Source organism: Bos taurus, chromosome 2 (genome assembly GCF_002263795.3).
Source record: "Bos taurus isolate L1 Dominette 01449 registration number 42190680 breed Hereford chromosome 2, ARS-UCD2.0, whole genome shotgun sequence".
Lineage (NCBI taxonomy): Eukaryota > Metazoa > Chordata > Mammalia > Artiodactyla > Bovidae > Bos > Bos taurus.
Genome location: NC_037329.1, coordinates 79,267,474 through 79,794,410, shown reverse-complemented (window position 1 = coordinate 79,794,410; position 526,937 = coordinate 79,267,474). Strand labels below are relative to the sequence as shown.

At 39.6% G+C, this 526,937-nt stretch overlaps 3 protein-coding genes and 1 long non-coding RNA gene across 17 annotated transcripts; 2 read left to right on the top strand and 2 right to left on the bottom strand.

Moving 5' to 3' along the window:
* Window positions 1–89,052: 89,052 nt before the first annotated feature.
* On the top strand, window positions 89,053–225,577 carry STAT4 (signal transducer and activator of transcription 4). Of its 4 annotated transcripts, none has more exons than XM_025001441.2 (25): window positions 89,053–89,168; window positions 99,355–99,447; window positions 123,749–123,877; window positions 125,162–125,306; window positions 181,083–181,181; window positions 183,688–183,780; window positions 184,697–184,775; window positions 187,537–187,622; window positions 189,340–189,491; window positions 191,276–191,434; window positions 192,234–192,326; window positions 195,851–195,910; window positions 196,214–196,231; window positions 196,321–196,414; window positions 199,035–199,079; window positions 208,728–208,811; window positions 210,484–210,582; window positions 214,065–214,200; window positions 215,955–216,004; window positions 216,243–216,337; window positions 217,458–217,594; window positions 217,928–218,119; window positions 219,764–219,830; window positions 220,733–220,850; window positions 225,289–225,577. In XM_025001441.2, the coding sequence occupies exons 3-25, from the start codon at window positions 123,750–123,752 to the stop codon at window positions 225,313–225,315; spliced, it is 2,256 nt and encodes a 751-aa protein (XP_024857209.1). In that variant the 5' UTR covers window positions 89,053–89,168; window positions 99,355–99,447; window position 123,749; the 3' UTR covers window positions 225,316–225,577. The 4 variants fall into 4 exon arrangements, with proteins under 4 accessions (XP_024857209.1, XP_059730370.1, XP_024857212.1 ...); XM_059874387.1 differs by having other exon boundaries at window positions 99,355–99,463; XM_025001444.2 differs by lacking the exons at window positions 89,053–89,168; window positions 99,355–99,447 and adding an exon at window positions 120,302–120,498.
* LOC104971266 (uncharacterized) lies at window positions 218,181–234,207 on the bottom strand. Of its 2 annotated transcripts, XR_009491863.1 has the most exons (5): window positions 233,792–234,207; window positions 226,888–227,026; window positions 225,702–225,905; window positions 218,548–220,937; window positions 218,181–218,428 (listed from the first exon to the last, which is right to left on the bottom strand). It is a non-coding gene; the product is annotated as an uncharacterized lncRNA (long non-coding RNA). The 2 variants fall into 2 exon arrangements; XR_804943.4 differs by having other exon boundaries at window positions 218,181–218,695; window positions 225,691–225,905.
* Window positions 234,208–234,305: 98 nt separating this feature from the next.
* Window positions 234,306–276,697, top strand: STAT1 (signal transducer and activator of transcription 1). 4 transcript variants are annotated; one of them, XM_025000697.2, is made up of 25 exons: window positions 234,306–234,323; window positions 238,225–238,377; window positions 241,197–241,325; window positions 242,238–242,382; window positions 243,673–243,771; window positions 246,067–246,156; window positions 247,177–247,255; window positions 248,755–248,846; window positions 249,036–249,187; window positions 253,543–253,701; window positions 255,394–255,486; window positions 257,470–257,529; window positions 259,485–259,514; window positions 259,608–259,701; window positions 260,931–260,972; window positions 262,175–262,258; window positions 262,878–262,976; window positions 264,037–264,172; window positions 265,569–265,618; window positions 266,321–266,415; window positions 267,490–267,635; window positions 269,143–269,328; window positions 270,541–270,616; window positions 271,503–271,602; window positions 275,656–276,697. In XM_025000697.2, exons 3-25 carry the CDS (start codon window positions 241,198–241,200, stop codon window positions 275,668–275,670), a joined length of 2,250 nt encoding a protein of 749 aa, XP_024856465.1. In that variant the 5' UTR covers window positions 234,306–234,323; window positions 238,225–238,377; window position 241,197; the 3' UTR covers window positions 275,671–276,697. The 4 variants fall into 4 exon arrangements, with proteins under 4 accessions (XP_024856465.1, XP_024856450.1, XP_005202627.2 ...); XM_025000682.2 differs by lacking the exons at window positions 234,306–234,323; window positions 238,225–238,377 and adding an exon at window positions 237,790–237,919 and having other exon boundaries at window positions 267,490–267,632; XM_005202570.5 differs by lacking the exons at window positions 234,306–234,323; window positions 238,225–238,377 and adding an exon at window positions 237,790–237,919.
* A 2,620-nt stretch (window positions 276,698–279,317) lies between these two features.
* On the bottom strand, window positions 279,318–366,713 carry GLS (glutaminase). Of its 7 annotated transcripts, XM_005202579.4 has the most exons (18): window positions 366,060–366,713; window positions 352,382–352,478; window positions 351,921–352,042; window positions 347,409–347,538; window positions 346,373–346,452; window positions 339,245–339,408; window positions 335,413–335,471; window positions 327,829–327,861; window positions 327,685–327,743; window positions 324,420–324,486; window positions 323,817–323,867; window positions 321,116–321,292; window positions 315,137–315,268; window positions 314,127–314,219; window positions 285,511–285,572; window positions 284,837–284,913; window positions 284,687–284,750; window positions 279,318–281,960 (listed from the first exon to the last, which is right to left on the bottom strand). In XM_005202579.4, exons 1-18 carry the CDS (start codon window positions 366,458–366,460, stop codon window positions 281,804–281,806), a joined length of 2,025 nt encoding a protein of 674 aa, XP_005202636.1. In that variant the 5' UTR covers window positions 366,461–366,713; the 3' UTR covers window positions 279,318–281,803.
* Between the last annotated feature and the right edge of the window lie 160,224 nt (window positions 366,714–526,937).

Sequence of the window (526,937 nt, the reverse complement as noted above, 5' to 3'; positions counted from 1 at the left end):
TCACAAAAAACTGGGAGGTAAGTTACCCTCTTTGTCCTTGTTTTACAAACCAGAAACCAAGAACAGAGAATTCCTCCAGCTAATAAGTGGCTATACTTGTTTGAGTACATGCCTGCAAATTCCTTTACACTCCTTCCATTAAGGAATGGAGTTAATTGCCTTCCTCTTGCATATGGGCTAGACTTAGTGATGTGATTCTAACGAATAAAATCCAGCATAAGTGATGTTACATAACTTAAACTTCTGATTCTAGGTCGTTAAAGGAGCTCCAGCTTTCACCTGGCCCTCTCTTGGGAAAATCATCCTTGGAACTCAGCAGCCATGCTATAAGGAAGCCCAAGTCACATGGAAGGTCAGGTATGGGTGGTTCTGCTGATGACGCCAAGTGAGGACCCAGCCCTCAGCCGGATGAACAGACAGACATGTGAGTTACGAAGCCATTGAGATTACTCCAGTCCCAGTCACTGACTGAGAGACCTCAGAAGAAACCCTAATTGAGCCTAGTCAGTGCCTAGAAACAGGAGGGGTAATAATTATACAAGATTGTCTTCAGGGTGGTCACTGCAGAGCAGTAGACACGGGGAACACTGGGAGAGCTGGGGTGTGAACCCAGGCAATCTGACTCCACAGTCTTCACCACAGTCAAGCACACCACCTCAGACTTTGATAACCTAGCCTAAAGAACACCCTGAAGATTTTCTGCCTTCGCAACAGACAGCATACAGACCTGCTACCTGATGACAAGTGTTAGGCTCTCTTCTCCATTTTGCCCATCTGACTTAAGGTTCCAAATGACTGCTTTTAGCAGTTTGGTAGTCAGGGAGCCCCTGACCTCTGCTGTCCAGTCCAGCTTTTCAAAAATCACAGAAATTCAAATGGTAGGTTCACAAGAACAAATGTAAATAAGTGGTTTGAGAGAATGGGCGAGTTCTGTAATGTTTTGATCTTGGAAGAAGACCAGGTTAGTAGAAAGTAGGTTTAAGACAGGTATGTACTGAGTAGGATAATTAAGAGAGCTTCTCTCAAGAAGGTTTTGAAGATCCTGCCCCAAGAAAGAAATTGGGAGCATAGTTATGTAAGAACAGTTTTGCTTCAAGAAGAATCTACCAGAGTGGGGACACCTGAGGCATTCTCCCTGTTTTTTTTTTTTAAAGCAAGTTCAGAAAATAAAATAGTAGAAATTGTTGAATTCATCCTAGTAACACTGAGAAAATGAACCAAGAAGCTATTCAGTTCAGTTCAGTTCAGTCGCTCAGTTGTGTCCGACTCTTTGCAACCCCATGAATTGCAGCATGCCAGGCCTCCCTGTCCATCACCAACTCCTGGAGTTCACTCAGACTACGTCCATCGAGTCAGTGATGTCATCCAGCCATCTCATCCTCTGTCGTCCCCTTCTCATTCTACACCCAATCCCTCCCAGCATCAGAGTCCTTTCCAATGAGTCAACTCTTCTCATGATGTGGCCAAAGTACTGGAGTTTCAGCTTTAGCATCATTCCTTCCAAAGAAATCCCAGGGCTGATCTCCTTCAGAATGGACTGATTGGATCTCCTTGCAGTCCAAGGGACTCTCAGGAGTCTTCTCCAACACCACAGTTCAAAAGCATCAATTCTTCGATGCTCAGGCTTCTTCACAGTCCAACTCTCACATCCATACATGACTACTGGAAAAACCATAACCTTGACTAGACGAACCTTTGTTGGCAAAGTAATGTCTCTGCTTTTCAATATGCTATCTAGTTTGGTCATAACTTTCCTTCCAAGGAGTAAGCATCTTTTAATTTCATGGCTGTAGTCACAATCTGCAGTGATTTTGGAGCCCCCAGAAATAAAGTCTGACACTCTTTCCACTGTTTCCCCATCTATTTCCCATGAAGTGATGGGACTGGATGCCATGACCTTCGTTTTCTGAATGCTGAGCTTTAAGCCAACTTTTTCATTCTCCACTTTCACTTTCAGCAAGAGGCTTTTTAGTTCCTCTTCACTTTCTGCCTTGAGGGTGGTGTCATCTGCATATCTGAGGTTATTGATATTTCTCCCGACAGTCTGAATTCCAGCTTGTGTTTCTTCCAGTCCAGTGTTTCTCATGATGTACTCTGCATAGAAGTTAAATAAGCAGGGTGACAATATACAGCCTTGACGTACTCCTTTTCCTATTTGGAACCAGTCTGTTGTTCCATGTCCAGTTCTAACTGTTGCTTCTTGACCTGCATACAAATTTCTCAGGAGGCAGGTCAGGTGGTCTGGTATTCCCATTTCTTTCAGAATTTTCCACAGTTTATTGTGATCCACAGAGTCAAAGGCTTTGGCATAGTCAATAAAGCAGAAATAGATGTTTTTCTGGAACTCTCTTGCTTTTTCCATGATCCAGCACATGTTGGCAATTTTATCTCTGGTTCCTCTGCCTTTTCTGAAACCAGCTTGAACATCAGGAAGTTCACGGTTCACATATTGCTGAAGCCTGGCTTGGAGAATTTTGAGCATTACTTTACTAGCATGTGAGATGAGTGCAATTGTGCGGTAGTTTGAGCATTCTTTGGCATTGCCTTTCTTTGGGATTGGAATGAAAACTGACCTTTTCTAGTCCTGTGGCCACTGCTGAGTTTTCCAAATTTGCTGGCATATTGAGTGCAGCACTTTCACAGCATCATCTTTCAGGATTTGAAATAGCTCAACTGGAATTCCATCACCTCCACTAGCTTTGTTCGTAGTGATGCTTTCTAAGGCCCACTTGACTTCACATTCCAGGATGTCTGGCTCTAGGTCAGTGATCACACCATTGTGATTATCTGAGTTGTGAAGATCTTTTTTGTACAGTTCTTCTGTGTATTCTTGCCACCTCTTCTTAATATCTTCTGCTTCTGTGAGGTCCATACCATTTCTGTCCTTTATCGAGCCCATCTTTCCATGAAATGTTCCCTTGGTATCTCTAATTTTCTTGAAGAGATCTCTAGTCTTTCCCATTCTGTTGTTTTCCTCTATTTCTTTACATTGACCACTGAGGAAGGCTTTCTTATCTCTTCTTGCCATCCTTTGGAACTCTGCATTCAGATGCTTATATCTTTCCTTTTCTCCTTTGCTTTTTGCTTCTCTTCTTTTCACAGCTATTTGTAAGGCCTCCCCAGACAGCCATTCTGCTTTTTTGCATTTCTTTTCCATGGGGATGGTCTTGATCCCTGTCTCCTGTACAATGTCCCAAAAATGTTTCTAGAGCAAAGCTATGTTTCTTTTTTAAAAATACCATTAGCCTATTTTTCATAACTTTCAAACTTCTGAAGACATACCATAACGTTTTTAAATACTTTTACCTTCCTGGCTGTTCTTTCCAAAAGTCAATCAATCAACAACTTTTGAATTTAAAAGAAGCAGATTACAGTTGTTCTAATAACTGTCAAGAATAGATAATAAATCCATCAAGTACAAAGCATTTTTTACTTTCCCCTCAGTCTATTTGAAGGAAGTAGAATCTGTGATGGAGAAGGAAATGGCAACCCACTCCAGTGTTCTTGCCTGGAGAATCCCATGGACGGAGAAGCCTGGTAGGCTGCAGTCCATGGGGTCGCACGGAGTCGGACACGACTGAAGCGACACAGCAACAGCAAGCAAGAATCTGTGAAGAGACAAAAAGACTGTTATTATAATCATAAACATAAATTCTCAAATCCTGGAGTAAAAGAATGTAAGAAGTATATTTTACCTCACTGAAAACATGCAGTGATTTAAATTAAAACACGGAAAATCCTGTCATCTTTGTGGAACAATTTAGAAATAAAAACACATTTGTGTGTGTCCCAGGAAGAGAATTATTTTACCACTAAATGTGTAGAGTTGTTGTTTTCCTTAGATGTTTTTACTTGAACCCTTAAAAAAAATTTTTTTAAGAGTTCAACATTGGAGAAAATTGACCAACAAAAGGATAGTTTTTGTTGATTCTACCTCATATTGGTGTAGCAAATGACATAGTGTGCTGGAAGTCATAGTTTTAGATTTTCTCACTGGTTCTGTGGGCAACTAACTTTAGAATTTTAGCTAAAAAGCCCATGCTCTCTGTTCTTAGTTATTTTACATCATCTTGAATGTGTTCAGAGCCTCTGGTTCTAAAAAATCTAAGAGTCTTTATTCTTGCCATGTTTTCTCTCCCTACCTACCTGTCCATAGTTTTCACCCACTTTGCTTATCCTTTGAGACCACACTCAGTTCTTACCAACTACTGACCATCTTCTTCAATTGGATCCTGCTTCCTTTGCTCTAGTAACATCTTGATGCCACATCTCCATACTTCGCAATTTGTCCCAGGTTGGGAAACCTTTCCAGTTGTTCTTTTTGGCCTTTCCAACTAGATGATAAATCTCTAGACTAAAGGAGTAATTCAGTTTGGGAACACCAAGTCCATGATAGTAAGAACTTCCTCAGAGAGCTTACTCTGTTCTAGAACATAATCTAAATTCTCTGCATGTGTGTTCATTCATTTAACCCTCATAACAGCTCAGTCAGGTAGGTTTTTATGATCCCATTTTACAGAGAATGAAACTGAGGCAGAGCGAAGATTAATACCGGCCAGAGGTTCCACAGTAATAACACTAGAGTCAGGATGTGAAGCTGGTCAGTCTAGCCTCAGGGCTTGATCTCTTACCTAAAGTCTAAAAATAGACTTCCTCTCACATCTGTGAGCTCTTTTTTTTTTTTTTTGTCTCTGAGAAAACAAGTACTGTCTCATTTCTTTAATGTATATATTTCTTAGTTTAGAATAGTGCTCTAAATGCAGTAAGAACTGAATTAGTATTTCTCAGTTCCATGAAAAAAAAAAAATCTTTTTTTATGTATTTAAAGAATGCTTTGAAAATAAATGCATATTGCTTAAAGTATCATTTGATTCAGAATAGGTATTGTAGAAAATATTTCTATAGCATTTTCAGCTTCTGGGACTCAGCAGGAAATATACAACTCTTACTCTTAAGTATTAAAAAAGCTATAGATAGAAAGTAGCTAGGAAAATAGATCTTGAAAGTTCTCATTATAAGAAAAGAACTAAAAATTTTGTAACTCTGTATGATAATGGATATTAACTGGTCTTACTGTGGTGATTATTTTGCAATTTGTACAAATATCAAATCTTTACATTGAAATTAATATTGTTTTGTCAATTATACCTCTGTAAAAATAGAATTAATTTAAAAAATTAAAAGCTGTAGATAAGCTATAACAAAAATATTACAGGGTTAAAAATGATTGATAAAATTTCTTCCAAGCAGGAAAGTTTGCTAAAACTTTTAGATGACAAAAAGAGAATTAAAAACTCAGGAATAGCGCTCCTTATAGGAACTATATGTGAAGACCAAAACTATACTTTATAAAATATGAGTGTAATTGAGCACTAAAATTGGGCAGTGAAACTGAAGTGTAATTTTTTTCTCCACAAAATACATTTGTCTATAGCTCATAATACTGATCCCTCAGATAAATTATAGATCCATTGCCAGGAAATTTAAAGCCTGAATTTTTCCCCTAACATTTTATAATTTAGCATTTTGTCATTTCAACTAGTGGAATAATTGTCTTTTTTATTTCCTCTCAAGCTGTAGCAAGTGAGTACCATTATGGCAAAGCCTTGCTGTTAAGCAATAAATCAATCTGAAAAATGACTAGATGGTTTTTCCAATCTTTTTTAAAAAGCATTTTCATTTTTTTAATGATAACTGGGGAGTTTGTCATCTCATTGCTAAGGAGACCTGAGGAGGACTACAAGGAAAAGCAAATTCTATGCCAAAACACACACAAAAAAATTAGCTATCTATACCAAATGAAGAGCAATTAGCAAATACATGAAGTAATAGTCTGCTTCTGCTTCAGTCCCTAAAACTAAATGTCCATTTATTTGAGTATGGTGAATACATTCATCACAGGTATTAGCATATGAAAGAAAATACTGATAGAGAAAGATAATTGTGTGGCCAAAAAGCGTTTTAATGTATTAACAACCAAGACAACACATAATCCAGGTGTAAAGACTATTGATTAAATAAACCAAAATTTAACTGAAATTAAAAGGCTTTCATAATAGATTTCCTCATTGGTTTCAGCTGTGTTCTCAATCCTGCCATCTTCTATACAAGATGAGACGCTCCATGAGGGTAGGAATTTTGTCTCTTTGGCCCACTGTCATGGTCCCAGAGCCTAGAAACATACCAGGTTCAATATTGTTAAACTGATGAATGATGGGGTTTTTTTCCACCAAGGCTTGTATGATCTTGGTTCTCTGATTAGAGATTGAACCTGTACCCTTCAGCAAGTGAAAGTGCAGAGTCCTAATCACTGGACCACCAGGGAGTTTCTGAATTTTAGAAATCATTGTTATTTTAGGTAAAGCAAAAGTGGAAGTCCCTCAGTCTTGTCCGACTCTTTGCGACCCCATGGACTAAGTAGTCCATGGAATTGTCCAGGCCAGAATACTGGAGTGGGTAGCTTTTCCCTTCTCCAAGGGATCTTCCCAATCCAGGGATCAAACCCAGGTCTCCCTCATTGCAGGCAGATTCTTTACCAGCTGAGCCACCAGGGAAGCCCATTGAACTAGCACATAATCTCAGTCAATATTTCCAAATGGGTCTTAGATCAATTTTAAAACTTTGCACAGCAAGGTAAAACAAAAGTAGGTCTTGCTGATGGATTCCCCGGTCTACTTCAACTGGGAATAAAGCTGAAACTTTAAAGAGAGAAGCACCGAAGAGTAGCCCACCTCCTGGGGAGAAAGAAGAATGAGACCACTTGAGCCCATGTATTGAACAGCAACTGAGCTCCCAAAGCCAGCGTGACTTCTATTGAAAAGATGCATAATCTCTTTTCCCACGAGACATGCTGAAATCCTATCATACTGCTAAGAAAAGGACACAGACACATGTCCTAGACTCTCTGGGCCTCTCTTGCCAGGCCTCACCTGCCCCAAGGCTCCCTCAGCCAGTGGGTGTTTTACAGGTTCTCCCCAAATCATGAATCTGGATCTGAAATAATCTTGATCCAAAGACTTCAAACGTTTCCTTCCCTGGAGCGCTGGGTCTGCAAACTGCTTCAAAAATCCTGAAGTCTCCTCGAAACTCATTATCTACCATCTAAGGTATTCTGCAGGGTCCTGCAAGCTTCTACAAGTTCACCGTTTGGAAAGCATGCTAAAACTTCTCATTTTTCTTTACGAATCTTTATTAGCCTAAAGCAACTAGCCCCAGCCAGATGTAGCCTGGGCATAAAGGAAAAGAATCTCTTTATTTCCAGGCACGTGGGCTGTTCCGTGCTTTTGCTGCCACTGGGTGATTTTGATTAGTCCTATAATTACTCCAAGTTAGTGACCATAAAGGGCTTCCCAGGTGGTGCTAGTAGTAAAGAAACTGCCTGCCAAGGCAGGAGACCTAAGAGTCAGGTTTGATCCCCAAGACCCCTGGAGGAGGGCATAGCAACCCACTCCAGTATTCTTGCCAGGAGAATCCCATGGACAGAAGAGCCTGGCAGGCTACAGTCCATGGGGTCACAAAGAGTCAGACACGACTGAATCGACCAAGCATGCACATACGCACAGCGACCATAAACGAACCTCAATCTTGGTGACTCCTTCTGTTCTGTTACTTGTGGTCCTGCATCACTACCCCAGGGCCAAATAGTGAAGTAGATAAAACCTGTCCTACATCAAGAGGTTTTAATTGAGTTTGTGTCCAGCCCTGTGCTGGCCCTGTCGCTAGGATGGGACAATGAACAAGATGATTGTGACCTTTCAGTGAATAAGTCAAACTTCAGGTCTTTGGGTCCTTCTTCTGGTGACTGAAACTCCCTTTCCCCTTAGGACATCTCCCCAGACCTCAGGCAGTGAGAGCCTTGATGCCTCTCCCCCAGGCGTCAACAGTCCAGCTGGTCCTTCATGTGTTGCCCGGAGCATTTTAGATCAGTTATTCGGAAGGGCTACAGTGCGGTCCAGGATTTCAATTCTGAGTAAGAGATTAAAAAGCTGCCTTTTGTTTCTTCATTTCAACCTTTAATCATCAAATTTCAAATATTCAAAAACTTAGTAGCTAAAAGATATCCTTTGACATTTCTCTAGTCAAGAAAGTCAAATACTAAAGAAACTACTTGAGTTGTTTTAAACCGTTGGCCCCTGTGGGTTTTGGGATTTCAAGCTATATTTACTTCTTTTTCATACAAACAGTGTTCAAGTTTTTGTAATAATAAACATGCATTATTTTTACAATCAGGAAAAATAATAAAGCTATTTTCATTTTGGACAAAATGTGTGGTCTGTAAGTTTTGAGAGGATGTTTTTTTGCATTAGCCCTACTGAAAAAAATAATAATAAATATTGCTTACGCACTTTTTCTAATACCTTTCCATCAGAACATTTCAGTACTTGGTGAACTTTTCTGTCAAATATGTTAGAAAGTAGTAGATCTGATAACTAGCTCCACTGAGTGAGAGTTTACACTAAGAACCTACAGAGAACATTTTCCTTGAGTGCAAAGTCTTTGGATTTCTTTACTGAATCCTCTTTAATAGAAGAGGGCCTTCATTCCACTTCATGAAGTCTTGTGCCGACAGGTAGCGGGCAGAGAGGAGGAGACGTCAGTGATTGGAGGGTGTGCTGGGGAAAGTCTCTCCATTGCCAGCCTGGCAGTTGGCTATGATGACAATCTCAAAGGAGAATTACGACTGTGAAGACATCTGTCAAGGGCAAGACAACCAAGATCCCCGGGCCAGGGGGCTCTGTTAGAATCCTCAAAAATGGCTGAACCACTGCATACATGTAAGAACTCTTTAAATTCCCAACTAGCTATTTTCCTATGCTGGTTGCTATTGCATACAACACCATAGTTCTACTTGGTTTCCAGTCAATTCATTCATGACTCCTAGCTTTTGAAATTAACCCAACAACTTAATGACCACAACCCCCACCCTGTCACTGTGCTGAGGTGTCCAGGTGAATTTTACATTAGTAACCTCAGTAGTTCCTATCTATGTATAGTATCGAATTCTTGAGGAGTGGATGATGTTTCCTACTACACTATAAATTCCTTTTTGGGAAAAATATTTCATTTGTAATACAAATTACTATAAGTAAATCTAGAATAAAAGGTGCGTGGTGGGTAGAAATATTCAGAAGATTGAGCCATGATACTCGGGGAGATGGGAACTCTATCTGATCAAAATTTTGAGCTAATTAAGTTGCATTCTTATGAAAGAAACTGGTCTTAAAAGCTCTCGCCCCCGCCAATCAAGTTTTAGGAAACTTTTTTACCTCTTTTTATACCCAGGCTTTTGCTCCTATGACTGTATTAAAACTGATCTTGCCAACATGCTCAGTTCAGTTGTCACATCTTAAAGGCGGTTTGAAGTCCTTGTGTCACCTGGAGTCACTAGCACATGAGACCTTGCTGCCTTCTCGAGCCACGCTCCTTTGTTGGCTTCATTTGGCTACCTCTTATTTTCCTCTTAATGTTCTTGCAGGCGTTTCTCAGTATTACTTAAAATTCCTTTGTCTCTCCCTTTCCTCCATAAATGTTGATGTTACCTTAGGTTCTCTTTTCAACCTTCTCTTCTAATTTCACCCACATCCAAGGCTTCAACTACTGATGACTTCCAAATGTGTGTCTCTTAAGCTCAGATTTCCTATATTTAAGTGTCTAGTGAACATCTACCTCAAATTTAGTACATTCAGAACAGAAACTCCCAGGTACCTCAGACAAAACATGAAAAAGGAAACCATCATCTCTACCCATCCCAACCTCATTTCTTGTCCCTTATGTATGCAGGTCAAGAAGCAGCAGTTAGAACCGGACATGGAACAACAGACTGGTTCCAAATTGGGAAATGAGTAAGTCAGGCTGTATACTGTCACCCTGCTTATTTAGCTTGTATGCAGAGTACTTCATGCAAAATGCAAGGCTGAATGAAGCATAAGCTGAAATCAAGATTGCTGGGAGAAATATAAATAACTTCAGATACACAGATAACACTACCCTTATGACAAAAAGTGAAGAAGAACTAGAGCCTCTTGATGAAAGTGAAAGATAAAAGTGAAAAAGTTGGCTTAAAATTCAACATTCAGAAAACTAAGGTCATGGCATCTGGTCCCATCACTTCATGGGAAATAGATGGGGAAACAATGGAAACAGTAAGAGACTTTATTTTGGGGGCTCCAAAATCACTGCAGATGGTGACTGCAGCTGTCAAATTAAAAGATGCTTGCTCCTTGGAAGAAAAGTTATGACCAACCTAGATAGCATATTGAAAAGCAGAGATATTACTTTGCCAACAAAGGTCTGTTTAGTCAAAGCTATGGTTTTTCCAGTAGTCATGTATAGATGTGAGAGTTGAACTATAAAGAAAGCTGAGGGCTGAAGAATTGATGCTTTTGAGCTGTGGTGTTGGAGAAGACTCTTGAGAATCTGTTGGACTGTGAGCAGATCCAACCAGTCCATCCTAAAGGAGATCAGTCCTGAATATTCATTGGAAGGACTGATGTTGAAGCTGAAACTCCAATACTTTGGCCACCTGATGTGAAGAACTGACTCATTTGAAAAGACCCTGATGCTGAAAAAGATTGAAGGCAGGAGGAGAAGGGGACAACAGAGGATGAGATTGTTGAATGGCATCACTGACTTGATGGACATGCGTTTGAGTAGGCTCTGGGAGCTGGTAATGGACAGGGAAGCCTGGCATGCTGCAGTCCATGGGGTTGCAGAGTCGGACACAACTGAGTAACTGAACTGAACTGAACTGATTCTTGATTATGGTGAATACAACTGTTAATCAATCTAGTAGTCCAAGATGGAAGCAAATGTATTCTAGCCTCCTTGTTCTCTGTCATCTTCTGAATTCTGTCAGTCTGGGAGCTATTGTTATTCTACATCCTAGCTAACTCAAAGATCCATGCTCTTTTCTCCATATTCACTTCTCACTCTAAAGCCTTCGGCTTCCAATTACTCCATTGTCAGCATGGCATACATGTGACGTGTGCTCCCTCTCCAGCTCATCTCACACCACACCACCACCCAGCTCGTCTGCACCAAGTCATTCCAGTCCCTGATCTCTCAGGATTCTTTTCTTTCACCTTTGCATGTGGTGTCTCTTCTGCCTGGGGTGCCTCTCCCTCCTTTTTTCCCTGGAAAGGAGGCACCTTCTCATTCTGGAAAATATCACCTTCACTGAGATCTTCTAACCTCTAAAAATAAGAAAAGAACACTTTTTCAGTGCTCCAGTAACACTCTGCATGTCTGTCATAGAATGTATCACACCATGATTAAATTACTATCAGTCTTTTTTACTATACTGAGACAATCTTAAATGTAGAATCATGTCATTCATTTTCTTATTTCTGTGTTTAACAGAGGTCCTGGAATGTAGTAGGCATTCAGTAATGCTTGTTGAATAAATGAAGAATGAATGAATATCAAGCATTTTCAACATATTCTTCCATGGGTCCTGCATAACTCTTACCACTCAGTTTGTAGGATTACCCTGTTTCCTATTAGAGAAAGCCTCAAGAATTTTAATATAATATCCTCTTCTAATAAAGCTCAAACACACAAAAAAATAGCTACAGGTACTTAAAAGAAACCCCATCTTTCCTTTTTAATCAATCTTGGAACTGACATCTCCTATACTTTTGAACACACATTCCTACCTGGATGCTAAAAGGTCCTCATTTCTGTAGAAACAGATACACTAGACTGACCCACTGAGCTTGTCATGAATACACCATAATGGTTTCTAGCTCTGCTTCAGAGCCAGTATATATGTTTTTCCTGGTCTTTCTGCCCAAGTCAGTCCATAAATATTTTAAATCTATGAACTTTTAAACTCAAGAAGATTTATGGGGCCACTTTAAATACTTATTTCTTGCTTACATGGGATTGAAAGATCACAATGGCTCAGTATCAATTGCATTTCATCCTTTCAGTACTTATTTCACAGCTGAGCACTTCTCAGAGTTATGAACATGAGTTCAGTCCCTGACAAGTCATAGCAAAGGCCAAAAGAATGAGCGAAATTATCCACTCTCGAACCACATGGGACAGCAGAGACTGAATAGGCAGCATCTGCTGTGACTTATTACAGCATATATGTTACACGAGGCCTCAGATCAATCCCCAAACGGAAGTCTTATATCATGGGTCTTTCACCACCAGAAAGAAGCATACACATACATTCAGCAATAACACTACATAAATCTCTGTTCCAATTACAGAACTTTATCTCATGTGGTGCCAATAAGTAAAAGAGCTATCTCAAAACAGCAGGAGGAAATGACTGCTTCATGTGCTGAAGCATTTAATATCGCTATAAGGAAATCTTTTAACACAAGTAAGACATGGAACTATCTGCTTGAGGATCAGTCCAAAAGAAGGAAGAATCTCTCCAAATAATGTCTGACAGATTTTGTATTTTGAACTTAAATCCATCAATGAAAAGGAGGTAAATGGGAAGAAAATAAGTTATATATAAAACTATAGTTACACACATAAGCAAAACCGAGGGCATTCTGGATATTAAGAATAATATTTGACCAAGGACCATGTCAATGAAGGCAATGGCACCCCACTCCAGTAGTCTTGCCTGGAGGATCCCATGGACTGAGGAGCCTGGTAGGCTGCAGTCCATGAGGTCGCTACGAGTCGGACATGACACTTTCACTTTTCACTTTCATACATTGGAGAAGGAAATGGCAACCCACTCCAGTGTTCTTGCCTGGAGAATCCCAGGGATGGGGGAGCCTGGTGGGCTGCTGTCTGTGGGGTCGCACAGAGTTGGACATGACTGAAGTGACTTCGCAGCGGCAGCAGCAAGGACCATGTAGTTGGGCAGGGGGTGGAGCATGCCTAATCTGGAATCAGTGAGCTAGCTGAGATGTACATCAAAGTGTGTGTAGTGTGTGTGTGTGTGTGTGTGTGTGTGTGTGTGCATGCATGCACCTGAGAGGTGCACCAAAGAGGAATCTGATGAGTCCCAGGATTCTCCCAAAAGGCCTTTGACTCATGGAGTGTTTCCAACCACTGCTCTATAGCAAATATTTCTCAGATTCATAAGCAGAGAGGTGAGATTCAAGATTATTGAACCCAGTGAAGATCAAAAGCACATTACTGGAGTCTTGAGGCAGTGGTACAACATGGATGTGACATATCCTCTCAGATGGAAATGAGAAAGTCACTGCCAACTCTCATATGACATTTTGTATAAAGCACATGTTAGTAAAGTATATGGAGAATCCTCCTCTCCACATTTAGGAGAGTGAAAACAACAGGATACCCTCTGCAGGTGCAGAGAGGACAAGATACTCCACCTGCTTCTCTCCTGTGCACCCCAAAATTACCTTTGACATTGATTTTGGGCTTTGAAGGCTATTGGTTTCATAAGTTATGCCATGTGTATAAAAGCCCAGAGAAGACAAGAAGAAGGCCATACAAAACAGGGTTCCACTTGGGAGAATTGTTGATCTTAGATGCTGCTGTGGTGGTTTATTGCTGTTGCTGTTGTGGTTGTTTTGCAATTGTTTTAATTGCCCTTTTGATCTTTATTGTTTTACTACATCAAAACTATGATTAGTTCCATTTCTCTGGGAATTTTGTGTCTCTTTTAACATTGGCAGACCTAACACATTCAGTTCAGTTCACTCGCTCAGTCGTAGCTGACTCTTTGCGACCCCATGAATCGCAGCACGCCAGGCCTCCCTGTCCATCACCAACTCCCGGAGTTCACTCAGACTCACATCCGTCGAGTCAGTGATGTCATCCAGCCATCTCATCCTCTGTCATCCCCTTCTCCTTCTGTCCCCAATCCCTCCCAGCATCAGAGTCCTTTCCAGTGAGTCAAGTCTTCGCATGATGTGGCCAAAGTACTGGAGTTTCAGCTTTAGCATCATTCCTTCCAAAGAAATCCCAGGGCTGATCTCCTTCAGAATGGACTGCTTGGATCTCCTTGCAGTCCAAGTGACTCTCAAGAGCCTTCTCCAACACCACAGTCCAAAAGCATCAATTCTTCGGCGCTCAGCCTTCTTCACAGTCCAACTCTTACATCCATACGTGACCACAGGAAAAACCATAGCCTTGACTAGACGGACCTTTGTGGGCAAAGTAATGTCTCTGCTTTTCAATATGCTATCTAGGTTGGTCATAACTTTCCTTCCAAGGAGTAAGTGTCTTTTAGTTTCATGGCTGCAGTCACCATCTGCAGTGATTTTGGAGCCCCCAAAAATAAAGTCTGACACTCTTTCCACTGTTTCCCCATCTATTTCCCATGAAGTGATGGGACCGGATGCCATGATCTTCGTTTTCTGAATGTTGAGCTTTAAGCCAACTTTTTCACTCTCCACTTTCACTTTCAGCAAGAGGCTTTTGAGTTCCTCTTCACTTTCTGCCACGAGGGTGGTGTCCTCTGCATATCTGAGGTTATTGATATTTCTCCCGGCAATCTTGATTCCAGCTTGTGTTTCTTCCAGTCCAGCGTTTCTCATGATGTACTCTGCATATAAGTCAAATAAGCAGGGTGACAATATTCAGCCTTGACGTACTCCTTTTCCTATTTGGAACCAGTCTGTTGTTCCATGTCCAGTTCTAACTGTTGCTTCCTGACCGGCATACAAATTTCTCAAGAGGCAGGTCAGGTGGTCTGGTATTCCCATCTCTTTCAGAATTTTCCACAGTTTATTGTGATCCACAGAGTCAAAGGCTTTGGTGTAGTCAATAAAGCAGAAATAGATGTTTTTCTGGAACTCTCTGGCTTTTTCCATGATCCAGCAGATGTTGGCAATTTGATCTCTGGTTCCTCTGCCTTTTCTAAAACCAGCTTGAACATTAGGAAGTTCACGGTTCACGTATTGCTGAAGCCTGGCTTGGAAAATTTTGAGCATTTCTTTACTAGCATGTGGAATGAGTGCAATTGTGCAGTAGTTTGAGCATTCTTTGGCATTGCCTTTCTTTGGGATTGGAATGAAAACTGACCTTTTCCAGTCCTGTGGCCACTGCTGAGTTTTCCAAATTTGGTGGCATATTGAGTGCAGCACTTTCACACCATCATCTTTCAGGATTTGAAATAGCTCAACTAGAATTCCATCACCTCCACTAGCTTTGTTCGTAGTGATGCTTTCTAAGGCCCACTTTTCTTCACATTCCAGGATGTCTGGCTCTAGGTCAGTGATCACACCATCGTAATTATCTGGGTCATGAAGATCTTTTTTGTACAGTTCTTCTGTGTATTCTTTCCACCTCTTCTTAATATCTTCTGCTCTGTTAGGTCCATACCATTTCTGTCCTTTATCGAGCCCATCTTTCCATGAAATGTTCCCTTGGTATCTCTAATTTTCTTGAAGAGATCTCTAGTCTTTCCCATTCTGTTGTTTTCCTCTATTTCTTTGCATTGACCGCTGAGGAAGGCTTTCTTATCTCTTCTTGCTATTCTTTGGAACTCTACATTCAGATGCTTATATCTTTCCTTTTCTCCTTTGCTTTTTGCTTCTCTTCTTTTCACAGCTATTTGTAAGGCCTCTCCAGACAGCCACTTTGCTTTTTTGCATTTCTTTTCCATGTGGATGGTCTTGATCCCTGTCTCCTGTACAATGTCACGAACCTCAGTCCATAGTTCATCAGTCACTCTATCTATCAGATCTAGGCCCTTAAATCTATTTCTCACTTCCACTGTATAATCATAAGGGATTTGATTTAGGTCATACCTGAATGGTGTAGTGGTTTTCCCTACTTTCTTCAATTTAAGTGTGAATTTGGTAATAAGGAGTTCATGATCTGAGCCACAGTCAGCTCCTGGTCTTGTTTTTGTTGACTGTATAGAGCTTCTCCATCTTTGGCTACAAAGAATATAATCAATCTAACTAACTAACTAACACGATTGTCTAAACATATTTACAGGGCTCATTCAGAAATACACAAGGAAGATTCCGTTCAGTTTAGTTCAATTCAGTCACTGAGTCTTGGCCAACTCTTTGCGACCCCATGAATTGCAGCACGCCAGGCCTCCCTGTCCATCACCAACTTCCGGAGTTCACTCAAACTCACGTCCATCGAGTCAATGATGCCATCCAGCCATCTCATCCTCTGTCGTCCCCTTCTCCTCCTGCCTCCAATCCCTCCCAGCATCAGAGTCTTTTCCAGTGAGTCAACTCTTCCCATGACGTGGCCAAAGTACTGGAGTTTCAGCTTTAGCATCATTCCTTCCAAAGAACACCCAGGACTGATCTCCTTCAGAATGGACTGGTTGGATCTCCTTGCAGTCCAAGGGACTCTCAAGAGTCCTCTCCAACACCACAGTTCAAAAGCATCAATTCTTCGGCGCTCAGCTTTCTTCACAGTCCAACTCTCACATCCATACATGACCACTGGAAAAACCATAGCCTTGACTAGATGGACCTTTGTTGGCAAAGTAATGTCTCTGCTTTTCAATATGCTATCTAGTTTGGTCGTAACTTTCCTTCCAAGGAGTAAGCATCTTTTAATTTCATAGCTGCAGTCACCATCTGCAGTGATTTTGGAGCCCCAAAAAATAAAGTCTGACACTGTTTCCACTGTTTCACCATCTATTTGCCATGAGGTGATGGGACCAGATGCCATGATTTTTGTTTTCTGAATGTTGAGCTTTAAGCCAACATTTTCACTCTACACTTTCTTTCATCAGGAGGCTTTTCAGTTTCTCTTCATTTTCTGCCATAAGGGTGGTGTCATCTGCATATCTGAGGTTATTGATATTTTTCCCAGCAATCTTGATTCCAGCTTATGCTTCTTCCAGTCCAGCATTTCTCATGATGTACTCTGCATATAAGTTAAATAAGCAGGGTGACCTTATATAGCCTTGACATACTCCTTTTCCTATTTGGAACCGGTGTGTTGTTCCATGTCCTGTTCTAACTTTTGTTTCCTGACTTGCATATAGGTTTCTCAAGAGGCAGGTCAAGTGGTCTGGTATTCCCATCTCTTTCAGAATTTTCCACAGTTTATTGTGATCCATACAGTCAAAGGCCTTGGCATAGTCAATAAAGCAGAAATAGATGTTTTTCTGGAACTCTCTTGCTTTTTCGTTACTTTGTGTAAATTTAGTCAACTCATCAGTCCAAAAAAGGACTAATATTTGGATATTTATTTTAGTATTATCTATGTAAATCACTCATTAAGATTTAGTATTGCTTGAGTTCATCTCTTCTCTACCTGTAAGTAACAGAGTTGTATAAGCAGCTAAAATAACCCAAATATACAATGGCACAAATGCAATGATAGTTTCTTTGTTGTGTATGTGCCAGTTTGAAGATGCTGATCTATTGCCTAGGCTGCCTTCTTCTATGTGATGATTTAGGCACCTAGGCTCATTCCTTCTTATGGCTCTGCCATTCCTAAGTACTTCTCATCCGGAATCAGCTTATAAAGACATCATAAGACTTGAGCTTTGAGAGGTTCAGTTCAGTTCAGTTTAGTCACTCAGTCATGTCCAACTCTTTGTGACCCCGTGGACTGCAGCATGCCAACCTCCCTGTCTATCACCAACTCCCAGAGTTTACTCAAACTCATGTCCATTGAGTCGGTTTTGCCATCCAATCATCTCATCCTCTGTCATCCCCTTTTCCTCTTGCCTTCAACCTTTCCCAGCATCAGGGTCTTTTCAAATGAGTCAGTTCTTCACATCAGGTGGCCAAAGAATTAGAGTTTCAGCTTCAGCATCAGTCCTTCCAATGAATACTCAGGACTGATTTCCTTTAGGATGGACTGGTTGGATCTGTTCACAGTCCAACAGATTCTCAAGAGTCTTCTCCAACACCACAGCTCAAAAGCATCAATTCTTTGGCGCTCAGCTTTCTTTAAAATCCAACTCTCATGTCCATACATAACTACTGGAAAAACCATAGCCTTGACTAGACAGACCTTTGTTGGCAAAGTAATATCTCTGCTTTTTAATATGCTATCTAGGTTGGTCATAACTTTTCTTCCAAGGAGCAGTTCAGTTCAGTTCAGTTGCTCAGTCATGTCTGACTCTTTGCAACCCCATGAATCGCAGCACACCAGGCCTCCCTGTCCATCACCAACTCCCGGAGTTCACTCAAACTCATGTCCATCGAGTCAGTGATGCCATCCAGCCATCTCATCCTCTGTTCTCCCCTTGTCCTTCTGCCCCCAATCCTTCCCAGCATCAGAGTCTTTTCCAGTGAGTCAACCCTTTGCATAACGTGGCCAAAGTACTGGAGTTTCAGCTTTAGCATCATTCCTTCCAAAGAAATTCCAGGGCTGATCTCCTTCAGAATGGACTGGTTGGATCTCCTTGCAGTCCAAGGGACTCTCAAGAGTCCTCTCCAACACCACAGTCCAAAAGCATCAATTCTTCGGTGCTCAGCCTTCTTCACAGTCCAACTCTCACATCCATACACGACCAGAGGAAAAACCATAGCCTTGACTAGACGAACCTTTGTGGGCAAAGTAATGTCTCTGCTTTTCAATATGCTATCTAGGTTGGTCATAACTTTCCTTCCAAGGAGTAAGTGTCTTTTAGTTTCATGGCTGCAGTCACCATCTGCAGTGATTTTGGAGCCCCCAAAAATAAAATCTGATACTCTTTCCACTGTTTCCCCATCTATTTCCCATGAAGTAATGGGTCCAAGGAGCAAGTATCTTTTAATTTCATGACTGCAGTCACCATCTGCAGTGATTTTGGAGCCCCAAAAAATAAAATAAAGTTTGGCACTATTTCCACTGTTTCCCCATCTATTTCCCATGATGTGATGGGACCAGATGCCATGATCTTACTTTTCTGAATGTTGAGTTTTAAGCCAACTGTTTGACTCTCCTCTTTCACTTTCATCAAGAGGCTCTTTAATTCTTCTTTGCTTTCTTCCATAAAGGTGGTATCATCTGCATATCTGAGGTTGTTGATATTTCTCCTGGCAGTCTTGATTCCAGCTTCATCCAGTCCAGCGTTTCTCATGATGTACTCTTCATATAAATTAAATAAGTAGGTGACAATATATAGCTTTGACATGCTCCTTTCCCTATTTGGAACCAGTCTGTTGTTCATGTCCAGTTCTAACTGTTGCTTCTTGACCTGCATACAAATTTCTCAGGAGGCAGGTCAGGTGGTCTGGTATTCCCATTTCTTTCAGAATTTTCCATAGTTTATTGTGATCCACACAGTCAAAGTCTTTGGCATGGCTAGTAAAGCAGAAGTGTATGTTTTTCTGGAACTTTCTTGCTTTTTTGATGATCGAACAGATGTTGACAATTTGGTCTCTGGTTCCTCTGCCTTTCCTAAAACCAGCTTGAACATCAGGAAGTTCATGGTTCACATATTACTGAAGCTTAGCTTAGAGAATTTAAGCATTACTTTGCTAGCATGTGAGATGAGTGCAATTGTGCAGTAGTTTGAGCATTCTTTGGCATTGCCTTTCTTTGGGATTGGAATGAAAACTGACCTTTTCCAGTCCTGTGGCCACTGCTGAGTTTTCCAGATTTGCTGGCATATTGAGTGTAGCACTTTCACAGCATCATCTTTCAGGATTTGAAATAGCTCAACTGGAATTCCATCACCTCCACTAGCTTTGTTCGTAGTGATGCTTCCTCAGGCCCAGTTGACTTCACATTCCAGAATGTCTGGCTCTAGGGGAGTAATCATACCATCACGATTATCTGGTCGTGAAGATCTTTTTTTGTGTAATTCTTCTGTGTATTCCTGCCACCTCTTTTTAAGAAGATCTGCTTCTCTTAGATCTGTACCATTTCTGTCCTTAAATGTGCCCATCTTTGCATGAAATTGTCCCTTGGTATCTCTAATTTTCTTGAAGAAATCGCTAGTCTTTCCCATTCTATTGTGTTCCTTTATTTCTTTGCACTGATCACTGAGGAAGGCTTTCTTACATCTCCTTGCTATTCTTTGGAACTCTGAATTCAAATGGGTATATCTTTGCTTTTCTCCTTTGCCTTTAGTGTCTCTTCTTTTCTCAGCTATTTGTAAGGCCTCCTTAGACAACCATTTTACCTTTTTGCATTTCTTTTTCTTGGGGATGGTCTTGATCATTGCCTCCTGTACAATGTCACAAACCTCCATCCATAGTTCTTCAGGCACTCTATCAGATCTAATCCTTTGAATCTATTTGTCATTTCCACTGTATAATCATAAGGGATCTGATTTAGGTCATACCTGAATGGTCTAGTGGTTTTCCCTGCTTTCTTCAATTTAAGTCTGAATTTGGCAATAAGGAGTTCATGATCTGAGCCACAGTCAGTTCCCAGTCTTGTTTTTGCTGACTGTATAGAGCTTCTCTATCTTTGGCTGCAAAGATTATAATCAATCTGATTTTGGTATTGACCATCTGGTGATGTCCATGGGTAGAGTCTTCTCTTGTGTTGTTGGGAGAGGGTGTTTGCTATGAGCAGTGCGTTCTCTTGGCAAAACTCTATTAACCTTTGCCCTGCCTCATTCTGTACTCCAAGGCCAAATTTGCCTGTTACTTCAGGTATTTCTTGACTTCCTACTTTTGCATTCCAGTCCCCCATAATGAAAAGGACATCTTTGGGGGGTGTTAGTTCTAGAAGTTATGGGTAGAAGACTTGGGTATGGCTGGGTGCAGCAGACTTGGGTATGACATAAGCCCTCTTGGAGGAGGTCGCCATTAACCCCACCATAGAGCTGCCAGAACTTACACAGGACCGAGGAAATAGACTCCTAAAGGGCACAAACAGAACCTTGTGTGCACCAGGACCCAGGACAAAGGAACAGTGACCCCACAAGAGACTGATTCAGACTTGCCCGTGAATGTCCAGGGGTAACCAGTGGAGTCATGTTTCGGCGGTGGCTTGCTGCAGTTTTAGGGGCACTGAGTGTAGCAATGAGTGTATCAGACCTTTTGAAGGAGGTTGTCATTATCTTCATTACCTCCACGATAGTTTGACCCCGTGTAAATAACAGGGAGGGAGCATAGCCCTAACCATCAACAGAAAATTGGATTAAAGATTTACTAAGCATGGCCCTGCCCATCAGAACAAGACCCAGTTTTCCCCTCAGTCTCTGCCATCAGGAAGCTTCCATTAGCCTCTTATCTTTCTCCATCAGAGGGCAGACAGAATGAAAATGACAATCACAAAAAACTAACCAATCTGATCACATGGACCACAGCCTTGTCTAACTCAGTGAAACTATGAGCCATGCTGTGTATGGCCACCAAAGACAGACAGGTCATGGTGGAGAGTTCTGACAAAATGTGGTCTGCTGAAGAAGGGAATGGCAAGCCACTTCAGTATTGTTTCCTTGATAACCCTATGAACAGTATGAAAAGGCAAAAAGATAGGACCCTGAAAGATGAACTCCCCAGGTCAGTACATGCCCAATATGCTACCGGAGATCAGTGGAGAAATAACTCCAGAAAGAATGAAGAGACAGAGGCAAAGCAAAAACAACACCCAGTTGTGGATGTGACTGATGATGGAGGTAAAGTCTGATGCTGTAAAGAGCAATATTGCATAGGAACCTGGAATGTTAGGTCCATGAATCAAGGCAAATTGGAAGTGGTCAAACGGGAGATGGCAAGAGTGAACATCGACGTGTTAGGAATCAGTGAATTAAAATGGACTGGAATGGGTGAATTTAACTCAGATGGCCATTATATCTACCACTGTGGGCAAGAATCCCTAGAAGAAATGGAGTAGCCATCATAGTCAACAAAAGAGTCTGAAATGCAGTACTTGGATGTAATCTCAAAAAGGGCAGAATGATCTCTGTTCGTTTCCAAGGCAAACCATTCAATATCACAGTAATCCAAGTCTATACCCTGACCAGTAATGCTGAAGGAGAGATTCAGAGGAGGTTATATTTTTTAAAATTGCTTTTAGATTACCAGCTTATTACATAACTAATGAAACGCCAGATGGAAGAGATGCCCAGGCCAGATATGTGGAAAGGAGAGGAGCTTCCTTGACCTCTCTGAGCCTGCCACTCTCTGAGTCTGCACCTCCACGTGTCCACAGCCTGGGAGTTCCTGTTTGTTGTTGTCGTCATGAGCTCTCTACTTCAATCAAAGCCCAAATGAGAAAAAAGAAATCACTCTAGGTGTTTCAAACAGAGGAAATTTCATACAGGAACTCCTTATACATGTGGTGGAAGAAATAAAAGACCCCAAACCAAGGAGTTAAGTAGGATGGTGTGGGTAACGAAACATTAACAATGGTCAGAGGTTAATAACTTGCCTGATTTCCCCTTCCTTGGGGCTGGAGAGCCCCAGGGAGAGGGCAGAGCCTAGAAGGTGGGACCATCAGAGGGAAGTCAGGAGCACAGAGGAGGATTCTTAGTAGATGTTGAGACCAGGAAGGGAGGGACTATCTGACAGCAGCTGGAATCATGGAAGAGAAGCAGCCCCTGCCAGAGAAACTACTCACAACAGAAAGGGAGGGGGAGAAACTCCCTGGCTTCTCCCCTCCTCCTACCCTCCCAAAATTTGCCTGGGCCTCCCACTGACTCAGCTTATGTGGAAGCCAGTGTGCAACAAAGCTGGCAAATGCAGTCCCCATGATAGAGAGCAGAGCAGGGGAAAGGCCAGAGCAACCAGGTAAATGGTCACAGCACCTTCCTTTTTATAGAGATAGTGTCATGATGAATCTGAAGAAGAAAGCCACGTGGCTGTGAAATTCTTTGTTGATATGGGGAGGGAAAGGGAGGCCAAGGAAAAAGGTAGGAGAGGAAGAAAGGGTAGCAAAGATCACAAGTTAAGAAGAGAGAGAATAAAGTTGGGGTGGGGGGAGTGGGGGGGAATCTGTCTCCAAGTCTGCTGGAGCAACTGCTGAGATCAGAGGCTCCATTTATACTCACTGGCTAGTGGTAGCTGGCACAGGCCAACAGAAGAATTCTAGAGCTGCAAGTGACCTTAGAAACCAGTGGAGTGCTCAGACCCATGCTTTGCTTTGAAGTTATTGAAGTTTGTGTGTACTTAATATGTAATTAATTGAAATTAATGTGAATTTAATTCTTTCGTGCCAAAATGGAATTTAAACATCTTTCAAGAGACTTACGAAGGGATTTCAGAAAAGCCAAGCCACTGCAGGTCCTTGTATTGAGCACAAAGGCAAAAAGAACTGAGAACAAACAAAGCAACAGAAAATATGTGTGTGGGGGGAGAGGGTGTGGGAGAAGAGAGCCCAAGGGATTTCTTTAGTAATGTTTGTTTATGGCTGTTTCAAATTAAGGAACTAATTTTGGATTGGGGAATAAATAAAGAAGTTCCTTGAGAAATAGACTATTGCTAAGAAAACAGCACTGCCTGTAGTTAAGTGGGGGTGCGGGGATGGGGAAGGAGTCTATTCCCACTTATACCTGGCTTATTTATTTTATAAGCTGTTAAATGTGTTAAATGTGTTTGTGAAAAGACTCCAGCTTGCGCTGTTTCTCTTAATATTTCTTATCTGCTCATGCAAAGAACCAGTATCTCTATCCACTTTCCTTATTCTAGTCCTTGATGAGGCCATCTTTATAGAAGAGACAACAGAGACACCCCTGGCACAATTCAGCAGTAATTAAAGGTATGGTACACTCTTGAGAGTCCCTTGGACAGCAAGGAGATAAAACCAGTCAATCCTAAAGGAAATCAACCCTAAATATTCATTGGAAGGACTTATGCTGAAGCTCCAGCATTTTGGCCATCAGATGGGAAAACCAACTCATTGGAAAAGACCCTGATGCTGGGAAAGATTGAAGGCAAAAGGAGAAGAGGGCAACAGAGGATGACATGGTTAGACAGCATCACTAACTCAGTGGACATGAATTCGCACAAACTCCAGGAGATAGTGGAGGATGGGGAAGCCTGGCGTGCTGCAGTCCCCAGAATCAACTTTGTGACTGAAGAACAACAACGAGCATACACGCAGCAAGGTGTTCCTAGGTTCTGCGGACTCCGCTGCATGGGCTGGTGCACGTGCTTTTTGTCAAATGAGTAAAGACGTCTTGGCCCAACAGTAGACTTTGGTTAAGAGCTTAGGAGAAGAAGGTCCATGTGGAAACAGTTGACGCTTTTTGAAGATGGCCAGTCCATGGTTGTTAGTGTCACTGAGCCAGGCTCAGCTCAGCTGAAGAAAGCAAGCAGAAAGCCTGCTTGAAGTTCTAAAGTGTTTAATAACATCATTTTGCTGGTATTAAGACTTCATCCAGGAATAGTTTCAGTTTTTGATTTTTGAGCCACTAAGAAAGAATATTCCTAGGGAAATTTCCTATTTAATATTCAGTCTCATCAGCTGAGTTATTCATAGAGAGCAGTTCATGGCAACTATTTTTAAGGTGCCAATAAATGCCTAGTATTGCAACAGCCAATGGAATGTTGATCATAAATGAATTTTCCTAAAATAGTAGCTTTGGTTCTACTTCTAGAATGTTGAAAACGCCGTTTCTGCAACACGTCTTCTTAGCCATTCTTCATGTAGCTTACCATCCACATTTTTCACATGCATGAACATGTGGGTCCATGTTAGGTAAAAGAAATGTGATACTGCAGAGAGTAAGAGATACTCTTCCTACTTTAAGGAGCTTATGATCACCAGCTGAATAATCTGAGTTACCAGCTAAGTGGTTCTCTTCTGAAAGTGAAAGTGGAAATTGTTTAGTCGTGTCCGACTCTTTGTGACCCATGGACTATACAGTCCATGAAATTCTTTAGGCCAGAATACTGGAGTGGGTAGCCTTTTCCTTTTCCAGGGGATCTTTCCCCGGTGGCTCATAGGGTAAAAGCACCTGCCTGCAATGCGGGAGACCCGGGTTCGATCCCTGGGTTGGGAAGTTCCCTTGGAGAAGGAAATGGCAACCCACTCCAGTATTCTTGCCTGGAGAATCCCATGAATGGAGGAGCCTGGTGGGCTACAGTTCATGGGGTCCCAAAGAGTCAGACATGACTGAGAGAGCTCACTTCACTTCATTTCACTTCCTAACCCAGGGATCAAACCCATGTCTCCCGCATTGCAGGCGGATTCTTTACCAGCTGAGTCACAAGGGAAGCCCAAGCTCCTTAAAAATATAATCATTACATCTGTAGGTTTTCAAGTGCCTATTATGAGCATGGCACTGTAATTATTTCATGTAATGCTCACAGAAATCCCAAGTAGCAGGTACATTAATCATACCCAGAAGTGGAGGTTCTGAGATGTTAAGTAGTTTTTCCAATAGTCACACAATTATAAAGCAGAAGGGCTAGAATTCAAACACCTGATTTCAAAGCCCATGCTCCTCATCATTCTCCTTAGGACTGCCTTTCCTGCATGTGCAACCTGGGCAGTAGCACAGGGCCTGGTACCTAGAAAGGGCCCATGCTTAATGTTCTACAGTCACTGTCTTGAAATTCTTAAGTAGTTCTGCATTTTTATTCTGTACTGGGTCCCACAAATCCTATATACATTTCTTGATACCCTAAATGAATACTACATGCAGGAGTTCAAAATTCTTCAACAGTTATTCCTTTAAAAGTTCCTACTTCCCACTTTACTGTGGGCTGTACTTAATGATTCACTTCTAATGAATGGGCAGAGGTGATGGTGTATATCTTTATGATCAATAATAAAAAGCACTGTGACTTCTGCCTTGTTCTCTGGTCACTTGTTCTGGGAGAAGACAGCTGCCGTGTTATGAGGACATTTAAGCAGCCCTCAGAGAGGCCCCTGTGGGGAGGAACCAAGGCCTCCTGCCAGCAGTCACGTGAGTGAGCTATTCTGGAAGCATTCAGACAAGCATGGCGATGACTGTGCCCCTCCATCCCCACCCCACCCACCCTGGCCCAGAGCTCAACAACAGCCTTAGGAGAGGCAGAACCATCCAGATTAGCCACTCCTTCATTCCTGACCCTCAGAGACTGTGTGAGAGAAATTTGTGGTTTTAAGCTGGGATAACTGTTTATGCAGCTATAGATACATTATTGCAACCCTGCAACTCAAGAAATGAGAAGAATCTTTGATTAAAAGATGACTATAGGGCTTCCCCGGTGGTCCAGTGATTAAGAATCCACCTGCCAATGCAGGGGACACGGGTTTGATCCCTGGTCCTTGAAGATCCCACATGCCTTGGAGCAATTAAGCCCTTGCACCACAACTACTAAGCCCACGCTGCAACTACTGAAGCCTGAGCACCTAGAGCCCATGCTCTGCAAAGAGAAGCCACTGCAATGAGGAGCCCATACACTGCAACCAAGAGTAGCCCTCACAACTAGAGAAAGCCTGAGCACCTCTACAAATATCTAACACAACCAAAATGAATGAATAAGCAAGCAAATACATGAATAAAAAAATTTTTTTAAGGTGAATACATTCACGCATATGTGGTGCCACATTAAAAGCTGTAGTTGACTCTGCAGCGGATAGAGGTGTTTTATTCTAGAGGACATAAGAGCAATGCTCTTCAGTGAGTGTCAGAGGACTTCTTTCTACATGATCATTGTGTAAAGACCTTCCTTTAAATTTAGGGGCACAGCTTTTGATGGTAACACCTGGCCTTCTGTCCTGATTGTTAATTCACAGAGTACCAAGCTCCTTTCTTCTGTAAGAACTGGCTCCCTTCTGATTGAGAAAGTCTCTTGCTCTTGGTGTTTCCAGTTCAGCCACACCTGTGCCATGTAGCCTGGGGTTGTACTTCAAGGGACTCTCACAGCGTTTCTTCCATGCACCTGGCCTGGAGTTGGGTCCCCTGGGCTCACTCCTGGACAGCTGTCTGGCTTGCTTGCTGTCATTCAGCTCTGCATGGTCCAGCCCATGAAGTCAAGAGGGGATAAGCAGTCCCTAACTGCTGCCAGACTGGCTCCTTTTCACGACCCTGTTCTTCAGGACCCAGCCACACTGGTTCATAGGAAAGGTAACAGTGGTTCACACATGGTAACAATGGACCCACTTGGAAAACAGATTCAACACTGGCCATGCATCAGAGTCCTAAGTGTGAAGTCCTAAGTCTAGTTCAATGACCCAACATTTAAAATTTGATGTTGGAAGTCAAACCATGCAAAACCTAAGGGCTTGTCTGAGCCAGAAGAGGTGAAAAAGACTTCAGCTCTATCTTTCTGCATGGTAGAGGAATCTTGTACAGAAAAAGCAAATTTGACTACTTTAACATGGAAAGTTAGAGGGACATAGTGCCCTCTTTCAAAGCCACAAATGAAGTAAAAAAGTATCTGGTATCAGAGAATGATGTGGGCTAGCTTTGTTGAAAATATTGACCCCAGATCCGCTTTTTACTGAATTTTATAAGACAACCAAGGGAAGATGATGGTGAAATGGGGAGGAGGGACAGTGAGGGAAGAGAGGGACTTGTATGATAATCACTGCTTTATGGAACCAGTCATCAGCCATTCTTCTCAAGGAGTTCTACTCACTTTAAATTGTCTGACTATTTTGATGACAGATGCAACTAAGTAAACTAAAGCCTAAATGAGCATTTTGTAAGAAAAGGCATATGAGGTTTGTTTATTACCCCAACAAGTGTCCTGCCCCTCCTCTCCCCCCACAGTGGAATGACACACTTTTGACTCCTATTTTGTTAACTGAGAGCTTGGAAGCTGAAGGTTGAGCCAGTCAGACCCTCAGATCAGGGGATGCAGTGGAGGGGGTGGGGAGGAGCTCCTGAGAGAGGCTGTCTTTGCTGTTTCTCATACCAGGCATGTTCTAACCTCTATATAGACAGGATCAGAGCCACATGAAGACTTGTGCTACCTGAGGTGATTGACCGGTCTCTGGAGTTTTTATTTGCTTATTTGTTGTGCTCTCCATCTTTTAGGGTGTCAGTTTGATAAAAGCAGTGTCTGTAATGCTCATAGTTGTATTTTCAGTTCCCTGACACATGGCAGGCATCAATAGATGAATGAAAGAAGGAAGAAATAAACTCACACCTAATGGAAGTGAACGAGACCCATTGATTCTGGTGTGTTCTAAATGACAACCCTTCAGACCCTTAGCAACCAGTAACATTCTTCATCATTTATTCATCAAACCTTTAACCAGTACCTTCTTCATACCTTGAATGAAGTCTTTGCTTGCCATTTTAGTACATTACATTTCTCATTTCACTCATTCAGAATATTCTCTCCCAGAGCTGAAGCCTGAAGCAATCCTGGCCTCAATTCTAAGACAAAGTTCCACAAGGATAGTATTTTTCAAAGTGTTTTTCCAAGGAAGGGCTACCTGCTTCACTATAGAAAGGACCACTGGGCAGCCAGCAGCTACCAGCCAGCATTAGTTTACAAATTCACTACATATTTCACTTGGGAATTCTATTACTACATCAGGTAATGGTTTCACCAGATGGACTTAATTTACCTACTTAACCTGCTTTAGGTATTATTATCAGGGTAATTTTGGCAAAAATAAGGCAAAATTCATATTTGAGGGACCTGGTCAATTCTTCCCCTTTCTCATAATTTATTTATTTTCTTAGAGAAGAATAACAGTTGATCAGTATCTACTGTAGTGGCCTCTGCTGTTTGTTTAATTCTGGAAGTAAACAGAAACAAACTTTTTAAAGAACAAATAAGCTAGGCACCATGCAGCTGTAATCTCAGAAGTGACTTTTGGGGCATCTTTTATGATGTATGTGGAAGAAAGATAGCATAACGCTCTCTAGACTCCCATTTTCTCTATCACATGGCCGATGTCACTATGAATGAAGAAAGTATGCACAGAATGTTCGAAAAAGTTATTCTGAGGCATCTTCATCCTTTTCTTTAGTGGCTTCTCTCAACACTCGGTTCAACTGTCTCTTTCAGACAAATGGAAGATTCCTTTGGGACTCAGAAAATGTTTCCCATCCTAGAGCAGGTCTTCGTAGGACATTTAGAAAAGGGGGAGGGAAACAAAAATATTTTCCCAAGTCAGAAGACTTCTGGTCAATAGGAACAAATGTGGAATCTGGAGAGATTCCAATCAGCTTCCTTGAAGTAAAATCATCCCAAGGTTTTTCTTACTTTTAAAACATATCTTTCACTCATGCAGGCAATATAAAGAAGTAACTGATACATTTCATTCACATAAAGCCTGGGTCATATGGGATAAAATATCTTCCTTGAGAATAAGTTGCTTTTTAAAAAAGTCTTAGTGCTCTCCACTCTCAGTTTTACTCAGCGTATTGATATTTCATGGTTTTACAGGTGACTTAATTGTTTTTATATACACAGATGGGATATGAAGCATTGTTATTAATTGAATATACTGAACATCTATTTCAACGCCTCTCTTTAAAAAAAAAAAAATTACTGCTCAGGACACTCAGTTGAGTCTTGTAACCAACCTTTATTTGCATCCCTGAACAGGGCTCTGCAGGGGAGAAGTCTTACCCTGGACCTCAGCAGGGGTAAAATCATGAATGAAGCAAGAATTTCTTTTGTTTGTTTTTCCAGAAGAGAAAAGAAACTGCAAAATAAATAAAATGCTTTTTACTAAAGAGAAAGAAAAATAGATGGCTGCTTCTTTTCCTCACCTCCCACCTCCATACTTAAATGGAAGAACAGAGAGCCAGGAACCCTCCTGGGGTGCTTGACAAGATCTCAGAAGTCAAAGAGTTCACAGCACTCTCTCTGGGCCTCAGTTTCCTCAACTGTTAAAGGAGATATAATGTCCCTCTCATAAAGGTTTAAATGCAATGTGAGGCTCTAGGACAAAATCTGCCACACAGTAAGTGCTCATTAAATTTTGTGCATGCATGCTAAGTCACTTCAGTTGTGTCCAACTCTTTTCGACCCTATGGACTGTAAACCTGCCAGGCTCCTCTGTCTGTGGGATTCTCCAGGCAAGAATACTGGAGTGGGTTGCCATGCCCTCCTCCAGGGGATCTTCCCAACCCAGGGATCAAACCCGTGTCTCTTAAGTCTTCTGTGCTGGCAGGTGGGTTCTTTACCACAGCACCACCTGGGAAGCCCCATTAAATGTTAGCTTGCATTAAAGTGGAAATGGTCCTGTATCATATTGATTATAAGAGTTGATGATTTGCAGTTAAGAGTTTGTTCTAAAAATCTGAGTAAGGATATAGGACTCAGGGAAAGCAATGGAAACCTGGCATTTTCTATAGCTATTTTATCCTTCAGCAAGTGCATTCGGATTGTTTACTATTTATGGGCTACTCTGCTAGAAGAGAGAGAGGTTGGATGAGAGAGGTCAGGACCCAGGGCTTGCTGTCTAGGCGTTCACAGTCCAGTGAGGAAAGCATTCCTAAGTTGGTAACTGTAATGCAACTTGGCAAGTTCTGGAATAAAAATAATTATACCTATTAGTTATTGACTGTGTTTTGGGGTGGGTCAACATGTTGCAGATATTGTCCTACTTGTATCTCACCACAACCCTATGAAGTAAGTATTATTCCCATTTTACAGATGAGAACTCAAATTCAGAGAGGCTAAATACCGTGTCCAAGGTCACACAGCTAGCAAATGGTAAGTCTGGAATTTGAATGGGATGTTTAAATCCAAAATCTATTTTTTTTTTAACCACAACAGTATACTGCCTTCCTAAGATATAGTATAGAGATAATAGTATCTGTTATCTTTTATTAAAATAATTAATATATTATTAAATATAAATAATAAAAATATATTTGAGAGCAAGGAGAGACTAGCTGGCTAACTGCTGGAAGGAAACAGGAGCACTTCAGTGAGGAGAGGATATTTGAGTTAATCAGCAGAATCGTTTTCAAAGATCCATCATGGATTCAATTCAAATGTATGTTGAATTTGGTTTCCCATCCCACTCAGCTACCAGAAACCTAATTTTCAACTTTTTCTAGTCTGCAATACATTTTCAAATTTCTTTCATCATTGTACTGGTTACCGAATACGTAGTCCCTGAAACCCTGGAATACCCCTATCTCCTTTTTAGGAGAAAACAAAAATCACACACATACAACCTAGTATATCAGAGTTTTCTTTAAATAACAAGCTCCAGCAGATCATGATACCATTTTAAAATGCGTAAGTAGTGATATATGTCAAAATGTCAGCATTGACTACTTCTAATTTTACAGGTACTGAGTTTGTGGGTGCAATTTCTTTGCTTCTAAATTTTGCAAGTTTTCTCAAATAGATTATTTGTCACTTTGGTGATGAGATTATGTGTGAATTTAAAATAACAGGCAACAAAACCTCCTAGCTGTTGTCCTAAAGTCAATGCACATTTAGCTCCCTCATCTACATCCCATCTACATTTCCGATAAGTTCCTTAAGGACGAGGCCTGCATCCCTAGGAAAAAGTCCAAGTGGGCTTTGTATATGATGGACACTTGGCAAACATCTGTTATCTCTGAAAGTGAAAAATGAATACTGGGAGAACTTTTATGACTTACAAATGAAGTCAGAGCTGAAAGACTCTTGAAATGAGACTCTGCCAAACCAACATGTAAACAAAACCGCCATGCACCCATGTTCCATAGGTTTTCTCTTCAAAATGGGGCCTGTTGTGTACACGATGCTGAGTGGGAAGAAAAGAGGGTAGGAAGGGTCCCCTCTCCAGCTTTGAAAATCTTGCAGTTCAGCTATGGAGACGGGACATGAATGCAGAAAAAGATCACTAGCAAACTGTGTGTGGAACATGCTTCTCTGCTCGCAGATTCAAGTGTGCAAGGAATGCCTTATTTCTCAATAATAGAAAAAGGCTTGTTGCTGTTATTGTTTAGAGTCACTAACATAGAAACTAGTGAATGTCTACAACCGATGTCAGGTTCAAATTCTTCCAAGATGCAAAACCGTAGTGTTAGTCAATAAAAGAACTTCTCTCTTCATCAATTCTATCAGCTCTCAATTTGAGGGGACCCAAATGATGGGAGGAAGAATGGGGAACAGGCAGGTGCCCAGGCTGACATCCACTGATATCTATTGTATTTTCTGGCCCTCTGGGCTTGGGCTGCCAGATGGCTACTTGGTTGGGCCTTGTTCCTCTCCAAAGGGCCCCTTAAGGTCAGTGACTGTCCTTGCTACATAAGCTCTCCTTGAGGACCCTGCATGTCGCGGGGGGAGGGGGGGCCGGGGGGCTGTCCGAGGGCCTTCAGCAGTTCTCTACTCCTCATGAGCACACTAGACTCATTCCCTAGAGCTGCATCAAGTTGTGTTGGGGATACTCTGTGAGCAGGGCATCAGGCCTCTGAACTGAGACAAAATCCACAGCCTATTCTGACATCCTGACGCTTCCTTAAGCTTTACCTGCAGCCAGGAGCCAGTCTCTCTGTGCACCTGGAGTTTCTGTTGTCTCCTCTCCAGCAGCCAGATGGGGAGTGGGAACGAGATGTCTTTTTTTTTTTTTTCTTAGAATAAACTAGCAGCTCATGGACTCTGTTTCCCCTCTGACACTCAGTGACACTTATCACTCTTGACCCATCAAACAATCTTTTGGGGTGGAAAATCTTGTTCCTGCATCATTCTCTCAGATCCATTAACTTGTTCCCTACAGGGTTTGTACATTTGGCCTCAAGTCAGGAAAACACTTCTTTTTCCTCTGAGTCAGGGGATGGCTTGTCCTCTGGCTGTAAAATGGGAACAGAGCTGGAGGGTGACAAGAAAATATGTGAGCAAAATCCTCAGATAGTAGGTCAAAGTATCTTGCTACCAACTATTCAAATGCCGGCTCAAGAAAATAAGGGAAGAGATGGGCTGGTCTAGACCTCAGACCAACCTCGGGCTTGGAGTGGTGCTCCTTCTCTTTACCCCGCCATGTAGTCAGTACTCAGAGGTTGTTTTACACATGTCTGCTCCTGGTGGACAGGCACGTAGATTGCTAGGCTTTCTACAATGGTCAGGTAGGAGGAGAGACAGAATAAAATAAAGCCTTCTGTGGCTATAGAAAAGGGCCCATCTTAGTCTATCATAACCCTCAATCTACAGGAGAACTGCCAGGGAAGACTTTTGGGTATCGAGTCTCTTTGTTGTGTTACCTCCTGTCGTATATTGCTGTTCCCTTCCTGTTTCTGTCTTCTCTGCCATCAGTCATGTCTGTTGGTGTCATTCACCCGTCATGATATACATGCAAGAATCACAAAGGTATAAAGTATAAGAAGCACAGTTTATAAATATTGTTGTTCTTAGCAAGCCCAATCTGTGCCTTTGGGCAAGTCACTTAACCTCTTTATTCATCCACTCATTTAACAAATATTTTTAAGCACCTCTTATGTCCATGGCACAGAGCTTGTTGTTACAACAGGACAAGAAGGGAAGCAGGCATAGTTGCTGCTCTCGTGGGGCTTGCCATTTGTGGGAGAGACACAAAAATAATTCTTAGAGATCACACAAACATACGATAACTTGTAATAATCGCTATGAAGGGAAAGTTCACAGAACTCAATTGAGGTCAAAGGAAATCTTTGAGGCGGTGACATTAAGCTGATACCGAAGTATGAAAGGCTGAGGAGGGGATAACTTGATAGAGCTTTTGAGGGCTGGGTGAGGGCATAGCATTTCAGGTCAAGGAAAAAGCATTTTCCAAAGCCCTGTGGTAGAAGGCCAGAGTGACTGGAAAGAGGTGAAGCTGAAAGCATGAGCAGGGCCTCACAGGCCATGTTAAGAATTTTAAATCTTCTTCCTAAGAGCCACCAAAGTGAAAGTGTTAGTCGCTCAGTTGTGTCCAACTCTTTGCGACCCCATGGACTCTAGACCACCAGGCTCATCTGTCCATGGGATTTCCCAGGCAGGAATACTGGAGTGGGTAACCATTTCCTTCTCCAAGGGATCTTCCTGAGCCAGGGATCAAACCCAGGTCTCCCACATTGCAGGCAGATTCTTTACCATCTGAGCCACAACGGAAACCCCAAAGGTCATAAATGACACATTCAAATGTGCATTTTAAAAAGATCACTCTGGTTGCTGTGACAACATGGTTTGTTCACCCCAGCCATCAATTCTTAGAGCCACATCGACAGTTCAGAGCAGTAATGCAGAAATTTTCGTCTCTGGCCACAACTTCCTCTTCTCCTAGTGTTACAGCAGACACCTCAGGGCACCTGTTCTTTGAGTTCATGGAGACCTCCAGTGGCTTTCTCACCCTGCTGTCTCCATACTTGTCGGTCCTCTCTCCTCTCTCCTCCCTGTCTAGCTGAAGGGGATCAGAACCTGCCACCCCAAAATATGCCACATTAACATATTGATTATTTTGAGCCCAAGGCATTTAAGAAACTGCAGATGGGGGAAGGGCTCTCTGCGCTCCCACTTTCTAAAAGCAGGACATACCATCAGCAGATGAATGGATAAGAAAGCTGTGGTACATATACACAATGGAGTATTACTCAGCCATTAAAAAGAATACATTTGAATCAGTTCTAATGAGGTGGATGAAACTGGAGCCTATTATACAGAGTGAAGTAAGCCAGAAGGAAAATTTGGGAGAATGACATTGAAACATGTAAAATATCATGTAAGAAACAAGTTGCCAGTCCAGGTTCGATGCACGATACTGGATGCTTGGGGCTAGTGCACTGGGACGACCCAGAGGGATGGTATGGGGAGGGAGGAGGGAGGAGGGTTCAGGATGGGGAACACATGTGTACCTGTGGTGGATTCATTTTGATATTTGGCAAAACTAATACAATTATGTAAAGTTTAAAAATAAAATAAAATTAAAAATAAAATAAAATAAAACTAGAAAGAGATTCCAAAAAGCAAGAAAAAACTTTAAAAAATTGACAGAAAACTAAAAAACTACAATAAATGACACTATATTACTTATAATTACAAATTAGGGGACAATTAAATGCTTAATAAATGCCAAAAAAAAATAAATAAATAAAAGCAGGACATAAATTTCCAGTGAGAAAGATGCCCTCACTGTACCAGGAAGAGGGGAACATTCTTATCACAAGAAACGAGATGAATCTGAACAGACAGACCTATTAAAATAGCCTGCATCTTGTATCAATTCCCCCCCATTGATTTCCTAATCATTTGCCCTCAGTTTCCTGCCCCTCACCCCGAACCCTTCTTCCCTTGCCTTGTTACATCTCCACAATGCGTGCTTCTTTATTGATACGGGACATAAGTATCTGCTTCTTTGGGTCTTCAGTTCTTTTCTAGGAAGGCTCCTGTGTCACATGAAAACAGCACCACCAGATAAACCTGTATGCTCTTTTCCCTTCATCTGTCTTTTGTTAGCTTAATTCTCAGGCCCAGTCACAGGATCTAAGAGGCCTGAGGAAAAGTCTTTCCTCCCTTACATGGCTAAGATTCAGTGCTCCATCATTTAAACCACTCTCTTATTAATATCCAAAATGACCTTGTCCAAGTCTTTCTTGTACAACATCTGCCCAGCAGAACCCAATGCATAGCAGGAGGTCTGCACACAGCAGACATACAATAAAAATGTGCAAGTGAGTGATCTTGATTACTCAAGATTCGCTATCTTGAGTAACTGCATCATGAACATAACTTGCAGAAAATCACATACCTCCCCTACCTGTGTCACTTTGAGTCAGTGGTCACCAACCTCATTCATGTCTTCATCTGGCTTGGTTAGCACTTTGACTACGTCAAATCTTCCCTCTGAATTCACCTCGCCCTCACTCACTGTCAGTAGGTGACACCCTCTGTGTGTAAGAGGCAATCACAAACATTGCACAGGAAAGACACCAACTTCTGGCCACCCAGTCTACAAACATTCCTGGATTTGCCTCACCTTGACCTTCTCACAGGGAAGTCGTCCTTCCTCCTGTGTCCTGAATCCTACCCTCTGCGGCCTTCTTAGGAACCTTTCCCTTGCTGAGATTTTCAACATCTCTCTCATTCTACTGGATTTGTTGTATCAGCATTTAAAACTGTTCATGTTTCTCCCCTTTGAAAAAGCCCTCCTTCTACCTTACCTTCCCAACCAAATTTCTAGAAAATATTTTTCTTACCAAGGTTGCTGTCCCAGAGTCATACCCCTCCCCTCCCTGAAATGGAAACCGATTATTCTCATCTAAGTTTCAGAAGGAAGCTGCAAAGATGGAAAAAAAAACACAAAAACCAAGAACTAGTTGGAACCAAGTAGGCCCAAGATGGTGCACGATTTGACTTCCCATAATCTTAGGCCTTATTACACACTCTTTGTAATACATTAGCATGCTCAGTGACACAAACACCAGCACTGTGGTCATTGATGATTGCCATGACAACAACTGGACAAGTCCCTAAGAGGACTGAAAAAGAAAGCTCTGTCAGTTCCAGGTCCAAACCACACCCCTATTCTTAGATAAGTCATGAACAGCCTACTTTTCAATTCCTTCCCTTTTACTTCATCTCTCCTATATATTTGTGTCTCTGACAATATTGTGATCTAGGTTCCTGCTTTTTCATTCTTTGGCTGTTGAATAAAGCTTGCACTGTTCCAGCCTCAGCATTATTCCATTATTGGTTGTGCAAATCTGACTGGAAAAAGAACCTCCTTGGCAAAGACATGGGGTCTTCTCAGACTAGGCCCCTGGTGTGGGCCCAGTCAATCAATTGGGTTACATGTTTAGCATAATCATTGTTGACAGAAAGACGCACAATGTGAAGGTTGCTAGTTAAGTTTTATTTGGGGCAAAATGAGGACCACAGTCCAGGAGACAGCACCTCAGATAGCTCTTAGAGACTGCTCCAAACAGGCAGCAGGGGAAGGTCGATGTATAAGATTTTGGTGAAGGAAGAGTTCAGTGCAATCAAGCACTTATTTTACAAAAGGTTTTCTGCTCATCACGAGGAGCTGATGTCGCCATGAAGGAATTTAGTGCTTTTCTAGATATGAGGAGATGTGCAAGGATTGAGATCATGAAATCAGTTCCTGAAAATATGTAACTATACAAAGACCCATTCTGCCAGATTCCCTGGAGCATGGAGTGCCTCACTGTCCACCCAGGTGTTGAAGGTGGGCAGCTGCAGCAGCACAGACAGATGGCAAATGCTCTGATAGTTGTTCAGTCACTGGCAAATGCTCTTGGCAAGTGACAACATGTAGTTGACATCATCACCATTTGCTTACCTCACATTCAACTTTTCAACTCCCTGCAATCTGGCCTCAGCCTTCAGGATGCCATAGAAACTCAGCCCACCAAGGTCACCAGTGACCTTCTTGTCCCCAGACCCAAAGGACACACTGAGTTCTCTGCTTGCCTGTCTTCTCAGTAGCTCTCAATGCTAATGATACCTTCCTCTTTCATAATCAATCCTCAGGGAAGGGGAACTGGGCTTTCTGGTTTTCCTTCGGTACCTCTAACTGTTCCTTCTCTGGTTTTATTACTGATTGTTGATATCTAATCTCTGCCAACTTGATGACGGTAGGGTTCCGTAGCGTTCTGTCCCTGGACATCTTCCTTTCTCCCACTTCACTTTCTCCTTACAAGGTCTCCCTGTAGTTTCCACTTAAATCTGTGTGCTGCTAACACTTGAATCTATATGAACAACCACAGTCCTTCTTTTGAACTACTCACATTTAAGTGCTTTCTAAACAGCTCCTCTTGAATATTTGTCAAGTGCTTCAAACTCAAAATATCCTGAAAGGAACATAGGAGCTTTCCTCCAAAACCGCTACTTCTGTAATGTTCTCTACCTTGGCAAATGGCATTACCATCAATCCTTCTGTTTAAGGGAGAAGCCTTGACTCCTCCCTCTCACATACCTAACTCCCTCTCACAATAAATTCACACTTCCTGCCACACTAGGCCAGGTTGCCATCACTATTTGACTAAAACAGCATCAGAATTTCCCCACTGGTCTCTCCCCCTCACCTCCTCAAACTCCTCAAACCCCCTCACCTCCTGGAACCGACCTCCCCATTTCAGTCATACGACCTTTTAAAAACTGCACATCTGATGTCACTTTCCTATTTAAAATCTTTTAATACTTCTTACTGCCCAATAGGCAGCTTCTCCAGCTTCCAATCCCCATCCACTCTTCCTACTCTTTGACTAAACTGGGATTTTCTCAGTCGTGTGAATTGAGCAGGCTCTTTGCCACTTAGGGGCCCATACAAATGTCATGTCTTTCACCTGGAATGCTTAGCCACCCTCCTTTTGCTAACACTGTCATTTCCACTTTGATGCCTTCCTTGACCCCCCGACTAGGTTAGATGCGCCTGTTTTACATTCCTATAAGACTTGGTCCTTTGCATCTTTGTAATCGTCTACTTTTATGTCATCATCTGTTTAATGTTTATCTTGCTGGCTAGACTACAGCCTTCATGAGGGTGAGGGTATTACCTGCTTTGTCCATATTAGCAGCAGCAGCACCTAGAGAAGAGACTGGCGCATTGCAGATGCTGAATCGTATTTCTTCTTCTAATGAGCAGCTCACATCTAGCTAATAGTAGTAGCTTTACATTAGTACTTAAAACTGAAGCTCAGGAACTTCTATGGCAGTCTAGTGCTTCCATTGCAGGAGGTATGGGTTCAAGCCTTGGTCAGGGTACTAAGATCTTACATGCTGTGTGGCCCAAGAAAATAAAAGTAAAACTGAAACTCAAGTTCATCTCTTTGGTGGCCTATTCTGAGCCAAGTAAAATGTGAATTGCATTTGAGTATCCCAGGTGGCACTACTGGTAAAGAACACATCTGCCAGTGCAGGAGATGCAGGAGACATGGGTTCCATCCCTGGGTTGGGAAGATCCCCTGAAGGAGGGAGTGGCAACCCACTCCGTATTCTTGCCTGGAGAATCCCACGGACAGAGGAGCCTGGCAGGCTACAGTCCATAGGGTCACAAAGAGTTGGACATGACTGAAATGACTTAGCACACACACACACACATTCAGCTATGGAAAGGTCAGCTATTGATTCTATTGCATAGAAGATTCATTCAGACCTTCTGTGAGTAGAGCACTGTTACAATAGGTGGTACAAGATGTGGTAGGCTCAAGGATTGTCCGCATTTCACAGATGAGAACCCTGGAGCACAGAAAGGTTAAATAACTTGCCCAAGGTCATACTACTAGTAGCTGGTAGGGCTGGGATTTGAAGAAACCTGAATTTGAATTTGGATTTGAAACAGACCAGCATCTATCCTGGAGAAGGCAATGGCACCCCACTCCAGTACTCTTGCCTGGAAAATCCCATGGGCGGAGGAGCCTGGCAGGCTGCCGTCCATGGGGTCTCGAAGAGTTGGACACGACTGACCGACTTCACTTTCACTTTTCACTTTCATGCATTGGAGAAGGAAATGGCAACCCACTCCAGTGTTCTTGCCTGGAGAATCCCAGGGACAGGGGAGCCTGTTGGGCTGCCGTCTATGGGGGTCGCACAGAGTCGGACACGACTGAAGTGACTTAGCAGCAGCAGCAGCATCTATCCACTACACCACAGTGACTGTGCCTCTGAGAACTTTCCTCTTACAGCAAAATAGGCAGAGTGCACTGGTGTATCAGACAGCTGCTCAGCCCTCTCTGGATGCAGAACTGGAGCCTAGGAAACTGAGGACCAGTACTTGAATCTCTTTTGTTAAGGGTGCTGACGGCAGGATCAGGAGTGTTCCCACCCATGCCCCTCATTTAGAGGCACTAGCGCCACCTGGTGGACATAGTTTGAATGCCATCTTGGATCCTCCACTTAATATTTATTGCTAACCCACATTCATATGGGTTTTAGGAACTTGTTAATAATAGATTGTTATACAATGACATACTTAGGCATTGTGCTGTGCCCCTCGGGGATGAATTCTTCCTTTTGTCTTTTTTAAATTGCATTTAATTTTTTTTTGAGTCTAATTGAAGTGTGATAAATGCAAATAGAAAAAACTTTTTTGGTCATTGTCATTCAGTGTCTTTTTTCCTTTTCCATAATAAGAAAGGCAAAATTTATATGCAAGAAGACTTAAATTCTGCACCTCGGTTTCTTTATTTTAAAAATGGTAATAATAGTAGCATTTACCTCAGAGGACTGTAATGAGAATGAAATAAATTAATCTGTATAAAATGATAGAACGGCACCCAGCACACAATAAACATTCAGTAAGTGTTAGCTATCTATTATTTATACTATTGTACAAAGAAATTGGATACTTTTCTCTTCCAGAGGATTAAGACAAAGATAAACATTTCAATTTCTGGCATGCTCCAGAGTCATTCCTTTTGAAAACAAAGATAGCATGAGAGAGAAGCTTAACTAGGCATAAAATTATGGATTAGTAAGTTTTTATTCATTCTATATTTATTTCCTAAGTCTCTACTATATGCAGAAATGCTGAAAAGCAATGGTGAGGGACAAGAGTCTTTGACCTCAAAGAAGGCAGAGTCTAGGGACAGAGGGAGAGTGTTGACTGAGCAAATAAACCAAGACTGATGCGTGTTGTCAAGAGAGTACAGAGGCCCTGTGAGCGCATAGAGGAGATAACTAATGCAGTTTTTAATTGATGTATAATTGACATACAATATTGTATTAGTTTCAGTTGTACCACTTAGTGAACTGATATTTTTATACATTATAAAATGATCACCATGATAAATCTAGTTACCAGTTGTCATCATACAGTTACTACAATATTATTGACTATCTTTCCTTTGCTGTACATTACATCTCCATGACTTATTTTGTAACTGGAAGTTTGTACCTTTTAATCCTTCTCCCCCTTTTTTCCCATCCCCCTCTCTCCTCCTTTCTGGCAACCACCAGATTGTTCTTTCTTTCTTTTTCTGGCTACACCAGGCAGCATGCATGATGTTAGTTTCCTGACCAGGGTTCAAACCCATGCTCCCTGCATTGGCAGTCTTAGCCACTGGACTCTCAGGGAAATCCCCAGATTGTTTTTTGTATCTTTGAGTCTGTTTCTCTTTTGTTGTCTTTTTTAATTGTTTTCTAGATTCTACATATAAGTGAAATCATGCAGTATTTGTCTTTCTCTATCTGAATTATTTCATGTAATATCCTCTAGGTCCATCCATGTTGTAGCAAAGGACAAGCTTTTATTCTTATTTTACCACTCAGTGATATTCCATTGTGAGATATCTAAAAATAGTCATCTGTCCTTTGTAGCCATTCATCTATTGCTGAGCACATGTGTTGCTTCTGTATCTCGCCTATTGTAAAGAATGCTGCAATGAATACTGGGGTGTACCTATCTTTTTGAATTAGTGTTTTCATTTTCTTTGGATAAATACCTGGAAGTGAAATAGCTGGTTTGTATCATGGTTTTATTTTTATTTTTTTGAGGAAACCTTTCTGTAGCAGATATACCAATTTACATTCCCACCAACAATGCACAGCAGTTCCCTTTTCTCCACATGGATTTCGCCAACACTTATTATTTGGGTTTTTTATTTTTTACTAGGCCTCTGGTTTGTGGGATCTTAAATTAGGAGACCAGAGATTGAACCTGGGGCATAAAAGTGAAAGTGCCAAGTCCTAACCACCGGACTGCCAGGGAACTTCCTACTTGTTTTTTTTATGGTAGCCATTCTGACAGATATCAGCCATTTCTGAGGTGATTTCTCACTGTGGTTTTGATTTGCATTTCCCTGATGATCAGTGGTGTTGAGCACCTTTTTATGTGCATGTTGGGATGTCTTCTTTGGAAAAATGTCTACTCCAGTCCTCTGCCCATTTTTTAATAGGGTTATTTGCCTTTTTAAAAAATTTGAATTGTATGCATTCCTTATGCATTTTGGGCATTAGCCTCTTATCAGTCATACCATCTGCAAACATCTTCTCCCATTCAGTAGGTTGTCTTTCTGTTTGGTTGATGGCTCCTCTCACTGTGCAAAAGCTTTAGTGTAGTTCTATTTGTTTATTTTTACTTTTGTTTCCCTTGCCTGAGAAGCTCTATCCAGAAAAATACTCCTAAGACTGATATCAAAGAGCATACTGTCTATATTTTCTCCTAGGAAAATATATGGTTTCTGGTCTCACACTTAAGTCTTTAACCCATTTTGAGTTTATTTTTTTGTATGGTATAAAAAAAGTGGTGGACTAGTTGGATTCCTTTGGAGGTAGCTATCCAGTTTTCCCAACACCATCCATTAAAGAAACGCTCATTACCACTGTTTATTCTTGCTTCCTTTGTCATAGATTAATTGATTATATAAGCATGGGTTTATTTCTGGGCTTTCTATTCTGTTCCATAGATTTACGTGTCTATTTTTTTGCCAGAATTATATTATTTCGATTACTATAGTTTTCTAGAACAGCTTGAAATCAAGGAGTATGATGCTTCCAGTTTTGTTTTTCTTTCTCAAGATTACTTGGCTATTTGGGATTTTTTGTGGTTCCATACAAATTTTAGAATTATTTTGTTCTAGTTCTGAGATAATACCATGGATATTTTAATAAGGATTATATTGAATCTGTAGATTGCTCTGGGTAGTATGGACATTTTAACAATATTAATTCTTCCACTCCATGAGCACAGTATATCTTTCCCTTTATTTGTTTTACCAAATTAAGTAAAGTGGCAAGATATAAACTATACAGAAATCTGTTGTATTTCAAAACATTAATGTCAGGTGAGTGTATGCTCCTCGGTTCTTTGTCTCATCACAACAATGATTTGGAGCGACGGACATTAAAGCCCTCTGTGCGACACAGCTCTCAGGTCTTGAACAAATCGTGTCATAGCTCTTAGACAAATCAGTGTTACAGTTCTACTTGATTTAGAAAATAGCAGGAGAATCCATCCTCAAAGAAGAGAAGAGAGTGGAGGAGCGTGGGGGGTGGGGGTGGGGGGTTAGAGAGAGAGAGAAAGAGAGAGAGAAAGAGCGTACCCACGTGGGAGAGAGAGAGCTAGAGAGAGCTTGGCTCCTCCTTTTACATGTTTTCTTCTCCCTGGGCCTGCCCTATGCAAATTGGGCTCAGCCAGGAGTGCTGTTCTACCTGAAGTCCTCACTCCGGTCCTCGGACCTTTCTTTGACCTTCCTTTGTTCTATTTTCATGGGTTTTTCTCTTCCTTGTCTTCTAGCCACCACCATTTCCCTATTCTAACTACCTAATATTAATAATGAACTATCAGAAAGAGAAATTAAGAAAATAATTCTAATGGAGTTTTATGAGATTGCAATCGGAGAGATGGAGAGATGGACTTTGTCTCTGGCAGGCCAATGGATGCCCCCTCCCCTCCTGGAGGTATTTTCTTCTTCTAGATAACTCTCTTCACTACCTTAAAAGCCCCCTCTCTTTTCAGGTAATTGCAACAAATCTGTGTTGATAGTGAACAATCGCATTTTAAGCTGTCATCCAGGAACATATCTCTTCCAAGGGGTATTTGCATTTTAAGAAAGACCTTTAGGTCTCACAGTTCATCTCCCAGTCCAAGAGACCACCAAATATCCTTTCAACCTGAAGATTCTTAGTTCAGCTTAGTTCAACAACATAATCCAGAGAATTGTGGCCAAATGATCATTAGAAAAAAAAAAAACTAACATTACCATTTTGTGTTCTAATAGATGTAAAACTGCTTTGAAAGAAGAGAAAAACACTATGCAAATGTAGGATTTTATTACCCTCTCTGTATGCATACTCACTCCTTCACGCCACAGGTATTGAAAGATTCTATTTGGGACCGTGTTTCTGGCCCTGGCTCTAGATATCATGGTCATAATAGCTGTCATATAAATGAGCTGCACGCACCAGGGTTGCTTGTATGAGATAAATACTGCCTGACTCTGAAAAGAAAGTCTTTATCTCTCTGGATAAAACTTTGGGTTGGAAGACTTTAATTACATCTGCATTACTCTTCAATACCAAATAATATCACAACTCATAAACAGCCTTTTGTTCTTCCAGTTTAAACATAAAGTTGTATTTTGTCATTTTTATCAGCTTATCTCTCTGCTTCCTGTCTCATCCTTCCCCTCCACACCATCAATCGTAAAAAATAAAAATAAAATGAACTTCACCTTTTCAAAGAGCACCGCTCCAGAGTAGAGGTATACAGTCAAACAAAATTAACGACTTGAGTGAAGAGCGATGCAGAAAGAATATATGTCAACCCATCAAGGTGACCACAAAGTCCTGAATATGTCATATCCTGTTAGAATTAAGTCACAGGTCCTCCTCTAGCATCAGAGAGTAGATCTAAGATCTTGCCTCTCCAGATCCCCAAACCACCAAATTCTTCTCTGCACTAGGCTTCCCACCTCATATTATTCAGATTTCCACTGGGGAAGACAAAACAACAGAGCTACTCCCCTTGGGATCCCCATTCGTGTCCTCCCTCCTTTCCCCAGACAGGTCAGTTTTTTCGGAGATAAATAGTATCTCCTCCTCAAAATAAAACTGGGAACCCTGTTGTAACCTACTTGATATTTTCCCATTTTTCCCAGCCATTAGGAAAGTAATACCGTATTAGCAGGGTGCCTAGGGCAGAACTTTTTCATAACAGACACTAACTAAATATTAGTTTAATTGAACTGAGTAGTCTAAGAGGCCACAGCCCAGCAGAGGCATGAGGAACCACGGGGCACTTTTTGAATTCTACCCCTAGTGAAAATGGCTAATTTATCCAAGACTTTGTGCCTCCAATAACTGGCTTTCCTAGACTATCAAATAGTTTGTTGAGCAACCAGTCTGGCTCAAACTAAGGAAACTGCTCAACTAAAAGACTAAAAAGATAGAGGGATTATTGCCTCTCAAAAGAGGACTTAAATCACTGTATTTCACCTATATTTTTCACAAGTGATCACTTTGTATTTTCTTACAAAACTCCTGCTGTGTGTTGTTCTCTGATCCAACATGTTGAACCAGTTTCTAAGTCTAATTGGTGTAGCATGAGTGGTCTCCTGGCTGGAGAATGCTTCTTCCAAACCACCCTGCTTTGCTCACATGGCTCAATCCAGGTCAGCATGAGGCCTTGGGGAGCACCCAGGCTCCCCTTGCAGTGAATGGCTGTTTCCAGCCAACCACAAATTACAAGTTAATTGCTCAAGTTTCAATAAAACTGGCTAATTCACCTCTTATTTTAAAGTTAAAAATTTCCTTAGTGTAGACAGCCTTAAATTAACCACAATTTGTGAATATCACCCAAATTGTTGGGTCTTTCCAAAGTCATTCTGAAAACAATAGTGATGTTGTATAGACAAATTACAAAAAGATGACATGTTTGTTTAAAAAAATGTGGGGAAAATCTGGGCGTGGTGAATTAAAAAGTAAATTCAAGACATTATGGCCTGGAGGCGAGGACTTGTTTTGGAGTTAAAAAGGATTGTTCTGCTTCCTAGTAGAATCATAAAGTACTATACCTTAAACATCATTCAAAAAATACCTGGCTTTTATTTACTTAAGTTTAAAAGTCACAGAACAGACCTTCTAGGAAGGGGACACATGGGTTTGCTTTTTCCCTGTTCCCTGGAAACCACAGGGAAACATTAGCTCATCAAGGGTCAAAATTCAAAATGTATCAATAAACAAAACAAAGATTTTTAGTATTAGAAACATCACATAGGGCAAATTTCTTAAGAAGCTCATATTATATATTTCCTTAAATGGTCCCTTAATTTCAGCAACCCTGCCTTTAAAATAGTTCATAATGATCCTCTCCTCTCTGTATTGCTTTAATCCAGGTTCTCATCAACTTTTTCTCGATTATGACAATAACCTTTAAATGATCTTCCTGCTTCTAGGCTTGTTCCTGCATTAATCTTTCTTGTATAAGGATATCACAAATCAAAATCTAAAGTGCAAAGCCAAAGAAAGCTAAAAAAGAAAGAATGTATGCTTATGTATAACTGAATCACTTTGCTGCACACCTGGAACAAACAACATTGTAAATCAACTATACTTTAATAAAATAAAAACCAAAAAAAAAAAACCAAGCAAAGCTAAATAATACATTGTTTAGGGACCTAGATATAGGAGGGGAAGAAATTCTTTAATAAAAACAAGGGAATAATGAACACAAAGTATAGCATCGTGGTAATCTTTTAGGAGAGTCAAGGAGATGACACAGGAAAAAAGTATACAAGTAGAACAATGAAGGTGGAAATGTTTTAGTTCTTAAGTAGAATAAAAACGTTTTACTTCTTTTATTGTATAAAGAGTTCACAAGTGGCCATTCTGTTATTCTGACTCATATATGTGATATATTCTTTTTAAATCAAATATTGCATAATGAACTATTTTAAGTGAGATGAGTTAGAGTTGATTTAAAGGAAAAGTGTTAAAGAAACATTGGTACAGGTATTGTAAATTGTATATGGTGATAATGTGACAGGGTTTTTTAAAAAAAAAAAAAAAAGACCAAAATTTAGGAAACATGGGCCTATGGAAGCAAATCCATGTTTCTTAGCAGATCATAAAAAGGGCAGTCTGGTTCAGGAGTACTTTCCCAACAATTTCCTCTCACTGCCTCTCTCCCAAGCATACCAAACAAACCACAGTCTTTCATGTTTCTGGGCTCTTGGACTTTCTTCTGCCACATCCTTCTGCTGAACTCTTCACCTACTCTTGCTTGATGAACTCCTACTCATTCCAGAAGACCCAGCTCAGCTGTTACCCTCCCCAGTATCGAGACACCATACCACTGCCTTCAGGCAGAATTAGTTCCTCTTTACATTTCCAGAGTTCTGGATTGGTTGTTGTTGTTTAGTCTCTAAGTCATGTCTGACTCTTGCGACCCCATGGACTGTAGCCTGCCAGGCTTCTCTGTCCATGGGATTTTCCAAGGAAGAATACTGGAGTGGATTGTCATTTCCTTCTCCAGGGGATCTTCCAGACCCAGGGATCGAACCCTGCATCTCTTGCATTACAGGTGGGTTCTTTACCACTGAGCCACCAGGGAAGACCATCCTGTTACCCATCCTCTATTATTGCACTCATGAATGGTATACTTGTTTGTTGCTTATCAATCTCTCCATCTAGATAAGTTCCTTGAGGCCAAACTGGACTAAACTTTGCACCTTCAGTACCCAGGGCTGTGCACAGCATTCAGGTGTTAAACTCCATAAATAATTGAGGACTGCTCTCAATAAAGAGCCAGAAGTACACCAGTAAGCCTTCCCCTGCTTAGCTGCACTGTGACTTCCAGCTCACTTAGACTCTCAAATAATATAACCATGTGAAGATGAATTTGGCAGTCCAAGGGTGGTTAAAGACAAATAAGCCAACACATTGAGGAAAGAGAAGTTTACAGAGGCAAAAAGCCACGGAACCCAGAGTGTTCTCAAAGCAGGAAGCTGCACTAAAGTGGTGCTGAAATCCTGTTGTCTAAACACACACCACTACTCTCCATGGGCAGGCACACATCCGGAAATGACTGGGACCTTTTGTCATTAGCTCACAGAAGCTTCCAGAACTTCAAAGATTTAGGGAGACTGACAATGGGCTAGGGGATTGGCAGAAGAATATAATAGATGAACAGGAGAAGAAACTCTGCCTTACCACCAATTCAGTGACCATCCGCTTTCCATGGCAACTTGGAATGAAGAGAAGCTGGCATGAGCTGTAGCCACATCAGGACCACTGATCTCTGAAGCATGCATTCAGAGAACAGTGATGCCTGCATTGTGCGATTGCAATGAATAGAGCTGGGTGTAGGTAAAAACAGTAGACTAAGGGCAATTTGTCTTGAAAGCCCTTCCATTTTCCTTCACCATTCATTCAACAGTGATATACTGAGCACAGTTATTTGACAAACATGATACAAAGTGATGTGAGATCTCAAAGATTATTAAGATTTAATTTTTCCTTCAATGAACTCACTGGAAGGCAAATGTGACATCTGTACAAATAATTACAATTTAATTTAGAATTTAGAATTATCCTATGTGAAGCATAAACCAAAAAATGTGGAAACACAGAGGAGAAGAAACTAAGTCTGAATTTAAAGATATTGACAAGGAAGGAATAACTAAAGGAGGTAACTTATCATTCGAATATTGAAGGGGGAATGGAATTTTAACAGATATAGACAAGAGTGAGATATTCAAGAAAGAAGGAAAATATGAACGTGGAGTAAATTCTGAGAATCTAATACTTGGAACATCATTTTCATTCTGAAAGAATTAGTCCAGAAATCTTTGAGACTCTCCCAAATAGCAAATACTCCCTAAGGCATATAATACCTCTTCATAATATTTAAGAGAAATTAGGTCACAACAGAGAAAAAGAAAAGGCAATATCATACCCACAGTTGTGCACAAGAGCAAAAATTATATATTGCTAAATAGTATGGGTTTTCAGCATTGAATGTAATAATAGATGATACAAATGTGGAATTAATTTTTTAAATTTATTTCAAAAAGGGCCTTAGGGGTTTGGGGTTGTTCTAGTCATAATTCATGGTTTATGATACTACTCCTCCTTGGTTAATACATGAAAACCCTTATTTAATTGTGTGCTTGTTAGTTGGACAGATTTTTAATAATGTAACAAATTCTGCTTTTGGCAAAAAACAGGGTAACTGGTTTTGGACTTATGCTCCCACTGTAAACAACTAGAAAATTAGACAAAATGTAGGAAAAAAAACCCTCAAGCTTTCAGATATTAGAAAATAAGCAGTTCATTGAAGTGATCCCTGAGGAAAGAGAATCAAATAAAGTGATCCTGTGATCACTCTGGCTTTCTACTTAGAGGCAATCTCCAGACCATACCACAAGGTAGAGGAATCCAAGCAGAGTACAGACGTGGAGTAATAATTTGGGAGACAGAAATCAGAAAGACAACAAAATCCAGACACACAATGATGTGACACGACAATTTCCAGCATCCATTTAAAAAATACTAGACAAGTGGAGAAGCAAGAAAATGTGACCTATGACCAGGAAGAAAGTTACTGAAAATAGTATAATAATTTCTTGTCAAAAATAACATAAGCCAGAAGATAACATTTCTAACATACTGAAAAGCAAAATATGCTTTAACCTGCTGAAGGCAAAATGCTTTCAACATAGAATTGTACACCTAGCAGAATCATCTTTATAATAAAGTTTATCCAGTACCCTTGCTTGGAAAATCCCACGGACGGAGGAGCCTGTTGGGCTGCAATCCATGGGGTCCGCTAAGAGTTGGACATGACTGAGCGACTTCCCTTTCACTTTTCACTTTCATGCATTGGAGAAGGAAATGGCAACCCCCTCCAGTGTTCTTGCCTGGAGAATCCCAGGGACGCGGGAGCCTGGTGGGCTGCCGTCTATGGGGTCACACAGAGTCGGACATGACTGAAGTGACTTAGCATAGCATAGCATGACCAGTATAGAGTAACAGGGACTGGGTTAGCCCTCCTGCATTAAACCACTAAAAAAAAAAGGTGGCAGGGGCGGAATATATGAACCAATGATTTTTAGATACTGAAAAATATCAGGGCAGGAGAATGATCATTGAGAAAAGCTAAACAAGATAAGCTCTGTGATTACTCCAGAGAGACATTCCAGGCCATATTGAAGGGAAGAGACACTCAGACAGATCCTGGTGGGATGAGACCTCGAACAGTGTGCCCAGTATAAACACGGAAATAATGAGGAAAGAAATGGAAGGTATTTTAAACTCAAAATTAAACTGTTTGGAATGAAAACTATAATATATGAAATGAAAAATTACTGAATGGGTTTAACTGCAGACTAGGTACTTCAGAAGAAAGGGTTAGTTAATGTGAGGACATCAAAGTATCCAAAATAAAACACGCACAGAAAAAAAGACTAAAGGAAAAATTAAGGGCATTAATAATCTGTGAGGCAATATCAAGTTGTCTAAAATGTATGCAACTGCAATTCCAGAACAGATGGAAGAGAGATGGGGCAGGGGGTGGGGGAACAAAACAATTTTTTTGAAGAAATAATGGCTGAAATTTCAGAGGGAAAAAAGAACCATCACATGAGACAAATAGAACACAGAGACCAAGATGGTAGATTTAAGTCCAACAATGACAATAATAGATAGAATTGGTAAGAGCACTCCAATTAAAAAGCAAAACTATAACACTTGATAGAAAAACAATCCCCAGTTGTTTTCTGTCTACAAGAAATGCACTTTAAATATATAGACAAATTACCTTTGAAAAGATGAAACTAGATATACTATGCCAACACTAATAAATGGACAGCTGGAATGGAGACATAAATATCAGATGAAGACAATTTCAGAAAAAGGAATATTATGAGTGATCAGAAAGGAAATTTCACAGTAATAAAGGAATCAATTCTTCAAGTGAACATAAAAATTCTAAATGTATGTGAAACTAATAACAGGTTTTGAATACACAATGAGAAAACTGACAGAACTAAAAGAAATAGACAAATCTGTAATTTTTTCACTACCACACTCTCAATAACTGGTAGAAATGACAGGGAGACACAAAATCAGTGAGAATATAGAAGATCTGAACTGCACCATTAAACAACTTGCTATATTCACTGATTATGGAACAACTCATATTCACTAAGCTGTGAAATATCTACCCTACCACATAGAGAAATTAACAATATCAAGAAAAAAAGAGAAAGGACACTGCTATTGATCCTACAGACATTAAAATGATAATAAAAGATTATAACAAATAACTTTATGCAAATATAATTCAAAACCAAAATGAAATAGGCACAACTGTTGAAAGGCACAACAACCAAAGCTCATTTAAGACTAAATAAATAACCTGCATGGTTCTATATCTAATTAAAAACTGAATTTGTAGTTAAGAATGTTCTCACAAAGAAAATTCCAATCCCAGGTGACTTCTTTAGTGAATTCTATAAAAGGTTTAAGGAAGAAATAATGCCAATTCAAACAAACTGCCAGGAAATTCCAGATGTGAAAACACCTTTCAACTTATTCCACAAAGTCAGTTTTGCCCTGATGCTAAAACCAAACATTACAATAAAGAAAAAAAAAAAAAAAAAAACCACTGTAAACCACTATTTCTCAAGAAATAAATACAAGATTTTTTTTAAAAATTAGCAAAACAAATCCAACCATAGTTCAACCATGTACAGAAAAGATAACTGTCATGAATATGTAGAGTTAATCCCAGGCAGAAAGAACAATAAAATAGAGCAGTGTGCACACATATAAAAATTACCACAGGATGAACTGAGGGTTTAAATGCAAAAAATAAAACTTTAAAATTCATGGTAGAAAATGAAAGTAAATGATTTAGATTTTTGGATAGGGAAATATTTCTTTTTTAAGAAAATGTTTATGTATTCATTTTAACTACACTGGGTCTTTGATACATGTGGGCTCTGTCTAGTTGCGGCGCATGGGCTTCTCACTGTGGTGGCTTCTCTCGTTGCAGAGCACAGACTCTAGGCGCATGGGCTTCAGTAGTTGCTGTGTGTGGGTTCAGTTGTTGTGGCACTCGGCTTAGTTGCCCCACAGCATATGGAATCTTCCTGAATCAGGGGCCAAACCTGTGTCTCCTGCATTGGCAGGCAGGTTCTTAACTACTGGACCACAAGGAAAGTCCGAAAGATTTCTTAATGCAAGTTTTTTTCCTAAAAAACATCTACTATAAATATTTTAAAATTATATTAAAATTAGTATATTTTGTTCATCAGAAAAATACCTTCAATTAAATGAAGAATAAAGCAAAATGGAGAGAAAACATTTTTAATACACACATAACTAGTACCAAGGGCTTCCCTGGTGGCTTAGATGGTAAGGCATCTGCCTGCAATGCTGGAGACCTGGGTTCGATTCCTGGGTCTAGAAGATCCCTTGGAGAAGGAAATGGCAGCCCACTCCAGTATTCTTGCCTGGAGAATCCCATGGACAAAGGAGCCTGGTGGGCTACAGTTCATGAGTTTGCAAAGAGTCAGACATGACTGAGCAACCAACACTAATTCAGTTCAGTTCAATCGCTCTGTCCTGTCCTACTCTTTGGACCCTATGAATTACAGCACGCCAGGCCTCGCTGTCCATCACCAACTCCCGGAGTTCACTCAAACTCATGTCCATCAAGTCGGTGATACCATCCGGCCATCTTATCCTCTGTCGTCCCCTTCTCCTCCTGCCTCCAATACCCCTAGCATCAGAGTCTTTTCCAGTGAATCAACTCTTTGCATGAGGTGGCCAAAGTATTGGAGTTTCAGCTTCAGCATCATTCCTTCCAATGAACACCCAGGACTGATCCTTTTAAAGATGGACTGGTTGGATCTCCTTGCAGTCCAAGGGACTCTCAAAAGTCTTCTCCAACACCACAGTTCAAAAGCATCAATTCTTCAGCACTCAGCTTTCTTCATAGTCCAACTCTCACACCCATACATGACCACTGGAAAAACCATAGCCTTGACTAGACAGACCTTTGTTGGCAAAGTAATGTCTCTGCTTTTGAATATGCTGTCTAGGTTGGTCATAACTTTCCTTCCAAGGAGTAAGCGTCTTTTAATTTCATGGCTGCAGTCACCATGTGCAGTGATTTTGGAGCCCCCCCCCAAAAAAAGTCTGACACTGTTTCCACTGTTTCCCCATCTATTTCCCACGAAGTAACGGGACCAGATGTCATGATCTTAGTTTTCTAAATGTTGAGCTTTAAGCCAACTTTTTCACTCTCCTCTTTCACTTTCATCAAGAGGCTTTTTAGTTCCTCTTCACTTTCTGCCACTAATTAGTACCAAAAATATAAAAAAGTTTCTACCAATCAATGAGAAAAGACACATAAAATTAGAAAAAAGAACAAAAGAGATTTTAAAACACTTATCAGGAGCGGAAACATATATAGCCAATACACATATGAAGAAATGTTAAGTTTCATTAGTAAATAAAACCCGACTCACATTCACTAAGCCATGAAACAGTTTGTTATCTTACATGACAAGAAGGTCATGTGTAGTGTGGGCCTCAAGTTGGGCACCCACAGTTTCACCTTCACTTCTCTATGCCCTCCAGGTGCTTCTTTCCTCCTTGCTTTCAGCTCCATCCTGCCCATAAGAAAAGATACTTTCTTCCACAGAACTCTCTTCTGGCATAAGAAAATCTTTCTTCCCTTTACATCTTACTGGCCAGGATTTGGGTCATTTGTGTTTCCCAATCAAATTGCTAGAAGGGGAGTGTGAGTATCATACTTGGTTTAGGAGTTGTGAAGTCAACACCACATCCCCTGCACAACGGATTGCAAAGAGTTACATATGGCTATAGCACAAACAGAATGAGGTGGTGAGTGGCAAGAGATGAGGTACTGGAAGCTAAAGGAGAGAGAGAGACGTTTCCAGAAGGACAAATACTACAGAGAGGTCACATGAAGGAGGTTGTCAAAGTGCCCAGTGAAATTACTTTCAGGAAATTACTGGGGCTGTGAGAGGGTAGCTTTGGTTATGATGGGTGAAGTTGGGTTTTAGAGACTTGAAGACTAAGTGAGAAATAAAGCTGGAAAGATCACAAGGGTAGATATTCTTACAAGAAGTTAGATGGTAAACATGTGGAGAGACAAGGAGGTGAGAGCAACACCCTGGTTACCAAGTGCTCTGAGAGAGGAATCACTCAACCTTGGCTGGTGCTAATTAAAATACAGCATTGCATATTTGAACATTGGTAAGAGAGTAAGCGGAGAAGGCAATGGCACCCCACTCGAGTACTCTTGCCTGGAGAATCCCATGGATGGAGGAGCCTGGTAGGGTACAGTCCACGGGGTCGCTAAGAGTCAGACACGACTGAGCGACTTCACTTTCATTTTCACTTTCATGCATTGGAGAAGGAAATGGCAACCCACTCAAGTGTTCTTTCCTGGAGAATCCCAGGGATGGGGGAGCCTGGTGGGCTGCCGTCTATGGGGTCGCACAGAGACTGAAGTGACTTAGCAGCAGCAGCAAGAGAGCAAATCTTAAAAGTTCTCGTCATAAGAAAAAAAATTCTTAACTATGTATAGTGACTAACTAGACCAATTGTGGTGATCAGTTTGCACTATATACAAATACTGAATCATTATGCTGTATACCTGAAACAAATATAATGCTATGTGTCAATTACACCTCAAGCTTACATTTTTTTTCAAAAAATAGAAAATAAATTTTAAAAGAAAGAAAGAAAGAAAAAGATCTGGAAACAATGGACCTCAGGGCAAGAGACCCTGGAGCCAAGTTGGGCCACAATCTTTTGCTTGACACCATCCTCTGCTTCCCTGCCACTTCCCCACCCTCACTTCATTGTGGTCCTGCCTGGCTCTATGACAGCAGTTATCCACACCTTCTACAACAAAGCCTGGGAAGTGCTCCGTGATGACTATTAACTACTTTCTTGGCTTAAAAGTGCTTATGGAAACAGAGGGGCTTTCCTATTCTTGTCAACATGGTCAGGTCCTCATTCGTGGACCAGGTCCAGTTCTGAGAGTCACAGCTGAGAAGAGAAGCAGGGCAGGTGGCCAGGGCACACAGAGGAGACCATGACTACAGGGTTGGAGAAAAGCCCATGAGGTAGGTTTTAAGGAACTGAATTTTTTCCTAGGGGGTAAAAAAAAAGAAAAGAGGCTAGAGGATGACTCAATTGTCACCTTACGTGTCTTAGGCGTAATTCCGTTCTGAGTGATCCCCCAGCTCCTCTCCATCCCAAACCCACTTGAGAAGCCATGTTTACCCTGTGGTGAGAGAAATGCAGCCCAACAATAAGGAGAGTTTCACTTTAGTAAAAACAGGTTCGCAGAAGTTTCCATCTGCCTCAGACCACCGTGAGGATCAGGCTAGATTTTCTGTCTATATATAGCTCATAAAATAAACTGGGTGACTCCTTGTCCCAACTTAAATTCTTAATGTCCTCCTCTACCATTTTCTCTTTTATTTCTGTAGGCTTATCAGAACAAGGTTAGCAAAAGCTTTCTCGAATGAGGAAACATTGTATGAATCACTTAAAATTCCCTTTAGCAGCATCTATCCTTGAAGTTACCACAGCAAAACAGAAAAAAATGTATTATACTCTTTCTAAGTGGACAATTAGAACTCAGCTGGGAAAATAGTTAAGATTTTTTTCCCCCAAGTTAGCTTTTTATCAGTCAAATTGCTATAGGTATAGTTTGCTCAACAGACTCAAGAATTGTTTAGAGGTTTAAATCAAGCACAGGGCTTATAAAAAGTATTTCCTAGATTATCCATTCTTGGCTGCTTTTATTTAAAGATAATGACAGGTTTTCATGCCTTTGCTTCTTGTGAACTCTGTGTCTAAACAGAGGAGCTGGAGAAATTTCTCAGTAAGTCAAAACTTCTGAACCGCATTTGGTACAATAAATTAGAAAGCAGACTGGTCAATCAGCAGCAAAGTAACAATAGCTACCCTTTGTGTGAGGCTAGAAGTGGTTGCCAAGTGCCTTTCATGTTAATCTTCACAATGGCCCTGTGAGGGAGGTATCCATATCTTCATTTGACAGACCAGAGCGCAGAGTCAGAGAGATGAGCAACTAGCCCAAGATCATGTAGCTAGCTAGTGGTGACATTCAGATTCAAGTCCAGGTCTGCTGGACTCCAAAGGCTGTTGCTTCATAGTGTGGGAATTTCCTTTGTTTGGATGTGCTAGCCTCCATCAATTGTGTGTGTGCTTACTCAGCTGCCCAGTCTTACCCGACTCTTTGCAACCCCCATGGACCGTAGCCCACCAGGCTCCTCTGTCCATGGAATTGTCCAGGCAAGAATACTGGAGTGGGCTCCATTTCCTCCTCCAGGGGATCTTCCTGACCCAAGGATCAAAGCCACATCTCTTGCATTAGCAGATGGATTCTTTGTCACTGCGCCACCAGGAAAGCCCTAGTCTCCACCATAAGACCATGAAATTTAAGGGGTTGTTTGGGTCAGTTTCCTGATTTCATTTGTTAAGAGAGTTCATTAGCTCCCAAAGTCAAGGAAATCAATGATGACAGGGGTCAGTTCAGTTGCTCAGTCATGTCTGACTCTTTTCAACCCCATGGACTGCTGCATGCCAGGCTTCCCTGTCCATCACCAACTCATGGAGCTTGCTCAAACTCATGTCCACCAAGTAAGTGATGCTATCAACCATCTCATCCTCTGTTGTCTCTTTCTGCTTCTGCCTTCAATCTTGCCCAGCATCGGGATCTTTTCCAGTGAGTCAGTTCTTAGCATCAGGTGGCCAAAACACTGGAGATTCAGCTTCAGCATCAGTCCTTCCAATGAATATTCAGAACTGATTTCCTTTAGGATGGACTGGTTGGATCTCCTTGAAGTCCAAGGGACTCTCAAGAGTCTTCTCCGACACCACAGTTCAAAAGCATCAATTCTTCAGCACTCAGCTTTCTTTATGGTTCAACATAATTAAACTGCTTCACCACATTTCTGCAATTCCATTTCCCACCCTCTCCATGCAATAATCCATTGGAATTTTTTCAGCCACCAACTTTGAAAAACAATTTTTTTATTGGGGTAAAAATTGCTATATAACATGGTATAAGTTTCTGGTGTGCAACAATATAATTCAACATCTGTATATATTACTAAATGATCACCACCCAAGGTCAATTTACCATCCAATCACCAGCCAATTGACCCTGCAAGTTTAAGTCTTCGGAGCTATGGTTTCTTAATTCCCACTGGTAAGTATGGCTGTTTCTCAAGATTCTTTAGGTAGTCCTGGCTTTAAAGCAGTGTTCCTTTAGGAGTGGTCCATGGACCTTCTACAATAACAACCTGGGATATTGGCTAAAAATATAAATTCCTGGGCTTTACCATTGACGGACTTTTTTTTTGGCTCCAAAATCACTGCAGATGGTGACTGCAGCCATGAAATTAAAAGTTGCTTGCTCCTTGGAGGAAAAGTTATGACCAACTGAAACAGCATATTAAAAAGAAGAGACATTACTTTACCAACAAAGGTCCATCTAGTCAAAACTATGGTTTTTCCAGTAGTCATGTATGGATGTGAGAGTTGGACTATAAAGAAAGCTGAGTGCCAAAGAATTGATGCTTTTGAACTCTGGTGTTGGAGAAGACTCTTGACAGTCCCCTGGACTGCAAGCAGATCCAACCCATCCATCCTAAAGGAAATCAGTCCTAGATGTTCTTTGGAAGGACTGATGCTGAAGCTGAAACTCCAATACCTTGGCCACCTGATGTGAAGAACTGACTCATTTGAAGAGACTCTGATTCTGGGAAAGATTGAAGGTGGGAGGAGAAGGGGCTGACAGAAGATGAAATGGTTTGATGGCATCAACAACTAAATGGACATGAGTTTGAGTAAACTCTGGGAGTTGGTGATGGACAGGGAGGCCTAGTGTGCTGCAGTCCATGGGGTCTCAAAGAGTTGGACATGACTGGGCCTTAGAAAGGATCACTATGAACAAAGCTAGTGGAGGTGATGGAATTCCAGTTAAGCTATTTCAAATCCTGAAAGATGATGCTGTGAAAGTGCTGTACTCAATATGCCAGCAAACTTGGAAAACTCAGCAGTGGCCACGGGACTGGAAAAGGTCAGTTTTCATTCCAATCCCAAAGAAAGGCAATGCCAAAGAATGCTCAAACTACCACACAATTGCACTCATCTCACACGCTAGTAAAGTAATGCTCAAAATTCTCCAAGCCAGGCTTCAGCACTATGTGAACCATGAACTTCCAGATGTTCAAGCTTCAAGCTGGATTTAGAAAAGGCAGAGGAACCAGAGATCACATTGTCAACATCCTCTGGATCATGGAAAAAGCAAGAGAGTTCCAGAAAAACATCTATTTCTGCTTTATTGACTATGCCAAAGCCTTTGACTGTGTGGATCACAATAAACTGTGGAAAATTCTGAAAGAGATGGGAATACCAGACCTCCTGACCTGCCTCTTGAGAAACCTATATGCAGGTCAGGAAGCAACAGTTAGAACTGGACATGGAACAACAGACTGGTTCCAAATAGGAAAAGGAGTACGTCAAGGCTGTATATGGTCACCCTGCTTATTTAGCTTATATGCAGAGTACATCATGAGAAACACTGGGCTGGAAGAAGCACAAGCTGGAATCAAGATTGCAGGGAGAAATATCAATAACCTCAGATATGCAGATGACACCACCCTTGTGGCAAAAAGTGAAGAGGAACTAAAAAGCCTCTTGATGAAAGTGAAAGAGGAGAGTGAAAAAGTTGGCTTAAAGGTCAACATTCAGAAAAGTAAGATCATGGCATCTGTTCCCATCACTTCATGGCAAATAGATGGGGAAACAGTGGAAACAGCATCAGACTTTATTTTTCTGGGCTCCAAAATCACTGCAGATGGTGACTGCAGCCATAAAATTAAAAGACACTTACTCGTTGGAAGGAAAGTTATGACCAACCTAGAGAGCATATTCAAAAGCAGAGACATTACTTTGCCAACAAAGGTCCGTCTAGTCAAGGCTATGGTTTTTCCAGTAGTCATGTACGATGTGAGAGTTGGACTGTCAAGAAAGCTGAGCACTTAAGAATTGATGCTTTTGAACTGTGATGTTGGAGAAGACTCTTGAGAGTCCCTTGGACTGCAAGAAGATCCAACCAGTCCATTCTAAAGGAGATCAGTCCTGGGTGTTCTTTGGAAGGAATGATGCTGAAGCTGAAAATCCAATACTTTGGCCACCTCATGTGAAGAGTTGACTCACTGGAAAAGACCCTGATGCTCGGAGGGATTGGGGGCAGGATAAGAAGGGGACAACAGAGGATGAAATGGCTGGATGGCATCACCGACTCAATGGACATGAGTTTGAGTGAACTCTGGGAGTTGGTGATGGACAAGGAGGCCTGGCGTGCTGCAATTCATGGGGTTGCAAAGAGTCGGACACTACTGAGCGACTGAACTGAACTGAACTGAGCAATTGAACTAAACTGAACTGAACCACTGATCTACTCAGTCAAAATTTCTGGGGACAATCTAAATATTGAACAAGTATTCCTGGTTTATTTTTATACATGCTAAAATTTGAGATGTATTGCTCCTAAAGCAATAAGTGGTTCTTAACCTTGGATGCACATTGTAATCTCCTCGGGTATTTATGCCTGCCTTCTCCCTCCAGAGATTCTGATTTCTCTAGGCCATGGGCAGATTTTTAAAGAGCTGTCTAGAGATTCTTGCTCCTTGGAAGAAAAGCTGTGACAAACCTAGACAGCATATTAAAAAACAGAGACATCTCTTTGCCAACAAAGGCAAATTGATGCTTTTGAACTGCAGGGCAGGAGAATACTCATTGGAAAAGAGTCCCTTGGACAGCAAGGAGATCAAACCAGTCAATTCTATAGGAGTTCAACCCTGAATATTCATTGGAAGGATTGATGCTGAAGCTGAAGCTCCAATCCTTTGGCTATCTGATGTAAAGAGCTGACTCATTGGAAAAGACCCTGATACTGGAAAGATTGAGGGCAGGAGGAGAAGGGGGTGACAAAGGATGAGATGGTTGGATGGCATCACTGACTCCATGGGTATGAATCTGAGCAAACTCTGGGAGATAATGAAGGACAGGGAAGCCTGGCATGCTGCAGTTCATGGGGGAAAAAAGAGTCAGGACTTAGTGACTAAATAACAACAACAAGAGATTATTAGATATCAATTCAAGCAAGACTGAGAATCACTTTCCTAAACCTAGAACACTGCTTCTCAAACAGAAGCACACATCAGAATTACCTGGAGGCCTTGCCAGGCCCCACCCCTCAGAATTTGATTCAGTAGGTCTGGACTGGAACCTGATTATTTGCATTTTTAACAAATTCCCAGGTGATGCTGTTTCAGACACCACATATTGAGAGCACTGGTTTACAGATTCTTAGCTATTAGCATGCATCACTAGATTTAAAATAATTAGGAAAAAAAAATCTTTTTGCTACTTTGAAAGCTTCAGGGACACCTTGTACTTTCCAGTGCTAATTTAAATAATTTTGCATATGTTTGGTCCACCAAGATCAAGTCAGTCTTGTAAATAGAAGAATTATTAACCTATTTTTCCAAGAGGAAATTGAGATATTCGAGGGAGTAAAAGCAGCATTTGTCTGGAATAAATAATTACATTTCTTAGGCAAATTGCCCTTTGCAAAGCTAGAAGAAGTCTGATGAGTGGAGAGCCATAAAAGTACAGGTCACTTTCAATAGCAAAGCATGTAGCTGAGCAATAAGATGGTATGGAAAATCAAGTTTTTGCACAAGCACTTGAATAGATTTTGGCCTTGTGATTACTGGGCTTCCGTGGTGGATCAAGCAGCAAGGAATCCACCTGCAATGCAGGAGACTTGGGTTCGATCCCTGGGTCAAGAAGATCCCCTGGAGAAGGAAATGGCAACCCACTCCAGTATTCTTGCCTGGAAAATCACATGGACAGAGGAGCCTGGCGGGCTACAGTCCTTGGGGTCGCAAAGAGTCAGACATGACCAAGTGACTATTATTTCCATTTTCCTTTTTTGTCATTATTGTCTCTGTTCCTATTCCTGCTATTGCTAGAGAAGACATGCAGTAACCAATTCCTTCAGGACTGGGGTCACTAGAGAGAGGCAGGGTCACTTTTAATAGCCTTGCAGGCTCTGCACTGCCCAACTCTGGAGCACCACTCATGTAGACTTTGGTATGAATCGTACCCTCTGAAGTTGTGCTACATGGCAGACCCAGAAAAGGGCCAAGAATTTTCTGGAGTTTTAGAAACCTTAGCAATCTCCCCCTATGAACTGTTATACACATGCCAGAAGTCAAAGTTCAGTCTGATGCTCCGTCCTGACGCACCTGCTTCTCCAGTTTCCAGGCCCTGCCTCTAAGTGACCTACTGGCAGAGGGATGGGGAGAATGAGAATCTCCCACAGTATCTGTTCACATGCACAGAGAGAGATGTGGGAAACCTAGCTGGGGAAACCTTGAGTACCCAGGGCAGTATCAAAAGGAGATCTTTGAGATGTAGACTTTGAACACAAAGGGCCTAAGTAAACACCTGTGAACCTCCCACTCTTTTATAGACATGGATAAAAGTAGATCTTGCTCCTCAGCCAGGTTCCTCTCCCCCACCCCAAAGCCCTACTTCTCTACCTTAACACAGTCCACTATTTCCCCTACTGTCTTCTGCACCCACCCTAGAGCAGCCATATTCTATTCAATAGAGTCCAGAGAAATTCCAATTCTAAACATTTTTATCTCAGTCTGGAGGTGTGTCCTGGCTTTAGCTCTGAAAATGTGGTTATTCAAAACCACAGTCTGAAGGACCATCAAAATGTTGCCACTTCAACACCCCATTCAGGTGTTTCTCGGACTTCTAACATCATCTATCCTCCTCAAATCAAGTAGCTTCTGAGGCTGAAGATCTAAACTAGGAGGTGGGGAGTTATACCAACAAGAATTTCTGAAGGGAATAAAGAACTGGTTTTCAAGTAAATCTTCCAGAGAATGAGATTAAAATTTGGAAAGTCCATTGCCCCTTTTCCAAGTGTTTCATCTCAAACCACTGTTAGGAACCAAATGTATCTCCCCAAAATCCATATGTTGAAGTCCTACCCCCAATTGTGACTGTATTTAAGTGAGCAAGTTATTACAATTAAATCGGATCATAAGGATTAGTCATATGATCAATAGGTCAGAAGAAGAAGTTGAAGTTGAATGGCTCTATGAAGACCTATAAGACCTTCTAGAAATAACACCCAAAAAACTTGTCCTTTTCATTACAGGGGACTGGAATACAAAAGTAGGAAGTCAAGAAACACCTAGAGTAACAGGCAAATTTGGCCTTGGAGTACAGAATGAAGCAGGGCAAAGGCTAATAGAGTTAGGCCAAGAGAACGCTCTGGCAACAGCAAACACCCCCTTCCAACAACACAAGAGAAGATTCTACACATGGACATCACCATATGATCAATACCAAAATCAGATTGATTATATTCTTTGCAGCCAAAGATGGAGAAGTTCTATACAGTCAGCAAAAACAAGACCGGGAGCTGACTGTGGCTCAGATCATGAACTCCTTACTGGCAAATTCAGACTTAAATTGAAGAAAATAGGGAAAACCACTAAACTGTTCAGGTATGACCTAAATCAAATCCCTTATGATTATACAGTGGAAGTGAGAAATAGATTCAAGGCATTAGATCTGATAGACAGAGCGCCTGAGAATTATGGACAGAGGTTCGTGACATTGTACAGGAGGCAGTGATCAAGACCATCACCAAGAAAGAAAAATGCAAAAAGGCGAAATGGTTGTCTGAGGAGGCCTTACAAACAGCTGAGAAAAGAAGAGAAGTGAAAGGCAAAAGAGAAAAGGAAAGATATACCCATCTGAATGCAGAGTTCCAAAGAATAGCAAGGAGAGATAAGAAAACCTTCCTCAGTGATCAATGTAAATAAATAGAGGAAAACAATAGAATGGGAAAGACTAGAGATCTCTTCAAGGAAATTAGAGATACCAAGGGAACATTTCATGCAAAGATGGGTACACTTAAGGACAGAAATGGTATGGACCTCACAGAAGCAGAAGATATTAAGAAGAGGTGGCAAGAATACACAGAAGAACTGTATAAAAAAGATCTTCACGATCCAGATAATCACAATGGTGTGATCACTCACCTAAAACCAGACATCTGGGAATATGAAGTCAAGTGGGCCTTAGGAAGCATCACTATGAACAAAGCTAGTGGAGGGGATGGAATTCCAGCTGAGCTATTTCAAATCCTGAAAGATGATGCTGTGAAAGTGCTGTGCTCAATATGCCAGCAAATTTGGGAAACTCAGCAGTGGCCACAGGACTGGAAAAGGTCAGTTTTTGTTCCAATCCTAAAGAAAGGCAAAGCCAAAATTGTTCAAACTAACTTACTATTGCACTCATCTCACATACTAGCAAAGTAATGCTCAAAATTCTCCTAGCCAGGCTTCAACAGTACCTGAACCATGAACTTCTAGATGTTCAAGCTGATTTTAGAAAAGGCAGAGGAACCAGAGATCAAATTGCCAACATCCGTTGGATCATCAAAAAAGCAAGAGAGTTCCAGAAAAACATCTACTTCTGCTTTATTGACTATGCCAAAGCCTTTGACTGTGTGGATCACAACAAACTATGGAAAATTCTGAAAGAGATGGGAATACTAAACCACCTGACCTGCCTCCTGAAAAATCTGTATGCAGGTCAAGAAGCAACAGTTAGAACTGGACATGGAACAACAGACTGGTTCCAAATCAGGAAAAGAGTACTTCAAGGCTGTATATTGTCACCCTGCTTATTTAACTTATATGCAGAGTACATCATGTGAAATGCTTGGGTGAATGAAGCACAAGCTGGAATCAAGATTGTCGGGAGAAATACCAATAACCTCAGATATGCAGATGACACCACCCTTATGGCAGAAAGTGAAGAAGAACTAGAGCCTCCTGATGAAAGTGAAAGAGGAGAGTGAAACAGTTGACTTAAAACTCAACATTCAGAAAACTAAGATCATGGCATCTGTTCCCATCACTTCATGGGAAATAGATGGGGAAACAATAGAAACAGTGAGAGACTTTATTTCTGGGGGCTCCAAAATCATTGCAGATGGTGACTTCAGCCATGAAATTAAAAGATGCTTCCTCCTTCAAAGAAAAGTTATGACCAACTGAGACAACATATTAAAAAGCAGAGACATTATTTTGCCAACCAAGGTGCCTCTAGTCAAAGCTTTGGTTTTTCCAGTAGTCATGTATATGTGAAAGTTGAGCTATAAATAAAGCTGGGGGCTGAAGAATTGATGCTTTTGAACTGCAGTTTGGAGAAGACTCTTGAGAGTCCCTTGGACTGCAAGGAAATCCAACCAGTCCATCCTAAAGGAGATCAGTCCTGAATATTCATTGGAAGGACTGATGCTGAAGGTGAAACTCCAATACTTTGGCCACCTGATGCAAAGAACTGACTCATTTGAAAAGACCCTGATGCTGGGAAAGATTGAAGGTGGGAGGAGAAGGGGATGACAGGATGAGAAGGTTGGATGGCATCACCGACTTAATGGATATGAGTTTGAGTAAACTCTGGGAGTTGGTGACGCACAGGGAAGCCTGGTATAATGCAGTCCTTGGGGTTGCAAAGAATCAGACCTGACTGAGCGACTGAACTGAACTGAACTGAACTGAATCCTTTTAAGGTCAATAGGATTAGTGTTCTTATTAGAAGAGACATCAGACAGCTTGGCAACTTGCTCCGCACGGTGCACAGACTGAATGAATGCCAACTGACGACACGCACAAAGGAGCTGTCCACAAACCAGGAAGAGAGCTCTCACCAATAGCCAAATTGACTTGGACTTTGATCCTGGACTTTCAGCCTCCCAAACTATGAAACAATAAATGTCTGTTGTTCAAGCCACCTGATCTATAACATCTCTGGACTTTCAGCCTCCAAAATTATGAAACAATAAATGTCTGTTGTTCAAGCCACCTGATCTATAACATCTTGTTATGGCAGCCTGAGCAGACTAAGTTACCCATCCTTTTTCTTCTCTCCACACTGGACTCAATTCCTTCACAAGAGGGGTTGGACCAGGTCAAGATCCCTCACTTCATTATTGTGGTTTCTTACTATTTCCACCTCTGGACTGTAAGCTCCTGAGGGCAAAGCTGGAGTTGCAGTCATTTCCATATTTGTTGTTTTTGTTTAGTTGCTAAATCGTGTCCAACTCTTTGTGACCCCATGGACTATAGCCAGCCAGGCTCTTCTGTCCATGGGATTTTTCAGGAAAGAATACTGGGGAGGGTTGCCTGCCCTCCTCCAGGGGATCTTCCTGATTCAGGGATCGAACTCATGGCTCCTGCCGTGTCTCCTACATTGTTGTCATTTCCATAACTCCCCAGGATTTGGCAGATGCTTTCCCTCCAGTACAGTGTGAGAGTTCAGGCAGAATGTGAGAGGAGGCAGATGCCTGCAGAGGGTGCAGAAGGAAGATGCCTAAGCCACCTGTTATTTCACCTTTCTCTTTTAATGGTATATCAAAAAGTCACTTACTCCAATTATTACAGCTTCATGTGAACATGCTGAGGCTAGGAATGGCTGAGATGCTGGAGTAAAAGCGGAGTGGACAGTGGTCATTATGGCAAATGTGGAAGACAAAGAACTCTGTCATCTTCCCAGGGCACTCATCTCTCCCCAGGCTTGGCTGGAAATTGTGGACAACTCGAGGTGCCAAAGATGGTGTGAGAGGTGGACTTCTCCTAGAAGAGCTGGGAATGTTGCACTGGTGAGTCCTCAGTATGTAACTTAGGAAGATCTGTCCAATCCTTACTAGGGAAGATATTCAAAATATCAGATACCTTGTAGGGTGATTGTAAACAGCCAATGCAGCTGTATTAGTGCACAGCAGCTACTCATCAGCCCAGGAGAGAGCTAAACACTGTTTTCACTTTTCATTTACTCCACACACGAAAGTTACACAGCTAGATCAGGGCAGTTAAAACCTGACTGTACCATTCACCAGAAGAGCATATGTGCTAGCTGCCCATGAGAGTTACCCAGAGAACTAAGTCACTCAAGGGCATGGGGGAATGAGACTCTGTTCTAGACTAAACATGTATCAAGCTCATGCAAATGTTTTTAACTTTAAATACCCAGGAACCAAAAATAATGCCCACAGTGATCCTCACCAAACACATATATTAAATGGACAGATTGGCATCCTGTTTTCATGTGTACTTCGTCTTCTTCACTCCATATTTTCAAATGCTGAGAAGAATAGATTTAGACAAAATGTAGAAAATGAACCAAATATAAGATTTTGCTTATATTCTAGGAATTAGATAATGTGAAAAAGTTATTTCTAACTTAACTGTAGGCTACAGTCCATGAGGTTTCAAAGAGTAGGTCCTGGCATAAATTTCATAAGCTGAGAAATGGTGATAAGGGAAGTACATATAACCAAATATAAGGATCCAATTCAGATTGTTCAAGACATATACCATTCCTGCATATATTCAAGGCACATACTTCAAGAGGAAACTCCCGTATTTGGAATGTTGTTACTTTTGTTCTCAATTTTATATGCATCCAAGTTTATTCAATAAGTATGTGGCAAATTAGAATTTTTTTTATTCTATTTTTTAAAATTTATTTGTTTAATTGGAGGGTAATTGTTTTACAATATTGTGATGGTTTTTGCCATACATCAACATGAATCAGTCATAGGTATACACGTGTCCCCCACATCCTGAACCCCTCTCCCATTCTTGAATTCTAGAAAAGGATTTTATATACAAATATTCACTTCAGCCACAACAGCACTTTCATTGTTCAAATGCCATTCATGTAATGAATTTAGTTATTCAGAAGCCAGTTGAGAATATGGAAAAATTTTCAAAGGTCTTGTAGTGATTAAGATATGTAAATCCATGCATTAAATTTCATTCACTTTACTTCCTAGGAGAAACCCATGTTATTCAAAATCTCTACACAATTTTCTAAGAGGCTTGTATGTTTGGTATTGAAATACGGCAGAGGCTGCTGCTGATTGACCGCAGCATCCCTTCTTCCATTTCTACTTAGTATCAGAAACTCAAGTTTGTTCAGGTAAGCTAGATAAAAACTACATTTACAACCATAAGTGTGATAAACTTTTGACCAATGAAAGACAAGTAGAAATGGTGTTTTGTCACCCACCCAGGAAGTATCCCACAAAGTGGGACCTAGCCCTTCTGTCTTCCTGCCTTCCAGTCTGCTGGCTGCTCTGCTATGATGGTTCTAGGAATCTTCTTGGACTGTGAGTATAAGGACTATGGCCTATAGATGTAGCGGGGGAAAGCTAGAAGGAGACTGCACCCCTAAAAAATTCAAGACATGCTGTACTCATCTTGAACTGCCTATCTCTGGTTTCTTACCCATGAGACAGAAATAAGCTACTATCTTATTTTAGCTGCTGTTACTTTTGTTCTCAATGTTATATGCATCCAAGTTTATTCTAATAAGTATGCTCAACATAAATTGAAGGTAATGAATTGTTAGTTTTGTGGTTACTAGAAACATGATACCTGGGAGAAGAGAGATCTGACACACATAACAATTAAGACACACACACACAAACCAGAAAACACAAACTGCCAAACCTGTGGTAATGCGTCCCTGCTAAATCGCTTCAGTTGTGTTCAACTCTTTGCGATCCTGTGGACTGTAGCCACCAGACTTCTTTGTCCATGGGATTCTCCAGGCAAGAACACAGGAGTGGGTAGCCCCTCCCTTCTCCAGGGGATCTTCTGGGCCCAGGGTTGAAACCTACGTCTCTCAGGTCTCTTGCATTGGCACACGGGTTCTTTACCACTAGTGCCACCTGGGAAGCCCAACCTGTAGTAGGTTTTCCTGTAAATACTTTTAAAGTGTAGCTTTCTTGTCACACCTATTGAGATAAATTGTCCTAAACCTCTTAGGTTGGCTCCAAGGGTGTCAGTATGCTACAGAAAATTAGAATCATCTGAATTCATGTGTAATTATTCTTGGAGCCATCAAGAATAAATTATGTTTGGTTTAAGAGATAGGAAATATCATAGAAATATTTTAATTCAAAATTCCTTAGCATTTTAAAAAATTGCTTACAAAAGAGCAAGCAAAAAGAACAAGTTTTCTGGAAATTCTGTGATATGGAACATTAGATTTTTCCAGGATGCAAAATAAATGAGTTGACACTGGATATAGTTCTGTTATTTTTACCATTGTGCTGATTTTATGTGAGGATTATTTTCTCAAAATATCACTACATATAGGTATTGCATTCATTTTATTTGGTCAACATTCCAACTACATATACATTTTTGCCACAAAATAAGAAGTAAAACAAAAGAAAACCACAAAATAGTATCTTCATCCTTGGAAGTAAAAACGAAATAAATTATACCCTTCCTGCTCCCTTTATTTCCTGGAAAGTTTTAGTTCTTCTATTCAAATCATGTGAAAATTCTCACCTGAGCAATGCTTTACACAGATGAGTGGAAGAAGAGCCAGCTTTTTCTGGCAAAGATCAGAAGTAGGCCTAACAGCAATTTGATCTTTAAGCCAAAATCTGATAAATGAGAAACATATTACAAATGGGAAATCTACCGAGAATTTGCTGGCTATTTGCCATTCTTCAAACAGAGCTAAAGATAACAGTAGCATAAACAGAGGAAGCAAAAGGTTAAAGAACAAAAGCATTTGAATAAAATCCCTTAATAGTGCCTTCATTCACTTACAGGAACAGAAGCTTCCCCTCCAATGCTTTACCTTCCAGGAGTTAGAGGCCTGTACCATATGCTCCCTTACAGTCTCCAACCTCCAGTATTCTTCAGGTCTCTTACTACCCATTACAAATTTTTTTTCCATGAACGTTTTCAGCTCCATGAAGGCAAGGACCGTGTTGCTTGAATTCACAGTTTTATCCTCATTGTGTGTGTGTGTGTGAGCTCAGTTGCTCAGTCATGTTCAACTCTTTGTGACCCTATGGACTGTAAGCTGCCAGGCTCCTCTGTCCACAGGATTTTCCAGGCAAGAATACTGGCGTGGATTGCCATTTCCCACTACAAGGGATTATCCTGACCCAGAGATCGAACCCATGTCACCTGCATCTCCTGCATTGGCAGGCGGATTCTTTACCACTGAGCCACCTGGAAAGCTATATCCCTGAGCCACCTGGAAAGCTATATTCCTGTTACCTGCCTACAAAGAGCCTGGCAAATAATAGGTCCTCATTTAGATGTCGGATGGATAGATGAATGGATGCATGAAGGAGAAAAAGAAATTTGGGGGAAAATATGATTAGGCACATAGGCCAGGGACATATTTTAAACAAAAAAAAACTTTAATTCCCACTCCTCCAACCTATCTTTGACTCTCTGAAAACATTAGGGTTCAAGAAGAAGAAAGAAAGAGAAAATATAAAGAGAAAACAGGAAAAGAGGATGGTAACAAGAAGTTGACCTAATTTTTTTTTTTTTAATATTCATCCCAATACACACACACACACACACACAAACATACTTCTAACACATTAATACATAGCTGTTCAACATAGGCCAGAAGTTGTCACAAAAAATGGTTACTTTGAATACTGTATAATTTAGATAATAATTGATGATATGCAAATTTCTGCAACCCCCAAGCCTGACAATGGGCCCTCTGCAGGGACTTTCCTAGGTGGATGGTACAAGGCCAGGAGCCACATTTGAGGTGGATGAATTTGCATTTCACACTTCAATTTCCTTCTGGCTCTTCAGTGCTCTGCTTGCTGAGTAATAACAAGCCTAAGGGTTGGATGAGAAAAGCAGGAAAAAAGAGGCTTGGTTTGTCCAGAAACTGAGTAATACACCTGTAAGAACACAGCAAACCACAGCTTTATAACTCATTTCCTTATCTAGGAACCTAAAGCTCAGCAAAAATACAGCCACAAAAAGAGATGAACAACAGAATGAGGCAGCATACGGTAGATAGACTGGAACTTGTGTTCCTGGTTGTATTTCTGGTTCTGCTCTTCTAGGCCCACTGATGGGCTTCCTTACCTCCATATATTGAACTCAGATATGGCTGTATGATTGTCTATGGTCAATAAAACATGAGTGCAAGTGATATGGGTCACTTCCAGGTGAAGTATTTAAGACCTGGTGGCATGATTCTTCATGATCTTTTTCCTCCCTGCCGCCATGATGAGTGCATTCCAGATGAGGGAGCCTCCACCAGCCTCGGTGCCAGAGTGAGGATGATATGGCACAGGCATCAACAATCCACAGCCCCTGGGTTGGCTGCCTACTTTTATGAATAAAGTTTTATTGGAATAAAGCCATATCCATTTATCTATGTGTTTTCAAGCTACAATGGTGGAATTGGATTGTTGCAACAGAGACTGTTACAATATGCAAACCATGTTTACCAAAGAGGCCTCTAAGAATAGTATGCCAACTCTTGATATACTGTTCCCCCACTCCACATGCTTAAGAAGAGCATGTAGATTGAAAGACAAACCTTTGTTATTTTAAACCAACAAAAAGTGGGGACTATTTGTTATTCATATAGACCCAGGTTATTCTGACTGATACAAAACTCTCCTAAAAAATTACCCAATTTGTGTGTATGTCATTAATAGAAAAACATTACTCAATAAATAGTGAAACCAGATGTAAAAACAAACTTTTGGTTACCTGGAGGAAAAGGAGGAACAGGAATAAATTAGAAGATTGGTATATACACACTTCTATATATAAAAGAGATAACTAATAAAGACCTGCTATGCAGCACAGGTAACTCTACTCAATACTCTGTATTGATCTATTTGGGAAAGGAATCTAGAAAGGAGTGGCTATATGTATATGTGCAAATAACTTAATTTGCTGTGCAGCAGAAACTAACACAATATTGTAAATCTACTCCAATAAAATTTTTTTTAAAAATAGTGAAAACAATTAGCACAGTACCTGGACAGAGTAAGCACTTGGGTAGTAGTTTCTTTTCCTGGTTGAACATTCTCCATGGAAAAGAGAGACAGAACACTGATGTAATCAGGAATGGACTACATGTCACTCCCTCAAAACACATTGTCTAAAAGTGGTGGGTTTTCAACCATTTTAAAAAGAAAGATGTTGACATGACAGTTATTAAGACGTTAGAAAACATTAGAAGAGTTAGAGTGAAAGCAAAGTTGAGTCCGTTGAATGCACTGAAACATCAATTGTTAGGACCAGGAGGCATGTAAAGAAAGGAGGCAAAGAGTGGCCCCTTTTCATCTGATTGCTTCTGGGAGGCTGGAGCCTGGCTATACGTTTGAAGCAGAGGTGAAAAAGCTGAACTGGATTCATCTGCTTCAGTAATGGAAATGATTTAAAGTTTTAAATGGTAAAAAGTTTTGTTTTTTTTTTCTTTCTGGAAGAAAGGTTAGGGAATATTTGCTAAGTTTTAAAATATTAATACCAGCAATGAATACTTTGATAGCTCTTACAATGTTCCAGGCACTATTCTGAGCACTTGACACATTTCAGCTCTTAAAATCATCATAATCCTATGAGTTAGGTATCATCATTATCTCTAATTTAAATAAAAGAGTGAAGCATAGAGAAATTAAGTAGCTTTCTCAGGGTCAGCAATTCCAAAGTGGAGATGGCCTTGAACGTAGACATTCTGGGTCCAGGGCAATGGCTTTTAGCCATTTTGCCTTATTGAATGTTCAAAAGCTTAGCACTGGACTTGGGATAGAGTATGAAGGCAAAGACTCATCGTGAGTCTTTCCATCTGCTTGCTGGCTGCTTTGGCTGTGTGTATCAGAAAACTCAACTCAAACTGGTTTAAGCAATGAAGAAATTATTTCATGTAATAGAAGTCAGTAGGAAGGGTAGCTGCACAATTGGTCATCAGTGATTCACTGATGTCACGTGGAGAAGCCAAGTTATCTTTGCCTTTTGATCCTGTTACTCACAGCACTAACTTCACCTAAGATTCTTTGCCCTTATAGTCAGTAACAGCAACCGGTAGCAAAGGGTATGTATGAGCTCCTTTGTTGTCATCTAGCAAGAAAGAGAATCTTCCCTCCATGTTGCACTCTTTCTGGGCCAAGTTAGGTCACATGTTTATGCTTAGGCTGGGGAAGCAAGGGGGAAAGGTGACCAGGGCAATGCCAAATGCTGATTGGCTGAAAAAAATTAGAGTTCCAGAAATTAGAGAAGGCATCAACTTCAACCCTGCTTCATGGCAAAGGGACTTACTACCTGAATAAAATCAGATTTTAGCTAGGAAGGAAGATGGGAGTTGGATGGATAAGTGACTAACAATGTCCAGTAGCAGTTATCAGCTGAAACACAACCTTATTCGCCAACTTGGTTATCTCTGCCAATCTTTCTCTGGGAATCCTTCCAGAGACAATACACTGAAGTGATAGAAACTCATATTCTTGTTGCATCGTGAGTCTGAATCTTAATTCTGTTATCTGTTTATGGATAAGTTGCTTACACAAACAAACAATGGCCAGAGTTCCCTTCTCCAGGGGATCTTCCCAATTCAGGGATTGAACTCCTGCATTGCAGGCATTCAGGTCTCCTGCATTGCAGGCAGATTCTTTACCATCTGAGCCACAGAAGAGATTTCTATATATATTCTATATATATGTGTGTGTGTGTGTGTTCAGTTGCTTCAGTCACATCTGACTTTTGCAACCCCATGCACTGTAGCCCGCTAGACTCCTCTGTCCATAGGATTTTCCCAGAAAGAATACTGGAGTGGGTTGTCAGTCCCTCCTCCAGGGGAATCCTCCTGTGTCTCCTGCATCTCCTGCATTGCAGGCTGAGCCACTGGGAAAGCCAACCTACTATGCAGTCCAGGAAGATGGACTACTGTCTGTAGCCATTAGTCTGTGAAACCAAACAATACCCCTGTAATAACTGGCCCCAAATAGTCAGGACTTGATTAATAACTGACAGCTTTAATAATTTTGACCCCTCTTTCAACTTAGGCTCAACCAGAGAAAGTCAAATATGCATCCCTAACCAGTTGCACAGCAATTCCCCAGTTCTGGTTAGCTGCTTACAGCTTTTTCATGCCAATAGCCTCCAGTCGGGATAGACCCGAAGTCTTTCCTTTTTCTATACAAAGCTTTGATTTGAATTTCATGTTGAAACTATTTTCATGTAGTTTAAAAAGTTAAAATGTTAAGACTCCCTGATGGAAACACATACTTAATCCTCATAAATATTTCAACCTGCAAAATTATATTTCATTACACCTACTGAAAGGAAAATAGGAAGAAATATGATTAAAATATAATGAAGAAGAAGAATACCAAGGGAGAGTGAGATAGAATGAGTCTCTTCCCATGTGTGTTATGAGACACATAAGCAGGGGTGAAGTTGGCTCCCAGGAGGAAATAAAAAAGGCCAGGATAGTATAAATGTCTTACAGAGAAGGAGATGGTTTGTTCCCTTAATATTAAGAAATGGTAAAGTGTTTCTTGTGTGTACCCATATTATAGATTATTCTGATTAAAAGGAGTTAAATCTCAGAGAAAGGTGGAGGGAATGAAGATGAAAGTAACTATGGGGAGAATTCCAGGTTACAGTCATTTTATCCTTCAAAGACTTCTCCAAGTGATCAAAAAACATGAATAATTCAGGACAAAATAATTTTAACCAAACTGATTTACAGAAAATACTGTGAGGCACCTGTGTGAGGTACAGCGGGTCAAGGCTAGGTTTCTCAAAGATTCATGGAGTCCCCTAGGTTTATGGTGACCTCTTAGCATGAAAACACCCTAAAGAGTATCCCCATTCAACCACATGTCTGGATACGTGACCATACATGGACAACAGGGGATGAAGGGGATGAATTGATATTTTGAAGGTGATAATTAAAACGTCGGGGAAACAGTGAGCACTCAAAGAGATATCCTAAAAATTAGTCTTTGATTAGCTGTAACAGAAATTAGTGGGGAATCAAAGAGCCCCATCACTTTTAAGTGATAAAAGTAGAAGACAATTGGGAAACAGAGAACTGACCATAGCCTGCTGGTGTATGCCTTAAGCAAGAGCGATTTTTTTTTTTTTTTGAAAGCTCAGGCTTGATGTTTCAGCCATTGCCAGGCAGATTATTTCCTTTGTAGGCCAGGTTCTGTGCTTTCCCACCGATTTTGCATTTGGCTCTCTTACGCTAATAACCTCACAGAAAGCCTCTTCTTTCATGCACAGTGAAGCAGTAAACGCCTCATTCTATCTCTCCATGTGAAGCGGATGCTGTGTCAAAATGCTGTTGACACCCAGAAATAAATCCACATAGATATACCCAGCTGATTTTTTATAAATGTGAGAAAGCAATTCAATGAAGATAGGATAGCCTTTCAGTAAATGCTGCTAGAGCAGTTGGGCATCGTAGAAAAAAGAGAAGGAGGGAAAGAGAGAAAAGTAGAAAGGAAAAAGGAAGAAATGAGCCTTGATCTAAGTCTCACACATCATACAAAAATTAACTCAAAATGGATCGTAGACTTAAATGTAATACATAAAAGTTTTAGAATGAGAAAAAACAGTCTTTGTGACCTAAGACTAGGTAGAGTTTTTAACTTGGCATCAAAATCACAATCCATGAAAGCAAAAAAAAAATCAACAAATTGCACCTCATTAAGTTTAAAACTTTTGCTCTGTGAGAGCCCATGTGAAGAAGATGAAAAGAAAAGTTGTAAACCGGGAGAAAATATTTGCAAAATACCTATGTGGCAAAGGATTAATATCTATAATGTGAAGAATTCTCAAAACTCAAGATTTAAAAAAGCAAATAATCCAATTAGAAAAGGGGCAAAAAAAAAAAAGATATTAATAGACATTTCACCAAAGAGGATATACAGATAGCAAATAAATACTTGAAAAGATGGAGATAAAATCACACAGGTGATAAAATCATATGGAACTTGGTACATGAGTGTGCCTGAACCTATAGGCACATACACAAATAAGCACATGCAGGTAAGACTGGGAAAATCTTGATAGGATCAGTAAATTGTGTCAATGTCTATATCCTGCCTGTGATCTTATACTATAGTTTAGCAAAATGTTACCACTGGGGGAAACTGGATAAGCTGTACAACAAATCTTTTTGTCCTTACAACTATATGTGAACTAACAATTATCTCATTCAAAAAAAATTTGTGTATGTATATGCTGTTGACGGAGTAAAAACAAAACTAACAACACATGTCAGAAAACTAAACTAAAATAGGTTCTTTTGAAGGTAATTCTGACCTTTCTAGATATTTGTATGTTTACATATGTCCATATCATACCCCAGGGGCTTCCCTGGTGGCTCAGAGGATAAAGCGTCTGCCTGCAATGCAGGAGACCCAGGTTCGATACCTGGGTTGGGAAGATCCCCTGGAGAAGGAAATGGCAACCCACTCCAGTATTCTTGTCTGGAGAATCCCATGGACAGAGGAGCCTGGCAGGCTACAGTCCACAGGGTCGCAGAGTCGGACACGACTGAGTAACTTCACTTTTCACTTTTCATATCATACCCCCCAAAATTTTTAATTTAAATAACTTTAATTTTTATCATAATAGTAATAATTAATTGTAGAGAAGGAAAATATAGATATGAAAGGAAAAATAAAATGAAAAGCACTTCTAATCCCAGCACCTAACAATAACCTGAGATTTGACTTTTAAAATATGCTATAATATGATTTTTAGCTTTTATCATTTAATAATTATTTTTAATGGTCTCACAAGTATCTGAGGCTCTCTTGAAATATGTGTTTTTTTAATTTGCATTTTTAAAATAATAAAGGGGGCAAGCATGTAGGCAGTTACTGATTAAACCCTACAATTGTGAGATTGGGTAGTCATGGGAGTAAAGCAGGGTTTGTCGAGCAGGGGATGTACAGAGAGCAAGAGAACAGCCATCTTGAATGGCCTGACCATACACTGCATCCCTACATACCATACTGACCCTTGCAGTCCTGGTCCACCCCTCTTCTGGGATATCCATAGGGTCAGCTATGTAGAGATGCACTGCAACCAATTACCCAAATGCAACACAGACACCAGCAGTTAAAGAGTATCAGGAGTAAGACACCCAGTTGACTAAAGACAGTAATTTTCTAAAAGGTGGACAGACTTTGGAACCAGGTACTCACTGGTTCACTTTTTCATTGACCAGAGGAAATTCAGAGGAGAATGACAATAGCATCTCACTGTAGACCCAACAATAGGACTTCTTTGAAGTGAGACCACCACTGTCACCAAGTATGCAGATTCCTTCCTCCCAGACTAGGGGTGAAATTTAAGATGTTTAATAGGCACAGTACAGGTAAGTTCATGACCATTAAGCAGAATATGAACAGTGACAGCATTCTGAGATAATACTATCCCTGTGTGTGATTTTTGTCCTGGCCTGCAGTTCCACACCACCTGTCCACCCTCAGTCCCCATAGCCGGTGCCAAATACTGGACAGGCACTGTAGCAACAGATGATAGGCTTTTTACAATGGTGCCTTTCTCTAGTAGGGTAGGGGACACAGATTAATTACCCGAGTAGTCAGGTGGGGCCAGGTAGAAGACAGGTGAAATCTGTAAATCCTTTTTTAATTCTATTCTCCATGGGGTGGCAAACCCAAATCACCAGGGACTTAGCTTACCAGGGTCATTTTGTAGTGTGTTCACCTGGGGTAGATACTGTGAGAAGGGTAAAAGTGATTTCTTATCCTGACAGTTGGCAATGGTTCTTTGGTGGTCAACAGTTGATCTTGAATTGTGTTGACCAGTTGCCTGGGTTAACTTGGCACAGGCACTGGGACAATTGCTCCTACAATGTTTGGTTATAGTTCACAGGGCTTAGCCTAGTCTCCTGGCCCATGTGTTGAGAGAGCAGTTTCCCGTCTTAATCTTTAAGTGGTCCATTCACAGTCCGGCAGCAACTGGGTTGTAAGGAAGGTGGAAGTGCTGCTGCTGCTAAGTCGCTTCAGTCGTGTCCGACACTGTGCGACCCCATAGACGGCAGCCCACCAGGCTACCCCGTCCCTCGGATTCTCCAGGCAAGAACACTGGAGTGGGTTGCCATTTCCTTCTCCAGTGCACGAAAGTGAAAAGTGAAAGTGAAAGTGAAGTCGTGTCCGACTCCTAGCGACCCCATGGACTGCAGCCCACCAGGCCCGTCCGTCCATGGGATTTTCCAGGCAAGAGTACTGGAGTGGGGTGCCATTGCTTTCTCTGTGGAAGTGCTAGAGTATGCCATCTTTATTGGCCCAGTCCTGAACTTCATGGTTCTTGGTTATAACTGATGTCCACGGGAGGCCCATATGTTACACACAGCTGTTCCAGACCCTGAGCAGTGGTTTTTTGCGTTGTTTGATGGCTCCAGGAAGACTTGTAATGTCTTCTGCCTGTTGTAACACATTGTGGACTGCATCTGGCTGTTGTTTCATCACACTGTTGTTGCTCTGGCCCCCTAGAGCTGGGACCAGAAGCCCATGGGTACTCTTTTATTATTTTACCATTGCCACAGGCCCCAACCAGACCTGAGTAACTGGCCATGACCAATTCACAAGACTGTCCTTAAGTTAATAATCCTGAATCCTGTGTCTGTAATTGTCTAGGGGTGGTAGATCAGGTGGTGTTTGTATTACCTGACCAGATAACACCCAAGTATTTCATAGATCATCCTGGTCCTTGCGTTTTGTCTGTATTCACCAGCCATAGCCTGTGCAGTCAGATGAGCCATGAGTGGGGGCTGCTACTTTTAAAATGGAGATAGGCTCTGGGGTTTACAGGATATCACCTGTATAGTGTGAGAGAAAGACATTGTTTATGGTCATCAGCTGCCCCAGGGCCCCACGTGTGAGTAGACGGCCACCTCAGGATTACCCCCCAAAGTTTGTTCCCATCCTTATTTCCCAGCTCCTTGTTGCTCACAGAATCTCCTCAGCCTCCTAGCTGGCTCCCCAGTCGTTGGACTGTACCCCACAGGCCTGCATGCCTTGTAGTTGTCTAGCCTCACAACTGAAGAAAAAAGCCCAGAGACAGCAACAGAGATATTTATTGGACAAGGAATCCTGCATATATGAAGCAAAGGATCCCAGTGTGACACCCCACCACGAATCGTAGACAGCAGGCAGGACATAACAACAGACTTCGCCACTCTGGAGAGAAGGAGGCTACCATTTACAGGGATAATTGATGTCAAGTGGGTCATCAGTTACCAGGGAAACCAGCTGCTGGGGCAGTGGACAAGCACATAGGCAGTTACTGATTAAGCTCTATAATTAAAAGATTGGGTAGTCATGGGTGTGAAGCGGGAGCTGGCCGAGCAGAGGGTATAAGAGAGCAAGAGAACAGCCATCTGGTGTGGCCTGACAATACATAAGGGTATCTATTCTAGGAGAGGCAAAGAGTCCTGCAATATCTATCAAAGACTCGGAGACAGTCCCTCCTGGATTTCTGCAGGCTTTACCATGCCTCCCGCATCTGAGAAACATGTATATTCAACAAGTTTCCTTCATATAAAAAGAAAAGAAGAGGGCTTCTCCGATGGTCCAGTGTTTAAGAATACACCTTGCAATGCAAGGCATCCCTGATTTGGGAGGATCCCGCCTGCCACAGAGAAACTAAGCCTGAAAGCTGCAGCTACTGAGCCATGTGCTGCAACTCCTGAAGCCCACGTACCTAGAGCCTGTGTGCAACAAGAGAAGCCACTGCAATAAGAAGCCCGTGTACCACAATGAAGAGTAGCCTCCGCTTGCCACAACTGGAAAAAGCCTGCACATAAGAACAAAGACCCACAGCAGCCAAAAAACAAAATAAATAAATAAACCTTAAAAGAAAAGAAGAAAAAAAGCAGCATACTTCTAGGGGGTCAAATTCTGCAGCCCCGGCTCAGTTTCCATTAGTAGGTAAAATCTGATTTTTGGGGTCCACTTGTATAAGCCTGTAATGGATTCTCCTAGGATGCAGGTAATAGACATTGACATTTCAGAAAGCCTCCAAAGTAGAATTCACTGGAAAGAACATCCTGCCTCATGCAGGAAACAACCAAAAAGTGCATGATTATATATTTCCCAGTCTTCAGCATTGCGGTGCCATAAAAGGGCAATAGCCTCTCTAAAGCTAAAAGGGATAAAATAGGAAACTCTAAAGGCACAAAAGTAAGTGTAATGTTACTTCCATTCCAGGAGAGGTTGCCAGCATCCACAGTAGTCCCTGGCAAGCCCTGGAAGTGACCATACTTTCTGCAGTGGAAACACTAGTTGAAATGCTCTATCTGTACCGCTGATGAGACAGTCTTGCCTGGAAGCCACCTATGCTTTTTCTCTACTTCATTGAATTGCACTTACTCTGTATTTTTCTTGCTGTATATCAATACATCCTTCTGTGGGGAAAAGGAATATAAGGAGAAGAGCTGACAGATCAAAGAAATGCTATTTTCCCTCCTGTCTGTAACTGTCTTCTCATTCAGGGCTGGATTCACTGTGGAGTCAGAAACTCTAGCCTGGGCAAAAATTATCTGAAAGCAGTGCCAGGGGACACCGTGGTTGGCATCCACTCTGGAAATTCAAAGCCAGCTCATCAGTTTCCTCCCACAGGCCTGGGGGAGATATTCAAGCAAATTGGTGCCAGGCTAATTTAAGATGTGATAGGAAACAGATTTTAGCCAGCCAGGATTTTTTTTTTCTCAGACAGGAAATAAAAACAAGACATTTCCTAGGATATTATTTGGAATGTGAAATGAAAAAGATGGGTGCATCATCCCTGTGAGCTGGTGCAGCTCCAGAAGTGAAGGCTGACAGAGGTGGAGGGCAGGGCTGTGTACGGTCAGCACAAGTGTCAAGATTCTCTAGATGTCACTGAAATCAGTGTGTCCGCTGAGGGTAAAGCAAGAAGATGGGCCCAAAATGAGGCTATTCTCAAGGAACAAAGGGTTTCTGCTCTGGGTACATACTGACCTTTATGACAGCTACCAGTGTTGCCTCAGTGGCTGTGCTGAAAAGGGCACAGACTGTTATGTTTCCACTTAGCTGTGAACACAGAACAGCCAATCCCTGAAAATTGTTTTATCGAGATTTATAACTCAGGGGAGGAAGTAACTCCCCATGACACACTCACCTTTGCTGACTGCCCTCCCTTCTCTGTATTTCACTCTTTCATATCCAAAGATCAGGTCTCGCCTCTGCAAATGTAGATTCTTCTAACACTGACTGATTAACCAACAAGGCAAACTAGTATTGTTTAAAGTATTTTTGTTCCAAAACCAACAACAGCACTTCAAAATTACATAACATCTTTCCTTCAGTGTTCTTAACAGTTCCTAGACATTACCTCACTAAACCAACACCTTCAAAAGCTTTCGATAAAGGCAGAAGTGGGTGCCCACAAACACCCCTGCCCTTCACCTGGGTTATCAGTGTGATATTGTAAAACAAAGCCTGCACTGGAGGGAGGCAGTCTTGCTTCTCCACTTGTTGTTTGTAAGGCTCACACTTCTCATCTGACAAATATAGAGACTGAAGCAAATGATTTGCACATACCTTTCCAGTCCTGTGAGCCTATGAAATTCTAAAATGAGGAAAGGTTCTCATTAAGAGTGCCAACTTGCCACATTTAAAAGCAGGCTTAACTTTAACATCCAGCTTTATTTCCTTGAAGGGAAAATGAATATATTCACTCGGCCCAGTTTCTGTGCCACCCAGATCCACTCATCATCACATCAAAGCCGGGCTTTGGCCATTAGCTTTCTTCCCTAACTACGTAGGGCCTGGCTGCAGCCCATGCATTGCTGCCACCTTGAGGCCCATTTGCTGCTGCTGGAGTTGTCACCACAGACTGAGAAGTTTCAACAGACATGACCATCCAAGGAGGACAGACTACTGTGGCCAAGCATTGCCTAGCTTGGGCCTTCAGAAGCTCCAGGTGCTCCCTGAAAGGGGTGATGATGCAGCTTGGATTTGGGAGGAGGTTGACACAATGGGGTAAAGTTAGACCAATCAGGAACATGAAATGAAAGCCCACCTGCATGTAAACAGCTTGCCCATCTCCTCCAATAGACAGTTCTAAATGCAGTTATTGTCACATGGTTCCTCTGGTGGTGTCTCTTTAAGATTGAGCAACTAATGCACTTGTGGTGAGGCTCTGGCTAGCTCAGTCATGCTCCTCCTTGAGTTGGTTCTTTCTTATTCCCATTCTCATTTCTCTTTTTCCCTTGGGATTCCACTCTGCGATAAAGTCTTGGTGCAGAAAATTTTGGCTCAAGTTCTGTTTTCTAAGAACCTCAGCAAAGACAGTGGTGTTGGGAGTGCCCTTAGAAATCAGACATTCAAACATTCAGGAGAGAACTCTGGGTTCCCTTTTGTGGTGCTAAACTGGGTGTTCCCAGTCCCTGGCATGCAGCCATGTCACAATTGCTAAATTATTCAACTGGTATGTGGTAAAGGTAAAAGGCAAGATATTGGTGTGTCAAGTAGCTGCTGTACCTGATGAATAAAGGGGAAGTGATAATTAGCAGGACTGTCTTATGGGGTGGCTGCTTTTGATGGCTTTGGGAGATTTGCAAAAAGGAGGCTAATTGCCCACTTATAGCATGCTGTGAGAGCCAGAGGGTCTCTGTGGCAGCTTTTAAAAGTCTTTTGTTTCCTGCAAGGCAGACAAAGAAGAAAATCACATCCAGGATTGCATGTTATAGGGTGGCAAACTTTCAATGTAGACAAAACACACAGCCCCAAAGTGCTCTTGTGTCAAAGTAAGGGTCTAGAGAGGAAAGGCATATAAACTTGAATCCTGGAATGGGGACATTTGAAGGGACATTCATTGTGAATGTCCACATGTCCCTGTTCCTCCCTCCTGATTAGGAGAAATGGCCCTTTCTCCCTCCTCACAGGAGAAAATCTTCTTCTTGTCCTGAGACAATGCAATGATCTCATGTGAAGTCTTGTTTTCCTCTGCCCCACTGCCTTCAGGTTGATAATCATGGTAATATCCCAGGACAGTCTGGTCACACGGAGTGCTTTGATCTACAGGGATGGCTGGTGATGGGTGATGGATCCTGACCAGCCTAGGAGTGGGATGGATGGGCAGCCAGTGAAGATATTGTGTTCTCACTCTCTCACTTTAGCTCTCAGATCTCTATAAAGAAGGCACAGTATCAAGAGTGGACCAGAGCCAAAAGGGAGCTGCACCCAGTCCAGGCTGTAGTGAGGGCTGCCCTGCCACCTGATCCATGTGACTCATCTGGTTGGAAGGTTCTAAAGGCATCTGTGAGTGAGAATAGTGTGTAGACTCTCTGCAAAAGTCTCATGAGAAGAATCATGGTATAGACTCTTATGATTCTGTAGCACAGTTATATCTTTTGTGGCAGAAAACAACTCTCTATTTGGAAAACTAGCTAGATGCTCATCACAAATAAATATTTAGTCCTCATCATGAACACCAAGTGACTATAAAACACAGCTGCTCCTCCGAGTTAAGTGCTATCAGACCCAGCACACCACAGGTGCAGGTGGGGATGAGCAATGCATGACATAACGGAAGGGATACGTTCAGCATTAGATTGAAGTCAGTCCAGGACACCTGAGCAAAGTACAAAGACAGGTGGCTTAGGCTTGTATTCCCTAACTCTGCTTTACTAGTGCCTGTCCTTCAATCCACAGCCATGGATCATCGGGGGCTCTCTATGGCAACTGTCAGAGGAAGAAAGGACTTGGGCCTGGCTCAAAAAAGGCAGAGTGGTTTGTTGGGTCAGTGATACTGGACTTGGTTGCCCTCATTTCTTTCTCTGTGTTCCTCTACTTTCCAGAGCACAGCTCAGTGGGTTCTTTGTGGCCCCAGAGACAAATAATTACACTTTCTGGATCCAGGCTGACAACCAGCCTTCTCTGTATTTCAGTTGGTTGGAGGACCTGAAGACCAAGATGTTTTGTCATCGTTGCTGTATGGATGGAGAAGTCTTAAGGCTACTACAAGAATAAGACTAAAAGCCAGAGGCAGGAGGCCTAAAACCAAAACTTGAGATCACCAGAAATCTCCTGATTCCAGGGACCATTAATCAACAAAAGCTCATCCAAAAGCCTCCATACCTACACTGAAACCAAGCTCCAGCCAAGAGCCAATAAGTTTCAGAGCAAGACATACCAAGCTAATTCTCCAACAAAGCAGGAACATAACCCTGAGCACAAAAATACAGGTGGCCAAAAGTCACACCAAATCCATAGACACCTCAAAATTGACTCCTGGACACTTCATTGCACTCCAGAGAGAAGAGATCCAGCTCCACCCACCAGAACACCAAAGCAAGCTTCCCTAACCAGGAAACCTTGACAAACCACTCATCCAACCCCACCCAAAGGGAGGAACCTCCACAATAAAGAGGAACCACAAACTTCCAGCATACTGAAAGGCCACCCCAAACACAGCAACCTAAAAAAAGATGAAAAGGCAGAGAAATATTCAGCAGGTAAAGGAATGTGATAAAAGCCCACCAAACCAAACAAAAGAGGAGATAGGGAGTCTAACTGAAAAAGAATTCAGAATAATGATAGTAAAAATGATCCAAAATTTTGAAAACAAAATGGAGTTACAGATAAATAGTCTGGAGCCAAGGATTGAGAAGATGTAAGAAAAGTTTAACAAGGACCTAGAAGAAATAAAAAAGAGTCAATCAATAATGAATAATGCAATAGCTGAGCTCAAAGGCACTCTGGAGGGAACCAACAGTAGAATAACTGAGGCAGAAGATAGGATAAGACACATATTAATCAAATTAATGAAGATCAAGCACAAAGAGCAAATATTAAAAGCAGCAAGGGAAAAATAACAATTAACCCACAAGGAGATTCCCATAAGGATAACAGCTGATCTTTCAACAGAAACTCTTCAAGCCCGAAGGGAATGGCAGGACATACTTAAAATGATGAAAGAGAAAAACCTACAACCAAGATTACTATACCCAGCAAGGATCTCATTCAAATATGAAGGAGAAATCAAAAGCTTTACAGACAAGCAAAAGCTCAGAGAATTCAGCACCACTAAACCAGCTCTCCAACAAATGCTAAAGGAGCTTCTCTAGACAGGAAACATAGAAACGCATTATAAACACAAACCCAAAACAACAAAGTAAATGGCAATAGGGTCATACTTATCAATAATTACCTTAAATGTAAATGGATTGAATGCCCCAACCAAAAGACAAAGACTGGCTGAATGGATACAAAAACAAGACCCCTATGTATGCTGTCTATAAGAGACCCATCTCAAACCTAGGGACACATACAGACTGAAAGTGAAGGACTGGAAAAAGATATTTCACACATATGGAGACCAAAAGAAAGCAGGAGTAGCAATACTCATATCGGATAAAATAGACTTTGAAATAAAGGCTGTGAAAATAGACAAAGGACACTACATCATGATCAATGAATCAATCCAAGAAGAAAATATAACAATTATAAATATATATGCACACAACACAGGAGCACTACAATATGTAAGGCAAATGCTAACAAATATGAAAGGGGAAATTAACAGTAACACCATAACAGTGGGAGACTTTAATACCCCACTCACACCTATGGATAGATCAACTAAACAGAAAATTAGCAAAGAAACACAAACTTTAAATGATACAATGGACCAGTTAAACCATATGATATCTATAGGACATTTCACCCTAAAACAATGAATTTCACCTTTTTCTCAAGTGCATACAGAACCTTCTCCAGGATAGATCATATCCTGGGCCATAAATCTAGCCTTGGTAAATTCAAAAAAACCGAAATTATCTCAAGCATCTTTTCTGATCACAATGCGGTAAGATTAGATGTCAACTAACTAAGATCATGGCATCCAGTCCCATCACTTCATGGCAAATAGATGGGGAAACAGTGGCTGACTTTATTTTTCTGGGATAAAAAATCACTGCAGATGGTGATTGCAGCCATGGAATTAAATGACGTTTACTCCTTGGAAGGAAAGTTATGACCAACTTGCTGCTGCTGCTGCTGCTAAGTCGCTTCAGTCGTGTCCGACTCTGTGCGACCCCATAGACGGCAGCCCACCAGGCTCCCCCGTGCCTGGGATTCTCCAGGCAAGAACACTGGAGTGGGTTGCCATGGCCATGGCCTTCTCCAATGCATGAAAGGGAAAAGGGAAAGGGAAGTCGTTCAGTCGTGTTCGACTCTTCCCGACCTCATGGACTGCAGCCTACCAGGCTCCTCCACCCGTGGGATTTTCCAGGCAAGAGGACTGGAGTGGGTTGCCATTGCCTTCTCCGATGACCAACTTAGACAGCATATTAAAAAGCAGAGACATTACTTTGCCAACAAAGGTCTGTCTAGTCAAGGCTATGGTTTTTCCAGTGGTCAGGGATGGATGTGAGAGTTGGACTATAAAGAAAGCTGAGCACTTAAGAATTGATGCTTTTGAACTGTGGTTTTGGAGAAGACTCTTTAGAGTCCCTTGGACTGCAAGGAGATCCAACCAGTCCATCCTAAAGGAGACCAGTCCTGGGTGTTCATTGGAAGGAGTGATGTTGAAGCTGAAACTCCAATACTTTGGCCACCTGATGCAAAAAGCTGACTCATTTCAAAAGACCCTGATGCTGGGAAAGTTTGAGAGCAGGAGGAAAAGGGGATGACAGAGGATGAGATAGTTGGATGGCATCACTTACTCAATGGACATGGGTTTGGGTGGACTCTGGGAGTTGGTGATGGACAGGGAGCCCTGGCATGAAACCCATGGAGGGAGGAGCCTTGTAGGCTACATTCCACGGGGTTGCAAAGAGCCAGACATGACTGAGTGACTTCACTTTCACTTAAGACTTTTAAGAGATTACAATTGACCATTACACCTCAAAGGACTGGACTTACATTTCCCCTTTCAGGAACAGTGAGAACTTCTCACTATCCTGTGGATAATAAAGTCAGAATATCAGGTCTGAGTGGGCAAGGAAGCGGTCCTGACAGACCTCTCCTCTCCTCTTCTTTGGGCTGCCTGTGAAAGGACAACTATCATGTTGCCAGCATCATACTCAATCAGACTCTGTCATGATGCTTCTCCTCATCAAAGGAAGAATTGGAGTGTTCCTGTGAACCCAGTCCAAAGGGTAAGTTTTGATAAAGTTTAACTAAGGAAGCACTGGGATGGGGGAGGGGACGAGGTCAGGAGAGCAGGCAATCAAGAGACATCTTGATTCCAACGTTGGTTCTAGGAACTGCAAGAAGAGCCTGCACATGCTGCCCCAGAGGTATTGTTGTTGTTTAGGGATTGAGCCATGTTCAACTCTTTGTGACCCGTGGATTGTAGCCCACCAGACTCCTCTGTCCTTGGAACTTCCCAGGCAAGAACACTTGAGTGGGTTGCCATCCCTTCCTCCAGGGAATCTCCCTGACCAAAGGATTGAACTCATGTCTCCTGCATTGCAAACAGATTCTTTACCACTGCATCACCTGGGAAGACCTGCCCCAAGGGTGTAAAGTGGTTCAGTTCAGTCACTCAGTCGTGTGCAACTCTTTGCGACCCTGTGGACTGCAGCACTCCAGGCTTCCCTGTCAATCAAACTCCCAGAGTTAACTCAAACTCATGTCCATAAATTCTGTTGTGCCATCCAGCCATCTCATCCTCTGACGTTCCCTGGTCTTCCTGCCTTCAATCTTTCCCAGCAACAGGGTCTTTTCAAATGAGTCAGTTCTTTGCATCAGGTGCCCAAAGTATTGGAGTTTCAGGTACAGCATCAGTCCTTCCAATGAATATTCAGGACTGATTTCCTTTAGGATGGACTGATTGGATCTCTTTGCAGTCCAAGGGACTCTCAAGAGTCTTCTCCAACACCACATTCAAAAGCATCAATACTTCAGTGCTCAGCTTTCATTGTAGTCCAATTCTTACATCCATACATGACTACTGGAAAAACCATAGCCTTGACTAGATGGACATTTGTTGACAAAGTAATATCTCTGCTTTTTAATATGCTGTCTAGGTTGGTCATAGCTTTTCTTCCAAGAATCAAGTGCCTTTAATTTCATGGCTGCAGTCACCATCTGCAGTGATTTTCAGTTCAGTTCAGTTCAGTCACTCAGCCATGTCTGACTCTTTCCCAGCCCATAAATCATAGCATGCCAGGCCTCCCTGTCCATGACCAACTCCCGGAGTTCACTCAAACTCATGTCCATCGAGTTGGAGATGCCATCCAGCCATCTCATCCTCTGTCGTCCCCTTCTCCTCCTGCCTCCAATCCCTCCCAGCATCAGAGTCTTTTTCAATGAGTCAACTCTTTGCATGAGGTGGCCAAAGTACAGGAGTTTCAGCTTCAGCATCAGTCCTTCCATTGAACACCCAGGACTGATCTCCTTTAGGATGGACTGGTTGGATCTCCTTGCAGTCCAAGGGACTCTCAAGAGTCTTCTCCAACACCAGAGCTCAAAAGCATCAATTCTTCTGTGCTCAGCTTTCTTCACAGTCCAACTCTCACATCCATACATGACCACTGGAAAAACCATAGCCTTGACTAAATGGACCTTTGTTGGCAAAGTAATGTCTCTGCTTTTGAATATGCTATCTAGGCTGGTCATAACTTTCTTTCCAAGGAGTAAGCCTCTTTTAATTCCGTGGCTGCAATCACCATTTGCGGTGATTTTGGAGACCAGAAAAATAAAGTCAGCCACTGTTTCCACTGTTTCCCCATCTATCTGCCATGAAGTGATGGGACCAGATGCCATGATCTTACTTTTCTGAATGTTGAGCTTTAAGTCAACTTTTTCACTCTCCTCTTTCACTTTCATCAAGAGGCTTTTTAGTTCCTCTTCACTTTCTGCCATAAGGGTGGTGTCATCTGCATATCTGAGGTTATTGGTATTTCTCCCTGCAATTTTGATTCCAGCTTGTGCTTCTTCCAGCCCAGCATTTCTCATGATGTACTCTGCATGGAAATTAAATAAGCAGGGTGACCATATACAGCCTTGACGTACTCCTTTTCCTATTTGGAACCAGTCTGTTGTTCCATGTACAGTTCTAACTGTTGCTTCTTGACCTGCATATAGGTTTCTCAAGAGATAGGTCAGGTGGTCTGATATTCCCATCTCTTTCAGAATTTTCCACAGTTTATTGTGGTCCACACAGTCAAAGGCTTTTGTGTAGTCAATAAAGCAGAAGTAGATGTTTTTCTGGAACTCTCTTGCTTTTTTGATGAGCCAACGGATGTTGGCAATTTGATCCCTGGTTCCTCTGCCTTTTCTAAAACCAGCTTGAACATCTGGGATTTCACAGTTCATGTACTGCTGAAGCCTGGCTTGGAGAATCTTGAGCATCACTTTGCTAGCATGTGAGATGAGTACAATGGTGCAGTGGTTTGAACATTCTTTGGTGTTGCCTTTCTTTGGGATTGGAATGAAAACTAACTTTTTCCAGTCCTGTGGCCACTGCTGAGTTTTCCAAATTTGCTGGCATATTTAGTGCAACACTTTCACAGCATCATCTTTCAGGATTTGAAATAGCTCAACTGGAATTCCATCCCCTCCACTAGCTTTGTTCATAGTGATGCTTCCTAAGGCCCACTTGACTTTGCATTCCAGCATGTCTGGCTCTAGGTGAGTGATTACATCATCATGGTTATCTGGGTCATGAAGATCTTTTTTGTACAGTTCTTTGTGTATTTTTGCCACCTCTTCTGAATATCTTCTGCTTCTGTGAGGTCCATACCATTTCTGTCCTTTATTGTGCCCATCTTTGCATGAAATGTTCCCCTCACACCTCTAAGTTTCTTGAAGAGATCTCTAGTCTTTCCCATTCTATTGTTTTCCTTTATTTCTTTGCATTGATCACTGAGGAAGGCTTTCTTGTCTCTCCTTGCTATCTTTAGAACTCTGCATTCAAATGGGTATATGTTTCCTTTTCTCCTTTGCCTTTAGCTTCTCTTCTTTTCTCAGCTATTTGTAAGGCCTCCTCAGACAACCATTTTACCTTTTTGCATTTCTTTTTCTTGGGAATGGTCTTGATCACTGCCTCCTGTACAATGTCTTAAACCTCTGTCCATAGTTCTTCAGGCACTCTATCAGATCTAATCCCTTTAATCTTTTTGTTGATTTGATTTAGGTCATACCTGAATGGTCTAGTGGTTTTCCCTACTTTCTTCAGTTTAAAACCCTTTTTGATGTTCAGTAAGGCTGAGGCTCTGATTTGTGCCTCTGGAACTCCAAAGGATCTGGCCATAACTGGAGCCAGTTAACACCCTGAAGTTTTGTGATAGGTTGAGCTGTGGTAAGGTGATTCAATTTGTTTTGGTTTTCCTAGGACTCCCTTCGTTTCACTACTAAAAATCCCACTTCCTAAGAGCCTCTTCCATCCCAGCAAAACAGGCCACTGGTCATCACAGTGTGCTGTGCTGAAACCCCCCGTACCTCCCAAGAGGAGCAGAGATTTAAGTCTGGCTTGTGCTGGCAATAAAACAATTTATGTTTGGACAGGTGTGAATTACTTCATGATGCTTTCTGCCCCCGCCCTTGGGAAGAATCCTGAAACAAAGAGCACCAGCCACGGGGCATTATTCCTCGGTGACTTTATCATTTGCTGTGTCTAATTGGGAACTTTTCCAAAAAGAGTTATGGCAATTTCCCATCTAAAGTAAAGTATAACTGGGCTTCCCTGGGGGCTCATCAGTAAAGAATCTGCCCACCTGTGCAGGAGACACAGGTTCACTCCCTGGTCCTGGAAGATCCTACATGCCACCGCCATGCACTGCAACTAGAGAGCAGCTTCAGCTCACCATATCTAGAGAAAAGTTCACGCAGCAACAAAGACTGCCAAAAGTAAATAAATAAGTCTCAAAATAAGGTATAATCTCACTGTTTCCTTCCATGACCCTGAGAACAAAAGTCAGGACCTCACTAAGGAGGTGGCTATCCTGGTGGTAGGCATTAAACCAGGTCTGTGATTGGTTCTGCCCTCCTCTAGGTCACAGGAGCACCTATGACAACACAGGAGTGGGTCCACTGGGTGACCAGGGCCCTCTGCACGGCCACAGACTTCCACCTTGGCAAAGATACACCTCTGTCACTTACACATGGCATTTCTCTATTTCCTGGATCCATTTGCTTGAACCGTATGTAGACAAATGTTTAGGATTCTAAATATTATTGGGGGCTGTAGACGAGAGCCGTAGAGTCCCTGAGTTTGGGGGAAATGGCTGAGAGGAGAGAACGAAGGATGCTGACACTTCATCAACCTCCCACCTCCAAGCACCCTGAGACACTCCCTTTTCATTTACTTTACCTTCTGGGCATTAACACCAAGTTCTGCTTCATGAAAATACTTTTTTTTTTCCCTAAAATGTTTGAAAAGAACAAAAATAGAAGATATAAAATATTTATAACATTTACCTGTAAAGATATGATCATGAATACTTTAAACCACATTGAGTGCTGACATAATCCCAACAGGCCATATCTTTTTTTTTTTTTTTTTTTTCCAACAGGCCATATCTTAAGCCACATAAATGTTTGTTTCTTTTTTCTTCATTTCCAAATATAGCATTCCCCCACCCTCCTGCTTTTTTAAAGAAAAAAGTGTTAAGGCTGAAAACTTGAATGATTAGATTAAAAATCCAGCCCTGCTGTTTCATAGCTTTCTTACTGTGACAAGTAAATTTAAGCTACATGAGTCTCTGTTGCTTTGTGTGTAACATGAGTATAATAGTACTGACTTTCTGGATTCCGTGAGTGTTAAATGAAATATCGCGCATCAAGTGTCTGGTATGTAGTTGCTTAATAAATAGTAACTACTCTTCTACTATGGTAACTACTATCTTAATTGACTGAAGTTATGAAGCTTCATGATAGCTTCTGCATACCTCTCCAGCCTCATCTCTCACTATCCTTACAAGTTCTGTTGGAGACTTAAATCACTATCAGAATAAAGAAATTGAAGAGTTTTCTGATACGAATTTGGGAAAGGGTGGCAGAAGATGCCCAAAGTGTGAAAGTGTGAACTCATCTTGCTATCTTGCCCCCAAACCTCCTTCTGTGCTTTGAATATGCTGTTCTCATCTGCCTGCAGCCCCTTTTCTCATTGTCTCACCAGACTAACCACTAATGCTCCCCCAGGGCTCAGCTCAGGTGTCACCTTGCCAGGAAGCTTTCTCCTTACTCCTCCCATCAAGACTAGAGACAGCCTCCTCTGTATTCTACCATGGAACCCACGAGAAGGTCCTATAAGTGTATGCTTTAACATATTACCCCTCTCAAGACTACTGTAGAAAATATATATCATGGTGCCTAAATGACCACAGCCAGTTCTAAGAGGATCCCTCTACTCAGAGCTCCTGGGTGGTCATGTTTTGTGCACCCTGCTCCTCTCTCTCTTTCCCCTCCCCAGTTGAAACTGGAATAATTATGAGCACTTGACCCACAGATATCCAAGATGGTGAAGTAGAAGGACATGCACTCATCTTCTCCTATGAGAACTCCAAAATTACAACTCATGGCTGAACAACTATCAATAGCAGAATGTTGGATCCCACCAAAAATAGATACCCCACGTCCAAGGGCAAAGGAAAAGGCCCCAAAAAGACAGTAGGAGGGGCAAAATTGCATTTAGAATCAAACCCCATACCTGTCAGAGACGCTCGGAAGGCTCAAACAAAACCTTGTGTGCACCAGGAGAACCCACAGAGACTGAGCCAGACATGGCCTTTGAGTGTTTGACTGTCTCCTGCAGAGGTATGTGTCAGCAGTGGCCTGCCACAGGGGCAGGGGCTCTGGATGCAGCAGACCTGAGTATAGCATAAACCCTCTTGGAGGAGGTCGCCGTTAACCCCATAAAAGGGCCTCCAGAATTTACACAGGACTGTGGAAACAGACTGTTGGAGGGCACAAACAAAACACTGCACACCAGGACCCAGGAGAAAGGACAGTGACCCTGTAAGAGACTGACCCAGACTTGCCCATGAGTATCCAGGAGTCGCCGGTGGAGGCGTGGGTCTGTGGTGGCCTGCTGCAGGGTTGGGGGCACTGAGTGGGTAGTGCATGCACTGGACCTTTTGAAGGAGGTCGCCATTATCTTCATTACCTCCACCATAGTTTAGCCTCGGGTCAAACAACAGGGAGGGAACACGGACCCGCAGTCTCAGTCAGTTTCCCTCTCAGTCAGTTTCTCCCATCAGGAAGCTTCCATAAGCCTCTTATCCTTCTCCATAAGAGGGCAGACAGAATGAAAACCACAATCACAGAAAACTAATCAAACCGATCACATGAACCATAGCCTTGTCTAACTCAATGAACCTATGAGCTATGCTATGTAGGGCCACCCAAGATGGACAGGTCATGGTGGGAGGTCTGACAAAATATGGTCAGCTGGAGAAGGGAATGGCAAGCTACTTCAGTATTCTTTCCTTGAGAAACCCAAGAACAGTATGAAAAGGCACAAAGATAGGACACTGAAAGATGAACTCCCCTGGTCAGTAGGTACCCAATGTGCCACTGGAGAAGAGTGGAGAAATAACTCCAGAAAAATGAAGAGATAGAGCCAAAGCAAAAACAACATCTAGTTGTGGATGTGACTGGTGATGGAAGTAAAGTCTGATGCTGTAGAGAGCAATATTGCATAGGAACCTGGAAAGTTAGGTTCGTGAATCAAGGTAAACTGGAAATGGTCAAACAGGAGATGGCAACAAGAGTGAATATCGACATTTTAGGAATCAGTGAACTAAAATGGACTGGAATGGGTGAATTTAACTCAGATGACCATTATATCCACTACTGTGGGCAAGAATCCCTTAAAAGAAATAGAGTAACCCTCATAGTCAACAAAAGAGTCCAAAATGCAATATGCAGATGCAATCTCAAAAACAACAGCATGATCTCTGTTGGTTTCCAAGGCAAACTATTCAATATCACAGTAATCCAAGTCTATACCCCAAACAGTGATGCTGAAGAAGCTGAAGTTGAATGATTCTATGAAGACCTACAAGACCTTCTAGAACTAACATCCCCCAAAAGATGTACTTTTCATTATAGGGGACTGGAATGCAAAAGAAGGAAGTCAACAGATACCTGGAGTAACATGCAAATTTGGCCTTGGAGTACAAAATGAAGCAAAGGCTAACAGTTTTGCCAAGAGAACGCACTGGTCATAACAAACACTCTTGTCCAACAACACAAGACAAGACTCTACACATGGACATCACCAGATGGTCAATACCAAAATCAGATTGATTATATTCTTTGCAGCCAAAGATGGAAAGCTCTATACAGTCAGCAAAAACAAGACTAAGAGCTTAGTGTGGCTCAGATCATAAACTCACTGCCAAATTCAGACTGAAATTGAAGAAAGTAGGGAAAACCACTAGACCATTCAGGTATGCCCTAAATCAAATCACTTACGATTATGCAGTGGAAGTGACAAACAGATTCAAGGGATTAGAACTGTTAGAGTGCCTGAAGAACTATGGATGGAAGTTCATGACATTGTACAGGAGGCAGTGATCAAGACCATCCCCAAGAAAAAGAAATGCAAAAAAGGTAAAATGGTTGTCTGAGGAGGCCTTACAAATAGCTGAGAAAAGAAGAGAAGCTAAAGGCAAAGGAGAAAAGGAAAGATACACCCATTTGAATGCAGAGTTCTAAAGATAGCAAGGAGAGACAAGAAAGCCTTCCTCAATGATCAGTGCAAAGAAATAAAGGAAAACAATAGAATGGGAAAGACTAGAAATCTCTTCAAGAAAATTAGAGGTACCAAGGGAATATTTCATGCAAAGATGGGCACAATAAAGGACAGAAATGGTATGGACCTAACAGAAGCTATTCAGAAGAGGTGGCAAGAATACACAAAGAACTGTACAAAAAAGATCTTCATGACCCAGATAACCATGATGATGTGATCACTCACCTAGAGCCAGACATGCTGGAATGCAAAGTCAAGTGGGCCTTAGGAAGCATCACTATGAACAAAGCTAGTGGAGGGGATGGAATTCCAGTTGAGCTATTTCAAATCCTGAAAGATGATGCTGTGAAAGTGCTGCACTCAATACGCCAGCAAATTTGGAAAACTCAGCAGTGGCCACAGGACTGGAAAAAGTTAGTTTTCATTCCAATCCCAAAGAAAGGCAACACCAAAGAATGTTCAAACCACTGCACCATTGTACTCATCTCACATGTTAGCAAAGTAGTGATCAAGATTCTCCAAGCCAGGCTTCAACGGTATGTGAACCGTGAAATTCCAGATGTTCAAGCTGGATTTAGAAAAGGCAGAGGAACCAGAGATCAAATTGCCAACATCTGTTGGATCACCAAAAAAGCAAGAGAGTTCCAGAAAAACATCTACTCTGCTTTATTGATTACACCAAAGACTTTGACTGTGTGGATCATAACAAACTATGGAAAATTCTGAAAGAGATGGGAATACTAGACCACCTGACCTGCCTCCTGAAAAATCTGTATGCAGGTCAAGAAGCAACAGTTAGAAATGGACATGGAACAACAGACTGGTTCCAAATAGGGAAAGGAGTACATCAAGGCTGTATATTGTCACCTTGCTTATTTAACTTATATGCAGAGTACATCATGCAAAATGCTGGGATGGATGAAGCACAAGCTGGAATCAAGATTGCCAGGAGAAATATCAATAACTTCAGATATGCAGATGACACCACCCTTATGGCAGAAAGCAAAGAAGAACCAAAGAGCCTCTTGATGAAAGTGAAAGAGGAGAGTGAAGAAGTTGGCTTAAAACTCAACATTCAGAAAACTAAGGTCATGGCATCCAGTCCCATCACTTCATGGCAAATAGATGGGGAAACAATGGAAACAGTGACAGACTTTATTTTAGGGGGCTCCAAAATCACTGCAAATGGTGACCGCAGCCATGAAGTTAAAGATGCTTGATTCTTGGAAGAAAAGCTATGACCAACATAGACAGCATATTAAAAAGCAGAGATTACTTTGCCAACAAAGGTTCATCTAGTCAAAGCTATGGTTTTTCCAGTGGTCATGTATGAATGTGAGAGTTGGACTATAACAAAAGCTGTGCACCGAAGAATTGATGCTTTTCAACTGTGGTGTTGGAGAAGACTCTTGAGAATCTCTTGGACTGCAAGGAGATCCAACCAATCGATCCTAAAGGAAATCAGTCCTGAATATTCATTGGAAGGAGTGATTTTGAAGCTGAAACTCCAATACTTTGGTCACCTGATGGGAAGAACTGACTCATTGGAAAAGAGCCTTTTGCTGGGAAAGATTGAAGGAGGGAGAAGGGAGCAACAAAGGATGAGATGGTTGGATCGCCTCACTGACTCAATAGATGTAAATTTGAGTAAGCTCTGGGAGTTTGTGATGGACAGGGAAGCCTGGCATGCTGCAGTCCATGGGGTTGCGAAGAGTTGGACACAACTGAGTGACTGAACTGAACTAAACTGACCTAAGGTCTTCGCCATGAGCTATAACCTATGGCAGCAGTCTCAAGCATATTTAGGTATCAGTATCACCACTAGGATTTTAAAACAAATACACATGCTGTGCTTTCCAGCCCCAAATATTCTGAGTCAGTAGGTCCAGGATGGGCCCACCCACAGATGATTTTTAAAAGCACTTTAGCTGACTCTGATAAGCAACCAGGACAAAATACTCTCTGAACCATCATAAAAAGAAGAGCTTGTCTGATCAGAGCTTAGTGGAAATTTGAATAAAGAAACACAGAACAAACTTTATAAGGAGCTGGGATGGAAAATGAAAGAATTTTGTGGGATTTAATGAGGGTTATGGAAAGTCAAAGGCACTTGTTATATGAAGCAACCAGGCAGCAGAGCAAATGTAGATGGTGAAGAAGTTGATCCGCAGAGAAAGGGAATTGGAGCTTGAATGTAGACAGAAGCTGACCAAACAAGAGAATGAGAGACACAGAGATGAAGCATCATGAAGAAAATAGGTAGACAGAAAGGACACAGAGAGAGAGAAATGGGCAGAGAGAGGGAACTGCCACCATTAACCTAGTTTCCCAGACTAGAAAACTCTGTTGACTTCTTAATCCTCATCCACAACCAATCTTGTCATTTCCATCTCAGAAATGTCTTTGAAATGTGGCTTTTCCCCTCTCTAATCCTTTTGCACTGCCTTAGTCCCAGCCTTCATCAGCATTTGCTCTCCATGTGGATATTTGGACTACCTAGATGTTCATAAGAACAATTTTTTTCCTTTTTATCTAATCCTAAAGTACCTCAGTAAGAAGACCAAATCTTAAAAAGGGAGAAGATGGAAACATGAATTAACCCATTCTCCATAACCTGGACCCCTTAAAAGCTCTGACAAAGTTTAAGGGTACAGAAATCCAATTTCAATCATTGTTGAATTGTTCTGATGCAGAAATGTACATGCAAAGGGTGATTTCTGATCAGATTTTATTTTGTATACTTTGTTCCCTTTGACAGTGATGGCGAATGGAACAATAATTTTGTTCACCAGAAGCTCAGCAGCATGTATCAGTTCCAATGAACTTGGAAGTCTTTAGTGGCTAAGCGTGGCTCAGGGGCTTATTCAATGTCAACTCAAGGACTCTCATGAATCCTGTTTGCTTCTATTGGCCAAAAAAATGCTTTCATTAAAAAAAAAAAAAAACTTGAAGTATGTGGTAAACGTTTCGTCTTGGTCATGACTCCCACTTGAGTCACTTGGTATTAAACAGAAAACGAGTAGGAAGAGGTGGATCTCTGCCAACTGAAAGGAGAGGGGCCAGTCTGGGCAGAGCATTTTGTAGGATACAGATCTGAATGTAAGCCAACTATTTTTAAAATCCTCATTCTTGTAAGCCAGTGCATGACCTCCATAGGATAAGGAGACGATGGAAGTACACATTTGCCATCTGAAATGACCTGTGCAATTCATCTAGAAACCTGCATCACTGAGAACTTTAAATTAATCACAGTGATGAACAAGGAGAACAAGCTGGGGCAAACAGGTCAGTTTCATTTGATAAGAATGGAATGTGTGGTCTAGCAGGGAATGTGCTGACATTCATCACATTCAGGAAAATTCTTTACAGCCTCTCCCTCTGGAGAGGATTCCTGGGAAAGAAAAGGGCTCCCTGTGAAGCTATAAAAACGAGAACCCCTATAAGCCCCAACTCTTGATGGTGTCCAAAATCACAGTGATCCTAACACCTTCAGGTGTTACTCTTTTTGGCCCTACAGGGGAAAATGTCTCTTCATTCACACCGGGTGGTACTTCCTGTGTTTGTTCAGAGCATGTCGAAACAGACAGAATGTCTAGTTAGTAAGCCAAGCAGCAGTTGGAGCTGTTTTCTATCAAATGCATGATTTTTATTTTGAAGCTCTTTGTTCCATTGTCCTTCAGTGCCGTGAAGTGTTGAAACCTAGCTAACTGCATCCCTCTTCGGCCTGGGAAACCAAGCACAGATCTGGCTTAAACATCAAGCCTGCTAGAGCCAAATTTTATTGGGTTTTGTTGCTGCTATTTGTCTTTGAAAGAGGTGTCAGTGGGAATGGTATTTGAAGTTTGCTTTTGGTGTTTGGGGAAATAGGCACCCATCACTGTAAAAGACTTTTTTTTAATCAAAATATGATAGAACTCCTCACTGTTCAGCTTAACTCTTGAAATTGAAATGTTTAGGGAGAAGTGGAAGCCTGGTAATGGATAATGAACTTAAGGTGGCAAGAGATGATTTGAAAAGCCATTGAATGCAATTCTTTGCTTTAATAATACCTTAATCCATAGTTTTCTTTTGAAGTGATGCAGCCAGGAACTAGGTATTACAGATGAATCTAGGTCCTTGTACTTCTCTGCTTGTATGTCTTGGAACTGTCATTCACAAATTCTACTCCCCAGTCTCTGAAGATGACTTTTGAATCTGCATGAGTAGAGGAATTGGTATCAAACAGAGCTGGGTTAAAGTCTCAACCTGGCCACTTACCTGCTGTTTGACATTGCATAGATTCCTTGAACCCTCTGACTCTCTTGATGAGTTTTATACAAGTTGGTGTCTCATCTGGATTTAACCTATTACAACTCATTGTTCAATGTTGCTTCTGAGTAATTTACTGAATTAATCGATGAATAAATAAACCACCCACTGACTCATCTTGTAGAGACATTGGTATACAGGCATAAGGAAATTACATAGTAACTGCTTAAAATATATTCAAATTGGATGTTTTACCTTACGTTCTTAAGTGAAAGTTCATTTAAGATATAGAAGCTTGTCAGATATTTAAATGAAGCTTTTTTAATGAGCTATTTTACAAAAGAACATATACAATAATGGAAAGTCACAGAAAGTGGGAGTGATGTAGAAACATCTTTTCTTTTCTTTTTTTTTTTTACAATATATTATTTTCTTTTTTTTTCTTTTATTTTTAAACTTTATATAATTGTATTAGTTTTGCCAAATATCAAAATGAATCCGCCACAGGTATACATGTGTTCCCCATCCTAGACCCTCCTCCCTCCCTCCCCATACCATCCCTCTGGGTCGTCCCAGTGCACTAGCCCCAAGCATCCAGTATCGTGCATCGAACCTGGACTGGCATCTCATTTCTTACATGATATTTTACGTGTTTCAATGTCATTCTCCCAAATCTTCCCACCCTCTCCCTCTCCCACAGAGTCCAAAAGACTGTTCTATACATCAGTGTCTCTTTTGCTGTCTCGTACACCGGGTTATTGTTACCATCTTTCTAAATTCCATATATATGCATTAGTATACTGTATTGGTGTTTTTCCTTCTGGCTTACTTCACTCTGTATAATAGGCTCCAGTTTCATCCACCTCATTAGAACTGATTCAAATGTATTCTTTTTAATGGCTGAGTAATACTCCATTGTGTATATGTACCACAGCTTTCTTATCCATTCATCTGCTGATGGACATCTAGGTTGCTTCCATGTCCTGGCTATTATAAACAGTGCTGCGATGAACATTGGGGTACACGTGTCTCTTTCCCTTCTGGTTTCCTCAGTGTGTATGCCCAGCAGTGGGATTGCTGGATCATAAGGCAGTTCTATTTCCAGAAACATCTTTTCAAGAATAACATTTTAGTAATTTATAAGGGAAGTAAAAATAGAAGCAAACAGTGGAAAGACTGAAATAATCTTTTCTCCATATGTTTTGCTTCATGTTGGTTTTACTTCTGACTATGACAAAAACAAAGTTGCAGATAAAGCAGCACTTCTAGTTGGTAAGAGCAGGGTACTGGCTTGCAATATATAGAAACTATAAAGCAGTAAGTTAAAAAGTCAGAAATCTAGGATCTATAGACCAGACTGGAATGACATCTAAACTTTAAGAAGTCAAAATGAAGCCAAGTCATAATTTAAAAAGCCAATGGGAATTTGCTGTATGACTCAGGGAACTCAAAGTAGAGCTAACAACTTAGAGGGGTGGGGATGGGGTGGGAGGTAGGAGGGAGGTTCAAGAGGGAGAGGACATATGTATACCTATGGGTAATTTATGCTGCTGTATGGCAGAAATCAGCACAATATTATAAAGCAATTAAATTTCAATTAAAAATAAAATTTAAAAAAGAGGTGGATTTTTTTTTTTGAATTCTTGTCCTAGTTTACACCAAATCTTAAAAGTACTTAAGGAAGTAGTTAAATCTCAATTGTTGTTATTCTTTTGATAATTTTTAATATAAAAGTCAGTAATAATTAGATCATAATCAAAATGTTCTCAGACGCATATTTCTCATTGGGAAAAAACTTAACCAACTGTTCATCGTTTTTATTTTCTTTACACCTCATTTAATAAGTGGTGAATGAATGAATGAAGAATTAATAAATAAGTACTGCACAAAGCCATCATCTAATGACTGTTCTCTGAATGATGGGCAAAGAAAGGCTCTCAGAGGAACCAAACAGTCTTCATAGGTCTTTGGTTGGAAATTCAACTTTTTTAAGAAACAGAAAAAGGCACAACATCTTAGATTATCTTAATCCCTTTGGCTTTAGACCCTGGAACGAAGTATGTCCCTAGCTGTGGTCTACATCCCCCCTTACTCCCACCTTGCGACCCAGTCTTGTCATGGCTTCTTCAGCTTGGCTGTGTACCACTGGTCCCAGTGCTAACATACAGATATAATTTACCTATCATTTGTCAATAGATTAAAATACTAGATTGGCCTGAGGGAAATATAGTTCACTAAAGTCAATATCTTGTTCTAGTCACATTATTCACTGTGGCAATTTTTTCTCTTGCTATAAAAGTTGAGCTTATAGGTCTTTAATTTTCCAAACTAAACCTTTTCCCTTTTATTACACAACCATTTTATGTTGGCTCTTTTCCCAGTATGCTGCCACTTCCTCAGTCCTCCATGAAATGTTAAAGGATAACAGATGTAACCCTGCAAAACTTCAACCAATTCAGCAAGTTCACTGTGAAGTAAGTCATACTCATTGTAAGTCTGAATATAGCTTCTTTATAAACAATCTACTGTCAGTCTCCTGTTCTCTTTCTGGGGCTTTCTGTCCTTATATCTAGTCCATAATGTGGTACTATCTTGATAATTTTTTCCATCAATCATGTTGCTTCTAATAGCAATTCAATTCCAAGTTGCTTAAGGGAGAAAAGGGGGTAGTCATTTCCCAGCTTAACTGGGAAGTCCAACGGTCTAGGGCTTTAGATACAACTAGATCCAGAGACACCTGTTGGCTTTGTTGAATAACATCTTCTACAGACCCGACTGTTTGTGACCCCATAGACTGTAGCCTACCAGGCTCCTCTGTCCATGGGATTTTCCAGGCAATAGTACTGGAGTGGGTTGCCATTTCCTTCTCCAGGGGATCTTCCCAACCCAGGGCTCAAACCCAGGTCTCCCACATTGTAAACAGATGCTTTACTGTCTGAGCCACCAGGGAAGCCCCACAGACAGGGGAGGAGACCACTGAGAGTTCCAGGATCACATGGTCCTTACCACTCACCTTCCCAAAGAAAGAGACAGCCAGAGAGACTGAGCACCCTGACTCACCATCCTGGGTCCCACCATGAGTCTAAAAGCATGGGTGACTCTGAGGTGTAAAATGTTTCTTGACTGAGACTACTGTGTTCTTCACAACAAAGTCCAAATTGGAGTGGGAATCTGACAGCCAGTCTGGATAGTCCCAGCCTGTCACCTCCAGAAATTATAAAATACACTTTGAGAATCTGAATTAGCCATATATATATTTGACTCTAAGAAGAAAATATACTCAGAAACAAGGCAGACTCCCTAGTTCATAAAAAGACCAAAGCCTAGGATGTGAGAAATCAAGCATTTCAGCTGGGCTATTGATTAAATCCAATCAGGTGAATAAATAAGCCTGGAACAATAGCCCTTTCTGAGCCAGAGTTTACACAGTACAGTCCACAGCCTGTCCAGATGGGAGGGCTCTCTAGGACTTTTCTCCTTGTTGGTCTTGTCCTGTCAAGGTGTTCTCTGTGGTAACCTGACCTTGAGTTTTGTGCAGGCATCATTTACAAGAGTTAATTACCTTTCAACATTGGTTATCTCTAAAGAAAAGAGCAGTACTGAGCTGGAAGCTCCCATTTAAGGACTTAAGTAGGGCATGAGTGCAGCCAACTAAAACAGATTTGGCGCTCTGTCTGTTGCCAGAGAAGACAGCACAACGAAGTCAGTGTGGTTCTTGCAACTTGGCCCTCTGCCTTAAAAAAAGTGTTAGATTCCCTATCTGGGGACTCTGCTTGGCTGGAGAGATGAGTTGCCTGGATGATCTAATCATTTGTTCTCCCTTTGCCAACCACTGTATGTAATCCACTGTTATCATTATTAAGCAACATCCAGTGGCTTTCTTCGGGTATGGCACGGGAAGTTAGAAATACAAATACAAGGAACACAGCCTTCCCCTATGATGTCAGCCTGTTTTAGTTTAAATATTTTTAGAGGATATCCCCATTAAGCCAGACATCTTGTTTAGAATGGGGCAGTATCTCAGCATGCGGGCGATAGGACAATACACTTACAGTACAAGTTGCCACTATGTAATCATGTCAAAGTTTCAAGTTACATCTGGTTAACTGGCTGCTTCCGATATGGCCAAACATGATAAGTTTCTCTGCCCTGAGAAAATCTACAGGCTGAACGCCATCTAAAAGGGAGTTTAACTAGCTAGCTGGCTCTTTGGATACATCACCATGTACCTTAGTACTTTGAGAATGAATGTTATCTTTAGTAATTAATCTTTTATGTCACAGCAACACTTGATAAAGATGACTACTACCCAAATTTCCTTGTGAATTTTTCTGCCCCTTGTGGCAAATGAGGAAGTGGATGCAGAGGCCTTGCCTTTATACGACAAATGAATTGGATTATTAGGGAAAGTTCTCTGGAAAAAATCAATGAATCAACAAATAAGCAGTAGTGATGCTGGAATTTCCATAAAGAGAGAACTTGAAAGTAACACCTTTTCTGGAAGGGACAGCCAAAGAATTTGTCTTGAAGGTGCATTTGCATAGCAAGTATATCATCTTTAATTAGATAATATATTTTTCTGGGGATGGGGTGGGGTGACACGGTGAACATTAGGAAGGAGGTATGAGATTCCTGATCTCTTGGCAGCAGCATTCAGTGTAAACTTGAAAAACTTCAGTCAAGTGCAAACAAAGATTTTATCTAAAACTGACCAAATTCCTGGCTCAGATCTCACCTAGGTATGAACCCGACAATGTCACCATTCAGGTAAGCAGATTAAGCAAAAACAAGAATAAATCTCCACAGTTCTTTGACCTGAGTTCACATCACCATCTGTCCTCCTGCCTCCTGCCGCATCCTGCCCCCATATCTAACCTTGTGTAAAATACTATCCAATACAGTTGCCACTTGCCATGGGAGCTTCCCAGATGGCTCAGTGGCAAAGAATCCCACATGCAGGACTTGCAGGTTTGATCTCTGGGTCAAGAAGATCGCCTGGAGAAGGAAATGGCAACCCATTCCAGTCTTCTTGCCTGGGAAATCCCTTGGACAGAGGAGCCTGGAGGGCTACAGTCCATGGCGTCACGAAAGAGTCACAACTTAGTGACTGAAAAAACACTTGCCATAGAGGAAGTTGGTAGGTCTAGCATATTAATTCTGTAAAGCTTGTGATGTCTCAGGAACAAGGTCGTTATTCACTCACAAATGACAAAAGCCTAGAGAATACTTGTCTCATTTAAATGTGAAAGAACACTGACAGATAAATTCAGAGGCAGCCTCCATCTTTTGTGGTTCTGTGAGCTGGTTTCCCTGTGAGACTAGTGCCCTCTGGTGCTTCTTTTATGCTGTAGCCTTCAATTTGGCAAAGGAAGAGAAAATTCTTTGCAATGTGACTAACTAGAAAGATTCAGGTAAGAGGATTGGCTGTCCTTAAAATTGCACTTTTTCCTTAAAAATTGTGTTTTTAATAGTGCATTAGACTCCCGCCTCCCAACCATTGCTATAATATAGCATAAAACTAGAAAGGAACTCCGTGGTTCACACAGATAGATCAATGCAGGCAGTAGCCAAACAGATAAGATATACATTTACTGCAGCTCAGCAGCAATGATTTGAAAAGTCAAGTATTTCTTAAGAGAAAGAAGGTAGCAATCCTTCATTTTTAAGACTGAGTTCATTATTTTCATTCCCAGAGGAGCTACAGATATAGGTTCACCTTCCATGGAGGCATCTAGTTTAGTTTGACTGCCTTTGTGCTTAGTTACTCAGTCATGTCCGACTCTTTGCAACTTGACGGACTGTAGCCCACCAGGCTGCTCTGTCCATGGAATTTTCCAGGCAAGAATAATGGAGTGGATTGCCATGCCCTCCTCCAGGGGATCTTCCTGACCCAGGGATCGAACCTGCACCTGTGTCTCTTGAGTCTCTTGCATTATCAGCAGATTCTTTACCCCTACCACCACCTGGGAGGGAAGTCCCTAGTTTAATATCATTTAGTTTAGTTCTGTTTTAGATGGCACAATTGGTCATTTCTACACGTGGAAGAAAAAAATGCTATACCGTACTGCTGACAGTCTTTTCACAAATCTGATATTTGTCACAGGTGGTCATTTGCTTTAGGGGTTTTTTTTTTCTTGTTGCAAGAAATTTCAAGCTGGTGAAGATGTGATACAGGTTTTTTACTGTAAAGGTTCATCATTACAACTCATAATCTCCAAATCTCCAGAGAGGAATACTAGTCTGAAATTTTGGTGGTGAAACTAAATACAAAACTATTGCTCCAACCAGTTAAGTCTGCATCTGTTGCTTCATTCTTTTTTTTTCCTGCAGTGGTGGATCTTCATTGCTGTACTTGGACTTTCTCTTGTTGAAGGGAGCGGGGGCTATGCTTCCTTGCTGTGTGAGAGCTTCTCACTGCAGTGGCTTCTCTTGTTTTGGAGCCCAAGCTCTAGGCACCCGGGCTTCAGTAGTTGCAGGGTGAGCTCAGTAGCTGTGGGGTACTGACTTAGTTGCTCTCTAGCATGTGGAATCTTCCCAGACCGGGATCGAGCCTCTCTCCCCTGTACTGGCAGGCAGATTCTTAACCACTGGACCACCAGGGAAGCCCCACTTCATTCTTTTAAGAACAAGCTGATGAATGAGAGGGGAGAGAAAGTAGATATTTCAGTTCATGTCTTCCAAAATCCATTCATCCACATTGCCACATTGGGTAGTTTTTGCCTTGGTTCTCCTCTTCTTCCCTCTTCCCTTTCTCTTCCTTTCTGGGGGACCTCCAGTAGATAATGTACCTATGTGTAGAATGACTAGGGCCAGGAAATACAGCACATTAGTAGCATTCACACCTGCAGATGAGTGTTATTTGGTTAGAACAGTGTTAAGACTGCACTGCGTATTGTGGGGTGTACCTTTGCATGTGGGGAGGCAGGTTTATATTTTTAAACTATGCCTACAGTTGAAGTTTAGGAGATTTTTTCTTAAAAATCTAGAGTTGCAGCTTCTTCTGAAAAACTTTCCAGAGAGAAAAGCTATCTGTTAGATAGCTTCTCCACAAGCACATTATCTTCCTGCCCCAAGAGGCCTTTGAATTCACAGCACTGGATTTAAGGCTATTCTTCTTCTTTCATTCTTTTAAATGGCGTACAGTTGATTTGCAATGATGTGCTCCCAACATCTCCACCTACCTTCCCCGCAAGGGATACTCACACTGAACAATCTGGGTCAGCTGTCCAGAGGTAATTTTACTGTGACTACTCAGAAGGAAGGCACCAAAGCTGCCACCCAGAGCCTCAGATGTTCCATAACAACCTGAAAATTAGAAAAGTCTTCCCTTCCTCTGACTGGATGAGCCCCAGCACAGAGGCTGGTATCTTGGAAATTGAAGCAGTATAGATTTCAGTCCTCACCCATGCTCTCACCCAGTTCTCCTTGTGCAATGAGACAGTTGATAGCTCTTTTCAGAGGCCCTGAGACCAGCTCACTTGTTTATAATGACTCTTCCACAGCATCTTTTGTGCAGGTCACTGTATTCCCTGTCCAGAATGATGCTGACCCTATCCCGCATCTGTGTCTTACTTCCTTAGGCAGACTGAGCACCATTGTTCCTCCCCTGTCTGAATATAGCTTTTTCATCCTTCACTTTTTCTTATTAACCATGTCTCCTGGGTTTTCTGGCTACTTTAGTTCATCTTGGTCTTCAACTCTTCTGAATTCCTGTGGCATTCATGCTTAGTATTATAGATCAACTGAGAATTTATTCGTCTTATATATGCTTATTTGGTCTTTGCTGTCAATTTGGTATCTCCTCAAGGAGATCCCTCCCTACATCATCTCATTCTGATGAGTGCAGTATAGGAGCTTAGTGAATATTTCATACTGAAGTGAGTGGATTTACAAACAAGAATACAGCTCCTGTACCTAAAAGAGTCTCTGGGGACTTCTGCTTCAGACATGATGGATTAATAGGGATTAAGGTCACCAGATAAAATCTAAGAAGCCCCATTAAATTTGAATTTCAGATATAATTATACTGTAAGTATGGATTATAATAAAAAGTATTTGCTGTTGGTCTGATATTCAGATTTAAAAGAGTCTTTCCTTGTAGTTTTTTGGGTTTTTTTGCCTTTTTTGTTTTGTTTTGTTTTTTTGCCTTGTGTTTTGTTAAATCTGGCAAATCTTCCATGTGTGGATTTACCCTCCTGCTTTAAACAACTTTGAAAAAGCTGAAAAATATATGAAACAATGGTTTTCAGACACAGTGAACAGGCAGTGCAAGAGAATAATATTCCCTGAGAAGAGTGAAAAAATGAAGGAATTTTTATGATTGTCTAGCTTATTTTTTAAAAGGACAAAATTTCCAGGCTGCAGCACAGTAAGAGGGAACTCAAACAGAGCCTGGCAGGTCCCCTGGAGCTGAGAGTTTGAGGAGGCCAAGTTGGCTAGAATCCAGAGAGCTGAGCACCAGAAAGGAGACTGTAGAAGGTGCCCCTTGACTCTTCAGCTGAGTACTGATCAGTATCTGTGTGTGGAGCAATTACCCAAAGTTGGAGGGAAAACCACTAGAAAGGAGAGGGTGGAACAATTTCTGGAGTTCACAGAGGACTAGGCATAGTCCCAACATACTCCCAACAGCCAGAGTGGAGGAAGTCCATAATACATGATAATAGCAGAAATTGGCCAACTGGTTAAAAAAAAGCAAGACCCAGTTATAGGGTACCTGCAAGAAACCAGCTTCTAATATTAATAAGTAGTTAAAAGTAAAATATCAGGAAAATTGTATACCACATTAATGTGAATCAAGGAAAAGTGAAGTGGCTATATAAACATAAGACAAAGCAGCCTTCAGAGCAATATGCATTATCAGAGCAAAACACGGATAAAGAGGGATTTCATAATGATAAAAGGGGAAATCACCAAAAGGACAAAATAATCTTAAATGTTTATGCACTTAGTGTTCCTAAAAAAAAGAGAACAGAACTAAGAGGAGAATAGACAAATCCAGAATTATAACTCAAGATTTCAATACTCCTCTGATAATAATAAGATTAAGTCGGTTCAGTCATGTCCGACTATGTGACCCTGTGGCCCGCCAAGCTCCTCTGTCCATGGGATTTTCCAGGCAAGAATAGTGGAGTAGGTTGCCATTTCCTTCTCCAGGGGATCTTTTTGACCTCAGGATCAAACCCACATCTCTTATGTCTCCTGAACCAGCCACTAGTGCCACCTGGGAAGCCAAAACATATATTTTATTTATTTATTTAGGCTATTTTATTTCTTTATATAGGCTGAACTGCTCTCAGTTGTGGCATGTGGGATCTAGTTCCCTAATCAGGGATTGAACCTGTGCCCCCTGCATTATGAGCACAGAGTCTTGTCCACTGGGCCACCAGGGAAGTCCCAAAATGAAGGTCACTCAGTAGTGTCCAACCCTTTGCAACCCCATGGACTATACAGTTCATGGAATTCTCCAGGCCAGAATACTGAAGTGGGTAGCCTTTCCCTTCTCCAGGGGATCTTCCCAACCCAGGGATCGAACCCAGGTCTCTCACATTGCAGATAGGTTCTTTACCAGCTGAGCCACAAGGGATTGAATAAACAGGCAAAAAAAAAAAAAAAAAAATCAGAAATTATATAGAAAACTATCAGACCTAATTGATGTTCATAGGACACTCTACTCAATGGCAAAAGAGACTAGATTTTTAAAAATACATCCTAAATATTGAACAAGATAAATCATAATTTATGCTGTAAAATAAAGTGCAATAAATTTAAAATAATTCAAATAACACAAAGTACAACAACCACAATTGAATTAAAAAGATAATACCAGATATTATCTTTTATTAAAAAGATAATAAACAAAGAGATACCTGGAAAATCTCCACATATCAGAATATTAGATGACACACTGGTTTAAAAACATCCATATGTCAAAGAAAGAATCATAAGGAAAATTAGAAAGCATTTTAAACAGAATGAATGAAAATTAAAAACAATACATAAAAATTTGTGGGATGCAGCTAAGCAGTGGTAAAGGGGAAATATATACAGCACCCCATTCCAGTACTCTTGCCTGGAAAATCCCATGGACGGAGGAACCTGGTGGGGTACAGTCCATGGGATCGAGAAGAGTCAGGCACGACTGAGCGACTTCACTTTCATTTTTCACTTTCATGCATTGGAGAAGGAAATGGCAACCCACTCCACTGTTCTTGCCTGGAGAATCCCAGGGATGGGGAATCCTGGTGGGCTGCCGTCCATAGAGTCACACAAAGTCGGACACGACTGAAGCAACTTAGCATACTGGGGCTTCCCTGGTAAGCTCAGCTGGTAAAGAATCCGCCTTCAATGCAGGAAACCCTGATTCGATCCCTAAGTTGGGAAGATCCACTGGAGAAGGGTTAGGCTACCCACTCTAGTATTCTTGGTCTTCCCTGTGGCTCAGCTGGTAAAGAATCCACCTGCAATGCAGGAGACCTGGGTGCGATCCCTGGGTTGGGAGGATCCCCTGGGGAAGGGAAAGACTACCCACTTCAGTATTCTGGCCTGGAGAATTCCATGAACTGTATAGTCCATGGGTCCCAAAGAGTTGGACACTGAGCAACTTGTATTGTACTAGGAAAGAAGAAAGATCCAATCAATGATCTAAGCATCCACCTTGCTGCTGCTGCTGCTGCTGCTAAGTCGCTTCAGTCATGTCTGACTCTATGTGACCCCATGGACTGCAGCCCACCAGGCTCCTCCTTCCATGGGATTTTCCAGGCAAGAGTACTGGAGTGGGTGCCATTGCCTTCTCTGAAGCATTCATCTTAAGACACATAAAAAATGTGAATTGAAATCAAAGTAAAAAGAAGAAAGGAAATTTAAAAAACCAGAGCAGAGGTCAATAAAATAACAGAAAAACAGCGAAAATCAATGAAATCAAAAGCTTGTCTTTGATATAATCAATAAAATTGATAATCTAGTTAGATTGTTATGGAAAAAAGAAGACATAAACTATCAGTATCAGAACTGACAGAGGTGACATTATATATATACTACAGATATTAAAAAGAACAAGAAGAGACCATGAACAACTTTCTGTCTATAATTTAACTATTTATATAAAAAGATAAATTTTCAAATTGAAGTATAGCTGTTTTATAATATTGTGTAAGTTTCAGGCATATATAACAAAGTGATTTGTTTATACATATACATGTTTACGGGCTTCCCAGGTGGTGCTAGTGGTAAAGAACCCAACTACCAATGCAGGAGACATGAGACACAGGTTTGATCCCTGAGTTGGGAAAATCCCCTCTGGAAGTAGGTATGGCAACTCACTCCAGTATTCTTGCCTGGAGAATCCCCATGACCAGAGGAGCCTGGTAGGCTACAATTCATAGCGTTTCAAAGAGTCAAACACAATTGAAGCGACAAATCCTGCACTCATGCATATATGTATTTATCTGTATTCTTTCCCATTATAATTTAGTACACAATACTGAATATAGTTCCCTATGCTATACAGTAAATCTTTGTTGTTTATCTATTTGGATATATGGTACTGTGCATCTGTTAATCCCATACTCCCAATTAATCCCTCCTCCCCTTTCCCTTTAAAGAATTTGCCTGCAATGCAGGAGACACTGGTTTTATCCCTGGGTGGGGAAGATCCCCTGGAGAAGGGAATGGCTACTCACTCCAGTATTCTTGCCTGAAGAATTCCATGGACAGAGGAGCTGGTAGGCTACAGTCTGTGGGGTCACAAAGAGCTAGACGTAACTGAGCAACTATTACTTTCACTTTCCTCTGCCTTTGGTTACCATAAGTTTGTTTTCTATATCTGAGTCTGTTTTGTAAGTAAGTTCATTTTTATTATTTTTTTAGATTCCACATGTAAGTGATATAATATACGTCTTTGACATACTTCACTTAGTATGATAATCTCTAGGTGCATTTATATTTCTCCAAATAGCATTATTTCATTCATTTTTATGACTGAGTAGTATTCCATTGTGTGTATGTACCACATCTTCTTTATCCATTCATCTGTTGATGAACAATTAGTTTGTTTCCGGGTCTGGGCTATTGTGAACAGTGTCGCAGTGAACACTGGAGTGCACATATCGTTCTAATTCAGTTTTCTCTAGATATGTACCTTAGAGTGGGATTGCTGGATTATATGGTCATGCTACTTTTAGTTTTTTTAAGGAACCTCCATACAGTTTTCCATAGTGACTGTACTAATTTATATTCCTATCAACAATGTAGGAGGGTTCCCTTTTCTCCATATCTCCAGCATTTATTATTTGTAGACTTTTTAATGATGGCCATTCTGACTAGTGTGAGAATGTTGCAGGTACTTCGTTGCAGTTTTGTTTGGCATTTCTCTAATAATTAGTGATATTGAGCATCTTTCATGTGCCCATTGGCCATCTGTATGTCTTCTTGAAGAAATGTCTATTTAGATCTTCTGTCTCTTTTTTGATTGGGTTGTTTCTTTTTGTTATTGAGTTGTATGAGATGTTTGCATATTTTGGAAATCAAACTCTTCTTGGTTGCATCATTTGCAAATATTTTCTCCCAGTCTGTAGATTGCTCTTTGTTTATGGTTTCCTTTGCTGTAAAAAAGCTTACAAGTTTGATTAGGTTCCATTTGTTCATTTTTGCTTTTATTTCTATTGCCTTGTGAGATGAACCTAAGAAAACATTGGTATAATTTATGTCAGAGAATGTTTTGCCTGTGTTCTCTTCTAGTAGTTTTACGGTGTCAGGTCTTATATTTAAGTCTTTAATCCATCTCAAGTACCTTTGTTCAGGGTATGAGGGCGTGTTCTAGCTTCATTGATTTACATGTGGCTGTCACACTTGCCCAACACCACTTGCTGAACAAACTTTTCTTCTCCATTGTATTTTCATGCTTTCTTTCTCAAAGATTAATTGACCATAGGTGTGTGGGTTTATTTCTGAACTGATTTATTGAAGCAAATCAATTAGACCAACTGAAGGCAGCACTCAATGAAAAGCATCCAAAATGAGTCAAAAGAAAGGGCATTGTCTTCCATAAGTGGAGCACAAGATCATGTGTTCCTTGATGACCAGGCAAAAACTGTTGTAGCTTGACTCGGAAGTTCTGATTCACTGTTTTGATTACTGTAGCTTTGTCATATCATCTGAAGTCTAGAAGGTTTATGCCTCCAGCTTTGTTCTTTTTCCTCAGGCTTTAGCAGAAATTCTTTTTTTTTTTTTTTTTTTTTGGTTCCATATTTTAGGGTTATTTTTTCTAGTTTGGTGAAAACGTCATGCATAATTTGGTAGGGATCACATTAATGGATAAATTTTTTGAATTATACAAACTATCAAAGTTCACACAAAAGAAAATATTGGGTTGGCCAAAACTCTCCTTCAGTTTTTTAAGTAAGAATAAAAGACAGTTTTCATTTTCACCAGTAACTTTGCTGAATGAGGTATTAACCATGTTGTTCCATGACCTTCTGCCATTTTTCAGGCAACTTCATAATTCCATCTTCCCAAGCTTTTTATCTTTTTGATCAAAGAACTCTTTCAGGTACCTTTTACAGTTTTTCAGGGAATTGAAAATTTTTTACCATTAAGGGAATTTTGTAAAGACTGAAATAAATGGATGTCCAAAGGTGAAATGTATGATAAGTATGGCAGATGAATTAGAACTTCCCAGACAAACTGCAACAATTTTCCCCTGGTCATCAAAGAAACATGTAGTCTTCCACTATCCTGATGGAAGATGATACATTTTCTGTTGACTAATTTTGGATGCTTTTCATTGAGTGCTGCCTTTAGTTGGTCTAATTGATTTGCTTCAAAATGGGGGTCAATGGAAAGTTTTGAACAGTAGAGTCAAATGACCCATGTCTAATGATCTATATCAAGTTTTTTGTCTCTGTTGCACACCTTCTCCATCCCCCCAGACTTCATGAATGATCAGTATGGTTTTTGTTGCAATGGTATGAAAGAAATGAAAAGAGTATTTGAGGCAAGTTTTGTGCCATGTTTTGTTCTCTCTCTCATTCTTTCCCCATTTTCAGCTTCCTTTACCTTCCTGTATCTTCCTCTTTCCTTTCCTCTCTTATTTTTCTCTCCTATCTATTCCATTGTCCCAATTTCTATTTATGTCTTTAAGTGGAGTCCTTTAGCTGTTTTTTCACTTTTTCCTATCACCCTAAACAGCGTAACCAAACTCTTTTCCTAAGTAAAGATTATTCTCTCCCTAACATATTTGAGAAAATAAGAGAGAAATTGAAAGATGACTTCTTCTCTTCAACTTGTATTCAAATAGAATTAATGCACATCAAATTGCAGTCTTGAAATTGGAAGACACTTACTTCTTGAAAAGAAGGCTAAGACAAACCTGCTGCTGCTAAATCACTTCAGTCGTGTCCGACTCTGTGCGACCCAGTAGACGGCAGCCCACCAGGCTCCTCCATTCCTGGGATTCTCCAGGCAAGAACACTGGAGTGGGTTGCCATTTCCTTCTCCAATGCATGAAAGTGAAAAGTGAAAGTGAAGTCACTTGGTCGTGTCCGACCCTCAGCGACCCCATGGACTACAGCCTTCCAGGCTCCTCCATCCATGAGATTTTCCAGGCAAGAGTACTGGAGTGGGGTGCCATTGCCTTCTCCTAGATAGCATATTAAAAAGGAAAGACTTCACTTTGCCAACAAAGGTCCATATAGTCAAAGCTATGGTCTTTCTTTTGTACAGATGTTAGAGTTAGACCATAAAGAAGGCTGAGCACTGAAAAACTGATGCTTTCAAGCTGCAGTACTGGATAAGATTCTTGAGAGTCCCTAGGACAGCAAGGGGATCAAGCCTGTCAATCCTAAGGAAAATCAACCCTGAATACTCACTGGAAGGATTGATGCTGAAGCTCCAATACTTTGGCCACCTGATGTGAAGAGATGAGTCACTGGAAAAGATCCTGATGCTGGGAAAGATTGAAGGCAAAAGGAGAAGAGAGTGGCAGAGGATGAGATGGTTGGATGGGATCACTGACTCAAGGAACATGAACTTGGACAAACTCTGGGAGATGGTGAGGGACAGCAAAGCCTGGTCTGCTGTAGTCCATGGGGTCACAAAGAGTCAGACATGAACTAGTGACTGAACAACAACAACATAACTACTAATAAATGTATAAATGTGAGATGTCATAATAATCAAGTGTAGAGTCAAACTTGGCAGGGATGAAGGGACTTGACAAGGAAAGTCACTAGAGAGAGCCCTTCTCAGAACAGACTTTGATGATGGAGTCCTTCATCAACTCTTCTTCTGTTCAGTAAACATTTCTTGAAAACCTGCTCTGTTCCAGGCACTGAGCTGAACACTAAAATACAAAGAAAATGAGCATTTAGTCCTGACTCCCTAAATATTCAGTCCAGAGAGAGAATTGCATATGAAAAATACACCAAATAAAATGAGGTGGTTAAGGGCTATTTAACTGTCCACATAAGCAGAACTTTTTTGGAAAAGTCTACAACTCAAATATCCTAGCCTGCTATCAAACTTCATTGTCTCATTTGTGGCTCAATAGAAACACTCACCTCATGTACAGTATAAACAAGATGCTATAGAAGCATGTAATTTGCTAAATGTTTTGGAACACTGTTGGCAATGTGCCTATCGTCATGATACATCAAGGACTTTTAAATGCATGGCTAATTGTCCATATGCTCCATAGGAATGCTGGAGAATCAGAGGATACGAATCATCTCTAACCAATAGACTATGTAATGAGTGTATTTTGGAATTTGTGTTTAGATCCTTAAATTTACCTCTTCCTTAACTCTCTGAGCAATTTATTGCTTTTATTATCAGAGCAGGTAAGGTTTTTTTTTTAGTAAAGCTGAACGGTTACAAATGTTTCTGGAGTCAGACAGTCTGGCGTTTCAATCCTGAAACTGTCCCCTTATCTGTTTAAGATTTACCAGATCCTCCAGCCTCATTATCTCCTTATCTGTCACTTGATGATAAGAATAATACTTAATCCTGGGGTATGTTGTAAGGATTAGCATTGTTTTAACAATGCATGTGAAGTTCTCAGCCCTTGCCTGCCAAGGAGTTAGAGCTGAAAAAGTTGTTGTTATTCAGTGGCTCAGTCATGTCAGACTCTTTGGGACCCCATAGACTGCAGCATGCCAGGCTTCCCCGTCCTTCACTATCTCCACCAGCTTGTTCAAACTCAAGTTCATTGAGTTGGTGAGGCTATCCAATCATCTCATCCTCTGCTGTCCCCTTCTCTTTCTACCTTCTATATTTCCCTTTATCAGGGTCTATTTCAATGAGTCGGTTCCTCGCATCAGGTGGCCAAAAAAAAGTTCTATTGCAGGGTGGGGGGTGGTGGGGGGGTGGTAAGGAGGTGAGAGGTGGGGTGGAGTAGGGGGATGGAGCGGGTGGGGGAAGGCAGATTTATAATTTGCAATGTTTTAGAGGGGACAGTAGAGGGAGCACTGTCATTGGGAATTGGACTTAAGTAGGTAGCAAGGCCTTAGCTTACAAAGCCCTTAGGTTACAAAGCCCTTAGCTTACAAAGAATAGCAAGGAGAGATAAGAAAGCCTACCTCAGTGATCAGTGCAAAGAAATAGAGGAAAACAATAGAATGGGAAATACTAGAGATCTCTTCAAGAAAATTAGAGATACCCAGGGTTGGACACGACTGAGCAACTTCACTTTCACTTTTCACTTTCATGCATTGGAGAAGGAAATGGCAACCCACTCCAGTATTCTTGCTTGGAGAATCCCAGGGATGGGGGAGCCTGGTGGGCTGCCGTCTCTGGGGTCGCACAGAGTCGGACATGACTGAAGCGACTTAGCAGCAGCAGCAGGGAACATTTCATGCAATGAAACAGCTCAATAAAGGACAGAAATGGTATGGACCTAACAGAAGCAGAAGATATTAAAAGAGGTGGCAAGAATACACAGAAGAACTGTACAAAATGGATCTTCACGACCCAGATAATCAAAATGGTGTGATCACCCACCTAGAGCCAGACATCCTGGAGTGTGAAGTCAAGTGGGCCTTAGGAAGTATCACTACAAACAAAGCTAGTAGAGGTGATGGAATTCCAATTGAACTTTCAAATCCAAAAGATGATGCTGTGAAAGTGCTGCACTCAATATGCCAGCAAATTTGGAAAACTCAGCAGTGGCCACAGGACTGGAAAAGGTCAGTTTTCAGATTCAGATTCAGATTCCAATCCCAAAGAAAGGCAATGCCAAAGAATGCTCAAACTACCACACAGTTGCACTCATCTCACATGCTAGTCAAGTAATGCTCAAAATTCTCCTAGCCAGGCTTCAGCAATATGTGAACCATGAACTTCCAGATGTTTAAGCTGGTTTTAGAAAAGGCAGAGGAACCAGCGATCAAATTACCAACATCCATTGGATTATCAAAAAAGCAAGAGAGTTCCAGAAGAACATCTATTTCTTCTTTATTGACTATGCCAAAGCCTTTGACTGTGTGGATCACAATAAACTGTGGAAAATTATTAAAGAGATGGGAATACCAGGCCACCTGACTTGCCTCCTGAGAAATCTGTATGCAGGTCAGGAAGCAACAGTTAGAACTGGACATGGAACAACAGACTGGTTCCAAATAGGACAAGGAGTACGTCAAGGCTGTATATTGTCACTGTGCTTATTTAACTTATATGCAGAGTATACCTCATAAGAAACGTTGGGCTGGATGAAGCACAAGCTGGAATAAAGATTTCCAGAGAAATATCAATAACTTCAGATATGCAGGTGACACCACCCCTATGGCAGAAATGAAGAACTAAAGAGCCTCTTGATGAAAGTGAAAGAGGAGAGTGAAAAAGTTGGCTTAAAGCCCAACAATCAGAAAACAAAGATCATGGCAATCCAGGTCCATCACTTCATGGCAAATAGATGGAGAAACAGTTGAAACAGTGGCAGACTTTACTTTTTTGGGCTCCAAAATCACTATAGATGGTGACTGCAGCTATGAAATTAAAAGATGCTTACTCCTTGGGAGAAAAGTTATGATCAACCTAAACAGCATCTTAAAGAGCAGAGACATTACTTTGCCAACAAAGGTCCAACCAGTCAAGGCTATGATTTTTTCAGTAGTCTTGTATGGATGTGAGAATTGGACTATAAAGAAAGCTGAGTGCTGAAGAATTGATGCTTTTGAACTGTGGTGTTGGAGAAGACTCTTGAGAGTCCCTTGGACTGCAAGGAGATCCATCCTAAAGGAAATCAGTCCTGGATATTCATTGGAAAGACTGAAGCTGAAGCTGAAACGAAACTCCAATACCTGATGTGAAGAGCTGACTCGTTTGAAAAGACCCTGATGCTGGGAAAGACTGAAGGCAGGAGGAGAAGGGGATGACAGAGGATGAGATGGTTGGATGGCATCACCAATGCAATGGACATGAGTTTGAGTAAACTCCAGGAGTCGGTGATGGACAGGGAGGCCCAGCGTGCTGCAGTCCATGGGGTCGCAAAGAGTTGGACATGACTGAGCGACTGAACTGAACTAAAACCCTTAGCACAAGGCATTGTCTCTGTTTTTTGATTGAGCTTGAGTGACCTACACAGATGAGCTGGTAAGACCCACACCAGACTGCCTTGTTCCAATAATCCTGTGTACCGCTCATTTGATACTAGCTACCTTGGAATCCAGTGTATCTTTCTGTGTGTATGTATTCTGTTGGTCCAATCAGCTAACCTACCCCTATTCCCTTGGGACACACAAGAGAGGAAGCTTGGACAGAGAGGTAAGGTGCCACCACAAAAATCAAAACAAACAAATGTTTATGTTCTTTGTATAAGAATTGGGGAGAAGGTGGAGGTGGCTTGTATCCCGTGGAGGGAAAGTGACACCCCTTCTCTTCCTGTCTCACGGCCTCCAAAACAAACAGATCTCCTGAGCATAGCGGAAAAAGCAGTCAGAAGAACAGACTGAATCCTCTCTGCCACCGACTTACAGATGTGAACCTGTTTACCTCACCTTACCTGTCTTCATCCCATCTCCATTTGAAACCCTGTCTGTACAACCAGGGGGAAGGGAAAATGGAGTTTATTAACCTAGTGACCTCCAAAGTTTCTTACAATCTGGCTATGTTTATTATTCTATTCACAACAGCTACTGAGCATTTTTCCTTATCTCATTCCTGACATTAGACCTTTGAATCTTCTCAGCAATTTTGTATGGGCTATGGTATTGCCATTTTTATGGGTAGTTTGGAACTCAGAGGTTAGGTAGCTAATCCAACTTTGTACTGCTAGAAAGTGGCAAAATGAGTACTAGAATCTATATTTCAGGAAGTCTATAATCTGTTATTTCCGTCTTAAGATGAGACGAAAGACAACAAAACAAAACAGCAGTAGGGCTTATAAGAGGGCAGTTAGGGGACAATTTAAAGCGGAGAGAAATCTCTGAAGGTCTTTGGGTTTGGGAAACTTTATGGGGATTTCACATTAGAATGCTTTTGTTTGATTTGCTTTGAATTGTTTTGGGGAAGGTTGGTTTGAGGTTTTCTGTTTTTGTTTTGTTTGTTTCTGACGAGGCGCTGATGAGGCCAAGGCCAGTGTAGTGTCAAGAAATTGGGGACCTAGCTTTTTAGATTTAATTCAAAGAAAGAGAAGCAAGGGGGATATAGGGATACCCTTTCCTAGAAGCCTGGCTTAGTTCGTGAAATAGGAAAAGAACCAGAATTTAAGTGTATGTATGAAACCAAGAGACTGTTCATTTGAGTGGAGATTCCCTCATGATCTAGAACTCTGGGTAACTGACTACAGTAGACAGGAGATGGTGCATGGAGCAAGGATTCCGAAAGTGTTGTCTGAGGACCCCTGGGAGTAGTCCTCCAGGTCTTTTCAGGCTGTCCTCCAGGGTAGCACTATTTCATAATAATACTGGTTTGCCTTTTCACTTTGTTGACATCTACACTGATAGCACCAAAGCCATGATGGGTAATCTTGGTGCCTTAGAATGAACCAAGGTGTGGTGCCAAATTATCCTAGTATTCACTGCATCCTTCACCACCACGCACTTCAGTTTTTATTTACTTATATATTTATTGGCTGCGCTGGCTCTCTGTTGCTGTGCACAGGCTTTCTCTAGGTTTGGAGAGTGGGGGCTACTCTCCAGTTGTGCTGTGTAGGCTTCTCATAGTGGCGGCTTCTCTCGTGTGGAGCACAGGCTCTAGTTGGTTGCAGCCTGTGGGCTCAGTAATTGTGGTGCACGGGCTTAGTTGCTCCATGGCATGTGGGATCTTCTTGGACCAGGGATCAAATCAGTGTCCCTTGTGTTGCAAGGAATATTCTTAACGACTGGGCCACCGTGGAAACCCCTAAAATTTTTTAAATGCCAGTGTGAATTAAGAATTTACAAAAAAGTAGGAAAACATATTAATTGTATTAAATCTCAGATCTTGAATCCATGTGTCTTTAATATTCTGTGTGATGAAATGGGACATACACATACTAATATACAATGGTCACTTCAAAGAAAAGCAATTATGTGATTCTTTAAGTTGTCCACGCACTGTCCTGGCCATTTTTACTTGAAAAAAATGACTGACTATGGCTATGAAGACTTGGGTATTTGGAAGACATTTTCCTGAAAACAAAGTGAGTTATCACTTCAAGGAAAACAGTTGGCAATATTTGTTGCCATTAACAAAACCGGAGCTTTTAAGCAAGTTTGGAAAACTTGTATCTGTCATCACGAATTTAACAGCTTTCTAATACTTAAAATGGGGCTTCCCTGGTGGCTCAGCAGTGAAGAATCTGCCTGCCAATGCAGGAGACAGGGGCTTGATCCCTGGGTCAAGGAGATACCTTGGAGAAGAAAATGGCAACCTACCCCAGTATTCTTGCCTAAGAAATCCCATGGACAGAGCAGGCTGGTGGGCTACAGTCCTTGGTGTTGAAAAGAGTCAGACCCAACTTAGTGACTAAACAACAATACTTAAAACACTTTTCTAAAGAGATCAGTGGTGATGTTAACTACTGTGATTTTCTGTTATTGTATGTTGAAATGTGTCAGCATTTGGAAGAGTTGTGTAATTCAGTGAACCAATATTTTCCAAACTGAACAATGTGTGATATTACAAAATTCTGAGTGTGTTAAGAGTTCAATTCAAAAAACAAGGTATACCAATGGACTTTAATGTAACAGTGTATGTAAAGTTTGCTGATATGGCTTCACATTCCACAATACAACTAACTCCTAAGGAATTACCACTTGTTGAGTTTTGGTGTGGTACCAAAGAAGAATAACAACATTATCTGAAAAAGATTAAAATGTTCTTCCCTTCTCTAGTTACATATCTATGTAAGTCCAGATTTTCTCCAGATACTTTAAGCAAAACAATATTTTGCAATAAATTAAATGTAGAAGTGGCTGTCTTTTCTCAAATCAGACATTAAAGAGATTTCTAAAAATGTAAATCAACGCCAATCTTCTATTTTGCCTGTCTGTTGGAAAATATGCTTGTTTTCCATTTTAAAATGTTTAGCACATAGTGGGTTTATGACTATAATTTTAAGTGAATAGATGTTTTAACTTTCAGAGTTAATTTTGAGTACAATAATTAAAGATGAATACAGAATAGAAATACACAAAAGTTCTTTGGGGTTGTCAACAATTTTTTTAAGAGTATAAAGGTGTCTTGAGACCAAACAGTTGGAATACTGCTGGGAGTATCCCAAGGTGAGGTTTTTAAGAGAAGGGAACAAACTCTCAGCTTTCTATAGCAGTCACTCAATAGTTGACTATAATGATGATAAAGACCCACAAAACCAGTGTGACTAATGTTGTAAGGCAGGAAGTGAAAAGTGTTAAATGAGTGGGCTGGTTCTACACTGTCCAATATGGTAGCCACTAGCCACATGTGGCTATTAAGCACTTGAAATGTGGAGACTCCTAACTAAAATGGCAAGTACACACCAGACTTCAAAGATTTCGTATGAAGTAAGGAGTATTTTCTCTCAGTCTTCTTTTTTCTTTAAGTTTAAAAAATTGAAGTACAGTTGATTTACAATGTTGTGTTAGTTCCTGGTACCCAGCAAAGTGAATCAGTTTTGTATATAATATACATATATATGATACTAAATATAGTTCCCTGTGCTATATAGTGGGATCTTTTGTATATGGAATGCTGTATCTCATTAATAACTTTTTATACTGATTATACGCTGAAATGTTAATATTCTGTATGTATTGGGTTATTTACAGTATTAAAAGTAATTTAATTGTTGCTTTTTCCTTTTTTAACATGGCTACTAGAAAAGTGAACATACGTTGCTTGCATTTTATTTCTCTTGGACAGCATTAGCTTGGACATGATCAGAATTCAGAGCAGGGAAAAGTTGCTTACAGGGTTGGAGTCATTGGTGAAATCTTCACTGAGAAGGAGAGGATTTCAGTGAGTAGACAAGTTGGGGAAGAAACTGCAGCTGAAGGGAGCATCAGTACTAAAATATGAGAGGATAATCTAGAAAGCAGAGGAGACTGATACATCAGATTGTGGGCTCTCAGGGTGGGCCAGGAGGGTGGGGGAGAGAAGTTTCTGAAAGAGGTTAGGACCAAGTTGAACAGAACTTTGAGTGCCAAGAATTTGGACTTTTTCCTATAAGGCACTGTCCGTGTTCCCTGAAGAAAACCAGGCTTTGCCCCATGGCTGCTGGAGCAGCCCAGATGAGGCACTTCCTTCAGGTGGGGACAGAGCAGCATAAGTTCCTGGAAACTGCCCAGTGAGCAAGCAACCAGGACTAGCTCTACCTGACAAATGAATTTAGATGATGACTTTGAATTTAGATGTTTGACTTTGGGGTTGATTGACTTGTTCTTTGTAAGTGAGGGAGAGGGGTGGTAAATTTAATCACATGATGATATCTCCTGAAAGAGGAGGAGAATCCTCTGTGATGCTGGCTAGCACCATGCTGTGAAGCAAGGGCTTTGACCTTGGCAGATCTCTCCAGGCATGTGCATAAACAGATTGAGTCGTTCTTTCTACCTCTTTTAGTCTATCGTCCATTTTTGTTTTTGTGTCTTTATTTTCCTGAACGTTTGTAGAACTCTTACTGCATGTCAGGGGATGTTAACATCTGGCTCAGAGATGAAAAGAAAACAGCGCTTAGGAGGTAGTTGAACTCCCCAGGTTCTTATCCAGTCTTTGCAGGTAAATCATTGAGTAACTCGGGTCACCTCTTTGGGCCCCGTGTCTCTCCAGATAGGAAAGAGGAGTCAGAACCAGATGAGGCCAAGACTCCCTCCAGCTCTGGGGTTCTAGAACCAGTCCACCTCACAGAGGGAGAAACACATCCCCTTGCAACCAGACGTAGCTACTGGGTAGGGGCGGATGATTCTGGGCTGGTAAGGGCAGGTGTCCACCTGCGCAGGAGCTGGTTCCAGCCGCTGGGTGAGGTTCTTCTGCTGGTGAGCAGACCCTGTTAGAATCCGCGCACAGTGAAGTCTTCCATTGGCTGTTTTCATCCTGGCGACCCACTCCTTTCATCCCTGGGGCTGGCTCCCACCGTGGTGAGTAGAGTCTGTAGGGAGGAAGCCGGGAAGCCAGGAATTTAGGTCGGGGCAAGTAAGTCTGCGCTTCCCTGATAGTTCAGTCGGTAAAGAATCTGCTGGCAATGAGGGAGACCTGGGTTCGATCCCTGGGTTGGGACGATCCCCTGGAAGAGGGCATGGCAATCCACTGCAGTATTCTTGCCTGGAGAATCCTCCTGGCCGGCTACAGTCCATGGATGGGGTCGCAAAGAGTCGGACAGGACTGAGCGACTAAGCGCGGCACAAGTTAAGTCTGCAGGGGCTCTCGGTCTGGGGAAACCGGAAGAAAAAGAGAGTGTGGCCCCCACCCACCCTCTTCTTCCTGACACCCTCGGGCCACAGGGAGTGGCTGGAGTGATTGATGGGGATGAGGAGAGGGCGCCCCGCGTGGTGGCTTCAACCTGTTTCTGCTCTTTAGCGTTTCTAGAATAGGCAGTGGGTGGGAACGACCCTAGTAAAGTACCGGAGGTTCTAACACTGACGCACAGGAAAGCCTCAAGTAGGAGGAGAAATGCAAATCCCCTCTGACGGAGGCGTCAGCGGCTAGGTCCTGGGGGACCGCGCTGGGCGATTCCCATCCCGGACTTGAGCACCGCCTGGGACGCGGGCAGAGGGAGCCAGGTAAGGAGGCAGACCGCACCTTGGCGTGGCTTCTCTGGAGGAGGGCGGGCCAGGACATGGTTCTGCAGGTTTTGCCGCGCCCGTGCTGTATTGACAGTTACTTCACGGTAATCTAGCTGAGGAAGAGGAGTTTTAGAAACAAGCGGTCGACTCCATGATTCAAAGGTTCGCTGTGGCGCGGGTCTCTCCGCGGCAAGACCCGGGCACTGTGCCCGGGAGACTGTGAACTTGGGTGGGTGCGACCCTGTGGCTGCAGCGGGGGTGTGTCCACGCCGAGTGTGGCCCCTCCGCTTCACTTTCTTAGCCAGCGGCTCTTAACTCTCATGCCTGGCATTAGATTGCTTGCCTGGGTTTCAGCCAGAAGCCCGCGACGGAGGTAGCCAGTGATTGAGGCTTTGATAAGAGCAGTGATGTTTTAGGGTAAGTCGCCCCCTTTTCACAGAACCCCAAAGCGGCAGCGTTAGCCCCCAGGCGGTGGGAGAAAACGCCCGTTTACCAGGCTTCTTCTAGGGCCAGGCATTCAAAGAGACTAGGCAGGCACTCAGTCTTCAAAAGAAATGCTCGGTAGTTTTCTTGGGATGGGAACAATTAGCCCTTAGAGAGTGAAGGTGTTTTTAGGTCCTTTAAAGGCATTACTAGAGGCTGCAACAGAAAAAAGTGTCCTGAGTCTATAAACCTGTCTTTCCCCCGTTCAGCCTTGTGTTCATCTCTCTGGAGGGTGGACTCAGATCCTAGGAGTGATCTAACTTTAGGATGGGTTCAGTCCAGTTAATTCTTAGTTAGAAAATAGATTTTCATCCAGATCATAGCAGAGATTGAACAATAGTAGCAGTTACAATTATAATGCTATTCTCAGCACCTGTTCTTTTATCATTCACTAGAATAAACTGATAGAGCAGAGCCATGGGGATAGTAGCATGTCAACACATGTTGCAATTTTGAGAGGAATATATATACACCCAACATCAGGAAAGACAACCATGTGTAGTGTCAGGAGACCTCAGGTTGTTCCTTAGGAGCTGTGTGTCTTGGGCAAGTCATTTTGCCTATGTGTCCCTCAGATTTTTTTTCTTTTCATTTTAAAGTCAGAATAATACTAGCCACCTGTGCTATTTACAGCATCCAGAGACCCACTCATTCTTCTCTTAATGAGTACTTACTGAGCACTTTTGCCTAGGATTATATGTATAAATATAGTGATAAGAAAGTGAAAAATTTTTTTCCAGTCACTTTCGTTTAGCAAAACATTGGCATTAATCTTTTTTAAATACAAAAGGTACTCCTGAAATGGTTCCCTTTGAAACCTGAGAAATTTATCATCATAATGTTCTGTAAGCAAAAGGAAATCTTAATATACCTACAGGGTAAGTTGAAACACCATTGTGATTGATCACATAAAAGGTTTCTTTGTTTGATCTAGAATTAGTGACAAAACAATAAAAATTTTGACTTTGGGAAAAATAAAATACTGTAATTTCAAGGAGAGATGTCATATTCATTTCCTTGAGTTAAGAAATACGTCTAAAGCTTCTAAATTGGACAGAATGGGGTTATGTTGGGGAAACACATACTTTTGTTTTATGACACACCGCCAACTGCATCAAGTGGTTTCTTCTTCAGTATGTTGAGGGTTTAACCACTGTCAGATACACATCAGAGACTGATTACAAGTAGACTTTAAAAGCTTTGCCCAGCAATAGTTGATCATTCCAGAGAGAAGTGAAAATATTTCTTTGTTCAGAGGTATTTTGAACTGAAAGAAAAGCCCACATGAAACTCTTCATATAGGTAAGACTGAGACTAGAAGTCTAGGAATATGACTGATTCTAGAAGCCAGACAAATCTGGAATAAAAAGGGATTGGACAGTTTTATATAAAAGAAGTTTTTATTGGGTAGTCCTCACATGAGGTGTCCCTGGTGGCTCAGATCGTGAAGAATCCACCTGAAATGCGGGAGACCTGGGTTCGGTTCCTGGTTTGGGAAGATCCCCTGGAGAAGAGAATGGCAACATACTCCAGTATTCCTGCCTGGAGAATTCCATGAACAGAAGAGACTGGTGGTCTACAGTGTATGGAGTCACAAAGAGTCGGAAAGACTGAGCGACTGATGCTGCAGCATATATAAAGCCTTAAGAGAATCTTAAGAGATATAGTTTAGTTTGTTGTTTGCCTTCAAGTTGCTCAAAGTCTAATTAATAGTGAGGGGGAGCACAGACTAGGGAAGGAGATTGTTGAGAATACACATATCTGTGTAGACAGATGTGAGGGGTTTTGAGGGGGAATGAAAGCTTTCTAGAGAAGGTGGATCTGGCGTTTCTTTTAGAACAAAGAAAAATATGGCTCAGGGTAGAAAAAGAATCCTTTTTCCTTCCTTAGGAATGCCTTAGGAAAAAGCTCAGAACTGCATTATCTTTGGATTGAAAACATTTTCTTGTTTCTGTTTTCTTTAATTGAATGACTATAAAATAAATTTTTTTTCTCCAGTTACTTAATGGATAACATTGTCTTTGTCCGAAATCCAAAAAAAAAAAAAAAAGGAAAAGAAAACATGTACCATAGTTGTTAATTAACATTATTTTTAAGTTCTATTTTTTCCTCTTCTTTATAGCATGTCTCAGTGGAATCAAGTCCAACAGTTAGAAATAAAATTTTTGGAGCAAGTCGATCAATTCTATGATGACAACTTTCCTATGGAAATTCGGCATCTGCTGGCCCAGTGGATTGAAAATCAGGACTGGTAGGATCAAATGTTATTGTATTTTCCCTAGAGGACTTACACATGGACTTACTCTATGGTCCACTTTTAACTCAGTAGATACATTCTTTTCAGGTACAGAACTTTCTTTGAGGCTTTGGAAAGCTTCCTTAAGGGAGAAGAATCATTGTCCTTTCTGGTTTCATCCATTGTAGATTAAACCTTTATGGTTCTAGTGCTTTGTTTTTATAAGCCAACCCCCAGTGATTTTCTAAGTATTAAAAAGCCAAGAAGTAAGTCTATTGTTTATATCAATTCTCCACCATAGACTCAATAAAATAAACATTTTTTCTTAATATGTTTTACAAACATTTTTGGAAGCTCCAGTCACCTTGTACAATTTTTTTTTTTGCTTTTGTCTTCTTAAAATTTTTATTGTGATAAAATATGCATAACATAAAATTTACCATTTTAACATTTGTTAGGTGTTCAGCTTAGTGGCCTTAAGCATATTCACATTGTTGCACATCCATCACCACCATCCATCTCCAGAACTTTTTCAACTTAAAACTGAACTGAAACTGTGTACTCATTAAATAATAACCCCTCATTCTTTCTACCCCAGCCCCTGGCAACCACTGTTTTCTGTCTCTTAATTTAACTAGCCTAGGTACTGCATATAAGTGTAGTCACACCAAATTAGTTATTTTGTGACCAACATTTTATGTAGCATATTCTTTCAAGGTTCATTCATATAGCATGTATCAGAATTTCCTTCCTTTTTAAGGTTGAATAATATTTTGTTGTATGCATATACTGCATTTCTATATTCATCCTTCAATGAACATTTGAGTGATTTCTTCTTTCAGCTATTGTGAATAAAGCTGATTTAAATGTTGATGTACAAATTATCTACTCAAGTCCCTACTTCAGTTCTTTTGAGTATCTACCCAGAAGTGGAATTGTATGTAATTTTATCTTTATAATTTGAGGAATCTCCATACTGTTTTCTACACTGGCTGTACAGTTTTCCACTGCCATTGGCAATATACAAGGAGGTTCCAGTTTCACATCCTCACCAAAACTTATCTTGTGTTTTCGATAATAGCCATCCAAATAGGTGTGAAGTGGTATCTCCTGGTTTGATTTGCATTTCCTTAATGATTAGTGGTGTTGAATATACTGTCATGTGTATACAATTTAATTTTTAAAACCATTAAATGCTTATCACTGTGGGATATATTTATCACTTTAAAATGATTATGGTAAAAAGTAGGCATTTTTATAAGTTGTTTCCCGCTGTGTAATAACATTTTTGTTTTTTAGGGAGGCAGCATCTAACAATGAAACTATGGCAACAATTCTTCTTCAAAACTTGTTAATACAACTGGATGAACAGTTAGGCCGTGTTTCCAAAGAGAAAAACCTACTTTTAATTCACAATCTGAAAAGAATTAGGAAAGTCCTTCAGGTGAGAATGCATTCTACTTTTTCAAAATATTTGTCTTTATAAGTCTTAAATTCAATTTTAAAAAAATGTAGTCTTATTGTATTTCTGTATCAGATTTAAAAGGGAAAAAGCTGAATTCTCTGATGACTTTACCTTTTGTGCTCAATTTTATTTCATTACCCAACACTTGTTTTTCACCAACTTTTGAATCTTAAGATGCCCACAAAGGGGAGAGTATGATTTGCATGTGACTGTTTACTAGTTATGATCAAATTGATGAGAGTCTGGGACAGGGATCTGAAAGATGCTCATTTCACAGCTGTCCCTCCAAACCTTTCTTGCCTTTGTCTTGTATGTAACAAATCAGAGTTGGTATTGTTCTCATTCATAGGTGGAGGCATTATGGTCGTATGTCTTCTTCCAGATTTGGTTCAAACTTCACCTTCGAAAGCGTTCTTTGGTGTCCTGTAGCTTCCCGTTCCAAAAAGTTCATCCAAGCTTCCCTTTCCAAAAGTTAATTCCAAAAGTTCACCAAGGTGTTCCCGTAACTGCAATTCATCTGTACTGTAGCATTTAGTGTATTCTACATTAGTGTTACTTCTGCATTTCTTCTCCCTCAAAATGTGGGTTACTTAAGGCAAGGACTTTAACATTCAGTTTTGAATTCCCAGTGACCACCACAAAGTTGGACATATGGTAGATGTATAATATTCATTGATTAAACAGATGAATGAATAAGTGAAACAAGAATCTAAAGAATTAAGAGCAGGCTATTATTGACCTAAATGCAGAGATGCTAATGAAGCAAACTCTGAACATGGACTGCTCTAATATTTACAAAGTGCTTTTACAACATATTAGAGAACATGAAATATACATGTACCATTTCTTAGTGATACATCTTTAGAACCTCAAACTTAACAATGAATGCAGTTTTAGAAGACTTTTCCTAGACTATAATAGAAATGTTCTTGATATTACTAACATCTGTGAGAGGGAAATAGATATTAATTTTTTATTGTTGTTTGGATTGCTGTTTTTTAAATTGTTAATGTTTTATTGTTGTTAGGATTGGATTTTTTTTTCATTGTCCTTTTACTGTTATCTTTGCCTTTGTAATCCCCTACAAATTTGCAAGAGACTTGGCCGGGGTAGGAAATGAACTTGTTACCAGCAAAACAGAGTTTTTCACAGTGTAAAGCAAACTATCTCTTCCAGAGATAAGACATTTAATCTTGGCTTCATTTGCTATTGTTCTAATCAATGGACATAAAACAGGGGTTTGGCAAACTGGTAGCCACAAGTCAAATGTGGCTGTTGCCTGTGCTTGTATGGTCCATGACTAAGAGTGGTTTTTGCATTTTTAAGTGTTTAAAAAATAAAAGTAAAATAAATAAGTTTGTGACATGAAAATTATAGGAAATTCAAATTTCTGTATTTTAGTGAAATGTAGCTTACTTAATTAGTTATGTATTGACTCTGGCTGCCTTTGCACTGCACTGGCACAGTTGAGTAGTTGTGACAAAGACTGTATGGACCTACAGCCTAAATTAAAAATGTGTGCATATGTATATGTGTGTGTGTGTGTATTAAGCACACTTATCTGGCCCTTTATAGGAAAGTTTGCTGACCCTTGGTCTTTGCTAGAGGGACATAGATGGATAAAATGGGTGATTCATGGTCTTTGGAAATTCTGAGTCTCAAAATGTGACCTTGGGCAAGTCACTTAATTTTTCTAAATTCTTATATCTTTTCATGTAAATGAAGATAATTATTTGGGATTATAATAAAAACTGGAGCTTTTATCCTGGCAAAAAAAAGAATAGGCTTTCAAAAATGGACCTTGTTATTGATAGAGAAAACAGTAGGATCTTCTTATTGAAGAGTAAGTATCCAACCCATCATTTTTCTGAGTGGGGATAAGATTGTGAGGGAGCCCAAGAACCCGTGGTAATTCCAGTCCCATTTCAGCTCAAGCACAAACGTCTCTGCTTATGTCACAGACCTTGCAGCATCTTGTCTCTATTCACCTTTTCAATAAACTGCCCCAAACTCCTCCACATTCCTGCCCTAGGAACCATAGATCTACTCCTTGTTCCTGAGCACAGCAAGCTCACTCTTGAATGACTCTGAGCCTTTGTCCGTGACCATCTGGTGGCGAGGAACGGTCTGCCATCTCTCTTCCTCCAGTCCAGCTCCCAGCCATTCCTAGAGGACCTGTGAAGGCCCCAGGGCAGCAAGGGAACCTTCACCTGTACTTCACCCCTTTTTCTCATTCCCTGTGGAGCATGGGCCGTAAGATAACCAGCCTCTCGTCTGTGGGGGATGTATCCAAGAAGGTCACAAGCTCTTTGAAAGTAAAAATTTGGGCTCCTTTTGTGACCTTCCTCTTCCCTCCAGTACCCAGTGTGGTACTAGAAGCAAACTAGAAACTACTACAAACTAGAAACTCCAAAAATAGTTTGATTGATTAGGGTATTTTGAACAGACAAAACCACTTGCTTTTACTTTGACTTATAAACTATACTTATTGATATTTGTATTAATTCAAAACAATAGAAAATAGTGATAAAGAACATCACCAATTAAGACAAATCTTTTTGGTAAAGCAAGATCCCCTCCCCCAAAACGAAGGAGAAAAAAAAAAAAAAAAAAACCTGCTGCTGAAAGAATATTGACACTATGTTTATCTGGTTTGAACATTTTCATCCTATGGGATTTTAAATGCAATCTGTTTTAACTTTTATAGAATAAAAGATCAAACAACATGATCCCAGGGGAACTAAGCAGGTGTAAGGTAAATTTATTTTAGCAGTTGTCAGAGCAACTGAGGTCTCCGGTTTCAATATTTTAATTTACCGTTTATATCCCACCTACTTCTGATAAAAATTTGGGATGGCTTGTTATAAAAGACAAATTAAACAAAACCACTGAACCAAGAGTCAAGGCAATCTCTGAGTTGGAAGCAGTGAACACTGATGTCCAGGTTACCTTAGTCCTTTTAAGGGGAGGCAGCCTCAGATCAAGGTCAGGAGGTAGGCCTGTATTGGGTTGAATCCTGGTTCTATGACTTGCTTGCTGTGTGGCCCAGGGCAAAACGATCACATTCTCTGGCCTCAGTTTCCTCAGCAGTATGAGTGGAATCACAGTGGTATTGACCCCACGAGGATGTTAGGAGCATTAAAAAATTGCAGAACATGTAGTAAGGACTGTGTTAGGATTTTATAAAAATAAATATCTGAAGTGTTTCAAGAACACTTCACTCTGTTCTTGGGGCTTATTTTTTAAACTAATAGAATTTCTTTTTTAGAGCAGTTTTAGGTTTAAGGAAAATTGAATAAAAAGTAGAGTTCTGTATATGCTCTCTCTCCACCTGCCTCTCCCTACTTTCTCTTATTATCTGGCAATTTTCTGTACTTTGTTTCAGTTGATGAACCTATTGTAGTACATTGTTACTAAAGTCCAAGATTGCATTAGCATTTACTCTCTGTGGTGTACAGTTCTGTAGGTTTTGGCAAGTGCATGATGTGTTGGATCTGCTATTTCAGTTTCACTGCCCTGAAGATTTCCTCTGCTCCACCAATTTATTCCTCCCTCCCTCCCCACGCCCCAGCCCCTGGCAATGACTAATCTTCTTACTCTATAGTTCCACCTTTTTCAGAATGTCATATAGTTGAAATCATATAGTATGTAGACATTTCAGATTGACTTTCCTCACTTATTAATATGTTTTAAATTTCCTCTGTGGCTTTTTGTAGCTTGGTAGCTTTTTTAAAATCGCTGAATGATAATTCCTTTTTATGGAGGTACTACAGTGAGTTTATATGTGTTGGGGAATTATAAACAAAACTCATATTAATATTTATGTGCAGGTTTTTGTGCGTTGAGTTTTTAACATATTTTTAGCACCTTGGAGTTTGATTATTGGATCTTTGTTCTTCAATTTTCTATTGAAAATCTCTTGTTTATTCATCTTCCTTTCTGGGTCTTAGTCTGTTCTGGATGTTATAACAAAATACAATTGATTGAGTAAATTTTACATAAAAGACATTTATTTTTCACAGTTCTGGACAGGAAGCCCAAGATCAAGGTGCTGGCATGTTCAGTGTCTGATTCAGCTTTACTATAACCTCACAAGGAAGCTCTCTAAGTTCTCTCTTAAAAGAACGCTAATCCCATTCAAGAGAGCTCTGCCCTTACGATCTAATCATTTATCAGAGGCTCTACCTCCAAATACCATCACTTTTGGGGGTAGGGTTACAGCATATGAATTGGGGAGGCACAAACATTTAGCCTCCAGCAACCTTTTACTGTCTCTTTTCCTCAGATAAAATTACTTTAAAATAATTAAAACGGTGCATATTCATAATTTAAAAAATTGAAGCAATATAAAATATGCAAAGAAAATATGAAATAATACAAAATCTACTGCTAAGATATAATCATATTAATATTTGATAAACATCATTCCTAACATTGCTCTCTCTCTCATTCCATATGTGTGTATATATATATATGGATGGATAGTAGAGCAGGCTACTTTTGACATTTTATACTCAGTTGCTATCAGTATCTTAGTAGCCTCCTGTTTCCCCACGCCCAGTTCCTCTTGCTCTCTCCCCACTCGCAGTAATCACTAATTTAAATTTTGCATTTATCAGTCTCTTTCTTTTTGTTACAGTTTACCATATATTGGCATCTTTAGAGGATATATAGGTTTGCAAGTTACCAAATACCACTTAAATAGGATCATATTTTTTATCCTATTCACATTAATAGGATCACATATTTATTCTTCATGACTTTTCTTCATGCAACATAATTCCTGAGATTCACCCATGTTGGTGTATATAGCAGTAGTTCATTCATTTTCGTTGCTACAGAGTATTCCATCGTGTGACTGTGTCATAGCTTATTTATTTTACTGTTGATGGACACTTGGGTTATTTCTGTATTTCTTCTATTTCAGACACTGTGGTCTGAATATCCTTGTGTGTGCCCCTTGGTGCATGCAGTTCTCTGAGACATAGACCTAGGAGTGAAACAATGAATCTTGGGTTATGTCTATCTTTAATTGTACTGGATCATGCCAAAATTGTTTTCCAAAAATAGTTATACAAGTTTACATTCTCCCAGTAGAGTAAGAATTCTGGTATTCTTGTCCATACTTGTAATGGACACATGCATGCATGTATGCATAGTTGCTAAGTCACGCCCAGTGACTCTTTTAAACCCCATGGACTGTAGCCCTCCAGACTCCTCTGTCCATGGGATTTCCCAGGCAAGAATATTGAAGTAGGTTGCCATTTCCTCCTCCAAGTGATATTTCTGACCCAAGAATTGAACCTGCATCTCCTTTGTCTCTTGTGCTTCTTGCATTGGTAGGCGGATTCTTACCACTGATCCACCTGGGAAGCCTAATGGACATATATCATGTACCAATCTGGTTCTATATCCATCTGATTTCTTCAGTTTAGTTTATTCTTTGTCTAAATTCTTTATTCAAATACTTAATTTCCAACCTTTTTTTCCTTATACATGAATTTAACACTATACGTTTTTGAGTGAGAGAAATGTTCTATATACTTTAATATGGAGTGCTCTTGTTTATATCTAATCTAAATGTTTCATTAGTCCAATTTTGACTTCTATTTCTAGCTAGCTAAACTTAAAAATGGTCTCACTAAAAATACATAAAAATGCTAGATAAAATGTAACAGATTTTAAATGCATAGATAAATTTATCACAAATTAAGGCAAGTTATAGAACCAAAAGGGCTTCCCCAGTGGCTCAATGGTAAAGAATCTGCCTGCACTGCAGGAGAAGCGGGTTTGACCCCTGAGTCAGAAAGATCCTCTGGAGGAGGGCACAACAACCCACTCCAGTATTCTTGCCTGGAGAATCCCATGGACAGAGGAGCCCAGTGGGCTACAATCCATAGGGTCGCAAAGAGTCAGACATGACTGAAGCAACTGAGCATGCACACATACACATGGAACCAAAAATTTTTTTAACTATAAAACAGATCTGTGAGCAGCAGCTGAACTGGTGGCTGTCATATATCCTGTCATTTATCCACGTGCATGCATGGTAAGTAACTTCAGTTGTGCCTGACTCTTTGTGACACTTTGAACTGTAGCCCGCCAGGCTCCTCTGTCCACGGGACTCTCCAAGCAAGAATACTGGAGTGGGTTGTCATGCCTTCCTTCAGGGGATTCTTCCCAACCCAACAATCGAACTCAAGTCTCTTATGTCTCCTGCATTAGCAAGCAGGTTCTTTGCTACTAGCACCACCTGGGAAGCCCATCATATATCCTTTAGTTCAGTTCAGTTGCTCAGTCGTGTCAGACTCTTTGTGACCCCATGAGTTGCAGCACACCAGGCCTCCCTGTCCATCACCAACTCCTGGAGTTCACTCAAACTCACGTCCATCGAGTCACTGATGCCATCCAGCCATCTCATCCTCTGTCGTCCCCTTCTCCTCCTGCCCCCAATCTCTCCCAGCATCAGAGTCTTTTCCAATGAGTCAACTCTTTGCATGAGGTGGCCAAAGTACTGGAGTTTCAGCTTTAGCATCAGTCCTTCCAAAGAAATCCCAGGGCTGATCTCCTTCAGAATGGACTGGTTGGATCTCCTTGCAGTCCAAGGGACTCTCAAGAGTCTTCTCCAATAGTACAGTTCAAAATCATCAATTCTTCGGCACTCAGCTTTCTTCACAGTCCAACTCTCACATCCATACATGACCACAGGAAAAACCATAGCCTTGACTAGACGGACCTTTGTTGGCAAAGTAATGTCTCTGCTTTTCAATATGCTATCTAGGTTGGTCATAACTTTCCTTCCAAGCAGTAAGCGTCTTTTAATTTCATGCCTGCAGTCACCATCTGCAGTGATTTTGGAGCCCCCAAAAATAAAGTCTGAGACTCTTTCCACTGTTTCCCCATCTATTTGCCATGAAGTGATGGGACCAGATGCCATGATCTTTGTTTTCTGAATGTTGAGCTTTAAGCCAACTTTTTCACTCTCCACTTTCACTTTCATCAAGAGGCTTTTTAGTTCCTCTTCACTTTCTGCCATAAGGGTGGTGTCATCTGCTTATCTGAGGTTATTGATATTTCTCCCTGCAATCTTGATTCCAGCTTGTACTTCTTCCAGCCCAGCGTTTCTCATGATGTACTCTGCATATAAGTTAAATAAGCAGGCTGACAATATACAGCCTTGACACACTCCTTTTCCTATTTGGAACCAGTCTGTTGTTCCATGTCCAGTTCTAACTGTTGCTTCCTGACCTGCATATAGGTTTCTCAAGAGGCAGGTCTAGAAATACAGGCCCCAAGCATAGTAAATCAAAAGAAAGTATAGGACACCAGAGAGAAAGAAAAGATCCTGAAAGTAGCAAGAGAGCCCAAATATATTACCTACTTAGAAATGAGAAAAACTGAAAGCCAAATTTAAAAGAGTATCAAGTGAGATAAGAGTGTAATATCTTCACAGCGCTAGAATACAATATCCAGAAACTTAGAATTCTATACCCAGCTCAATTATTATGAAAAATTAAAAGTTTTGTATAATACTATACAAAATCTACAATGGTATGCTCACAGAAGGAATTACTAAAGGAAATCAGACACAGATGATAAGCACACATGATAAAATTTCAAAAGTTTCACTGCAAAAAAGTAAAAATAGAGTACATGAAAGGTTGAAAATGTGCAATAATATATCAGAAAAAAAATATTCACTCTGTGGATCAAACTTAGCAGTTTAAGACAAATTATAGTTTTTACAAGAATGTATCTAGAATATGAAATAAAAAAGTGATGAGATCAAAGACGTGAGCCTGGGTTGCCTTGTACAGAATCTTGTGGGCCCTTGTCAAGATTCTGAGTCTTATTCTGAGCGTGATGAGGAGCTATTGAGAGGTTTGGGCAAAGGTGTGACATGAACTGATTTCTGTTTTTCAAAGGTTACTCTGATTTTTAAATGAAGTGTAGTTAGTCAAGAAAGAATCAGGGCAACCTGTTAGAAAATCCCATTGATTTTTAAAGTGGTATACTGAGTCAATCTTTTCTATTATTGGGGTTTATCAACACTTGAACTTCTAGAAGTTTTTGCTTTGTGTATTTGTTACTACGTTGTGAGGAGCATAAGTACAAAATAATATTGGTGAATTCAACTTTTAAAAATTCATATAAAATATCCTCTTTGACCCGTTTATTATATTTGCATTTTGAAATTTTATTGTGTGGCTTTCTTTTTGTTACTGTTTGCTAATAGGCAAATGATTGTATCTTTCCATTTTCATACTTTGTCACTTTGTATTGAGTATTTTATAAATATCACATAGCCAATCTTATTATCTGGTCAACAAATATTAGACAAGTTCTTATTATATTATCAGTTACATCTTAAGCACTAGGCATACAATTGGAGGAAGTCATGAAGTTTACAGTCTAAAAAATTCACACCTCCTATGTTTTGTTTTTAACGTATAGGACCCTCAATGGCTGTCCATCACAAATTAGCATCAGGAAGGGGAAACAGACAGTAGCAAACTTGTCTGATTTAAAATAAAAACAAAAACCTCCATTAGAACGCTGAGTTCAGGGTTTTGGTGATAACTCTGCGGTTAGTAGTCCCATCACCTACAGAGCATTTTTCACCCACCAGGGCAATGAGTCTGTTAGTGAGAGTTTTAGACCCTATGAGTGAGGGGGCACGAGCAAGTGCAAACCACACCTAACATGTTCTATTCTCTGCAATCTTGTGGCCTCTTTGTCAGAGGTGTTTGGATTTGCCTGAACAAAAATACATGCTGGGGTTGAAAGGTCCTCTAAAGTTGGGTAAACCGTGGTTCCTTCTGGTCCAGTCTGTAAAAATCCTACTGTTGGTTCTGAGTATCGAGCAAAGTGAGATTTTTAACACGACAAGGTGGAAGATTAGAAGCACATTTTTGCAGTATAATGGAGAAAAATGTTTGTTTTTTTTTTCCAACTATTGAGTGGCTCTGAATCTACCAGACAGTCTCCTCCAACTCGTGCTGCTTTCTTAGTTCACTCCTCTTCCTTCCCCTCTGTACACCATATACAAGAGAGGCGATGAGATGACCTCAGCCTCCAACCTGAACAGAGCCTGGTGTAGCCAGTCGGTGTTACCTCTGAAGGAGCCAAATGAAAGCTTCGTCCTTCAGGTTATTTTCTACACATGGGCAGCAGCCAGTTTGCCATTTTCATGCCACAGTTATTTTCCCAAATCCTCAGGACACATCCCTATTTTCCTTCTGAGATAATTACCTGATGCCAATATCAAAATGCTCACATTTCAAAGGCTAAGAGACCTGCAAGTCATGCCATCTAAGATGAAATGTGAGTTAGGTGTCAGGATTTTGTTTGCTGCATAATCTGAGACAGCCAACAAAAGGTGGAAAGTGTACATCACAATGCTCATGCACATCACACTAAATTGGAAATCCCAGGTGATCAACTCAAGATCCCACCCACCTGAGACTTCATTCATGGATCATTTTTTGCATATTCCTCCAGGCCTTTATCTTATCCAGGCCTGCCAGGATTGCTCTCCCTCCTTATTAAGTCTTCTCTCACAGTGTATCAAGTCTCCGTAACGATTTGTTCTTTCCCTCTTATGAAATAATTATTTGTTTATAGTCTATATGTATTTAAATTCCAAATGATGATTTGGATTTCTTACAGTCACAATAGAGTTGGGAACATTTGAGCTGGTTCTAAGAGGACGATTCAGAACTCTGACAAGAAGAAGGGAGGGAAGGGAATCATGTACAGAGGAAAAGCAGGAGCGGGAACACGACAGGGGAATGAATCCCCATCCCTCAAACAAGCTTAGCACTCAAGCATTAAAAGGGGGTTGTATGAGGACCTTGTATGAGGTCCGTCTAGTCAAATCTATGGTTTTTCCAGTGGTCATGTATGGATGTGAGAGTTGGACTGTGAAGAAAGCTGAGTGCCGAAGAATTGATGCTTTTGAACTCTGGTGTTGGAGAAGACTCTTGAGAGTCCTTTGGACTGCAAGGAGATCCAACCAGTCCATCCTAAAGGAGATCAGTCCTGGGTGTTCTTTGGAAGCACTGATGCTGAGGCTAAAACGCCAATACTTTGGCCACCTCATGCGAAGAACTGATTCATTCGAAAAGACCCTGATGCTGGGAAAGGTTGAAGGCAGGAGGAGAAGGGGACAACAGAGGATGAGGTGGTTGGATGGTATCACCGACTCAATGGACATGAGTTTGAGTAAACTCCAGGAGTTGGCGATGGACAGGGAGGCCTGGCGTGCTGCAGTCCATGGGGTTGCAAAGAGTCAGACACGACTGAGCGACTGAACTGAACTGATGAGGACTTTGAATGCCATGCTAAGCAACCTAGACAGCATATTAAAAAGCAGAGACATTATTCTGTCAACAAAGGTCCGTCTAATCAAGGCAATGATTTTCCCAGTAGTCATGTATGGATGGGAGAAGGCAATGGCAACCCACTCCAGTACTCTTGCCTGGAGAATCCCAGGGATGGCAGAGCCTGGTAGGCTGCCATCTATGTGGTCTCACAGAGTTGGACACGACTGAAGCGACTTAGCAGCAGCAGCAGCATCTATGAATGTGAGAGTTGGACTACAAAGAAAGCTGAGCACTGAAGAATTGATGCTTTTGAACTGTGGTGTTGGAGAAGACTCTTGAGAGTCCCTTGGACTGCAAGGAGATCCAACCAGTCCATCCTAAAGGAGATCAGTCCTGGGTGTTCACTGGAAGGACTGATGTTGAAGCTGAAACTCCAATACTTTGGCCACCTGATGTGAAGAGCTGACTCATTTGAAAAGACTCTGATGCTGGGAAAGATTGAGGGCAGGAGGAGAAAGGGATGACAGAGGATGAGATGGTTGGATGGCATCACCAACTCACTGGACATGAGTTTGGGGTAGGCTCCAGGATTTGGTGGTGGACAGGGAGGCCTGGTATGCTGCTGTTCATGGGGTCACAAAGAGTCAGACATGACTGAGCGACTGAACTGAACTGAACTGAAGCAGTTTGGACTTTGGCAATGGGGAGCCATCAAAGGTTTTTAAGCCAAGTGGGACATGAATGTAGGTTTTTTTGAAAACACATATAGAGCAATCTTTCTCTCTAGAAAGATCCATCCCTTATCTGCTGTAGGCAAAACAATTTTGGAGATTTATCCTAAGACTTAAAGCTTTTTCTTTCCTCATTCCAGCCCCTATTATCCCTCTCCTCAAATCATCTAAATTTAGTGACTGGATAAGTTTTATTTCCCCTAATACAAAGCCTAGCTATAGTGTTCCCAAGGGAAAGAAAAAAAAAAAACTATTCTTTTTTTTTTAATGATTTTTTGATGTAGACCAACTTTTAAAATCTTTATTGAATTTGTTACAATATTGTTTCTGGTTTTTTTTGTTTTTTTTTAAATGTTTCTTGGCTTTTTGGCTCCCAAGGCATGTGGGAGCTTAGCTCCCTATCCAGGAACCAAACTCGCACCCGTGTGCAATGAAAGGCGAAGTTCCAACCACTGGACTGCTAGAGAAGTCCTGAAACTAAACATGAAGCTCATGAAACTTATCCAAGAGCTATCATGAAAATTCCAGACATAGGGATGAGGCCTGAGTCTGTCAGCCTGTAACAGAAACTTTTAGAGGAGCTGCCAAACCCCAGAGAGAGCAGTCACCCCCAAGAATATGATTAAACAGATTTCTATAGCAGCTAGTATGATGACTAATCTCACCATTGAGAATGTGGGTGGAGAGACACAGATACCAGTTAGGGCAGAGGATATGAAAATGTTAAGTGTCATAAGCTGATGTTTACTATCCATGGGTTCCATTTGCTGGTGGCATCATGGTGACTGAAGAAAAAGCTGAGCAGATGTTCATCTTAAAAGTGGAATAATTGTATCATTCTGCCAGCATTTTTTTTTAAATTAGTTTCTTTTTTTAGTTGTCCCCATCTCATGGAGATGAAGACTTATAGGAAAAGCTTAGTTAAACTTTTCTGAATCCACTGTGACCTGGAAACTTTCCAAAGAGATACTTAGTCAAAACCAAGGTAATTTATAAGGCTTGCTTGTTACCTTAGTGTTTGCTGCTTTAAATATTTTTTTACAAGTTTAGTAAAAGCATAAAAATTGGAGCAAAAATAAACAATCCACTTGTAAACAAGTTAGTCAGTATAATCCAAGTTTGTAAGAAACCATTTTATTTTAGCTTTAAAACTGTGATCTGAGTGAATAATGATCAAGTTGCTATCGAAACTTAGTATATAATTAGATTTAGTTCATAGTGCCTGTGTGTTAAGCCAATTCAGTCATGTCTGATTCTGTGATCCTGTGGACTGTAGCCCACCAAGCTCCTCTGTCCATACAGTTTCTCTAGGCAAGAATACTGAAGCAGGTTACCATTTCCTGCTCCAGGGATAGAACCTGTGTCTTTTATGTCTCCTGTATTGGCAGGTAGGTTCTTTACCACTAGGACCACCTGGGAAGTTCTTAGTTCATAGGCATTGAATGATTGCCTTTACTTGATCCAAATAACTTTAAAGGTATCAATTGTAATTTGTCAATGAAAAGTTCATTGTTTGGGGAAGAAGCTATTTTCTCACCAAGTCACCAGTTCACTTCTGGGCTTATCTTACTGATTTCTCCAGAAATGACCTGGGAGGCAGAAGATTTGCTCAGTTGACACCTATCTCTTACACTACTTCCTTTAAAAAAAAAAAATCAGGGTATAGAAAGGCAATGCCAAAGAATGCTCAAACTACCACATAATTGCACTCATCTCACACGCTAGTAAAGTAATGCTCAAAATTCTCCAAGCCAGGCTTCAGCAATACGTGAACAGTGAACTTCCAGATGTTCAATCTGGTTTTAGAAAAGGCAGAGGAACCAGAGATCAAATTGCCAACATCCGCCGGATCATCAAAATAGCAAGAGAGTTGCAGAAAAATATCTGTGTCTGCTTTATTGACTATGCCAAAGCCTTTGACTGTGTGGATCACAATAAACTGTGGAAAATTCTGAAAGAGATGGGAATATCAGACCACCTGACCTGCCTCTTGAGAAATCTGTATGCAGGTCAGGAAGCAACAGTTAGAACTGGACATGGAACAACAGACTGGTTCCAAATAGGAAAAGGAGTGTGTCAAGGCTGTATATTGTCAGCCTGCTTATTTAACTTCTATGCAGAGTACATCATGAGAAACGCTGGGCTGGAAGAAGCACAAGCTGGAAACAAGATTGCTGGGAGAAATATCAATAACCTCAGATATGCAGACAACACCACCCTTATGGCAGAAAGTGAAGAGGAACTAAAAAGCCTCTTGATGAAAGTGAAAGTGGAGAGTGAAAAAGTTGGCTTAAAGCTCAACATTCAGAAAACAAAGATCATGGCATCTGGTCCCATCACTTCATGGCAAATAGATGGGGAAACAGTGGAAAGAGTCTCAAACTTTATTTTTTTGGGCTCCAAAATCACTGCAGATGGTGATTGCAGCCATGAAATTAAAAGACGCTTACTCCTTGGAAGGAAAGTTATGACGAACCTAGATAGCATATTCAAAAGCAGAGACATTACATTGCCAACAAAGGTCTGTCTAGTCAAGGCTATGGTTTTTCCAGTAGTAATGTATGGATGTGAGAGTTGGACTGTGAAGAAGGCTGAGTGCCGAAGAATTGATGCTTTAGAACTGTGGTGTTGGAGAAGACTCTTGAGAGTCCCTTGGACTGCAAGGAGATCCAACCAGTCCATTCTGAAGGAGATCAGTCCTGGGTGTTCTTTGGAAGGAATGATGCTAAAGCTGAAACTCCTGTACTTTGGCCACCTCATGCAAAGAGTTGACTCATTGAATAAGACCCTGATGCTGGGAGGGATTGGGGGCAGGAGGAAAAAGGGACAACAGAGGATAGATGGCTGGATGGCATCACTGACCCAATGGACATGAGTTTGAGTGAACTCCAGGAGTTGGTGATGGACAGGGAGGCCTGGCGTGCTGCAATTCATGGGGTTGCAAATAGTCGGACACGACTGAGCGACTGAACTGAACTGAACTGAGCCAAATATTTGGTACTTGGTGCACTTATTACCATAATCCTGTGATTGGCTACCTTGGTCAAGGACATAATGACGTCACTTCCTGTGTGTTGAGTACACAGTGAGGTGCTAACATGGTACAGGTAGCCAAGAACTATGCTTACCAGAACAATGAAGACCCTCCTGTGTGCCTGGGGAGTCAAGAACCTGCCTATTTTCTGTCCTTTAATCTGTCATCTCAGTCTCAGTTGCAAGATGTGGAAATGAGAAAATAAACAGTGTCATATCAAACTAAAAAAAAACCAGCCAACTGCGTTTTCTACTTGCCAGGTTTTCATAACTTACCTCATTTCTGTCAAGATTTTTTTTGGGAAAAATTAATATCTCATTGGTTCTCTGTAGTTCAGTATACCATCAACTCAGTATTTCTCCTCCTCTAGACTCTTCTGTATCTTTCTCTAAACAATAAATAGTCTTCCCAGAGAAAGAGGTAGAGATGATAGACAGATAGGCAGAGGCTTCATGGCAACAGTGTGGAGCAAAAAGTGGCAGAGGTGAACACTTAGGCATGGAGACCTGTCCAGACATTATTGCAGTAGTTCAAGGGATGTTGAGCTGGGCAATAACAAGGGTGAAAAAAATGTGCTGGAGTTGTGAGATAATTTGGTAAAAGAATGTATCACTTAATGAGTGGATAGATATGAAATGTGTGAGATGGCAGAGCAAGAAATGAGAGATGATTGAGAGTTTTAGTTTGGGTTACTGTATGATGTTGATGCATAATGATTACATTTGGGGCAGGAAGTGGGATAACAAAATAGAGGAGTTTGATAAATTCTAGTGGAGTGCAGCAGAAAGTTAATGGAAAATAGCTAGAACTAATGTGTCTACATACTTGTTTTCTCCCCAAGGCTGTGAGCTCCTTGGCATGTTCATCTCTGCATTCCCAGAGCTTAACACAAGCCCAGCACATAGTAGGGGCTCAGTGTCTCATTTAATAAACAGTGTAGTTGATGTTGAAAATGTGAATCTCTCCTTGTTACAATCAGTATCCTAAATAAATGGAGCAAATGTCATGTCATCATTGCGATTGCAGTTTAGCGTCCATAAGCTCAACTTTGATAATAAAACTTTCTTGCTGAAATCACCAGTTTCTAAAGATGAAGGGGATTGGGTTTGGGAAGAGTGTGTTGTACATATGAGGGAATTTGGACTGGATGGGACCAGAAGCAGCAAAAGCAGAGAAACCTTTGAGGAAAGGATACAAAACCACAGTCTAAAGTTTTTATTCTTATATATATATATAAAAATATATATTTAATATGCACAGTATGATGATTTGATATACATGTACATAATGAAAAGATTACTGCAGTCAAGCTAATTAGTATTATCTTAGGTATCACTTTCGTGTGTGTGACAAGAACATCAGAAATCTATTCTCTCAGTGTATTTCCATTATTTGATACAGTATTAACTACAGTCAATCTTGCTGTACATAATTTCAACTTCCCCACTCTTCCACTACCCCCAAACTTCTGGCAGTCACCTAAAACATCCATATGGTTAAATCTTTCATTTCTCCTGGCAATGTTTTTCACTGTTCTTCTGTAGGTCTTTCCTATCTTATGGATGTACCTTACTTTACCCAGTCTTCTAGAACTGGGCATCTAGTTTGCAGTTTTCACTCCATTGCGTCTCTACAAGTACAATGAAATTTAAAACCTCACGTCTGTCTTTTGCTTGTCATTTTAAGTGCTATAATTATCATCTTGCTGCTAAGTCACTTCAGTCGTGTCCGACTCTGTGCGACCCCAGAGACAGCAGCCCACCAGGCTCCCCCGTCCCTGGGATTCTCCAGGCAAGAACACCGGAGTGGGTTGCCATTTCCTTCTCCAGTGCATGAAAGTGAAAAGTGAAAGTGAAGTCGCTCAGTCGTGTCCAACGCTTAGCGACCCCATGGACTGCAGCCTTCCAGGCTCCTCCGTCCATGGGATTTTCCAGGCAAGAGTACTGGAGTGGGGTGCCATTGCCTTCTCCATTTTAAAGTGCTGTATTGGTACTGAACACTATTCATTCTCCCCCTCCTATATTCTCATCTATAAGCAAGAAGCCAAAGGGCAAAAACAGATTACCAAGGGTGTCCCACCCTTTGGTTTTTAAAACCACAGCTGAACCACTTCAATCTATTTCCTGTTATTTAAAATCTCTAGGGAAGGCTACTGCATGAACAGACTTTGTAGCTTTCCAGTACCAACATGGTTATCAGAAAATGCCTTCTTTTGTCATTTTGCTATAAATTGAACCCATTTTCCCATTGTTCACTTGTCAGTGAATGAAAGAACTTATCACTGAATGGAAGAATATCTGGTTTTTATTTTTTAAAAATAGTTCTCCATGAATTAGAAAACAAACCGTATTGGGGGCCCTATTAATTTGCCGTGTCTTTAACTCTTTTTATCTCTACATATTGGTCCTAAACTCCAACTTTGCAAATCAACTAATAAACATGCACTTGTTGGTAATCTGCTCTATAGGAGCCCTTTTAATAAGCACGTAAACACTTTAGCTTCAGGTCTCTTCTCAGAGGCAGCCAACTTTCCTGAGTTATTAAGCCTCAAACAACACCCATCCAGAGCCTTATAGGTGGTTTATCTCCGAGTTCCTATAGATTATATCTTTCTGCTGATGTAGTTCAATATTATAACTACTGGTTTTTAAAGAACTTTATTTTTTATCACAAAAATATTTATGTATTGGGTACACATCCAATAATGAAAGTTTAGAAAACATAGATAAAAAGGAAAAAAGAATCATCTGTAATCCCATCTTTAACTGATAACCACTGTTAACATGATAGTATTATAAAATAGTATAGTATATTTCCTGCCAGTGATTCTACTCAAATATATCTTTTAACTTAAAAAAAAAAATGATGTTGTTTTGTATCCTTCCTAAGCTTGCATGCATGTGTGCATGCTAAGTTGCGTCAGTAATGTCCAACTGAAACCCTGTGGACTGCAGCTAGTCAGGCTCCTCTGTCCATGAGCATTTTCCAGGCAAGAATACTGGAATGGGATGCCATGTCCTTCTCCAGGGGTTCTCCCTGACCCAGGGATGAAGCCTGATGTCTCCTGCTTTGGCAGGCAGGTTCTTTACCACTAGCGCCACCTGGGAAGCTTAATACAGTTAAATAATCACTTTCACTTTTCACTTTCATGCATTGGAGAAGGAAATGGCAATCCACTCCAGTGTTCTTGCCTGGAGAATCCCAGGGACAGGAAGCCTGGTGGGCTGCCGTCTATGGGGTCACAGAGAGTCGGACACGACTGAAGTGACGCAGCAGCAGCAGCAGCAAGCAACCAACCATGGAATAGCATTCCATGTCATTAAATATTCTTTTTCAGCATTATTTATATTCACCTATTATTTAGATATCTATTACTTTTTCCTATTTTTCACCCATATAACAAGTGAAGTGCACATGTTGTTTAGTGACTGAGTTGTGTCTGACTCTTTTTGTGACCCCATGGACTGCAGCTTGCCAGACTCTGCTGTCCATGGGACTTCGTAGGTAAGAATACTGGAGTGGGTTGCCATTTCCTTCTCCAGGGGATCTTCCCAAGCCAGGGATGGATCCCACGTCTTCTGCTTTGCAGGCAGATTCTTTACCACTGAGCCACCAGGGAAGCCCCAAAGTACACATACCTGTTATTAAACTTTCATTCATATTTATGATTATTATATTAAATGGTGGGTTTTAACACTATGCATCAAAATCATTTATAGAGTTGTTTTTAATACACCCACTGCTGACATGAGTATAAACTGATATATTAATGAGAATAATACTAGTTATTTTATTAAACTATCAGACAGTAGGATTTTATTTATCATGCTCATAACAGTTTAGTATTGGTTAGTCTATAGATAAGTGGGTGGCTTTCATTTTCATTACAATTCAGGGATCCAAGTTTCTTCCACACAGGGCTTGGCTATTCCAAAGGGATCTCTTTGGAGATAGACAGGAGCTGGAGAAAGAGAAAGAGCATGAGGTCACAGCCACATCAAAGATTCCTTGGCCTAGAAATGACACACTATGTCTATATCCCATTAGTGTGAACTAGTCACACACCTTCCACATCATGTAAGGAATGCTAAGCAGTGTAATATCTAGATTTGGGGGAACAAGTAGGTTGGTTTGCCACATTTGGTAAAACTATTTTTGAAAAGCAGTTTGTCAGTATCAAAGTTTAATGCAACTCATGAAATCCATTTCTGGATATTTATCCTATAGAAGTTCTTACACAGGTGAAAAGAAGGATATCCATATGTTATGTTCATTGTTTTCTTATTTATAGTAGCAAAATGTGAAAATGATCTCAAATGTCCATCTTTAAATAATCTCAATTCTTTTGTCATTGTCTGTCACTCGGTTGTGTCCAGTTCTTTGAGACCCCATGGAATGCAGCACAACAGGCTTCTCTGTCCTTCACCATCTCCCGGAGTTTGCTCAAACTCATGTCCATTGAGTCAATGATGCCATCCAACCATCTCATCCTCTGTCATTCCCTTCTCCTCCTACCCTCAATCTTTCCCGGTATCGGGGTCTTTTCTAATGAGTCAGCTCTTTGCATCAGGTGGCCAAAGTATTGGAGCGTCAGCATCAGTCCTTCTAATGAATATTCAGGGTTGATTTCCTTTAGGATTGACTGGTTTGATCTCCTTGCAGTCCAGGGGACTCTCAAGAGACTTCTCCAACACCACAGTTCGAAAGCATTAATTCTTCATCACTCAACCTTCTTTATGGTCCAACTTTTAATTCTTAAATAAGTTGAATTATTTCTGTTGAATAAACAGATATTAAAATATTAGATCTGAATATGCTTAAGTGGAATAAAAATATATGTTATGGGGTGAAGAAAATGCAGAACAACATATTCTGTGTGATTACCCACAGGAAATGAGGGAAAGAAGTAGAACATGGAGCTGTCAGCAATTTTTAACTTTTCTATTACCTGAAATTAAAACCAAAAAAAAAGTCCAATTGACATGAGTATTTTCAAAACCCAGATTCCCAGACCTTGCCCCAAATCGACAGAATCATAATCTCCAGGGAGTGGGGCCCAGAAATCTGTAGTTCATATAAAAGCCTCACAAGTGATTCTGATAAATTGCCAAGGTTGAGACCACAGCCTTAGGGTAAATTTCTAAACGTGGAATTACTATGTCAAAGGGTATGAAAAATGTCAAGGCTCTTGATCAGAGTTGCTAAATTGTCCTTTAGTAATGTACCATTCACATTTCCACCAGCAGTGTGTAAAAGCTCATTCCATCATCAATGCTGAGTGGTGCAAAGTGTGTTAATCTTTGCCAGGCTGATAAATGAAAAATGGTATATCTGATTTATTTCGACAGAAGCACTTGTTTGTTGCATTTGGTTCTCTTTGGGGACGTTCTGTCCCATCTATCTTCCTCTTGAATTGTGTAGAAAGATTCATTATGCTAAATTAGCGTTCCATTATAAAAATTGCTTGGGGGACTTGTTAAAAACTTCTAGCACCCACTTCCAATTCTGACTGAGCAGGTCAAGAATGTGGTTTGGGATGTGGATAGAAAGGTAGGATTCACAAAGTTTACAAAGGAGAGACACATTCCAGGCAGAAGCAACAGAAGCCAATATGAACAATGGTGGATGTAGTTTATGAATGTTTCATATGCCCAGAATAGAGGCATTGCTCATGACTTGCGCTGCCCTCTGCTCCCCTTTCCTTCCAACATCTATTCAGTTCCAGTCCAAGACCTCTCTCTGTGTCATTAAAAATCCACATTGATTTCTCCTTCCTCTGCACTCCCCCAGCCCTTTGTGCCCAAACAACTTACCCTGACAATCATATACTGCAATTACTTTAGATAGATTGGCATTGACTTACAGTAATAAAGATACAGGCTTATGAAAGTTGTAGAAGTATTGTTTCAGGACAAGAAGAAATGCCCCAGGATAGCCTGGAACATAATCCTGAAGTAAATTACTTTTGTGTTGACACTAAATTAGAAGCATTGCAACTCTGCAGAAGGTGAAATTTGAAGTCAAATGGACTTAAAGAATTAGAAATGAGTGCTTCTCCATCAAAACAAAACAGAGGGCACTTTTTATCTTCCAAATTGGCAAAGTTTTAAAAACCACTCAGGCTGATTGCAGACCGAGCAACCCGGGTGATTCTTATAATCAGACAAGTCTGGGAAAGAATGCCTTTCCATCAGTGTTCCCAACATTGCATGCTTATTAGAATCATCAGAAACACATTGAAAAATTCACCATGCTCGGCCAACCCCACCGCAGAGATTGTTTCAACTGGGGTTTTTTTTAACCTCCTCAGATGATTATAATGTGCAGCCAAGATGGAGACTCATCAAAAGTAATGCAAAACAACCAGGTGTAGATCTCACATATAATGTATTTCATAATTTTTGCCACTTTAAATGCAGGGGATAAGTGAGTTGCTTTTCCAGTGGAAATGATTCCCAAGGGTTTATTTACCATCTCCCTCAAATCCGTTGTCATCTGTTATGAGAAGTTTGAGTAAATTTACTTTCATTTATTCATTCACCCAACAAGTATGCATTGAGGAGTTTCTCTGTCAGGAGTCTGCTGATGTTGGGGATATTGACTTCCTGGTGTGTATAATCTACCAGAGCAGATGGAAATTAAATAAGTAATTGCAAATAATTACACTGGAGCTGAATCTGTGAGTAGGCTTCAACCATTATGGACCATTCCCAAAATATGCCATCTTTGTCTTAATTGAATGCAGTGTGTTTAAGAACAACTTTTCTAATTCTTTGAGGTTATTTCTTCTATTTTATTATAAATCAGTTATTTTATTCAGTTCAGTTCAGTTCAGTCACTCAGTCGTGTCCGACTCTTTGCGACCCCATGAATCGCAGCACGCCAGGCATCCTGTCCATCACCAACTCCCGGAGTTCACTCAGACTCACATCCATGGAGTCAGTGATGCCATCCAGCCATCTCATCCTCTGTCGTCCCCTTCTCCTCCTGCCCCCAATCCCTCCCAGTGTCAGTCTTTTCCAATGAGTCAACTCTTCTCATGAGGTGGCCAAAGTACTGGAGTTTCAGCTTTAGCATCATTCCTTCCAAAGAACACCCAGGACTGATCTCCTTCAGAATGGACTGGTTGGATCTCCTTGCAGTCCAATGGACTCTCAAGAGTCTTCTCCAATACCACAGTTCAAAAGCATCAATTCTTCAGCACTCAGCTTTCTTCATAATCCAACTCTCACATCCATACATGACCACTGTAAAAACCATAGCCTTGACTAGACGGACCTTTGTTGGCAAAGTAATGTCTCTGCTTTTCAATATGCTATCTAGATTGGTCATAACTTTCCTTCCAAGGAGTAAGCATCTTTTAATTTCATGGCTAATTTTCTATACTACTCTCAACTTATAACATTTCTCAACTTTAGTTAGGCTATTATTTTTTATTATGACTAAACTGATCCTTCTTTATGTAAACTTTAGATTGCAAAGTAATTGTATATCAACAAGACCACCTGATGAGGGCTTGAGGCCAGGTTGGAATGTAGTGACTAGTATGATCCTGTAGAGAAAGGGATACCAGATCATAGGTCTAAAACTATTACATTATCAAACTGTTTCCCTCTTGTCAACACCAACGGACAAAGGGTACATGTGACCCTTGTCTCACGTTGGGAATGGAAACAGTGGAAGGAACCATCAAGATTTCCATCTGTCAGTCATGGCCCTTACCAAAGTATTTCATGTTATAAGCAGGATATACTCCAAGCAAATGCTGTTTTTCTGACAATCCAGTATCATTCAAAGTTTTTCTCATGATCATAAGGTTCATTTGAATAATAGGTTCCATGACCATAGGTCCATTAATCCCATTTGACCAATCTCTTATTCCTGCAAGAATTAAGCACTACTACATAGAAGACATAATCTTCTCTGGCATCTTCATTTAATCCTGCTTGAAAAGGCAACAGAAGACCTAGTATGTAGAATCCGAGTACATTTTTGGACCCCTCAAGAATTGATGTATACAATTATTATATTCTTGGTATAATGTACATAAAATGATTCCTAATTTATTAAGGAATTCTTCACTGTGCATTGGTAGGAAGTCATTATTTTTGAGGACCAAGGTTATGTACCAGCCTGGGCCCCCAAATAGTTAAATGTAGCCTAAGATCCTCATTGGAAACATGGAACTATAAGCTATTGCAATTTTCCTACAGTGGGAGCATCATTCTGTCCAACTGTACACAGGTGAATAAAGACCCTAATGAGACACAATAAAAATGATACATAGGTTGGGGAGTCTGATAAAGTTGCATTAAGCACAAAGCCAATGTAGATGCTTTTCAAAACAGTAGAACTTTCAAAGTCTTGAAGTATGGTTGACAGGCTATGCCTTGTACAAATGCATGAGAGTTGGGGACAAACAGGGATCCCTCTTATGAAGCTGTGTGTCCTGGTGTGAGACTGCCTAGGTTGTTTTATTACAAGTCACATTAAGTCATCCTAGGGACTAACAGCTGCTTTATTTTTCTTCTTTTTTAAACAATTTTTTTTTTTATGTACCACATGGCTTGCATGATAGTGCCAAGTCCTATCTGCCTGTGAGCCCTGACCCTTCCTTAGCCGAGATATATCCAGTTTTTTATCCTCTTGGGTTGGCATTATTTATGATCCTATCTGACATCATGAGGCAAGACATGACCACCAGCCACAAGGGAGAGAGTCCAGTGTACACATGACTACTTCAGGAGCAGTTGAAGCATCTTATTGAGTGAGGTCAGGACTTAAAAACTCGTCCAACTTCAGGGCTGTGTATGCTTAACTAAGAAATTATGGAGCTGGGAGAATGGTGTTGCTCTTTTGCTTCAGTGAGGCTGTATGTGTGAGGAGGCTGTGTTCAAATACTTCTAAAAAAATGATACAAATGAATTTACACAACAGAAACAGACTCACAGACTTTAAGGTGATGGGGTAGTGGGGAGGGATAGATTAGGAGTATGGGATTGACATATACATACTACTGTATTTAAAGTAAAATGCTTTTCAATGAAAAAAGTTTTTTATAAGCACAAGGTAAAAGCACATAAACTAAAAGGAAGCACCCCCCAGTGCTTAGTTTGGAACAAAACCTAGAGTTTAAACTAGCCTTTTACCCTTTTCATCATCCTGCTGAAGTCATGAAGAAAAACTAAAGGACACAATACAGATTAAATCCAGCTCCTGCTTCAGAGCCCAGATCAAATCACACTCGCTCATTGGATTCATCTCTCACCCCTAAGAAGAGCTATTTTCTTCTCTGGGCTTTGAAAAGTAACTTTGTTCACACCACTAATAAAGCAGACATGTCATGGCTGTTTACATATCTATACTTTCTATTAGATTGTGAGTTTTTGAGAGCAAACAGCCTGAGATTACTTTAACAAATGATCTTTTAGTGAACTGGTTTTTGATGAATTGAATTTATACGACAGTAGAATTGTGTTTTATTCAACTTTCCCCATCACTTAGCACAATCTCTGGCACATAGCAGATGTTCCTTAAGTGTTGGAGGAATTGAAAACCAGGTAATATTTTTTTTTATGTTTATAAAAGTAATGCACTTCCATGCTTGTCAAAAAAATGTGGAATACAGAGGAAAATATCAACAAATTTACCTTTTAATCAAACAAACTAATGTACACTAGCACATCAGTTTTGAGAACAAAAAAATAATACTAGAAATGATGATGTTGTTCAGTCACTCAGTCATGTCCAACTCTTTGCGACCCCATGAACTGCAGCACGCCAGGCTTCCCTGTCCCTCACCATCTTCCAGAGTTTGCTTAGACTCATGTCCATTGAGGCAATGATGCCATCCAACCATCTCATGCTCTGCTGCTCCCTTCTCCTACCTTCAATCTTTCCCAGCATCAGGGTCCTTTCCAATGAGTTGTCTCTTTGCATCATGCGGCCAAAGTATTGGAGATTCAGCTTCAGCATCAGTCCTTTCAATGAATATTCAGGGTTGATTTCCTTTAGGATTGACTGGTTTGATCTCCTTCAAGTCCAAGGGACTCTCAAGAGTCTTCTCCAACACCACAGTTCAAAAGCATCAATTCTTTGGCACTCAACCTTCTTTATGGTCCAACTCTCACATCCAACCTTCTTTATGGTCCAACTCTCACAGCACGATGTCATGATTTTACACGACTGCTGGAAAAACCATAGCTTTGACTAGATGGACCATTGTTGATAAATTGATGTCTCTGCTTTTTAATATGCTGTATAGGTTGTTCATAGCTTTTCTTCCAAGGAGCAACCGTCTTTTAATTTCATGGCTGCAGTCACCAGCCGCAGTGATTTTGGAGCCCAAAATTGGAGTAGCAATGATGACCACACTGAAAACAAGGTATATGAAATTTTGCCATTAGGGGTGGGAACATAACAAAATGCCAGTTGGCTGCTCAATTGAATGAAAGCAGAACTCTGTCCTCTTCTATTTTCATATTTGCTGTCTCCGCCTCCAAAGGAATCTCTAATTTCTCTACCCTTCAAGGGGCATGATTAATAACACTGACCCTATTTAGTGATGTGTCTTAGTAGGGAGAGCCCCAGGGCTCTGGCTGAGATGAAGGTGACATCATATGTGATAAGTTGTGTCGTGGTATTCTCACTAGAACTGACTTCATATTTCTAATAAAGGCTCAGCTGAAAAACATACAGAAAATGGAAAACACAAATTATGCAACCGAGAGTTGTAACTTCCTGTTGAACTTCATGGAGGAGGTGATAATAGAACAGTAAGAGATAAACTATTCTTAAACGCTTTTTTTTTAACATATTGTTTCTTCTTTTGCTTTTCCTACTGTCTATACTATACACAGAATACTATATTATCTGTTTATTACACTATATGTATAAGCATCCTAGAAAAATAATATTTTTGATATGAAAGGGACCATAAGAATAATGAACATGTGTGCAACAAATAAACAGCAAAATAGTTTTTGTTTCTTTTTGTTGTTGTTGTTGTTTTTTAGAAAAAGGATCATTGTTTTGTTAACAGTCTCATTATCATGACTTTGAAAAACCTTCAGGCTATAAATTTTTAAAAATTTTATGTCTTGTTCAATTTTAGAAATGCTATTAGCAGCCGAGCATTGCATACAATAACACTTAAGGCTTGGGGGTCTTTCATTAATTTCACTGATAATTATTCTCCTGTCTCTATTGCAATTTAGTTGCTTAAACGAAGTCTAAAAAGCTACCTATGTTGTAAAACAACTGTGACCCAGACTAAATTCTAACAGCAGCTTCCTGTATATCACACCTTTGCTCAGACCACAGCTTTCTTAAGAAACAGTGTATTTTAAACATCAGATTTGATCAACCATAAACTCCAGGCCTTAGAGTCTAGGGGAACCTCCAGTCTGTGGCAGTTCTGAGCAGAAGAAAAAGACGTAAAGCTACGTAAGAAAACATTTTCTCTATATAACTCACTTTCTCTGTTTTAAAAACCTCTAACGTTCATACAACATTCTCTGTGGCTCTTGGGGAGAACTTTCTCTGTGAAAAGCTGCTTTTAAAAACATTTTAAATTTCCACAGATTTTCATTATACTGATCTCTGTAATTATTTTCCTTGATACTATTTCCCAGGTTCTTTTGTTGAAACTCCCAGGTGAAGTACTCTCTAATTCTTATCCTTAACCTATTTAATCCCTCTTCCAAATGACAAGAGATGGTGAGAGTTGTCCTCAATGACATCTAGTTGCCTTCCTGCATCTCTCTGGGGAGGTCAAAAGTTTCCTCGAGTTTCTTAAACCAATTCATACTTGTTCAGGTTTGGCTCCCTTGTGTGAATTTCTGAGCATTATTTACATCAAACTTTTTAAAAATTGTATCAGATTCAACACTTTCCTTTCTCTTATATTGATACATTTCAAATAAGAGTTTGCCTCCCACATCTCAAGTGCTGTACCCTGAACCTGTCATAGCTCTAAGGCTAAAGGAACAACTACAATATAGGGCTTCCCTGGTAACTCAGATGGTAAAAAAAAATCTGCCTGCAATACAGGAGACCTGGGTTCGCTCCCAGGAATATCCCTTGGAGAAGGCAATGGCAACCCACTCCAGTATTCTTGCCTGGAGAATTCTTGGACTGGAGACAGTCCACAGGTTACAAAGAGTGGGACAGGACTGAACAACTAACACTTTCACTTCATTTCACTTCACAGTATAAAAGTGAAGGTCAGATTCAAAAAAGGGAAGAAAGATGGAGGAGGTGATGCTTGTTTGGCGTGGTTTTCTGAGCATGCAGATCAGTGCCTGGCAATACCTGTTGTTTAATACAAATTTATGGAGTGAATGCCTGAATAAATAAGTTGCATCAGTAATGTCTGCAAGCATTGGCAGGATTTTCATAAACAGAGGTGTGAAAGATGGACAAAGCCATGTATGCAAAGGCAGAGAGGTAGGAAAGCAACGTGAAGAGACATAGGAACCTGGACTAGGCAATTTGTGGTCACCCTTGACTCATGCACTTGAGTCTTGGGAAGACGGGTCAGAGCAATGGAGGACTTATATGGGCACTCTTCCCATGAGGGAGCACAGGGAACTGGCAGTGGGGCGCAGGGGAGAAAGATGCTTTTCCTTAATATTTGCTCTACAAATACCTAAATATAGACATAGGACTACAAATTGTCTGTTTACTCTGAGTCCCAGAATACTTATTAACTACATTTGAGAAATGACCTTGAATTTCCTTCCCATGATTTCTTCAGGTTTAAGGTGCTCGAGAGCCCTAGACCTGAAGTCAGACTGTCTGTGTTCACTCATTAGCCGATGACTTACCCCGCTTCTGCTTCAGTTTTCTTAGCTGTAGAATGGGGGTACTAATAAGCCTTACCTCACATAGCTGTTAAAACTAAGATGATGTTTGAGAAAGTAATAACAGTAATAACAAAAGTCTCATTTTTCATAGATCAGTTCATTGCTTCTTTTAGGTTCATCACTATCCTATATTCTATGTCGATTGTGCCACATTATCTGCGTACATGTCCATACATGTTCATACATGTTCTTGAATACATCTTAGAATAACGGTGCATGCTTAGTGTATGTGGAGTCCATTCTGATACCTACTTTCATTAGCTCTGTTAATCCTCACAACAATCCTATGAGATAGCTACTGTTATTTTCCCCATTTCACAGATGAGAGAACTGAGGCCTAGAAAGGTCACACAGCTAGGAGGTGAGAGAACTAAGATTCAATCTCAGTTTTTCTGAATCTAAAGACTGTGCCTCAAATAGTATACACACATAGGTACTTTCCCCAATTCTGAGTTTATATTTCTCTGAAAAGTATAGTTTATGATAGTTGTTAATAAATTATTGAGGTATAATGGCATATACTAAACACATACAGTGTACAATTTGAGAAGTTATGACATAAGTATCCACTCATGAGACCATTGCCACAGTCAAGATAATGAACGTATTCATCACTTCTAAAAACTTCCTTGGGTCCTCCTGTATACCCCTTCCTGCCCTGGGTTCCTTCCACAGGAAACCACCTATCTCCTTTTGCATACTAAAGATTAGCTTGCATTTCTTAGAGGTTTTTTTCTTTTAAAATAGAATTAAGTTTTTTTTTTAAGATTTATTCATTTATTTATTTTACTGTTTTTGGCTGCACTGGGTCTTTGTTGCTGCACATGGGCTTTCTCTAGCTGTGGTGAGCCAGAGCTACTCTCCTTTGTGGCACTTGGGCTTCTCATTGTAGTGGCTTCTCTTGTACCCAAACACGGGCTCTAGGCCCTCGGGCTTCAGTAGTTGCAGCAGAGGGGCCCGTCATTGCAGCTCCTGGACTCTACAGCACGGGCTCAGTAGTTGTGGTGCATGGGCACATAGACTTAGTTGGGCTTCCCAGGTGGGTCAGTGGAAAAGAATCTACCTGCCAATGCAGGAGACCTGGGTTCAATCCCTGGGTAGAGAAGAACCCCTAGAGAATGGCAACCTACTCCAGTATTCTTTCCTGGAAAACCCCATGGACAGAGGAGCCTGGCAGACTACAGTCTCTGGGGTTACAAAGAATTGGACATGACTTAGCAGCTGAGCATATGCACACACACACATGCACACACACACACACACGCAGACACACACACACATGCAGACACACACACATGCAGACACACATACGCGTGCGAACACACACACACACACACACGGGCTTAGTTGCTCTATGGCATGTAGGATCTTCCTGGATCAGGGATCAAACCCATCCCCTGCACTGGCAGACAGATTCTTAATCACTGGACCACCAGGGACACCCTTGAGTTTTTATGTAAATATAAGCACACCTTGTGCTGTCCATTTAAACTGGCACCTTCAGTCGCTAAATTGTGTCCGACTCTTTGTGACCCCATGGCATCTTTAATACATCATAATTACTCGAGTTTATTCCTTTTTGTTGTTGAGTAGTATTCCAGCAGTATGGACATATTGTAACAAGTTTATCTATGATAATTTTTAATAATTCCCCATACTCTAGAATATTCAGGAAGTACAAAAGCAAATTATGTTCTTAAACTTGTGATATTCTGATCCTTAATTTCTATTTCTCTTAATACTTCATGCCCTGTTTCCCTGAAATATTAAGTAGATGTCTAAACTGAAAAAGAATAAGATAGGGAGTTAAGAGAGGAGAGAGCACAGGATGGATAAGAGTTTATCTCCCAGATGTGATATCTCTCTGGTCTTTCAAAACCATAAGTTAATTTTGAAATTTTACCCTCACAAGCATGCACATAAAATCTGTATTTTTGAATTCTATGCATAAAATTCTGCATTTGAAATACTATGTTTATAATTAACTTAATCCAATATGGTGCTACAAACTATGAAAACTCACTCTCTAATCCAGTGCTTCAGTTGTGTCTGTTGAAATACATACATCTTTTCCTTGGTAATATAGTTGTAAGTGGCCAATAACTGTTCCCACTTTAAAATGGTATTTCCTCTCCCTGCCCATCCCAAGTCCTTTTTTCTAGAGACTTCTTTAGGCTCCCAGGGAAAGTAAGGACTCCTTTTACCATTTCTGGTTTAGTACTTTTCATATACTTTCCTCCCATCAACTGTCACAGAGACAGGCACATAGCTAGTGCTGGAATACTTGTTGAATACGTGCCTGAACAGGACCTTTTTATCCAGCCCTGGCAAATAGCTGTGTAGACTGAGGAATGGGAGGGCCTGTCCATGCCAGGAAAGGCATGAAGCACCGTCTCTCTGGGAGACTGAAGCTATTGTGTGGTTGGCATTTGCTGCAGGGGCCTTGTAGATGGTGCTGTTAGTTGGATCTTTGGTGGAAGGTGACAGCTCAGATTAGAAACCAGAGGTTTGCTAATTGTGATCTTTCTTTGTGAATAGGGCCCCCCTGGCAAATATAACAGCTTATCAAAGACTGTTTAGAATAGCTTGGGTGTTGACACACCCTCAAAGTCAGTGATGAATAAACCAAGTACCTTGCCATTGTGCAAAGTCAGAATATTAGTTTCCAGGGAGTCGATCAAGAGACCCTTGTGAGACTTTAAATCTTAGAAAATTGACCATGTTGAGTGAGAAAGTGAAAAATGGCAAACTTGTTGCCAACATCAATAGGTTTCCTTAGACAATGTTTCTGGGTCTACAGTTAGCCCTTTGGCCGTCAATGGTTGTTCTGTGTGTGCTGAGCCTCTGTCGACCGCACTTGCTCCCACTCCAAAAAAGAAAGCCAGAATCGAACTCTAAATGAAAACATAAACACATAAAACCATTGGGGTTGTTTTGAGGGATGGAGTAGGACATGGGAAATAACAGGACTGAGAAATAAAATGTTCTCAAGAACATTTTAAAAACCGCTGGCATAAGATAAATTCAATGCAACATAAAACTTAAAAAAGAATGGCCAACCTGTGTAACCTTCTCCCTTCACCATGATAGAAAGACTTCTGGAGGAACAGGAAAATTTGGTCTGGATTTCAGGTCAGCTTCTAACGAGGTCAGTGACCAGGGAAGCCACTTTACTTTGAGGATGCTCATTTCTCCCTTCTGTGAACTAGTGATTCATGGCATTGATCTTAATCAGACTACTTAGAAGAGAACTAAATGAGATCAAAGGGAGGACAGACAAACTGAACACAAGACTTAGCACATAGTATTCAACAGGTTTTTGTTGTATGACTGCCCCCGCCAAAGCCTCCTCCTCTTAGCTGCACAATGGAGAACGTCATTCAGGCTTTGCTCCTTCTCTTTAAAAAATTTCTTCATATTTTATAAATTTCCTGAAAAGCTGAATTTTTATCAGAACTCCTCTTCTGCCTCTCTTCTGTATCTGTAAAATGAGTATAAATTCACCTGCCTCCCAAAGTGTGTGTGAGAACCACAGGTAATCAGGGAAAGTGCTTACTGCATACCCAGCATACCACCACTCAACAAGTACCTAAAAGCACTGCTTTTTCTCAGGAGCAGAAACACACTACTGATTGCCAATACTAGTCAGTATGTGAACCATTCAGAAAGGTGGAGAGTGTCTTTGACAAATAGGAAAGTAAATAAAGCTAATATTTTGTAATTTTCCATTAGAAACCAAGAGGTTTCTGTTTTTGCCAAAATGGAAAAAGATTTGTCACATGCAATCTTATTTTTCAGGTAGTTTAGTAGACATGGAAAATTCAATTTTAAAAAGCTATTTTGTTAGTGAATCTCTATCAAATTTTTAAGGGTATGTACCCAGGGTTTTAGAATTTTAGGGGAGTTTCCATTAGTGAATAGCACTTGCTTTGGCTGTGACCTTTTGGCTGGTTTAAACCTGTTGGATCCTACCACAGAATCATGGTCCCAAGACACAAACTTGTTTTCTTATTTTAGCCTGTTCATCACCCCTGTTTTGCTGATGCTGACCAAAAGGTTTCCTTTTCTAAGTAAGAAAAATTCATCTGCTTAGCCTCGTCTAACTTGCACGCACAAACTGAAGTGAAATAAACCTTATTTCATGTCCCTTTCTTCTTCCCCCACCGCCTCCTCTTTATTTCATATCCTGAACACACCAAAATCAGTTTCTGATTCTGTTTCTCAAAGCATCACTGCATGTAAGTGAAAAAGTATCTGTTTCCAAAAGAACAGATATTCATGTAGAACAGCACTGCAGCTATCATTACATTTACAGATAAATAAGTTCCTTTTTTCCTGTTACATCTCCATAAATTAAATGATAGATAATCTCTTTATTTCATCTTTTGTATGCTTCATAAATTATATAATTTAGAGATCATAAGAAACTACCTCTATGTTTTCAGAGATCATAGAAACTACCTCTTTTTGTAAAATGTGGGCATCAATCAAGTAAGAAACATTCTATAGAAATTGGGACGCTTCAGCCTATAGAAAATGTGGGACTTCCCCACATCATAAATACTTGATAAAAAGCTAGAGCTATCATTGAGATTCTCTTTCTGTGACCAGATGGTAGAACAGCAGGAAGGGTGGATGATAATTCAGATTGAGACAATGAAAAACAGAATTATATTTTGAATATTTCTACTTAACATGGGTAAGCGGCTAAGCCACACTCAGTGACCTTCAAACATATATATCAAAACTAAACTAAGAAGTGGAGACAATTTAAAAATAACAGCATAATCTTTAACTGTACATGCATTCATGAATCAGACTACTTGGATGGACTCCTGGTTCTGATTTACAAGCTGTGTAACCTTTGACAAATTACTCAATCCCTCTGCACTTCACTATCCTTATATCTGCATTTCTGCCCTATCAAATGGGGAAAGTAGTAGTGCTATGCCCCTTATCATAGGGCTGTTGTGGGCTAGAGGATGTAATTCATGTAAAGAGCTTAGCACAGTGCCTGGCGCTCAAAAATCCCTCAGTATATGTTGTTTTATAAATATTGCCATATCTAGAACTGAGTGTAAATGACACGGTAGATTAGTAACAGGCAGGATAATTACAAAGAGAAAATAAGGATGATTTGGGGGAATTTCAGCTCATAAACATGCTTGCAGTACATATTGAGGTCATCACAGATTTGACATTGGAGATGAAAAAATGACTACAGGCTTCCAGGGTGGTGCCTAGTGGTAAAGAACCTCCCTGCCAATGCAGGAGACATAAAAGATGTGTGTTCGAGCCTTTTGTCAAGAAGATCCCCTGGAGGAGGGCATGGTAACCCACTTTAGTGTTCTTGCCTGGAGAATCCCATGGACAGAGGAGCCTGGTGGGCTATAGTCCATAGGGTGGCAAAGAGTCTGACATGACTGAAGCAACTTAGCATGCACGCATTACACTACAGATCTTATAGAACAAGAAGGTTGATCTCTGAAACTTTTCAAAATAGGTCTATGTATATACATTTAAAAAAATATTTAAATATGCATTTATTTGACTGTGTCAGGTCTTAGTTTCAGCACTCGGGATTTTCACTGCATCACCTGGGATCTCTAGTTGTGGCGTGTGGACTTCAGTAGTTGGGGCTCATGGGCTTAGTTGCTCCGAGGCATGTGGGATTTCAATTCCCCAACCAGGGATTGAACCCTCATCTCCTGCACTGCAAGGCAAATTTTTACCCACTGGACCACCAGGGAAGTCCCTCTGAAACTTTTGAACACTTTTTGTCTTACTGACCTCCCTGAACACTGCATTTAAAAAAAACACCAAAAAAAGAACCCGCCTCCCCAAAACCCTATGTTCTGTGCAGTCACAAGTTTCTGCTGATGGTGTTAAATGTATAGAAGCACTTGAATTCAGCAGATATGCTGATCAGCAGATCACTGGCAAATCCAATATCACGTGACTGACACCATAGGTATATCATAAGCACTAAACATGGCACCTCTCAGACAGCAACATCCTGTACAGTTTGCTTTACAATATCTTCCTCACCTAGAGGATTCCAGGTCTCACAAAAATGAGGTTTCTCCATATACTGTGGGCTTCCCAGGTGGCCCTAGTGATAAAGAACCTGCCTGCCAATGCAGGAGAGAAGTAAGAGATGCAGGTTTGATCCCTGGGGCGGGAAGATCCCTGGAGGAGGACATGGCAACTCACTGCAGTATTCTTGCCTAGAGGATCCCATGGACAGAGGAGCCTGGTGGGCTAGAGTCCATGGGGTCACACAGAGATGGACATGACTGAAGTGACTTAGCACGCATATACACCATCTACTGTAATATTCCTAATGGGATCTGGCCTAATTCTAATGCTGGGCATAGGCATGCTGTCACATGAATGCAGTCTTGCTCTGCTCCTGAAGGATGTATGTTTGCTTTTCCTAAAATGATTTGTTGACTCATACACATTCTTTTTCCAGAAAGCTCCTTAAATTTGGAACATTTTAATTTTTTTTCTATGCAGTCACTAAACCATAAAACTTAAACAGAATTAGGCATGTGTTTTGATTTGTCTCCTGCTCTGCCAAGTTGGAAGAGTTCCCAGTACTGAGTGATTTATTTGCCAGCAAAGCCACAAAAGCACAAATGAGACCCCAAGGGTTACAAATGCTTTTGTAATATCTGTGTTCTAATGGATGGCTAATTATTTTTGGCTTGAGACCTGTTTATAACAAAACAAAAATTAGGAGAGCTGGAATTCTAACATCATTTAATCTAACTCTTAATGTTACTGATGAGGTCATAATGACCTGATCAAAATTCCTCAGTAACAGAAAAGCTGATGGGGGATCTTTCTCCTGCAGAGCTCACAGCAAATCCCAGTGATGCACCTGTAGTCTTAGACTATCATAAGCCTCTCTGCTGACACCAGCACTGTCCCCCTCCAGAAGCTAGGAGTTAGCTATTTTCCGTTCATATTATTAACAAGGATGCCTGTGTGTGCACGCACGCACGCCCAGTTGCTCAATCGTGTACAACTCTTCTGCAATCCCACGGACTGTAGCTTGCCAGGCTTCTCTGTCCATGAGATTCTCCATGTAAGAATACTGGCATGGGTTGCCATTTCCTACTCCAGGGGATCTTCCCAACATGGGGATTAAACCTGAGTCTCCTGCATTGGCAGGTGGATTCTTTCACCACTGAGCCACCTGGGAAGCCTGATTAGCAAGGATAGTGAATACTACCATTTAGAAATCAGGAACAACCTGAATATTTATAACAGGAAACTAATACTATAACTGTGGCCTTGCCAGATAACTCAGTAACACACATTTATTTAACACCATGTTTCTGAAGACTGTTTAATGACAATGAAAAATAATTGGGACGTATGTACCCATGAACTCATGACTTTGGCTTGGCTAGGACAGTGTAAAGACTGTGGCTTTTATTTTGAAATGAGAAACTGCTGGAACGTTTTGGTTGTGGAGTGGTATGATCCCGCTTAGTTTTTAACAAGATCGCACTGTTTAGCCATACTGAACAAGGCTGGTTGTGGTAGAGGTGATGAGGTTTGGATTCTAGCTAGTTATCCATCACAGTGTTAGGTTTTGAAAACTATTTTCCCACAATCTATCATTTATTATATGGGGATTTAAATATGTATTTAATATATTTTATCAATAGAATTTATGAGGAATTGCAAAAACGTTGGGTGATAGGTCTTCTCCATGAAAATAACACCAAGTCTGATTTTTCCTTTCCTTCTCAAACACCTGCTTCTATACCAACCATTACTCTATCTCTATGGAGCCAGGTAAGATTCCTTTGGGACTTCTTTGTCCAGTCACCAGAAGAACCAAGTTGAGGTCCAGGAAGCATCAAACATCAGTTAGGGCCCATCCTTAATAAAATATTCACTGGTCAGCAACAAAATAAGAAAATTTACAAAGTCAAATATATTCCTTTTAAGGGATTTTTAAAAAAATTCTGTAACATTTTGTATCCTTGGGATAGAATGTTCTGTTTTCTTGAAATGATGATGTGCATGGTAATATTTGTGAAGCTTTCCTTATATACTTATTTAAAGCAGAATAAAAAGTTTGCAACTTTATATTAGTCACCAAAAGTTCTACTGTTTCTGGTCCATAATGCTCATGTCTGAAAAGCACAGCATTAGTCTGTATGGCAAAATCTTTTCACATATGCCTATTGTGAATGCCTCTTTTTTTTTTTTTTTGTAACTGAATGAGAAATGACCACTAAAATTTTGTATTCACAATCTACTTTTATCCTTTCCCAGGAAATAAATGTTAGTTGGAACTGAACATGGGAAAAGCAAAATTAATTGGTTTAATTCCTTCATCATTAAAGTTTTGCTCAGTTAGAATAGAGTAGTTTTTACTTTGGTTATATAAGTAATACATATTACTTATATGTATTATAGGAAGTTTGAAAAATATGGCAGAGAATAAACTATCCATAATGCTATCATGCAGATTTCAACCATGGTTGATACTTTAGTATATTTCTTCTTATCTTTTGAAATGTGTTAGAGATGGATGCATGTATTTTTTTCACAAAATGGAGATTACATGGTTGTTTCTTTAGTATATTACATCAAAAAGCTATTATAGAGGCTCTGATACTTAGAAAACTTAGCAACCCATTACTCATACTCTCAAATCTAGTTTGCTCATCAGAAATGTGCAAATGAAACTGCATATATTTGAAAGACTGGGGTGATGAAAAACATGCATGGGAAAAACTACAGGTTCCCCAATGTCTGAGAAAATTCCTTCAAGTTAAAATAGAGCTTAATTGATCTTAAAGACATATTACTATATCATGAGACTAATAAGGTAAAATAGGGACAAGCAATTTTTAAAAATCAAATTATGCTTCAGCTTGGCATGGAAGCAACCCTATAAGCAAGAGAAACAGGTCTTTCTATTTTTGCTCTTAGGAACTCTGACAAGAGATTTAAATTTCAGCACATCCCTAAAGACTTTTCTTTCCAGTTTACCATAGTGCCTGGAAATCATGCCTTTGACTTTGGTAATGAAGACTTCAAGTTTACAATTGCATATAAAAATCTCTCCAAGCTTCTAGATAAAATACATTAGAGGAGAAAAGGACAAAAACATACAACATTAAAACCTAAAATGACTGGACAGTTAAATACAAAAATACGAGTGAAATCTTTACAGTATCAGGCACATAAATAAAACTAAATTAGGAAATCAACCCCACATTCATCTATTAAAACATTGCCTAAAGATACATGCTTGAGTCTTATGAAAAAATCCTTGTAACAAGAGACTGGCAGGCTCAAAAGGATGTATTTTAAAAAACACATACTTCTGAAAATGATCTACTCCACAACATGAAGTTTTTCAGGAAGCCATGTGTATAAAATAAGAACAGAAATATAAAAGAGATAAATAGGTTTAAATAAAAAATTCAAACGATAATATGAAAAGAGGGAGATGTAGGAAGGGATTCTAAGGAGGGAAAAATAGAAACAGTAGAACGAAAAACATATTGGATGTAAGAAAGGACAATTGATAGTATGGAGAATGAGTAGTAATGTGGGAAGTGAGCTTCCCAGGTGGTTTTTCTGGAACTCTCTTGCTTTTTTGATGATCCAGCGGATGTTGGTAATTTGATCTCTGGTTCCTCTGCCTTTTCTAAAACCAGCTTGAACATCTGGAAGTTAATGGTTCACATATTGCTGAAGCCTGGCTTGGAGAATTTGGAGCATTACTTTACTAGCGTGTGAGATGAGTGCAATTGTGCAGTAGTTGGAGCATTCTTTGGCATTGCCTTTCTTTGGGATTGGAATGAAAACTGACCTTTTCCAGTCCTGTGGCCACTGCTGAGTTTTCCAAATTTGCTGGCATAATGAGTACAGCACTTTCACAGCATCATCTTTCAGGATTTGAAATAGCTCAACTGGTATTCCATCACCTCCATTAACTTTGTTAGTAGTGATGCTTCCTAAGGCCCACTTGACTTCACATCCAGGATGTCTGGCTCTAGGTGAGGGATCACACCGTCATGATTATCTGGGTCATGAAGATCTTTTTTGTACAGTTCTTCTGTGTATTCTTGCCACCTCTTCTTAATATCTTCTGCTTCTGTTAGGTCCATACCATTTCTGTCCTTTATTGAGCCCACCTTTGCATGAAATGTTCCCTTAGTATCTTTAATTTTCTTGAAGAGATTTCTAGTCTTTCCCATTTTATTGTTTTCCTCTATTTTTTTTTTTTTTTTTTGCATTGATCACTGAGGAAGGCTTTCTTATCTCTCCTTGCTATTATTTGGGACTCTGCATTCAAGTGGGTATATGTTTCCTTATCTCCTTTGTTTTTTGCTTCTCTTCTTTTCTCAGCTATTTGTAAGGCCTCCTAAGACAGCCATTTTGCTTTTTTACATTTCTTTTTCTTGGGGATAGTCTTCCTCCTTGTCTCCAGTACGATGTCACGAACCTTCGTCCATTGTTCATCAGGCACTCTATCTACCAGATCTAGTCCCTTCAATCTATTTCTCATTCCCACTGTATAATCATAAGGGATTTGATTTAGGTCATATCTGAATGGTCTAGTGGTTTTCCCCACTTTTTCAATTGAAGTCTGAATTTGGTAATAAGGAGTTCATGATCTGAGCCACAGTAAGTTCCTGGTCTTGTTTTTGCTGACTGTATAGAGCTTCTCCATCTTTGGCTGCAAAGAGTATAATCAGTCTGATTTCAGTGTTGACCGTCTGGTGATGTCCACGTGTAGAGTCTCTTGTGTTGTTGGAAGAGGGTGTTTGCTATGACCAGTGCATTCTCTTGACAAAACTCTATTAGCCTTTGCCCTGCTTCATTCTGTACTCCAAGGCCAAATTTGCCTTTTACTCCCGGTGTTTCTTGACTTCCTGCTTTTGCATTCCAGTCCCCTATAATGAAAAGGACATCTTTTTTGGGTGTTAGTACTAAAAGGTCTTGTAGGTCTTCATAAAACCGTTCAACTTCAGCTTCTTCAGTGTTACTAGTTGGGGCATAGACTTGGATTACTGTGATATTGAATGGTTTTCCTTGGAAACAGAGATCATTCCGTCATTTTTGAGATTGCTTCCAAGTACTGCATTTCAGACTCTTTTGTTGACTATGATGGCTACTCCATTTCTTCTAAGGGATTCCTGCCCACAGTAGTAGATATAATGGTCATCTGAGTTAAATTCACCCATTCCAGTCCATTTTAGTTCACTGTTTCCTAGAATGTCAATGTTCACTCTTGCCATCTCCTGTTTGACCACTTCCAATTTGCCTTGTTTCATGGACCTAACATTCCAGTTTCCTATGCAATATTGCTCTTTACAGCATCAGACCTTGCTTCCATCAACAGTCACATCCACAACTGGGTGTTGTTTTTGCTTTGGGTCCATCCCTTCATTCTTTCTGGAGTTATTTCTCCACTGATCTCTGGTAGCATATTGGGCACCTACCGACCTGGGTAGTTCCTCTTTCAGTATCCTATCTTTTTGCCTTTTCATGCTATTCATTGGGGTTCTCAAGTCAAGAATACTGAAGTGGCTTGCCATTCCCTTCTCCAGTGAACCACATTCTGTCATACCTCTCCACCATGACCCATCCATCTTGGGTGACCCTACATGGCATGGCTTAGTTTCATTGAGTTAGACAAGGCTGTGGTCCATGTGATCAAATTGGCTAGTTTTCTGTGATTGTGGTTTCAGTCTGTCTGCCCTCTGATGCCCTTTCTTGGTGCCTACTGTCTTATTGGGGTTTCTCTTACCTTGGATGTGGAGTATCTCTTCATGGCTTCTCCAGCACCCCTACAATAGTTTCTTGGGATGATAAAGAAATCATTTAGATATGGGAAGTATGCTAAATTCTTATTTTGACATGGGAATTTCAAAATAACAAAAATTAACTTCTATTTCAGATACCTAAAATGAAGTTTCAATGGTAGTACCATACAGTCAAGGCACCTTGTGATTGGTGCAAGTGAAAATGGCAGAATTATAGATGGTGCAAACTGGGAGTTGTACATAGTGTACAGCCTCTTCTATCAATGCATCAGTGCATAGAGGAGTATGGGGTGGGTGTGAGGTAATCCACCTGGAGACTGTGGTGAAAACTAGGTTGTGAACTACTGGGCACAAAAAAAACTTTTGATAAATTCAATGATAATTGCTATAAGCATGTAAAACAGTATTTATACCTTCCCACATAGTGGAGAAGGGGACAGAAAAGAAATATGGGCTATCTGTAACAAAAGACAGGCAAAGGAAATAGAAAAGTAGGTGACAGAGTACAACTGAACACATAAATATGGCAGTAAATGCAAGTGGATTGAACTCTTCTTAAGAGTAAGAAAGTTCTCATTTAGAAACAGAAGTTTCAGATTTCAAAACAGAAAATTCAGTGACATGCTATTTACCAACAACCCCTAAAATGAGGTATATGTGTGTGCTCAGTCACCAAGTCATGTCCAACTCTTTGCCACCCCATGAACTGTAGCCTGCCAGGCTCCTCTGTCCATAGGATTTTCCAGGCAAGAATACTGGAGTGGGTTACCATTCCTTCCTTCAGGGGCTCTTACTAACCCAGAGATCAATCCTGGGTCTCCTGCATCTCCTGCATTAGTAGATGCTTTACCACTGAGTCACCTGGGAAAGCCCAAAATGAGGTATAAGGAGAATTAAAAGGTTGGGTAAAAATAATACAGACAAAAATAAAGTATGGTCACTATATATTGTTATAATAAAAATAATAAAATAGAAATGAGCTGACACTTACTTAGTACTCCGAATGTATAACGTTTAATCCTCTTGGTGGTTCTGAGGTGGTTAGACAATGTCAAATTCCAGTTCAAAAGCAATAATCAGGACAAATATTTTATCAGAGATAATTTCAAATGGAAATGTAACATTCACAGATCAATATGCACCAAAGAGTATTGAATCAAAATATAAAGTAAAAATTATAAATACAAGAAATGAGAGACATCAAAGTGGAACACTTAAATAAACTTCTCTTAGTTTCTGACATATCAAGTAGGAAAACCATAAATGAACACGATCTAAATACTGTAATTTAACAACTTTGGTTTAATCAATATATCACAGCATTTTAATGGTGACAAATTATAAATAATCTACATGTCAACAGTGGAGAGTTTATTCAATAGATTAGAGCTAATATAGCCATTCATCAGCTATTAAAAATGATATTGTAGATGTTTTAATGACATTGTAATTTAATTATCAATTAAATGGAAAAGCAGATATATAATAATATATAAAGCATGTCTAAATTTTGTTTTCTTAAATGTCTGCACATGGAAAATATAAAGTAAATGGCACATTAAATGTTAATATCAGTTATCTCCAGATCTTGTGATTATGGGTGTCTTTTATTAGTATTAATATTTTTGCACTTAAAAATTCCTCTTCAAAGGATATTTTTGCTTCTGCAATCTGAGCAAAACATAATTGACCTTTGTTTAATGATTGACTCTGATATTTTGAACATCCCACTTGATTCTCACAACTTAAGAGGGCAGCGTACAGATTTTAAAGGGGAGAAAAATCAAAGTTCAAAAATGTAAAGTGGCTTTTTTTAATGTCACAGTTAATGGCAGGGCTGGGTAAAACCCTGATTCTGACCTCAAATGCTGAGGACTTTCCAGTGCTTTCTGCGTAAACCATGTCTCCACAATGGCCTGGCTTCAGCACCTCAGGTGATTCACGCCCTCAGGTAGTAAACTGTATAAACCTGTACAGCTTAATAGGAGTTTTCATCTAAGATGATGGGAAAAAGAGGCAACTACATTGATTATTAGCACTGCATGAACAAGGAGTGTAGGAATGAGATGAATACATTTTGATGGATGCTGATGGTACAAATAGTCCCGGAAGCCAGAGCCAGTCCGTTTAAAAGGCCTTGAAGGACAAGTTCCACTGGGTTAGTATCTTTACTAATGTGGCCTTGAAAGAAAGTGACCCTTTAAATATAAACATGTTATTGTGACTTGCATTTTAAGCCTCAAGACCACTTTGAAGTGTCACTCTGGGTATCTGTAAACCAACATTAGGATTCCCAGTTTTAGAACCAGCTCTGAGACCTATCCTCATGGTCACAGTTGAGTAATAAGTCACTTGGGCATCACTTTCCATTATTCATGAGCTATTAGCAACCCTTCAGTTTCCATTTCTCTCGGTAGCTGAACAGTATTAGTGCCTCCACTACAATTCAAATAGATTTCGGATTTTTGTTCAATGGAAAATGTTTAATGGTCACTTTGAGGTTTGCTTCATAAGTGTCAACAGTCTTCAGAGAATGGTTTTATTTCTTCCGATTGGAATGGTTTTCCACTTCTAGATGTAAGAGATCTAATTTTCTAATTTTTGCACAATATGTAAATTAATTTAAGCCTTTTACTAAATGGACATTTTGATATCATGGAAATAGCTTTCTAATTTTTCCCTAATTGCTTAAATAACATGTCTTTGTGAAAATTCAGACAATAATGAAAAATCTAAGAAGAAACTAAAAATTCCCTAAAATTCCACCAAAATAAAATTACTACCACTATCATTTTTGTCACTATCTTTTCATGTTTTTACTGCACATTCACACATAGTCTACCATAAGTTAGATATAATATATGCTGCTTTTTTATTACAGAGTTCTCTTTTTCCTCACCCCCATCCACATCATCACCCCCCAAAGACATCAGCGTTAACATCAATGGGCGCTCTTCCATACCTATATCTCATTTCTAAATAAACTAAGAACATATGTAATGTATCCCCATGAACATTATATGTTCTCTGAAATTTTGTAAATGAGAAGACAGGATCTTGTCATGAAAAAAAAATGAAGTTGTGTTAATCACTTCTCTACTTTCTAAACTTTACATCACAGAAATCTCTAGATCTTATGGTCGCAAATGCTCCATGGAGTGGATGTGCTGTACTTTATCGAGCCCTTCCCATTAGTGGAGCAGGCACTTCACCTCCAGCTTTTCTCTACCATAGTGTAACAAACAACCCCGTGCGTGTGTCCCTGTGGGCTAATGCCCTTATTTTTATGGGATGGATTCCTAGAAATGGACCTTCTAGTCCAAGGTATAGTTGAATTTTAATAGGCATTGTCAAGATTGCTTTCTAAATAGGTTGTAAAGTTCACATTTCCATCAGCAAAGTCTATGAAGACCCTCTTTCCCATATCTCAATTAACAGTAGGTATTTTCATTTCTTTTCATCTTGTGTACCTGATTGTTAGGAAATAATATCTCTTTTTACTTTGTTTGCTTTTCTCTGACTACATGTGAAGCTGGTCATCCTTTTTCATATTCATTTGTTACTTAGATGTGCTCTTTTGTCAATTTTCCATTCACTTTCTTCTATTGGGCTCTCCCTTATCAATTTCAAATGATTATATATTAAAAACACTAAGAATATTTTTCATGTTAAATAACAGTTACTAATAATTACCTCAATCTACCATATGTCTATTGGCTTTATGACATCTTTTTCTGTACAAGAAAAAATCTTTAAATGTAGTTAAAAATTCATCTTTTTGTATAGTTTCAGGGGGTCTAGCCTTGGTTAAAACTCTCCCAATTCTTAAATTATACATGTTTTCCTGACTTATTCTACTTTTTTAAAAAAATTATCTTTAATCTATATAGAATTCTTTATATAAAGATCCAACTTGTCTTCTGGATTAATAGACAATTATACCAGCAAGACTTTCTAAATGATCATTTTTCCCCACTGAATTGAGATGTTTTTTGTATGTTCATTTTTATGTAATAATTCTCCTACCACTCTCTTGTTATACTCTGCTAGTCTAGATATATGTCAAAATTAATTATTATAAAGTATGTTATATAGTGTATTTATATCTTATAAATATATTACATTTCGTAGTATATTTCAGCATCCTGTATGGCAAGTCCTTCTCCCCCCAGCTTGGTGACAATTACTTGGTGGTTAATCGGTTGAAAACACACACTCTGGAGTCAGATTGAAACTTGGCTTCAAGCTATTTCATCTCTCTCTCTCATCGTGCCTATCTGTAAAATCAGGATGATAGTATTGATCACAAACAGTTGTGAAGATTTAGTGAAATATAACATAGAACACTTAGAAAATTCCCTGATATATTTTAAGCACTGAAAACTTAAGTAGCTTTTGTAATTTTCTTAACCGTTGTGCAACTTTTCTTTCATATGAATTGTATTACCTCTTTCTTTCAATCCAAACTCTCCAAAATCAACTCTTGGAAGTCTAACTGCAATTACATTAAAAATGTGTATTTATTTTGGGATGATTAACATTTTTAGGATAAAGTCCCACATCCTAAAATTCTGTTATGTTTATTTTATGTTGTTTGTAATTTATGCCTTTTCAGATCTTTACAGTCTTCAGTATGACCCTAGTTTAATTGATGTAAAATGTGTACCTTTCTTTTTACATTTATTCTTAAGTTTTAAAAATATTTTCTTACTATTTTGGATGCAACATTATTTCCATTTTCAGTTTGAGATGATTATTACCAATGTAGAAAAAAAGTGTCATCTTGTTTATCATTCTAGAATTTTTTATTAGTCTCTCATTTTTTCTAGATAAAGACATATCAACAAGAGAGATGTGTGTATACCTTCTTTATCAATATTAACATTTAGTATTTCATTTTCTTTTTTTTTTAGTATTTCATTTTCTTGTCTTTATATTCTCATCTAAATATTCTTTGATTATAAGGATGATGTATTCTTGCTATCATGAGAGCAAAGGTGAGAGGGTGACTAAAGGATTCTACCAGACGTAAGCAAAGGATATCAATTCTTTTACTATAAGTAAAGGATGTGTCTTACCATATAGAGAGCAGGGGACTCTCAGAGCATCATCCCTAATATTCAAGTCTCCCCAAGGCAGCCTCTACCAGTGATAGCGGTCAACCAGGATGAAGATTCCACCAGGGCTTTTTGAAGCAAAGTCACCATCTCCAGGAGTATTTCATATCTTGCTAATCTCCTCCAACTAATCTCAGAAGTCCAGTGTTATATATTCCTGGCTAATAGGGTTAGGGAGAAGGCAATGGCACCCCACTCCAGTACTGTTGCCTGGAAAATCCCATGGGTGGAGGAGCCTGGTAGGCTGCAGTCCATGGGGTCGAGAAGAGTCGGACACAACTGAGCGACTTGACTTTCACTTTTCACTTTCATGAATTGGAAAAGGAAATGGCAACCCACTCCAATGTTCTTGCCTGGACAATCCCAGGGATGGGGGAGCCTGATAGGCTGCCGTCTATGGGGTCGCACAGAGTAGGACACAACTGAAGTGACTTAGCAGCAGCAGCAATAGGGTTAGGTGACTAATAAAAACTCCAGAAGAATTTAAAGACAATCTCTTTACCAACACTGAGATCGAATAATATGCTTTTTCTATTTTTTCTCAGTTAAGAGGGAATTACTGTAATTTACTCGTCTTCTCATTTGATCATTCATCGAGCATTTACAAGGTTCCTGTAAGGTGACTGCTACTACAAGATTTGTCTTGAAAGCTGATTCTTGCTTTTGGAAGATGCCAGTATAGATTGGGAATAAGACATAGGAACAAATAATGGAAATGTTACAAGTTTATAATACAAATTGGTATTGAGAAGCATATTGAGAAGGAAATGGCAACCCACTCCAGTGTTCTTGCCTGGAGAATCCCAGGGATGGAGGAGCCTGGTAGGCTGCAGTCCATGGGGTCACACAGAGTCAGACACAACTGAAGTGACTTAGCAGTAGCAGCAGTAAGGCTGCCTGCTGCAAATACAACCCCCCAAAATGAGACGAGTGATGAGTGGTCAGGGATTTGTATTCTTGGCACACCAGCAAGATCACACAGGAGCACTCAGGGTCCATGGCAGATTGCCTGTATGAATAGCAAGTACAACAACCAGAGGTTATTAAGATTGAAGTCATTTCAGGAAATGTGATTCAATAATTTTACAATCAAACACATAGTAATTTTCTGTTGGTTGGTTTAACCACTGCAACTATCTTGAGGTTCCATAAAGAATGGTTAATCCTTGAACAGATTTATCATGGGCAATATTATAAAGATAATTTCCAGGGAGAGTAAAATTGAATGCAGCTGTGACTGAAGGGGTCCACTTAAATAAGAAATGCATTTTGAAAAAGACAGTAGTGATTTGGAAAGGTGATGGTTTATAGAATGAGATACACCTGTTTTTTGAAGCACTCCTTCGCCTTAACTTAAGAGTTCAGTGCCGTTCACAAATGATGTGACCTCTGGGCTTCCTAAAAGGTACCTTGCACACTATTGTCAGCTTTTATAATGCACCCTACATATAATAGGTATTCAGTAAACGGCAGGTTCTAGTATTATGTTCAAACATATAAATGATAAGTAGAGTTTGTTAGCACCTATCTTGTTTTCTTCCTGTCACTTTGAATTAAGCAATTAATTTATCTCTTAATTACAAGACTGAGTTCCCCAAGAGCATTGAAATTTAGTCACTATAATGATCTAACTAGACTCTGACTCTCCTTTTTTCTCTTTTCACCTGAATGACTCATTTTCAAAACCAACATTCATCTTTTACAAAAACTTCTGCATAAATCAAGCCAAGACAAAGATCTGGTATGGCGCATATATGAGTGATTTATCACTACTTGTTTTGTTTTAATCATAAAAGTAACACACGCTTAAGTAGAATTCCAACAATACCAAAGAATCGAGATCAAATGAAAGTATCCAGCCCCGCACCCCCGCCCCGCCCGTCTCATTTCCCCAAGGATGGTCATTAATGAGTTTGTCATGCTCCTTCTCAGGTCTTTCTATTTGTTTAGAAAATGTAGTGTTGATTATTTTCTTCCAAATGGTTTATGAATTATGCTCAGGTGGGAGCACTGTATTATTATTTCTTATTGCTAGCTTGTATGCATTGGTTTTTTAAATTTAAAGCAGCTGTGTATTTGTGCACATGTGCAAGTTAATCCTAAAGAAAAGCTGGGAAAGTCCCTGCTGTTTTATGTTTTGAAAGTCCCCAATACATAGTCTGTCTTTTTCTGGAGTTTCTTTTACATTCATGTAAATATATTTCCCAGAAAACACATTGGTCTTTATTGGCTTTTTAGTCAGTTTTCTTCCTTTTTGTGAAAGTAATAGGAAGATTTTTATGTTGTTTTCATTGATTTACCATTTATGATCTTTAAACTCTTCTAACACCCCCATGAGACAACATAAAAAAACCCTCTTCTCTTTTTAGAGCACTTTATAAGTTACATGCTTAAAGCTTCCCAGGTGGAACTAGTGGTAAAGAACCTGCTTGCCAATGCAGGAGACAAGAAAAGTGGGTTTGATCCCTGGGTTGGGAAGATCCCCTGGAGGAGGTACATGGCAACCTACTCCAGCATTCTTGCTTGGAGAATCCCATGGACAGAGGAACCTGGAAGGCTATAGTCCTTGGGGTCGCAAGGAGTCTGAAGCAACTGAACGTGCACCAGTTACAAAGCTCTTTCTCAGTTGTCTGGCATGCCCCTCGCAATGACTCTCTGATACCAGTATTGTCATCTCAGCTGACTAAGGAGCAAATGGTAAAGTGTCTGTCTGCAATGCGGGAGACCCAGGTTCCATCCCTGGGTCAGGAAGATCCCCTGGAGAAGGAAATGGCAACCCACTCCAGTACTCTTGCCTGGAAAATGCCATGGATGGAGGAGCCTGGTAGGCTACAGTCCATGGGGTCACAAAGAGTTGGACACAACTGAGTGACTTCACTTTCACTTTCAAGGAGCAATTAGAGTAATGAAGGTTAAGAAGTGCCTTGCCTAAGGTCACACAGCTAGTGACAACCACAAACTCAGGTTCCCCTGACTTTATATAGAATTCTCCCACCGCTTCATGGAGCAGTTGTCTAGGATAAGCTAAGCCTTCACAGACACAGAACATGGCACCAGAAATAGACTCAGAATTTAAGTCTGATACCTTTAAGAAGTATTTTCTTTAGTTTAAAAAATAAACCAACACAAAAATAAAAAGTAAACCAAGACAAACTATTTACATCTACAGCTAATTTTAAGTTCATTTAAGATGAGAAGGCAATGGCACCCCACTCCAGTACTCTTGCCTGGAAAATCCATGGATGGAAGAGCCTGGTAGGCTGCAGTCCATGGGGTTGCTGAGGGTCGGACACGACTGAGCAACTTCACTTTCACTTTTCACTTTCATGCATCGGAGAAGGAAATGGCAACCCACTCCAGTGTTCTTGCCTGGAGAATCCCAGGGACGGGGGAGCCTGGTGGACTGCCGTCTATGGGGTCGCACAGAGTCGGACACGACTGAAGTGACTTAGCAGCAGCAAGATGTATGTATTATTATTAGCATAAATAGAAATGGGGCATTAATAATTTGTATGCATGGAGAATCTATACCTCATTTCTTTTTTATTAAGAAAATCTTTGTGATGATGAGAAAATTTCAGTTCAGTTCAGTTGCTCAGTTGTGTCCGACTCTTTGCAATCCCCTGGACTGCAGCATGCCAGGCTTCCCTGTCCATCCCAGAGCTTGCTCAAACTCATGTCCCTTGAGTCAGTGATACCATCCAACCATCTCATCCTCTGTTGTCCCCTTCTCCTGCCTTCAATCTTTCCCAGCATCAGGTTCTTTTCCATTGAGTCAGTTCTTCGCATCAGGTAGCCAAAGCATTGGAGTTTCAGCTTCAGCATCAGTCCTTCCAGTGAATATTCAGGACTGATTTCCTTTAGGATTGACTGGTTTGATCTCCTTGCAATCCAAGGGACTCTCAAGAGAATTTAAAGCCAGCTAAACAACAGAGGCAGGCAACTATAGTCATTTGAATTTTCTCTTTCTTGGTCAAAGGAAAAGCATAAGGATATGTGAAAACTGTGACTTCTGAATGATTTTTTTTAAATAGACTTTTTAACTTTTTTAGAACTGTCTTAGTTTTACAGAAAAATTGAGTGGAAAGTACAGAATTACCATATACTACCTTAGCCTCTCTCCCTGCCCCCACCAGAGAGTTTCCCTTGTTATGAACATCTTGCATTATTAGTGTAGTATATTGGATGTAACTGATGAACCAATAATACATTATTATTAGATAAAGTTCATAGCTTGCATTACCCTTTGTTCTTTGTGTTACACGGTCCTTTGAATTCTAACATATGCCTCATACCATCTATCCACCATTACTGTATCATACAGACAAGTTTCACTGCTCTGAAAATCTCCTGTGCTCCCCCTCTATTCATCCTTCTACCCAACCCTGCAAACCTCTGGCAGCCACTGATCTTTTTACTGTCTCCACAGTTTTGCCTTACAGTATTCATGTAGTAATATGTTTTCGTTTTCCTCCATGTCTTTGTGTAGCTTGACAGCTCATTTCTTTTTATCACTGAAGAATATTTCATCATAGAAATGTGGTGGTGGTTTAGTCGCTAAGTTGTTTCTGACTCTTGCAACCCCATGGACTGTAGCCTGTCAGGCTCCTATTTTTAGCAGTAGAATTTTTCTAGGCAAGAATACTGGAGTGGGTTGCCATTTCCATCTCCAGGAGATCTTCCCAACCCATGGATCAAACTTGAGTCTTCTGCATCGCAAGCAGTTTCTTTAACATCTGAGCCACCAGGGAAGCCCTCATGGAAGTATGAACCACAGTTTATCCACTCACCCATTCAAGGACATCTTAGTGGCTTCCAAGTTTTGATAATTATGAATAATGTTTCTATAAACATTTTCTGATTTTTATGTGAACATAAGCTTTTAATGCATTTGGGTAAATTCTTAGGAGCATGATTGCTGGGTTGTATGCTAAAGGTGTTTTTAGCTTTGTAAGAAACTGCCAAAGCGTCTTCCACATTTGATAGTTCTGTTGCACTGTATCCTCACCAGCATTTGGTGTGGTCAGTGTCAACCTAACAGTTGTGGAGTGGTACTTCATTATTGTTCTAATTATCATGAAAGAGAATTGCTTTTTAAATCTATTAGACTGGCCAGTCTAAATCAGCCTTAAGATGACTGGATTAGCTCTTCTTCTATTTAGTTTTTTTTTTTTTTTTCACCTTAGACATATCCTTATAATTCTAGTGAGGAAATCTTAGGAAAAGCCTTTAAGAAACATCGTGTGCTCAGAACAAAGGGAAGGAAATAGTAAGAAGCTGAGGCTGAGAGAGTGTTGTCATGGCCAGTGTGTTTGATGCTGGTAAGGAGCAAGGATAAACATGATTTAACAGCAGTATTCAGGATGATAAAAGGGGATAGTGTGAGCTGACAGCCAGAAGTGTGCAGTAGATTGCAGATTGACAATAAAAACATGAATGAAAACATTTTACCCAGTAGTTGGAAATAACTGCTTCATATCTCAGAGATACCATAAAAGAAGAAATATCAACATTTGACTCTAGTGTGGTTGCAGGTATTTAAAAAAAATAAGAAATCGAAAATTTCTCAAATTGAGGTTAGGAGGAGAGCTGGTAGAGCAGAGATAGGGGCTGCCCTGCCCATAGCCCCTTGGACCTTATGGCTTTAGTTCATCGAGTGGACTTCAAAGTGCCGGCATCTCTGGGTTTTTGCTTTAGGGCTAGTAATGACAAGAGCTGATATAAAAATACTCCAGTTCCCAAAGCCCTGGCATAGATAAATCTGTGCTGTGCTAAGTCACTTCAGTCATGATTGACTCTTTGACACCCTATGGACCATAGCCCATCAGACTCCTTTGTGCATGGGATTCTCTAGAAAAGAACACTGGAGTGGATTGCCATTTCCTTCTCCAAGGGGATCTCTCTGACCCAGGGATCGAACCCACGTCTTTTACATTTGTCTCGTGCACTGGCAAGCAGGTTCTTTACCACTGGCACCACCTGGGAAGCCCAAATAACTCTAAGGCACATGTTCTATCCTATCCTGGGGGCTCCCAGCCCATCTGAGCCAATGGCTGGGTGGCACACCCTTTACTGGATGCCTTCTCTTCTTCATCTCACTGACCCACTCCCATAACTGTGTTTTTGGGGATGAATTTTCAGTTATACTTCTTGCACTGGCATCTTTGTCTCAGGGTTAGCTTCTAGAGAAACCCAAGCTCAGACAGTTGTTGGTTACACATTTATTCAGAATCCTCCAGCCCCTTCAGTTACTGTGCCTCCTTCTTTCAAGGCTGTCCTGAAACTTCCCCCTTTATTTGCCCTGGAATCCATTACACTCAGCCTGCAGGCACCAGGTCACTGCAGCCAGAGAGCACATCTGATAAATCCTTCACAGTGCAGAGGGAATTACTTAAAAACAGTGTTAACTCTCCCTTATGTCTTTGCATCTTAAAGGGGATCCTTGGGAAGACTGAAAGTCTACCGATGAAATCTCAGATTTCATGCCACCTGAATGAAGGAGATTGTTTTGAGCAGCCTTATCACTTCCTTTACCTCTGACTCTGGTACTCTTTGGACTATCTGGGAGAAAAAGAGCAGAGAAACTAGTGACAAATCAAATTTAGAAATTAAATGGAAGGTACTAGAAGAAAAATTTGCAGGAAAGCCAAGGAATTTAGCCAAAAGCAGCAAGAGTAATAAAATAGCACATTTGTTGATTCTAATGGAGGAGGAAACGGTAACCCACTCCAGTATTTTTGCTGGGAAAATCCCATGGACAGAAGAGCCTGGCAGGCTACAGCCCAGAGAGTCACAGAGTTGGACACGATTGAGCGACTGAGCACGTTGATTCTAAGACATTTTTTCCTGCATTTTAACGTCTCTGAAATCAAAATGCATCTTATGATCAATAGCATCTCTAGTTACTACTGTTAGGTAGCAGTCACAATGTTATGGCCATTTCCTGTGAAGTAAAATTAAGTCATAGCTCTTCATGTCACTTTGGTTGAGCTATGTGCACTGTTGATACAAGACATTGAATTTAATTGCTGTTTAAGTGTCATTAATGTAATACTGTGATTTAGGATCGAAACAAATAGTTTTCATGTATGCAGAATGTTGTTCTTCAATTGCTCAGTGGTGTCTGACTCTTTGTGACCCCATGGACTGCAGTATGCCAGGCTTCTCTGTCCTTCACCATCTCCTGGAGTTTGCTCACATGCAGGATGGGACAGGAACAAATCAGCAATGCATAAATTTGATGTTTGTTAAGCAAGTTAATTGTCACTAGGTGGATGGTCCTAAATTCCATGTTTTCTTAGAAAACAACAATAAAGTACTTTACAAGATATAAGAAAGGGAGGAAGATGCCCACTATTAGAAGTTGTATTATATTTTATTTTTGAGACTCATGCAAAAGGATTGCCTATCATAGACAAAGCAACAGTGGCAAGAGAAATCACCAAATGCCTCACAATAGATGAATAAAATATCAGCACAATAGCAGGCTGGAGGAAATGAATCATGCACAGGACTATCATTACGATGTACAATATACATTTATCAGAAACTTCCTGCTGCCTTTGAAAAGAATGCCCTTAATTTATAGCATGATACCACTGAGGAAAAATTAAAATACATGTTTAATTATTATCATTTACACTGCTTTTCATAATCCAAACTCACACTCTTGATCCTTTTCAGGATCCATTTGGGGATCCCTCCTACACTGTTGGTGGGAATGTAAATTGGTGCAATCATTAGGGAGAACAGTATGGACAGTGTGGAGTTTCCTTCAAAAACTAAAAGTAGAGTTGCCATATGATCCAGCAATCCCACTTCTAGGCCTATATTATATTTTTGTTTCAAGGCAAAAAGCATTCTTAAAGATAAAGATCAGTTCATAGTAATGAAAGATTTGACTAGTAATATATAACAAGTATGAATGTGTATGAAAGAACCACAAGAAGAAATTCACAAACTAGATTTTAACATGCCTTTTTCAATATTTGATAAAATTAATGAGGGAGAGAAAAATCAGCAAGGATACAGAAATTTGGACAAAACAATTAAAGTTAGGTTAATGAACATGTATGAGACATTTGCACCCAACAACTGTAGAATTCACATTCTTTACAAGCTCACATGAAACATTTACAGAAAATCCATATGCTGGGCCACAAAACAATTCTCAGTGAATGTTGTGACCGAAGTCATTAAACAATCTATTCTGATCAGACTTTAAAAAATCTATAACAATTAGTTAAAAGGATAATAGAAAATCCCTATGTTTGGAAATTAACCAATGCATTTGTAAACAAGTCATAATGTGAAGGTGAAATTCTGATGGAAATTAGATAAAGGAAAAGGGGGAAATGTTATCAATAGTCATATAAGATTTGATTCGTATTTGCAGAAAAATCCAAAAGAATTTACAGATAAATTTTTACACTTGGTAAGAGATATTATAAGTACATTATTAGAATTTAGCAAAGTTGCTGGATTCAGTCAATACATAAAAGTCAAATATATTTCTACATACTAGTGAAAACACTTAAGAAAGAAAGATACTATCCATTGATCAAAAATACCAACTACATAGAAATAAACTAAAAAAAAGGTGTAAGATCTCTGTGGAAAGATATAATAATAGGCATTAAAGAAGACCTAAATAAATAGATTAGAACACAATTATAAAGATACCAAGTATCTAAAGATTTAGTGCCATTCAGATTCTCAACAGGGTTGTGTGCATGTGTGTTTGTAGCTTGATGAGGTGATTCTAAAATTTATGTGAAAATGCAGAGAAAGCCTATTATACTTGACATCAAAAAACTTGTTATATAACTGTAGTTGTATTAAGATGGTCTGTTGATAAAGCAGATAGAACCATAAGGTGGAATGGAGTCAGAAGCCAATCCATCCATATATGGGCACTTGCTATGACAGTTCACCCAGCAGTGGTGGTGAAAAACTAAAATGTTCAGTAAATATTGTTGGAACTAATATTCATATAGAAAAAAGTGAAAGGGACCACTCCTATTAATAAGCCCCAAGTGAATTACAATTAGGGAAAAACTCTAAAGGCTTACTATATATATATATATATATAGGGAAAAGTCTCCATGGCTGTAGATTAGGGAAAGATTAAGTCATAAAAAACTAACTATAAACAGAAGAATTAATAAATTTGACTTCACTAAAATTAAAAACTTCTCTTTATTGACACTAAGAGATAGTGAAAAGACAGCCGGAGACAGAAAGTATTTGCAATACCTACACACAAGAGAAACAGACACACACTAGAAAAAGGGTAATTTCCCTTCCTCCCTCCAACTTGGTGGCTCAGACGCTAGAGAATCACCTGCAATGTGGGAGACCTGGGTTCGATCCCTGGAGGAGGGCATGGTAACCCATTTCAGTATTCTTGCCTTGGAGAATCCCCATGGACAGAGGAGCCTGGTGTGTTACAGTCCATGGGGATTATGAACAACTGGACACGACTGAGCAACTAAGCACACAGCACACACACATCAGAGAAATACACACACACACACACACACGAAAAAGGGTAATTTCCCTTCCTTCCTTCCTTCTACCAACATACACTTAGGGGTGGGTTTTCTGTTTTTTTATTTCTGTTTTTGTTGTTGCTTTCTGGTAGGAGGAGTGTCCATGGTCCATATACACAGTAACTACTGAAAGGTGAACATAACTACATCTTTTAGTACACACACACACACACACACACAGCTGAATCACTTTGCTGTACACCTGAAACTAACACAGCATTGTAAATCAACAATACTTCAATAAAAAATAAAAATTTTAAATTTACCTGATCATTTTAAAAAGTGCTAATTTTGTTTTGAATCTATAGCGATCAATTTTCCATAAGATGTTTTCATCTCATATATTTAAGTGAGATAAAGGTTTAGGAAAATACAAAAGGAAAGTGAAAAGATAGCCTGGGTAAAAAATGTGATTCTTTGCTCTTAACAAAGCAGAAAAAAATGAATAATGTAACCTCACAGGGGGGAAACTGAAATGTGAAAGGGAAGATAAAAGAAGTTCAAGTAGGAAAGAAAAAGGAAGAAATGTAGACAAAGAAGCTGAGAAATGTTTAAAAATAGTATCTGAATGATCAACAATGAAGAACTTCTAAAACACTGAGAAAAACAAATAGTGGTGATTCTTAGGATCTTAGAGGAACTCCTGATCTTGCACAGAAAAATCTTTCAACTTAACGTAAGTGACAGAGCCTCCAAACTAGTCCTGGGAGAAATCCTTTATTGTTTTCAGTGGAATATTTTAAAAATAAGGCCAAAATGAGAAAACAAAGCTTTTCTTGGAGAGTTCAATAGAAGATGTATGGGGAAAAATCAATTGATGGGAAAATTTTAACAGGAATAAATTCAAACTAAGGAGAATCAGAAATTGTTATCATGCAGAAATCAGAATTTTTGGTATCCCAGCTTAATGAACAGGATAATTTTAACTTCTTTACCTTAAGAGTTTTTGTCAATTCATTTTTGTTTTTTTCTTTTGGAGTTTTCTGATTTTAAAGGGGGAAAATGTTTTGAAAGCAATAGAATATGAAACCAGATACTTGGTGTTTACCCTAACTTTACCAATAGAAATGCTAATTAGAAAGCATCATCTAATAAAATTGTAGCAATGGTCAAGGCCATAAAAATGTTTACAAACAATAACCTCATTTCTTTCCCAGAAATACCCTTTGATTTACTAGTCTGTATAATCTACTTTTGATTATTAATTTTCCACTTTGTGGTTTGTTATTTTATCTTCTCTACTGTTGATCTTTTGGCCATTTTGTGGATAATTAGCGCCTCCAGAGAGGAGGGAGAAGGAAACTAAATAAAAAAATAAATGCATTTATTTACATTTATTGTGCTTCCTGTTTATCCTGCCATGGAGAGGTCTAGTAACAAAGTTTAACACTATTCACTAAAATGATGCTGTTCAAATTAGTCCTGTAAACCAAGAAAACACAGACACCTATGGGAGCCTAGCACATAAAGGAAGTGAGTGCCTGGGTCACACTCAGTGATGGATATTATGGCAATTTGGGGTAGTACAAGCTCCCCTGAAGGAACTACAATATTTCAACTTACACAACATACCTTATGGCTGAATTAGGCCCATGGGCTGCCAGTTTACATTAGCATTGGTAATAAAACATGTATATGCTTAGATGTCATAAAAATGAAAGTGAAAATGAAGTCACTCAGTAGTGTCCGACTCTTTGAAACCCCATGGACTGTAGCTTACCAGGCTCCTCCATCCATGGAATTTTCCAGGCAAAAGTACTGGAGTGGGTTGCCATTTCCTTCTCCAAGGGATCTTCCCGACCCAGGGACCGAACCCAGGTCTCCTGCATTGCAGGCAGACACTTCACCATCTGAGCTACCTGGGGGGTTGCTCTAGCATACTGACATAATTATGAGCTAGTTGATACAAAGACCACCAAACAGAGACCAAAAACAATGCGTTAAACAAGTCACGAAGAACAGAGTTAACAAATGAACAGCTGGGACCACCATGGTTCCTAATAATAATTTACAAAGAAGTAACTCTTGTAGAACTTATCCTAAGCCCAAAGTAAACCAATCCTTCTGAATGTGTGTTCAGAGCCTTTCCTACAAAGGTGCTCAAGAAGTATTTTTAATCATTAAGAATAACTTCTGGAGAGGGAACAATATGTTACATAGATGTCTACACTCACAATATAAGTTTCTTTGGCTTTATAATAGAATAGATAGTTGAAACAAATCCCAAACAATTTCACATATTTATTGGGAGGTTATTTTAATCTTCAAATAGTGATGTATATATTTAAGATTTTATGTTGTTTTTGTTCAATTTTTTTCAGGGAAAATTTCATGGAAACCCAATGCATGTAGCTGTGGTTATTTCAAATTGTTTAAGGGAAGAGAGGAGAATATTGGCTGCCGCCAACATGCCTGTTCAGGTAATACTTTCTCCAGTTGCGATCTTTTCACCCAGAACTCAATTTTTCTAAAACAGAAATTCTAATCTTCTTTCCAACCATCTTCTTCTGTCTACATTAATGGTGCCATTATCTGTTCAGCCAATTGGAATCAAGGTCTTGGGATCCTCTTTGAATAGTTGCTTTTCTCTGCCTTCTTACTGAGATAACTACCAAGTCTTTCCAGAGTTTGTTTCTGAAATCTTATCTATACGTTCTTTTCTGTTTCCACTGCTCACACTCTGATCTGTGGTCTTATAATATCAGCTGAAGAACAGAGTAACCACTTCCTGGCTAAATTCCTAAGTACCATTTAGGCTCTATTTCTTTCAGCATGTTTATCCTCAGGGACAATCTTGCTCGAAACCCTTCAGTATTTCCGTTTCCTACACCACAGGTCCAAACTAGTCCATAAGCAGGAATTTTCTTACAGAAACTCCATAAATACTTCTTGTCTGTTTCAGTGTGCTCTGCCCTGCCATATTTTAGAGTACATTTTATCCCACTATGCTGAAAGAATTCAGAGTCCCCATCAAAGATAAGTAGAGGAGTTAACGAAGGCCTTGGAAATACTCCATTTAAAAAGGAAAGAGCATGTAGATAATCAACTTTCTAAATGTCTTGCTGAGTAATTTAGTGATTCACATTACTGTATTTATTTTTGAAGATCCAAAGTATCTTTTTTTCAACTATTAAAAATTCTCAAATTTGCTTTCTGTCAGTTAATGGCTGTTTCTAGAGAAGTATGAAGTTTTAACAACTTACTCTTATTTTTTAGATGTGAATAAGAATGATATCTTTAATTTTAAAATCTAAAGTTAGTAAGTTTCTAAAGTAAACATAGTTTGATTCAGTGAAAATTTGGATGAAAATTAAGATTCTATTACTAATATATGATATTTTCATATATTCTCAGTTGTCCTTTTTTGTAGCCCTCTTATCTCTAGTCATTATATATATATGTGTGAGTGTGTATTGTTTTTGTTGTTCTCTTCACATATCAGGTATCAGCCAAGTTAGAAACATTTATTTGAATAGATGCTTATCAAAATCATTTCTCAAACAATCTTCTAGTACTACACACTACCACAAAAGAAGCACTGGTTTGTAAACTTCAAAGCAATAAACAATATATGGAGATACACACACACACACACACACACACACACACACAGAAATAATGGGAGCCAAAATGAGAAAGAGGCAATTTTACAAATCATCTGAAGAATGTGATACAGTTGAAAGAACATTTGATTGAAAGTTAAGGACCTGGGTTCCACTTGAGGTTCTGGGACTCATTTTCTATTTAGTCATCACCCTTTCTAACCATACCTCCCTATCCAAGTATAAGGTGAAGGATTTATGGACATTCTCTCAACTCTAGACATCTATGTAACTGTTATAGCTAAAGAACAAACTCAGATAGGTTATTAGAGTGGCCAAGAAACATGGCTTGGAGTAGCTGGTTAGTCTTTCCATTAATACTTAACCAGGCTAAAATTTTTACATATTCTTTAGTAAACTCTCTTTGTTCCAAAATAAAAATAAATTTCATCCTGGCAGATTCAACATCTCTAATTCTGAATTCAAGTACAACTTAATGTAGTTTCATATCTTATAGAATTTCAAAAGTCACATGGGTCTGATGTAGAAAAACAGGAAAAAAATTTTAACCGTAAAATCATCTGTAATTTCACTGTTCAAAGATAACAAATGATAATATTTTGGTGTATGTGTTCTTCCAGTCACATGTGCTTGAGTTTACATGTCTATACATATATCTAGATATTTATAAGTAAACACATACATACACAAGCAACAAAGATCACAAACATATAGTGTCTTATAATTTGCTCTATTTCTTAATACTGTAACACTACTCGTATGTCCTTAAGGGCTCCCCAGGTGGCTCTAGTGGTAAAGAACCTACCTGCCACTGCAAGAGATGCAAGAGAAATGGATTTGATCCCTGGGTTGGGAAGATCCTCTGGAGGAGGAAATGGCAACCCACTCCAGTATTCTTGCCTGGGAAATCCCATGGACAAAGGAACCTGGCGGGCTGCAGTCCATAAGGGTCGAAAAGAGTCAGACAAGACTGAAGCAACTGAGCACACATACATGTATGCCATTAAATATTTTTCTACAGCATGGTTTTTAATAGCTGTAGAATATTTCATATCATACCGATCCAGACCTCAGTTCAAAGTATATTACATATATTACATTCATCATAAGCCTGTTTCATCAATATGTTGAAGTTTCAGGGATTTCACTGGCAGTACAGTGGTTAAGTCTTTGCCTTCCAATGCAGGAGGGTACAGGTTGGATCCCTGGTCAGGGAGCTAAGATCCCATATGCCTTGCAACCTATAAACCAAAACATTAAAAAAAAAAGAAGCAATATTGTAACAAATTCAATAAAGACTTAAAAAATGGTCCATATCAAAACAATTTTTTTAATATGTTGAAATTTCCAAACGTTTTTCCAGGGACCTCTGGAGAAATCCTTACAAAGTTCTTCAGTTTCAGAAAGACAGAGGAATGTGGAGCACAAAGTGGCTGCCATTAAAAATAGCGTGCAGGTGAGTGATCTCTTATAGATAGTAGAAAAGATGAGCAGTGGTCCACGTTCTATGCACCTTTCTCTTGTGTGCCCAAAGTTACTGTGTACAGTAGTCATGGGGTACTTGGTTATAAGATAAATATCTCTCACACGCTATGTTCATATTAGAAAAGATTTCTTTGGGGAAAGCTTTGAACTTCAATTTACTGAAAATTGGAGTCACACTGTCTCCATCAATGAGAAGCCATGTGGCTTCAGGCAAGTAAGTTACTTTACATCTCCAAGCCTCTGCTTCTTCATCTGTAGAAGTAAGGATAACCACTCTAACAAGCTGGTTGGGAGGACTACATGAGATTTAATACTATATAAAAAGCCTTTAGCTTAGATTCTGACATCTTTATGTCTGAGAAGAAAACATCACTAGATCTGGAGAAGAGTTAAAGCAAAAATCTCAAAGACAGAAATGAACAGGAGACACAGAGGAGGCATAAGTATTTTCTAAGAGGTTCAGAGGAAAAAAATTTAAACTGTATTGTCATATATATCCTTTGATAAAGGAAACTTTAAGCAAAAAGATAGTCAGTACATTAATACAGAGCTATATGGAGCTAAGTGGATAAAGTATCCATATTATAAAAAAGATGTTAGTAGCATCATTTGGAATTTACTGAGAAATGAGAGACAAGATGCTGAAATTTGCAAACACTCAGGAAGAGAAAATGGAAGAGCAACTTCAGTCTGGTTCTTCCAGAGCCATTCAGTTTTCATGGGAATTAGCTCTTTAGAAATTGTGGTTCTATATTATATGATTAGTCTGGGATATTACTGGAGATTGGAAGCACTAAACAGTGTATTTTGAAATACTGATGATGGATGGTATTGTTTCATTGGCATGATTAATTGCAACAACAGAGTATGTTTTCTTTTGTAAAAAGATGACAGAACAAGACACCAAATATTTAGAAGATCTACAAGATGAATTTGATTACAGGTATAAAACAATTCAGACAATGGGTAAGTTTTTGTTTTGTCTACAATTCCACAAAGGGATATGACTAGGGTTTCTTCTTTCCTGAAAGAATTGATAAATTAGTTCCTTTTTTTTGAAGAGAGGATGCAGGAGAAGAGAATTTAGTTTACTTCCTTCTTTTCTCTTCATATAAATATATATTTTTTACCAACCATTCAAATTATAAAGCTCACGAGAAATAACCCCTATTTCAGAATGGTTCTCCAAAAGCTAAGAACATTTTCCTGTAGAATCAAAATATCATATCACAATTAAGAAAAGGAATAATAATTGTCTATTATGATCAGGAAATTACTAATATTATCTCTAGGTGAGTTTTTTACTATAATTTTTTAAAATTAAAAGTAGAAATGTTATTCACTATAGGAAATTGGGAAAGTATAAAAAAAGTTACAAATTTAAAAATCACACAAAATTCTGCTATCTAGATATAACACCATCTAAATGTTAGTATATTTTCTTCCAGGCTTTTTCTACATGTTCAAAATACATCCACAGAGATTTATTTACAAAAAATGAAATCAGCTTGCACATAGTTTTTGAATAGTATTTTAAGCTAAACTTTTATTTTACATATTTCCTCATATTAAAAAAATCTTCATACACATAATTTCAATAATTATATAAATATCAAAATGTAAGGACAGTGCAATTTATTTCACTGTTTCTTTGTGGTTAAATATTGAGGTTGTTTACAATTAGGTGTTTTTAAAGAAATGTAAGGAAAGAATGAGAATATTTACAAAGATCTAAGATTTACAAGTAATAATAGATTGGTCACTTAAAATGCACTGCAATTAGTGGAACAATTAGAGAAATTTTAATCAGGTCTAGATTAGTTAATAGGATTGTACCAGTGTTAATCTACTGGCTTTCACCATGGTACTACGGTTATGCAAGACATTAGAGGAAGCTGTGTGAAGTCTATATGGGAACTCTATACTATTTTTTGTAACTTCTTGTAATTCTAAAATTGTTTAAAAATAATTTTTAAAAACACATTAGATATAAATTCTTTTTATAGATGATTTACAAAATCATCCTTAACTATTGAAATGCTAGCTTAAAATTTATCTGGAAGGAAGTAATATGGATGATTGTGAGCAAATGCTTATTAACTTCCTATCTAATATTTCAAAGAGAGGATATTAGTTTTTCCTGGCGTAGGTAAGATGTGACATGTTCTCTTGGCACCTTCAGGATGTCTTGACTCCCATGAAATGTTGATTATTATGTTATGATTATAAGTATGTTCATGAATTTGTATGCACAATTATTTGTGTGTACAGTTTTTATACATGCATAATTGTATGTACAATTTTTTTCCTTTGGAGAAATTCATACAACACAGGTTTCATCAGATTATCAAAGGGGTCCATGATCTTAAAAAGGTTTAGAACAATTGCACATTTAATCAACTATTACAGTTCATTGAAAGCAGCCTCACTCTAAATTTCATATGTGAACTACCAATTTTATTAATTAGAATATAATAAAATACATTATAACAATAACATTATTTTTGAACTTATGTTACAATTAGTTACTTTAATATCTTTCAGTACTTCATAAGAAGTATGAAGGATAAAAATGATTATTTTAACACTTAAATCACCAAGTATTTATTTTGTTGGTTATAAGTGAAAGGAAATGTTTTAAGTGAAATGAAAGATACATGGGAAACAAGTGATATCCTTGCTGGTGAAGAATGAAAAGTATTAGCTAATTAAGTTTTGAGTTGATAAAATGCTATCTAAGCAAGAGTTTGCTATACATGGGATCTAGGAGTTAGTGAATTTGTGAATTAATACAGCCAGAAATACTTCTTGGAGACCAGTGCTATTTTGTAGAGAAATTTGCCACAATTTGTTCAGGAGCCTCTTTTTCACAATTACTGAAGCCCTATCAGTGTTCCAGACCTTCATTTAGATACATGAACAGTTAGGCCTTCATTTAGATACATGAACAGTTAGGCCTTCATTTAGATATATGAACAGTTAGGGCTTCATTTAGATACATGAACAGGCCTTCATTTAGATACGTGAACAGTTAGGCCTTCATTTAGATACATGAACAGTTGGTATAGTCACTTACTATATACCAATATGTTTTTAAGTTCAAATTAAATAATATGATGTTTATTGTACTTTTTCCATTTAAGAGGATAAATCATTTGGGGTTTTTTCAGCCAGAGATTTTTCTTAATTTCCAACTCCCACTTCTTCTGGTTTCACTGTGAGTCTAGCTTGTTTTGCAAAGAAAAAGAGAAAGCAAAGGATTTGGTCATTATTAGTTCAGGAGACTGTATAAAAGTACAACCCTTACAGGAGATTGAGTCAAGACATCAGGAGGGGTCAATATGATTTAATCATGGGCACAAAGAAAGGCCCCTTCCTTTCTTACACATGCCTACCAGCCAAAGTCATTATCAATGTAGAAATGATCTAATAAAGAATCCATTATAAAAATATTTGTATCTCCTCTCTCCCAGCCCTTAAAAGGAATATCGTGAAGAATGGTGTTCTCTCAAATTCTGTCAGATAGAGTTCACCTCTGCCATGCTTGGATGTAATCCTTCCTGGCAATATGAGCAGTCAAGGATTTACTTCCAAGTGCATCATTAATGGCCACATTTCTGCTCTTACATCCTGGATCTTAGGATGGCAGGTTACAGCCAGCTTGGCTTTCAGGACAAAGACCTTTTCCTTGGAGAGGACTCTAAATCTGATCTCTTCTCCTTCACAGATCAGGGTGACAAGAACAGTGCCCTAATGAATCAGGAAGTTTTAACTCTGCAGGAAATGCTGAACAGCCTGGACTTCAAAAGAAAGGCTAGTGAAGAACTCTAATTTGGCCTTTTGTCTACTTTTCTCCTTTTTCTATATCTAGTCCTACTGAAAAGAAGCTCTTTGATTTTATCAGTTCCATTTATGCTGAATGATTTTATCAGTTCCATTTATGCAATGTTTCTAGGAAGAGTATCATACTGTTTGCCATGTTTCTCTACCTAAGTTTACAAAGCAGACTCTCTCTAGAGTCTATTTATTCTGCTTATGTGGTGCCTGTACTATAGCTACCATTAATTTCAAGAACATTTTACCTAGTTTTTATTTGCCATTATTTCAGACATGACTGTTTTAGTTGCTGTACTTAATATGCTGAGATGGGTTCTACTGTACATGTATAATTAAGATATTACTTGATGACTACTAACATTTTATTGCAGAAATGTGTCCCAGTTTCTATTATGAGAAAGGACGTATTAAATAATTTTGTAGATTTCAGGATAGTCCATTGAATCCTGAACATATTCAATCTCATCTCTTCCCAAGGAGAGGAAGAATATTTTTCTGGCTCAATAAAGTATTTTAAAAGAGGGGAAATATCTCTATTTCAATTCTACCTCTCTTTAAAAAGAAACACAACTGAAATTAACCAGTTACTGAAATTGATAGTTTATTTCTAAAAGTTCGGCTTCACTTTTTTTGTGCAGGAATTTGTGTAAGCACAAATAAATGTAAAATTATTTTCACCCTAAATCAATTATAAACTTAAACAACCATATATCAGATTTTAAATATATAAATATTTAACCCAGGATAAGCTTAATACTTTTATACATAATGAATCTATGCTATACGTTTTATGCATGCTATCTTATTCTACTTTAAATAAGATTTTAAGGAGAAGGGGAACCTCAGAAATAATTCAGTCCATTCACCTGGCTGTATAGATGAGAAAGCAAAGTAAAATGACTTGTTCAAATTTACATAGCCTGTGGCCAAGCCAGGGTAGAAATTCACATCTTCTAATCCTTAAGCCTTTGAAAATTATCCTTTCCCACTATGCTTCCCCAAACCCAGATAAAGTGGTAATAAAAACTAACGTGTGTGTGGTATAATGCTTGAATCATGTCTGACTCTTTGTGACCCTATGAACTGTAGCTGGGCTAGGCTCCTCTGTCCATGGGGTTCTCCAGGCAAGACTACTGGAGTGGGTTGCCGTGCCCTCCTCCAGCGATCTTCCCAACTCAGGGATCAAACCTGCATCTGTTAAGTCTCCTGCGTTGGCAGGCAGATTCTTTACTAGGGCTCTGAGAAGCCCAAAAACTAACACAGAGAGGCTCAAATTTTAGTCAGTACATTTAAGAATTAATGCATTAAGATATTTATAAGAATGTAAATTCAGTTTATAAATGGCTTTTTAAGAAGCAGATAAATAGCTTTTATGACTACAGTATTCAATATTGTCACAGGAGTTACAAAATCAACATATTTATATTAATTATATGAGACTATTGTGAGATATTATGAGAATGCTAACTGTGATCATGCTTTTTTCTTCATGATGTTATTGAATTGCAATAATTTAATTATTTGAAAAGGCAGTCCTATGGCAAATAGAAGGTAGTATTTGGTAAAATGTTTGGTCAAAATTTTTACCCAGAGTTTTATCTCCCAGGTTAGGCAGGCTGTATTCTAGATTGAATTGTGAGTGACTTTGGTTGCACGTCATAAGAATCTTCTCAGTAGTCACTTTTGTTTTTAGGAAGCCCTGAGTAAGATGACACAAATAGTGAATGAGACGGACTTGTTAATGAACAGCATGCTGGTGGAGGAGCTGCAAGACTGGAAGAGGCGACAGCAAATCGCCTGCATTGGAGGTCCACTGCACAGTGGGCTCGACCAGCTTCAAAACTGGTAAAACGCGCTGACTTTAGTTTCTAGTGAAAACCACAGGAAGTACACACACAGCTTCAGTGTCGCTGAGCTGGAGAATGCAGGCTTAGACCTCAGCGTCAGTTCATTCAGCTTGTTGATGGCTTATGAGCAGCTGGAACTCTTGAATACAAATAGATGTAATTGTCTAAGTGTTCTGAGTTCCCATTCCTTGGGGGAGAAAAATAAAGCATCTATAGAAATTTATAGACTGCATAAGAATTGCTCATTTTCACATATATAATATGTCAATATGCAGTCTTAAAAGACTCAAATGAATTTTTTTCAAATCATCAATAAATACACTTTCTTGAAGAGCATAAGAAACACTGGCTTCAAACACTGTATCTCATTTTTAAAATGTGTATCTTAAGATGGCCACATAAAACTAAGTGTTAGTGATTTGTTTTTGTAGTTAAATGACAAATCTCAAGTGGCTAATACAACATGACATCCCCTGCCTGTGAACACATGCACACAATCATGTACAGATATCCTTTGTACTAAACAAAGGTTTATAGGGTTTTCCCCTTCATCAGTGCAAAAGAAAATTCTCTGAGTGGAGGAACAATTAGAAAATATAATGCAAAAGAAGGAAAATTTTTGATTGAACCGAAAATTGCTTTCCAGGGGTACAATCCAATGCGATAAAAACACATATAAGTGGGCACACTTGCACTAAAAGCTCTGCACTTCCAGGACTACTTCTCAAGAAAAGTAACTGGGCTCTGTTTAAAATTTGTTGATTTCCTTGGGGAAATATTTTGATTCGCTAACTTCACTGTTGTTGTGAAAACAAGATAAACAACAAAGGGTCCTCTATGCTATAGAGAGCATAGCAGAAATGGTGCTTATACCAAATTCAGTAAGAGGTTGACAGTTCTTTCTACCATGTTGTGGGGAATAAAGTTTACCTAGAAAGAGCTGCTGTCAGGGCACATGGACTTAGTCAGTGTGATGAGACTTCTGCCTCCTCTTAGTTGGAGGCCCCTTCTGTGTGCCTTTCAATCTCCCTCTTTCCCAGACTTCCAGCCCAAGCTGCCACCTCCATTTCTTAAGTGAGATCCAAGGTCCAAAATTCTAAGCAGATAATTTTCTTCAGAAAGATCCATTGACAATCTTTTGGTTAATACTTAGGACTTGTATAAATATATATGGGGGGAGGTCACATTATTTTTTCCATCAGTATACTTACACATAAGATTCTTCATAAAATGTATTTTTAAAGTTTTAAATTTGCTCTCTTTGCCCTTTAGTGAGTACCATCTTTTAAAAATATATATGTTTAATAGACTTTTTAAAAAAGATAATTAAAAGGAATTTGGGGGGAGTTTCCTAGTGGTCCAGTGGCTAAGACTCTGTGCTCCCAATGCAGGGAGCCTGGGTTTGATCCCAGGTTAGGGAACTAGTTCCCACATGCTGCAACTAAAGACCCTGTGTGCCACAACTAAGACCCAGTGAAACCAAATACGTAAAAATACCTTAAAAACAAAGGAATTTGAATCCAGACATTCACAAAATTTTCTAAATGATTTCTTGTCTAAAACTGAAGGTAAAAATTTTAAATCATTGAAAACAGGTAACATCTATCAAGCATTTTAGAGAAAAACTGAGTTAGGAAAATAAACGTAAAAAACAAGTCACTAAGCTAATGGAATTAAATGACTAATTAATTTAATAATTATTTAGTAATACTTGCTAAATAGTTAAAATGGTGCAGTTTAGAAGAAAAAAACTATCTGCATTTTTCATTGACTGTTGAATAGCTTTACACTGTTGGCAGAAAGTCTGTTCCAACTCAGACGGCAGTTGGAGAAATTAGAGGAGCAATCTTCGAAAATGACATACGAAGGAGATCCTATCCCATTGCAAAGAGCACATCTGCTAGAAAGAGTCACCTTCTTGATCTACAACCTTTTTAAGAAGTAAGTCAACACTGCTCTACACCCGCAACTTAAACAAATTGTACATCAACTATACTTCAGCTTAAAAAAAAAGAGTAAGTCAAGTGTTATCCATTTAGATGCCTCCTGGCAGCTTCAGTTCTATGTAGTTGGGAGGACACCCTGGTTTGGTTTTGGTGCTCAGGTGAAGGAATGGGAGAGAAGTGTTAAACAGTGAGCTTTAGGGTGCAGTGAATAAAGCTCCAGAGAGTTCCAGAAACATTTTTTCACTCATCACTGTTTATTCATCAACACTTCTTCCACCACCTAACCCAGTTTTTCGTGAGTCACCATGTTGCCCACCCAAAGTTCATTTTTCATATTTTAGAAAAAAAGATTTCAAGGATTTCTACTCAAGTATCAATACATATTCAAGAAATGAAGGGTGGAGAATATGCTTATGTTTATAAGCTCATTTAAGAAAAAAAATATTACTGTGTACCAGAAATCCTGATATCTAGGTCAAAAATGGCATGAAATTAACTTTCTACTTGATGTTTATTATGATAAAAAGAGACTGGGGCTTTTATTCTTGACCTAAATATAATAATTAAAAATTATTTACTGTTGTTATTTAGGGAAATCTTTAGGCATTTCCCATCTCTTGATAATTATTTATGTGAAGTCTTGGAAAGATTTGAGCCTAACGGGAGTTTGAATGTCTTATAAGTGTAGAAAATTTGGATCTTATAAGAGGACAGCATCCTGTTACTCTGTGGTTTTCAGCCTGTCAATGTCTTCAGTATTTTCAAATGACATGCTTTATTTCCTTTGACCCCAGCTCATTTGTGGTTGAACGACAGCCATGCATGCCAACCCACCCTCAGAGGCCGATGGTACTTAAGACTCTCATTCAGTTTACTGTAAAGCTAAGGTAGGCAGAATGTATTCTATTGTTTCATATTTATGGTGCTACGGCCACTGTGTAATTAAGGCTCATTTCTTTCAACGTGGCTTTCATGCAACTATTCTTTATTGAGTGACACCTGCATGCCCAGCTATGGTAAATTAAATACCCACAGAAATATTAAGGTGAGAGCCCTACTTATAAAGAGTGGAACAATGAAGATGAGGGCATGAGAGTCATTAGCATGAAAGTATGAAATCACAATTTCGGATGACATGGGATTAATTGCTCAGAAGATTGACTTGAGAGAAGACTGGGGAGCCTAGAGAATGCTTGTGGTCACTGTGAGGAAGGACCTTGAGGGAAGAGCAGGGGTGTGAGAGTGAAACTGTTAGAAATAAGGACTTTCTAAAATAAGGAGTCACTGTTCTATAAGCATGGGGAGCAGGGAGAGAGAGAATTGAGAAGATAGATTGGGACAGGTTGTAGAAGGTTCGAATATCCTATCCAGGCATATAGTGGCACATTCTTTACCTGTGATCACCCAGAAGCTACCTTATTGAATTTTCCATGAAAACTCTCAACACCATGATTTTCAGCACATCCTTATTATGTACTTGATTTAAAGAGAAATGATTATGTTGTTGCTGCTTTATCTATGTATGTGATTCTTTTCATTTTCATGAGCAAACTAACACATACAGTTTTCCTAATGACTTTTTAAAATAATGAGTTTGACTTCAGACTTTCAAAGATTTTCATCATGCCTCAATCTCCAAGTCCCAAAGCTTTAAATTCCTAATCACTAGGTCATCTCTGGAAAGCTGAAATTCCAGACCAGTACAAGAGGTTGTGATGCCATGGTAGATGGTAGTTAAGATCCCATGATAGCATCCTTGGTCACAGATCACTATTAAAACTCCATTTTTAGTTCAGTTTCATTTTATCGAGACATATTGACATACAACACTGTGTAAGTTTAAGCATAAAGACTTGATGTGCATAAACGGCGTAATGATGACTACAGTAAGTTTAGTTGACACCCATCACCTAGGAACTTCATTTTTTAAAGGAAGGTATTTGTCTTTCATTTGCATTTCGGAAACCCTACTTGAAATTCTGAATCATTTCCTTTGTGTGAATTTGCACCACAACACTAAGAAACAAAAATAAAAGGCAGAAACCAGGTTCCTTTTTAAAATTTTCTAATTTTCAAATGTATTCCTTTCTCATCCCCACATCTTTATACAACCCAGAAAATTGTAACACTAAAGGGAAATAGGATAGAAGGGTGGTACATATATCCTGCTTTCCCTTGAGACACCCATATATGATATATTCAGTCCAAGATATTCTCTGGGGCAAAAGGGAAGATGAGTAGGGATTGCTCAGCGAAGAACTCTGAGTGGAAGAGGTCCTTGAATGGGCATCACCTGGCATGTTGTTTAAACTGACTGCCAGAGGCATAGACCATTAGTCCCTGGCAAGGGTATTCTGCCCTCCTCTTCCATCTAACTGTTTAGTCCCCATTCTTCTTTTCTGTACCCAATTCCCTCACTGTCTTGACAGCTGATCCTTTACTTGGTATTTAAGATTTTTTCCTAAAACCCCACTCTACAAAAATATTCCATCCTCCTATTTCAAAGGAAAGAGGTGACATGGGACTCCCTTTTGTCATCAGCACTTAATAGTGAGCCAGATCCTGATACAGGATAGAGAGGAAGGCAAAAAGGGAAATCATTTCATCTTACTTCATATGACTTCCTCAGTACCAGCAGCTATATTCAGTTCAGTCAGTTCAGTCGCTCAGTCATGTCCGACTCTTTGCAACCCCATGAATCACAGCACGCCAGGCCTCCCTGTCCATCACCAACTCCTGGAGTTCACTCAAACTCACGTCCATCGAGTCACTGATGCCATCCAGCCATCTCATCCTCTGTCATCCCCTTCTCCTCCTGCCCCCAATCCCTCCCAGCATCAGAGTCTTTTCCAATGAGTCAACTCTCCGCATGAGGGTGGCCAAAGTACTGGAGTTTCAGCTTTAGCATCATTCCTTCCAAAGAAATCCCAGGGCTGATCTCCTTCAGAATGGACTGGTTGGATCTCCTTGCAGTCCAAGGTACCCTCAAGAGTCTTCTCCAACACCACAGTTCAAAAGCATCAATTCTTCGGCGCTCAACTTTCTTCACAGTCCAACTCTCACATCCATACATGACCACTGGAAAAACCATAGCCTTGACTAGACAGACCTTTGTTGGCAAAGTAATGTCTCTGCTTTTGAATATGCTATCTAGGTTGGTCATAACTTTCCTTCCAAGGAGTAAGCGTCTTTTAATTTCATGCCTGCAGTCACCATCTGCAGTGATTTTGGAGCCCAGAAAAATAAAGTCTGACACTGTTTCCACTGTTTTCCCATCTATTTGGGACCAGATGCCATGATCTTCATTTTCTGAATGTTGAGCTTTAAGCCAACTTTTTCACTCTCCACTTTCACTTTCATCAAGAGGCTTTTTTATATTATCATATCCCAAACCCCAAAACCAATTCTGGCAGGATTTTTAAGAAACCTTGATATGTTCTTTTTGTTTTGTTTGGGTTGTTTGTTATCTACGATTATATTTCTCTAATGTCAATCAGTTGCTTATCACCATTCTTTAAATTTCATCTGTTTAGCTGGACTTCTTCCTTTGATTTATCACCATGTCTACTCTGCTCCTTCCTTAATCTTCATTATGCCAGTTTCCCACTGCCTGGGGCTGTACTGGGCTTATATAAGAAGCTCAATGCAGCTGAGTGAATAAACAATGTTTGGGATGAGTGTATATGTAAATGAATGAGTGAGTGAATGACAGAATGAATACCTCTGAAACTGAACTGAACCTGCAGAGAGGTTATGTCAGAAGGTATAGCTTAGAAAATTTGGGGAAAGCTAAGGAGACACCTGAAGGAATTCAAGGAATTGTTATTTTGACCTTTAATCATTTATTTGTGTGAAGTTAGGTCTTTTTCAGTTATAAAATTTTTGCTGTCACTTACATGTAATATCTTTAAAGTCTGCAAATGCATTTGAAGTGGAATTTTCCATATTCTATCAGTGTCCTAGTCTTTCTCAGTATTTTACCATAAAACAGTTATCAAAACATTTAGTTTTACTAAGCTTACAATTTTTTTATAATATGAGAATTAAATGAATCCACATAAATAGATTTACAAAAGTTTTTTCTTTTATTTATATGTCTAACCCAAATTTAGGCATTAGCCAAAATATATAACTGTTTTTCTGATCTAGCCAATGCATTATCCAACATACATCAACTAAAGCAATATGGAAATACTTTCCAAATATGTGTTCTATTAAGCAGGTGATGTCAATATTAGTAAAACGGCAAAGTAAAGAGGAATTGACATTTTTAAAACACACTAACATAAGACTGGAAATAATGTGAGCTTGATTTATATATATTTGGCATAAATATATCTAAATCTTTAAATATAAAAAGGCTTTTAGCCATGAAAATTTTTATCTTTAATTCTTTATGTATTTTTTCCAGACTGCTAATAAAATTACCAGAACTAAATTATCAGGTAAAGGTGAAAGCATCAATTGACAAGTAAGTTTCTAATTTCATTTTGAAACATGAAATTGTAAGACTTTTTAAGAAGAATTGTCCTTATTTTATAGAATAATTTTTAACTTTTAAATTTACTTCTCTAACATTATATATCAATGTACTTCAATATTTGACTTTAAGGTTCAAACATTTAACAGAACTCTGATGAAGACTGACTTTATAAATTTTACTATAAAGACATGAAATGAAATTTTATATACTATCCTCATCCTCTAAAGTAGCATAGAAAAGTCTTTTTTTAGATCTCTTAACTCATTTTAAAGAATCTTCTTGGTTTTACAGGAATGCTTCAACTCTAAGGTAAGACATTTACTTTAGAATTTTTTTGTTGTTCCCATAAATACATTTTTACCTGAGACCATTGTAAATAGCTAAGATTTCCTCTCTAGCAATCGAAGATTCGTACTTTGTGGAACTCACGTCAAAGCCATGTCCATTGAAGAATCTTCCAACGGGAGTCTCTCTGTAGAATTTCGACATTTGGTGAGTTAAGCAGTGAAATGACCCAAGTTCCCCCTCACCCCTCCAAATCAGACACATCTAAACTAATAGAGCTTATAATTTAATGTGTTTTGTTCTTTAGTGTTTCTTATGTGAATTAAGGATCGTACTGAAAAATAAAACATGCCATGTTTGAAGAATTAAAAGTGGTAAAAAAAAAAATTGAACCTTAACTCAGAAGGTCTGATTTCCTAACAATGGTGATGTTGTACCTAAATATATGACTTAATTAAATAAATGTCAAACAAATATATGTCAAAATATTTTGGTCATGATGACAGAGATAATATGTCTTAAAGTAGATAAGCATTCCTGGCTTCATTTTTAAAATCTCCCCAACTGATACCCAATAACAAGTACTCCTGCCTGGAAAATCCCATGGACGGAGGAGCCTGGTGGGCTGCAGTCCATGGGGTCGCTGAGGGTTGGACATGACTGAGCGACTTCACTTTCACTTTCATGCATTGGAGAAGGAAATGGCAACCCACTCCAGTGTTCTTGCCTGGAGAATCCCAGGGACGGGGAAGACTGGCGGGCTGCTGTCTATGGGATCACACAGAGTCGGACACGACTGAAGTGACTTAGCATACAATGGCAGGTCTGGCTAAAATCTCTGTCATTTTAGGAGGATTGGCTTGGGGAAATAGGATGGTTTTAGGTGTGAGATGCACACAGTTGGCCTTGGCATTTCTAGAAAGCTTCTGACCCAGCCTCATCCTGTTCTTGTTTTTACCACTTCCTCTTAACCTAGAGTTCTCTTCCTGCTTCCTTTCTAATTCTTTGCATAGTTCTTAGATTCCCAAATACCCTATTGCTGTCTAGCCAAAAACATGTTACTCACCTGGCTTATTAGCATTGAGAAGGTACCTCACCTGAATGTTGGGACACCAGTGAAGCAGCCTCAAAAGGTTTACTTTCTAAAAGATAAAATTTATGTTAACAGAAAGATAGCTGCATACAAAATTTATACTGGTGTTCAATTTTTATTTTGTTTTTGTGTGAATCCTTGAATCCCTCTGTATGAGACTGCTAAATCAATTAAATGTAATGATGAGTGATCATACATATACATTCTTATAACTAGCACTCTTTTTGCTTCAGTTCAATTCCTATTCTCAAGAAACTTTAATAATGGCCAATGTTTGCTAATAAGTGAAGCCATAAAAGGCTCCTAATTTAGAGATACCTGTCTCCCAAAAGAGTCATTTGAAAAAGGAAGGACAAGAAACATACCAAAAAGTGGTCGAGTCTGTATTCCAGGAAGGATAAAATATAAAATAACAAAACTTTAGTTTTCATGATGCTTTTCTAGTTGCAAAGCATTTTCACATACATTACCTTTTATATAATACCTTCGGAGAAGGCAATGGCACCCTACTCCAGTACTTTTGCCTGGAAAATCCCATGGACGGAGGAGCCTGGTAGGCTGCAGTCTATGGGGTCTCTAAGAGTTGGATACAACTGAGCGACTTCACTTTCACTTTTCACATTCATACATTGGAGAAGGAAATGGCAACCCACTCCAGTGTTCTTGCCTGGAGAATCCCAGGGACGGGGGAGCCTGGTGGGCTGCCGTCTATGGGGTCACACAGAGTTGGACACGACTGAAGTGACTTAGTAGTAGTAGTAGTATATAATACCTTTCATCACTTTTTAATACCAAAGTAAATATGGAAAATCAGCAAAGCAAAATTTTAAAAATTAAAAACCACCTATATGATCCCAACACCTTGACATAACACTATTGATATCCTTATTTTTACATTTTCATTCATATATATATATATATGTATATGTGTGTGTATACATATATAGAGAGCTTCCCTGGTGGCTCAGACAGTAAAGAATCTGCCTGCAGTGCAGGAGACCTGGGTTTGATCCCTGGGTCGGGAAGATCCTCTGGAGAAGGGAATGGCTTACCCACTCCAGTATTCTTGCCTGGAGAATCCCAAGGACAGAAGAGCCTGGCAGGCCACAGTCCATGGAGTCACAAAGAATCAGACACGACTGAGCAACTAACACTTTCACTATATAATATATATATATATATACTTTTATATTCTTTTTTTAAGTGGATCAGATTGTACACATTAATTATTTTTCCATCCTATTTTCCCACTGAGTAGTCTATGTCATGAACATTTTGTGTCTTCTCTCATGGCATTTAGTAGCTCACCATGCCATGTGCATACTGGCCCGTGTCTATTTCCCCAGGCCTGTGTGTTAGACGTGATTTCATAGGCATTGAGAATCGTCATGGCTTAGCTCAGATGATACCTTCCAGGTACAGAGGAGTGCTGAATATATTCTAAAACATCGCAATATGATTTCCTCTTTCAAAATGTGGCTGAAAAACAGTCTTATACCGGCTTGCTCCCTTATCTCAATGAAACTTCCTCAAGTGGCGTCCCATGAGATGAAACAGGAAACTTTCTGTTGAATCTGGGCAGCTATGTTAGGTTTCAGTGTGTTAGAAGACATCTGGCTTACTGTTCTAGAAGTCAAAATTCTGACTGAGAAAACCGCTATAATAGGTACAACCAACTTGGTATTTAGCAGATAATGCTTCTCCATCCAAACATTGTTGTTTCCTCTTTCACAGCAGCCAAAGGAAATGAAGTCTAGTGCTGGAAACAAAGGAAATGAGGTAGGAAATGTTTTCTCCGAAGGAATTTTTCTAGGAAATAATCTTATAATGTCTTATTTTTACAAAGCTCATGAACAATATGAAAAGGCAAAAGCTCTTAAACTGCCCTTTATATTTTTATATAAAATCAAATTCATGTTTCTCTAATTACAAATGTAAAACTTGATAATTGCCAACTGTATAAGAAATTTTGTTTTAAAAAGAAGAGCATAGAAATTGCATATAACATCCTCCTAAGAAAACAACTATTAATGTTTTGGTTCACATCATTCTAGACTTTATATGTATACATTACTTTAAACGTATATATACACACAATTTTTCATAACTTGCTTTTCATCACATCGCAATGTGAAGTGAACAGTTTTCCATAAACTTACTCTTGGAGGACATGATTTAAACTGGTTGCATTGTATTGCTGTAATTCCTGTAGTCAGTTCATTATTATAGAATATCATAACGTCACTCATTTTCCACAGGTAAGAGGTAAGTCTTTGAACATCATGACCCACTATGTGAAAATCATAAGTGGAAAACAGTTCTATTACTTTATGGTATCAATTATTTTACTCGTATATCTAAGGTTGGCACTTCAGTGGATGAATCGATTAAAAGAACAAACTGATGCAGCCCAGGTGTTCGAGTTTGTCAGTAAATAATAGAGTTGCCAAATCCTGAATTGGAAGTGGCTTTGGGAATCATCTATTTAGTTGACCTAGATACTAGGGCAATGGCAACCCACTCCAGTACTCTTGCCTGGAAAATCCCATGGACAGAGGAGCCTGGTAGGCTGCAGTCCATGTGGTCGCTAAGAGTGGGGCATGAGCGACTTCACTTTCATTTTTCACATTCATGCATGGAGAAGGAAATGGCAACCCACTCCAGTGTTCTTGCCTGGAGAATCCCCGGGACGGGGGAGCTCGGTGGGCTGCCGTCCATGGGGTGGCATAGAGTTGGACACGACTGAAGCGACTTGGCAGATACTAGGGCATTTCTCTATGCCCTATGTATTTGGAATTAGAAAACCTGGGCTTGAGTCCAGTAACTGTAAATATGTTTACAGTTAATGAAACTGTAAACATGTTTACAGTTTCAGTTACAGTAACTGAAAATATGACCCTTGGCAAATGATCTGATAGAGAAATATTGCATTTTTTTTCCTCTAAGAGATCAGAGTCATAATGCCCAATGCTCCATGCTCAGAGAAACTGCATGTGTAAGACCACCTACATGATGCAGTTAGAAAGCAATGAAGCTTATTGTGGTGTGGTTGGTATGAATTAAATCTCCTGGCTTTAGTGTTACAGCTCTATGAGAAATTTCTTCAAATTATTTGGAAGAAAATACACTTTATAAATCCAGCATTCGATTAGTCAATCTAGCCCACTCCACAAAACCACAAAGATCCATCACAACAGTTTTCATGCTCTACATTTTTCCCTTCCAAGAATTCTTCATTATCTTACCCATGTCTTAAAGTTCTTTTGCCAGATATCACTGCTCCACCAAGGATGAGCTAAGCTTTCTTCCCAAGGTACAACCTTGGCTTACAGCAGACTGTCAAACAGGTTTCTCAGCCCAGATACAACAGGAACAAAGCTTTTGAGTTTAAGAATATTCTAGTAAACCAAACAAATAGGGGTTATTCTTCCCACCTTATAGAAACCCATAAAGGTTTTCCAAACTTCCTAATTAAAACATTAGCATATTATAAATAAAAGTCTATTTCACAAATCTCCTTGGAATTTTCACCAAAGTTGCAAACAGCATTTCATGCAGTGACCTCTCTGAATAGTATTTCCTAAGTCTGAATAGACTAAGCACAATGCTTCTAAACTCTTCTTAAGGAAGACAAATCAAGTGGGAATAAATTAAGTAGCTGAATTCTTCAGTACTTTGTCATCTTTGTGAATGTAAAATCAGAATCTACTTGAATTTCTCTAGAGACAGAGATCTAAGTAAATCAGCTTCCACTATAGAAAAACAATGTCTCATTAACACTGCCTATTTATCTCATTTTGAATTTATTTCCTCTCATTTTCTGATTAATAACAAAATCATGCAGTTATAGCAGAATGATTTTCTTTTTTTTCCCCCAAGTTTGCTGGAACTGGATAATTTTATTTTAAGTTGTTCTTTGAGCTCCCCCTGTTGACAGAATTTTAATATGACTCCTTGGTATGTTCAAAACAAACCATAGACTTGAATGCTGTTTTATGTGCTACAGGAACCATTGAAAAGTCACACAATATATGCAGTGGACTCAGAAAGATGAGATGGGAATCGGGAGCTTGGCCAAACTTAGGGGTGACAAAAGGAAAGTTAGGAAAGAGTGGGGGAGGATCTGGTGATTAAGTGGGATTCACAAAGTCATGGGGCCAGGAACTGCAGTAACCAAAATTTAGGGAGAACGGGAAGCCAGGATGTTATAACCTCATTTTCAAATTTCAAACAGTAGCTGTTGCTTATCGCTTATCTATGTACCTGCAGCAGGAGTTCATAGCCTGATAAGGACTTACTTGACAAATCCTTGTGTGGCATTTACTCTGTATCGCACTGTCTAATAGCTTTGCTGGCATTGACTGATGTAACTCTTTCAACTGTGCCAGGAAGTAGAGACCATTAGTGTCATACTTATTTTGGCCAGGGAAACTGAGGCACTGAGCCCTCGGGCTTAGATTCAAACCTCAGCAATCTGGCTCCTGGGTCCATGCTTTTGGCCACTGTGCCACCCTGCCTCTGGTGGGGCACCCCTTCCCTGGGAGAGGCTGTGATGGTTGACATTTGCTTTGACCTCTTTAGCTCATCACACCTACCCACCCGCCCCCACACACCCACCCACCCACACACACACACCCATCCACCCACATGCACAGAGACCATGATGGTTGTCACTCCACTTTGACCTCTTATCACACACACACATATATAGAGGTCAAGATGGTTGTCACTCTGCTTTGATCTCTTTATATCATGACACACACACACACACACACACTATGATGTCACTCTGATTTGACCTCTTTATCTCATCACACACACACACACACACACACACACACAGAGGCCATGATGGTTGTCACTCTACTTTGACTCCTTTATCTCATCACACACACGCACACATACACACACCCAATTTGCTGGGATTCCTATAAGATCTCTGCAGGTTTGTGGGGAGCATCTCATTCTTTCCTCTGTTTAAGCTACTGTTTTCCTCACTTTACCCACCTGCTCAGAAATCATGTAGCTACCTCGCACCAGAATCCTTAAAAAGTTTAGAAGAATTTAAAATCATGCTTCCCAAGAAAACTCTCGCTGCTGCTGTATCTCCTGTGCACATTGGTACAGTAGAGGAACCAGCACTGCTGATGGCCCTGCTTCTTATAGGCAGCTGACCTTGCACCAGCCACTTTACCTCACTAACTCCCAATCTCCTTAACTATAAAATGGTTTCATGTTCACCTGCACTTCATAGGGTTGTTGTGAGGACCAAACAGGATGAAGCGTGTGAGAGTCAACTGCAATGCACTGTGCACCTGTCTGCCATGGGCTTCTTGACCAGCCCGCCAGGCTGCCCCCTCTGTAACAGGTGCGGAAATGACTCTAAATGTGGTTCCTGGCTTAGGATAAACTATGAATCCCTAACATCCCTTCTCTGCCAGGTACTCTGCTGGAAATATTCCCTTTAAGGGCCACTGAGCATGTTCCTCTTCTGGCTCCAGGTCCATGAAACCTCAGACCACTATGTATATACACCCCTTTTATAGACTTGCATGTCTACTCTCAATGCCTGCTGCCTTACAACTTCCCCAACCTGGTCCTCCTCTCCTACTTTAGAGAGGTTAGACTGAATACTCATTAAATGATTGAGAACATACCATGACAGTTTCCTCAAGACTGCCAATCCAAATCTCTTTAGAACTTCAGTGCCCCCTGGCATCTGACTCTGAGATCATCTGGGAAGAAGTGACCTGTCGGGAGGTGCAGGGGCTCCTGGCAGGAGCACGGGGTGAAAGAAGGAAGTTGCACTAGACACATGCTGTTCCTAGACCGCTAGGAAGACCAGTGGAGTCCCTCTTTGGTTTTGGTTTGGTGAATGGTGGAGCTCTGGACTTCCCACCCCTATTTCAATCAATCAGTCCTATTTTAAGTATTTTACAGATAGGGGCCCAGGTAGGAAATTTACTTCTAAGAACATGTTCCAGGGTTAAAAAAAGATTTTAGAACCATTAGACTACACAATCTCTGAAGCTCCTTTGACAAACATTCTATAATCTTCAGAAGTACAGCAGAGAATCGGGTCATTTTTCAAAATGCATTTAATTTAAAGGATTTGCTTTGGAATGAGGAATCTGTTGACATGCTGTCACAAATTCAAGGTTTGCAATTACTGCTTCTTTCTCCCACCTTTGTTTTTTCCTTGGAATAATCATGCTGAAGATAAGATTCCATCATCTAGCAAGTTGCCAAACTTGGTGAAAGCTTCAGTCTCTCTCTATAAAATAAACACTCCAAGGAAGCAGGCTTTCCTGGAGGTCCTAAGATATGGCTTGAGAGTGATTGTTGAAATGGCAGAAACTGTTTGAACAAGGAGGCTGAAATTGCAGTCTCTTGAGTTTGTTCTGTCAGTAGGCTTTAACTGATAAATGACAGTTTTAGCCACAGACTGAGGTGTTAGGTAATTTTGTTTATGTGGTGGAAAGTCATGAAGCACGAAGAAGCTATTAGTAAAGCCTGGCTGACTTGAGTTTCATTTAACAAAATAGCCAAACAGATGTTCTTTCAAGGTTCAGTGTTCTCAAACACAGATCCACCACTCACACTCCAACCGGCTCAAGCATTTTCACAGGAAGTCGATTGCCTTCTGAACTAATTTAAGTAGTTGCAATGCTTTTTAAAGACAAAGATTGGTGCACAAATAACACGAGAAACATATTTTTTGGGGCAATATCTTCCGTATAGTCCCTTTATTTTATGGATTGAGAGTTAGTTGTTGCTTTACATTTATTTCCTATGATTCTGTGATTAAGGTCTCTCTATCATATGACTCTACCATTGTTTCCCCTCTTATTATTGTTTCCCTGGATCTAGGCCAGGGTCTAACACATGATAGGAACTCAGCAAATACTCATTAAGCAAATGGATTATTGCAGTTGTTTTCTATTCCACATAGTTTTCCATGCGCAACATTATCATAGATTACGGTTTGTTAAGAGATGAGCAAGATAAACAACAATGTCCTACTCTATTGGGGACTTCCCAGATGGTGCAGTGGTAAAGAACCTGCCTGCCAATGCAGGAGACATAAGAGACATGGGTTCAAAGATCCTCTGGAAAAGGCCATGGCAACCCACTCCAGTATTCTTGCCTGGAGAATCCTATGGACAGAGGAGCTTGGCTGGCTACAGTCCATAGGGTCGCAAAGAGTTGGACGTGACTGAAGTGACTTAGCATGCATGCACAGAGGTAACAAAAAGAAAATGGTGACATCTACACCTTTCATTAGGTTCCATATATTTTCCTAGGTGGAGCCCTGGTCAGGTTGTTTAGCCAGTTTTTCAGTTTCTTAGCAGATTATCCAGTGGGTGCTTTTCTTTAAAAGTGCAATACATTCAATCCAGTTATATCATCAATGTCATTAATATAAATATCATAAATATGGATATTTTAAATTAATAATCTCAGATGGTTGAAATAGCTTTTAATACAAACATTAATGGTCCATCTTATCTATGATATTTTCACAGTCTGTAAGGAATGGACCCTGGGAATGTGAGATTGAATAGTGTCTCTAGCTTGGACTGCACTGATAAAATAATAAAGACTATGACTGGTGGCCATGCAAGCTTGGAAAGTTAATGACACTGTCTTCTGTCAGAGCTGCTCTCCTCCAGTCCTGTATATTGTTGATACACATGTTGAAGCTGACGTCAGCTTCTTTGTTGGATTTCGTTCTAAATGTACCTCACGGTTGCATCAGAAGTTTAAAGCAAACACTGGAAATTAGTTTGAATCTGTATGTAAACCTCTCACCATCCACATTACAGTTCAACAAAGTAATATTTAAGTACAGCGTCTTCTTCCAAAGTTAATGGACAACCCTGTGTGTCACTGCTCTGTAGAGCCCTGATTTCTCACACTTTGAGGGACTCTTGCCCTTTGGACCATTGAGCACACAAGTGCCATAACCCAAAGGTGTGAGGGAATTATATTGATGATGAATTATTATACACACACATTTAATTAAACAAATTAAACTACAGAGACTAGAATGAAGGAGGGATAAGAAATCCAAAGGCTCCCTTTGGCAGTCCTCCCACTGTAGCCCTCCCTACAGAGAGAGATGTCTGGGTAGTCAAGGCCATGTGCTCACCAGAGCCCGGGGCTTCAGCATTCCCAGCCCAGAAGACCTCAAGCCCACTTTCAGGGCTGTACAGACCTTTTACCCAGGTCTGCTCTCTCAAGCACTGATGAAACCATCAGTGCAAACATTTTCAGGCATGAGGAGAGGCCTCAGGGCCACACTCGTCAGGTCAGCCCCTCACAGAGGTAGAAGAAAGAAGGATGGGAAGTGGTCCCAGAAGGTCATGCTCTCCCCAGGACAGCATATTTCAGCAGGACTTTGAGGAGTTAAAACCTGGCCAGTTAGGTCATGTGAAAGCTTAGCTGTTGAGGCAGGAGACTAGCCCATATTTTAATGTTTGTTAACTTGATTTATAAAGGCTAAATATTTAGACATATGGTATGTGGTCTCCCTCTGAGCGCTTGCCTCAAGCCTCTCGAATGTTCTGTTCAAATCTACAAACACAGGCTTGTATCCTTTCCACCACTGAACTCAGTGAGAATGTGAGTGGCACCCGTTAGTGAACATGGGCTTGTGGATTCTTCTGTTGTCTCACTTTGCATAGTGTAAATACCTCCTCCCAGAAGGCAGTGAGAGTTTCTGTTGTTTTAAAAAAAAAAAAAAAAAATGTGGTTTTTGTTCAACTTGGTGCCTAAACATGACCATTTCATCTCATGGTCAATCAAAGGAAGAACAATTTAGTTCTACATAATAAGTAAATTGGGGGAGGGGGCTGATTGTTTGGTGTGTTGGGAATAATTTTAGGGGTGGTCTAAGAGAATTTTCAAAAGAATTTTCAGTAACATAACTTTCTACTAATCCATAAGAAGCAGTCTCACTGAGTCAATCTAACCACCTCCAGGCACTGGAAGGTACCACAATGCTCTGGCCCAAGGGAAAGAGGAGTTTTTAATTTTCTATTTTCTTCTCAGTAACAAATTCTATTTTAACATTCCTCCTGGTAGGCTGCAGTCCATGGGGTCGCTAAGAGTCAGACACGACTGAGCAACTTCACTTTCACTTTTCACTTCCATGCATTGGAGAAGGAAATGGCAACCCACTCCAGTGTTCTTGCCTGGAGGATCCCAGGGACGGGGGAGCCTGGTGGGCTGCCGTCTATGGGATCGCACAAGACTGAAGTGACTTAGCAGCAGCAGCAACAACATTATCAATAAAATCTTCCTCATGTAGTTGTAATTCATATCATCATATTAGAACTTTTTTTTTTTTAAATTTAACACAAAAGGACTCCAGCTTGTTATTAACTATATTCAGTAGCAAGAGCTCCCTTTCAGAGCTGACTCAGCCACCCACAACCCCACCCTGACTTTTCTAATCTAGATAATTCCACTTCTGCTCATATGTTCCCACAGGACTTATTTTTTAAATCGTTTAAGCTTTCTATATCATCTCCAATTTTTCTACATCCCTTTTGAGACTAAACACAATGTGGATACATCACATTGAGAATAATTGCCTCATAAATTCCACCTGGGGTTCTTGTTAAAATGCAGAATCTGGTTCAGTAGGCCTGGAAAGAGGCCAGAGAGGCTGTTTTTCTAACAAGCTCTTAGATGATGACAGTACTGCTGGTTCTGGGCATATAGCAAGTTTCTGTCAGATTTCATCCTGGGAAAAACAGCAATTTCTGTCTCACTCCTTCCCACTCCAAACCCACTCCTCAGAGGTGATCACTTTTTGAGCTCTAAATATTATGTTAAGAACATACTGATATTTCTTGATATTTTTGTTTATATACTTCTGAATTATTCCTAGAAAAAGATTAAGCTGTGGCTCTCTTTTTAAAAAACTTTTTATTCTACACTGTAGTATAATTGATTAGGGGCTTCCCTGCTGGCTCAGATGGTAGAAGCATCTGCCTGCAATACAGGGGACCTGGATTCAATCCCTGAGTGTTGCGTTAGTTTCAGATGTACAGCAAAATGATTCAGTTATACATATACATGTATCTATTCTTTTTCAAATTCTTTTCCTGTATAGGTTGTTATGTAATATTGAGCAGAGTTCCCTGTTCTGTACAGTAGGTCCTTGATGGTTATCTCTTTTAAATTAAGCTATGGCTCTTAAATACCAGCTCTTCATACATATGAATTTCACCCATTTTTACAATATTATTGTATAGCATTTAGTTTATTTAATATATTCAGTGTTTCGGGTTACAATAGTAACAGGTAGATAAAACAAATTGATTAAGTAAAAAGTCTGAGGCAACTAATAAGTCCAGGGAAAACTAAAAATAATATAAGAATGGAAATGCAATCATACTGTTATATGGTTCAGCTGTTAACATTTTTTTAATAATCATAGTAATGTAAGCACTGGATGTATTAACTAACCAAAACCCCACCAGGGTCAGGGCAGTTGGGAACCTCATTGCCTAGGCTGAGACTAGTAACTACCTGTCCTGTTCAGCCCTCACTCTCCAGCTTCGGGGGGCTCAATGCTTCCACCCCTGGTTCTGAAACACATAGCCCCTAACTGCCACCCTCGCTCCACACTCCCCTAGCTTTCACTCCCAGACCTAGGTTACAGTTTTATTTTATTGGAAAGTAAACAAAACCCCAGTTGTTACTTTTATTGAAGTTTCTGGAAGAAGCTAAGGAAAGTACATAGTTTTCCCACTTAACCATGTTTAACCGTGTTTGATATTGCTTTTAAAAAATCCATTATGATACTGACTTTGTTTTTGGTATAGCTACACACATCTGGCTTTCTTTTGTTAATAGCTGATAAGTCAAAAGGACAAATTTCCAAAAGTAAAAATAAAGAGCAACTTATCTGGATTTCAACTCATGAAAATATGCTGGAATTGTTGAAGCTAGAAAATTCATTGTTTTAGAGACAATATCATTCTGTTTGTGGAAAGGAAGAGTTCTCAAACTCTGTATATCCTTTAACTTTTTAAAATAAGGAATGTTCCATAACAGAAGATGTTTGAGGGTATTTTATACTTTATACTTTAAGAATTTGTTAGTTTTTATAAAAGCACATCTAATAATAGGTAACAACTATACATATTTGTAGAAGGCTTCCCAGTTGGCACTAGTGGTAAAGAACCTACCTGTCAATGCAGGAGACAAGAGACACAGGTTCAATCCCTGGGTTGGGAAGATACCCTGGAGGAGGGCATGGCGACCCACTCCAGTATTCTTGCCTGGAGAATCCCATGGACAGAGGAGCCTGGTGGGCTACAGTCCATAGACTGGCAGAGAGTCACGACTGAAGCGACTTAGCGCACATGCATATGCATTTGTAAGATAACACTTTATTTCTTTCCCCCTTAGGGCTGTCACATGGTGACTGAGGAGCTTCATTCCATAACATTTGAGACACAGATCTGCCTCTATGGACTGACCATAGATTTGGAGGTAGGTGTTTCAAAGAATATTTAGTATTTACTAATAACATTTTCAGGAATTGGTATTTGAAGATGAAAACTCAATATTTTCTAGGTTTTAGTACATTCCTTATTCATTATTTTTGTTGTAATTTAGGAAATCAGTTTATCAAATATTCACTCATTAGTCAGCATATATTATTCTGATTAAATATAAATGATAAGGGAATTCCTTGGTTGTCCAGTGGTTAGGACTCCACACTCTCATTGCCAAGGGCCCAGGTTTGTTTCCTGGTCAAAGAGCTAAGATCTCACAAGCTATGTGGTATGGCCAAAAAATAATTTTTAAATTATATATATATATATATATATATATATATATAAATGATAAAATCTCAGTCATTATAATTCAATACATATTGAATAATTTGTTGCTGAGACTGTATATTTTGTTTGTTTTCTGGGATTCCCAGAGTCACGGATACTCAGTGGAAAGCTTAAAAAGAAATAAATATACTTGAACCATGTCATGTATGATTTCAAAATTTCAATTTGTACATAAAATTGCCTCAGAAGAAAGGTATTTATAGTGTGATGAGCAAAGACCAATAATAGGAACATTAATAGCAGATTGTTTTGATCCTCTGATAACAGTCACCATTGAACTCAAAGAAGGAATCAAGAAATGGGGAATTAAATTGAACATAATTAACAATGAGCTCCTTGAAGGCAGGATATCACACCTTTATCCTTCCATTACCAGTGCCCAGCACAGTGCCTGACATATAACAGATGCTCAACATTTGTTGAATAAATGAATGAATGAGTGCATGAATGAACACAATTTCATACACCTGAATATGGTTCTATTTGTAGAATATATTATTTTAGCATTCTGCCTTCACTCTTTTATCTTAATGAATGTGAACATATTTATAAAATTTTCCAGAGATTCCTTCATCCCTTTTCCCTAAATGTCTGCTTCCATGAACTGTTAAGTTCCTCAAGTGGGCATTTCACTGTCTACAAGCAATATAACTTCTGTTAATGCGAAGGGACTAATGTAAGTTGATTAGTTTCCCAGATTAGTCTGTGAAGCCTGTTTGTTCCATAAGGTTGAAAACGTTAGACCAACAGTACTAAGTTGAGTGCTATGACAATAGAAGCAGCAGTTCTATCTCCCATAATGTTTCGTATTCCAAAGTCACTTACCTCTCCCTCTTATACAGTTAAAACCCCCATATCTGATACTGATATTAATGAGATGTTAGATAATAATTTGAACATATTAATCCATTCCAGAGATAAATTTTAAATTAGATTATTTGATGTAACTTATTAAGAAGAAGGTTGCTAAGTCAATACAAGCTCTAGTTAGTTACATTTTAGGCAGAACATGATACAAGAAAGTAAAAATATCTGCATAATATCAGGGAAGATATTGGAGCCGACTGACCAAGCACTCTGAAAGGATCCCTATTTTTATTGCTTCTTTCCTCCCTGTACTTTGACTCATGTATGCTCAGATGGTTCCAGTGCCTTCATGAATCATTTTAGTACCAAAGCAGTGTAGACACCAGGATTGGAGGAGTGGGGTTGACTTGAGATGGCCCTTTAGGGGAAAGATCCAAGTATAAAATCAATGTAAGATGCTACTACCTGTAATAACTGTGCCTTCTGTTTTTAAAAAAAACAAAAACCAGACCTGCTCATTACCTGTGGTGATGATTTCCAACGTCAGTCAATTACCTAATGCTTGGGCGTCCATCATTTGGTACAATGTGTCAACCAACGATTCCCAGGTAGAGACCCTATTCTTGTTTCTCCCCCTTTAATTCCATTTGGTTTGTTTTATGGTCAACAAAACCCATGGGCCCCAAAAGGTATGTGTATATGTGTGTGTATAAATTTTGGCATATCTTTGTGGATTGTTTATTTCAAAACTTCCATATATTCATTTGTGTGATTCCTCCCTTGTGTCATATTTAAAATAACATGTTCTGATGTACTTGGACCATGAGAGAGTTCTGGCTAGCAGAAGTGACAGACAGATGTTCTTTATTTCTGAGGTCTGGTCAGTTCCCAACTCTGTGCATCACAGAGGGTTCTAGGGCCATCCAGTTGCTCTGTTTACTGGACTCTGGAGAATCCCTTCTCCAAAATTTGAGGTCTGACTGCTATGTTTACCTCCTCAACTACTTCTGGCCACACCCTCTCCACACTGGCTCTTCCACAAAGGTTGAGAATTGGTTTCAAATACTTATTTGAATTTGAATTGAAATTGACTAGCATTTTCACCAATCTCACCTAACAACACTACAGATTTTCAAGTTGATTATAGATTTAAATCCATTCTAGGCTCAAATTGGCTTCTAATGCCATCTGGTGGTTATTTAAGATATGGATGAAAAATTGGTCTCAAGTTTCAAAGGAAGTAGAGAGTAGAAGCACTTCTTAAAGGAGCTTCTATTAAGACCATCAAGGAAGGGTGTGGCAAAAAAGATGAGTCAGGATTTCCCTCCATTCTCTCTTAACAAAACCCCAGTGTGTTGTCCTGGAAACCACCAAGGTCTAGCGAAAATAGATCAGATGTAAATAACTATTTCTTCTTGATGCAAAGCAAATGTGCCTTCCAAAGGGAAGAATTTTTCTACCTCACATCCCAGAAGTAGGAATAGTCATAATGAGTCAGCTCCAAGCATTCCCTCCCTTTTGTCTAATGTGCTTAAAAAAAACACAGCATAGAAAATGCCTCAGCCTTGTAACTTCTCATCCTCTGGTGCCCTGCATCTGAGTCAGATTAACTGCAGAGAGGAAGGCGCAGAGTGTCCTGTGCCTTGCTTCCTCTCTGCCTGCAGTAAGAAGAACAGAACTCACTAGAAAAGTTCAGTTCAGTCACTCAGTCATGTCTGACTCTTCCCAACCCCGTGGGCCGCAGTACGCCAGGCTTCCCTGTCTATCACCAACTCCCGGAGCTTACTCAAACTAATACATGTCCATTGAGTTGGTGATGCCTTTCAACTATCTCATCCTCTGTCATCCCCTTCTCCTCCTGCCTTCAATCTTTCCCAGCATCAGGGTCTTTTCCAGTGAGTCAGTTCTTTGCATCAAGTGGCCAAAGTATTGGAGTTTCAGCTTTAGCATCAGTTCTTCTAATGAATATTCAGGACTGATTTCCTTTAGGATGGACTGGTTGGATCTCCTTGCAGTCCAAAAGATTCTCAAGAGTCTTCTCTAACATTATAGTTCAAAAGTATCGATTCTTTGGTGCTCAGCTTTCTTTATGGTTGAACTCTCACATCTTTTCATGACTACTGGAAAAACCTTAGCTTTGACTAGATGAATCTTTGTTGGCAAAGTAATGTCTCTGCTTTTTAATATGTTGTCTAGGTTGGTCATAGCTTTTCTTCCAAGGAGCAAGTGTCTTTTCATTTGCAGTGATTTTGGAGCCCCAAAAAATAAAGTTTGACACTGTTTCCATTGTTTCCCCATCTATTTGCCATGAAGTGATGGGACCAGATGCCATGATTTTAAATTGTTTTCTGAATGTTGAGTTTTAAGCCAATTTTTTCACTCTCCTCTTTCACTTTCATCAAGAGGCGCTTTAGTTCTTCTTTGCTTTCTGCCATAAGGGTGGTGTCATCTGCATATCTGAGGTTATTGATATTTCTCCCAAAGTTATTTCTAGAATATTTCCGAAAAGTTACCTGGTCTGTAAAGTCAATAACAGTCAACACTTCTGAGATTTAATGTCATTCTCCATTAGAAACTACACGTTTAGAATGTTTCATCCAATTCCAGGATATAGGAAGAAGATGGACTAGCCTCAGAGTGCAGTGCCACCACCCTTAGCTTTCTTCAGCATCCTTCTTCTATGAGAAAGCCACCAAAGATGTCTGCTTTAGCATCTCAGATTCTGCTCTAGTTTTAGATGAGGAACCTGGAGATGTATTTCATATACAGCTCCTAACACATATTTGCACAGCCAGCTTACAGAGTTCAGCATAACAGCTAACTCTAGCTTCTCTTAACTATTCCGGTTCAAAACCTAAGCTCCTAGACCTTAATTATGTTCTATGCATTTTGGTCATCTGTCCAGATACGATCTTCATGTTCAAGGAAATTCTTTCTCTCTACTCTTCCCTCTCCTATCTCTCACTCCTTACAGAATGCCATGTCTTCTTTTATTCCCACCTTCTGAAGTCTCTTGAATTGGTTCCTTTTCTTGCTGCCCAGCTTGGTCATGTTTGCCAAAGACCTTCTCCCCATATTGCAAAGGATTTCTTAATTTCTCACCCACCTTCTTCCTTAAAATATCTTTCTTGGCTTTCTCACCTTCTCCTTTCCAGTAATCTGAGGTGAAGTCTTCTGTTCTGCCATTGTTGACCCAGTTGCTATTATAAAGAGTTGATCTTTTGCAGTTGATCATACAAAAGATCCTCTTGTCTAGAACAATATTAGAAAAGACCATCCTAAAACAGGAGTCCCAAGTTAATTATGAGTTCATATTATAGGATTCCCTTCCTTAGCCTGGGACTTAACTATTTTTGTACTTTGGGATGCTTTGTCTGGTCAAGGTATAACTTGTACTAACCCATGATAAACCAATTAAATATCATGATACAAGTTTTGTTTAAGATTAACATTATATCAGGGGACTTCCCTGGTCCAGTGGTCCAATGGTTAAGAATCCACCTGCCAACGCAGGGGACACAGGATTGATCCCTGGTCTGGGAACTAAGATCCCATATGCTTTGAGGCAACTGAGCCTGTGCACCACAACTACTGAAGCCTGTGTGCCACGACTAGAGAGTAGCCCCCGTTCACCACAAATAGAGAAAGCCTACTTGCAGCAACTAAGAGCTCCCGTGCTGCAATGAAGACCCAGCACAGCTGCAGTGAAGACCCAGCACAGCCAAAAATAAATATTTTTTAAAAGATTAATATTATTTCAGAAGAGAGTATCTGTTTAATTATTTGTTGGACAGTGTTAAGTACTTGTATGAGTTGACTGATAGTCTATAGTCCAGGGAAAGTTAAAGAGCTGCCCAATGATTCTTCAGGTATAAGATAGAACCATATATTACATTAGACTCAAAGAACCAGGAACTCTTTAGGAAAAGACAAAATCAATCTTAATTTAAAAGCACAACAGAGATGAGACAATAGATCTGTATTGTTAACTTAGGTTAACCTGAAGAGTTTAATCAGGAATCCTATATATTGAGCTGCAATGTATTCAGTGTGATTAATACATACAATCATCAATACAACTCTGTTTCAGAACTTGGTTTTCTTTAATAATCCTCCATCTGCCACTTTGAGTCAACTCCTGGAAGTGATGAGCTGGCAGTTTTCATCATACGTTGGTCGTGGCCTGAACTCAGATCAGCTCAACATGCTGGCCGAGAAGCTAACAGGTAAGAACTGGCATATATGGAGGACTTGCCCCTATTTCTGGTAATCAAGAGTTTTAAAGAATGAGGGTGATATTACTATTAATAATAATAATGCTCACCACAATTTATTGAGTGCCTACTATATTGCTGGATATAGGGCTAAATGCTACATTTTCCTTCTCACAGAAATTCCTTAAGGCAGAATATTGAGGATAACTAATTATTCTATTTTTTTATTCTATCCATTCTATACATGAGGATAGCTAAGTTCAGAGGTTAAATGACTTGCCACAGCTAGTATGTAGCAAGGACAAGATGCAGGCCAGGACTGTTCAGTTCTAAAGTACCTTCCTTTCTATTGGCACTCCAGTCTCTAGGATATTCTTATGCCATTTCCACTGAATGTACTGTGAAGCCTTAATGCTGCCTTGATCTTTCATATTAATATTACAGTGGTTATTAACCAACTGGAAAACAGCTGATCCCAGGGTCAGGAAATTTATTTGAAATTTTAAAAACTACCCAAAGTGAAAGTGGTAGTCACTGAGTCATGTGTGACTCTTTGGGATCCCATGGACTGTATCCTCTATTTATGGATTTCTCCAGGCAAGAATACTGGAGTGGGTAGCCATTTCCTTCTCCAGCAGATCTTCCCAACCCAGGGATGGAACCCTGGGTCTCCTGCATTGCAGGCAGATTCTTTACCATCTGAGCCACCAGGGAAGTGCCTGATCATAGTTAATTCTTCATAGCAGGAAAATTTCAGTTTTGACTGCTATGTCTAAAGTTTGCAAAATAGTCGTTGGTACTCCATATAGTGACTACAGTGTAAGTTTTTTCTAAAAGAATTTTAGAAGATATGTATGTTTTGACAAACCTAGGGTGAACACATTTAGCACCAAGAAAAGAGTTAAAATTGAATTTGTATACATTTCTAGTTAAAGTACAGCCAAAGATGTATTTGATTAGCAGTAGTGAGTCATGTGTGATTTGGTTAAACTTGACTTAAAAGGGATGCCATGTTGCCCTTGGATCTACTATCTGAGCACTTGATGTTTAAATAAATTGGGAATATTACAAAATTTACTTAATATAAATATTGTTTTTGATCCTTATTTAATTCATAAACCACAATAGTGGCATTCAATAAATATTTGTTAATGAGTGAATAAAGCTTTTAAATATATAGTATAAATAGCAGCCATATTTTTTTCAGATCTTCATCAAATTATTCTTATAATTTCCTTAAATTTTAGACAGAAATTCTTTTTTCATTGCCCTGGATCAGAACAGTCAGTGGTGGTTCCTTATTGCTAAATGGATCTCTAGTTCATTCTTTTCATGATAATATTCAAGACTCTTGGCAGTCTTGTTTTCACAGATTTATTTTATCATGTTTATTTACCAACATTAGGCTGCTCTTACGGTCTCATATATAAGCCTTGTTCATATCCACTCTGCCTAAACCTACATTACTCTTGCTACTGGAGTGGCCTCTTCCTTGACAATTTATATCCTATCCATTCATGGAGGCCTGGTTCTAGACACCCACCCACTTCCTAAGGCTATCTTTAGCTCCTCCATCGAAAAGAATTCTTTCCTGGATAAAAATTTTCATGACATCTTATTTTTACTGTTTCTAGCATTGAATACACTGCAAACCCATAGCAGGTGCTTAGGAAATGCTTGGGGGAGTGCAATCCAAATTGAGCACCAAGTTGAAGAGTCTTATTATTTAATAAAAATCTCAATCTCATTCTTTTCTTTCATTCTAGTCCAGTCTAGCTACAATGATGGTCATCTCACCTGGGCCAAGTTCTGCAAGGTACAAACGGGGAAAGGATAGCATCATTTAGATTTTTTTTTTAATGTTCCTTTTTAAGCCTCCATTATCATAATTTGAGATTTTGAGGGTTTCCTTGATAAGGTTATTTTAAGAAAAACCTCTAACGTGTTTTCTCATTTAAAATAAATATTTCACTGGAAAAAGCACAACTTGAACTATCATACCAACATTACTATTGGCACAATTATTGTCCTAACATGTTTGTTTATTCCAATAGGAACACTTGCCTGGTAAATCATTTACCTTTTGGACCTGGCTTGAAGCAATTTTAGACCTAATTAAGAAACACATTCTTCCCCTTTGGATTGATGGGTAAGTTCCATGGAATAATATGGAAGATTATATTTTCCATTATGAATTCATTCAGTTATTTTTATACTGTCAGTTTTTTAAAAATTGAAGTGTAGTTGATTTACGTCATGTTAGTTTCAGGTGTATAGCACAGTGATTTAGTTGTACATATATATTCCTTTTTAGATTATTTTCCCGTATATGTTATTACAAAATATTGTATATAGTTCCATGTGCTATACAATAGGTCTTTGTTGGTTATCTCTTTCATATACAGTAGTGTGTATATGTTAATCCCAACATAAATCCTAATTTATCCTTCCCCTCACCCCACTTCCCCCTTTGGAACCATAAGTTTGTTTTCTATGTCTGTGAGTCTGTTTCTGTTTTGTAAATAAATGCATTTATATTATTTTTTAGATTGCACATATGTGATTCATATAATATTTGCGTTTGCCTGACTTACTTCACTTAGTATGATATTCTCTAGATCCATCCATGTTGCTGCAAATGGCAATATTTCATTTTTTAAATTGCTATGATTGCATTGTATATATATATCATATATATGTTTTATATATATGATATATATATATATTATACTACATCTTAAGCCTGTTGTCTGTTGATGGACACTTATGTTGCTTTCATATCTTGACTGTTGTACACAGTGCTACTATGAACAGAAATAATAAATATAGGAGAGGGTGTGGAAAAATGGGAACCCTTGTACACTGTTGGTGGGATTGTAAATTGGTGCAACCACTATGGAGAACAGTATGGAGATTTCTTTAAAAAATAAAAATAGAGCTGCCTTGTGATCCAACATTCCCACTCCTGGGCTTATATTCAGAAAAGACAAAAACTCTAACTTGAAAAGATGCATGCACTCTACTGTTCATAGCTTCTTTGTTTACAGTAGTCACTTTTTCTTTTCTTTCCTTTGTAAGCATATTTAGTGTCATAGAATGGAAAATAGTTGCAGTTTCTTACATTCTTTATCACATATTGATATTTAATCTGTATAAGAGTATTTTAGGCATTATTGACTTTTGATTATATTAAATTCAGGTCTGTTCTTTGTGAATGCAACAAATTATAGTCTTTGATCAGATGAAACTATGCCATGTTCTGTTTTTAGGTACATCATGGGCTTTGTTAGCAAAGAAAAGGAACGACTCTTACTAAAGGATAAAATGCCTGGGACCTTTTTGTTAAGATTCAGTGAAAGCCACCTTGGAGGAATAACTTTCACCTGGGTGGACCATTCTGAAAACGGTACATGCTCACTATTATTTATTCATGTGAAATTAGCATTGAGTTTGGTTATTGGTCTTTCCATCTTCAGAAGTGTGTGGCCTGTTGTTCTATTTCTCATGTGTTCAGTGGGTTTGAGTATTAATTGTTACAGTTGTTCCAGAAGAACGTAGCATGACTTTCTCACAGCCTATGTGGGTGTCCTCTATCATGTGGCCATCTGTACTCTACTTAGGCAGAGAAAGGCTAGCCTTGTTTTATAACCAGTGACATGAAGAGAATGTAGGCTGGAAAAATGGCCACAAAGAATGCCTGCAGGATCCTGAATATTCCCTCTGTTTTCTCTTTTTCCAGGAGAAGTGAGATTCCATTCTGTGGAACCCTACAACAAAGGCCGGCTGTCCGCTCTGCCGTTTGCTGACATCCTTCGAGACTACAAGGTTATTATGGCTGAAAACATTCCCGAAAACCCTCTGAAGTACCTCTATCCTGATATTCCCAAAGACAAAGCCTTCGGTAAACACTACAGCTCCCAGCCATGCGAAGGTTAGGTTCTTTCCATTTGCTTTTTCTTCTTAAGATTTTGGAAAATAATCTCAGATTGCAGTAAAGTAAATGAAGTTCCTCTCTTTATGTTGACTTTGATCATTATAAGATCTAAGGGGCATGTGGAGGTCAAAGCCTTAGAAATAGTGTGTGAGCAGTTCCTGAAAAGAACAGCAGGGACTGTCCAGCTAGCAGAGCGGTTAGTAATCAGTAGCTAGACTTCCCCATGGCTATGGGAACTTCTCAGCCACCAACAGTTTCATTTTTCTCCCTTCTAAAGTAGGAGTGGCACCAATTTCACCTCTATGCCTGGGGAGAAAAAAAGAAAGAAGAAGTAATGATTAGAAAGCTGTTAAAAGTCAGGCAAGGCTGTTTTCCTTTCTTACAAAAGAAGCTGAGAATTGATGAGCTTTGTATTTTTTACTTACTGTACTCTCACAACTCAGAGACTATTGTTCCTTTGCCAGGGAGGGGACAAGGGGGTCTTTATGCTTCATCCCCTCCTTCCAGCCTATCAATAACAAGTCTTGACGTGCCTGCCTTTCCTGGTTGTATGTAAAGGGCTGAAAACGATACCTGGACAAAATAGGCATTTGGTAAATATTTGTTGAATACATGAAAAGAACATTCATGAAATAGTGAATTGTAATATGTTTACCATTCTGTTTCTTTAAATGAAGTATATATGTGAATGTGTGAATGTGTTAGTCACTCAGTCATGTCTGACTCTTTGTGACCACATGGACTATAGCCCGCTAGGCTCCTCTGTCCGTGGAATACTCCAGGCAAGAATACTGGAGTGGGTAGCCATTTCCTTCACCAGGGGATCTTCCAGACCCAGGTTACAAACCCGGGTCTCCTGCACTGCAGGCAGTTTCTTTACTGTCTGAGCCACCAGGGAAGCCCAGAGTATATATAAGCCGTTAAAACAGTCATCCATAGCAACTTAATATATGAGCATCATCTTGAGGAATATGGAACAGTTGTCACTCACAGCAGTGACTTGCTGCCACCCTCCTTCATCCCCTTCTGAAACAAGCAAAAGACAGCAACCACCACAAAAACCTTGAGACTTTTAATTGTTTCTATATCTGATCAAATGAAATAATAAATGTCAATGCAACAGATTACACTTGAAAAATTACAGTTGGTCCTTACAACTGGATCAATGGAGTAAACCAGAGGAATTTGAGGGTGAGGATTGCACACAATATTACTGCTACTACAAGCAGTTATTGTACTTTTAACACTGAAGTCTGTGCTTCAAAACTTTGTGTCATTATAATATTATAATTGGAGTCAGTTTTCATGAAAAGAACTGCATTGCTATAAATCCCCAATCCATGAATAAATCTGTCCTTATAATTAAACTTAAATACTACAGGTAATATAGTTGATTCCCAATTTTGCTCACTCATTTCAGACCATTAATATGTAAAGTTAGATCAGGCCTGCCAAGAGATTTGTTTTTCTCTTCTTGCACATTTTATGCTCATCTGAAATGTCATTTCATCAATTCAATTAAAAAATGTGAATCACTAAACAATTATATTATCTCTCTTCCTTTTAGCATTATTTATCCTTTTGTAGATTTATAATTTTATCAACAATAATATTTTCCCCCAACATGCCTTTCTTTTCCAGTTTCAAGACCAACAGAAAAGGGAGACAAAGGTTATGTCCCTTCTGTTTTTATCCCCATCTCAACAATGTAAGTAATCTTAGTCACATATAAGATAATTATTATTGAACTTATCAAAAAAGCTGGAAACTTAAGGGTAAAATAGTGTACATATAACTGAGAATAAAGCATTTTAATGCTCAATGTCCCATTTTCTTTAACCCGTAAGTCTTTAGGATACACTACAGTCCATCATGAATGAATTCTAAAGTTGCCCTTTCAGTTCAGTTCAGTTCATATGCCATTTATTCCATAGTGGGCTGAGTGCTCTGTTTTCAAATGATGAATTATTTGAAATTCAATAATCTCAGTGTCACAATAGAAGAAACCCTAAAAAGGTTCTTTTGAGGAGGTAGAAATTACCCCCTCAAGTTCTTGTGACTGGACTAATAATAAAATTGATACTAGGCAGATTAACAGGAAAAAGGAAAAATTTTAATTGATGTTCATAGAATTCTCATAGAAATGGGACTTAAGAAGTGGCCAGAGCAGGCAGCTTTTATACTTTTTGCACACCAAAAATCAATAACTTTGGGAGTAATTGACAGGACAAAGATACTTAGGCTTTGGGTGCTCAGGTAGTAAAGAATCTAAACAGAGTTTGGGCCTGCGGTATTAAATTAAAGAAGTAACAAGGCCCAGGCTTGTACAGGCTTCTCAGCCCCAAATGAATCCCCTATCTCTAGCAAAAAGGATGTTCTATCTCCAGAACTGGAAGGGCACCTCTCACAGAAGAGACTTAGTTCCTGCTTTCAGGGAGGCAGAGACAAGGGTCTGAGTGTCCCTCCTGCTTTGGATCTTTTAAAGTAACTTAAATCATTTAATTCAAAATAATCAATATGCCACTGAGGTACATTTTGGGGTGGCTTACCCTGGGCCCTAACAATTGCTAATGCAGTATGTTTAATCCTCTTCAATATTTACTCTGTTAGCTCTTCAAGCCGAAGTGATTCTACGGAGCCACATTCTCCATCAGACCTTCTTCCCATGTCGCCAAGTGTATATGCAGTGCTGAGAGAAAACCTGAGTCCCACAACAATCGAAACTGCAGTATGTTCCCTTTCTTTCCACTGCTTTCAAGGGCATTTCTCAGGAAGTGAAGGTGGTATGTGAATTAAAGAGGGGGTGAAGATATGCCTGGGCAGTGAGAAAACACATTTGTTGGAACAAATCCATGAGCATAATACAGTTCAGTTCAGTTCAATCGCTCAGTCGTGTCCAACTCTTTGCCACTCCATGAATTTGCAGCACGCCAAGCCTCCCTGTCCATCACCAACTCCCGGAGTTCACTCAGACTCAAGTCCGTCGAGTCAGTGATGCCATCCAGCCATCTCATCCTCCATGGTCCCCTTCTCCTCCTGCCCCCAATCCCTCCCAGCATCAGAGTCTTTTCCAATGAGTCAACTCTTCTCATGAGGTGGCCAAAGTATTGGAGGTTCAGCTTTAGCATCAGTCCTTCCAATGAACACCCAGGACTGATCTCCTTTAGAATGGACTGGCTGGACCTCCTTGCAGTCCAAGGGACTCTCAAGAGTCTTCTCCAACACCACACTTCAAAAGTATCAATTCTTTGGCACTCAGCTTTCTTCACAATTCAACTCTCACATCCATACATGACCACTGGAAAAACCATAGCCTTGACTAGACGGACCTTTGTTGGCAAAGTAATGTCTCTGCTTTTGAATATGTTATCTAGGTGGGTCATAACTTTCCTTCCAAGGAGTAAGCATCTTTTAATTTCATGGCCGCAATCACCATCTGCAGTAATTTTGGAGCCCAGAAAAATAAAGTCTGACACTGTTTCCCCATCTATTTCTCATGAAGTGATGGGACCAGATGCCATGATCTTAGTTTTCTGAATGTTGAGCTTTAAGCCAACTTTTTCACTCTCCTCTTTCACTCTCATCAAGAGGCTTTTTAGTTCCTCTTCACTTTCTGCCATAAGGGTGGTGTCATCTACATATCTGAGGTTATTGATATTTCTCCTGGAAATCTTGATTCCAGCTTGTGCTTCTTCCAATCCAGTATTTCTCATGATGTACTCTGCATATAAGTTAAATAAGCAGGGTGACAATATACAGCCTCGACGTACTCCTTTTTCTATTTGAAACCAGTCTGTTGTTCCATGTCCAGTTCTAACTGTTGCTTCCTGACCTGCATATAGGTTTCTCAAGAGGCAGGTCAGGTGGTCTGGTATTCCCATCTCTTTCAGAATTTTGTTTGTTTGTTGTGATCCACACAGTCAAAGGCTTTGGCATAGTCAATAAAGCAGAAATAGATGTTTTTCTGGAACTCTTGCTTTTTTGATGATCCAGCGGATGTTGGTAATTTGATCTCTGGTTCCTCTGCCTTTTCTAAAACCAGCTTGAACACCTGGAAGTTCATGGTTCATGTATTGCTGAAGCCTGGCTTGGAGAATTTTGAGCATTACTTCACTAGCATGTGAGATGAGTGCTGTTGTGCGGTAGTTTGAGCATTCTTTGGCATTGCCTTTCTTTGGGATTGGAATGAAAACTGACCTTTCCCAGTCCTGTGGCCACTGCTGAGTTTTCCAAATTTGCTGGCATATTGATTGCAGCACCTTCACAGCACCATCTTTTAGGATTTGAAATAGCTCAACTGGAATTTTGTCACCTCCACTAGCTTTATTTGTAGTGATGATTTCTTTTTTTTTTCTAATTTTATTTTATTTTTAAACTTTACATAATTGTATTAGTTTTGCCAAATATCAAAATGAATCCGCCACAGGTATACATGTGTTCCCCATCCTGAACCCTCCTCCCTCCTCCCTCCCCATACCATCCCTCTGGGTCATCCCAGTGCACTAGCCCCAAGCATCCAGTATCGGGCATCGAACCTGGACTGGCAACTTGTTTCTTATATGATATTTTACATGTTTCAATGCCATTCTCCCAAATCTTCCCACCCTCTCCCTCTCCCATAGAGTCCATAAGACTGTTCTATACATCAGTGTCTCTTTTGCTGTTTCGTACACTGGGTTATTGTTACCATCTTTCTAAATTCCATATATATGCGTTAGTATACTGTATTTATGTTTTTCCTTCTGGCTTACTTCACTCTGTATAATAGGCTCCAGTTTCATCCACCTCATTAGAACTGATTCAAATGTATTCTTTTTAATGGCTGAGTAATACTCCATTGTGTATATGTACCACAGCTTTCTTATCCATTCATCTGCTGATGGACATCTAGGTTGCTTCCATGTCCTGGCTATTATAAACAGTGCTGCGATGAACATTGGGGTACACGTTCTAAGGCCCACTTGAATTCACATCCAGGATATCTGGCTCTAGGTGAATGATCACACCATCGTGATTATCTTGTTCATGAAGATCTTTTTTTGTACAGTTCTTCTCTGTATTCTTGCCACCTCTTCTTAATATTTTCTGCTTCTGTTAGGTCCATACCATTTCTGTCCTTTATCAAGCCCATCTTTGCATGAAATATTCCCTTGGTATCTCTAATTTTCTTGAAGAGATCTCTAGTCCTTCCCATTCTGTTGTTTTCCTCTATTTCTTTGCACTGATCGCTGAGGAAGACTTCTTTATGTCTCCTTGCTATTCTTTGGAACTCTGAATTCAGATGCTTATATCTTTCCTTTTCTCCTTTGCTTTTCACTTCTCTTCTTTTCACAGCTATTTGTAAGGCCTCCTCAGACAGCTATTTTGCTTTTTTGCATTTCTTTTCCATGGGGATGGTCTTAATTCCTGTCTCCTGTACAATGTCACGAACCTCCGTCCATAGTTCATCAGGCACGCCATCTATCATATCTAGTCCCTTAAATCTATTTCTCACTTCCACTGTATAATCATAAGGGATTTGATTTAGGTCATACCTGAATGGTCTAGTGGTTTTCTCCACCTTCTTCAATTTCAGTCTGAATTTGGCAATAAGGAGTTCATGATCCGAGCCACAGTCAGCTCCTGGTCCTGTTTTTGCTGACTGTATAGAGCTTCTCCATCTTTGCCTGCAAAGAATATAATCAATCTGATTTCGGTGTTGACCATCTGGTGATGTCCATGTGTAGAGTCTTCTCTTGCGTTGTTGGAAGAGGGTGTTTGCTATGACCAGTGCGTTCTCTTGACAAAACTCTATTAGCCTTTGCCCTGCTTCATTCCGTATTCCAAGGCCAAATTTGCCTGTTACCCCAGGTGTTTCTTGACTTTCTACTTTTGCATTCCAGTCCTCTATAATGAAAAGGACATCTTTTTTGGGTGTTAGTACTAAAAGGTATTGTAGGTCTTCATAGAACTGTTCAACTTCAGCTTCTTCAGTGTTACTGGTTGGGGCATAGGCTTGGATTACTGTGATATTGAATGGTTTGCCTTGGAAACGAACAGAGATCATTCTGTCATTTTTGAGACTGCAACCAAGTACTGCATTTCGGACTCTTTTGTTGACCATGATGGCTACTCCATTTCTTCTAAGGGATTCCTGCCCACAGTAGTAGATATAATGGTCATCTGAGTTAAATTCACCCATTCCAGTCCATTTTAGTTCACTGATTCCTAGAATGTTGATGTTCACTCTTGCCATCTCCTGTTTGACCACTTCCAATTTGCCATGATTCATGGACCTAATACAAGGGATGTCTATATGTCCTGCATGTTGCTCTTATGGTGGGCACTGAAAGCAGACACCTATGCTGACCTGAACTGCTTTAAGGTCTTCCATCAAAAGCTGCCCAACGGCAAAATATCCCTGTATACCTCCCCACCTAAGTACACTTCATCCCTACTTTCACCATCAGCCCCGCCAGTCCCAACACATATCAGTTGTTAGATATGAAAATCTAGTATAATATTTATGTTAGCAGTTCAAGCACCAAAAATGCCAATTTTTCTTGATTATTACTTGCCTCATTTGTCCTGTCCTGGGATCTTCTTCAAGCAGTATATGAACAACAATCAACAGCAGCATAATAATGCTTTTTTGAGAACTAAATCATAGTGTTAAATGCAACTATATGCTCTAGGATGCAGTCTATTATTGTTCCCCAATATTGTCAAGCAGTTCAAAACTCCAGTTACATGAGGATGCGTGTACATCAGAATAACAGTGTCTTGCAGAGATCATGAGCCCCAAGAAATTTATATCTGGCTATAAATCAAGTGGTGTTTCATGTTTCTCTTGAAGATTTCCAGGGATGAAAACCTTACTCTCCAGTGTTAGTTGTCCTTAAATCATTTAGTTATAAGAGAACCTTTGTTACATTTTACACTCACTTCTTCATTATGTTTTTGTGGGACGAATAGGCCTTCTTAACATAGTTTTTATTTATTTAAAAAGTACCTTTAATTTTAGATTGACCAACCTCAGTTACTTTTGCAAGTACTGTAGTTAATTGGTAGAAAGATTATGAAGTAAAGTATGTATTTAATAGACAAGAGAATGTTTACCTAAGAAATGGTAACATATTTGCAAAACAATAGTTTGCTCAAAGGTTATTTTCATTTTTCAATTTTAGATGAAGTCTCCCTATTCTGCTGAATGACAAGATAAACTCTTGACACTCAAAAGAAGGAAGCAAATGGAAAAGTTTTAAAGACTGATCTTTGCCAACAATCACATCTGGTTTCTTCAGCTTTATATATACCAGTTTCCAGGAAATGATTAAATAGGAAGCTTTCTTCTCATTCTTATGATACCCCCAAATGGGAATGTCATTGAAATTCTAGAGACCCAAGCTTCTGATAAACTTGTGAGATAAAACACTTTAAGAAACCAGTGTTAATATAATATTAATGAAAGACTCATTTGTATGTGTTTCATTTCTGGTTTTGTTTCTGTTGTGTTACTTATGATTTTGACTCTAGAAGTTTTAAGTGTAAAGATTGCACAATAGGTGAAACATAACAAAGTCACATACACATTACTCACAAACCAGCAGGAAGGCTTGATGGAAACTGAATAAGCGAACATCCTGAGTTCTCGCAAGTAAGAGTCATCACACTGAATACAAGATGGAAGCAACGACAGGGCATTAACAGCAGCAATTCCCAGGTGAATTAGGAAGCCTCTTTGTTGCCATGTCAGCACTGTTCCAGCTTCAGGATTCACAGCTGCTGGCATCACTGCCAGGGCCTGTTAGGGGGAAGGATCCAGAGTCATCCATGGTGGCAAATCTCAGGCAAATTACACTGAAAGCAGATGTATGGGTAAAACTCCCATGAAATGAAGACCAAGAGGAAAATAACAACACTGGCCTTGGTTGAGTGATTTGATCACTGGGTTGTATGTTCTTCACCTCTAGAAGAGGCTGGACTAGGTAAGCTATGGTCCTTTCCAGCTCTAATGGTCTCTGGTCTCATGAATCCAACTTGAGCCTGGAGGAAGGAATTTAGGATGAGATGCTCCATCCCTGGTGATGCAGGACGGGAGTGGTTGACTGAATGATAATATATGTATATGGGCTACAGGTCTACTTTGATCTTTCCCTTGCCGGGACTGGATGCTTAGTGGTGCCACTGCCCAGCGACTGACCCAAGTAACAGTGTGGGCCCTCCCAGTGCCTGAGCCCTGGGGAGCTCTCCATGTCTCCAGGCTCCAGAGAAGCTGCTGAGCCAGGTGAGGAAGTCATGATCCTGAGATATCAGCCATGACCAGCTACATAAAGTCCTGAGGCTGGTGTCCAAAGTAAGCCCTAACTGTAGTCACAGATGACAGTTCCTTGTGGGGGACTCCTCTCTAAGTTCTTTCATCCATTTCCCATCTTCTAGGTGGTCAAAGAAGAAGAAGCTAATGTTTGATGGAGAAGATTTCAAAGAAAAAAAAAAGCTTTTAATATAACCTGCCTTCTCCCTTGGACTTCTCCAATGCTGCAGTAGGTAAAGAATCCACCTGCAATGCAGGGGATGTGGGTTTGATCCCTGGGTCAGGAAGATCCCCTGGAGATGGAAACGATGACCCACTCCAGAATTCTTGCCTGAAAAATCCACGGAAGAGGAACCTGGCAGGCTACAGTCCAAAGAGTCGCAAGGAGTTGGACACAACTGAGCTCCATCCTATCTCTGATCCTTTATACCCACCCACATGATCCTAGATTACTCTGGGAGAAACTTTGTACCTGTCCCAGGGCCACTCCTCTTATTCTTTTGCAAGCTCTTGACAGTATTCTTTGGGTGAAGCTGTCAGTTTGATGTAGGACCACAAGCTAATTCAAGGTGCATTTTCCAGTCTCTACTTCTCTCCACAAGCCCAGTTTTCTGAAATTCAAATATATTAATTGACAGCAGAAGTGGAGGAAATATTTAGAACTATAAGTGAAAGCAAAAATGTTAGTCACTCAGTCATGTCTGATTTTTTGTGACCCCATGAACTGTAGCCTGCCAGGATCCTCTGTCCATGGGATTTTCTGGGCAAGAATACCCAGGTCTTCTGCATTGTAGGCAGATTCTTTACTGTCTTGTAAATATAGAGCCTGGCAGAAGAAGGTCAAGGTTTCATATGTGGTCACAGCCACCTTAGTTGATGTACAAGGACATTTGTAGTTTCCTCCCCATAACAGAGGCAGAGGTCATAGTAAGAATGAGTCCAATAAGTGACTTTTTTATTTAGATTCAGAAAATCAAAATCAAGTTCTTGACCCCAGGGTAAAGAGTTATTTCCAAGGGTGTGAGTCTCACATTCCAAAAACCATCTTTGTGGGAGTAATGGGGTTCTGTTAGGGAACTCCTAGGGATACCTATTTAGATCAGGATAAGGTATGCTGCATGAGATGGAAATGCAATGTGAAGGGAATCTAGACCACATTTACACAATATTTTTTTTCTGCCGACTAAATTGAAGAAAGTAGGGAAAACCACTAGATCATTCAGGTACGACCTATATCAAATCCCTTATGATTATACAGTGGAAGTGAGAAATAAATTTAAGGGACTAGATCTGATAGAGTGCCTGATGAACTATGGATGGAGGTTCGTGACATTGTACAGGAGACAGGGATCAAGACCATCCCCATGGAAAAGAAATGCAAAAAAGCAAAATGGCTGTCTGAGGAGGCCTTACAAATAGCTGTGAAAAAAAAGAGAAGCAAAAAGCAAAGGAGAAAAGCAAAGATATAAGCATCTGAATGCAGATTTCCAAAGAATAGCAAGGAGAGATAAGGAAGTCTTCCTCAGCGATCAATGCAAAGGAATAGATGAAAACAACAGAATGGGAAAGACTAGAGATCTCTTCAAGAAAACTAGAGATACCAAGGGAATATTTCATGCAAAGATGGGCTTGATAAAGGACAGAAATGACGTGGACCTAACAGAAGCAGAAAATATTAAGAGGTGGCAAGAATACAGAGAAGAAGGGGAACGCGGGTATACCTGTGGCGGATTCATTTTGATATTTGGCAAAACTAATACAATATTGTAAAGTTTAAAAATAAAATAAAATTTAAAAAAAAATTAAAAAAAAAAAAAGAATACAGAGAAGAACTGTACAAAAAAAGATCTTCACGACCCAGATAATCACGGTGTGATCACTCACCTAGAGTCAGATATCCTGGATGTGAAGTCAAGTGGGCCTTAGAAAGCATCACTACGAATAAAGCTAGTGAAGGTGATGGAATTCCAGTTGAGCTATTCCAAATCCTGAAAGATGATGCTGTGAAAGTGCTGCACTCAATATGCCAGCAAATTTGGAAAACTCAGCAGTGGCCACAGGACTGGGAAAGGTCAGTTTTCATTCCAATCCCAAAGACAGGCAATGCCAAAGAATGCTCAAACTACTGCACAATTGCACTCATCTCACACGCTAGTAAAGTAATGCTCAAAATTCTCCAAGCCAGGCTTCAGCAATACATGAACCGTGAACTTCCAGATGTTCAAGCTGGTTTTAGAACAGAGATCAAATTACCAACATCCGCTGGATCATCAAAAAAGCAAGAGTTCCAGAAAAACATCTATTTCTGCTTTATTGACTATGCCAAAGCCTTTGTGGATCACAATAAACTGGAAAATTCTGAAAGAGATGGGAATACCAGACCACCTGACCTGCCTCTTGAGAAACCTATATGCAGGTCAGGAAGCAACAGTTAGAACTGGACATGGAACAACAGACTGGTTCCAAATAGGAAAAGGAGTACGTCAAGGCTGTATATTGTCACCCTGCTTATTTAACTTATATGCAGAGTACATCATGAGAAAGGCTGGATTGGAAGAAGCACAAGCTGGAATCAAGATTTCCAGGAGAAATATCAATAACCTCAGATATGTAGATGACACCACCCTTATGGCAGAAAGTGAAGAGGAACTAAAAAGCCTCTTGATGAGAGTGAAAGAGGAGAGTGAAAAAGTTGGCTTAAAGCTCAACATTCAGAAAACTAAGATCATGGCATCTGGTCCCATCACTTCATGAGAAATAGATGGGGAAACAGTGTCAGACTTTATTTTTCTGGGCTCCAAAATTACTGCAGATGGTGATTGCGGCCATGAAATTAAAAGATGCTTACTCCTTGGAAGGAAAGTTATGACCCACCTAGATAACATATTCAAAAGCAGAGACATTACTTTGCCAACAAAGGTCTGTCTAGTCAAGGCTATGGTTTTTCCAGTGGTCATGTATGGATGTGAGAGTTGAATTGTGAAGAAAGCTGAGTGCCAAAGAATTGATACTTTTGAAGTGTGGTGTTGGAGAAGACTCTTGAGAGTCCCTTGGACTGCAAGGAGGTCCAGCCAGTCCATTCTAAAGGAGATCAGTCCTGGGTGTTCATTGGAAGGACTGATGCTAAAGCTGAACCTCCAATACTTTGGCCACCTCATGAGAAGAGTTGACTCATTGGAAAAGACTCTGATGCTGGGAGGGATTGGGGGCAGGAGGAGAAGGGGACGATGGAGGATGAGATGGCTGGATGGCATCACCAGCTCGATGGACATGAGTTTGAGTGAACTCTGGGAGTTGGTGATGGACAGGGAGGCCTGGCATGCTGCGATTCACGGAGTCACAAAGAGTCGGACATGACTGAGTGACTGAACAGAACTGAGTAGCAAATAAGCAGCATTTAATGAAGCAAAATGTAAATTTATTTTTAAAATATTGATCACATTTTTCATTTCTCCCCTCAACCATCCAAGACCAATAACAGATGTCCATTTTCCGAACTCCAATGCAAACTCCTTATAATGTAAACACTCATTTTGACCAGCTGTACTGAATAGCAATGTCTTTATCTGGAATAAATGGTGAAAGAAGGCAGCTTCCAGTGGATTTCCTTAAGTCGTAAGGTAGTCAGGAAAGCTCCCCAAGGAACCATCAAGAAGGAGCCACGTCTGGGAAAGCTGAGGGGGGTTTCTGTCCCTCAGATGGTGCAGGAGGCCCATGCAGTCCCTGCAGTAACAGGAACAGAATTAGGAGTTTCAGCAGTAGACAGTCATTGTCCAGACTGAGCAAACTGGCCTCCATGTGCACACACTCCAGTTTCTGTCAGACTCTTTTTACTTTTTTCAAGTGAACTGTAAACACTTATTGATTTGACTGACTGCAGTTCTAAAAGTCTGGCTTACTGAAGCATAATTTACACATAATAAAATTCACCCTTTTCCAATAAACCCATACAGTTGTATGTATATGGGTGTGTGAGACCTAGAATATTTTTCCACTAGAGTCCTCACAAAGAAGACACTACAAAAGCATCATGAAATTGCATTCATCCAGACCTACTGCTAGATTTTACAAAAATATCCTTAGAGTAAATACAACAGTGAATTCCGGGTGGCCTCCTATGTAGACAGAGGGCTTTACTTAGATCATTTACCTTCCTGCTTAAGATCTTCAAAGGGCTCGTGGCACTGTGTGCTGACAGTTTGTAACTTCGGTGTAAAGATAGAATTCTGGAGTTTGAATGGCAAAGTGAGGGCTTTATTTTCACAAACTTCTTACTGAAACTTAGAGTTTCCTTCAGTTAGGAGTAAAAGTAACAAACCATAAACCACATCACATTTTTGTCACATTACAGTTGTTACACTTACCTCAAAATATTGCTTATGCTAATATTGCTTAAGCATAATTTTGAAATTGCATTCATCCAGACCTATTGCTAGATCTTACTCGATGCCATTAATAAAGAAGCATTTATATTACTTATTGCTAAGTTGGTATTAATATTTTGATCTCTGTTTCATTGTAGTTGGTTTCCTGTTTAATCTTATGTGTTTTATTTTATTCAACGAAAAACATTAATCTTTGAAAGAGTTCATAGGTTTCATCAGATTGCCAAAAGGAGTCCACGGCACAAAAAAATTAGTTAAGAATCCCAGCTCTGGATGAAGGCTCTAATTCTCAATAGATGTTTCCAAAGTCATATATCATCTAGTCTCTTCTTAGTCTTCAACTCATTTCTCAACATTTATACTCAACAATAGCTTCTAATCCTTCAAAATATACACAAGACTGAACTACTTTTAGTTTCTTTGATGGCTCATACTTACTATTGCCTCCCTCTGCTATATCCTCTCAGATCTCAAACCCCAACACACCTACCCTCTCATCTCAATAACATTCACACATCTTTCAGGCTTTGAAAAGCCTTCTTGCCCAACACACACACACACACACACACACACACACACACACACACAGGTGCACATGTGTAGGGCTCAGCTCATGTCATGCCTCCTCCATATTCTCCACCTCACCCAGCACCACTCTTACCACCTTGGTTGTAAATGCTTGTCAAACATCTGTCTTCATTAGACTCTAAGCAAGGCAATGTCACCCCACTCCAGTACTCCTGCCTGGAAAATCCCATGGATGGAGGAGCCTGGTAGGCTGCAGTCCATGGGGTCGCTGAGGGTCGGACACGACTGAGCGACTTCACTTTCACTTTTTACTTTCTTGCATTGGAGAAGGAAATGGCAACCCACTCCAGTGTTCTTGCCTGGAGAATCCCAGGGACGGGGGAGCCTGGTGGGCTGCCGCCTATGCGGTTGCACAGAGTTGGACACGACTGAAGTGACCTAGCAGTAGCAAGCTCTGTATGTACAAGGACCAAGAACCCCTGGTTCACAGTTATTTCCCTAAAATCTACCACAGTGTGCCTCTTAATATTAATAAATATTTGTTAATGATTCAGTGTTTGAACCAAAGGAAATATAGAGCAATACTTAGTTCTTTTCTTTCCTTTGCTCCTTGATCTGCCTGAAAGCTAGAACTTCCTCTATAATCCTCCAAACGCTGCAATTGTGAACAGTCCCAAATATTATGCTTCAAATTGATTAACCAAAACACACTTGCCACTGCTCAAACATAGGACGTTTTTTCTACTTCACCTCATTCATGACTTTCAAACACAATAGAAATGCTCTGGAATCAGACTGTCCACTAGCTCACTGTAACTTCCCTTTAATTTAGGTGTCTTATGTGTGCCTAACATCCCAAGCCAGAGAAGGCAATGGCACCCCACTCCAGTACTCTTGCCTGGAAAATCCCATGGACAGAGGAGCCTCGTAGGCTGCAGTCCGTGGGGTCGCTGAGGGTCGGACACGACTGAGCGACTTCACTTTCACTTTTCACTTTCATGCATTGGAGAAGGAAATGGCAACCCACTCCAGTGTTCTTGCCCGGAGAATCCCAGGGACGGGGGAGCCTGGTGGGCTGCCGTCTCTGGGTCGCACAGAGTCAGACACGACTGAAGCGACTTAGCAGCAGCAGCAACATCCAAGCATCTGCTTACTCGAGGATGAATCAAATGTTCCTGAAATTTACCCTTAATTCCCCTTCATTAAATTTATTGCCTTTACTACTCCCACCCCCAGTAAAAATCTCACACAACACTCTCCGACTTTAGGCTTGACCGTCATCCATTTAGATGTCTCACAGGCTGCTGCAGATGGAAAGAACCCCAGAGGCCATCCATACAGGGTGGAGATGGACAAGTTTGAGGGCTGTGGAGAAGTGGTGCTCTCACGCACATTTTTCAGAATACAGCTGTTCTTAATCCTCCTCACCCTCAATTCTGGCTCAAAAGGTTTAGAGCTTGTGCTGAGGTCTGAATGGTTGATTTAACTTGTAAGTCCTTATTCCAGCGCTGTTTATTCAAAAAGACATTGCCTTTTGAAATCAGGGTTTCCTACCTGAGCCCCCAAAACACGAAGTGACTTGCTTGACTATCTTTTCAATTTTCCCAAGGGTAGTACATAGTGCCATTCTAGAGAAACAGGAGTGAAGGTAACTCATACACAGATGCCTCAGGCATTAGGCTTAATTCTCTCGCGGAACCTGAGATGAGACAGCGCAAAGTCCTTCCGGTTGTGAGGAGAGATGAAAACAGTCAAGTAAATAATGAAGGACAGATTTAACAAGTGGTATGAAGAATGTAAATGTGATATAGAGTAACTGAAAGAAATGGTCAGAGAAGGTCTCTCTGAGGCGATGACATCTGAGCTGAGACCTAAAGAATGAGAAGAGGCAAGTTCATTCCACAGCTGGGAACACAGGAAGAGCATACACATTCTTAGGACCCAGGCAGGTAAAAGCTGGGGGTACCTGAGGAACAGAAAGAGGCTACAGAGTGTGGAGCACAGAGGAGCATGGAGAAAGAGGGACGAGATGTGTAGGAGAAAGAGGCAAGATCAGAGGGTGTAGGGCGCTACAGGGAGGGAGGAAGGCACTGGGTTTTATTGCAAATGCTTTGGGAAGGAGCGGTGTTATAATGCTTCACTATATCTAAGTTTTCATTTAAGCAAATATGTAAGGAGGTCTCTACAGAAGAAATTTCCCCTCCACGCAATTCCCCTATTAGAAACCTCATGGGTGTGCAACTGTGTGCATCTGTACAGGGCAGAGCACTCAGGAGGCTCCACGCCTGGTTTGGTGCTCTGCCTGCCTTCTTGAAATTCTTCATAAGTCTGAATAAGGTGCTCCTTGTTTGCCTGGAAATTATATACGGGCTCCTGTCCTCTACTAAGAGGGGGAAACAGATGTCCATTGGTATTCTGGGAATTATGTAAAGTGTTCTTGCAGCTCTGGGGACTGGGGCTCACCTCAGGAGGTCTGGAGACTTGTGGTCCAGTCAGGTGTGTCCCTTCACACACTGGAGGTCCTAGGTTGGTCCCGTAAGTAGATGGAGCCCTTTAAGAGTGGTTGAGCAGAGTCCAAAAAATCCAGTTCATAACTCCTGGGACCATTCAATAAGTCACACGGGTAGCAGGCTGGACCAAAACGATTTTTCCTGGGCCTGCCAAACTTTCGAAATCATGGTCCAGTGACTAGATTGTTCTCCTTCATTACACTTCTTCCCTACTCCCGCTGGTATCATCACCAGAAAGGGGAAGGTGGGGGCGGTGAGAAGACGCCAGAGGAAAAAGGCAAGTCCTCTTTGCAGATCTAGGAAAGGACAGTTGAAGAAACAGCCAGCCGCCCCGCACCCCCACCCCATTTCTGGTTAAAGGGGAACTAGCCCAGGTGGGTGGCGGTCAGAGTTAGCATGTGTGCAGACTGTGTAGATAGAGAAGTGAGAAAAAAAACCTGACATCTCCAGACCACCGGAAGAAAGAATAGATGGAAGAGGATGGGGTAAGTTTTCCAGCACCTTAAGCAATGTATGGAAGTCGCTCTCCCGGAGGTAGCGAGGGGCGAGGTGGGCGGTACCCGCGGCGCAGCGGGCGGTCAGCTGGAAAGCCCCTGGGCCGCGCCTGCGTACTGCTCCCTCTGTCTCTCCTTTCGCTTTTCGGTTTCCTCTCAGTCCCGCTGCTTCTCGCTCCCAGGCTATTTCCCCGAAAGCACGTGGGACGGCTCTTCCGAGCAGTCGCCCCCCTCCCGCCGAGCGCTAAGCCGGCTGTTATTGGAAACTTTTCAGCGTCTGACAGTCGGCACCTCCTCTACTGTACCTCATCCTGGGCGGGCCCTGGGCTGCTCGCCTGAAAGCACACAACGTCACAAGGTGTTCGTGAGGGTGTTTGGATTACGAATGTACTAGTGCCCTTAATGGACCTTTTTGGAAGAAAAGGAACTTATAAAAAAAGTAACCCACCACCCTGAAACATGTTAGGGACATTCTGTAGCGGGTCCGGGCTAGCAGGCAAAGTCTGTGTTCGTCATAAATGCGATGAGAGTTGCCAAGACTTTTAAGCAGGGAATAACTATAAATGAGGTGTTTTAGAGAATTTAATTCGGTTAATGCAGGAGACATGGGTTTGATCTCTGGATGGGTAAAATATCCTAGAGAAGGAAATGGTAACCCACTACAGTGTTCTTGCTTGGGAAATCCCACGGACAGAGGAGCCTGGCAGGCTACAGTCAATGGGGTCGCAAAAGAGGCAGACTTGACTGAATGACTAAACAACAATTTGGCGAGTATAGTGGAGGGGACAGGGACAGGAAAAAGGTAGCGTAACTGGCATTTACTGTAGCATTCCAGTTCTAGATTGAGGTTACCCAATCTAGTGGGGTACCAATCTAGTGAGGTTACCACCTACAGTGGAGTATCGTCAATGATGGGAAAATTAAGGCAGTTAAAGACATAGGGAAGGAATCATCCATAGAACTTGATGACAACCAGAATGCAGAGAGTCAAAGAGAAACATCCTACTTGCAGATATTAACATGTCAAGACTGAAAATAGTCTCTGTGTAAATTTTATAATACCAGAAAAAAAATATATGTTTAACATATTATCTACCCTTCCTAGAGTCAGCGTTTCTCAAACACTGTGTGGGCCCTTAGTGCAGGGTATAAGTAGGAGGGGAAGGACTTTTTTGGGGGAGTGGAGTCCTAGCATATTTTTACACAGAGGGCTGCTACTTTGTTACCAAGAGTCATTGTTATCACCAGTTCAATACTGGCTTTGTGAGGGTGAAATGTGATAAGAAGAAGGAGCATATAGATATGAGAATGGAGAAAACTACAACAGACACACATACAATCATGAAAAGTGAAAGTGAAAGTCACTGAGTCATGTCTGACTCTTTGCAACACAGATCAGAATGCTAGAGTGGGTAGCCTTTCCCTTCTGGGGATCTTCCCAACTCAGGGATCGAGCCCTGGTCTCCCACATTGCAGGTGGATTCTTTACCAGCTGAGCCATCAGGGAAGCCCAAGAATACTGGAGTGGATAGTCTATCCCTCCTCCAGGGGATCTTCCCGACCCAGGAATCGAACCGGGGTCTTGTGCCTTGCAGGTGGATTCTTAACCAGCTGAACTACCAGGGAAGCCCACATATAAGCATATCTCTGGGAAATTATTTACAGCCTTTTCCCACCCAAAATTGCCTTATTATTCTAGGCTTGATTCAAGTTCCATCTATTAAATACTTGGAGGAACCAATTGATTTTATGTGCACACCTTCCAAGAAGACCTACTCTAGGCTGGCCTCAGTGATGCCTATCTGGGGAAGTGACATTTAAGCTTAGATTTTAGTGGAGAGATAAAAGATGAGTTGGGGCTTCCCTGGTGTCTCAATGGTAAAGAATCTGCATGCCAATGCCGGAGTCATAGGTTTGATTTCTGGGTTGAGAAGACCCCCTGGAGAAGGAATAGGCAACCCACTCCAGTATTCCTGCCTGGGAAATCCATGGTCAGAGGAGCCTAGCAGGCTACAGTCCATGGGGTTGCAAGAGTTAGACACAACTTAGCAATGTGGCTAACAACAAAAAGATAAGTTAGCCAGCAAAGAAGTTGGGAGGGAGGGCATTGGCTCAAGGGGTTTTCCAAATGGAGAACTGCTGGTAAGAAGGTCCTGAGTTTGTAGAAAGAGCTTGTCTTATTTGCAGGAAAAAAAAAAAAAAAAAACCCTGCTGAAGTAAGGAAAAAGTGGCACAAGATGAGGTTAAAGAAAGTGATAGGGAAACCAAGGCTTTATAGGTTTCATTAATAAATTTGGATTTTATTCAGAAAAGTCATCAGAGGATTTTCAGGTTTGCAAACACATGATCTGCTTTGCAATTAAAAAACAAACCAAACTGCTATAGGGTAAATGGATTAAATGGGAGTAAAGAACTGAAGTGAGGCAGCCATTTGGGAAATCTACTGCAAAGATCCAAATGAGAGAAAAGGGGGAATGGCACAGAAGATGACCAGAAGCAATGAGACCTGAAAAGTATTTAGGAGGAAAATTCAACAAGGCTTGAGGACCGGTGTGGGCGTGGGTGGTGAGAAGACAATGTTAAAGGTGGCTCCTAATTTTCTGGCATGGATTATTTCTAGAAAAAGGGCAGGTTTAAGAAGAAAAATGATGAGATGGTTCTGAACATAATTAGTTTTTAGAGCTCACCAGACATCCAAGTGGAAAGTCAAATGAGGGCTGTACAGTGGGTATAGCGCTCAGAGGAGTCGTGTGGACACGGTACGGGTGTAGAAGTTCTACATTATCTAGGACACAGATACTGTGGATGAGGTCAATGCAGAACAGCCTGAGAAGTGTAGGTAAAGTAGACCAAATATGAATCATGACCACACTTAACACTGAGCAGCTTGGTGGCAGGGATGGAGAAAGAAATAGCAGAGAGGTAGGAAGAAGCAAGGAAGGTATGTTGTCATCATGGCCCACGGAGAAGTGTTAAAGAATGGAGGTGTCAGCTGCGCAGGTTTCTGAGTGGTCACATAAGGTGAGGATAGAAAAGCGTCTTCCGGGTTTAGCAACAAGGAGGTAGGTCAGTTGCTAAGCTGAGATTCGAAAACGACAATGTCCCCACCTGTGTCCTCTGCCTCGAATTTTCAGATTTGGGGCTAATGTAAGGATCTCCCAGTTTGGGCCTCTGCAAACACATAACTTCCTTTTAGCTGTTCTCTAAAGTATGTGTAAACATAACCCTTAATTTGCAACACAGAGCTGAGCTTCAAAGCCTCCAGACACAAGCCCTAGCGGAAGGCTAACGAAAGACTCAGCGGGTTGGCAGAGCAGCGGCCCGGGGGAGGCGATACGCGCGGGGAACAGCCGTGTCCAATTGGCCGAGCGCGGCAGCAGCCCGATGATTGGCGGGAGCAGAAGGAGGCGGGGCGTCAGGATCTGCCTTTTCTTTCCGCTGATACTTTCGCTTTGCTGCGCTGAGTTTGCGGACAGATCTTGCCGCACTCGGGAGGACGCGAGTCAGATCCAAGATAGAGCGGAGGCGACCTGGGAGAGGAGGCACGGCTGTGTTCTCGCCCATCTCTGCGGGATCCGGCGCGCAGAGTGAGTGAGCTTGAGGTTCCGGGTGCCGGGGTGGGACGCGCCTGGACCGGCTTCGTCGAGGCCCAGCAGACGGATGCCCAACGAGCGCAAGCCTTTAAGTGCTGATAGGTGAATCCGTCATCCGGAAAAGAACACGTATCCCAGGTGTTGTTTCCGGTGATGGCACGGTTGCCCCAGTCAGTCGTGCCCTGGTAGTAAAAAAAAAAAGTGAAATAGAATCCCGCCCCTCCCCCACAACAATGCATTTTCCCATTTACCCTCTTCCCCTCCCCTTCCAGCAGAGTCGTATTTTCTTCTCTCCGCAGAAAGTTGGTATTTGCCGTGTGCCACCCCTAGAGAGCTGTCTAAGCTAGGCGCACCTTGTGCATGCAGACCCAACAGTCTTGGCATCTGACGTGCTGTGTGTAGCTGCTGCTTGTGTTGAATCCCTAGCCCTTCGCTGGGGCACAAGGTGACAGGTTAGTAAATGTTAACGGAAATTAATGAGTATGTAACTTTGAAACTTAATTATATATCTATTTATGGATAAAAGAACATAATGTGCTCGTGAAGTGTAAAAGTGATGATTAGTTCCTGCAGATCCCCAAATAATATAATTAGCCTTTAAAAAATTCTGACTAGTACCAAAAGTTTGGGGGAAGAAAAATAGGTGTGATTGATTGTGCTTTAAATATTGTTTGTTTAAGTTGAATTGATTGTTTTTATGGGACGGAAATAAGACTTGAGCCCTCAGCACAATCCAGTTTGCAGTTTGATGCAGGACTCAAAACTTGTTGGACCATAATATGGTTTGCCCTTTACTTTCTAATTCAATCTACTAGATTTCAGTTCAACAGACTTCTGTTGAGCATATATTGTATGCAGGACACTGTCCAAAGTGCAGAAGATGTTTAAAAAGAAAAAAAAAAAAGACAGTCTCAGCAAATCTGAAGCTTACATCATTTAGGGGAGACATCATAGAGCTTTTTTTAAGGAAGACAGGGTGTCAGTGTGCATACTCAGTCGCTAAGCTGTGTCTGACTCTTTGCGGCCCTGTAGACTGTAGCCTGCCAGGCTTCTCTGTCCATGGGATTTTCTAGGCAAGAGTACTGGAGTGGGTTGCCATTTCCTACTTCACGGGATCTTCCTGACCCAGGGATCAAACCCGTGTGTTGCATCTCCTGCATTGGCAGGCAGATTCTTTACCACTGAGCCACCAAGGAAAACAGGGTCTGACACCCAAATAGAGATGCAAAATGCAGTGAGGCACAAGTCAATGAAAGCTTAATTGTCTCTGGGTATGTCTTAGCTTATAGAAGAAATGGCATTTGTACCTGTCTTTGAATGCTAGTAAAATTTAAAGAGGCAAAAATTTATGGGGAACCCGTTTTCAAGGGTGAGTGACAGCTAGAGCAAAGCAGAAATATTGGGCGAAGCCAGGGGAAGAAAAGTAGATAATTTAGTGACAGAATTGCTTTGTGAATGGATGAAAATAGTGTCAGAGTGGAAATCAGTCGGATATTGGCCAACTAGCAATTTTGTGCAAGAGAATGATGTGGTCAAAACCCGTGTGCAGCAGAAGGCTAGATTGGGAAATAGTGTTGGAGGCATGGAGGCAGGAGGTCTTGAGACTGGAAAGGAAGAAGTCAGGTGATTGAGGGATGGTCTTGCCACTCCGTGTTGGTACCAAGTTTTGCTAGAAGATGGAGTGGATTCTGGATTTGTTAGCATGAATTTATTGATCACCTGCTCACCTGATCACTGATCACAGTGCCAGGCGCTGTGTCTGTATTAGCTCATGCAGTCTTAACAATCACCCTGTTGACAGAAAAGTGAGTCACCTGTGGTCACTCACCCTAAGAAGAGTGTTGCAGCCCCTGCTGGTTGATGGTCTGGCCAGTGTATTTGCTTTAGGCACATCCTTTTTAGATACTTAGTAGGGAGGGAGAGCACTGCAAATTTGCAGTCTTTCACTCAGGTAAGATAAATTTGAAGTGAAAAATCAAATTGCTACAGCAAGTATACCAAAGGTGTGGAGTTGGGTTCATTTGTACTGATGTTTTGTGATGCTTAACTAGTTTTGTGGCCCCACCATATGCTTAACCTTCCTTTGGAAGGAAATTTGTGAAGCAGACATGACTTCATGCCTGCACACGTGCTTGCCAGCAAGCATGCATACGTTCTTCCATGCCCTGTTTGAAAATCCAGAACCCTTTCCTCAGGCCTAGTAGAACAAGATTGACTTACATCTGCTGAGAATATTATTAGCTGTGCACTGATATATTGGGTTGCAAAAACCTGATCGAACCTTTTGGTCAACCTGATAAGTCCTAATTTACGCTATGATGAAGGGAGGCTTTTCATTTTCCTGATGGATGTTCAGACTCCTTAAATCAGTTTTTTGTTTTAATTTTTAATCTTCAGGGCTACTGTGTAAAAGTTGATTTACAGTTATCTAAAGAGATAGTATTACTTTATCTTTTCAAATTGCATTTAACGTAGTTTCAGTCTTTAAAAATTATTACTGAGATTTAAGAATTTTGTGCAACTTTGTTGTGTGCAGTAGACAAAGAAGAAAATATCTCTTTTAAAAGATATATAACAAAAGTAATTCACTTTAATCATGTGAATCATGATATATAGAATACCAGTTTAAAGTCCTTTGAGTCAAATTACAAATGTTCTATAATTTCTAAGAGCAGTTTTGGGGAAAGTTTTTACAATTAATCTTAAAGCAAATAGTGTCTTCCACTTATTAATAAAAGTGCAGATTCATTTTAAAGCCATGTGAACACCTACCATATGCCCAGCACTGTTCTGGAGATACTTCAGTGAACAACCCTCCCCCACCTCGCACTACCACTATCCTGGACAAATCATTCCCTTCAGTGGGAAAAACAGACACTAATCAAAATAAAAAAGAAAAATATGTCCTAGGTCAGATGGTGGTAAGGGCGATGGAGAAAAGTACATCAAGAAGGAGGGATAGCATTTTCTGGGGTGAGAGGTAGTGTCAGTTTAAATAAGGTGGCCAAAGAAGGCTTGCCTGATACATTAGCATTTGAGCAAAGACCTGAACGTGTATTTTATGGGGAAGAAAAAATATTGACCCAAAATGGAAATGGAAAAACAAAACAAAACAAAACAGGTTTTGGAATATAGACATCCATTTGAAAAGTATATTTGAGACAAATTATGTTTTTGATTAAGCAAGATATTTAGAAGAAGCACAATGCTAGACATGCTTTCTTTGGAGCTGTGGGCTTCCATTTATGATCCGTGCTCTCTTTCCCTATAGGATGTCCCAGTGGTATGAGCTTCAGCAGCTTGAGTCCAAATACCTGGAGCAGGTTCACCAGCTCTATGATGACAGTTTTCCCATGGAAATCAGACAATATCTGGCACAGTGGCTAGAAAAGCAAGACTGGTAAGGAAAACTCACCTGACGGAGGAGTTTTTCTACTTTTAAAATAACTTGTCGATTGAATGACTTGGTACTACACCGACTAGCAGATGAATCTCATCAGTAGCCGTTGGGATTATCTGTTGCAAAAAAAGAGTGTTGACTTGAAAAATGTCATGTATCTCTAGAAAGCTAAATGCATTAGTCATTAACTTTATGTACTTTTCAGTTTATTTATACATCCTCCTAAATGCTTTGGACAAGTTACATGATGCTGATACAAATTATTTTCCAAGTTAGGATCCAGGTTATAGAAAGAGGTAAGTTAAAGCCAAGTCGTGGTAGAACACTTACGAGAAGTATAAAGTAATCCAATTAAGGAAATAGCTCTTAAAACTGATATATGTTCCGTTTTAAAATTTATTGTTTAGCTCATTGCAAATATTTTAAATGTTCTGAAAGTATTTGACATAGAAAGTGAAGGCTCCTATTGATTTTTTGCCTCCAGAGATAATCACCATTGATAGTTTTATGCTCAAGCTTGGTGTGCTAGAATTGTTCATGGTAGTGTTATATAATAGAAATACTATACTCCCTGCTTCTAAAAGCACTGTCAGTTTCAAAAGAAGGGAATAAAACCCAGGAAAACACTTTTAAGTTATTTTTAATCATTTCATTATGGGAAACTGTGTTTATTTTGTTGATTTAAAGGTGAAAGTCACTCAGTTGTGTCCGACTCTTTGCAATCCCATGGACTACACAGTCCATGGAATTCTCCAGGCCAGAATACTGGAGTGGGTAGCCTTTTCCTTCTCCGGGGATCTACCTAACCCAGGGATTGAACCCAGGTCTCCCACATTGCAGGCAGATTCTTTACCAACTGTGCCACAAGGGAAGTAGTATCTAAATGAAATGTGTACATTTTGACCCTTCTAGGGAGCATGCTGCCAACGATGTTTCATTTGCCACCATCCGTTTTCATGACCTGCTATCGCAGCTGGATGATCAATACAGTCGCTTTTCTTTGGAGAATAATTTTTTATTGCAACATAACATAAGGAAAAGCAAGCGTAACCTTCAGGTATGACCTTTGTTTTGTGTTTTAGTTGAAATGCTTCCATGTTTACATAAGAGAGGTTTTTCATTCAGCAGGTATTATTGAGTACATTGTCATTGGTATTTAGAAAATTACGAGACTATCAATAAACTGCCTTTATGTGGCTAATACTTTATAGCAGAAGTAAAATAAAATATCAATTTATTTTGTAAACATAAGGAATTTTCAAGCTTCTGGCTATCACTTAGGCATAAGTAGTTCTGAGAGAAATTTGGTGCTAAAATCTTGTCTTATTTAAAGTTGTTGATATTTAAGTCATTAAGAAAAAGGGTTATATGTTAAGAGCAGTGAGCTGTAGTAACATATTAAAGCTCAAAGGAACTTTAGTGATGAGTCCAGTCTGAGTGCTTGGTAGACAGATGAAGAGTAAGTCCAGAAAGGTTTGACGTCTCTGAGGCTCAGGAGTGAGGTGGTGAACTGGCGTTGGACCCCACCTTGCCTTGCTTCTGCTGGAGTTGCCCTCCCTTGGAAGAAAAAGTGAAAGGGAGTTGCAGGCAGGAGAGAGTATACGTCAGTGTTTCAGGAGGCCTTCATAAGTACTTTCAGCACCTGAAAGTGCTGGTTACTTTCAGGTAAGCCTGGTTACTGTTTTTATTTCTGTATTAATGGAATTTTTCTGTTTTAATGGAAGTAAGTACTGTCATTGTCTTGTTTTATTCCTCACAACCAGACTGTTCAACTTAATTAGAAGCTTTTCCCCCACCCTCTGTGAATGTATATATGATTTTATAATACCGGTGAGTGGGAAAGCCAGATTAACTTTATAAAAATTTTATCTCCTACAGAGTTGACTTGGTTATACCTGTTATAAAGAAAGGCACAATTGCCAGTACTTTGCAACTACCTTTGACAAGAAAGCAGAAAAACTGAAAAGAATGTCTTTGGTCTAATTCAAAGCAGAGACCATCAGATTAATTGAGGAATACTCTGGATAACTTTTGTATCATTTGCATTGTCTCAGGATTGTAACAAGAGAAATGGGCCCAAGAGCAACAAAAATGAAAAATATTACAGGAACTGTATACAAAAATACTTGTTTTTTTTAATCAAGAAGTAATTTAGGAACCTGCACTTGGTTGGACAATTAAAGCAGTTTTAGTCATAATATGTGAAAAGAATATTTTGATGTTACCAAAAATAGCTTATATAGGATTTAGTAAGTTCAGGATGAACAAACTCATTTCCGTGTATATTACACAATGGTTTAAACATTCTGAAGATTAATTTACTTTTATTCTAACAACCCATGTCTAGGATAATTTTCAGGAAGACCCAATACAGATGTCTATGATCATCTGTAACTGTCTGAAGGAGGAAAGAAAGATCTTGGATCATGCCCAGAGAATCAGCCAGGTACTTTTTTCCTAACTGAACATAAAGGATAATAAAGCAATAAACATTGATTCAGTCATCCAACAAGTTTTATTGAGACCCTGTTTCAAGGCAGTGGTGACTAGCTCTCTGATTTTATTGCCCCCAAGAAGTGGGGAAAAATAAGCATCAAGATGTTACAGATCCAGACTTTGAGAAAGGACCCTATTATAGTAGAAGTCATTCTAGGTTTGAAAAACCTTTTCAGGTTGTAATAGTTGCTTAGTTGCTGTGAAGATAATAAAGCATGATACAATGTGGACAGTAGTGGAGTTTTGGGTTGTTTCTTTAGATCAGGGTCAGGAATCATCTCTGAGGTGCCAGGATAGGAAAGGAAGCAGCAGATGGCTAGTGGGCTCTTGCAACAGACTGAAGGAGCAGAGGGGAAGTATGTGAGGTTGAGGCGTAGTCAGTGGAGGTGGAAATACGTGGGCAGATTCCATTATGTTCTGCACATGGTACCAAAATGGCTTACACTGAAGGATCTGATGTGGAAGTGAGAAGCAGCAAAGAATCTAGGATGACTGTGATTTGTGACTTGCGTCACTTGGAGATACTGTTTACTAAGCTGGGGAAGATAGGAAAGAGACAGGAGTAGGGTTTTGGCAGGACACAATAGGTTTTAGAAAAGAATGGGTTGATGGGGAAATCAGCAGCTTTGTTTTGAATGGTACTGAGATATCCGTTAGGTATCTAAGACATCCAAACAGTGAATGAGTCAGAGTTATACCACAACCAAGATTTTTTAAATCATGATTTAAATCCTAATATAGACCTTCCTGGTGATCAGGGTTCAATTTTGAAGTTACTGTGGCATTTATTCATGCCTTGCATCGATGTGGTGGTAGGAACAACCCAGCAGACAGTGAAACCACTGTGGTTTGAGTTGTTCTGGCTGAGATCATTCCATTATCGGGGGAGAAGGTCAGAATACACAGTGGAATGCTTCTTATGTCCATTTCTCTAAGGAATAACTAATAAAGTGAGCTGTGAGATTGGGAGGTAGGGGTGGAGAGAGAGCGTTTAAGTAGAGACAGTGAATGCCATTTTCCATGCACTTTCTGAGCATTTACCCAGTTCCTGTGGCTCTGCTGCCTCCCTGGGTGTTTAGTTCCTGTCACACTGAAAGCTCCTTGCTGCAGTAAGCATTTAAAGATATGTATTATTGGTTGCAAGCTTACGCTGGCTCGTTCATCCTAGTGTACAGAAGTGTCAAGAGGAAAAGCTGGCCACATTGCTGCCTCTGAGAGAGGTGTGTCTTCTTCAGTATGGCCTGCACCTGGGAGACCCTCAGCAGGAAATTTTGATTATCATGTGGATTTTTCATTGTAACAGCATTATGCAGCGGGCCACTCTGTATCTCAGATGGGCTTGAGTGGACAGCCAAGAGCAGAGATGGGCAGGAGAGTAAACTGTTCACCTTGGGGTACCTAAACCTTTCCCTCCTCACATTTGGCCCCGAGGCAGCACTAGAAAGTGAAGGAGGTGATTCCTGCTCTGCCAGGTCAGCCCCATCTCTTGGGTGTGCTTTGCGTTTGGAAGGCTTGTCGGCTTTTGATTTATTTTAAGCCCCTCAGAAGACACTGAGTTATCAGTGACCCCTTCGGAGGAGATTAGTGGACTGCACAGCTGTGACCAAGAGAAGCAAGGCCTTCTTGGGCCTTGGGGGAAGGTCCTGGATGTCTGGGGGTATCAGATTATTATTTTAGATTGCACATATCCACAAACAATATCTTGTGATATTTGTCTTTCTCTGTACAATTTTGATATGCCTCTGAATTATCTGGAATCTTGTCCAAATGGGGTTTCTGATTCAGTGATCAAATTAGGACTGAGATTCTGTATTTCCAACAAGCTCCCAGGTGGTAAGGTGATACTGGTCTGGGGACCACACTGAATTGCATGACTTTGAGACAAATAAGAACAGGGTAAATAAGAATAATCTTCTCTACAGCATTTGAAAAACCCTCAAATAAATTCCTGTGTGGTCCCAGGCAACTGTATGAACTAATGGAAAATCCTAGATATGCTGTTTGTTTAGTTTAGATCTGAATTGAGCCCAGTCTTTCTTTAGGCTTGTTCACAGTTTGCCAGCACTTTCCAGGGCCTCGAGAACTGAGCTTTTCTTGTGCAGACTCATGTGGGAGGCCTGCAGGAGCTTCTGGAAGGTCTGAGAGTTAGGTGGGGCACAGGGTATAGACTTGACTTTGGAGCTTAACCAGCAGGTAAATACAACAGAGGAAGTCATGGCTGCTAACCACGTACCTTCCATTACAGGCGCAGTCTGGGAATATCCAGAGCACTGTAATGTTAGACAAACAGAAGGAGCTTGACAGCAAAGTCAGAAATGTGAAAGACAAAGTTATGGTGAGTACTGAATAAATGTATACATATTCTCTGTAACTTATTATAGGGGGGAATAAAAGTTTCAGTTGCCCTACTGTAAACATTTTTACTGATTTCAGATTTTTAAGTAGTTGAGAATAAATGTTCCCCCCAAATTCCAATCTCTAAGTAAACAAGTTGATGCAACCAATGAGCAGATAGATATTTATGGCCCGTGTTATAACTTCCAAACATGGAACTTATCTTTTCCTTCCTTGCAAGATCATGCAGTAGCTGTGGACTTTGCCCCATCACCCAGTGAACTAGCTGTTCTGCTCTAAATTGCCCTTTATGGCTTCACTTCTTAAATTGGCATGTTCCTGGGGTTACATAGAACCCCAGGATAAACATAGTCTTCCTCAAACACCTGTTTTATTCCAAGGCTTGGAAGGGGAACAAAAACATGTCAGGGAAGGAAATTTCTGATTAAAGTAAAACATCCACAGTAATTTTAAGATAGAACTTCCCAGACCATCTATGGGAGTGGTGTCCTTGGTGGTACGTGTTCACTCCCCTCCACTGCGGGGCTGTGTGGAGAGGGTGAGGAGTCCAGCTTTGCACTGGACCTGTGTCTGTGAAAGCGGCCTTTCTGCTGAGGGGCCCACTCTCCTGTGGGTCTCTGGGTCACACCAGCATGACCTTGACTTTGTGCTTCAGATGGCATTTTATCAAACAGGTTCTTTGGAGCAACTTTACCTTACTGCCTCTGAGGGAGACATTTCATTAAATGAGTAGACATCAAGTAGGTCAGTCCAGAAATAGGCATATGTTTTATTCTCTAAAAAGGTTATTATATACTTATTAATGAAGTAGAAATTATTCATTATTAGAATTTTATGAATCTTACTCATCTTTGAGAGAGCAGGATTTTATGAATCTTATTTATCTTCGAGAGAGCAGGATTGTATCCCTGATTTTCTGGGTCCTATAGAAACAATAATCTGTTTCCTAAAGTCTTTGTTCTGAGTATGGTGGAAAACTTGTTTATGTCTTTACTTGTAGAGTATTGAACATGAAATCAAGACTCTAGAAGACTTGCAAGATGAATATGACTTTAAATGCAAAACCTTGCAGAACAGAGGTAAGAGTTAACATTTGAAGCAGAGTCCATTGCCTATAATTTTTTCTGCCTACAGTAGCTAACAAAGGCAAATACTCCTTCATATTTACCAAATATTCTATGACTTAATTACTAGTCTTGACTTCTTGATGACCAGACCAGGGTTTTTTAACCTCAGTACTATTGACATTTTGGGTGGAGGAAATGGCAATTGACCCTAGTATTCTTACTGGGAAAGTCCCATGGACAGAGGATCCTGGCAGGCCACAGTCCATGGGGTTGCAAAGAGTCAGACACAGCTGAGCACACACATCCTTGTTTTGGGGACTGTCCTGTGCATTGTGAGATACCCTGATAGCTCATGGGTAAAGAATCTGCCTGTCAATGCAGATGTGGGTTCGATCCCTGGGTTGGGAATATCCCCTGGAGAGGGAAATGGCAACTCATTCCAGTATTCTTGCCTAGGAGATACCATGGACAGTGGAGCCTGGTAGGCTGTAGTCTATGGGGTTGCCAAGGTCAGACACGACTGACTGAATGACAGCAACCTGGGCATTGTAGGATGTTTGGCTGCATCCCTGACTTCTGCCCACTAGATGGCAGTAGAGCTGCCAATGTGTGTGATTGCATGCTCAGTCCTGTCTGACTCTGCGACCCTGTGGACTGCAGCCTGCCAAGCTCCTCTGTTCATGGAATTTTCCAGGCAAGAATATTGGAGTGGGCCATTTCAAAACTATCTCCAGATGTTGTCAGGTGACCTCTGGGTGACAAAATCACCCCCCCCGTTGACACCCACTGGTTATGTGCTATTCACTTTACTTAGTGTACTTCAACTACTGATGGACATAGATGGATAGGTATTTGGAGTTCCCTACCCTAATCCCCAAAGTTTCTTCAAATGTTCCAGCTCCGTGTGTGCATACCATAGGTGAAGTTCAGCATTTTCCCCTTGTTTTAAAGCAATTTTACTCTATTTTGTTGTTGTTGCTTGTTTTTAATGATGACAGGATATCCACTGAAAATAACCTCAAAGTGTGCATTGTGTAGAACAAGCAGAGTACTGCTGTTACCCTAGCAGTCCTCTGAGGATATCATGATAGAATGGAAACATTATTTGTAATAATGTGAATAAAAATATGAGAGAAAGAAACCTCAATGACACTTTTCCGAATTGTTTGCTTCTCTTTCAAAGCCACGGAGATGCTTTATATCAACTTTTTTTTAAACTGAGGTTTTGAATCTTGTCGTTTATATTCATTGAGGTAATATTGTGACAGTGATTTAAGAACCAGACAGTACTATTTCTCATTTACATGAATCATTGAAAACAAGGACTTTGTTTCAGAGTGTCCTGTTCTGGTATTTTTTTGTTTTGTTCAATAGTGATTGAAGACCAAGCTTGGACCTGTCTTCAGATAGCACTTGGGTCATATTTTCCCTAAATGTATGTGAATCTTGCCTTCGGTTGGCTGTGTCTTCTCTCACATTTTTGTTTATCTGCTGTCTCTCCCAATTCACAGAACATGAAACCAATGGTGTGGCAAAGAATGATCAGAAACAAGAACAGTTGTTACTCCAGAAGATGTACTTAATGCTGGACAATAAGAGAAAGGTAGCGTTTCACGTTCCAGAATAACACAGTACTTTTGTCAGAGACTGTAAATAATGAACTTGAAATTTAGAAATGAGGCAAAAATTATTTTTTATAACCACTTGGTTTAGTGCCCCAGTTGAGAGGAAAGAATAAAATTCTGTGATTAAAGATGTGTTTATTTCACTGTGTGTCTTTCTCTCCCTTTAGGAAGTTGTTCTCAAAATAATAGAGTTGTTGAATGCCACTGAACTTACCCAGAAAGCCCTGATTAATGATGAACTGGTGGAGTGGAAGCGGAGACAGCAGAGTGCCTGTATTGGGGGGCCCCCCAACGCTTGCCTGGATCAGCTGCAAAATTGGTAAGACCGGCAGCTGACTGGTGAGCTGCATAAACTTGTAGAGTGAACATTCAAGCTGTGTTAGTTGCACAGACCCTGTGAAGACTTCTGTTTGGAGTTGGATGTGCTCTAGCTGCTTCTTGCCCTGGACACACGCACTTGAAAAGCACAGTGTTAGTCGTGCCTGTGGCCATGCTCAGCTTGGTGTGGAGCACTGTCCTCTCCCTGCTGTACACGTATCCTGGAGCGTGTCGCTTGACTGTGCCAACACTGTGACATGGTCATCACACAACACATTTAACAACCGAAGTCCCAGTGTTTTATTCAAAATGAAAGGGCTCGAGGCATTTTCCAGGCTTACATGAAATAACAGTTTGTGGGCCATTCATTCAGTTGTCCATCTAGTAAATATTTATTATATGCAGTGTGCCAGGCACTGGGCTAGGACCTAGGACACAAGGTGAATGATTCTTGGTTGTTGCCAGCAAAGAACTTTCACTGGGGAGACGGGAGATGGACGTGGTAATAACTACTTGGTGAAAGATTGCCAAGGTTCTGACAGAGACCATTCAGAATCTATGGAGGATGAGGAAGGAGTCACCAGGAAAGATAAAGGAGACAAAATGGTCTTGCACTGACTCGGGAGTGAACAGGAAAAACCACAGACCAGAGAGGAGAAAGGTGTGGACAGAAGCAGCAGGGAGGGAAGGACCTGGGCCTGAAGTTCTTACAGTGGGTGGCTAGAGAGTCGGATGCCAGATAGGGAAGGAAGGAAGCAGAGCAGACAGGAGGCTGGAGCCTGGTCGTGGAGGTTCCCATACTACCCTGGGAACTCCAGAATTTCCCAGTCGACACTGGTGAGCCAGGCAGGCCCTTTATTTAAATGGAGATTCATGTCTCTGATTTTTGTATTTAAGTCTAAGGATAGAATAGACTTAGACAGAATAGAATGAACTTGAAATTTAGAAATGAGGCAAAAATTATTTTTTATAACCACTTGGCTTAGTGACCCAGGTGAGAGGAAAGAATAAAATTCCGTGATTAAATTTTATTTAATTTAAATAAATCAAATATTTATTATATGCCGTATGCCAGGCACTGGGCTAGGATCTAGGACACAAGGTGAATGATTCTTGGTTGTTGCCAGCAAAGAACTTTCACTGGGGAGATGGGAGATAGACGTGGTAATAACTACTTGGTGAAAGATTGCCAAGGTTCTGACAGAGACTGTTCAGAGTCCATGGAGGATGAGCTGCTCTGAGGATGTTTGAATGCCGAATTCCAAAGAATAGCAAGGAGAGATAAGAAAACCTTCCTCAATCATCAGTGCAAAGAAATAGAGGAAAATGATAGAATGGGAATAACTAGAGATCTCTTCAAGAAAATCAGAGATACCAAGGGAACATTTCATGCAAAGATGAGCACAATAAAGGACAGAAATGGTATGGACCCAACAGGATCATAAGATGTTAAGAAGAGGTGGCAAGAATACACAGAAGAAATATGCAAAAAAGATCATGACCCAGATAACCATGATGGTGTGATCACTCACCTAAAGCCAGTCATCCTGGAATGTGAAGTCAAGTGGGCCTTACGAAGCATCGCTACAAAGCTCGCGGAGGTGATGAAATTCCAGTTGAGCTGTTTCAAATCCTAAAAGATGATGCTGTGAAAGTGCTGTGCTCAATATGCCAGCAAATTTGGAAAACTCAACAGTGGCCACAGGACTGGAAGAGGTCAGTTTTCATTCTAATCCCAAAGAAAGGCAATGCCAAAGAATGTTCAACCTACCGCACAATTGCACTCATCTCACATGCTAGCAAAATCTCATACACTGGCAAAGTAATGCTCAAAATTCTCCAAGCCAGGCTTCAACAGTACGTGAACCATGAACTTCCAGATGTTCAAGATGGATTTAGAAAAGGCAGAGGAACCAGAGATCAAATTGCCAGCATCTGCTGGATCATCGAAAAAGCAAGAGAGTTCCAGAAAAACATCTACTTTTGCTTTATTGACTATGCCACAGCCTTTGACTGTGTGGATCACAGCAAGCTGTGGAAAATTCTGAAAGAGACGGGAATACTAGACCACCTGACCTGCCTCCTGAGAAATCTGTATGCAGGTCAAGAAGCAATAGTTAGAACCCGACATGGAACAACAGACTGGCTCCATATTGGGAAAGGAGTATGTCAAGGCTGTATATTATTACCCTGCTTTTTTAACTTACATGCAGAATGCATCATGCTGACTCCTGGGCTGGATAAAGCACAAGCTGGAATCAAGATTGCCAGGAGAAATATCAATAACCTCAGATATGCAGACACCACCCTTAGCGCAGAAAACAATGAACTAAAGAGCCTCTTGATGAAAGAGGAGATTGAAAAAGTTAGCTTAAAACTCAGCATTCAAAAAACTGAGATTATGGCATCTGGTCCCATCACTTCATGACAAATAGATGGGGAAACAATGGAAATAGTGAGAGACTTTATTTTCTTGGGCTCAAAAATCACTGCAGATGGTGATTGCAACCATGAAATTAAAAGATGCTTCCTCCTTGGAAGAAAAGCTATGACCAACCTAGACAGCATATTAAAAAGCAGAGACATTACTTTGCCAACAAAGGTCTATCTAGTCAAAGCTATGGTTTTTCTAAAACCATATGGTTTTTCCCAACCATCATGTATTGATGTGAGAGCTGGACTATAAAGAAAGCTGAGCACCAAAGAATTGATGCTTTTGAACTGTGGTGTTGGAGAAGACTCTTAAGAGTCCCTTGGACTACAAGGAGATCAAGCCAGTCAATCCTAAAGGAAATCAGTCCTGAATATTCATTGGAAGGAGTGATGCTGAAACTCCAATACTTTGGCCACCTGATGCGAAGAACTGACTCAACTGGAAAAGACCCTGATGCTGGGAAAGATAGAAGGCAGAAGGAGAAGGGGACGACAGAGAATGAGATGGCTGGATGGTGTCACCAACTTGATGGACATACATTTGAGCAAGCTCTGGGAGTTGGTGATGGACAGGGAAGCCTGGCGTGCTACAGTCCATGGGGTCACAGAGTCGGACATGGCTGAACAACTGAACTGAACTGAAGGTATTAGCAGAGTCTGACAGATCTGAGCAGACCCGATGGAAGCAGTAGAATCAGTGGGCAGGAGTGGGTGGTGGCCTGAAACAGTTCTGAAGGGCACAAGGACCAAAGATCTCATGAGATTACTTTCTGGATTGCTGTTCCTGACCCGGCACCCCCAGGAGCCTGGTGAGGTCCCTGCTGTCTGGAGCCCCTATGGTCATCTTAGGCCACATGGAGCCTCTTGTGGAGATATGAACGTCTTCCATTGTACCCCGCTGTGCTGTGCAAGAATTGTCAGCATTTTCTTGTGTCCCTCGGCCCAAACAGGATTGGGAATCACTGGGTTAGAATCCTTGTGGAACACGCCCACCTGCCATTGTTACCCTGCCTCTCATTTCACACCCACGGGCTTTGCTTTCAGGGCTGTGACCTGAATTCAAGGAATGAAAACACCAACCAAAGGAGATGTTTTTCCCTGGGGAGCTGATGCTCTTATCATCACTCCAGGCCCAGACTTCCACAGTCTGACATAGCTCAGAGGCTCCATCACCTTTGGCTTACTGTCAGGATGGAGGAACCTGAGAGGAGTTGGTAGCTTTCCTCCTTGGTTTATACATGTATTTTGAGTGTCTGAAAATGATTAGATTATGCACCTTGCCTCTCCTTTCAGTTCAGTGACATAGTAACTCCTGTTCCCTCGTCTCCTCCTAACCCACCTTGCATCCCCCCTCTGCCTTGCTGCCTTGATTCCAGGTTGCCCTCTTGCTCCTCCCTGCACAGTGTCACTGCCCTGATATAAAATCTGCAGGGGCCCCTCACTGCCGCCACATCACCTCCTAGAGTGTCTGTCTTTTCATGTCCCCTCCCTCTGCAGCTCGCCCCCTTTACCCTGTGCCTTTAAGTCCCAATTATCTCATAACTCAGTTGAAGCCAAAGATTCACTAGACAGCAGTCCCCAAACTTTTTGGCACCAGGAGCTGGTTTTTTGGAAGACAGTTCCTCCACAGACAAGGTGGGGGGATAGTTTCAGGATGATTCAATAACACATTACATTTACTATGCACTTTATTTCTATGACATCAGCTCCACCTCAGATTATCAGACATTAGGCCCCAGAGGTTCCATGTCCCCCGCCCCCATCTCTCCTTAGGTCCATCTCTGTTTCTCCCTGCACTGTAGAGCTGGGCAGATAACATCACGTGTTGTCTGTAAACAGTGCTTGTTGGTTTCCATGATTCTCTGAATCCAGACTGCTTTGGGGCTATTTCTGATGAAGACTCCGTGGCTTGTACCTTCCCAGGTTCACCATAGTGGCGGAGAGTCTGCAGCAGGTTCGTCAGCAGCTTAAAAAGCTTGAGGAGTTGGAACAGAAATACACCTATGAACATGACCCCATCACCAAAAACAAGCAAGCCTTATGGGACCGCACCTTCAGCCTCTTCCAGCAGCTCATTCAGAGGTAACTTGAGCAAGATGTTTTTGCACCTTTTGCAGTTATTTTACCCAGAGGAAAATTTTATGGTAATTCAGATAATTTAGAAGGGTTTAATAGGATATGTAAAAATGTTTATGGCTTCCTTGAATTCAGGTCTTCCTGAATTCCTTGTTTATGCCAAGGGCCCATTTTTCTCGTGACCTCCTACTCTGGTAACCTGTCTCCTTCTCCCTGGCCAGTCTGTGACGAGACCTGTTGAGTCTAACTTGTATTTGCCCTCTCTTTCCTATTCTGTGGTCTCATCATATTTCAAGCTCTCTACTGAACTCTTACATAGTAGCTTTTCAAATGGTACCGCCCCAGCCCCTTCTTCCCTAGTCCCTCTGACCCTGTACTCTGCCATATCACAGTTCTGTTTGATTTTTCATCACCTGCTACTCTGAGGCGAGCCCCTGATCCAGTCACCCAAGCCCCACCTCCACAGCCTGGCCCTCACCAGCCATTCCACATTAGCTGCTACACATGCCGCGTTTCCAGGCGGACTTGACCTCATGCCCACCCTGGACATTTGCTTCTCCATGCCTCTCCCAACAATATTTCCTCTGCCTCAGAGCTTTCTTCTGTGGTAGCTCATTGAGAACCTGCATCCTCAATGTTTCCGCGTATATCCCATCATGAAACTTTTGCCAGACTTCCTGGGCAGACGCTGTCTCCCTTCCAGAGTTGCATAGTTCATTCTTTATTCTTCTCCTGTTTTGGATTTCAGTTGTATCATTATCTATGCATGTCTGTTATCTTTATTGTAAATTGGAAGGTCTTCGTAGACAGAGATGTGCCTTTGTCATCTTCTTCTCCCACCAGGGCCTTAGGTAGTGCCTTATCCAGGGCTAGGTGTTCTCAGTGTGCTTAGTAGGTCAATAAACGGCCCTGAGTAGAAGAGTAGAGTTCATATTGCAGTTTTTAAATGCTAACTTGACATAATAAAAATGTCTTCTGTTTCCTGTGGCTAATGTCCAGACAGGAATATCCAAATGTTGGATTTTGAAATGGATGCACTCAACTTTTACTCTCTACCTTGATTTTGAAATAATCAAGGACATTTACTTGGGTTTTGGAGTGCAGATCTCATTGTTTTTCTTTAAATGAAAATTAATATTTGGAAATGTTTATTAGGTAATAAATATTGCTAAACAGTTTTACTAGAATAGCAATTTTCCAAAGGATGTTAAAATGTAAGTTTCAAAGCATGGTGGTAAGCAGTATGCTACTTGGTTCATTTTCAACTATAGTAAAATTTGTTTTTGTTACTGTTTTTTATTTTTAAATTGAGATATTATTGATATATTAACATTATATTAGTTTTAATTATATAACAATAGTGATTTGATATTTGTGTATGTTACAAAATGATCACCACATTGGTCAGTGAGCAAATTTGATTCTTAAATTTGTAAATGAAGAGAATCCAGTTGAGAATTTTCATTGCTGAAGAGTGTCACAGGTCTTTGCAATTACTGATTTTGTTGAGTGCATCTGTTAGACTTGGGGATGTCTTTATTGACGGTAAAACTTCAGTTTATTCATCCAACTGGTTAGAAGTTTTTCAACTATTTTTTAGATCGTGCCCTCTAGCCCCCTCTCCTCCTTAGGGAAAATAACTTTTACCGCCTCAACTTTAATGGAAATGCTAATTTATCCTTTGCTGGGTATTTACAGCTCATTTGTGGTGGAAAGACAGCCCTGCATGCCAACTCACCCTCAGAGGCCATTGGTCTTGAAGACTGGAGTCCAGTTCACTGTGAAGCTGAGGTAATAAAGAAAAGATGGAAGCCCCACACCTCCTTAGGGCTTTCCTGGTGGCTCAGATGGTAAAGAATCTCCCTGCAATGCAGGAGACCTGGGTTCATCTGGGTCGAGCAGATCCTCTGGAGAAGGAAATGGCAATCCACCCCAGTATTCTTGCCAGGGGAATTCCATGGACAGAGGAGCCTGAAGGGCTACAGTCCATGGGGTCGCTAAAAGGTCGGGCATGACTGATCGACTAACACTTTCACTTTCTTTCCACAGCTCCTATCACAAAGTTTGCACCCCAGCTTCCTGCCACAACATGGTTATATAGGGGGGTGCTTTAGAGGAAGTACTTTTGCAGTAGGTATTTTAATATGAATTCTTACTTAGAATATCTAAGAGTCTTTTCTATTCAACTAGAAATATAACAAAGATATGTGTGGATACACACACGCCCCACAATTTTTTCCAGTTATAGGTGTAATGAATGTTTACTGTAAATAGCAATTCAAAATTGCACAACTGCACATGGTAGAGAGTAAAAGTTCCCAGCAGCCTCATCCCCTCTTGAGCATGAGTCTATAACCTGAGCTTTATGTTCCCTCTGTAATGGATGCAGTGTGTGTAAATGACTGGTACATTTTTCTGGTGAGTGTGTTCATAACTTTCATCAGATTCTCAAAGTTGTATGTGATCTAAATATCTGTAAACTACCACAGTAAGCAGCCTGGTGTCAGTCCTCCCAGAATTTTGTCCATGTCTACATGAATATATAAATAAATACATTGTACTTTTATAAACATGTGTTTTTTCATGCATAGACTTGCGAAAGTACATATGACATGATATATTTCATTTTTAGAAACCAGAGTTCTGCTCTCTGTTGTTCGGCAGACTATTTTTCTCCTTCGTAATAAATTGTAGAAATGTTTCCATAGGAGGATGTCCAGCTTTACTTTCTTTGGTTGCATGGCTGCATTCATTTATTAATAGCTTTTCCTCTACTGATGAGCAGCTGGACTCAGAAGAGCTGGCCTTACCTTCAGAGGTGGCCCTAGTCTTTTTCCCACGGTGCTGCTGACTTAGGTCCACAGGTGCTGCGTCTCGGCTACCAGTGCTCCAGCACCAGACTGACACCCACGGGGTCCCAGAACTCAAGCTGGCAAGGGGAGCAATCCCATCCCATCACCTGCTTGACTAAAGGGAGCCAGCCAGTGAGGGGCTCTTCCCCAGGCCTCTAGCTCATCAGAACAGAAGCACACTGGAGTCTCAGCCCAGGGCTCTGTCCCTCCATCTTTCCACACTGCCCTGGAGTGGTTAGAGAGATGACCCTCATTTTCCTGATTATGAGTCAGAGTTTTTATTTTCTCCCAACAGGTTAAGCATTAGCTACAAGTTTTGGTAAAGGGTAAAGTTTGCTATTTTTTACCTCAGTTGTTGTTTGGTTGCTCAGTCGTGTCCGACTCTTGGTGATCCCATGGACTGTAGCCCACCGGACTCCTCTGTCCACGGGACTTCCCAGGCAGGAAGACTGGAGTGGGTTGCCATTTCCTCCCCGGGTGCTCTTCCCAACTCAGGGATTGAACCTGTATCTCCTGCATTGGCAGGCAGATGCTTTAGTGCTGAGCCACCTGGGAAGCCCATTTTTTTACCTGTGGAATTAGCCCAAAATAGAAATTTTGATAAACCCCAGCACTGGGGAGGCAAAATGGGGAAGCAGGTGCTCTCACTACATTTGGTGAGAATATAAAATCTGTTGCTTGCTGTCAGAATTTAATATTACAGTTTTGTCCCAGCAACTTCACAGCCAGGAATTTATCCTACAAATACAGTTAAAAAAAAATCCAAGTAGACATACAGGGATGTCAATTCCATTGTTTGTAATAACCAAAAACTGGGTGGGGTGGGGATTGTTGAAATGTTCATCAATATGGAATTGGCATAATAAATAAATTATAATAGATAATTTTTAAAAGTAATTATGACTTTTATTTTTCTTTTCAGGCTGCTGGTGAAGTTGCAAGAGCTGAATTATAACTTGAAAGTCAAAGTCTTATTTGACAAGTAAGATATCTCTAATATTATCAAAGATACATATACTATTGAAATATTGGTTTTGTTAACCAAACATGGACTGATGCAGCGGGGCTGTTTGTTAGTGATTCCAGCAGATTTAAATCAGTAATTCCTGGGTCTTGGGAACTTTCTCTAAGAGCTGGTATCAGTGTGCCTTTTTAGACTACAAATGAACAAAAGTATGAGAGCATTTTATGCATATGTGCTTGTTCCAAGCAGCTACCACCTCAACTAGGCCAGCCCCAGAGAAGGGGCACTTGATCAGGCTCCAGGCCACCGTGATTCTTCGGCCAGTGTGGGCTTGTTTCTGGAGTGAAAGTGATGGCATTTTGGGGGGCATGTATGGAGCCTGCTGGCTTTACACTTGTCTCTTCTGAACAGTAGGGACCCAGGAATGGGCAGGCTCTCAAGAGGTCTAAATGGAGCAGGTCTATCCTGTTTTGTCCTTAGACCCTGAACCCAAACTAGCAGTGACCTAGGCAGTTACATTAAGGAACAAGATGGCTTAGCCCCTCCCATCCCCCCTTGATATATTTAATGCTTTTGTTGATGTGTTTACTGTTTCAGAACCGTTTATGATACTCCAAGTCCCTTTCCTCTGGCTTTCCTCTCTTTCTGGTCCTGTAACTGTAGCCCTCTTTGTTTGTACCTTTGTTTCCCTCCCATCTTTGGTTTTTCTGTGTATCAGTTAGCTTTTGCTGCATAACAGATAACCTGCAAACCTAGTGGCTTAAACTCAGAAACTTATTATTTCTATTATTCTGTGGACTGTGGGTGGTCCTTCTAGTCTGAACTGGCCTGGTTGCTGCTGGGTGGTCTAGCATGACCTCATTATTTGTCTGAGGTCTTGGCTGGGATAACTGGGCCCTTCTCTGTGGGGCTGTCAGAGTGGCCAGCCTGGGCTTTCTCACATGGCAGTGGTGTTCCAAGTGGATCCAAGCAGCAGCATGCTGGGCTTAGTAGGCTAGACTTGGAACTTACACAGCACTGCTCCCATCCATTGTGTCTGGAAAAGCAGGTCAAAGTCCCCTGAAATTCAAGGGACAAGGAAATACATTCTGTGTGTTTAAAGGAAGAATTGCAGAGGTTTTTGTGGCCACCGCAGTTTTGCCACAGTTTGCTTAACTCAGTATCTCTTTCGGTTTGTTCTTGCTTTTTTGTCTTTTCTGTCTGTTCCAGTTCTGAGTTTTCTTCTTAGTTTTGACAGGAAAATTGCTCACTGTCATAGCTGACAGTGATTATCAGCCACAGAAGCATTGAATGTCTAGTTGGGACAGGAAAGGAAGCTAACTCATTTAACTGGGAGTGCACTAATGGTCTCTGACCTTCACCTGCCCCTAACATACATTATTTGTCCAGAATATGACAACATTATCGCTCAACTTATGTAAGATTCTGGTCTCTCAAAATTTTAACCTCAGATTTAAAACTTGGCAGTTCCCCCAAATGATTGACTATTCAGGTACTTTGATGAAAGCATTAAAACTAATAAAGAGCAAACATAAAACTCAAGCTGTCTCTTAGGAGGGTCCTCTGAGTTCTGGAGCAGTGCTCTCTGCTCAGTCCCCAGGGCTTAGCTCATTGCCTCCTGCAGAGGGAGTAGCTGCTCATACATTGTGATAACTTGGGCTTATATTCCTGAGGGTGTGCTGTGTGCTCTCCCTACCTGTTAACTAGTTTCCTCCTCCCGGGGTGCTGTGTGGTCAGTGCTGCCAGCAGGATGTACAGAAGAGAAAAGGTGAGGCCCAGTGTACTTGTCCAGGGTCCCTCAGCACAGCTTGGCAGTGCTGGTGTGGGTTGATTGAGGGACTGAGTGAATGATAGGGAAGAAAACCCACAGGTATGGATTTATTGGTTATTGATCTTATACTTTTATATGTTTGTGAATGCAAATTTCATATTTTAAATACACATTTATGATTACATTTTTTTTTTCCTTGCAGAGATGTGAATGAGAGAAATACAGTAAAAGGGTACGTTTTGCACTCTGTTTTGCTCTCTGCTTTGTTTATACATTGCTTTAACAGTTCCCAGCCTTTTAAGTATCCTTTCCCTGTGTTGTCTAGGTTTAGGAAGTTCAACATTCTGGGCACTCACACGAAGGTGATGAACATGGAAGAGTCCACCAACGGGAGTCTGGCAGCAGAATTCCGACACCTGGTAGGGAGACCTGTCTCCCCCTTTTTTGCTGTGTCTGGCTTATCAGAACTTATTTGCAATGGAGTGGCACTCTGTGCCATATGTGATGTAGAGGGAAGTCTCCCTGGGAAGAGACTTCTAGAGTTTGTGGCTGGTGACTTCAGCAGCACTCTGGGAACCTTGGCTCCTTCTCCTTATCCCAGGGCTCTTCACTCTCTCTTTCTGCTTGTCTCTCTCTCAGACATACCTTCGTTGAGGGGAAGTGAGCTTAGTAAAATATTCCATAAACCAGTGTGCACACAAGATCTCTGCATGTGGTCTCTCGATGACCTCAGTGATCACTCACTCTAGACTCTTGGAATTTTCCTGAAGATCGTTATTCCCCCACATCCTGACTGGTGCTTTCCCTACTCCAAGTGTGGCAGACCCCAGGGGTCTCTCCTGGGTCCCTTTGTCACCATCTCCTTTCTGGGGTCTTGCCTGCAACCACTGTCTCGAGCGCTTTGTCTCCAGAGGAGTAGGCCTGGGCACCGGGCAGTGGAAACCAGCAGAGGGGTTTATATGGGTGGTGCCTTCTCCCCTCTCTCCCTGGAGATTCGGGGCTGCCAGGTGTTCTGCAGATGTGTTGGTGCTGAGCCCTATGCACTTCCTGGCCTGGAACCTGCAGGGAGATTCAAGGCACCCTTTTTCTCACTGGCAGCCATCTCATGAGTCTGCAAACTCATGGTTAGGAAGCTGGACCTTAATTGAGAGCCTCTCTCCAAACCGGGAGTCTGAGGGTGTCCAGAGCTGTTCCGGGGGCTCCGAGTTACTTCTTTAAAACCTACATGACTGAAGACCTTTTCAAAGGATGGTCTGAGAGGCTTGAGACACTGGGCCAGTCTGGGAGATTCTGCCAAGGGAAGTAGAGGTGGGAGAAGCTGTGCCCAAAGCCTGGGGAGCATGGCACAGCTGGTGAAGGTGATGGGGATGGTTCAGGACAAGCTTGCCCAGAGGAGGGAGCAGCATGCCACTTCCCTGGCTCCTTCTGAACCCTGCAGTGTTTGCAGGGTGTCAGGACGCTGGGGAAAGGTGTTCCCCCTCCACCTCATAAACCCCTACAACGGTCACTTCCCCTCCTGTTCTGCATCCTGAAAATATTTTCACCTCCTTCTTTCTAAGTCTCCACTTTGTTTTGGTTTGTAGATGGAAGTAGCAACTTTGAGGATTATTATAAAGCTATTTACTAAGATTTTTATTTTTTTTTGTAGCAACTGAAAGAACAAAAAAATGCTGGTGCCAGAACTAATGAGGTAAGTCTTTCTCTGTCATGACTGGTCTCTTAACTAGCAGCTCTGTCCAGGGAGCTTGGCTCCATGGCCCTGGTGGTCCTGGCTGGCCAGGGACAGCTCACAGAGCGGTGAGCAGTGGGAAGACCCGCAGGTGAGAGCAGCAGACAAGCTCTGGGACGTGGTGTATGTGTGATAACAGTAGAACCACTCTGTGCTTGTGGTTTCTGGTTGTCAAGGGATTCTGCACATGAATTTTCTGGACCCTCACCAACAGCCCAGCGAATAGGTACAGTGGGCTACTGTGTTACTCACATTTCACTGGTGAGGAAATTGGACCACAGGAAGTTTGCAGGAGTTAGCTAAGCGTGCACAGGGAGTCATTGTCAGAGCTAGAGTCAGAGGCCAGCTTCATGACTGCCCTGCCGAAAACTGTGTGTGCCCTGTCCAGTGCCATTATCCTTCTGTCAGCCCCCTCGTCACAGCTTGTCCTTGAAGAGCTATGTTTGGGATGCATTCAGATATGAACCATGGGCAGAGGACAGAATGGCTGGAGTTGCTTTGGTTTGGTCAGATTTTGTTCTTTGTGCCTGCCTAGCACTCTGTCCTTCCCTTCCACAACCAGCAGAGGGCGTGTGGAGCCGTGGGACAGGTGCCCGCCTGGGCCTGACCAGGCCTCATTTTTGGATCTTGACTCTCAGTGACCAACTAGGGACTTAATTTCCTCTCCCAGGAGCAGGAATGGAGTCACACCTTTCTGGTTCTAAGGTTGTTGTGAGGCTCACATTAGATAATGTGTATGAAGGCACTTGGAACACAATAACCTTTCTACCCAAACCAACCAAAGCACTTTATAACCTGCCAGGCTTATGCAAATCCGTTCTCCTGGTAGATAATCACACTTGGAACATGTGTACACTTTCCACCCCTTGTCAGCCTGAAGTGTGCAGCCCAGGCCAGGCGGGTCCATGGTGGGCAGAGGGGACTGAGGGCCGGGAAGCCTTAGGTTGTGAATAAACTCATTAGAAGTTGCTATTTCCCTACCGACAGATACTCGGGATAATTAAATCTGGGATAGATTATTAAAAGCTAGAATCTTCTAAATTGTGCCTGATTGGGCTCCTGCTTTCTGGAGCTTGTTAAAATGCTTAGTAATTTCTTACTAATTGCAGGATCAGTGAACTAATCACTGTATTCTTTTTTTTTTTTCCATTTTCTTTTGCAAGGGTCCTCTCATCGTCACTGAAGAGCTTCACTCCCTTAGTTTTGAAACCCAGTTGTGCCAGCCTGGTTTGGTCATTGACCTTGAGGTAAGACTTACATGTTCCAGAAATGGGAAACTTTATTTGTACTTTAAACTGATACACGTATTTTTATTTTAGACATACTTATCTAATTGCCAAGAAAAAATTGCTGTTTTCAGCCATACTGTCTCAATGCTAATTTAATGGTTCAGTCTGCTAGAGAACTAAGTTAACCTTTGTCTGAAGTGAAAGTTGCTCAGTTGTGTCAGAATCTTTGCGACCCCTTGGACTATACAGTCCGTGGAATTCTCCAGGCCAGGAAACTGGAGTGGATAGCCTTTCCCTTCTCCAGGGGATCTTCCCAACCTAGGGATCGAACCCAGGTCTCCCACATTGCAGGTGGATTCTTTACCAGCTGAGCCACAAGGGAAGCTCCAAGTGTTCCAGTTGAGATGTCCTGTGTTAATTTTTTATATGAAGCTCTGACATTTATTTCTTAATTGAAAATATATGTCAAAGATAACTTCAACTAAAAACCAAAGACTGTACCTTTACATTCTTAATTTTCAAGAATAAAATATATGCAGATATACATAGGGTTCCTTGTTAGGCTCTGAGGCTGCACAGTGGTCTACAGGTACTGTTTCTGGGATTCGAGGATTTCAAGGTCTTTGTCATCTTGTAGACGACCTCTCTACCCGTCGTGGTGATCTCCAATGTCAGCCAGCTCCCAAGTGGCTGGGCCTCTATCCTGTGGTACAACATGCTGGTGGCAGAACCCCGGGTAAGGAAAACACATCCACTTTCATACCAGGGTTTAAAGACCCCCCCTGCTCTAGTTCTGCATATTTGAAAGAGCCTGTATGGGCCAGATGCTGGGGGGAAAGTGGGCACAACTCAACTCATTGCTAAGGAGCTGAGTAATTCTGGAATAGCGAAGCATTCCAGAAGCACGTGTATGTACTAGAAATGAAAAATTACGATTTTCCTTCCATGTGAATAAGCTTGGGCAACAGATGATTTTGTGTTAGGCCTTTTTAAAAATGTATACACTTGCTAAACAAGCAGGCTCTGTTCTTAAGAGTGCGGGATACTCATGGTGCATTAGTTACAATTGGTTCCAGTTATTCACTGTACTTACGTTCTTTGAAGTCACTGTGAGCACTATTTAGCAGATACTGAATCACTGTGCCTGAGGGAAGTATGGTTTCCCGTCAGCCTCTGGCAAAACCCTCGCATCTGCAGATCAATACATCACCTTGTTTTGTTTAAAGATCCCTTATCTAACATACTTGTTGATTCATTAACATCGAACTCACGGCAAACAGCTTTATAACTCAGTCTGAACAAAACTTCTATATCATGTGCATTTGCTCCTTAAGGCATTTAGGAACACTAAACAGCACTTCAGCTCGCCTTTGAGGGGCATTTTTAAAAATGAAATCACCAACAAAAAAACCTACAGAAATGCAAAGACCACAACAGACCTCAAAGAAGACACTGGGTGTAGTGTGAGAGCTGAAACAGGAAGGCAGAGCATAGCTTTGTTTGACTTCAACCGGAAACATACATGTTTGGCGACTCAAAGTTTTCACGGCTCTGTGCCTGGGTACGTCCACAAATGAATGCCAAAGTGCCACGAGTATTGATTCGGGAGTTAAATTTTAGTGAGTAGATAAATGCACAGATATGAGTCTGCAAATAGAACTATTTCTCTTCTTCTGCTGTGAAAATATGTGTGTCATAGACTAGAACTAAACTTTGGCACAGATCCGTGTTTCCATGCTGAGCTTGTGACTGGTGACTCATCAGTGGCTTTTAGCTTCTCGGTGTTTTCTCTCTAGAATCTGTCCTTCTTCCTGAACCCACCTTGTGCACGATGGTCTCAGCTTTCAGAGGTGCTGAGTTGGCAGTTTTCTTCTGTCACCAAAAGAGGTCTCAATGTGGACCAGCTGAACATGCTGGGGGAGAAGCTTCTTGGTATGAGCATATTCACTTTTTATGTAACCAACAATCAAAATTCATAAAAAATATCTTGACTTCTCCTTTCCCCCCTTTGCTCTTCATCTTCAAGTTAGGAGTGTGTTAGGAATCTATTGGCGTTTCCAACTGCCATTTATTATAGGTAAGAGAGAGTGATGCCTCACTTTAGAAGGAGATGCCGACTTGATAGAAGATTTAAATGAATCATTTTCCCATTATCTCATATTAACATTTCTGAGCAAGGCTCCTAAGGGAAAGATTTCTGAGTTATGTAAAATATATTAGTTGTGGCTAAAATAAATTCTTGGAGAAAGGTGAAGTCTGAGAAAGATGAAGTCTGATTAACCTTGGGGAGAAAAAAGTAAGCCCCCAGCATTGTAAGAATCAGGTCCTGGGGCCACCCACCCCACAACACACACCCAGGTCTCTTAGGTCAGGTGGCCCAAATGGGAGGAGACACTGTCCACATTAGGGGACACCCATGATCAGCATCGCCTGATGGGCAGGGTCCAGGCCAAGGTAGAGAATTCCCTTTCAGTAGCTAATGTCATGGATTTATTAGTCTTCTACACTAAGCAAATCTAAGACCCATCAGTCTCAAGGTCAGATCTTCAATGAATGGGAATATCTGAACTATTTTTTTTTCTAAATCCACAGATGGCTTTTTTTCCAGATTTGCTTTCTATACAGCAGAGCTGCATGTCCTGCAGGCATCAGTAGACTTTTCCTAACCTGGATAGCTCTCAGCAGTGCCCTCTCTTGGCCATGTAGCTGTCACAGTGGGGGTCTTGTGCATTTTGGAAAAAGTAAGAAGTCACCTTATTCCATCCCTTGTTTGCTGAGAGTTAAGACAGATACCCTTCCTGCCTGTAATGGCTTATCTGCGATTCTCTGTGAAGAGCGGTGTCAGTCTCACCACTTCTCATGGCTCAGCTGCTTTGGTTTGTGTAGGAGGTGACCCCTAGGCTTCCTTCCCCTTTCATTTCTCTCACTTGCCTTTTGATTTGCCTCCCTGAGCCTGATTTGGAGGAGGGCTGAGGGAAATACCTAATTAATATCTAAAATAAGCCTATAAAGTTGTGTCAGTTAAATCGATCACCTGCAAGTGATTCTTGGTCTTAGTTTGCACTTGAAAAAAAAACTGCAGGGTCACTGGGAGAGGAGCCTGGTAAGAAAGGAGAGGGAGGACGGCAAGTGCCATTGCACAAGGAGGGACCACCCTAGGCTTCTCCAGAAAGCACAGGCAGTTAGGATCTGAGACTCCTGACCGTGTACATCCACCCTGCCTTGGTTGAGTGTTGGCTCTTTGAGAGCAAATACAAGAGCCATCAGCCCAGCCAAAGCTTCAGAATTGATTCCCAGTTCCTGAAAAACCTTGTTTTTATTTGTTTAGGCCCCAACGCCGGCCCCGATGGTCTGATTCCATGGACAAGGTTCTGTAAGGTGGGTGCTGTCTCGGATTTACACTCTGAGTGCTTTCTGCTCTCTGTAGGGTTCTTGGATTTCTCAACAAGGTGCTGGCTGCGCCATGCTTGCTTTGGCAGGTTCCTCTAGCCCATGGAACCCCTAGGACAAGTTGTTTACTTTCCTTCAGCGCGAAGGTTAGGCTCCAAGTGTGAGTCTGACAGGAAGCACCTGTCTGTGTGATAACATTCTCTCACATCCTAAATGAGTCCTCTGTTTGCTCACACTGGGCCCTGGCTTGGCAGCATGTTAGCCCCGTCCGTGAGTAACGTGTGCTCTGTGCTGGTGTGGACAGCCCATGGGCCAGATGACCGTCCCCGAGCCTACTCAAGCAGGGGCCCAGTTCAGGGGGGTGGTAATCGACCCCGTGAGGGTCACCAGACAGTGCTGACAAGCTCGAGCTACTGGAGTTCAGCAGTGGGAAGCCACTGTGATCACCCAGGGGGTCATGCCCTGGCTAGGTCACTAATGTTTGGAGAGGGAAGCAGAGTCTGGCTCAGGATGTGGAGAGCTGGGTGTCTGAAAGCCGATAAGAAGGGGAGGGACGGCTCTGTAGGAGACAATGCTAGCTTTGGCAGCTGGGCAGTCTTTGCAAACTAAAACCCAAGGGTAGGAGGAGACAGGAGAAGTCAGAGTTTGGGATTTCTTGGTTTCTAATGTGTGCATCTATTTACTTGGCAGGAAAATATAAATGATAAAAATTTTCCGTTCTGGCTTTGGATCGAAAGCATCCTTGAACTCATTAAAAAACACCTGCTTGCTCTCTGGAATGATGGGTAAGGACCACAGATAGATGTATTTTTGAAGCATATGTTGAGCACAGACTCCGTTACTGCAAGGCAGAGATAGTCCTGACCAAGACAGACTTCATTATTTGGTGAGACTTGTGAGCATCCCACTGAAACACGCTTACAGGCTATCCCTTCAGGGATTCATTAGTGGGCCCTCATAAGATTAAACTTATACTTCCATAATAAACATATATGTATTTTTTAATTAATTAATGTTTTATTGAAGGATAATTGCTTTACAGAATTCTGTTTTCTGTCAAACCTCAACATGAATCAGCCACGGGTATACACATATCCCCATTTTCAAAGCTGAGTTTAAAAACCCTGAGTGCTATGCATGCATTCATTGTACAAAAATTTCTTGAGCATCTTCTTTATTGCCTCCCAGTAAGGAAGAAAAAGCTGTTTTTAACACAGTAAGTTTAAAGTGTTAGTCGCTCAGTTGTGTCTGACTCTTCATGACCCCATAGACTGTAGCCCACCAGACTCCTCTGTCCATGGTGTTTCCCAGGCAAGAACACTGGAGTGGGTTGTTATTCCCTTCTCTAGAGGGCTTTTTGACCCAGGGATCGAACATGCGTCTTCTCCATTGCAGGCAGTTCTTTACCAACTGAGCCACCAGGGAAGCCCAACTCAGTAAATTGTTTCTAATTTATTCCCAGGGTCAGTTGAGATTTCAGCAAAGAGATTCTTAACTTGGTCAGAAGTTAAGAATATGAAAATGGATCGTCTGAGCCTTCCTCTTCACTGTAAAAGATAAATTCAGACATTTTCAATCACCAAGTGAAAATGAAAGGCTCATTAATCCAGAAAGTATTTATTGATCATCTGTTGGCACCAGGTTAATGAGCTTTTGGGGGAGTTAAGCATATATACGTATGACTGAAATGATTCCTGAAGTGTCAATGAAATAGTTTTAAAGCATCTAAAATAGTCGATACATTTTTATCCTGTGTTCTTGTGTCACGTTGTAGTCATCTTGGTTGGTAAATGAGCAGGAAAATTATAGAATCATGACCGAACCTCAGAGTGCCTCCGTTGATCCCTTTCCGCATCCAGGTGTATCGTGGGCTTTATTAGCAAGGAGCGAGAGCGAGCCCTGCTGAAGGACCAACAGCCTGGGACGTTCCTGCTGCGCTTCAGCGAGAGCTGCCGGGAAGGGGCGATCACGTTCACGTGGGTGGAACGGTCCCAAAATGGAGGTGGTAAGCCAGGGTTCCTGCACACACCCCCATTCGACCCACAGGTGCAAGCCCTTCCTCTACTGCAGATCAGCTCATACAAATAATGAGCCTGTGACATAAAATTGCAGCTCCTGTAGCCCACCCCAGTTGAGCTTCCCTAATAGGAATTTATTGCATACCCAAGAGTTTGTGGGACTCTTTGCATAGAACCTGTTGTGCACATAATGGTTGTTTAAAAGACAAGGTCACATTCTTTCCTCTTGTTGAGGTTTGATACCTGTAGGTGAAGAATGTGAGTCCCTATGACTGGCAGCTAGTTGTTGGGAGGAAACCCATCGTGTGCAGGCATAAGCTTCCAGACCCACTGAGGGGAATCACGTGTGGATGTGCTAGGATGAGGGCTGGTTGTTTGAGGGGGTCCTGGGACTGGTTCTCCACCCTGCCTTCAGACAGAGCATGCGCACGTTTATATGGGGTCTATCTTGGGTTTCTATCTGATGCAGTTCATCCATGGCAAAACAGTTTCGAAAACCTAAGTATACAAAACAGGTTTCTGGGGAATAAGAAACATGTTTTGGTGGAGATGAAAAAAGGTTAAAGACAAACTGGTGACTTTTTCCTGTTACTTCTAGTTTGCTCTGTTTGAAGGATTGGAGGGAAAACTGAACTATTCCAGTGACTTCTGCTTTCAGTTAGAAGATGCGATAAGATGGGATGCTTTTCTAGTTCTATGTATTTTTTTTTCTGGTGAAAAACAAGAGAGCCTGGAGTAGAGCCCAGGGAGGGGGACAGTAGGGGCAGAGCCTGCCTTTTCTGCTTCTCCCCTGGTGGTTCTTTCTGGAGCTTTGCGGAGAGATGGAGCTAGCAAAGCGGGCAGAGATGCACACCGCTGACAACTGGGCAGTCTTAGCCGGGCAGCACCAGCTTTGGTCTGAAGTTCAAGAGCAGAGTCCCTAGAGCACCTGACCTCTGGAATATGAGCCCCAAAGTGAGATCCTGAAACAGTTAGGAAGCAGGAATTCAGTGAAGTCTGGAACTAAGACTAGGAGCAAATTAAAGTTTGGGTGATTTTGCATTCAGAATTATAGAAAAAGATAGCAAATAGGGTCCATTTTTGGTTTGTTTAAAAAGTTTTCCTTGTATTGTCATTGTTTATTTTCATTTTTCAATATGAAAAGAAAGTGAGCTTTTCTGTTAACCTAATCTGTGGCTTGAGCCAAGAAGACCCAAGTAGTAATTAGTTATTTTATGGGTGTCTAGTAAAATTTTTTTGACTAGATTTACAAATCTAAGCAAATAATGACAAATGCAATGTTATTGAGAGTGATGATGGCCTTTGTTTTTCCTGTCTTAATGAAAGGTTAATTTATTTAGAAATGAATCAGTTACACACGCTGTGATGAAACTCCTAGATTATGTTTAGTTCTTACCAGGTTCTGTTAAATCCATAAACTCTGCAGTGTTTTGTTTCTTTCCTCTGTTGTTCTGGGCTATTCCATGGGACTCACTTGACTTTTCTTCCTTTTAGAACCTTACTTCCACGCGGTTGAACCCTACACAAAGAAAGAACTTTCTGCGGTTACTTTTCCTGACATTATTCGTAATTATAAAGTCATGGCTGCTGAAAATATTCCAGAGAATCCCCTGAAGTTTCTGTATCCAAATATTGATAAAGACCATGCCTTTGGAAAATACTACTCCAGGCCAAAGGAAGGTAAGTGAGGAGAGTGCACAGGAGTTGCCTGCTGAGTCATAGCACAGCCTAGTTTTCGCCATGGTCATGTTCTCCCTTCATCTTGTCCAGAGGTTTGCAGACAGGCTTTAATCCTACTCCTCCACACTGCCCTTGCCTTCTTGTAAGTACAGGGCACCCCCTCCTTTTGAATTGGTAAAAGTAGGCCTTCAAAACATAGTACAGTTGACACGTGCTACATTGTTTGGCCTGATACAGAGAGTTAGAAAGGAGCAAATGATTTTTCATTTTAGGGGTGTTGGAAAAGTCCATTTCTGGTCTTCTGTGTTTGTTACATTTTTTACTTTTTCTGAGTGGAAGGGATAAAAGGACCTTTGATGGTCACTTGATTTATGTCAACCCATACCTGAAATTGAGCAAGCGGAGGCCTGGGTGAAGAGAAGTGGTCCCTGCACAGTGACCCAGTAAGTTACTAGGTCTCCTCCTCACTGAGAGCAGGTCTAGGCTTAGCACACAGGTCTTCCACTGCTCAGTCTTCCCTCGACTGTATTTGAGAAAGGGGAAATTAGACTCACCTGCTTTAGAACATGCCAACAGAGTTAATGGTTTTTCAGGATCAGTTATTTGAGTATTAACACAATTACTTGGGGAGAAGATGCCCGCAGCTCACCTTGACTGATGTGTCTATGACACCAGCCAGGCCAGGACCATAAACCAGATGCAACTTCTGTAGGACTTCGGGCCTTGGAAAGAAACGTCTCTCCCATCTTGTCTATGTTCAGCACAGAAGAACGTACCTCCCCTTTTCTTCTCGTTGTTTCTGCATCCATACCACAATTTCAGGTGACGCAGGCAGGGAATCTTAGCTGACTGTCAAGGAAAACAAATCCAGTCTTGATCAAAGAAAAAGTTGATTGTTCTTTTTTTTAATTTATTTTTGGCTGTGCTGGGTCTTTGCTGCTGCTCAGGCTTTTCTCCAGTTGCAACGCATGGTCTTCTCATTGTGGTGGCTTCTCTTTTTGCATAGCATGGGCTCTAGGGTGCGTGGGCTCAGTAGTTGCGGCTCCCAGGCTCTAGAGCACAGGCTTATTAGTTGTGGCGCATGGGCTTAGTTGCTCCTCACCATGTGGGATCCTCAGGGGTCTTTACCACTGAGCCAGCAGGGACGTTGCAGTTGATTGTTCTTGTGTGATATCTGCTAACGGAAAGTGTCCACGATGTGTTTGCTTCTAGCCCCAGAGCCTATGGAACTTGATGGCCCTAAAGGAACAGGATACATCAAGACTGAATTGATTTCTGTGTCTGAAGTGTAAGTGAACACAGAAGAGTGGCATGTTTAAAATCCTCAAACAAGCCCCCTGTCCTGGCTGGGGCCTGTTGAAGATGCTTGTTCTTTGCTTTTCCATTGTAATTGTTGCTGTCATCATCACAGTTGGACTTGTTGGAGAGATCCTAATTAGAGATTTTGTGTCACTCCCTGTCAGCGTTTCACTGCCTTTATTAAAAACAAAAACAAAAACAAACAAACCCAAAACAAGGTTGTATTTAAGGTATATAAGTTCTCCCCAAACTGATATTTTGAAAGAGTGTAAATAAAATGAACAAAAATTGATGAGAGTGGGAAAGCAGTTCTTTTTAATGTAGAAAAGGCCAAAGTAATGATTGAGATACCTTTTTTTTTTGTCCGCTTGCTTTTATTTTGTTGTTTCATTTTGTAAAAGGTAGAAAAAATTTTGGAAAAGTCATTGTCAGTTATTTGGCCTGCAGCACTGTCTTGGGGTGAATGGATGTAGCCTTCATGTAAAAACCCTCTGGAGCAGCTTTATCTGCATACAAACCTCAAGGTAGGGATGAGGGACTCCCCAGACATTTCCTCTGGCGCTTCTTGGGCCAGGGTAGGCGACACGCTGCACACGCTCGCACCCAGGTTTACCCAGGCAGAAGCGGTACAGGACCCAGACTGGCTATTTCTCGCTCACATATCCAGAGTCCAACGTGCTTCATGAGGGGCCGGGCTGGGGACATGAACCTCTTGAGATCCTTGCTTTTTCAAATGTATCTTACAAGTGCACATACTTCTCTTGAAATAAAAAACTGAAGTGATGACACGGGCCAGAGATGAAATGGCCAAGCTGGTGGTACTGCTTCCACAATTTAGATGTCAACATTTCCTGTTTCTTTCTCCCCCATTTTAGTCACCCTTCTCGACTTCAGACCACAGACAACCTTCTTCCCATGTCTCCTGAGGAGTTTGACGAGGTGTCTCGGATGGTGGGCTCTGTAGAATTCGATATGGTGAGTACCAGCACGCAGGGACGATCTCAGTGTTGGCTCTCCGAGGCCAGGAAGGCGCTTGGCCAACCCTGGGCCTGTCTGTGAGCTCTCGGAAGGGCCCAGAAGGATGTTTTCTAGATAAGCTGTGACAACTTGGAGCCTGCTGTGTTTAAACAACCTACATTGTCACCAAGATCTTTATTTCTGGAATTCAGCACCTTCCCCAAAATAATATTTCAAACATTTAAAAATTCACCCTCTGCCTTTTAAAGTTATCCATGTAGAAATCTCATATATAAAGGAACTAAGATTTTCCTGATAAGAAAATGTTTTCCTTTGGCCTGTTGTTTCAGCCCTGTGTCTGAGTGAAGAGGTGTTATTTTTAGGAAGGGAGACTAACGCTTGGTAGTTGCAATCTTTGTAGAGATTTGGCGAGCCACAACGAAACACTTTCACCTGCTTTATGTTTGAGAGCTAACTTGTGCCGCTCACACCTGGAGCTGGGAAGGGCTTGTCAAGAGTCAAAAGTTCAAGGAATGAAATACAGTCATGAATACTATAAATGAAATACTGTCATGATTGTCAGTATAAGGATAAGAACCGGGCTGTCCACCAAAAGAGTGATTCTTTCTTTGGGAGAATGTTTTTCAGAGTGTCAACGAGTATTGTCTGCCTGAAATCTGAAATCTTATCTCTTAAAAATTTTATTTTTTTATTGGCTGGATGTTTCCTGATGCTGTTTAATTTTAAGCTCTTTTCCACATGAAGCTATTCCAGTTCATTTTTTAAAATTTTCTTAATTAAAAAAAAAAATCTCTCTGAGTCATCCCCAGTCTGTCTTTATCGCTGTGTGCCCCAGGCCAGGGATCGGGGGTTGAGGGGTGGTGAGGGGGAGGGTGGTCCTGGCACAGACTGCATTAAGCGGAGGAGGGAGCAGATGCCGGTTGAGAGGGTGCCATCTTCCGACATTCAGGGTCACAAATCCTTGAGTTCAGGGAAGGCATTTGTGTGTCATCAGTAGTATCTGTTTAGACTTAAGTTTCTGGCATGTAACCTTATCTTTTTCCCTCACTTGCAGAAGTATGGGCTAAAATCTTTAGAGACTGTGCTTTCTTACACCCTCCTGATTGTTGAGGCTGAAAAAAAAATTACTTGGAAAAATGCTTAGGTAGTGTAATAGCAAAATAGTTCTATTAGCAAATGAAAAACGAAACTTTTACATGTATAAGGTTGCATTCTCTGTTGGAATGTAGCTCCCCACTCTGCTCTGAAGTGCTCTGTGAGCCCAGCACAAAACTGGAATAACTGTAAAGCCCTGTTCAGAAATTGTAAGACCAATGGACAGAACCCAGCAACCGTGTGTTTGTTTGTTGTTCCCGAGCAGGTTGCATCATCATGGTCTTCATCACTATTAATAGGTGACACTTGTTAAGCTCTTTCTGTGTACCGGGCATGCTACTGGTAGAAACTTAGTCCTCACACCGATCTTCTGAGTTAGATATTATTATTTTTCCTACTTTACAGATGTAAACAAAAAGTTTCTCCAAAATTAACAAATTTGCCTAAGATCAGGTAGTCAGTAAATGAGGGAATGAATATTTGAATCCCCCTGGGGTGCCTCTGGACTGCATGTTCTTGTCTACTCTCCTGAGACCCCCTCACCTAGAAAGCTCATCTATGATTCATTTAAAACCTGGACCCCAGGGAAGCTGTTTGCACTTGACACTGAGTGTGTGCTATTCTGGTTTATTAAGATGAAGGCAGCGTAACCTTTGGGGGAGAGGCTTGTGTTTGTTATTTGGAAATCTGCACTCCACCTCTGTCACACCATTATCCCCTGTGACCTTGAGAAAATAAGATGGATTAGTCCCCTCCATCTGTGCATGCAGCATGACTGCTTTCTCTGCTTCTCTGTGCTCTGGGAATAATAACAGTGGGAGCTATTTACTTTAAATAAATACTAGGAAATGGTTTTATGGCTCTGGATCCCCTCTCCCCCTGCCCAGGAGCCATCCATTCTATTCCAGGTGATTTTGTTCATTTCATTTGTAGAATAAAATCTATTTTTGCACATACGCACACATACAAATCTCCGGATTAAACCCATGGAAGATTTAAGAGCTAAAACAGGCTCTAATATGGGCACAGCACTGGTGAGACAAAATAAAAGTTAGATTCTGTCTCCGAATTGGCTGGACTCCACCTTGTCTGTCCCAAATTGTCCTCCGCCATGGCCTGATTTCCTTCTAGTGTCCAGTCTTGGGAGTTAGGGCGTATGCTCTGAAATAGACCTTTCATGGAGCTGGCTGGTGTTCGGGTGTGTCTGGGGGTTGTCTCTCTGGAGCAGCAGGCACTGGAGCTGACGCCTGGTGCTGCTCCAGAGCCGGAGGACTGCAGCCTCCTGAGACAGAGCACCAGTGTTCTCTGTAGCCTGACTGCAGTATTTGTTTAGTCTGGCTTTCCTGTACAGTAAATTTTTCCCTCCAGGACTTCATGAGAACCAGGCTCCTCTCCTGGAGGCCTTTGGGCAATGCTGATATTAGTAGGAACATTTATTAATTGTCTGCTATTTTCCATTGACTATACTAAGCATTCTTCTGGGCTTCCCTGGTGGCTCAGATGGTAAAGAATCCACCTGCAATGCAACAGATCCTGGTTTGACACCTGGGTTGGGAAGATCCCCTGGAGAAGGAATAGACTACCCATTCCAGTATTCTTGGGCTTCCCTGGTAGCTCAGCTGGTAAAGAATCTGCCCACAAAGCGGGAGACCTGGGTTCGATCCCTGGGTTGGGAAGATCCCCTGGAGGAGGACATGGCAACTCACTCCAGTATTCTTGCCTGGAGAATCCCCATGGACAGAGGAGCCTGGTGGGCTACAGCTCATGGGATTACAGAGTCAGACATGACTAAGCACATAGCACATACTAAGTATTCTATATATGCTGTATAATTTAACCCTTTCAACAACAAGTCTGTTAGGGACTCTTCTTCAAATAGATGAGGAGCTTGGGATTTGGAGGTGAAGGAACATGGCTTGATCACACAGCTAGTAAGACACAGTAACAGGATTTGGATCCATGCCCACTTGCTTTCTCTCTGTCTCTCCAAAGACCACCGTCTTTACATATTTTTACTCTCAGATTGAAACATAGGGGCTAAAACTTCATTGTGCTTTTCAATCCAAAATATTTTCCTAGGAACCCACAATGTACCACCCACTATTGACTACTTGGGATTAAAAAAAATAAAAGGACTGTTTTCAAGGGTTATGTAGTCTAAAGCTGTGTTGCTGTTGGTGTTTTGGTGGGGGGGGGGTTGGTGAATGATTCCCTGGGTGGGGCTGTCCTGTGCATTGCAGAATGGATAGCAGCATTTGTGGCCTCTCTTCACTAGATGTCAGTAGCCCACACCCCCACACCCAGTCATGCCAATGCAGAATGTCTCCAGGTGTTGCCGGAGGACAGAATCACCCCGGTTGAGAGCACCTGGAGTAAGGGGAGGGCCCAGCATAGACGTGAGGGGGGATGTTTGTTTCAGGCTGTGTCCTGTGGATGAGCAGTTCTGGGTCTACGAACGGCCCTATTGGAGGCAGCTGGGCCAGAGGCACGGCTAGGGGAGGAGTTCCTAAGCCTTCTGCTTGTCTAGCCAGTACCTGAAACTCCTTCATCTGTTATTCCTACTGAGTGGCCTTTAAGGAAAATACATCATTTTCCCCAGGTTCATCTCTCCCTCTGGCGTGCAGCTCAGCACTGCTTCACCCTTGTTTTGCATGAGCAGATTTGCCACATTGCTCAGTCCCCAGACTTGCCCAACAGCAGAAAGCTTTATTCAGCCTGGATGAATTGACAGAATTAAGCCGGTAGGCTGCAGAGTAATAATCCATCAGCTTAGGTGGTATAAAAGGTCTCGATTAGGCTAGGAAAACGGATGGCACATGCTGCAGGCCCTCTAATCCCATGGTGGTTTTTTGCTGGGGGATGTCTTTCTACTGTAGGACACACAAGGAATGTTAGCTATGAGTCTGCGTTTTACAGGACCAGTGTAGTAATGTCATTACATTTTCTCTCTTACAGATGAATGCGGTCTAGAGCATGAATTTTCTCATCTTCTCTGGAGACATTTTTCCTTCCCACCTGTGATTCCCTTCTGCTACTGTGTTCCCTCACATCCTGTGTTTCTAGGGAATCTAAAGAAAGGCCAAGAAATTTGCTGCAACCTGTTGATAGCAAGTGGATTTTTCCCTAATTCAGAAACATCTGTTACTCTGAAGGGCTTCATGCATCTTATTGAAGGTAAAATTGAAAGGCCTTCTCCACATAGAGGGTTTAGATGAAAAACATCCTGGTACACCAAAATCATCAGGACTAGAATGAGAGTCCTTTAGGAAAGGTGAGACATTTAGCAGCATGTAGTAGATGCTATGCATAGTCAGGGCCCAAATTGTTACAGGTGGTTGGATAGATCACATGGTTATTCTTATTTGTTCTCTCTGCTTTAAATATAGCCTCAAGTTTGCCAGTGGCTTGCCTGTGAAATAGTGCAAAGCTGTCCTGTATCTGGGCAGAGGATAAAAGTTATGTGTGTTATTATATTTTCCACACTGGCCATTGAAAACTAAAGATTCTCTTTCTTGGGAGAATTAGCTTTTGGTATGGCTTTATGATGCTGGCTAATATCAATAGAAGGAAGTAAACTTTACAAATTCATGAGTAGTATCTTCCATTTCAGCTTTAATACCAAAGTTGAATATATTCTGCCTTCATCATGAAATTGAAGTTAGTAAATGAAACTGTCTTCACAGTTCTATCAAGGGAGCCAAACTATTAACAGCTCTCTTAAGGCAAATCCTATTATTTTTTCAAAAAGTTGAAATTAATTGTAGATGTAAACAAACTCAGAAATTTAATGCATGTTTCATAAGTGGGTTCACTTGTCTTTATTGTTTAGTAAAAATTTTAAAATTGAGAAGAAAAACTAGTAATTGACAAATCATTAGGTGGAGATTATGAGAATCCAATAATTTGAAAACTCATCCTGTGTAACTGCCTTGAGAATTGGGTAATTTTCACTGGCAAATGTGTATCTCTCACAAATACATTACAGATGGTTCCACTATCTCTCTTGTGCTTTTTCTAGATCTGTTTTGGACTGGATGATGTTTTGTGAAGTGTTGTGTTTCTTACCTTGCCCCTTCCCTAGCACTGACATACACAGAAGTGGTTTGGGGAGTAGGTTTGATAGAGGTCTTCTAGATAACTTTCACAAACAGCTGTCTGCAGCTGAATCATATTTTTCTGCTATCACCACCACAATCATATTTTTATGTAAATACTGTATTTTTCTGGTGGGGATAAAGTTTTCTTGAGGTCTATTTTAAAGTATGTGTATTACATTAAATATAATACGCACATGGTACTTTATTAAACAAATTAAAACCTCCTCTCAGTTTTTACATAAGATGATTGACATGAACCTGAGTTTGCATTGACTTTTTAAATTAAAATGATAAAGGAACAAAGAAGACAGCAGTTTAAAAAGGTGTTTGTAATTCCTGCTATTTAGCTATTTGGTATATTTTTGCCCTCTAAAAATGCTTTGGCATAGTTTCATTTTCCTGCATGTCCAGAGATTTTGTTTACTTTTTTAAAGTATTAAACTTATAGTCTGTTAAAAATAATATCTGGTGTAAAGATTTTAAACATTGCTGGCATTGTCTGTAGGTTTGATGTTTTTCTCATCTTATGTTTAAACATAAAAATGTCACTCCTTATTTTTAAATAAGACCAATATCGTTTTCCTAAGTGTTGCCTTCTCTTACCCTGATTAAGGTAGGTTAGTGGAGGAGATGAGAGAAGAAACATTACTGAGAGAAGTCATAATGAGTACCATAAACAAATGAAAATCCTTTGGTCTTGGTGACCACCATAGCTGCCTCCAAGTGCAGAAATAATTTGGTATTTTAAAATGAATTTCAATACTGCTATAATGTGTTTTTAATTTTAAAATACATGTAAAATGTGACTGTTGTCTCCATAGCAGCATCTAAAACCTACACCTCCTTGATGAGGTGAGGTATTACTTCCTAAGAAGTTATTGCACCCACACAAAAAGCTGCCATTTTTTTTTCTCCAAAGATGCTCTAAGCCAGAAAGCTGTGACCCTCTTAAAAGGCATTGAGTGCTGGGGGAAAAAAAAACAGTATAATAGAAGAATCACTAGGTTAGACGTAAATGGGCAGGTTAGATTCAACTGTTGTTTGAGCTATCAGGGAATGGTGGTATAAGCTTGAATTCTGGCCTCATAGCAAATATGACCATTCTCATCTCCCTGTCTGCAGTACTTGTATCTAGGAAATATCAAGTTTTTTCATAATAAACATCAAGAGTGTATTTCTCCAGGGAATGAAGTACAACAGATAAATGCCCTGCCTAGCTGGTTATGTTTGTATTTCTATGTATTTGATCATTATAAGAAGTCACTGAGTAGATCCTGGTAAAGGGATGTTTGTGTGTTTTAAGAGTATTTCTGGTATGATGTTTTATAAGCACAGAACCTTTATGTACCACTTAGGACAAATTTCTCCCTTTTCAGGAAAGTGTTCTCTGAAGTGGCAGTAAATAGTATTAAATGATGGAAGTCTATTTGTTGTCTGTAAGCTGAAATGGAATATTAGGTCTTAATTGAACAAAGCACTCCTTTCACATCTGACTATCCCAAGAAAAAACCAGAAATGGTTTTGAAAGCTCTGGTACTTTAAGATGCTGTGCCCAGAGTAAGGGGTGTTTACTTAAGTGGCTTCTGCTTAGTAAGATTCATTTATTAGTTCACCAGATATATGTTGAGCACCTGCCATGGCCTAGGCACTATTCTAGATGTTTGGGAAACTAAATTGGCAAAGTAAACCAGACAAAGATCTCTGGTTTTGTGGAACTTATGATGGTCTGAGATACTGGATCGTGTATCTAGTACAAACATCTTACCTATTAAAACTTAAGAAAGCTTTTGTGAAGCAAACATAGCCAAAAGTTATGAATAATTTAAAGGTTATACAAAAATATACATAATTTCAAAGTAATGGCATTCATCCAAGAAAGGGTGAGTAGAGATTTTGGGTGTCTCTTCTAGTTGTAAAATATCCCTTATATAGACAAACTGTTTGACTGTTATAGCAAGCAAAGCAGATTACTTTGTGACAAACAACTTTGATTGTTGAAAATGGACAGCCATGGCATTTGTGCTGTTTATGTACCTTCTCTGTGGTTAGAAGACCATGTGACCCTGAACCAGGGTTTTCTGGCTCTGGGAGTGAATGCCATTCCATACATGGATGGACCAGGTAGACCCCAGTGTGGCAGCACTGAGTTCAGTTCCCCCAATACACATTAAGACATTTGTGAAAATACCCTCTCTTTTCATTAAAAGAGGTTCAAACCCTCCTAGTGAAAGATTTCAATGTAGCAAATATTTACTGAGCACCTCCTGTGAAAGGATAGTGTTAGCTTCTAAGAGGACTAGAAACATGCCTGTGGGTCTTCTCACCTTCAGGGATGAAGTGCTTACAGAATTTTCATCCTAATCGTTGCAGTAACCCTACTGCAGTAGTTTCTGCAGTAACTACTACTGGCATAGTACCTGGGTCCATAGGAGGCATGAAAAATGCCTATATGTAGTTCCTATGTTCAGTGGAGTTTCCAACCCAGTGATGTAAGAGAAAACCTTTTTTTTAAAAGAATCATTTTTGGTTTTTTGATACATGTATTTATTAAGCTGTAAAAAGCAACACTACCTGATTTCAATTAAAATAAATATTTTTCAATTTCAGAATACTTACAACTTACAGTTTTAAGATTAGATTCACTTTGGGAGGTTCTGGAAGCAAATACATTCATAGCTGTACAATCCCCAGAAAGAATCTAAATCCAGCATTAGGTCATTCAGTTCCTGCCAGGCAGATAACAGCATCAAATGGTCAATAGCTGATCCAGTTCTGCAGCTAAAGGGCAGGATGGGCAGCAGTGGGGTACAGCACATGACACTCAGATATGAGATCATTAGAATGGAGACCAGCAAAAACAACAGTGTATACAAAGCTTTAAAGAAACATCACCATATAGAGCTCTGTGGTACCGAAAAAGCACATATGATCCTAAAGCCAGAATAAAAAGATCTTTGGAGCATAGTGATGGCAGCAGTTAACAGCACAGTTAAAAGTATTTAAGTCAAATGTGTTCATTATTATTACCAGCCAATAGCAAATAGCCAGAGCAAGACCCAGCCTACAGTCATAAATAACATCGTGTGTAAATAAGGGCACATTTAACTAAACAACAAAGATTGCACAGAATAGTTTTGATCTGAGAAAAGATGAAAATGCTTTGTTCCCAAGTAACAGAACAAAAATGCTCAAAATCATTGGCAGTCTTCGTCACATAACTATCTTAATGTTTCATTTAAATCACACAGAGCAGGCTGCTGTTGGAGCAATTATTTCAAATCATTTCAATTACAGAGTGTCTACCCCATGATATCTTTGGGAATAATGCTGTTCCTCTGCAGCATTTTACAAATACTACCTATCTACATGTCTGATAGACCCATGGGGTAGGAACGCCCACCCACCATACTCCACACAGAAGCACAGACTTGAGAATGGCTTCGTGCCTGATGCAGCTCCGTTAAGGAACACCCACCATGTTCCACCTACCGAGGTGCTGCCTAGGCAATAAGGGACAATGGCAGAAGTTACTGATTTAGACTGGGAGCAGTAATTGAAACACCTGGAGGCCGCTTCAGTGGGAATAGGAGCCACTGGGCATGATAAAGCCTGGAAGCAGCAGTGTGTGCTGACAGAAGGGGGAAGAAAAAGGAATTTATTATATTAACATAACAGCCAGCATTCATGTAGCTGAGGACTCTGCTCATTTCACTAAATACAGCTTCAGAGAAGTCCATTTGTGTGTGTGTTTAATTTCAGAAATCCTCATTAACATACCCTTTTATACCTCTGAGGTATGACAGGATAATGTATATGTGCAGTTCCTCCCCAAGACAAATGATGGATTTTGATTTAAAATGAAATAGCCTTTTCTTATTATTATACTGTAAAGTCCACCAAAAATATACAGTAGAAAATCAGGAGAAAATGGGAACGATCTAGTGATCCCCTAAACAGAATAGATACCTTGATGCAGACTTTTAATGACAGGTTTTAAAACAAATGTTATTTGTAGCAGTTCCCATACCTTCATAATAACTTTGGTAGCTTAGAGCATGTCTGAATTTATCCTGAAAGCTGAAAAATATCTTCTTAAAGAGCTGTCGGAGCACATCCCTTCCTTTTATTGGCTGACGAATTGGAATAATTTGTATTTAGCTTAGTAATCTGTCTCTGGTTCAACTCCTGTAGACAAATGGCATAGTTACAGCTCGGATGCCAAATACAGGAGGCATTTTCTGTTTTATTGTGGAAAACATGAAAACTGCATAGTATGCCAGCACCCACTTTCCCAGCTAAAGGAAAGAGGCAAAGAGCTAAATGTCTGGGAAAAGAAGCTGGTCTAAGGGGATGTAGAAAAAGGAAATTCTTTCCAAAATATTTTAACTACATTCACACATAACGTTTTGGTCACCAAACATACCTTAAACAGATTCCCTGATAAAGTCTAATTAGAATTGGTCTATCCTACTAACAGTTGTTAACTATTATAATTTTTAGAGTCACATCATGAAGCTAGGGTGATGGGAGACATTTTAAACACATAACCATAAGTGCATATAGTTGTTCACTCAAACTAAATCTGTATTTGAAGTCATGAAAATTACACTGTCTAAAGGTAGCCTTGACCCATTTGGACAGACTGTACAATAGAGTTTAATTTATAAATGCATATCAGCAGATCATCACCATAAACTGTAAAATTCACAAAATACACAAAAATCATGAAGACCACATAGTAAAGCTAGCATTGATAAATGTATCTTTTACATCAAATTATACAATGCACGAGGTAAATATTGCTCACATTATGGAGGGAGATTGTTTTATTTCTATTTTTTCCCAAAGAGATCAGATTTGTCCTGTGTGCACAATGAAGAAACTCCAGTAACACTGAAATGACCAATGTAAAATATACATCACTACCAGATAGGAATACACACGTTCTTCATAATCATTTTCCACAATTACATAGGTAAGTGATTTAAATCTTGGGCTTAAGACTATTATAACAGTCCATCGAGATTCTTATGGACCGTTTGATTCTCCTTTCCGTTGTCGGAATCTCCTTGAGGCGTGTACTGGACTTGGTATTCCTGCAGGATTTTAAATACGTCGTGGTGCCCAAAGTGCAGCGCTTCGTCCATGGGAGTGTTATTCCACCTAAACAAGTAGCACGGCACAGACAGGGTCATTAGGGAATTTCTGTACAAAGATGATAATCTTAGATTTTAAATGCAGGTTAAAGGGCCATTCAAATTTAGCTATTTACACAGTATTACAAGTAATATTGAAAAAAATGCAGAAAGAGATTTATAATCCAAAAAGTGATCTCCAAGCAAGTTGGGATATGGGGAGGAAGAGAAAAACCATCTTCTGCAAAATGGTCTTGTTCATACTAAGTGTTTATGGAGGGGAAATTCTAGTGTTGACAGGTAAGAGAGATTCCTCTACTATTCCTGAATTTTACCTTCATGAAAAGCCTAAGGGATCACTCTTTAAATACAATGTTCAAAGAAAACTCAGCTGTGTAACATCCATCACCCTAGCCTTTGACAGAAAATTTGTGTTCCTGTCAATGTAAAATCACAGTGAATCTCCACAAAGTCTGGAAATAACCATGGTCTTATTAGAGCTCAAATATACATTGGAGGAACAAGACTGGCCTCAGAGGAACTGACATTTCATCATCTGTGGTAAGGATGGGACTTTAGGGACTCAATTGGACCCACTCTACAACCAGAAGAGCTACTCTTTCCACAGGAAGTGTGCTTCTCTGGGCTGTGCTCTTTCGAGTCCTATAGATGAAGACTACTGAAGATGAGAAACGAAGAGCTGCCAGCAGTGGTTCATCAGCTAATTAGCCTTTTGGAAGAGGAGTCAACACTGTATAACTGTGACAACCCAAGTAAATGACAGAGCATGATAATTACCTCCCTAGTTCCTCACAAACTATTAAGTTTCTCTTCCATCCTCTCCCTACTATTATGTCACTTAACTTCTCCGTGGCTGGTAGGCTCTCTGATTCGATTTTTTCTCACAAGCTTCTGCTTTTCCTTCTTTCTTTGTTCTTAACCTTTTACCTTCTCAGTGGGGTCCCAATGTGGAACTAAAAGTTTTTTAAGTAATCTCATTTAAAAATATTTTTGAATAGTTTGGGAGCCTGTTCTTCATTTTTAAAATCAGGTAAGTAACCTTTTATATGTAAGTAACATTTAACACAAACGTGCTTCTCAAAAAAACTGCTGAATTAAGTTGCCTTTTACTTCTACGTTAGCCCTCATTAAGTTAGGGAGTCAGTGACCTCAAACAGGGTGATGGGTAACTTTTCAATCATTTACAGCATATAATTACCTGTCTTTCTGGGAAAACTATTATCTCTCTCTCTTTTTTTAACTGACTCTTGTTTTCCATGAAGTAATGCAAAATATCAATTCTATACACTAAATTTGCTCAAGCCTGTTTTACCAATTTGAGGTGATACTGATTCTATGAAATAGAGAAACAAAGATGTGTTCATCTAGCTTACATTCTCAAAACGTTGAATAACCAGTTACCACGTTCATTACTGAGCTAACTTTTGCCTCTCAGATGGATGCTTCTGCTTTCACATTCTTAGAGGTTGATTTAGGGCAAAAACCAACATTTTGATTCTTAAATATGCAAAGCATAGTAAATATTTCCAGCCTGTGTTAAACGGTGTTTTACTTGGGATTATAAATACAGGGGGCAAGGAGAAAACACCCTCTTCAGTTCCTTGCTCTGAAGAAAGAGCTGGTGTGGACATTACATTTGGGGATAAATGAGGAACTGTCTCCCGAACATGAGGTTTTAGAATACTACCAATAAAGATCATGATTTTGGGTAATCAGAGCATTACCAAGTTGCTAACAGTTCTCAGACACTGATGTCATAACTTGCCTGCATTTCCTGCAAGCTGAACTAATAAAACCCAAACCACTGATTTGAAAAATAGTAAAACCTTACTGAAACAGAAAGATCTAATAGCTAGAAAATAATCAACTTGCTCCACAAAGTTACTTTATATAGTCCTCAAAGATCTAATCCAAACTCCTAATCACATGTATCAAACCTCTCCCACCAAATATTTTTTTTCCATTCTTCTAAGCCTTTATTCTCCTTACTCACTGACTCACCCAGTTATGTAACTCCAGTTATATAACATGCCAGTGTATTAGTGCAGGATTTACTTCAAGCGTGTGTATACCTAAGCTGCATTCTTAACCCTCTCCTGACCATCCACCTTGTGAACAGGATTTACTGCAGGATGAATGTCAAGTTGCCATGTGGACCAGGAAGAAGAGGAGAGGAGCAGAACATATCCCAGGCTGATCCCTCCACTCTAGATAGACTGCCCCTCTCTTCCTTCTGTGCCCTCAAATCTCATCTCTTCCCCAAAGCACTGGTTAAAATTCAACTTCCGTGAAGCTTTCTAAAACTGACTACAAGCAAATCCAGGAATTTCAACAAACTCCAATAGAGTTCTGGAACAGTAATCTCCTTACACATTTTAATATACCCCTGCAATGTTTCTCTTGTCTGCCTGGGGTAGTCAAAAGCCCCACGAGGACAAAACTCCTATTTTATCTTAACAAACACCAAAACTTGTTTTCTCACACAATATACTCACTGACAGACTAACCAAGATAATTCTGAGAGAACTCCCTTAGGTAAAGAAGAGGATCTAGGAGAAAGAATGATCTACTGAATAGAAACAAGGTTTTGTTTGTTGCCTTTATAAGGCTTCAAAGCAAGTTCATCTCCAACATACACAATGTGGATTTAAATACACCCATCATTTAACTTTTATAGCCCTGTATGATAAAAAGCCTGGCCTGCCAATGTTAGAAAGTAACACGAGGGCTCACCTGTCCTTGGGGAAAGGATTTACTTTGCAGGCTTCCAGCAGAAATTTAACAACTTCAACATGACCTACAGCCAAAGTAAAACAAGCAGGTTTTAGTGTTAAGTAGAAATTAAGTTTGAAAAAAAAAAAAAATGAGTGGTTCATATATTACCCTCTGCAGCAGCTACGTGGAGTGCCGTTCTAGAATCGTAGTCTCGCTGTTCCATGTCCATGGCTGACAAAGCAAACCTGAAAATTTGTAAGCATAGCTGTTATATTAATTCGCCTCTAACATTTCCTCCATCAGTTCAACTGAAGGTCCTGTGAGAAAGGTGTCATCCTTCACTAGGCTCACTAATGGACACCCTGTTCAACTAGAACATGATGCCTTAGGTAAATGCCACTTCCCTGCTCTTCTTTAGCTTTTGCTCTTTTTGAGTAAGAAGAAACATTCACCATCTCAAGTTTACAGTCCTCTGTGACCTTTCCAGAATGGGGATCTGCAGATCAAGTGTTCCTATTTGCCCACCTCCCTCACTTCCAAAGATGGAGAGTGTGGATAGATGGGGATTGAGAAGGCATTGTCCAATTCCAGTAAAACACTAATATCAATTGGCCAGATTTGTTGAACAGTTACCACTTGGGAAAACAGAGGACTGGGCTTTTCTAGGAAGTAGAAAAAGAAAGACTACAGCAAGACTAAGGCACTGGAAGGGGAAACTTAATATAACTTTGGATTATTTTTATTAGAGGGAAATGTAAGTGAAACTTTAGCTTTAAAATGGCCCTCTCCCCAGAATCAATTTCATAAACATCTGTACACCATATGCTACCCTGTTGACATACCTTCGAAGTGCAGACACATCTCCAGTATATGCAGCAAACAAAAGGTTTATCACTGACTTTACCTGTGAAAAAAAGAGAGTTCAGGCATCCAGAGGAAAATCAATACGTAGAATGCACACCTGTCACCAGTAAGTGATTTCCATGTGCTTTGAACACTTCAGTGGGGTCACACACACAAATTTATCACAAGGATACTGCTGTAAGCAAAAAGAAGCCATGTGTGTTATTTTTCTTCTTTCATAGAGGATTATGAGGGGAAATCCAACATTAAAGATACATGAGGGAAAGAATGGAATGCTATCATTGGCACAAAAGAATGGAAACTTGTGACCTGGAAAACACACAGTTGGGACAACTGAAAACTGGAACCTTTTTCATTTAGTATGTCTCAGTGCTGGGAGCTGACTTGTATACTCATAAAATTCCTATCACATCACTGTTAAAAACTCAGTCATGCTATATAAATGTCTAATTCCTGCCAACAATCCCTGTCCTCACCAATCACTGGTTTCTTTGGAAATCTTCAGAGACAACATTTGGTATTAATCATCTCAAACTGTAAGAACAGGACTTCCCTGGAAAAGCAGTATTCCGTTCAACGCCCAGGGAGTACAAATGGGGGCAGGGTGACATTCCCAAAGCCTGTGACTCTGTCTCAGCCCAAAGGTGGATAAATTCCCAAAATACTAAGTCACTGACATGGAGTGCTCGTAGACATCAAAGTGTATCTTTTAATATTATCCACTTTCTTGTCGTTAATTAAGGGAAAGGCTAGTTACCCTAAAAGGCCATTGGATTTTGGTCTCTTTCATAAAGACTTTATCCAACACTGTTTTTGAGAAACCTAACTACTGAATGTACACTGTTTGTAAATAGTTCATAAATCCCCACTTTTGTCTTAAACTTACAACTTCAACATTCATACAGATGATCCAACTGACACTGGACTCAATGGTAGAAAACAGTTGACCTGTTGGAATGGTAAGTAACCCAGCGATCCCATACCCTGGGAGCTGTGTTTTCTAGATTTTAACCTGGACAGGCCACCTTTCCACTACAGCTTCCCTTTCCCACAACCTGTGAACTCTTAAACTGGAACGAATTATTGCAGGACTTCTCTAATTCAGCATTTTCAAAATGTTTTCTAGTAGAAACTAGTCCAAAGGTACCATGAAAAAAGGGTTCCATGGTTAGCTATTTTCTTAAAATACTAAATTCCTTCTTAGAGATTCATGTGCATATGAAAAGCTCTGTAAAGTTCTGCAACAGGAACTTAACCAGCTGAGCATACACCCCACCTATAAATTTTACTAGTAGTTACTAAGATCACTCCAGAAAACCTTACTCTTAACTCTTTCAGTCTATTTGCTTCCCTTCCAGCTACTCTTTACTACTCTTACCCAGCTTGCACTATGTCAGCCTACTAACATCAAGTCCAGAACAGTTTTCAAATGTGTGTGTGTGAGGTAGGGTGGAGAGAGGATAGTTTAAGATAATCACCCAGAAGGTTTTAAAAGTATATGTAAGCTTGTCTCTTCCTATTGCAATCATCCTATTCCCACACCTCAATTTGATATAATTTGAAAAAAGTTTCCAGGTCATTCTGATATGCACTCCTACAGGTTATGAACCACTGTTCCAGGTGCCCTTCTGTCTTAATTGGACAATTTGTAATTCTCAATTCCCTCGTGCTCTTGGGCCCACAGAAAAACATGATGGGACTATTACAAATGATTCTCCATCATTTCTAACCAGTCTTTCATCGCTGCTTGACCATTTTTTCCCCCTTATTGGTTCTTTCATACTTTCTTCAGATCTTTAATTCCAACGGTGACCCCATAACAGATGACCCTAACCACAACTTTATTAAAGATGATAAATTTTCACCTCTCCTTCCTCTGTTGTGCAAAATACTGGCTTAGAGTATCTATGCTCTCTTCTGTCCCTCCACTGGTTCCCTTATCTTTGCCTTAATCAGACACGACCATCCTATTTTGAAAAACCAATACACAACCCCACTGTTACCTCCTTTCAGTGCATATTTTCTGAAAGTATATTTTTAATTCCCTGCAAATTACCTTCACACCTACTATTCCCTCTCAGTAGTACTCTCAAACTTTAGCAGCCTCCCTCGGCCTGGATTCTTTCTGATCTCTCCAACACGCCCCGCCCTCACTTCTTGTCTTCCATCAGGCTGATTACCAGGTTCTTCCCCACGTTGGCCGCTCTGCAGTCATTTCCCACTTTTCACTGCCTGGTAACACTCCAAAAGTGGTCTCCACCTTCTTGCTTTTCACTGTAATTTCCCTCAAATGTGTTTCATATATCCCTCTGGGCAGAATGACTTCCCAGTCTGCATCTGGGAAGTAATCTAAATCTTTGTTCTCAAACCTGAATTCTAGAGCTCCACTTGCTTGTCATGCTGTCACTTCAAACTCAAAAACAGCAAACCTGTCTGCATCCCTGATGACTCCTTACCTGGCCTCCACAAGTCCATATCCATCTGTCTACTTGACATTGCCTCTAGGATGTTTAATATGCATCTCAGACTTCAGCTCAAGATGGAACTTGATTTCCACCACCTTCCCTCACCTCAAGTCAGCTTCTCTTCCCAAGTCCCTCAGATGACACTACAGTTCACCCAGTTGCTCAGGCCAAAGATAGTTATGATTCAGGGCTGCTGCACTGGATAGCATGCACTGAGCCCCCCACAAGTATGCCTGGCCAAGCAGGGGTACTCAGCCTGTGCTCTTCTCCCCCAGCTGTGGGACCCAGCACCCAGGTATGTCTATGGGAGGAAGGGAGCCCTCCTTAAACAAACATGCTGAGGGTCTGCACAAGAGGCAGAACTAGCTTTCTCTAACTTCCACAAACCAACCACATAAACTCTGTGGGTATTCCTAGATTCTACTTCACATAACCCACACCTAGCTCAAATAATTTTGCTCCACCTCCAAACTATATCTGGACTTCCACCACCTCCATTACTATCACCTTAGGCTCTGAGTCACCACCTTCTCTCACCTGGAGGACTACCTCCTAACTGTTTCCACGTGTTCAACTTGGCTGCCACAGGGATCTTTTGAAATCACGCATGGCACTTCCCGGAGAAGGCAATGGCACCCCACTCCAGTACTCTTGCCTGGAAAATCCCATGGATTGAGGAGCCTGGAAGGCTGCAGTCCGTGAGGTCGCTGAGGGTCGGACACGACTGAGCGACTTCACTTTTCACTTTCATGCACTGGAGAAGGAAATGGCAACCCACTCCAGTGTTCATGCCTGGAGAATCCCAGGGATGTGGAAACCTGGTGGGCTGCCATCTATGGGGTCGCACAGAGTTGGACACGACTGAAGTGACTTAGCAATAGCAATAGCAAAACGGCACTCCCAGTGACTTTCCATCAAACTGAGAATAAAATCCAAACTCTCTGGCATGGCTTTCAGGACACTACATGCCCTACTCCCTGGATACACTGTGCATCTTGTTCCCTACATTGCTGCCCCTTGCAGCTGTCTCCAGCCAGGTGGTGGTCTTGCTGGTCCTAGTGGTGCTCAGGCCTACATGTGCAGTGGTGCTGCCGGGGACACTCTTTCCCCAGGTGGTGAGAAGGCTCCACTCCTCACTTCACTCAGGTCTCTACTCAAATGTTATCTCACCCACCCTAAAACACTGCCTATCCCTTACCTTACTTCTCTCTTCAGAAGACTTATTCTCTCTCTCACACACATAGAGGTTTCTTGTCTCCCTCACTAAACAAAAGGTCCACCTGGGCAGAGACCCTGTATTTTCCCTTCCTCGTTGTAGCCCAGTGCCTATTACATGTAAGTACTCATTTGACTCAACACACTGTGCGAGTTAAACTTACCCAATGCTATATATCAATTGTATTTCAATTAAAAAAGTGTTGACCAACTAAATTAATATTCTCTCCCAAGGCAAATACTCAAATTGCTACCCCCATTTTGATTTAATTGTAATCATTATTGATTCTTCTACCTCCTTGACTTCTACTTCTTAAATATCAGTGCCTCTGCTTCTAGTCCTTTCGCCCTCCAAAACTTTCACACACATGTCTAATCATCTTCTCAAAACTTTGCTGTGATCACTAAATGTTTCTCAGCAAGGGAGTATTAAAAGAAGTTCCCAAATCATTCCTGATAATTTAAATTCATTAGCTTTGCATTTAAGATTCTTCAGTGTAGCTGGCTGTCTCTTTCAAACTCAACAGAGTAAAACTGGTCTGTTTTACTATCTTTGTTTCTATCTTATGCCTGTGCCCCTTTCATTGGAACATAGAGATTTCTAATAAAATCCTTCCCTTTCTTCAAGGGCAAGCTTGAAAGCCCCAACCCCAAGCATCCCATCTAGCATCTACTACCCATGTAGCTTGTTGCTGGTTACCCACACAGGGCTTTGTGACAGCATGTGCCAAGGAGTAATTGTAATCAGTTAGATACCTCTGCTCCTACTAAACTACAGTATTGCTATACATACTAATTTCCTGAAAGCATCTTTTCTCCACCCATTTCTCACTGTGGTGTTATTCTTAACGCCTTCTCTGTAAGACCAATTTCTTAATTGTAATTAATTGTAATGCCAATTTCTTAAATCAGAAGTCATCTCTTTCCATTATATCTGCCTCACCATGGCACTATCACATTTAGTGTATGTGTTTCTCATCTCCCCCACTACTCAAGAGTAATCCAGAATTCCAATGAGCATACCAGTGATATGCTAACTACCCACTGTTCTTATTCTTTAACATTTATTATCCTAAGCAATAAACCCTTGATGTATTTCAGTGGCTGTCTGTATGAACCACATCCTTTTAAAATTCTGAATTTAGACCAAGCAAGTCTGAAGATATTTTATTTATGTAATAGGTACCACTTATTCACTTATTTAATATTTCCAAAGTGCTAAAAGAAAATTTATTTTGTTTTTAAATCTGGCTGTGCTGTATGGCTTGCAGGATCTTAGTTTTCTGACCAGGGATTGAACCCTTGTCCTCTGCAGTGGAAATGCAGAGTCCTAACCACTGGACCACCAGGGAATTCCTGAAAATTCCTCATTAATAAGGCCCAAGAAAGGCTGATTTTAGAGTATAATCAATTTCTTGAGGGTATGCTACTAAGACTTTATTCACAAGCGTGTTTCAGCTCAGAGGGAAATATAAAACAAGTGTCATTCACGCCGAGAGAAAAACACTAGGAGGCACAATGGACACCAATTAAAACTGGAAGTACAAACACTTCTTTAGCAAATAACCACCTATATTTTTAAGGTTTGCATAAATGAGGTATGAGTAGAATGCCAAGAAAGAAAATGCAACAGCTTTACTGTATTGAGACAGCAGATGGAGTATTATTTCCCTTAGGGACATGCTTCGTGGTCTGTTAAAAGCATTCCATGAATTCTCCTCAAACGGACATACTCTAGAAAGGCTACTATGACAAACCAAACTAGAGGAGGAGGACATCCTATAAGATGACTCATCCAACTCTAAGCCAACTGCTGTGAAGGATGCAGGTGTACTAACCATTGATCAAGCCTCATTCTAATTTCACAATGGATACCTGAGTTATGTAAATTTTAAAATACCTGTCAAGAAGGCCAGGGTTCAGAAAACAGTGAATTAAATAACAGTTAACTGCCAGAGGCATGGAACCTGTTCTTCGACGAATCATTCTTCAGTACAAAGAAACACAGCTTATATAGCAGAACAGTGGTCCATATAAATCAAGGACTGTTTCATGTATGCCTCCCCCTAGTAAAAAGAAACTTCACTTGGGCAGGCAGCCACTAAAAATTTAGAAATTAAATGCTAAGTTCTCCTTTCATATTGCAGACTTTCCAGCACTACTACATTTTCCTCATCAAATATCTTTTCTCAGAACCTGCCAGAATCAGACAACCTTCTTAGTTTATTTGTACAAAGTTATGACAAGAGTGGAACAAAAATGTTACAGTTCACATGAGTTCATTTAACACAGGCATGCTTGGCATATCAAAATCATACATTTTCCCAAAAAACCTAGAAGCAGTTATAGATTCTATCAATTTTACAAGCCTAAAACATGACATTCCTCTCTTCAGTCCTATCATTCTATTTATTTTGAGCCTATTTAAAAGCTGAATTGTCTGACTTTTGTGTCTTCCAAATACCCTGATTCTGGTCAAGTAGCAATTATGAGAATTACATAAGCATATTACTTTGTATTTATATAGTGCATGACTTTGAAAAAGTAAATATTAAAAAAATTATAATTGTTTTCAAACATCTCTGATGGGCTGTACTATATTTGTAAAATATTATTTGTAGATTTGTAAAATATTTGTAAATATATTTTTACATTTGTAAAATATTGTTTGTAAAATATTATTATAGATAAACTGGTATTTATTACTACCACTGAGGTTAAAGGCCTTGGCTCAAGGCCATATAGCAGATGAATTAGTAATGTAGCTGGGATACATTCCTAACTGTGTACAAGTAGACCATGATAATGTGAATCCTTACACACAGACTGTTATCCAAAGGATACAAGTCAACTAAGAGACTAATCAGCAACCCAGTTTTAACCCCAAAAGATTCTTTGCTAAATACTGGAAAGAAGGGAGGAAACATGGAAGAGTAGGAGCAGAGACGGGAAAGGAGATGATGAGGGAGGGAGGGAAGACTGATATCACTAGCATGACACTTTACTCCAAGTATTTTATTTCCAATTCTATTACCAACCACAAAAACTGTGGTTTAGCCTTTTTTTTTTTTTTTTTAACTCTGTCTTCATACAGAGAACAAATTCACCCTTCTGGAAAGGCTTTAATGGAAAAAGCAGGTAACTGAAAATCCATCCTTCTGTTGCTACCACGTTTGGTTTGATGTAAGCTGCTCTCTTGTTTCTAGCTCACTACAGTATCTGTTGCTGTGGAACAGATACTCTTCTCCATCTGTTAAATAAACCATCATCACTCCACCTCCAATTTTGTTTTAAAAGTTTACTTCCAACTTGGCCTTTTATAGCCTCTAAATGAAAATAAATTTTCAGCCTTCTTTCATAAATATTTTTAAGGTCAGGTTAAAAAATACAAGCCTGCTATATAGTGTAGCTGAGGAAAAACTTTAAGTTTCCAGCAAATGTAAATTAATCACTTGCTGACGAGGGTAGAAATATAAACCATTACAACATGTATGTGATCAAAGATATTCTCTTTCCCTTACTGCTGAGTTTATTTAACATTCATATGCACGTGTAAAATAAAATTATAGGCTGAGTATGAGGCCATATGTTCCTAAGCTTTCCAATGACTTATTCAGACACATTTATTAATATATAGTTGGCCTTCCATATCCATGGGTTCCACATATGTGGATACAGAGGGCTGACTATCTGCAGTGGGACAAGGAGGAATCCTGGAAACAATCTCCGAGGACACCAAGAGACAACTGTTACTATATACAGAGACAGAACTAATCCAACTGACAGGATCAGAGGATCAGAGAAAATCCTTCATGTAACAGCTCTGTAATTTCCTGACCATATTTCCAAATTTCTACACAAATGCAGGAGATTCTCATACCATAATTTTAGTAGAGAAGAATAAACTACAAATTTTACTCTAAAAAAAAAAAAAGATTATAGAAATTTCACTTACAAAATATAACCTCAAAATGGCAGCTCCAAACACTGCATTTTTGCTCTTGATCAGTCAAGTGATAAACTCTCTTAACATATTATTTTCAAAATTTCTCAATGAGAATAATTTGAAGTAATTTTACTTACCCTTAAACTAAGAAGTCACAATTATATCAAAGAAATCTAATGACCCATGAAGACAAAATAATTAGGATTATGTTATTTATAGCAAAATAGCTAATACATAGCACCTACTCTCCTTCGACTGAAGTAAGTGCTTTAAAGTGTTATTGTCCTAGTATTATTCAAAGGAACTTGAGCAAGGGAATAGTGTTGGCAAGTGGCAGAATGAGGGCTCAGGCCCAGACTGCCTGACGCCAGGGTCAGTGTTCTTTCAACCTCTACTCAGTATTCACTGGGCCAAGAGATTTCCTGACAACACCTGAGATGAGATTTCCTCACCAATATGGAACCAAGACTAAAATATGTTGTGATAGAAAATCAGAAAATAGCAACTAAGGAGCAATTTATAGAGAAATCAGAGATACTAATTTTCTGTTGAGGTACTTTTTTTTTTTTTTTCAACTGAAGACAAAATAAGGGAACAAGACAAATCATTCAATTCAGTATATCAATGCCAAAAAAGAAAAAAACAACAAGGTATCCTCATTCTTCAAGTCTCTAAAAATGAAATATGAGTTTTGGGTTAATGTGAATAGAGCAAGTATGACTGCTACAGACAGCACTGGCAGCAAAAAACTTCTTATCTCAGTGGCTCATATTATTCTGGTAAATGCCAATGAATGGTCTAAAATGATATCGTTGGGCTCACAAGCAACCCTCCTTTTATATCCAAGTATAAAAGTAACTCACAACATATCTTTGTGTGGGCTGACAAAGAACACTCTAATTAAGAAGCAAGCAGCAAATATGAGAAAAACAGAAATAAGCAGGGCAAAGACAGCTATGCCTTTGAAGAACAAAGTACATTTTCCATGTGGCAGACCTAAGAATATTTGCACTGCATTGAAAACTATCGAAATTTCATTTATATTCACGATCTTCCTGTGTCTCTTCCTCCCTTATACAAATGAATATTTATAACACCCCACAAAGATTAGTTAGCATTTGTTAGTGTTCAGATAGAGAACAAGGTGCCACACTTGTGGCATGATCAAGTGTCATGCTTATTTACTATTATTATTAACTAAAAAGACAAGTATGTAAAACCCCAAAGAATCAAAGAAACCAGAAACAGAGAATAAGAATAAAAGGGAAATAAACTGTTCACCAAATGTTTGTATATATTACTTTTTAAAAAATCAGGATCAGGGCCAATGGAATTGTAAGATACTACATTGGTATAAATTAAAAATAAGGAAATACAAACAAGTTCCCAGATAGTGTTCTCTTTCTGATGAGAATTGAAACAAAGTTTTGGCAGCAATAGACAGAATTATTTCAATTTAGAATTAAAGGACCTGTCATTCCTTTGCATGCCTTGACTACTACCACCACAACCAATGTACACATACATGACTATTCTACAGTTATTCCAACCACAATACATTTACTGATTGCTATTAGAGAAAAAAAAAATCTGTCATTTTCATCAGTCTCCAGAGAGTCATATTTAATTCTCTATATTCTTTAATGTTCATTTCACACTTTTATTGTGAAAAGTCCAACATGTGTGTTTATAGACAACGGAGAACAGGTACATTAACAATATCTGTTTCTCTAGTGCTTTGAATTTTTCAAAATGCTTTCACAGATGTTTTGACTACTATTCAAGTTATGAGACAATGTTCCTCCAGCATACAATGTAAGTAGTTCCTGGAGAATAGGATTTTTTTTTAAGATCCTCAAAAGTAAGTAACATTAGATATACACATAATTAGACCTTATCATAAGACTGCTTACACTTAACTATATTAAAACATTTATAATTCTTATTAGTAATACTTTATTCTGTGAAGCAAAGAGGATGGACATGACAAAATTATACCCAGAATTCACTTGTTAGTGTAATCTATATTAGTTGAAAATTCTGTAAATGAACCAAATTAAAAAAAAAAAAAAAAAAAAGACCTTTTAGGTCTAAAAGACCCTAAAAGCTTGCCTTCTATGTAGGCGGGGTTTAAAGTAGATTTCAAACCCTGTTGTTAAAATGTTTCTGGTAATTGCTCTAAAAATCCTGCCTGATCTTCTGCAAACCCAAATTTGGGATGCAGCCATAGGATGCAGGGTGTGGTGGGAGGCCGAATGGAACAGATTGTCATCACTATAAATCCACAGCTACCAACCTCAATAGTATTCTGACGTCACCATGGTTCCCTCAGCTCTCACTCCCACTCTCCAAGAACAAACATTTCCTATCTTCTTCATGCTCTGAAATCTCATGGCCTCACGCCAAGCCCACAACTCACTCTTAGCAGAAAGCCTTCTTTCATATGCCTGAAGATGGAAACCAACAGACAGAAAATCTCTCGACCTCCTCCAACCATGACTATAAACCTACCTACTTGCCGCTCAATGACCTGCTTTTTTGGAGAAGATGCTCCTCCTTCCACAAGCCTAATCTACCACCTGCACTGACAGCTCCATCTCTTTCCAGGGATCTCACTTTATTGTCCTTTTCCACTCTCCTGTATCTACTTCAAACTTTCCTTCTTTACTGGATCTTTTCTATCAGTTGCCAAACATGCTCTACTCCAAATAGTTCTCTGACTTTTAAATCTCAAAGCCAATAAAATATTCTTAAAAGGTGAAAAGGAAGTCACCAGTATGGGCTACCAACAGTTTATTGTCCCTGAGTGCAAACAATAAAACAATCCAACCATCTACTATTATCATTTACTAAATAAAAAGACATTTTAACACCAAAAGAATGAAAATTAGAAAGGAAGTGATGTAAATGGACACCGCTTATCTTAACACTCTTTTGGCTTTGATAGAGATGATGGTTAAGAACTTATTGAAATACTCCCCTCCTTTGACTTCTGAAACTATACTATGCTGGATTTTCTCTTTTCTGGCCACTTTTCAGCTATTTCAAATCCTAAAAGATGATGCTATGAAAGTGCTGCACTCAATATGCCATCAAATTTGGAAAACTCAGCAGTGGCCACAAGATTGGGAAAGGTCAGTTTTCATTCCAATCTCAAAATGACAAAGAATGTTCAAACTACCACACAATTGCATTCACCTCACACGCTAGCAAAGTAATGCCCCAAATTCTCCAAGCCAGGCTTCAACAGTACATGAACTATGAACTTCCAGACTTTCAAGCTAGATTTAGAAAAGCCAGAGGAACCAGGGATCAAACTGCCAACATCTGCTTGATCATCAAAAAAGCGAGAGAGTTCCAGAAAAACATCTGTTTTGCTTTATTGACTATGCCAAAGCCTTTGACTGTGTGGATCACAACAAAATGTGGAAAATTCTTACAGAGATGGGAATACCAGATCACCTGACCTGTCTCCTGAGAAATCTGTATGCAGGTCAGGAAACAACAGTTAGAATTGGACATGGAAAAAAAGACTGGTTCCAAGTCACGAAAAGAGTACGTCAAAGCTGTATATTGTCACCCTGCTTATTTAACTTATATGCAGAGTGCATCATGAGAAATGCTGGGCTGGACGAAGCACAAGCTGGAATCAAGATTGCTGGGAGAAATATCAATAACCTCAGATATGCAGATGACACCACCCTTATGGTAGAAAGTGAAGAACTAAAGAGCCTCTTGATAAAAGTGAAAGAGGAGAGTGAAAAAGTTGGCTTAAAGCTCAACATTCAGAAAACTAAGATCATGGCATCTGGTCCCATCACTTCCTGGCAAATAGATGGGGAGACAATGGCTATTTTGGGGGGCTCCAAAATCACTGCAGATGGTGACTGCAGCCATGAAATTAAAAGATGCTTACTCCTTGGAAGGAAAGTTATGACCAACCTAGACAGCATATTAAAAAGCAGAGACATTACTTTGTCAACAAAGGTCCGTCTATTCAAGGCTATGGTTTTTCCAGTAGTCATATATGGATGTGAGAGTTGGACTATAAAGAAAGCTGAACACCGAAGAATTCATGCTTTTTAACTGTGGTGTTGGAGAAGACTCTTGAAAGTCCCTTGGACTACAAGGAGATCAAGCCAGTCAATCCTAAAGGAAATCAGTGCTGAATGTTCATTGGAAGGAGTGATGCTGAAACTCCAATACTTTGGCCACTTGATGCAAAGAACTGACTCATTGGAAAAGACCCTGATGCTGGAAAAAGACTGAAGGCGGCGGAGAAGGGGACGACAGATGAGATGGTTGGATGGCATCACCAATGTGATGGACATGAGTTTGAGTAGGCTTCGGGAGCTGGTGATGGACAGGGAAGCCTGGCATGCTGCAGTCCATGGGGTCACAAAGAGTCGGACAGAACTGAGTGAGTGAAATGAACTGAACTACTCTATCCTACTTTTAAAATGGGAGTTTCTTACGGTTCGTTCTCATTTCACTGTCCCCTGGAGCAATCTCACATACCTCCCCACAGCTTTGAATCTTTCAGACTGATCCCTCATGAAATTCTATCTCTAGCTTAGACCACTCTTCTAAATTCCAGACCTGTATCTGATACTTACTCAATATCATTACTTGGACATCTCATAAATACAGACATGCCAAAAAGATGTTACCTTTCACACACTGCTAACTGCCTACCCGTTATCCATTTCCTACCCTATCAGTATGCACTAATAGAATCTCTTATTTGTTAGGGATAGTAATGAGTCTTAATTAAAAACTCATCCCCTAGATTCCCTTATATCTAGTCTGGCCAGTGAGTATATGGGTTTCTGGGAAATTTCTTTCACATGGTTTAGGTGTCACTCTTTCCTTTATTCTTCTACTTTGACCATACAAGAGAGACCAAGAATGAAACACCTATCTGGCAACTATAAGGTCGCAGGCATGAGGTCTAACATGCAGACAATAAGGATGGTCGCAGCAGAGCATACCTTTCTGATGGCACTAGTACTGGACTGTCTACCCCCAGACTTGTTATATGAGAAAAATAATCCCATTTGTCTAAACCACTGTTAATCAACCTCCTGACTTCTAGAGTCAAACAGATCCTTAACTGTCAAAACCAAAATGAATTTCTTTCTGTACTCACAAAGTTCACTTCTCCATCACAGTAAAGCAGGAGCATCCTCCCTATTGTTTCTACTAAAAACCTGGTGGTCAATTTGATATCTCATCTTTTTATCCATCAAATACTTGCTTGACAAGCAAATACTTAACAAGCATCCAACACATGCTTGTCAATTTCACCTCTAAAACCTGTTATCTACCTTTTTCACTTCTAATGCCCTATTCTAAACCACTACCACATCTCATTTTGGGCTCAGAACTTCAACTCTTGCCTTCCTCTAATTTGTTCTCCGTAGAGCAGTGTCATGTCATGTCTCTTCTAAAGAGTCAAGTTTCCAACTGCACTATGAATAGTCAGTCCAATATGGATACAAAACCCTACATATAAATGGCATATAAAACCCTACATAGATTTTTGCCCAACTGTGTTCAGAGGACTAACTGCAGCAGAAACACCTAGGGTGCTTAATAAAAATGCAGATTTCAAAAGCAATCGTCGGTGTTGGACTTTAGGAATCTCCACTTTTTAATTAGGACACTTAACAATTCGGATGCAGGGTAACCCTTTACATAATGTGATCTTCTAAGACACATCTAGGGCCTATCTCCACTTACCTTGCCTCACCACATTTGCTTACTTTCACTTTCTTAAATGTGCTAATAAACTCCTTTCTGTCCTGGGGCCTTTCTAAAACCAGACTATCCTATTAATCCTACTCTACCCTTTCTCTTGGGTTTCCCTGATAGCTTAGCAGTAAAGAATCCACTTGCCAATGCAGGAGATGGGGGTTTGGTCCCTAGGTCATGAAGATGCTCTGCAGAAAGAAACGACAACCCATTCCAGGATTCTTGCCTGGGAAATCCCATGGACTGAGGAGTCTGATGGGATACAGTCCATGGTGTGGCATAAGAGTCAGACTTGACTTAGCGACCAAACAACAACCCTTCCTCTAACTCATTCTAAATTTAACTATTACCTTCCATGGAAAACAACGATACTGAATCATCCAGGTAAAATGAGGTTTTCATGTTATACCCTCTCCTAGCACTCTACTCTGTACTTTTCTTTCATCTATTCTATTTGATTAGTATTTTTAAAAGATGAATTAAAGATACAGCTTACTATTGATGTTTCTCCTGTATCCATTCCCCTTCTGCCTAGAGGTGAGCTTCACTGAAAACTGGAGTGCATGTTCTTATACTTTAACTACATTGTGTATTTGTCTCATAAAGTCTGTTATGGGTATATAAAAACAGTGTCACAGAATATACCATTTCACCTTCTTTACAGCATTTAAAAAAACTAGAACTACATATATCAGTATGAAGAAATTACTTATATTAAATTATTTTAGTAATTCTTTATTCAATATATCTGCATCCCCTTCTAGATTGCGAACACCAAGAGCTGTATTGTACTTGTCTCATTAACTGCTGCCTATCTTAAGCACTTTGCAGTTTCTTGGACATAATAAGCAATAAATAAACATTGGTTGAATGAAGAACTAATTCATAAGTGAATAATAAGATAACGCTGAAGTTGATTTATATAAAATCTGAGCTACTCTGCCAAGTTAAGTTGGCTAAATACCTTGAACTAATTCTGTTATGCGATTTAAACAAAAACTAATAAATACTGAGATAATCAGTTCTTAATAGGAAGAACAAAAAAATAATTTTAAAGGTTATGTATTAATTTATATAAAGGGATCTAATATTGGACACTGATGGGGGACCTACATACAGTAGCAGGAAAGAGGAGAAAACACACATAAGAGGAAAACAAAATTCTTGGTGGAGAAGAGATGTAAAACTATTTGGTAACTAAGTATAACAGGGACTAACAATATTGAAGAGAAAACCCAGAGGCCAGGAGAGTCTTAGCTACTTTCTTACAGCTACATTAAGTGGGAAAGCAACTTCACAGAAAAAAATGGACTGTCTGACCACGTTTGTACCACACTATTGGTACAAATACATTATACATTAATACATTATTATAAAAGCAATTCTGGGAGAAAACAGATGGAAAATGCATTCATTTACCACTCATCTGCCAGAGTAAGTGCACTGGGAAAGGAAGAAGCTATTTTTTAAAATACACTTTAATAACAAAATTGTTTCTTCATGATCTAGTATATATGGCATGTTTTTGTGATTTTTTTGCTTACAGTTACCATTGTCATTAAAGTAAAAATTAAACATATAGAAGGACAACTGTAAACGGCTCTAAATGATGATAGAATATTTCATTTTTTTCATCACTGAATCATTCTCATTCTATTGGTTTCCAAAAAAAAATATTTATACTAAAAACAAGTACAGATGTGAACAAAGATACATTCATTTTTGCATAATGAAGTTCCAGATCATTGAACAATTATACATAAAAAGGATTAATGAAAGCCCTGAACTTTGATCTCTGTGAAAAATCAGGATTTATAAAAGTTTTAATAAATTGAGTTTAGCTAACAGACATTTAGACAAGGCAAACAAAAGGACTGAAAGTGCATCTTTTGCATCTGGAAGAGGAGGGAACTCTTCCAAACTCATTTTACAAGGTTATCATCACCGCAATACCAAAATCCGACAAAAGACATCACAAAAAAAGAAAATGACACATCAGTATCCTTGATGATTACAGATGCAAAAATCCTCAACAAAATATTAGCAAAGCAAATTTAGCAATCACTAAGAGGGTCATACACTGTGATCACGTGGGATTTACTGCAGGGGTGCAAGGATGGGTCAATATGCACAAATCAGTCAATGTGTTACACTAGATTAACAAAATAAAGGATAAAAATCATATGGTCATCTCAATAGATGCAGAAAAAGCATTTGACACAATTCAACATCCATTTATGATTTAAAAAAAAAAAAACCTCTCAACAAAGTGGGGAATGTATGTACCTCAACATAATAAAGAGCATATATGACAAGTCCACAGTTAACACCATACTTAATAGTGAAAAGTTGGAAGCTTTTCTTCTAAGATCATAAAGAAAATAAAGATGTGCACTTTCACTATTTTTAATTCAATATTGTACTGGAAGTTCTAGACAAAGCAAACAGAGAAGAAAAAGATAAGAAATCCAAACTGGAAAGAAAAGAGTAAAACTGTTACTATCTGCAGAAGACATATTATACATAGAAAACCCTAAAAGCTCCATCAGAAAACTGCTAGAACTAACAAATTCAGTGAAGTTGTAGGATACAAAATCAATACACAAAAGTCTGTTGCATTTCTATACACTAATAACAAACTATCAAAAGAGAGAAATTAAGAAAACAATCTCATTTGCAATTACATTGAAAGGAATGAAACACCTAGGAATAAATTAAACCAAGGAGATGAAAGACCTATACATTGAAAACTACAAGATTAATGAAAGAAACTGAAGACAACAAAAACAGATAAATATTTCATGTTCAAGGACTAAAATACTGTTAAAACATCCACACTTCTCAAAGTAATATACAGATTTAATGCAATTCCTATCAAAATTCCAATGGTATTTTTCACAGAAACCGAAAAAAACCACCTCTAAAATTTGCACAGAACCACAAAGATCCAAAATATTCAGGGCAATCTTGAGAAAGTCCCTGATGCCAAACCATATTAAAAACTATATTAATTAAAACAGGTTGGTATTGGCATAAAAACATATACAGAGATCAATGGATTAGAATAGAACCCAGATATAAACCCACACAGATATAGTCAATTAATTTATAACAAAGGAGCAAAAAAATACACAATAAAGGACAGTCTCTTCAATAAATGGTGTTAGGGAAACCGGACAGCTACATGCAAAGGAATAAAAGAAGACCACTATCACATACCATACCCAAAAACAAACTCAACGTGGATTAAAAACTTGAAACTAAAACCCCAAATCATAAAACTCCCAGAATAAAACAAGCAGTAAGCTTCTTCACATGGGTCTTGGCAATAATCTTTTTGAATCCGACACCAAAAGCAAAAATAAACAGACTACCTCCAACGAAAAACCTTCTGCACAGCAAAGGAGACCATCAACAAAATGAAAAACAAACTACTTAATAGGAGAAAATATTTGTAAACCATGTGTGATAAGGGGCTAATATCCAAACTATGTAAATAATTCATACAACTCAACAGTACATTAAAAAAGTCCAACTAAAAAATGAGATCTAAAAAGACATTTTCCCAAAGACATTCAGATGGCCAAGAGGTACATGAGAACATGTTCTGCATTATGATCAGGGAAATGCAAATCAAACCACAATGAAATATCCCACCTGATAGGGTATTATCAAAAAAATACAGAAACAGAAGTAGGTGAGGATACAGAGAAAAAGGAATCCTTGGGCATTGTTGGTAGTAATGTAAACTGGCACAGCCACTATGGCACAGCATGGATGTCATTCAAAAAATTAAAAACAGAACTACCGTATGATCCAGCAATTCCATTTCTGGGTATTTACTGAAGAAAATGTGCTGACTTGAAAAGATATATGCACCCCCACATTCACTGCAGCATTATTTACAATAGTCAACACAGAAACACAGTCCTGTCAATGGATGAGTGGATATAAAATTGTGACACACACACGTATACACACAGTAGTATAGAAACATAAAAAAGAAGGAAACCCTGCTATTTAAGACAACACAGATGGACTTCAAGGGCTTTATACTACATGAAGTAAGGCACAGAAAGGCAAATACTATGATCTTTCTCATATTTGGAACCTAAAAACAAGCTCATAGATACAGAGGACAGATTGGTGGTTCCAAGAGGTGGGGGCGGAGGGTGGGGGAAATGGGTGAACACAGTTGACCCTTGAACACAAGTCTGAACTGTGTGGGTCAACATTTGTATGTCCCCCCCCCCCCCCAATAAATACATACTACATATAGTATTATAGAATCTGCCAGTTGGTTGAATCCATGGATGCAGAACCAAGGGCACAGAAGGTCTACTGTAAAGCTGTATGTGGATTTTCAACAGCATGGGAGATCAGGGCCCCTTATCCCTGTGTTGTTAAAGATCAACTGTATATACATCTGGTTATGTTTTTTCAAAAATATGACACAAAATTTTAAAGCACTGTGTTTGAGACCCCAAACCAACTTCTAGAACAAAAAATGAGTCTATCAGAATTAGGTAGAAATATTGCAAATGGGCTATTATCACAGTATCACTTCTTAAAGAAGTTCTTTATTGCTTACTGTACTTAAAAATTTGTTTTTAACATTCTAAAAAAATAAAAGCTGTCTATGAATAAGTAGTCCAGGTGGTCATTAACTCCCAGATATCCAGGTGAGTCAGGTTTTTACTTCATTAAACAATTAACAATGTAATGAAACAGACTGAAGTTATTTAGCTTTTTGGGGGAGTGCTTGCTTAACAAAGTTTGAGATTTTCAAATTATTAAGACAGAACAGTGACATATGTTCTTTTTTGTAGATACAACAGTATTTGAAATTACCTTATGCAATTACTTATCTAGCCTGTTTTTTGCTATACTAACTCCTGGTGTATATGGTCTATAAGATTGTGTCTTGTGATCTTGCCCAGAAGACAAAACAATTCCTGGCTTGTAGTGGCTGCTCCATAATTACTGCATGAAGGCAAATGAACAAAAGAATAAATTTCTGCACCGATTTTGTATGTTATTTGTAAAACACTTTCAAACTTCTCTGGTAGTACCCGCCTTTCTCCCTTTTCATTGCATCTCTACAAAAGCAGCTGTCTAGGGCAAAATTAATTACAACATGGTCACTAGATTTGGCCCCAAGTCCTGTAAAACCTGTTCGCTTTTGTGCATTGTAGCCAGCAACTTAATGAAGATAGCTATTGCAGAGTTTTCTGATCAGAAGGAACAAAGGTAATTACTTCATAGTCAAAACCAGTCCTTTCTCCTAGTGACATATTCTGCTGAACATACAGAGTCAACAAGAAGCTTAATGAGATGGTTTTAAAGTGAACTTTAAAAAAATTCATGTTTAGACTCTTATGCTTACATTTAGTCATCTATTTGGTAGGAGTGGGTTAACAGATAATTGTATTTTTAAATGGATGTCAGGATTTGAAGGGTGAATTTTATTAACTGATCAAATTGAAAATATTTGAGATTTTTAAAGAATACTAGAAAATAAGTGGTAGACTGAGTCAATACACAAAAATCTCCTTTACCTACATTAGACTTGAGCCTTAAAATTGTATGTCAAACTCATTTGGCATTATTTACAGACAAGTCAACATCTATAATCATTACTTATTGAAAAAAAGCTGACAGTGACATCAAAATGTTGGCTATTTTTTTCTTTGTACATGAGCCAAACTTACAATGGATAAAATTGAAAATCTGAAATGTTCTAGAAGTTTGTTTGAGGGCTCAAGGATATTCAGATGCCAGTGATGTTTAATGTGCTTCCTCATATATAGCACAGAAAACTCCACACTGTCAATCCTAGAGTTATAGAATGGAGGCACCCTCCCTGCTTCTACAGATTGTGATCATCATAGGGAGAAGAACCTTGCCTCTTACAGCAGCATCTCTAACACCTAACATACTGCCTGAACAGTGTGTGTGTAAATACGAAAAGAAAAGCAAATCAAGACTCAAAATTCATGCCCATAGGATATCACATCAGGCTACCCATTTAAATTGTATGCCCAACTAACTGCCCAGCACTCACTGATGTTTTTTAAGTGAAAAAAATGCTAGGTAAACCAAAAGTTTCAATTATCAAAAACTTCTGCAGAAGATTCCAAATTCTTAACTAACACAAAATTCTAAGCCTCACAATGGCAGTAAGAACTTTTGCATAGCAAAAACTACAAAACACAGTATGCAAACAATAGCAGCTCTACATCCAAAAGGCCCTACACACACAGTAAATCTATACTAACATGAAAGCAAGCAGATCATTACAGTACAAAGTCCAACATGTAAGGGATACAAAATAAATAACAGTGATGGTTCTGTGGCAGATATATACAGTGGATACAAAATAAAATTGCACAACAGAGACAAAAATGAAAGCTTCTTCAGTTTTTATTACTTGGCTAAAAACACTGCAATTAGTTTTTTCTCCCTTGTTTCTCCTTTAGGTGAAAAATAAAAAATGTCACACAATGACTATTGTAATAGCATGCTTTAGTAGAAACACTTCAAAAACAGGTAATAGAAAGTTAAGCTCTACTTCCTGCCTCATGAAAACTGTTCTCTGAAGTTTCTCCTTCAGGTAAAAAGAGGAAACATTAGGCAGAAATATTTTATTGGTATGATTAAGTGGGTTAATGGTATTAGTGAAAAGAATTTTAACAAAATCATTTGTCCTACAACTTCAAAGGATGTCAATAAAGTTCCATTCTGCAGAAACTGTAACATGTATTCATTTCAATTCAAAGCAGAAAATATTATTTAGTTCATTTCTGTAAATTATAAATCTTCTACACAGTCCTGGATCCACAGATGCATGTATTCAAAGTCAATTGTAAAATAAATTACCAACAAGTTACATCATATTGATAAGTTTATACTTTATCAATTGTGAATTAAAAAAAATAACATTTTAAAGAAAATAAAAGTAGAGTGACAAATGTTAACAACATGTAACGATTTGGAAATTAACCTACCAGCAATATGAAGGTCTAAAAACAAAAGCCCATTTTATGAGCAACTCTGATATAATTTTTAAAGTTATTTGATTTTAAGCCCAAAATGAGTTATTGTTAGGAAAAGATGAAAAAGAAACAATACTCAAGATGAACAGATTTTGAGTTTTTCAATTAGGATTCTTTAATTTTGAAAGACTACAAGAAAAAACAAAACAGACCTTGGATGTAATTAAATTAATAAGTGATATAATTCTATCCATCATTAATCCCCCTTAATGGATAAAAGACTTAAGTTTTATGTTATCCCCTCAAAGGACAAATTGTAGTGATCCTTATGGATGATTTATGAAAGGCACACACAAAACAATTAAAACTCGTCATTTGAAGCTAAGGATAAGTTTAACAAGAGACCGAAAATCATGATTTTAATTTGGATCTTACAATGGAATACCCAAACATGAATAGTTATATCTGCGTAACTAATGCTAGTATTTCAGCATCATTCTAATTTAATAGATAAAACGCGAAAGCAAGCATTCAATACAAGCAAGCTTATACTGAATGAGTCAGTTTCTTAAAAGTTCAGGGTCTCACTTATACAAACTTGGGGGGAGAAGAGTTTCCTAGACAAGTTTAAATTTTGAGAAGAAACAGTAGATTTTTTTTTAAAGAATAATAATAAAGTTTTAACATTTAAATCAACTCTTTAAAAAATTAATGCATTTCAAGGACAGCAATATATATCTCCTTCATAAAAAAAAAAAAAAAATCCCAGAACTATAAAGTATACTGATACTGAGGATAATACACACAATAAAGTAACAGGTAACTACGGAGCCTTTTTCTGAAGCCACTCAAAAGAACCAAATATCTAAAGCAGAAACAATGGAACTAGCTAGGTATTTTGCACAGTATGTGCTGGGAAAATCTAACTGGAAAAAAAAAATTTTCCAGAAAACATATTTTTGGAACTCCAATAACCTTTTCGGTACTTGAAAATCTTTTTTACTTATATATTTAGCCTAATCTCAAAGCAATTTATTTTAAAAAGCCAAGGGTGCAATATTTATTTTTAGAGTCACATTTCTGTTACCCTTTTAGTTTCTTTCAAAGATTCTGGGGTCATGATTTATTTGTAGAACTACTGTATACTTGTGACATACATTTCTAGCTTTATTAGTCTTTATAAATGTGGCATATAACTATATATTAGAAAAATACAATTAGTTTTAATAAACAATGATGGGATGATTAGTTTGCCAAATAACTTACAATCATATTAACCAGTACTGCCAATTATACCTGGAGAATTCCATGAAAAGAGGAGCCTGGTGGGCTACAGTCCACAGGGTCACAAAGAGTCAGACACGACTGAAGTGATTTAGTGTGCATGTGCGTGCACACACACACAAGATAAAAATAACCAACAAATAAAAGGCTGTCCCAAAATACATAAAATAAACCAACCCTATCAAAGAAGGTGGGGGGAGTAAATGTGCTAATTGAGAAAGTAAGGTGCTACCTGGAAAAGCGGGTTGGGAGGAATGGGAATTTGTGGTAGATAACCTTCAAGATTCCTTTCCAGCTCAACCATGTGATTCTAATAAATTACAAAACTACAGTAAATTAAAGAACAAAGACCTAGAACAGCTGAACTGTATTTTAAAAATAAAAGAAATTCTTCAGCTATTTATAGGATATGAATTAAAATTATAACTAAGAGTTTCAAGTAGAATTGTTAGGCAGGAGAGATTTTCACTGTATAAAAAATCTCCAGAAATATAATAAATAGAAATTTAAAACTGTTTCAGGTAAGAATTTTCCCTTTTAAAAGCTAAGCCTTCCAAACAGGTAATTTCAACCAGCTGAGACATTAGGACTGAAAATATTTTAGCAAGGTTTTACTTGATGAAATAAAAATCATTATTTTTTGATAATACTATGTCCAGAAAAATAAGATCCTCAGATATTAAAATTTGACTTAAGTATACCAAAATTGTTCTTTACCACTGAGATTGTAACTAAAATACTTCCAAATTAGTAGATGAAATTTAAAGTTTAAAGTCTAATAATAATACCAACATTATGAGATCAACTGCCAGAATTTGTCATTTTGTTACTCTTTCCTTTGAGCCTCCATGCTGGACTGCTTACAAGTTCATCAAAGTACTTGGAATCAAGGATCATTACTTGTTCATTTTTTTTTTAATGTAACCAAATGTAACAGTTCCCAACAAGAAGTGTTTTGTGTATTATGCCCAAAATACCAAAAATGCAATGTGCCAAGTGCTAATTAGTAGTCTATTCATTTTAATTAAAGATAAATGGATTAGGAAACCATTATAAAAGTTTTGATCAACACTGGTTTTACATCTTTTACATATCTTAAAAATCTCCATAGCTACAACTTATTAAAATTACTAGGATAACAATCTACAATAAGGTAAACTAATCAACCTTAAACTTCCTTTCATATGCTCATAAAACATAAATTTAGAAAGGAACATTTTTAGACTACAGGAAGAGAATCAATTCATTAAATAAAGACTTACATCAGTCTATTTAATGTTTTTTTTAAGTAAGTACCTTTTCTATTACTATTTAAGGACTCTAAAAAAAATCAAGTTTTGTGAGCTCTGTTTTATACTGGATAATTCTGTCCTAGATTTACAGTATTTTTAAGAATTAAGAATTCCAGACTAAGACAGTGTTAATTCCTGCCCTTCTCTTCTCCAGGGAATCTTCCCAACCCAGGGATCAAACCCAGGCTTCCCACATTGCAGGTGGATTCTTTAACCATCTGAGCCAGCAGGGTAGTTCAGTATATTCCTAAACTTCTTCAATGTGCACTGTATGCTATTCACATTAATAAACTACAACTAGGGCAGAGAGAGGGAAAAAGGGATTGAATTCCTTCCATTTCTAAACAGTGTAGAAAGCAAATGTAACTGTGTTACAATTTAAAATAAAAGTGGTTGAACTTGATATACTTGAATCTATGTTCATGCATAATTTTGGCTTTGAACTACATGACAGTGAATGGACAAAAGTCTACTCTGAAAAAATCTGAGTAAAAATCTGAGGGATGGGCCACGATGAATCATAACAAGCCCCACCTCCAATTCATCTGGTTTTAATTAAATATTACACTTAATATAAAATGGTAAAGGAAGAACTGAATAGAAAGCATGTTATTCATTAAAAAATTAAAAAATGTGCACAAGTTTTGGAATAAAGTTATTCTATAGAGTAAACTGCTGTAACTAAGAAGTCCATTATTTAAGTTGTATACAATCCTTCCATATAATAATTTTGGAAACTAAAGTCAGCTTCCACAGGAAATCTGATGTTCTTGCTTTCCCTTTTGTGGAGTTCTCCAATATCATTATTTTCCTCTCTTAACAGTGCTAATAGTGAATGGGAGCAAAACAGAAACCACATATCTTTAAAGGTAAACTGAAACAAGTAAAACATGCTATATTTTATAAGTTCTGGGTCAGCAAAAATTCAAAGTTCTTCTACAACAAAACCTAGATCAATGAACCATTTATACAGGACATACTGTGTAGAAACAACTGGTACTGGTTTTCAGAATATGAATGGATGGATAAAGACATAAATATATAGACATCTATTATATACACGTACACATACATGTATATAAATTATCATGATACAGACTGACAATATCAGTATATATTCAGTGGTTCTTTCCACACACATGCATGCCTATGAAACTGCACTTTCAGACCAAGCTCTCTGAGTTACCTGTTTCAAAGGGACTAAAAACAACAACAAAACAACCCCAAATGTATCTTTAAAAGCTAGTGATCACAAACTTACAAACTGAATATATCATGACACTGGAACTCCCTATTTACTAGTCCCAAACGAACATTATGGAAAAAAATGCCACAGATAAATAGAAATTTCTATAAACAACAGTATTTTCCCTTCAAACAGTTTTAAAAACGTCACCAATATATTTGGGATGTTTCTCTAGACATGAATGGAAAATTTCTTCAAACAAAAACTTAAAGTACTGTTATTTGACCTACAATGCACATACATTATAATTTGGACCATGCTGTAGAACTATACTAAGTTCCTTCTGACAATTAAATTTCTTAAAAAGTAGTTAAGGTGAATTTCAGTTTTACAGTTTTTCTACTCAACATAAATTCTACTGAGGCTTACAATTCTATTCTAACGCAATAATACTCTGTTTGATTTTAGCAACATTTCTCCTATTCTGGACAACTGATAAAGCAACAATTACACAGTGAATCAGTGATGTTCTTGCTCAGAAAACAGAATCTGTAAATGGAGGAGAGCTTTTTTCCCTAAGTCATTAAGTGGAAAAACAACAAAAAAAAAAAAATTAGGAAAAAAGTCTTTATTCAATACTTCTAATACAACCAATTGAAAAACATCCTCCCCGAAAGTAAGAAAAAACCCACCAACACTATACTACATTAAAAAAAAAAGAGAATCAAATGAAGCCTTTGAGTATTTCTATAGTTTCTCTTCACAGAAGTCTCAGAATTAACTAAAATTATAAAGCATTTTAATTATATCTTCATAAAGCATGACTTTTAAAGTTAAAATTCCATTTGTTATACTTAAAATGCTGGAGTTGCTTTTATAAAAAAAAACCAATAAAATCAGCTTAAAATAAATTTATTGTACAATACAAAAAGTAGGCATACTGGAAAATAAAAGGTACATTAATATACAAAGCAAATAAAAGAAAGCTAAATAACACAAATGGATTAATCCAAACACTAAGATAAAATGCACAACATTTATGCTAAAAATAAAATATTTCAGAAAGGATATGCATTTCAAATGAAATGTTAATGATGGAAAAAAAAAGAAAAACAAATATGCTAACTTCAAAATGCTTGAATATCAAGAATCAGTAATGGCATAAAACATTAAATTCAACAATACTGGGTACTTTTCAATAACTTTATTTGAAAAGGTATTTAAAATACTGAAAGAATCAAAATAATGTTTTTAAATCTGGCAAAGATTTTCCTCTTTTTTTTTTTTTAAAGTAAAGTTTGAGGACCTATTCACAGTATCTTTCTTCTTCCATTTGTACCTTCCTACAAAAACTTCTGGATGCTCATCTTTAACAGGATGAGTAGCTTAGAAAACCCTTCTCCACTGGTGTGTATTTAAGCCTTATCAACATAGTAAATGACACAAATTAACATCATTTTGAAATCTGTACAAACGTGGATACAATATGAAACATGAAATTTTCATTTTATAAAGTAAAACCCACCTCCAAATGAAACAGTAAAATATAACAATTAGAGCGTGGGAGAGGGGAGCCTTTTTTTGGGAAACTACCAATTAAAGACATTCAGTCCCCAAACCACAAATAGCTCTGTGAATTAATACGAATCACTGTTCAAAGGTATAGCAGAGTTAAGGTATAAATGTATGGAGAGAACAGACACACCACTCTCATGTAAATGGCCAAACCAGAAACATCCAGTTAGGATATGCATCTGCACATCAGAGGAACAATTAGCCATAAAATCCTTGGCTAATATCCTCTAAAACTTACTGGATAACTATTTTTTAAATATGTTTAATACTTCAGTTGAGCCAAAAGGCTTTTAAACAAGTTTGGAAGAGAACTTCTTTTCCTAATATCATAGTTCCCAAACTCATATAATCAAGACTTTCTACATCTGTGTTTGCACTTGCATCTAAACCATCTAGGAAAATACTTTTTTGCTACACTGTAATTACTATTTTAGACTTTACCCTACACCACCATGTATGCCATGACACTAAGAAACTATCAAGTTCTCCTTCTGACTCCATCCCTGTCCCTCCAAAATCTTGAAGCTCTTGGGAACTGTGGGGAGAAACAGAGAGGTATATGGAGGAAGGAAGAAGTATGAATAGGATCCTACAAAACTTTACAATTACTTTGTCAAGACAGACTTTAAACATTGTGAATTATCTCAAATTTAGGCTGTGTTGAACCTATAGTCCTCTTAAAAACAAGTTTTGATTCTCAATATTGCATTATTATAACTGAACAAAAGGATTAAAATCTAACAGGCATTTTAGTAGCATACTTACTATCTTCATACTGAATTCATTTCCTAACTACTTTCAAATAAAACAAGCTTTATGAGATGTAATTATAATTTATTGCAAAGTTCATTAGCATTTGTGAAATTATTATAATTATTAAAAGCTAAAAACCAAAATTCACCATTCACACTTAAATATAACACAGAAAAAGTTACGTGGGTAATATGAAAATAAAACTGTTCAGGTAAACATTTCACTTGGAAGGCAGTCACTGCTGCTCCTTCTGAGTAACCATTATAGGTTTTTAACAGTGAAACATGTCATTATCTTACATCAGAAATTCTTTGGCTGGAATGCTTTAGTAACATAAGACACTCCTGTACATAACAATTCTGACAGAACAAAGGAGTTGAAAGTGAAAAAGCAAAGATATTTTAAAGTGTTTGATAAAATTTTAAATAAATTTTAAAAAATTTAAAGCCAAAAAAAAAAGTAAAGCAAATCTATCTGCTGCTATATTAAATAATTTGGAAATCATAATTATGGCTTTTTATTTTTGTATTTAGCACAGAAATACTTCATATTGCTACTGGAGACACCATGTCAATTTTAAAACTGGAAAATAAAAAAATGTGATGAAATTTATGAGTTCAATGTGTGGGTTTCAGAATCAAGAAATTACAAATTTCTGTTATTATTTTAAAATGGGATTATTTGACTACATATAGTTAAAATTTTAATTACACCAAGAAAAAATTTAAAGAAATTTTTCATTAAAAAAAAAAGTAAATCTGCTTTATTTATACTTTTTAAAAGACTGACAAATCCACTTTTTAATCTATTAACTTTACACAAAGACTTAAAAAAAAAAAAAAGCTTTATGGCTCCAGCACCCAAGGTTGAAAGCACAAAAAACTCAATAAATATAGTATGCAAAAAAAACTAAAGATGTTTCAAAGGTTAAATGAAGAACATTCTGAAACTAGAACCCATTTCTTTAGCTTTTCTCTCCCAGACTTTCCATTCTATATACTACAGTTGTAGAGATGTCCTCATTTGACTCAGGTGACACTTTTTTCCATACTGTCTCTTTTAAAGCAAGTTCTTGTTGGAGACTTTCATAGTCCAATGGTCCAAAGGAATGCTAGTTGTTCAAGCAACATACATAATTTATTAGTGCACTTGAGTGAAGAAAGGTCCAAGCTATAAAATGGTATTTTTCAATGATGAATGTTATTAAAATCTGTTAGCATTTTCACCCACCACCATTTGATGTTTTGCTCCATGTTACTCATGTTGACGCCCACGGAAGTTTCTATTTTTGTCAACTTTGCATAATTCTCATGTATTATTAAAAGTCACTTTGAAACTAATGATAGGAAAATTTACTTAATATGTGTTAAAATTTTTTTCTACTTATAAGTGCTTCGCACATATTAGCTTCAAGTCTAGTTAGGTAATTTTATTCTAAACATTTCCACTTGGGATACAAAGGAATTTAAATTCAAAACAAGTCCCTTAATGCAGTAAACAACAATAAAGACAAAAACAAAATCTTGTTCCTGAAATTAAGTCCTGACTCCTTTAAAAAGGAGTATATATGTGCAAAAATATGAAGTCAAACACACTGATAAAAAACAAATATCACTTTAAAATAACAGTGTCAGAACACTGCATTAAACACTTTCTGTAGAAAAACACTTCATCTATAGTGACATATAAAACTTACTATGAAGCTCTATAAGGTCTATCACTAATACTATAACCCCTTTCCACTTATATATCCATCCACATAAAGATAAACTTCACTTTGAGACTATAACTGACAAATATTAAGAGCAAAAATAGGTTTTCTCTTTATAGCATGCAGCACTTTCCAATATGTTTCCTTTTAACAGAGTCAATTCTTAAAAATACTGCTAAAACAGCAGAAAAATGGGGAGGAAACTCTGCTCCTAGGCTAACCAGTTTCAATTTAAATAAAACAGTAATATATAGTATGTATGTCCAGGATGATAACATCAACAATTCAACATTACTCATTTGTTATTAGTGAAAATATGAGGCCACTAACAATTAAAGTAAGTTTTATTTAAACTGGTGAACCTCATTTTCTCTCTCAAAAAAAGTTACATAATAACCTAAATAAGAATTTTGCTTACCCTCTGATCACCACCTTCTCTTCGAGGATCAAGTTTTTTAGCAAAGTGTCTCAAATTATCATAGTTATGGAAATTACACAGAGAAACAAGATCCTGTAATTAAACAAAACAGGTATTATAAGAAAATGGCTTAGTCAATGGCTATTGTTTTTCCATATTTTAACAAATTTCACTAATACTGTTCAACTTAACTACTATCTCAAAGAAAGTACCACTGCATGTTAATAAAGCTGCATAATGTATCAAGAAGACCGAAGTCAAAACGAGAAGACATGGACTACAGGTATTTGAAAATTTACTACCATAATCTTAAGGCTCAGGCACTCAAAATGTGTAACTTTCATTTTCTGTAAAATGGGCATTATAATAATAGGCCACATGAAGTAATTATTCTATCAAGTAACTATAGCACCACAAAAATGTAAAGAACTACTATGGTTACAATGTATTTTAATCTATAAGGAATCCAATGTCATTCTCTAGTTTTTGTAAAATATTAAAAAAACTGAAAAATCAACTGGTATTTTAAAAGGGAAGATCTGCAGAAAAAATTACAATACTCAGTGCAGACTCTAGGAATTAGTAAATGTAAATAAAACCAGAAGATAAAGATACTGAACTAGTTAACAGTAGTAGTAATTTTAAATTGCAGTACTTATTTCCTTTAAAAAAAAAAAAAAAAAGACTCAATCTTTCACTTATGGTGAGGTTTAAATGACTTCTCCAAATTTAATGTCTTTTGCTGATCTTTTAGAAACTGAAAACTAATTACAACCATGAAATTAAAACTTAAGCATCAAACAAATCTGTAATTTGTGAGGATGATTATATGGGAGCTGTCTGGTAGAGGCAATTTAAAGCTCCTTTGCAAACACTAACATGGCTATTGAGTAACTGACAGACTGGCAGTGAGAATGCAAACAGTCAAACTATGAAAATGAGTAATAAAGTAGAACCACCAGATGGCTCAACTTATATGATCATTATTTTCATTAAGAAAATATGCTTACATGACAGAAGTGAATTCCCTTAACACTGTTGCCCATCTTGTCCAGAGGAGGAGACCAGCACATCATGCCCATGACATTGGGGACAACTAAAAGAATGCCTCCAGCAACTCCAGATTTTGCAGGAAGACCAACCTGAAAATAGTTTGAAAAAATAGACACTTATGTTAACATTTTAAAATAAGAAAAGTTATATCCAACAATAAGGGAACTGGTTAAAATATTACAGTGTGTTTTCATATAGTAGCATTCCAACATTAAAACATAGATAAGTATTAGATTGGTGCAAAAGTAATTGCAGTTTTGCATTGCTGAACTCTGCCATTTGATATTGGAACACACTCTTAAGTGTGGTAATGCTGTACATCATTTTAATGCACATTTCTTGCTTTATGTTTTTTTCTTTTTGTTAATGACTTATAGCATGCATGTGTGCCAAGTCATTTCAGTCATGTCCGACTCTTTGCAACCCCAGGGACTGCAGGAACCACCAGGCTCCTCTGTACATGGAATTCTTCAGGCAGGAATATTGGGAGTGGATTGCCATGCACTCTTCCAAGGGATCTTCCCAACCCAGGTATCGAACACACACATTTCCTGTGGCTCCTGTATGGCAGGCAAATTCTTTACCACTGAATCACTGGGGAAGCCCCAGTGACATTACTTGCTGTTTATTTTAGACTGGGGAAGAAATCATGTTAGATAAAAAGCAAATTTCAGTGATTTTCTTATCCGAGTTCAAAATGGGTTGTAAATCAATGGAGACAACACACAACACTAACAACACATTTGGCCCAGGAACTGCTAATGAACGTATAGTACAGTGGTGGTTTAGGCAGTTCTGCAAAGGAGATGAGAGCCTTGAGGATAAGGAGCACAGTAGTTGGCCATCAAAAATAGACAATGACCAACTGAGAGTAGGATGACAATATACAGCCTTGACTTACTCCTTTTCCTATTTGGAACCAGTCTGTTGTTCCATGTCCAGTTCTAACTGGTGCTTGCTGACCTGCATACAGATTTCTCAAGAGGCAGGTCAGGTGGTCTGGTATTCCCATCTCTTTCAGAATTTTCCATAGTTTACTGTGATCCACACAGTCAAAGGCTTTGGCATAGTCAATAAAGCAGAAGTAGATGTTTTTCTAGGAACTTTCTTGCTTTTTCGATGATCCAGCTGATGTTGGCAATTTGATCTCTGGTTCCTCTGCCTTTTCTAAAACCAGCTTGAACATCTGCAAGTTCACAGTTCACGTACTATTGAAGCCTGGCTTGGAGAATTTTCAGCATTACTTTACAAGCGTGAGATGAGTGCAACTGTGTGGTACTTTGAGCATTCTTTGGCATTGCCTTTCTTAGGGATTAGAATGAAAACAGCCCTTTTCCAGTCCTGTGGCTACTGCTGAGTTTTCCAGATTTGTTGGCATATTGAGAGCAGCACTTTCATAGCATCTTCTTTTAGGATTTGAAATAGCTTGACTAGAATTCCATCACCTCTATTAGCTTTGTTGGAAGTGATGCTTCCTAAGGCCAACTTGACTTTGCATTCCAGGATGTCTGGCTCTAGGTCAGTGATCACACCATCATAATTATCTGGGTCGTGAAGATCTTTTTTGTACAGTTCTTCTGTCTTTTCTCGCCACCTCTTCTTAATATCTTCTTCTCCTGTTAGGTCCATACCATTTCTGCTCTTTATTGAGCCCATCTTTGCATGAAATGTTCCTTTGGTATCTCTAATTTTCTTGAAGAGATCTCTACTCTTTCCCATTCTATTGTTTTCCTTTGTACTGATCACTGAGGAAGGCTTTCTTACCTCTCTCTCCTTGCTATTCTTTGGAACTCTGCATTCAAATGTGTATATCTTTCCTTTTCTCCTTTGCTTTTCGCTTCTTTTCTTTTCACAGCTATTTATAAGGCTTCCTCAGACAGCCATTTTGCTTTTTTGCATTTCTTTTTCTCGGGGATGGTCTTGATCCTTGTCTCCTATATAATGTCAAGAACCTCCATCCATAGTTCATCAGGCACTCTATCAGATCTAGTTCCTTAAATCTCTCTCAATTCCAAACAGGAAAAGGAGTACGTCAAGGCTGTATATTGTCAACCTGCTTATTTAACTTATATGTAGAGTACATCACGAGAAACGCTGGGTTGGATGAAGCATAAGCTGGAATCAAGATTGCTGGGAGAAATATCAATAACCTCAGATATGAAGATGACACCACCCTTATGGCAGAAAGTGAAGAACTAGAGAGCCTTTTGATGAAAGTGAAAGAGGAGAGTGAAAAAGTTGGTTTAAAGCTCAACATTCAGAAAACTAAGTTCATGACATCCGGTCCCATCACTTCATGGCAAATAGATGGGCAAACAGTGGAAATTTATTTTGGGGGGCTCCGAAATCACTGCAGGTGGTGACTGCAGCCATGAAATTAAAAGATGCTTACTCCTTGGAAGAAAAGTTATGAGCAATCTAGACAGCATACTAAAAAGCAGAGACATTACTTTGCCAACAAAGGTCTGTCGGTCAAGGCTATGGTTTTTCCAGTAGTCATGTATGGAATGTGACAGTTGGACTATAAGGAAAGCTGAGTGTTGAAGAATTGATGCTTTTGAACTGTGTTTTGGAGAAGACTCTTGAGAGTCCCTTGGACTGCAAGGAGATCTAACTAGTCCATCCTAAAGGAAATCAGTCCCGAATGTTCACTGGAAGGACTGATGTTGAAGCTGAAACTCCAATACTTCAGCCACCTGATGCAAAGAGCTGACTCATTTGAAAAGACCCTGGTGCTGGGAAAGATTGAAGGCGGGAACAGAAGGGGACGACAGAGGATGAGATGGTTGGATGGCATTACCAACTCAATGGACATGAGTTTGGGTAAACTTTGCGAGTTCATGATGGACAGGAAGGCATGGCATGCTGCAGTCTATGGGGTCGCAAAGAGTCGGACACAACTGAACTGAGAGCAATCATCAAAGCTGATCCTCATAGCTACACGAGAAGTCGCCCAAGAACTCAACATTGACCATTCTATGGAATTCGGCATTTGAAGCAAATTGGAAAGGTGAAAAAAGTTTCTTAAGTGGGTGCCTCATGAACTGATCAAAAATCAAAAAAATCTTTGAAGTGTCATCTTCTCATTCTATGCAACAACAGTGAATCATTTATTGATCGGATTTTGACATGAAACGAAAAGTGGATTGTATATAACAACTTGCGACAACCAGCTCAGTGGTTGGACTGAGAAGAAGCTCCAAAACACTTCCCAAAGCCAACCTTGCACCACAAAAAGGTCATGGTCACTGTTTGGTGGTCTCGTGCAGGTCTGATCCATTACAACTTTCTGAACCCTGGTGAAATCAATATAACTGAGAAGTATACTCAGTAAATGGATGAGAAGCACTGAAAACTGCAATGCCTGCACCCAGCATTGGTCAACAGAAAGGGCCCAATTCTCCTCTATGACAATGCCTGACAGTATGTTGTACAACCAAGCCTTCAAATTTGAACGAAATGGGTTACGAAATCTCGCCTCATCTGCCATATTCACCTGACCCTCGCCAATAAGACTACCACTTCTTCAAGCATCTCATTAACTTTTTGCAGGGAAAACACTTCCACAACCAGCAGGAAGCAGAAAATGCTCTCCAAATGTTTATCAAATCCCAAAACATGGATTTTTACACTACAGGAATAAATTTATTTTTCATTGGCAAAAAATGTGTTGATTGTAATGGTTCCTACTTTGATTAATAAAGATGTGTTTGAGCCTAATTATAATGATTTAAAATTCAGGGTCCAAAACCACAATTACATTTGTACCAACCTAATATTTACCAATACGTTTGTAATCTAGTAAATGAAAAGACAGTTACAAAAACAAGGAGAAATTATCTCTTCCAAGATGATTCTCTGTGGTATACTGGCAGAGAAATTCTAAAGAATAGAGATAAGATGGTACTCATTTAAATTAATCCTCTTCAAAACATTTAAGTTTACATTATGTAAAATTTGACACCAACGGTGATAAAAGACAAAATTACTGTCATCAGGACAGTGTTTTACTAATGGTTTATTAACAATTCGGACCTCTTACTAGAAGTAATCTTGCACAAAAGTAGCAAAACAAAATAATTACCTGAAGAGAACCTACTAATTTACAGCAAATACCAGGAACAATGGGAGAGTTGTTCTACCATTTCCCCACCCCTCCAATACTCTGACAAACTACATGAAAAATGATCCAGTTTTTTTTTTCATTTAAAAATAAGAAAACAGAGGTAGGTTAAAGGGGAGAGTATAGATTTTTTAAAAAAATAATAGAGACACAACAATTACAATGTATGGATAGCCCTTATTTGCATTCAAGTGAAATAAACTATGGAATAATGATTTTTAAGATCATCCAGATAATCTGAACATTGACTAAACTTTTAGTACAGTTGATTTACAATGTTGTTATTTTCTGCTGTACAGCGAAGTGATTCAATTATAAATATACATATTCTTTCTCATATTCTTTTCTATTATTGACTAAATATCTTGATGATATTAAAGGTCAAAATCCTTTTTAGGTTTTTATAGGTGATAATGTTGCTGTGGACTTTTTAGAGTCCTTATCATTTAGAATTACATACTTAACTATAAAAGGTAGGGGAAGTAGGTGTAATAAAAGATGAAATAAGACTGCTCATGATAATTACTGAAGTTGAATGCCAGGTACATTTATTTTTTATTAAAGAACAGTTAATTTATAATGTTGTGTTAGTTTCAGGTATACAACAAATTGTTTAAGATATACATATAGTAAGGCCCCTACATACAAACCTTCAAGTTGCAAGCTTTCCAAGACGTGAATGTGCATTTGATTCCAGCAAGGAGGCAGAACCAGTGTCACCAACGTCAAACTTGAGTGAAACCATAGTCTGCCCTCTATCTCCTACTGCCAGTGATCTTTCAGCTCTACCATTTCCCCACCCCTCCAATCAGTAACTCTTCTTGCCTGTTCACTCTACGCCAGCCCCTTTATGCCAGCTGTTGTACTGTACTACTACACTTTAAAGTATTGTGCTGTAAGATTAAAAATGTTTTACTGTTTTTTATGTATTATTTGTATGAGAAATATTATAAACCTATTATAGTACAGTACTATATAGCCAAATGTGTTACTTGGGTACCTACACTATCTCTGTTGCACTCACAAATTTGCTCTTGGAACAGAACTTGTTCATATGTAAGGGACTTACTGTATGTGTCTGTGTGTATATATTTCTGATTCTTTTCCCCTATATGTTATTATAAAATATTGAGTATAGTTCTCTGTACTATACAGTAAACAGGTCCTTGTGTCTGTGCGGCTGTTTCTCTATTCTGTATACAATTTCATTTGTATCTTTTTTTTTTTAAGATTCTATACAAAAGTGGTATCATATGATAATGCACCAATTTTTCTATGTTTAACATTTTCAAAATAAAATTTTAGGGCATTACAACTTGATATAGAATGAAATAAGAGAAGTCTCTAACATTTCACAAGTGGCAAATGCACAACAGAGCTCAAAGGAATGTATTTTTAAGTTTTAACTTGAATACACTTTAAATCCTTTAAAACAGCTATGGTTGTAAACAAAGATGCTGAACACCACAGTTATGCATGCACTCTTTCTGAACTTAAAGAATTCCTGAGGTACCTAATCACACAATATTAAATACTAGTAACTAAAAGTAAAGTCTGTACTAAGCTTCTACAGTGAAATGCCTTAAAATAAAAGTGAAAAGGACCTATAGATTAAACTTCAAGTTCTTAAGAACATGTCATAGACTGCTTAACTCTATTTCTTACTAATTCCGTAACAAATTAACCTTGAGAACAAGCCTCTCTCTCAAAAATTAATGGACAGCTCCAGAGGCAAAGTTCAAACTGCATCTTAAAAAGAAGCTAGTCCAGACTAGTTTCCTGCCAGAGAAATTAAGATCAAACAATTACTTACATGGAAAGCAAACTGCCCTGAGAAATCATACATGCCACAGGAATGCATCAAACTGAGTGTATTTCGAACTGCTTCAGGACTCAGTACTCTTTCACCAGTGATTGGGCAGAAGCCACCATTAGCCAGTGTTGCTGCCATCACACTAGCTGACTCACAAGTTACTTCGATGGAGCACAGCTAAAAGGAAGAAAAAATTAAATTCTAAAAATTTAGACTCACATTATTTTAGTACAGTTGACCTCTAAGACAATCGATTTTATCTAGTATTTCATAGAGATCTGAAATCTTTTTTCCAAAGGGATAATCTGATGTCATTACACAAAGATTTAAATTTGAACAATGTCCCAGCCCCTTTAACGTTTCTCCTAATTCACCAGTTAATTCAGTCTTTCAATGGCAGAGCTAGGATAGGAAGAGCTAGACCTTTAGCACTAAGAACTGTAAATTGCCTCATGTGTGATATTCAAGCTTGCTTAAATATTAATGCTTTCTGTAGGATATATAAACATAATTATTTTTAACTCAACAGGGAAAAAAGAGGGATGCCCTATTTTTAAAATAAAGCAACATACATAGGTATTATGATACTTAGCATCTACATGAAAAATTGCTACTTTAAGGAAAAAAATATCTGACATCTTGCCTATAATAAAGCTCAGTATCCTTATATGGCAACACACAAAGGACTACAGGAAAAAATCTAAGTTCTAGCCTGAATGCTCTGTGTGCCTAAACCAAATTTGTTGCTTTTACACTGCTTATTAACATTCAAATAGCTATTTGATATTGACTATGATTCCTGGATATGGTATAATGAATTAAAAAAGCAAAGTCCAAGCACACTGTAGGGTAAAATTTTTGCATTCCAATACAATCAAAATAATGGAAATAGTTTACCAAACCAAATCCAAATTTACCCATAAAACTAAAACAATTAATAAATGCTGCTTTAATTTCATTAACAGCAACCAAAACTGAGGTGAAAGTGGAAGAGAAAGAGAAGATAGGAAGAAGAAAAGACTGAGTTCTCAACTTACAATATTCTTTACTCATAATTCAAGATCTATCAGAGGCACAAAAGGGTTTGGAAATAGCAATAAGGGAAACTAATTAACTGCAATGAATCAGAGAACTGATTAGGGGCCACTTTTTGACTGGTTTTTACTTTTGCCTCATTATATTAAAACCCCTTCTCTATTTCTCCAAAACTACTGAATCTACCTATAACACAGACCCACACAGCAAAGACGTATAGTAAAGGTGATTTAATTATGAAAAGCTTTCTAAAAAAAAAAATATTTGAACTCAATGACCAATTCCTAATTTATAATTAGTATTAATGGAAATTTTGTTTGTCATAAGGTGATACTTCCAATTCAACAAAACCCAATTTAAGAGTACTCTCCTGGTACCCTGACAGATGTTCAGTTAGATGCAGTCCTTCTCCAAAAGAGCAATTAAATTTTCCATGGCTGTCTCCTGATTTCTGCCCTTAAGCATGAAATTTCACAGTAGATTACTAGTACCTAAGCTATAACAGTCAAATATGTGTACCAAAGGAAAAGAAACTTTAACATATGGAAGAAATCCATACAGGCTAGGGAAAAAATAAGGGCCATTGGATAAATATGACACTGAACTTAATATAACATGTTATAGCCACAAAGAAGCTTCATATACATCTTACAAACTCATCCATGTAATGCAGGAAATTAGATCAAGCTTATGCCACAGATAATGAAGCCAGGGTTCAGCAGCTGAAACCAAGTCACATGGCTAAAAAGTGGCCAGGTTAGATTTTGATTTTCTGTTGACAGTCTGGATTCCCAAGTCATAGTTCTTCACACTGAGCAGGTGACAAGCGAGACTTGGATTTCTATCAAGATCTACTTCATTATCAACTTTCCTTACTTGTTTTTTAAGATTACTAAAAGGTTAAAATTAAAGAAGCTTAAAAAGTAAAGCCAGGCAAATGTTAGGTGACACAGAAATTAACAATAATTAGTTACTATGTAGCTACTAAGTACACTACAAACTCATTAGAAGCACCAATGGATCACTTCTTGGCTAAGATCAAGTATAGAAGCACCAATGGTATTAAATCTGTAAGAATGAACTGAAAACATGACAGGAGGAAAAGGATTTCTTCTTCTAAGGATGACTATCTTAACTTCAATTCTATACCACAGAAGATACGTAAATGGTCTTCTCCACCATGAATATGGAAAGCTACTTTAACTTATTAGAAAATCCACTATGTGACACTGTAGAAATGAACTAAACAAACAGAATATGCCACTTTAGAATGCTGAATGTGAACTTTTTGATAAATAAACAAGTAACTCTTTCAAAGAAAAATTTAAAACTAAGAAAACAGTGCTTAGTTTATAATAAAGAGAAGCAATTGCTGGAGCTGTACATTAGTTTTCATACTCCTTAGATATAATGTTTTTATAGAAAAAAACATTTCCCTGTTACATTCTAAGATATTACAGGCATAAGACTGCATTTAACAAGGACTTTTCCCCTAAAGTTAATGGGAAATGACTTTCTCTTGGCCTAGAGCCAAGATTTCAGAGGCATTTCTATTCTAAAAAATGTGACACATTATATACATATATACACAGTTATATACATATATACATAGTGGGTATATACATATCCATTTATATACATAGTTCATACAGTTAAAGTAAGTTACCTGGAAATAGAAGTCCAATATACCAACCATGTCTGTGCCTTCTGGGAAACACTGAAAAAATAAATGGGCAATTGAAAACACAGGCACACAGGAAAAAAATGCACACAAAGAAGATACATGGAGATTAAATTTAAAATATACACACATTTCACTCTGAGAACAAAATAGGACACAATCTATAAAAGAGTGCAAACACGAAATAATGAAGAATAAATCAAAGTAATATCACATATATATTTCAAGATACTAGTTTAACTGACAATAATAAATTGATTCATTATTCATGAACCAAATTACTGGACCAGACACTTAAAATTTAAAAATCAAGTATAACCGACAATAGTCAAGGGTTATACTTTTGAAAAATAGACCAATCCTTATGCAAAATCTGCATTTATGTAACTAGGCAAATATTTGAATGCTACCAAATACAACCTGCTTGAATAATATTAATACTTTGATAGTATTAATTGAAGAGTGTTTTGCAAAAACTTCTGCATGTTAGTTATAGGTAGTTATTTAAAAGCTATTGTTTTTAGTATATATCTCTCTATATTTTATTAAATGAAGGAATAATCTGAAAAAGAAGCAAAATTCAAAAACCTTTTTTTCCTTTAAGTAATATCCTATTGCAAAATTTCGATCTCCACTTTCTCTTTCAGACTGAAACCTAGAAGAAAAAAAAACACATTTGCTCTATTTATATACCCTCTGTAAAAGCATGATTGTTCTGTAGGTTAATCTGAATAGCAAAGTGCAGTATAAAGAACACTGACCCTTAGAAAGAGTCAAGGCTGCTGGGTTCTAGTCCCGGTTCTGTCAACAGGTCAGCTATGTAGCCTTGGGCATGTCATTTAAGTAATAATTCTTTCTGCATTAATTTTCCCAGCTGTAAAAGAACTGAAATGAACTAGGCCCTTTCTAGTCTTCATATTTTGTGACTTAAGAAGCTAATTTTTAAATTACCAAATATTCAATTATTAAAATTTACCCTTAGTATCTTCTGGCTTCCCTAAAAGAACAGTAGTCAGTTTCAACTGAGGGAATCTATGGAAATTTAACTAAGACACATGAAATGGGCCTAACAGCATTTGCTGGATTAACAAATTTCTGGGGAGTCTGGGCAGTGGCAAATAATACAGTATGAACAAAGTTATAAAAGACAAGACTTCATTGAAGGATGCAAATATTCTGATGTGTCTGGGAAACAGTTTCATGGAAAAGAGTGGAAAAATACCAAACCAACAAAGGAGACTAAAACCAAATTATCAAGATTCAGTTCAGTTCAGTTGCTCAGTCGTGTCTGACTCTTTGCAACCCCATGAACAGTAGCACACCAGGCCTCCCTGTCCATCACCAACTCCTAGAGTCCACCCAAACCCATGTCCATTGAGTCAGTGATGCCATCCAACCATCTCATCCTCTGTCATCCCCTTCTCCTCCTGCCTCCAATCCCTCCCAGCATCAGACTCTTTTCCAATGAGTCAACTCTTCGCATGAGGTGGCCAAAGTATTGGAGGTTCAGCTTTACTGATCTCCTTTAGGATGGACTGGTTGGATTTCCTTGCAGTCCAAGGGATTCTCAAAGAGTGTTCTCCAATACCACAGTTCAAAAGCATCAATTCTTCAGTGCTCAGCTTTCTTTATAGTCCAACTCTCACATCCATACATGACCACTGGAAAAACCATAGCCTTGACTAGACGGACCTTTGTTGACAAAGTAATGTCTCTGCTTTTGAATATGCTGTCTAGGTTGGTCATAACTTTCCTTCCAAGGCGTAAGCATCTTTTAATATCAAGACTGATAAATGCTAAAAAAGTGCAATGGCTCCTGATTGCCTACAAAATGAAAGCTTGAACGCTTTCAAGTTACCTTATCAGGTCTACATTTTAGAAGGATAATTCTGCCATCAGTTTGGGAAAGGAGAAAAAGAAAGGATGAATGATTTATTAGGAGACTAGTGTTAATGAGAGCTACAAGAGGTCTTAACTAGGCAGTGATGACAGGAATGGAAGGAGAGGTACGATCAAATATAAAAGCACTTGGGCAATCTTCCAACCTAATGGGAAGAGGGAAAACAGGGTAAAGTCTGATACAAATCCTAGATTTCTAACACAGTCTACAGAAAGGATGACAATATCAACTGACATGGGGATCCCTAGAGAAAAGAGCAGTTTGGGAAGTACCACAGTTATCTATGGTACATTTGAGAGCTCAACCTCAAAGAGTTCAGAAGGCTGCTGCTTAAAGAGCAACTGTATACGACATTCTTTTTACTGATCAGGGGTGGACAGCTCCTTCTAACTGCATATCTGAATATTTCCATGGTCAGAAAAACAATGCTGGATATGACAAAGTTCTTGGAAATAAACCTGTCAACTTGCCATACTTGGCAACTAACTATATTAAGGAATGATCACAGTGCCTAACACATAGTTCTGTGCATCAAACATTGTATCAGGTACTTACTATCCACTAGATAACAGGAATACAGAAATGATTTGGAAGACACTCTATGTAGGAATTAAGGAGGTCAAAGTCTAATGGCAATGATGAGGCAAAAAGAGACAGAATTGTAGAATAAGTTCAATAAAATATGGTAATATGAGAGCACAGAAGAAAGGTGAGATGAGATTAATAAAAAAACTTCCTGGGAAAGACACTTAGCTGATGCATAAAAGTTGGTAAGGCAGACAACATGAAATACAAAGCAACACCTAAGTTTAGTTTTCATGCCAAAAATGTTTAAGCCTTGTCTAATCACTAGGAAACAATCCTATTCAAAATGGGGAAAGCCAATGGGCCATATCTGGTCCATGCTTTTATAAATAAGGTTTTTTGAAACACATCCTCACAGTGTTTATTGCTTGCTTTTCTACTAAAAGAGTAGAGCTGAGCAGTTGCAACAGAGACCATATGGCCCACAAATACAAAATATTTACTATCTATTCCTCCTTCACAGAAAAAGTTAATTTATGTTCCACTGACAAGACAAAAAAAAAAAAAGCCATTTAATAAAATTTTAAAAAGCAAGGGTCTAGGTTAGGAGGACTGTTCCATTTTAAAAAGACAAAAAACTACCTCACATATATGTATATTTATATACATGTACATGTGTGTGTGAAGAGACGCACATTTGTTTTAAATTGTCCATCTAAGGAGAGAAACAGGTTGAGAAAAAAGCAAATGAGACAAAATACTGATCAGAAAACATAAGTGAAAGGTCCAGATTTTCATTATTTGTTGTTTCAACTTTTCTATAGATTTCTAAATTTCAAAATAAAATGTTGGGGCAAAAATCAAGTTAGCCAGGCACAGAGAGATTACCAGAGGGAAGATAAGCATTATAGGCAAAGAAAAAATCGAGAAAGTGTCAGTCACTTGACATAAATTTAGGGTCTCTTCTAATTACATGCTTTCTCACAAGAAGTTTATAAAAAGTAGTAAAAGGTACTTTAAGTGTTCTCCCTCAGGTGATTTAGAAATCACACATTTCTCTCTAATGACCAAATTCTAAATAAGTATTTGTTCACTGATGTGTGTGTGTGTATGCGTACTAAGCTCCTTCAGCCGTGTCCGACTCTTTGCAACCCTATGGACTGTAGCCCTCCAGGCTCCTCTGTCCATGGGACTCTCCAGGCCAAGAATAATGGGTTGCCATGCCCTCTTCCAGGGGATTTTCCCAACCCAGGGATTGAACCTGCATCTCTTGAGGATTCTTTACCATCTGAGCTATCAGGGAACACACTGAAGTATTATATACATTAAGTCAGAAAAGAGTATTTAAAATAAATTCTGTGGCTTAGATTTTAAAAATTTCAAGAGATCTAACCTATCACAAAAGCCTAAATAAAAAATCAGACTCACGTTGCATTACTGAATCCAACATATTCATTACCAGCCATCTTATTTAAAAACTGCATTACCTATAAACCAAAATGAGAAACTATTAGTAATCAAAAAACAAAACAGAGAATGTAGCATGAAAACTGAGTTCTATATTATACTTACATAGTCAAATTTTTCAGCATTATTCACTCCTTGCTGCAAAGAAATGAGACATAAATGTTAATATAGACTCCATCACAGTTAAGCTTTAAGTGAATATTATATTAAAATTCCAAATTGCTATCTTTTATAATTAATATACTGTGCATTAGTACTTTTAAATCTAGGATATACTCATAAGGTAATTTAATATTTATATAATCTTTTTTTACATGTCCCTACATTAATACGTGCATGTTGAGAATGGATCTGAATTACAAAGGGAATGCTTTAAGTATAACTTCCCAACCCAAAGTTACAGAATTTTAAATACAAATTCCTCAAATCCCCTTATCTTTCATAACACCATAATCTGCTAGAATGTATGTTATTATTTGATTTCACATTAAAAAAAACTTAAAATAAAGTTTCACCCTTAGCAAAGAATTAAGCATATATATATTATGGTTTTCAATTAAGAACAACCTACTTATATTTTTGTAGAAATACTTGTATTTCTTAAACCTTAAGCCAGTATTAGAGTTAGAAAATAAGTTATGTTGCAAAACTAATCTTTTACAATGCTAGTATAGGTATACATTCTGGATACACTTTACTAATGTAGAGAGATTCTACCTTTAATATCTCACTTGTTATAGCAATACTTGAACTAAAAAAATCTATTTCATAGTCTAAAAAAATTAGCTACATTTGTATTTAGCATTAGGCCAATTCAGAGAATGGAGGATGTATTGTTTCATCACTTCTATTTCTGACAAGTTAGCTGCTACTGAAAATGTCAACAGGAAAAATCTATGTAACGTAGATCAGTTCAAGTAGCCAAATGGTTTCATTTTACCTCGGCGAAGTTTACAAAGCAGTAAGTTGTAGATCTGAAATCAAACGTATTAATTGGTGATATGCACCCAAAAGAAACAATACATCTCTAATTTTTAAAACAAGTTTAAAATGAAGTAATTTGACAACTAAAATTTGAAAACTGGAAAATTTTAACTTTGCCATCAAAAAACCCAAAACAATACAATTTAAAGTTTTATTACAAGGGGATGGGGGGAAGTACCAGAGTATTATTTAATTGAATAAAGCCAGGTTCATTCTCCACTATACAAGTGGATTAGGATGTGGCTGATAATCTGAAAACTTAACAAATGAACTTATTTGAGAAAGAATGTGCAATCACATATACAAATCAGTAGCTGGAAAGACCACCACACTATTTCTTCAAAATCAGGAATTAACAAATTAAACAAGTTAAGGATAATATAGTTACAGCCATACTGTAATCACTATCTTTGTATTTCCTCTAAAGTGTCCTTTGACATATCATAAGTTTTCTTTCTTTATAATACACCAGAAATCAAAATGTAGAAATGTAACTCCAAAGCTGTTCAATGAAAAATAATTAAAAGAAGAAATTACCAACTTCATTGAACTGTTGCAGTTGTCAAAATATTCCATAGATCCTAATGCTGTAAAATATGTAACAACATTTAAACCACAAAAACCTTTTCAACCTTTGAAAAAGCACAAAAAACAACTCTTTTGGAAAAAATTGTCATCATTTGCATAGGGATGTCACATGGATAATTACTGGTTATACAATTAATCAATGTAAAATAAACAAATTATATTGAACTTTCATTCTCTGACCTAAACTGTACTTTCTTTGTTTAGCTGTCATGTTTAATTTAAAAAAAAAAACAAGCAAAAACTGTCTCAACTCTTGACTATAGTCATGTTGTTGATCTACTTTGCAGCTTACTAAACTAATGTACAATTAGGTTTTACTTCTATGCTATTTTTCAGAAACAACTGGTATTTTTAAGAAGCAACTGATATTTGTCAATGTCTATCATCATATAACATTTTGGGTAAACTATCTGAAATGTTCTGGCAGATTATGTAAATAGGCAAAATATTTAAATGATTGTGTTGACTCAAGAAATCTCTACTTAAAACTTCCCCATTTAATCATAAAAGTACTTGATTAATGTTTCTTTTTATTATTTACCTAGAAATAGCATTTAAGTTGATAAGATGTGTTTGCCCCTGTCATCTCTTGTAAAGGTTTCATATACCCCAGGGATATATGGAATCTGGTAATCATTATGTCATTCTAATTTTGAAAAATTTACAGCATAAAGTTTATTTGCACAGTTGTTAGAAAAAAACACACATACACATACCAAATAACCTAAAGTAAATCCTACCCCTGTACCATCCCGCCAAAGAAAAACAAACTCTTAAAAAAAAAAAATCATTTCTCCAGTAGTGGGGTACAGTGAAGGAACAAATGTTATGAAAATTGAAGCCAGGAATGGGTGGATGGCAGCTGGTTATACTATTGTTTATTCTGTGTTACATTTAAAATTTTTCATATAAAGTTAAAGGAAATTTAGAATTTCCTTTAGAATATTTTTTAAATAGTAACTGATTTTTAATTAGTTCATATAACAGTGGATATTTTAATTGTTAGAATAAAAAGTTTAATTCTCTTATTTTGAATTTTTACAGATGTAAAAGTTGAGAAATCTTGCTGACAACAGATGAGTAGATGGAAATCAGAAAGGTTTTGTTGTAACAGTATCACTCAATCCTTTGCACATTTATCTCATTACACACAAAGGTCACACAGTAAAATATATCTTCAAAAACTACACTTAATGTTCTTATTAACTAACAACTTGATCAGATCCTCTTCCCTTCTGCTGAAACCAAACACTGGAAACAACCTGGTATATAAGATTTGTTCCCAGTCATTATACTGATTACAGTAATTCACATCAGCAATACCATAACTACAGTCTTTTAAAATGTTCTCTTCTGATGGTGCCCAAGAAGTTTTTACAATCTGAAGCAGTGCACCACAGTAAAATTTGGGACATGAGAAGTATGCCTTTCTTTTGGAAAATATGGGGAAAACTGGACCAAAGACAGATTAATTTTAAGAAAAGGCACAAAAGGAAACAGACTTGGAAACTGATAGTTTTAATATCAATGCCCCTCTATATATTGGAAAAATATTCCCATGCCTAGGGATATGTTTATTTCAGTGTTAAGTCACTGTACAAGCATTATTAGATATATATCTTTATATTATATACCGTAGGAAAACATAAAAAAGATACGTTGGACAAAATACATTTACCAAAACATCTAACCCATTTACCACAAGACTTTTAAAATGCAAGCCATGTGGTTTATGTTTGAGAAGGTTAGTAATCAGACCCTGAAAATTTTTTGATAAATGTACCTATCAAGTTAAAGAATTTACATTCCATTGAGGAAAACTTTTATGAATAAAAATTTAATAAAGACGTATTAACACTGGCCATTAAAATTTGATAAAGAGTTTTAACATTGGCTATTAAAAGAACTAAAATAAATATATTAGAGTAGTTTTACAACCTGTTTTTGCAATATACTCATGTACTGAATCATGTACTATATATCACAGCACAGGTGAAATATCATTAAAAATAGGGACATGTGCCAATAAATTTAATATTACTCATTTAAAGTCAACACATTAATCACAATTTTGTAAGTCACTTGATTCATTCATAAAGTATAGAGGTATAGAAGCTAATTGAAAATTAAATCAAAAAGGAAAAAAGACATAGAAGAAAAAGGCAAAAAGAGGTAACTAAAAATGATTTTATAAAACACTTAGCTTAATCTAGCCAAAGAAAATGCTTTAAAGCTAAATAATAGGTGGAGGATTAATACAGATTATTACACGTAAAAAATACTGTTCTAAATCTAGTACTTCCATAGATTAACCCTAAAAATAAAGTAACAGAAATTGATACCAATTACCAACCCCAAGCATATCTATTGATATAAACATGAAGTAAATATAAGTCAATTACAATCCTTTCTTATTGTTACCAAGTTCAAGGCATCATCCATTGCACCCCAGAGTCACAAACTGCCTCCTGTGTAACAAGTCATGGTCAACATGACCAAACTGAACACTCCATACATACTAACTAAATTTGCCTTGATTTTTTATGGAGCATGATTAATTTAAAAAAAAAAAAAAAGACAGGGAAAAACCTCCAAAAATTTAAACTCAAAAATACTTTGGACTAAAAAAAAGAAGAGAAATCAAGTTATTCAGATGACAAAAACCAGAAATTACCAGTAGTACTGAGGTACAAACATATAAGACAATGCAATTTACTCTTTACCTTTAAAATAAAAAAGTAGAAGTGTGATAATTTTAATACGTTGCCCTAATTTTCCCACCCAGCCTTCAAATTATCACAAGATCTTAACCTTTAAACTGAAACTGAGATTAAAAAATAATGTAAGGATACTCCTGTTTCATCCAGAACAACTGTGCTTTCAAATTTATTTTTACTGTTTCCTTTAAGTCAAACAACCACATTATCATCATCATCAAATATAACAAACTGCATCAAAAAATATTCCTTTAAGTTTAGCAGCTACCACAGAGAGAAAGAGGTTAGCACCTTCATGGTTTTTTAAATTATGTGCATTTTAAGTACAAAAATGACATTTTCTTTTATGAAGGTATTTACCTATATAGCTTTGTTTAAAATTTTAAATATTGGAGTTTTCCTACAAGTTTAGTAGTTAAGAATTTATGCAACAGGTTCCTTCTGTCCAAATCCTCCTTTTTTCCACAATCTGCTAATCCTTTTGAACATCTGCTCTGCCTCTTCCCCCATTTCCTGAGGATCACCACCAATCCTACAAGGAAAAAATATCAATACTACAAAATTATGAAATAAAGAGTCTTACTAAAGACTCTACTAATTTATGTGTTTGGGGGGAGGGGGATAACATGAAGAAAATATTTTAATAGCATCATAATAAAGTCTTGAATTTTGAAAGAAAAAAATAACCTTAAGGTCATCAGTTAAAAAACAGAATTCACAATGAGTAGCCAAGGTATAAGAGCCACACTTCAGGTACTCAAAGTGTAAGCTCCTTGATAAGAGGCCTAGTTCCTTACAGATAACAAGCACTGACTAATGTCCAAAGAATGACTATACACACTCACTAAAAATGAGACTGACTTCTAATTCAATAAACTGGTATCTTCTGTATAAGTGAAATAAGGAAAATAATATTTCTCAACTTTTTAGACAATCTAACTATGCTAGGTAAAGACGAAGATGTCATCAAGAAAACAGCAAACAGTTACATTAAAAATGGCAGTGTGAATTTGAATGAACAGCAAACAGAAAATCAGGAGATTTAGCTTAAGCCAAGTCCACTGCTGTTAGAACCTATCAAGTCTATTTCCTCATTTTACCTATTTATAGAGTAAGAGGGCTGAGCTTGAAAACCCCTTCAGCTATGGTTTTATTACTTCAGCTTCAACTACCAATTTATAAATATTATGTGATCATATAATCTGCAGAGATCACAGACAGGTGTTTATAAAAATTTTGACTTCTTTTTTTAAAGAGTCCAAGAAAAGTATTATATTCTGGGACAATTTTACACAGAGGTATGTCAAGCTTACCCCTCCAAGATTTAGATGAACTTCATTAAAAAAAAAAAAAAACACAACATAAAACTTGTGAAACACCATCTAAAAATAAAACAGAAAAATTCAAATAAAGTGACCTTAAATATGAACCATACCCCAAAGCTTCATTTCCAACTTTGTCAGTAAATTTTTCTAAATTTATAATTTCTGATCAAATTTGTAAAGACAAGATGACTCAGTTAAATGCACAGTTAGATACAACCACACTTATGCTGTGTATGTGTGTTTTTTGAACTGTTTCTCAGTACTTATATTAATGTGGCTCAATATATAATTTATGGTGTATGATTGAACATGGTAAGTGAAACTTATAAAGTAATGATGTGGTATGACCAGACATGCATTTCTCACATGCAGCATTTCAGTGTAGTATATTAAGCCCATGAATCATTAAACAAAAGATGTTTAACTGCATGCAGTTAAGCAAGACTGCTACTAATCATTTACATATGTCCTTTCTTGAAAATACTATTGGTGTGCTATGTTAATCTCTCTCCAGTGTAAAAGTTCTTAAACTGAGATCCATGGGTCAGCTTCAAAGGGTCTGTGAACTCCCTACAGTTCATATAAAATCATGGTATGTGAACATTTTTTCTGGACCCAAAAAAGGGTTAGAACCATTCTAGTGGTTTTCTCATCAAGCACTAATGCATACCTTTTATTATCATAATTTTCCTTACTTCTAATTTAAGTTACATGTGCAAATCTGAACAATTATTAATGAAACTTTTCTCTCACTGTAGTATTTCATTGTAAGGGTCCATTTACTGGTATATACCTCACCTTGTACTGTAAGCTACCTGAAGGCATGACTATGCCTATCATATACTCATAACTTTTTATAATAAACAAGTAGTTTCTTTCATCTCAAACTGACAACTCTTCTCTTATATTAAACAGCAACAAATAACTAGAGGTTATAACGGGCAAACTGAAAATTTCCATAGCCTAAAATTACTTACATTAAAAAATAATACTTGGCTATAATATCTATGTCACTGGAGTTACAAGGATTAAGTGGCCAGTACTTACAAAGCATTTGCTTCAAAATAACAACATATACATTCTTAAGATACTACTCTATTTTAAAGGCTTTTCCTCATGATCAAAAACAATAAATTCATGAGAGTTAAGAGAATTTATAGCATACAAACTAGATGAGATTTTATTAATTGGCCAAGGGTATAACTTATATTCAAACATTCCTTGAGTAACCAAGGTATCTCATCCTCAGAAATGCATCTACAAAGCCATACAGCTATGTTATCTTTAACCATGAATAGATATGCACAGATTTACTGAAGAAAGTATATAAATGTTGCAAACACAAATGAAACATAATTGAATATAAATGAAACTTATAATTAGAAATTAAAAACCTAAGCAGTGTCATAAAATAGAACCATTTTCAAATACTTATTTCAATACAACATTAGTATTTCCAATTATTAAGGCAAACTAGACACTTAACAAGAAAACATACAGTGTAAACAAACCAAAGAGTAGGAAAAATAAAATAACTTAATAATTGGAATAAGTCTTGTTTACGATTCAAGTAAAACAAATGAAACAAGTTCAAATGAAAACTGTGATTACAGTTCATGAAAGTCAAGGACTTGAGAATATTCAAGGGTAAATGTACTTTGTCTTTAACACAAAGTACCAGAACATTTGTCCCTACATATGCTGATGACAAACATCAAACAGTAACATGCTGTTAATTCTGTTTATATCTGTTCATTCTAGAAGAGCCAAAAAGAGAAAGAAAAAAATATTAAAACTTTAAGAAGAAAAACTGTGACTACTGTTCAACAGAAACTTCTTTTTGAATTTCTGCCAGATCTTCAGGTCAAGAGTAAGTGTTAGAATTTATAATGAGTCATCTGTTTTTAATTCTGCCCTTGAAACTACATCATTTATTTTGAAATAAATAAAAATTCTAACCTTATACCATAAGATTAACTTAACACCAAAAGAAAACTTTTCACAATTCTACATAAGGTTCATATTTATGCCTTAGTATTTAAAAATATTACTAGATTAAAACATCAACAGTTTACCTTTATTAATGAAGTCACAACAATTGCTCCAGCATTTACCATAGGATTGTGTGGTTTATCTGAAAAATATAAAAGCAACAGAATTATGTTAAGTACCTGATACCACTTTCTGTGATGCAGGTACTTCCCATGAACATACACCTATTTTCTTTATATAAGCCACTGTTACAATTCTTTTTGGGGGTGGGAGGTAGAAAGTGGAAGAATGCAATTAAGTCTTTACACATCAAACCAGTAATACACTTCTCAGAAGCTACTATAATTATACAGGCAAACAAAAATTCAGATACAGAAAGACAGAGAACAGTGGTATAAGAGCACATTCAAATTTCCTAACTATGCCATTTACTAGCTATTTGATCCTGGGCAAGTAACTGAATTTCACTGTGCCTCAATTCTCCCATCTCTAAACAGCACCAATATCTCAGCAAATCATAGTACTTGAATGAATTAAAACACATGCAATGTTTTGGCACATCACTAAGCAATCAAATAGTATTACTATTAAAAATCACCTTGGTAAAAGCATATCTAGTGTGGACCCAATTTTCCTTTTAGAAAGTATTTTACTTTCTTATTTATGTATATATATATATGTGTATATATATATATATATATATATATATATATATATATGTACATGCTCAGTCAATCAGTCATGTCCCAACTCTTTGCGACCCCATGAACTGCAGCCCACTTAGTCTCCTCCGTCCATGGGGATCCTCCAGGTAAGAATACTGGAGTGGGCTACCATTTTCTTCTCCACATACACATGCAGAAAAAGAAAACACAAACAAGTAATACATATAGGATAAAAAGATTACAGGGTATTTAAGTTGTATTGTCCATGCTTTCTATATTTCCTGACAATAAGGACGTATTTTATATAATTAAAAAATTACTTAAAATTTAAGTTCATCCAAAATCCTACCTCTTCTAATTCTTCCAATAAAGAGAATTTCAAAGTCTCAGCTGATTATATTGTCATTTACAGTACAGCACAAATGCCAAACAGGGGCACGGGAAACATTTATCTGAAAGCATAATTCCTAATCTATCTGTTTGTGGTAGTAACTTACTTCGTTGGGAACAAGTTCCTATCTAACATAACAAATCTAGCAGAGTTCATAAGTTATTGCTACATTTTGTGTCTCCTTGAATTTTAAGCAAGTTATCTTCTGTGAGATGAGTCTAGAGCTAAACAAGGAAATTCTTCAACTGTTGAAGACTTCTGTATGACCCAGGAATTCCAGTCTCACTATATAACCAAGAAAAATAAAAACTTATGTGTACACAAATGTTCTTAGCAGTATTACTGGTAATAGTTAAAAAAAACTGAAAAATAACCCACAACTCAAACATCCTGCCAAATGATGAATGGGTAAACAAAATGTGTTATTATTATCCATACAATGGAGTATTATTCAGCAATTAAAAATGAAGCACTGACATATGCCCAACATGAAAGCACCTTAAAAACATATGCTAAAAAAAGTAAAATATGCCAGTCATAAAAGACCAAATATAATGATTCCATGTACATAGAACGTACAGAATAGGCAAACCCATAGATACAGCAAGTAGATTACTAGTTTCGAGGCACAGAAGAGAAATAGACTACTAATGGGCATAGGGTATCATTTGGGGTGGTAAGCGTCCCATGATTGGTTGTGGTCATGACTGTACAACTCTATGAATATACTAAAAGTCATTAGGTAGTACATTTTGAATGAGTAAATTATGTGGTAGGTGAATTCCATTTCAATAAAACTGTTAAAACTGTTTAATTAAAAAACAATAATGACAAAAAATTGGGTAACCTAACAGTACATTATTCTCCTCAATATAAGATCAACAATGTGATTTAGTAGCTAGCTCTGCTTTAACATTTTGGATTATGATAATGACAAGTTGTCCAGGAGTCATGTATGGATGTGAGAGTTGGGCTGTGAAGAAAGCTGAGCGCCGAAGAATTGATGCTTTTGAACTGTGCTGTTGGAGAAGACTCTTGAGAGTCCCTTGGACTGCAAGGAGATCCAACCAGTCCATTCTGAAGGAGATCAGTCCTGGGTGTTCTTTGGAAGGAATGATGCTGAAGCTGAACCTCCAATACTTTGGCCACCTGATGCAAAGGGCTGACTCACTGAAATGACCCTGATGCTGGGAAAGATTGAAGGCAGGAGGAGAAGGGGACAACAGAGGATGAGATGGTTGGATGGCATCACCAAACTCAATGAGTTTGGATAAACTCCGGGAGTTGGTGATGGACAGGGAGGCCTGGAGTGCTGCGGTTCATGGGGTCACAGAGTCAGACACGACTGAGCGGCTGAACTGAACTGAATGGCGAGTTACAAAAGTTAAAATAAAACTTAGTACAGGAATACTGTCTAAGTAGTACAATTTCACCTATTTCAAATTATGCTAAGAGAAGTCTGCTTTCTTTGAGATCACACCAAATAAGAATGATTATTGACACAGAAAAACAGTACACAGCCAAAGGGAAGCCAAAAAACAAAAAATCTCCAGTATTATATCCATCTGAAAGGGAAACCACATGCAGACAGAAAGCAAAATACAGAAATCAGGCTGTGCTAAATTAGCCTATACTTGTATTTGTATATATTCAAGTATTTATCCTCTCATTTTTGACATCAGGTTCAGTCTCTAGAGCTCTAGAACGTTGAAAGTCAAAGTGAAAACAGCTCAGTTGTGTCCAATTCTTTGCGACCCCATGGACTATAAACTCCATGGAATTCTCTAGGCCAGAATACTGGAGTGGGTAAACTTTCTGAAACTTCTCCAGGGGATCTTCCAAACCCAAGGATTGAACCCAGGTCTCCCACATTGCAGGTGGATTCTTTACCAGCTGAGCCACAAGGGAAGCCACAGAATAAAAAGATTATGGTAAAATAAAAAAGAAAATGGAACTGCCCTCAAAACAAACAGAAAAAGAAGCATAAGAAAATACCAGTTGTAGCTTCACTTAAAAAAATTAATAAAACAATGAGTATAAGGGATATGTTCATTTTTCATGCACCATAAAGAAAAACTACAAGAGTGGTTGCAATCACTGAATTCCTTTACTTTTGTTTTCAATTCTATTTTAACTCAGCACATGAGGAACCTAGCATATGCCCAAAAGACTAAAAAATAGAAACCAATCTATATGTTGGTGTTTCCATTTAAAATCTCTATCAAAGTTCTATCTACCTTTGTCATTCTCTTTTTTTTGGATTCCTGTAAAGTATTTAGACTTGTTAGTTATCCAACTATTTAAAACAAGATATTTTTTTCATATACTAAATGTTATGGAAGAGAAAAAGCAAAAACATCATCTCTATGAGGGCCACCATAAAAGCTTTTTATAATGGAAGTTTTCAAACATATATAATATACAAAAGTAGAAAGAAAGAATACAAGTGTGCATGTACCCATCATTTAGCGTCAATAACTAATATTAATAACATTGATATTGACAACCAAAAATGGTATTTTTGATAACCAGTATCATTTAGTTTCGATGCTAACCAACAAATTCCAGACACTGAAATTTTATAAGATATTCCCCTATGGGTAATTATACAGTGAAAGTCTTACTTTCTGCCCTTATCATCTCTCCACCTCACCCTCCAGTGGTATAAAAATGCCTAAATAAAACTATTTTTTAAAGTAAGTGATTAAACTATCTCTATGGGTTTCAAAGCATTTTCATGACAGATGAAAAAGTATGAATGTTTCAATTTTTTTCCTTCAAAATAAAAAAAAAACTACTTAGATATACACAGGAAAATGAGGTATTTCTTTTTCCAAGTAACTTTTATATAATTCTTACCATCTTCATTTAAAAACAGTTTGTTGAACCTTAATCCACTTGGCTCTTTCCCAACATATCGATGCACATATTCTGTTCCAAGGTCATTAACAGCAATGGCATATTTCAAAGGCTTTACACAGGACTGAAGACAAAATGGAACTTTGGTATCTCCAACAGAATGCCTATTTAAAAGTAGATTTATAAAACAATTTAGATCAATTGGGAAAAAAATGTAACAATAATTACAGCTGTTATTTACATGTTAATTCTAATTTACAACAGCTTTCCCATAATTCAACTACAAGTTTACTTGGACATTAAAGAATAAGTAAGAATAAATATGTTTATTTAAAAAATACAAACGTTTACAAGTACTCAAGTAAGAGACTGGCTCAAAATTATTACATAATAAGTAATGTGAAAAACTGCCTCTGAGGACAAGAGGGTATGACCCTCCTTACTTCTATCTGTATTCTAACATATAAAATGAACTAGGCTTTTAGAAATCAGTCACCATTTTTTTTTTTTTACTCATAGCTTTAATCAAGGCTAAACTGTTCTTTGCAGTCAAAGATGGAGAAGCTCTATACAGTCAGCAAAAACAAGACCGGGATCTGACTGCGGCTCAGATCATGAAGTCCTTATTGAAAAATTCAGACTTAAATTGAAGAAAGTAGGGAAAACCACAAGACCATTCAAGTATGACCTAAATCAAATTCCTTATGATTATACAGTGGAAGTGAGAAATAGATTTAAGGGACTAGATCTGATAGATAAAGTGCCTGAAGAATTATGGACGGACGGACGTTTGTAACATTGTATAGGAGACAGGGATCAAGACCATCCCCATGGAAAAGAAATGCAAAAAAGCAAAATGGCTGTCTGGGGAGGCCTTACAAATAGCTGTGAAAAGAAGCGAAGCGAAAAGCAAAGGAGAAAAGGAAAGATATAAGCATCTGAATGCAGAGTTCCAAAGAATAGCAAGGAGAGATAAGAAAGCCTTCCTCAGCGATCAATGCAAAGAAATAGAAGAAAATAACAGAATGGGAAAGGGAAAGACTAGAGATCTCTTCAAGAAAACTAGAGATACCAAGGAACATTTCATGCAAAGATGGGCTCAATAAAGAAGAGAAATAGCATGGACCTAACAGAAGCAGAAGATATTAAGAGGTGGCAGGAATACACAGAAGAACTGTACAAAAAAGATCTTCATGACCCAGATAATCACAATGGTGTGATCACTCACCTAGAGCCAGACATCCTGCAATGTGAAGTCAAGTGGGCCTTAGAAAGCATGACCGCGAACAAAGCTAGTGGAGGTGATGGAATTCCAGTTGAGCTCTTTCAAATTCTGAAAGATGATGCTGTGAAAGTGCTATACTCAATATGCCAGCAAATTTGGAAAACTCAGCAGTGGCCACAGGACTGGAAAAGGTCAGTTTTCATTCCAATCCCAAAGAAAGGCAATGCCAAAGAATGCTCAAACTACCGCACAATTGCATTCATCTCACATGCCAGTAAAGTAAAGCTCAAAATTCTCCAAGCCAGGCTTCAGCAATACGTGAACCGTGAACTTCCAGATGTTCAAGCTGGTTTTAGAAAAGGCAGAGGAACCAGAGATCAAATTGCCAACATCCACTGGATCATGGAAAAAGCAGGAGAGTTCCAAAAACCATCTATTTCTGCTTTATTGACTATGCCAAAGCCTTTGACTGTGTGGATCACAATAAACTGTGGAAAATTCTGAAAGAGACGGGAATACCAGACCACCTGACCTGCCTCTTGAGAAATTTGTATGCAGGTTAGGAAGCAACAGTTAGAACTGGACATGGAACAACAGACTGGTCCCAAATAGGAAAAGGAGTATGTCAAGGCTGTATATGGTCACCCTGCTTATTTAACTTATATGCAGAGTACATCATGAGAAACGCTGGGCTGGAAGAAGCACAAGCTGGAATCAAGATTGCCGGGAGAAATATCAATAACCTCAGATATGCAGATGACACCACCCTTATGGAAGGAAGTGAAGAGCAACTCAAAAGCCTCTTGATGAAAGTGAAAGTGGAGAATGAAAAAGTTGGCTTAAAGCTCAACATTCAGAAAACGAAGAACCTGGCATCTGGTTCCACCACTTCATGGGAAATAGATGGGGAAACAGTGGAAACAGTGTCAGACTTTATTTTTCTGGGCTCCAAAATCATTACAGATGGTGACTGCAGCCATGAAATTAAAAGATGCTTACTCCTTGGAAGGAAAGTTATGACCAACCTAGATAGCATATTCAAAAGCAGAGACATTACTTTGCCAACAAAGGTTCGTCTAGTCAAGGCTATGGTTTTTCCTGTGGTCATGTATGGATGTGAGAGTTGGACTGTGAAGAAGGCTGAGCGCCGAAGAATTGATGCTTTTGAACTGTGGTGCTGGAGAAGACTCTTGAGAGTCCCTTGGCCTGCAAGGAGATCCAAGGAATCCATCTACAGGAGATCAGTCCTAGGTGTTCTTTGGAAGGACTGATGCTAAAGCTGAACCTGTAATACTTTGGCTACCTCACGCGAAGAATTGACTCATTGGAAAAGACTGATGCTGGGAGGGATTGGGGACAGGAGGAGAAGGGGATGACAGAGGATGAGACAGCTGGATGGCATCACTGACTCAATGGACATGAGTTTGGGTGAATTCCGGGAGTTGGTGATGGACAGGGAGGCCTGGCGTGCTGCTATTCATGGGGTTGCAAAGAGTCGGACACGACTAAGCGACTGAGCTGAACTGAAACTGTGGTTAGTTTTTAAATGGGGCTCAGTTTATTCAATATTGTTCTCTGAGCCCCTCTCTAAAAACGCCTCTTCTTGTGAACCATATCTATTCATAATTTCCAGCCCCACTAAAACAAACAGCATCCAGTTTTACAAACTTGATAGAGCTGACACCAAAGGCAATCATTATCACCATGGAGATAAACAACGGAACAAAAAGAAAGCTTTTTATGTTACCAAACTGCTAGGATGCAGATGAAGTAGAGAACTGGTTTGAAAATGAAAAAATTGTGACTGACCCCAAAAGCAGAGATCTCTGTTTAATTTGCTAAAGTACCCAGGTGTCCCCATCAATGAGCCAACACAATACAGGCACACATTCATTCTAGTGGAACGTATTCATAGTGAAACTGGGCACTATAAAAACTACCCGTTGACAATCAGAAGTTAATGGAGACATCAGAGGGACACCTCATTTCTAAGTATATGATGGACAATAAGTAAACATGTATATATATATTTAAAAAGAATAGAATATTTTTCTTATCAAATTTATGAACAACTTGTAATTCAGCCTATAACTTCAACGTGACAATCATGCTATTACCTGACAAAAGCCTGTTTTACTACCTTTGGATTTAGAACTACCTATGATCTACTCCAGCAAAAACAAGACCAAGAGCTGACTGTGGCTCAGACCATGAACTCCTTATTGCCAAATTCAGACTTAAATTGAAGAAAGTAGGGAAAACCACTAGACCATTCAGATATGATCTAAATCAAATCCCTTATGATTATACAGTGGAAGTGAGAAATAGATTTAAGGGCCTAGATCTGATAGACAGAGTGCCTGATGAACTATGGACTGAGGTTCGTGAAATTGTACAGGAAACAGGGATCAAGACCATCCCCACGGAAAAGAAATGCAAAAAAGCAAAATGGCTGTCTGGGGAGGCCTTACAAATAGCTGTGAAAAGAAGAGAAGCGGAAAGCAAAGGAGAAAAGGAAAGATATAAACATCTGAATGCAGAGTTCCAAAGAATAGCAAGAAGAGATAAGAAAGCCTTCTTCAGCGAACAGTGCAAAGAAATAGAGGAAAACAACAGAATGGGAAAGACTAGGGATCTCTTTAAAAAAATCAGAGATAATAAAGGAACATTTCATGCAAAGATGGACTCAATAAAGGACAGAAATGGTATGAACCTAACAGAAGCAGAAGATATTAAGAAGAGATGGCAAGAATACACAGAAGAACTGTACAAAAAAGATCTTCACGACCCCGATAATCACAATGGTGTGATCACTCACCTAGAGCCAGACATCCTGCAATGTGAAGTCAAGTGGGCCTTAGAAAGCATCACTACGAACAAAGCTAGTGGAGGTGACAGGATTCCAGTTGAGCTATTCCAAATCCTGAAAGATGATGCTGTGAAACTGCTGCACTCAATGTGCCAGCAAATTTGGAAAACTCAGCAGTGGCCACAGGACTGGAAAAGGTCAGTTTTCATTCCAATCCCAAAGAAAGGCAATGCCAAAGAATGCTCAAACTACTGCACAATTGCACTCATCTCACACGCTAGTAAAGTAATGCTCAAAATTCTCCAAGCCAGGCTTCAGCAATATGTGAACCGTGAACTTCCTGATGTTCAAGCTGGTTTTAGAAAAGGCAGAGGAACCAGAGATCAAATTGCCAACATCCACTGGATCATGGAAAAAGCAGGAGAGTTCCAAAAACCATCTATTTCTGCTTTATTGACTATGCCAAAGCCTTTGACTGTGTGGATAACAATAAACTGTGGAAAATTCTGAACGACATGGGAATACTAGACCACCTGACCTGCCTCTTGAGAAATTTGTATGCAGGTTAGGAAGCAACAGTTAGAACTGAACATGGAACAACAGACTGGTTCCAAATAGGAAAAGGAGTATGTCAAGGCTGTATATGGTCACCCTGCTTATTTAACTTATATGCAGAGTACATCATGAGAAACGCTGGGCTGGAAGAAGCACAAGCTGGAATCAAGATTGCCGGGAGAAATATCAATAACCTTAGATATGCAGATGACATCACCCTTATGGCAGAAAGTGAAGAGGAACTCAAAAGCCTCTTGATGAAAGTGAAAGAGGAGAGTGAAAAAGTTGGCTTAAAGGTCAACATTCAGAAAACAAAGATCATGGCATCTGGTTCCACCACTTCATGGGAAATAGATGGGGAAACAGTGGAAACAGTGTCAGACTTTATTTTTCTGGGCTCCAAAATCACTACAGATGGTGACTGCAGCCATGAAATTAAAAGATGCTTACTCCTTGGAAGGAAAGTTATGACCAACTTAGATAGCATATTCAAAAGCAGAGACATTACTTTGCCAACAAAGGTTCGTTTAGTCAAGGCTATGGTTTTTCTTGTGGTCATGTATGGATGTGAGAGTTGGACTGTGAAGAAGGCTGAGCGCCGAAGAATTGATGCTTTTGAACTGTGGTGTTGGAGAAGACTCTTGAGAGTCCCTTGGACTGCAAGGAGATCCAACCAGTCCATTCTGAAGGAGATCAGCCCTGGGTGTTCTTTGGAAGGAATGATGCTAAAGCTGAAACTCCAGTACTTTGGCCACCTCATGCAAAGAGTTGACTCACTGGAAAAGACTCTGATGCTGGGAGGGATTGGGGGCAAGAGGAGAAGGGGACGACAGAGGATGAGATGGCTGGATGGCATCACTGACTCGATGGCTGTGAGTCTGAGTGAACTCTGGGAGTTGGTGATGGACAGGGAGGCCTGTCGTGCTGTGATTCATGGGGTTGCAAAGAGTCGGACAGGACTGAGCGACTGATCTGATCTGATCTGATCTGATGATCTAATCCAAAGTCAAGTCTCAAAATTTCTCTAGATAAGAAGGCTAAATGAAAAGAATCACCTATATATACAAAATATGTTTAAGAAAAAAGACATGCATGAGAATTAGCTAATAATAATTTCCTTCAAATATAAAAATTTCTACTACATGATAAACCATTTCCTCCAAATACAAGAAAATAGGAATACCACTCCCTACTGGAATTTATTCCATAGGATAAGCCATGTCTTCTCATGAATTTGTGTCTGTTCACAGCACCCAACATTTAATACAACACATGAGTGTTTAATTCATTTCACAGGCCCAGATGAGGATAAAAGTCTGTCATAAAGGAGAGAATAATGGACTAGAAGTTTAGAGACCTAGGTGCTAGTTTCACCTCTGCCAGTTTTATACAAATTCTGGGCCTCGGATTCCTTATCATTAAGTATGATTGAACTAAATCACATTTTTTTAAAAACTGTAAATACTTGAGAAAGATTAAGTAGTAAAAAAATAAAAGTATCACTTAGAATGAAGGCACTTGAGACATATAAAAGCTTTAATTGGGATATTATGATTTGTAGTTTTAAGAAAATTTAGGATAAAATTATCTAACAAATTTATCAAGCTGTATACACCAAGGAGTTCTTTATCTCATTTTATGTAAGTTATATTTTAATGTAAAAAGAAATAATTACCTTAGTAAAAAGCAAACAAAAAAACAGAATGATTTTATTTCTGAGCTGAAGTCTTTAAATGAGTAAATAATATGATTTTTCTTTTTTTTGGCATAATTTTTCTGACTGACAAGACCAAACTGCAACATAAGATATCTTTATGTCTGATTTACAGCATAATAAAAAGGTCATTCTTTAAAAACTATTTCAGAACTTTGTTCATTTTTCCAAGGGCCTCTCTTGACTGACTTTTTAAATCAAATTATTCTCTCTGAGGTGCCCTCATATTTTTATCCTTTTTATAATTCTGCTGGATCCTCAGATGTCAGTGGTTATACCTGCAGTGTGATTATATCCTGAAAATCAAATTTCATAGGCTTCATGAAATCCTGCATCTTTTGCGAATAACTGATGGGCAAGAGACTACGTATTACATTATATTGTCTTAACTACCATGCTAATCATATCAGGAGCCAAGAGGAACAAAAATAATGACAGTATGGGTAACCAATGTTAAGTGAAGAAAGGCGAACTAATTCTATTAGTGGTCAGTTCATTAGTTGAATAATTTCATATTTTGCCAAATCTACTTTTCCTAATCAAATCTGTAACTTTAGTTCCTTGAACAATAAACATTCAAATAAAAAGACTACAACTGTGAATAATGTAGCTGAAATGCCTCACAAAATGTAGTAACAAGTATTATTTCAGTTGAGTTTTTAAAATTAAACTAAAATTTAAACTTCTTTGCCTTCTTGAATTTATGTCATCTCAAGGGGCTAATTACTATTAGAGAAGATGCTCCTCTCTACCTCATGCTCATTGTTATGCAGCGAGCAAATTTAAGTTTTAGAGCTGGTTTTGATGAATTTGAAATAAACTTACCTCTGTCCATCTACTGTACAAACAGATACACCCCACAAATCAGGGCTGAACTTGGCTAGTTGAGGAATATAATCTGCAACCTATCCAAAACAGTGGAAAGAAATCAACAGATAAAATATAAAATATTCTCTTCTATCAAAAAAATTTCTCAATTTAGCTTCCACCAATGAACATTTTGTAGTACTCACTGGGTTTGTAATGTATCTTTTATAACAATATTCATAAAAACTAAGGGCATAACTTGAGGATTACAAGTGAGATCTAAGTGACCTCTCAGAGTCTCCGTCACCATCTGTTCTCTATTGCATTCTCTCTTCCTAGAAAAAACAGTCTAAGAGGAACTAGGAATTGATTTTTTTTTAAAAGGGAAAAAAAATTTATTTAATCAGGGTCATGATAATAGGGTTTCATAATCTAAAAACTTTTAATATCAAGAATAAATAAAATAGCCCTTATATTATGTAGAGGATTTTTAAAACTGTAAACATTTTATTTAATATTTAAGGATATCATACATGCAGAAATTCCCAGGAAGTTATTTTTTAATTAATTAAAAGTATAAAGGTCACCTTAATCGTTTGAAAATCAAAAAGATTTCTTTTTAACGAAAATAACAATTAACCATAATATTTGAAATATTTTAAAAGCACTTAAAAAAAAAGTACAAAGCAATAAGCTTCCCTGGTGGTTCAGACAGTAAAGAATCTGCCTGCAATTCAGAAGACTTGGTTCAATCCCTGGGTCAGGAAGATCCCCTGAAGAAAGAAATGGCTACACTCCAGTATTCTTGCCTGAGAACCCCATGGACAGAGGAGCCTGGCGGGCTACAGTCCATTGGATAGCAAAGAGTCAGACACAACTGAGTGATTTAAACTTCTGTTTACTTCTGTTACTCTAAAAGAACTTAATCCAGTGGTTTCACTTAAATTTCTTACTTAGTAAAACACAAACCACATAATTTTACACTCTACACCTCAAGTTTAGCTAAATTTATTCAATTATTCGTTTAGGAAAATATTCACATCAAAAACATTACCTTTCCTCCAGACTGCTTTTTAGCACTCTCATATAATTCATCGATATGTGAAGTAAAAGACATAAAGTCAGGAATAACAAACTTTCTTCTAAAGGCTTGTGTCAACAAAACAATGTTGCTTTGAACACATCTGTGGAATATGAGAAAAAATTAGTACTTGCTAATAATAACAATATTAGGAGAATACACAAACAATAAAGAAATTCAACATTTTAAACAAATGCTAGAAATTATACTCTTTCTACATTATTTTCTTTCCTCCAAGCACCCTTTCATGTAGCTGCTTGTACGCTACTGAACAAATTAAAGAAGTAAATTAGATAGCCTAAAAACTGCATCAAAGATTAAAACAACAGAGCATTCCACCAGGTTAAGTACCAAGACCATCTAAAAACAAGACTTTTTCACCTACCAGACATGATAAGCATTCAGCATGACATCTGGTTAACAAAAATCCACCTTTAATACATAGCTGAGATCCTCTTTATTTTTCCATGAAATAACCTCAGACATATGTCCCTTAAGAAAAAACTTGACAAAAAACTAAACATTCCGTATTTTAACATATTTTCTATAAATTACATTTTGAAAATGCTGCATTTCTAAGCTAAAAACTTAGTTTAGTCAGATTTGTCTCTAACATAAAATACTTAAACGCTTGCAAAAATAATGTTTAACTTTAAAAAATATATATAATAGTTTAATAATTTTATATTACTTGAATCACCAAAAATGTTTACATTATTCTATGCACTGTTAAGATGTGTAACACACTGTAGAATAAAAATGTTTCACTGTTAAAAACTATTTAAATGATATGGTAAACTATGTGGATGGGAAAGCATGAAATCTAATAATTTGAATCAATATTCTGCTTTGTTTTAAAAGGGTTTAAGCTAGAAAATCAATTTATTAATGTAACCCTAAAGAAGAGTTTTATAAATAGGTTAATAGCCAACTATATACTCTAAGCTCATCTTAAGTGAGTATCAGAAGTTCAATAATAGAACACTTAATCAATAAAGGAAGACACTGTAGACTTGAGCATCAAGCCATTATACCAACTAAGACTAAGCCCGTAACAGACTAAAAAGTACTAAGCTTCAAGTACTATTTATCCTGTTTAACCCTCAAAAGATGAACCCTTTAAGAAGGTAATTTCCCCATTTTACAGATAAGAAAACTCTGTGTAACCTGAAAATAAATAACATGCACTAATCATAAAAGGAGAGTTGGAGAATAGACAGTCTCAATTTTTCAGTCCATGGTAAATGATAAATTTTTATCTCAGTATCTTAATTCAATGTTCTAAACGAAATAGCATATTAGAATTAAAAGCCAGATATCACATTTTAACTATTGACCAAAATCCAGAATATATACTCACTTGGTCAACATAAAATTAAACACTGATTTAAAATAAAATAGGTTATTTTCAGTGATAAACATGTGCTTTAATTACAACATGAAAAAGTTATAATCCTAATTTCCATTATTAAGCTATAGATGTAGAAATAACTGACATCCAAGAGATAATATTTACTTCAATAAACCAATAAATTTTATGATAGTTTCAATGTTACCTAATATTGAGTTTTGTCACTGACTTAATATTTAATATGCATCAAACAGTAATTCAACTTGCACATGAGAGTTACAAGTAATATATATGGAAAGACATTTCTTAGCAGAAAAAAGTTGGTAATTCCTGATCTTAAATTGCTATTCTGTATCAAGTCAAATCTACATCCTCCTTTTTTCAACAACTGTTGCATGAGAAAATATAAGGACTGTCAAACAAATAAAAATTATTAACCTTACTACTATTTACCTACTCAAAATTAATCAGCATTTTTAAAAGGAGGTTTTATATAAAAACTGTATAGTCAGTGAAACTGGGATTTTTTTTTCTTTTTTTAATTCTATTAGAAGGTGCTGGTAAAGCCGTGCTAACAGCCTTCATTGGTGAATTACTGTGGCCAGTCAAGGCAATATCACTCAGAAGAGTGTCTAGCTGCATAATGATGAGCATTCCAATCTGTAATTTTTTCTTGGAAGTTATTTTAATATGGATGTCATGAATCTAACTAGAAAATCAGAAGTCATATAAAGTAGAATGAAGAGGAAGTATTTATGGTTTTCAACAAGTGACATCTTTCTCAATGCTTTCTTTGTTCAGTTTTCTCATCCGTAAACTGGTAAAAATAATTTTACTTTCCCTAACTTAAATGTTTATGATTAACAACTGTTATGCACCATCAGTGTTTTATAGAATATTTCAAATATAATTTTTCATTAGTAAAATAACATAGTGGATAAGAATTTTCAAAGAAAAATCAAATAAATACAAAGATTACCACTCATTTCCTCCAAAACAAGATGATAAAAAAATTATGGTTACACATGATAATACTTCTAATACTTACATGGCTAAAAATATATGAATGAATAAGGTATTCCTTTTCAACACAAATTTTCTACTTCTACTAAGACTATTAGCATTAAAAACAATTGAGTATCTAGATAGGTACAGGCAGTCTCCAACTTTCAAACAGACTATGCCCAAAAAAAGTATGCTTAGAACTTATTTTCCCATTTAAAGAAAAATTCTACATGCTTCTCAGATTACCCTCAAAGGCTGAATATATATATTAACCAACAAGGTATTTTAGGTAAAATGTCAACACATTGACTTCAACCAAACCTTTCCACCTTTCTTTATAAATTACTTCTCTGGGAAAATGAATTCCATTATAACATCTGCTTTCCCAGTTGCATGAAAAGTGAGATAGTTTATTTCTGGCAACACTAACTAGAAAACTAATTTTGAAAACAGAGAAAATACTTCTCTGAAGCAATCACCTTTCCAGGTGACCTGAAAAGGTTAGCGGTCAGAGGTTCTGAATCTCATTCTAGGAATGAAAAGAGAAATCATATGCCTATAGACATAAACTCTTCCACTGCCTGCTCACATAGACCACTAAGCATCTGTCAAGTTGGGAACTGCCTATATTACAATTGTCAGGTTTTTTTTTTTTTTAATTGGATTAGTGTTTAAAATAATGTTATTTTTAATATACTTATAGTAGAAAATTTTATGCTTTTCTGTTTACTCAGTGTATTTAAATTACTTTTTCAAATTTCATATTTAAACACAACAATATGTTTATGAAGCACAAAAAAACCTTAACCAGTGCTGAAAAGATATAAAATACTGCTTTCATGTAGGAATTCAAAGTAATTGCTCATACCCACAATCAACATACCTATCTTGAATCAAGTCTGACAACTTTATTCTCAGATATACTGAAATAACTCCCCAGAAGGCACTTTGCACAGAGTTCATGACCACTAAAAACAAAATAATCTTACTGCAAAAATACAGCTAACTAGAAATTATTTCCTTCCCTTCACAAAGAACAGGTTCGGAAGACCCAAAATTCCTAATATCAATTCCAACATGAACCTAAAATCTACACTTTATAAGGTCAGCAGAGTTAACAGCATCAAGAACCATGTGGTGAAAAGACAGAGATCTAAAATTGACAGCACTCACTGCTTCATGGTATGCCAAGATACTTGGGAGGATCTCAGTTAAATACTTATACCTTCAGATGACTTAATATTCCAGGATATTTCAGCAGATATCTAGAATAAATCATCTAGCCCCCAAAAGACAATAAAATAAAAATATATAAAAATACATACATACAAATAAACTTTCAAGGTAGATGCTGGAATTCTTTTCAACCTAAGCCTATAGTCAGGAAAAAGCCAAGGTTTAACAGTAGTGTTTATAGTTTTATTTTAGTTCTCACTCAAGTTTAGTTGTAAAATACCATATACTTCCTTGGGTTCCATGACAAACTTGTCTATCAAATTACTAAGCAATCAGACTAGTAGGAACACATTAAAGAAAATAAAGATTGGCAAATATAGGAAAATAAAAATATTTTCATTTAAGCAAATCAAGGCATTAATGTCCAAAGTTAGCATTAAGTTTTTAGATACTCTGGGAAAAAAAAAAAAGCCTATGCATTAAGCCTATGTCTGCTCTGAGGAGAGCAGCAGATAATGGAGGCATGTAAACCTAATGAATGCCGGCTGCCTGAAGCCTTCCCATTTTATGATGTCATCTAAATCAACTTGTAGAAAAGAAACAGAGACCATGCTGAGAAAGGCTACAAGATATGCAGATGAATTAGAGATCAATTTAAACAGGACAGAGTGTGTTGCATTCAAACTTAATGCAGTCTCCAGGTATTATAAATTGGAAACATCCATGGCTACATTTCCTCAGAACAGTTTCACGGTATACTCTTAGACCCAGTATATTACAGAACTTTAATGTGCACCAAGTTGTTCTAAGCAATTGATGTTTATAAATCCCCTCCCCTCTTTTTTCAGTTACACAAGCAGCACTGGCTTTCAAAGATGCAATTTTGTTTTAAAAGAAAAAAAACACCACATAGCATAGCAAATGACCATTAACGGTTTGGCAGAAATTTTTACTTTTTAAAAAGATCTTTGTCTAGCATGACACCATCTGATGTTGTTTGAAGAGTTAATCTTAACATATCCATACACTCTTTCAACCTGGGATCAGACGTTCGCAATCCTGTAGATTTGAGTGCCTGTTTTTAAAAAAATAAGAGTCTGTAAATACATAGTGCAAATAATGTATATGCTTATTCCAACTACAAGTTTTTAATTCCTGTATTTAAAAACTTCTACCCAAGACCTGAATATATATATATGGCATCTTAGTGTCACTATTACCCTCTTTCTGGAAAAGTTTCTCATTGTTTCTTTCATTTCCTTTCATTGATTACCTTGAAATGAGCATGATGAAAATTTGAAAATAAGAGAAATAGTGTCAGTCAGATGACTTTAAGACTACATTGCAATATCACCGTATATTGCTTCATATTACTGGTTTTTAAAAGTTAGGATAGAAAAATATAAAAACTTACTGTAATAAATTTATGAACAGGTATTTTCTCTTGTCCTTCTGCAATTGTATAGAACAGCAAATCTTCCAAACTAGGTAACAGACCCTGTTTTATTTTACTAAAGAGGAAAAAAAGAACACAAAATTAACTCTTATGTGAACTTTCAAGTAGATTTTAGCTACATCCATTTAAAAATAATCAATGAAGCAGACTACAGTTGATCGATTCCTCAAGACCTACTATCACATTAATAATGCCGATTTACCAAAATCAAACAGTATTACTGAAACCACATTGAGAAGTACGTTTAAAACATATTCATTAATTTACACAGATATTTTGTAATCCTAAATTATCTTTTATGGCAATTTCTTCCTGTATAGCCTAATACAATACAATCACCCAATACTAACTATGAGCCTAGAAAATGTTCAGGTAAGAGTCAATATTTCATTCTGTTGTTATTGTTTTTTTATAGGATGATTATACATGTGTAATGGAGAAGGCAATGGCGACTCACTCCAGTACTCTTGCCTGGAAAATCCCATGGACGGAAGAGCCTGGTAGGCTGCAGTCCATGGGGTGGCAAACAGTCGGACACGACTGAGCGACTTCACTTTACTTTTCACTTTCATGCATTGGGGAAGGAACTGGCAAGCCACTCCAGTGTTCTTGCCTGGAGAATCCCAGGGACGGGATTCCATGGGGTTGAAGAGAGTCAGACACGACTGAAGCGACTTAGCAGCAGTAGCATACCTATGTAAAACATGGTTGTGGTTTAGTTGCTAAGTTGCGTCCGACTCTTTGCAACTCTATGTACTATAGCCTGCCAGGCTCCTCTGTTCATGGGATTTCCCAGGCAAGAACACTGGTTTGTCATTTCCTTCTCCAGGGATCTTCCCGACCCAGGAAGTGAACCCAGGTCTCCTGCATTGCAGGCAGATTCGTTACCAACTGAGCTTTGAGGGAATCCTTGAATATAACACATATATTATAGTCGTATATTTGTTATAAACAGTTATATAAAGATATAGTTCAAATAATTAACCTGATTGTAAAATCTGAGGGAGACAGTAATTAAGAAAAGATTAGTGTACAAGTTCTCAAGTCCTGGCTATGATATTTACTAGTCAAGTCACCTTGGGTAAATTAATTAACTTTTCTGTGATTCAGTTCCCTCATTTGAGAAAGGGAGATGTGAGAATCAGTTGACTTAATACATTCAATACCCTCAGTGCCCTGCTTGGCAGAAAGTAATCAATTGTCAGTAGTTGTAGTGACTATTTCTAAAGTGACCTAGGCTTACATATACACATCAAATGCCACAAATCATAAAGACTGTTAGAATAAAAATGTTACCATAAAAATATATTAAAATCTTAATTAATTAATAAGCTGGTATACAATGATGCTGCTGCTGCGTCGCTTTAGTCGTGTCCGACTCTGTGCGACCCTGTAAACGGCAGCCCACCAGGGTCCACTGTCCCTGGGATTCTCCAGGCAAGAACACTGTGGAGGGGGTTGCCATTTCCTTCTCCAATGCATGAAAGTGAAAAGTGAAAGTGAAGTCGCTCAGTCGTGTCTGACTCTTAGCAACCCAATGGACTGCAGCCTACCAGGCTCCTCCGTCCACGGGATTTTCCAAGCAAGAGTACTGGAGTGGGGTGCCATTGCCTTCTCCGGGTATAAGATGCTATGATTAACCAAATTTTTAATCAAGAAAAAATTTTTTCCTATTCATTGCAAAGTTTTCAGATAAACTATAATGAACCTATAAATATTTTATTTTGGGGGGCTCTGAAACTGAAATGAACACAGTTTAATATTCTGAACATTCATGACTATCATATGTATTATAGTGATGTTATAAGAATTATAGATCTAGGGTAGACCAATCTCCTCCCCACCCATCACTATTTATTAAAATCAAAGGTACAAATACATGCATGTATTTGTATGCATGTGTATATAAAATGTCTGGAAAGGGCTTTACCTTTATTTCAAGAAAGAGAAAATTAGAGAGTGGTCCGTATATTTCTATTTTAAAAGACAACAGAATACAGTGTCGGCTCACAGAGCATATACATTTAGACATGCACATATAAAATTTATCCTCAAACACTAATGTTGGCATTAATGTCATTTATACTTGTTTTCAAAGCTATCATACCAGCTTCTTGTTTTTCAAGTCAACCCTATAAAGTACCAGAATTTCATGCCAATGTTTTAAAAAAAATAACACATAGGATTATTGTAATTTAAACATACATCCTGGATATATAATTACTCCTTAAAACAATTTTGGCTCTTAGAGAAATTTTTAAAATATATTTGGGATATTTTAATTATAAGAGTTAAAAATTATGGATAACTTTTGTTAAGTATTCTGATTAGCTGTTTTACATGCACTCTAATTCAATCCCTACAATGATGACAAAAATACTATTATCCAAAATAAAGTATGGTTCCTGGTACACAGTGGATGCTCAGTATATTTACTGTTTGACCAAAAAAAAAAAAAAAAAACAGATTGACTCTGTCCCCATTTATCAGAGGCTCAGACAGGTCAACAAACTTTCCAAGACTACACAGTGGTAGAGATATATTTAGAAACCTCGTTCCTCTGAATTCAGAGTCCAAAATATATGCCTCTACAGTTTTGCTGGCTCTTAAACTTACTAGCTAGTAATTACTTTTATAAGGTATGATTTTTCTAGATCATACCCTGATCTAAAACCATTAAACAGCATTCAACAGTACTGATGACTTAATATTTAAAGAAAAATTGAGCCAGCTGTCAAAAACAATCAGTGGAAAATAACATACCAATTATTTACAGAAAATGGCTTGTTAAATAAACTTCAGATAATAGTTGTTTATCACTTTAAAAAACTGCAGAATAAGCTTTCTATGTATTTACCACACCAGTAAATGGTATTTGCTTTGCCTAAAAGCTGTGTTAAGTACCATAAAATATAAAGTTCTTCAGCTTATGGTAGATAGGGCAAAGAATTTTAAATGACCATGTTTATTGCCACAGCTAACATAAAAGGCTAAATATTTACTTGCTTTTGGACAAGAGACTAATTTTTATCCATTGGAGAGATATTTAAGTCATCCCTAAAATACTATGCTCACAAAATAAATAATAAACATAAATGTATAAAAAAGAGTTCAAAATTGATTTAAAAAAAAGTACTACCAATCTGAGCATTTAAAAGCTCAGACTCTGATCTGAAAATGAATTTACTTCAATAGTCTGGGGAACAAATGCAAAGGTTCTCCCCAAACTTTCAACCACACAGAAATTACCCCAAAGACCTTTCCTGATTTCATTACCTCCCTCCCCACTTCTTTCCCCAGGCTTCCCTGGTTGCTCAGATGGTAAAGAACCTGCCTGCAATGTAGGAGACCCAGGTTCAATCCCTGGGTCGGGAAGATCCCTTGGAGAAGGGAATGGCTATCCACTCCAGTATTCCTGCATGAAGAACTACATGGACAGAGAAGCCTGGTGAGCTACAGTGCATGGGGTTGCAATGTCAGACACAACTGAGCAACTAACACTTTCTTTCCCCAAATTTAATACTACTTTGTGGCACTGCTTAATGATATTATACTTCACCACTAAAACTCAAAAGCTAAAAACTGTAGTTTTTGGAATATATAGTAACTAGGATATTTCTGTGTTTAAGTTTTAATGACCAAAAAAAAAGATCATAACAGGAGTATGCCAAGGCTGTGTATATTGTCACCCTGCTTATGTAACTTATATGCAGATTACATCATGAGAAACGCTGGGCTGGAACAAGCACAAGCTGGGATCAAGATTGCTGGGAGAAATATCGATAACCTCAGATATGCAGATGACACCACCCTTATGGCAGAAAGTGAAGAGGAACTAAAAAGCCTCTTGAGGAAAGTGAAAGAGGAGAGTGAGAAAGTTGGCTTAAAGCTCAACATTCAGAAAACTAAGATTATGACATCTTAGAAGATCAGTCCTGGGTGTTCTTCGGAAAGACTGATGCTAACGCTGAAACTCTAATACTTTGGCCACCTCACAAGAAGTTTACTCACTGGAAAAGACCCTGATGTTGGGAGGGATTGGGGGCAGGAGGAGAAGGGGACGACAGAGGATGAGATGGCTGGATGGCATCACCGACTCGATGGACATGAGTTTGAGTGAACTCCGGGAGATGGTGATGGACACAGAGGCCTGGCGTGCTGCGATTCTTGGGGTCACAAAGAGTCGGACACAACTGAGTAGCTGACTGATCAAGAAATTTACAAATTTACCAATTCTATAAACAGGAAGTGACACTGACTCTGACTACTGATCAACCAGTTTCCCAATACAAAAGGACAATTAAAACTCCTTAGTCTGATATTTAGTTAATAAATTGGCTATGTACTATCTGGAGAAGGCAATGGCACCCCACTCCAGTACTCTTGCCTGGAAAATCCCATGGACGGAGGAGCCTGGTAGGCTCCAGTCCATGGGGTTGCTGAGAGTAGGGCACAACTATCTATGCTACCAAAAGTTTCTAAGTAAAAAAACTCTATTATCAAATGAAAGGAAAATGAACTCAAAATGAGGAGGGGAAAAAAATGGAAAACAACTTACTTTGTCTTATTTTGTTAAATAATGTTTCATATTACTAGACCTTTCCAAACTATAAAGGCTGGGGTAATATCTTTTTTGTCAACTCCATATAACTCAAATGTATAATATAGTATAGTAAACCTATTAGATAATAAAAAACTTCAACTAAGTTAAAAAAAAAAAAAAAAAAGATGCCTACTAATAGAATACAAAAGAATGCTTTGGTGTTTTTACTTGTAGCTTCATTTTAAAACAATTATCTAAAAAAAATACCTGGGGCTGTTTTTAAATCAGTTTATCATTTTGATTTTAGAGTGATCTGATTGATAGAAAGCGTCCGTAACACCAGTAAACTGGCAGACTGAACCTGTAAAGTTGAAAGCTGAATTCATAGTGGCTGATCACATACCATTTAAAGTCTGACAAAGACTCTAAATCATTTTTCCCCAAAGCTAAGTATTAGAGAATTCAAAAACAAAATTTTACATTTTTTAAAGCTTTACTTTAAAAGGACTTTCTATTGTTTCATCTTAAAACTCCATGTGATAAAGCAAAGTGGGTAAACTGTCCCCAAATTACAGACAAAGTCAAGTAATATGGCCAATGTCACACAACTCAAGTGGGTGGACCAGATTTAGTCCTAGAAGTCAATACTTGGTTCCTAATCCCAGACTCTTTCTGCTATGCCACACCAACTGTGCTGAGTTGTTACACTCCATTTTAGGAGGAATACCTGGAGTTTATTCAAAATAAAGAAAGGTGAGATTCCTTACATATTGAAGAATTTCTAACCAAAATGCTAACAGGGAAACTACTTATGTTAGATGACCAAATTGTTACTCTGCCTTGTTAAAACTGCATCTTGTAAAATACAAAGCAAGGATGAGATGAGGCAGCTGTTATAGCTGGACTTTATTTAAATTTATTCAAAAAAAATCAAAGTAAGAAACACAAAAGTAAGCTTTATGTGAGAAGTGGCCAGGCTCTCTACATCAGCTGATGACAAAGTGTCCATATGTACAAATTCATGAGTCTAACCCAAGGGTACAATCTGCTTGACTTCAATGTGAGAGTGAGGACCTGGGCAGATCAAGTCCGAGATGTCCAACTCTGTTTGTCCTTCCAACCATGCACTCCTTTAGTCAAGTATCTGTTAACAAGTCATTCTAGTTGTAAAAATACAGATACGTGAATTCTATCACTGAAATTACTCTAATACCACACGAGAGATGACTTCCTCAAAATAATGACCAAACTAGATAGCACATTCAAAAGCAGAGACATTACTTTGCCAACAAAGGTTCGTCTAGTCAAGGCTATGGTTTTTCCTGTGGTCATGTATGGATGTGAGAGTTGGACTGTGAAGAAGGCTGAGCGCCGAAGAATTGATGCTTTTGAACTGTGGTGTTGGAGAAGACTCTTGAGAGTCCCTTGGACTGCAAGGAGATCCAACCAGTCCATTCTGAAGGAGATCAGCCCTGGGTGTTCTTTGGAAGGAATGATGCTAAAGCTGAAACTCCAGTACTTTGGCCACCTTATGTGAAGAGCTGACTCATTGGAAAAGACTCTGATGCTGGGAGGGATTGGGGGCAGGAGGACAAGGGGACGACAGAGGATGAGATGGCTGGATGGCATCACTGACTCGATGGACGTGAGTCTGAGTGAACTCCGGGAGTTGGTGATGGACAGGGAGGCCTGGCGTGCTGCGATTCATGGTGTCGCAAAGAGTCGGACACGACTGAGTGACTGAACTAAACTGAACTGAACTGAAAGTTAACAAAAAGCCCGATTTCAGCTACACATAAGGAAAAACAAAACAACTCTGAAAATGGTATGTGTTGCCTTCAAAGGTAATAAATTCTCTTATCAATGAGTATTCAAACAGAGATGGATAACAATCTGTAGCAAGTATAACAGGAGGGGAAAAACGTCAGCTGGGGAGATGGCTTTCAGGTCTCTTTCAATACTAAACCTAAAAACTTATAAAGTGTTATATTAATCTCCTAATACTGGAAGAAAAAACAAAGTAAGTCCTAACATTGTATGACCTTGGTTAGGTCATTTAATAACTGTAGCCAGTTTACAACCTATGTAAAATGAGGTGGAAATAGATGTCTTTAAAATCACTTCCAACTCTAATTCTCAGTTTTTGAGCTACTCAAAATTCCTATAAATTATATTCCTATAAATTTCCTCTTAAGTTCCTATATTAAAAATCATAAACTTTTACTCACTCAGGACTACATAATGTAGGCACAAAGGATTTAGATATATTTTACATAAAAGCTTAATTATCTGGGTTCTTTAAAAAAGTAATCAGATCAGATCAGATCAGTCACTCAGTCGTGTCTGACTCTTTGCGACCTCATGAATCGCAGCACGCCAGGCCTCCATGTCCATCACCAACTCCCGGAGTTCACTGAGACTCACGTCCATCGAGTCAGTGGGAGTATCTAATGCCATGAAACTATACATTTAAAAACAGTGAAAACAGTACATTTTATGTTGCATGAATTTTACCCCATTTTTTTTTTTAAAGGTAAGGGGAATTGGGTATAGAAGGTGAGAATGAGGGAAAATAGCTGAATTGGAGACAGGGAGGCCAAGAACCAAATGTAGCAACTGATACAATAATTCACAGAAGAACAAACCATTCTAACCAAAACCAGGGTATTAGAGAAAATCTTACACAAATCCAGTTTAGTGCAAAGGCTACCAACAGCAAACTACAAGGGCCACCAGTTTTTATAAATAAAGTTTTACTGCAAGAAAGCCATGCCTACTCAAATCTACTGTCTATGCCTTCTTTGCTACAACAGATGCTTTGAATACCTTTAATAGACCAGATAGCTTGTGAAGCCAAAAATATACACTATTTGGCCCTTGAGAGAAAAAGTTTACCACACGTGCCTTGGAGCATCACTGTATTTTAGCACAGTATAGTAATACCCCCTTATAGTGAACCTAAGAAATGTTAAACTCTATTCATTACAAGGTTTTAATATGGCAGAAAAACAGGCAACATTTTATGAGACTTACACCAAAACAGTTAAGAAATTTAAAACTTTGATGTTTGAGGATAAAAGAGAATACAACTGGATAATGCCGATAGTAGGAGCTTTACAAACCCATTCACAATCTTCTTCAGAACTTTTTTCAATGTGATAATACTGTTATACATACTAGAAAAAGGATATCAGGATAGCAAACCAGGACAGCAGGGTAGAGATTTACAAATTTAAAATCCTTTCTCTGATTAGAAGTTATCATAATGAAAATCTTAAAAGTAACTATATGGAGGCAGGAAAAACAGCATCTGTTCTCACAAACCAACAACTGCTAACATTGTTTTGGCTTATTTCTACTACTTTTTCTAAGCATTTTTAAAAGCTTGAGATGACTTGACATCAGATTGCATAGAAAATTTTGTATTATAACTTTTGACTTAACATTATATTTTCCTATATTCCTAAAAAGTATCTGTATTCACTTTAAATGACTGAATAATAAACTCTCATGTGGATTTGCCATAATTTACTTAACCATTCCACTTCTATGGAACACAAGTTTTTCCCCACTTTTCTCTAAGCATAATACTGTGCCAAAAATATTAGTGAAAAAGCTATCTACACCTCAGTGTTGTTAACCTGGACTCCTAAAAAGGTACAAATATGAAATTTTTCTAAAGTTTAAAAATCACCAAGGGACTTTCTCGGTTCTATGCACCTGTGTTTCACAACCAAAATAATTTATACCAGGGTAGATTCCAGGATAAAATCATAGCAACAGCATCTCTATCTGAAAACTATTTACCTTACTTAGAGAAATCTACAGTTAGATATTTATTTATAAAAATAGTTACTTCATTTAGCTTTAAACATTCCTCTTAGTATCAAATGACTTAACAGTGAAACGGCATACACAGGCAACTTCTTGGTTTATAAAGAATTTGAAGACTGAGGTGCTTAAAGAATGCAAATCCTACAGGCAGACTTTCGGTTTCTACAGTCATAATTTTTTTTCACTTCAAAATCACAAGAAGGAAGTAGTGCCCTTTTTTTACTAATTTTTTTTAAAACTTGAAGACACCCACATATATCTTCAACAAATTTGTCTTCAAGGTGACCCTGATCTTTTTCAGACTAAAATTGTGTCTACTCCCCACCACCACCACCACTTTTTCCTACATACAAATGTCTTCACCAAAAAAGACTAACTCCCTAAGTTAGTTGATTTTTTTAGGTAGGCAGACTTCTTTATAAAAAATATAAAGCCTAGAAACAAGAAGCTAAACTCAAGTAGACTAAACCTCAGGAACTCCTTCAGTGAATGACATCTAAGTATTATTAAGAGCATGCAGTTTATTACAGATTATGTCCCAGTATTATCAACAGCTAAACAGATGCATGTGGTTTAAAATAAACATTAGGCCACCAAAAATTTTAACATGTACGTTATGGTTGGGCATTCAAACAAAACTACAACTCACTGATAACTGTAATCTAGAAAAAATATTTAGCAAATCACAAATAAAATGACTGAAGGGTTCACTGCAAAGTCCCACACCCAAAATTGAATATATTTTCTTTATGAAGGAGGGTTTTTAAGTTTGTATTGTAAATTAGTAGTAGCTCAGTTGTGTCCAACTCTTGGTGACCCCATGGACTGTAGTCTGCCAGGCTCTTCTGTCCATAGGATTTCCCAGGCAAGAACACTGGAGCGGATTGCCCACCCTCTTCCAGGGGATCCTCCGACCCAGGGATTGAACTAAATATATTTTCAATCTTGATTTCAATTTAAATGAATTGTAAATATGTCCACTTTTACAAATTAAAAGCAGATGATTAAAGGATCATAACAGAATTTGTCCCCTATTTAAACAGAGGTTCTGTCTTTCTATTTAACCATGTATTACCTGGATGGGATGCCAATATTGCTTCAACTTCATTATCAGTACTATTCTATATAGAAGACCTAATTCAACATTGCTGAAATGCTTAAGTACTTAATCTTACTTTGAAATTCAATTTGCACAAAATATGAGGTAACAATTCTTTTCCTGCTACCATTTATTAAGAATAAATATGAACTACAAAAACAAAATCATACTATTTGAAGCTAACTGAAATCATTTGTTTGCACTTTCACTTTTAATATATTTTTAATTACATAGTTGAGCAAACAGCATTACTGCATCAAAGACGTGCAGCTTTTAACAGATTACTACCAAACTGCCCTCCAAGACAGTTGAATTTATACTTCCACCAGCAATGTAAAGAGTTCCTATTTCCCATACCCTTTCCATCACTTAATTTAACATCTGCCAATCTGATAGGGGGAAAATGATCTTGTTTTAATGGAACACTTTTGATATTGTATCCTGTATGCATTACCTATTTTCTAAAGGGCATACACCTACTGATACTTTCCGAGAATCATCCTTCTCTTTTTCTAATTAAATAATATAATGCCCAAACAAAAAGTAACTTTAAAAAACTTTCCCTCTTCTCCACCTGCTAACCCTTCCCAGAGATCCTTCACTAAGACAGAATAGACACATCTACATTTTGCAGAAGTGAAGTATGGCACTCTTGAGAGAGAAGACAGTATGATAAAAATGTTCATGTTGGGCAAGCATTGGCATAACATAAAAGTTAGTCAAAAATCTCAAATGCTACATAGCATTGTTTGATATAATCTGCATCCCAATCCATCACTGGTTTTCTGGAAGAAGTGGTATTTTGAAATTATAACTCTGTAATTAATCTTGAAACAACATGCAAAATAGGTTGAAATGAGACAAAAGAACAGATATATGGTGAAGATTTTAAATCTGAAGTCATCAGACTGCTGTTTGGTTGCTAACTTGCATATGACTCTTTGTGACCCCATGGACTATAGCCTGCCAGGATCCTCTGCCCATAGGGTTTCCCAGGCAAGAATACTGGAGTGGGTTGCCACTTTCTTCTCCAGGTCCTCTTCCCTACCCAGGGATCAAACCTGCGACTCCTACTTGACAGGTGGATTCTTTACCACTGGGCCACCTGGGAAGCCCCGAAGTCATTAGGTATGTGGAGATAAATATAACAAAGCTTGGATGAAAAATGAACTATTACCTACACAAAGATTAGAGGATATGCTGCTGAGAAGGCAGACAAATGGGGAAAAAGCAGAGGCCTCACAGCCTCAGGATTTATACCCAATGAGCAAACCCCAAAAGAGCCACAGAAAAAGAAAACAATTTAAAAAGTCAAGAGTTGTGTCAAGTGGTTTCCAAAATGATGGAATAATACTAACAAAATTAAATAAGAGCACTGCAGGGAAAACTGAGCAGAGATCATTACATTTTCCTGTAACATACTTAGGACAGTAGTAAAATCTTAACCTTGATCAGTAACCTAAACCAGAATTGAAGTTGTTGACAGAGATAGCATAGCCTTAAAAGACAACAGTTCAGAATTTGACTATGAAAAAAGATAACTCACATTCTACCTCCCTCCAGAATATAATATTGCATGGATAATAAAATATAAGATCAAGGAAAGGAGGAAAAGCGAATATCCCAGCCACATGAACTAATAAAATTGCTATGGTTAAGAATTAAATTCACTCTGATCTAACTGGTAAGCAAGGCAAAAGGGTAAACAGTCAATATTACATTGTTTTACATAAATTTTTTCCAGGAACCAAACAACAAAAAATTTTCATTTGAGCCTAAAATTCAAAGGCTAATCTCCTTGTAAGGTTTTACAATAAATGATGTAATTTTTTAACTGAAGAACTATACATAACAAATGTTAAACTCATTTTATTTTTCACATGGGTATTTCTTTTAATAATCCTCTACAGAAACTGGCAGAATCCTGAGTGAGTGCTGGCATCCCAGGTGACTCGCTGACTGAGGAATGACCTATACTTTGGAAACTGAGTGTAAGAAAGGATGCATCAACTGGAACCTTACCTCCCAGAATAAGAGAAATGTTTACCTCATAAAGGCAAAATGGATGAAGTCGAAGGAAGGAAGCTACATTTTGAAACCAGATCATTCAAGAAATGGAATCTTTAAACAGATTAAAATTTTTTTCACAATCATCGAGACCAGTACTCTTCACTCTATCTTAAATAGGAGATAGCTGGGGTTCACTCTTGAAATCCTTGATTGAAAGCTCTCAGGTTTATCACATACTTGGACTGCTCCTAAAATTTTCTAGCTATTACTCCAAACTTTGGTGTCAAAAACAGACTCTTTTGAACCACGGTAAACAAGGTTATCTTATTGGCCATTCAAACTCCCAGGACATTTGAACAAATATTCTTCAAGGAGTCCCTCCATAGACTGGTTTTCTTCGGGGGCTAGGAGGAACAGGAAGGGACATTTTATGTAGAATGGTCAATAAGCATTAGACAAAGTAAGTGTTCCAAAATTACTGCTAAGAAATGATTTATTTCAAAGGCAATGGCAGTACAAGCTTCTAGAAAACATGTAAATCACAAAAGCTCAATTTTCTCACTAAAGGGGGAAAAAAAGAGGGACACTAGAGCCATTGAAGAGACAGAACGGAAGACATTTTCTAGAGAAAGCCGTTCCCATCAAACAACCTTTAAGGACAACTTTCAAATGCTAGTAATCACATTCTTCTTTCAATTCTGCAAGTCTGGACATCTGTACTTAGACTAGTTACATGCCTGGTAATTCAGAAAAGTAAAGTGAGTACCATATAAACACACACAATTCTAGTCTCCAAAAAACGTTAAAGATGCAGAGATTTGACGAAAGTCTAGCTTTTCAAAACGTGACCACATTTGGGTCATCCAACTGAGGATGTTCAATGACCTACCCATAATCATAAGGGTGCAAAACCCTTATCACAGAATATCACAAATGTGGCCCATCACCAAGCGATATTTTTTAAAGTAACATTTTTCAGTCTAGGAAAACAATTTTAGCTCGGAATGTTTTAGGATGGTGCCAATTTCAATTACAGGAAACATTAAGCCAGGTCTGAGATTGAAAGTATAAGAAACCCACTTTCAGTTTGACTTAAGATAGCAATGTAAGAGGAGCAAAAAACAGATCACATACGGTCAGCGCAAAGTCAGAAAAACAGTAAGATATAAAGAAAACAGGTAAATATTTACCTACAGTGGGAAAAAAAGCTTTGTGTCCATTTATATTAACTCAAGACAAAATATCCAGGAAACTGCCTCACGTACTGCGTAGAAAAAAACCCCAATTTTGTTTAAAGATTAAATTGTCGTGCACAATAGGTGAGTTATCACCCTATCACAATTCATTTAAACCACAAAAGCTACTTAATTCGTTTTCAGAGTTAGCATTTTACCCGTCACATTCAATCCTGGCTATTTTCATATGTATTTTCAAAAACTCGCCCATCTCATGGAAGATGTCAGACGGGCCAAAGCTAGATGGTCCCCAGTGCAAACAGGTGGTCTGTACTGCGTGCCCCGTCTTCTAGGCCACATGACCCTTTTCCTCCCAATCTCATTGCGGAAACGTTATTTCCGGTGCCCCAGATGGCTCTACATAAGCCTTAAGAAGCCACTTCAGAAATGTTAAGAATATTCTGCTACATTAGGCTTCTTAAGAGATGGTGGCGGAGATCGAAGGAGGGATACGCAGAGAGAAACTCGAGCCCTTCTTGAAGCAAGGAGTCAGAAAGGCACAGGCTTTGCCCATCGCCAGACTCCTAAATGTCACTTGGTGATGTTCTTGTGGCATCACCGCCAAGGGCTGGGCGGGCGGCCAGGCACTGCGGCCCGGAGCCAGGGCGCTGAGCACGCGCGGCGTGGGACAGACACGCAGCCACAGCTCCAGCACGGGGGTTAGGGGAGGGGGGCACCAGAGGGGCCCTCCGGACCCTTGGCAGCTCCACCCGGCGGCGGGGAAGGGAAGTAAGGGCCCAGCGAGGGGCGCGGGCGGGGCCGGGCCTAATCACATGGCGCAGAAGGCGCAGGCCGCCCGGCATCTCTTTCTTTCTCTTTCTCGAACCTCCGCTCCCATCCCGCCCCGCCGAAGGCCCCTCCCGGGCCCGGGACCCAGGCGGGACGAAGCTTCCTGCGCCTCGAGTAGACACTCACTTTTCGCCTGAAGGCACCAGCTCCTTGCCCTCGTTGTTGGAGAACGCGTCCGTCTCCCCCGGGCCGTCCTTGGGGCCGGGCGCCTGCGGGACTGCGGGCGGCGACGCCCCAGGCTGCGGCGGCGGCTGCTGCTGCTGCTGCTGCGTGGCCCCCTTGCCCAACTCCTGTAGGATCTCCGAGGGCGAGCTGGACAGGCCCTTCGTGAGGGGACCCGCCGACCGGCCGCCCCCGCCCCACCACGGGTAGAGCCGCGCGGCGGCCACCTGGCCCGTTCGTCCCCCGCCCAGGGGTCGCCGGCACAAGGTGGCGAGAGGCTGCGCCCGCCTCAGAACTGCGCAGGCGGCAGCAGGCGGGCGCAAGAGCAGGTCCCGCAGCATCGCCGAGCCTCGGAGTCGCATCATACCGCCGGGTCCGTCAGCGCCCGCTCAACAGGGGAGGATGCTCCGGACGTGGGCGACCGCTCTTTTCCGAGAATGCAGTCTCCGGCGCGACGGCCAGAGGGCAAAAAGAGGACAGGGGCAGAGACGTGGGTGTGGTGCCGGCTCCCACAGCCGCCGCCGCCGCTGCTGCTCCTCAGACTGCCGGCTAACGCTTCTCCTCAGACTCCCCACTTCCCCTTCTCCTCACACGGCGTAGGGCTCCGCACTGAGGCTGAGGCGCAGGGGCGGGCCCGAGACATTCCGCGCGCACCCTCCAGGAGGCGGGAGGACGCCGACGGCCTGCCCCCTCCGCCAGCTCCGATTGGCTCAGATCCTCGACCTCGCTTATGATTGGTGACTGGAGCAGTCAAATTTCTCTCGGCGCCTGGTGCGCAGTGTAGGGCGGCTGACGGGCGGCAGAGGGGGTACGGAGGGGGAGGGGCGGGGCGTGGACTCAAACTGACGTGTGAGGCTGGAGAGGCAGGCAGGTCTCCAGAGTAGCCCCTTCTCTCTGGCTTGGTCAGGACCGAGGGTGCTACAGATAGAAACTGGGGGCCAGTGGTCTCGTCCTTTTCAAAACGGATGGGCTCCTGGACTCTGGGACCTCGAACTGTTTGGGCAACTGATGGGTAAGAGCCCCTGCAGCCCAGGGGCCGGCCATCAGTGGGCTTGGTCGTGGCTGGAGTCTGGCCTGGCCATCGGAGCTCGGCTGTCCAAGCTTGCCGCTGGCCCCCGGCTATCCGGTAAGGGCGTGTGGCGACGCCTCTGAGGGCCGCGGACCCGCGAGGGCAGCCCCAGACGAGCTTGTCCTTCTCCCAAATGTTACATTTACTTGAAACTTTCCATGGTTGGCGACTGCCCAGATGTGAAGTGTTTTGGAAAAAATGAGCAAAATCCTTTCAGCTATGCGGCTTAGCCATTTGGAGGATTGGAGTTCGGGGGAGGGCAAAGAGAGAAGGGGAAAATCCAAAACGTGACAGCTTTCCTTTTTAAAAAATTGCTTTTAAAAATGTGCAGTGACATCTCAAAAATACTTTTGAACAATGATTCCCCTAATACTAGTTTGCTTGAGAACAAAATTGTAGATGCTTCTGTATTTTAAAGCTGCCTCATCGTTGTAAAATAGAAGCATCCAGATCCTGTTCTCTAAATCGTTTTCAGCCTAGTATCATTTTATCCATTTATACTTTTGGACCTGTAGGAAAAGAGCCAAGGATTTGATGATCTCTGACTTTTTCTTTGAGCCTGTGTAGCCTATATACTCCCAGGGACGGGGGAGCCTGTCTATGGGGTCGCACAAAGTCTGACACGACTGAAGCGACTTAGCAGCAGCAGCAGCAGCCTATATACGGAGAAGGCAATGGCACCCCACTCAAGTACTCTTGCCTGGAAAATCCCATGGACGGAGGAGCCTGGAAGGCTGCAGTCCAAGGGGTCGCTGAGGGTCGGACACGACTGAGCGACTTCACTTTCACTTTTCACTTGCATGCATTGGAGAAGGAAATGGCAACCCACTCCAGTGTTCTTGCCTGGAGAATCCCAGGGACGGGGAAGCCTGGTGGGCTGCCGTCTATGGGGTCGCACAGAGTCGGGCACGACTGAAGCGACTTAGCAGCAGCAGCCTATATACAGTCCACTTTCGGCTCCCCCAGCCCATAAATTCTTTAGGCGATATCCTGAAACAATTAGTTTTAAATGCATAGATTCACAAAGGTTAATATGGCTTCCCTGATGGCTCAGTCTGTAAACAATCTGCCTGCAATGCAGGATGACCGGGATCGGGTTCGATCCCTGGGTCCAGAAGATTCTCTAAAGCAGGAAATGGCAACCCACTCCAGTATTCTTGCCTGGAAAATCTCATGGACAGAAGAGCCTGGCATGTTATATAGTCCATGGGGTCATAAGAGTGGGAGGTGACTTAGTGACTAAACCACCACCACAAAGTTTAATGGGATAGTTTTTATGCAATGGGAAGGGTGTTATATATCAGGGGCATGCATCATTAACTGATGATCAGATTTAGTAATGTGATGAATCTTAAAATATTGCACTAGATTAGTAATTAAGAAATGTGGCTGAACCTACCAGTATGTGACCTCTGGCATGTCACAGTCTTGTCGTGTTTAAGTTTTTTCTATCTCTCTTTAACCAGAAGAATATGGAGCAAGCTATTATTACATGTATACTTTTTTTTCCCCAAGTTAAGACAATTACAAATCATTTAGATGGTTTTTTATTACTACTTAGTGTTATCTACTGAGAAGGCAATGGCACCCCACTCCAGTACTCTTGCTTGGAAAATCCCATGGATGGAGGAGCCTGGTAGGCTGCAGTCCATGGGGCTGCTAAGAGTCGGACAGGACTGAGCGACTTCACTTTCACTTTTCACTTTCATGCATTGAAGAAGGAAAGGGCAACCCACTCCAGTGTTCTTGCCTGGAGAATCCCAGGGACGGGGGAGCCTGGTGGGCTGCCGTCTATGGGGTCACACAGAGTCCGACGAGACTGAAGCGACTTAGCAGCAGCAGCAGTGTTACCTGTCACTAAATTTGATGAGTCAAAGTAAATATATTTAGGAAAAAGGAAATTAGGTTTGGAGGAAAAGTAGCAAATACTACATCTCCCTAACATTTCCAGGCAAGAGTACTGGAGTAGGGTGCCATTGCCAGTCTGACTTATCAATGTCATAATCTTTAATACTGTCCTATCTCTTAGATATAACTAGTTACCAATTTGACTGCCTCCCTTCTCAGAATGACATCCAAGCTATTGACAAATTGAGTTATTATTTTCCTCCTGGTTTTTCTTAGTTTCTCTATTTTTCCTATGAAAATTCTTTCCAGTGTTTAAAGGTTTATATATTTTATAGTATATTTAACACATGTAGAAAGTAAACAAAGTAAGAGATTATTTTCTGGAGTTTCTACTTTCAAGGATGAGCTGGTGAGAGTGGACAGATGTTACTCCTAATACTTAGAACAACTTCAAGTCCACTGAAATTTAACCCCTTGTTTGAAAAGACCAATACAAAGTTAGACAGCAAATTAAAACTACTACAAATTGAATTAAAGTGTGACTCATTAATACTTTTGATTATTTTCTTCATCTTATATAATTTTTAAAATCTTTAATGATTTTTTGGAACTATGAGTTAATTACCATTTCCATTAGGTTAATTATTCAACTATTAAGTCATATAACATATATAGTTATCCCTGTGCAAGCATTTTATACACATACAATAGCCTACCAAAATATCTACAAACAAAATGACTAGTTTAGCATGTGTCCGGGTTGTCAGACTAGTCATAGATGTCCTGTTTGCTACTAGATAGGTGCAGTTATCCTACCATGGAGTGTGGTCTCATAGCCATTGAGAAGATAGTCAACCACAGAAAGGAAAAATTGGAATTTTTGCACTTTGTGTTTGTTCTAACTAGAACAGTTCCTGAGCTTCTGTACTCTTTTGAAGATTAGAAAAAGCTAATGTTTCAAGATGATAATATATATATAAGTTCCACATCTTGCCCTTCACAAAAACTAAAAGGTATTATTTGTTGACCTAGAGCTAGATAGAAAATAGTTTTCCTTTGACTAACACCTTAAAAGAGTTGCCTAAGTTTTTTTGATTTGTTGGTTTGTTTGAAATTCTTCTATTTAGAGAATAGAGTAAGGCTCAGGAAGCCTCTAAACAAGCTTCTGCTGCTACTTCCCTTTCTTCTCTTGGTTTCCTGCTTCAACTGGCCAACTTCCTAGCCTCACTGATAAACCTTGCCAAACATAACTTATTTTTCCAAAGCTGAACTTAGATCTTTATTAAAGTATTATAAATCTTTCGTTTCCATTATACAGATTGAATTGGTATCTTATAGGGTTGTTGTGAGTGTTAAATGAATCAATACATGTATGGCTAGTGAACAATGATAGTTGAATTCTGTTTTAGCTATAATTATTATTATTTTCCCATGAGTGAATAAATTTTATTGTACAGTGTGATTAGTTGTCACATCTATTACTGTAAAGACAAATAGGCAATTGTTTTAAACCATGTAATCATAAAATACCATTTAAGAAGAAGCTTTTGTTATTGTTATTCAGTCACAAAGTCATGTCTGACTTTTTGCAATCCCATGGACTGCAGCATGTTGGGCTCCTCTGTCCTTCACTATATCCCTGAGTTTGCTCAGATTCATGTCCACTGAGTCAGTGGTACTATCTAACCATCTCATCCTCTGCTGCCCCCTTCTCCTTTTGCCATCGGTCTTTCACAGCATCAGGGTCTTTTCCAGTGATTCAGCTTTTTTCATCATGTAGCCAAAGTATTGGAGTTTCAGCTTGAGCATCAGTCCTTCTAATGAATATTCAGGGTTGATTTCCTTTAGGATTGATTGGTTTGATTTCCTTGCAGTCCCAGGGACTCTCAAGAGTCTTCTGCAGCACCACAGTTTGAAGGCATCAGTTCTTCAGTGTTCAGCTTTCTTTATGGCCCAACTCTTTCTTTGCAGCTGAAGTTGGAGAAGTTGTACATAGTCAGCAAAAACAAAATGTGGAGCTGACTGTAGGGCAGATCATGAGCTCTTTATTGCAAAAGAAGATGCTAACATCCCAAAATAAGATAATTTTCTTCATTTTTGGAAAACAAAGCAATAATTTGCAAAGTATCTTAAAATAGACTACGACAAAGACAGCTTAAGCAAAGCTAGGCTCAGTGCCTGGGGTACCACCTATTTACAAATAACTTTTAGAAAAGAAATAGTACTAAATGAAGAATTGCTAGACCAAAAAGCAAAACAAAACTAAACCGGCCTGAATGTACATGTCACATACAATTAAACCTAAAAATCTATCATTTGCCATCTATGTAAATTAAAATGAATATCTGTTCTTTGCAGTATCACACAAAAATGGCAAGAGAAATTTTAATCAGATTTGAAGAGATTGTTTGAATGGTCTCATTTAAAATACTAACTATATGGAAATCTTTTTGAGAGTCCTCTGATGGCTGGGATGGGAGTTGGGGTGGTAATTAGTTATTTTTCTTCATTTAGAGTGATATGGTAAAGATTTTAGTTAGTTTGGTTTATAAATTATTTAGACTTAGGTCATGATTATATACCTGGAGCCTCCAGGTGTTTACTGATTTTTCAAGTGATTTTCTTGTTTGTTTTTTTTTTTTTGTAGATTCATAGAAAATATTAAATTAGACTAAATCCCATCCTAGATATCAGCAAGTTGTATATTAGCAAAACCTTAAAAAGTTTGATTTTATAAATGGCCAAAAAGTCAGTCAAAAGGATACCTACTTGAGTCTGAAAACCTCTGTGGTAGGTTGTGTTACTGTTCCCAAATATTTTTGTCTCTCCCAATAGGAAGTCTTTACTTCCTCACCTTGTTGAATGGGAGGCTTGGCCTTATGCCTTGATTTGTTCAATGAAATGTGAAAGGAAGTGATATAGGCCACTGCTAAGCAGAAACTTTAGGAGTCATCACTTGTTTCCGTCATCTCTCTTTTCCTTTTGGTACATAAAGAGCATGTCCAAAGAGTGGATGAGTCCTTCATCTGGGTCCCAGATTGATGGAACAAAGCTGAAGATGACTGTGACTAACAAAGACTACAAAGAGAAATAAACGGTACTGTAAGTAATTTCAACTTTGGGGTTATTGTCATAGAAAGACTTAGGTTGACCTGTACATTATCCAGGTTGAATGAAAACTTGGCAGCCATGAGACTAATATTAATTACAGAGCATATTCGAGAACTCTGAAAACTGGCAGTTGATCTCTGGTGCAGTTGAAACAGTATCACTGAGAGAACAATCAGAAAAGGCATTCTTTTTCAGAGACAATTAAAACTAAAGTTTAGTTAGGAGATATTCTATATTTATAAGTATATATTTGGACACTTTGGGAAAAATAAACAGTGGCTTGAGGAATGAGCTCCATACCAATTATGCTATGTTGGATTTATGCTCTGAAATCTAATGTTGATTCAACATTTGAAAGTTGTCACATTTTCTAAGCTCTGAAAAATAAAAATGAACCTGGACTGTGTCAATCTGCTCTTCAAATGGTAAGATCATATTACCAGTTTGGAAAACAATTATTAAACTCTGCTCAAAAAATTATTTATGGAGCTAAATGCAAAATTCAAACATTTGGGAGAAAAGCATCAGAGTCCACAGCAAGGTATTTTGATGTTCTGGGTAAAGAAAATAAGTATTCATCCTCTGTATAGAGCAGGTTCCTTCAAATTTACTTTTCAAGCATCTGACCTTTACAGTTGGCATGTGAGTCTCTCTGTCTAATTATAAGTCACAAGAGGGAACTCAACAAAAGAAAGGTTGACTTGTGATAGCGCAGCTTCTTATAGTGACAATACCATGAGGCACAGTTTCAACAGATACCCCAGAGAGTATGACAGTGTGATGTATATAAAAATAAAAAAAAAACCTCTGTAGAAACAGTCTAACTCTTTTATCAGTAGAAGAATGGCTTAAAATAATTATCATATTTCTACATTTTACATGCAGCAAAATATATTGTCTAAAATTAATGGCCCCAGTATATGTTTAAAGTGGATAAGCCTCAAAAACAGATTACAGATGGATATGATTATAAAACAGTAAAACATGTAAAACAATATATTATTATTATTAATAAATTTATTTATTTTAATTGGGGTTAATTACTTTACAATATGGTATTGGTTTTGCCATACATCAACATGAATCTGCCACAGGTATACATGTGTTCCCCATCCTGAACCCCCCTTCCTCCTCCCTCCCCGTACCATCCCTCTGGGTCATCCCAGTGCACCAGCCCCAAGCATCCAGTATCATGCATTGAACTGGTGATTCATTTCATATATGATATTTTACATGTTTCAATGCCATTCTCCCAAGTCATCCCACCCTCTCCCTCTCCCACAGAGTCCAAAAGACTGTTCTATATATCTGTGTCTCTTTTGCTGTCTCGCTTACAGGGTTATCATTACCATCTTTCTAAATTCCATATACATGCATTAGTATACTGTATTGGTGTTTTTCTTTCTGGCTTACTTCACTCTGTATGATAGGCTCCAGTTTCATCCACCTCATTAGAACTGATTCAAATGTATTCCTTTTAATGGCTGAGTAATACTCCATTGTGTATATGTACCACTGCTTTCTTATCCATTCATCTGCTGATGGACATCTAGGTTGCTTCCATGTCCTGGCTATTATAAACAGTGCTGCGATGAACATTGGGGAACACGTGTCTTTTCAATTCTGGTTTTCTCAGTGTGTATGCCCAGCAGTGGGATTGCTGCTGGGTCATAAGGCAGTTCTATTTCCAGTTTTTTAAGGAATCTCCACACTGTTCTCCATAGTGGCTGTACTAATTTGCATTCCCACCAACAGTGTCAGAGGGTTCCCTTTTCTCCACACCCTCTCCAGCATTTATGATTTGTAGACTTTTGGATCGCAGCCATTCTGACTGGTGTGAAATGGTACCTCATAGTGGTTTTGATTTGCATTTCTCTGATAATGAGTGATGTTGAGCATCTTTTCATGTGTTTGTTAGCCATCTGTATATCTTCTTTGGAGAAATGTCTGTTTAGTTCTTTGGCCCATTTTTTGATTGGGTCGTTTATTTTTCTGGAATTGAGCTGCAGGAGTTGCTTGTATATTTTTGAAATTAGTTGTTTGTCAGTTGCTTCATTTGCTATTATTTTCTCCCATTCTGAAGGCTGTCTTTTCACCTTGCTTAGAATTTCCTTTGTTGTGCAGAAGCTTTTAAGTTTAATTAGGTCCCATTTGTTTATTTTTCCTTTTATTTCCAATATTCTGGGAGGTGGGTCATAGAGGATCCTGCCGTGATTTATGTCGGAGAGTGTTTTGCCTATGTTCTCCTCTAGGAGTTTTATAGTTTCTGGTCTTACGTTTAGATCTTTAATCCATTTTGAGTTTATTTTTGTGTATGGTGTTAGAAAGTGTTCTGGTTTCATTCTTTTACAACTGGTTGACCAGTTTTCCCAGCACCACTTGTTAAAGAGATTGTCTTTAATCCACTGTGTATTCTTGCCTCCTTTGTCAAAGATAAGGTGTCCATAGGTGTGTGGATTTATCTCTGGGCTTTCTATTTTGTTCCATTGATCTATATTTCTGTCTTTCTGCCAGTACCATACTGTCCTGATGACTGTGGTTTGTAGTAGAGCCTGAAGTCAGGCAGGTTGATTCCTCCAGTTCCATTCTTCTTTCTCAAGGCTGCTTTGGCTATTCAAGGTTTTTTGTATTTCCATACAAATTGTGAAATTATTTGTTCTAGCTCTGTGAAAAATACTGTTGGTAGCTTGATAGGGATTGCATTGAATCTATAGATTGCTTTGGGTAGTATACTCATTTTCACTATATTAATTCTTCCAATCCATGAACATGGTATATTTCTCCATCTATTAGTGTCCTATTTGATTTCTTTCACCAGTGTTTTATAGTTTTCTATATATAGGTCTTTGGTTTCTTTAGGTAGATATATTCCTAAGTATTTTATTCTTTTCGTTGCAATGGTGAATGGAATTGTTTCCTTAATTTCTCTTTCTGTTTTCTCATTATTAGTGTATAGGAATGCAAGGGATTTCTGTGTGTTGATTTTATATCCTGCAACTTTACTATATTCATTGATTAGCTTTAGTAATTTTCTGGTGGAGTCTTTAGGGTTTTCTATGTAGAGGATCATGTAATCTGCAAACAGTGAGAGTTTTACTTCTTCTTTTCCAATTTGGATTCCTTTTATTTCTTTTTCTGCTCTGATTGCTGTGGCCAAAACTTCCAAAACTATGTTGAATAGTGGTGGTGAAAGTGGGCACCCTTGTCTTGTTCCTGACTTTAGGGGAAATGCTTTCAATTTTTCACCATTTAGGATAATGTTTGCTGTGGGTTTGTCATATATAGCTTTTATTATGTTGAGGTATGTTCCTTCTATTCCTGCTTTCTGGAGAGTTTTTATCATAAATGGGTGTTGAATTTTGTGAAAGGCTTTCTCTGCATCTATTGAGATAATCATATGGCTTTTATTTTTCAATTTGCTAATGTAGTGTATTACATTGATTGATTTACTGATATTGAAGAATCCTTGCATCCCTGGGATAAAGCCCACTTGGTCATGGTGTATGATCTTTTTAATGTGTTGTTGGATTCTGATTGCTAGAGTTTTGTTAAGGATTTTGCATCTATGTTCATCAGTGATATTGGCCTGTAGTTTTCTTTTTTTTGTGGCATCTTTGTCAGGTTTTGGTATTAGGGTGATGGTGGCCTCATAGAATGAGTTTGCCTTCCTCTGCAATTTTCTGGAAGAGTTTGAGTAGGATAGATGTTAGCTCTTCTCTAAATTTTGGTAGAATTCAGCTGTGAAGCCGTCTGGACCTGGGCTTTTGTTTGCTGGATGATTTCTGATTATAGTTTCAATTTCCATGCTTGTGATGGGTCTGTTAAGTTTTTCTATTTCTTCCTGGTTCAGTTTTGGAAAGTTGTACTTTTCTAAGAATTTGTCCATTTCTTCCACGTTGTCCATTTTATTGGCATATAATTGCTGATAGTAGTCTCATGATCCTTTGTATTTCTGTGTTGTCTGTTGTGATCTCTCCATTTTCATTTCTAATTTTATTGATTTGATTTTTCTCCCTTTGTTTCTTGATGAGTCTGGCTAATGGTTTGTCAGTTTTATGTATCCTTTCAAAGAACCAGCTTTTGCTGTGGTCTCTTTTGTTTTCTTTTGCATTTATTTCTGCCCTAATTTTTAAGATTTCTTTCCTTCTACTAACCCTGGGGTTCTTCATTTCTTCTTTTTCTAGTTGCTTTAGGTGTAGAGTTAGGTTATTTATTTGACTTTTTTCTTGTTTCTTGAGGTATGCCTGTATTGCTATGTACTTTCCCCTTAGCACTGCTTTTACAGTGTCCCACAGGTTTTGGGTTGTTGTGTTTTCATTTTCATTCGTTTCTATGCATATTTTGATTTCTTTTTTGATTTCTTCTGTGATTTGTTGGTTCAGGAGCGTGTTGTTCAGCCTCCACATGTTGGAATTTTTAATAGTTTTTCTCCTGTAATTGAGATCTAATCTTACTGCATTGTGGTCAGAAAAGATGCTTGGAAGGATTTCAACTTTTTTTGAATTTACCAAGGCTAGATTTATGGCCCAGGACGTGATCTATCCTGGAAAAGGTTCCGTGTGCACTTGAGAAAAAGGTGAAATTCATTGTTTTGGGGTGAAATGTCCTATTGATATCAATTAGGTCTAGCTGGTCTATTGTATCATTTAAAGTTTGTGTTTCCTTGTTAATTTTCTGTTTAGTTGATCTATCCACAGGTGTGAGTGGGGTATTAAAGTCTCCCACTATTATTGTGTTATTGTTAATTTCCCCTTTCATACTTGTTAGCATTTGTCTTACATATTGCGGTGCTCCTATGTTGGGTGCATATATATTTATAATTGTTATATCTTCTTCTTGGATTGATCCTTTGATCATTGTGGAGTGACCGTCTTTGTCTCTTTTCACAGTCTTTGTTTTAAAGTCTATTTTATCTGATATAGGTATTGCTACTCCTGCTTTCTTTTGGTCTCTATTTGCATGGAATATCTTTTTCCAGCCCTTCACTTTCAGTCTGTATGTGTCCCCTGTTTTGAGGTGGGTCTTTTGTAGACAACATATATAGGGGTCTTGTTTTTGTATTCATTCGACCAATCTTTGTCCTTTGGTTGGGGCATTCAACCCATTTACGTTTAAGGTAATTATTGATAAGTATGATCCTGTTGCCATTTACTTTATTGTTTTGGGTTTGAGTTTATACACCCTCTTTGTGTTTCCTGTCTAGAGAAGATCCTTTAGCATTTGTTGGAGAGCTGGTTTGGTGGTGCTGAATTCTCTCAGCTTCTGCGTGTCTGTAAAGCTTTTGATTTCTCCTTCATATTTGAATGAGATCCTTGCTGGGTACAGTAATCTGGGCTGTAGCTTATTTTCTTTCATCACTTTAAGTATGTCTTGCCATTCCCTCCTGGCCTGAAGAGTTTATATAGAAAGATCAACTATTATCCTTATGGGAATCCCCTTGTGTGTTATTTGTTGTTTTTCCCTTGCTGCTTTTAATATTTGTTCTTTGTGTTTGGTCTTTGTTAATTTGATTAGTATGTGTCTTGGGGTGTTTCGCCTTGGGTTTATCCTGTTTGGGACTCTCTGGGTTTCTTGAACTTGGGTGGCTATTTCCTTCCCCATTTTAGGGAAGTTTTCAATGATTATCTCAAGTATTTTCTCATGGCCTTTCTTTTTGTCTTCTTCTTCTGGGACTCCTATGATTCGAATGTTGGGGCGTTTAACACTGTCCTGGAGGTCTCTGAGATTGTCCTCATTTCTTTTAATTCGTTTTTCTTTTTTCCTTTCTGATTCATTTATTTCTACCATTCTATCTTCTACCTCACTAATCCTATCTTCTGCCTCTGTTATTCTACTATTTGTTGCCTCCAGAGTGTTTTTGGTCTCATTTATTGCATTATTCATTATATATTGACTCTTTTTTATTTCTTCTAAGTCCTTGTTAAACCTTTCTTGCATCTTCTCAATCCTGTCTCCAGGCTATTTATCTGTGATTCCATTTTGATTTCAAAATTTTGGATCATTTTCACTATCATTATTTGGAATTCTTTATCAGGTAGATTCCCTATCTCTTCCTCTTTTGTTTGGTTTGGTGGGCATTTATCCTGTTCCTTTACCTGCTGGGTATTCCTCTGTCTCTTCATCTTGTTTATATTGCTGAGTTTGGGGTGGCCTTTCAGTATTCTGGCAGTTTGTGGAGTTCTCTTTATTGTGGAGTTTCCTCGCTGTGGATGGGTTTGTACAGGTGGCTTGTCAAGGTTTCTTGGTTAGGGAAGCTTGTGTCAGTGTTCTGGTGGGTGGAGCTGGATTTCTTCTCTCTGGAGTGCAATGAAGTGTCCAGTAATGAGTTATAAGATGTCAGTGGTTTTGGAGTAACTTTGGGCAGCCTCTATATTGGAGCTCAGGGCTGTGTTCCTATGTTGCTGGAGAATTTGCGTGGTATGTCTTGCTCTGGAACTTGTTGGCCCTTGGGTGGTGCTTGGTTTCAGTGTAGGTATTGAGGCGTTTGATGAGCTCCTGTCAATTAACGTTCCCTGGAGTCAGGAGTTCTCTGGTGTTCTCAGGATTTGGACGTAAGGCTCCTGCTTCTGGTTTTCAGTCTTATTTTTACAGTAGTCTCAAGACTTCTCCTTCTATACAGCACTATTGATAAAACATCTAGGTTAAAGATGAAAAGTTTCTCCACAGTGAGGGACACCCAGAGAGGTTCACAGAGTTACATGGAGAAGAGAAGAGGGAGGAGGGAGTTAGAGGTGACTCGAATGAGATGAGGTGGAATCAATAGAGGAGAGAGTGGGCTAGCCAGTAATCATTTCCTTATGTGCACTCCACAACTGGACTGCTCAGAGATGTTCATGGAGTTAGACAGAAAAGAGAAGAGGGAGGAAGGAGACAGAGGTGGCCAGGAGGTTTATAAAAGGGGGGAATCAAAAGGAGAGAGACAGATCCAGCCAGTAATCAGTTCCCTAAGTGTTCTCCACCATCTGGAACACTCAGAGATTCACAGAGTTGGGTAGAGAAGAGAAGGGGTAGGGAGGAGACAGAGGCGACCTGGTGGAGAAAAAGGAGAGTCCAAACAGGGGGAGAGCAGTCAAGCCAGTAATCTCGCTCCCAAGTAAAAATGGGTACTGAAGATTGGGTTCTAAAGGTACAAAATTGATAACAAATACCAAAAAGCAAAGATTAAAAATCTAGAGTAGAGTTTGGAATTTCAAAAATACAGTATTGAAGAAAGGAAGAAAAAAAAAGCAAGAAAAAAAAACAAAGTCACAAAAATTATAAAAAATATATACATATATGAAGTTTGCTTTAAAAAATAGGGTCTTTTTACTTTTTGCAAAGTAATAGTAGGTTATAAAAGTGAAAATTAAAGGAGTAATAGAGGACTTAAAAATTAAAAAAAAAAAGAATGATCGTAAAAATAGTAAAAATATATCTAGGACTTTCTCTGGTGGTGTTGTGGGTATTGTGGGGTCAGTTAATTTTCAGATAGTTCCTTGGTCTGGCCTATATTTCTCAAGACCTATAGGCCCCTTCCAATGTAGTCGGTACTAACAACAGGGTTTTAATCTATTGCACCTGTCACTTCCAAGGCGGTTCCCTCTGTTTTAGCTTCTTCTGTTTGCTGGTCTCTTCAGTGTCTGATTTCTGCCCTGACACAAAGAGGGCCATGGTGGACACTTTTTAGGCTCACTTGTTCAGTCGTGCTGTGGGGAGGGAGGGACACTGCAAACAAATAACACTGGCGTGTGCTTGCAGTGTCTCAGCCTCACTGGGCCTGCCCTGCTCACGGCGTGTGTGCCCTCCCTGCCCAGACTGCTCTGGCTCTAGGTTGCTCCGCTGGGAACCATCTGAGGCCAGCCCTGGGCTGCATGCACCTCCCAGGTCTAAGCCACTCAAGTTCAGGCACTCGGGTAATCCTCAGAGGTGCAGACTCGGTTGGGCCTGCATTTTGTGCCCTTCCCATGTCTGAGCAGCTCAGGTGATGAGGGGTTTACAAGTGATAAGTTTGATAAGTGATAAGTGATCTGGGTGTACAACCAGCGCACCTTCTCAGGTGGATGTTGACTGTCCAGAACCCCAAGAAGTCTTAGATAGCAAAGAAGCCTGCTTGCAGTTTGGTAGATAATGTCTCTCTAGGGGTGCGATTGCCCCCTTTTGGCTCTGGCTGCCTGTCACCGGAGGGGGGTGGTCTGTAGCCGGCTAGTTCTGTTCAGTCCTTTGTTCTGTGCGCGGGCCTGGCAGTGTCTTAGGGCTTTTCGCGTGGTAGCTATCCCACAGTCTGGTTTGCTAGCCCAAGTTAGTTCGCTCAGATTGCCCTTGGGGCATTCAGGCCAGATTCTTACTCTAAGCAATGCAGCTCGTGCCTCCCTGCCCAGCCCCCCGCTTGCTAGTGGCAGATGCAGGCATCTGCGCTGCTTCTCCGCTGGGGGAGTTACCATTGGGCAAGTAATCTGTGGGTTTTAATTATTTATTTATTTTTCCTCCCTATTATGTTGCCTCTGTGCTTCCAAGGCTCACCACAGACTCAGCAGTGAGAGTGTTTCCTGGTGTTTGGAAACTTCTCTCTTTTTAAGACTCCCTTCCCGGGATGGAGCTCCATCCCTACCTCTTTTGTCTCTTTTTTTGTCTTTTATATTTTTTCCTACCTCCTTCTGAAGACAATGGGCTGCTTTTCTGGGTGCCTGATGTCCTCTGCCAGCATTCAGAAGTTGTTTTGTGGAATTTATTCAGCATTTAAGTGTTCTTTTGATGAATTTGTGGGAAAGTGGTCTCCCCATCCTATTCCTCTGCCATTTTAGGACCACCCCTCAACAATATATTATTTGCAGATGTATACATATGTGATTTTTAAAGTTTCAAATGTGCATAGGAATGATAAACATCAAATTCAGTTCAGGGGTTATTATCTTTGTGTATATATCATGAGGAATGGGATTGAAGAAATGTACAAAGAGCTTCAGCTGTATCTGCAATGACTGAATTTTTTTAAAAATAATTAAAAAAATCTGAAGCAACTATGGTACTTGGGTAGTTGATATACAAGTGTTTGTTATATTCTCTTTCTTTTTCTCTATGGTTGAAATATTTCACAATTAAAGAAATGGCACTTTGTTGTAATGTTGAAAGCCAATATTTTTCTCTAAAAATATTAAGTGTAGAAAATATTCCAAACTAATATTCAATTTTTAATGTTTTCTTTTAAACCCTTTTAAATTTTGCCTAACCAATGCTGAGTGAAACAACTAGTAAAAAAAAAAAAAAAAAGTGTGTGTGCACATGCACACATGCACATGCTGCACCGTGTCTGACTCTTTGCAACCCCATGGACTGTAGCCCACCAGGATCCTCTGTCCTTGGAATTTTCCAGGCAAGAATACTGTAGTGGGTTGGTCATTTCCTTCTCCAGGGGATCTTCCCAACTCAGGGATTGAACCGATGTCTCTTGTGTCTTCTGCATTGGCAGATGGTTTCTTTAGCTGAGCCACCAGGCTAGTCCAGTAAAACAACATAGCTACCTTGTAAATATATTTCAGATATGTATCCAACAAAAAAGGCTTTACAAAAGGTATAAATCACTAACATTTAACTGAAAAACTGATAGAAAAAATTATTTGGTTTTTGACCATATCAAACATAAATATGAAGGTAGTTCTTTAATACAATATGAATAAAAACATTTTTTTTCTTTTGAAATTAAAGAAGTTCTTTATGTTTGTAACATTCCTGTTGGGGTCAGAAATTAATTGTTAAATTAATTGTTAAATTATTGTTAAATTTTATGGCCACAGAAATTATAAGTTAATAAGATAACAGGTCTAGCAAGATGAGGCCCTTGCCCTCATTTCTTTTGAACCATTGAACAAGTACCTACATGAGACCTGTTCCCTGGAGCAAAAACATCACATGACTCTTAAAAATCTTTAAGAGTAATTTCCCCAATGAGAGGCTCAGTAGGTAACTTGAATAAAACAGACCAGGCTATATTAGGATATGATTTAGCCCAGTAAGTTGGAACTGAAATGTTCTGTATAAAGGGGCAGTAGCTAATCCACCTGAGCCAATTTTAGCTAAGTGGAATGCAGGCACATTTAGATAAAACTTCGGATTCTTAGAAATATGATTTTTTTTTAAATAAATCATCTGACTTTAAATTGCATCTCATTCAGCTTTTCTTAACATTGTGTTAGTCAAACAAAACATCTACAAAAATAATTTGGATCATGGCCCATAATGTTTCCAACTCTGCTCAGAACAATCAGATGGTGATAGCAATATGGCATTCTTTGAGGTTTATTCCTGGCATAGATTCTACTCCAGACCATTAGTCCTAGCCACCCATGGAAATCCCATTTCCCTTGAAACTGCTGCAGCTATCTTACTACCAGAAGAGGAGACAGCCTTAAGCCAAACCCAGCACGTCAAGGCCAACTGAGTAGAGAGACAGAATCTGGAATCTCCATGATGTTCATAGGATACTGACTTACCAACTCTGATGCGGTCCCTTTTTTGTTACATATGATACCTTTCTTTACTATTTAAAACATTTTGGATCTGGTATCCATTAAGACAACCTAACTGATACAAAGATTCTTTCTCTGTGTTTATCTCTTTGCCCCCAGTACAATTTATTAATCCTCTGTCTCTCTCATTTTTTAACCCCACTAAATTATATATCTATGCTTTAACATATTTACATTTTCTATGACTCCCTCAATTGTTTGGGGGTCATATATGATATTCTTGCATGATTTAAAATAAAGTGATGGAGTTGGAGACATAGTAAACATTAAGGAGTCTGCCCCAACCTTCAGTGTGGATCCTGAGTCACTTCTGTAACTCTAGATTTGCTTCTCTTCTAGCCCAAGAAAGAATATTGAGCCATATTGACAACCAACTTTTTTTGTTGTTATTCAGTCGCTCAGTTGTGTCCACTTCTTTGCGACTCCATGGACTGCAACATGCCAGGCTCCCCTGTCCTTCACCATCTCCTGGAGATTGGTCCAACTCCTGTCCATTGATTTGGTGATGCCATCCGACCATCTCCTTTTTACTAAACTAGACATCTCTACCTGTTTCTGATTGGTTGTTTTTGAACCTTAACTTGTTATTTATTCTTGCCAAAATGATCAGTTTTCTTTGCTTAACCAACTTTCCTCCTTGGATCCCCCACTTTCCTTACACCATTCTTAGCACCTTATATGTCCTAAGCCCCTTTTTCTATCCATCACAATTCCACTGACCCTTCAAGGTCTCCATCTTATATCTTCATGGGTGCTCTCCAATTTCTCACATAATAGCCTTTTACCCTTATAATAGCCGTTTGAGATGTGCAGGTACATATAGTACCTACAGTCTCAGGTACATACAGTCTCATTTTGCAGGTGAGAAAACTGACACAGAAACATGAAATAATCTGTTCAATATTTTTAAAAATATCACACATTTCATAACTCTATGGCTTTTACCCTTGCTATTGCCCCTGACCATTCCCATCTGGATATACCATCCGTTTCCTAAAGAACTCAGCTCAAATATTGTCTCCTCTGAAAAGCCTTCCTTGAACTTTCTGGGAAGAGTTAAGGGCTTCTTTCATTCTGTATCAGGACTTCTTTCATTCTGTATCAGGACTTCTTTGTTAATATCTTCATTTGTTCTATTACTCTAATTATTCATGTGCATCTCTCCCAAATGGACAGGATGATTTAAATTTTTTAGCTTTTAACATACCACTATCATTTTTGCATAATATCATTTTCAGTAACATAATTGAGGCTGCTTACTGTAACACAAGAGTTTATTAATTGGAAAATAAAATAAATATATTAGGACAAGTAAAAAATCAAAATTTTATTTGAATCTCAAGTAAATTCCTCCTCTACTATACTTCACAAAAAGGAGGATGTTTAATAAAAATTCAAACTGCAAAAGGACTTTATAAACACCCTGTGTTTTAATGACTGCTATTGAGTCCAAGCTCACTCTCCTTGCCATATGACAGGCCAAAGAATCAGAGACAAGGTATTGCGGCAAGAAATACAACTTTATTTAGAGCCAGCTGACTGAAAGGAAGGCAGACTAATGTCTCAAAATAACCATCTTATTGGGCCTGGATGCCAGGTTCTTTTATAGATCAGAGATGGGGGGAGATGAGGAAACAAAGTATAAAGGCCATTATTCTTGCAAATATCTCCTAGAATGTTAAGCCTCATGCAGGGGGATGTGTTAATTTCTTCCTTCCTGCCATCTACATGTGGACATCATTCTGAACAAAGGCACTTTGGTTTTAACAGCCAGGCAGAAGGGCAGGATTCTCTGAGCAGATCATTACGTGTGATTATTATAACAAAAGCAATGGAAAGCAAATCAAAGAAACAGTTCCAACATGGAATTAGAATTGACTTTTCCCTGCAACATGTCTACCTGTGCCAACGATCATGATGGGAGCTAAGATTGCAGAGATGAATAAGACATAGTCTTTTGGTTTAAGGAGGTAGACAAAATACATATATATGAACTCTTAATTAAAATATCGTATTCTGGATGCTGTGAATATTGTTTACATATATATATTCAATGGGTAATGATAATATAAAATAAATTCTTTCAAAGAGATTATGGAATATTCTAGAAAGTAGGTGCTATTTACCAGATATATGAGGTTAACGAGGGCATTCTGTCAGGAATAGAAAAGAGAGAAGTTGAATGGTAGCTTCAGAGCAATCTGTTGTGGTAACAATCTCTAAATATTTCCAGTCTCCTCCTGAGTAGGATTGCATGTCACTGTTCCCTAGAAGTTAGATGAGTCAGTGAAACTTGCTCTGGTTGGGAAAAATGTGATTAGAAGCTTAAAAAGCCAATGCATAATCTTTTACTCTCTCTAGTCCTATGACATTCTGTTAACGCTCAAAGCTTGTGGCTGCTATCTGTGTCTGAGTTCAGAGAAACAGTCACTTTAAGCTTCCGTGCTTTGGGGGCTGTGCTATCCTAATGGGTTCATCTAATATGAGAGGAAGATAGGAGAGAAAATGCATTGGCTCATAGGGAAGCCAGTCCTATTGGCAGCATATATAAAAGCCTATAAAATGACCATTTACCTAAAAGTGTGTGCACAAAATATTTGAATCAATAAATTCACATAAACATATTTTATGCTTTTTCAATTAAATTCCACTTTTCACTAGCTGTTCTTATTTCCACAACTAACTCTGAAGTTGATATATATAATTTGAATCAAGAAAAAGATGTCTTCATAATCCATCTTAATCTCACAGTTACAAAATAAATGACCTACTCCAATTAGTGTTTCAGATAAAGAAAAAAGTAACTAGAGGCATCTGCAGCCTTGGTATATATTAGCTTCATTTGATGTTGAAGACTGAACACTATTACATTTCTACTGCAAGAGGAATGGTACAAAGGACAATGCTTACAATTTTGGAGGACAGGCTTGTCTTAATTCTAGCACAACTGTAGGCCTTCACACAGTACTGTCTTCATGGATTTTACTTCCCAGCTAAAACTGATTCTATTTTAGCAAGAGTTTCTAGAAAAATGTCTTAATCCAAGATAGTAACTGAAATAGTTAGAACTTGTTACCTCTTGATAGACAAAAACAGGAGGACGTTTGTGTTCATTTGCACTTGAGCTTTGTAACATACTACCTGAAAGAAGGGAGCTAAGAGGATAGTATATATATCTTATAGATAAGTTTATGTAAGCAGAGGAGAAAATGAGTTCAGAAAAGGTCTAGATGTGAAGGGGTATCCTAGATTGTCAGTATGTAAGGCCAAGGGGCAGTGAATAGGTTGGGATACACATCTTAAGACAACAGAAAAAGAGGAAAACCAAAGGAAGAGGATGGGAAGTAAAAACGACAACTCCGGAGATAAACTTAGTCTCCTTCATAATTGTTGCTTTTCCCAAATAGTTTGTGACATAGCCCAAATGAAATTCCTCAAGTGTTTTCACCTGCTAGGATCTGCCCAAATATTGAAAGGAATAGTCCTTGTGCAGTAAGAAATTCAATAAATAAAATTTCCAACTTTGAAGACTAAATTTGTGGTTTATTGACTTAAAAAATAGTCTCAACCTAGAAGTTGAGAGTTATATTTTATTTGGTGAGAAGTTTTAGGACTTCAAGCCCAGGAGACAGCATCTCAGGTGCCCCTGAGAGAACTGTTCCGAGGAGGCAGGGGGAGAAGTCAGGTTATATAGAAGTTTGCAACAAGGGACAGGTAGTCTGAATATCAGAAAATTATTGCTAATTAAGGAAAACCACATATCTCAAGTTAAGGAATTTAGCGCTTTTCTATGTATGGGAAGATGCAAGAGTCTGGGCTTACTGAAATCATTCCTTTCATATCCCTCTCAGCTCTCTGACGCTATTATCTTGCATCTTTCCACATTCCCCTGAGCTCAGTGCTCAAGCAGAGAGTGCCAGGAGCTCGATGGCTGCGGGTTAGCAGGCATTGTTTTTCCTGGGTGTTCTCTGGGCTCAGAAATTCATGTTTGGAAGATTGAAATAGTTGATGGCTGTGACATCCTTGTTTACTTATATGGCAGGAAATACTCTATTTCACATATTGTTTATTAAAAAGTTTAGTAATGTATAAGATTCTCTAAAGGCTTTCTGAACTAAGAGGCAACCAGAACTTAGCTCCATCTTGGCCATTGCCTGTCTCACTGGCTGACCTAGGAAGTCCCTTGATCTGTCAGTGCCTCAGTTCCCTCATCTATGAAGTGGAAGCTTAGCCTGGGTGGTGGATGCTCAGTTGCTTCAGTAGTGTCCAACTTTTTGCGACCCCCATGGACTATAGCCTGCCAGTTTCCTCTGTCCATTATTCAGGCAAGAATGCTAAAGTGGGTTGCCATGCCCTCCTCCAGGGGATCTTCCCAGCCCAGGGATAGAACAGGCATCTCCTGCATCTTCTGCCTTGCAGGCGGGTTCTTTACGCACTAAGCCAACTAGGAAGCCCCAGAAGCTTAGCCTAAGTGACCTCAAATGTACCACCTGAATCCAAACTGTGATTCTAAGCACTGGTTACTAGCAGTTGTGGCTTTTATCTGGAGATTATTGATCACTTACTGATGAAATCCCTTATCTATTTTTTTTTCACCAACAGATATTATGGGAATTGCACGTGACATATTATTAAGCGTCAAACAAGGTTAAAGAATGTTTAAAGTCCAGTGACCAGACAAAAGTTATATAAGGAGTCTAGCATATGGCAGTTTTGAAAGAGCAATAAAAGGAATCTAGCATATGGCAGTTTTGAAAGAGCAATAAAAGGTTCATACATATTTAGGTTAATAATCAAAAATCTTTAAAGGAATGGTGTGGGAAGGGGAAAAGGGATACACAGCTAAGAACCTCAAGGCCTGGGTGGAAAATTGTCCCAATATGTGGAACAGTGTCTCTGTAACGTGGTTGGTACAACTTCAATCTCAATGGTTTCCCCCGCAGTGGTAGACATTATGAGAATGTAAAGGCAACTATATTCAAGGGCAATTCGTGTACTGTGTAGCCATCTGACATTCACACTCAGGGGGCTTGTAGTCACTCAGCATGCATGTGCTCACTGTCATTAGAGGCAGCTACTGGCTCTAAAGAGCCCTACAGATGCCTCCAACAGCCTCCAGGACAGTATTTTGGTGCAAACCTTAGTGTGTGCTTTCAGAGAATCATTAGCGAAAGGAGATAACCACAAGTAAATAGAAAGCAGGTGGACTGGTACAAATGGTGTCACAAAAATATTTTTCAAGTCAATTACTGTAGGGTGTTTTTTTTTTTTTTTTTTAAGGTGCTGGGATATCTAGGCTCCACTTATCTCTAAATAATAAAACTTTTCACTCCTAGCAACCACTTCCTGGAAAACAACCTGACAAAAAGATCAAAACAGTGAAAAGAGGTCTTTTGCACATTTGCCCATGATAAGAGAGGTTTAAAGAGCAAAATCCTATAATAGCTTCAATCCACTCTCTCTCAGATGAATAGTTAGGGTCAGGAATACCCTTACTGAAAAAAATAACATGTATTGATATTAACTTTTCCATGATCACTGCATTCTGGATATGACTATCAACTACCCACAGAATTTTATGACAAAACAATAATTGAGATTTTATTGGCTGTAAATAGGCCCCATGCATTAACTGCACAATAATAAAACAAATTGCACTAATTTCTTTGCTTCTCCCTGTGCTATGCCAGGCAGTTTATATAACCTCAGAGGGCCTTAGTTCCCTTACTTGTAACTTGAAGATAATAATATTCACTTTGTGGGGCTGTTGAGGAAATTAAGTGAGTAATGCATGTGTATTGTTCAGGGACAGGCCCACACAGAAATTCAACAGATGTTAGCTCCTTGTCCCTTGCAATTCATTTCTATCCAGAAGCTAGAGTGCTCTCCTTAAGCTATAAATCAGAACATGTGATTCTGCAGCTTAAAACCCTTAATGTCTTCCCATTACACTCAGGATAAAATTTTTTAAAAAATTGCAATCTTCGCTACAAGGCCTCCAAGGAAGCAACAGTTAGAACTGGACACAGAACAACAGACTGGTACCAAATAGGAAAAGGAGTATGTCAAGGCTGTATATTGTCACCCTGCTTATTTAACTTATATGCAGAGTACATCATGAGAAATGCTGGGCTGGAAGAAGCACAAGCTGGAATCAAGATTGCCCAGAGAAATATCAATAATCTCAGATATGCAGATGACACCACCCTTATGGCAGAAAGTGAAGAGGAACTAAGAAGCCTCTTGATGAGAGTGAAAGAGGAGAGTGAAAAAGTTGGCTTAAAGCTCAACATTCAGAAAAACATTCAGAAAGCTCAACATGGCATCTAGTCCCAACACTTCATGGGAAATAGATGGGGAAACAGTGGAAACAGTGTCAGACTTTATTTTGGGGGGCTCCAAAATCACTGCAGATGGTGATTTCAGTCATGAAATTAAAAGATGCTTACTCCTTGGAAGGAAAGTTATGACGAACCTAGACAGCATATTCAAAATCAGAGACATTACTTTGCCAACAAAAGTCCATCTAGACAAGGCTATGGTTTTTCCAGTGGTCAGGTATGGATGTGAGAGTTGGACTGTGAAGAAAGCTGAGCACCGAAGAATTGATGCTTTTGAACTGTGGTGTTGGAGAAGACTCTTGAGAGTCCCTTGGACTGCAAGGAGATCCAACCAGTCCATCCTAAAGATCAGTCCTGGGTGTTCTTTGGAAGGACTGATGCTAAAGCTGAAACTCCAGTACTTTGGCCACCTCATGCGAAGAGTTGACTCATTGGAAAAGACTCTGATGCTGGGAGGGATTGGGCAGGAGGAGAAGGGGATGACAGAGGATGAGATGGCTGGACGGCATCACTGACTCGATGGACATGAGTTTGAGTGAACTCTGGGAGTTGGTGATGGACAGGGAGGCCTGGTGTGCTGTGATTCAAGGGGTCGCAAAGAGTTGGACATGACTGAGTGGCTGGACTGAACTGAACTGAACTGAACTGAAATTATAGCTACATCTTCAGCCAGCCTCCCACTGAGGTTTATGCTCTGGCCACAGTTGCCTTCTTTCAGGTCTCCAAATAGGCGAGACCTATTTCATGGTTCCTGCTTGATAGTAGCACAAGGGGAGAGGTGGAGTCTTTATCTTTTAATATGCATCAAGCCCATCTTTTTTTTTTTTTATCTGCACAATTTATATTTTATAAGTAAGTAAAATGCTATGCAGAAACAGCTTATAGCCCACCACTCAAAGTCAAATTGCTGCCTCTGAGGCCCTCTTAAATTGTAGTTTGGAAACTGTCACTGCATTAGCACATGCTAAGCCTCTTGATGAAGGTGAAAGAGGAGAGTGAAAAAGTTGGCTTAAAGCTCAACATTCAGAAAACGAAGATCATGGCATCTGGTCCCATCACTTCATGGGAAATAGATGGGGAAACAGTGGAAACAGTGTCAGACTTTATTTTGGGGGGCTCCAAAATCACTGCAGATGGTGACTGCAGCCATGAAATTAAAAGACGCTTACTGCTTGGAAGAAAAGTTATGATCAACCTAGATAGCATACTGAAAAGCAGAGAAATTACTTTGCCAACAAAGGTCCATCTAGTCAAGGCTATGGTTTTTCCTGTGGTCATGTATGGATGTGAGAGTTGGACTGTGAAGAAGGCTGAGCGCTGAAGAATTGATGCTTTTGAACTGTGGTGTTGGAGAAGACTCTTGAGAGTCCCTTGGACTGCAAGGAGATCCAACCAGTCCATTCTGGAGGAGATCAGCCCTGGGTGTTCTTTGGAAGGAATGATGCTAAAGCTGAAACTCCAGTACTTTGGCCACCTCATGCGAAGAGTTGACTCATTGGAAAAGACTCTGATGCTGGGAGGGATTGGGGGCAGGAGGAGAAGGGGACGACAGAGGATGAGATGGCTGGACGGCATCACTGACTCGATGGACGTGAGTTTGAGCGAACTCCGGGACTTGGTGATGGACAGGGAGGCCTGGCGTGCTGCGATTCATGGGGTCGCAAGGAGTCGGACACTACTGAGTGACTGAACTGAACTGAACTGAAGAGTCAAACTGCTGCCTTTCAAACATACTCAAATATGTATGAAACAGTCTCATAGGATTATCCATTTGCTTGAAAGAAAAAACTGGTGCTGTGAGAGTTCTTAACAAGCAAACATATTTGAATAGGTGACATTTAAGTTGAAATCTAAAGAGTAAAATTTCATCAGCATTGAAGAGGAAAGGTGAGGCTTTCAGGCAGAGGGAACAGTATTTGCAAAAGCAGTGACAGTTTCCAAACTACAATTTAGGAGGGCCTTAGAGGCAACAGTTTGACTCTGAGTGGTGGGCTACAAGCTGTTTCAGGGCTTCCGTGGTGTTTCAGATGGTAAAGAATCTGCCTGCCAGTGCAGGAGACCTGGGTTCATTCCTTGGGTCAGGAAGATCCCTGGAAAAGAGAATGGCAACCCTCTCCAGTATTCTTGTCTGGAAAACCCCATGAACAGAGGAGCATGGTAGGCTATAGTCCATTGGGTCACAGAGTCAGACCCAACTGAGTGACTAACACTTCCACTTCCACGTGACTGTTTCTCCCCTACTGGACTCTAAGGTTCATAAGAGCCAGGATAGCATGACTGTTCCCCTCAGGGCCACAGTCTGACATAGAAAAGGAATGCTTTTTGCTGGAGTTAAAGATTTACTAACTAGTAAAGTCCATCCAAAGATACAGCAGAAGATCTGTCCCTGATGTGAAAAATTGAAGCACATTGGTGTAGCCAGCCTGATGTAAAACTTCGAGGGTTCTTCTTGAGCCAACAGACAGGAGCAAAGGAGAAAGAAAATACCTCCATCAAAAACTGTGCCTTTGTTTTTGTCCTCTTTCTACTTCCTCTTTAGCTCAATTCCTTTCTTCTGTCCTGCCCACTGCACTTCAACAAATGGTTCTAGAGAAAAACTAATCTTAATGTGTTGCTGTTATTTAGTCACTAAGTTTTGTCTGACTCTTGTGATCCCATGGGCTGCAGCACACCAGGCTCCTCTGCCCTTCACTATCTCCAAGAGTTTGCTCAGTTTCATGTCCATTGAGTTGGTGATGATATCTAACCATCTCATCCTCTGCCACTCCCTTCTTTTGCCTTCAGTCTTTCCCAGCTTCAGACTCTTTTCAAATAAGTCAGCTCTTTGCATCAGGTGGCCAAAATAATGGAGCTTCAGCTTCAGCAGCAGTCCTTCTAGTGAATATTCAGGATTTATTTCCTTTAGGATTGACTGGTTTGATCTCCTTGATATCCAAGGGACTCTCAAGAGTCTTCTACAGCTCCACAATTCAACAGCATCAATTCTTCAGCACTCAGCCTTCTTTATGGTCCAGTTCTCAAATCTGTACACGACTACTGGAAAAACTGTAGCTTTGACTATACAGACTTCTGTTGGCAAAGTGACATCTCTGTTTATTAATAATACTGAGTAGGTTTGTCATAGCTTCCCTTCCAAGGACCAAGTGTCTTTTAATTTCACAACTGCAGTCACCGTCCACCGTGATTTTGGCACCCCCAAAAATAAAGTCACTGCTTCCACTTTTCCCCCATCTATTTGCCATGAAGTTATGGGAACCAGATGCCATGATCTTAGTTTTTTGAGTTGAGTTTTTAAGCTAATTTTAAGCCATTTTTCCTCTTGCATCCTCATCAAGAGGTTCTTTAGTTCCTCTTCACTTTCTGCCATAAGGGAGGTGTCATCTGCATTTCTGAGGCTACTGATATTTCTCCTGGCAGGCTTGATTCCAGCCTGTGCTTCATCCAGCCCAGCATTTCACAGACAAGGCGACAATATACAGCCTTGTCGTACTCCTTTCCCAGTTTGGGGCCAATCAGTTGTGGAGGTTAAGTGCTAATGTATATTTAAACACAGACATGGAAATCTCTCCAAGAACTTCCCTAGGACCTACCTTGCACATTGCTGCTGCTGCTGCTGCTAAGTCGCTTCAGTCGTGTCCAACTCTGGGCGACCCCATAGATGGCAGCCCACCAGGCTCCGCCATCCCTGGGCTTCTCCAGGCCAGAACACTGGAGTGGGTTGCTATTTCCTTCTCCAGTGCATGAAAGTGAAAGGTGAAAGTGAAGTCGCTCAGTCGTGTCCGACTCTTAGCGACCCCATGGACTGCAGCCTACCAGGCTCCTCCGTCCATGGGATTTTCCAAGCAAGAGTACTGGAGTGGGGTGCCACTGCCTTCTCCGACCTTCCATATTTGGAGTTTCCAAACAGTGACAGTCTAAAGGACAATGTGAGACCAGGCTGGGGAGAGGACCCTTAAAGAAAAAAATCAAAGCCAGATAAGAGGGAAGACTCAGAATGGACAAGAAAATGCAGGAGAGACTGTCAATCTAGATAGACTACCAAGACCAGAAAAATGCAGAAGGGATGGTACCCAGCACAGTGCTTGGCACTTAGGGACATTTCATTAAGGACCATCGAAGGAAGGAAGGGAAGACAGGGTTTCCTATTACCAGCTTCCTGAGTTGTTGGAAGAGGTGGCAGGAATAAAGTGTGCTGTTGTGACTAAAAGAAAAAAGGGGCTAGATCTAGAGTCCAAACAGAATGGGATATTAGTACTTCCCTTCAGAGACCTATGCAAAAGCACAACCCGGGAAACTAAAACAGGTGGCTTAGCTCATTGGTAAATGATCCAAAGCACATGTGACACAGACTAGATGCTAGGTACAAAGATACACCTGGCAGGGTCTTCTCTGGTGAGGCCTTGGGAGAAATAATATCTTGAAGAAGCACTTGTGGCTTATCTCTTCTCTTCATAGTTGGTGGCCCCAGTACCTTCTCCTTCTTAAATTCCTCTTTCTACAGAATTCAAATTCAAATTCCTCTTTCTACAGAATTCAAATTCCTCTTTCTACAGAAAGTCACAGAAAGTGCAGGTATGTCCAGCTGTGAAGAGATAAGCCACAAATACTTCCTCAAGGTGTTAGTGGAAGGACACTGACTGAAACCGCCCACCCTGGCCAGGCCCTTTAGTAACCACTCACATGAGTTGTTGTATGACAGGAGATCCTGGTAAGCAATACGGAACTAATAAGCCACCACCAACCGGAAGAGTTCGGGAAAGGTCAAAAGGAGACACCACGTGTCTGTCCACTTCCCAGAATCCCTCTCGCTAGCATCCATCTTGGCTGGGCGATGCGTGCGCCACCAGGAAAGACTGAATTAGAATGATTGGCCAAAGACAACCCGGAAACTAATCCCACCACCATACAATCTGAGACTGCGAGCCACGTGGCAGAGCAGTTCTCCTGGGTTCCCTTACCCTACTGCTCTCCACCTGGCTGCCCTTTCCCAAGAAAATCTCTTGCTTTGTCAGCACATGTGTCCCCTCGGACAATTCATTTCCAAGTGTTAGACAAGAGCCCAGTTTCAGGCCCTGGAAGGGGTCCGCCTTCCTGCAACAAATGGCGACTCTGGTGGGACTCTTCTTCGCTGAGACTGACATCCTGACCAATTGAGGTACTCAGGGGCCAGCTTGCCTGGCAATGGACCAGACCCAGCAGCCGCAACTGGGACCCTTTTGTCCCTGGTCTCCTCCTGACGCAGACAACTGGCCAGAGTGACCCGACTGGTAAGGAACAAGAGACTTTATGGACCTCTCTCCCCTTCCCTCTCTCTTTCCTCTCCTTCCCCATTTTTCTAGTTCCCTGGTCCTGGATGCAGGAATCTGGTCAAAGGGCCTCAGCCTGAGCTGAGGATTGGAGACTGATCTCCTCTTGACAGAGAACTCGAATTCTGGTTCTGGCCCGGTCTGATTTCTGGTAGGGCCGAGTTCCAGTCCTCCCTTCTCTGGAGGCCCAGGGTAAAGTCCCATAAAGCCTGGGTATCTGCAGGTGGCAGGAGAGGTCTGTAAGGCAACCCTTTTTGCCCCCCTCTCCCACCTCCTTCCCCTTCTTCTTTCAACCTGGCTTCCTTTCCTCCCTTTGAAATCTTTGAAGACCTGAAATTTTTTCCTTTACTCTGTTAATACTTGGATCTGAAGTTTTGTGTCTCTATAGGAGGTTTTCTGACAGACTGTATTCTTGTATTTAAGGGAGTGTCTGATGAGGACTGCCAGGTTTATATGTGTGTGTTTTAACCCTGTGTTCTGTGTTGTGATTTTTGATGGCCATTTTGCTTTGTCTGGCCACCATTTGGTTTAGACCTGCCACCATTTTGTTAGAACTTGATTTTCTTTCCCTGTGCCTTGAGACCAGGGCTCTCAGGAACACTTATCTAGACCATCTCTAAGTCCTGAGACTGAGGGAAAAGGGGGAAAAGCCTTTAAAATTTTTATTTATTGCAACTGTTTTTTTTATAAACTAGTAAATTTTATATTGTAATATCTAATTCATGACTAAACTTAGAAAATGAAGCTAGATCTTGCACTGCATCTGTCTCAATATGTCTTGGTATGTCTTTGTCTCTGGGTAATATTTTTGAGGTTAATTTGTAAATGAGCTCTATTTAATTGGCTTAAAGAAAGGTAAGCGCTTACAAATCAAATAATTCTAAATTAAACAATAAATTCCAGGTTCATGTGAACTGGAAACTATTCAATATTAAATACCTGATATTAATGTTTGTTTGTTGACCTATCTAATATAGACATGTCTTAGACTAATTAATATTAAGTAGAATATTTTCATTGTAGCTAGGTTTAATATAAGTTAAATATCATCATATAAGTTACAAGTTGGTCAAAAAGGACATCACCTCAAGTGAAGAAACTTCTAAAAAAGTGTAAATGAGATATGAGTTTTTAGATAAGCTCTATTAGGAATAATTATTTTTTAGGAATATCTGTCTAAAATAGTCTCTCCAGATTGGTGTAACTTGAATTTCTAAGGGTTGTGCTAAGCGTGCCAAGTTTTAGAAGTCTATTGAATAGTTAGGTCATTTCCAACTAAAATAAGGTTTTGAAACATTTACTACTAAACACCAATTTCCTTTTACAGAAAAACAAAGAAATTTGAGACTATAAGTGAATAATGTTTGGTGCCATCCTAAAATGTTCTAAGAAAGCAAGGGTTTTAGAAATTATCACTGGTATTTATGCTCACCAATCTATAAAATGCAAATAAAAAAGTTAGTTCTTGGTTGCTAAAGGAAAGTAGGAAGTGTGTTTTCAGTTTAAAAAAAAAAGGTATTAAAAATACTAAAAAGAGTTATGCATGATCAGGATTTTCTAAAAATTGGATTACAATTAGTTACATAAATCGGATTTTGTTACGAATGACACAGCCATAAGAAAACTCAGTTCAGTTCAGTTCAGTCGCTCAGTCGTGTTCAACTCTTTGCGACCCCATGAATCGCAGCATGCCAGGCCTCCCTGTCCATCACCAACTCCCGGAGTTCACCCAGACTCACATCCATCGAGTCAGTGATGCCATCCAGCCATCTCATCCTCTGTCGTCCCCCTTTCCTCCTGCCCCCAATCCCTCCCAGCATCAGAGTCTTTTCCAATGAGTCAACTCTTCGCATGAGGTGGCCAAAGTACTGGAGTTTCAGACTTAGCATCGTTTCTTCCAAAGAAATCCCAGGGCTGATCTCCTTGAGAATGGACTGGTTGGATCTCCTTGCAGTCCAAGGGACTCTCAAGAGTCTTCTCCAACACCACAGTTCAAAAGCATCAGTTCTTCGGCGCTCAGCCTTCTTCACAGTCCAACTCTCACATCCACACATGACCACAGGAAAAACCATAGCCTTGACTAGACGGACCTTTGTTGGCAAAGTAATGTCTCTGCTTTTTCATATGCTATCTAGGTTAGTCATAACTTTCCTTCCAAGGAGTAAGCGTCTTTTAATTAGTTAGAGCCAATTAGGTACAAGATGGCGGAGCTGACTTTCACTAGACCTTGAGCCTTGGTATTTACGCCTATTGTGACATATCAGCAAGCTAAATGATACACCCAAAAACATTGACTAAATCTGACCAAATGTTCTAAGCCCTTTTAATTGATCTTTTTGATAAAACATCCTAAATAGAATTCTTTTGAAGTTGTTTTGACCTCTAGCTAACTTTGGGGTGTTTCAGAGGGCCCCTGAAACATCCCAAAGAGAGATATTAAACTGTGTTTATTTGGTTGGTTAAAGTACATGAAAAAGATTATCAAATGAGTAATAAATCCGCTCATGTTATAATGTATGGTAAAATTACTAATACAGATGTCCTAGAAATTATGGAGTTCTTAACATCCTGATATGTCCTGGTATTCTAATGGAAAATCTGAGGACTTCACAAAAGTTAACAAAAAGACTGAATGAACCAGTGAATATGCTTATAACTTTTATGATTTCTATCTCAAAAATTACGGGTTTGAATCTTATGTTTTCAGGGAGTAGGGAAAACCTTCCTCTCAAACTAATTATGACAATACTTTGGTTAAACTAAACGTTATAAACAAAACAATTATATTTTCTCTCTATCTGACTCCTCCAAAAAATTGAAATTCTTAGGTTTCCAGTAAGTTTATCAAATGAGTTAGGAAGGTTATCTCACAGGTACAAAAATCTCAAGAAAATTTTGAGACCTTAAAAAGGGAAGAATTCACCTAGATTTCTTAGGCAAAATCTGTGATAGGCCTTTCATGTGAGTTTCCCAGCCCTGTTTTATTTTAAAAGTTCAGTCTGAGACTCTATAAATGTTTCAGCAAAATAAAAAGTCTACGATCAATTGTGGTTATATAAATCATCAGACCAAAATTAGTGAGAACAGACCTATTTTGTAAACAAGCTAGCCTTAATTTGGTTATATTTGATAAAAATGAGGGTAATTTTAAGGAGAAAAAGATGTTTCAATAAATGCTAAATCCCAGTTTGTTAATGGAGGTCTACCAATGGAGGTAGTAAGACTCATTTCTTGGATAGTTCTTTGCTGTTATGTGATATTAATGTAAAATTTAATTGAATTCTTAAAGAATACCCTAAGTTTGTTTCTGAAGCTTATCTCAGTAATCTATCTTTGGATGAAGATCAGATGCCTCATGACCTGCAACCAGGACTGGAAAAAGACATAATTTAAGGGACTGTCTCCAACCTGGATGGAAGGACTTTATTATCAGGAGAAACTGCACTACACCAGGATGAGAAGATGACGACATCAGAGGTAGAGCTTGCCCAAGATGCTGGACCTGATTCGTATGATCATTTATAACGTTTTCTTGACTTCTTAAACCTTTGCATATAAACCAAATGCTTTTCTATCATAGGCCTGATTCTATGCTAGTTTTAGAAATCAATCCAATTGTTGGGTTTGTGGGCAATTACCTGTGTCTAGTTCTGGGTTACCTTGGTAAATTTCTCTACTACAAGACTCTCACTGGGTGGCCCTGAAAAAATTTACTTAAAAAAAATTATAGTCATATTCAGGTCACTGTGATATTACTAGATGGGATCCCCCTCACTGGGCCAATTAATAATGCCTGCTCTGACTCTGGCCATAAATCTGAGCTTTTTTTCTATTACTCAAGCTCAATCAGAGCAACAAGAAAAGTTTCAGCAAAGAAAGAAAAAATCTCCCACAATTATGGGATGGATTTATATATATAACACCAGGCTATGGTAATTTAGGTTTAAAGTCTCTCTCCTCTGTGTTGGAAACAATTAAATCATACTAAGGATAATCACTTCCACTGTATAATCATAAGGGATTTGATTTAGGTCATACCTGAATGGTCTAGTGGTTTTCCCTACTTTCTTCAATTTAAGTCTGAGTTTCACAATAAGGAGCTCATGATCTGAGCCAAAGTCAGCTCCCGGTCTTATTTCTGCTGACTGTTTAGAGCTTCTCCATCTTTGGCTGCAAAGAATATAATCAATCTGATTTCGGTGTTGACCATCTGGTGATGTCCATGGGTAGAGTCTTCTCTTGTGTTGTTGGAAGAGGGTGTTTGCTATGACCAGTGCATTCTCTTGGCAAAACTCTATTAGACTTTGCCTTGCTTCATTCCGTATTCCAAGGCCAAATTTGCCTGTTACTTCAGGTGTTTCTTGACTTCCTACTTTTGCATTCCAGTCCTCTATAGTGAAAAGGACATCTTTTTTGGGTGTTAGTTCTCAAAGGTCTTCTAGGTCTTCATAGAACCATTCAACTTCAGCTTCTTCAGCATTCCTGGTTGGGGCATAGGCCTGGATTCCTGTGATATTGAATGGTTTGCCTTGGAAACGAACAGAGATCATTCTGTCGTTTTTGAGATTGCATCCAAGTACTGCATTTTGGACTCTTTTGTTGACCATGATGGCTACTCCATTTCTCCTAAGGGATTTCTGTCCGCAGTAGTAGATATAATGGTCATCTGAGTTAAATTCACCCTTTCCAGTCCATTTTAGTTCGCTGATTCCTAGAATGTTGACGTTCACTCTTGCCATCTCCTATTTGACCACTTGCAACTTGCCTTGATTCATGGACCTAACATTCCAGGTTCCTATGCAATATTGCTCTTTACAGCATCGGCCCTTGCTTCTATCACCAGTCACATCCACAACTGGGTATTGTTTTTGCTTTGGCTCCATCCCTTCATTCTTTCTCGAGTTATTTCTCCACTGATCTCCAGTAGCATATTGGGCACCTACTGACCTGGGGAGTTCCTCTTTCACTATGCTATCATTTTGCCTTTTCATACTGTTCATGGGGTTCTCAAGGCAAGAATACGGAAGTGGTTTTCCATTCCCTTCTCCAGTGGACCACATTCTGTCAGACCTCTCCACCATGACCCTCCCGTCTTGGGTGGCCCCACATGGCATGGCTTAGTTTCATTGAGTTAGACAAGGCTGTGGTCCTAGTGTGATTAGATTGACTATAGTTTTCTGTGATTATAATTTCAGTGTGTCTGCCCTCTGATGCCCTCTTTCATCACCTACCATCTTACGTGGGTTTCTCTTACCTTGGGCGTGGGGTATCTCTTCACGGCTGGTCCAGCAAAACGCAACCGCTGCTCCTTACCTTGGACGAGGGGTATCTCCTCACCGCCGCCCCTCCTGACCTTGAACATGGAGTAGCTCCTCTAGGCCCTCGTGTGCAGCCACTGCTCCTTGGATGTGGGGTTGCTCCACTTGGCCGCCGCCCCTGGCCTCGGGCGGGGGGTAGCTCCTCTTGGCCGCCGTCCCTGACCTTGGAGGTGGGGTAGCTCCTCTCAGCTGCTCCCGAGCTGTCCCAGCCTGGCACTCTTGGCTGCCGCCCCTGATCTCGGACGTGGGTTAGCTCCTCCCGGCCACCGCCCCTGACCTCGGACGTGGGGTAGCTCCTCTTGGCCGCTGCCCCCGACCTCGGACGTGGGGTAGCTCCTCCCGGCCGCCACCCCTGACCTCGGACGTGGGGTAGCTCCTCTTGGCTGCTCCTGCGAGATCATGAGAAACGCTGGGCTGGAAGAAGCACAAGCTGGAATCAAGACTGCACAGAGAAATATCAGTAACCTCAGATATGCAGATGACACCACCCTTATGGCAGAAAGTGAAGAGGAACTAAAAAGCCTCTTGATGAAAGTGAAAGAGGAGAGTGAAAAAGTTGGCTGAAAGCTCAACATTCAGAAAACGAAGATCACGGCATCTGGTCCCATCACTTCATGGGAAATAGATGGGGAAACAGTGGAAACAGTGTCAGACTTTATTTTGGGGGGCTCCAAAATCACTGCAGATGGTGACTGCAGCCATGAAATTAAAAGACGCTTACTCCTTAGAAGAAAAGTTATGACCAACCTAGATACCATTTTTAAAAGCAGAGACATTGCCAATGAAGGTCCATCTAGCCAAGGCTATGGCTTTTCCAGTGGTCATGTATGGATGTGAGAGTTGGACTGTGAAGAAAGCTGAGCACCGAAGAATTCATGCTTTTGAACTGTGGTGTTGGAGAAGACTCTTGAGAGTCCCTTGGACTGCAAGGAGATCCAACCAGTCCATTCTGAAGGAGATCAGCCCTGGGTGTTCTTTGGAAGGAATGATGCTAAAGCTGAAACTCCAGTACTCGGGCCACCTCATGCGAAGAGTTGACTCATTGGAAAAGACTCTGATGCTGGGAGGGATTGGGGGCAGGAGGAGAGGGGGACGACAGAGGTTTAGATGGCTGGACGGCATCACTGACTCGATGGATGTGAGTTTGAGCGAACTCCGGGACTTGGTGATGGACAGGGAGGCCTGGCGTGCTGTGATTCATGGGGTCGCAAAGAGTTGGACACTACTGAGCGACTGAACTGAACTGAACTGAAGAGTCAAACTGCTGCCTTTCAAACATACTCAAATATGTATGAAACAGTCTCATAGGATTATCCATTTGCTTGAAAGAAAAAACTGGTGCTGTGAGAGTTCTTAACAAGCAAACATATTTGAATAGGTGACATTTAAGTTGAAATCTAAAGAGTAAAATTTCATCAGCATTGAAGAGGAAAGGTGAGGCTTTCAGGCAGAGGGAACAGTATTTGCAAAAGCAGTGACAGTTTCCAAACTACAATTTAGGAGGGCCTTAGAGGCAACAGTTTGACTCTGAGTGGTGGGCTACAAGCTGTTTCAGGGCTTCCGTGGTGTTTCAGATGGTAAAGAATCTGCCTGCCAGTGCAGGAGACCTGGGTTCATTCCTTGGGTCAGGAAGATCCCTGGAAAAGAGAATGGCAACCCTCTCCAGTATTCTTGTCTGGAAAACCCCATGAACAGAGGAGCATGGTAGGCTATAGTCCATTGGGTCACAGAGTCAGACCCAACTGAGTGACTAACACTTCCACTTCCACGTGACTGTTTCTCCCCTACTGGACTCTAAGGTTCATAAGAGCCAGGATAGCATGACTGTTCCCCTCAGGGCCACAGTCTGACATAGAAAAGGAATGCTTTTTGCTGGAGTTAAAGATTTACTAACTAGTAAAGTCCATCCAAAGATACAGCAGAAGATCTGTCCCTGATGTGAAAAATTGAAGCACATTGGTGTAGCCAGCCTGATGTAAAACTTCGAGGGTTCTTCTTGAGCCAACAGACAGGAGCAAAGGAGAAAGAAAATACCTCCATCAAAAACTGTGCCTTTGTTTTTGTCCTCTTTCTACTTCCTCTTTAGCTCAATTCCTTTCTTCTGTCCTGCCCACTGCACTTCAACAAATGGTTCTAGAGAAAAACTAATCTTAATGTGTTGCTGTTATTTAGTCACTAAGTTTTGTCTGACTCTTGTGATCCCATGGGCTGCAGCACACCAGGCTCCTCTGCCCTTCACTATCTCCAAGAGTTTGCTCAGTTTCATGTCCATTGAGTTGGTGATGATATCTAACCATCTCATCCTCTGCCACTCCCTTCTTTTGCCTTCAGTCTTTCCCAGCTTCAGACTCTTTTCAAATAAGTCAGCTCTTTGCATCAGGTGGCCAAAATAATGGAGCTTCAGCTTCAGCAGCAGTCCTTCTAGTGAATATTCAGGATTTATTTCCTTTAGGATTGACTGGTTTGATCTCCTTGATATCCAAGGGACTCTCAAGAGTCTTCTACAGCTCCACAATTCAACAGCATCAATTCTTCAGCACTCAGCCTTCTTTATGGTCCAGTTCTCAAATCTGTACACGACTACTGGAAAAACTGTAGCTTTGACTATACAGACTTCTGTTGGCAAAGTGACATCTCTGTTTATTAATAATACTGAGTAGGTTTGTCATAGCTTCCCTTCCAAGGACCAAGTGTCTTTTAATTTCACAACTGCAGTCACCGTCCACCGTGATTTTGGCACCCCCAAAAATAAAGTCACTGCTTCCACTTTTCCCCCATCTATTTGCCATGAAGTTATGGGAACCAGATGCCATGATCTTAGTTTTTTGAGTTGAGTTTTTAAGCTAATTTTAAGCCATTTTTCCTCTTGCATCCTCATCAAGAGGTTCTTTAGTTCCTCTTCACTTTCTGCCATAAGGGAGGTGTCATCTGCATTTCTGAGGCTACTGATATTTCTCCTGGCAGGCTTGATTCCAGCCTGTGCTTCATCCAGCCCAGCATTTCACAGACAAGGCGACAATATACAGCCTTGTCGTACTCCTTTCCCAGTTTGGGGCCAATCAGTTGTGGAGGTTAAGTGCTAATGTATATTTAAACACAGACATGGAAATCTCTCCAAGAACTTCCCTAGGACCTACCTTGCACATTGCTGCTGCTGCTGCTGCTAAGTCGCTTCAGTCGTGTCCAACTCTGGGCGACCCCATAGATGGCAGCCCACCAGGCTCCGCCATCCCTGGGCTTCTCCAGGCCAGAACACTGGAGTGGGTTGCTATTTCCTTCTCCAGTGCATGAAAGTGAAAGGTGAAAGTGAAGTCGCTCAGTCGTGTCCGACTCTTAGCGACCCCATGGACTGCAGCCTACCAGGCTCCTCCGTCCATGGGATTTTCCAAGCAAGAGTACTGGAGTGGGGTGCCACTGCCTTCTCCGACCTTCCATATTTGGAGTTTCCAAACAGTGACAGTCTAAAGGACAATGTGAGACCAGGCTGGGGAGAGGACCCTTAAAGAAAAAAATCAAAGCCAGATAAGAGGGAAGACTCAGAATGGACAAGAAAATGCAGGAGAGACTGTCAATCTAGATAGACTACCAAGACCAGAAAAATGCAGAAGGGATGGTACCCAGCACAGTGCTTGGCACTTAGGGACATTTCATTAAGGACCATCGAAGGAAGGAAGGGAAGACAGGGTTTCCTATTACCAGCTTCCTGAGTTGTTGGAAGAGGTGGCAGGAATAAAGTGTGCTGTTGTGACTAAAAGAAAAAAGGGGCTAGATCTAGAGTCCAAACAGAATGGGATATTAGTACTTCCCTTCAGAGACCTATGCAAAAGCACAACCCGGGAAACTAAAACAGGTGGCTTAGCTCATTGGTAAATGATCCAAAGCACATGTGACACAGACTAGATGCTAGGTACAAAGATACACCTGGCAGGGTCTTCTCTGGTGAGGCCTTGGGAGAAATAATATCTTGAAGAAGCACTTGTGGCTTATCTCTTCTCTTCATAGTTGGTGGCCCCAGTACCTTCTCCTTCTTAAATTCCTCTTTCTACAGAATTCAAATTCAAATTCCTCTTTCTACAGAATTCAAATTCCTCTTTCTACAGAAAGTCACAGAAAGTGCAGGTATGTCCAGCTGTGAAGAGATAAGCCACAAATACTTCCTCAAGGTGTTAGTGGAAGGACACTGACTGAAACCGCCCACCCTGGCCAGGCCCTTTAGTAACCACTCACATGAGTTGTTGTATGACAGGAGATCCTGGTAAGCAATACGGAACTAATAAGCCACCACCAACCGGAAGAGTTCGGGAAAGGTCAAAAGGAGACACCACGTGTCTGTCCACTTCCCAGAATCCCTCTCGCTAGCATCCATCTTGGCTGGGCGATGCGTGCGCCACCAGGAAAGACTGAATTAGAATGATTGGCCAAAGACAACCCGGAAACTAATCCCACCACCATACAATCTGAGACTGCGAGCCACGTGGCAGTGCAGTTCTCCTGGGTTCCCTTACCCTACTGCTCTCCACCTGGCTGCCCTTTCCCAAGAAAATCTCTTGCTTTGTCAGCACATGTGTCTCCTCGGACAATTCATTTCCAAGTGTTAGACAGGAGCCCAGTTTCGGGCCCTGGAAGGGGTCCGCCTTCCTGCAACAAAGGCATTAGTTTTCCTAAGCCCTCAGCAGAGAAGACCTTGCCAGGTGTATCTTTGTACCTAGCATCTAGTCTGTGTCAGATGTACTTTGGATCACTTACCAATGAGCTAAGCTACCTGTTTTAGTTTCTAGAGTTCTGCTTTTGCACAGGTCTCTGAAGGGAAGTACTAATATCCCATTCTGTCTGGGTTTTAGATTTGGCCCCATTTTGCTTTTAGTCACAACAGCACACTTTATTCCTGCCACCTCTTCCAACAACTCAGGAAGCCTATAATAGGAAACTCTGTCTTCCCTTCCTTCCTTCCATGGTCCTTAATGAAATGTCCTTAAGTGCCAAACACTGTGCTGGGTACCATCCTTTCTGCATTCTCTGGTCTTGGTACTCTATTTAGATTGACAGTCTCTCCTGCATTTTCTTGTCCATTTTGAGTCTTCCCTCTTATCTGGCTTTGATTTTTCTTTAAGCTCACTCTCCCCAGCCTGGTTTCACATCATCCTTTAGACTCTCCCTGTTTGAAAACTTCCAAATTGGAAGGTAGGTCCTAGGGAAGTTCTTAGAGAGATTTCCATGTTTGTGTTTAAATATATGTTAGCATTTAACCATCAGGTCTGCGGTTCCTCTGAGTGAGGATCTGAGACCCTTCCTCTGAAGTATGAGAGCACAGTGGCATCTGCTTTGTCAGGGCCCTTTGTAATTTAAGTTTACTCAGAATTTCTGTCCTTCCACTGGTTGAGGTGTCCACATTGTCCAGTCCTTGTCTCCAGAGTTCTGTTTTGTGTCTTTCCTATTGAATAAGATAAACAGAATCAGAACAGTCATGGTATAACAGTGATCTATTTTTTAATACTCTACTTCATTTGTTTTCTTTCCCCCCTCCACTCTAACTTTCTATGGCAGTTTCCCCCTCTCTACATTAAAAATAGCTTTCTGGAAACTTTCATGGAAAGTCTTTGTGTACAATAGTATTAATTTAAGAAATCACCTTTCAGGCAGATATCTTTAAGTTTTATCTTTACAGAGTGTAAGGTTTTGGCATTCAGCCATTTAAACCCCTATAAAGAAATTTCATACCAAAGTGTCTTTGTCTCCTCTAAAAATCACACCACAGAAGATCTGTCTGTTCTACCCATGAGTGAGTGAGTCCTGCCCTGTCCTGATGTTCCAAACCCTCCCCTTTGGATTCTAACACTCACCTCACTTCTCAGGGCACATTCCTTCTCTGCTTCTATTTACAGAAACTACCCACTTCAGTCCTAATCTTGTAAAACCAAGCAAACTGCCCAGAAGATGAGAATGGCGAGAGACCATAGTCTGTGGTTTTATTTAGTTAGCGAAGAATAACTCCAGTAAGGTATCAGTGCTTCTATTCACACATTTCTTATACTTTAGCTCAACCCTTCATCTTGCAGGAGCTTCAGCAGGGAGAAAAAGATGTCAAGAAATCTCTCCATACTGTGGCTAAATACCTTGGATTCAGATGTAGTATATACAATCCCAAAAAGTATAGAATAGTAGAATCATAGACGTGAGAAGGAAGGGACTTGAGAAATAGAGCCCACTCCCCTATCTATTTGTTAATTGCTTCTAACATTCCTCAGAATTGGCCATCCAGCCACAGTTTTACGAAAAAGATTTTTAAAATAATAATGAGCCAAATTCTAAAACCCCAATCAGTGTTTCTCAAAGAATGCTCTGTGCAGACTGCATCGGAGTCACCTGGGTGCTGTTGAAGGGTTCTTAGTCTCTCCCCGGGAGGGTGAGGGGGCGGGGAGGGGGTGCATGGGAAGCAGGAGTCTGCACCCCCAGGTGTTTCTTGTGCATGGTAAAGTCTGAGACCCTGCGTTCTAACAGGGATCTCCCAAGGCAAATTTACCAGGACTAAAGAAAGCTTTTTTGTGCCTTGAGTGGAGCAGTCCTTGCCTGCAGGCATTTTCACAAGAATGTTGTAAAACAGCTGCTACAAACCTACCCTCAACATTTTTTTTTCCCACATCACACTCAGAGTGGCCAAGAGTGTTGTAAAGCTGGCAGATGCATAGGTTTCTATTTTCCAATAAAGGTGAGGAAAAGAAACCATTCTCTGTACCTAGGAGAGGGAGACTGAGCAATTAACACTGCACTTAGTACTGGTGAAATGTTCCAGGCCCTCTGGCAGTATATCTAGGCAACCATAGTAAGGCAAAAGGTTTGAACATTAATGACAATCTGGAGAAACTGTGATTTATAAGGGAATGTAAGTAAATGAGTCTAGGCCACGTGGAGCATTTCATGGTCAGTTTGTTCAAAAAACCAGAACACAGGAAGTGAAAAGGAAAACAATGAAAGTAATTTAGATACAATTCAAGGTACAGTAAAACAAGTTTAAGAGTTTGACCATTTCAACAAAATGGTTAAACCTTAGAACAAGGAGAGCTGTGCAGCTCTCCCTCAGGAGGAGGCCCGTGTTGAGCATTCCAGAAAACCACGGAGCCTCTTAGCTCAGGATACAAGGGTCGGCTGTGTTGAAAATGCAAGAGCCAGAAATGACACATACCAAGCAGATGACCAAAAACTGACCAAAAACTAACCATGAGAGAACAGAGAAATCCATTCTTCTTTCTTCTAAAGAGGAAAAAAGTATCACACTACCTCTCTCTTAACGTCCTCCCCCTCTCTCCCCGAAGAAAGAGCATTGGACTAGACATCAGAAAACCTAGATGCTAACCCTGGCTCTGCTACCCTATGATTTTAACCACCAAACTTAATAGTCCCAATTCTTAATTTCTTCACCTAGATGTAATTGAGTGTCTTGGCTGAGAATGAACTTTAAAATTTGTGAACTGTTTTTTGTGTGTGTGTTTTTTGTTTTTACGAGTAAATATTCATTCATTTTTAATGTAAATGGTCTCTTTGTTTTAGGGGTAAAAAACAGAATAGTTTCTTTTAGTTACACAAATAAAGAGCAAGTACCATTAACCTGAACGGGACATTAAGCTCTCTGGTTTGGTAAGGGAAAAGGCTGAGAAAATTGCTGCTTCTTCTCTCTGTTGAAACAAGTTTTTGTTTGAAGGTGCTAAAGAGAAGAAGAAATTCTATTTTGAAGGATGCTGAGTGCTAGCAGTGGGGGTCTTGGAGACCAGTTTACTGTAGAAGGGGGCTTCCTCCCCTTCCCATGGCTCTGCAGGGGGTAAAGGTAGGATTAAGAGTGGCATCCCTGACATGCCTGATGCTTGACTGTCTTCAGAGCTGGTGGTGGCAGGTTTCTTAAGGAAACCAGGTTTCTTCAAATGCCATGGTCATTGGCAGGAGGGAACCAAACAGGAGAAGAAAGACTTAATTTGTCTCTCCCATGTGAGGCACTCCTTTCCGTGACTCTCTGAAAATAACAGGGAGGAGATTTTCAAGTTGATGGGAGTAGGGTGTGAAGTACAGCCATCATTCAAGAGTTGTATTGGGGACATTCGGGGTAAGTTGTGTGTAGGCTCAGCTGCTGCTGCGGCAAATTCAATATACACTGGATGGCCTGCTGACTGAAGAGAACCTGTGCTTGGGGTCAGGAGTGTTGGACACCCAGATACGGTGGTTTTGCTCATCCTACATAACTTGCTTGCCTCTGGGAATCTGGAGAACCAGCATATAAATCCTGTGATCCCCTTATCATCATAGGATTAAGTCCTTAAATTCTGCTAGTTGCTACCTTGTTACTTCCTCTGTTACAGCCTCTTTAATAGTGAATGAAATGGCTTGTGGCCCTTTCCCCCACTAAAGGGCAGAGGCTTGTCTTATGGAAGTCTCTATCTCCTGGTTTTATACTTCACTCTTATCAGGCACTGAATAAGTAGACCCAGGTCTTAAAGACCTAGATTTGCTATTCATTGCCATGATATCCTGAGAAAATTACTGACTTAAGATCCAGCCTCTTTATTTGAAAATGTTGGTAATAATGCTAGTGCCATGAGATTGATTTAATAATCAAATAAAATAATGGTCATCTTGTACCTGGCACACAATAAATGCGTAATGATGCCTTGTTATTAACAGAGTTTATTGAATTGAATATGGTTCAGAGGAAGAATGACCAAGAGTTGTGGCTATCACACTAGAAGGGAGTGAATTTTTTTTCAACTCATCATTCGTTTGAGGGCCTTCTATGTGCTCAGCATGTGCCCAGTCACTGGAGACAGAGTAATACCAGCATGGTCCATGCACTCCTGAATTCGAAGCAGGGTCACTGTATTTTCCTAAATTGGCATCTGACCAAAATGTGGACAATTAGGGAAGAAATATAATCAGCTTTCTTATCCACTTAATCAACAATCTCACCACCTATGTCACAACAAATCAACATCATTATGTCCCAAATGTCCAGTATTTAAAATGGAGCCACCCTTGATCCTTACTTTGGAAATACCATTAATATTGTGAGAACATGTCCACATTTTCAAAAGCCATGTTCCTACCTTGCCTCCTCTCAAAGCTACTACAGATATTATATATTTTGCTTTTAAAAAAATTGTTTCAAAATTTACTCTCCATTGATTTACTTGTCAGTTATGTTCTCTGAGAATTATTTAATAAAATAGCATTAATGCCATTCATGAGCCGTCTACACATTTATCTTATCTAAAGGAAAACAGAAGGACTTTACTCCTTCAATGAAACTCTTTATGGTCCCTGAAACTTTGATCTACCCACCATAAACTGAAAATGCATTTTGTTATGATGTTATATAGTTCTTATCCTTATCCATATCTTTAAACCATTTAGTCATAAATTTGGGAAAATTAATAAAATCGACTTTTTATTTTTATTAAGAAATTGACATTAAAATTGTGTCAGGTGAGAATTTTTTTAAAAAAAATCAGTTTTTTAATGGATTACCATGGCATTTGAGACAATGGTACTTCCATTCTCACTTTTCCTTATGTACTGATTCTTTAAAAATGATCTTTTTAACGTGACCAAAGAGGTCTCCAACTGTAGTTAGGTGAAATTCTGAAGCTATGTTATCCCCAAGGGAATAATTTATTCCAGGAAACCTGTCACAGTTTTAGAAAGATCAATGTCAAAGCACCCTATGAGTCCTCACTAAGCCCCCATCTGAAGAAAACCTTTATTTTCAAAAAATTTTCATAACATTTTAGTCTATATTTCTAACTCATGGTAAGAAAATCAACTGGAATTAGTTTGAGGATATTAAAGGGAAAAGTTTATGTCAACTTTTGCCCATTCACACACTGTATTCCTGAACAGGGACATGGTCACTGTAGGTCCAAGGCAACTCGACCACTTGGAGGGGCATGTTGTGCTTCCCATTAGGGAAGATTCTAACAGACTCTAAAAAGGGTTGCCTAAAAGTTCTCACCAAGGTTGTTCCACACATTTGGAAATGTATGAGAGTCATGTTGGTTGTCACAGTGATGGGGCAGGTAGAATGGCAGGGGAAATGCTATTGGAATTTAGTAGGTTGAGACCTGCTGTTAAGTTGCCTCAGTCGTGTCTGACTTTGTGTGACCCCATAGACGGCAGCCCACCAGCTCCCCCATCCCTGGGATTCTCCAGGCAAGAATACCTGAGTGTGTTGCCATTTCCTTCTCCAGGTTGAGACCAGGGATGCTAATATATCCTTCCATGAATAATACCATTCTATTAAAAAAAAAAAATTTGTCCTTCCTTAAATGCCACTGGCATCCTTTTTTTGAGAAATAAGTTTTCTTTAAACAGGAACTGTGGGAAACTGAGCTGGGCTTATGGAAACAGAGAATCCTACAAAGGTGAGGAAGAAATCACCTGCCTCTCACAAATTTTGGTAAGCATGCTATTAGGAAATCTTCTAAGCAATGCAAAGACTTAAACCATTTCTTTTTTCCCCAGTCCTTAGGACAAGGAAACGATATTGGCAGGCCCTCAAAAGATTTATGATGGACATTAGAAGATCAGTCATGCATGTTGAAATCCTGACTGTTAGAGTCATTTATATGCATTTATGTATTGCCTCTAAAAAAAGAGTAAAATGTAAATACATTACTTGAAAGGATAAAATTATAACAAGCTTTTAGTTTAGTTCAGTTCAGTCACTCAGTTGTGTCCGACTCTTTGCCACACCATGAATCACAGCACGCCAGGCTTCCCTGTCCATCACCAACTCCCAGAGTTCACTCAAACTCATGTCCATCAAGTCGGTGATGCCATCCAGCCATCTCATCCTCTGTCGTCCCCTTCTCCTCCTGCCCCCAATCCCTCCCAGCATCAGAGTCTTTTCCAATGAGTCAACTCTTTGGTGGCCAAAGTATTGGAGTTTCAGCTTTAGCATCATTCCTTCCAATGAACATCCAGGGCTGATCTCCTTGAGAATGGACTGGTTGGATCTCCTTGCAGTCCAAGGGACTCTCAAGAGTCTTCTCCAACACGACAGCATCAATTCTTCGGCGCTTAGCTTTCTTCACAGTCTAACTCTCACATCCATACATGACCACTGGAAAAACCATAGCCTTGACTATACGGACCTTTTTTGGCAAAGTAAAGTCTCTGCTTTTTATTATACTATCTAGGTTGGTCATAACTTTCCTTCCAAGGAGTAAGCATCTCTTAATTTCATGGCTGCAATCACCATCTGCAGTGATTTTGGAGCCCCCAAAATAAAGTCTGACACTGTTTCCACTGTTTCCCCATCTATTTCCCATGAAGTGATGGGACCAGATGCCATGATCTTCAGTTTCTGAATGTTCAGCTTTAAGCCAACTTTTTCACTCTCCTCTTTCACTTTCATCAAGAGGCTTTTTAGTTCTTCTTCACTTTCTGCCATAAGGGTGGTGTCATCTGCATATCTGAGGTTATTGACATTTCTCCTGGCAATCTTGATTCCAGCTTGTGCTTCATCCAGCCCAGCGTTTCTCATGATATGCTCTGCGTATAAGTTAAATAAGCAGGGTGACAATATACAACCTTGACGTACTCCTTTTCCTATTTGGAACCAGTCTATTGTTCCATGTCCAGTTCTAACTGTTGTTTCCTGACCTGCATACAGGTTTCTCAAGAGGCAGGTCAGGTGGTCTGGTATTCCCATCTTTTTCAGAATTTTCCACAGTTTACTGTAACCCATACAGTCAAAGGCTTTGGCATAGTCAATAAAGCAGAAATAGATGTTTTTCTGGAACTCTCTTATTTTTTTTATGATCCAGCGAATGTTGGCAATTTGATTTCTGGTTCCTCTGCCTTTTCTAAAACCAGCTTGAACATCTGGAAGTTTACGGTTCATGTATTGCTGAAGCCTGGCTTGGAGAATTTTGAGCACTACTTTACTAGTGTGTGAGATGAGTGCAATTGTGTGGTAATTTGAGCATTCTTTGACATTGCCTTTCTTTGGGACTGGAATGAAAACTGACCTCTTCCAGTCCTGTAGCCACTGCTGAGTTTTCCAAATGTGCTGGCATATTGAGTGCAGCACTTTCACAGAATCATCTTTCAGGATTTGAAATAGCTCCACTGGAATTCCATCACCTACACTAGCTTTGTTCGTAGTGATGCTTTCTAAGGCCCACTTGATTTCACATTCCAGGACGTCTGGCTCCAGGTGAGTGATAACACCACCCTGATTATCTGGGTCTAGAAGATCTTTTTTGTACAGTTCTTCTGTGTATTCTTGCCACCTCTTCTTAATATCTTCTGCTTCTGTTAGGTCCATACCATTTCTGTCCTTTATCGAGCCCATCTTTGTGTGAAATGTTCGAGGTCTGGGGCGGCGGCTGAGAGGAGCAACCCCACATCCAAGGAGTGGCAGCTGTGCGGGCACAGGAGGGCTGAGAGGAGCTACTCCACGTTCAAGGTCAGGAGGGGCGGCCGTGAGGAGATACCCCTCATCCAAGGTAAGGAGCAGTGGCTGCGCTTTACTGGAGCAGCCATGAAGAGATACCCCACGCCCAAGGTAAGAGAAACCCAAGTAAGATGGTAGGTGTTGCAAGAGGGCATCAGAGGGCAGACACACTGAAATTATAATCACAGAAAACTAGTCAATCTGATCACATGGACCACAGCCTTGTCTAACTCAATGAAACTAAGCCATGCCATGTGGGGCCACCCAAGACGGGTGGGTCATGGTGGAGAGGTCTGACAGAATGTGGTCCACTGGAGAAGGGAATGGAAAACCACTTCTGTATTCTTGCCTTGAGAACCCCATGAACAGTATGAAAAGGCAAAATGGTAGGATACTGAAAGGGGAACTCCCTGGGTCGGTAGGTGCCCAATATGCTACTGGAGATCAGTGGAGAAATAACTCCAGAAAGAATGAAGGGATGGGCCCAAAGCAAAAAAAAAAAACCCAGCTGTGGATGTGACTGGTGATAGAAGCAAGGGCCGATGCTGTAAAGAGAAATATTGCATAGGAACCTGGAATGTTAGGTCCATGAATCAAGGCAAATTGGAAGTGGTCAAACAGGAGATGGCAAGAGTGAACGTCGACATTCTAGGAATCAGCGAACTAAAAATGGACTGGAATGGGTGAATTTAACTCAGATGACCATTATATCTACTACTGCGGACAGAAATCCCTTAGGAGAAATGGAGTAGCCATCATGGTCAACAAAAGAGTCCAAAATGCAGTACTTGGATGCAATCTCAAAAACGACAGAATGATCTCTGTTCGTTTCCAAGGCAAACCATTCAATATCACAGGAATCCAGGCCTATGCCCCAACCAGGGACGCTGAAGAAGCTGAAGTTGAATGGTTCTATGAAGACCTAGAAGACCTTTGAGAACTAACACCCAAAAAAGATGTCCTTTTCATTATAGGGGACTGGGATGCAAAAGTAGAAAGTCAAGAAACACTTGGAGTAACAGGCAAATTTGGCCTTGGAATACTGAATGAAGCAAGGCAAAGTCTAATAGAGTTTTGCCAAGAGAACACACTGGTCATAGCAAACACCCTCTTCCAACAACACAAGAGAAGACTCTACCCATGGACATCACCAGATGGTCAACACCGAGATCAGATTGATTATATTCTTTGCAGCCAAAGATGGAGACGCTCTATACAGTCAGCAAAAACAAGACAGGGAGCTGACTGTGGCTCAGAAGAAGCTTTAGCATGGATTAATTTACCAGATTAGCTAGTTGTCATTTTGGCAACTAGTCCCTAAGGAAATAGATTACAAGCAAGTGATTTTGATACAGGCATAATAAAACAAGGAGTTAGAACAGGGAAAATTTCCAGAGCTGAGCCATGATACTGTCTGAGGGACAAGGAGAAGGTTATTGGGTGCCTCAAAGAGAGAGCAAAACATAGGAAGGCAGCTAAACAATTTTGCCCATATCCTACCCATACTGGTACTGCTATGAGCTTTCTGAAAATAGATATTTCAATGCCTAAATGACCTTATCCCTTTGAAGGCAGAAACCATATTTTTCTTGGCTTAATTTTGCAATGCTTTACAATGAACACTGAATAAAATTTGACACACAAGAAATAAAAATTACATTATGTCTTAGATCAGCTTACTGGAAAGCTATCAGATTCTAGGTTCAATAAAATATATGCCCACACACAGTTTTGTTTTGTGTTTAGGTTCACAGCATGATTTTTTGTGAGCACAAGCATACAAACTGCTTTTTTTAAGCATGAGGAATGCTTCCAGGTGTTCCAGAGCAAATTGAAACTGGATAAAAATGAAGTGGACTTTATACCTCCCATCAGCACTTTAGATTTTAAAAGATTAGGCCACATTCTTTAATTTTATGTGGAGCCACAAATTTAAAAATTTTAAATAATGTAAAGGAAAGTAATCTTGTCAAAAAAATAAGTGATTGCAGTTTACGCTGGATGTTGGCATTTTTATTGAGTAATACAATAATAATAACAACAAGATATTATTCTTAAAATTCTTAAAATATATTCTTAAAATTTTATAGCATAATACAAATATAAATAAGACATGAGTATTTTGTTTTATTTAATATATGACATCTCAAATGTTCTTTAACTATGCTGTTGAAGTAGATCTTGAGCCCCATGTTAAAAAATAATCTATTGCTATAGTTTATTGTAAACCCAAAATATTTACCTGGATATCTAGAAAAATATGCCCTTGAATTCTGTACATGTGAGAAAATTGTAAAGAAGGTCCTTGATTGAGTGCAGAGTATTAGCACTACCAACTGTCATTCTCCTTAATGTTTTTAGTTTTAAAGGTGCACATTTGGATCCAGGGACCTAGCCTGTGCAGTCTTTCTGCAAATTAAGTAAATGTGCCTGTTATTAGGGGCAGATGAAGTCTTCCCACTCCTTAGGGAATAAAGTTTGATAAGTGAAACTGCATTTGGATTTCAGTTCCCTAACTATTTCATCAAGTGTCTATGTGATGCTTGTTAATTGTCTACACATTCCTACCTTGCATCCTCTCAAAGCTACTGCAGATTTTATATATCTTACATTTTTAATAAATTGTTTTAAAATTTATTTTCCATATGTTTTTCTTGTCAGTGATGACCCTTGATATTAAAACTGTTGTATTTCACCTGGGGGTTCCCAGCACTTTGGCATGTAGGTGGCATGATGAACTTCATTCATGTTTGATGAATGAATGAACATATATGAGGTTTTCTCACTAGTCAAGTAATCCAAGTTCCAATCATTTGATTAGTGGAAAATCCAATATTAAAACCCTGAAAAGAACTAATTTCTATACCTGTAGAGAATTTCAAATTCCAGATTGGCTCCCCTTGACTCCTCTTTCATGCAATCTCCCCCATCAGACTAGTCCTAATACTAACCTGTGAAGAAAATATTATTAATTAAACTTGCTGGTGATAAGCATTCAACTTAATATTTTTAAACTTAAGAAATTATGCTTGTTTTATCTGCTTGTTGAGAATATCTGGACTGCATTATAGCAATAGTGCATTAGTGCCTCACTTCTAGTGGCAACAGTGAAAGGTTGACTGCAAGGTTTCTTTTTCAGTTCTCTGGGCCCAACTGAAAATGTTTTACACATTTAAAGTTAGCCTTCATTCATTTTCAGATTATGTCTTACATCTCAAACACATATCAATTTCTTTCTGTTTGAGTTTAGTGTTAGTAACCAAATAACTTAAAATGTCTATAGATGGAAAAATGAAAATCACAGAATAATACAGATACACTTTTACACTTGTTATACTGATAGAAGAAAAATGACAATTTCTGAATTTTACTTTTATGACTGGTATTCCAGTATTCAGGGCTTTGAGCCCCATGTATTGTCTCTGTTGAGGGACTGTATTAATGGGGTTGACTCAAAAGTACATCATGACTTCACTGTTAATACAAATCTGCCTCCATATGCTCTAGTGTCAAGAAGTCGTTGGTTGTGAGTAATGTCAGTTAATACATATAGAAGGAATAATAGAAAATTATATTTGACAGTCATTACTATAATTATTTAGAGAGGAGTGTGTGTATATGTGTGTGTGTGTGTGTGTGTGTGTGTGTAGAGAGGGAGAGAAAGATTGCAAATGTGGCAAAATGTTAACAATTGTTGAATTTAGGTTAAGAGTATATGGGTACTCTGTATTTTTCATTCAGCTATTTTGTAAGTTTGAAAACAATAAGTTGAAAGAGAAGGTATTTGATTAGAAATTTCACATGGAGCCTGGTACTGTGAACTAGGGCCCAAAATGCAAAATTTGGTCTAAAAAATGCTTTTTTTTTTTTTTTAACCCCAGATGCTTACTCCTTGGAAGGAAAGTTATGACCAACCTAGATAGCATATTCAAAAGCAGAGACATTACTTTGCCAACAAAGGTTCGTCTAGTCAAGGCTATGGTTTTTCCTGTGGTCATGTATGGATGTGAGAGTTGGACTATGAAGAAGGCTGAGTGCCGAAGAATTGATGCTTTTGAACTGTGGTGTTGGAGAAGATTCTTGAGAGTCCCTTGGACTGCAAGGAGATCCAACCAGTCCATTGTGAAGGAGATCAGCCCTGGGATTTCTTTGGAAGGAATGATGCTAAAGCTGAAACTCCAGTATTTTGGCCACCTCATGCAAAGAGTTGACTCATTGGAAAAGACTCTGATGCTGGGAAGGATTGGGGGCAGGAGGAGAAGGGGACGACAGAGGATGAGATGGTTGGATGGCATCACTGACTTGATGGATGTGAGTCTGGGTGAACTCCGGGAGTTGGTACTAGGCAGGGAGGCCTGGCGTGCTGTGATTCATGGGGTCAAAAAAGAGTCGGACACGACTGAGTGACTGAACTGAACTGAACTGAAACCAAGGATAATATAATAAGCTGACAAGACTGAGTCACTGAGCCTCTAAGTTTTGGATGAAATTGAGAGACATTCCATCTTGAAAGAAGAATCAAATTTGGTTTTCATTTATTCATTCAGCAAATGGTTTTTGAATCCCTGTCATATACTAATATAGTCTTTGTGCTGCAGTAACAGCTGTCAATAAAACAGAAAGGTTCTGCTCTTAGCTCACACTGTGAGTTAGAAATATCAAAAAACACATAAAGAAATGAACAAAGTAATTTTAGAGAATGGTAACCATGGAGAATACCAGACCACCTGACCTGCCTCCTGAGAAATCTGTATGTAGGTCAAGAAGCAACAGTTAGAACTGGACATGGAATAACAGACTGGTTCCAAATAGGCTAAGGAGTATGTCAAGGCTGTATATTGTCACCCTGCTTATTTAACTTATAGACAGAGTACATCATGCAAAATGCCAGGCTGGATGAAGCACAAGCTGAAATCAAGATTGCTGGGAGAAATATCAATAGCCTCAGATATGAAGATGACACCGCATTTATGGCAGAAAGTGAAGAAGAGCTAAAGAGTCTCTTGAAAGTGAAAGAGGAGAGTGAAAAAGTTGGCTTAAAATGCAACATTCAGAAAACTAAGTTCATGGATGGCATCTCGTCCCATCACTTCATGGCAAATAGATGGGGAAACAATGGAAACAGTGACAGACTATTTTTCTTTTTTTTGGCTCTAAAATCACTGCAAATCGTGACTGAAGCCATGAAATTAAAAGACACTTGCTTCTTGGAAGAAAAGTTATGACCAACTTAGACAGTATATTAAAAAGCATAGACATTACTTTGCCAACAAAGGTCTGTCTAGTCAAAGCTTTAGTTTTTCCAGTAGTCATGTATGGATGTGAGAGCTGGACTATAAAGAAAGCTGAGCACTGAAGAAATGATGCTTTTGAACTGTGGTATTGGAAAAGACTCTTGAGAGTCTCTTGGACAGCAAGGAGATCCAACCAGTCTATCCTTAAGGAAATCAGTCCTGAATATTCATTGGAAGGACTGATGCTGAAGCTGAAACTCAAATACTTTGGCCATCTCATGTGAAGAACTGACTCACTAGAAAAGACCCTGATCTGGGAAAGATTGAAGGCAGGAGAAGAAGGGGATGACACAAGATGAGATGGTTGGATGGCATCACTGACTCAACAGATGTGAGTTTGAGTAAGCTCTGGGAGTTTGTGATGGACAGGGAAGCCTGGCATGCTGCAGTCCATGGGGTTGCAAATAGTCAGACACAACTGAGCAACTGAACTGAACTGAACCACGGAGAACATCAAACATGGTGTGATAGTGGGTGACCAGGGTGAAGGAGTGTCACTTCTGACCATAGGTTTCTTTGAGCTGGCAACATTAAACTGCAGCCTGGGATGACACAAAGGACTTGCCACACAAAGAGCTCTCAAGGTGGAGGGATAGCAAATGAGAGACAGTAGGTGCAATAAGATGAGTGTGACCAGAGCAAGAAGAGAGAAGAGGTCCAGTAACAAGCTGTGCAATGGGAAGCCTCTGGAGGATTTTTGGTGGGGAAATTGTGATCTGATGGGCCTGCAAGGTAGAAAATGTGATGAAGAGGGCAAAAAGTGGAATCAAGAACACTAGTTAAAAAGCTGTTGCTGAGGTTCCCAGGTGAGAGATGATAGTGGATTGGACTCAGGTCCCAGGAGTGGAAATGGAGAAAGTGGGACAGACTTGGAAATATTTTGAAATGTGAGTCAGTATGGATTGGATATTAGAGGGAAAGAAGAATAAAGATAAACAATATAAATGAAGTATCCCAACCAATTTCAAGACTTAATAAACAAAAAATACAGTCATGACAGTTTTAGTTCTACTAGAAAAATGAACTGGATGTAAAGTGCTGATATATTATCTTTACTGAAGTGATCCACTGGGTGATAGGTCCAAGCAGAGCAGAAAAGGCTCAACTATAGTAGATATTCTGCAGGGAATCTGTGAGCTATGCTGACCCTTCTGCATTTCCCAGTGCTCGATGATGCTCAGAAAGCAACGGAGGACCCAGAGAGATAGGGCCAAATCCTCCACTTGTCTCATTCTGATGCCTCACTGACATGAAGACCTGCTTGATATTTTTAATTTCCAAAGAAAATTGTATTATTTTCCTAATTGTCTCCAAGTTTAAAGGTATAGATTTTCCCAGAAACTGGCAGGCTTCCTGGATTCTAGAAGTCAAAATTTTAAAGTATCTCATCAGTGCTAGTACTGATGGATAGTACTAGTACTCATGGATACTAGCTCTGCCCACAGAACTTGTTTATGATACATCATCATATTTTCCCCTATGATGAGATGGCATGCTTCAGTTTCCTTATACATTTAAAAGGGGAGAGAGCAGGACAGGTAATTAGTAGTTCCGAGCAATTCTCACAAAATGTGTTTTGCTATGGCTTTATTTTGAAATCCTTAAATTCTTGATTATATATTAATATAATTGCAAGAGAAGCAATATTTGTTTGATCAAAAATTTAACTAAGAAACATTCTGAATATAGAGGATTGATTATCCTGTTTTTAAAATCCTGAACTATTCTCTCTTACTTTGTAGCACTCAAGTTTTAAGTTTGGTTATGGTGGGGCTGAAAGAGACTGTATTTTGATGTCCATATTTTAAGGTTCAGTTTGTTTATTCAATTATTGATCAATGAAAGATTCCATATGACAAAGGAATCCTATGGTCTGGTATATTTCAGAGTCTATGTCCTGCTATAAAATTAAAACCACATAATTGGCAGAATTTTAAGGACTCATTAACTCTTCATTAAGAGTGTTATCATTATTATTATTTTATAACAGCTTTTTTGAGGTATAATTTATATACCATGTGATCAACCCTATTAAAGTATGTAATTCAATCATTTTTAGTATATTTCACAGAATTGTGTGACCATCACCCCAGTCAATTTTAGAATATTTTCAACACCCCAAAAGGAAACTCCATTACTCCAAATATTCACTAGGCCCTCATTATGGATTTTTTTTCCAATTATTTATTGTGGCAAAATACACATAACTTAAAATTTGCCATCTTAATTATTTTTAAGTGTACAGTTCAATGGTATTGGGCTTCCCTGGTGGCTCAGACAGTAAAGAATCTGCCTGCAATGCAGGAGACCTGGGTTTGATCCCTGGGTCAGGAAGATCTCCTGGAGAAGGGAATGGCAACCCACTCCAGTATTCTTGCTTGGAGAATTCCATGGACAGAGGAGCCTGGTGGGCTACAGTCTATGCGGTCGCAAAGAGTCAGACACAACAGAGTGACTAGCACTTCACTTCAGTGGTATTAGGTAATAAGATGTATTTTGTGGTCTTGTGCATCCATCATTACCCACAGCTCTTTCCATCTGTAAAACTGAAGCTCTAATTAGTATTTTGTTTTGATATTTATATTCAAGACTTTTATCAAATATGGAAATTTTATCCATTATTTCTTTAAATATTCTGTTTCACTGTCTCTTCTCCTTCTGGGACTCCCACTGTCTGTATGTTGGTCTGCATGATGGTGTCCTACAGGTCCCTTATGCTCTGTTCACTTTTCTTTATGTTCCTCATAAATTAAAATTTATGAGGATAATTTTTTATTGTCTTATTTCTATTGTCCTGTTTTGAGTCTACTGATTCTTTTCCCCACCTTCTCAAATCTGCTTTTGAGTCTCTATAGTGAATCTCTCATTTAAGTTATTATACTTTTCAGCTCCAGAATTTTTTTTTGATTTCTTTTTAGGTTTTATATCTCTTTATTGATATTTCGATTTTTTTCATGTGTTGTTTTCTTGAATTCCTTCATGTCTTTAGTTCTTCCAGCATCTTTAAGATAGTTTTTTTTTCTTTTTCTTTTCTTCTTTCTTCCTATTGAAATATAGTTGATTTATAATATTACACTAGTTTCATGTGTACAGCTGAGCTAAGCACTGAAGAATTGGTGCTTTTGAACTGCGGTCTTGGAAAAGACTCTTGAGAGTCCCTTGGACTACAAGGAGATCAAACCAGTCAATCCTAAAGGAAATCAGTCCTGAATATTCATTGGGAGGACTGATGCTGAAGCTGAAGCTCTAATACTTTGACCACCTGATGTGAAGGACTGACTTATTGGAAAAGATCCTGATGCTGGGAAAGATTGAAGGTAGGAGCAGAAAGGGACGACAGAGGATAAGATGGTTGGATGGCATCACTGACTTGATGGACATGAGTTTGAGCAAGCTCCAGGAGTTGGTGACAGACAGGGAAGCCTGGTATGCTGCAGTCCATGGGGTTGCAAAGAGACACGACTGAATGACTGAACTAAACTGAATATGTGTACAGCATAGTGATTGATTATTTTTATAGCTTGTACTCCATTTAAAGTTATTATAAAATATTGGCTATATTCCCTGTCCTGTGTAATATATCCTGGTAGCTTGCTTATTTTATATTACCCCTCTGCTCTGACCTCTCCTTGCTGCTAATCTCTATATCTATGAGTGAGTTGCTGTTTTGTTATATTGACTTGCTTTATTTTTTAGAGTCCACATATAAGCAATATCAAATGATATTTGTCTTTCTCTGACTTACTTCACTCAGTATAACAATCTCTAGGTCCATCCATGTCACTACAAATGGCATTATTTTGTTTTTTTATGGCTGAGTAATATTCCATATATTAGTATTTTTGTTTTCTTTGAATATATACGCAAGAGTGGAATTGCTGGATCAGCTTCCCATGTGGTACTAGTGGTAAAGAACCTGCCTACCAATGCAGAAGATGTAAGAGACATGGGCTTAATCCCTGAGTTGGGAAGATCCCCTGGAGGAGGGCATGGCAACCCATTCCAGTATTCTTGCCTAGAGAATCCCATGGACAGAAGCGCTTGGCAGGCTATAGTCCTGGTTGCAAAGAGTCGGCCACAACTGAAGCGACTTGGCACAGCACATGGTAGTTCTATTTTTAGTTTTCTGAAGAACCTCCATACCATTTTCCATAGTGGCTGTACCAATTTACGTTCCCATCAATGGTGTACAAGGGTTCCCTTTTCTCCATATCCTTGCCAACATTTGTTACTTGTTATCTTTATGATGATAGCCTTTCTGATGTGTGAGGCGCTATCTTATTGTCATCTTGATTTGCATTTCTTTGAGATTAGCGATGTTGAACATCTTTTCATGTGCCTGTTGGCCATCTGTCTTCTTTGGAAAAATATCTATTCAGGTCTTATGCCCATTTTAAAATTGGATTGCTTGGGGGTTTTTTGTATTGAATTGTATGAGCTATTTATATATTTTGTATATTAACCCTTTATCTGTTATTTAATTTGCAAATATTTTCTACCATTCAGTAGATTATTCTTTTATTTCCTTTGCTTTGCAAAAGCTTTCAAATTCAATTAGACCCCACTTTTTAATTTTTGCTTTTGTTTGCCTGAGGAGACAGATCCAAAAAAAAAAATGCTATAATTTATGTCAAAGAGTGTATTGCCTATGTTTTCTTCTAGAAGTTTAATGATTTTTGCTCTTACATTTAGGTCCTTAATCCATTTTTACTTTATTTTTGTATATACTGTGAAAAATACTGTAATTAATTTTATTCTTTTACATGTGGCTGTCCCGTTTTCCCAGTACCACTCATTGAAGAGACTATCTTTTCCTCATTGTATATTCTTGGCTCCTTTGTTGTAGATTAATTGACCATAAGAACATGGATTTATTTCTGGCTGTCTTTTCTGTTCTATTGACCTATGTGTCTGTTTTGTGCCAGTACCATACTGTTTCTGAATTCTGTAGCTTTGTAGGATAGTTTGAAGTCAGAGAGCATGATACCTCTAGTTGTGTTCATTTTGTCAAGATTGGCTTGGCAGTTTGGGATCTGGGAGGTGGAGAATTATAGCTGCTACAGACTTCCCTGGTGGCTCAGATGGTAAAGCGTCTGTCTACAATGTGGGAGACCTGGGTTTGATCCCTGGGTTGGGAAGATTCCCTGGAGAAGGAAATTGCAACCCACTGCAGTACTCTTGCCTAGAAAATCCCATGGACAGAGGAGCCTGGTGTCCATGGGGTTGCAAAGAGTAGGACACGACTGGGCAACTTCACTCACTCACTCACTGTGCTAAGAGCTGAAATTGTTCAAAATTAACCAAAATTTACCATCTAAGCCTTTCCCTGGAAGTTGCAAGTCTTCAAAAGACTTCAGAGTTTCAAAATTGTTACATCAGATCCTGTGAGTACAGTTGTTGTCTAGATGAAGAGATATTCCTGGTGCTTCCTACTCTGCCATCTTCCCCAAGGACTCATTAACTATTGACTAAAAGTCTCTTTCACTATGAAGACCTTGTTAATCTGCATCCTAATTATTATATCCTCAGGATTGGAAAAATAGCCATCTTTGGTCAGTTTGTTTCCAAAGCATTTTCCAAACTGTAGTATCTGGTATAGTGTCCTGTACTTTGTTTTTATCATATGTATTATTTTGATTCGTTACAATAATATGAAGTAAGTATTAAGGGCAAATAGTGTTATCATTGGGGCTTCCCTGATAGCTCAGTTGGTAAAGAATCCACCTGCAAAGCAGGAGACCCCTCTTCGATTCCTGGATTGGGAAGATCCCCTGGAGAAGAGATTAGCCACCCACTCCAGTATTCTTGGGCTTCCCTGGTGGCTCAACTGGTAAAGAACCCACCTGCAATGCAAGAGACCTTCGTTCAATGCCTGGGTTGGGAAAATCCCCTGGGGAAGGGAAAGGCTACTCACTCCAGTATTCTGGCCTGGAGAATTCCATGGACTGTACAGTCCATGGGATTGCAAAGATTAGGACATGACTGAGTGAACTTCCAGCTTGTGTTTCTTCCAGTCCAGCGTTTCTCATGATGTACTCTGCATATAAGTTAAATAAGCAGGGTGACAATATACAGCCTTGACATACTCCTTAGCCTATTTGGAACCAGTCTGTTGTTCCATGTCCAGTTCTAACTGTTGCTTCCTGACCTGCATACAGATTTCTCAGGAGGCAGGTCAGGTGGTCTGGTATTCCCGTCTCTTTCAGAATTTTCCACAGTTTATTGTGATCCACACAGTCAAAGGCTTTGACATAGTCAATAAAGCAGAAATAGATGTTTTTCTGGAACTCTCTTGCTTTTTCCATGATCCAGCGGATGTTGGCAATTTGATCTCTGGTTCCTCTGCCTTTTCTAAAACCAGCTTGAACATCAGGAAGTTCAATATCAATAACCTCAGATATGCAGATGACACCACCCTTATGGTAGAAAGTGAAGAGGAACTAAAAAGCCTCTTGATGAAAGTGAAAGTGGAGAGTGAAAAAGTTGGCTTAAAGCTCAACATTCAGAAAACGAAGATCATGGCATCCAGTCCCATCACTTCATGGGAACTAGATGGGGAAACAGTGGAAACAGTGTCAGACTTTATTTTTCTGGGCCCCAAAATCACTACAGATGGTGACTGCAGCCATGAAATTAAAAGACACTTACTCCTTGGAAGGAAAGTTATGACCAACCTAGACAGCATATTCAAAAGCAGAGACATTGCCAACAAAGGTCCATCTAGTCAAGGCTATGATTTTTCCTGTGGTCATGTATGGATGTGAGAGTTGGACTGTGAAGAAGGCTGAGCTCTGAAGAATTGATGCTTTTGAACTGTGGTGTTGGAGAAGACTCTTGAGAGTCCCTTGGACTGCAAGGAGATCCAACCAGTCCATTCTGAAGGAGATCAGCCCTGGGATTTCTTTGGAAGGAATGATGCTAAAGCTGAAACTCCAGTACTTTGGTCACCTCATGCGAAGAGCTGACTCATTGGAAAAGACTCTGATGCTGGGAGGAATTGGGGGCAAGAGGAGAAGGGGACGACAGAGGATGAGATGGCTGGATGGCATCACTGACTCGATGGATGTGAGTCTGAGTGAACTCCGGGAGTTGGTCATGGACAGGGAGGCCTGGCGTGCTGTGATTCATGGTGTCACAAAGAGTCGGACATGACTGAGCGACTGAACTGAACTGAACTGAACTGAGTGAACTTCTCTTTCATTTTCAGTGTTATCACCATCTTATAGTCAAGAAAATTAAGGGTACAAGTAAATAGTAATGAATACTCAGTGAGTGATAGAGTGATAATTCAAACCAAGTGTTTTTCACTCAAAGCTAGAGCTCTGTCTGCCACCCAAAGTACCTCTATAGAGCAACAATAACTTCACTATGAAATCAGAAATTTGATTCTGGATAGTGAGCACATAAAAAAATATCTTCACTGTAATCACTGACCTTAGAAACCATTACTAGCTCTCTCTGCCTGTTTGGATTGTGAGTGAGCTCACAGAAGAGTGAGGAGAAGGCAAAATGGAGGAGGGTGCTGTCTTTCTTATCTCCTCCAGCAGTTTTTTTCTACTTGCTAGAGAGATAATGAGATAGGGAAGAAGTTAGGAAACTGCATCTAAGCAAGTTCCTCATGGCAACTGTATAATGCTTGCAGTATCCAAAGATATAGCCTCTCTAGGAGGGCCTTGATTCCTTCAGGATGTGGATTTAGGATGAATGTCCAAATTTCTGTTTCATTGAGATGATAAGAATAGTGTTAGACTAAGGTAATATAGTCTAAGTCTAACACTATTACCTTAGTCTAACACTATTCTTATCATCTCACTGAAACAGAAGTTAGACTAAGGTAATATAGTGGAGAAGGCACTGGCAACCCACTCCAGTACTCTTGCATGGAAACTCCCATGGACGGAGGAGTCTGGTGGGCTGCAGTCCATGGGGTCGCTAAGAGTCAGACACAACTGAGCGACTTCCCTTTCACTTTCCACTTTCATGGGTTGGAGAAGGAAATGGCAACCCACTCCAGTGTTCTTGCCTTGAGAATCCCAGGGACAGAGGAGCCTGATGGGCTGCCATCTATGGGTTGCACAGAGTCGGACATGACTGAAGCGACTTAGCAGCAGTAGCAGCAGCAAGGTAATATAGGAGAAGGCAATGGCAACCCACTCCAGTACTCTTGCCTGGAAAATCCCATGGACAGAGGAGCCTGGTAAGCTGCAGTCCATGGGGTTGCGAAGAGTCGGACACAACTGAGCGACTTCACTTTCACTTTTCACTTTCATGTATTGGAGAAGGAAATGGCAACCCACTCCAGTGTTCTTGCCTGGAGAATCCCTGGGACAGCGGAGCCTGGTGGGCTGCCATCTGTGGGGTCGCACAGAGTCAGACACGACTGAAGCGACTTAGTAGTAGTAAGGTAATATAAAGTATTTAATTGTTAGTGAAAAACATATAAAATTATACCTAAAATTTGGTCATTTAAAAATATGTTGATCTCTATATTAATGTTCAATTATTGTATTCTTTGGTGGCACAATGTTGTTTTTAGCAATAGAAGTTAAAAGTTTTACTCATAGAAGTCTAAAAGTGTTAATGTATATAATCTGTCTTTTAACCATACTTCCTGCCTTAGCCTGATTATTTGGATAAGTTCATACACTAAAATGCTACAGAGGCCAGGCAGGTAAGCTGAAGCAGGCTGAGTGTAAGCACATGTACATATATTATATGAATGATGGAGTGCTGGAGACAGCCTGGCTATCCAGTGGGGTAGCTGGCGTCAGCTATAGCCAATTGTTATCTTGACAAAACACAGAGCCAGTAATTGCTAGATATTCTGATTTTTCCAGAAAAACTGAAAAAACCATAAGTTTTATGTGAACACTCCTGATCTTTAAATGTTGACTTACATTTAAAATAAATTAAAACAAGTGAAATTTAAGTTTTACTTAAAGAGATGAAATTCAAATTTAAACAAGCCAGTGAACCTCTTGAACCAAACAAAATATGGCTGCTGGAGACTAATTTGCTAACTATGACCATGTGGTCAGAGATGAATTGCCCCCTGGTGGTAGTTTTCTTCAATTCTAGCTTTAATTTTAAAGGATAATGTGACTGCAAATTTCACTGTTTGGCTTGCTTGTGTGAGGAGCATGGTCCTGCTGGGTGGGCGAATTGCCTGCTTCCAATATCCATGCCAGTGCTTCCTTACATTGGCACAAATGGCCAAAGCGAAAATGAGCACTGAAATAATTGGTGATTCGAATACTGAAAATAAATGTTTATTAACAAAGATATTTGTATGATAATCTGTACAATATAGAGTCATTTTTAAGCCTACATTATCAAATATTCAGGATATATGTTGGGCATAGCTAAAGCAGGGAGAGTCAGAAACATGGGGTAATTGTCTTGGTCCCTTGTAGCTGCAAGGTTGAGCATCTGGACCATGACTCACTCAGGCAGTTAGCCAATTCCCCAACTGGTGCTAAAAATGACCTGAAATACAGTTTTCTTGTCTGTAAAATATAGGGATAATAATACCACCTGCCTCACAGGGCTATAAAAACTCAATGTCCTCAGCACTTTTTTCAGGTGGAGGTGGTGGTTTTCTTATATATGAATGCAGTGAGCCCAACCTGCTGCCATACCCTTGGCCAGCAAGGCAGGCAGGTAAGACTGGCCTGTCTTCTATGCCCACCCTCTGCCCAGACTGGGTGTGGCTCCTCTGGGATTTCCTCATTTTCTCCTTTAAGGTTGATTTCTTTTAACCTGATGCTCTCATATAAAAATGTTTAGAGCAGAAATTGTGATTTGGGCTGGTTTCCACTCCCACATCAAGGTCAACCATGTAGTTAGAGCATATGAAAGATGTGTCAGCTTGAAAGGACCTTGAATACTAATTGGGATGGAAAATTACAGGAGCCCATCAGAAAAGAATTGTTGTACCACCTTTCACAGGGAGGTTGAGAGTGCCTTCATATGTACTTTGCTTACCTTTTTTTTCTTAAATTGGGAGACTGGAGCACCAGAAAAGTCCCTAAGATTCCAAATGAACAATTTAAAGCCATGAATTACTAGGCCCAGGAGATTTTTTTTTCCTTTTTAAAAAATATAATGTAAAAAATTCCTCTAATTAAAGAAAAACTTATAGACCTTCACTTTTCCTGTCTTTCATATTTAAATATGAGAATGTATTGAAGGAAAACAAAAACTGCTAAAAACTAAAATCTACCCACTTCTGTTTTGAGAGCTATTAACATGAATATTAAAATAAGAGAGTGTCATACTCCAAACAGAAAATAGTACAGCCTATTAATACCAAATATAAAGTGAGAGTATAAACAGCATGAATAATTTGTGGGGAAAAAAAAGTACAGTACTTATATATTTGAATAATTCATCAGAAAAGAAGTTATGTACTTGTTCCCATGCTAAGATTTGTGGCATTCCTTTTCTTCAGTTTTTGTTTACTTTGAAAATTACTCACATTGGTTTATAGTAATGCTTCACATTGAAATCATTTTAGGTGATTAAATAGAATCATGTTAAAAGCGAATATATCTTTATTACATAAAGGTGATAATATTTTGAAGGTGACCTTCATGGGCCAGGAAGCAGGAATAAATAGGAAGTTACACAGGGTTTGAAGAAGGTTTATCAGAGAGGCAAGGAAAGCAGATGGAATTTGAGACAATCTAAAACCAATCAGTCAAGGCATTTTAAGAGTTACATAAATATTTACATAGCCATACAGATGTAATAAAATATTTCTTGGTCACAAAATATTTTTTATACCTTAAAATACTGTAAGCAATAGAGCAGAGTAATGGACTTAAAAAAAAATAAATATGGTGTTTTAAAAGGGGGAAATGAGAAAAATACTTCATCTCATGCAGAAACTTCAAAGTTCTGATACAATAAATATGAAACAAAGCAGAGCAAGTTCAACTGTTAGAACAGATGGAAGCTTCACCCTGAGATAATCCTGGGCAGAATCCTTGGCACCTTCCTGGAAATTTTTGAGTCTATCCATCTTCTCATTTTTTTTCCAGTGAGAAGTATTTATGAGATGAGTTTGTATAAGACTGGCTGCAGTTCAACTTTTGCAGGAACAAGCTGCTTATCTAATTCCTGTCTGAAGGGCATTTATTTTTATTAGTGGGTGTTGTACCAGCTATCCAATGCCTCACTTTCTCAATGAGGAGGAAAAGATCTTGAGACTCTGCAGAAGACTTTTATATACCTCAAGTAACTACATATTTATATTACCAATGCACACATGCACAATAGGGAGAAAATGCATGGAGAAAGAGGTACATACATTTTTATAAAAACAAAAAGGAAAATTTATTAGCATATTTATAATAAAGACCTTTTAAGTGATTCTACGTGAAGAATCATAAATTTAAGTTTTAAGACCCTATCTCAATTATAAATATATATGGTCATATTGACTGAAGGTAAAATCCTGAAGTCTGAAATTTGGTTTTGAAATTCAAACACCTTGTCCTTCACTGAAAAGAAGAATGATTTTAATAAAGAACTTTAGTTCAAACATGCAAAAGACTCTGATAATATAAGAACTATAAAGAGGAACTTTATTTCACATGTAGACTTGTACCTTTCTGAAGCTCATTCTTTCACAGGGTCATAGCTGATACCTTAGAGACCATTACTCTGACAATGATGGTTGGATTTTTGTCCTAACAGCATCTTCTGTCTTATCCTTGATCATTCATCTGACACTTCTCTGCCCACTCACCCAGCCTACGTCTTTCTACAGTTTACCCTATTGACTTGGCATTTTACTAATTGAAAGTTTCATGTCATATGCCACTTTGGAGATTTCATGCTTGTGCTCACCTCTGAATCATTTACTAGGTTGTTTTCATAAGAATGTCTCAGAACCAATCCCTGGTGTACCCTCCTGTTTAAATCTCTTCATCCAGGTGAAATGGAATGTTAAACTGGAAGTTTCAGCTGAGATTCTAAGGTATCAGGTAACTAAGGGAATTGTTAATTGTGAATTTTAGATTTACAAAACTCACATCAAGAACATACATAAAATGGTGGTTTTGCTGGGCATTTGTTGAAGTAATTTATTTGAGAGAGAGTTGTGAAATACTATGTGCGGTTGTTAGTTGCTCAGTCATGTCTGATTCTCTGTGGCCCCATGGACTGTAGCCTGCCAGGCTCCTCTGTCCATGGAATTTTCCAGGCAAGAATACTGGAGCGGGTTGCCATTTCCTTCTATAGGGGATTTTTCTGACCTAGGGATCAAACCTGAGTCTCTTGTATCTCTTGCATTGGCAGTCTGAATCTTTACCACTAGCACCACCTTCAGTTCAGTTCAGTTCAGTCGCTCAGTCGTGTCAGACTCTTTGCGACCCCATGAATCACAGCACACCAGGCCTCCCTGTCCATCACCAACTCCCGGAGTTCACTCAAACTCATGTCCATCGAGTCGGTGATGTCATCCAGCCATCTCATCCTCTGTCATCCCCTTCTCCTCCTGCGCCAATCCCACCCAGCATCAGAGTCTTTTCCAATGAGTCAACTCTTTGCATGAGGTGGCCAAAGTACTGGAGTTTCAGTTTCAGCATCAGTCCTTCTAATGAACACCCGGGACTGATGTCCTTTAGAATGGATTGGTTGGATTTCCTTGCAGTCCAAGGGACTCTCAAGAGTCTTCTCCAACACCACAGTTCAAAAGCATCAATTCTTCGGCGCTCAGCTTTCTTCACAGTCCAACTCACATCCATACATGACCACTGGAAAAACCATAGGCTTGACTAGATGGATCTTTGTTGGGAAAGTAATATCTCTGCTTTTGAATATGCTGTCTAGGTTGGTCATAACTTTCCTTCCAAGGAGTAAGCGTCTTTTAATTTCATGGCTGCAGTCACCATCTGCAGTGATTTTGGAGCCCCAAAAAATAAAGTCTGACACTGTTTCCACTGTTTCCCCATCTATTTCCCATGAAGTGATGGGACCAGATGTCATGATCTTAGTTTTCTGAATGTTGAGCTTTCAGCCAACTTTTACACTCTCCTCTTTCACTTTCATCAAGAGGCTTTTTAGTTCCTCCTCACTTTCTGCCATAAAGTGTCTACTTCCCTCTAAATCTTGAGTCAAGAATGAATCTTAAAGTGAGCCATCACAGTGAACTTTTTATGTGATAATAATAAGAAAAGCCAAGTTTTAATGAGAAGCAAGGGAAGGACCAGACCCATTGAATAAATGTAAGTGGGTAATTGAAGAGAAATGATTAAATTATCTTACTAAGTACATTCCACAAGTTGGTGCTTGTTCAAGTTCCCATTTATCCTTATCTTTTGTTTAGTCCTTTTAGAGTAGATCTTTACACACAAAATATTTTCCATGATAATTGTTTTTTAAAGTATTTTTAGTATAGGATCAAAGTCTACTAAACATTTATTGTTGTGGTCTCATTTTAAGATATTTAATTTTGCTTTCAAAGGAGTATAACACATTATTTAGAATGATTTCTCCTTAATGAAATAAAATATATTTTCTATCAATATATGAAGTTTGTGCAAGTTTTCAATGACCTTACACTCAGTAGTAAATGACATCATTAAAGCTTAGATAAGGATGAGAATGTGCTGTTCTTCTTGCCTTTTAAAAATCAATAAAAGAATAATAAGCTTAGAAAGAGAAGTCAGAGAGGTAGAGGTCTCTGCGAAGCCAGTGGCAGAAAAATTTAAAGAAAGTCAATAGAGTCAAATGATGCAGAGACATCCAGAAGGATAAAAACAGAAACTATCATGACTTAGGGAGTCAGGACTGACCTTTTATGAATAGAGTGGTTAAGATGAGATACAACTGTGAGAAGATTGAGGGACAAATGAGGGGTGAAGAAGTGAGGGTAAAGATGCATGTACAGTGCTTTTTCCAAAAGTTTGGCATTGGAGGACAGGGTAAAGAAAAGGTTTAGTGTATTTTTTCTTAAGTCAGGAGACTGGAACCTATGTGACAGCTGAGGAAAACAAGTTGCAGAGAGCACAGGAGTAATGGTGTGAGCATGTAAATGGGTATAAGTGGGTCCTGGAAGGGGAGAGGAGGAAGTGCCCAGGAGGCTGGAGCAAAAGAGCATGTCTTCTAGACACAGGGAATGTACAAAGACAGAGTGAAATCTGAGGTGGAGAAGATGGAAGATGAAGGAGTTCGTGACTCTTGGTCTTAATTTTCTGTGACAAAATTTGGTGGTAATTTCATCCACTGAATGGGTGAATGAGTGGATTAAGGTTGTGCTCTTTACTGGGTAGAGTGGAAGCCGAAATTCCTGAGGGGATGCCTTTTTCTGATTCTTACTAAGGTACCATAAGGACTAACCACAGCCTAAGAACTAAGAGTCTTACTAAGAACCACAGAGTCTTAGTAAGAGTGGTGAAATGTTGGAAAGATACGCTTCTAAGGAGTTATCTTTTAAATAGTTGGCCAATTAGTTGTACAAGATGTAACTAAACATTATCACAATTTGATCTAATCACTCTAATTTGGTTGTTCAGAAGAAAATTTGGCCTGGGAAATCCTCTGATGCCTCCTAAAGTAAGACATTAATTAAATATTTATTCATTATATTTTTACTAGACTGTCATTTAGGAATTTAAAGAGTTTCCTAGTATTGGTATTTTAGTCCCTCAAGACACTTGAGTTTTTCTTGAGTTCTTTTTTGATGTCTAGATTTTAGCTGATACATGTAACACCTGTACTTCTGTGATATTTTGTGAAGGCAAATGGTCCACTTTTTGAAAGTGAAATATTTGCTTTCCTCCTATGATAGTCTCTTCTATATTGTCAGTTGGTCATTTAGGTTTTTTTTTTTTTTATCTCTGAAGAACCTGATCCTTATATCCTTGGTTTAATTTTTTCTTGTGCTTTAGAATTCTTTCTTTCAAATGTCCATTGTTTTCATTTTTTTTAAATCATAAATGATGCTCATATACTGTGTTATTTTTTTTTTTCTTGAAGTGAATTACTCTGTTTGGAACAACGGAAATTTTCCTTTTTCTACCAGGATGTTGAATCGTTCAAAATTTGTCTGATAGCTTGCGACATCCAGTAGGGGAATCATAGTGTTGGGCACTTTTCTAAGAGCTCACTTCTGATCTTATCCCATCTTACAAAAGGTGTAACAGATACTTCATATAAGGCAAGGAGAAAACAGGCTAAAAGTATAAAAGTAAAGAGAACTTTAGGTTGATCCCTTAATGTAAAGTCCTTACCTCTATATCTTGGGTTACTCTGACAGCTTTACTCATCATCCTTACTTCAATGGTAAACTTTTATTAATTTGTTTTTTAAAGATGAGTCCTTTTTTTTTTTTGTGCTGAGGACCTGTGGAGAAGAGAGATGGGATGGAAAAGAGTTACTGATCATCTGAACTTCTGAGCCAGTTCAGAGTATGTGTATGTTGTTATATATACAGTGTTTGAAAGGATTACAGAGGGTATGTTAATTCAGGTCTCTTGGAAAGCTGACAAGAAGAGACTGGATGAAAATTAAAAAAAAAAAAAAAAAAGTCCTATAAAGGGAAACAGTGAGATGGGGGTGGCCAAGAGAAACATCAGACCATGATGCAGGTCTGCTTCTAAATAAACGAGAAAGAGAAGAAAAGGAGTGCAGTAGAAACATCTTTAACTCCAGTGCAGTTCTAAGAAAGTTATGTGAAGCTGTCAGGAATCCTTAGCCAAAGTCACCTTATGGAGAGTCCTGTCCCCTTCTGAGAATGACCCACTTCACTCAATCATTGCCTGGGAGCAGCCTGTGAGAAGTTTGAACTCAGTGCAAATGCACTGATATTCAGAGCACAGCAGCTAGGGCTGTCAGTCAATTATTCTTCCCAAGGTGAGATGTCTGAAAGTCAAATTTTCATGGCTTTTACTATCCACTTCACCCACCAAACAGATCCACTTTTCCACATAGGTTCAGGGAGCAGTAACTTAATGGTTATCATAGACCTATATTCCTAAGAGGAAACAAAGAAGAGGAAGGTTAGTGAGATGAACTACAGGCTCTTTTACTGCAACAGATCTTGGAAAGGTACTTATCTTCTCACTCCTCTATATAGTAGTGCCAACTGAGGTGCTGTGAGCAGGAAAGGTAGACCCTAACTTACACTGGTATCTAGTCCCTTGTGCTTGAGCCAAAGCCCCAGCATAGTTAACAGGGCTTCCCTTGTGGCTCAGCTAGTAAAGAATCTGCCTGCAATGTGGGAGACCTGGGTTTGATCCCTGGGTTGTGAAGATCCCCTGGAGAAGGGAAAGGCTACCCACTCCAGTATTCTGGCCTGGAGAATTCCATGGACTGTATGGGGTCCGACTGCAGAGAGTCAAACATGACTGAGTGACTTTCACACACTCTAGTGGCCAGCTGCTTTCCATGAGAAACAAATAGTACCCTACTGATGGCTCAGCATTGGTTTCTGTTGCTAATAGGCTGGACATTTACAGATAGCAGTTACTAAATCAGCCTCCAAATGTGATAGGCCATGCTCTTGGGCCAATATAGAGCCTCCATGCCTGCCACATGGCTACTTCATTTATGTACCTATTGTGACAATTGTGGGAAGATCAGTGACAAAGTCTGACTAGTCATTTAATTAGGTAGTTGTTTTGTCTACTTAGTAGTTGAGTACTTCTTCATGATATTAACAGATGCTTTTTGGTTAGTGTTAATGTACAATACACTTCATGTCCCTTCCCACATGTTTGCTCACATACCTGTAGCCCATATCCCCTTATCTTTAATCTTCCAATGCTTTTCTTTCCAGATCTCTGATCAGATGGCCAGGCCATTGGCTACTACTCAGTAACTTGTACACATTCTAACCTTTGACATAAAGTAGATGCCAGATATACTGCCCACTTCCACTGTATAATAGTAAGGGATTTGATTTAGGTCATACCTGAATGTTCTGGTGGTTTTCCCTACTTTCTTCAATTGAAGTCTGAATTTGGCAATAAGGAGTTCATGATCTGAGCCACAGTCAGCTCCTGGTCTTGTTTTTGCTGACTGTATAAAGCTTCTCCATCTTTGGCTGCAAAGAATATAATCAGTCTGATTTCGGTGTTGACCATCTGGTGATGTCCATGTGTAGAGTTTTCTCTTGTGTTGTTGGAAGAGGGTGTTTGCTATGACCAGTGCATTCTCCTGGCAAAACTCTGTTACCTTTGACATGCTTCGTTTTGTACTCTAAGACCAAATTTGCCTGTTATCCCAGGTATCTCTTGACTTCCTACATTTGCATTCCAGTCCCCTATAATGAAAAGGACATCTTTTTTGGGTGTTAGTTCTAAAAAGTTTGTGACATTGTACAGTAGACAGTGATCAAGACGATCCCCAAGAAAAAGAAATGCAAAAAGGCAAAATGGTTGTATGAGGAGGCCTTACAAATAGTTGAGAAAACAAGAGAAGCTAAAGGCAAAGGAAAAAAGTGAAGATATACCCATGTGAATGCAGAGTTCCAAAGAATAGCAAGGAGAGGTAAGAAAGCCTTCCTCAGTGATCAATGCAAAGAAATAGAGGAAATAATAGAATGGAAAAGATGACATTTTTTCAATAAAATTAGATATACCAAGGAAACATTTCTTGCAAAGATGGGCACAATAAAGGACAGAAATGGTATGGACCTAACAGAAGCAGAAGATATTAAGAAGAGGTGGCAAGAATACACAAAAGAACTATACAAAAAAGATATTCATGACACAGATAACCACGATGGTGTGATCACTTACCTAGAGCCAGACATCCTGGAATGCAAAGTCAAGTGGCCCCTAGGAAGCATCGCTACAAACAAAGCTAGTGGAAGTGAATGAATTCCAGCTGAGCTATTTCAAATCCTAAAAGATGATGCTGTGAAAGTGCTGCACTCAATATGCCAGCAAATCTGGAAAACTCAGTAGTGGCCACAGGACTGGAAAAGGTCAGTTTTTATTCCAATCCCAAACAAAGGCAATGCCAAAGAATGTTCAAGCTACCACACAATTGCAGTCATCTCACATGCTAGCAAAGTAATGCTCAAAATTCTCCAAGCCAGGCTTCAACAGGACATGAAGTGTGAACTTCCAGATGTTCAAGTTGGATTAGAAAAAGCAGAAGAACCAGAGATCAAATTGCCTACATTTGTTGGATCATCAAAAAAGCACAAGAGTTCCAGAAAAACATCAACTGCTTTATTGATTACGCCAAAGCCTTTGTGTGGATCACAATAAGCTGTGGAAAATTCTTCAAGAGATGGGAATACCGGGCCACCTGACCTGCCTCCTGAGAAATCTGTATGCAGGTTAAGAAGAAACAGAACTGGACATGGAACAACAGATTGGTTCCAAATAGGGAAAGGAGTATGTCAAGGCTGTATATTGTCACCCTGCTTATTTAACTTACATGCAGAGTACATCATGCAAAATGCCGGGCTGAATGAAGCACAAGCTGGAATCAAGATAGCTGGGAGAAATATCAGTAACCTCAGATATGCAGATGACACTGCCTTTATGGCAGAAAGCAAAGAGGAACTAAAAAGCCTCTTGATGAAAGTGAATGTGGAGAGTGAAAAAGTTGGCTTAAAGCTCAACATTCAGAAAACTAAGATCATGGCATCCAGTCCCATCACTTCATGGGAAATAGATGGGGAAACAGTGGAAACAATGTCAGACTTTATTTTTCTGGGCTCCAAAATCACTGCAGATGGTGACTGCAGCCATGAAATTAAAAGACGCTTACTCCTTGGAAGGAAAGTTATGACCAACCTAGACAACATATTCAAAAGCTGAGACATTACTTTGCCAACAAAGTTTCGTCTAGTCAAGGCTATGGTTTTTCCTGTGGTCATGTATGGATGTGAGAGTTGGACTGTGAAGAAAGCTGAGCGCCGAAGAATTGATGCTTTTGAACTGTGGTGTTGGAGAAGACTCTTGAGAGTCCCTTGGACTGCAAGGAGATCCAACCAGTCCATTCTGAAGGAGATCAGCCCTGGGATTCCTTTGGAAGGAATGATGCTAAAGCTGAAACTCCAGTACTTTGGCCACCTCATGCGAAGAGTTGACTCATTGGAAAAGACTCTGATGCTGGGAGTCAGGAGGAGAAGGGGACGACAGAGGATGAGATGGCTGGATGGCATCACTGACTCGATGGACGTGAGTCTGAGCGAACTCCGGGAGTTGGTGATGGACAGGGAGGCCTGGTGTGCTGCGATTCATGGGGTCGCAAAGAGTTGGACATGACTGAGTGACTGATCTGATCTGATCTGATGCAAGATTCAGTGATATGTCTTTTGCTTTGAAAGGAATTTCCCAGCATGTCCCTGACCACTGGACCCCTAACAATTTCACTGAAGTGGCAGGTCCTGAGTCTTCAGATGGTTTATCTTTCACCCTCTGGAGCATATGTCTTACCAAGGCCTTCAATGTACTAGTCATCTCGTCTTCTCTTGTCAAATCATTATGATGTCATTGATGTAGTGAATGAATGTGATGCTCTGTGGGACATGAAGGTGATTCAGATCTTTTAAAGCAAAATTATGACAAAGGGTGAAGAGTACTAACATAACCCTGAGAGAAAGTTGAAAATTTTAATGTTGTTTATCTCACATGAATGTGGATCATTTTCATCTTTTTTAGGTGGACTGAAAAAGAACACATTGTACAGATCAATGGCTGCATGACATGAACCTGAAGTCTTATTAATCCCCTTAGCACAATACCATGTTTGGCATATGATCATGTTTACTACCTGATTCAGTCTGTAATAGTCCATAGTCATTCTCCAGGATCCATCTGTTTTCTGCAGGAGCCACACTGGTGAGTTAAACAGAAATAGAGAGCTCACCACTTCTGCATCATTTAGGTCTTTAATGGTAGCAACACTTTCCACTATATTTATTGGATATGAAACTGTATTTTTACTATTTTTGTTGGGGGCTAGAGACAGTTTCAGAAGTTCCCACTTAGGTTTATTCACTATGATAGCTTTTACCACAGCCCAAGGATCCAGTATAGGGGTTAGTCCAACTGTCACTCTAATTTTAGTAATACTCTCAGGAACTGGCTAAATGACCAGTAAGTGGGTTCTTGGATCCAGTGAGCCAACTATGAGCCAAACTTTAGTGTACTTATTTATTCAGTTCAGTTCAGTTGCTCAGTCGTGTCCGACTCTTTGCGACCCCATGAATTGCAGCACACCAGGCCTCCCTGTCCATCACCAACTCCTGGAGTTCACTCAAACTCACGTCCATCGAGTCAGTGATGCCATCCAGCCATCTTATCCTCTGTCGTCCCCTTTTCTTCCTGCCCCCAATCCCTCCAAGCATCAGGGTCTTTTCCAATGATTTATTTATTTATTACCTGGCTCCTAAAACAGCACATTAGCAGGGAGCCATGATAATACTTTGGATATCTGGCTATCAGTGTCAACTATTTCTTTGTGTAATAGTTCTAAAAATGTTTGGTTATTTGTAGGCATCTTTCCTTCCCACTTCCTGCTGACATAAATTTCACATGTCTGCACCATTGTATTTGCCACAGAATTTCCCTTCACCAGGATAATCTCCCAGGTCACCAAGAGCGAAATCTTTAGAAATCTTGAGCCACTATTACCTTGTGGCAGGGACAGTCCATGTTCCGCCTGCCAGAGAGGGTGATACCTCCTTCATTCCCCAAGTGACTAATAAACTAGTCGCAGACTCCCATTTCCTCATCTACTTTCTCAATCCATTCTCAGTACCTCTTGTGTTAATCTGGATCATCCAAGAGTCAGATTCCAAGATGAGATTGGAATAGCAAGAGATTTATTAGAAGCAATGCCTGTGAGGGAAAAGTAAGGCAGGGAAGGGGTAGGGAATGAAGGTAAGGAAAGTCAGCGTTAGATTTCAACACAGGTCTGACTATGGGTCAATAAGAGAAAAAAAGAAGGAAAGTTGGGGAAAGCATCATAGACTTCATTTTAGTTCTAAGAAAGTTTGGCAAGGTCATTGGGAAATCCAGCATCAAAGTTTGGCATTGGAAGAGTCCTGTGCCTCTTAGGAACAGGCCTGCCTTAGTTTCCCCACCTTGCTCTGTCATTAACTGGAAGTTTACTCAATGATAAAGAATCTGCCTGCAATGTGGAGGTACAGGAGGTGTGGGTTTGATCCCTGGGTCAGGAAGATCCCTTGGAGAAGGAAATGGAAACCCACTCCAGTATTCTTGCCTAGGGAATCCCATCCACAGAGAAGCCTGTTGGGCTACAGTCTATGGAATCACAAAGAGCTGGACATGACTGAAGCGACTGGGTGAGTGAGCAATCCAACCCATAGAAAGGCCTTCCCACGTGGTGCTAGCCGTGAAGAATTCTCCTGCCAATGCAGTGAGAGACACAGGTTTGATCCCTAGGTTGGGAAGAATGCCTGGAGGAGGAAATGACACCCTACTCCAGTATTCTTGCTGGGAGAATCCCATGGAGAGAGGAACCTGGTGGGCTACAGTCCATGGGTCACAGAGTTAGACATAATGGAGCATCTGAGCACATTATATTACATTACATTATGGGCCATAGAAAGCAAAGCACATGGCTCCGATGCAATGATGGATTTCAGAGCATGTTAATGAGGATGCCTACAGTCTGGATCTGGAAGACACATTTTCATGGCCACCTCAAAGTAGAACAACTGGAGAATAGTGGGGAAGAATGATCATTCTCTACACAGGAAAAAGGAAAAGAGATAATGGATGGAGAATAATAAAAAATGATGATCTCTAGTAAAACAAATTATGTTCTCTTCTCCTGCAGTTGACCTGTCAGAAGTTAACTAATATGGAACTATTGATTGAAAGCTGGTAAATCAGCAAATGTTCACCACATATAGGGATTTCCGGAAAGTAGCAAATACAGATATTTGTACCAGTCCCCAAAAGGTAAGAAGGTGGAAGCAGAGAGCTGCTCCACTGATTCAGATTAGAGGAGACTGTCAATCTATTAACAGGGTTTGGTTTATGGTCTAGAATCTGAGCAATGAGTGAGCAATGTATTCCAGTAAGTGGGTGTTCTGCTGAAATTGAGCTCTGAAGTATTTCTGGAAACTTTGATGTCCATGAAGAGGAAAAACTTCCCATTAAAAGGTGATTAGGAGTGGAGAGCAACTTTGGCAGAAAGGATATGGAGATACACATTTACCTTCTGCTAAAGAAGAGACCCTAAAGAGGAGTGAGCTGGCCTTGAAAATTCCCATATTAGACTAGGGTTGTTCTGAAATAACTAAACTCTGGTTGTTGTTGTTCAGTTGCTCAGTTGTATCCAACTGTTTGTGACCCCATGGATTGCTGCATGCCAGGCTTCCCTGTCCTTCACTATCTCCAGAGTTTGCTCAGACTCATGTCCATTAAGTCGATGATGCCATCCACCATCTCATCCTCTTCAGCATCAGTCCTTCCAGTGAATATTCAGGGTCAACTTCCTTTAGGACTGATTGGTTTGATCTCCTTCCTATCCAAGGGACTCTTAAGAGTCTTCTCCAGTACCACAGTTCAGAAGTATCAATTCTTTGGCACTCAGCCTTCTTTATGATCCAACTATCATATTTGTACATGACTACTGGAAAAACCATAGCTTTGACTATATGAACCTTTGGAAATGTACCCACTACTGAATCTTTTTAGAAAAACAAGCCGTTTAATTCAATTATCCAATTATTATTGAAGGCCTACTATGTCAAGGTACTGTCTCAGTCACTTGGGATATGTCAGTGAAAAAAAACAAATTTTTTTCACTGGGACCTCTGAAGCTTAGGTCTTTTCTCTTGGATATCCTCTCACTGGAGAAGAAGAAAGAGTTTTCTTTCTCTTGGCTTTGGGCATGAGGGCCTCAGATCTGGGAGAGAACAGGGGCCTCAAGAAAACACTCAGTGGGGGAATAAGTGAGCCATGTACCATGTGGGCAGGTCAGAAGCCAAAGTGAGAGATGTCCAATAGGAAACTCCTATGGAAGCTCCTTGGCTTGTAGATACTGAGAACTACTACATCTGACATAGGGTTTTAAACTATTAGGGAAGTTCCCCTCTATTACTCTCTAAGCCTCTATGCAAGTCTTGTTAAGGATTACATCCTGGTCTTAGATACCACTGTGTGGATTTGAATGAAAGGATTGGGGTCTCCATGGTGGTAAAGTTGTACAAGAGGAAGTTTCACTGGCTGACAGTAATGAACCTTGACCTGCAGAGGAATAGAGGAGCAGGCCAGAATCAGTTGATGGGCTGGGGTGCCAAGTCATGGTGGATTTTTGGAATGAGAAAGCCCTTCCTGGGAATTTTTAGGGATACTTGGGAAGCAGAAGCTGGTAAAAATTGGACTTCCTGCAGTCAAGCAGGATTAGAGGCTTGAACTACTGTTGATACCCTAAAAGAAGAGTGACTTCTAGGCTGGAAAGCATTGGGACTTCTGTGTTCCCATGGGCTTCAGGGCTTTAGTGCCCCTGAGGGCTTCAGGGAACACTAAAGATGTTGTTTGTGTGAGAGCTTTAAGAAAGGTTAGAGGTCAGATCATAGAGCATTGTGAATTCAGGGCACTTCAGAGTTCTGTGTCTGATTGTATCTGCACATGTTTTAATTAATAACTGATATTTGTTATTCAGGGCTTCCCAGGTAACGCTAGTGGTAAAGAACCTGCCTGCCAATGCAGGAGACATAAGGTTTGATCACTGGGTTGGGAAGATCCCTTGGAGGAGCAACTCACTCCAGTCTTCTTGTTTGAAGAATCCTGTGGGCAGAGGAGCCTGGCAGGCTATAGTCCATGGGATTGCAAAGAGTCAGACCCAACTGAAGTGACTTAGCATAGCAATATAGCTCTTATGTGTTACTTGATATTTCTATTAGTTGTCTTCCTATTGTAGCCAACATTTCAGATAATTTTAAGAGAAATATGGGGTAGGATACATCCCCTAGAAACAGTCTATGTAACTAATTTCCCTGAAGAAATGCATCTACTTTGAGATTCCCAAGATGCAGACAGTAGGAAATGCTAAGTTATGTAGTGTCCAGTCCTCATTCATTCTTTCTTTCCTCTCAGATAGTTGTGAAAATACTGATATAGCTATACACATATTGTCATAGATACAAATACACCAAACAAAATCACAATTGCTTTACAAAGTGTATCACCCCAGTGATAGGAGTGGGAAACTCACAGACTACCTAAGGTATGTTATTATTTAGCATTTTCTGTTCACATCATTCAAGTTTGGTACTTCCACAATGTAGCATGTAAATGTAAGGGACTACACTGGGGCTGTATAGATCAATAAGCTCTGACAATCTGCTAAAGGTGATTCACATATAAAAATGTTTCATATGAAGTTTATAATGCTAGAATCTTATATGCTCTAGAGCCTAAAATTCTTCAGCACAAGGGCATGGACCCAAAACCTCAGGCCCGTTTTCGTTATAAAAGGCCTTCATTATAAGGCCTCTTGTTATAATTCAGATGTCTGGTTTTGGATGTAAGAATCTTTCATGAAGATCACATACAACTCTGAAACTGGATCAGGCCAACTGAACAACAATTATAATAGTCACCAGAATAGTGAGATTTGACCAAAGTTTGGAAAAGAAGAATGGACTACAGAGGAGCAATCTTCTTTTTCCCGTCCTCTTTGTCAGTTAATTGCAAAAATATGTGGGAAATACAGTGAACAACAGTACTCTGCAGCTCCTACATCAATAGGTAGAGTCTATTTCCCCATCCTCAAGATGAGGTGGACAGCTCTTGTAACTGGTCAACAATGTAATGGAAGTGATATTTTGTGAGTTTTGAACCTAGGCCTTGAGAGACCTCAGCTTCCTCTTTCCTACTCTTGGGACTCTGCGAACGATAGCCTGATCATCCTAAGAGACCATGTGGAGCAAGACTATTCTATTGAATTGTCTTAGACCAACCAGTCCTAGGTGACCTGCCAATGACCACAGACACATGAGCAAGCCCAAATGAAAAATTGGCTGAACCTGGTCAAAGCTGTGACCCTCAAGTCAAGCCCTGTCCACGTTGCCAAATTGCAACCTGTTTTAAGTGACGACATTTTGGGGAAGTTTTTGTTTTTAATTTTATTTATTTATTTTTGGCTATGCTGAGTTTTTCTTGCTGCACGTGGGCTTTCTCTAGTTGCTGTGAGCAAATGCTACTCGCTAGTATGTGTGGGCTTCTCATTGTGGTGGCTTCTCTTGTACAGCACAGGCTCTAGAGCACATGGGCTTCAGTAGTTTTGGTGTATGGGCTCAGGAGTTGCAACTCGTGGACTCTAGAGTGCAGGCTCAGAAGTTGTGGCACACATGTTTAGTTGCTCTGCGGCACATGGGATCTTCCTGGACCAGAACTCAAACCCATGTTCCCTGCATTGACTGGTGGACTCTTAACCCCTAAGGTGATGTCCTTGGGGGATATTCCAAGGGATGTCCTTGAGGAAGTTTTTCAAATAGAAAAAACTAACTGATAGCTTTACATATCTCTATGAGTCACACAGCTTAGAAATATTTTATAGTAAATACTCTCCTCAAGGCTCAATGGTAAAGAATCTGCCTGCAATGCAGGAGCCACAGGAGACACAGCTTTGATCTCTGAGTCAGGAAGATGCCGTGGAAGAGGGCATGGCAACCCACTCCAGTATTCTTGCCTGGAGAATCCCCATGGACAGAGAAGCCTGATGGGCTACAGTCCATAGGGTCACAAAGAGTTGGACATGACTGAAGCGACAGCATACACACATGCCCTCTCCTCAAAGTTGGTTAAATTTTTATTGTCACTTAAGTGAAAGTCACAAAAAATGCTGATCCACAGAGAAATAAAGAGCTTGCCTCAGAATGTTAATATATACAACTGCTCCCTTCATCAAGAAAGTCTTGATGCAAAAAGAACATCAGCTTAATTCAAAGTGTGCCTATGACATCGTTGGTTTCTATTTATAGTTCATATAGGCTCCTCATATTACTGCAAATTGGTAACAAATAGTATATAGACCAATCACAGTCTGTAAACCACACTCTTAATAGCAGTGACCTAAGGCTTAGGAGTAAACAAAACATTTTTTTTCTGTGTGAAAAATCAGATAATAAAAATTTTAGGGTCATACAATCTTTGTAAACTTCATCATTATAGCAAAGAAGAAGCCATAGACAATATGTAATGAGTGGGGATGGCTGTATTCCAATAAAACTATTTTAAAAACAGGCAGGAGGCTAGATTAGTTTTGTGGGCCATAGTATGCTGATACCTGAATCCTAAGCTATTTCTGAGGCTCATCCTCATCAAAGCTTATTATTGGGTCTGTTTTTTATTAGCAAAAGAATATGTATGTGTGTGTATGTTAGTTGCTCAGTCATGTCCGACTCTTTGCGATTCCATGGACTGTAACCCACCAGGCTCCTCTGTCCATGGAGTTTTCCTGGCAAGAATACTGAAGTGGGTAGCCATTCCCTTCTCTAGGGGATCTTCCTGACCCAGGGATTGAACCCAGTTCTTTAACGTCTGAGCCATCAGGGGCCCTCAAAAGAATATAGGCAAAGGCAAAAAGAGAATTGGAAATTGCCTTCATGGAGAGAAGAACAACAAATGCTAAAATAGTTATTTTAGATGTCCCAACACAGAGCCACTCAGAGGGATAAAATAAAGTGTTGAAATATGTAAATAATTATTTTTTAAATATATGGGGGAAAACTGAGCATATACTGCCAATAAAAGCCCTTGGCTAAATCTTGGGGGGAAAAAATAAATATTCCAAGAAGCTTTCTTTTCAAAATGTTGACATCTCAAAGATACAGAACTGCTTAATGGTAGGAAGCTGAAGTATTCCTGCCCTCATTTTTCTTCCCTTGCCTCTCTCCTTGTTTGCTTCCTTTAAAATTATTTTTTTTCTTTTGCTCTTAACACAGAGGAAAGAATTTCCAGACTCCCTTAAAAGCAACCAGTATTGCATTCTTGAAGAGCAGGTTAATAAGAGCAGCTATTAATAATTTATGGCTCCCTTATTTGATTCTCCTTCAGTGTAGTTCAGGGAGAGTACATTTCTGTGTCATTATAGTATTAGACAACAATCTGTCTTTAGATTTACCCTGTAAATGGGCAGGTTATGCCCCTGTGAGGGAGTTTCAGGAAGCTGCTGCTGCTGCTGCTAAGTCGCATCAGTCGTGTCTGACTCTGTGCGACCCCACAGACGGCAGCCCACCAGGCTCCCCCATCCCTGGGATTCTCCAGGCAAGAACACTGGAGTGGGTTGCCATTTCCTTCTCCAATGCCTGAAGGTGAAAATTGAAAGCGAAGTCCCTCAGTCGTGTCCGACTCTTCCCGACCCCATGGACTGGCCAGGCTCTTCTGTCCATGGGATTTTCCAGGCAAGAGTACTGGAGTGGGGTGCCATTGCCCTCTCCAGGTTTCAGGAAGAGGCACAATAAAAAGAGTTGTCAACCATCACCATCATTTCTCAAAAAGCATACTGGGCAGATTCCCAAATTCCTGTTACATTCTGTTTTTTAAAAAATATAAGATGATCAGCTGCTTTGACAAATATAGTCTTCCCCAATTAACAACAGCTGCTATCAAAATCATTAGAGTGAAAGAAAAATATCTAAAGTACTGTGTGTTCTGTTTAATGAGATATGAAATGCTAAACTATTTCTTAAGGAGCTCAGGCTCCTTAACCCAAAGTGTGAGGTAGCTTTGCAAATGGTTTCCTTTATTTAATATTCACTCCAATTTTTGATTAAGCCACTGAAATGCTCTAGCAGAATGCATAGATGGAAAGAATGACACATTAAAAAAAAAAAAAAAGCCCTTGTCAGTTATTAACAATTTGATTTAGTTCTTCCTTTTTATGGCCATCGCTGAAGCACCAGTAACCAAAATGAAGTTCAATCCTGTTGTGATTTCTAACTGAAGCAAGAACCAGAAAAGGCATGACAATACACCCTCCCACATTCATAGGAAGATTATGTCTCCCTCTCTTTCCAAAGAGCTGAGACAAAATTGCACTATAGAATGATAAATGCAAGGTGGAAATATGTATACAAAGTACTGTTTCATTCAATGGAAGTAGTGAAGGACTCTGTTAGGCTGAGCAAGAGAAGACTTCCCTGAGGAGGAGAGTTTGTGCTGAGTGATGAAAAAATGATAGAATTCACAACAAAGGGAGAAGCAGGAGCAATCACTCTAGTAAAGTATGCTGTGAACGTGGAGGTCATGTAGAGGGCTGTTAGGAGATTTTAGCCCTAGTGTTAGTAGAACTAAAAATAGGAATGGATAAGTATGAGAGGTGTTGAGGAAATGGAATGATAGGTAGAGTTTAATGATATAGGAGAAGGTGAAGATGACTTCCAAGTGTCTAAGTGTGGAAAGAATCTTCAGTTCAGTTCAGTTGCTCAGTCGTGTCTGACTCTTTGCGACCCCATGAATCGCAGCATGCCAGGCCTCCCTGTCCATCACCAACTCCCAGAGTTCACTCAAACTCACATCCATAGAGTCGGTGATGCCATCCAGCCATCTCATCCTCTGTCATCCCCTTCTCCTCCTGCCTCCAATCCCTCCCAGCATCAGTGTCTTTTCCAATGAATCAACTCTTCGCATGAGGTGGCCAAAGTATTGAAGTTTCAGCTTTAGCATCAGTCCTTCCAATGAACACCCAGGACTGATCTTTAGGATGGACTGGTTGGACCTCCTTGCAGTCCAAGGGACTCTCAAGAGTTTTCTCCAACACCACAGTTCAAAAGCATCAATTCTTCGGTGCTCAGCTTTCTTCACAGTCCAACTCTCACATCCATACATGACCACTGGAAAAACCATAGCCTTGACTAGACCGACCTTTGTTGGTAAAGTAATATCTCTGCTTTTTAATATGCTATCTAGGTTGGTCATAACTTGGAAAGAATCTTAGGTCTTATTTATTCCATTCCTGACCCAGCACATGAGTCTCAAGCCACAGAATACCCAAATGTTAGCACAGTAACCTCTGTTGGGACCCTTCCAAGAGGGGATGCCCTCTGCCTCACAAGGCAACAGTCTGCTCCATTCTGAACAGCTTGGATTTTAGAGAGAGCTTTTTTGCATTGACCTGAAATCTGGCTGCCCTTAAATTCTACCCATTGGTCTTAATTTTTTTATTCAGCAAAGAATAGGGCTATTTTCTTAGTTCTGAGTCCTCTATATTCTTATAAGTAACTATTTAGTCTCTTTTTAGTGTTGTCTAGATTTCTTCTCTCAAAACATTCTCAAGGATTCAGGAAAATTCTGACAAATCTCTATTAGTCACAATGCTGAAATATATAAAAAGCAGCTTTTCGCATTTCTCCAGAGGTTGCATTTGGTGTTAGAAACATTTAGTGCCATCATCTTAAAACGTGAAGCTTTCTGACTGAAGGTCTTAGCATATCAGCCTTTTCAGCAACCACAATGAAAAAAATAAGAGGATGAAACAAATGTTGGAGAAATAATAGCATGAATACTTAAAATATCATTCATCAAGGGGTTATGCCCTTTCTGCCTTAGTCATTTGAAGTAACAGTCTTTTATTACTACAGGAGAAAACAAGATATGGCTAGATTCATATAAAGTCAACATTAGACTAAGAGAATAAATTAATGTCACAAATGAAAGTTAAGATGATCTTGTCTAGTCCCTTCTTTTTATAGACTAGGCAACAGATGACTACATGATGATGACAAATAGTAAAACTATTTGCTAAAACCATTTTGAGAATAGTTGATGGGTAACTAGACATTCCTATCATGCCATACAGATTATTTTCTAGTCACAAAGGAAAATGTCAGTGTACAAGGGAGGGATATGGTAGTTATCACACTAAAATGAAAGTTTCACCTCTCTAATAACAGTTCACCCAGAAATTATCTTCTGATGGGATTTTAATATAGAGTACCTAACATCATCTATGATGTAATCTAGGCAAAAATATCTAATTGAAGTACGTGAAGTCCAACAAATGTTGCTGAGACAACCAGATATCCACATATGAAAGAATGAGTTTGGATTCCTCATACCACATACAAAAATTAACTCAAAGTGGACCAAAGACCTAAATATAAACACTTAAAACTATAAAACCTTTAGAATGAAGCAGAGATGTAAATCTTTGTGATGTTAGATTAGGCAATGGTTTCTTAACTATGATAGCAAAAGCACAAGAAGCTCAAGCAAAAAATAAAAAAAATTCATCAGAATAAAATATTTTTTGTATTAAAAATCATTATCAAGAAAGTAAAAACATAACATACAGAGTGAGGGAAAATTTTGCAAATCATATATCTGATAAGGGTATGGTATCCAGAACATACAAAGAAACAACCTGATTTTAAAGTGAGCGAAGGATTCTAATAGACATTTCTTTAAAGAAGATATACAAATGGCCAATAAGCCCCTGAAAATATACTCAACATCATTAGTTATTAGGAAAATGCAAATCAAAATCACAGTGAGGTACTTCAAACCTTCCCTGGTGGCTCAGACGGTAAAGCCTCTGCCTACAATACGGGAGACCCAGGTTCGATCCCTGGGTCGGGAAGATCCTGCAAAGAAGGAAATGGCAACCCACTCCAGTACTCTTGCCTGGGAAATCCCATGGATAGAGGAGTGTAGTAGGCTACAGTTCATGGGGTTGCAGAGTCGGAAATGACTGAGCGTCTTCATTTTCACTTCACACTCACTAGGGTGAATGTGATTTTTATAAAAATGGAAAATAGGTGTCAGTGATGATGTAGAAAAATTGGAACACTGTACTTTGCTGTTGTTGTTTTTTAGTCACTCAGTCCTGTCCAGCTCTTTTGCAACCCCGTGGACTATAGCCCACCAAACTCCTCTGTCCATGGGATTTCCCAGGAAAGAATACTGGAGTGGGTTGCCATTTCCTTCTCTGCGGGATCTTCCTGACTCAGGGTCAAACTGGCAGCTTCTGCCACATCTTCTGCATTGCTGGCAGTTTCTTTACCATTAAGCCACCGGAGAAGCCATATATTGCGGAGGGGAAAAATAAATAAAATAGTGCAGCTACTGTGGAAAACTTTTTGGCAGTTCCTCAAAAATTAATGATAGAGCTACCGAATGATGCAGCAATTCCATTCCTAGGTATGTAACCAAAAGACTTGAAAATCTATGTTCACATAAAAATATGTATGCTGCTGCTGCTGCTAAGTCACTTCAGTTATGTCCGACTCTGTGCAACCCCAGAGATGGCAGCCCACCAGGCTCCCCAGTCCCTGGGATTCTCCAGGCAAGAACACTGAAGTGGGTTGCCATTTCCTTCTCCAATGCGTGAAAGTGAAAAGTGAAAGTGAAGTTGCTCAGTCGTGTCTGACTGCAGCCTTCCAGGCTCCTCTGTCCATGGGATTTTCCAGGCAAGAGTACTGGAGTGGGGTGCCATTGCCTTCTCCAAAAATATGTATAGGAATTGTCATATCAGCCTTATTCATAATAGCCAGAAAGTAACTCAAATGTCCATCAGCTGAAGAATGGATAAGCATAGTTTGGTACCATGGAATATTATTCAACATAAAAAGTAATAATGTACTTATTATGCTTGCTTAGTCACTATTGTGTCCGACTCTTTGTGACCCTATAGACTGTAGCCCACCAGGCTCCTCGGTTCATGGTATTTTCCAGGCAAGAATACTGGAGTGGGTTGCTATTTCTTCTTACAGGGGATCTTTCTGACCTAGGGATTGAACCCGAGTCTCTTGTGTTTCCTGCATTGGCAGGCAGATTTTTTTACCACTGAGCCACCTGGGAAGCAATTTACTGATACATGTCACAACAAAAATGAACCTTGAATACATTAGGCTATGTGAAAGAAGACAGATACAAAAAACAGGAAAGGCCTCATATTACATGATTCCATTTATGTGAAATGTCCAGAACAAGCAAATTAATAGAAAGAGAAATTAGGTTAGTTTTACCAAAGGATTAGGAAGATATTGAGAGAGATATGGTTTTTGTTTGGGGAATGGTGGAAGTATCCTGTAATTAGTGGTGATAGTTGCACAACACTGTGAATACACTAAAATCCACTAAACAGTAGACTTTAAAAAAATTTTTATTTATTTTATTTTTGGCTCTGCTTGGTCTTTTTTTTTAAATTTATTTTTAAACTTTACATAATTGTATTAGTTTTGCCAAATATCAAAATGAATCCACCACAGGTGTACATTGTTGTTGCATGCAGGCTTTCTCTAGTTGCAGCAAGTGCGGGCTATTCTATAGTTCCAGTGCACAGGCTTCTCATTGCAGAGGCTTCTCTGGTTGCAGAGCATAGGCTTTAGTGTGTGTGGGTTTCAGCAGTTGCAGCTGCCGGGTTCTAGAGCACAGGCTCAGTAGTTGTGGCTCATGGGCTTAGTTGCTCCACATCATGTGAGATATTCCCAAATCAGGGATCAAACTTGTGCACCTGCACTGGCAGGCAGATTCTTTACCACTGAGCCACCAGGGAAGCCCCTGCTTATTATTTTTCATGTGGTCATGTAGGATTCTTTTGTTGAATGTACCATACCTTATTTAGCCAGATGCCTTTTAATGGACTTCCATGTTGTTTGTAGTTGCCTGACTATAAGCAGTGCTGTTGTAAATGAACAGTTTTGATGGATATAGGAGAGAATGATTTCTACAGATTTTGTACCAGTTGGAGGAGAGGTTGAAGGGTCTGTGACCTTCTGTCAGCTGTAAATAAGCTAGCTATTTTCTCTCATCTTCACTAGATGGTACCCATATTACCAATCTTTTTCATCTTTGCCAGTCAGTCTGAGAGACTTAAACAAATTATTGTGCCTTCTTGTTTTAATCGGAAAATTTTTAAAGTTTTAATGAACATTCCATATTGTTGATTCTTCTGTAATTTGCCTGTCCATGTAATCTGGAATTTACATTGTGGTCTTCATTTTTAGTTTATTTTTAAGGGATATTTATACATCAAATAATAACATATAATGTCAATATTTAATATCTAAACTTTCCCCCATAATATCCTTGAGGGTAGGCTTTCTCCATGAAGCTCTTACTCCCACTGAACAGACTTCTCTCTCAACTGTCCTCACCAATTTAAAAGGCATGTGCACATATGCCTGAACTTCTGCTGGTATCCCCACTGGATATCTATAAATAGATATGTCAGTAAAATGTGTACTTACTAAAGACACATTTATTCAAAATGAAAATACAGTGTTAGATATTACAGATTATTTATTAATGGAAAGATGTTCAAGATAAGGAGTATGCTGTGTAAGTAACAAGTAGCATAATCAATTTAGAAGGCCAGCACATATATACAGAAATTTATTAATCTAAGACTAGAAGTTTGGAGGAGAATCCTTCGGTGAGCTTTTCAAAAAGAAAGAAGCTACATACAATCTTTCTGTCTTTCTGCCTCTGTAACCCTCCTTTGTAGCTGAGCCCTCTCCCCAACCTACATATCATAGTGGTGGTTCTTAAGTTGGCTGTGAGTTGGAGTCACATGGAGTGCTCTAAAAACTACTCATTCCGAGCCGTACTCTAGAGGTTCTGAAGCAGTTGCCTTGTGATTGGGATTTTTTTTAAAGCGCCACAGATGATTTTAATGTGCAGCCAGGTACTCAGCCCCTATCATGACTTTGGGAGTAATATAAGCTTAGACGGGAGAACTGTAATGACTTCTAACTCAGGGCATGCTAACTTTGCTGGTTCTTACCTTACAAAAACTGGGCTTCTGCCTTTTTCCCAGCACAAAGTGCCTTACTTTACACTTTTTTAAAAGTGGAATATTTCCTCCTTGTTCCCAAGGGTACTGCTGCTACATAATAGTGTTTTCCTTTCTGGACTTTTACAAATTACTTATTCTTAGATCCACACATGTACTTCTTGGGACTACTATGTTGCTGAACCCTACCTTGGGTTACCTCTTGATGCTTTGCACTGTACTCTGTGTATCCTGCTTTACTTGGCAGATAGTTATTTACTCATTTGCAGCTGGATTCTTCCTTATGGAGCCTGACTCATCCCTGGAGACATGACTCACTCTAGACCTCAGCGAGCACCCCTCTTCCCCAAATGTGAAGTTTGCTTTTCTTTGCCTGATGATGTTATTTTATATGATCTATAGTTAATGTTGTCAGAGGGGTATATGAGAAACTGCCAATGGAGGTTATAAAAGTTTAAAATCAAAATTAGGGAGTGAAATTTCCAGAGAAAGTTGAGTTGAGTTCAGTTCAGTTGTTCAGTCCTGTCCGACTCTTTGTGACGCCATGGACTGCAGCACAGCAAGTCTCCCTGTCTATCACCAACTCACAGAGCTTACTCAAACTCATGTCCATTGAGTCGGTGATGCCATCCAATCATCTAATCCTCTGTTGTCCCCTTCTCCTCCCACCTTCAATCTTTCCCAGCAGCACCAGGGTCTTTTCTAAGGAGTCAGTTCTTCGCATCAGGTGGCCAAAGTATCGGAGTTTCAGCTTCAGTATCAGTCCTTCCAATGAATATTCAGGACTGATTTCCTTAAGGATGGACTGGATAGATCTCCTTGCTGTCCAAGGGACTCTCAAGAGTCTTCTCCAACACCACAGTTCAAAACCATCAATTCTTCAACACTTAGCTTTCTTTATAGTCCAACTCTCATATCCATACATGACTACTGGAAAACCCATAGCTTTGATTAGATGGACCTTTGTTGGCAAAGTAATGTCTCTACTTTTTAATATGCTGTCTAAGGTGGTCATAACTTTTCTTCCAAGGAGCAAGCATCTTTTAATTTCATGGCTGCAGTCACCATCTGCAGTGATTTTGGAGCCCAGAAAAATAAAGTCAGCCACTGTTTCCACTGTTTCCCCATCTACCTGCCATGAAGTGATGGGACCAGACGCCATGATATTCGTTTTCTGAATGTTGAGTTTTAAGTAAACTTTTTCACTCTCCTCTTTCACTTTCATCAAGAGGCTCTTTAGTTCTCCTTCACTTTCTGCCATAGGGTTGTGTCATCTGTATATCTGAGGTTATTGATATTTCTCCCAGCAATCTTGATTCCAGCTTGTGCTTCATCCAGCCCAGTGTTTCTTATGATGTACCCTGCATATAAGTTAAATAAACATGGTGACAATATACTGCCTTGATGTACTCCTTTTCCTATTTGGAACCAGTCTGTTGTTCCATGTCCAGTTTTAACTGCTGCTTTCTGACCTGTATATAGGTTTCTCAAGAGGCAGGTCAGGTGGTCTGGTATTCCCATCACTTTCAGAATTTTCCACAGTTTATTGTGATTCACACAGTCAAAGGCTTTGGCATAGTCAATAAGAAGAAATAGATGTTATTCTGGAACTCTCGTGCTTTTTCGATGATCCAGCAGATGTTGGCAATTTGATCTCTGGTTCCTCTGACTTTTCTAAAACCAGCTTGAACATTAATTAAGGAGTTAAAACATTACATTTTAAAAATATCTCCTTATACGAAAGAAGACAGTAAGGATAAAGAAACAGAAAGGCATGAGAAATATAGAAAATAAAAAGCAAAATGGCAAATGTAAGTTTAAACATATCTGACATAAAATATAAGCATACAGATATGAATGTGAGTGAATCTATAGAACATCCATCCAACAAGAGCAGAATATTGTTTTCCTCAAGTGCACATGGAACATTTTTCAGGATAGACTATATGCTAGGTCATTAAACAAGGCTCAATAAGTTTCAAAGGATTGAAATTATAGAAAATATGGTCTCCAACCAAATGGAATGAAATTAGAGATCAATAACAAGAAAATTTGGAAAGTTCACAAATATGTAGAAAGTAAACAACACTATTTTAAATAACCAGTGGGTCAAAGTAGAAAGAGTAGTTAGAAAATACTTTGAGTAGAATGAAAATAAAAATATTAAAAAGTGTATGCCAACAAAATAGATAACTTAGATGTAATGGGCAATTTCCTAGAAAGATACAGATTACTCAAATTGACTCAAATAAAAAGTAAAGATCTGAATAGATCTATAACAATAAATTTCATTAGTTATCAAAAAAAAATTCTCACAAAGTCTAGGACTAGATAGCTTCTCTGGTGAATTCTATCAAACATTTAAAGAAAAATTAATGATAATGCCTCATGACTCTTCCCCCAAAAAAGAAGATGAAGGAGCTTGTCTCCTATGAGGCCAGTATTAACCTGATACCAAGCCCAGATGAAGATATTTCACAAAAGAAAGCTACATATCAATATGCCTTATGAATATAAATACAAAAATCCTCAACAAAATGCCAGCAAATTCATAAAAAGGATTTCACTCCATGACAAAGTGAGATTTATTCCAGGAATGGTTGGCTTAACATTTGCATATTAGTATAATGTAATAGCAACAGAGCAAAGGGCAAAAATCAAACAGTCACCTCATGCTGAAAAAGCATTTGACAAAATCAACATCTTTTAATGATAAAACATTCAATAAACTTGTCTTAGAAGGGAACTTCCTCAACCTGATAAAAGGCATCTACTAGTACATTTAGCTGTACTAAACTTAGGAAAAAGACAAAGTTGTCTTCTCCTGCCACTTGCATTCATCATTGTACTGGAGGTTCTAGACAAAGCAATTAGGCAAGAAAGAGAAAAGACATCCACATTTGAAAAGAAGTAAAACTATTTATATTTGCATATCACATGATTTTAGATTTAAAAAATCCTATGGAATCTATTAAGAGACTGTTAGAATTAACAAGCTTAATAGGTATATTCTTCCAAGAACAATTTCCTGATATAAACTGCTATTGCTAAGTCACTTTAGTCGTGTCCGACTCTGTGTGACCCCATAGACGGCAGCCCACCAGGCTTCCCCATCCCTGGGATTCTCCAGGCAAGAACACTGGAGTGGGTTGCCATTTCCTTCTCCAATGCATGAAAGTGAAAAGTGAAAGTGAAGTCACTCAGTCATGTCCGACCCTCAGTGACCCCATAGACTGCAACCTTCCAGGCTCCATCCATGGGATTTCCCAGGCAAGAGTACTGGAGTAGGGTGCCATTGCCTTCTCCAGATATAAACTGAGTGTCCAGCAATTAAATTCAATTCTGACACTAACCACCCCGATCCCAGAAGTTAACAGTTCACTCCCATGAGACTGCTCCCACTTTAGATACTAGCTTCAAGTGGGGTACCCTGACTAGTCATACCTCTGCCCAGCTGACTAAAATTTTGGGAGTTACCATGGACCCCTTCAGATTTGGTAACTTGCTATAACAATTCACATAACTCAGAAAACACTATACTTACAATCATATTTTTTTAAATAAAGTTTTAAATAAACTCAGGAACAGATACATGGAAAAGATGCCTAGGACGAAGTATGGAAGTGGAGATGCAGAGCTTCCATGCTCTCCCCAGGAGCAAACCATGCCCAGCACATCAGGTGTTCATGAATCCAAAAGTTCTCCAAATCTTGTTCGAGAATTTTTATCAAGGTCTCATTATGTAGGCACAGCTGATTAAATCACTGGTCACATGATTGAACTCAATCTCTAGCCTCCCCTTCCCCTCCCCAGAGGTTAGGAGGTATGGCTGCAAGTTCTAGCCCTCTGATCATTGTGTGGTCAGCTCCTTCCTTGAAACTATCCAAGGATCTGCCACGAGTCACCTTATTATGAAAGACTCAGTTATGGTTATAAAAAACAAAATAACTCTATCACTCAGGAAATTCCAAGCATTTTTGAGCTCTAGGCCAGCAACTAGGGGCAAGGACTATATATAGTTCTTCCCCTACTCCCCTCCACCCAATTATACTACAGGCAAGGAATCCACTGAAAGAATGCTAGACTTAATAGACAAGTTTAGTAGAGTTGAAGGATACCAGATTAATATTAAAAAATCAATTGTATTTTATATGGTAGCAATAAACAATCAGAAATGAAATTAAGAAAACAATTCCACGTACAAAAACATCCATAACAATAAAATAGGTAAAAATTTAACTAAATTAAGTACTTGTACATTGAAAACTACCATTGTTGAAAGAAATTAAAGAATATCTAAATAAACATACACATCTCATTTTCATGGGTTATAAAATTTATTATTATTAAAATTGCACTACTCTCCAAACTATCTACAGATTCAATGCAACCCCTATCAAAACTTAAACTAGGTTTTGTGTAGAAATTGACAGGTTGACTCAAATTCTTATGGAAATTCAAGAGACCCAGAATAACCGAAGAAATTTTGAGAAGGAAGGGCAGAGTTAAGAGGACATTATACAGAGCTGCAGTAATCAAGACAGTGTGGCATTAAGTTAGAAATACAGATCATTGGAATACAAGTGAGAATCCAGAAATTAAATCTTTAATTATGGTCACTTTATCTTTGACAAGCATGTCAAGACAATTCAACATGGAAAGAATAATCTTTTCAACAAATGGTATTGGGACAATTGGATATCCACAAATAAAAGAAAGAAGTTGGACTCCTACCTCAAATTATATAAAAATTAACTCAAATTGGACCAGTAAACTAAAATTAAGTGCTAAAACTATAAAACTCTTAGGAAAAACACAGGAGTAAACGTTAGTGACTTTGAATTTGGCAATAATTTCTTAAATATGACTCCAAAAGCACAAGTAACAAAACATAAAATAGATAAGGTGTATTTCATCAAAACTAAAATCCTTTGTATATGAAAAGATACTATCAACTAAGTGAAAAGATAGCCCACAGAATGGGAGAAGATATTTACAAATCATATACTTGATAAAGATTGTATCCAGAATACATAAAAAGTTTTGAAACTCAATAAGACAGATAATCTAATTTAAAAAAGAACAAAGGACTTGAATAGACGTTTTTCCTGTGAAGATATACAAATGGTCAATAAGCACATGAAAACGTGCTCAATATTATTAGTCATAGGAAATGCAAATCAAAACCACAATGAAATACCCTTTAGACACACTAGTATGGTGTCATAGGTTGAATTGTATCTCCCCAAATTCATATGTTAAAGTCCTAACTCCAGACTGTGACCTTATTTGGAAATAGTCATGGTAGATGTAATTAGTTAAGATAAGGTCATCTAGAATAAGATGGGCCCCCTCATCCAATATAGCTAATTTCCTTGCAAAAAGGGGAAGTTTGGACACAGACTGCACACAGGAAGAGCACCATGTGAAGACTGGAGTTTTGCTGTCATAAGCCAAGAAATTTTCAGAAGCTAAAGAAATATTCTAAGATCTTGAAAGGGAACATGGTCCTGCACACACCTTGATCTTGGCCTTCTAACTTCCAGAATGATGAAACAAGCACTTTGTTATAGCAGCCCTAGCAAAACAGTACAGTTGGGTATAATAAAGAAGACAGACAATAATAACTGTTGGTGAAAATGCAGAGTGATTGAAACCCTCATACTTGGCAATGTGAAGTGCAATCCTTTAGAAAACAGATTGGTAGTTCTTCTATATGTTAAGCATACAGTTGCCATATGACTTGGCAATTATACACTTAGTTATATAGCCCAGAGAATTGAAAACACGGTATTTAAATAAATGCTTGTACTTGAATGTTTACAGAAGCATTATTTAAAATCACCCAAAGGTGGAAACAACCCAAATGTTTATCAAATGTTGGCCAAATAAACAAAATGTGGTATATCTCTACAATGGAATATTATTCAGCAATAGAAATGAATTATTGATACATGCTACAACACTTAATATGTGAACCGTGAACTTCCTGATGTTCAAGCTGGTTTTAGAAAAGGCAGAGGAACCAGAGATCAAATTGCCAACATTCGCTGGATCACTGAAAAAGCAAGAGAGTTCCAGAAAAACATCTATTTCTGCTTTATTGACTATGCCAAAGCCTTTGACTATGTGGATCACAATAAACTGTGGAGAATTCTGAAAGAGATGGGAATACCAGACCACCTGACCTGCCTCTTGAGAAATTTGTATGCAGGTCAGGAAGCAACAGTTAGAACTGGACATGGAACAACAGACTGGTTCCAAATAGGAAAAGGAGTATGTCAAGGCTGTATATTGTCACCCTGCTTATTTAACTTATATGCAGAGTACATCATGAGAAACGCTGGACTGGAAGAAACACAAGCTGGAATCAAGATTGCCAGGAGATATATCAATAACCTCAGATATGCAGATGACACCACCCTTATGGCAGAAAGTGGAGAGGAACTCAAAAGCCTCTTGATGAAAGTGAAAGTGGAGAGTGAAAAAGTTGGCTTAAAGCTCAACATTCAGAAAACGAAGATCATGGCATCCGGTCCCATCACTTCATGGGAAATGGATGGGCAAACAGTGGAAACAGTGTCAGACTTTATTTTTCTGGGCTCCAAAATTACTGCAGATGGTGATTGCAGCCATGAAATTAAAAGACGCTTACTCCTTGGAAGGAAAGTTATGACCAACCTAGATAGCATATTCAAAAGGAGAGACATTACTTTGCCAACAAAGGTTCGTCTAGTCAAGGCTATGGTTTTTCCTGTGGTCATGTATGGATGTGAGAGTTGGACTGTGAAGAAGGCTGAGCACCGAAGAATTGATGCTTTTGAACTGTGGTGTTGGAGAAGACTCTTGAGAGTCCCTTGGACTGCAAGGAGATCCAACCAGTCCATTCTGAAGGAGATCAGCCCTGGGATTTCTTTGGAAGGAATGATGCTAAAGCTGAAACTCCAGTACTTTGGCCATCTCATGCGAACAGTTGACTCATTGGAAAAGACTCTGATGCTGGGACGGATTGGGGGCAGGAGGAGAAAGGGGATGACAGAGGATGAGATGGCTGGATGGCATCACTGACTTGATGGACGTGAGTCTGAGTGAACTCCGGAAGTTGGTGATGGACAGGGAGGCCTGGCGTGCTGCGATTCATGGGGTCGCAAAGAGTCGGACACGACTGAGCGACTGATCTGATCTGATCTGACAACACTTATAAACCTTAAAAACATTTCATTCAATGAAAGAAGCCAGTAACAAAAGACCACTTATTGTATGATTTTATTTATATGTGTAGTGTAGTGTTAGTCTTTCAGTCATGTCTGACTGTTTGCGACTCCATGGACTGTAGCCTGCCAGGCTCCTCTGTCCATGGGATTCTTCAGGCAAGAATGCTGGAGTGGGCTGCCATTTCCTTCTCCATTGGTTTATTTAACATGCCCCAAATAAGCAAACCTATAAAAACAAGAAGTAGATTTGTGTCTTTCTAGGACACAGTAGTGCATGGTAGGTAGGGTTGAGGCTGTGGGAAAGGTTGGGAAGAATGGGCTGTGACTCAATAGATATAGAGTTCCCTTTTGAGACAATGAAAATATTGTAAACTTAGAGTGTAGTGATTCTTGCACAACTTTGTGGATACACTAAAATCTATTGAATTGTACACTTTAAATGAATGAATTTTATGATGTGTGAATAAAGACATTTTTTAAAAAACAGGCCTTGATCCTAAACTACCCAATTGAGCTCTTCCTGAAATGTAAGAAACCAAGAGAAAGAATAAAATAATGTTGATTTTAAAGAAGAAAAGAAAGCTAATTGGAAAACTCCCACGATATACTAGTTATAGGAGTTCTGAATTGTGTAGATGTATATGTAGCAATGGTAGTCTTTTAAGATAGAACGTTATTATTGTCTTGCCTTGATATTTTTAGAAATGCTGTGTGTGTTAGCAAAACAGATACTTTGCAGTCTAAGTACATTTTGTGGGTGAGCAATTCCTTAGCTCTTAGAACACCTCAGAAGTGCTAACATAAGTGAGCAACCCTGGGCCAGGCCTTCTAGGAATCTCCTTGTCCTGTGTTTGAAGGGGAAACATCCTAGATAATCTCTAGGACCACCTCTTATCCCAAATATCTGCAGCCAATACCTTGTGTCCTGTACACTACTCTGAGAAATGAGCTGGCAGAAGAAGAGCTGGGGGCCTTAGAATCACCTGGGGGGAACATGTTACAAACAGAGATGCTAGGTCCCACCCCCAGAATCCCATTTGCTTGGGTGATCGACACCCACTGCTTAGGAATCGGCATTTTATAGATGCATGCCAAGCAATTCAGAAACACTGGCAGGAATCGCTGGAAACTAGTTGCCCCACCCCTCAAATCAGAGGCCCTCTTTATCTCCTGTGCTTAATGAGATAAGAGAGACACCTCGATTGCCATGTGTTACCTCTATTTCCAACTCTTGGACTAAATCTCTTTCTTTTATTTAATCTTTTTGAAGTTAGTTAATATCACCATTAATTTGGTTCTCTTTATACGCCGAACACATGCAGTGCGTGATTAAAAGATCCTGCTCACTCCACTTAGGCCATGTGGGTATTACTGATTGAGAAATAGCTACTATTTTACTTTTCACCTGTGAATGGGAATCACAGGACATCAGGGAGGCGATATGTTATATTAAATTATAGTCAGTTATATGATGCTGTGTCTTGGCTCCCTCTGAAATTTGACTCTGAGGGGAGCACAGCTGAACATAGATGGCACAGAAAGAAGGAAGTAGTGAGAGATACCAGTTATTCCATTGGCTGAAGTAACTTTCAAGCTTTAGGGGTAGCTTTGTTCAGATGTCATGTATGGATGTGAGAGTTGGACCATAAAGAAAGCTGAGTGCTGAAGAACTGATGCTTTTGAACTGTGGTGTTGGAGAAGACTCTTGAGAGTCCCTTGGACTGCAAGGAGATCCAACAAGTCAATCCTAAAGGAAATCAGTCCTGAATATTCACTGGAAGGACTGATGCTGAAGCTGAAGCTCCAGTACTTTGTCCACCTGATGCAAAGAGCTGACTCATTGGAAAAGACTCTGATGCTGAGAAACATTGAAGGCAGGAGGAAAAGGAGACGCCAGAGGATGAGATGGTTGGATGGCATCATTGATTCAATGGACATGAGTTTGAGCAAGCTCCAGGAGTTGATGATGGACAGGGAAGCCTGACGTGCTGTGGTCTGTGGGGTCGCAAAGAGTCAGACACGGCTGAGCGACTGAACTGAGCTGCACTGAACTTGTTCAAATGTCAGGAAAAAAGGAGCCACTTACCTTAAGATGAGATTCACTTTCATTTGAATCATTCTTTAGATTCAAAGAGAAGTCCTTAGTGTCTATCCTTATACCCTTAACAATAACTCACCTAGGGTTTACTATGTTCAAGGCATTGTTCCAGGAGTTTTAGCTACATAAACTCACTTAATCTTCACCACAGGTCAACTGGCAATTATTACCTCCGTTTCAAACATGAGGAAGTTGAGACAGAGGCTAACTAGATTACAAAGTTTACAAAAGGAGAAGACCAGAGAGCAGGATGTGAATCCAGGCAACAAGGCACCAGAGTTCATGAAGCATAAACACTAAATTTCAGCCTGATTCACCAGAGTTAACTATGCAACAGAATACAATGTGCTTCTCATTTCTGGATTAGCTAAATCTTTAACCACAGCAGGATAATACTGTGTAGATTTGTCTTTAATGAAAGGGGCTTAAGGTTTAGCTGGTGAAGCATAATACTAAGTTTGACCCTTTAACTGAAACATTATTCTCTGTGAAATGAAGGGATAATTCATATTCTGTTAGGAGTGAGTGCCTTTACAGAACTTCCAATTGAACATTATTCTCATCTTGTCTCAAGAAACAATCCTTAGTAAATATGGATTTTTAGCAGAATGCATTTAACACTAACCTGAACACTCCCAGTTTTAATTATATACCCCTCCTTCCCTGTTCAGGGGCTCAGAGATTCAGAATTGACCAGATTCCAGAAAGTGAATTCAAAGTGCTAGAAATTTGTTGACATTGAAATCACTACACACCCATTGTAAGAGATCTTTCCCACCTGGTACTTTTCATTCAAGGACTCTTAAAAATGAGCAAGTTTTTGGACTAAAGATGTAGTCTATCAAAAAAAAATTATGTGTTGCTTTTCTGTATTTGCACTGTGCTTCCCTGGTGCTTCGGATGGTAAAGCATCTGCCTATAATGTAGGAGACTCAGGTTCGATCCCTGGGTCAGGAAGATGCCCTGGAGAAGGAAATGGCAATCTACTCCATACTCTTGCCTTGAAAATTCCATGGATGGAGGAGCCTGGTGGGCTACAGTCCATGGGGTCACAAAGAACTGGACATGACTGAGTGACTTCTCTTTCTTACCTTTCTTTCTGTATTTAGCTTTTAGATGTATGCAACCATTTAGCAGGTGTATTTGAAACACCTACTATACAGAAAGCAATATGATAGGTATTATGAGGATGAATCTTGTCCCCCAAAGTGATTGCTGTCTTGTATGGGAGATGAGATTAAAAATTGTAAAACAAGACACAAAGTAGGGGATAGTTTATGAATAATATAACTAGTGACTCTGGTCATTCAGAGGAAGAGGACTCAGGCGGTAAAGGGAAGCCTCTGGCTGATAGTTTCATTTGAGAGGACAGTGAAGGCAGGGTAGGATCTAGACACATGGGACTGGGGAGAAAGATTGAACTCTTTTAACTGAATCCTCAGACTGGATTAGAAGCTCTAGCAATAAGTGATTATAAAGCAAGGACTTTGTCTGTTACATGATCATGGAACCCTATGCCAGACACAGACTAAAATGAGAAAGGAAGGATGGAAAGAAGGAAGAAGCTAGTCAGTCTGATCTCTAGGAAAGGAGAACATAGGCACCAAATGACTTGATGGACCACTCTGGTCCTTCAAGGTCTCAAGCTTTGTACTCCATTTAGGATGAAATACGGCCACATCTTATGAATGCCAAAAGAATGCAAGTGATCAGCAATCACCTTTCCCTTGTGAACTGACAACATTCTCAACTAACGGCAGAGTGTCAAATGTACATAGATGTTAAATTAAACTATAAGATTGTTGAAATGACAAAGGTATTATCTGAAAACATCAATTTGTTAAATAATGTTCAAATGATGAAATGTTTGAATGATTGAAAGAGAAGATATAGCAATGGTTTCTCAAAATATCTCTTTCTCTGCTCTTCTTAGAAGACTATAACATGTTGTGTCTAAAGATCTGTCCTGGGAAGCCATAAAATCCAATGTCTGAATTCAGTATGGCCATCCAGAAGAACAGGAGTTGCCTCTTATTCTTCACTCCTACAACCAAAAGGGCAATCACTCTTCATTGAAAGGACTGAGATGTACTCAAAACTCATCTTTCCTCTTCAACGAGGAACACTGATTTTCAAAATTTTTTATTGCAAATGGTGAGTACTTTCTCTAAATTTGGATGTCAGTTCTCACTAATGATTTTTTAAACTATAGAAATCAGTCACTGATACACACACACACACACACACACACATATGTAGCAGTCATTATATAATATATATAACATATAAATTTACTGTTGCTTATTTCTATGAAATGCTTTCCCTTGGCCAGTATGACAAATGTGTCCCCAGTCCTCTGTGCAGATATTTCTCAGCTCTCTGCAAGCTGAGACAAGAACAGTCCTTTGACTTAACCCCTCCCTTGGTAAATAGAACCAGAAAAGCATCTTTACACATGCCATTCTGGTCTCAGCATTTCTAGTGTTAGCACGGAAGCAAACAAGGTCAGAGGTATACTAATGACAATATGAATTTTTTGGATGGTTTACCACAAAGGTTACTCACCTTTACACACTGAGTTCTACCATGGAGTGGATCAGACATTTGTCTGTTTACCTGTACATTGATTTGCACCTTTTTCTGAAAGAGAAGTAGTTTGTTTGCCAGCATGGATGCTTCAGATGAAATGAATGGCCCTTCAGCTGGTGTGATTTGGGAAACAATGAGATATTTCCTCCACATAATATTATTTTCCTTGCCTTCCTTCCCCATATACTGCCTGAAATTACATCCTTAAAGGCACATTCCTATGAATTAATAAGCATCTGACCCAACCCCTTTGTGACACATCACAATGGTGTCAGTCAGCACTCTTTGGCTTGATTTTAGTTGATCAGATCTTAGTTCTTCCTGCTAACTCACTGAGGTGCAGGCACTTTGGAAATCAGAGTTTTGTTGGGTAGGCACTTGAGACACTGCCCGTGACTGCAAGTTTCTAGATGAGGCACCATACAAGGGTCCTTGGTGACTAGGAAAAGGGGAAGAGAGCCTATAGGCTGTACTAGTTTCCTAAGACTGCCGTAACAAAATATCTACAAACCGGATGTCTTAGAATAACAGAAATTTGTCTCGTAGATCTCAAGGCTAGAATCCAAAATCAAGGACCATACATCCTCAAAGGTGCTAGGAAAGCATCTGTTCCCAGCCTCTCTTCCATCTTTAGATAGCCTCAAGTGTTCCTTGGCTTATAGATGTCTATCTTCTCCCTATGTCCCTTTACACTGTCTTTCCTCTGTGTGTATCCCTGTGTCCAAATTTCAAATCGTTGTAAGGACATGAGTCATATTGAATTAGGGCTTCCCTTAAGCATGATTATTTCTGTAAACCCCTATCTCCAAATAATGTCACAGGTACTGAATGTTTAGACTATAGTACATGAATTTTGGAGGAGACACAATTCAATCTGTAACAAAAGTATGTGTCTGAGTTAGGCAGGGTCTGAGCAAGAAATTATGTGAAGATACTTAAATACAGAACTTATCTAATGCCTTCAGTTGGCCCTGCCTATTCAGTGACCTTGTGCATTAAGAAGCCTTAGCTAGTTCAGGTGTGACTCATCAAATCAAGAAAGCCATCTGATCAAGAGGATCAGGTGAATGTCAGATCTAAGACAGTCAGGCCAGTCATATTCAGAGTGGGCTGGAGGTCAGGAATCCAAGCAGATAGAGAAAGAGTTTTAGAGGCCATTACAAGGCAAGAGATAAGATATCTAAAGAAGCATTTTTTTCTCAGCTTTTATTATGAAAAATATTCAGACATATTAAAAAAAAACTTGAAAGAATTGCACAGGGAAAATCCATACACCCAACACCTGAGATGTTATTTGTCTTTAAAACTTGGGCATTCTGATGCATGTGTAAATGGTATCTTCTGGTTTTAATTGCATTAATTTCTCTAATGACTATTTTTTTAGATGTTGAGCATTGTTTAGGTGTTCTTATTTTCTATTTGAATATGTTTTTGGTATGAAATCTGCCCATTTCTTTTTCCATTTTTAAATTTGGCTGTTTGCCTTATTAAGCTGTAAGTGTTCTTTGTATATCCTGTGTAAAAGTCCTTTACCAGCTATATGTTTTACAAAATTTTTTCCCAGTAAAGAAACAATTCTCCAGTAGGAAATATCTGAGTTCAGGGGAGACAAAGAATCCCAAATCCAGGCAGTTTAGTTGCAGTACTAATATCCTTTTCTGTTAGGATTCTGGATTTGGCCTATTTTCCTGTTAGTCACAACATCTCACTCTATTCCTGACACCTCTTCCAGCAACTCAGGAAGCTTGTATTAGGAAACCCTGTCTTCCCTTCCTTCCTTCCATGGTCCTTAATGAAATGTCTCTAAGTGCCAAGCACTGTGGTGGGTACCACCCTTTCTGCATTCTCTGGTCTTTTTAGTCTATATGGATTGACAGTCTCTCCTGCATTTTCTTGTCCATTTTGAGTCTTCCCTCTTAATCTGGCTCTGATTTTTCTTTAAGCATCCTCTCCCCAGCCTGGTCTCACATCATCCTTTAGACTCTCCCTATTTGGGAACTGCCAGTGAGGAAGGTAGGTCCTAGGGAAGTTCTTGGAGAGATTTCCATGTCTGTGTTTAAATATGTATTAGCACTTGACCACCAACTGACTGATTCAAAATTGGGAAAGCAGTACGACAAGGCTGTATATTGTTACCCTACTTATTTAACTTATATGCAGAGTACATCATGTGGAATGCTGGGCTGGATGAATCACCAGCTGGAATCAAGACTGCTGGGAGAAATATCAACAACTTCAGATATGCCAATGACACTCTAATGGCAGAAAGTGAATAGGAACTAAAGACCTTCTTGATGAGGGTGAAAGAGGAAAGTGAAAAAGCTGGCTTAAAACTCAACATTCAAAAAACTAAGAAATATCATGACATCTGGTCCTGTCACTTCATGGCAAATAGAAAAGGAAAAAGTTGAAGCAATATCAGATTTTATTTTCCTGGGCTGCAAAGTCACTGTGGATGGTGAGTGAAGCCATGAAATTAAATGGTGCTTGCTCCATGGAAGGAAAGCTATGACAAACCTAGACAGCAAATTAAAAAGCAAAGGCATCACTTTGCCAAGAAAAATCTGTATAGTCAAAGCTATGGTTTTTCCAGTAGTCATGTATGGATGTAAGAGTTAGACCATCCAAATAAAGAAGGCTGAGTATTGAAAAATTGATGCTCAAGACTCTTGAGAGTCCCTTGGACTGCAAGAAGATCAAACCAGTCACTCTGAAAGGAAATCAACCCTGAATATGCTGAAGCTGAAACTCCAATACTTTGGCCACCTAATGCAAAGAGCCCACACATTGGAAAAGACCCTGATGCTGGGAAAGATTGAAGGCAAAAGGAGAAGAGGGTGGCAGAGGATGAGATGGTTAGATAGTATCACCAACTTAGTGGACATGAATTTGAGCAAACTAAGGGAGGTAGTGAAGGACAGGGAAGCCTGGCATACTATGGTTCTTGGGGTCACAAAGAGTCAGAGGTGACAGCGACTGAACAACAACATCACTTATATGTGAAATCTAAAATATGACACAAATGAACCTATGTACCAAACAGAAACACACATACCTAGAGAACAGACTTGTGGTTTCCAAGTGTAAGAGGGGTAGGGAAGGGATGGAGTGGGAGTTTAGGGTTAGCAGATGTAATGTAAACTATTATGTATGGAATGGAGAGGCAACAAGATCCTACAGTATAGCACAGGGAACTCTATTCAGTGTCCTGTGATGAATCACAATGGAAAAGAATGTAAAAAAAAATGTATATATATGTATGGCTAAATCACTTTGCTGCACAGCAGAAAATTAACTAAAAAGTAAATAAATAAAAAAGAAGACAATGTCAGTTCTGGCCACCAGCAGGGAGTAGAATTCCCATTTATGGCATTTGCTGCAGGGCATTTGGGGAGCAAGGCAAAACAGGAAGTAAATCAGAAGAAAGAGGTGATTGGTAGCAAAGGAACAGGAACTTGAGGGAAATGGGAATGGTGGCCACAGTATCTATGGAGAAGGTTAGCCTTCAGTGAGCAAGTCCTAATAAGAGAAAAGCAAATTCAGATCCATTCTGGGCAAACATTGGTAGTCCAAAGAAAGGCTAAGTCCAAGGTTAATGGGATTGTAAGATGAGGGAACACATTCAGAAGTCTAGAGGAGAGAGAGAAGAAGGATCAAGGAAGACAGGATATTTCTAGGAAATATGTAGGGAAACAGCAGGCAGGGAGAAGAGGAAGACAGCTTCAAGGCACTAAAACACTGGTAAAAATATGAAACAGAAGAAGTTCCAGTCAGGTGACTCAGAAGAGAAAAGGGCCCCTCCTCAGGCACCTGTGACCTTGAGAAATATGGAGAAACCCTTGGGAGAAGATCTTAGAGGTATCTTTACCTTCCCACAGCGATATTAGGGTAGGTGGACAATCTTGCTTCTGAGTTAAGTCACTGACTAGTATGACTATTTCCAAAGCCCACTGCTTTGTGGGATTAAAGGGGACTACCAATGTGCGAACTTACTGACTTTTTATTTTAATTTCAGGAGAAGGGCAGCAACAGGCCAACTATTTGGTGTTAGAAATGCCAGGAATGAGGCCAGGGTCTGGGGTTAAAAACTGAATGGTAGACTGGGACAGGGAGCAAATCCATGATGGTGTGCTGGCCAACCTAGTCTTCTATTATGGTGACAAGGAAGGACGGGGCCTGAGGGGTCATAACTCTGTGACTAGCATGTTCACATATTACTTGTATATTTTGATTTATCTTCCAGAAATGTTTTAATAGAAAACTTAGTGAGTTTTGTAGACAGAGCTTTAGCCAACATAGCACTCTGCAGTGTCTTAGGGCTGACTTTGTACACATGGAAGTCAGCCAGATCTCATGGGTGGATCATTAAACTAGCATTCTTTTCTTGTCACTCTGGTACCTTAATGTATGACCTTGACCTAAGGCAAGCCATCAGTCTGTCAGGAGGAATAAATCCAGGGATAAGACTTTGCTGCCTCCACTTAAAAGACTATTCTTCAAGAAAGAGGCAATATAATCCCTTCTGATATCTGTTTAAAGAAAATCTTATGAGGATTCTAAAGATAATATCTGTGGAGGACTTTGAGCTCCTTCAATAAAAATGTTTAAACATAACTGCAGGAATTGCGGTAGACAAATACTGCAATATTGTATATCAGCTTTGTGTCTATAATCAAATTTTTTGACTTGGTTTCTGTCCAGAGGTCTGCGCAGGTATCAGTTCAGTTCAGTCACTCAGTCGTATCCGACTCTTTGCGACCCATGAACCACAGCATGCCAGGGCTCCCTGTCCATCACCAACTCCTGGAGTCCACCCAAACCCATGTCCATTGAGTTGGTGATCTCATCCAATCATCTCATCCTCTGTCGTCCCCTTCTCCTCCTGCCCTCAATCTTTCCCAGCATCAGGGTTTTTTCAAATGAGTCAGCTCTTAGCATCAGGTGGCCAGAGTATTGGCGTTTCAGCTTCAATATCAGTCCTTCCAATGAACACTCAGGACTGATCTCCTTTAGGATGGACTGGTTGGATCTCCTTGCAGTCCAAGGGACTCTCAAGAGTCTTCTCCAACACCACAGTTCAAAAGCATCAATTCTTCAGGACTCAGCTTTCTTTATACCCAAATCTCACATCCATACATGATCACTGGAAAAACCATAGCCTTGACTATACGGACCTTTTTTGGCAAAGTAATGTCTCTGCTTTTCAATATGCTATCTAGGTTTGTCATAACTTTCCTTCCAAGGAGGAAGCATCTTTTAATTTCATGGCTGCAATCACCATCTGCAGTGATTTTGGAGCCCCGAAAAATAAAGTCTGACACTGTTTCCACTGTTTCCCCATCTATTTGCCATGAAGTGATAGGACCAGATGCCATGATCTTCGTTTTCTGAATGTTGAGCTTTAAGCCAACTTTTTTACTCTCCTCTTTCACTTTCATCAAGAGGCCCTTTAGTTCTTCACTTTCTGCCATAAGGGTGGTGTCATCTGCATATCTGAGGTTATTGATATTTCTCCTGGCAATCTTGATTCCAGCTTGTGCTTCCTGTAGCCCAGAGTTTCTCATGATGTACTCTGCATATAAGTTAAATAAGCAGGGTGACAATCAATATACAGCCTTGACGTACTCCTTTTCCTATTTGGAAACAGTCTGTTGTTCCATGTCCAGTTCTAACTGTTGCTTCTTGACCTGCATACAGATTTCTCAGGAGGCAGGTCAGGTGGTCTGGTATTCCCATCTCTTTCAGAATTTTCCACAGTTTATTGTGATCCACACAGTCAAAGGCTTTGGCATAGTCAATAAAGCAGAAATAGATGTTTTTCTGGAACTCTCTTGCTTTTTCAGTGATCCAGCGGATGTTGGCAATTTGATTTCTAGCTCTCTGCCTTTTGTAAAACCAGCTTGAACATCTGGAAGTTCACAGTTCACGTATTGCTGAAGCCTAGCTTGGAGAATTTTGAGCATTACTTTACTAGCATGTGAGATGCATGCAATTGTGCGGTAGTTTGAACATTCGTTGGCATTGCCTTTCTTTGGGATTGGAACGAAAACTGACCTTTTTCAGTCCTGTGGCCATTGCTGAGTTTTCCAAATTTGCTGACATATTGAGTGCAGCACTTTCACAGCATCATTTGTCAGGATTTGAAATAGATAGCAAATATTCCATACTGCATATTCAACTCAATCCCATCCTTTAAAACAAGGACATGGAATAGATTTTCATCAAAGCTCAGGGACCAGAACTGTAGGTTTCCCTCACAGTGAGAAGTAAAGGTAAGTGTAGGTAATTCCCCTGTGATAAATCTTCTAATGAGAACTTTGTATGTAATTTGAATTATTATAATACATATTTCAGTGAAATGATTGTCAGTCAATATTATTTCAAGTGTTATTTCCATATTACTTAAAGTTCTATTGGTTTTATATAATTATAAAGGGCTTGGAATTTTTATGAAACATTCCATGATGTGATTTTGATTCTAACAGTTTATCTTTGATACTTGTAGTTAACTCAGAGAAGGAGATCAAGGCACTAAAAAGGGATGCCCAAGAACTTTGAAGGAGAAAAGATCATTGGGATTGTGTGTGTGTGTTTCTTTTAAAGTTTAAACATGAGGTGGTTATATAAGGGGATTTCTAAAAGAAGAAAGGATGAAAATGGGCTGAACATTTCAAACAAAGTTCAATGTGAAATCAGTAGTACGTTCAGAGGAGCTGACAGGGAACAAAGCTGTGGAGGAGAAAGGAGAGCAAAAGAATCAGGAAGCAGTAAAAATAATGATTTGGGTCAGGTGGTAACAATAAAATCAAGAAATGAATCTGATGGAGAAAACCATGGGTAGCTATAAAAGGGACATTTGAAATAGGAAGTGATGTGACAGAAGAAGATAATTTTAGTGTAGTTAAATAAAGTAGCAGCTATGGGTGTGAAGAGAAAGGATTAATTTTAAATGTGTCTCAGAAGTAAGAGAAAAAAAATTTTTGAGGGCTGGATTGATGAGAAAAACTGGTTGAGTGTTGTATGGTTATGTCAAGCAAAAGTCTTCCTAGAGTGTTATGTCCATTTTTGGACACTGTACTCTCATAGGAGTACTGATGAGCCAGAGGTCATTCAAGACACCAGTGTGGTAAGTAATGTGTCAGTGGGGCCTCCGCAGAGGGAGTTAGGGTGGGCAGCTGTCCTCAGATATTTGTATGTCTGCCAATGGAAGAAAGACCACACTTTGGCCTCTGTATTGCTCAAGAGCAACAAACAGATCCATGGAAAGTTAGAGGGAAGCAGATCTTGCTTAATGTAAATGGTCTAACAATTAGATCTGTCCCTGTAACAGAATGGGCTTCCCTGATGGCTCAGTGGGTAAAGAATCCGCTTGCAATACAGGAGACACAGGTGCACAGGCCTGATTCCTAGGTTGAGAAGATTCCCTGGAGAAGGAAATGGCAACCCACTCCACTATTCTTGCCTGGGAAATCCCATGGACAGAAGAGCCTTGTGGGCTACAATCCAGAGGGTTGCAAAGAGTCAGACATGACTGATGACTAATACAGCACATTTATCTTTATGAATCAATCCGATTAAATACTTGAGAACTTAAAAAAAAAGAAAAAGAAATGTCCGTGGAAGTGTAGTTATTTAGTAAAATGTGAAACAAATAGAAGTATCAAGGATCATAATAGAATGAGCAATTATAAGGCTTCTCATCTTTACAAGTATTCAAGCAGAGAATATTCAATAACCCAACTAATAGAATGGTTTCTTTATCTTAAAAATTCCTTTCTGACTGGAGGAATATGTGATTTGTGGACAGTTAATTCATGTCCTCACAGCCTTGATGTTGCACTCTGACCTTCTACCTGGGGGCTACTTTTCTAGCACCCCCACCTTTGCAAGGAGGAAAGGAAGACAGACATGCTTGTTAAGACCGTCCTTTGTCACAGTCTGTTGGCTGGTGTGTTCAGTGTCAGCCATTACTTTCTACTTCTCCTTTCCTATTATCAATTCTGGGCCCCCAAGCAAAAGTTTCTGAAAGCCTTTTCTCCTTCTTATTAATTATAAAATCAATCAGGATTCAAACAGAAAACAGACAAATAGTTGAACTGGGTCATAGACTGTAGCCTGCCAGGCTCCTCTGTCCATGGAATTCTCCAGGCAAGAATGCTGGAGTGAGTAGCCCTTCCCTTGTCCAGGGGATCTTCCCTGCATTGAAGGCAGATTTACCATCTGAGCCACCAGAGAAGCCCAGGTAATTAGAGAAGAGTTTAATAAAGGAGCTGTTTACGAAGGTGTAGGCAGGGTTTACAGAAACCAACAAGAGATGGTGCAGTCCCCCAGGACTTGTGTTATGGGGACCTTTACCATACACAAGATTGGGTCTGAAGATTGAGGAATGGAGCTATTTCAGACCCTGTAGAGGGTGGCTATAAGGAGAGGACTGCCTGCAAGGAGTTTGCAGCCAACACATAGCAAGAGAGCCAGGAGAAGAAACAACTCAACCTCATTCTTCTGCTGGTGCCTCCCACAGCCAAACCTGACAAGTAAGCTAGGAAGGAGGGAAGTGGGCTGGTAAATATAAGGGTCAGCCTCCTGGGGCACGGGGCAGGGTGGAGCTGAGGAGAGAGTGAGTCTGGAGGGGCTCACTCTCCAGACTCACTTTCACCTTCTGTGGAAGAAACCACAGAAAGCAAATTCTTTTTTAAGGTATGGCTGGTGCTTGAGCATATCTGTATTGTTAGGAATGTGGCAATGAGTCCTGAAAGAGCTCAGGGCCTTAGCCCTCTGCTAGCGCTACAAGCCCATGCCTGCTAGAGTTACAGCTCTCTGCAGAGTTTTTTCCTGATGGTCAGTGTTTAGTGTCCTTCACCTTCAAGGGAAGAGCACATAGCAATTTTATAGGAAGAAGGACATGTAGAAGTTCTTCGTTTTGCTTAAGCATTAGAGTTTCCCCACCTTGGAGCAGAGAAGAAATGCTTAGACAGAAAGGTAGATTTACTATGAAGAAATTGAAACCAAAGCTTGGGGACCCTTTCTTGCTTGGGTCTCTGAGCATTAAGGGTTGAGAATGTTCTAAGTGGAGAGAGAAGTCAGATTGCATTTCTATTTAAGCATTTCTGGTAAATTGCCTAGAGAAGTCAGAAAAGGGGGATCTGGACTTCCAAGGCTCCTGTAATTTGTCAAGAACCCTTTTCTTATCCAATAAATATTCAATTTTGTACCTAATTTTCTATTCGTAATTTTGTCTTTTTTTCTTAAAAAGGATCAACCAAGTAATATGAACTTTAGCTTCCACAAGACTGGGATCCACTTCACCTGCATGGAATTTTAATTACACTCAAACTAGGTCAGAAGTCAGTTTATAATGTAGGGATGTGGATTGCTTCAAAGTCCCTTCCAGACAAAGGGACTCTGTTGGGGAAGCAGGTGGTAAGTATATGTACCAGCAAGAAGGAGCATATGTGCAGGTGGTGCCTATGGATAAAAAAACGGCTCCCGTCTACTAGTAGACAAGCTATTTGAAGTTTATCCTTCACCGCCTTTTCCCTACAGCTCCATCTCTGTCTTTCACATTAGTGTTCCTTGAACACACGTTTTCTATGAGACACATTCATCTCTTAACCGCATCTAGAGCTTTCAGTCTCTTTAATCAACTTGTTTCACTTCCCCTAGCACCACTTCCATCCCTTGATGCTGCCATTCTCAACTAGAGAAGGTGAGTGAATTGCCCAAAGTAATAGATTGGTAATCTCAGCAGTGTTTGAACTCAGGTTCAAACTGATCTAGGAATCCGTACTCTTAACCACTGTGCCAGTGCTTCTCAGAGCATGTGCCATTGGCCAGCTGCATCAGGGTCACCTAGGGTGCTTGTTAAAGTGTAGATTCCTGGATCCCAGTTCATATCTGCTTAAATGATGAGAGGCAATCTGTGTTATGAAGATCTAGTGAAGGAATACTCCAAGCAGAGAGAACAACTTCTGAGATAGGAATAAGCAAGGACCAGAATGAAGGCTAGTGAGGCTGGAATGCAGGGAGACCAGAAAGTTAGGGCCAGATCATGAGGATCCAGAGGCTTTGGATATTTCATTTAGTTAGACAGGAAGCTCTAGATCAGTTATAAGAAGATGAATAATAATTCCTGCCTTACATTTTAACAGATGGCAGCTGCCTACTGAAGAACTATGGAGTTGTGCCCAGCCAGAGCATTTCTCTGCATCAAGAGAGGCCAGGGATGAATTCTTGTCATTGGAATGGGAGCAGGAGTGATTTATGAGTCACTCCTTAGATACTCCAAAAGTATCAAAGGAGCAGATGTGCCTGCTTCACTCTCTCTTCTCCCTTCTACCAGCTTGTTTTTGTTAAGTCCCTAACTTCTGTCTGACTCTTTTGCGACCCCATGTACTGTAGCCTGCCAGGCTCCTCTGTCCATGGGATTTTCCATGCCAAGAATACTGCAGTGGGTTGCCATTTCCTTCTTGAGGGGATCTTCTCAACCCAGGGATCAAACTAGTGTCTCCTGCATTGGCAGGTGGATTCTTTACCACTGAGCCACTTGGGGATTTATTTATTTATTATTAATTAATTAATTATTAATCATTTATTTCCTTAAATACTTGTATTTATTTATTTTTGGCTGTGCTGGGTCTTTGTTGCTTGATGGACTTTTCTCTAGTTGCATTGAGTGGGGGCTATTTTCTAGTTGTGGTGCATGGGCTTCTCACTGTGGTAATTTCTCTTTGGGAGCATGGGCTCTAGGGCCTGTGGGCCTCAGTAGCTGCAGCACATGGGCTCAGTAGTTGTGATTCCCAGCCTCTGGAGCACAGGCTCAGTAGTTGTGGCACAGGGCTTAGTTGCTCTGCGGCATGTGGGATCTTCCTGGACCAGGGATGGGACCCATGTCCCCTCAATTGACAGGTGGATTATTTTTCACTGAGCCACCAGGGAAGCCCGCCACCTGGGAATGTTAACTTCACTTATTGATGATAACTGGGCTTTGCCCTGTCCCCTCGTGGCACTGTCAAGGCACTCTTATATGGGACTACTAGGTGAGCAAGAAATAAAATTCATGTTACTCAGATTTGGGGGCTTCCTTATTATCATAGCTGCTGTTACCTTAAACAATGCAAGTCACAGGACTCATGCTTTGCTAAGGTCACACCGGCTGCCATATGGAGAACAGCTTGGAAACAGTAGGGGTGGCAGTACAGGTAGAACAGGGAGACCAGTTAGGTAGTCTTAATGGGACTAATGGTGACTTAGATTTGGTTGGTGGCATTGGAGTACTATAAAGTGGAGCTACTAGATACATTTTGAAAGAATTGTCTCTGAAACCAGCTAGATATATGGATGGATTGGATGGTGGGTATGCCAGCAGAGAGAAACCAAGGACTGTAATGTTAGCAGCTTGAACTCACTGAAAAAAAGAAAAGATATTCCATTTTTTTGAGATGGAGACCATAACTCTCAAAACCCTCCTCTGCTTACAGTTCTCCTAGTCAGCTCAGTCTGCCCTGAACAATCCAGCTGTGGCCCTTGACCATGTTATTTGTCACCTGTGGCTTCACCATACTCTAAAGACCCTGCATGTATTTCACATAATGACACTAAAAGGAAAACTTGACCTACACATTTTTCAGCCTGGATAACTGACAACTTAATAAAATTAAGCTGGTAAACATGACAAATGGCAATTTTAACCTCAAATGGGTTTGACTTACTTTTCTCACTCTTATTAGGGTGGAGGACAGATAGAGAAGGATTGTGTATTTCATGTCTGCAGTTGGGAAATAAGGTGATGGTGCTAATCATAAGGTTTCTGTTAGTTCTGGGCTGACCTTGACTTGGAGTATGATTACAACACACTTTATGACCATAACAGCTCTGGCAGGATTTATGTTTATTGCTTCCTTTCCTTGTGTCTTCTAAATGTGAGTCTATTCAGAGTCACGGTATCTCAGGGCAGGATTCTGTCTATTTACCTTTTGCAATGGGCTTAACTTCCCATGGTGCCTCTGACAGAACCGAGTAACTAGGACCTTTGAAAAATAATGCTCTGTGAAAGAGGGACAGGAAACAGGGAAGAGAGATAGTATGAACGAAAGAGAGATGTGAAAGAAAGAGGGGAAATATATGATAGTTGGTCATTTATTTTTCAGTTAATCAAAGAGATTATATATTTGGGTTTTACTTTTAAGACATTTGCTTCACTGTTCTACGAGCTCAAGAGGGAAGCATTAGATATGGTCGTTAACCTTAGGGTGTTTGAAGTCCAGTCAAGGATACCTGATGCAGATGGAACAGTGATTCTCTAACAGGATTAGACTAGTAATGCTGTAGGGCTTGGAGACAAAGCTGCTCTGTCAGGCCCCAAGAGGGTCTCTATTTCATTTGGAACATGGTCATTGGAGGACCCCTGTATCTACCAGGGGACAGTAAAAGAGAACCCCTAGAAAGGTCAGATACCTGGAACTGGTCCTAAAAAAACAAACTTTGCATGTGAATACATATTATGTTTTAGGAGGAGTCCTGTAGTTTTTTTTCCTGTCACTATTAGCACTTGAGTCTTTATTGATCATCAGCAGCAATGAAATTAAAAGACATTTTCTCCTTGGAAGGAAAGTTATGACCAACCTAGATAGCATATTCAAAAGTAGATGATCCAGCGGATGTTGGCAATTTGATCTCTGTGACTGAACTGTACTGAACCACCCATAAATCCTAAGTAAACAATGCAAAGAAATAGAGAAAAACAATATAATGGGAAAGACTAGATATCTCTTCAAGAAAATTAGAGATACCAAGGGAACATTTCATGCAAAGATGGGTACAATAAAGGACATAAATGGTATGGACCTATCAGAAATAGAAGATATTAAGAAGAGGTGGCAAGAATACACAGAAGAAATATACACAAAAGATCTTAATGACCCAGATAACCACAATAGTGTGATCACTCACCTAGAGCCAGACATTTTGGAATGCAAAGTCAAGTGGGCCTTAGGAAGCCCTAAGAACAAAGCTAGTGGAGGTGATGGAATTCCAGTTGAGCTATTTCAAATCCTAAAAGATGCTGCTGTGAAAGTGCTGCTGTCAATATACCAGCAAATTTGGAAAACCCAGCAGTGACCCCAGGACTGGAGAAGGTGTTTTCATTCCAATCCCAAAGAAAGGCAGTGCCAAAGAATGTTCAAGCTACTGTACAATTGCACTCATCTCACATGCTAACAAAGTAATGCTTAAAATTTTCCAAGCCAGGCTTCTACAGTACATGAACTGAGAACTTAAAGATGTACAGGCTGGATTTACAAAAAGCAGAGGAGCCAGAGATCAAATTGCCAACATCTATTGGATCATAGACAAAGCAAGAGAATTCCAGAAAAACATCTACTTCTGTTTCATGGACTATGCTAAAGCCTTTGACTGTGTGGGTAGCAACAAACTGTGGAAAATTCTTCAAGAGATGGGAATACCAAACTACCGTACCAGTCTCTTGGGAAACCTGTATGTAGGTCAAGAAGCAACAGGCAGAACCTCACATGGAACAATGGACTGGTTCAAAATTGGGAAAGGAGTATGTCAGGGATGTATATTGTCACTCTCCTTTTTTAAACTTATATGCAGAGTACATCATGCAAAATGCTGGGCTGTATGAAGCACAAGCTGGCATCAAGATTGCTTGGAGAAATATCAATAACCTCAGATATGCAAAAGACATCACCCTTATGGCAGAAAGTGAAGGAACTAAAGAGCCTCTTGATGAAAGTGAAAGAGGAGAGTGAAAAAGCTGGCTTAAAACTCAAACATTCAAAAAACAAAGATCATGGCATTCAGTCCCATCAATTCATGACGTATAGGTGGGAAAACAACGGAAACAGTGACAGACTTTTTCTTGGGCTCCAAAATCACTACAAATGGTGACTGTAGCTATGAAATTAAAAGAAGCTTGCTCCTTGGAAGAAAAGCAATGACAAACCTTGACAGCATATTAAAAAGCAGAGATTACTTTGCTGACAAAGTTCTGTATAGTCAAAGCTATGGTTTTTCCAGTAGTCATGTATGGATGTGAGAGTTGGACCATAAAGAAGGCTGAGTGTTGAAGAATTGATGTTTTTGAACTATGGTGTTGGAGAAGACTCTTGAGAGCCCCTTGGACAGCAAGGAGATCAAACCAGTCAATCCTAAAGGAAATCAATCCTGAATATTCATTGGAAGGACTGATCCTGAAGCTGAAGCTCCTAACTGGCCACCTAATGTGAAGAGCCAACTCACCGGAAAAGACCTTGATGCTGGGAGAGATTGAAGGCAGGAGGAGAAGGGGACAACAGAGGATGAGATGGTTGGAAGGCATCACTGACTCAGTGGACATGAGTTTGGGCGAATTCAGGGAAATGGTGAAGGAATGGGAAGCCTGGCATGCTTCAGTCCATGAGGTTGCAAAGAGTTAGACATGACTGAGTGACTGAACAACAACAACCATACGCATGTATAAGTGGAACTAAGCAAAGTCTCCAACTCTGACATAGGAAAAAAAGGGATTGAGGGTGAAAGAAGAAGGTAAAGAAAGGGGAAGCTCATTAAATATTCTTTGAAAGTCTGTTTCTGCTGATCCATCATTTCTTATTCTTCCACTCTTGCCCTTGTCTCTTCCTTTCATACACACTATGTAATTCTTTGGTTCTAGTCCATTCCCTGAGAATTAAATATGAGTGGTTCTATAACTAGCGAAGTGAGAGAAATGTGCAGTAGTATTGACTGTATAAAGACTTTTGTTCATTCATTCATTCATTCTTGGTGTCCAATCCAAAGTTGAAGAAGACACAGTCCTTATTGTCAAGAAAGGTAGCAGAGGTAGTAGAAGCATGAGAACAAGGTACTCTGGATGCAATAAGGAGTGGTCAATTAGTCCTGTGGGTGTGTGTGTGTCAGTGTGTTGTATGCAGGCAGACTATGACACAAGGCAGTTTTTACGAAGGACATGCTTATTAGAGAACTTTTGAAAGATGAGTCAGATTTCATTGTTCAGAGAAGGGGTAAAGGCAGAGGAGAGGAAGGACAGGAAATAACATGTGAAAAGGTGTTATAGTCTATTAAATCAAGGAATTCTGTCCTTAGGATATTCTTGGCTGAAGAAATCAGGATGTTTCATCATACCATCAATCAACGATTGAAATGGCAGTAATGACTTATATTTGAATCATAGAGTCACCCATTAGTGTCATTAGTGATGTAAGCTGGAAATGTGAACGTACCCGGTCATAAAGTTATTTGTAACATAAGGCAAGGCTTACACTTTGTTTTATCTGTTTTCAACCTATACTTTGACATGCACCATTTACTAGGTATAATGTAGTCGATTTGCTACAAATGAAAAGCTGGAAAAATTGATGATAAGTAATCTACACAAAACTCAGATAAAACCATTTGAATCTCCCACTAGATGGCATAGGAAGAACCTAGAATAGCATAATACCTAGTTCTCATATTAGGCTCAAAATAAAGAAATTTCTACTTCTGTGATTGCATAATTCTGAGTATTTACTCCTAAAAGCAAACACTGTATAAATAATATCTCTGTAATTATATTTCTTTATTAATAATAATATAAAGTAGGTAATAAGTGTATGTGGTTTAAAAATCATAGCAAATAGAATATGGTGAAAGACTTCATCAAAGTCTTTTTTAAAATAGATTAAAACCATCCTTTTTTTCACCAGACTGCTTTCTTTATTCATTCTTAATTTTTGTAGGTTAGTATTTTTCCAAATGGGTTCTTGGGAAGCCCAAGTCGGAGTTTATCAGAGTGGCTTCACTCTTACAGATTCTTGACTTGGGAAAGAAAAATAAAAGTTAATAATTCTGTATTACTGTGACTCTGGAAGACAAGGCACTGTCATCCATGACCTACAGATTTTACAGAGCCATGAAGAGTGAAGCAATACATATTTACTGATAAGGCATAATGGATAATTATCATGCAACTTGTGTTAAGTCAGTCCACATTACTTTAGGAGCACTAATAAGTATTGCCCAAGAAAAAAGAGCTCTTGCCTCATGGCTAAGTGGTAAAGAACCCACCTGCCAATGCAGGAGACATGGATTCAATCCCTGGATTGGGAAAATCCCTTGGGGAAGGAAATGGCAACCCACTCCAATATTCTTGCAGGGAAATCCCATGGACAGAGGAGCCTGGCGGGCTGCAGTCCATGGGGTTGCTAAAGCATCAGACATGACTTAGTGACTAAACAATAACAAGGTAAAAAGAAATTCTACCAAAGCTATTCTCTAACACTTGTCCATTAATCAAAATCTGTCTAATCTCCATACAATTACTCAAAACATTGAGTCCTAATTAATTTCCTCTTCACAGGAACCTCACCCAAAATCTAGTCTTAAGAATGTAGATAGAATGTGATTTTTTTGATAAGCTGCCATAAGTGAATGATACAGAGCCAAAGCTGTATTCTGAAAATACATAGCAGGGCACAGCTTTCCAAAATGCCCAGTCCTCTATTACCTGGAATTAGAGCTACATGGGATGAGAACCCAAGGCTTAGAATAACTTCTTGGTCATGAATGCAAAGCTAAATAAATGTATTTCCCAATTAAACTCCAATTATAGTAACCAACTGATATAACTGGTAGTATAGCACAACAAGGATTCCATTCAACATGTATTTATTGAATGCTTTCTTTGTGCAACATTCTGTGCTGGACCCCAAGCTGGCTTAAACAATCTTGCTCTGTAACGCTGAGGCAGTAGATAAGGAGAAAGAAAGAGTGTACCTTTCAATAGTCGTCTTTTACTGCAGCAAGAGCTCATAAATTGCTGGAGTTCGCAACACTAGAAAGGACACTTAACTTGAACCACAGTGCCCCCTGGCAATCATAACTGATATTCTGCTTAACCAATGAGTTCTCGCTGAATGTACAGTACTGCTCAATTCTATTAATAATTACAGCAAATGGGAGCAAAACAACTAATTCCTGTTGGATCTCAGGGCAGTGCTCCTAACGCAAGATTTTTTTTCACACTGCGTTAAAAATGGAAGCCTTTCATCAAAATCTCCTGAAGTACTTGCTTTAATGCAGATTCCCGGGCCCAGCAGGAGATCACTGAATTGCAGCTCTGGGTCGCTTGACCAGGAAGAGGGGGCTGAAAACACCCATTTCCAAGCCCACTTGATACCACCAGGAGAACTCCATGAATCACAAGGAGATTTGAGAATCTCATGATGTGAATTCCTAAGCATGTCCAGAAACACCACAATTTGGCCTTGACATTAATGTCATCTCATTTTCCTTTGTTTATCTTAGGTAAAGACCAGTTTATAAATGTGTTTCCCAAAGTGAACAGTGGGAATTGATTGACCGAAGGCACTGAGTATGGTTTCTACTTAAACAAGTTTTTTACAGGGAAGTGTTTAGCTGAGATGCTTCACTTAATCCTTAAGTTTTAATACAGCAAAAGACGATGAGACTTTTCCACTGCCCAGTTGTCCCTAATTCATTAACGCATAGAACTATAGAAGTTACTGTTACTGCAACAAGAGCCTCATAAATCACTGTAGTTTGCAACACTAGATAGGACACTTAACTTGAGCCACAGTGCCCCCCTGGCAATCACAACTGATATTCTACAGAATATCAGGAGTTAAAATGCAGAGAAACACCAACATGGAGTCCTCACATAGGCCAGTAAATGTCGCTTCAGAGCAGAATTAAGTTTGGGGAACTTGTACAGAAAAAAGGTCAGAAAATGAGTTTTTTTTTTTTTTTTTTCCCTACATTTATTGGTGTGTTTGTATAAAGGACATAGATTCTTTATAAGTTCAATATTATGCTGGAAACTTAAGTGTTTTATTCCCAAATTCTCATAATAGTTGCTGGGTAGTATCCATTATACCAGTATAGTAATCTGAAGCTTGAGTAACTTGCCCAAGGTTGTATAGCAAGAAAAGTCACAAAGCAAAGAAAGATCTTGAACCTACAAAGTTTATCATGTGTCCATTATACCATGCTTATAAAGAAACATGGAAAAATTAACAAATAAAAGAAACATGCCGTACTATGCTTAGTCGCTCAGTCATGTCGAACCCTTTGCGACACCATGGATTATAGCCTGCCAGGCTCCTCTATCCGTGGGGATTCTCCAGGCAAGAATACTGGAGTGGATTGCCATGCCTTTCTCCAGGGGATCTTCCCAACCCAGGGACTGAACCCAGGTCTCCCGCATTGCAGGCAGATTCTTTACCATCTGAATCAACAGGGAAGCATATTAAGCATTAAAACTCCCATGACAATTTTTTTTCCTTTGCAATCTCAGAATCATCCAGTAGGCTGTACCCATGAATCAGTTTTCTGTCAAAACCCCAACCCATTAAATGATGATTTTCTTAAGTGTGTCAGGTTTTTTTTTTTTTTAATAAATTATTTTAAATGAAGTCTGTAACAATAATTTGGGCTTCCCTGATGGCTCAGTGGTAAAAAATCCACCTGCCAATGCAGGAGACACAGGTTCAATTCCTGGGTTGGGAAGATACCCTGGAGAAGGAAATGGCAGCCCACTCCAGTATTCTTGTCTGGGAAATTGAGTGGACAGAGGATCCTGCTGGACTATAGTCCATGGGGTTGCAAAGAGATGGACACAACTTAGCGACTAAACAACAACAATAATTTACAAATTTTGATATGTATACCTGAAGGTCAAAAGAAAATGTTGTCTTTTATGCATTGATATTATGTCCTTAACTGATATTTTAGATTAAAATAGTATCCTATTTAAATTGTTTGTGAAAATTATTGATGCTTCCACAGCTAAGGACAAAGCTTCATTTTATTCCACCACTGTGAAAGCCAAGCTCTTTTATCACAGGCAGCCATACAAGCTTAGCTTGATTTGTAGAACTGTGATTAGTTTATCAATATGGCTCCAAATGTGGTCACGGTTATATTAGAATCACCTGACAGAGGTTCTCAAAACATAGTCCCCAACCAGCAGCATCAGCATCACCTGGGATCTTGTCAGATAAATTCTCAGGCCTCACTCCAGACCTATGAATCCTAAACTCTAGTACTGAGGTCCAGAAATCTGAGATTTAACAAGCCCTCAGAGTGAGTCTAATAATGTACACTAAAGTCTGAGGACAACCAGTAATCAAAAATGGAGATTTCTTCTCGTCACACAGATTTAATCAGAATCTCAGGGGTTCAGAATTTTATATTTTAAAACAAATATCCCAGTGATTCTTAGACACAAAAAAGTTTTAGAAACACACTGGTCCATGCGGTATGATTTGAAAGGACAACAAAGGATCCTTTTGTTAACATCCCTCTTTACTTATTGATCAAAAGTTAAATAATTTTATAGAATTAAACAAGCATGTCTTCATTAGTTTCTAAACTTACTAAGTCATAAATATTTTAAAGTAAATTTATTTTAAAAACTAGGTATTTCACTTTCATGGGAGAACTAGGCAAGTAGACAATTGAAAGGAAGGATGTTACAGAGAGAGGTCACAAAACCCTAACTTAAATACTTTGCCTTATAGTCACCTAAGATCTGAATTCCAGGTATAGTATCTCATATTATTCATTATGGGGATGTCACAGTTTCAGTATAACATCTTCAGCATAACATCCTTTTAAGCCAACTCCTGTTACTGAGTCCAAGTTAGCCTTTCCTGGTTACACTCCTATGCCCCCAAAAGAGAATATTATAAAAGTCTTGGCAGTAATGAAGCAATACTTACATTCTGAGTATAGGTAAAAATGTATGGTGGTGTTTATTTGGTATGAGGTTTTTTTTTTAATTGTGTGTGTGTGTGTGTGTGTGTGTGTGTATAGAATCTAAATATTCAAGCACATAAATATAAAACATGAGATACATAGAAAAATTAATCTAATTTACTTTGCGGTACACTTAAACCTTTTCCAACAGTATGTGCATGTGTGCATGTGTGTGGGCATGCTAAGTGGCTTCAGTTATGTCTGACTCTTTGTGACTCTATGGACTCTAGCCTGCTAGGCTCCTCTGTCCAAGAGATTCTCCAGGAAAAAATACTGGAGTGGGTTGCTGTACCCAGCCAAATTGACCAGACTAGGCTCCGTTTGACTTCCTATTGCTTCAGAACAAATATGGATACAACATGGATTATCCTCAAAAACACTACAAGTGAAAGAATGCAGACACAAAAGGACACATGTTGTATGGTTTCATTTGTGTAAGATATCCAAAAATAGAAAATCTATAGAGATGGCCCATTTGCTGTTATCCGGGGCTGGAGGGCGGGGGTAATGTGGAGTGACTGCTTTTTTTTCTGTTTTTTTTTTTTTTTTTTTTAAATAAACTAGAGCGCCTTCTTTATTTCGTTTCTTTTTATTTATTTTAATTGGAGGCTAATTACTTTACAATATTGTGGTGGTTTTTGCCATACATTCACATGAATCAGCCATGGGTGTACATGTGTTCCCCATCCTGAACCTCCCTTTTACCTCCCTCCCCATCCCATCCCTCAGGGTCATCCCAGTGCACCAGCCCTGAGCACCCTGTCTCATGCATCAAACCTGGACTGGCAATATATTTCACATATGGTAATATACATGTTTCAATGCTATTCTCTCAAATCATTCCACCCTCACCTTCTCCCATAGAGTCCAAAAGTCTGTTCTTTACATCTGTGTCTCTTTTGCTGTCTCGCATATAGGGTCATCATTACCATCTTTCTAAATTCTATATGTACACATTAATATACTGTATTGGTGTTTTCCTTTCTGACTTACTTCGCTCTGTATAATAGGCTCCAGTTTCATCCACCTCATTAGAACTGATTCAAATGCATTCTTTTTAATAGCTGAGTAATATTCCATTGTGTATGTGTACCACAGCTTTCTTATCCACTCGTCTGCCAACGGACATCTAGGTTGCTTCCATGTCCTGGCTATTGTAAACACTGCTGCGATGAACACTGAGGACACATGTCTTTTTCAATTCTAATTTCCTCAGTGTGTATGCCCAGCAGTGGGATTGCTGGGTCATATGGCAGTTCTATTTGCAGTTTCTTAAGGAATCTCCACACTGTTCTCCATAGTGGCTGTACTAGTTTGCATTCCCACCAACAGTGTAAGAGGGTTCCTCTTTCTCCGCACTGTCTCCAGCATTTATTGCTTGTAGACTTATGGATAGCAGCCATTCTGACTGGCGTGAAATGGTACCTCATTGTGGTTTTGATTTGCATTTCTCTGATAATGAGTGATGTTGAGCATCTTTTCATGTGTTTGTTAGCCATCTGTATATCTTCTTTGGAGAAATGTCTGTTTAGTTCTTTGGCTCATTTTTTGGTTGCTTATTTTTTTTGGAATTGAGCTGCAGGAATCACTTGTTAATTTATTTTTTTAAAATTTTATTTTACCTTTACAATATTGTATTGGTTTTGCCATATATAAAAATGAATCTGCCACAGGTATACATGTGTTCCCCATCCTGAACCCTCCTTCCTCCTCCCTCCCCATACCATCCCTCTGGGTCGTCCCAGTGCACCAGCCCCAAGCATCCAGTATTGTGCATCCAACCTGGACTGGCAACTCATTTCATATATGATATTATACATATTTCAATGCCATTCTCCCAAATCATCCCACCCTCTCCCTCTCCCACAGAGTCCAAAAGAGTCCATCAGTGTCTCTTTTGCTGTCTCGTATACAGGGTTATTGTTACCATCTTTCTAAATTCCATATATATGCGTTAGTATACTGTATTGGTGTTTTTCTTTCTGGCTTACTTCATTCTGTATAATAGGCTCCAGTTTCATCCACCTCATTAGAACTGATTCAAATGTATTCTTTTTAATGCCTGAGTAATACTCCATTGTGTATATGTACCACAGCTTGTTTATTTTTGAGATGAATTCTTTGTCAGTTGCTTCATTTGCTATTATTTTCTCCCATTCTGAAGGCTGTCTTTACACCTTGCTTATGGTTTCCTTTCAGAGAAGGCAATGGCACCCCACTCCAGTATTCTTGCCTGGAAAATTCCATGGACAGAGGAGCCTGGTGGGCTGCAGTCCATGGGGTTGCTAAGAGTCGGACAAGACTGAGCGACTTCGCTTTCACTTTTCACTTTCATGCATTGGAGAAGGAAATGGCAACCTACTCCAGTGTTCTTGCCTGGAGAATCCCAGGGACTGGGGAGCCTGGTGGGCTGCCATCTATGGGGTCACACAGAGTCGGACACGACTGAAGCGACTTAGCAGCAGCAGCATAGTTTCCTTTGTTGTGCAAAAGCTTTTAAGTTTAAATAGGTCCCATTTGTTTATTTTTGCTTTTATTTCCATTACTCTGGGAGGTGGGTCATAGAGGATTCTGCTGTGATTTATGTCAGAGAGTGTTTTGCCTATGTTTTCCTCTAGGAGTTTTATAGTTTCTGGTCTTACATTTAGATCTTTAATCCATTTTAAGTTTATTTTTGTGTATGGTGTTAGAAAGTGTTCTAGTTTCATTCTTTTACAAGTGGTTGACCAGGTTTCCCAGCACGACTTATTAAAGAGATTGTCTTTTCTTTGTATATTCTTGCCTCCTTTGTCAAACATAAGGTGTCCATCAGATCAGATCAGATCAGATCAGTCACTCAGTTGTGTCCAACTCTTTGCGACCCCATGAATCGCAGCATACCAGGCCTCCCTGTCCATCACCAACTCCCAGAGTTCACTCAGACCCACGTCCATCGAGTCAGTGATGCCATCCAGCTGTCTCATCCTCTGTCGTCCCCTTCTCCTGCTGCCCACAATCCCTCCCAGCAAAACGGTTTTTTCCAATGAGTCAACTCTTTGCATGAAGTGGCCAAAGTACTGGAGTTTCAGCTTTAGCATCATTCCTTCCACAGAAATCCTAGGGCTGATCTTCAGAATGGACTGGTTGGATCTCCTTGCAGTCCAAGGGACTCTCAAGAGTCTTCTCCAACACCACAGTTCAAAAGCATCAATTCTTCGGTGCTCAGCCTTCTTCACAGTCCAACTCTTACATCCATACATGACCACAGGAAAAACCATAGTCTGGACTAGACGAAGCTTTGTTGGCAAAGTAATGTCTCTGCTTTTGAATATGCTATCTAGGTTCGTCATAACTTTCCTTCCAAGGAGTAAGCATCTTTTAATTTCATGGCTGCAGTCACCATCTGTAGTGATTTTGGAGCCCAGAAAAATAAAGTCTGATACCGTTTCCACTGTTTCCCCATCCATTTCCCATGAAGTGATGGGACCGGATGCCATGATCTTCGTTTTCTGAATGTTAAGCTTTAAGCCAACTTTTTCACTCTCCACTTTCACTTTTATCAAGAGGCTTTTTAGTTCCTCTTCACTTTCTGCCATAAAGGCAGTGTCATCTGCATATCTGAGGTTATTGGTATTTCTCCCGGCAATCTTGATTCCAGCTTGTGTTTCTCCCAGTCCAGCATTTCTCATGATGTACTCTGCATATAAGTTAAATAAACAGGGTGACAATATACAGCCTTGACGAACTCCTTTTCCTATTTGGAACCAGTCTGTTGTTCCATGTCCAGTTCTAACTGTTGCTTCCTGACCTGCATACAAATTTCTCAAGAGGCAGATCAGGTGTTCTGGTATTCCCATCTCTTTCAGATTTTCCACAGTTTATTGTGATCCACACAGTCAAAGGCATTGGCATAGTCAGTAAAGCAGAAATAGATGTTTTTCTGGAACTCTCTTGCTTTTTCCATGATCCAGTTCATTTCCAAGGCAAACCATTCAATATCACAGTAATCCAAGTCTATGCCCCAACCGTAATGCTGAAGAAGCTGAAGTTGAACGGTTCTATGAAGACCTACAAGACCTTTGAGAACTAACACCCAAAAAAGATGTCCTTTTCATTGTAGAGGACTGGAATACAAAAGTAGGAAGTCAAGAAACACCTGGAGTAACAGGCAAATTTGGCCTTGGAATACAAAATGAAGCAGGGCAAAGACTAATAGAGTTTTACCAAGAAAATGCACTGGTTATAGCAAACACCCTCTTCCAACAACACAAGAGAAGACTCTACACATGGACATCACCAGATGGTCAACACTGAAATCAGATTGATTATATTCTTTGCAGCCAAAGATGGAGAAGCTCTATACAGTCAGCAAAAACAAGACCAGGAGCTGACTGTGGCTCAGACCATGAACTCCTTATTGCCAAATTCAGACTGAAATTGAAGAAAGTACGGAAAACCACTAGACCATTCAGGTATGACCTAAATCAAATCCCTTATGATTATACAGTGGAAGTGAGAAATAGATTTAAGGGCCTAGATCTGATAGACAGAGTGCCTGATGAACTATGGAATGAGATTCATGACATTGTACACGAGACAGGGATCAAGACCATTCCCATGGAAAAGAAATGCAAAAAGGCAAAATGGCTGTCTGGGGAGGCCTTACAAATAGCTGTGAAAAGAAGAGAAGTGAAAAGCAAAGGAGAAAAGGAAAGATATAAACATCTGAATGCAGAGTTCCAAAGAATAGCAAGAAGAGATAAGAAAGCCTTCTTCAGTGATCAGTGCAAAGAAATAGAGGAAAACAACAGAATGGGAAAGACTAGGGATCTCTTCAAGAAAATCAGAGATACCAGAGGAACATTTCATGCAAGGATGGGCTCGATAAAGGACAGAAATGGTATGGACCTAACAGAAGCAGAAGATATTAAGAAGGGATGGCAAGAATACACAGAAGAACTGTACAAAAAAGATCTTCATGACCCAGATAATCACGATGGTGTGATCACTGACCTAGAGCCAGACATCCTGGAATGTGAAGTCAGGTGGGTCTTAGAAAGCATCACTACGAACAAAGCTAGTGGAGGTGATGGAATTCCAGTTGAGCTATTCCAAATCCTGAAAGATGATGCTGTGAAAGTGCTGCACTCAGTATGCCAGCAAATTTGGAAAACTCAGCAGTGGCCACAGGACTGAAAAAGGTCAATTTTCATTCCAATCCCAAAGAAAGGCAATGCCAAGAATGGTCAAACTACCTCACAATTGCACTCATCTCACATGCTAGTAAAGTAATGCTCAAAATTCTCCAAGCTAGGCTTCAGCAATATGTGAGCCGTGAACTTCCAGATGTTCAAGCTGGTTTTAGAAAAGGCAGAGGAACCAGAGATCAAATTGCCAACATCTTCTGGATCATGGAAAAAGGTGTCCATAGGTGTGTGGATTTATCTCTGGGCTTTCTATTTTGTTCCATTGATCTATATTTCTGTCTTTGTGCCATACTGTCTTGATAACTGTGGCTTTGTAGTAGAACCTGAAGTCAGGCAGGTTGATTCCTCCAGTTCCATTCTTCTTTCTCAAGATTACTTTTGCTATTCAAGGATTTTTGTATTTCCATACAAATTGTGAAATTATTTGTTCTAGTTCTCTGAAAAATACCGTTGGTACTTTGATAGGGATTGCATTGAATCTGTAGATTGCTTTGGGTAATAAACTCATTTTCACTATATTGATTCTTCTGATCCATGAACATGATATATTTCTCCATCTATTTGTGTCATCTTTGATTTCTTTCATCAGTGTTTTATAGTTTTTATATATAGGTCTTTTGTTTCTTTATTTTATTCTTTTCATTGCAATGGTGAATGTAATTGTTTCCTTAATTTCTCTTTCTGTTTTCTCATTGTTAGTGTATAGGAATGCAAGGGATTTCTGTGTGTTAATTTTATACCCTGCAACTTTACTATATTCATTGATTAGCTCTAGTAATTTTCTGGTGGAGTCTTTAGGGTTTTCTATGTAGAGGATCATGTCATCTGCAAACAGTGAGAGTTTTACTTCTTTTCCAATCTGGATTCCTTTTATTTTTTTTTTTTCTCTGATTGCTGTGGCTAAAACTTCCAAAACTATATTGAATAGTAGTGGTGAGAGTGGGCATCCTTGGCTTGCTTCTGACTTTTGGGGAACTGCTTTCAGTTTTTCACCATTGAGAATAGTGTTTGCTGTGGGTTTATCATATATGGCTTTTATTATGTTGAGGCATGTTCCTTCTATGCCTGCTTTCTGGAAGTTTTTTTTTTTTTATCATAAATGAATGTTGAATTTTGTCAAAGGCTTTCTCTGCATCTGTTGATATAATCATATGATTTTTACTTTCAATTTGTTAATGTGGTGTATCACATTGATTGATTTGCAAATTTTGAAGAATCCTTGCATCCCTGGGATAAAACCCATTTGGTCATGATATATGATGTTTTAAAAATGTTGTTGGATTCTGTTTGCTAGAATTATGTTAAAGACTTTTTGTATCTATGTTCATCAGTGATATTGGCCTGTAGTTTTCTTTTTTTGTGTGGCATCTTTGTCAGGTTTTGGTATTAGGGTGATGGTGGCCTCATAGAATGAGTTTGGAAGTTTACCTTCCTCTGCAATTTTCTGGAAGAGTTTGAGTAGGATACATGTTAGCTCTTCTCTAAAGTTTTGGTAGAATTCAGCTGTGAAGCCATCTGGTCCTGGGCTTTTGTTTGTTGGAAGATTTCTGATTACAATTTTGATTTCTGTGCTTGTGATGGGTCTGTGAAGATTTTCTATTTCTTCCTGGTTCAGTTTTGGAAAGTTATACTTTCCTAAGAATTTGTCCATTTATTCCAAGGTGTCCATTTTATTGGCATATAGTTGCTGATAGTAATCTCTTATGATCCTTTGTAGTTCTGTTGTCTGTTGTCTATAACTGAGGCAGAAGATAGGATAAGTGAGGTGGAAGATATAATGGTGGAAATAAATGAAGCAGAGAGGAAAAAAATAAAAAAGAATTAAAAGAAATGACAACCTCAGAGACCTCTGGGACAATATTAAACACCCCAACATTCGAATCATAAGAGTCAAAGAAGAAGAAGACAAAAAGAAAGGCCATGATAAAATACTTGAGGAGATAATCATTGAAAACTTCCCTAAAATGGGGAAGGAAATAGCCACCCAAGTCCAAGAAACCCAGAGAGTCCCAAACAGGATAAACCCAAGGCAAAACGTCCCAAGACACATATTAATCAAATTAATGAAGATCAAACACAAAGAACAAATATTAAAAGAAGCAAGGGAAAAACAACAAATAACTCACAAGGGGATCCCCATAAGGATAACAGCTGATCTTTCAATAGAAACTCTTCAAGCCAGAAGGGAATGGCAGGACATACTTAAAGTGATGAAAGAGAAAAACCTACAACCCAGATTACTGTACCCAGCAAAGATTTCATTCAAATATGAAGGAGACATCAAAAGCTTCACAGACAAGTAAAAGCTCAGAGAATTCAGCACCACCAAACCATATCTTCAACAAATGCTAAAGGAGAATCTCTAGACAGGAAACACAGAAAAGGTTTATAAACCTGAACCCCAAAAAAAGACAAAGTAAAGGCAATGGGATCATACTTATCAATAATTACCTTAAATGTAAATGGGTTGAATGCCCCAACCAAAAGACTGGCTGAATGGATACAAAAACAAGACCCCTATAAATGCTGTCTACAAGAGACCCACCTCAAACCTAGGGACACATACAGACTGAAAGTGAAGGGCTGGAAAAAGATATTTCACACAAATGGAGACCAAAAGAAAGCAGGAGTAGCAATACTCATATCAGAGAAAATAGACTTTAAAATAAAGGCCATGAAAAGAGACAAAGAAGGACACTACATAATGATCAAAGGAGTGACTGCTTTTTGAGCAGGGGTGATGAACACGTCCTGGGACACACACACTCAGGGAGGGGGCTACAGAGAGAGGGGGCTACATCTAGAAACAGCATAGTCAGCTCTGACAGTCCTCTTGAAACTGATCATCAGTGATCTGACCAGTGTCATCTTGGTTATTTTAGGTACAGTTAATGTTCAGTTAGGGTTAGCCAAAGCCTTTGACTGTGTGGATCACAATAAGCTGTGGAAAATTCTGAAAGAGATGGGAATACCAGGCCACCTGACCTGCCTCTTGAGAAACCTGTATGTAGGTCAGGAAGCAACAAATAGAACTGGACATGGAACAACAGACTGGTTCCAAATAGGAAAAGGAGTACATCAAGGCTGTATATTGTCACCCTGCTTATTTAACTTATATGCAGAGTATGTCATGAAAACACTGGGCTGGAGGAAGCACAAGCTTGAGAGAAATATCAATAACCTCAGATATGCAGATGACACCACCTCAGGGCAGAAAGTGAAGAAGAAATAAAGAGCCTCTTGATGAAAGTGAAAGAGGAGAGTGAAAAAGTTGGCTTAAAGCTCAACATTCAGAAAACTAAGATCGTGGCATCCGGTCCCATCACTTCATGGCAAATAGATGGGGAAACAGTGGAAACAGTGGCTGACTTTATTTTTCTGGGCTCCAAAATTACTGCAGATGGTGATTTCAGCCATGAAATTAAAAGATGCTTACTCCTTGGAAGAAAAGTTGTGACCAACCTAGACAGCATATTGGGAGAAGGCAATGGCATCCCACTCCAGTACTCTTGCCTGGAGAATCCCATGGGTGGAGGAGCCTGGTAGGCTGCAGTCCATGGGGTTGCTAGGAGTCAGACGTGACTGAGTGACTTCACTTTCACTTTTCACTTTCATGCATTGGAGAAGGAAATGGGAACCCACTCCAGTATTCTTGCCTGGAGAATCCCAGGGATGGGCGAGCCTGGTGGGCTGCCATCTATGGGGTTACACAGAGTCGGACACGACTGAAGTGACTTAGCAGCAGCAGCAGCAGAAGACAGCATATTGAAAAGCAGTGACATTACTTTGTCAACAATGGTCTGTCTAGTCAAGGCTATGGTTTTTCCAGTAGTCATGTATGGATGTGAGAGTTGGACTATAAAGAAAGTTGAGCACAGAAGAATTGATGCTTTTGAGCTGTGGTGTTGGAGAAGACTCTTCAGAGTCCCTTAGACTGCAAGGAGATCCACCCGGTCCATCCTAAAGGAAATCAGTCTTGGGTGTTCGTTAGAAGGACTGATGTTGAAGCTGAAACTCCAGTATTTGGGCCATCTGATGTGAAGAGCTGACTTATTTGAAAAGACACTGATGCTGGGAAAGATTGAAGGCAGGAGGAGAAAGGGATGACAGAGGATGAGATGGTTAGATGGCATCACCGACTCAATGGACATGAGTTTGGGTAGACTCCAGCAGTTGGTGATGGACAGGGAGGCCTGGCGTCCTGTGGTTCATGGGATCGCAAATAGTCGGACGTGACTAATCGACTGTACTGTACTGAACTGAATGTTCAGTTCCATGACTGGTTTGTTTCCCTCTCTTGAGGCCAATTCTCTGAACTGTGGCAGCTTATATCGTGGCTACTGTCTCATCAACATGTAGTTAATTAACTTCTTCCACATGGTGGTGATTTCAGTATATATAAGACAGCTCGCAGGATATGGCTCAGAATATTATCTAATAGCCTTTGAGAAGGAGCTAAAGGTCCTTGCCTATGCTTAATAATTACATTATTATTATTTGACCTTTTATGACTATTTTCCTTGTTTATGCATTTTATCACTTCTCTGATTAAACTTCTTCTTTGGCTAAAGGTTTTCCACAGACAAAAGGCAGGATGAGGACATGGGGTGGGGGGCAAGGACCATAGGGATCCTGCTCTGTTTCAGTGCTCTGTGATGACCTAGATGGGTGGGATGGGAAGGTGGGAGGCGTGTCCAAAGAGAGGAGATACAGGTGTACATATAGCTGATTCACTTCCTTTTATAGCAGAAACTAACACAACATTGTAAAGCAACCGTATCCCCCAAAATCTTGAAATATACCTGAATTTCAGAAACTATCACCATGGCCTGTGAAAATAATTTTTAACTCCTAAAAATATGATTTTGATCTTTTATCTTTCTTTATAATTTATTCACCTTGGTAATAATGTTTAAATATACATCCTTGGTTATAAAAGATAGTTGTTGGGTTTTTTTTTAAATTAAAGCAGAAAAAGAGCATTTCTACTTTCTTCTTGCTTGCATAGAAGTTTAGGAAAATAAAAATCTATGTCTGTGGAATTCCTCATCTATAGAAAAAAATGTGAATGGAAGTCTTGCCTCCTTTAAATTATTAGATTTAGTCACTGAATTTGGGGTTCCCTCGTAGCTTAGTCAGTAAAGAATCTGCCTGCAATGCAGGAGACCTGGGTTGGAAAGATTCCCTGGAGAAGGAAATGGCAATCCACTCCAGTATTCTTGCCTGGAGAATCCCATGGACAGAAGAGCCTGGCAAGCTACAGTCCATGGGGTTGCAAGAGTTGGACACGATATAGCAACTAAACAACCACCAGCACTGAATTTGACAAACTAATCCTAAAATTCATATTGTAAAGTAAGGGAACAACATAGCCAGAACAAGTTTAAATAAGAGGAATAAGGGAGTGGCCTATATTTATAATACATGAAGACTTTGTAAACCACACAAATTAGGAAAACATGATATTTGCACAAAACAACAGACTATAAACAGATCAGGTTGTAGTTGCCCAGACATTCCCTTTCCTGACTATCCCTTTAAACAATTCCCTCCTACCATATAGCTCTAGCCCTTCAGTTCGGTTCAGTTGCTCAGTCATGTCTGACTCTTTGCGACCCCATGGACTGCAGCACGCCAGGCTTTCCTGTCCATCAACAACTCACGGAGCTTACTCAAACTCATGTGAATAAAGTCGGTGATGCCATCTAACAATCTCATCCTTTGTAGTCCCCTTCTCCTCTTGCCTTCTATTTTTCCCAACATCAAGGTCTTTTTCAATTAGTCAGTTCTTTGCATCAGGTGGCCAAAGTACTGGAGTTTCAGCTTCAGCATCAGTTCTTCCAATGAATATTCAGGACTGATTTCCTTTAGCATGGACTGGTTGGATCTCCTTGCAGTCCAAGGGACTCTCAAGAGTCTTCTCCAACACCACAGTTCAAAAGCATCAATTCTTCAGCACTCAGCCTTCTTTATACTCCAGCTCTCATATCCATACATGACTACTGGAAAAACCATAGCTTTGATTAGATGGAACTTTGTTGGCAAAGTAATGTCTCTGCTTTTTAATATGCTGTCTAGGTGGGTCATAACTTTTCTTTCAAGGAGCAAGCATCTTTTAATTTCATGGCTACAGTCACCATCTGCAGTGATTTTGGAGCCTCCCAAAATAAAGTTGGTCACTGTTTCCATTGTTTCCCCATCTGTTTGCCATGAACTGATGGGACTGTATGCTATGATCTTAGTTTTCTGAATGTTGAGTTTTAATCCCACTCTTTCACTCTCCTCTTTCACTTTCATCAAGAGGCTCTTTATTTCTTCTTCACTTTCTGCCATGAGGTGGTGTCATCTGCGTATCTGAGCTTATTGATATTTCTCCTGGCAATCTTGATTCAAGCTCGTGATTCATCCAGCCCAGCATTTCACATGATGTACTCTGCATGTAAGTTAAATAAGCAGGGTGACTATATACAGCTTTGATGTACTCTTTCCCAATTTGGAACCAGTCTGTTGTTCCATATTCAGTTCTAACTGTTGCCTTGACCTGCATACAGGTTTCTCAGGGGGCAGGTCAGGTGGTCTGGTATTCCCATTTCTTTCAGAATTTTCTACAGTTTGTTGTGATCACACAGTCAAAGCCCTTGGCGTATTCAATAAAGCAGAAGTAGATGTTTTTCTGGAACTCTTTTGCTTTTTTGGTGGTCCAGTGGATGTTGGCAATTTGATCTCTGGCTCCTCTGCCTTTTCTCAATCCAACTTGAACATCTGGAAGTTCTCGGTTCACATACTGTTGAAGCCTGGCTTGGAGAATTTTGAGCATTACTTTGCTAGCATGTGAGATGAGTGCAGTTGTGCGGTAGTTTGAACATTCTCTGGCATTGCCTTTCTTTGGGTTTGGAATGAAAACTGACCTTTTTCAGTCCTGTGGCCGCTGCTGAGTTTTCCAGATTTGCTGACATTTGAGTGCAGCATTTTAATAGCATCATCTTGTAGGATTTGAAATAGCTCAGCTGGAATTCCATCCCCTCCACTAGCTTTGTTCATAGAGATGCTTCCTAAGGCCCACTTGACTTCGCACTCCAGGATGTCTGGCTCTAGGTGAACGATGACACCATCGTGGTTATCTGAGTCATGAACATCTTTTTTGTATAGTGCTTCTGTGTATTCTTGCCACCTCTTCTTAATATCTTCTGCTTCTAGTAGGTCCATACCATTTCTGTCCTTTATTGTGCCCCTCTTTGCATGAAATGTTCTCTTGGTATCTCTAATTTTCTTGAAGAGATCTCTAGTCTTTCCCATTCTATTATTTTCCTCTATTTCTTTGCATTGATCGCTGAAGAAGGCTTTCTTATCTCTCCTTGCTGTTCTTTGGAACTCTGCATTCAAATGGGTATATCTTTCCTTTTTGCCTTTGCCTTTAGCTTCTCTTCTTTTCTCAGCTATTTGTAAGGCCTCCTCAGACAACCATTTTGCCTGTTTCCAATTCTTTTTCTTGGGGATGGTCTTGATCACTGCCTCCTGTACAATGTCACAAACCTCCATCCATAGTTCTTCAGGCACTCTGTCTATCAGATCTAATCCCTTGAATCTATTTGTCACTTCCATTGTATAATCATACTCTGCTTTAATTTTTTCATAGCACAGTCATCAAATACTTACGTGTTCATACAGTTTTTTTTTTTTTTGCATTATTCCTATTGAATGTAAAGGTATTACCTAATAAGTTTATTTCATAACAATAAAAGAGCCAATTCATTAAGAAAGCAGAACAATCTAAAATGTGTTTGCATCCAGTAACAAAACATCAAATACTTGGAGCAAAAGCTGATAGAAAAAATGGAGAAATAGACAAATCCACAATTACAGGTGTAGGTTTTAACAATTTTTTCTATAATTGATTGAAGGATTAGACAAAATATTGAAAAGCATATAGAGATTTAAACAACTCTTTAACTAGCTTATATTGGGCTTCCCTGGCTTAGACAGTAAAGTGTCTGCCTGCAATGAGGGAGACCTGGGTTCAATCCCTGGGTGGGAGACTTGGGTTCAAACCCTGGGTGGGGAAGATCCCCTGAAGAAGGAAATGGCAACCCACTCCAGTACTCTTGCCTGGAAAAATCCCATGGTCAGAGGAGCCTGGTAGGCTACAGCCCATGGAGTTGCAAAGAGTCAGACACGACTGAGCAACTTCACTTTCTTTCACTTTTAACCAGCTTAAACCAGGGTTTCTTGGCACTACTGACATTTTGAGCTAGGTAATTCACAAATGTGTCACAAATGGCAGGATTTTCTTCTTTCTCATGGCAGTAACATTGCTTTGTATATATGTGTCACGTTTCCTTCATCCATTCACCCATTGACAGACACTTAAGCTGCTTCATTATCTTTGCTGTTGTGAATACTGCAGCAGTGACATGAGGGTATAGATATCTCTTCCATATTCTGTTTTCATCTCCTTTGGGTCTATACCAGAAGTGAAATTGTTGGATGCCATTCAGGTTTTTAATTTTCTTCTTCATATTTAGCAAAACTAATACAATATTGTAAAGTTTAAAAATAAAATAAAATAAAAAAATTTTTTTCTTCTTCAGCCAAGTTTGGTAATTTTTATTTTTTCTAGAGAATTGCCCATTTATATCTAAATTTTAGATTTTTGACATAAATTTTTTATAATTCCTTATGAATTAAACATCATTTCTATCGTATTTGTGATTAGATTCCTTCCATCTTCCTCATCCAATGTTACTTATATTGGACCTGCTCTTTTTTCCCCTTATCCTTCTTGTCAAGAATTTGTCTATTTTATTGGTCTCTTCAGTGATCAGTTTTTTTTTTAACTGAAGTACAGTTGATTTACAATGTTGTGTTAATTTTTGTTATACAGCAAAGTTATAAGTATATGTGTGTGTGTATATATATATATGAATCTTTTCATTTTCTTTTCCACTATGGCTTATCACAGAATACTGAATATAGTTCACTGTGCTACACAGTAGGACCTTGTTGTTTATCCATTCTTTATATAATATTGTGCATCTGCTAATCTCAGGCTTCCATTTCATCTCCCCACCCCCTCCTCCTTGGCCAGAAGTCTATTCTCTGTGTTTGTGAGTTTGTTTCTGTTTTTAGATAAATTCATGCCCTATTTTAGGTTCCACATATAAGTCATATCATATCATATTTGTCTTTTTCTGACTTACTTCACTTAGTATAATAATCTCTAGGTCCATCTATGTTGCTGCAAATGACAATATTTCATCCTTTTAATGCCTGAATAGTATTCCATTGTGTGAATGTATGAATATATATATATATATATATATATAATATATATATCTCACATCTTCTTTACCCATTCATCTATTGATGAGCATTTAGGTTGTCTCCCTGTTTTGGTTATTGTGAATAGTACTGTTATGCACATAGGGATGCATATACCTTTCCGTGTTTTCTAATTTCTTTAAAACATTTATTTATGACTGTGCTTGGTCTTCCTTGCTACATGCAGGTTTTATCTAGTTATGCCAAGTAGGGACAACTCTCTAGTTATGGTTCATGGGCTTCTTTTGTTGCAGAGCAGGAGTTCTAGATATGCATTGCAGCTCACAGGCTGTAGAGCTTAGGCTCAATAGTTGTGATGCATTTGCTTTGTTGCCCCACAGCATGGGGCATCTTCCCAGATCAGGGATTGGACCTGTGTCTTCTGCATTAGCAGATAGATTCTTAACCACAAAGGAAGTCCTACCTTTTTTTTTTTCCCTAACTTTTTGAATTATAGTTTTATCCAGATATATGCATGCCCAGGAGTGGAATTGCTAGATTGTAGGGTAGCTCTATTTTTTGTTTTTTTGAGCAACCTCTGTACTGTTTTCCACAGTGGCTGCACCAATTTACATTCCCAATGATCAGGTTTTGAAAAGAATATGTATTTGCTAATTTTGGGTAAAAAGATTTATATTAAGTATATCCACTTAATCAAAATTATTATATTGTTCAATTATTCTACATTCTTAATTTTTCTCCCCATACTGGCTGGACTTTTTTCTTTTTCTCCAATAGAGGCCTGTTAACATCTCCCATTATGACTGTGACTCTATTCATTTTCCCTTATAATTCTACCAGCTTTTGCTTTGTATGGTTAAAGCTATATAAGCAACGTTGTTAAGTTGTTCTTTCTTATGGTGAATTATTATGAAATGATCTTCCAAATCTATTCTTAGAATTTGAAGGTGGGATGCTATAAGAAGCAGAACATAAAAGTGGGGGGAATTTGACTTTTGGCACTGAGCACACAGACGTCGCAGGCTAGAAAAGGAAGGGGATGGTCCCTGCTCTGCAGTAATGGGAACACTGGGACAGACTGTAGAGAGTTTTGGGATGCTTACCCCTGTGTCATGGTCATACCATGTAAAATGGTAGGAATGATTTATCATTTGATGTGTGATGCTTTTATGACTGCTTTTAGGAATGTCTAGAAAAAGGATAAATCAGACTTAAGATAGCCAATCTGCCAGCATATGTGAAGATGCTTGAGTAAGACCATGCTTCTCTGCACATAGCCTCAAATTTCAATTGGCCAAGTGTCCTGCAAGTGTTACAAGGTGGAAAAGTTTAAACAAAAGCATAAACAGCAGCCTTAGCAGAAACTAGACCAGAGTTCCTCACACATCTTAAATTCAGTTCTCTCTGGCAGGGAGAGCTCACAAGGCAGAGCAGATTAGATATAGCTCCTGAAGCCAAACAGGACTCTGTGGGACTCCTGGACGTGGAAGTCTTTCTGTGTTCTCTGTTTCTTGTTTGTAGGGAATAGACTTCTGCCTCCATGAGCTTTACTGAGTTCCAAAGGGCAGGTTCAAATAGTTGCTAACCAGAGAAGGGAGAGGATGCAAGACAAGGGAGGAGCAGCCAAGAAACAATAATGCAGACTTGGGGCAAGTTCATGGTTCTGCCTCAAGGGATACATGTGACATTTTCTTTGAGATTTTCTCTCAGTTCACTTCAGTTCAATTCATTTGCTCACTCATGTTCGACTCTGTGACCCCATGGACTGCAGCACACCATGATTCCCTGTCCATCACAAACTCCTGGAGCTTGCTTAAACTCATGTCCATCAAGTCAGTGATGCCATCTAACCATGTCAACCTCTGTTGTCCCCTTCTCCTCCTGTCTTCAATCTTTCCCAGAATTAGGGTCTTTTCCAATGAGTTGGCTTTTTGCATCAGGTGGACAAAGTATTGGAGCTTCAGCTTCAGCATCAGTCCTTCCAATGAATATTCAGGACTGATTTCCTGTAGGAATGACTGGTTTGATCTTCTTGCTATCCAAAGGACTCTAAAGAGTCTTTTCCAACACCACAGTTCAAAACCATCAATTCTTCGGTGCTCAGCTTTCTTTACGGTCCAGTTCTCACTTCCATACATGACTACTGGAAAAACCATAGCTTTGACTAGATGGACCTATGTTGGCAAAGTACTGTCTCTGCTTTTTAATATGCTGTCTAGGTTGGTCATAGCTTTTCTTCCAAGGAACAAGCGTCTTTTAATTTCCTGGCTGCAGTCACCATCTGCAGTGATTTTGGAGCCCAAGAAAATAAAGTCTGTCACCATTTCCATTGTTTCCCTATCTATTTGCCATGAAGTGATGGGACCAGATGCCATGATCTACATTTTCTGAATGTTGAGTTTTAAGTCAGTTTTTTCACTCTTCTCTTTCATCTTCATCAAGAGGCTCTTCAGTTCCTCTTTGCTTTCTGCTATAAGGGTGGTGTCATCTGCATATCTGAGGTTATTGACATTTCTCACAGCAATCTTGATTCAAGCTTGTGCTTCATTCAGCCCAACATTTCACATAATGTACTCTGCATTTAAATAAACAAGGTGACAAGATACAGCCTTGATGTACTCCTTTTCTGATTTGGAACCAGTCTGTTGTTCCATGTCCAGTTCTAACTGTTGCTTCTTGACCTGCATACAGGTTTCTCAGGAGATAGGTCAGGTGGTCTGGTATTCCCATTTCTTTCAGAATTTTCCACAGTTTGTTGTGATCCACACAGTCAAAGGCCTTGGCATATCAATAAAGCAGAAATAGATGTTTTTCTGGAACTCTCTTGATTTTTTGATGAACCAACAGATGTTGGCAATTTGATTTCTGGTTCCTCTGCCTTTTCTAAATCCAGCTTGAACATCTGGAAGTTCTCAGTTCACATACTGCTGAAGCCTGGCTTGGAGAATTTTGAGCATTACTTTGCTAAAGTGTGAGATGAGTGCAGTTGTATGGTAGTCTGAGCATTCTTTGGCATTGCCTTTCTTTGGGATTGGAATGAAAACTGACCTTTTTCAGTCCTGTGGCCATTGCTGAATTTTCCAAATTTGCTGGCATACTGAGTTCAGCACTTTCACAGCATCATCTTTTAGGATTTGAAATAGCTCAACTGGAATTCTGTCACCTCCCCTAGCTTTGTTTTTAGAGATGCTTCCTAAGGCCCACTTAACTTCATACTCCAGATCTCTTCTCTAGAACACCTAAAGTATTTGGTGGCTCAAATGGTAAAGAATCTCCTTCAATGCTGGAGACCTGGGTTTGATCTCTGGGTTGGGAAGATCCCCTGGAGAAGGGGATGGCTACCCAATCCAGTGTTCTTGCCTGGAGAATTCCATGGGCATAAGAGCCTGACAGGCTGCAGTCCATGGGATCACAAAGAGTTGGACATGACTGAGTGACTAACACTACACTACCCCCAACAAATGGAAAATGTTAACTACTTGATGAAGAATTCTTCATTCCAGAGAGAAGGTCACAGTTTGATAACCTTGAGAACCACAGAAGCTCATTGGGAGACTACCTGAGGCCAGATTGAAGGAAAGTAGGCCCTAGACATACCATGATCCTTATCAGCAACCTTGTCCTCGAAACCCTGTTACAAAACTCCTCACCAAATCTCCCCAGATGGGGACACCCAACTTTGAGGACATTTGTCAACTGTGTTCCCCTTTGTCTGGCAAAACAATAAAGCTATTCTTTTCTACTTCACCCCAAACCCTGTCTCCAAGATTCAATTTGGCACCCATGCATAGAGTTTTTGGCATCACCCTGTTGACTTAAAAAATATTCATAAACTAGAAGTTAATTCCCTTCAGGGATCACAGTCTTATCCTGGTGAAGGGGCTTGTGGAACTCAATGAAGCTATGAGCCATGCTATGTATGGCCCTCCAAGACAGATGGATCATAGTGGAGTATTCTGGCAATACATGGTCCACTGGAAGAGGGAATGGCAAGCCACTCCAGTATTTTTGCTTCAAGAACCCCATGAACCGTATGAAAAGGCAAAAAGATATGACACTGAAAGATGAGATTCCCAGGTTAGGTGTCCAAAATGCTAGTGAGAAAGAGCAGAAAAATAGCTCCAGAAAGAATGAAGAGGCTGGGCCAAAAGTGGAAATGATGCTCAGTGCTGGATGTGACTGGTGGTGAAAGTGAAGTCCACACTGTAAAGAACAGTATTGCATAGGAACCTGGAATGTTGGGTACATGAATCAAGATAAACTGGACATGATCAAGTGAAGTAAAATGGAATCAGTGAAGTAAAATGGATGGGAATGGATGAATTTAATTCAGATGATCATTTAATCTACTGCTGTGGGCAAGAATCCCATAGAAGAAATGGAGTATCCCTCATAGTCAACAAAGAATCTGAAATGCAGTACTTGGGTGCAATCTCAAAAATGACAGAATGATCTCAGTTTGTTTCCAAAGCAAACTATTCAATATCAAAATAATTCAAGTCTATGACCCAACCAGTAATGCCAAAGAGGCTGAAGTTGACTGGTTCTAAGAAGACCTACAAGACCCTCTAAAACTAACACCAAAAAAGATGTCTTTTTCATCACAGGGGATTGTAATGCAAAAGTGGAAAGTCAAGAGATAGCTGGAGTAACAGACAAGTTTGTTCTTGGAGTACAAAATGAATCATGGCAAAGCTAACAACGTTTCGTCAAAAGAACATGCTGGTCATAGCAAACACTCTGGTCTAACAGCACAAGAAATGACACTACATGTGGACATCACCAGACAGTCAATACCGAAATCAGATTGATTATATTCATTGCAGAAGAAGATGGTGAATCTCTCTACAGTCAGCAAAAATAAGCCCTGGAGCTGACTGTGGCTCAGATCATGAACTCCTTGTTGCAAAATTCAGGCTTAGGTTGAAGAAAGTAGAGAAAACCACTAGACCATTCAGGTATGACCTACATCAAATTCCTTATGATGATACAGTGCAGGTGATGAGTATATTCAAGGGATTCGATCTGGTAGACAGAGTGACTGAAGCACTATCGATGGAGGTTTGTAACATTTTAAAGGAGGCAGTGCCCAAAACCCTCCCAAAGAAAAAGAGATTCAAGAAGGCAAAGTGGTTGTCTGAGGAAGCTTTACAAATTGCTAAGAAGATAAGTGAAAGGCAAGGGAGAAAGGGAAAGATAAACCCATCTGAATGCAGAGTTCACAGAATAGCAAAGAGAGATAAGAAAGTCTTAAGTGAATAATGCAAAGATATAGAGTAAAACAATAGAATGGAAGAGATGAGATCTCTTCAAGAAAATTGCAGTTATCAAGGGAGTATTTCTTGCAGGAGATGGGCACAATAAAGGATGGAAATGATAAAGACCTAACAGAAGCAGAAGAGATTAAGAAGAGGTGGCAAGAATACACAAGAACTTTACAAAAAAGGTCCCAATGACCCGGATAACCACGATGGTGTGGCCACTCACGAGAGTCACACTTCCTGGAGTGTGAAGTCAAGTGGCCCTTAGGAAGCATCACTATTAACAAAGCTAGTGGAAATGATGGAATTCCAGCTGAGCGATTTCAAATCCTAAAAGATTATGCTGTTAAAGTGCTGCACTCAATATGTCAGGAAATTTGGGAAACTCAACAATGGCCACAGGATTGGAAAATTCAGTTTTTATTCCAATCCCAAAGAAGGGTAATGCCAAAGAATGCTGGTTCTTTACTGACTGAGCTACAAAGGAAGCCCAAGAATGTTCAAACAATTGCTTTCCTTTCACATTCTAGCAAGATAATGCTCAAAATCTTCAAGCTAGGCTTCAGCAGTACATGAACAGAGAACTTCCAGATGTACAATCTGAATTTAGAAAAAGCACAGGAACCAGAGATGAATTTGTCAACATTCATTGGATTATAGAGAAAGCAAGGGAATTCCAGAAAAAAAAACATCTACTTTTGCTTCATTGAGTACACTAAAGCCTTTGACTGTGTGGATTACAACAAACTGTAAAATTCTGAAAGAGATGGGAATACCAGACTCCCTTACCTGTCTCTTCAGAAACCTGTATGCAGATCAAGAAACAACAGTTAGAATTGGACATGTAACAGCAGACTGGTTCCAAATTGGGAAAGTACATCAAAGCTATATATATTGTCACCCTGCTTATTTAACTTATATACAGAGTTAGTTCAGTCGCACAGTCATGTCTGACTCTTTGTGACCCCATGAATTGCAGCACGCCAGGCCTCCTTATCCATCACCAACTCCCGGAGTTCACCCAAACTCATGTCCATTGAGTCGGTAATGCCATCCAGCCATCTCATCCTCTGTTGTCCCCCTTTCCTCCTGCCCCCAATCCCTCCCAGCATCAGAGTCTTTTCCAATGAGTCAACTCTTTGCATGAGGTGGCCAAAGTATTGGAGTTTCAGCTTTAGCATCAGTCCTTTCAAAAAACACCCAGGACTGATCTCCTTTAGAATGGACTGAATAGATCTCCTTGCAGTCCAAGGGACCCTCAAAAGTCTTCTCCAACACCATGGTTCAAAAGCATCAATTCTTTGGTGCTCAGCTTTCTTCACAGTCCAACTCTCACATCCATACATGACTACTGGAAAAACCATAGCCTTGACTAGACGGACCTTTGTTGGCAAAGTAATGTGTCTGCTTTTGAATATGCTATCTGCTGCTGCTAAGTTGCTTCAGTCGTGTCTGACTCTGTGTGACACCATAGATGGCAGCCCATCTGTCCCTGGGTTTCTCCAGGCAAGAATACAGGAGTGAGTTGCCATTTCCTTCTCCAATGCATGAAAGTGAAAAGTGAAAGTGAAGTCGCTCAGTCATGCCCGACTCTTAGCGACCCTATGGACTGGAGCCTATTAGGCTCCTCCATCCATGGGATTTTCCAAGCAAGAGTACTGGAGTGGGGGTGCCATTGCCTTCTCCAGAATATGCTATCTAGGTTGGTCATAACTTTCCTTCCAAGGAGTAAGTGTCTTTTAATTTCATGGCTGCAATCACCATCTGCAGTGATTTTGCAGCCCAGAAAAATAAAGTCTGACACTGTTTCCACAGTTTCTCCATCTATTTCCCATGAAGTGATGGGACCAGATGCCATGATCTTCGTTTTTTGAATGTTGAGCTTTAAGCCAACTTTTTCACTCTCCTCTTTCACTTTCATCAAGAGGCTTTTTAGTTCCTTTTCATTTTTTGCCATAAGGGTGGTGTCATCTGCTTATCTGAGGTTATTGGTATTTCTCCCAGCAATCTTGATTCCAGCTTGTGCTTCTTCCAGCCCAGCGTTTCTCATGATGTACTCTGCATAGAAGTTAAATAAGTAGGGTGACAATATACAGCCTTGACATACTCCTTTTCCTATTTGGGACCAGTCTGTTGTTCCATGTCCAGTTCTAACTGTTGCTTCCTGACGTGCATACAGGGTCTGGTATTCCCAACTCTTTCAGAATTTTCCACAATTTATTGTGATCCACACAGTCAAAGGCTTTGGCAAAGTCAACAAAGCAGAAATAGATGTTTTTCTGGAACTCTCTTGCTTTTTCGATGATCCAGCGGATGTTGGCAATTTGATCTCTGCATCTGGACATGGAACAACAGACTGGTTCCAAATAGGAAAAGGAGTATGTCAAGTCTGTATATTGTCACACTACTTATTTAACTTATATGCAGAGTACATCATGAGAAACACTGGACTGGAAGAAGCACAAGCTGGAATGAAGATTGCCCGGAGAAATATCAATAACCTCAGATATGCAGATGACACAGTGAAGAGGAACTCAAAAGCTTCTTGATGAAAGTGAAAGTGGAGAGTGAAAAATTTGGCTTAAAGCTCAACTTTCAGAAAACGAAGATCATGGTACCCCATCCCACCACTTCATGGGAAATAGACGGGGAAACAGTGGAAACAGTGTCAGACTTTATTTTTCTGGGCCCCAAAATCACTACAGATGGTGACTGCAGCCATGAAATTAAAAGACACTTACTCCTTGGAAGGAAAGTTATGACCAACCTAGATAGCATATTGAAAAGCAGAGACATTACTTTGCCAACAAAGGTTCGTCTAGTCAAGGCTATGGTTTTTCCTGTGGTCATGTATGGATGTGAGAGTTGGACTATGAAGAAGGCTGAGTGCTGAAGAATTGATGCTTTTGAACTGTGGTGTTGGAGAAGACTCTTGAGAGTCCCTTGGACTGCAAGGAGATCCAACCAGTCCATTCTGAAGGAGATCAGCCCTGGGAATTCTTTGGAAGGAATGATGCTAAAGCTGAAACTCCAGTACTTTGGCCACCTCATGTGAAGAGTTGACTCATTGGAAAAGACTCTGATGCTGGGAGGGATTGGGGGTAGGAGGAGAAGGGGACAACAGAGGATGAGATGGCTGGATGGCATCACTGACTCGATGGACGTGAGTCTGAGAGAACTCCGGCAGTTGGTGATGGACAGGGAGGCCTGGCATGCTGTGATTCATGGGGTCGCAAAGAGTCGGACACGACTGAGTGACTGATCTGATCTGATCTGATTTGCTATTCCCAAATTCCTAATTTATTCCCCCCACCATTGGGGTGGGTTTCATCCAATCAGTTAAAGGTCTTAATAGGAGAAAGACTGGCTTTCTCTGAGCAAGAGGGAATTCTGCCAATAGGCTCTCTTTGGATTCAAACTGCAACTGTCCCCTGGGTTGCCAGTCTGCTGACCTACTCTGCAGATTTTGGATTTACCAATCCTCCTTAATCAGGTGACTCAATTCCTTAAAGTAAATCTCTGTACATATACACATTCTGTTGGCTTTGCCTTGACTACTGTACTAACTTTTTATAATGTTTTGATAACCAATAAAGCAAATCAATCCACCTTAAAAAAAAAAAAAAGAAGAATGTTCTGATTAATTTTGGTCCTTTGCTTTTTTATACATTTAGATCTTCTTCATTTTTTTCCCAGTGAGGCTTTGTGTTTTCCAGTAGTAGAGGTCTCTCACATCTTTCCTCCCTAAGAACATCGCTAGCAACTCAAGTGGTCTGATGTAGTCTCAGTACCTGACTGGGAGCTCCTTAAGGATATGAATATTGACTTTCCACCTCTCATCTCTTGCGCCAAGACTGTGGGCTGGGCTCAAAGTAGCTGTGTAACAAATATTTCTTACATAGTTTAGTGAATTTTGTTATTCATACAGACAGTTAATTTTTTAGTGGTTTGTCATAAGATTAATAATGCAGTAGTGAGTCATTAAACATTTATTGAACACCCATCACAGGCAAGGACGCATACAGAGCACGTTCTTTTATTTTGTTACGTAACTGCTGCCAGCACTAGCACTGGCTGAGAGAGCATCTCTGGGGTCTCCCCAGCACCAGGCACTTCTCAGTTGTTGCTAGCCTCAGGAGGACATTAGGCCCTTCAGGTGTGCTTCTCCTGGATCTCAGTGTCTCTTTCCAGAGGAGAATGATGTAAGGTAGAAGGCAAGCTGGCCCAGCACTCCCCTACCAAAGCTTTAGCTCAGAACTGTGGCTTCTGTAACACCTGGGTCTCAGCTTCTCCCTCAATCCAGGCCTGCCTACTACACCCCACCACTTCTCTCTGGCCCCCCTTCCTGTTTTCTTTGTGCAAAACTCAATTTGCATCTTGATGGAGGTGAATAATTAGAACCCTTCAGCATGAATAATTCTAGGCAAATTAATTTTCATGCCAATCAGCAAAAATTAATTGGCATCATGATGTTTCACATTTTCCAGGCGGGGCTCCTCAGGCAGGGCCCCAACCTCTTCCCAGCCTCAGGGTTTTCTTCCCTAGCACTTTGGAGAAGATTGCTTGTTAGTTTTATTGTTTGTCTGTTTTTAACACTTGCACAGGCAACAATGCTACCCTTCCTTGCAGCTAAATGAGCCATTTAACAAGCGTGATAAAATCCTCCTTAGAGCCACTACTGGCTGAGTTTAATCCACCTGTTTCTCTATAATCCAATATCTATTTTAACCTTTTTATTTGCTTTTGTGGATACAAAAACATACAGAGATGTACATAAAAGATATAAACATGCAACTTAATGAATTGTTATGAACTGAATGTTCATGACTATGTTCTGCCATTCTATGGCATATTCTTTCTCTCTCTTCATTATATCTTTTGATGGAAGAAGTTCTTACTTTTAATATAGTCAGATGTATCAACATTATGCCCTCATTGGGGCTTCCCCAGTGGCTTAGTGGTAAAGAATCTGCATTCAATGCAGGAACCTCAGGAAACTCTAGTTCAATCCCTGGGTCAGGAAAATCCCCAGGAGAAGGAAATGGGAACCCACTCCAGTATTCTTGCCTGGAGAATTTTGATGACAGAAAAGCCCAGTGGGCTACAGTCCATAGGGTCACAAAGAGTCAGACATGACTGAAACAACTTAGCACCACTCATGCCCTGATTAAAAATTATTCCAAAATAAATTGTACTGTATTTTATGAGAAAACTGTACTTTCCCCCATTTTTTTCCAAAATGGCAATAGCTTTATTAAATTTTTTCTAATAATAGAAGATCTTAATATTTGCCTTGAACACACACACACACACACAGAGGAATTATTTAAAAGTATGTTGCAAATATTATGACATTTCACTTTTTTATATTTATGTTTTAAAATTATTTTTTCTAGTTTTGAGATATAATTGACATACAGCAGCACACACTGTATGTTTAAGGTGAACAGCATAATGATTTGACATATACAACATGAAATGGTTATCACAAGAAGCTTAATGAACATCATCTCTTACAGATAGAAAATTTAAAAAATAGAAAATAAAGTTCTTTTTTTTGTGATGAGAACTCTTAGGATTTACTCTAACAACTTTCATATATAGCATACAGCACTGTTAATTATATTTATGACATTTTAATCACATCTCTACTACTTATTTATCTTATAACTGGAAGTTCATACTTTTTGAATGCTTTTATCCAATTCTCCCTCCTTCCACCAACCCTGCTTCTCAGTCTCAGTCTCAGTACAGTCGCTCAGTTGTGTCCGACTCTTTGTGACCCCATGAATCACAGCACGCCAGGCCTCCCTGTCCATCACCAACTCCCAAAGTCCACCCAAACCCATGTCCATTGAGTCGGTGATGCCATCCAACCATTTCATCCTGTTGTCCCCTTCTCCTCCTGCCCTCAATCTTTCCAAGCATCAGGGACTTTTCAAATGAGTCAGCTCTTCGCATCAGGTGACCAAAGTATTGGAATTTCAGCTTCAACATCAGTCCTTCCAATGAATATTCAGGACTGATTTCCTTTAGGGTGGACTGGTTGGATCTCCTTGCAATCCAAGAGACTCGCAAGAGTCTTCTCCAACACCACAGTTCAAAAGCATCAATTCTTTGGTGCTCAGCTTTCTTTACAGTCCAATTCTCACATCCATACATGACCACAGGAAAAACCATAGCCTTGACTAGACGGACCTTTGTTGGCAAAGTAATGTCTCTGCTTTTGAATATGCTATCTAGGTTGGTCATAACTTTCCTTCCAAGGACTAAGCATCTTTTAATTTCATGGCTGCAATCACCATCTGCAGTGACTTTGGACCCCAGAAAATAAAGTCTGACACTGTTTCCACAGTTTCCCCATCTATTTGCCATGAAGTGATGGGACTGGATGCCATGATCTTAGTTTTCTGAATGTTGAGCTTTAAGCCAACTTTTTCACTCTCCACTTTCACTTTTATCAAGAGGCCCTTTAGTTCTTATTCACTTTCTGCCATAAGGGTGGTGTCATCTGCATATCTGAGGTTATTGATATTTCTCCCAGCAATCTTCATTCCAGCTTGTGCTTCCTCCAGCCCAGCATTTCTCATGATGTACTCTGCATGTAAGTTAAATAAGCAGGGTGACAATATACAGCCTTGACGTACTCCTTTTCCTATGTGGAACCAGTCTGTTGTTCCATGTCCAGTTCTAACTGTTGCTTCCTCACCTTCATACAAATTTCTCAAGAGGCAGGTCAGGTGGTCTGGTATTCCCATTTCTTTCAGAATTTTCCACAGTTTCTTGTGATCCACATAGTCAAAAGCTTTGGCATAGTCAGTAAAGCAGAAATAGATGTTTTTCTGGAACTCTCTTGCTTTTTTGATAATCCAGTAACTGAAAATTTGATCTTTTTTCCTATGAGTTTGTATGTATGTTTGTTTTTTGAAGATAATTGAGCTGCAACACTATGTTAGTTTCTGTTACAAAATATGGTGATTTTTTTCTATACAAGTCAAAATTATCACCATGGTAAGTCTAGTATAATATGTCTTTCAACCTCAAAGATATTACTTAGCTATTGACTATATCTCCCACCCTGTTCACTTCATACTTGTGACTCATTCATTTTGCAACTGAAAGTTTCACCTCTTAATCTCCCCACACTTTCTCATCCTTAGTAATGACCTACTTGCTTTTTGTGCATATAGCTATGTTTCCGATTTTTTGTTTGTTTGTTTTGCTTTTTTATATTCTATGTATAAGTGACATCACACAGTAGTTTTCTTTCTCTGTCTGACTTATTTCACTTACTGTAATACCCCCTAGGTTCATCCATGTTTTTACAAATGGCAAGATTTCATTTTTCTTTATGACTAATATTCTATTATACATATATCACATATCTATATAGCTCTATTACTATCTATCTATGTATCTGACTACCACATGATCTTTATTCATTCATCTATTGATGGACACTTCGGTTTTCCCAATATCTTAGCTATTGTACATAACGCTACAATACACAAAAGGGTACACATATCTTTTCTAATTAGTGTTTTTCTTTTCTTTGCATAAATAATCAGAAGTGGAATTGCTGGATCATATGATAGTTCTATTTTTAATTTTTTGAGGACACTCCATAATGTTTGTCTTCTTTGGACACATGCCTATTCAGATCCTTTGCTCCTTTTTAATTGGATTATTTGTTTGTTTTCATCATGAATTTACAAGTTCTTTATATATTTTGTATATCAACCAGTTGTTAGACACGCTGTTTGCAAATATCTTCTTTCACTCAGTGGGTAACTTTTCATTTTGTTGAGGGGTTCCTTTCCTATGAAAAAGCTTTTTAGTTTCATGTAGTCCTATTTGTTTATTTTGCTTTTGTTTCCCTTGCCCGGAGAGACTTCTCTAAAAAAATACTGTGAAGACTGATGTCAGAGAAAGTCCTGCATGCTTTTTTTTAAAGTAGAATTTTCATGGTTTCAGATCTTACATTTGTCTTTAATCCATTTTGAATTTATTTTTGTGCATGGTGTGAGAGAATATCCCAGTTTGATTCTTTTGCATGTATTTGTCAAGTTTTCCCAATACCATTTCTTGAAAAGGCTGTTTTCCCCTCCATTTTTGTCATAAATTAATTGCCCATATAAGTGTGAGTCTATTTCTGAGCTCTCTCTTCTATCCCATTGATCTATATATCTATTTTTGGTTTAGTATCATATTGTTTTGAGGACCACAGCTTCATTTGTTGTTGTTATTGTTTCGTTGCCATGTCATGTCCAACTCTTTTGTGACTTCATGAACTGTAGCCTGCCAGGCTCATCTGTCCATGGGATTTCCTAGGCAAGAATACTGAAGTAGGTTGCTGTTTCCTTCTCCCGACCCAGGAATCAAACCACATTTCCTACATTGCAGGCAGATTCTTTTACCGCTGAGTCACTGGGGAATCCCAATAGTTTAAAATCAGACAGTGTGATAATTCCAGCTTTGTTCTTTTTTCTCAAGGGAGCTTTGGCTATTTAGGGTCTTTCATATTTGCATATAAATAATTTTAGAATTATTTGTTCTAGTTTTGTGAGGAATGCCATTGGTATTTTGATAAGAATTGCACTGAATTTGTAGATTGCCTTGGGTAACATGGTCATTTTAACAATATTAATTCTTCCAACCCACAAACATAATATATCTTTCCATCTGCTTGTGTTGACTTCAGTTTTCAGTTTTTTTTCATTACTATCTTATAGATTTCTGGGTACAGGTCTTTTGCTTCCTTGATTAAATTCATCCCTGGGTATTTTATTCTTTTTGATGCAATTGTAAATGTTTTCTTGCATTCCCTTTCTAATAGTTTGTTTCAGTGTATAAAACGCAACAGATTTCTGTGTTTTAATTTTGTACTCTACACCTTTACCAAGCTCAGTGATAGCTCTAGGTGTTTCTTGGTGGAATTTTGAGGATTTTCTAATGCATAGTATCATGTCATTTGCAGGGAGTTAAGAGTTTTAGTTCTTCCTTTCCAAATTGGATTCCTTTAATTTCTTTTTCTTGGCTGGTTGCTTTGGCTAGGACTTACAATACTATTTTGAATAAAAGTGGTGAGACTGGGCATCTTTGCTTTGTTCCTGTTTATGTTTAGGTATATTCCCTCTATATCCACTTTTTGAGAGGTTTTTTTTTTTATCACAAATGGATAAATTCAATTTTGTCAGAATATATTTTTGCATTTATTTAGATGATTATATAATTTTTATTCTTCAGTTTGTTAATGTAGTGTGTTACTTCATGGATATTTGTGGATATTGAACTATCCTTGCATCCCTGGGATAAATTCCACTTGATAATGGTGCATGATCTTTTTAATATATTGCTGAATTCAGTTTGCTAGTATTTCATTGAGCATTTTGCATCTATATCTATCAGTATTATTAGCCTATAATTTTCTTTTTTGTGATATCTATATCTAATTTTGATATCGGGGTGATGCTGGCCTGGTAGAATGCATTTAGAAGCATTCCTTCCTCTGAAATTTTTTGAAATAGTTTGAGAAGGATAGTTATTAACTTTTCTCTAAGTATTTGATTGGAGAAGGCAATGGCACCCCACTCCAGTACTCTTGCCTGGAAAATCCCATGGATGGAGGAGCCTGGTGGGCTGCAGTCCATGGGGTCGCTGAGGGTTGGACACAACTGAGCATCTTCACTTTCACTTTTCATTTTCATGCAGTGGAGAAGGAAATGGCAACCCACTCCAGTGTTCTTGCCTGGAGAATCAGGGTCGGGGGAGCCTAGTGGGCTGCCATCAGTGGGGTCGCACAGAGTCGGACACGACTGAAGTGACTTAGCAGCAGCAGCAGCAAGTATTTGATAGAATTCTCTTGTGTAGCTGTCTAGCCCTGGAGTTTTGTTTTTTGGGGTTTTTAAAAATTACTGTTTTAATTTCATTACTGTTAATTGATCACTTATATTTTCTTATTTATTCCTGATTAAGCTTTAGGAAATTATACAATTCTAAGGATTTGTCTATTTCTCATAGGTTGTTCGTTTTATTGACATATAATTTATTGACATTTATTGACATAGTAATCTCATTAACCATTGTATTTCTGTGGCATTGGTTGTAGTTTCTCCATTTTTATTTCAGATTTTATTAATTTGGGCTCTCTTTTTTTTTTCTTGATGAGTGTAGCTAAAAGTTTATCAATTCTGTTTATCTTTTCATAGAACCAGCTCTTACTTTCATTAATCTTTTCTATTGTTTTAGTCTCTATTTCATTTATTTCTGCTCTGATTTTTATGATTTCTTTCCTTCTCTGACTTTTTGCTCTTCCTTTTTCAGTTACTTTAGTTTTGATGTTCTTGTGTCCTGAGATAGGCTTATATCACTATAAACTTCTCTCAGAAGAGCTTTTGCTGTGTTCCATAAATTTTAGATTGTTGTGGTTTTGTTTTCATTTTTCTCCGGGTATTTTTTTATTTCTCCTTTGATTTCTTCAGTGATTTATTGGTTGTTTAATAGCATTTTTTTTTTTTCCTTTTATCTTTGGCTGCACTAGCTCTTCACTGTGGCACCTGGGCTCCACTGTGCACAGGCTCAGTAGTTGTGGTGCACAGGATCTCTAGTTGTGGTGCACAGGCTTAGTTGCCCCTCGGCATGTGGGATCTTAGTTCCCAACCAGGGATCGAACCTGTGTCCCCTGCATTGGAAGCAGATTCTTAACCACTGGGCCACCAGGGAAGTCCCTAGTAGCATATTTTTTAGCCTCCACATGTTTGTGTTTTTGTTGTTTTTTTTTTTTTCCTTATTTGATTTCTAGTTTCATATTCTTGGTGATCAAAAAAGATGCTTATTATGATTTAAATATTTTTCTATATACTGAGACTTGTTTGGGCCACATCCCCAAACTTGTTTTGTGGGCTACCATGTGCTATATGGTTTTTTCAGTAGTCATGTATGGATGTGAGCACTGGACCACAAAGAAGGCTGAGCACTGAAGAACTGATGCTTTTGAACTGTGGTGCTGGAGAAGACTCCTGAGAGTCCATTGGACAGATCAAGTCAGTCAATCCTAAAGGAAATCAATCCTGAATACTCTTTGGAAGGACTGATGCTGAAGCTGAAGCTTCAATACTTTGGCCACCTAATGTGAAGAGTCAACTCATTGGAAAAGACTGATACTGGGAAAGATTGAGGACAGGAGGAGAAAGGGGTGACAGAAGATGAGATGGTTGGATGACATCATCGACTCAATGGGCGTGAGTTTGAGCTAACTCTGGGAGTTAGTGAAGAACAGGAAAGACTGGTGTGCTGCAGTCTATGGGGTCACAGAGTCAGACATGACTAAGCAACTGAACAACAAGAACATGTGCTGTATCCATAATGTTCCATGTCCACTTGAAAAGAATGTATATTCTGTTGCTTTTAGATGAAATGTTCCATATATATCCATTAAGTCCATTTTGTCTAATTTATAGTTTAAGGCCAGTGTTTCCTTATTGATTTTCTTTCTTGATGATATGTCCATTGATATTTGCTGTTGTTGTTCAGTCCATTGGTATAAGTAGGGTTTTAAAGTCCCCTTCTATTATTGTGTTACTGTCAATGTCTTCCTTTATGTCTGTTAATATTTGCTTTATGTATTCAGATGCTTCCATGTTGAGTCTGTATATATTTATAATTGTTATATCTTCTTTCTTGGATTAGTTCCTTTATCATTATGCTTGTCCTTCTTTGTCTGTTACTGTCTTTATTTTAGTCAATTTTGTCTGATGTAAGTATTGCTACCCCAGCTTTCTTTTGATTTGCGTTTGTGTGGAATATCTTTTTCCATCCCCTCACTTTCAGTGCGTGTGTGTCTTTAGATCTGAAGTGAGTTTCTTGTAAGCAGCATCCATCCAGACACTCTGTCATTTAATTGGAGCATTTACTTTATTTACATATAAAGTAATTATTGACCAGTATGTTCTTATAGCCATTTTGTTTTCTTCAGGTTGTTTTTTGTAGGTTTTCTTGATCCTTTCTTCTTCTTTTGTTCTCTTCCCTTGTGATTTAATGGGAATTTTTAGTGTTTGGATAACTTTCTCTTTTTTTAGTGTGTATCTATTATAGATTTTTGGTTTGTGGTTACCATAAGGTTTATATACAGCAATTTATATATTTGATATTTTCAGTGTGCTGATCTCTTAATTTCACATGCATTTTAACAACCCTGTAGTTTTACTTCTCTCTCCTACATTTACTGTTTTTGACATCATATTTTGAATCTTTTTACTTTTTTTTTTTTTGGCCACATGCTGTGGCATGTAGGATCTTAGTTCCCCACCAGCAATTGAACCCATGCCCCCTATAGTGGAAGTGGGGAGTATTAACCATTGGACAACCAGGGAAGTCCCAAATCTTTTTGTTTTGTGTATCCTTTAACTACTTATTGTGGATATAGATAATTTTACTTCTTTTGTCTTTTACCCTTTCTACTAGCTTTATATATGGTTAATTTACTGTCTTTACTGTGTGTTTGCCTTTACCAATGAGATTTTTCCTTTCACAATTTTCATGTTTTTAGTTGTGGCTTTTTCTTTTTTGCTTAAAGAAGTTCTTTTAACATTTCTTATAAAGCTGGTTTGGTGGTGATGAACTCTTTTTAGATTTTGTTTGTCTATACAACTCTTGATTTCGTAAACACCTTGCTGGGTGGAATACTCTTGGTTATAGGTTTTCCTCTTTCATTATTTTAAATATATCATATATATTTTAAATGTATCATATTTAAATATGATATATGTGTCTCTTTTGCTGTCTCGCATATGGCAGATGCATGTTGATATATGGCAAAACCAATACAATATTGTAAAGAAAAAAAATAATTTAAAAAATAAAAAAACATAAAAAATAAATATGATATATGATTTTTAAATATATCATATATTTTAAAATATATCAGATATATAAAAAAATATATCTGATATATTTTAAATATATCTCTTCCAGCCTATAGCATTTTTGCTGAAAAGTCTGCTGATAGACTTATGGGCATTCCCTTGTATACACTTGTTGCTTCTCCCTTGCTGCTTTTAATATTCTCTTTTTATTTTTAACTTTTGCCATTTTAATGACAATGTGTCTGATGTGGTCCTCTTTGATTGATCCTATCTGGGACTCTGTGCTTACTGGGTCTGGATTTTTGTCCATTTCCTAGGTTAGGGAAGTTTTTAGCTATTATGTCTCAAATATATTTTCTGCCACTTTCTGTTTTCTTCTGGGATCCCTATAATGTGAATGTTTGTACGCTGGATGTTGTCCCAGAGATCTCTTAAGTTGTCCTCATCTCTTTTTATTGTTCTTAATTTTTTCTGTTCAGGGGTAGTGGTTGCCACTGCTCTGTCTTCCAGCTTGCTAATTTATTCATCTGTATCTTTTAACCTACTGCTAATTCTTTCTAGTGTATTTTTCATTTCAGTTACTGTATTATCCACTCTCTTTGGTTCTTCTTTATATTTTCTAAATCTTTGTTTAAAAATGCTTGCTTGTGACTCTGTTCATCTGTTCTTTTCCTGAGTTCTTTGATAATCTTTATGATCATTACCTTGAACTCTTTCTCAGGTAGATTGCTTTCTCCACTTCAGTCAGTTCTTCTGGGGTTTTGTCTTGTTCTTCTGTTTGGAACACATTTCTCTGTCAGCTCATTTTGTCTAGTTTGAGATTTTTATTTCTATGTATCTAGTTCAGTTCAGTTCAGTCACTCAGTCGTGACCGACTCTTTGCACCCCCATGGACTGCAGCATGCCAGGCATCCCAGTCCATCACCAACTCCCAGAGTTTACTCAAACTCATGCCCATTGAGTCGGTGATGCCATCCAACCATCTCATCCTCTGTTGTCTCCTTCTCCTCCCACCTTCAATCTTTCCCAGCATAGGGTCTTTTCAAATGAGTCAGCTCTTCACATCAGGTGGCCAAAGTATTGGAGTTTCAGCTTCAACATCAGTTCTTCCAATGAATATTCAGGACTGATTCCCTTTGTGATTGATTGGTTGGATCTCCTTGCAGTCCAAGGGACTCTCAAGAGTCTTCTCCAACACCACAGTTCAAAAGCATCAATTCTTCGGCACTCAGCTTTCTTTATAGTCCAACTCTCACATCCATACATGACTACTAAAAAAACCATAGCCTTGACTAGATGGATGTTTGTTGGCAAAGTAATGTCTCTGCTTTTTAATATGCTGTCTAGGTTGGTCATAACTTTTCTTCCAAGGAGAGCATGTATCTTCCCAGAGCATGTATCTAGTAGGTTGTTTATATTCCCTGACCTTGGAGAAGTGGCCCTTTGTAGGAAACATCTGCACATTCCAGCAGCACTCTCTCCTCTGATCACCAGAGCTATATGGTCTAGGTGTGACCCTTATGTGGGCAGTGTGGGTCCTTCTTTTGTGTTAGGATGACTACTGTGGGTGGTCTGGTAGATGTGACTGGCTCTCAGTCCAGTTGCTTGCCATGCCCTGCCTTATGTGGAGGCTCCTGGCCAGTGGTTGATGGAGCTGAGTCCTGGCTGTGGATCTGTGGACATTTCCAGGGCTAGTGTTGGCTTAGTGGTGGTTAGAGTTGTGTTCTGGGGTGGGTGGTTGCGGGGCTGGGGTTCCTAGTTCTAGTATGTCAGCCTGCTGCTGGGTAGGGCTGGTTCCTAACATGGCTGCCTCTGGGTTCTGGGGTGTCCAGAAACTGGTGCTGGCCCATTGATGAGTGGGGCTGGATCCCTGGGTAGCTGGCTGAGGAGTCCAAGGTATCTCAAAGATCATGTTGGCTTGTTGGTGGGTAGGGTTGGGGTTCAGGGCATCCTAGGGCTGTCACTCACCCACCAGTGGGTAAAGTCAGACCCTGGAGCTAGTACCTGCCTGTTGGCAGGCAGAGGCAGGTCTTGGAGTCACTGACTGCAGGGCCCCAGTCTCTCAGAACTGACGTTGAAACGGTGGTCAGTGGGATCTGGGCTCAGGGAGTCCTGGGTCTAGTGCTGGCTTACTGCTGGGTGAATCCAGGTCTTGGAATTGTTGTCTGCAGGGCTCAGGGGGGTCTCAGGGCTAGTACATGTGCACTGGTAAGTGAGGCCGAGTCCTGGGCCCTCTAGTAGATAAGGCTTGCTTTAGGCTGAGAGGCTATTAAGGTAACCTCCTGCTGGTGGATGGGGCTGTATCCCCATCTAGTAGTTGCTTGGCCTGAGGTGCCGTAGCACTGGTGCCAACAGGCTTCTGGGTGGGGCCAGTTCATGGTGCTAATGAGCTGGAGGGAGAATTCCACACTGGCACTTGCCAGCACCAGTGTCAACAAGCTCCCTCAGAATGACTGCTGCTAGTGTCTTTGTCCCCAGGGTGAGCTGCAGTTGCCTCCTGCCTCCAAGAGGCTCTCCAGGATTGGCAGGTATGTCTGACTCAGGCTTCTTTCAAATTACTGCTTCCTCCCTAGGTCCCAGAGCATGTGAGATTTTGTGTGTGTCATTTAAGAGTGGAGTCTCTATTTCTCACAGCCATTTATTTGGGTCTCCCCAAAGTAAGCCCCACTGGCCTTCATAGCCAAATGTTCTGAGGGCTTATCTTTCTGGTGCAGGAGCCCTGGGATGTGGTACCTGATGTGTGGCTCAGACCCCTTGCTCCTTAGAGAGAGCCTCTGCAATTGTAATTATCATTGTGTTTGTGGATTGCTTACCCTAGGGTTTGGGTCTTGACTGTACTGATTCTGCCTTTCCTACCCTTCTTGTTGTGATTCCTTCTTTATACCTTTAGCTGTAGAAGATCTTTTCTAGTAGATCTTTTCTGCTGTCTCATCAATAGTTGTAATGTTGATGTACCCATGGGAGGAGGTAAGTTCAGAGTCTTCCTATTCTGCCATCTTGCAGCAAAGATTTCTCATTGTGGTTTAAGTTGCATTCCCCTAAGACTAGTGATATTGAGCATCTTTTCATGTATAGTGGTGTTATTTCTTAAATTTCATTTCTAAGTGTCCATTGCTAGTATCTAGCAGTACAATCATTTTTTAATATTGACCTCATATCCTGTGGTGCTGGACTCTCAAGAATCCCTTGGACTGCAAGGAGATCAAATCAGTCAATCCTAAAGGAAATAAACCCTAAGTATTCTTTGAAAGGACTGGTGGTGAAGCTGAAATTCCAATACTTTGGCCACTGGTTGCAAAGAGCTGACTCATTGAAAGAGACCCTAATGCTGGGAAAGATTGAGGGCAAGAGAAGGGGGCAACAGAGGATGAGATGGCTGGATGACATCACTGACTCAATGGACATGAGTTTGAGCAAACTGAGGAGATAGTGAAGGACAGGGAAGCCTGGCGTGCTGCAGTTCATGGAGTGACATAGAGTCAGACATGACTTAGTGACTCAACAACAACAACACATCTTACATTCCTGCAAAATTAAATTATTATATTTTTTTGTATAGTTAGCATATATATTTATGCCATTTGTGAACAAAGAAAGCATGTTTTTTGCTTTCCCACCTTTATGCCTTTTACTTTTTATTTCCCTGGCTGGGGCTACCAATACAACGTTGGATAGGAGTAGTGAGAGTGGCCATCCTTGTGTTCCTGACCCTGGGGATGAAAAACATTCATTCTGTCACCATTGGGTGTAATGTTAGTTGCATTCTCTATCAGATTTAGGAAGTTCATTTTCAGTTTGCTGAGAGTTCTGTGATGCTAAACAGGTCTTGAAATTTATCATATGCATTGTTTTGGGTATGTTTGGAAATGTTTTTCTTCTTTATTCTGTTAATGTGGTAATTTACATAAATTGATTTTTTAATGTTAAGCCAGTCTTGTATTTCATGATATATTATCCTTTTTATATATCACTGGATTGATTTTGCTTATTTTGAAAGGGTTTCTGCACTCTACTTATGAATGGGTTTGTTGTAATTTTCTTTTTTATCAGTCTCCTTATCAGATATTAGAACTATGGCCATGCTGGTTTATTAAATGACTACAGCAATGTTTCGTCTTATGTCTATGGAAGGATGTATGCAATAAAGGTTTTATTTCTTAAAGTGATTGTTACAGTTTTCTTGGGTTGCCACCTTGGTCTGAGTTTTGTTTGTGGATATATTTTTGTTTAATTTACAGTTTTAATTTAATTATTATAGAATTCAGATTTTCTGTTTCTTCTTGTGCCTTTTGTATTATTATAGAAAATTACTTTTTATTACTCATCTCTAAAATAAACTTACTTCCACGTCATCCACTCAGGACTCATCCCCCTGCTCCCATCATCTTACTATTTCATAAATGCTAGGAATTGTAAAGATATTACCTTAAAGTTGTCATTGTATCCTGGACATCATCACTCACAGCATCTAGTCTAAGGGTAGATTTAAGATAGATACTCAATATTTGGTTATTGTTCTTCCTGTTGTCCTTTTTTGCTTCAACTCTTGCTGGAATCTCTCTTTGTTCTATTAGTAGACCTTTATAGATAAGATCTGTAAATAGTTTGGAGTTTTGCTTTCCCTTGATTCAGAAAGGATTTGTTGTTGTTCAGTTGCTAATTTGTGTCTGACTCTTAGCAACCCCATGGACTGCAGCATGCCAGGCTTCCTTGTCCTTCACTATCTCCTGGAATTTGCTCGAACTCATGTCCATTGAGTTGATGATGAGTCAGAAAGGATGCTATGCACATTAACTTGGTATTCATAAGGGATCTTGATATAAAAAGTCTCCAAACATGTTAGGAATTTCTTGGCTATTGAGCAAGCAATTCCTCTTTCTCTTGCTGGCATGTGGCTCGAGGAGCAGAGTGTCAGTGTGTTTGCTTTCCTATGGAAAAGTATCCAAAGAAGACAAGAAGCCACTCTTGGCTGTTTCACAGATGCTGACTTGCTAGACCTCTTCAGCCTCCTTTGCCAATATTTGATGACATTGACATTGCCAAACAAGAGTATGATTTGAAAAGGAGCTGCACAGTCATGGAGAAAGGACATGTTTGGAGGGAAACCCATTCAGTACCATAAGTTTATGGGCTTTAAGATTAATAAAGAAAGCCCTTCCTCCTTACAGACCATCAGAAGTGTAAGAGACCTTGGACATGACTTGGTCCAAACCTCTTATTAAACAGGCGGAGAGACTACTGCCCAGAGAGGTGGCACAATTTATCCTGTTCATGCAGTAAGTGAAGGTGAGGTTAGGACAAGGAGCTCAGTCTTCTGAAAACCCCAGCTAATTGTTTTCTGCAGCTGTAAGCTGTCTCCTTTACTTCACTCTAGACCTTTTATTTGTTCACTAACCTACCCAAACAACTCACCTTAGAGAGTGATACTCCTAGTTCTCTTCTTTCTTTGTTCCCTTACATTCTTACCCAAAGGAAGATTCTGACAATTCACTGAGCCATGGTTTACTAGTGATGTAATTTCCAGGCATTAGTATCAAGAACCATGTGCAATTTTTCTCTCCTTTGCTCTGTGTTGTTTCTTCACAGGCTGAGAGGAAGAAGTAAGCATTCTCTACCAAGTGACTGGCTGTGTAGGTGGATTCAGGGGTGTTCTTGGGGCAAAATTACCTACTCAACAATTTTCAGGCATGATGGGGAATATAGATGGACAGAGTTACTCTTGGAAAGAGGAGGTACTAGGACCTAAGTGTTACGTACAAATATTTACAGTCTCTACACCTGCTAGGTGCAGGGAAATTCCACAGTGAATATACCAGACATGGTTCCTGCTTGCAGGAAGCTAACATTGCAGTGGGGGAAATTGCAATAAATAAGAAAATAAATAAACAAAAAAGCCAGATGTCACAGGTGGTGATAAGACCCTTGAAAGAAATACCTTGAGACAGAGGCCATGTGATAAAGGCAGCAGAGACTGATGAAGCAAGGCTGCCCTGCCAGCCAGCCCCAGGTCATTTACCTGGCTGTTTCTGTGGGTGAACAGTAAGCATCTGTCTTATTTAATCTTGATTAAATTGGGTCTCTATTAGTATGGGTGCACCAGTATGCTATCAGATATACTTGATTATAGTGGGAGATGGTCCAGGGTACAGCAGGGGCCCAGGGAGTTCAGATTCCCCCAGGCATCTAACGGAGACCGTCGGGAGCTAGTGTTTTCACACAGTGGTTCCTGTCAGCATTATTCCCATCAGTATGTGTCCTGAGATTCGGTAGCCACTTGTTAAATATTTTATGAAAGAATTAGTGAATCACCTCTGTTCCCATTCCTGATGGAACCAGTCTATTGAAGACTAATTGGTGGGGTAACAACCTAAAAAGATTATGTTTCCCTCCAACAAGTGTTTTAACTACATTCTGTAGACTATCCCCTTGCCACCCCTGAAGATCTTGGTCAATTTCCATTACCCTGATATTTTATCCTTTCTTCTGGTGCAAGCCCACTCCATTGAAAATCCCACTCTCTCACCAGTGAAATGTCATTTCCTCTTGTCTCCCCAGAACAATATTGGGCCGGTACCCTGGCTTCTTGAAGTGGAGGGGCAGGTGAAGTCTGATCAGGAGACCCCTCCTCTCTCCTCTTCAAGTTCTTGCTTCTTCCATATCCTTAGCATGGGCTCCTTGGAGGGCCCTGTGGGGCCTCCTACTTCTCAGGGTCCAAGTAGGACAGGTCTGGGTGAAGGTTGACTCTTGTGCTTCACTCCCCCCTGCCCCCACCGGCATCAACAGTGGGATGTCCTCCTCCCTCTGGTAATGTCTGCCTCTGTGTGGAGCATATCTGTGCAGGATCAACTCAGTTCACCTAACCCAGGTGGAAACCAGGGACCTGTTTTATACTTGGGCCAGGTTGGCAGGCAGATGTTCAGTGGGAGAAGGAGCTGCAGGTCCTTCCTTAATGCAGTGATCCCCCACCCCTACCCCATCTTGGCTTTGGGGTGGAAAGGCTAGGGAGGCAGTAACTTGTCTCCAAAAAACGGCATATCCTTAACAACGTGATTCTCCTTCTCCTTGTCCTTGTCCTGAATCCTTTGCTTACACAGACTTGGGGGATGGGGATGTGGGTGCCCACTCTTATTGATCTCTGAGGAAGTGCCTGTTGCCCACATATTGGTGGCCACATTTTAACAGGGAGAACCAAGGGACTCTTTTTCTTCAGCTTTGGGTCCTGGATGCCACTTCTGTGGTGACAGGTGAAGTCTTTATTGGCAGCCCATTATATGTCATTAGTATCACAGTCATAAGCAATACCAGCCACATTGTTATCATTAAGATTGTTACTGTCATCACCCTTGCTATCCCCACTATTACAAGAACCCTATGACCGCTGTCCTGCTGAATGAGTGGTAACAATCATTACCATTACTAAAACACCATGACCTCCACCAGCATCACTGCCCCATCCATAGTAGGTGGATAAGACTAGCTGCTCTGACAGATGTGCCACGAAGTGTATGATTGTTCCAACACAATAGATGTTTCTTTCTCATTTATATAATTGTCTGAAGCAGGTGTTCTTGATCGACAGGAGGCTTCCCACACAATGGTTTAGAGCTTAGAGCCTTGTGATTGTCTTCATGTAGCCAAAGGAGGGGATGGAGGGTGTGGGTGGGCACACTTGGGCAAAAGTGACTCATGTTTCTGCTTACTTTCCATTGGCTAAAACACAGTCACATGGCTGTGTCTTATGTACAGGATCTGGGATGTGCAGTGTAGCAAAAAATAAAACAGTTTTTGATCAAGTGGGAGCAGTCTCTGCCAGGCCATCCTCATAAATAATTCAGTGCATCTGTTCTGTTCCCAGCCCGGGCTGGACCCTTTCTGCTATACAAGACCAGAACAATATGAGGTTTCTATGATAAAAGGCCTCATGAACCAAGATAGATAACAATATATAGGGAAAGTATGTTGGGTTTGATTATTAGTTTAGTTCTCTAGTACTGTGGTTGTTCAGGTTGTGCTGAAGCAGTTGAATCTTGGAGAATGGGTAGAATCTCTTAAGCTGGAGGAAAAATGGAGTTGGAGGTTGCAAGGATGCTTTATGCAGAAGAATAACCTGGGCACTGGCCTGAATGGGCTCAGCATGAACAGAGAAGGGACTGGCCTGACTAGAGATGATAACTATTGGGAATTGAGGAAGAATAAGCTTTGAGTGATTGGATGGAGATAGGTTGCCCAAAGCCTCTTTAGATATATGTAAAAGTTCTTTGGTTGCAAGTCACAGAACTACTCTGTCTCAATGAAGCAAGCCAGCAAACAAAACCCTCCCATATCCCAAATATACTGGAAGGATAGAGGAGTATTCTCTAGAAGCAAAAGGGGAACTGAATGGCCAAATCCTGTTCTGGCAGCTGGAGGTGGTGGAACCCAGGGCACCTCTAGCAATGATCCAGCCTCTGCATTTGGCTTTTCAACATTCATATTTCAGGGAGCGAGCCTTGCCCAGCCCTGCTTGGGCAGATGTCTGCAGGACTGGTCTGCCATGGCTGGAGGGCTGCATTATTGGAAGCAGTGCCTTCTGCTCACCCTGCCCCATGGAGTGTGTCCTGTGTAAGACAGCGTGGGGGGTGTTTGGGAGTGAAGAGCACAGCTATGTCAAAGGTAGTATTCCTGTGTCCAATCCCTGTGCTTCTACTGACTAGCTGGGTGACCAGGCAGATGAGTTGTCTAGCTTCTGAGCCTCACTTTTCTCACCTGTAAAATTGATATTAAACAACAGAAACCATTTGAGAGGATCCATTTAGAGAATGCATATGGAGGGCTCCCAGTGTGTATCTTTCCTCCTCTGCTAGGATCCGATTTGCCTGCTGTGATGAGGAGACGGTGTGACCTTGGAGGGCCAGAGGAAGCTAGGAGAGTTGCCCTCAAATCTTTCCCTAGAGAGTAATGTCCCCTTTGGGCCTGTCTGACTGGTTCTACAGCACAGGGTGGGCACAGAGGAGCTGGCCTTGCAGGGTGCTGGCCGTGTTTATAGACACTCTGATAGCATCGGGGCTGTGAGCCGTGATGGAGCTGGGAATGTAATTTTCAATTAGGAGTCCTTGCTTGTTCTTGCTTACACTACACTCTAATTAAATTTCAGTCAAATGTGACACTGTGCTGCCAGGGGAGGGCAGGGAGGGTGGGAGGGGCTCCCCTTCCTCTAGATGAGAGGCCTCCCCTTTCTTCCCCCTGGAGCAGCCCCAGTCTCCCATCTGTTGGCCTACTTGGAGACTGTCTGGAGCCAACATCCCTGCTCAGTGGGCCCAGCAGGCTGCCAAAAGTCCTTAGAGGGGTCTGCAAACATGGGGATCCTGGCTCACAGGGGGATCTCAGTAGAATTAAAGTGGCTACTGCTGTTGGAATCCTCAACTAATAGGGGATGCTCCCTGGCCAAGAGAGGAGTGGAGGAAATTCGCAGAGGTACAGGAGTGGGGAGCTGACTGGTTTCTGATCAGCTGGGCTTGCTGGGGCTCATGCTGGTCTAGTATGCATCATCCTGGGCTGCCATCTCCCTGTTCTCCCCAGCTTTTAGCTAGCAAGGTAGGGACCCCAAGTAAGTCACCCCCAAGGCTCCTTTAAAGCAAACAATGCTGTGAGTGTAATGGAGGCAGAAGGGAGGGAGTGAGGGGGAGAAGTGCTCTCAGGATGAACCATTAACCTAGCCACTGGGCTTCTTCTGTGGCTGGAGAGGCTGGAGGTGGGGCTCTCAAACTGGCAGTTTTTCAAAATCACACCTTACATTTTTTTATGTGCAAAAACATGTTGATGGTCACCCAAGGCTAGGTCTCCTTCTGTTCCTAGCAGAAAGAGGGGTTTCACAGGCTCACCAGGAGCCGTAGGGTATTAGGAACATAAGTTACTGAACTGGGACCTCCTCTGAGTGCAGGTGGAGCAAGGTGGACCTGTTGCCAGTCTGTCAGGTCAAGGGTGGGCCAGCACTCCTGCCCCATGCCAACTTGCCCTCCTTCCGCTCTCCTTGGGCTGAAATTGTGTCTTCCTCTACACTCATCAGAGCCAGAGCAGTGCCCTCCCATTTGGGAACAACACACCATTCTTTTCATGACTGGGTGACTGTCCCATTTTTTTCAGTTTTCTCTTTTACTTTTAATGGTGCTCTTTCCAGTGGGAACATGACTTCTTTCCCTTTTGCTATGTCCCTGTTGGAGATGGGAAATGTGAGGGCCCCCTTTCCACAGTCCCTCAGCTCCCTTCCTCAGCTTCTTCTCCCTCTCCCTCCTGGGCTGTGGAGAGGCCCCGGAACTCATCCCGAAGACAGGCCACACTGGGGGGCCAGGCCTGCCTCTGCTGTGGATAGATGAGTCTTTCCCCTTCCTAATGCCCAGCTTTTAAATCAGTAGGGGTGGAGGGAGGTGTTGGATGTTTTCTGCGTTGTCACTCACTTTCGTGGTTCATGAGGAGAGCTACAGACTCTGCCCAGAAAAATCCCCACAGTACTTCACAGAGTCCTTGAAATCACAGTTAAAAGACATGTGACCAGATGGTCTTCATGGCTCTGAGGTTCTGTGGTTCTCCTGAGGCCAAGGCTGGAGACAGATACTTAGGGCAGAGAAGAGAATATACAAGCTCACTGCCTTAGGATGCTGTAAAAATTCCCTCCCTTGCCAATCATCCTCTCCTTTCAGCATCAGGCAATAAATATGTCCCTTGGAATGGAAATTCTGGCTCTCCTGTGGGGGTCTGGTTGGGTGGGGGTCAATCTCAAGTCGCCAAGGCATCCTCCTCTGCAGTACGAAGTGCTGCCATTTTTCCAAGTGAATTTTCTCCTGCCTGGTGGGGTTCAAAGTGGGTTGGATCCCAGTATCACCCACTCCATCTCTCACCCTCTTCCCTTTAGGGTTCCAATAAAGATGAACTGAATAGAAAGAGCCAAGCTGAGGGCAAAGTGCTTATGTCACCAGAGACTCTTCAGACAACTAAGAGCTGGTCTGAAGATAACTTTTCTCCATGACTCCCAAAAGCTGTACCTTGAGACCCACCTGATCCTGTCCTGCCCAACTCAGGAGCACAGGCAGAGGCTGGGGCTTGTCTTGTCTGCAGGTCATTGCAGGGGCTCTCTTTCTTGGCCAAGGGGACCTGTCAGGAGAGGCTGTTCTGTTAGAGATGTGAGAACAAACAAGAGCTATTCCCTTTTCTTCTGGAAGCAACAGGGCCAATGTCTCCAGTGCTTCCTTGAGCTTGGGCCAGGGAGAGCAGTGTGGGGTATGGCTGTGGCTGGAGGATGAGAGGGGCTGGCTCAGGGATGGTGCTTACCTGGGCTGGGGGGATGACATGTACCACACAGCACCTTGCAGGGGAAAGAATTGATTGGGCTTTGGGCCAGAAGGAAAGGAAAAAGGTCAGAGATGGTGGAAAAACAGTATTAAGATTCAAGATTGACTATAATAAGGTACTACCTCACATCAGTCAAAATGACCATCATTAAAAAGCCTACAAATAACAAATGCTGCAGAGGGTATAGAGAAAAGAGAACCCTCCTGCGCTGTTGGTGGGAATGTAAATTGGTGCAGCCACTATGGAAAACAGTGTAAATGTTCCTTAAAAAACTAAAAACAGAGTTGCCATATGATCCAACAATATCATTCCTCAGCATGTGTCAGGAAAAAA

Bases quoted from the DNA above. Each gene is read 5' to 3' on its own strand.
- GLS (XM_005202579.4), bottom strand. From the start codon at position 366,460: ATGATGCGACTCCGAGGCTCGGCGATGCTGCGGGACCTGCTCTTGCGC. The intron at 324,487-327,684 runs GTGAGTCTGATT...TTTTTCTTCTAG, and splicing joins GTTGGATTCAGTAATGCAAC to GTTTCAGTCTGAAAGAGAAA. The intron at 321,293-323,816 runs GTAACTTACTTT...TCTTCCTTTTAG, and splicing joins TATTGGACTTCTATTTCCAG to CTGTGCTCCATCGAAGTAAC.
- STAT1 (XM_025000697.2), top strand. From the start codon at position 241,198: ATGTCCCAGTGGTATGAGCTTCAGCAGCTTGAGTCCAAATACCTGGAG. The intron at 241,326-242,237 runs GTAAGGAAAACT...TGACCCTTCTAG, and splicing joins TGGCTAGAAAAGCAAGACTG to GGAGCATGCTGCCAACGATG. The intron at 246,157-247,176 runs GTGAGTACTGAA...CTTTACTTGTAG, and splicing joins ATGTGAAAGACAAAGTTATG to AGTATTGAACATGAAATCAA.
- STAT4 (XM_025001441.2), top strand. From the start codon at position 123,750: ATGTCTCAGTGGAATCAAGTCCAACAGTTAGAAATAAAATTTTTGGAG. The intron at 191,435-192,233 runs GTAAGTCAACAC...CTTTGACCCCAG, and splicing joins ATCTACAACCTTTTTAAGAA to CTCATTTGTGGTTGAACGAC. The intron at 196,415-199,034 runs GTGAGTTAAGCA...CCTCTTTCACAG, and splicing joins CTGTAGAATTTCGACATTTG to CAGCCAAAGGAAATGAAGTC.